This window comes from Cygnus atratus, chromosome 2 (genome assembly GCF_013377495.2).
Source record: "Cygnus atratus isolate AKBS03 ecotype Queensland, Australia chromosome 2, CAtr_DNAZoo_HiC_assembly, whole genome shotgun sequence".
NCBI classification, from domain to species: Eukaryota; Metazoa; Chordata; class Aves; order Anseriformes; family Anatidae; genus Cygnus; species Cygnus atratus.
This window is the reverse complement of record NC_066363.1, coordinates 152,246,719-152,768,600: the sequence shown is the minus strand read 5'-3', so window position 1 is coordinate 152,768,600 and position 521,882 is coordinate 152,246,719. Positions and strand designations below refer to the sequence as shown.

Below are 521,882 nucleotides of genomic sequence, written 5' to 3'. Positions count from 1 at the left end.
AAAATTTGTATGACTGGTCTGCTAATGGATCTACGATGTACTTAGGTTATATACTAGGCAAAATAAGATAGACTCAGAAATTAGCAACATACGAGGTGACTTGACTCACCTGTCCTCCAGGGCTGACAGGCCTGTATTCATGGATGGCCTAGACTGCCCTTCAGAAGAAGGACATCTAGGAGTTTGACACCTTTGACATTACAAATACCTGCACCTCCTCGTCTGCATGACCTTCACTTGGGGCACTCCACCGTAACTATTTCTTGTGGACCTCATAATCTGTTCGGTTTCCTTATGGGCCATTTCCATTCATTGTTTAAGGGAGTGAGTGGAGTACAGGTTTAGCAGTGAAATCGATGCAAAGTCCTGCCCACTGAAATTCAGTCAACCTATTTGCTTTGTGGTAGGAGCTCAAGAAGTCATCACAGGGCAGCTTCTATTCAGATATAGGCAATAGTCTGATGGTCACAGTAAGAGATGTTCTCCAGTGGGATCTTCAGAGCACCAAGTTCCCAGGAGTTGCTTCACATTTTGTTTTTCAAGCCAGGCTCTAAATGTACTGCACCAGTGAGATACTAGCCACTGCTAGTGGATACAGCCCAGACACTATCACACTTGTTGAAATGAGTGGGAAGTGGAGTCACAGCACCCCGAGGGAAGGACTGGCTATACCAGAAACTTCAGGCCTGGTTTCTACCCAGAGCTTCTATAACTAGGCTGAGGGCTAACCTGAGCTGGATTGCAATCAAATTGGATTGTCCTTCAGAGAGGCTCTGTACCTTCCTACCTGTCACTGTTTAGAGGAAATACAAAGAATTTGCTCTTCTATCATTCTCAGCAAAGCAAAATAACACTGTGGAACAACTTGGTCTTCAAAACCATTTTGCACTTTACTTCATGTCCACACAAAAGTACACTGAAATGCAGTTTCCAGGTCTAAAGTGATTTTGTCAGGAAGGTAATTTGCATAAAATTACAATCTAAAGACCTCAGGGAGCAGTAAGATATTCAGCAGCAACAACAGCAACATCCAGACAGATGGACCAACCACAGGACTTGGACAAAGGACTTTGCTTATACAATCAACTAAAGAAACAAGTATCCACAAGGGGACAATATGGCTTCGGTTCATGGCATGGGTTTCTCTGATGGCTCATATTCAGGATAGCAATTAAATTCAACAGATGAAAAGGCAAGGAGTCCCTAGCCACCTTTAAAATCTCTGTTTGCACTTGTCTTTCCTACAGACTTTGAGTGAGCAGATCTCATTACATTTTGTTATCTTCAGGCAATGTGATCTAAAATGTGGTTCACACAGCTGAAAGTTCTCCAAGGTTAGGTTCTTTTATGCAGAGGTAAATCTCCGTGTTTTCAGATTAATTTTCTCCTATAGAAATAGCATGCTTTTTATCCCTTTGTTTCTAAGGCAAATTTGGCTGGCAGATTATAAATATACAGGAATTTGGCTAGACCTGTGACTCTAACACTCCTACTAAGACAGAACATTTCCCAAAACTGTTACTTTTTCCACTTAATCAGATACTCCAGTGTTACACAGCAGGCCAATAGCTGCACTCTCAGCTGCCTCCCTGGCTGTCCAGATGCTAGATCAGTAAGAAAAGCACCCTGGCCTATGCAACACCATGATGTTCCTCCAAAGATGCCCCAACCAAGCCCTCACATCAAGTGTTACATCAAGGAACCCCTTATAGCAGTTTCTGTGTTTGGTGTAATACATCCTCATGCTCAGATATCAGAGGGTGTATAAGGGTGAGCCAGGTCCCCCAGAAGCTGATGCAACACCAAGTTTCTGGTACCAAGTGTAGTGGTGGAGTCAAAGGCACAGTCATGGGCATGACTGATGACGAGTGGTTCGTCACTGGGGACTTTGGACAGTTATCCGTGGGGACAAGTTCTGCAGGATGACAGGCTTTGCTATTTGAGGTTTGATTTGTATAGGCAGATGTGGAAATAAACAGAAGCAAAGGTCAAGGCAAGCTAAATAAAAATAAAGTCAGTAGATCTTTAGAAAACCATTGGAAACAAGTGTTTTCATTGTTTGTTTGGTCAGCCAAAGTAGGTGGTACAAAACTTGGTACAAACCTGTACCAAGCTAACTCAGTTACTAGTTGTTCCCAACTACTTATTCCACAGATAACCCACTGGAATGAGGTGAAGTAACTACTCTCCAGTAGCAGGGATGACATGATCCAAACTGAAAAAAAACTAGGAGTTTCACCAGGAGGAGTGCAGCTGTGAGCACTTTGTATGTTCTTGCTGAAGTGCCTCTGAACTTGCGGTGAAATCACTGGAGGCTGTTTAATTCTTGGAATAATTTTTAAACCACCATTTCTGACAGCCAGGGCGATGACAAATCACTGATTATTGTGGCTGTGCGTGGTGTTTGCTTCTGTACCTGTATTAGTACAACATCTCCTTTCCCAAAGGTGTGTGCCAGCCCACCAGTCATAGTCCCCTCCATGGTGGTTCCATGGCTTGCAAGGCTGGCCCACAGCTACAAGACTTTACAGCTCAGCAGAGAGATCCAGCAAACATAAGTAAACTAAGCCAGAATGATGTTTTTATTTCCTATAATAAGCAAAAGAACGGGAAACGTGAGCATGCATGCAGATTAATGGGTCTCCAAGCAGTGAGATGTGATTAACTCACTTCAGTCAGAGCTGGGGATCTCAGCACCTCATTATCTCTTTCATTAATGGTTACAACTAATATCTGATTAGTGTCTCAGCTTAGCTTAGTAATGAATTCTCCAGCTTAATGGAGAAGGAGTTTTCCGCTGGGTGATGGTGAAAGAGAAAGAGAGGAAAGGAGCCCTCTGATTACAGTGCTCATGGGGCATCCCAATATTGTCTTCACCGACACATCTGTCCTCCCTTTGCCCGTGTAATAATGTGTGTGTGTTGTGCCAAGAGCACACAGCAAGCCTGAGGGAGAGGATCCAGCTCTGGTCCCTGAAAAAGAAATCAGCCCAAGCTGAAGGACAGTAGGAGGGGCAGTGTCAGCAGGTACCATGCTCCGCCCTGGGCTGATGAGGGGCCATAAGTGACCGGTGATGCACAGAGAAGGACAAAGAAACACTGGATAGAGATGTGAAGCAACAGCTGCTTTCATACAGAGCGTTTCACCCAGTGATTTTAATAATTTCCCCACTAGAGAGTGCTGTTTTCCTGTTCCCAGGAGTTATCGGTCGGTTCCTGGAGCACACAGCTCCCTTTACCAGCGTGTCGTATCATAGGCTCAGAGCTTGCTCCCTCCTGATGCTACGACTGCATTTACACATCTGTAAGGCTTAAGATTTATTTACTAGATCTGTCTGTTCTGCTCCCTGGATGAAGCCTCTCTGAGAGCTGAATGCAGGAGCCCACTGGCAATGAAACAGATAGGGGAACATCAGGTGGGAGAGGTCCTGCAAGGCTTCGCACCGTGAGGGTTTATGTCAGTGCTGCTATTCATGCAGCTTTTCTTTTGTGCTTTCAGAGGGGAGAACACACTCAGCTATGTGTTTGTTGTCTTTTGTACTGACCCTTTAGAAATGGTTTTCACTGCAAAAAAAGGATATTTTTTTTCTTTCGAAACTTAATTCCCTGACCAGGGACAAATATTTGGCATGCCTGGCTATGTGGCATTGCTCAAATCTTTTTAGTTGGGGATGTAAAAGGCTGTAGTGATAGAAAATTAAAATGTCCTTTGTGGACCATAAATGCAGGTCACTTGTTTCTAACAGGACTTGCATGTTATGCTACCAATATAATCAACTTGTGTAGTTTGGGACTTTTTTTTTTTTTTTTTTTTGTTCTCAGCCACAGGGCCCAGATATTAAATAAGAGGCAAATATATTGCAAAAAGCAATCGATGCCACAAATCAATTAGCTGGGTTCAGTGAAAGCAGAAGTCCCATCCGCCTGCGGACTGCCAGCAGCACGTGTGCTCACGCCTCAGCCATGCACCAGAGCCGAAGTGTTTAAAGCCAGATTGGATGGTATTGGAGCAACCTCATTTGTGAGAGATGTGCCTGCCCATGGCAGAGAGGTTGGACAAGGTGATCTTTAAGGGTCCCTTCCAACCAAACCACTCTATGATTCTATGATTACAGCCCAATATAAAACTCACCAGCCTGGCTTGTGAATGCTCACTGTTGCCTTGCTCAGCTTTCATTTGTTTTCAGAGATGTGGCAGCTCATCCTCACTTGTAGCAGGCAGCCCCTGAGTACCAAAATCCCAGAGCGGGTAGGGAGAGGATCTGCTGAGCTTTTGTAGTGGAGGGACTTTTCCCTTCTGAGTATATTGAGAATAATCCTGCCCTGGGTAGGATTTGGGGGTAGCTGGGGCGTGTTATGGTGACTCTGCTTACCTACACTTGGAAGAGTAAGGATATATTTTTTGCCCAATGCTTCCTTCACAAAAATAGGAAGAGCAGTAGGACTCAGACCAAAATTCTAGACCCTGAATAGTCCCAAATTAATTCCTGTGACTACATCAGCACTGCTGATATCTGGTGTCCTGGATGCAGTCTCACCTGCACTGCTGAGGACTTGTTCTCTCCAGCTGACTGACCCTGCCTGCACTGTTTAGCACTGAACCTTGCATCTCCTTGTCTCAAGTGCTGTACCTATGACCTAAAAAGGAATTATCACCAAAAACTTATGTAAGAGTATGAGAAAAAATATCAGAGTGTTGCATCAGCCTGACCAGAGTGGGATTTCTGTGGCAAAAAGCTGAATGTTTATACTGTGTTCCCAGAGGAGGCATGAAGGGAGTGCTGGAGAGTGCAAAGAGTACTCTGGCAGCTGGCATTTAACAGTGTGCATGTTTGGGGAGATGGTCATATATAGAAATACACAGAAATAAATTTAGGATATAATAAAGTATGTCAAGTACCATACTTGTGACTGAGGGCACAAGTGTACCATGGAGCACGTCTGTACAGCTGAATGTCTTAAAAATGCTGGGCGGCCTTATCCATGCCATCAGCATTTGTCTGTTGATTTGCAAGGCTGGAACTGTATCTGGGCAGGCTGCCTGTCCAGGAGGGGAAAGGTTCTGGTGAACCAGCTGCAGTTGCAGAGTTTTTAACAGAAGTCAGAAAGACATCAGCAGAGTCCCTGGCATATAGCTGTTTCAAAAGAGATGGTATTTTGCAGAAAGAACAGAAATGTTAATGTTCTTACAACAGCAGAATTTGCCCCAAGCATGGTACAGCTTTAACTCTTTCAGGTATTTGCTTCTTTTGGTTACAGCCCCCTTCAGACCCTCCTCTCCTGTGCAATCGTACAGGACACCCAAACCAACCCTTAACCTAAACCAGCTCATCAGTTCTGCAAGCCTGCTTTGTGCAGAGATGTTATTACACAGCATGTTATTAGTTGTCCAACTTCTCAGTGGATGTACATCAGCTCTTCTTCCCAGAGGTCAAAGCAATCACATCGATTCACACCAGTAAAACTCATATCACTTATATGACATGCAGAAGGGTCACAGGTGGTCCCTAAAATGATAGAGGAAATAATGTATTTCCTCCTTGTTGCTACAGCAGGACGTCCAGGAGTTTCAGTAATGTAGACTTACATGCATTTATGCATGTCAAATGTCCACCTCGCCTTTGGTTTTGGATTTTTTTAATATGTTGTCCTAGTCTTGGTTTTCTCTCTTCCAAAATTTTAGGAGCTGTGGAAGACTTTTAAAAGCTAGAGAAAAAATCAAAAGCACCTGCTTTTACAATGTAGCAAAAAGCACAGAGGCAAAGTGAAAATTTTCCTTGGAAAAATTAATCATTTCTGAAGTCCCATTCCCTTTTGAAAGAATCCTCAGCTATGAAGGAAGAGTACAGCAAGGCTGCTTTAGCACAGGTTGCAGAGATTTCATGCTACAATAAGTCATTCTTGCCCTGTACATCAGGCATTAACCATTACCCAGACCACATATCTAATCCCTACCTTGAGTGGACTGTGTCATGCTCACAGTTACAGATTCTTAGACCTGATACAGCACCTGAAAACTTTGCTTTCAAGAAGCCCTCACCCCATAGCGCAAACCTTCCTATTGAAAATTTGTATCGACAGCTCCATTGACATCAATCTAAAGCTGCTTATGTGAAGTTGATCTGATCCTGTGTTGGCCTGAATTCAGTTTAGGACACGACACAGACTACTGAAGTCACTGGGAAATCTTTCCATTTTCCTTAGCGGGTATGGATTAGCACTGGAGGCGGTGTCTGTGCCAGCAAACAGAACAAGTCATGGACTTTACCCTGACATCGGTGCTGCCAAACAGAGCACGGCTCCCATCCACCCAACTGGCTGCATTTAGCCCCATGTGCCAGGTACTGCCTGGTGGAGACGGTCCCTGGGCAGTGCCTTGCGTGGGCACGGTGCTGGCTGTCCCAAACCAGACCTGATTAAGCAGAAGGGACAACTTTGGGGCAGGGCTTCGGTCTGTGCTTTGTTTTATTTGTAAGTATGGGCCCAACCTGAGACAGCACAAACCCAAATCCTGCCTAGGTGCTCCTGAGCAGTAGGAAAAGTCACTCTGCAGCAGGCAGGTGAAGCCTCCCCAGTGTTTCTTGCCATCACCAGCACCGTTCCTCCCCACACCACAGCAGGTGTCAGCCAGTTACTGTTAGCTTTGGCTCAGAGACGAGGTTTTGCATTTCTCCTCCTCTATACTAGCATGAGAGACGAAAATCAAAGCCCACGTGTGTTTGCTTTTCCACTGAAGAGTTGGACTGGAACAATAGAAAGTGATTTATGCTGGAAAATAATTGTAGAAAGAAAAAGACACCACAAACTCAGTTCCTACAAAACTGGGAGTGAGTAAGGGAGGGGATTTCGCAGGACACAGATCAGTGAAGCAGCTCATCCAGTTCAGAAGGCTGCCTTGTGTGGGTCTAGGTGCTGTACCAAAGGGCAGAAGTGCTATTTCCTGCCTTCGTTCACTCGTGTCTCCAGAAATGATGACTTCTCTTGGAAAAACATTCTTTTCATAGCACTTTTAGCTGTAGTGACAGCCCTAGACTGGTTTAGGGAATGGACCAGGAGAGAGCTCAAGCTCCCCATCCTACCCATGGCCCCAATTAACCCCATGGCCAGTACCAGCCTGATCTCAGGAGGAGGTGAGAGGTTCCCCCATCCCCTCCCCATATCTTCTCTTCGCCATCATCATGGTCAGCTCAGCCTGGCAGACCTGCAAGGTGACCTCACCCCCAACCGTGGCTAGAGAGGAGGTAGTGACCTGAAAGCTGGAAAACACCCTGCTCTGTTCCTCTCCCTTGGCTCCACGCAGTGGCCTCAGGAAAGGCTCTTGCTCATCAGTTTGTTGTCGATCCACATCACTTACAGCAGTTGTAATTGCAGAGATGGGAGCTGCAATTAGAGCAGAGTGAACTGCATAACCTGTTACTCTGAGGTGGTGGTTATGACCATAGAACACATATCTCTCACACACAAGTGGGCAGAAGTGTTCCAGAGACCACGGGGTCAGGAACAGGATGCTCAGCATCTGATTTCCACTTTGCAAATCATGCCTGGGCAGAGGCCACCCCATTTTCCTCACCCCACACCTTAGCGCACTGGTGTCCCACCTCATTTCTCCTGGCCTGCACAGAACTGAGAGATCCTTTGAACCGCTGAGGAAAGACAGAAAGCCTGGAGGGCAGGACTGAGAACCTCTGACACTCACATGGCATCTGAACAAGAAGAGCCTACTAACACAAAAAGACCCTGCCACACAGTGCACCTCACTAAGCCTGAGAAGACCTGGGCAGTCAGGGTATCCTGATGCTCCGTGCTGGATAAAAACTAAAACAGCAGGTTTTAATTCCAAAATCTCATTGAAAAACAACAGCAAAAGATTTATTATTATTATTTATTTATTTATTTTTAGAGCCCCAGCCGCTCTGCTGCTCTGGAGCTTATTTTTTCCCCTTCCCATCCAAGCAGAGCCAGAGCTGGTGGTGCAAGAGAGCAGGACTGTACTGCTGCAATTACAGCCAGGAAAGGGAGAGGTGAAAAATAGAGCAAGCCAAACCTGCCCCTTTAAACAGCCAAGAGATGTCAGATTGGATCCCACATTTTGTGTAACTTTACCCTAAATAGTAAGGATGAGGCTGTGCAGCTAGCTGCACAACCGTAGCACTTGACACAAGTGCAAACAGCAGTGGATGGTACTTGTGAGGAACCCAAATCTCTTTTTCCTTGCTAAGTGCATGCTTGTGCACTCTGGCATGGCCATTCCAAGCACCTGAAGGGGCCAGCAATAACTAAACTGGAATATGGTCGCAAACCTAATTAATGGATTACATCGTCCTGCTTCCAGCACGCAAACCTCTCTGTGTCCTTATGGTCATGTCCCAGAAGGGTAAACAAGGACACATGACATATGTACAGCCTCGTTTATCCTGCCCCTGACCTGCATTTTGGTCCTGATTCTAGTCTCCTCTCTGCTAAAAGCTAATGAAATTCCAACATGTGTTTGTTCTGATTCCCCACACATGCTCCTGCTCCCGTTCCTGAGATGCCCTGAAAATAATTCTGTTAGCAGGAAAATAAACAGGACATTACTCTTGATGGCTTTCAATTGTATTTTCTCTTTCCCTGATGTCAGCCCCTGGCAGAGGCGGGGGGGAAGAGGAACTCAGGGCCATCAGAGAAGTTTTTCTGGCACAGACGAGCTACCTGTGTGCTGCCAAACTCTTTGCTATTGTACAGCGTGCACCCTGCTGCTTGCCTGGGATCTGAATAATAGAGCCTTACTGTGAAACTGTTAAAGAAAAAAAATGAAGTTGAGCACAGCGAAGGCAGGTCAAGCAGCAGTGTGAGCTGGGCCAACAAACGGGCATTTTTGCCTTCTGTGTCAGCTAGTAGCGATGAACAAAGATGGATATTTTTAATGGTTGTTGTTTTTTGGGTTAGTATTGAAAAGTATTAATAGAGACTAAGCAGAAGAGAAAGCCCAAACAAGACTTGGATCCTTTCAGACTCCGTTCACAAGGCAGCCTTTACCCCTAAAGACAGGTGGGGTTCCCTGGTGGCCCATGTCCCTGCTGACCACAGGTACCCCTGGGCTCAATTCACCATGGTCCATCGTCCGCACCCAGTCTGGGGCATCCTGACTCCTACCAGCACCAGAAGGACTTCCTCTGCACCACAGGTGCATTCACACCATATCTTCAGGGGTTTCCCCCCAAGCCTGCAAGAGCTCAGGATGCACCAGCTAGCCATGAGAAGGGAGAAGCAGCTTGTGGGGCTGATCAGCTGAACCCCTAATTACAGTGAATATCACCACCTCCCTTCTCAGCCTTTTCCGCAGGTGGCAACCAGCATGCTTTCAGTTAAACCAAGTGGCAGGCTGCAATAAGAAGTGATATCAAGAACGGCAGTGAGGGAGAAAGAGTCTCCCCCTTCCTTTCCACCCCAGACTTTAACCTAGACCATAAGCCTGGCCACAGCGTGCTGGGCCAAAGGCTCAGATGCCCCAGCATCCCATCTGACAGTTCTGGAGCACATGCTTAAGGAGCAAGTTTATTCCTCTTTCAACTTCTGGCAGTCAACACGCTGAGGAGGATACTATATTTCAATCTGTCCTGTCCTACCTGTATTCCCTTGGGGTTTTTTGACTCATCCATACTCCAGCATTGCAGGCGTTGAAACAGGACTAAATTCTTCCCAACAATAGAGGGCAGTGCTGGCTTCATTGTCCCAGCACAGGACACGTGTTCCAAGAAGAGATAAAGCGTAATATTTGTTATTAAAGGTTGAGGTCTTTCTGGCACAGCTCTCTGTTTTGGTCTCCTAGTAAACCAACTTAAGAACTGCTGGGGTTACAAAAGGCAGGAGTTAATCAGTAACTCAGATGTTTATCAACTGCACGTTTAACTATTTATTCCTCTCTTGTAATACCCACCTGTTTTTTATCTCCATTTAATGAGTAACTATTGGGAAGGGGATTAAATACACCTGTTCTCCCTACATATTGGGACTTTCGAGTGGTGGCCATTTTGATTCTAAGGAGCTGTATGCAAATTCGTCGACAGAGAAATGAAAACCCAAGTGTTTCATGAGACAAAATAAATAAACCACCCCCTTAAAGATAAACCAGGTCCTCCTACAGCCTCATCTGGCACATTTCCAGCTTCACTGCTGTTCTGCAGGCTTATTTCTCCATGTACACCCCAGTATGATTTTACCCCTTGTAAGTTGTCTTAGCATCTCCTGTTGTCTATTCCTTCCCACCTGTTTTCATAGAACCACGGGAAAATAAAAAATGACACAGAAGGGATCCTGGGAGTTCATTCTGTCCACAAATAAATCTTCCCTCTGCTCTATCCTAGTGCTTCCATTTACTGGGAGAGGAGTAAGGAAGTAAATACATTTTGTTGTGCAGTACACTATGGATTAGATACTTCTATAGGGGAAGGCTCAGGACTGCTGTTCCCAGTCTTGCCATTGCTACCTGTGGGAACGTGAGCAAGCCAACCACTGCCCGTTCACGTGTAACCTGGAGTGGTGTGCCTGCCTCTTAGCACTGCAATGGTCAATCAGCTGAACATGAACTGTTTTGACATCTATAAAAGGGTGTTATTAAGGCAATATAAACTATTGCTATCTTCTTATACAATTCTTCCTGTACAAGGGACACGCTGATCCCTCTGTGCCCCTTCCCACCCTGTCGCTCTGAATCCTTCTTCTGCTCTGTGTCTCCCCCAGCCCTCGCTGTATTTGGTTGCTTTTCTCTGTGTGTGTTCAAAATACAGCTCTTAAAACGCCTCTTTTAAAGCTCATGGTGCCAAAGCTTTGTACGTTTTCATAATGCACTCTTCTCACTACTGATAATGACATGCTCTCTGAGGTTTAACTCCTCTTTGCTCAGCAGAAGCCCGGCAGCTGCTTTCTTTAAGTCACTTCCAGCTTCTCAGTTAGGGCTCTCTCTGCCCCCAGAGCCTCCACTCACCCACATCATCTCCAACAGAGAGGTCAGCTGTGAAGATGGGCATCCTTGAAGCAAAAGCCAGGGGCATAAAAGTAAAGAGGGCAGGAATATTTCTGCAGCCTTTGTTCCTGGTGGTGTTGGCTGCACCTGAAAGCACACAGCTGGATGCCGACAGCCCAGGCAGAGGTTAAAGGAGTGGTACCACGAGAGGAAGGATGGATTGATGGACATATTCTTCCTGTAAACTGAAAATGCCTGACCACAGACAGCCAGAAACAACAAACCTGGAACTCCACGGGACGAATTTTGTGGTTGCTTTTGAGAGAAGAGACTCTTTTGACTTGGCAATGTTGTTAATAACTTTTTGCTTCCTAGCATTGATTCTGAAATTCTCCTCTATCCCTGCAGCCTATGTTAAACACTAATTAAAACCACCTAGCACAAAAACAGCCCTAGGTTCAGAATGCTATTTATTAAGCTCCTTAATGAGACAAGAGGAAGAAATATTTTTATGTTGTCAATTTTTATTAACACTGTCAGTTATATGCAGTCAGCCTTGCCAGCTGCCTAGGTGAGGATGGCAAAGGTAAAGGGTAAACAAGAGGGAGAGATCCGAAAAAAAAAAAAAAAGGGGGGGGGGGGTGTCAGTGATTTTCCATTTGGCACTTGCTGCAAGTAATAGTAGTAACTTGGTCACAGAGAAATAAAGAACAAGCAGGGCTCAGTGCTCTGCAGCACAAACAGAAATGTTCCACAGAATGAGCCCAGAAAACCTGTGACTGCAGTGAGAGGCTGATGGTGTTGCATGTCTGGGTCTTTCTGATATTGTCTCATACCGAGCACCCAAATGCTGTGCAAAGCCATTTGTCAGGTGTAAGAGCTTTGCTCTTAGAAAAACCAAACTTCACATAAAAAGCCAAAGTCATCCCTGGCTGCAAAGTTTCTTCTGTACTTTCTGGGGATCCCAGTAACCAGTCTTTTGCAGCAGCAAAATGCTCAACTATAAAATACTTTATTCTCTGCAGAGATATTGCCCAGGCGTAAATGCTATATGGGCTCTCCAAGGTGTTAAACATTAAGCTGTCTGCTACTTCTTTCATCATATATTTACCAGAAGATCTGAATTTCTTGAGGTAAGAGACAGCAGTGAGTGTCTGCACATTTATCTGAGTGCAGCATTTCGTATACTTTTGACAGCGCCACACAGTTTCTTATAGAGCTGTACATTCTCTAATTATATACCCAGATGGCACCTCTCTGAATGGATGCATCCAGGCTTGAATCGGTAATTTCCTTCTTGTTTGCTTGTGCCCAAAAGCATGCTGAAAGGCAGATCTATTGCCTTACCGTGGTGCAAGTGACTGCCTGCTGCTTTGGGCTGGTCCCTGGCAAACGAGGCATGGGAAATGCAAGACAGTGCCAAAGGCCAACAAGCGCCCCTGGCAGTGGGCTGTGAGGTAGCTCACTGACCTGTTCAGGTCGGTCACCTCACTCCTGTGACAAGAGAAGCATCTGTCATTTGGTGGCAGATGCTGAGGCTCTTGAGAAGTCTTTGGTGCCTGCTTGCAGCCCCAGCACGGAGTGCTTGCAGCCCACTTCCCAGCTGGCTGCTGCTGGTTGTTTAGCTGTGGAGGTTCCCAGGATAAAATAAGAGGAGCAGGGCACACAGGGGAGAACCTAGCCTGAGAGCACAGAGAAACTCCAGGCTGCAACTGTGAGAAAGAACCCTCCATGTACCCAGACCCATGTGGCATCAACCTTCCTGACAGCAGGGAAAGGACAGTGGCACAGACACCAAAATGCTGCCCGATTCACTGATCGTTAACAAGCTAGTGATGCCTTTGTACAGGTCTATGTACATTCAGATAGAGCTTGTGCAATTGATTCACCTTTTCTCCTCAATTGCTGACTGATGTCATTATTTCTGGTGAGCACCTTCTGTCAAGTGACTGCAGGTGAGATAAGCACCTATTGACTGACACAGGTTGGAAAAAAACTTCCTTTAGAGGCTGTGGTATTCCTTTTCCTGTGTTAGTGACCTGGAGGATGCTGTTAGCAGAGAGCAGAGATAGGAGAGTGGATGAATGGCTGCAACAGCCAAGGGTCAAGATGGCATATTCCCTGTGTCTTAGTTTCCCACTTACCAAACACATGTCCTTTCATCATAACCCATTCTGAAATCCCCTGGGAAGTGGTGTCTATGGCAAAATGAGTTGTTATGGGCACATATTGCCAGCAAATCAGGAAAGATGATCTGGTGTGTTTGGGAAGTTTTGCTTCATACTTTGCCTTACCTGAAAACAGGTGTTCTTTCCACCTACATTTAAAGAAAAGGCATTCTCTTACAGAAAGAGTGAGGGTAAAAAAAAAAAAAAATTAAAAAAAATGTGGAAACAAATCACACTCTGACCAATAGTCAATGTATGTGGGCAGAAAAACCTTGTATGGCCTTAGATTTTAATTCTCAGAAACAATCAAGAAGGAAAAAGGGAGCACAGAAGAGAGCAGTTTATCAGAAGCAATGACGTGTTCAGAGCTAATGCAGGTAGGAACAGGCCAGGCAGCATTGTTCTGCTTTTAGCACTGATCACATGAAAGGTGTGTGTCCCAGGAAAGGGTATTGCCCGCTCCAGTGAGACATGATGGACGTGCTTGCAGGGAAATACACTGAGTTTAGAGAATCAGTTGCTGATTCATCGCTGACATTTTTTATTGGTTTACAGTTTTACTTTATTTTCCCAACACTACACAGCTCAGCCTGGAGCTCACCAAGCATAGCAAGGTTTATAATCTGCTAACATTCAACTTTGCCCGTACTCTTCTCCTTGTTTCCTATCCTGTGCTACTAATTATTGCTTTATTTCTGGAGAGTTGAAACCAGACATGGGGAGAACTGGTCAATCAGGCAACAAGTTTCCAGTTCTTGCTAATGCCAGGCACGGAAATAGAACTTCAAAACTGTGAATTTACACCTCCAGGGTCTGTACCAGCACTCCAAGACCTGGAGTCTGGAGATGACTGCTCCGGATAGTCATGTGAAGAATATTTCTAGGTCCAGTTTTTGTCCTCTTCCACAGATCCAGGCCACATTCCAAACCAATTCATGTGGTTTAAGCTAAAGTGAATTCTTAGCAGAAACTCGGGATTAGCTTTGCCTTGGACTCCAGGCACATTCTCGGAAGTCTAATATAATCTTAGTATTTGCACATATGCTGTCCTGTGGGCCTTGTGCAGAGCCCTCTATCCTGCAGATTCACTATAGTTTTTAGCACTGTTCCTATTTTGGGAGGTGCACAGGGGGAGTATGCCACTCACATGCACACACTTACACATGCATCAATGCACAGTACTTTCACACCATGTTTCTCAAACCATTGTTTCTTCTTTTGTATTAGTATGAGGATAACTGCAAACCTAGACCCAAAGAAAATCCAAAATTGGGGGTTTCTTATCATATCCTCCATGGAAATTCTCTGAATTCCCAGGTGCCTTTCACTTTCTCTGATATGAATTTGTCTTTCCGAAAAACAATGCCCATCTCTTTCCCCTCTTGCCAAGTGGTTCCCACAAGTCTCTGTAGGTTCCTTATTCCTTCTGTTTCAAAACTCTTGTACTTTTTTGGATTTCTGTGAGGGAACTTTCACCCCTTAAAATGCTTTCCAGCAGGGAAATAAGGGAAAAGACAGGTGATCACACTACCTCATGTGTGGGTAGAATGAAGTCGTCATCTCTGATGATTCACCTTACTCCTCTAGCTGAGATTAGGCATTCTTTTGTCATCAGGGTTGGCTATGCAGAACAATGCTGATTTATATATCAGCTTCCTCATACCAGAACCATGCCTACAGTCTACGTGGTGCAAAATCATTGATGCCCAAAACAGCACACAATAACTCAGTGCTAAGAGATTAAGTATGGATTATTCAAGCTATACACTCTCTGAAATCACCTTGGAAAATCCCTTCTTTGAATTCTGCAGGTCTGAGTTCAAAAGAGAAAAACAAAATGTCTGAGCACATGACAAACAAGAACAGAGGTGATGATCTTAAGGAAATGAGTCTGGCTTGGATACAGGCCTGTTGACCACAGGTGCTACTAGCAAACAGAGGGTACCACCCTTTACATATGGACAGTAATACAATCTTCTCTTTTGCTATTATTTATGATATCCAAAGATGAAAGAAAAACTTGTATTTTGTTGTCTAAACATTCTTGCTATAGGAAGATAAGCATGAACGTACCCAGAATTTGAAAGGGAAGTCCCCACTGTGGGTTCACACCGAAGAACCGTGGTTGATCACTTGGTAGAAAAACGGTCGAGCAGAACTGAAAAAGCTAAAACGTTCCGAGTAGCACCATCTTCATAGATCAGATCAGTGAGAGATACCATGAAACCTCAACATAGGCAATGCTTCCTGATGGATGGTAAATAGGAGCAGGATCTTGCTTTAGCAGCAGTCAGACTGAATATGGCAGAGAAGAGTAAAGTATTTCTGAAGAGAACAAGAAATTAGTAAAACATCATAGATCTGATTTTAGAAGGACTGAGGCTCACTGAGTTTGGGGTGGATCAGCTGTGATTCTCTGTACCAAGAAAATATGTTCTTTGCTTCTCCAAGGTGAAGCTATGCTTCATCCCCAAAGAGAGTATAACAAGATTATTGACACTCTGGACATGAAAGAGGAGGATTTGTCTTTTCTCACATTTCCAATTCTACTCCTTTGTATGCTGAAAGGAAAACAGACATTCTCTGAATGAAACTAATGTTATTACTACTCTTGCTGGTGGTCTGCACTAAAAATATTTCTTACTGAAAAGCAGAGGTCTTGTGTAAGTTGGGGTGGGAAATGTTCACCTTGTGAGTGACTGGATGTTACTGTAAGCCAGAAAAAACATAAAGCTGAATAATTGTCAGTGGAGCCCAGACTGAAGCCCGGTTTCTTCTTTGCCATACAAGTACCCAAACACATAACTGTAGCACCAAACCCATTGAAGAAGAGCTAATCTCACTAAAACCTAAAAAAGAATTGCATTAATTCAACTATCAGCACAAAATTCAGTGAGAACAACTTTGTTTTAATGACTGATGCTTGAGGAGTTTATTAGTCGCCCAATGTTTCATTTTGTCCTTTTGTTTCTCTCCATTTTCTTTCCCTCTTTCTATTTATTTATTTATTTATTTATTTATTTTTATGACTAAAGCATTGCAAGGCCCAGCTCAGATATGATCCCTGAGCAGACAAATCCCACCAATGGCTGCATATTTGTCAGCAGCTTCAGTAGAAGCTGGTGTCAGAAAATACTGTTACACAGAAGTCTTACTTATCTTAAATACACAAGCACTTTCTCTCTAAATAATGTCTGAAAAAGGCTTGTTGGAGAAGAAATGGACTTAACTGGGTTCTGGAGAGCATCCCTCTGAGACAACATTGCCAGTCCTGCTTCTGGATGCCTATTTTTCCCAAGACAGATGCAGACAATAACCCCTAGCTCCTTACAAAGTACTTTGCATGCTCCTTCTATGTCTCTCCTCCAAAATGTCCTTCCAAGAGCACACAGGAAGATCTTTCAGAAAATATCTAGCTGAAGCATCTTTAATATACTCCACATTTCACTGACACGCATATGAGAAATATAGTCCTCATCCACAGCACAATTCAGGAATCATTAGGATGCAAAGGTCTGTACATGTAGACTGGGATCCTGTAAAGGACCTATGAATATGGAGGAACAGATGCTTCAGGGAATTACCATATGAATCCATGGCATACACAATACCATATTAAAAATGCCATTTATGATGATTATGTCATTTTTGTTGAAACAAAATCTGCAGCAAATGGCTAGAATACTGCTATTCAAACCCCTAAGAAAAGCAGAGCTTCCCTAGCATCAGTTGCTGGAAGTCTGACCTTTTTGCAATGTAAATACTCTCTGGGAGGATAAGAGGTACAAAATATGGCTCCAAGTCTCAAAGTTTGCATTGAGAGTCCAAGCTAGGATTAATTAACATTCCTGCAAATTGGATTCCAGTGACAGAGAAATGTTTAACATTCAGTGCTGTAGGTTACCTGTGCTAGATGTTATCCAGCAAATAAGTCTGCCCTACAGCAGGCTTCCTTACGAGTTTCCTGGCAGCCATGCTGTTTTCATTGCTCCTAAGAGCTCACCCCCCAAAAAAAACTGAAAAGCTGTGTCAGGAGAAGAAGAAATCCTTCTTCCCCATCCTTCTCTATGTGTTTGCCTTGCATTCAGGTTCTCACAAGCCCATCACTTTTCCATCCTGCTCAGCGGCGCATGCTGTGGGTACTGAGTGCAGCCAGGCAGGTCCTACCACCCCATGGAGCATCCTATTGAGCTCACCTGTGACCGGACAAGTAGCCTCTATGGACACCAAGCAGCACACTGAAAATGAAGTGGTGATGTGGAATCCTGGCTTTTTGCCCTCCTTGGCAAAGCTCGAAGAGACTTCAAGAGCATTTGTTTCTCTGCAGTGAGGCAAGAATGCAGCGTCTTATCTAGCTTCCTGTCAAACATACGGCAAGAAGGTAAATTCCTAGAAGACATTTCAAAACCAATTTTCAAGTGTATATTTTCCAATCAACCCTACAGGATTTATTTGCTGAGAGCAATTGTTTGCCATTCAGTGCAACGTTTTTTTCAGGCTCCAGTGCCTTGGCTCTCCCACTCAGGGACTCTGTCTCAGGTATTTTCCTCTTCAGAGCAGGTTGGGCCTCACCTGCTGAGGGCTGGGCTGCTCCCTGCAGGATGCCTTCAGACTGAATCCCAAGTACATTCCTGAAATACTTGTTGGGTGGATCAAATTTATTCTGGGGTCTGTCCTGCTTGAATATGTAAAGGATTCCAGTGTTATCTGGCATATCTGATAGGGCACTGGCCTATGCTCTCCTCTTGTACCTTATCTTCCCTCTCTACGATCAGCCAGAAAATGCTGGTGCTGCTGTTACTGAGGGTAATTCCTCCCTCCACTGCTCCCCAGGGTGAGACGTGTCCACCAACACAGGCTCCTAACACAGCTCACCACGTGCAGTCTGCCAAGGTTTTATTAGCCAAGTCCCTTTCCCACAAGAACAAGCTGTAAATATTATTTTTTCTAATGAATACTCAATATTAATAATTTATTTCTTTGCAGAGTATAGGAGAAATTATCCTTTTGGGGGCGTGGTGGGGGAGAGGGGAGTTTGTTGGTATGCACACTGTGGGAAGTCTGCACATACTCAGCACCTGCAGCAGACTCAGGTACCATGTGACTGTGATTGCAGCCTGCTAGTAACCTGGGAAATCTTTACTTTTCCTGGGAAAACATAGATGCAAATAAAGTAAAAATGCATCCTAAGAGGGGGCGATTAAAGAATTAGTCATTTCAGACAAAAGTATTGAGGGGAAAAAAAAAAAAAGTTTTTTTTGTTTTTACTTTTCCAGTTAAAAATCAACAACAAACAAAGCAAACAAACAGGATTCCCAGTTCCAAATAACCTTTGCTTTCACAAATCAAAGTTGTTTGCTAGATTCTGGGTTGTTTTGTGCAACATTTGGGCTGGAAGCAGCCATTAAAGATCAGGAAGCACAGGTCTTCAGGAGCTCCAGGGCCCTTTTCCTTCTCTGCATTTTGGGCAATGTCTTGGCACTGAAGCTTTAGCAGAGACTTTCCGAGCTGGGGGACCTCTTTTAGAAATTGTGTTTGAAGGGAGAGAAAGAGAAGCATTTTGCATCCTTTTAGTGTGAAAAAACTGTGAGTAAATGGGCAGTTGGTGTGGAGCTGGAGGAGGAGCAGAGGCAGGACTGACACTGTTGCCCTGCCACATTGAGAAGGACATCGCTGGGATGAAGGGTGAAGATGGGGTGAGGGATGGTGGGAATGGGCAGGCAGGACAGGAATCAGTGAACAATCAGCCTTGCAGCTGTGTTTGAAGGATGCTGGAACAAAAAACTAGACTGTGAGACAAGGAGATGGCCTTTATCAGATTAGTTGGCACATCTGGAAAAGGCAGAAGGTGCTTCTGGACTGCAAGCCCTTCTCCAGGCTACTTGCATGCGTACAGGTTGATATGGTTTACCCATCTGCAGCAGGTGGAAATATCTCCTCTTCCTGCAGACTTCATATCACTTGCATTCAGAGACCTGAATGGATGTCACTTCTGAAATGATACTGACATTTGTAGCTAGCAGAACTTGTAAGAGCACTTTTCCTACCCAACATGAACACTCCAGCACAGCTACGCATGAAGTGGTGCGCTTGCTTCCCATAGTCCTTTCTTGTTTATTTATTTATTTATTTATCTCCTGAAATATGCCTGAAAACTCAAATGGCTTACATTGGAAAACGTTAAGCATCTTTCTGCTGCTGTGTCTTTGTGGGAAGCAAGACAAAAGGGGTAATCCTCTGGAACCAAGGGATGACCCATCTGTCTGTACCAGCGATAATTCCTCTTTTGGAGGAATACAAAACCTGAAAGATAGCTGCGACTGCAGCACTGCTGTCCTAGCTTTAGGGTTGTTCTTCAGAGGCAATCAAACAATCAGTTCAGTAAATAAATCTTGTGACTTGCTTTCTCCCACTCACACTTGCCAGAGCCAACAAAAGATATAATAATGTTCATTGTTTTCGTTAAAAATAACACGGGGGAAGTAATACTTCCCCTTAAATGAGTCAGCCTGAGGCAGCTTTTTTTAAAGAATGGTGAATCTTGTTACAGGACATTTCAGCTTCTGAGAAATGCCAGTGCAAGGTCTCCACAAACGTGTGTCCACTCCCAGCAGGCCCGTCAGCAAAGGTCAGTGGACAGACCAAGCATCTGTCTAGGGTTTCAAAATGCTGGTGTCCTTCAGAAAAGGTTAACTTTGGTCAGATCCTGACAGTTCGAACAGGATGATGGAGCCCCTGTAGGCAGTGCTGTCCCAGTAGACAGTGCAGTTAAACAGTTCAGTTGAGTAAGCAGTGGGGGCTTTTGGCTACAAGCTGATGTTTATTTGCATTGTGGCATGGACACTGACCGATGCTGACCTGGCTTCTGCTCAGGCTGGAGAACATCTGACCTTGTTTCCTCCCTTCTCCCTTCCCAGATCAGGTCCTGGGGTGACAGGGCCAAGTTCCGGCACCAGTGGTTTGAGTTCTAGCATTTAGAAATCCAAACTATTTTTTTTTTTGTCTATCTTGCTCATCCTGCTCAGTGTTGTTATTGCACAACTGTGCATTTCAGCACTGAGCGACGTGCTCCCTGCCTACAGCTCTGTGCAGTAAGCTGGGTTCGTTACTATTATGGCCATTATTAAAACACAAAGGAGAGATAAAGGCATGTGTTTCAAAGTGAAAAAGCAACAGGATGGCAGATGCACACAAGTGGTTGAGTAGTTATCATGTTTCTGTATAGAACTTCTTATCTGAAGTGAAATTTTCATGTTACATTTTGAACTCTCATAAACACCTGCTGAACAGAAGGCAAAGCACAGTAAAGCAGTGCTTAACTTCAGGATGGCATTGACCAGGCTTCATCATATCCCTGGTTAAACAGCATCGAGTGTGCCCAACAATTCCCTTAGCACAATAATCTATTTCAAATGATAACGAGAATTTAATCAATTACTGATTTCCAGGGGGGAGTTCATCAGGCATCGCAAATCACCACTGATCTTTGCTCAAGCACACGACTGGTCTGAATAAACATATGCAAGGAAGTGAGTCAAGGTGTGATAGTAGGCAAAGTCTCCTCAACAGGGGTTTGTTTCCTGGTTGGTATCAAGATGGATAAGTTTTATTTATCAAGCTCTATTTCTGGAACTGTATAAGTAGAAATCAGCAGACATTGGGCTCAAAAGGATGATGCCCAAACTTGTGGTTAGTTTTGTCTCCATCACAAGTTCAGTCATGATCTCAGTCAATTCCTATTCCTTTTGCACAGGTGATTTGAGATAAGGTTACAAACCAGAACCTCAAGAAAGAGAAACTTTCCTTCCTTAGAAGTAGATCTGGGTTTTGTCAGTTCTGTTGGTTTTCATCTTTGATGCAAGTCTGGTTCCTTGCTTCCCTTGTTCAGTATTTTTTTTTCTATAACCTACCAGTCTCCCCATGCTACTTTTCCTAGCAGTGCTCACTATAAACACGTAATGTTTACTCTTGTCTCCCTTTTCAGCATGATGCAGTGGAAGAAGCAGCAAGCTGGGATCAAGGAGGCATGGAGAACTGTTGCAAGCAGCTTGAAGATGTAACCATATATGAAAACACCACTGGTTCTGAAAATAGACCATGGATTTGCAACGATTAGTGGAGCAACCAGAACGGAATGGAGAGATACTGGAGAGCCCTCCCCATCATCTGCACACTGGAGCCCTTTGCACTGTGGGATTCCCTAGATTCTAGTATTACAAAAATAATCAACACCAAATGAAAAAGTATTTACTCTTAGAAATCTCAAAATAAAAGGAACCACAACACTCATATATGTGACCCTTTCTCCCCCTACGTTTATATATACTTCCATAATGCTGAACTGATTTCTTCATTTCTTTGCCTTCCATTAAAACAAACAAACAAGCAAAAACAGTCCAGGTTTTAAGTTAAAGGACTTGCTGCATAAACTCCATGACTCACCATCTTGGTGGGCACTGCATTCCCAAATACTAGCCCCAACAGCAGGAATTCTGGTAAGTTGAATTAAATAATTCGCAATAATATCTTGCTACTGCATTTAAAACATCTCTTGCATAACTGGCTCTTTTGGTGGGATCTTTACTTCAGAAAAGAAAACAAATATATACATACATATTCAATTAAGAGGTTGTAATGTGCTTCTATATTTGTTTGGCCAAATGTGGGGTGCACTCCATCACGTTGAGTGTGACCAGGGTAAGAGGAGTCAGGAAAGAAGGGCTGCAGACCCACATTTGCATTACCAGCCCAACACTGCCCAAAAGCAGTCTGCGTCCTGGGTTTTCTTAGAGTCCCTCTTTGGAGCTTTATAGCTGCTTCTCTTTGGAGCTTTATAGCTGCTTCTCTTTCATCTTCTCCAGACCTTTCTTTTTCTCTTATACAGCAAAGCCAGGAGAACACCCAGGCACCTTTGCCCTGTGTTTTACACATGCCAGTCATTCAGATGGAGGTCTCCTTTTTGGTTCTCTGAAGCCTTAAGACAGAATGGCTCTTATAGGACTGCCCTGTTTTGGTTTGAAAACCCGTAGGGAAGAGTAAATTCTCAGGTTGCTGGGAGCAAAAGAGGGACACGTGAGCAAGGCTGGTTGTTATTTGCCAAACCCTTATATTTCAGCTAATACTTCTGGCCTTGAAAGGACACTTGGAAAGGCACTGATATGGCCTCAAGGGCTGGGGAAGGACCTTCCCCCCTGGCTCTCCCATAGGGGCACAACTGCATCTTATCAGTATCTTGAAGGAACACTGCCCAGCCCATAACACTACAAATTACCTGACACATTGGGCCAGATCTTGCGCAGTTCAAACACTCACATAGCTCCTTATGCGAGCAGGAGTCCCCCATCAGCAGCCAGGTCAGTACTGAAGCTATTTAAACACTTTCCACTCCCTTCCCCCCTCCTCCTCCTCCTCCTCCTCCTCTCGCCTGCCTCTCCACTCCCAAAACCAAACAATTCCGCCTTTCCCATGCTATATTAAGATCCTATGCAGAAAATCCAGTGCATTATCCTCAGGATTAAGTAGCATTAGAAGAGCATATTAACACGTTGCTGCTGTGTTTGTATCAGCGGTATATTTATTCTCCACAGGCACTAAATGTTCTCAGAGATTCCTTGTGAAGGGAAGGTGGATAGCATTCCAAAACCATGTATTTAGAGGCTGTGGAACCATTTAACTACAGATATATTAAGGAATTTGCCTCAGGAATGTAAACAGATCCAGAAGATTTTGTAACCCAAGGCAATTAATTATAAGAGTTACCTTGCATGTACACACGTGTACACACAGATACTTGCTCACACTCCTCTACCTGTACCCCTACATAAATAGACACCAAAACCAATATTTCTAAGGAACTAATAATAACAAATGCTTCTGCCACAGAGACAGAAACTTCATACTTATTTGGGGTGGAGTGGAGGGTCATTCACTGGTCAGACAAGGATGTATCCATTCACGATACAATACTAACGGCCGACCTGGGTTTAGCTCCAGTGCATAGAAATTGTACATAAAATATATCTCTGAGGATGCTAATATGGTTAAATAAATTTGCCAGAACTAAGAACAGCTTGACCTCAGGAAAAGAAAAATAAAATCTAATCTTGTCAGGCATTTATTGGAGCCTTGGGTCATCTTAATCTTCCAGTGTAATTTGTTTACTCCCTATATTTTTGTGCAGCTCTCAGCCACTCGAATGAAATGCTTTTATACAGTTCAGTAAGTTAATTATAGCCTTAAACTCTTCCATACTCACCTTTTAGGACTGGACTGTTTCAAAGATACAATCAAAACCTAAAACTGCACCTAAAATTTTTGAAAGACAGTTTTGCAAAAAAGGATCAAGGCTTATAAACCAGCACTTCAGTAATTGGAGATGTTCAATAACCCCTGAGAGCCACCCTGTTAAGCAGTTGACTGCTCAGATTCTGCACATGCACTGAACTGCCCTGCCCAAGCAGTTACCTACTGCCCCATGTTTAGCCACAGTCTTGAAACTACGTTGTGCACTAGCTCAGTGCCCTGAGGATCCTGCTCCAGCTTGTGCCAGGTTAGGTCTTTGTCCATCGTCTTGGAAAAATCAGGTCCCTTTTAAAATCAAAATATGGCCACTTTCTTTAAAAAGAAAATTACTGGTGCTCTTAATGTCTATATTTACATAATACTTTGTGGCTAAAGTATTTGCCCAAGAAGGGCCACATTTTTGCCCAGCTGAGGTTCAATCTTGGATGGTACAAACCAGCAAATGCCAGGATGGCACAGGATGGCCAAAGCCTTAATGTGAAAGTTCAGAGCACTAGAGCACATCTAACTCCAGTGTGGTGAGAGAACTCCCACAGAGATCTTCCAGTCAAAACACAGAGATGCTTTTCGCTAGAACAGGTTGCCCGGAGAAGCTGTGGATGCCCCATTCCTGAAGGTGTTCAAGACCAGGCTAGATGAGGCCTGGGCAACCTGGTCTAGTCGGGGGCATCCCTGCCCATGGCAGTGAGGTTGGAACTAGGTGATCTTTAAGGTCCCTTCCCATCCTATGATTCTATCCATGATTTCAGTTCATGTCTATCTTAAATTTTAGTTTGGTCATTTGAATTCTTACCACGCTTTAACATTACTGTTTTTCTGTAGTAGACTAGGAAACTCACTATGTTTAATATATTTTAAATATAACAAATTAGCTATTAAGACAAAATATACATAAAGTCTAAAACTATTAAAGAAAAAAATATTTTGTGATAAGAATTGTTTGAAGTCTGTTCCTAAAACATGACACATCACAAGTTACCAAACTGCCATTCTTTCTTGTTCAAATTTGTTCATCCTGTTAAAAGTATTGTCAGGAAAGTTCTTGTTAATTTACAAACTGGGATAAGTTAGAGGAGTGTCTTCCTTTGATTTTGTACAAGTAAAGATATAAATTTGTTTTCTTTTTTAAACTTCATTGACATTTTAAGTAGTGTTGGGTGCGTTTCTTATCAGGATGGCACCTAACAAAACCTTTATCTCAAGGATCCTTGCAGTGGCCATAGAGAGAGTGTGAGAGAATTCTGTTCTCCCTGCAAAAAGAAGGAACAGAAAGATGCTTCTGCTCCAGAGCAGCAGCATCAGAAGGACTCTTAGCAGCCTCATCCTAGCCACTTATCTCACTGTAACTGATCCAGAAGTTTTGCATATGCAGACTTTTATCCTGTGGTGAATATGCAGAAGCTCATCTACTTTTCCCTGGGTGGTGGGTGGCTTTGCACTTAAAAGAACAATTAAAATAGGTTTATTTATTTATTTATTTTTTGAAAGTAAGTTTCCATGCAGAAACATACACAAACAAAAATCCATGAAACTCCTTACTCCATAGGCAAAACAGTCCAACTTTTGGCAGCCTGTCAGGTAGATTCTGTTTTTTCTTGCCAGTAGCAATACATGCACAAACAGGTATTCGTATCATCACAGGGTTTTTTCTTTATTTTTCTAACTTTATAAAATAAATGTTTGGTTTCTGTGAGAGACATTTGGAACCTGTGGCTAATTAGATCCTGATTTGTAGTTTGTACTCAAGTCATGCTTCGCCATCCTGGTCGCAACCCAAGATCTGGCTTTCTAAGTTGTGACAGAAATGCTGAACAATGGGACCTGCAGGCTGGCACAACACGGCTCTTCACTACAGACACGCAGAGCAGGACCTGGTGGGCTTGACTCTGTTCTCCCCTTGTGGCATGGTCAGATTTTTTAGGCCAAAACAGTCAAAGGCCTTCCACATACCTCTCATAAGCTATCTGCTAGGTCTCACTCTATCTGCTCTCATAAAAGGGGTTCAGATTATCTCCACCCATAATTTATAGGACTCTAAAGGATGGGATTATCTAATTTTTGCCTACCTAAACATGTGATATCTAATGCAAACACATCTTTTACTCTCCCTCTATAATCAGTGGAGAAAGTAAACACCTGGGAGGACAATTCAACCCCTCTTAGATACTCCTTCAAGGATGAGATGGATTATCTTGCATACGTGTCTCTGCACTGCCTGCAAATGACTGACCTCAGTCAGAGATTAATTCCACTTTTAAGTTACACAAATGAAGTCCAAAAAAGAGGCCATGCCCATCTCCTCTCATTTCTCCCAACATTGCACTGCACCTCAGCTGTCTCAGCAGTACAGGGGAAAAACATCTGATCCTGTGTCAGTTGTCAACATTACAGCTCCCCCATCTACTCTGCCCTGGTGAGAGCTAAGCCCTTTGCCTCTATGTGAAATTTTGCTGAGTGTATATCCATTGCTGTTATTCATTAAATGGATTCACCTGACCATAGGGCTGCCACAAACAGTTCATTCTTGGTACTGTTTTGTAAAGGGATGGTTGATAACAAAGCTGTTTATTTCATCTACAGTAAAAATCTCCCTCCAGGATTGTGCAACCACAGGTTAGAGTGCCTACTGATGTTTTTTAAAGTTAAAATGTCCTTTCAACTTATTGATTATGAAGACAAAAGGAAACAACAGTCCAAGTGCCAACAGACACTCAAAATCTGCGTCCGAAGGCACCTAGAACTACTGGCACTTTATGCTTTCTCCACAGGGTATCAGCTTCCACATTTAAATTTCTGCTCAGAAGAAGCTCAGTGTCATTTCAGATCTGAGGATCTGAGGATCATCAGGATCCTCAATGTGGCCAACCATTTGCTGTGGGGTTTGACCATACAGGTGACAGGCATTCATTGGCTGGTTGCAATGGGACTTGCCCAGCTGGTGTCCCTGGCCTCTCCACTGTTGATCCTGTTACTTTGCCCTGGGATATTTTTTTGTAACATTGCAGTTTCCTGTGGCTTTGCACTGTCCGTTTCCTGATGTCCATTCCACTTCTTGTTACCCTGTTTTGCTCTTCCCTCCCCCTCATTTTATCGCTCTGTTTGATTTCCTTAAAACCAAAAACAAACTAACCAATAATAGTAATAAACACACTCACACACACACCAAAAAACCACCATGAATCATCACCTTGAAGTACCTTTCTCTTCTGTCCTGCTTAGACTCGATGCCAAAAGCTGGTGAAACTCAGCTGAAATGAATCACATCTGAGCTGCCATTGCTCTTTAACCAGTAGCACACTGATCAGTGTAATCTAGTCTTGGAAACTTAGGCTTTGTGTCTCTGTTTTCTTTGGAAGAGTTCACCCCTGCCCAAAGAGTATTTTAATTAGTAGTCTATAGGATATTCAATTGTACAACAACTCCATTTATGTTTAATCAGTAACACTCTGGTAGAGCAAGTCCAGAGGATGGCCACAAAGATGATCAGGGGCTGGAGCACCTCTCCTGTAAAGGCAGGCTAAAGGAGATGGGGTTGTTCAGCCTGAAGAAGAGAAGGCTCCAGGGAGACCTTACAGTGGCCTTCCAGTACCTAAAGGGGGCCTACAGGAAAGATGGGGAGGGATTCTTTGTCAGGGGGTGCAGTGATAGGACAAGAGGAATGGCTTTAAAATAAAAGAGGAGAGATTTAGATTAGATATTAAGAAGAAATTCTTCACTCAGAGGGTGGTGAGGCACTGGCACAGGTTGCCCAGAGAAGCTGTGGCTGCCCCATCCCTGGAGGTGTTCAAGGCCAGGCTGGATGGGGCTTTGGGCAGCCTGGTCTGGTGGGAGGTGTCCCGGCCCATGGCAGGGGGTTGGGACTAGATGGGCTTTAAGGCCCCTTCCAATCCAAGCCATTCTGTGATTCTATGATTCAATGATTCCATGATTCTATGATTCTACATGCAATAATTAACATTAAAACAGAGAGAGCTTGACATGAGTTTAGTAGTCTTTGGTCCACTATCCCACTATTGTGTCTTCTATATTCTATGGGGCAAATCATTTTTGAGAAGCTGGTTTAGGGTGTCAGGGAGCTTGAATTCTGTTCTAGTAACACCTGTACTTACTTTGATACCCAAGACCTCCATTTATCAGCACCCCAAGTCTGTTCTGAAGATCATCAGAGGCTGCAGAAGCCAAACGAGGAGCTTGTCCAGGGTAGAATGTGACATTTTGCAAAGTGCTTAAACTGCTGAACAGCCAGAGGAGAGGTGGGGTTTGCCAGAGTGACCGTGTCATCAGTGCATGGAGAAGAAAATGAGGCACATCACAGGCTGTGCAAGCACCCGTCCTCTCCAAGAACGGCTTCTCATTTCCAGTGCAAAGAAAACCACAACAAACACACCCAAATATGAGCCAGTCACACAAGCATTACCACATCTCAGCCCAGCTTCGGGACGCTTCCTTGGCTGCTGTCCACAAGTGCTGCTCCACTGTTAAAAGCGGAACTGTCACTTGACGGGACGCAAGGTAAAGGACCTTGTCCTTTCATGCCTGGTCGAGAAGCCTCAGCATCACGTGCTAGACACAGTCCTTGCATAAAAAGTGGATTGCCCTTCATCATCCTATGAATGGACGCATGGAGAAGCATGAGGGAAAAGGTGAAGTATCACAAAGGAGTATACAAAACAATTTTTGTCTTGCTAATGAGAAGCAATGTATCAGCAGACAGTTTCATATCATGAGACAGGAAAAAGGGGTCTATGATACCTGAATATAATTTTCTCCCTTAAATTTGTTGTGCTATAGCTCTTCTTTACCACCAGTACTCAGCATGTGCCAAGAAAGTAGAAGAGAATAATGGGCTTTTGACACCAACCTCCTCCTCCCCCTCCCCACACCCCCAAAAAAAGAGAAAAAAAAAGAAAGAAAAAAAAGAAAAGAAAAGAAAAGAAAAGAAAAGAAAAGAAAAGAAAAGAAAAGAAAAGAAAGCAACAGGCTTTTTCCTTAAAAAAAAAAAATTAAAAAAAAGAGAAAAAAAAAAGGAAAAGAAAGAAAAATTAAATCCAATTTTGCCAGCAAAAATAATTGCAAGCCTGTAGGGAGAACCATGATAAAAATAAGAATCTCATATTCCCTGTGGCCTGGCTAAAACAATATTCTTTCCTTAATCTTCATTATAAGCACTGTAAGGAACAAAATCCAAAAGAAACAGAATGACATATTGATGCTTCATGTAACAAATACGTCTGAGTGAGTTCTTCCAAGTCATGATATTGCTGTGCAGGAGTTGCTCTTCTGGTCAATGCTGGACATTGTCTGGCCAGCTGTGTTCCCTCTTCCAGCTATGTTATGATGATTGAGGTAATTTGAACCATTTACATCTTCAAAAACTGTAAGAGCAAAGTGCTCATAATGTTTATTGTCCTGTTGTGCACATAATGCAGCGGTTGTCAGAGCCTTGCAGCATTTGTTTCTGGTATGGAGAGAAATTGCCAGGAAATTCTTGGGCCTGTTCTTGTTTGTATTTCATGGAGATGTGAACACCTGACTCTCAAAACACACGCAAACAACATGAAAATCTCATGCTCAGGGATTCCTTCTTTCCCCTAGCCCAGCAGCCTCTGTGCACAAGGAAAGCTCCACTTGAGACCCACTGAGCACAACCCAGCAAGGACTCAGCCAGCAGCAGCCTGGATCCATACAGCACAGTGAAACACCATCTGAAACTGTCAGCACAAATCTACATGACATTTCAATATATTGGCTGAAAGATACACCCAGCCTCCAAAACCCTGGAAGTGAGGAGTTGAAGCAAAGGGCCTGCTCATCTCAGCTAAGGCCAGACCAACTCGACTTGCATCCAAGCACATCAGAAGACATCTCCACGCTCTCCAGCACTTCCAGGTTACAGCAGATCTAAAATACAAAGTTTTGCTGGCATGCTGTATTGATTTAGAGAGGGAGAGAATCATAATATGAACTAAAATAGCAATAAAGCCCTTAAAACTCTTCATGAAGAGGCAAGATATATACGCAATAGGAGCCCGTTTATATATATTTTTATTGCTGATGTAATCTGGGAGGAGATTTGATCAACTTTTATTGTCAACATGAGCTGTGTCATCACTGGCTAAATGAACTGAGCCTGTGTGTGTAGGCTTTACTCCTGCTCTTCTTTAGGAATTATCAAGTATCTCAAAATCATGAGCTTTAAAGAAGCAGCTTTTCAAGAGCATGTGGTGTGCTTTTCTAGGTTGAAAGTGTTTACTGTTTGGTGTCTGACTAACTGAGCTGTAAACAAATGTTATGGATTTGTTTCTACTCTCTTTGCACAATGATTGAATTGGTACATATAAGACAATGCAACTCTCATTGATATTAATATTCTTCCCCAAGGTGTCTGAAAACTGAGGTTAAAATGTGTATTCTTTGTATTAATATTATTAGTTCTGCACAGAAAATGTATTATGTACTTTTCTATGTCCCTCTTTGGCTCCCTGAGAATGGTAGGAAGGTGGGTAATCACCCAAGGACTGCATAATTCAATCTGCCAGCAGCAGTCAGCCCCAGCTGCGCAGCTCTGGGTTATAGGGATCCACCATTTTTGCCCCATTTATCATGTAAATCCAACATTGCCGCCTGATTATCCTAAACAGCACTGGCAATAAACAGTAATCTGTGTCACATTGCTTTTTATGCCTTTTTTTTTTTTTTTCTCAAATACATATTGTTAGGTTAAATCTTACTATCCTACTTCTGTGGCACCACCATAGTCATCAATGAAAGATCCTAAGCGGACTGCCAGTGTCAGTCTTCAGCAGTTTCCTCAGGCTGATCACAAACGTGTTGCAGAACAGATACAACATAATGCTGATAAGCAGATCTGACCCCAAAATGCATACATACTTTCCGTTATATTTGCTTCAATAAAGTCATGATAATTGCTCTTTGGGATTCCGGAATTGAAAATGAAGTCTTTTGGTATTTAAGAAGACAAAAACACTGAAATTTTTTAACCAAAGACATGTGAAGGAGGGGAAAGGTTTTATGGGATTTTTTCATTGGAAAAAAATGCAGTCAGCTTTACTACTAATAATACCTCCGCACACATGTGATCCTTTTTCAGGAACCAGCACTGAGGGGAGAATGGAATAAGAGAGTAGGAGCATAACCAGACCTCCCTGGCCTTAGAGGGAAGGTTTCCACGTGACGGCAGGTTTACAGTGCCTGGATAAATCTTGCTATTACTTGGAGCATCAGCTGCCTTCTCCCGCGTACATGGGCAGCCTGAGAAGAGGCAGTTTTACCACTCTTAGTGGCAGTTCGGCAAGAGGAGCCTGGCAGAGAGTTACAGAGGTTGAGTTGTGCTGTTTGCTCACAATCTGTTCAGCAACCTCCTGCCAGCCCTGGCTGAGCTGGCCATCCATGCCTTCCATGCCTGTGTTTGCAGTGGCCGTGGGTCTGTTTCCACTCGAATCTCAAGTAGAGCATCTCTGGACACCTTCGAGTACTGGTGGGTGTTGTCTGGTGTGCTCTGTTTGGCATCCCTCTGTGGTGCCCTTCCTACCTCCCTCCTGAGCCATCAGCCTGCACGCTCTTTGCATTTTCCTTGCATTGCCCCCATAATCAGCAGTTTTTCTCTTCCTCAGTTTCCACGCAGAAAGGCTTGATGGAAAGTGCCAGTGGACCCACTGTGGCGTGTGGGACAGAGATACACATGAGAAGCATAGGGTTGGCTTGTGCAATGGGAGAACTTTTGGTATGAAGGAGAGAGTCTGTGCAACCCCATGACTGCGTGGAAGGGGTGGGTCTCACCTGCAGCACACAGCCCCAGTCCCTCTCCAGCTGAAAGAGATGACACCCTGCATGTGACTGTCTAACTAATTAGTCATGTAAGATGCCCTGGGGTGGCTGATGACCTGATTACAGGATTCATTAGCTTGGTTTAACGGGCTGAGAGCAGGGTGTGGTGCTGCAATGCTCTGCAGAGGTATGACAGCATGAGGAAGAATCCCATAATCTTGGATAATCTTGGAGCCCAGAATATGTGATTTGATCTTTTTGTAAGAAGGTGGGGAAGACTTGAGGATCACCAACATGCGAGCACTTTTACAGTACTTGCTGACAAAACTCTATGTGCATAGCCCGAGTTTTACGTGTGTTGTGCATGGACACAGACATTTACTAACATACCACAGCTGCCTTTTTAGGCTGACAATTACTGGTCTGTGGCTCTAGACGTCTTCCACAGGATCAGTGTATTTAGAAATGAGGCATTCCCAGAACTTCTTTTCCTCTTAGTAAATTTTGGTGAAAATATGCATTGGTAGGGAGGCTTGCAGAGGTGGTGCCTGTAAAAAGAAGTATTTGCTGTACTGCCTGGGCTTAGCAGGGTCTGCATTTCTGTTGCATGCATGCATTTGTGTATGCATGTGAAATGTGATCACAATATATTTTCACAATAAGAAACCAAGACACTGATGTCCAAATGATTAGCTTTAGTTAATAAGTGTCTACATGACAAACAGCAAAGTCTGATGGAAAAGACTGTTGTACATGAAAAAAAATCGAAGCAAGCAGTAAGCATAGGATAAGAATGATAAGGTGCAGAAATTAACTGTCATACTTTCTGCTTCACCTTCCCAAGTAAAAATTAGGCAGCTTGTGTGCCAGGTGACCAGACCCAGCAGAGCTGGCATTTCAATCATACTGCCTGGAAACAGTGATGGGTCAAGCTGGGACCACTTCTGGATGTTCACACTGACCTGGCATCTTGGCTCTAAAACCTTCTTTCCAATTACTGTGAATGTTTCTAAATTTGAGGACACTGGGCTGCAATTTTCCATGCTGTTTCCATGACTTAAATGAGTCTGAACCTTGAGCTTTCAATCTTAAGACTTTTTGTTTGTTTATCTTGTGGTTTTAGGTTCCTCTGATTTTCTCGTAGAAATGTTCAGCCAAAACTATTCTCAAAGGCCTCAAAAAGGGAAGGAAGGAAGGAAAGGAACAGAAAGAGAACAGGGAGGGATAGGCCCGCCACACACAGAAAGGGAAGGGTCCATCAAAAACAGAAAACGAGGAAAGATCACTGCAGTGGATGGAGTACAAGGCTTGCTGCGAGAGGAGGCTGAGAAGAAAAATGCAGTGTGGTGAGGCAGAGAAATAGGAGTTCCTCCATCCTTTGGCTCTGCTAGAGGCACAGGGAAGATAAAGCCCATGAAGTATAGAAATGACCTGTCTGATTTCTTTTAAACAGATCGATATCTAGTTGCAACATTCCCTTACAGCAAAGGTTGCATTAATGTTTGGAAATAAAGCTAACCTACTTAATACTGGAGGCAAAAGGATGTGTGTCCAGGGCCTGCAGTGGGAAGGAGAATGTGGGAATAATAAAACTTCTGTTGACTGCTTTAGCATGGGTGTGTAAGATGATCTTGAGAAAGTCATCTGCAAGAAATAAAAATTAAAAAAAAATGTACTTCGGTACCTCACAGGAGGTCTGTGAGGCCTTATGGTTACCAGTTTCAGTTACTACCATGTTAAACTCCCCAGGAAAGTTTAAAGCAACATTTCTCACATTTGCTCTATAGCTCCTTTTTTGCTTTGAAATCTTTCTGATCCCCTGGCCCTCACACTGCAGCTGCTGTAGGATGCTCTGCGGTCTGCTGGTATCTCTGGAGAAGATCTAAAAAGCTGAGGTGTCCTCACTGAAACCCTCACGTGGTGCCTTTGTCACAGAGCACCCAGTCCTGACCCAGAAGATCTTATCAGCATGTGCAAACCTCTGCTTATTCTGCAGGAACAAAACCTGCCACAGCCCAGAGGTCCAGGCCGAGGCACTGAACAGCTCTGGATCCTCTTTTTTTGGACCTGTGTGGTTTCCGACAGTGGCTCTTCACAAGCCCTCTTTCCCCTGGCTGTAAGGGGATCTAGCAAGCAGCCCTACCACACAAGTGAGAAGGACACACAAAGGCAGGATGACCTACTCGGGTTTCCTAAGGGAACCCTTTTCCTAAGGGTCCCCTAGCCTCCCTGGCTGCCCAGCATGCCCTGTCCCCCCCAGAGAATAATCTGTCTTTGTCAGGTCACAGGTTCCTCGTATTAGCACATGAAAGTTTTCATCTGGGGACACCCTCAGGCATCCTCAGGATGACATCTCCATCCAGACCTGGGGTTATGACACCAGCGGTGTAAAGAAACTTCTCACAGAGCCTCTGTATGGGAGTGGCTTTGACTCTCCTTCCCCAGAAGACTGCTGTATTCAAAGCCTTTCTGGGATGATTGCCTATTTTTTTACCTCCCCCATCAGCGCAGGACCCAACCTTTCCTTCAAAAGGCATCCCTTGTGATGAGATTTCCAGCTGAAAGTGGGATTCGGTTCCTTTGTTGGAATTGGAAACAAAACATGCTTCATTGCACCTTATGGGTTCTTTCAACATACGCATCTTGGGTTACATGTTTATGTTGCTGGACATGTGTGTCTGTCACCACGGCAGGGGAGAATAGAATTTCCACAGATGTAAAGTATGGTGCTCTCTTTTATCCTGATCTTATTGTTAAACAAATGAGCTGCCTTTAAAAGTACTACAACATTTATTTGTGCCACTGAAAGGGGTTCTTTTCACTCTTCTCTCAGTTCACTCTTTAAGTAGAAACCTTTTTATGGGTGCTGATAATTAAGCAAAATAACCTTAATTTCAGTTAGTAAAATTGCTTTGTGTATATGTGGGTGTGTGAAAATAATACAGTATCTTATTTCAGACCTCACGGGGTTTCAGCAATTATACCTCTAACAGAAAATCACAAAAATCACCGGCCTTATAACATCTGATTCTTGGGAACCAGAGTAAGGGTAAATTAAACATCCATCTTTGAGTTTAATGGCTCACAAATATGTCTGTAGATAACTGCAATGCTGTGCAGAATTCCCCCCTGCTGAGGTACAGAACCCCAAAATCTCACCTTGCCCAGACAGGATAAAGCCAGATCCCACAGTCCCCACGTGCTTGCAGCAGCCTGCATGGGAACATCACACGTGGGGAGGAGAGTGGGCTGTGTGCCTGGGCAGACACTTCCAGGTGCAAAGCGGCACGTCCCCAGGGAGGAAAGCCTCACCCACTTCTGACTATGCCTTTCTTGGCTGCTGCCAGATCATCCCGCCCTTCTTCAGCTCCCAGTCACTTTTTTTTTTTTCTCTTTGATCAAGGATATGCAAATGCTGCTCTGAGTCAGGGCTGCTGCAAGAGTTTCATCCCTTCAGTAACGGCGCTGAAGGAGTGTGTGTATTTCTGCTTTACGTGATTGTGAGCACGTCCCTTGGCAGACAGTGAGCATGTCTCCCAAACCATGGCTCATATGTCTAATCACTTCCACTCCAAAATCTTGAGGCTGTGTTAGGGACAATATAATAACCAGTTTCTAGCAGGCTGTGTTCTCAGGCAACTGGGAAATGATCCAACCAAAAAGTACAGTGAATCTGCCATATGACATCTAATACTTCTGACATTCAGGTCCACAAGCAACCTCAAGCAACAAGCAAGTCTCACGGAGAGGCAAGAGATTCAGAGACCCTACCTTCTCAGGCACTCCTGCACTTGGCTTGGAAGGGAATCCAGCCACCCAGACTCTGAAGGAACAGTCCCTGCAGGGTTGGTTAGGTGCTAGGAAAGAGGACCTGCCCACTTTTGGACACGGGGAGCCTGTGACTGACCTGCAGTTGCCAACCAGACCACCATCATTTGAAATTCACAGTCTACTGTCAGCAGATAACCTTGCATTCAGGCTGACAGATTTCAAACTCTTCTCATCCTGAATTGCTGTCGGTGTTTGCACACAGCCCCATAATGGGATCTGGTCCTGATTAAGGCCAGTTGTAAATAACGTGTAAATATCAGCAGAGACCTTTTTAGAAGAGCTACTATAAAGAACCAGCAGCATGTAGACAACATGGACACAGAGACCGGTCCCACAACCCAGTCCTTTACACAGCTGGAGGGTCACAAACCAGACAGTGAAGAGGATTAAAGTGAACTGAAAGAGAATCTTTCCTTCCTTCCCCATTCCCCATTTTCTGCTTTTGCTGAGTCCAGCAGAAGCCATAAGCAGACATTTATCCAAATTTGGCACATTGCATTCAGAAGGAGTTTATTTGAGCAGGTAATGCAGTACCAAGCCCAGAAAACCATTTTCACACTTCACCTCTCCCCAGCATTTCAAAATACCCATTCACCGCCAGGCAGCAGCAGCAGGGAGGTTGGGACAGGTATGGCTAGGTATGTGCTGCGATGTGATTTGGGACCTTTAGAGCCACCCAAAGCTGAGTGTTTCTAAAGTGAGGGTGTGGGGCAGCAACTTTTCTGTAGAGTCAACATGATAAAGCTTCCTCTTGTTCTCCACCACACCAAGTATTATTGTGTTGCACAGTGTGCTCTAGGCTGCACTTCTTGACTAACCTCGAAAAAAAAAGCTTATTGAGTCCATGTGATAGGAGCCCTTAGATCAATATATTTTCACATAAATAGCATTTTGCCTATTTTATAGTATTCTAAAGTGGTTTAGTGTTAAAGGTTTCTTTCTTGTTTATCTATTTTCTTCTTTCCTTCATTTGAAAGTTCTTCCCTGCTTAGGAGGAAGATCTTGTAACTTTTGTTCGAACTAGGAGAAACAGTCATGGCAGAATTGAGCTCTGTTGGTAGTGAGGGGATAGAGGAAGAAAGATTGGGAGTGCAGAATATTTTTAGGTCACTTGCAGGCAGAATTGGCCAGTTCGATGGCACCTGAGTTGCACTAAACTGCATCCACAGCTGTTAACCAGCACTTCACCATGGCAGAGGGAAGAAGGGATAGGAATGGGAAAGTCCTTTTGGAATAAACCCGATGAAAAAGCAAAAGTTTGTTTAAAAAATATCACTGGGAGATATCTGTTATTCACCAGGTAGCTCAACACACAACTCAAGGACTTGTGTGGGTGCAACAGTAGGTCAGAAGGGCTATGTGTTCCAACTTCTCTTAAATGGGGGCAAATAGGGCTACGTCTACCTAGTGGTCTTGCTGTTACCACTGCAGGTAGAGGCTGACAGGGTAGGACAAAGGTGGGTTTTGAGAGGAAAGCATGGACGGTGTGCTGGCACTGGTCACCAAACTAGAAGATTCAAAATACAAAGGAAGAAAGAGAAAAAGTAGGGACTAATTCACTAGTCATCTTATAGCAGGGAAGAAAAGAAAAGAATAAATAAAAATTAAAAAAAAAAAAAGAGGTGGAATAAGTCCAAAGATTCCACAAAAGATGCTTGAATTTGCTGGTTTTCTGAATTGGGTAGGGAATGCTATCTGTGGAAGTCATTTTGCTTAAGGCATTGCTGGATGTCACAGGCAAGGAGGTTTCTTGTATGCGATTTTTTAAAGCATTCCTTACAGACTGAAGTTGGGACGCCTGTGAGATGCGGCAGAGAGTGAGAGTAAACTCAGTCAGGATTACAAGCACTTTTTGCTGAAAGCAGAACAAATATTCATCCATGGCAGCACATACAGATGTGGATCTGTGCATGCCTCCCTTGAACACCCCACCTTGTGTGGCCCTGCTTTGCTGTTCTGGCACAGATGTGTGTTATTGAACAGATGTCAGCTTGTAAGCTCCCCTAAGCAGCTCCATTTTCCAATCAGAATTGTAACTGAAATTATGTACAGCAGATAATTACAGCGTTTATAAAAGGCGAGTCTAAAAAACTGGCCTTGAAGCTCAGCGAATTGAGGTCACCCATCAAGCTGCTGCCCTCCCCTCCTGCTTTTTTCCAAAAAGCCAGATGACTTTATTAGAATCAGCCACTGAATAGATACCATTGATACAAGCCAGGAAAGACAGCTAGAATACTCCTTTGTCATTAACTTACTGTTTGACCAGGGAACAAACCAATGCTTGCTGTATCGTCAAACAGGTAACGGTCTCTTGTGCAATCATAACAAATTATTATGATAGTTATTATAATAATTTGTCGATATTTGTCCCTTAAGCTAGCTCCATCATCATGTTTATCACTGTCTGCGCTGTGACTGTGTTGTCGAGATCATAAGCATTTTGGGAGGGACTGTCTGTGTTGTATGCAGCACTGGTAACCTTACTTGTGCCAAATGAGCCAGGTTCTGCTTCTGGTAATTATATCGCATCTCTGAAGTAATTTAGTAGTAACAAGAGAAAAAGTTGTAGCATCTTGATCACTATATAATAACTGTAAGGAATCACAATATTATTTTCCCTGTCCTTGTTGTCAAGACTTGTACAAACATGTGAATACATTGGGACTGGATTCGCTATACAGATGTGTAATGAGATGTTGGCAATTTGTTTAGGCCTCAGTTTGTTAGATACAATGACCCTGCCTGTCAGCAGGTGTAAATCAACATAAAATAGCTGTTGAAAAACAGACCCATGATTAAAGACAGCTGTATCTGAAGCCAAGAAATAATCTTTGGATATAGCATGCCTGGTTAAAAAATGCTTTTTGGATTTAGTCTTCAGTATACAATACTAATATAACTTCAGAAAAAGAAAGGATAAAACTTGTTAAATAAACATCTCTGGGACAGCGAGAACAGAACTTTTAAATAAAACAAAATAAATCTTTGAGCCAAACAAAAATCTTCTAAAAGACAATCCGGAGAGCTTGTCTTCAGTTTTAAAGTTTCTTCATAGTTCCTCTTCCATGTTGAAATCATTATAGGGAGATGACTGTCTAACACCTATATCAGAGCATGGCAGATAGAGGAGATAATACTCTGTAGATATGTTTGTGGTTTGGCTAAGGTCCACTGTTTTTGTAAGAGCTTCAGCTCTATGCATTTTGGTATGTACACTTGATTGCAAAAGGTTTGTAGATGCAAAAGCATGTACATAAAATTTGGTGTTAAGATCTAAATGGGGCACCACAAACCCTTGGATAACAGGCCAAGAAACTAAAATGTGCAAATAGTCGCAGCTACCCAAAGAGCCTGCAGTGGCAGAAATTATGTTCAAACACACAAAGTTCACTGCAATAACCAGATCCATGCCAATGTGGAATGCCAGCAATGCTTCACGTTCAAGAAACAGATTTGTCTGTTGCAGACTACAGAGTGCATATCATACGTTAACATGTTTATGTGCTTACAAACTTGTGTATATAATCTATACACATGCACACGTAGAATATATATGCAGTCTTAAGTAACAAATATGCATATTTTGAAAGCTGTTGTCTCCATTGTTTTGGTACATTTTCAATTTCTCTTGACTTTGATTTCATAGTGAATCATTCTGACACATTTAACCTTATAAGCAGTCAGACCAATGAAGTTAAACCAGCTGATTTTTGTTATTCTTTTTAAACAGGCTAGTAAAAGATGATGCTGGTAAAAAGGATAAATGTTATTCCAAAATACTAAATTTGGAAAGCCAGTGGTGGTGGGTGAGTTGTGAAAGCTGGATGCACCCAGAGGATACACACTGGCAAATGAGCAGGGCTCTGTTGATGCAGGTCTGCAGATTTGTGTGATGCTATAGAGCTCTGTTGATTTGATTGAAAGGCAGACCTGAGGGATAAGTGTTCTTAAAGTCCTTGTGAAATGCTCTAAGATCTATAGGTGATAGGAGGCATATTTTCCACCTGAGATCAGAGGGAACTAGGACCAGGATTTTACCCATGTCTGCTGCTGTCACTATGGGCAGCAAGTGGCTGTGTCCCTGCCCTGGAGCCAGCATGGGGCGGAATGGCTGCCCTGCACGGAGCTGGTTTCCTCCCTGCAGCATCCTGGGAAGATGAAGCCAGGACCATCAGCTCCATTGTCACAGCAGGAGACACGCAGGCTCTGTGAATATCCTGATGATGGAAACATGGAGGGTGATGGGGCAAGGGGAAAGATGAGGAGTGGTTTGGCAGAAGTTTGGGAAAGAGACAGGTGGAAATTACACAGCAGAGTCAGAGCAGAGCTCAGCTTTTAGTGGAAGAGGAAGGGAGGCCTATCTCCTAAGAGTGCAGGCCACCTTATTGCTGCCCAAAGGCTGTGTTGTGACTTGTTAAGACACAAAAAACTTTGGGGAAGGGAGCAGGGAGCTCAGTTCTCCTGCTTGAAACAGAAGAGAAACCAGTCCCTCCCCTCCATGCCCTTCCCCACCCACATGGCCTGCCAAGCAACCTTCTGGAGGTGTAAGCCTACCGCCACTTCCCAAACCTGCGAGGCTGCTGAGGCAGTGGGAATTGAAACCCCACTCTGTGCCCCGCTGTGTTTCCCACCCCAGGGGGTGGTTTGGATTTGTGTTACAATGTAGGAAGGCCATTGGGTGCATACGGCTCTGCAAGCCTGCTCTGTGAGGCAAGGAGGCTCAACAGCAAGCAAGACGCGAGAAATAAAAGAGGAGTCAGTGCCAGGCTGGCCATCTGTGGTCAGTGAGAGAGCCCTGGCCTCAGCTGACAGCCTTGAAATGTGTCAAAGCTTCCTTTTACCATCCCAAAGAGCCCTGGGAAGTACAGCCCCGGGGCTGGGGGATTTGTTGCCCTCCACAACAAGTCACCCCGGACACAATAAAGGCAGCCTCCTCTCCATAGCAGCCAAGGCGATTGAGAAGGGCGAAGGAAGCTCTTAAACATTTGTTTTCTGGATTTTGCCAGCCAGATCTCTCAGGAGAGGCTGGATTCCTCACAAAAATGCTTGACGGGAAGAAACTCCCTAGGAAGGGATTGTTTTATTTTGTTTTAAACTTGAAGGCCTCCAGTTTGCTTGGGACACTGCCACCAGCCACCTAAGGAAAGCCTGAAATCCTTCAAACACAGGGTGGGGTGAAGTCCTCCGTGGGTGTACAAACGGACTTCAGAAGCATGACTTTGCCTGGGACATAATCTTCTTGCCACACTATATTTTGTGGTGGAACATGAACTCAGTGTGGTTTGGTGCTTTTAATGACAAAATTCTACTGAGGTTTCTCCTTTTTTTTTTTTTTTTTTTTTTTTTTTTTTTTTTTGGTCCCCCTTAGAGGCTTTAACTCCAGGTTAAGATGGGGTTTTCCCTAAAAAATCACTTTCTATGGGTCCTACGTGCCTGCTATGATTTGCTTTGTCCAAAGACTTTTAAAAAAGTAAATAAATAAATAAAAAATGGAACAGTGGTTTCCCTCCTCAGGGATGGGAGCCCTCCTTGTCTCATTCTCTCTCACACTCCCTCTTGTTCCCTGAATCTTACATTTTAGGAAACACATCTTCAGGAGGACAGAAGCTGCTTTCCTCCCTTCACCTTATTTCCCCTGATCTGTGCTTTTAAATCCCTTCCCATGAACATATCCTCCCCGGTGGGGATGCTGGACTTCTCTGGGGCTAGAGAAGCAGTGAAACTCACCAGTCCCTCTGCACTCACCATGACACTGGGACACGGGGCCAAACAGGGGCTCATACACATTCAGCTGGGTTTGGAGGGTTTGGAGTGCTCATGTCTGCAGCTGTCCCACTGGGGAGTTCAGCAGCCCTGGTGTGTGAGCAGCATGCAGGTTTTGATGCTCACTGCTTGTTGCAGACACCCTCAGTGCCAGTCATCAGCAGCAGCTCTGCAGAGAGAGCTGCTGCACCTAAGGTGCATGGTGATTGGAGGTGATTTCATGGAAATTCTGGGCTCAGAGTGATTTGGTGGTTCTTTTGTGGATACCTGCTTGGGCTTAGCACCTAATCTCTTTCTAAATTCCCTTTTGAGGAGCCAAGTGCTATTTTGGAATATTGCTGTTAGGCTTAAGTATATAATGGAAGTAGCAATATTTTCCAGCCTCGCCAGGTTATTGTGGTGATGCACAAATTTAAAACACTTAGCTCAAAATGAGATGAAATGAATCTTCTGGATATTTATGATAAATAACCAGGACCCCAGTCATTCTGCCTGTTTACTAAAAGACACTTCTAAGCCAAACATTGCAGCCTGAGTGGCAGCTGTAGGAGTTTGCTGTGTGAAGTGCAGTAAAGCAGAACAGGTACATTGCTGAGGCTGCTAAAACTCTGGTCTAAGTGCCAGTTTCTTTAAAAACATCTTCTTTAAAGATCAAATATATGACAATGTAAGAGATTCTATCCTGTAATGAAAATTTCCCCTCTCCATGGAAGGAATAGAGTTGATTTATTACCCCATTGACACACAATAAACACAGACTCGTCTACCATTTGCAACTCCCACAAGAAGGCCACAGCATGAATTTCCCTTAAAGTTGACTAGCACTATGAAATGAAAACACAGAAGTGTGCAGAAAACTTTTTTATTATTATATTTATTTATTTATTTATTTTTATTTTATCTGAGTAAGCAGATGCACCACAGTGATCCAACTTCACCGTAGGGCTGGGAGTTTGACCTCTCCAGGTCACAATGTACAAACTGTGCCCATGTCCTGTTTAATTGATGTTCTACTTACCACTCTGTTGAACACCAGATCTGGAAAGTCTTTAGCTGGTGTGGAGGAACAAATGCAGTTTGCCCTATTTACCCCTTACTGCTCACAGAAAATGGCAGAGTTTGGCTCTCTGTTGGGATTTTAATGATTACTTTTCAAAACGGGTGCAGAGCATTTATGATTTTCTTTCTGCCTGTCACACATTCAGTGACATTAGGACTGAACTATGAATGGAGTGAGGAACTGGTGAACTGCTCTCATGGAGCCCTGGAGTTGGGCACTATCTTGTTTCTCATTTGGCACGCATGATGCTGACAAGTTTTTAAAGAACATGTTGAAGCTTCTGAGTGAAAGATTTGGTTTATTCTGTGTCAAATACATCCTCCTTTTCAATCATAAAGTAGTTTTTTTCTCTCCCCACTGTGCCTGAGAGAGATTAGCTTTATATTCTTTGACTACAGAGAAAATATATATAAATAAAATAATATATAATAACATATATGTGTGTGAGCTAGTCAGCCAAACTAGTTCTGGCTATCACAGTTTGCTTTAAACAACAAAAATTGGTAACCAGCATATGTAAGGTAATGTACTGACTAGTGATAATTCACATACAGAATCAGGTTGCTCACAAACAGCTTGTGAATAGAGGGAAAAGCTAAATTTGTTTAATGTGTTATTGGCCTGTAGATATTATCTCTATTTACAGGTAGACAAGCTGAAACCCATAAAGACTGAATTGCTTGCCAAGAAAAGACAGAAAAAGGCAATGGCAGGTCTGGGAAAAGACCTTGGATCTCCTGTGACTAAATCATCAGCTCTACCAAACAGCAGTACCTCCCTTTAAATAATTATTCATTGTTCAGTGTTTAAAAGCAACTGAGCAACAAGCACATTACTTTAAAAGATATCTCAGTGGCATCTTTTTGGCCATGCAGGATGTGAGTTAATATTCCTCTGTTTTGGTGCTGAGAGCACCAGTATATGGGTAAAGAGCAGCTGTGCCTAGTCTCCATGAATGATTGAAGGTGAACATTGGATTATTTTTGCCAAAGATCTCATTGGCAATCATGCAAGATGTGAATTGCCTACTTGTTTTTGTTGCAGTAAATGTAGTGTTTTCAGCAGCATAAATTATTTTATTCCCATACTTGTCTCTCTGAAAACCTCTTCTTCTGCCTAGCACTGTTGTGCTAAACCATCACATCTCTCTTCAACATTGTCCTCCATGGGGGAAGGTTGCAGAATCTCTTTTCATCCATAAAAGAGAGAGAGAGAGAAAAAAAAAAAGTCTTTATTGTTTCCCATCTATATAGATTTTCATACCACTGAAAAAAAATAAAAAATAAGCAAACAAACAAACAACAATAACAACAAAAATGCAGAGCTGTGTCACTAAAGCATTTCCTTTTTTCTGCTAAAGACTAAAGACTCTACTTTATGCCTCTTGGTGCTTGAATTCAGCTTTGTACTTTTGGACCTTCCCAGGCCATCTCCTGCAAGTCCTGGTTTCAGCTGTGTGTATCTGTCTGAGCCTGGGCATGCCAGATGCCTTCAGTGGGGACAATACCTGCAGTTTATCTGGTGTGTAACTGCAGAAGCACTTCCCCAGCAGGAGTTAAAGGCCATCTTCAAATCACTGGGTGCTCTAAACTCATCAAAGGGAGGAGAGGAAGGTTTAGCATGGCTTCAGGCAGACTGAATGCTGTTTGTTTTGCTGGGACATGGGTCCTGATGACAGTTCTGTGGTAGCACCGATGGCCAGATGTTTGTAAGGCCTACATGTGGATCAAGGTGCCTTGTGCTTACGGTCACCCCTGAAGCAGCTCTTTAAGAAGGGCACAAATAGTTCATGTCTTGCAAGCTCCTGTATTCTTGCCTGGTTTGTTTGTGTCTGCTTTACACACAACCACTGAACAATCTGCATCTGCCCACTGGACATTATAGGTTGCTTACATAGTAGTCTCGCTGCTTCAGCAAGACTATTTTGAGCATTTATTTGGTCTAAGCATTATTTGTGTGCCACATCTCTATCCATTCTGAAATTACTGTCCATGAGTCCACTTCCTCTCAGCCATTCCAAAGTCCACACAACAAGAGAAAACAGAAAACATGTCCCCGTGTTGCCCACCAGTGTCAGCTGCCCAGATTCCTGCACTTGCAAAATATCTCTGGTGGTGTGCTCCCAGGTACACAGAGAAATTACATGCATCCTCAATGGACAAAGTCCAAATGTTTCCTTCTTTTTAACCATCCTTCTGCCCCTGCTCTCAAGGCTTTTGCTCTAATTAAGTTCATTGACCTTGTCAAAGTCTTTCCTGCATTTCCGTCCTGTCTCAGATCATGCTTTCCTTCCTTTCCTCCTGTTCCACCCTTCAACTCCCAACAACGCTGCTCTAGGACCCTTTTGGGAAGCTCCCTCATGTGGGACACTGACCAGTACTATGTCATGTAGGCTCTGTTTTCAGGTGGCCACCAAACCTGCCTTTTCTCCTTTACCTGGGCTTCTTCACCTGGCTGAGCTTCTTCACCTAAGTTTCATGCTTGGTAACTGCAGGCAATGTTTCACACTATAAGTCTGTGGCAAAGGGGATGAATCTCCTCTTGCTGGAGTAAATAAGACTAACTCTAAATTTATTTATGTCCAAATGGGGAAAAAAAAAAAAAAAAAGGTATGTGCACAAATACTGCAGAGCATGAAAGTTCAGTGTGGCGTGTCACTGTGAAAGTCACGACCTGTGCATGCCATGTGACAGCATTGCTAAATGAGCTTTGAAAAGAGAACGTTTTCTAGTGGCCTCTTAAAGAATGTGGGTGGTAAAACAGCGACAGTAATCAACAATGTTAATTGCAGTCACACACCAGTTTTCATTGGTGTTTACCAACTTTCCATATAAAAGACATTGTTATACTTGAAAGCTGAGGTCAGGTTGGCTAATCATTCATAACATGTTTACTTTCTCCCAGGATTGTCTAGTAGGAATTGTACCTTGTGTTTTAAAATGATTTCAAGCAGAGAGCCTAAAGTGAAATTGTTTAATTGATTTAAAGATGTTTATAGCTGACCTGCCAGTCAAACCGATTCAGATAACTGGCGGCTGTGCTGCATGGCGTGTTAGACCCAACTGTGCATTAAACTGATTGATGTGTGGAGTATCTCTGACAAATTGATTTGCTTTTTTTCTAAAACAACAACTTTGGTCAAACGGTGTTACTGCATATTTAAAACTGTCCACTATGCCTGTTGCTAACAATCATGGGACTGTGAGTCAGTCGTCTTGGATGACTTACAGTTCTGTCACTGATTCACTGAAAATGAATGTCTGTACTTCGCTTAATGTGAAGCAAATGAAAGCTTAGGCACAAGAAGCAATCTAACCAAATCAAAAGACGGTTTGTCACCTGGTAATTAAGGTGAATTAAACTGTTTTGTAAGACCGTAGTGTTTCCAGTTACCATGCTTACACGTTCAGAATGGGCTAGTTCCTGTGCCCAAGGTTATCTAACCGTACAATGTGTGAATAATATCATTTTCTAGCTGAGAAATGCACAAACATGGTTAAGTGTTTTGAAAGGAGTATTTTAATCATTAAGTTACTGTGAGTTTGTTATCTTCAAGTTATGGAACATGTCTTTAATAGATAAATGGGGGAAATTAGGCTGTCAGTTATAATATGTCTGTTTATAGAGCAAATAGAGAATGGCTTAAAAAATGAACAATTACAATTTGTGTTTAACTATATGACCTGGTACAAAACTGTTGTGAAAACAATTGATGGTTCAGCTTCATCACTAAATTATGCTTTTTCCAGCCTCATTAACAACCCAGACTAGCTAATGCCACCTTCTGCAGACAAAGGTAACTTTGTCCCAAATTTATCAGCCAGTCATCAGAAGTCATCGAGCGTTGGAGAGCTCGTGCCCACAGGATACTTCCAGCAGCTCGGCAACAAGCCTGGTTGTTTGCCTCTGTAGAGGAGAGAGCTTTAGCTCAGCCTGGATGTTCCCAATCATCAATGAGGCAAGGTAACCCTTTAGGGTCTGCTCTGCTCTCCTGTGCCACCCATTTCCAAAATGCCTGGTGCTGTCTCAATGCAGTGGAGCAAGAGGTAGGCATAGGAGCTGTGGGTGGCTGCAATAGTGGTGGCACTAAGGCAGCTCTGCAAAGAGGTGGGCAGCAATGTACTGCCAGGAGCTCCTGCAGCTGCCCCTGCAGCTCCTCTGCATTGGGGGCACTTTTGTACTTGCTGCTGAAATTAAATTCTTAAGATCTGCCTTACTTTAGCCTCCATATAACTTGCCGTTAGGGAACTGGCTAGTTAGTTGAGGGGACTCCATACCTCATCATGCAACATCGTGAAGTTATAAGCACTCAGTGATGGGGCAGAATTTACACCAAATTTTGGAGAACTGTCTCTTGTCAGGACACAAATAAAGATGACCTTTCACGTCCCTTGCAAAGTTCTTGTTACACACTGTGTCCTTCTTTGCTCTCACGGCGATACCTACCTGTGACACTGTGCTGCCATCTTTTATGAATGTCCTATATGGACTGCCATGGTCATTGTAGCATCTCTTCTCATGCCACAGAGGAGCAGGGGGCTCTGTGCTAAAGGTTGTCTTTATGTAAAGCCATCAATGCAAAGGGAATAGCCTTTGATTTTGGTCAGGTTGGAAGGGCTGACTTCCAGACAAAGTGCAAGGTGACTAAATGGGCATAGCTGAAATTTCATGTGCCTTCTTACTCAGTATTGTGATAAAAGCTTTCCTTATATGTTCGTGTTCAACCTTCATTGCCACTCTCAGGTTTTCCCAAGACAGCGTGTGTGTTGTTGCCAATATCACCGTAGTGCTGATAGGGCACTTGTTATTTACAGCTGCTGTGCTCTGCTGCTGTTTCGCAAGCACTTGTCACCGAACAAGTCCTGTGGTCAGGCTGACTCAGGAAGCAAAACATTGCTACTACACACATCTCTTTGTGTCTGTATTCGGTACAGCCTTCAGTCAACTCAGCCTCTCCAATTGTTTTTTCCCTGCACCTTATTTTTAATGCATTCTTCTCCTCCTGTCCTCCCCTCTCCCTCCCAAGCCTTTGTTCCTCCATTTCTAGAGAAAAGAAATCATCACTCACATCTTGAACTGAAAAGATACTTTTGTAATGCTGGTATGTTTACTTTGTTCATTGCCAGAAGTCATCATGCAAATCATGGAGATGTTGGAGGTTCAAAGGGAAAACCAAAACACAGTGTTTATGTTACAGGAATCCTTTTTCACAGGTAGTGGAAGGAAATCTACAGTGCAACCACCTCTGGAGATTTGCAGAGAAAATAGTATGAATGTTCATCTCTGCTCCCAGATATTCCCTCGGGAATGCTCTAAAAAGAAAATTATACAGGAAAGTGACATGGCTTGTCCCCTCTGATCATACTGGTCTCAGAAATGGACTCCAAATTGCAATGGGAGAGGTGCCGTGGGCTCTTAATGCCTTGTGGTTCCCCTTATTGAATCATTTTGGCCGTGAGGATACAAAAGGCTTTGTTTTGCTCAAAAGAGAGAGGGGGGAGGAAAATTCTTGCAATAGGCAATTTTAAGCCAACAGTGCTAGTTTTAGTACCCGGTGCAGTGGACAATGCAGGGCTTTGTGCAGACTCCAAAGAGAAGAACATATGTGTATATTTAAATGGGATCTGAAAAGAAATTTTCTGTCAACTGTCTGGGAACTGGGATGTTTATGGATCAGTTTCCTAAGAGAGTGTAATAGCATGAGAGCAACTAGTAGACGGTTAAGATTAACGTGCATATTAAAGCTCAAAAGATCTCTTTCTGAAGTGGATTTGGATAACTAAAACATAATTAGGAAAGGATCTCTTTTAGGCTTTGATTCTCCTGGAAATACATCCTCATAGGCAGAGGAAAGGTTAATAGGGAAAGTATAGAGGTGAGCCATGTATATATAATAACAAAGGTGCATAAAAATTAAACCAGGTAGCCTCTGACCATGGCCCAAATCCAAGGAAAGGATTAACAAAGCTGACATGTCACTGACAGCCAGGATACCAGGGGAAAGAAGATGGGAACAGTAGAGTCCAGCAAGCAGATTTCAAGAAGATGTCAAACAACCAGCCTTAGAAACCCTATATTCCCTCACTTCACTCAGACACCGTAAGATCCCTGGAGCCTAGTGCCCCAACCTGTGAATTGCTACAGCAAGGTGAAAAAAATCCCCGGTGATCACTGGGATCTAGAAACCTGGTAGTTAGAGGGACACCCCAAGTTCAGCTTCAATGGAAAGAAAGATGGGATATGTAAGCAGAAACTGTTTTGTACGGTTTCATAACTCTTCTGCACAATTCTTGCCTGCACCAGCAGTACTGATATATCATGACTAATGGCAGAACATCTCTTATATATAGCACCTGTCTGGAAAGTGACAGACATTTCTGCGTAGACCACTGCTCCAGTCTTCCTCTTGAAGCTGAGTCATGGTACGGACTAGAGAAGAAGGTGCCTGGGCCAGAAGGACAGCCAGCACAAAGCAGTCGTCTGGCTCCTGGGAGAAGGTTCTTCATCCCCAGCAGATAGTGGTAGTGATAACTCCATTTCTCTTCTGCTTCCAGCATATAAATACAAAGCAGGACAACCGTTCATCAAGCCCATGTGTCTAATGTTTCCTGTTGGGGAGCTCTAGGCACTCCTTGTTCTGCATGTTTAGATCATGTTTATGCACGGTTTAGGGAATCTTTTCTCTGGCCTTCATTGTGAGGACAGTGTATGTAAAGCCTAGGGCTTGGAGTTCCTGAGGCTTGGCCAAAGTCTGGGCACAGAGAGATTGGTTTGTTCTGTTGCAGGATCACTGCTCACTGCATGATGAAATGTGCTTTTGCTGCCATGTATTCAACACTGGAAGTTTTATATGCTGGTTCTACCATGGAGTGTCATGTTTTTGATGGGAAAAAAGAAGGGAATTGAACAGAAAGCAGAGCATATCTCAGTGGGTGATTGCAGTCCGTTACTTTTCACATTATTGTTGGTGTGCATGCAGCAGTCTTTGTCCCTGTGCAGCTGAAATATTAAACAGACTAATGAGTGACTCCTGGCCTTTCCTTACATGTAGGCACTTCTGCCCACCACCTCTCCCAGCAGTTAGCCATTGTCAAGGAGGACTGGTTCCTTCACAGAGAGCCCACCAGCAGGGAGGCCAACCTCTCCCCAGCGCAGCTGAATTAAAGAACCTGCTCTAAATCCTCTTTGTAGCAGCAGGCGGTATGCATATTAAAAGAGAGAGAAACTAAGCTGGCAGAAGCTGTCTTTCACAATTTCATAACTCTCCTGAGCAATTCTGCTTTCTTGCAACTGTCACCAGATCAGTCATGCCACTGTGATTGCTAAAGGAGCTGAATGAGAACAACCTCTCCTTCCATTTGCTGCTCACCTCAAGAAAGGGCTTAGCGGGTGAAAATAAAGCACTGATTGCCAGTGGTTGCCCCCACTTTGTCTTCACAGCTTTGAGCTCTTTAGGCCTCTGGGCCACAGTGATGTTGCAGTACTTACATACTCAGTAGCTACACCACCAGATAAGGTATACAAGGGAAAGGGTATTTTTAAACCCTCTACCAGCTGCTCTTTCTTCCCAGGCTAACACATTACTGATTAAACTATCTTGAAGCAAAACTGAGAAAAACATGTGTTCTGCATGTGTATCTAACAAGTAAACAAAACCATTCCTCTGCTCTGCTTTCTTTCCTGTCCCTTTGGAAATCTGTCCCTGACTTCCCTTAGTTTTCTCACGAACATTTGGAAACCTGATGGTGGATCTTCTGAGATTTGTGGTCACCCAGTTTGGGTAACCTGAAGAGTTAATGTCAGTCCTGTAAACTTTGTTAACCTGACACATGAAGAAGTCTTTTATAAGTTTAACACCCAGATTTGTGCTCAGGTGCTTTATGTAATTTTGTATTTTTGTCTGAATAGAAATTGTAGGTTATTCTTACAAGTCTGTGCACCTCAAAGGTATGTACACACAAAGCCCACCCTAGCTGCCTTCCCTTTCTTTACTTTTAGAGGACCTTCTTCCTTGCATGTCTCTTAGAAAACCCTCTGTCTGATATTAGATGGTCAAACTATTTGTTAGGATTTGTCTTTCTGCCCTTAAAATACCGCAGATTCACTTAAATGTTCACCAGGCATCAGGTAACCGGCAGTGTCATCCCATTGTATTTACACCACTAAATACTTATCCATTGTAGGAAGCGATCCCTCGGTCCTACCACAAGGTCCACCAGGGTGGTGATTTTATAGTTGGAAGCTGAGATCACATATCTGGGGAAAAACATGGGGACCTGGGAGTTCAAAGTTGGTGGGAATGATGATAAAGGCACTGCAAGGCCTGAAGAGACAAATCTGGTTGGGTTGTGCCCTCATTGCTAGTGGGGAAAGCTACTTGGGGAAGTATCACCAACACCAGGTCAGGGCTTTGTCTTAGGCAGCACTGGCTGGATTGCTCCAAAACAGATCCCGGGAGAGGAAAAAGTGGTTTTGTATTATTGTCAGTCAGGGGTTATTTGCCTCAATTTCTTCCCTGGATGTGTTTTATTTAACAAGGTAGAGATAAGGCCAGAGCACAGCCTATTCTACAGTTCTTTCTCTCAGGAACAGAGAAGACATAGTCATTAGTTTCTGAAAGAGGCTTTCCTGCTTACTCACCCTTTATGCTTTTCGGATGCAGAAAACAAGTGCCAGGCATGGTTGTTTTTTTTTTTTTTTTTTCCCCCTATAAAAAAGCCCACCCTGAATGTTGAAGATGCTCTTCACCAAAGGCTTTTCCCTTCCTCCCCCTTCTGCAGCTTGTAGACAGAAGGCCTTAGAGATTAGCTGCATTTCTGTGAGCTATTTATACTGAAATATTTTGTGTTGAAAGATGTAAGCCCTTTGTTTCCTCTGTATGTACACAGTGATCCCTGAGGGCAAGCAAATCCTGCTTTGTTTTGGATCAGATACATTATGAAATACTGTTGTAAAACAGCCTCTAGTGCTCTTTTATGAGTCAGTCTCACCTATACGTATTCACATATCACCAAGCACTCTCAGATGTGTGCCTTTTTTGATTCCAGATTACCCTGGTTGAAACAAGAATAATCCCCACTTGGGGGATGCTTCCAAAACATTTTCTCTGAAACAATATTTCTTGGTAATTTTTCCAGGCAGAGAGAATAGCTCCCTGGTTGAGAAAATTAGGATCATAGAATGAATCATAAAATCATAGAATGGTTTGGGTTGCAAGAGCCCTTGAAGATCATCCAATTCCAACCCCCCTGCCATGGGCATGGACACCTTCCACCAGACCAGGTTGCTCAAAGTCCCACCCAACCTGGCTTTGAACATATCCAAGGATGGGGCCCTCCAGGAACAAGAAAACTCTCTGGTAACATGGCTGGCCAATTTGGCTGGCTGATGTGCTGGATTAGGAAATCTTCATACATAATGCACATTGATATCCTAAAATAAAATGCATAGGGCCATATGGTATTCCCCACTTCCAAGAAAGTAAAAGGACTGTGCTTCCACGGATCTCAGCTGAGAGGATCTGAAAAGAAACACAGAGGTGCAAATACCTGGGCAGGTTAATAGATGGACAGGATTCACTGTAGATATCCTTTCCCTTCTTCCCTTCCCATAAGATAATAACTCATCTGCAGGAGTGTGTATAGTCAGGCTTATGTGGGATGAGCAGCCTCAAGGATGCGACTTCACAGAGGAAACCTGGCACAAATACCCAGGTGGGGATTTATGTCTGTCTCTGCATTGTGAAGAGCACCTGCAAAGATACGGATCTGAACAATCAGCCAGCTCCATACCAAGCCATCTTGGTGTGATGATGAGACTCTGACCAAAATGTCCACACTTTTTCCAGACCCATAAACAAGGACTTTGTTATAGAGAAACATCCAAAAGTATGAAGTGTGATAAGTGATAAGACAAGGGGAACTGGCCTCAAGTTGCACTAAAGGAGGATTAAGTTGGATATTAGGAGAAATTTCTTTACTGAAAGGGTTGTGTGGCATTGGAATAGGCTGCCAAGGGTAGTGGTTGAGTCACCATCCCTGGAGATCTTCAAAAAATTTGTATATTGTGGACGTAGTAGCATGGTTTAGTGGTGGACTTCAGTACTAGGTTAAAAGTTAGACTAAACAATTTTAGTCTTTTCCAACCTGAATGATTCTTTGAGTTCAAGTCTGAATATTGGGCTTGGAGGTGAAGTCAGTCAGCAATATGACACGGCCTTTCTTCTCTCCAAGCCAGGACACTTCTCATTATCCCCTCAACTCTGTAGCAAATCTGTCAATACAAGAGGCAACGGGCAAAGAGTGGAACACAGGAGGCTCCACCTGAACATCAGGAAACACTTCTTACTGTGGGGATGATGAAGTACTGGCACTGGTTTCTCAGGGAGTTTGTGGTGTCAGCTTCCTTAGAGATCTTCAGGACCAACCTGGACATGGTCCTGGGCTCTGGATGTCCTTGCTAGAGCAGGGGGTTGGAACAGAGGATCTCCAGAGGGCCCTGCCAGCCTCAGCCATTCAGGGATTCTGTGAATCCACTGGAAAGGTCCCTTCCTAGGATATCCCGCATGCTGTGTGGTAGCAGGAAAGCTCAACATTAGCAGCAGCCCTCAGCTACAGTCTCTTACCAGGGAGCCAGTTTTATGTGATCCAGTATGAATCACTGGACTTGTAGGTCAATGGCCAAATTCTTCTTTTTGTTACACCCATTTAGTCCTGTGGGCTTTGCTGAGTGGGAGGGTAATGGAACCAGTCCAGATGCATTTTATTAAGCAAAAATGCATTTTGGTCCAAGCTGTTTCAAAAGTGCTCAGTAAACAAAACACACTTCAATATGATGCCCTGAAAAGGTCACCCAAATCCCTTCCCTTTGGGAAAACCAGTAATTTAAACAAGACTTGATTAAGGAATAATACCATCCTGAAGGGGATTTTTCTTTTTCTTGCACAGTATAAAGGGACATTACTTACTGAATCCTTCCTTGGTTGCACAATTTAGTGATACAAACACAGAATGCTGCTATGTACTGGACACTGTTTACCACTGCTAATTCCCTCTAAATGAAGTTTTACACACTTCATTGGACTCTGTTTTTCAGAATTTAAATGTGAAGCTCTGAGTCAATGATTTTATTTTCTGCTATTTGCAAGTCATCAATACCGTATTTAATAGGTATGCTGCAAGGTTTCTACAGAGCAATTAAAGGTACCCTGAATATTTTTCTACTTTTTTATGATATCTTTTTGTGAACCTGTGCTTATTATTTTCTGAATTTAGAGAGCAATATGTACCAAAACAAGCAAGTAAGCATACAAAACCAAACCAACAGATAAAAACAAAACCAAAAACCCTGTCTATAACTGAAGTTTTGTTATACTGTCTTTTTGAAATTTTCTAAGACCAATATCTATTAAGGCTAACAGCTGAATCTGGGCTTCATTGTAGTGTTATTCTGGTCTGTAAAGCAACAATAGTGTTGGAGGAAGCATCACTATTTTTACAAATTTTTGTTCAATTTAACAAAAGTTAATTGTGATCAGTAGAATCATTAGAATTTATTTTTTGTCACGTAGAACTCTCTTAGGGTATTGCTGTTTTTTTAAACCAAATATATTTGTGGAGAGTAAAGCAAAATATCATTTGCAATTTTTGTTTTATTAATTGGAATATTCACCCTCGTTAGATTTCTGATTTCTATTGCCAAAGGGAAATACTCCACTTTTAAACATAATAAAACATCTATCTGTATTTATCCAGAAACTAGACAACAATTCCATATTTTTTTCTTTGTTTTTCATCTAGCTTCTTCCTACCTCTTATGCTGCATAGTTTTCTCTGTCTATCAGCACTGATTGCTGGGATTGTGTCTGGCATTACACGCTTAACAGAGACCTTTTGTTTCTAACTGCATGGTTATGACAAATGGTAGATTGTTAAAGTAGGAACTGCGTTATCAAAAGGCAATCAAGAGTGTGTCAAAAACTCTGGCTCTTTGTGCAGAATTCAAATGTGGGTTAGGCATTATCTCAGAAATATTTTAACCAAACTCTGGTTAAAATATCTAGACTAGAGGATGAGATAACATATATATCAACCAAACTAAAACCTTGGGAAGAAAGAGGGACACAGATGAACACAAGTGAAATCAACAAGTGTGCTATGAATTGTGTTCTTTACCTGCATTTGCTAGAAAAATCCTTAAAAGAGAGAACCTTTACATGTTAACAGCAGTGAGGTGGGCCCTGAGGACTTGTGAAGGGGGAATGGCATATTTGCTTTTCAGGAGGTGGAAGTAAAGAAGAGGAACAAATCCAGGGAATTCAGCTGAACTCAGAAAGCTACTGGAACAAATTATTAAACAGCCCGTAAGCACTTGGAAGATAATAGATAATACTGTGCTAAGAAATGGCCAGTTCAGTTTTGTCAAGAATAAAGCATGTTAAGGAAATTTAGTTACTTCTTTGACATGAAAACGCATCCAACTGATGAGAGGGAAAAAACAGACATGATTTATTGCATTTGTAATAAAACTTTGGGTACAATTTCACTATAACATTCTCATAAGGAAAGCAGCAATATACAGGCTAGATAAAGCTACTGTAAAACAACCACAAAATTCAGAGGTGTGACTGAGAGCAGGTTGCAATAACTGCTACCCAACAGGGATGACACATTAAATAGCCCCCTTCAGCTAGTGATATTTATCACTGTAAAATAGAAATCAAACTTACAGTAAGCACTTGGTACCAACCTGTGGGACAAGTTCAACAATCAAAATGATAACATGAAATAGAAGGAATGACTTATACATATATATATATATATATATATATAATTAACTTAGATAACTTAGATAACTTGTATATTATTAACTTAGAAGGAAGAAATCATAGCCCAAATGGGAAAAGCCAGAAAGGCAGCAAGAACACAGAAAAAGATATACAAACTGAACATGAAATAATAAAAAAAAAAAAAGTAAATTTTGCACTTCATTTAGCCCCTTTGAGTAATAAACCTATAGACAGACCCATCAGTACTTCTAAGGTCTAAGAGTTCAGTGACAGCTTTGGATACTGCATGTTCAAAAACGATAACAACAAAACAGATGTAAAGAACACAGAGAAAACTTGAGAAGAAAACTATGATCCTGGCAAGCATTTCAGGAAACATGATTTATGAGGAAATGTTTTCAAAATTAAGCTTGTTTTGCTTTTCAAAAGGCTGCTGGGGAAGACGATCAGTAGAAACACCACAGAAATATAGAGAAGGAAAACCCCCAAACTGCTACCTCTCCTGTGCATGGAAATGTTTCCAAGAGTGTTAAATGCCAGAAGGAAAATTTGTGCCTGAGGTGCCCTCAGCCTATGATAAGAAAGAACTAATAAGAAAAAAAATAATATTTTCAAATAATATGTCTCTGAAGACATTACCAAGAGAATCCTCAAGTTGCATTGCTGGAGGATTTTAAAAGAGGTTAAATAAACTTCATAAGGGGTGGCAACTTTTACATGATTCTTTTTCTAAACAGGAAAACATTTTCCCACTTCAAGTCCCCTTCAGCACTAATTTTCTACAATTTGATATGAAAATACAGGTTATGTTCTTTCCTCTGGAAGCTGCTTGGCAGCCTTCTCAATTTAAGGGGAAAAAAAAATAAAAAAAGTAATATTTGGAAAATGCTGAGAATTTCTTTCCAACTTTGGTTTCCTATCAGTAGAATAAATCCTTGATTCCTACTCAAAGACTTGAGGCTACTAGCCTGTTTTGTTTGTTTGTTTGTTTGTTTTGTTTTTAATGTATACAGTAAGTCTTTAGTACTTCCAGTAGTACCAACATCTAGTATCTTTTCTGAATCCCCTTTATGTTTCAGCACAGTCCTTTAGGTCCACCATTTTGAAGACTTGTGCTGTTCAGTGCTTATAAATACAAGAAGCTGCCTGAATTCCTCTGACTCTCCTTCCACAGGAATTTGGCTCAAAACCCTTTTTTCCAGTCTCTTGCAGGGTCACATCCCTTGTTTTCCAGGATGCTTTAGTCTCTCTTCTCTACATGCTTCTGTGATGCTTATGCTGCTTTTCTTCTCCAAATATTTGCACTATCAGTAGATTGAGCACAAAGCAATAAACAGAAAAAGGCATTGTTCAGCTTCCAGAGTTACTCAGTTTGTCTTTGCATTGTACAGTGATATATGACCATCTTGACCCCTTGTCTTCTTGTATACTTGCTTCCTCAGCAGACTTTCCTAGACTTAAAACTATCTTAAAAGCAGCTAAACTTTCTCAAAAGCAACAGCTATCACTTCCATTTATCCTTTAAGTGAAAAACAGCCTGAATGACAAGAAGGCGAGTTTTATGCCAGCTACTACACAGTCACAGAATGGTCGAGGTTGGAAGGAACCTCTGGAGATCACCTAGTCCATACCCCCTGCTCAAGCAGGCTCAGGGATCTGTCTCCATTAAATAAATAAATAAACAAAGATTGAACGAAGCGCCCTTTACAATGCTTATTTTTTCCTTCTAACTGGAAGTACCATCTCAGTGGAAATAAATCAGGCCTGAATGGCATTTAATTCCTCTTCCACTTTTGTAAGCAAACCTCCAACATAAAGGGACTGATTTAAGTTTAATAATTTGTGAGTTAATACAGAATCAATAATGAGCAATTATTGTTATTTAACTCTGGGAAGGATTTGGGGTGTCATAGAACATGTGAACATATATCAGATGAAAGTGGTTTAAAATAGTGGCTAATCCTAATCTTAAATATTTACCAAATCTGCTGGCTCCACTTTTCTGCAATACCAGGGAATGTACTAACTGAGGCTCCTGAAGATTATTTCAGGGAGGTTTGATATTTAGCCAGGAAAACTCTCGAGTACATCATTGATGGGTGTTGGCAGTGGGCATGGAGACTATGTGGCTCTAAAAATGTCTAATTCAGTACCCTGCAGCTGCTGGAAAAGCACACTTCCCTTTTTGTTGAAAAAAGTTATGTTCCAACAAACTTCTAAGAAGAGGCACTGGCAGCTGCTGAATTCAGGATACTTTTGGTACCAGCAGTTACCATGAGCCACTTTTTCTTTCCCCTTGGGCTTTTAGTGTTTGGCTGGCTCTGCGTTATCATCCACACAGGGAGTACAAATTACTCTGTAACACTCTAAGTGGCTATTCCCCTACAGCCAGACACTCCTTTGAAGACACTTGGATATAGGTGAGGATGAATTTTCTGTAGCAGTTGCCCTAGACCAACAACTCTGATAATCTGTTCTGCAAATTAGCGTAAAAGAGGGTCTAAGCCAAGGCTGTGGATTCTCTCTTCCAGAAAGAAAGCCCTGAAGGATTTAACCTCATGGTGAGGCTGCCCTCCAGCAGCAGAGGTTACAAATCTCATCCATCTGGAGCAGAATCCACCTAATTCCCCCACCACCTGATCACAAATTTGTCATTACACAGTCTCTCCTGAGCTCAGGGAGAGCTGGTGGATCAGAGCTAGGTGGGCTTCCTGCAGTTCAGAAGTCCTTGGGACCCATCCTAGAAAATCATCACACCCACAGAAGGAAGGGCTGAGGGCTTGGTTTTTATGTCTGTACCTGGAGCTTTCTGCTTGACCAAGACCAAGGGTTAGGCAAAGGACACCGACATAATGAAAGACAGTAGATAATGGGCCTCAGGCAGCTCAAGTCTTTCAGTCTCTGTCTTGAGTTTATAATAGAGACAGACAGAGAGAACCTCCAGAAACTTTTCACAGCTTAAAATAAGCTGTAAACCAGCTCCTTAGCTGTTTGGGGGGGAAAGAACTGTCACTTCTCCCAGTTTCTGAAAACCAGCATCAGATGATGTAGATAGAACATCATATTAAATTAGTTTCCTGGGGAGTCTATGTTTTTAAGTTAATGACGGTGATAAGCCAGTAGGAAGAATCAGGTATGGCAATGGTTCTGCAGACAAAGAAACTAGTAAATAGTCTTCAGTTTTGTCCATGCTACATAATACTATTTTTAAGGCATGTTTCCCAATGGACTATAACTCATACTGTTCTAAATACTGCAGCAAAGAGTTGTATGCTTTTCACAATGTGATATCTAGCTATGGTCAAGGTTTCCTTTCTGGGTTAAGAAAACTTTTCAGCATGTTATTTAAGATTCTACCAAAATGGCTTTGAAGTTCTGTCCAAATATTTCTAGAGATACCACATATAAAGATTGGTCATAAAAAATGCAACAGATTTTTGTCCTCTTTTAAATTCTGATAATTTTTAAAAAGCTTTTTCTGAGAAGAAAATAAACTATGATGTGTGGGACAAACAAAGCAATAAATGCATTCCAGCGGGGAAAGCACGCTAAACAGGAAATCTTACATTCAGAAACTAGTGTTCTTCATGTCATTCCTTATCAGTTTGCTCAGGGTCTTTCTGAGCTGAAGGGACACGAAGTGTTGTACAGGCAGTCTTTTCAGATACGGGGCCTCACAGATCAAAATGTTTTGTTTCAGTACATTCATATTATTCTCCCAGGATGAAGTCACTATTATTCATGCTGTTAACAACAACATGATCTTGTAGCTCAGATGTGTTCATCAACAAAGGTGAGGCAATCCAGTGAAAGCTTCATGACACAAGGCGGTTTTCTGGTGTTTAGATTCTCCCCTTTTGCAAAGCTCCCTGGAACCACAGTAAGTGGATTAATACTTTCAGGTATTACTACAAAGTGTATCTACATGCACTCAAAATCCACTCATCCCACAATACTAATATTTGTGTTAGCATTAATACTTGTAATTACTAATAACCTGCAAGCATTCAAGGCTTAGACTCTGGCCCTAGTCCCCTGTCTAGAAGATGATAGGGAATGTCCTCACCATTTCAATAATGAGTGTTTTTGCCATGAACTGTCTCTGAATATTCATTTTTACTAAACTGTAGCAAAGCAGGGTTCCTAAGCTTAGCTCTATCCAGCAATGTAATAGCAATGCTAATGAATAATAATTAGACTTATTTGTAAAGCTGTGCTGCACTCTATTAAACACCTGTGGCCTTGCATCTCTAGGTGTTGTATCTCAGTGCTGGGTGATGAAAACCTAAATTAAATCCTCAGTTATGCTGGCAGACAGAGAGTTCAGTAAGGGACCAGGGCTAAACACAGACTTGCTGCCCAGCATTTTGAATAGCTGCTTTTTGAATTTGATAGCACTGGTGATCAACTGACAGGACAAAGGACACAGAAAGCAACAGCATCATGTCCATATTTCATGTGTACTTCACCACAGACAGAGGGAGATCATGCCCACAGAACTGTGATTGCTGCTGGCCATTACCAGCTACATAGTAAGCGATAAAGTAAAGAGACGTGATATGCCTAAGTGCTGTATTTTCTAACAAGGTTATCTTAGGACAGAAACTGGAAGTGCTTATACATTCCAGCTAATAAACAAAACTTGCATTTAAGATTCAATTTTTCCAGTGCTACTGTAAACAGTGGTTTTGTTTGTTCCTACAAAACCTGCTCTACTTGGCCTGTACTTTTGGTAAAATGACAAGCTTTGGGTATTATTGCTATCTCTGTTCATCACATACCCCTCAAGACAGCCTGAAGACTCTTCAGTGACTGTGTCTTTCCTGTACTTCTCAGCATATTTAGCTCAATTCTTCCCTGTTCCAGTTAGTGTTCCGTGGTATGGTGTCTCAATCAAGTTCTATTCACTAGTGAGCTCTTGCCTGGAAATAGTCTACGCAGCCAATCCCTACTAATAATTTTAATCAGTTGTGGTTTTTTGTTGTTGGTGGTGGTGGTGTCTTTTTTTTTTTTTTTTTTTCCATCTAAGACCACCACTGTAGCTCTGCTGGTGTTGTTCCACCATTCATTCAAATCAAAAAGCAATGTGTGCAGCTTTTAAGTGAGATTGACCTGCTCATATTAAACCTGAGGTGTCGGCTCTATTCGATACTTATTCTGAACTTTAAGACATGGGTCCACAATGACTAACATTCTTCAGAAATTATCTTTGATGTTTAATTCTGAAAATTGTTTTCTGATTTATTATTAATATTAATATAATAATAATAATAATAATAATAATGGCTTGTTTGTTCAGTTTTGTAATGACATTAAACATCATATGTACTTGTTTCATGTAGATAAAATTCTGGACTTTTCCATACCCAGAGCCAAAACATTCTTCACTGTTACTACCAAAACTCTATTTGTGTTTACAAAATATATCTTTGATCCTTTTTTAGAAGAGCACAAAGTCAATCTGCCCTTTGGGCATGGAATATAGCCATTTACTGCTAATTGTCTTGTTACAGTATCTCAGAACTTCTGCTTCTTCATTTTATGTATTGTGCTTTTAAAATTGTTAGCCTGCATCCTATATCCAGATGACATGCTACACTGTAGCATTTCAGGCCAGTGACTGGTTATTTTGACTAGTAAAATGAAGACTTCAGAATACCCCTTTTTAAGCAGTCTTGGTACCACTCCTTGTTCACTCTCTGTTTTATGGTGGTAGTCCCAACCTTGCTGTGGTCTACCCTACCTATGCATTCTGGTGACGACTTTCCTTTCAGCCTGGTAATTTCACTGAGCAGAACTTATTGTTGTTTTCTTAGCTTTATGTTAGCTTATTAAACTTAGAGCTGATCTCAACTTCCCAAGATGTGCTTGTGACCTAATTATACTCTCTGCTACTACTGAAAGCTCTTTGCCAGGCTCCTTAAGGTTCTTGACATCCTGGTAGATTCATAACTGGCCTCACCAGAGATGAGTAAAGGAGGTAATAATTTCTCCTGATTTCCCGGGCATGCTTCTCCTGACGTAACCCAGTGTGCATTTTATACTACTTGCAATGAGAGCACACTCTTGGCTCATTTTCATTCTGACATCAACTAAAGTCTCCAGACCCCCTTTCATTAAGGCTCAGCAATTCATTTCCCAGCCTGTGCTGATGTGTGGGGTTATTCTACCCCAAGACACTGAATTTCTTCTCCCTGCTGGATATCATGAAGTTCTTAGCACAATCACGGTTCTCAAAGCCCTTCTGGGTTAAACCTTTGCTTCTTGGTATAACAGTCTCTTTCCTTGACTGAACATCATCTTGAATTTGCTGCAGGGTGCAGGAGATGATGGTGATCTCATCATCCAAATCATTGATGAAGATCTTGATCAATACTGGACTACCAAGACACTCCACTTGTTACTGGCCTTCTGTCATTGATTTTGAACGTGGCAGTATATTCATTTTTAAGACACATTCATGCATCCCATAACTCCTCAATTCGAAAAGAATACTTTGGGTGATGGTGCCAAAAGCCTTACAAAAGGCCAAGGTTTATTATATCCACCACTCTCCCTTCACTCACATAGTCAGCCTTCTGCTGACTTCCTCCTGACTGTTTCTTAAAAAATTTTAGAGTTGATTTTGAGTTAAAGCTGTTTAACACATCAAACTTTTCAGCTTTTGTAAGAAATAAGGTTACTTTCATCCTTTTGGAAACCAATTTCAGAGAAATAGAGTGAAATAATTCTGAAATTTCCCAGTGTTTTCCAAATACACAGTTTGCCAGTGGAGGTGGTGCTTTACCTGCCATTCTTCATTAGTGAGACAATTTTGAGGAGCACTCAGAGAGGGCTTCAGGTGTTTGCAGGGACTGTGCTCTGTTCAGCAACACCCAGTGTCACCCTGTGTTCAGTGTACCCAACTGGAGTTTGGATGCATGTGATGGTAAAGCCTACAGAGGAGCCTGCACAGTTTGTCTGGGTATGTCTAGGCTAAAAGAGAGCAAGACATGAGCTCAACCCAGACCTTTGACAGCCCACACCACTTAATTGCTGTTTGCTCCCTTGCTCTGGTCCAGCCTCTTCCCAGAAGCTGTCACCAAGCAGTATAGATAAGATTGGCCTATGCAGTCCACCCCAGGGCTATTCCATGGGGCTCTGCATCCTCCAGTATGCTGCTATGGTGTCATGCATACCCTGGGGTATGCAACACATCCCCTCAGCTTCATGCCATAGAAATTTCACTCTTGTGGGTTGGAATACCACCCTCAGATTATTTCAGATCTTTTGAACTGAAAAAACAAACAAACAAAAAAAACACCAAACAAACAAACAAACAAACACCATTAAAATGATTATGTCTGAGGACTATTGGGACATCACTTACAGCACAGAAGAAAGCCAGGGCCAAATGCCATACAACATATATGTGGTCAGACTGTCATAGAGGGCTTGCCCTAAGACATGATACTCGAGCCAGTTTGGGCCACTTAGAGTCAGGGCCAGAGTTTGGGTTTTGGCACTTCTATATTTAGCAATATGGACATAGCATCAGTTCAGGTTGAGATTTTGCTCATAAAGTCCAAAATTTAACACTGAAGTGTTTTTTTTTTTTTTTCTGACTCATTCAATTTGCTAATCTGAAACAGATTTACCATGTCCTGTTTAATAGGGAACAGCCTTTAAAGTTATTAAATGAATGAACTGCTGATTTAGAGCTATCTTTTGATTCTGAGCAACTGCCTTGAAATGGCTGGGGAAAAAAAAAAAAAAAGTCCAGTTTTACTGAAAGAACTCCAATCAGCTTTTCTTTTGCTCTCTTCTCCTGTCCATACTCCATTATTTCCTCTTAAAACTGCATACCTGGTCTTTGTCAAATGATGCCTAAAGAGACCCTGTAAACCACATTGCAATCCGTAGTTGCTCTCTGTGTCCTATCTCCTCTGCAACATGCTCTTCTTACAACAAAGTCTCTCCCCTTTAAGAAGGGAACCAACCTCCATCTTCTCTACCTGAACACAGGACAGGGAAGAAACATGAGGTATTTGTTACATAGGTGATTGTGTTTTATGCCCAGAAGCCCAAAACTATGAACATATAAAAGCACTTGGTCCCAGGCCTGTTGGTGTGGTCAGCTGTGAGGACATGGTGCCACAATAATACTTCATGCTTCCTTGACCTTGGGTTTAAAGCTATAAGAACAGCATTTATAACCAAAAGAGAGCTGTAATCATCTAACTGATTTCAAGTGATACATGCCATTTAGGAGATTGTCTTGCAGAACCAGACTTTCTTTTAGTTAATTGCTTGGCTGTGTTATTGCTATGTAAATCTATGCACAGGCCAAAAGGGCATGTATTTTTAAGTGTATTTTCAAGCAGAGGGCATGTTACTACTGTGTTAGGAAGATTAGTCAATGATCAGGCCTTTTTACCAGCTCTTCCTTATCGGACCTAAATAAGGAGAGAATTCTGATTTGTACTTACTTAGGTGCTCCTTAAACTGATGGGCACCACCCAGCCTGTTTTGCTTGATTTCAAAACGTCTTGGGCCTGGTGGGTTCGAAAGTTCATCTGAGATATGTATTTGATATTACTTCAGAGAAGCTGTGAATAAGAAAGCATTCTGGTTACACACATGCATTTGTGCCTCTATATTTGTGTGTATAGCAATGCCCCAGCAAGACTGAGTGGGAGGTGAGGTGAAGGGGAGGGAATTATTTTCCAGATTTATAGCTAGTAAAAAAACTTCTTTCAAAAAATAATCATGAGAGATGGGGTCTAAAGGGAGAAAGGGGGGCACTGGCACTTCAGGTTTGGAACAATTCTTCTTATCCAAATAATGATCACAGAGAATCAAAAAGACATCAAATTGCATTTAGTGTCTTCTGCCTGGGTCAGTATAGGAGTTGTAGACTGATGTGACCAGCACCAATGTGTTTAGATTGAGGAGGTTTTCTGGTGGCTTCTAGGTCCTATGATCTCTTGGTCTGAATGGCCTAACTTATCATGTTACTTAACTTATCATGTCACTTAGCAGACACTTATACCCTGCATCTCCCTGGTCACGTCTCTACTGAAGAACAAGTCTCTGCAAAGTCTGTTTTACATAAATGCATGGAAATCTCCAGGTTTGCCACATACTGCTTGCACTGACCACAAACGACCACAGTTTGAACATCCTTAATTCTCTGCTTCTAGGGTGGATGTGCACAGGATTTTTCTCTAAATGCTCAAGTATATAGAATCCATATTTCCTAATATGTGAAATCAGCTTTTCTGAAAAGGCCTGTGCAACTTAAAAGTACATCTTTAAACTTGGCATTGAATTTGCAGCAGATGACAGCAGTTGCAACTGATGTTCAAATTCTTCCTACTCAGTGAGTGGGGATAGAGGTTCCTGGCACTCCAAGACATTGGCCAGGTAGATTGAAGGTGGATTACTGATGCTATAAATTGTAGATGAGTAACTGTTGGCATCAGCTGGGCTCTGTTAAATTCTCTACTTATCCAATGCTTCAGAAATTAGTGACCTGTGCAGCTTGCCTTCTTGGAGATCATTTTTTGGAAGAGAAGTAAAGACGCTACTTTTAGATAAAGAATGGAAAACAGTAGTTTTAAATGCTGAAGTGAGTACTTTCTAATTGGATTTTGTTAGCCAAAGTACACGCATTCTTATTAATGCAAAGTTTCTTGCTGGCTATGGGATGGAGAAGATTATCTGCCTTTGAGAGATGAGAAGAATTTCTGTTCATTTATAACTTGCAGTATTTCATTCCTCCTACCTCTGACTACTGTGTAGGGTTGCAGCACTGCTTTTAGTTCACAGTTAAAACAGACCTCTCTATTTCCTTGCCTGCTCATAGTTGGCATGAAAACAGTCAACATGAGTAAGAAAAGAATAACATGTCATGCCAGCTCAGTAAAGCTATACCTGCATCGGAACTAGTACATTCATCTGTGTATTTAGCCTAGATCCCTAAAGAAACAAACGCTATATGATTGTACATACAGGTGTGTATGTTTAACACGTAGACAGGTCTTATGACTGCAATATTCCTTCAGCAGGCCTAAATAACCTCACAAAAGGGGCTATCAGGTACCCACAAAACCAATTTTTTAATCTCCAGAAGCCCCAAATAGCTTTCCATTTAGCCCACTGGGCAAACAAGAGGGCAGTTGTATAGCTGGTCACCACACATTTCCTGCTGGGGCCATCAGCAAACAAACAGCTGCACAGAGGACTGTGTGAACAGCACTTTGCTGCTTCTTCAGCTCAGTGAGAAGCAGGTGACAAAGAAGAGAAACACAACAAACCTGCCTGAGTAGAAAATTTAATATTAAATCAGGCAAGATAGTTAGTAGCAAAGAACCTGCCTGAGTAGAAAACTTGAGGTTAAATCAGGCAAGATAGTAGCAGTGCATTGCACTCCAATTGTGGTGAACGTGCAAGCTGAATTCATCTAAACCTCTTAAGTCCAAAACATAGGTATCACTGAAACCTTTAAATCCCTTATTGGACTACCACCAAATCCAGGAAATGCTGGTCTTTAATGCTTGATGTGTGTGAAACCATTGTCATCCTGGGAAGAGGAGTAGTTCTAGATGTTAACTGAAACCCCGGTTGGGATTTGCTCCCTTTTGTCTAACTGTGTAGAAGTTTCAGAGAGTCCTTGCTGGCTTAATCTCTGCACAAAAGACAGCTTGGAAAAAGTTAACGCGTTCTTGGTGTGAGAGACATGCTTTAATGTGGACATTGCAATCTGAGCCCTATTTAAAGGAGGAGTGGAAGTATCAGCGTATTATGCAGCAAGTCTTTCTAACTGTAGTAGGGATATGGAGCAATCTCCCTGCCTTTGCAATGACATCTGTGAGCTGCAGAACAAAATTTTTTTTCTTTTTCCCCCCATCTGGTTTGATGAATTTTTACAAAATGCATTAGCTTCAACAAGAGAAATTGCAAGGAAAATGTTGTGCAATGGGTATATAACTACCAGTAGGCTGTGGTTAAGACTTTTTCCTGGTAAGCAGGAGAACTGTGCTCAAACCCAACTGGATGAGTATGGTATCTGGAACTGAGTCTCTCAGATGACTGCACTATCTGTAGGTTATGGACTATGCAGCAGTACTGGAGAAAGCACTGACTAACAGACTATAGGTATTTTTTTCTCAGAGACAACTCAGAGCCAAAAACCTTATGTGGAAATAAACATGAAGTCTATCTTAGATCTTGTCTTTCTTGGCACTTTCTTTTGGCTAGCTTTAATATTTAGCACTCATCATGTTGACTTCTCAGAAAACCAGTTCTTAGGCACTTAGTAGTTCCCATACATCGAACTGAAAGTGTTGAGTGCTGAATGCAGAGCTGGGGAGCCCTGTCACTCCGCAGCTGAGTCCTGCTGTGAATTTTGCTCATAGGTCCCACCCTCATTCACAGAATGTCCTGCAAAAAATGCTTCTCTTAGCAAAATGCTCCACTAGAAATCTCTTGAAGGTACATACCGATTGAAAACAAAACAAAACAAAACAAAAACCAAAGCCAGCCACTTCATTCATCAAATTAATATGCAGATAAAACTCTGGTCTTCTAAATAAATATACCCCCCCCAAATAAAAAAAAAAAAAAATCTGCTACTTCCTTTGCAAATGGTAGGAAGTTCATATTGCAAGACCAAAAGACCAATGACTCACCCCACATCTATGCTCTTACTGAACCAGATAAACCTGCCAAAAGCAGTTTCCAAACTGGAAATAAGTACTTATGTGGGGATATGAATAATATCAGGGAAATCTGTGACAAGGGCATGTGAATCTGTGATCTGCTGTGATATTTATTTATGATTTTTATTGAGGTCAGTGCCCTGGTTCAAAGCTGCATTGGATAATTTTTGGAGAATAACTGATCCATATGGCTACATGTCAACAACATCAAGGGATCCAAAGACAACAACAAAAGGCTGCAGTAGAATAAAATTCCCCCTGGATGAGGTGTGATATCTGATGGGTCACACAGGGAATTCTTTTGACATGAACCAGCAAACATCAAGTATATTTTTCATAAAACATGTAGCTTAATCCAAAATTATCCCTGCTGTATTGTTAGTGAGAACAAGGGAACACCCAGTTACTCTTGCAGTGACTAATAATATTACCACTGCTTAAATGTAAATGGCGTGCAGAAATCTTTCTAAAGAAAAGGACTTAAAAAAAAATAATAACAATAATGTTGCGCTCCTACTTCATTCAACTCTTTTTCCTTCTTTGCTGTAGCAGCACAACCATTGAAATTTCCTGTGTTAATGTTGGCATAGCAATAAATATAATGTCTAAGGAAAGAAGAACAGTCTCATAATTAAAATCTTTTTTCATAGCATTGAGACAGATTATATTGCTACCTTTCAGTGGCCTTTGGATTAGGTCTCTACTCTGGTCTTTCTTCATTTGCACCATCCTCTTTCTCCTGGAGCCTTGTAAGCATTGATTAGTAAATGGCTTTAAAGTGTTATCTGAATGCTAAAATATTGTTACTTCCAGGTATTGGAACACATAGGTAGATTTCTGCTTAGCACATGTGATTATGTACTGAACAGGAATCTTTCTCTAGCATGTAAGTATTAAATTTCCCTTCTTTGTGCATATGTGCCTTCAGGTGTGCAATAGCACAGTTTAGTAAAACGGTAAATCAATGACTTGTTTACTTTACTTTTAAAAATCTTGGAGATTGGTGTGGCTATCTCAAGTGGAAGTCATAGACAGAACTGGAGAGCAGTGGTGCTTTCAGTCTAGTTTGAACAACCTGGTTGATCTGGTAGAATGAACACCAGTGACTGGACAGCTGTCTCTTAAAGAGATGCTCATTTGAAGAGGGCAAGTGCATGCCAGCTACATAAAGCTGTTTTATTAAATAAAATAACATTTATAGTAGAAGTGCTCATTAGCTTGCCAGTTGGCCCATGTGGGTGGCAGCTTGTCTGTCTCCCTAGCACAGCGGTTCCTAAAGTACATGTCTCTACATGTTCTGCTAATGGTACATGAGCCATTCAGCCACTATGGGAATGCAGTGTGAGCAGTTATGCAGCCCAACACAGGGCAAAAGCTCACCGAGGCAGTGGCTACTGCATTGTCAGCAGTGCCACTCAAGCAAATTAAGCCTTGAAATTCCTTTTTTTCCCTATCTGTCTTCTAAGTAGACTGTCTGAAGCCAAAGGAAACGATGTTCCCCAAGCTTTAGCTGTGCTCCTTTCTGGCACATTGCAGAATTTGGCTCTCTGAGTACAAACTTCAGCAATTACATCTTCACATAGTAAAATACTTCCTAACTTGGATTTTTGGAATGACTTCATTTTCTTTTGCAATCCACCAATCACCCTCAAAAGAGACTGTGAATCACTGTGTTATTCTCAGTCTTATAACTAACAAAATAGGTAGGAACAGTGCTTGAGCTAGTGAGGGCTCAGTCTGGATGCACACATTCACAGGCTTTCCTACTCACCTGGGCTAGCAGCTACCAGCTCCTGGGGGCTTCTGCCTGTCTGTCGCCAATATTTTTGAGAGTCCAACACTACATCACTACGTGTGTTCTAAATAACAAACAAACTGCAAAGGTCAAAGCAAAATAAAACACTTTGTGCCAGTTCTCTCATTCATTGCAAGCTCAGTACTTGTTTTTACTGCAGAAATCTTCATTTACTGCCCATGGAATGGTTCATTCCATTTGAATCTCTGGAGCTTTTGGCCCCTTCCCTAAAAAGTGGCCAAGCACAGCAGATTGAAAAACTGCTTGAGGATAGGCCAGACCACATAGTTCAGACACTGACCCAGATCTGTTTTCTGAAGGACTGAATGCTTCTGAGCTAGGATTTTGTTTCATGATCAGATGAAGGAAGGATTAATCCCTTGGAAAATTAGTCAAGCCCATCTTCTTGTTCTAGCATTTGCACTTGTTCCATAACTTTAAGAGCCACTGAGCTAGACAGATCTTCCATAACAAACACAGTGAGCCAGTGATTAGATGACTTCATTCTGAAGATCTGACTTCAAACTTGGCTCAGTTATAAATTATTTTTCATGGTTTCATTGGATTCCTGGCCTTGTAGTTTAAAATGAGTATGAAAAAGGTTAGACCTTTTATGAAAAAAAAAAAAAAGCATGCACAAAGCAGCTCTGTTTGTCTTAGAATGACAAATGCTTCTCTTTTGTTGTTTTAGAAATACTTTTCATCCTTGCATACATTAACTAATCAAAAGTAAGAAAAGCTGATAAGAAATTAGATTTATTAAACAATAATATTTCATAGTTCAAGCTGTACAACATGGTGAAATAGGAACCAGTTTTCCAGGGTCCTTTCTCCAAAGTCAGCACTTTTCACTCAGGTGCAGAAGCTGGGTTAGGAGGAGAGAAGCTAATATGCATTTGAACAGCAGCAAGCTTTTGTAGACTAGACTTAATAAGCTTATTGTGTAGCAATAAAACAAAGACAGAGAGTTTACCAGAGTTTCAGGAATTTCTGATTTTGTCTTCAAGCCACTACATGAGGGAGTATGATAACATTCTGTGGATTTCATCAGTTTGGGGCAGAGTAACCTGTCATAAAAGTGAGGCTGTTAAGTAAAATCACACACACAGAGTAAGTGTGCTTTACAGAAAGTCACAGAAAAAGCAGCCCAGGCTGTCACAGTTTAACCTGTCCCTTTGCGGGTAGTTACACGCAGAACTGTGTATATAGAGATATTCTTCACTCAGCAGGCTAGGGCCCCTTTTTGGAATAAACGATTAGCTGCGCTTCTTGCCAAAGAGCTGTTCTCTGGGAAACTCACACAGCACTTGTTGCTCCCATTGTACCCTCTGAACTTCATCAGAAACATAGGAAGGCATTATTTTGTTTCTGCTGAGATCAGTGTTCATTCCTAGTGGTGATGGTAATGCACAAGCATAAGTTTTGCAATTCAGGATTTGGTAGACAGACTTATTTTTATATAGTATTACACACATCCGCATGATTTTGACCACCTGTGCCAGGACACCCCAGTTGCAGTCCTTTTCTCAGCTTTTCCCAGGAATGCTACTCCTTGGGCCACTGGGAAAACCTCCTGTTTAAACTCCCCTCTCCTTATCAAACTGTGTGCAACACTTTACACCCTGCACAGTGAACACTTCGTGAAGCAGGGCAGAAGGTCTCAGCCGTTCAGACGTCAGCCTCCCCCCCCCGGGCTGCATGACCCCGAGGAAAGGGGCAGACGTGGGGTTACGACAGGGGGGCAGCTGACATATAGAGACCCTACGCGGAACAGGCGTGCGGGCTGTAACCGCTGCAGGCATCGGCTGGCGGCGGGGGGAGCCCTGGGGCGCCGGGCCGGTCCGGGCGGAGCGGCGGATCGGGTGGCGGCCCGCCCCATTCTCCCGGCGGGGAGGCGGCGGCGGCGGTGGCGGCGGGCAGCGCCGCCCGGCGGGCGGGGCGCGGGCTATAAATCCGACCCGCGAGGGAAGGCAGCGGCGGTCGGAGCGCGGCGGCGGCGGCGCACGGAGAGCAGCTGTTGCGGCAAGTACCGCGAGTGTCTGTCTGTCTGTCTGTCTGTCTGTCTGTCTGTCTGTCTGTCTGTCTGTCTGTCTGTCTATCCATCCATCCATCCTACCTATCCATCCTATCTATCCACTCAGTCACTCAACCTTTTTCTTTCTCTCTTTCTTTTTCTCTTTCTCTTTTTCTATCTTTTTTATCATCTTTTTCTTTTCCTATCTTTCTCTTTTTCTATCATTTCTCGTTTACTTTTTCTATCTTTCTCGTTTTCCTATCTCTTTCTTTCTCTCTTTTTTTTTTCTTTTCTATTTGTTTTTTTTTTTTTTTTTTTTTTTTTCCCTATCTATTGTTTGTATGTTTGTTCTTTTTCATTTTCTGTCTCTTTTCTTTTTCTTCCAAAGAGGACTTTGCTGGCTGCAGGCTGAGGAGGTGAAGGAGCGAGTGGCTCTTCGCAGAACAGGGGCTGTGCACTGGTGGGTGGGAGTGGCGATTGGGGCAGCTGCTGGATGCTGCTGCCTCCCGTGACAGCAGCGGGCTGGGCTGGTAAACAGCTGTGAAGCGAAGGCACATACTTTCTTACGGAAGTTGACTACTGGCGCTTGTTGCTTGTGTTTCTGTGCTGTCGCAGCTCCACGTTGGATTTGGAGCAGATGACAGACTTGATTGGTGTCCAGCCTTTACTAGTCAGTTGTTTCTGTGGGGTTATTGTCTTAATATGTGATGCTAGGTGCAGTTTACTGTGAGCACTTCCAGGCACTGCTAAGGTTCATAGCACTTCACTGCAGTGTTTGCAGTGGAGGCAAAGCCTATGTACTGGATCTCATGAAAGAAGAGATTTCACTTCTGCTAGTGAGGATGTTTTGGTTAGTGCTTTCCACTGTATTATGGTTTTCTTATGAAACGCTTGTATCACTCCATATCTTACCCACTGTTTTATGAAGCCCCCAGTGCCCAATTTTGTACCCCATCCCCAGAACTGGACTCTTTTTACTTTCCAGATGGAGGTATTTACCAGCTATGTAATTTGGATTTTTTTTCTGAGTTGTCTATTTAAATATAAACTGTATTTTGAACATGAAAAATGCAGTAGTAGAGGCATAGAAGAGGTCAAAGACAACCCAAAGCTTTATGTCCAGATACTCTGTTAAGTGTTACACTGTTATGATTTCTTCAGAGTTTTTGTTTACTTTTTTATTATTATTTTATATACAACTGTGTCAAAGATACAGCTGCTGAAAAAACACCATTGGGGCAAGCAATAGAAATACTCTGTAAACAAGAGCTATCAAAGGCAAACATGGAAGCCTGCCTTGCTGTTTTTAGTCTACTCTGTTACTGGCAATTTACAGCAAAACTTCACCTGTTAAGCTGGTGCAGTCTGAACTTGGCTCTGGCAGCATGCTTTTAAAAATCTCGTGTTCTCTTAACTAAAGTCTAACAAAGCTTGACACACTGTTTTTATCACGAGTACTCCTGTAAACAGCAGGTACTCTGTCTTGCACACAGCAAGAGCTTAGTGATGGTGGATAAAATGGTAAAATAGGAGTAGATGCTACAAAAACAGTGTTTCTTTAAACATTCGTACAATCTCCCGAGTACTAATAAGGTCTGTGGCCTTCAAGAATAATTCATGAATGGATTCAGGAGGAATTGGTATGTGATTTGACATATAGAGGTTTCTGGATAATACTGGTGCAGTAAAAACAGGCTTTAATACATTAATGAGAAACTACTTAGGATGTGTATGGTTTCCATACTTAATATTTTTCAGTATAAACAGAACAGATACTATGTCATAGGTAGGGAACTAGAGGCCGCAAGTTCTGAATCTGAGTTGCTTGCACTGCAGTTACACAGACATCTGAACAGGCTGGACTTCAACTTTGGAAACTTTGAACCAAAATTTCAACAATAAGTGAACTGAGAGGTGCCCTTGAGAATGGGCATGGTCTGGACTAGCTGGCCTCAAACCAAGCTAGTGGAGAGGGGTCTAGAAAGTCTTGAAAGCTGGGATTTTCATTTATTTCCTGTAGGAAAAAGGGTTTATATATCAATTCCCTTCATTCATTGGTCACTTCACCCAAAGTGACAGTAGGATAGAGATGTTAAAATGTGAGGTGCCCAAGGAATTTGACAATAGCAGAAGTGACGTGCGTGCCCCTGCTGAGGGTGTGCTGCCACATGTGCATGCCTGTGTTTGAGAATCAGCATCCTCACCATGGAAAAACAGACTCTTTACGTTTTGTTGTTTCTCCCATGCACAATGCCTTTTTTTTGTTCTTGCCAAAATAAAAAGGAACACTAAAATCATTGCAGATCATTTGGGTAGATCTAATGAATGCTCAGTAAAACCAGCAGGATTCCCCAATTTTCTTGACTCCGGTGGAAGATATTTTACTCTTTCAAGGTTCCTTTTTACACTATGACAATTACATGGGAAGTTCACAGCATATCTTGGGAAACAGTTTGGCATGGTAGCCTGGTCTTTAAGAACAGTTATAAGCAGTTGACTAATTTGCTCTAGTAGTTCATGTGGGGTTATCAAAGAATCATAGAATGGTTTGGATTGGAAGGGACCTTAAAATCATCCAATTCCAACCCCCCTGCTGTGGGCAGGAACACCTCCCACCAGACCAGGTTGCCCAAAGCCCCATCCAACTTGGCCCTAAACACTGCTAGGGACGGGGCATTCACAACTTCTCTCGGCAACATGTGCCAGTGCCTCACCACCTTCACAGTAAAGAGTTTCATCCTTATATCTAATCTAAATCAACTTTTTTTAGTTTAAAGCCATTCCCCCTTGTCCTATCATTCAAATCCCTGACAAAGAGTCCCTCCCCAGCTTTCCTGTAGGCCCCCTTTAGGCACTGGAAGGCTGCTGTAAGGTCTCCCCAGAGCCTTCTCCTCTCCAGGCTGAACAACCCTAACGCCCTCAGCCTGCCTTCACAGGAGAGGTGCTCCAGCCCCCAGTCATCCTCATGGCCCTCCTCTGGACTCGTTCTACTAGATCCATGTCCTTCTTGTGCTGGGAGCCCCAGAGCTGAACACAGTACTCCAGTAAGAATCAGTTCAAAATAAGAATCAGAACACTGTTAATCGGTGAATTGATGTGAGAAAAATGTTTGGTTCATATATTTAAACTGAAGTGATTAATTTTTTTGGCTGAAATGCAACACATATCTTCTCATGACCAGCTTAAGGGATTTTGGCAAACTTCTAACTTCCCACAGAGAATACTGTTCTTTCGCTTAACCTCATTAGAGCCTGTGAACCTGTTGCACTAAATATGGAGCATATATGTAATGAGATATTTCCTGCTTTTATTGTCTCAAAATAGACAGAGTGAAAGAAATTATACAGATGGGTGAAACTGGCTTGAAGTTCTTCAGAAAAAAGACAACTAGAAACAATAAAATTCTCAAAAATACTAAAAACTAATTATACTGGATCAGCAATGTTTACATCATGCATATGGCTAGAAGTTTAAGGCAGCAAAAACACTTTTGCCATCAGTAGAGAGAGCCTGTGAAACTGATGGTTTGTATTAGGTCAATCCCATCAGTATGCAGCAATGGTGACTTCTCTAGTTGCACTGATTTGTCCAATTGAAAGGTAAACTGCAGGAACTAGGAGATAACGACAGATGCAGTGACTGCTTGATATTAATAGTGATTATGTGTTGTTTCTTGAGACCAAATAAAACTTCCAGATGGCAGGTTTTTTTACGTCTAATTTAGAAATTTCAAAGAAGTACAGAGGAGCACATTCTATACTGTCAATAATGCTGTTTGACCAAATAAATGGTATTGTATGTAGACTGCTCTTTAGCTTCAGCTTTTAGGTGTGCATTTGTAAGTTTACCAAATGCATGAAGGTGATGTCCCTGTAGCCTTCTTGGTGAAGAACTTTCTAGAATTTTGCACAGGGACCTCCAGCAGATCGAGGAAGCAATAGTTACCCCTGTGCTATATGTCAAAATCTCTGTCTCAGAAGTTCCAAATAAATTGTTTTCTACTACTGGAAATTCATGGGAAATACTCTGAAACTGTTTAAAAGGCTTAGAATAAGGAAGTCCTGATTTCAGATTTAGTAATTTGTGTTGCTATGGATTACTAAAAGCTGGGTTAGGCCTCTTGGAAATCAATGGCTATGAATAAAATGGCTATTGAACTTGTTGTTTCTCTCTAATGGTGGTGTTTTTTTTTTGATCTGTGTCACTTCCAGAGCCCTGGATAACTTCAGTGGGGCCAGTCAGCAGGAGGTAATCCCTATTGTTAATTCCCTTTGGCTGCAGAGTTGGAGTAGCAGTAAGAAACCATTCAGAGCTTCTCCTGGATATGTGAACATGTTTCGTTTAAGTGTTATTATGACATAATTAAACCCAGTTCTGAGCATCCATGAGAATCGGTACCATTATCTGCCATTTAGTTCAGCACAGCAAGTGGTTAGAGAGTAAAGCCTGCAATTATCCAATTTTCAGACTCAAATGTGCAAGCGCCTTTGTTAACAATGAAGATGAGTTTTACTTCTAGCAAAGGGCTGATACAGGATCATGTTTTGAAATGTTTTGTTTCCCAACTGGCATGAGAATGTTGTCTTTGGATAATACCCAGCAGTTTGTTGTCAAATGGGACATTCTCCATACAGAGGAGATCCACAGTGTGCTTGTGGATGCACAACTGGACTGCCCATGCTGATGAAATTTTCCACAGCTGTATCTGTTTGTACAAAGCAGGATGTATGTCAATTTTACTGCTCTAATTTTGTGTGGCTGATCACGTTTCCTGTGTTTCTTTTGGGTTTTGTGCTACTTCCTTTCAGTTAATTGTCACAATTTTAATATATCTTTTTCATCTGCCAGTCAGTTTTTTTTTTCTCTTTATAGCTGGAAGTCGGTCCACGCAGATCTTCCTTTTCAAGCCCTGTTTTTAAAATTGGATATTCTCTACTTTTCCAAGCTTTTAACTGGCTACTTCCTGTCTGAACTAAGTATAGCTTCAAAAGTATAGCTCTTGAAGCTTCTTTTCTACCATGGATATGTCAGGCCAGTCTGCTAGTACTGTATGGATGATGTAAAAGTTAGTGTAAAGAGCAAACCTTAGAACCTAGTGCAGCATGAAAACCTAATTGACTAAAACAGTTTTTTCCATGTGCTTTTAAGGGTCCTTTTTTTTTTGGGGGGGGGGGGGGGGGGGGGGTGTTATTTATTTATTTCCTTGCCATTCGTCTTGGTTTCAGCTAGGATAGAGTTAATTTTCCTCCTAGTAGCTGGTATGATGCTGTGTTCTGGATTTAGGATGAGAATAATGCTGATATCACACTGATGTTCTAGACGTTGCAGAGGGGTGCTCGCACAGAGCCAAGGACTTTTCAGCTCCTTGTGCTGCCCTGCCAGTGCTGGGGGTGCACCAGGATCTGGGAGGGGACACAGCCAGGACAGCTGGCCCAGACTGGCCAAAGGGATGTCCCATACTGTGTGGCGTCATGCTGAACAATAAATATGGTTTGGCTGGCTAGAGTGGGGGGGGACTGCTGCTCAGAGATGGGCTGGGCATTGGTCAGAGGGTGGTGTACAATTGCATTGTGCATCACTTGGTTTGTACATGCTATTATTATTACCATTATTATTATTTCTCTTCCCTAAAAAAAAAGGCAATAGTTTTACATACTTAATCTGTACTGCACCTGAATAAGATTCTGTAGATGGAGAACTGAACATAGCACTCCAGATGGGGTCTCATGAGACTGGGTCAATCCCTTCCCTTGACCTGCTGGCCATGCTGCTTTTGATGCAGCCTAGGATACTGCTGTCTTTCTGGGCTGCAAGCACACATTGCTGGTTCATGTTGACCTTCTTCATCAACCATCACTCCAGGTCCTTCTCAGGGCTGCAATTAGTCCATACTCTGCCCAGCCTATATTTATGCTTGGGATTGCCCTGACCCAGATGCAGGACCTTGCATTTGGCCTTGTTGAACTTCATGATGTTCGCACATGCCCGCCTCTCAAGCCTGTCCAGGTCCCTCTGGATGTCATTCCTTCCCTCCAATGTGTCAACTGCACCATACAGCTTGGTGTCATCAGCAAACTTGCTGAGGGTGCACTCAATTTCACGGTCCATGTCACTGACGAATATATTAAGTAGTACTGGTCCCAATACTGGCCCCTGAGGAACACCACTCGTTACTGATCTCCACCTGGACATTGAGCCATTGACCACAACTCTCTGAGTGCAACCATCCAGCAAATTACTTACCCACCAAATGATCCATCCATTAAATCCATGTCTCTCCAATTTAGAGACAAGGATATCATGGGTGACAACATCAAATGCTTTGCACAAGTCCAGGTAGATGTCAGTTGCTCTTCCCCTATCCACCAATGTTGTAAACCTGTTGTAGGTCACCAGGTTTCTCAGGCAGGATCTACCCTTAGTGAAGCTATGTTGGCTGTCACCAATAACCTGCTTATTTTCCCATGTCACATATATATGAATGTATCAGATGGTAGGCAATGGAAAAGTAGTTAGGAAAGTAGAATAAAACTTTAAAAGGAAACCTTATTTGTTAACAGAGTAAGCAGACATCCAGACAGGAAATGTACTATTAGAGGAAGGAAGGATTGCTCTTGCTGTGGCTTTCTGGTTTGCTACCTTCAGGAAGCTCCAATGCACCTTGTCAAACTAATTTTGTCATTTTTTCTATTGCTAGAGTTCTAGAGTGCTCTAAATACACTTTGTATGTAACATATACCTGTTAAATTTTAGGTTGCATTTGTATCCTTGTACAAAGTTGCACCATATTGGGGTATTCAGTGAAATAAAGGCAGCGATGAGCTTCATGATGACCCTTTATATTTTAGCATATTACAAATAGATTTCTTCTTGTATTGTTTCATTTAAGAACATCACATATTTTTCTTCCATTCAGAACACCTTGTATTTTTTGGAGTTGTGTGTAAAATGCCAGATAGCAACATGTGCCTTGATAACTCCAGCCCCTCTTACAAATGTCTGAAAAGTGGTAACTTAAATTTCACTTCCTGATGTAGCAGATGCTGATAATAGAGCATAGATGGGTGAGATTTTGCAAAAAGTCATCTAAGGAAGAAGAATTGCCTTTTGTCCATCTTGAAGGAATTTGGAAGTCTTTGTTTTGATAAGCAAGGAGTATTCTGGCACTGGATAGCACAAACTTAGACACTTATCTCACCAGTCTCTTATGCTGTGATACAGGGAGGAATGTGCTCAGCCTTTAGGAAGATTATATTGTATCTCTAGATGTTGAGGCGTGCAGGTAATATGACTGTTACCCAGGTCTAGCCTTGAGTAGTTCAGCATGTGCAGATGCTTAAATTTGAGTAACTATAATGGGAATTTCCTGGGAAGAATTAGAGATGTGTCCTTAACGCAATGGCCATTTGTGCAAAATCTGAGTCATGATGAAGTTCAAGAATACTAAAAGTTCTTCCCAGAAAGGTGGACTGAAAGTTCAGAGGAACAAAATAATGTCCATCCATTATACTTTTCTCCTGAAAATCAAACAAACCCCATCAAGACACTTGTCATGGAAAACTTCAGCCTAGACATTTTGGAAAGGGTTATAAAGAGAACTTGTAACATCAATAAGCAAGTAATTTTAATAGGTGGCAGAACAAGTAGCCTATGAACTCAGAAGCTGTAACCCATATAGTATGACCTAATGAGTAAATGTAAATAAAGATATATCATCAGCCTTAGTTTTGATGTTTTGCAACATGATTACTCATCTTTGCAACATCAACATGAAAATGCAAAACAAATAAAAAGAAACCACTATGTACTTGCAAGGGTGCAGACTAGAGCCTGATAATATTCTTCATCTCTGAGTAGACTGTCCCTTCTGGAATAATCTCACTATGTTTTTGCCTCTAACTTGCACAGAACCACCCACTTTTTGAAGTAGCTGCAGCTGGGCAGAAGCTATGAACTATTAAAGCATGGCAGATTGAAAGTAGGAGGGGGTGGGGAGCATGGCCTGACACTGGTGAGCTGCAGGAACAATAGCTTGTTTCTTGTCTGTTTAGAGTGCAATCTTTGTGGCAGAAGCTGTCTCTTCCATGTTATGAAATGCTTAATGTGTCTTTTCAGTATTCATTCTTTAAACTGCCCCCAAAATCCAGCCTAGTGCCCAGGTGCAGGGGGGTGTCAGGATTTGAACCACTATATTGCCTTTAATCTTTGCTTAAGACCTTTATGTTTGCAGTCATTCAAAGAGGAGTAGGAAGGATATGAAGGATGTTGAGAGGATAGTAGGAGGGTGCTGGGGCAGTGAGAGGAGACGTGCTGGCTTGGTGGTATAAGAAAAAGTCTAGGAAGACATCTGATTGCTCTTTGCTCTTTCCACCCTATGGTGCCACCACCCGCAGCCTGGAGTTGTTTTTAAAGAAAAAAAAATGTGCAAAAGCACAATTTTGGCACCAGAACAAATGGGCATAATGAATTTTGAAGTAAACTTAGGCTGCTATTTAGATGTTGAATTTCTTCTCACAAAAGCCCTGGGTTCTCCTACCAATACATTGGTTCATCACAGTCTGCAAGGACTTCCTGCAACCATGTCAGCACTAAACAGTGGTTGCTTGAGGAGGTGGGTTGGGGTGACAGTGCTGTTCATAGCTAAAAAGTCCTGGGCAGGCAATAGTATTTTTAATCTCCTTGAAAAAACTTCATATTATTGGAGATTTCACTTTCCACAAGTTTCCATCAGTTTCAGATGCCAGATGCTAAAGAACTGTGAATTTCAAGGTTTGTAGTCTGCCCCTTCTGGAGTTGTGCTGTTATACTCTAGGTAATATCAGGGACTGCTACAATGGAGACAAAAAAAAAAAAAAAAGGCATTAAAACATTGCAAACTCTCAATTTCCATGCCAACTAGGACTATGGCAGAGGCCCATTATATTGTGGAGGAGGTAGGGGTGTCCAGCATAGGGGAGAGGGGGATGGAAGTCATGTCTTTTGGCTAGCACTGTGACCCTTCCCAGTGTCAGTTTTTACTCCCGTGAAGCATGGGTGGACCTCAAGCTTTCCAAGGAACATTTTTCATTGCATCCCCCAGCAAGCGTATTGTGCAAACAGCACAGTTGCAACAGTTTTCTTCAGTTTTGCTCAACATCTGTGGAATAGAGAAAGGGGTTGCTTCCAGTTAACTTTGTTTTGATTCCCTTATCAGTGCTCAGCTGCTGGAGCGTATCGTGCATGTGAAGAGTAACCAGTCCCTGGTCTGAAGAATTGGCAGTTCAAAGGCTCTGTCTGATCCTAGAGTGGTTGTAGCAGAACAGCTCTGTGCCTATACAGGTGCCTGTGCCAGCCACCACACAAGTGAAACAGCCAGAACAAAAGGATTAAAGACTAGGCTGGAGTTTTCTAACCACTGGGGTATGATGAAGCCACAGGCAAGTGTAGCTGCAGGGAGTGCCATGGTCCTGCACCCAGGTGGTGCTCACAGAAGCCCATCAAAAGATCAGTTTTTGGCTCCATCATCACAGTTTTCTCCTTGTGGCTTAACTTGGCTGTTACTTGGCGCAGGACTCAAGCTCTTGGCTAAAACATCTCAGTTTCCTAATCAGATTGATTAGCACACAGCATAAATCTAAATGTTAAAATGTCTAAAACTTTAAGCCCTACTTATTTTTGTCTTTGAAAACTGTTGTTATGTTCCATTATGCTATTAAGAACCTTCCTTTCTTTCTTTTTTTTTTTCCTGACATCATCTTGAGCTTTTATTTTCCACTAAAATATGATTGTGGAATAACTCACAAAAGGGTTTAAAAAAGAAATAAAATCAAATAGGCTAGAAACGACAAAAATAATTAAATTGAGGGTCAGCAGTGTGCTGTGCTTTAAGAAGGCTGGGTAACAGTGATGCGCAGGACGTCTTTGAACCAGAGTGTACCCTGCCACCCTGAGGCAGCATAATTGTTTCAGTTTCCTGATATTAGTACATTTAAAAATATGCTTTAGTTCATCACCTTTTTTGATTTGAAAGTTTAAGTGTTGTAAGGGTTTCACTCCTAAGCCTCCTTTTTGTCAGGTTATTAACTTTTAGTTGCAAATCAAGAAGATCATGTAGTAACTAAAGGCTAAGGTGAAGCGGCGATTCCCAGGTAGCTGAGTAACTTCAACTTTTGACACTTGCTGTTCAAACTTCTTAGTCGGATGCTATGTAACCCTCAAAAGTCACCTTTTTTTTAAAGGGAGGATCTCTCTGTAAGAGTCATTTCCATTAAAACCTCTTTCATGATTTATTGTGTGAAACTATGTCAGAGAAAATCAGTAGTCAGACAGTACACAAAGGACCTCGTGACACCAGAGCCTGTAACAAAGAATAGCTTAAACAGGGCATAGTGTGGGCAGATGCTTATGCATGAACTGTTTAGGATGCTTGCAAGATGATTAACTTTCAAACAAATGATAAACAGGAAGATTAGATTTGTCAAGTTTATTATGAAATATCTGAAATGTAAACCGCACTTAATGAGAGCATGCATTGTGGAGCATAACCATACACTTGCTATTAAGTGAAGTCCACTTGTTCCTGTGCAGTGGAGATATTTTTTTTTCAAGTTCCTCTCCAATTTACAGTCAGGCTAGTTTACAGCACTTAGTGTTAATCACTGGAAAAAGTCTAATTTAGCACATGAAAGGTTGCAAATGCTTTTTGAATGTCACAGTAACTTTCTTTGCTTAGCTGTCAGAGGCCTGAGCTGCTTGGTTATTTTTCTGACCTGGACTTGATGGGTATCGTTGCTAGTCACCTTTTTCAGAGCTCTGGAGATGTTAGTTTTCTACCTCCTGGCCCCAGTCCTGCTTGTTTAGTCAGGCTTTGAGCTGCTGCAGAGTAACAGAGCCCCAGATTCCTACCTGCTTTAGTGCTTGAGGACTCTTTAGTGCCTCTTAGGACACCTGGAACTTTTAGATGTTGAAGCACTGAGTGATGTTGCCAACCTGGAAATGCCTCCAGCATGTGGCCCTGGGTCCAAGTCTTACATTGTCCCTCTCTGTCAAAAGAGAGCAATGCCAGTGCTTGGGGGCCATCACCTTCAGTGCCCATGGCCTTCTCCCTCCTCTCTTTGCCATTAAAAGCTCATGAGTATTTAATCCCATGTGTAAAGTGATGTCCCTCCTGCTTGCTCAGCCTGTGGTCGAAACGGTGTCAGGCTGTTGTGGTGAGGCTAGCTTTTTGTACATCAGTATTATGTCTCAAAAGGAGAATAATATCTACTGCCAGTGTTTAAACAAGCTGCTTTGAGGAAATTGCCTTCTTTATGAAGCATTCAGGCAGGAGCCTTTTCCTGTTCTTTGTTTTCCACAATACCATGGAAATAAAATAAAAAAAAAAAGGTTGGATATCAGTGCAGAGGTAAGTCCTGTAGTGCTTGTAGTGGTACCCTCAGTCCTTCATGAATGTGAGACCATCCTGCTGGTTGATGCACCTTGTGGCATGAACATCCATGTGTTTGTCTTTAGCAGAGGAATGTTTGAAGTGAGGGATTTTTGAACTTGTTTGGTTTCTGTGCTTGGAATGAGATAAATCATGTATATTAAGATTATCTAGTGTTTGGTACGTATGATTGCACCACTGATGGTGTCTGAGGATGGATGACCTGGCATGTGGCTTCTTAGCTCCTTTGTTGGGATCCCTGTTGTGAAAAGCCAGACTGCTCATCAATCCTGTATCCCCTGCTGCCAAAACAAGGCTCCAGCAATGGTATGGAGGGACAGGGGGTGTATTCTGAATTGTTATGAGCAAAATAACCAGGCTCAGTAAAATTATTTCAGAGCTACTAGCCGTAGTTAGGACACTTGCTCTGGCATTTTTGGAGCAGTGGGTTTGGGCTGGAATGGGTAAACATAAGTCTATTTGAATGAAATTAGTGAAGATGGTATTGCACAGATGACTTCAACTTTCCCTATGCTTCCCTTGCTTCCTTAGGCTTGTTTGCTGCTCTTCCTGCTAGTTGGCAAAGTCAGATATGCGATCAGTTTTAAAGCAGTTTGCCAATTGCAAAGGTGTCTTTAACCTTTATTTTTTTCTTAGTCAGAAGAACGATTGCTTTAAAACTTAACCCTCTGAGCTGCATCTGTAATGGATTCAGCTGATAGCTGGGTACAAGGTAGTGGAAGTTCACTGGATGGGGGTGGCTCATTAAGGAGGGGAGAACTCGGGACTTCTTTGCAGGCTGAGTTGGCCAAGTGGAGTGAAAAAACTTGTTTTTCTCCAAGTTGGCAACTTTACACTAATGCTTGCAGATATAAATGAACTTTGTATTTTGAATACTTCTGTGAGGCAAGTGCTTTTGACATGGGTATAAAGGAATGCTTGTATGGTTATCTATTTAGGAAAGTTATGCAGTTACAATAGCTTCAAGCTACCCTGTCACATAAGGGGGGAGCACAAATTTAGAGATTATAAAATTTGTGCTGAACATGGTTGGTATAAAAACCACTTCTCCAGCATCTTTCTCTTTGGAAAATAGGATGGTTTTTACAATGGTGTCAGATAGCAGAGCTTTGTTTGCCAGCTCTCATGAACAAATAACGTGCTGTTGTGCTGGCTTATCACAAAGTTGTTCCTGGGTGGGAATGTTTCAGGTATTCCTGATGCAGAGGGAGAACCCAGGGCTTGTAAATGCCTGATCTGAAAACATAATGTGGCTTGAAGATCTGGTATCGTTCCAAAAGTGAGAACGTGGTGCACGTTGGGCTTTTGTTCAGCAGGCTTGATGGCAGTAGTAATCTGCTGGTCAGCACTTCCTAGTGCTGGTTCTTTCGGAAACATAGAGCAACAACTTTGAACTATTATGAAAACAGGATTGTTTTTTAAGGCTATAAAAGGCATCCATGTTGTTCTTTTTGGCACAGTTTTTTGGTCATTTGTAGTCAATGCTGTGACTCCCTGAAAATCTGAAGCTGTCCTGGGTAAACAACTTTCTTCCACAAACACTGGCTATGGCTTTGTTCCTTGAGCCACTTCTTACTGGAAAACTGCAGGGAGCCTGGCTTCTTACTTTCCTCCTGCACAGAGAAAACATGAAAAATCTCTTATACTTCTAGCCTGTATTGAAGAGTGAAGTGTAATCTTAAGGTGCTATTTCTATATTCACATAATTACCAATTCGGGGGAAAAAAAAAAAAAAGGCAGCTAGTTGCATGTAAATATTTTTGAATATTTTTGACCTCAAAATACTGCGGCAACATTCATTTTCCTTTTCTGCCATACATAATTGCTTACTGTGTAGAATGCTACACTGCATAGATAGTTACAATTTTAAAAATATGTAACACTGTTTCTAAAGTGTCACTTTCAGTTGCTTGAAACTTTGGCAAACTTGGTTTTGATTGTTCTTTATGATTAAAAACTTTAATGGGGAAAACTTAATAGAAAACCTGGAGAAAAAGGGTGAACCAGAGTGAGTGCTGGGGAATTAACTCTGTCTTGAATTTCCTGACTGTTTAAGTAGCTCTGGTGCCTTGTTGTAAATTTGGATTACAAATTACTGGGGATGGGGACAGTTTTGCTTCTGCCCCACAGGCCTCAGTTGTTGGAGTTAAATACCCATGAAGTATTTCTCTAAGCTTAAAATCCCTACCCTAATTCTTTGCCAAAAAATTCCTCCAGTTGTACAGCTTCCAAGAAGGTTTCCTAAAATCTGAAGCTGTTTGTGCATTCATGGACACCAGTGTTTGTTCAGCATTCTCTCTCTTAATCAATGCCTGCTGCTGCATGGCTTCCTGCAGCATCCCAACATCCTGCAAACTTTGTCACTATAGCCCAGGAAAAAGTGCATGGAGTAAACCCATAGGGCTGAGTAAAATGATACTGCCAGCTCTTGAATCATAAAAACATAGAATCATAGAATGATTTGGGTTGGAATGGGCCTTAAAGATCATCTAGTTCCAAGCCTCATGCCATTGACAGGGATCCCACCCACTAGATCAGGTCACCCAGGACCCCATCCAACCTGACTTACCACACCTCTAGAGGTGGGGCATCCACAGCCTCTCTGAGCAGCCTGTTCCAGTGCCCCACCACCCTCATAACAAAGAGTGCTCATAGTAGAATGCTCCTGTGGGCTTCACAGTCCTTCCTGAGCACTAGGTTGTTTATGCAAACAGTGTTGATTAACTTAAGTCAGTTTTAAATCAGGAGGTGGGAAATCATGGTTTAAAGAATCATTTTTATTATTCTGTATCCCTCTTGATAAAAATTGTTAATAATTGAAATGTTTACAGTTGCACTTAGTCAGTAATTTCTAAACATGTTAAAGACTTTGGATTTGGTTTATGAGTTCCCATTCGTACGCTTTGGTTGAGATGATTCTAAACTTTTCTTAAGAAATAACTACACAACAATAAAACACACCAATATTTAATAAAATTTCAATTGTATCCAAAGGTGCACAAAAACAACATGGCATTAATTTCTCCAGCAGGCAAGAGGATATGCAACAAATATTCATCGACTTCTGTATTTGTCATTTTGCTGTTAAAACACTTTCAGTATCTCTTTTGAGAACTGCTTGTGGTCATTCATCTGAGCTTCACAGAGAACAGCCCTCTGCCTCTGCCCTTTATCTCTGTGAATGAAAACATGCCATTATTCTTTAACTCCCTCTTTGGACTGATACGTTCACTGGACTGAAGTACAGCTTGGTCAAAATGCAGAAAGTGTGCTACATCTGCAGAAGAGTTTGCTGCTCCGTTTGTATCAGCAGTCATCTGCTCTGGGGCTATAGCGGTTGTTTCCGCCCTTTGGCAGAAAATTGCCTAAGCACTTAAATATAAGCCTTGTTAAAACATGAATTTAGTTCAAACAGTTACATTTTAAGATTAAGGAGGCGTCTGGCCAAAAGCATGGAAGTGTGAGCTAGAACCTGAGGTCTGTCTGCACACTCAGGGTGGTGCAAGTGTGCTGGGAGTGTGGGTGCAGTTTAGTCAAAAGATTTCTATTGGCAAAATATATTCAACATCTTACATCTGACTACATAAATGAAACTGTAAAAAAGAATTTCCTCAACTTCACAGTCCTTCAGGTTCTGCCGCATCCATGTGCCCTGTTAAGCTTTCCATAGACAAGCCTGGGTAGTGTGTTGCTGTTCCTTTCCTAGGGCAGGATACAGCAGTCTTGTTTCCTTCTCTGAGTTTGAAAATAGTGTTATTGCATACATCTTGTTGGTGTGTAATTAAAGGAATATTGGTTTTACTCAGTACTTGCTACTACTTGGTTTGTTTAGATCAAGGAGGGTGTTTCTGTCCCAAAGAACAGAGCACACTGGTACAAGAGTAAAATTGTGCTAATGAACATCCAATTCAATTTGCTTAAAGTAGAGATCTTGGAGATGGAGTCTGCATCTAAGAAAAGAGTTGCAGAGATGAGTATTAAAGCTCAAGAGAAGGCGTTTGAGCAGATTTGGTTATGCCGCCTTTCACCTGTGAAACAATAGTTGTCATGTGATTATATGCTATGAGTTGTGCTGGTCCCTGCCCCATTTTCTTCAGCATCTTCAGTTCTGAAGCTGCCAAAGCTTTGTTTTGATCTTGCAGCGTTAACATTTAATCTCTTGTTGTGCAGGAGCATGTATATAAATAAACTAGGGAGGCATTTTACAACAGATTCATAACCTTCTTGCAAAGGTCTTTTAAAATATAACCTGAGATATCAGGTGGTAGTGGAGGTGGATGGAAATTTATTTGTTTCTATATTTAACCTTTGGTGCAAGCTGAAAACAAATCTTTTTTCATCTTAACAGATACCAGCTACTGACCATGTCAACAGAGTTCCAGGATGCCCACCTCGCAGAGGTGAAACCTCTGGTGGAGAAGGAAGAGGTAATTACTTTAAAGCTCTTTAGAGCTTATCTGTCTTATTTCAGGGTTACTGTTGGAACTGCACATGTATTCTTAGTTCTAACAAAAACTTTTTTCTATGGAAAAATAGACAAGAGAAACTGAAAATGCAAGGAGAAGGGTGTTTTAATAATAAGGCAAAATTAAGTTTTATTTATTGCTTTCTCAGTTTTTGGTTTTGTGTTTCTCTAATCAGATCTAGTGATTTTTTTTTTCTGAATAATGACAGCTCTGAGTGTCTTTAACTATTTTGAACAATTCCAGCTGGCTAAACTCATCTATACCTGTAGACACCTCAATGCAGAGATACAAGCTTTGCTCTATCTGCTGTCTGTCAAAGAGGTGCAGATATGCAGAGAGTGCCTTTACATTTCCTCTGGGTACCTCTGCCCCACCTAGTCTGCTCAGGTTGTCCTGAGCTATGAGTTGTTACAGACACTCTTACCAGGTCTGCAGCCAGCTGGGGGTGCGCAAGCTACGGCCATGCCTCTGGGACTGCAGCACAGAAACATCTGCAGGGTGTCTTTTTTTTTTTTTTTTTGTCTTAACTCCATTGTGCTTCTTTCCATTTGTTTTTTGCAATATTTTTCTCCAGATCTCTGCCCACAGTGTCTGGGGTCACTGGCCGTCTGACTCTGTTCAATGGTGGTCATACCCTGTGCATGTTCATTGCATATTAATTCAGTGGAATATTTGAAGGAAACTCTCAGCTTTTTTCTTGAATCAAAGCTAAGATATTTCTTTTGTTCTCAATGACTGTAATTCTCAACAATGTTGTATATAAACGTGGTGAGGGTTTTTTCTGGATTTCTACACTTCGATTGCTCATTGCTTTATCTACTACTTTCAGTTTTTATTTCCTGACTCTTTTTGGGTAAACATTTTAGAAAATGATTTCTACTTCTGAATGTAATGAAATGGAAAGAGAAACTTTAAACACAGTTTCTTTGCCAAGAACATTGCATGAAAGCAGAGCTTGTCTGGATACCAGTGAAAGTACCACTCAAACTTCAGAAACTAAGACCCCTTTTTAATGCCAATATTGTTCTGTAGCTACAAAACAAAGGAGAAGTCCTAATATTAATGAAATGTCTTAAAACACTGAAGAACTTTCTGGGTTTCTGTAGCATGTAGATGAAAGCTTGGTATCTTGACAAGGAACCCTGTACGCTTTTATTCACAGTTGCCTTAATTTTTGTCTACATGGGGAGACTAGCAGAGTTACTCTGGTTTGATCACCTGTGAGGCCATTCTTATCACAGAGTGAAGGAAGTTTGTTAATGTATTTTGAGAAAGTGGAAAAAAAAAAAAGATTGCCCTGAAGGACGCTCAGCATGGGCTAGGGTTAGTTGTGGAGTTGGTGTTGAGTGCATGATGCTCTCTGAAGTTGCATCCTGGCTTATTGTGTACTAGGTTTCTGAACGGTGATGGATTCTTATTTCATACACTGTCTAGATGGATGCCATAAGTCAGTACATTGTTCAAGATTAAAAACAGTCTGTAAAGAGTGAACTTCAAGTCTTGTGTTCAGGCTGTGTAAAATGACTTCCACAAGCTCAGTCAGCTCCTCAGATACCTGTTTGCATATACATGACGCTACTTAATTACCTAAATCTCATGGCTCTAGAGATGTCGTAATTGTGGGTTGTATTGCAATGCTTTGAAGTCCATCACCTGAGATGGTATTGACAGCAGTTGCATTGCTTCTGACAACTTTTGTCCTTAATTTATGTGGGATTCTGGGACTGCATGATCTCCTTGCCAGGTTTCTAAACTTTTGTTTTTACCTCTGTACTACTTTCTCAGGCTTTGGCTTCCCTGCCATAGTCTGCAGCGTGAGAAGTGCTCTTCCTACTTTGTTCATACCCCCGTTGAAGCTAACTAACTTCTTACTTGTCTTTTAATAGGTGGAGGTGACTTTAAGACATTTCTTCCCTGAGGTTATGGAGATGGGGAGGATGTTGCATTACTCCTTTTCTGGTGGAGATACAGGGCAGGCATAGGAGCTTCTCAATAACAGCAATGGCCACTCACAGGTTGGAATGGACTTCTCCTTGTCCAGCCAGCCTCCCGAGCATAAGAAGTTTTAATTTTGGCTGGGTAAAACCCTTCCAACCTTCCACATCACACAACCAAATCCCAGAAACAAGTGCATCTTGCAAGAACACAGGGCATGTTCAAAGACTTTCCATCCTAGACAGGACTTAAGTGAGCTGTTGGCAGTCGTGGCTACCACAAGCAACAGAGAAATGTTCAATTTTTATTGCTATGACTTGTCCAGTGACTCCAGCAATAACTTCACCTGTACCAGTTTTTGTACTTTATTTTACTCTTCTACAGACTATTATTTTACTGCTTTCATGATCTGTGGTGATGAGTGGGTAAAGCTCTTGGGTGAATTTTGATATTTAGCAAGAAAACTATTCATTGAGTGAAGGGTATGTGACAGAGCTCTCTGCTGCAGAACCAGTGGGTTAGAGCATGTGTCAGATTGTATATGCAAGTGCAGATTTTTGTAAGTGCAAAAGTTAAATGAATTAATGTTTTAAAATCTCTTCACAGGCTATCACTCGCCTCCTACCAGACTTCGATGTTCAGGCAAGTAAAGCTATTCTTTTTTTGTTGTTGTATAATGGGAAACTGAATTGACATTTGAGAAAACGGCAAAATGTGAGCAGAAATAAGTGACTGCTCATCAAAAGTACTGTAGTTGTGAGACAGGGTCTGAATGGGGTTTTTACGCAATGATATGAAGGGGACTGCAGGAGGTCTTTTCAAACTAAAGCTGGGAAAGCCTCATCCAAAAGAGGTGAATGAGTTGCAAGCAGCTCTGTTCCTGCTAACAGAAAGATTCTTTAGCAATGGCAGTGAAAGCAAAATATATGAACGCAATTTCCCCAGTTAATTTGCTTTCATTAGTGGTGTGCTTGCATTTCCTCTGAGGAAATGTCCCTCTCAGTGTATCCCATTATGCCATTAAAAGTTTCCAAAAGATTCCTGAAACGTGGGGACTGGGGGAAGGCACTAAGCAATCAGTTTTGCTCATACCAAGAATGACGGCAGTTTCCGTATATTTATTTACATAAACATGCATAAAGTGCACTGCCAGGTCAAATGGTAGCTTTCCATTGTCCTCAGATGTCTTGTTTTTGAGAGGTGACTTTATAATTCTTTTAGCTCCCTCTTTGCATTATTTTATCTCTGTTTGGGATTACAACTGAGTTTTGTTCTTGATGGTTCTTAAAGTGCAAATAAGGAAATGCATTGGTGTTGGAGTGAGGCTGGTTTGAACTGAGAGAGACAACAGTGAACATGTACCTGCCTTGACAAGAAGAGTGAGCATTGAATTCCCATCACTGGGGACAAGGAGTATGAGTTGAGCAATGAAGCTTGCTAGTTGTCTGTCAAAGGGGTGTAAGGAGGGAGGTAGATCATGCAGGAATGAGGAAAGCTATTGAGTTTTTCTAGTCTCTTGTATGTGCAAGTGGAGGTCCTTTAAAAATAACCCAGTTGAACATTGTGACATGTTGCGCTTTATTAATACTTCTCTATTTGTTATTCAGTGCTGTGCAAATTGGTTAAAAATCTAGCAGAAATGCAGTAGTCTTTTCCCTGGAAACCACGAGAGGCAACTCTCTCAAACATCTCACCGTCTTTCAATGGCAGTTACTTATGTAGCAAAAATACAGTTCGTATTAGTCCTGCATTCATCCTTTCTAATGATGAAATCCACTGCCTGAAGTCTTGAAAAATTTAAGTTAAAATTCGTCTCATCAGACTTCCTGCAGGACTGATCACAGCTTGGGAGAAGCTCACTGTTTTGTCCCAGATTGACCATTTGTTCTAAATAAATCTGAATCACGGATTAAGTCTGTGAACAGGAATACTGCAACATTTTGATTAAAATCAAGAAGTGACCTGTATTTCATTTCTATTCTTGGAATAAATTTGCTTGGCTTGTAAACGATGTGTATATATAGATTTTTAACTTGCAAGATCAAATTCTCTAAGCCATTTTTTTTCCACCATGTTTTGGATTAAATGTCGCTAATCCTGGCTTGTGGTTCTTGTCATTTAGCCTTGCTCTGCCAGCTCTTGCTTTTTTAATGATCTTTCTTTCTTAGACTCTAATCTTTGGTTGTTCTAGTTCAAGAAGGAAAAATGTGTGAGAACAGCTTCAATCTGTTATTTTAAGAACTACTACTGGAAAGGAGCCTTAGCTTTGGTGCTTAAAACCACAAAAACCCTACCTATGTGTCTTTAAGTTTCTTTGTGGTTGGCCTATGAAAAAGTGGTTTGAAGCTGTTGTGAGTGCTTTGAATGCTTAGTTCATTAGATAAGTTTTTGGGCGTCTCTGGAGGATGCAGGTCACTTAGGGCTGACACTGAAACTAACAAATGAGCTTAATGAACAACCTGTCTCATGAGCCATGTTTGGGAGAAGGAGGGACCTGGACAGGACAGGACGTTCTCAGGACCTGGTAGAATGGAGTTTCTCATATAGTATCTATGTGTCTATATATGTATGTGGATGTCCACTGTATCACTTGCTTGGTCCTTTTGCAGAGAAGTTAAGTAATGTTCAGATAATTTTGTTTCTGCCACTAGTGAAAAGTAGTGGCTGTCCATCAGGTGGTTTTGTTCCAAGAATACATTTCATCTAGTTATTCAGATTTGGAAAGAAGTAGGCTCTTATTTCGCATACTATTTTAGACAGACTTGAGTTAAAACATACTTTCTATTTTTGAAGTCACCCACTGTATAACAGAATATCATCCTCCAAATTGCAAGATATATGTGTGCTTATTTTCTGGAGGAAAGCTTTCACAGAGTTACTAGGGGATGGCCAAGACAAGAGGTGAATGGAAGAACTGACAGCTCCGATGTACCACCAGTCCATACTCTCTGTCAGTATTTCTGTCTGTGGCACCTACCTAAAAATGTGAGTGAAGTTACTGCCTCCCAGGAAGGGAAGTGTTCCTCACCAAACCTGTTCTAGCACAATTCATGATCAATTAGTGCAGGGCAGCATGCCCTGTGCTGTTGTATGTTGGCTTAATGCCAAGTACATTTTTATTGTATTTGCAGTTTAATATATTTGCCTGTTCTCTTACCTGGTAGTATTGGAGTCGATGGAGAACTGAGTCCTTATCAGTGTGTGCATTCCCTTGGCTTTATATTTCAGAAATGAGCAGTCAGTCAGGAGACTGCTTTCTAAATAACAAAGCAAAAGTTTGAGCTATGTGGCAGCTGTAGGTGGCAGAGATGAGTTTGTACCTTGCAGTTCAGGGCTCATGGTCATCTGTATTCATCGGCATGCAACAGCCGTTTCTGCTTTCCCTCGTCCTCCTGCCTTCAAGGAGAGAAGGAAAGAGTCACCTTGCAATGGGAGACAAGTCGACTGGTCCTCATGGAACGATGGCTGTAGTTTTGGGAGCTTTTCAGTTTATTAGATGTGGGTTTCCTCATTGTTCAGATCTCTGAAGGAAAGGAAGGGGGGACAGTGGAGGTTTTGCGTTTTGCAGTGTGACCCCGTGCTAAGTGGACTAGGAAGAATCCCTGTGCAGAACTATTACAATCATCTACTACAATTCCTGTACCAAAGTTTTTGTTGCTTGTGTAACAGGTACATATAGAAACGATCCAAAAAATGTCCTGGCTTCTACCTTAACAGAATTGCTTGCATTTAAACCTAAGGTCGTGATACTAAAGTACCCAACTCACAACCCAAATTGGAGAAACTTTTCATAATACTGTTAATTTAAAATAAGTTTTAATTAAGTGTAATAAATACATAAGTACCTGGAAGTGTGGGCATTGGGATTTTAGCAGAACCTAAGATTAATTCAAATAATTGTTTTAGAGTAGAAAAAGCTAGAGAAAAAAATAACTAGGATAAGGGGGATTTGAAATACAGCATTGTAATTCCACATTAAAAGCTCAAATGCTTTTCATCTTCAAGATATGAAGGGAAAAAAAAAGTGAAAAATAGCATAAGCAGGTATTAGTATATTAAATTTCTCAAGTAAAATGCACTTAAAATACACTGTCTCCTAGCAATTTTTTAAAGAGCTCTGAAGCTTTTTTCTCAGTTCTCAGGTAAGACAAGGGAAATGTATTTAAAAGGCATAATATAATTTAAATTAAATAAAAGCATGAGACAGTAATTGGGGATTAGGTATTTTTGAAAGCTTTAAAATAATCTTGGTGGAATACAGTATTTTATTTAAAATACAAAATACATTGTTTTAACAAAATGGGCCATGTGTGTGATTTTCCTTTTTAGAGAGCTAAAATGTTTTGGTTGAGTATCCCATGCTTTAGAATATTGCAACCTGTTCATAAACGTGTTCCTCAATCCATGTCTTCCTTAGCCAGGATAAAGGGGAGAAGGAATAAATAAACTCTCTTGTGCTATCAACGTTTAAATTGTTTCCCCCTTCTAATTGCATGACAAAATATCACTTCAAAAAGAGCAAATCCACTTTAGTAGGGAACAACTCCTTTCAAACTAAAATAACCTCTCTTAAATTGCATGTATCATGAGTGTTTTTGTGTGTGCTTTTAGGGCACTAAGGAAAGGCTGCACCTCTGTTAAAGTGAGAGATGTGAACAGATGGTATGCTTGTCTTTATCCTTCTATCGGATTAGTGTACCTTGGATGTTTTTCTAAGATAGTGTTTTAATACAAATCAGTTGGTGAAGAGCTTCTTACTACAATGTTGACGTTGATTGGGATGTGCTGCCATCTGTTTTCAGTGCTCTGTGTTTTGAAAACATCCATCCCGACATCACGTAGACAAATCTCTTGATCTTTAATAGGATCAATAGGGACATGGAGTTATTGTTTTGACATCACTGAAGAAACTGGCTTGAATTGTTTTTTAGGAGAACTTTCTGGGTGTTTGTAGCTAAGAATTCATGCTAATGGAAAACAGCACAACACTCTTGAATTACAGAAGCCTTATTGTGAAGATAATGAGGAATTAAACCAATTATTAAACTGACGGTGCCGGTTAGGAGTATGGTCTCCAGTTCATCTCTGAACTATTTTTAGTTGACACTGAATTTGAACTAGTCTCAGGTTTCTAGTTCCAGAATGATTAGCTGTGGAGGTCAGTGGGATGTGCAGGTTCAAGTGTCTGGCTTTATCTGGCATGAACAGATTGTTTTTCACATGCAAAGGATGAAGAACCCAAATCTTGAAAGCTGGTCTCTCCTCAGAAAAACTGTTCTAGGTTTTTCAGTGCTGGAAGGGTCTAGCATTCACAACAATAAAAACCTGACAACATGAAATGCTCATTAGACTCTAACTGAGGAGGAAATAATTTCAATGTTCCACATTTAACAGAAGGTGTGTTACTCTCCTTATTGGTGTTAAGGTTCCCAACCGATCAATTCTTATGCTTTGTATTGAAATTACTAAATTACCTAGGTTGGACTAGATGATCTTTTGAGGTCTTTTTCCATCTGAAATGATTCTATTATTCTATGATTAAATGCAGAAGGAAGGTAGAATGTTGAAAGTATTAATTGCTATTTTTATTAATTGCTGTCTATTGCTACTGCAAATACATTCGGGAATATTAAATAATGAATATACCTACAATATGCTATTTTCTACTAAAAGTGAAACTTACATTAACTTTAGCATGACTGAAGTAGCAACACTGTAGACTAAGTATTTGAAATCTAGTATTTTCCAAACTAGATAAGCAATATTTAATGTCAGATTTTTTCTTCTCGTGCTGTTGTACAGAATCATTCTGACTTACAGTAAGCTTTTAAAGTCTTCACTTTTGTGTTCTCATTGGCAACTTTACTCTTGGCTTATAGGAAAGAACTTGCTACTGACTTAATTCAGAATATTTTTGATGCCTTTTAGTTTTTGAGTTAACAAAATCTGAAATGAATCTAAGCTTATCCAAGCGTAACTGAAACAACAGCAAGAAAACCAGTACTAATAACTAATTCCCAGGTTTGAAAGTTGGCAGTTTGTACATTATGTGGCAGAGACTTAGTTCATCTTTGATGTCTGAGCTCTGTTGAATAATCACTTCTCCTGGTCAAACCTGACTCAAATCCTATTTAAGAATGACGTTGTCCTGAATTAGTCTGTTTTGGTTTTTCTAGCTAGGCACTATGGGAGTCATAAGCCTATGCAGAATAGCAGCTTGTCTATATAACCCAGTTTCCTGCTTGGGCAAATTAGAAACCAGCTACTGTCTTCTGTCTGACTTGCTGGATTTATCACCCTGTTTTGCTGAAGATGGTACTGGATATGGAAGATACAGCTTACTTGCTAAATAATGCAGTGAGTATGCAGAGAAATTAATTTCTAAGGAGACATAAAAGCCGAGCATTAGTTATAGTATAGTTCAGCTAGCAGAGATACACAGCTCGCCTGTTGTTCAAGAGAAGGGGGGAGTCTTTGTATATTTGCAACTCAAAACGGATTTGAATGTGTAATTGCAAGGAAAATAGGTGAAATGTGGTGTGGTGCTGCCTAGCATCCTTATTTTCAACAAAATGTGTGGTATATTTCATGTATGAAATGACTGAGCCGAGATTTAGATTGAATCAATACTTCAGATCTTTGAAGAGCTTCTGGGTTTTCCTCTATAAAGGCTTTTGCAGAGGCTGTATGCTGCTAATTTCTACAGCATAATTTGTAATAGATTTGAATTTAACTTGGACTTTGTCTCCGGGCATTGTTGCACAGAGCAAGTCAAGTAAGCACAGAGCAGACTGTATACTGTACCGAATGACAATGATGTCTGTATCCTATACAGAAAACATTCTTATGAAATGTTAAGGCTGGCTACTAACTACATACTGCTTTGATAACGTGAATGTGACAGTACTGTAAATGTGTCATGGCCAACTGTTGTTCTGTGATTCCCTTTAAACACATTGACAAGCTAACAAATTGTTTATACCTATCTTAAGAGCAAGTGTAAAAGAAACGAAAACTATTCCATATGTTGAGTATGTTAGTATGCACCAAGTCTCTCTAACCTACACAGACATCCAGTAAATAAAGGATGGTAGTGAGGGTGTCTCTGGTTTGCTACTAAATGTGTTATAATCTCATTAAATAGTACAAAATCCAATTATGTCAAATAATAGCACTGGGCTTTTAAAGGTTGTTTCTGTGCTAATCACCACATCAAAGGTGTAGCCACGCTATTCTGTAGCAAACTTTATTCATTTGGGTTTGTGCTTGGATCTAAACAATAGCAAGCCATAAAGCTAACACATGTAGCTGTCATGTTTACTGGGGAAGGCTACTATAACCACAAGGCCCCGGAGCATGGTAAGTCTTTATGGTGAATACAGGCTATTTAATAGCCTGTTCTTTAGGGAAATAATAGTTGCTTGCTCAGTTAAAATCATTTTCCTAGAAAGCAGAAGTGTTTTCTTTTGGCAACCTGCACCTTTGCAAATGGTTGCTGCTGGCCATAGTTGTAAGCTGTTGTTATTTTAGGCATCATTGCACCGAACTGCTTTTTTTTTTCCTCTCCGCCTTTTGCTGTGGTCAGAAAGTTTCCTCAGCATCTGGTTAGAGCTTGCAGCTTAAGTGCTTTTGTAGTTGTCTGTGGACTGCAGTAAATGACAGCCACATGTAAAACGTCAGCAAAGAGCCCACACCGTGGAGAGGCATGGGGTGCGTTAACACAGGAATTGCAGAGATCCTGGGGCCAGAGGGGCTACAGACAACCCTGGAATAAGGCAGGAGCTCTACTGCTGCGGTGGGTGTTAATCAGAGCCCTTGGACAAGCTGCTGACAGATTCCACTTGTTCTTTACCAGGAGCAAGATGTGGAGACTGTGCATGGCTCGGTCCATGTCACCATGTGTGGGACTCCCAGAGGGAACAGACCTGCTATCCTCACCTACCATGACATTGGGCTGAATCGTAAGTAGGCTTTTTATTCTATAGCACAGCAGTGGCCTGGTTACTTAACACTACTGCTGTAGTCAAAGGCATAGAAGCTGCGGAGGTTAGGAAACCTTTCCCAGGTCCTTGCTAACTTGCGTCCATTGCAACCTGTTAGATGGCACTATCCTTTATATACAAATGTGCCTAATCTAATATTTTTCTTACAGACAGATTAATTCTCAGTTTCTGTCCTTCCAATGTAAATAATTGGAATATTTCACTTAAGGGAGCAAAACAATCCCTAGTAGCTTGTAACAACCTTGTATAAATGCTGTAAAAATACCTGTAGAGAATGGCTGAGGCTATGTTAGCTCAGGGGAGGGACTCTGTCAGGAAGTGCAGTGATAGGACAAAGAGTAATGGTTTTAAACTAAAAGAGGGGAGATTTAGATTAGATACAAGGAGGAAATTCTTCACTCAGAGGGTGGTGAGGCAGTGGCACAGGTTATCCAGAGGAGCTGGGGATGTCCCATCTCTGGAAGTGTTCAGGGCCAGGCTGGATGGGGCTTTGGCCAACCTGGTCTGGTGGGAGGTGTCCCTGCCCATGGCAGGGGGTTGGAACTTGATGGGCTTTGAGGTCCCTTCCAACCCAAGCTGTTCTGTGATTCTATGTTGCCAGCAGGATTGATAAGGACATTGCCATTGCTTTGGCTTGTAGATTCCTGTCTGAAAACCAGTCTTATGCTGCTGTGCATTTATATGAATTGCATGTCAAATCAGTATTAATAAAATAACTTTAAGTGCCTTTTATCTTATCCAGCATATTTAAGAATATAATGACCTATATGTCCAGATCTGCTCAAGTTTGTTCTTTTCACAGTACTGTTTGCTTCATACAACTTGCTATTTCTTATTGAGATATGAATTTTAAAATTAAAAATGTCTGCAAATCTTTAAAGCCTGGATTGCAGAGGAGAGGGGATGATATCTTTTTCTTATTAGCAATCTTTTTCCGTGTTTTGAGTAGACCTGCCTTACTTTATTTTGGTTTTTCTGTGGATCACAGAAGAGCTTAATCTGGGTCTCATCTCTGAATAAGACATTTTTCTTTCTAGAGACACTTTCTTTCTAGAGAATAAACTTTCTCCCTTTCTAAAAGGCAAGGAAGCTTTATCCCTAACTCGTATATTCTCCTAAAGCTGGATTTTAGCTAAAAATATTGTATGTTCTCTAATGATTTTGTTTGCATGTTGTGTAGTAAGAGGACATTCAGAAACACATACAAAATATTGAGCTGTTTTCTATGCATCTTAAAGATGGTGCTACAGAGTTCATGCTTTCCACTCCAGGAGGAAAGTATGCTAACCTTCTCCCTACATTAATATTTATTAAACATCAGAAATCAAATCATCTCAGAGTTGGGTCCTACAGCATTAAGTATCCCAAAAGGACACTTTTGTCTTGAGTTGCCTGCCTTGAGAGACATGAATATAATGTTTATCTTGTAATATTTGGGCAAAAGCACAAGTCACGATCTCAGAGTTGGATACCTTTTCTCTCCATCTGTTTTGACATAATCCAAAGAAAAATGACTGGACAAGTAAATGGATAATTTTACCTAAGCCAAAACCCAGGATGAATATTTCTGATGGCACTTTATGACTATTTTACCTTTTCATAAATGATTTCTTTAGATTTTGGGGTACCAAGCCAATACTTCTGGCAAGGACCAAAATAACATGGATAAACCTTAGCTAGCCATGAAGAGAGAGCTTTTCATTTTTTTTTCTTCAAGGAATTAAAACAACTTTGCAGAGGTTGCTTTGTAGCGGGGCTTTACTGTTTTTTTTCCTCCTTAGAAATAAAGGATTGTCACTTTTTCCAGGCTATAACATAGCTCAGCTGATTGAATAAACTTTTCTTAACTGCAGGCCAGGTTTCAACAGAGATAACATTAATGAAATAAATGATTTTATTATAGATGCAGACTTACTATCAAACAAATTTCCTCTCAGCACAAATATTCCATGTTTTCTTTTTCTTTTCAAGATAAAACTTGCTTCAATCCTCTGTTCAACTTTGAGGATATGCAGGAAATCACTCAGCACTTTGCAGTTTGCCATGTGGATGCACCTGGTCAGCAGGATGGCGCACCATCTTTCCAAACTGGGTGAGTTATCACAGAAACAGCCCATGTTTTCAGAGTTATCCTCTTTCAGTGGCTGGAAAAAGAGCATTGATCAGCAATTCAATTGAAAAGCAATTGCAGAAAGTAGAGTAGTTGGCTTTTGAACACTGACACATTCTATTTCTAATTTTCTGGAGCTCTGTTTTGTTTTACCAGTTCACAGTAAACTTTGGGGCTGTAATTTTGTGTTTTATTGCTGATAACCACACTGCTTGTCAAGCAGTTCCATGACAGATCTCTACATCTGTCAGTTTAAATGTTGGGTTACCATGTTTTGTAATGACATCCTGAATGCAAATACAAAACTAAGTTGTTTCTATAAACAAGATAGGCATTAGTACTATATCACGTCTTTCCTAAGTCTGTGGCTTTTAGGAAATATCAGCATGGTAGATGTTGATAAATAGACTCGATAAGCTTACTGGAAAGTCCAAGTGGCTGGACAGTAACAAAGTGATGTAACCCTTGGGATATTGTAAATTACTGCATCCTCCCGACTATGTATCATATATGATGTTGTAACTCTTGGAAACTTGAATGTCGTTAAGTGCTGTCTTTGCCAAAATACTTGTCCCATTTAGTCAGATGAGATGGTTTGCCTGAAGATGCCTCTTGGACAGGAGTCAGCTTGGTTGAGGAAGGAAGCAGCCAATGTGCCAAGGGAGGGCAGAAGTCAAGAGACAGTTCTTCTGTAAGAACTAGGTATTAAGGAGCTTGTACGTACTCTAATGCATGAGCCAGTCTATTTACCTTCTTAATTGTTAAGCTAGTCTGGCTGAGGAGGTTATCAAGGGCCAGGTGCTCAGCAAGTGTTAACTGCAATGGCCCAGTTGTCTACCCAAGCAGGTGACAAAGCTATTTTAGTCACTTCCCTTTGTATTTGTTTGAACCAAAAGCTTTTAAGTGTCTTGACCCTCATGTCCTGAACAGGTGTTAACAATTCTGGGTTGTCAGCTGCATAGGGCAAAGATCATGGTCTATGCTAGTAAAGACCACTACTTAATCATCATGATGACAGCACAAGAAGCTGTACTATCTCTTAGCCCTCCAGCTGAAAGTCATGACAAGCTTTACTTTCCCAACAAGAAAATCTAAGAAAATAATGTAAAGCAGTTTTGCAATGTTCTTTCTTTTCTTTCTTTTTGTTTTTGGGAGTAGGGGGAGACTAGAGAATCATTAGGTATAGTCCTGATGGAAAGCAGAAATTTGTATGCATCCTAGGCAGATGTTCTGCGGCTTCTTAGGGTGGATTTTTTTTCCATCAGTCAAAGTTTTGTTAAATACATCCTTCTCAGACTTCTGTTGCCCCTCTGCAGAAGACCAGAAGCATTAACTCACAGCTGTTTGTCGAACTTCTTCAACAGCTTCATAGACCTTTCTATGGCTTCATTTTCTCCATGAATATTAATAGAAAGTTATCCTAATTTTATAGCTGCAGAAATGCATGTCCCTGAAAATATGCATGCAAACTATTTGCCAAAGATCTAGATTGCATTGCTGTAGTCTGTGATTCTGCAACATGGGGAAACCTTTTTGTGGTGAACCAAAAGGACAAATGTGGCTGGAAACTCACCTCTCAAGTTCAAACTCTTAAATAAATTTTTAATGTTCTCTTTTATTGGAAGAGATTCATTATGGTCTGTTTTGCTTTTAGCTGGACCAGACTATCATCCTGTAACTCAAATAAAGTACCATATTGAGTACATACATATTTCTGCTAAATCACTTACTTGTACTTGCTCCTGATTTAAATTCAGTTCATGCTGTTAATGATCTGGTAATGGGCACATTTGTTATTAAATCTACAGTGACCACTGTGTCTCTAAATACACCAGCCTACTCTACTGAATGTGTGTAGTAACTCCACAAACACGTATTTGTTGTAGGTACGTATATCCCTCCATGGATCAGCTGGCTGAAATGCTTCCCGGAATCCTGAAACAGTTTGGGTGAGTGCAGAATTCCTGACTTATTCCTCATTCTTCTTTATGTGGCACACTGAAAGAGCAGGGAAGATCAGGTATTTCTCTGTTCTGCCCCTGAAGCTTCAGCCTGGCTTCCAGGCATTTTGCTATAATTACGGTTGTGGTTATTTTTTTTAACTCTTCCATTACAGTTGGCTCTTTTGCCTCTGTTTCTGAAGAAGCCTATTTTTTGGCCTTTCAATTTTTGAACAGTCTGTTTATTTTTAAACAGGAAGCAGCTTCGAGTGAAATCACATGTGCATAATTTAGGGGTTTCCTCCAGTACTTTTTGTGTGTAGCCCTGACAGAGATAGGACACAGACAATCTGTTCTTCCCACTGTAACAACCCACGTTTTCCTGTGTGGTTAGTAGAAAAAAATGTAGACCCATCTGAAGACACTTAATGTTTTGTTTCTGTGGCTTGAGTGTCTTTAGGGGTCATTCCTGCCTCTTCAAGCCTCTTGTACTACTAGTACAGATGCCAGACTGCTGATGCTGAGGAACCTGGTGGCAGTGTTCCTTTGCTGTGTACCTGCAGCAAGTTTAGTCACGTGTCCTCCTTCAAAGCTTAGTTTTAGCAGAAGTTATGCATGAGAAAGGTGCCTTCTCTGAGGAACTAGTGCTCTTGATGTGCAGTGAAGACTGCAAGTAGGCATCTCCAGTGGGTTTTCAGACTAAGGAGAGAAAATCTGACATTCAGGGTTAGGCAGCCTTGGAGAACAGATAGGCTGGGCTGCTGGTGGAGCTTTTGTCTCAGACCAGCACATGAATTTAGACATTTTTCAGCACGCAAACTAGTTGTTACAATACCTTGGACCAGTTTACTTCTCTGGTCTCTAACTTTTTAAAACAAATGTATTGTTTGAAACACTTTTTTCTTTTTCTTAAACCAAGGCACAGTATTGGCAATTCTGCTGTACTCTTAAAAAAATATGCTAACATAATGTCAATATCTTGAAAATCAATTAAGCTGGAGCGTACTTACAGAACCTCAATTTAATACTGTAATGAGAATGAAACCTTTCTCCAGGCATTTTCCTAAAAGCATTGTATAACCTGTTTTTCTGAGTGGTTTTGTCTAGTCTCCCCTTCCACGTATTTTCTAAGACCTTGAAGGTGGTGCTTTAAAACCAATTTCAGTGAATGCAAATATTTGGTTTGTCTCTGCCCTGCTTAGTTATGAAGTTTAAACTTGCTTGCCCCAGCAGCTGGATAGCATAAGAGGTTTCCCTGCCAGCTCCCTGCTAGAGAGGAATCATCATCACAGTTTGATAGCTTTGTCGTGGAGGGCAGGGGAGCCTGGGGTGGGGGGCTTTGTGTTTTGACTGCAGACCTCAGGACTGTATCTTAGAAGTTTTTCTGGAAGAGAGTAGCCATTTCCTTCCAGAACCAGAACAATGCTGTGGTTGCTCAGTGTATTTACTTAAAGGTAAGTGAGGATTGTTGCTGCACTGCAATATATGAGGGCCATAGGCCCAAGAGTCTGCTGAAACCCAATTTGCTCTGCAAGCTCCTTACTGGGGCTAGTGGCATTGCTGAGGGTCCACAGCTTGCCCAGTGTGCAACCTGTCCTTTCATTGGCATGTGCAAGAGGAAGGCTGCTGACAGGATTTTATTTATTTTCAGTGCACCCTTACTGATTTCTCTCTTCCATTTCATGGCATGCGACTGCTGTGCAGGCTGAAGACTGTTATTGGCATGGGGACTGGAGCTGGTGCCTACATCCTGACCAGATTTGCTGTAAGTTTCATTTCATGGAGCTTTCTTAAAGGCTCGAACCTGATTTTCTAGATGAATTGCTGCCTCCATAGGGTCTGCAGAGACTTCCTGCTCTACTGTGTCCATCTAAGTAAGCAGCCAGGCTTTTAAGTGAAATACCATGGTCTGCGGGATAGCTAATCCAGAAGACCTAGATTTTCCATTTTAAGGCCTGTTAGTCTGCAGAAGGTTTTTTTAATGGGAGTTCTCTATTTAAACTGAGGGTGGAGAAGAAGTTAAATCTTAATATTCTCCAGCTGTTCTGTTGAATTGCTTTAATGATTTTTTTTTCCATACATATGTTTGTTTTGTGCAAGATAAAACTAGACCTACCGCCTTCCTTCCCAGGAGATAATTTGCTAATTTAAATTTTATGCTGACTGTCAGCTTGCTAAGGACACAAGATGAATCTTAACTCAAAGGTGTTTTTTTCTTTTTTTTTTTTTTATTTTTCAGTTAAACCACGCAGACATGGTGGAGGGATTAGTTCTCATTAATGTAAATCCTTGTGCTGAAGGTTGGATGGACTGGGCAGCAACAAAGGTAAACATTTTTAAGTTAGAAAAATAAATCATACTGTGAACCTGTCCAGCATGAGGAGCTGGGCAAGCTTGTGTGTCAAGGCTTGGCTGCAGACACAAAATATCATAGGCTAATTCCTTTTGAGTTTATTTTTTCCATTTACAAACATACCTCCTGTAGGGCCAGTGATTTAAAAAAAAAAAAAAAAAAAAAAAAAAATCGATACTTCTAGGAAGTAGATACCTGTGGTATAATGGAGCTATTGGGTACGGACAATTCTTAACAGTTGGTAATGAAAAAAATATTTTATCTTGGACATGGAATAGTTTTGGAAACAATTTTCTTCCAATTAAACTTCAGTCTTAGTGTAACTTTTTTTTTTTGTCTGTAGCTTTGTTTACAAGCATAGTCCAAGAAGTGAATTGGAGCACAGAAAAAAAATTCAAAACATTATATTCTTGGTTTTAGTCATCTAGCTGAATCTTAGATGCTAAAAAGACTCAAAAGGGCATTAGCTACAGTAACAATGGTCAGATTGTCTGTACAATCAGACTTTTAAGTGATATTCACAAACAAAGAAGCCCCTGTACAATTTATCCTTTTGTAGTTGTAAGATTACAGTGTGGGAAAACAGGTTAAGAGCTGGTTTCAAATGGCCTCCTGGAGCTAACGTAGAAATAGGTATAATTGATACATTACATCTCACTCACCCTGAAAAAAATGTTTTTGTAAGTTAAGCTGATGGAATACACTTATTGTATCATTCAGGGTCACGTTTTAATGGATGGAAGTTGTTATAAACACACAGAAGTTCAAAAACTGGTGTTTTGTCTTTTAACCACATACAATCAATCTACTCTGTCTTAAGGAGATATTAAGTGCAATGACAGCCTTGTAATACTAGGAGAAACTTTCCAAAGCAGGGATGTAACATTTTTCCAATGCTGATTACTCTTTTAAAAATAGTTTAGCATACTGGTTTATTTTGGTAAGTTTGATCTGGAAGTTTATCTATTATCTGTGCCACAATGAGATACACCAGTTGACTCATTTTGGTTATCTCATCCAATATCTCACCATAATTAAATTCTTTCACATCTGTGTCACTGCTGTCCACCTCTCCTAGCTATTGGCAACCTTAGGTGTACAATGTGCCTCCTGTATCCTTCTGTCCTTCCAAATCAAGACCATGTGCTGTGTGAGCACCAGAGCTCCATGGTACTTAGGGACCAGCTCCAAAGTACTCTGTGTTGGTCGCTAGGGACAAGATTGGTTAAATTACACGTATCTGGCTGATTTGCTTAATTTTCTTTCAGGGAGTGACTCTGTATATACTCATGCCACTGGTAGTGTGTTCCCTACGTAATCACATTAGTAAAGACATCCTGTGAGAACAACCGAAACAAACAATACCTGATGATCTTATAGTAGGATTCGAGGGGAAAAAATCAGTCCAGGATATTGTACATAAGAGCAGCAGAGAAATATCTATTGGTCTACTTATGGGTAATTAAAAGGTTTGAATTGTTCAAAGGTTGTTTTAATATCAGATACTTAGATAATCCTGCTGTTCAGATTTCAGGTTGGACAAATGCTTTACCAGACTTGGTCATCTCACATCTTTTTGGAAAGGTAAGCATGTTCAAAACATTCCTCTGATGTATTCAGTCATATATATTTACCTCCTAGAGCTGGGAGGAGGGGAGAACGTTTTGCTTAAACAACAAAATACAAAATTAAACTGTGGGATAGGATGAATACTTGTGTTCCCAGCACTTTGGAGTGCGTATACTGCTGTGAGGCTTGTTGAGTCCCAAAGACTCAAGCACACTGCATTTATAACAACTCTAGAAGTGGCAGTTCCCTGTTTAGATAGTTGATACTTAAGCATGAGTAAAGCATCATATGTGCTAACATTCTGAGAAGAATTTGCCCAAAGACTTTTGTACCATAATATGCTTGTAACTCTGAGAAAAATGGTTACTAGTAGAAACGTTGCTCTTCAATGCAAACTTATTTCAATACTATTTTATAAGGCCATATTGCTGGGCTTGAAACTGTTAGTAAATGCAATGGAAAACTCCATTCCAGAAGAACAAGGAACTAATCTGTAAAGACTATAGAACCAAACAGTTTGAAAATGTTAGTGATTTAAGTCCTTGAAGCGTAGTTATTTATTATTGTGAAAATGAGTTCCACATTACATATGTTTGTAAGCTTTGAACATCAGCTTTATCCTGGAAATATTTATGGAGCTTCTTACCCTGAATCTTTTAAAACCTCACACTTGTTTGACTGTAACCATCTGCACTACAACAACATTTTGCAATTGTATGATTGTGATATCACAGCACACTGATAACTCAAATTGAAAACTGTGGAACTACAGTCAGAGGCTAATGTCAACTCTGGGTGAAACCACTGAGTGTTGCAAGTTGTCCCTTCCCTAAGGGTGCACTCCTGTTGTGTGGAGATGAGTCTGATACACGACTGCTGTGCCATGTCTTCAGATCCTTTCAGAAAACAGCCCCTATTCTGAATGATTCTGTCTCCCCTGTAGGAAGAGATTCACAGCAACCCTGACCTGATCCATACTTACCGTCAGCATATTATTAATGATATGAATCAAACCAACCTTCATCTCTTTGTCAACTCTTACAACAGGTAAATACATTTACCTGATTTCTAACTGGAAACTGTTTTAAGAGTCTGTTCCAGCTCTTTTTTAGCCAATACTACTTGTGTGGTGGAGTTACTTTTTTCCCCCAGTATAAAGTTGTGCTTGACATCTCAGGTGGTTTGCTTATGGGAGAAGGTCCTTGTGTGTTTGTGGGGAGGAAGATGGTACACTTGGACTGAACAAAGATATTGATGTTTCAGTCTAAAAGTGGTTCTCCATCACTTATGGAGGTTACAGAATATATAAGATAAACATATGTGAGCGCCCGTGCTTTCTGTAAATTAGAATATGGACATATATGTTCAATTTCAGCATATCAAAAATGTTTGTCCTCTCCATTTTTTTTTTCAGTCGGCGAGACCTAGAGATTGAACGCCCTGTTCCTGGAGTAAATGTTGTTACCCTTCAGTAAGTATTTTATTTGCAATCAGTTCACCTCTACATGATGTGAGCAAAGAGATGTGATCTGGGGGTTCAGTACACACGCATTGCAAAGCTGTTGCTGAGTTGCCCTGCTTCCCTGCTAGAAAAGGGTCTTGTAGCTTCATCTTGGACATACATTGTTACCATAAGTCAGGGAAACCCATTAAGAAGACTTCTCCTCTGCAAAAACTTGAGACCTATATTAACCGAAATGTAAAGAGAAGCAGTGCCAGCCATTTACTGTGCACCGGAAACTTGGGCTTACAGACTAAGTACTTGAAAGTAGAGATACTTAGCTTAACCTGGGAGTCTGTCCTAATTAATGGAAACTATGGCTCTGGATGCATTTAAGCCATGCCTATGCAGCCAAAGAAACATGACCAGAACCAATTAAAAAAAATAAAATAAAAATTCAAGAAGATCACAGAATCACAGAATTGTAGGGGTCGGAAGGGATCTCAAGAGATCATTGGGACCACCCCTCCTGCCAAAGGAGGTTCGATAGGGCAGGTTGCCCAGGTAGGCATCCAGATGGGCAGTTGGAGCAGTTATGGTGGAGAATGTTTATCTAACAGATTTTCTGCTGATGGCTTTTCACTCATGCTACAATTTGTGAACAAAATAGTTGTCCAGTCCATTGCTCAGCTGCTGATGTTTAAACACAGGAGACTTTGAGACTGTTTTTCTGCCAGAGGTTAAAATTGGCTGACATTCCAAAAGTTGGAGCTGGGAGAGGAGCAAGGAGTAGGGTGAGACTTTGATGCTGATGCCCACATTCAATTTCTTATAAAACAAGGAATAAGAGCAATGGGAAGGGCCAATTGCCACGAGGTGAGGAAAAGGACAGGTTCTAATGCAAGGTATCAGAGTATGTCAGTTTATCTGCGCTTTTACTGTACGGGTGACTGAGCACTGGCATAGGTTGCCCAGAGAGGTTGTGGGGTCTGCATCCTTGGAGATCTTCAAAAGGCATCTGGACATGCTCCTGGGCGACCTGCTGTAGGTAGGCCCTCTTGAGCAGGGGGTTGGACCAGATGACCTCTAGAGGTCCCTTCCAACTCAACTATTCTGTGATTCTGTAATTTGGGAGATTTAATGTGTCCTTAAAGTGCCTGGAATACAAAACAAACAATTTTCCCACACCTAGCCATCTCATCCTTCCCTGGACACAAAGTAAGGCTGAGGGCAAGCCTGGGCTGGACCACAGAAATAATGCAGCTTTTGTGTGCTTCCTTGCAGATGCCCTGTCCTCCTGGTGGTTGGCGACAGCTCCCCGGCGGTGGATGCTGTGGTGTGTATATCGAACCCTCCTCACCACTGTGCTAATGGGCAGGCAACCCGAGATGCTGAGTGAGCCCGGCAGAGCTCCCAGCAGCGCAGCAAATCTCGCCAGCTATCAGCCCAGCCCAGATGGCTATCCTGTTTCAGGCTGCAGGAGAGCTGCCATTATTCCTGGCTGTTTGTACCCTCTCTGCGCCACTATTTAATAGCTACTGTGTTAGGAACAATTGCCAGAGCAATTCCAGTGAACCACAAATATTTTCCTTCGGAGAGGAATCTGCTGCTGGCATTTTAACTTGTTCTGTGGTGTTGGAGTTCTGCCCTGGGCCACTATGGAACTGAAGAGCTGCTTTTTGACCATTATAACTCGCCCCAGATGACTGGATGACTTCGTGTTGTGCCTCAACAGGCATGCCCGCCTGCTGGCTGTCGGCCACATGGCTGCTCACCACTTGGGACGCTACCAGATGACCCCAAATCACAAGATAAACAACCCTTGTTGCCACTAGAGTCCCAGAAACACATGAAAAAAATCTAATTCCCAGCGAATGGGTTTGTTTGTACATGGAAAAGAATATCCATAAGTGTTAACTGACCTAATTGATCCACTATAATGATACATATATGCATACGTAAAGAAAGTCCTTATACAGAAGACTAAGATACCCAATTTAGTCTGTATTAAGACAGAAGATTAGGTATTAGTTTGTTTTCATCCAGCAGTTCATAATTAAAATCTTGCATACAATATTTTATGTTGCTCTTCTTTCATATAGGTTGAATGCAATTCAAAGCTGGACCCAACAAGGACAACGCTTCTGAAGGTAATAACAAAAGTTGTTTCTTTAAATAAACATTCCCCTCATGTAATATTATCTGTATTAACTATAGAAGCAGAACCAAACCAATGTGCTACAGTACTGGTAACATGGTCAAAATTCAGTTCTGATGTGGAAGAGCAGTGCCTTCAGGATAAGAGCATTTTACTGGGATAAACCAAGCTGGGGGCTTCTTGTCAAAGTTAACAACAGGGAATTTCTCAGCTCCTCTGTTTTGAAACATTAGAGGCGAGACTTGAAATGCTCAGTATTTCACATACCAATAATGAATTTGACCAGAGCCAGCAAAGTTGATGTTGGTGTTTGGAAAGGTTTGAAAAAGCCTTCAGCAGAGTAGAATTGCAAAACCATTCTGTTTCTGTCCTTGCCTTTTCCTCAACAGCAATGTAAGGTGAATAGACAACTAATCTATCCACCACGGTTCTGTCATCCTGCCTTTTGTCTGGACACAGTCCAGGACAGCTTACATTTGGAAATGACTTTGGTGTTTTCTAAAGTTGATAAAATGGACTGTCAAAACAGCAAAGAATGATGCAAAGTCTTTAGCTGTTTCTTGGCATTAAGTACGGGTGCAGTCTTCAGTTCATTAGTGCAGTGAGTGTAATAGCATACAAACGGTGACACAAATTTTGTCATGCTTCTACTGGGACCTTCTACTGTATCTCTGTTTACTGAACTGGCCAGTGATAATGATAATAAACAATGAGTATTAAAGTACTTTTCCTCCTAATGGTGAGGCAGTTGAGTGCTGACCTACCACATGGCCATGGCAGACTTATTCTAAGGAAAAATCTGACACTATCTCAAACGCTTATCAGTGGCCAACTTTTGCTCATTCAGGGTTACAGCTGGTGCCAGACCTGTTACGGGCCTGTTTTGCTGCTAACTAATCCTAGATAGGATTTGGGGTTTCCTGTAATTCACAACTTAACTGATTTCACCTCGTGGTGTTCCTTGGAACAGGACTGTTTTTGTTGGGTTGACTTTGAGGGGTGGAGTGGCAGGAAAAATGTAGTGCTCCAAAAATACAGCATGCACTGAAGATACCCTTTTTAATTTGGCTTTCCCTGTTTCCCTTGCCAAGTCAGGCTGATGCTTGCTATCCACAATCCCAGCAAAGCATTTTTCCCTCTCACCCTTGAGGTTTAGGTGTTTGTTCTCTCTTTGTCATTCAGGTCAATACTGCATCACATTATTGTAATTCAGAACTGAACCTGTAATGAAGACTAATGGGCTAGTTTTTAAGAAACTGGTAATCACTTTCTATCAAAAACATTTATTTGTAGCTCCAGCTGATGCTTTGCCAGGGGATCAAGACACTTTGGTGTTTTCTGAGGTGCAGTTGTAGCTTTTATAAATGCTGAGTTACTTCGATGCACTCATTTACATGAATGTTATTCATACAACAAAGTTTTTCTGTCAGATAGTTAAAAAGGTCATTTTAATATATCCTGAGCATAAATGTATTTCTCTGGCAATACACTAACTGGCTGTTCTCATCCCTGTTTCAGATGGCTGACTGCGGTGGGCTCCCCCAAGTTTCCCAGGTATGATTTGGCTGACAGAAATCCTACTAATCCTGTTCTGCAGCATCTCAGGCTGCAATAAATGGGTGTTTTCCTTCTGGGTACTTGCTGTTCCCAAATGTCAGCCAAAAGGACGGTTATGATTTCATGAGTAATGAAGTCAGTTGGTCATCTGAGCTTTCTTTTTTCTTTAAAGACCAATGAAGCTCAAAATTAAGTTTAGAAGGGGATATTATTTCCACTAATTAAGTCTTAACCAAGTAAAGGTCTGAGGTGGGAATGCAGAGATATTATTTTATGCCTGTCTACTAAGCTAACATGGATTAAAACTTCTGCACCAGCATTTTAAAACCGTATTTTTATTTGGACTATTTTTAGGATAGATCAGGAAAGTGGGAGGCAGGAAATAACAGTTCTGTGTTCTTACATATGCTGACCTGGCTTGACTGAGAATGAACTGGAGTTTCTGAAATATACTTAGGCATACATTCCAAGGCTGCTAGTAAAACCAGGCTGGGAAAGTTAAAAATTTACCTTTTGTCCTAGTCTTGCTTCACTTCAAGAGCTGACCCATAAGTCAGCTTTAGGATGTTATGTTTTCTAAAGCGATTTCTAAGCAATATAATGTGGTGTTAGGAACTGCTGAATTACTGATCCAGTGTAAAATGCCTTGTATCTTTATGAGGCTAGTTGTTTTACTTTAGCTCATCTGCCTAAGTAACTGCACTAGTAGAGTTCGGGCACGGCCTAGACCACTTGCAGTCATTTCTCCAAAAATTTCATTCTCAAATGCTTGCAACCGACCTTTTGTTAAAACAATGGGGGCGGGAGAACAGACCAGGGAGGGCAGTGGTGGAATTTTCTCATGTAAATGAAATATTCAGAAAAATTTAGAAAAACCCAGAGAATATTTAAGATGTCCTTATTAAGATTAGACATCTATGGCATTACATTGTAATGAAACTAAATTGCTGATTATCATGTATAATAATACTGTTTCTTTTGCAGCCTGCAAAGCTTGCAGAAGCTTTCAAATACTTTGTTCAAGGCATGGGATACAGTAAGTACTGGCATTATGGAATGGTTCATGCAGCTTCCAAAGTCTGTTGGGTATCTAAGCATGCAGAGAGCCTTCTGATCCCAGACGTGTTGTCTTTTCCCTGTTGGATATGCATTTGCAAGGGAAACAAACAAAAAAACAAAACGACAAAAAAAAAACAACAAACTGTGGTGTTTGGAAGAGGATTTTTTACTCCAGATCATGTTACTAAATAGTAGACAGTTTTACAGATAGACTTCTATCACCAAGTAATTCTCCAAAATAAAGGTGAAGCTCTTTTGCCGTTTCTTTATTTTATTTAAGCATTTGTCTGTAATTCCCATGCATCTCATCTAAGCCATGTTTTCTAATACACATTACTCATGTTATTCTGTAAGTTCTTTAATGACCAGTAGGTCATGGAATGGGATGCCTCCATGCTTGAAAGAAGGCATAAAGGTATCCTTAAACAAAACTGCTTCGTCTCAAGGAAAGCAGCAGGCAACACTGCATAAAATTGCATGCACTTCTGACAGCTGTTGTTGTGTAGGTGCATTTCTAGCCTGGGCTACCAGCAAAGATTAAACATCTGAAAGTAAAAGGAGCTCTAATGAGTCTCCTCAGTTTTCCTCTGGCTTTTTGCAGCCACAAAAGCATGCCACAAAGCTGTCTTGAATCCCTCACTGCTGACCACCAATTTTGCCTTAGCAATTTGGGTTCATTAGCTGTATGTCTGGAGCAGTGCTACTACTTCCATACATGAAGTTACCATGAAAAGTATTTACAACCCTGAAGGCTTCTCCAAGGGTGGTTAGGACTGGAAGTAAGAAAGGGGTTTCTTCCAAGCCTACAAAACAAGGAGTTAATGCAAGTCTCTTCTTCCAGTGCCCTCTGCTAGCATGACCAGGCTGATGAGGTCCCGTACCGCTTCTGGCTCCAGTGTAACGTCTTTGGAAGGACAGAGGAGCCGGTCTCACACTGGAGAAGGCACAAGAAGCCGGTCTCACACTGGGGAGGGAACTAGGAGCCGATCCCACACCGGGGAGGGTTCCAGGAACCGCTCCCACACAGACACGCGCATCGAGCTGACGCCGAATTCAGCAAGCAATGCTGAGCAATCAGGCCCCAAGTCCATGGAAGTGTCCTGTTAAGTGTGTGCAGGAGGTTTAAACTGGTCACAGTCTGGAAAAGTAAAGGATGCCCCCTGTGTACCACAAAAACATAACTGGTATTAATCTCAAGCTATTCTGTAAGATGAGCTCTGTTCACCAGGGTCTGACGGGGACCAAAGAAAAGAAGCATCTCATTTCCTTTATCATTACTCTTGTAACTCAGACAGCTGCTGCTATTGTGCCCTCCTTCAATGGATGCCAAATTCTAAAGGAAACTTGCCAAAAGCTGATATTGTTGTAAACATTTCAGAGTCAAACCAGACAGGCTTAATATCCTCCTTTAAAATCAAAACTATTCCACGTCCCTACGTCCCTTTATCTCTAATTCTCTTGAAGTAAACTGGCACAATTTGAGATGAGTTTCAATGAGGGGGAGAAAAATTACTATTGTGGATGGCTTTTAAAAAAAGGAAATGAAACAAATGTGTTACGGCCTCATGTTGAAGCTGGAGTTGAATGCATTGTATATAGCTTGACTTCAAATGATAGAGAAGTTAATGTATCATGCATTTATAGATCTTCTAATTCATTAGTATTCAAGCCTGTTTTCCTATGTATAATAATATACTACTAAAATAGGCAGATTTAATGTGACTTTAAGACGAACTAAATCTTTAAGCTTTTTTATTTCACTTTTTTTGAGATTTAGTTCTGGTCTTCCTTTCTTTCACCCCTCCTAGACCCTAAACCCTGCTTAGCCAAATGAGGACAAGATTTAAATTTTATAAGCAAGGTAGAATCTCCTCTTTGGGATCTTGGGCCAAAGGGTTTACAATACTGCAAAAGCTGCTGTAGTTTGAACAAGTAGGATAGCCATACATGCCAGCAAAGCAGAAGCAGCTTGATTTTTACTTCAGACAGCTTCTTATCTTTACAGCTCAAGTTTGTGTCCAGCACAATTGTAAGAAATTCAGAATTCTGTAAGCAAAGCCAGATCCAGCTGTTCTCTCTCAAGAGAGATGAATAACTGTGGAATGGCATGTAATTAGATACTGTACATTCAACTGCCACTAATTACTAGAATTGAAACTGAGTTCTCACTGGTGCTGAGAAGTATATTCCACAAAGTGATGGAGCGGCAACACTGTTACTGAGAAATACAGTGTTTAATGACTGCATAAATGTAATGATCTGCTGGTTCCGCATCTTTGTGTAGCCACCTGATACCTAGGGTTACTTGTGTTGATGCTAGTGGTTTGATATCTTTCCACCAGTCAGATTTTCACAGTTGGGTGTTCTTAAGTTTGTCTTTCCATATGTAGTGGGATGGGATTTCCTGAGCTTCAATGCATACCTGCTGCATTGCAGTCCTTGCATAAACAAGAAAACAGTTAAATAGCAAATGTTAATACTTTGGGATTGCTTGTTCAGAAGAACACTGTCTAGGTTACTTTATATTGACTAACTTCAGCTCTTGTGTAGAATATCCATAGTGGTTTGTGGGAAGAACAGACAATTTCAAGAAAGAATAAAGCTATTGTGTAAAGTCTATCAAGAAAAGTTTCTTAATGAAGTATTTGTATTTATTACAAAACAAATAAATTTGTAACTTTGCAATGTCTTGTGTGTGTCTTCATCTTTTACCAGGAGTACAATGATATTTCTCAATGGGGTTAGTATATTTCTTGTTATTGCTTTCTAGCAAAAAAATCTTTTTTCTTGTGCTCTTGTCCCTGCCCTTCCCTACATTCATGCTGTGAGCTTTTTTCCACTTTTTTTTTCACTCCAGCCTAGAATCATAGAATGTCCCGAGTTGGAAGGGACCCATAAGGATCATCAAGTCCAACTCCTGGCACTGCACAGGTCTGCCCAAAAGTCTAGACCGTGTGACTAAGTGCACAGTCCAATCTCTTCTTAAATTCAGACAGGCTTGGTGCAGTGACTACTACACTGGGGAGCCTGTTCAGTGTGCAACCACCCTTTCGGTGAAGGACCTCTTCCTGATGTCCAGCCTAAACTTCCCCTGCCTCAGCTTAACACCGTTCCCACGGGTCCTGTCACTGGTGATAATGGAGAATAGGTCACCTGCCTCTCCACTTCCCTTCATGAGAAAGTTGTAGACTGAGATGAGGTCCCCCCTCAGCCTCCTCTTCTCCAGGCTGAACAGGCCCAGTGCCCTCAGCTGCTCCTCGTATGTCTTCCCCTCTAGGCCCTTCACCATCTTTGTCGCCCTCCTCTGGACACTCTCCAACAGTTTAATGTCCTTTTTGTACTGTGGTGCCCAGAACTGCACACAGTATTCGAGGTGAGGCCGCACCAGCGCAGAGTAGAGCTGGACAATCACCTCCCTCGACCGACTAGTGATGCCGTACTTGATGCATCCCAGGATACGGTTGGCCCTCCTGGCTGCCAGGGCACACTGCTGGCTCATATTCAACTTGCTGTCAGCCACAACCCCCAGATCTCTCTCTGCGGGGCTGCTCTCCAGCGTCTTGTTGCCCAGTCTGTATGTGTAGCCAGGGTTGCCCCATCCCAGGTGGAGGACCCGGCACTTGCTTTTGTTAAACTTCATGTGGTCGGTGATCGCCCAGCTCTCCAGTCTGTCCAGATCTCTCTGCAAGGCCTTTCCACCCTCATCAGAGTCCACAACTCCTCCAAGTTTGGTGCCGTCAGCAAATTTGCTCAAAACACCTTCTAGTCCTACGTCCAAAAGCCTACTTTTATATTAACAAAACACGATGTAGTTCAGTATCAAGTGTTATTGGCTATTCAAAAGATAATTTTGCTCCAACAAATGCATTAAAAAATTGAGCCTCAGTACAGAGTACTACTTATCTGAAGTTAGAAGTTTTCTTTGTATCCTTAGATACAATCCTGCCTAGCACTTAGACCTGCAGTTTGTATTCTGACTTCCTCACAGGAACTGGATTTTACTTCTATCCGTAAAGCAGATGTACAGGTTTCCTTTCTTATGTTAGTCTGGGTTCTGGTAGACCACTCTGGTCACCTTTTTACCTACCTTGGTGCTCTTACCTAGTGACTGATTTAACGTATTGGGAGTTTCAGGGGTAGGTGGGTTTTGCGACTTTGCTGGAAGTATTTTGGTGGCTCCTTCCTTCTGTGTTTAAAAAAAGAACAAAAAACAAACAAACAAACAAACAAACAAAAAAACTGTGATAGGAAGAGGCAAAAGCAAATATTTGGCCTGTCAGAGCCCAGGTTCTGCTAAATGTGATTATTCAGCAGTTGTCACTGGACTGGTACCAGCAATTGGCTTGATTTGGTCATCCACAGCCCATGCCACTGCCAGTGAAAATGGGAGGGATCTCTTCCAACTCATCTTACAAAAGAAGGGCAAAGTTATGTTCTCTCTGAGCTTTTCTGGGAATGGCTAATCATTCCTTCCACAAGGACATCATGGTGTGCCTGTCAAGCCTAGGCAGTTTATTTTTGTTTAACAGGGAGGAATGCATCCAATCCTTGCAGCACAAAGGGATCTGTGAGCACTTCTGAGCAGCTAGGAGTTGCTAGGACCACTATAAATGTCAGCTTTGCAACAAAAAAGTATTCATTGGGTGAGGAACAGTATGTACCTGTACAGAAAAGCTGGAGGACAGTACAGAGGAGTAGTGCCTTACCTTTTAAAAGGAGTTATGGCTCCTTTTTCCCCACAGTACTGGTCTTCTGGCATCTTTTACTGGTATTCAAACTGAAGAGATGTAAGTGGCTTCCAGTTTTATTAGAATTTATTTTTAAATAACTTCCTTCCTACACTTTGCAAATGCTCAGTTCCTCATTCTTGGAGACTGTAGTGTCATTAAACTAGAGAAGATGAGTTGTATTTTCACCTTTTCCTGAAAGGATGAATGGCCACTAGGGAGCAAGGAGATCTTACGGCAGAGAGGAAATTCCAAGTGGATAACAGGACGCTTCCAGAAAAGAAACAGTTCACCCTTCACAGTGTTTTGGGGGTTACTAAGAGGAGAATGGGCTTCCCAGGACCAACAGGTTTCCTGATTGCTCTTCAGAACCACTACTACACAGGGTGTAATTGCTGAAATTGGTTCTTTCCACCTCTGCCTGGGTCTCAAGATCTACTATGCGAAAATCAACTGAACTTAAGTAGAGCTTTCCCTCTCCCTGTCCTTGCAGAGTAGGAGCAGAACTGAATGTGCCAATACCATGTCAACACAGCAGGACTTTTGTGCTGAAGGATGCTGCTTTTCTCTTTAAAAGTCTCTAGAAACTAAACAGCTGGAAACTTTAACCTAGATGTGTTTTGGGGGCTTATGATTAATGTCACGTGTTGCAAGTGATGGACTGAGCTGGAGAGAAAACAGTTTATAGAAAAGCTGCTTATTTTTCTCTCCAGTGCTGGAATCCTCTTCCTGTCTGTTTTTGCATCTTGGGCAGAGTATCTGTTGCAATCCATGGTGTGTCAGTAAAACGCTATTGTTTTCACCACAACAACACATCCAGCAGTGTCTCATGAGTAATTTGGCCCGCCCCCTTCCACATGCCAGCTGCTTTTTTTGCACTGTTTTGCACTGTGTTGCACTATCCCACATTCGCTGGACCTGTAAGTCTGTCTGGGTCTGTATATATCAGCAGCTGTTTTGATGTGTGGATTTAGTGTTTCCACAGAGCCAAATATAGGCTTTATGTTGATAGCTGATAACTGTTTTGTCTGATGTTTAAATAACCAAGAGAAAGGATGTCAGGGTATTTTAAAAGATCAACCCTTCCCCCTCAGCCCTTTGCAACAGACAAACACAGCCTCTCACTGTTTCTATCTATTCCTTCATTAAGGGCTCCATTCATTTTATAAACAACACAGCTGCTGACCAGTGTTGGGGAAAGAAAGAGAAAAAAAAAAAAGGCTTTTGATTGCAACTGCCAAACAGTCTGATGTCTGTTCCCTGCAATCCAGCGTGGGGATCTTTTGCTCACCCAGCACGTAAAGGGGGCTGGAGGAGAGCTGTTATTTGGGTGTAATTAAAGAGGCAACCTCCTTACCCTGTGTATTTTTGACACTAGTGGCTGCACGATGCACATCAAACAGTGGACGCAAACATCACTGAGCATCTCCAGAAGAGCCCAAGGGTTGGGACAGGGGATATCAGGCAGCAATTCCTTTCCCAAGCAGCACATAGCACAATCACTGCCACCGTGGTGGGTCCTGACCCACAGCAGAGCTGGAAAACTATCCTTGTTTGACCTGCCACTCTCTGCTATTGCTTATGGCTGAAGTGGATTATGGTATTCAGGTCAAGGTCAGCATGTGAGGAGAGCTGGGGGCAGGGAAGAGCTTTTTGCTGGGTGGTTGCACTCACAGAGACCCAGGGCAGCTCCATACAAAGCCTACAGCCATGACTGATGGCTCTCGAGAGAGCAAGAGCTGCCAGCATCCTAGTCTCTGTTCACGTGAGTGTACATCACTGCGAGGCCCAGCACCCTGCACACAGCAAGGGAAGGTGGGGCTGCTGGGCTGTGGTTTCATCCCATGGGGTGGTTCTGGCATGGAGCATGGCCAACCTGCCTGTAGGGCTTGGCAAGACTGCCCTGAGCAGTGGTGCCACCCAGACTGTCACACACCAGTGAGACTCATCTTGGCCTCTTTGCCTACACTTGCATCTCCCCACCTGCAGAATAGTCTTTACTCAACCAATTACCACATGGTTTCATTTATTATTAGTGGTAGCTAAATAATAACTCCAAGAAGTCTTAGTTTTTTTTACCACCAGCTGCCAATAAACCTTGATCCCTCAGTTCTTCCCTCCCCACTGCTCAGAGGCTTCAGGTGGGGGTTTCTTATGGGAGCAGAGCCCAGCTTGGCTGTCAGTACTTCATTTGGAAAGTGCAAAGTACTTAGGAGGTGATAGGTTTCCAGATGAGTCCAAATGCAGTGGCTGTGAAAGCATCCAAGACACTCTTCATGCAAGACAGTGTACTTAGAGGCTCCATATATGCAAGCAGAAGAAGCATCAGCTAGATGGGACTTCTGATGCCTGTAGAGGCAGGAGGGAAGGGTGCTACCTTTGCTGAAATCTATTCTGGAGACATGGCTGGCCAGAAAGTGTTTACATTGCAGAGGACTTCCCAACCAAAGCAAGGCACAGAAGGCTGGGGAGGTTGCTTTCTCACCTAATGCCCCAGCAGCCATGAGCAAGCCCAGGACACAGACCCATCATTGCAGGAGGCCACAGAAAGTGTTTTAAGTTCCTACTGAGGTGAGTAAAACACTTCAGGCTGAAAGGCAAACCTGGTTTGTGGGAAAACTCTGAAAACCTCATGATGATGATAATTTTCCTCTTCTAGAACTAAATGGTGGAATCCTTACTGGGGTTAACGCTAAGGATTTGTACATGCTGGGGTATGGAATAATGAATTTGTAATTTAAATGTGTTTCCTCTTCTAATCAGTATCCTTGTTTGAATAATTTCTGTCCATATGGCTGCTGCAAACAGGTTATTCTTGCAGACTCTCAAGAGAGATGACAAAAAAGACAGGTTTATGCAGGTTGAGTAACACACTCAACCTTGCTCTAACAGTCTAGACTCTTAGACTAATCTAGTAAGGGTGCTGGGGGAAAAATGAAAGAAAAAAAAAAAAAGAGCTAGAAATAGACCATCACAAAAGGACATGAGTTGGAGAACACCTGGCATTCTCAAGCTGCCAAAATATTCACAGTAACAGAATTGCTGTCAGAGCATTTTTTTTTTTCCTTCATACTACTGTCTCTTTGTTTTCATTTGTACGTGTTCTTCAGCTCAGGGCTTTGTCACACATTGCAAACCCACACTTGGATATTGGCCAGGTGAGGAGATTGGAAAAGGAAAAAGAAATGTCAGTGGTAAACATACTTCACCTTCTTTTGCTTTCCTAAGCCTCTACATGAGGTGTCAGTCATAGATCCATTAATCATTTACCACTTATGAGGTTATTTAATATATTTAAAGCACAGCAGCAGCCTGCCACCTATAAAACCTCACCATGATGCAGTATGAACCAGCTAAACACGTTACATTGTTGGTGTAACTCAGACTGACACTGCCAAACCAATCTGTTTTTCCCATTAATATTTCATATATTTCAGCATATGAAGCTTACAGAAATAGCTCTGCAGGACTGTTAAATTAGGAAAGTAACAGTTTGAAAAGATACGTGTATGGATATGTGCTTGTAGCTAATGAGAGAACTCTGCCTCCAACAGTTTAATAAACTGTCTTAAAACTTCAAAAAACTGCGGGAAAAACATCACAGGGTTTAATTTACTGGATGACTCAGAGTTTCTGAATGTTGCAGTCCTGCTGTATTACATATATACAGCACAATCCTTGTGAACACATCAAAAATAAAGCAACTGCACCAGACCCTGTTTTCAGTTGCATGCACACTGAAGTTGCTTTAAATTCTAGTCCGAGCTCCAGTAAAAGGCAGCTTTATAGGCTACACGCTTGCTTCTTTTCATCCTTCAGTGAGTAGGCTCTTTTCTGGTGTTCCCAAACAAAGCAGCTTGAGCCACCATACTGACACTGGAAAGCCCCAGTGGAAAGCAAATATAGCAAATATATTTGACGTGAACTGCCCCTCAAAATCCCATCCTCCATCCTTCCAACATGATGATTGGCATGAGGGGGGTGTGGGTCAAACAGTCTCAGCTTAGCCTGGATTGCAAAATCATCACGCTCATCCTTCCTCAAGACTATCCCTGGACTGCTGCACCAAAGGGATCTAGCACCAGCTCAGAGCCTATCTTCACAATAGGATTATTGTTTTTTTGGATGATGGTACCACTTTCAGGTCCCAGCAGAGACCTGGACCTGTTGTATGAGGCACTGTACAATTGCACAGTGAGCAGCAGTTCCTGCCGATGGAGGAGTTTTCACTCTCACCAGAGGCGATGAACACTAGGGCTTTGTTCTTCTGGCTCCACTGATAAAGAACTGAGGATAAGTGAAGCAGAGGGCTGGATCCATGAAAGTCTTTGAGGGTCTAGCTCCTCAGCACATTTAAATAGTAACCACAAAGGTATACTTGTAAAAATTCATGACTTGCCCAAGCTCACAGGGAGACAAGGAATTGAATCTAAAGGCTAGTTTCTTGATGTAGACCTAGAGTTAGTCTTCCTGTAAATATCATCCTTTAAAACAAAGGAGCTCTAAAGCACCATAAATTGCAAGTCAAGTTCACTGGTTATAAGTGTTACTCATCCCCTTTCACTGTCACTAGAAAGACAAGCAGTTGCACTAGCAGCAGAGCTAACAAGGCTTGATCTCCAATAGCTTTTTGTCCGATGTCCCCAGAAACTCCCTTACAGCACTCTAACAACAAATATTTCCTGTCCGTGATGCCCTCAGCATTCCCTTCACCATGGCTGCTCATTTCCAAATGGTGCATCTGTTCAAAATGCCTTAATACTGTTGTTGTGGTTGGGCCACACTGCAGCTGTTCTGGCTTTCTGGCAGAGGTGCATGGGCTTGGTACGAGCAATGTGCTGGGCCTTTCCTCTGTCCTGCTATTTTATTTATTTGTTTGCTTGTTTGTTTTTATTTCAGGAATCACAATGCTTCTGAGATCTTTACTTTTCTGCCTACTTTGTTTGAAATTTCCCACCAAGGGAGTGACTGACAGATAAACAAATGGACAGCATGACTGCATATGCCTTGTTCCCTAAGGAAACCAGGCGAGAAACAGAAACATCTTGGATGTGTGGGGGAAGATCTGTGGTTTCTAGGCATTCACTTCACTGAAAACCAACACACGCTGGAGCTGCTAGTCATGCGTTAGCTTACAATAGGTTCTTTTATCTCTCAATGAAAGCTGGGTGTTTCAGCCACTGCAGCATTTGATTATGATGGTTACAGTGTTAGCTAATTGCAAAGCTACGCAAGCATATTAAGTGCCACAGCTTTGGGTCTGTATTTGTATCCTGTTCTCTTGCTTCTCTATGTGTACTTGTAGGAATGACTTATACATATAAATACATGTTATATATGCACTCTATTTTATGCACCACAGACTTCACCATAGGAAATATATATATATAAATATACACATATATATTCATGGACATGTTCATGTGTTTTCTATATAACATTATAAAATATTTTATATACAATATTATATGCATGCATACATACAGTACATATATATATTTACGCATATATACATCTACATATACAGATATAAACAAACATATATGTATATACATATGTGTGTGTATATATATATATATTTTTTTTTTTTTTAAAGTGGTCCAAATCTAGAACACGATATTCCAAATCATATTTAGGGGTGATCTTACTGAATTCGTAGGCTGGCCTCCCTACAGAGCACCTCGAAACAAACTATTTCTTCTTTTGGAAAGCATTGTCAACTTCTAGGCTAAGACCTCATTTTCTTATGTCTCCATGGACCTTTTTTTCCAGGTGATGGAGTTTAAAATGTGACATACTCAGTCTTGCAAGTGTTGAGCTACTATCTGGTTTGAGATGAATAGATCAGACGTGATCTATCCTCTCATATCATCACAGCCAAAGACAGCTGTGAGGCTGAATATTGCGAAGTGGCAATGTCTTAATTTCTTGTCACCCGAGGAATGAACAGAACAGGCATTTTGCATATATGCTGGAACATGCAGACAGGGATCACCCTTCTTTTCTGCCACTGGGGAGTTCTGAGAAGCTTCAAAAGAATTAGTAAAGAGGTTTGGATTAAGGAATAACCCAGCTCTGTGGAAAATGTATGGGCCAAATCCTTGTATACAAACAAAGCTTCTCTTGAATTCCAGTTTTGAGGATTTACAGCATTTCTCCTACAAGTTTTACATAGGAATTGCATTATTTTCAGCCTACTCACAAGAAGCATTAATTTGTCATTAGCCAGAAAGATTTATGTCTCCTGGGAAGTAATCTAGCTTCCTCTGGCTTATCAAGATGAAGTCAGACTGGAACTAAAGCTAAATAAATGACTGATTTAAAAGCAGTTTGCATCATCTGAAATTCAGCCCTGTGCGGGTCAATCTCCAGCCCATGTCTCACTCAGCAGTTCTCTTGTGCCCCAGGGAATTTGCAAACAGATACTGTACTTTCCCATGCAGAAACACATTTCTACTGCTCAGCTCTCCCAAATGAAGCACTGGTAAACGTGCCCTGGTGCATGAGGGCTGTAGCTACAACTCACTGGAGAAAAACTGTCTCCAGCAAGCTTCAGTGATGAGAAAGGTATTGCGTAAAATGCTAACAACTGGGTTTTTCTGCTCTTATATAATATTTCTGTGTGAAACCACTTCTGCAGAACACTTTACTCCAAGCAGCAGTCCATTTGTGACTGATGCACCAGAGGCTATGACAGCAGCTGTCCCATCCTTTCACATCCACTCACCCACAAAGCTGATGGGAAGCCTAACACCTGCTTTCTCATTTAGCACGTCTCCTTTCCTCTACCTCAGCCATGTAAAACAGAGGTACGTGCCACTGACATGGTGCCAGTAGGAAGCAGGACCTGCCTGGTGGTAACACCACAGGGTAGAAGAGGTGGTCTCCAGACACAGACCACACCATTTCTATGTGAAGAAAGGAGCATGTGAGGTGTTGTCCTTCATCTCTCCTCTGGCTCTCTACAGCTCCTCCTACAGACCTGCAGATCTGCATAGATAGCCTATGAGCAATATGGAATCCCTGGGCGAGAGAAATCCCCACAAATATGAGCTCTGAGGTAGGCATTTTGGATCCAGAGCATTCAGGCTGTAGTGAAACTGTGAAAATATCCCTGACATAATATACTCCAAGAGATCGAGAGACCAAGGAGAGCAGGACGCAGAGGATCTTTCACCCATCCTAGTGCAGTGAGGCAGGGACTCCTCCTCGGCAGAGATTTCAGGAGAAACCATCTTCGCCATAGGGTTTTCCCATGAACTTTACCATGGGATGGAATCTGAATGAGAATGATAGAGGAGGATTTCTTAAGGACTATTGTCAGTGTGACAGAGAATGGGCCTAGTTCTGAGGGTCACCAGCATCAAAGACTGAAGTCTGCTGTGGGAGATGAAGTATACGTCGATGCTCATTTTCCAGCTTAGAACACATTAGTCAAGAAATGACAGTAAGGATGTCTAAGCTACTGACAGCCACACTTTTGCTGTCATAGCAGTATAATATTTTTTCCTTTGGGCGATTAAACTGCTGACCTAATAAATGCTAGTGCCAACAGGACTGTCATTTAAGTCCTGGAGTCTGTGCATAGAGGAATTTCTGGCTGCCATTAATAGACGGAGGTCTGTTAGAGCTGAAAACCCTGTTTGTTCAAGGCCTCTCCAAGAACAGTGTGTCAAAACAAGGAGATTTAACACCCTAACTCAGGAAAAACAAATAAATAAATAAATAAATGAAATTGTACATTGGCACTGGATGAAAGATTCTCCTTTTATTTTAAAACCTCTGTAAAATCAGAGCAATGGGTCAATTCCAGCATTCAGCCAATTTAATTAGCAATTTCAGAGTAATCGTGATAATGAGCCAAGTCGGCAAAGATGTCATTGGGGTTCTTGCAGTTCAGGTTGCAAAAACAAGCATTGATCCACATGATTTTCCAGGAAATCTCAGTTCCATCTGGGCACTCAAACCTCACTTCAATAGTCTTGGACTTGTAGGGTGTGCAGCACCTGTTGTCTGTGCAGATGCCACAATATTTGGGTCTATAAGGACTTTTGCTCACACATCCTGAGATGGTGTAGTTCATTGGTTCGCTGGCCCTGTAGACAGCCAGGCACTTCTTCCCAGGCTAAATCAGAGAACACAAAAAGAGTCAGATTAATATTCATTGCTTCATGCTGACACAGGTGGGACATGCAAACCACCTTCCTGATATTTAAATGTTGTGAAGCTGCTAGAAAGCATTTTACAGACCTGATCTAGAGGTGTGACAGACTGCTCTTAGACCTATGAACCAAGAAGCTGCAGGTAGGATACTTGCAAAATACAGTTTATAACTATGACCAGTAGTGTACCATTGCTTTTCTGCTAGCTGAGTCACAGGTCTATCTGCACCAGCAGCAAGCACAGTAGGCAGGCTTGGCTTGCCTTTCCTTGTACGGAGCATTTTTGGCTGGAATTAAAGCTCTCAGGGGTGTGTGGAAGCACAGGGAGGAGACATTTTGACCTCTCTGCATCACAGTGAGTCCACGTGTGCTTGCTAATGGCCTCCGAGTTCAGAAGTGCAGCTCTCAGAGGCCAGAATGCTGCCAAACATGTCTGACCCCATGTCCAGGCAAAGCTCAGAGGATGCACGGAGAAACAGTCCCCACCTTAATGTGCTTGGTTATGTCCACCTCGCAGGGCCTCATGTTGCACAGGCGACTTTCCTTCATGAGCCGGCACTGGTCATTGTCGTTGGAAATTCGGGTGGAGATGCCCAGCCCACAGGTCTTTGAGCAGGGACTCCAGGGCGAGGTGTGAACAATGCAGTTCTTCTGCCAGGCTTCATCCTCCCCCTCGTATGCTGCAGAGACCAGATTAACTGCACATTATTCAGCTGGGCAACTTTCCTTATAAAACACCCTCGCCCCAGCTCATTACACATTCAGGCCACTAACCCAAATAATTAAATCACAGCGAAGTTGCTCAGCATCCCTGCGAACCTCGGCTTGCTTTCTTACCTCCCCATCCCACCCCCTTTGCCGCTGACCTACTTGTGTCAGACCCTCAAGTGCTCGGGGCTGGGGTTCATTTATTTTTTTCTCTTTATAGCCTCACATAAGGGGGTCCTTGTCTGGGGCCCCCAAGTGCAACCACAACGCAAACACTTCATTACAGAAGCCTGCACCAGTTGATGCAGAAAGAGATGAAATCTAATCTCACCACGAAGGGTTATTTAAGAGCCCATTCAATTGATTCCCTCTAGCAGAAAGTGGTCAACAGTCTTTGATGGACGGCTGAGGGGTTTGGGATGCAGCCACTGCCTTTCATTGGAAGGAAGAGCAGCTTGAATAGCTCACAGGGAGCCCAGGAATCACTTGAGAAAAGGGTGGGCTCTGTTATGAAAGCAGCCATCAACCCAAGGTCAGGTTCCTTCACAGCCTTGGCAAAAGTCCCCATTGGTCTGCAGCTCACAGCACAGCCCACAGGCACAGCTCTGGTAGAAACTGCTGGGCTGAGCTTGCTTGTTATAACGTCAATCATCAATATTAAATACTATATTTATAGTTATATTAAATACTGTAAAAACTATCTTCACTTCTACTTTTAAGAGAAAAAGTTAGGCAAGAGACGATGTATTGTGCTCATTTGAGGCTATAGTTCATGAAGAGAAAAAGCCAAATTCAGTAATAGATGTTTTGGATTTGGACTTATTTTCAAAAGCTACCAGAAATAGTAATGAGAGCTAAACTCTGGTGGTTTTAACCCACAAAATGGCTTTGCTTTTTACAACGTGCCCATTGATGGAGAAAAACAAACAAACAAACAAAACATACCATTAAGGAAACAAATCCTGGTTCCTTGTTCAAACACCCTACATCTCCTTGAGCTCTGCTTTTGTGAGGTATTCTGTAGAATGGGGCTAATGTGACTAGCATCACTACATTGCATCACAGTGCTTTGAAGATAAATTTATCATATATGGAAAAGCACACACATCCTAAAGTTTAGGGACCATGTGTGAGGCAAATGGTACCACCTCTACGCAGACAGCTAAGTGATCCTCACTGTGAATATGGGTGTGGGGAAAGAAGATAACATATGACACATAACATAGGTAGTTTAATAATGACATCAGTCCAGTTGAACATAATTGCTAAAAAGCAATACAAACACAAAGACAATTTAGCCTAATTTTAAAATTGTCAGTGAAACTTCTACTACAATAACTGTTTGCAAGGTGTGTCTGAGTTTGGGATTATTAAGCTACAGGAGCTTTAAAATCATGTGACTAGCACAAAACAACCCAGACAGAAAGCCCCAGTGCCAAATTAAAAAGAGATAATTTTGCTTTCCAGAGGAATTACACTGATGAAAAACTGGTGAAGTAAAAAGGACTTGTCACATCTTAAAAGTGTCAGCAGATGTGTGTTTCAGAGGGGCTTTTGTCACACAAGCATGTTTAATGCGTCTCATACTGCTGCACCACTGGTGTTTGCACCTTCTGTGCTTCACTACACTCTATATAAGAGTGTCTGTGCCTTGCTCACACAAAGACAAGACACTTGCTAAGTTTGACAGTGCAAGATGATGCTTTGGTTGCAGACACTGACTTCAGCTCCCTGATGGCCAAGGAGAGGTCCACCAAACTCCTGCCATACCTGCAGAGGAGATGTGGCGTGGAGATGTCTTCCTGATTTTCTTGGAGTCATCGCAAACCCACTGCTCGCAGCACTTCCCTGCCATCTTAATCAGCTTTGGGTTTGGGCACCAGACAAGGGGAGGGCGTGAGTTTGTGCACATGGGAATGCAGCCCACAGCCCCATTAATGCATGTGCAGTTGTATTTGCAGTTAGGCTGAAATGTATCCCCATTATTATATCTGACTCCATTGAGGACGCATCCTACACCGACAATCTCTGAAAGGAATGAAAATAATAAAAAAAAAAAAGAGAGAGAGAAAGACACACAGAGCACCATTAAAATAATCCTGTCAACAAACAGTGTTAAAGTGTTTCTTTACCAAGCTGCTCCCTGGGCTAATGGAGCCAACGTGGAGAAATGACAGTGCTGCAGTGATGTGTTCAGCATGACGCTGAGCCAAATGTGGTCACGCCATCTAGGAAACTGTTTTGGTTCTGAATCACAGCAAAAATTAATCTTCTAATGCATCATGGAAAAAAAAAAAAAAAAGAGTTAGAAAATAAAACGTTTCATGCATAAACTCTCACTTAAATGATAATTTCATGTCACGCTGTTAGAAGCTGTTTGCAATAGGAGCAATCCAAGTAATTTAAACTGACATTGAGTGAAATTTGACATTTTTAGGGATGTATGAGAGGACTACATGCAGTTGCAAATATGGCATAGTTCTGTGTGACATTTGTACCCTTCTGAAGCAGCAGTAGGAGGACAGCCAAGGTAGCAAAGGAGCACCTCAATCGGCACAGACTATATTTAGGTAACAAGAGCCCTACCACTTTATCATAAAACAGTTTCCTTAGAAAATGAAGAAAAACATAGTAATGCTATTTACTTTATTATTATTATTATTTGATGAATATTTGTAAATAAAAGCATGAAAGATCAAGTCTTTTCATTGCTCTTGAGAAGGAATCATATTGATCCAGGAAATAAGACAAAATTTGTATTAAAAAAAAAAAACTTTTTTTTTTTTTTAAGTTACGAACAATGATTTTGGAATCAGTGGCAGGAATCTAATGGAATTCAAGCTTCAGTTTCTCATTTGGTCACATGGAGGCAGTGTGCACACACTGATCGGGTTGCTCAAGTTTTATGTCTGGTCGGAAATGGAGCTGCAGTGCAGTTGTGCTTCAAGGCCAGCACAAATTAAACTGCTGGATTAAAATCCGCAAAAGCTGCCTATTTTTATAATGGGCTGAATGAAAATATCAAACACAAAACCCTTCATTTGCACAAAATAATTAAAAATAGACTTCTTGGAACTTGAAGCACAGATCCAGATCTCCAGTTTGTGCTCAGCTCCGGTATTGATAATGCTTCAGCCTTTGTATTGAAGAGCTGTCACTCAGTTCTGGAGCCAGAGCAGAGGGCTCAGTTATGCTTCTAGGTGCACACATGAATTATGACAGTTCAAGAAAATGCTGGATTTCCTGTTGATTTCCTATTTGCTACAAGCATACCCCTCCAGGATTGTGCTAACTCAGCCTCCTGAAGGCCTCACACATCAAGATGTTCACCGTGAGAACATCCCCAAACGTAGACACAGGCATAGTAGAACGCCTTCATGCAGAATCACACTGAGTCTGCAGTAAATTAGGCAACAAGGGAGCACTTCAAAATTGCCATCCCCACGTGCACAAATGCTACCTCCCCACCTGAATGTGTGGTCTGCACCCTGCTGTCTCTGCTTAAGGGCAGGGATAATCCAACAACATAAGGAGAGCTGTAGTTACTCCCAGCAGGTTCCTATCGCATGTCTGGGCCATACTGCAACATGTCAGTCCACATAGATTGTGTATTTCCCACAGTTTCACTCCATTTCGTTTCCTGACCCTGGTTTCTAGGTCTTTCAAGTTCTTTATTTTCCACAAATTATGTTGGTCCTGAAGTCCTGCATAGAGTTTTTGGCATCCAGCTGCAAAGTAAATTCCTCAAAGCAGTTAGCTCCCAACCCCCAGTACAGGAGTCCCACACTTGCCTTCAGTCCCCCTGCGGTCAGGGCAATATCTGGTGTACTCAGAATGGAATGATGCAGCCTGTATACAGCCCAGGGTATGGGAAAGAACATGTCAGCACATCCTGTCATCTGCATCCACCCACATGCTGAAAGCAAGGGGAAGACCACAACTTTCTGTGGCAGCCAGAGATAAGCAGCTTCACCTTCTAACCTAGCTTCTCATGTCCCTCAGCTGTGCACACCACAAGGCCCTTCACCATATAACCAAAAATGTCATATATGGAGGTATATTGTCATGACTGTAAGGATGTGAACATGCATGGGATTGGGAAACCTTCCAGACCTCACTAGGCAGGCTGGGGATCAATTCTCCTACATCACAGTGCTGTTGCCACAAGTGTACCAAATGTCTGGGATGTACTCGAGGACTACAGATTATGAAATCCATCTAAGAAAGCAAACATAAATGTAAGTAAACATGATGCAGCATGAAGGTCTTTAAAGAAGCCTAGGAAGGCTGTGGTAGCTTTGAGACAACATACAGTTTATCTTTTTTGTTTTGTTTGTATCCTACAAAGTGTGCTCTTCTTCCTTTGAATCCACTATTGGGAATAAGCCATAAGACTCTCCTTAGTGGCATGTTTTCATGTAGATGCCCATACTGCTTGTTGTTAAAGCCAGTTGCACATCTCTCCTTCCTACAGCCCCAGACCGCTACAGCACCTCCTCCTGTTACAGGGAATATAGAATCATCTACTTGCAGATCCAAAGACCTTCCAATGCTGGTTGCTCCTTGTTCTTGGTAGCAGCTAACCCAAAGAGTAAGAATACAGATGCCATTTCTCATCCAGTCAACTGCCCTGAGAATGAAGACAGCTATAGGGACATGGAAGAAGAAGAATGAAGGAGCTGACAAATTTGCAGTCAGGTATTTAATGAGATAAATTTCAGCTCAGACCAAGGGGAGCTGCCAAAGTATATCTAAGTCAAAAATATATGTACATCACTTACGTGCACATACTCCTATTTCGTACCTAGGTCTGTCTCCACTGTAGTCACAGTACAGGCCCCTGTGAAAATCACAGGTATCGGCCTCAGTGCAACTTTCTCCACGCTGCTTGGCACACGTCTTGCAGCAATCGCAGCCGTCTGTGACCAGGCTGACTCCTACTGAGCACCGAGGTGGGGACTTCGGACACTCGCACGGCCACTTACAGTACTGAGTCCGTGTGTAGGCCTCTGTCACGGCAGGGACAGTGGGGGTCATGGTGGTGGATGTCTTGGCAATGGCCTACAAACAAAGAAACACAGCTTGGAAACTGTTCCAGAGAAAAGGGGGCTGTGAACCCCGTGGCGACCTGTCCTTAATAAAAATCCCGTCGGATTCAAAGAGACTACAAGGAAACCCAAGAAAAAAAATCAAAAAGCCATTGCTTTTCTATATAGCCCTTCTGATACCAGCCAGGGGCAAATACTCTGCAGCTTGGACTGACATTCAAACCACATAGGCCCAGTTTGGTGGTATTCAGCCTTTTCCAGACCTCTGCTCTCTGAACAGAGGTCTCTTTCCCTGTAGGAACATAAGGACACATGTCAAGACCCCTCTGATACAGAAGAAGAAATTGTGATATGTCCAGTTTGTTTTACCCTGGTTGTTTGGCTCTGGCAGAGGGGTATGCCACTCTGTAGCTGTTGTTGCCTGTTCATTGGCAGATGGCTCTAGGGTCTCTTTCCAGCTCAAAGGCTTCCTCAGGCACCAGTCGTTGCCTTTCGAGTCACCAAGCAAAATAAAGGTCATGGTGTTGCAGTGTGAAAGCACATGAGATGAGGCCCTTTTATGGCTTCCTCCTCCTCAGGCTTATCCACATTTGTGCGTGTCTTGTACCCAAAACTAGGCATCCCATAAATCCATGAGGAGACAGGGAGAAGGCCTGTGAGCCCACCATCTCCACGTGCACCCAGTCAGGATCCTCTGTGCTATGCGGATGATCACAGAATCACAGAATGGCTGAGGTTGGCAGGGACCTCTGAAGATCATCTAGCCCAACCCCCTTGCTGAGTAGGATCGCCTAGAGCACATTGGACAGGATGGCATCCAGGCTAGTTTTGAGTATCTCCAGAGAAGGAGACTCCACAACCTCTCTGGGCAACCTGATCTGAAACCTGAAACCAATCCCCATCATGGACCTTGTTAGGATGGCTTCATCATTTTGTCTTGTCTTGCAATATCACTAATACCACAACTGCCTTCTTACAATAACCCAGCCCTTCGACTTGAATAGGGACAAGGTTACAGAAAGGCAAGCAAACCTCTGAAATCAAAATCTGGCTAACTGGCTGTGAACATTTTGACGCACAAGGACACCCACCTCTTTCTGAAAAATGTTTTGTTCATCTCCACACCTGTAACAAAACATGTATGCAGTTCAGCTCCCTGACAGATTCCCAGTGCTAAGCAATGAAGCTATACAATGTCTATAACAATTAAAAAAAAAAAAAAAGACATGCATTTCCTCTAAGTACTGTGATGAACTTCCTTATCCATCCTTTGTAGCGCCTAAACAACCACATACTAAGGTCGTCATGAGGCTCTTAGGTCTTTCCTTTGTGATAGCTCTACAAAGTCTAACACTGTAATTCACATGATTTTGCCTTGGTCCACACAGCTAAGCAACTGAGATATTTCTACAGTGATTTACCACCTACACCTTTTGGCACATTCTTTTATTGTACATGGAGTCACTGTGGGCCATATAGGTTAGATGAGTGCAAATGAAGCTTTATAACTTTAGAGTTTCACCTATTGGAAGTGCACAAATTTTTACCATCATTGTGAGCATAGAAGGAAAAGTTTTATGGGGAGGATACTGCCAAAATTCCATTTTCTGATCTACATTTCCTCATCAAATTAGAAAAACAAAACCAAAAACTACAATATTAATGCAAAATATGAGAAGTTCTATAGTAAATTGAGGTATAAAAGGGATTTCATGTAATGAAATGCCACTCCAGGACACAGATTTAGGTCACTATTACTGAGAAAAAAAAAAAAAAGAGAGAGAGAGAGAGAGAGAGTTCTGGGGTACCTTAGCTCATAGGAAAACACACAGAAGGCAAAAGTTCATTACCTTATGCACTCTGCTTCCTGCATGATATTTAACAGCACCAGCCATGCTCATGATGCAGGGAGGGTGCAAGTCAAATCAGTAACAAAGCAAATATATGTCTTTTCTACCAGGATTACTGCAGGGAAAACCTGAACTGCACATGGGCATCAAGCAGAACACTCTGCCTGAACCCATGTGGTCCAGAAACTCTTTCCAGTTCTAAGATTTGAGGGCTGCAAAGAATGAGTGTATAACCCGACAAAGTGCAGACAAGGAAAGTCAGAGTCTAGAAACTGCTAAGGTATTCTCATCTAATCCTGGCTAACGCATACTGTACTATATATTCCCTAGTTCCCCAGTGTTTTGTCTTATTTACAGTTCCAGATGAATGAAGAAAAAAAAAAAGTTTTTTTGCTAGCTGTCCATGGAGAAAATACACCAACCAAAGGTTCTGTTGGGAAAAGCATCTTCAAGAATAACCATCCCACAGCCCATAAGCCATCCATCCATCCATCCATCTGTCCATCCGTCCGTCCGTCTGTCCATCAAGATACCTCTGCACAGTTCTTTGACTGTCTTCTACAGCTTCTTTGCTAGCTGTCTCAGGTTTTATTAAAAATAAATAAATAAATAAATACAAATTCTAAACCTGCTACTGCATTTGAAGATGTATTTAAGCATCTCAGTAATTAGTTATCTTTTATTTAGAACACTAAATTGTTAACACATTGCTAATTGCTGCCAAATAGGCAATGTGTTTGCTCTGGGCATCATTCCCAATTCCATTAAGGCCTCCAGAATTGGCCTTAAAGTTAGCTTAAACCACATTTAAACTCATGTTTAAACTAAAACATACCAATATAATTTACTTCCACTTTAAAGCTCCTTGATGTTGCCAAAGTTGTTAAAAGACGAACATTTAGATCAATGAAAAGCCTTGGCCCTTTAATAGTAGCATTTTTCATTCCACTCACAAAAATTTGAGTAGGTGCAATAATCTGTCACTTGAGAAGAGAGGCCTCTTCAAGTGCAATAAACCTATTTACTTTGTTGATGAGTAAAAAAGTGTTCAATAATCAAATCCAGATATACAGACAAAAGTCACACAACTATTTAAGTAGCCCATTGCCATGACCCAACCCCATAAGTAAAACCCTTCACAGTCCCTTGTTTCTATTGTTAATATGAGCAAGAAACAGTTCCCATCCTGTGAAGATATGAAAATGTCTGTGAATCAACACGTAGCAAAGAGGAAACAATAAGTCCTGACAGTCCAGTGATTATAGATAATTTGTGAGGACTGAGACTGCATTCTTGCAAAGGTCTGGGTATCTGGGAGCCATTTGGTGGCTCATGATAAACAGGAATTAAAAGTAAATTATTTAACAGTCCACTATGGCTAAAGCCTGAGGTGACCTGAGGTGAAGCTTTTCAAGGGTCCTTATAGCGACTTGTAGCTGTTGGGGCTGTTGGATATACTTAGATATCCAGTGGTGTTAGCTGAGTAAGCCATAGGAGGGAAACTTAGTGTAGGTTACATGAGCATCAGTGTGAATAGGTGTCAAAATAGGGTGACTCCCTTATTTTACAAATAGAGAAACCATGGAGAGATGGAAACAACATCCTGTCCTAGGCTCCATCACCACCAGATCTTCTTTGGAAAATGGTGTCCACCAGGTACCAGAACAAGTGTACAACATGCACAGCTTCAAGACCCTCTTCCTCTGCCCTCCGAAGTCCCTCAGAGCTTTGCTATAGAAGAGGCAATTGTGCAGATTTATAAAATTCTTGGCCTTTCCTCTTCTGTGTTCTGCTGTCACCACTGGGATATTTGAACCCCTTTGGAAAAGCCATCCAACACCACTACTACAGTATCTCAAAACATTGTGGAATACTATTACTTTTCTATTAATACACTGTAATGGTTCTCAGCAACAGCCATCCTTAGGAAGGAAAAAAAACAACCAAACAAACAACAACAACAACAACAAAAAACAGCAACAACAACAACAGAAGTCACATATAAGTTAAGGTTTTGTGAATCACATCTTCAGTGTCATTATAATGCATAAGAGGACAATGATTTTCTATGAAAATCAACATGAGAATGAAGAGAAAGTTCAACATGATAATAAAGGGAAACACCAACAAAACACAGTGCTGGGGATTTGACAAGTAAATTTTAAAATGTCAGAGAAAGTAAAAAAAGTGTCTACTGTGAATTTTTTTTCCAGATATTGGTAATTAACATGTTTTCTACAATTACTTTTCAAGATTGGAGCCTGCAGATTTATGGTGTATTTATGCTCCTGATTTGTGCTGGATGAGTTCCAAAATTACTTTCTTTGTACATCTACAGATAATATTTCGGTAGCAACAATTCTCTGCAAATTTCTGTGTTCACATTCAAGATGACAGAAGGAGAAAATAAAAAAATGACTGACTGCCTGACATAGCCACAAAATCAGTATTTTTAGTAGCCATGAGTTTTATTACATAAGTCTTCGGGATATTAAATGAATAGCAGCATTTTTACAGCAAGTTCTGCCTACTATTAAGGTATATTTCCAATTTGTTGGAAAATACAATAATTGTAAGTTTCTTTTAGTTTTGAAAACTGGAAAGACCAAGTTACACTGTTGAACTTAGTGTATACACTCCAAATTGCAAGCCAGCCAGAGATACAGCACCACTCTTACATAATGCATGAGGAAACCTCAAGCTCTGTTTTTAAGCATTAAAGCCCTAGATGCATTGCAATATATTCCTTCACTTCCAGTTCATTAAGGTGTTTAAAAATACATTTCTGTGTATTCATTTCACTGTTTCAGTACTGTAAGATCTTACTCTTAAAACCTTTTTTTTTTCTTCTTTTTTCCCCCACAGGTATTTTTCTCATCAAGTCGAGGAGGCAAAAGTTATGCATGTTCTTCTCCTCTGCTTTACTGATGGAAAAAAAACTCAAAAGGATGGTGATTTCTAAATCCATTTCGCCTGGCTACTGGAATTGCAGGAGAAAGGGTTATGAGAAGATGGCCTGCAGAGCTCTGCTCAAACTATGTTTTCTTTATAGTTTAAACTATTTAAGTGGACACCTAGGGATGCACTTCCAGGAAAAGGGTTGTAAATTTGTGCTCTTCCTCTGCCAGGCGATGCATCTGCTTTCTCCTGGTTACATTTATTGGCTGAACTATTTAGCCAGCCCAAGTAGATCTACACCTGTAGAGCAAACTCCAATACCATGTAACTCCAAATGTTCTCAAAAACAAAAATAATTTTAAAAAGCAGCCCAGGAAGTTCCCACTTATATTGACAGAGTTGCAAAGAACTTAATACCAACCTGACACAGTGCTGTTCCCAAGGGAACTCAGGGATTGGAGCTTAACAAAGAAGTTAAAATGAAAGAAAAAATGAAATATAAACAATGTATTGAATGAAGCCACATAACTTTCCATGTCTCCGTGTCATCTCTGGGCAAGCACATAGATTGCTTAGTGTAATCCCAGCAGAAAAAAAGAGTTCAACAACTCAGTGCATAATCCTGTTTTTTCACTTGCTTTAACCACATCTAAGGTCTAGATTTATCTTTCCAATCTACAGTCAAAAAGGGAGAAGTGTTGTGTGGATATCTGAATGGGGGGCACAACCCCAGAGACAGGGAAATACTTTATCAGCCTCTCTAAAACAAAGCTGTGAAACTCAGGCCTTCAGACCCTGCAAACCAAAGCATTTTCACCCCATCCACAGAAAATGTGAATGCCCACTGTGCAACCACTCAAGAGAAGAGGCAAGTTTGCATGAACCTTGACAGAAAGGTAACAGCACTGTTGAGGGTCCAATCTGAAAGCCTTGAGAATCTTGCTGCTCTCAAACATATGAAGAGCAAAATTTTGTAATATTTTTTCTGTCCAAATTAATTTTCCCCAAAATTACAAGACACTTTCCTGTTGAAAAAAATACTCCTAAGTCCAGTTAAGGTGAAGAAAAGCAAAGGCACAGAGGGACAAAGAAAAGGGATAGTTTTTATTTCACTATACAATAGGTAACATAGACTCATAGAAAGGCTCGGGTTGAAGGGGACCTTAAAGATCATCTAACTTGAACCCCCCTGCTATAGACAGGGATGCCACCCACTAGATCAGGTTGGCCAAGGCCCCATCCAGCCTGGTCTTGAACATCTCCAGGGATGGGGCATCCACAGCTTCTCTGGGCAACCTGTTCCAGTGCCTCACTACCCTTACGGTGAAAAGTTTCTTCCTAATGTCTAATTTAAATCTATCCTCTTTTAGTTTAAGACCATCATCTCTTGTCCTATCATTATCTACCTGAGTAAAGAGTCCCTCTCCACCCTTTTTATAAGACCCCTTCAAGTATTAAAATGTTGCGAGGTCTCCCTTATCCATTAAAATGTTAACGAGGTCTCCCCAGAGCCTTCTCTTCTCCAGGCTGAACATGCCCAGCTCTCTCAGCCTTTCTTCACAGGAGAGTTGCTCCAGCCCTCTGACCATCTTTGTAGCCCTCCTCTGGACCAGCTCTAACAGATCCACATCTTCCTTGTGCTGGAGGCCCCAAACTCAGATGCAGTGCTCCAGGGTTGTACTCAGGAGGGAGGAGTAGAGGAGGACAATCACCTTCCTCGACCTGCTGGTCACATCTTTTTTGATGCAGCCCAGGACAGAATTGGCATTCTGGGCTAACATAAGAAAAATAATCTAAAAGGACAAACCATTTGTGGTGTTTACACTGTAAGAGTTTTTTCTGGTACTTAGATCCCATTGCTACAGCAAAGGCGCCAGTTTATGGAAACAACTGGTTATCTTGTCATGAAAAACAAATGATTTCTAAATATTACACGATTGCCACACAAATGACATTACATCTGTCTACAGTCCTCTAAATGCCCTGAGATACAAATGAGAAGGGGAAAGAACAGGATATATCTGGAATTTGTGACTGTACATGTAAGACAGAGAAACAGGCATGCCAAGGAAGGAATATTTTGAAGGCTAATGAGTTCCAACGGACTGCAAGATAGATGCTGGGAGCAAGGAAATAATGTAGGACAACAGGAATTTAGGTGTAGCTCAATAGAGTTGGTATCTCACTATACATTGCTGGGGTGTGGTAGCAGGAGCATTGTTCAATACAAGGTCAAGTCCTGAGTCTCTGATGGGCATTAGTAATGAAAAGCTTACGTCAGTGGGCTTAAACCAGGCCATCGAGGTGGAAGTTTGTTTTTTGGTCTTGCCCACTTTGAACTTTGGAATCAATATTGCTGAATATTTGCATTATTATCACACACAAGACAGATGGGTTGACAAAGAGTCAGTTCTAACAGCAAGATCAGTAGTAATCACAGTACTATCAGACCTTCCTCACTTTTATGCTCTTGCTGCAAATCTCAGAGTCCCCATGAATTCTCAGAAACTCTACCACAAGATAATACTAGTGACAAGTGAGCTAGCATTAGGACAGAGATATAAGTCAGATTCTGCAGGACATGTAATGGTAAGTGGAAAATATGATTACTGGGGTCTCAGCTTCCATAGAGCAGACATGAGTTTCTAGATACTTTATTAAAATTGATCCCAGACATGAAATCTCCATAACATATTGTAAAATAACAGACTCTGAACCCAGAAAATGTACAAAATAGTTTTATAGATGTCAAGTGCCACTCAGATTTATCCTTCCTGTGCACTGTAGGTGGAGCAGAAAGGAACATTCTGCATGAAGCATAACATTTAATATCTTAAGAAAATAAAAAATCCACAGTGAGTCAACTGTTAATATTTCTAGAATCTGTGAGTGAGAGTGATGAAAAATCAACTTCCCGTAACATTATTTCATAAAATATATTTGTGGGAAGAATGTAGGCAGATGTTTGGAATAGCCTTTTTTAACTTAGTTTAGACAATTGCAGAGTAAAGATTACATATATTCACTGTTTTTCCAAAATATTGCTTATACTGGCAAACTCAGTGTGGTCTTTCATTTTCTTCACTTTTTTTTTTTTTTTTCATGGAGTGTTTAGAACAAAAGAACTTCCCTGTTAGAAAGTGACCTGATGTTTCATAAGTGTTCTTCTAGTTAGAATAACACTTTCTAAGAGTACAGTGACCTAAAAATATTTGGACATCCTTAAGAAATTGACACTGCCACTATATACTCCACTAATTAGGATATTAAACAACATATTTTCTGTGTTCTGAGAACATTTCAAAGTCTTGTGCTGCACATGTTCCATCTGTGCAGCTAATGAGCTCATCTGGTAAAAACAGCTTGAACTAGAGTTAGAAAACCATCAGAGAACATCTGGAGAAGCAACAGAGTAGAGTCTCCAGAAGGGATGAATAGACAGACTTAAATTTTTGGAAAGTAGAGTGCAGGGGAAAAAAAAAAAAGAGAGAGAGAGAGAGAGAGAGAGAGAGAGAGATTGCATTTGGATCATCCAAGGTCATAAGGTTACAAATAATCCTAAAACTGTACAGAACAAGATGTTGACATATGAGTCACGAGTTGGGTGACAAAAGCAGTATCATAGGTCCAGCTCCCAAATAAGATCATACTGCTTTGGCATTTTGCTTTGCAGTTACCCATGCTCTGCATTTGCTTATCTCCTACTTTTCAGTCATGACCTTGAAATCAAAGGGAAGATGCATTCTGTCCTCTTACTCTTACACTCTGTCCCAAGATGGGCAAAAAGCAAAGTAAAACAAAGGCTCCCCTTCCCCTCTCCTTCCCCTCCCCTATTTCAAGAATAGTGCAAAAAATTTGGTGGCATTTTTCCAAATCATATTGGTTTTCATGATTATTCTATTCAAAATAGAAGTCTGCATTTTTAAATATCAGCAGTTTTCTACCAATATTTCCAATGCAGAACATCTTGACTTATAACAACTTTTCATTTCAAAATTTCATCGTTATTTAAATTCTCAAATCTGTAACATTTTTCTTGACCTAATATACGCACTTTCCTCGAGCTGCTGATGAACTGATGAAGCTATGCATACCTACTTTCTTTAAATAGAAATTTTCCTCTCAGGTCAAGCTTCCACTGCTGTCTCCCCTTAGATTTGGCTTTCCAAGTTGATCTTTTGTTCTTTTCAACTTTCAAAATGTTTTTCTCCTTTAAATACATACTAAGGGCTAGAAACTTCTATAAAGCTTTTGACACTGTCCCCCTTGGTATACTTGTCCCTAAATTGGAGACACTTGGATTTGACAGGTGGACCACTCGGTTGGTAAGGAATTGGCTGGATGATTGAATTCGAAGTGTTGCAGTCTACGGCTCAATGTCCAAGTGGAGATCAGTAACAAGTGGTGTTCCTCAGGGGTCAGGATTGGGACCAGCACTATTTTACATCTTTGTCAGTGACATGAACAGTGAAATTGAATGCAGCCTCAGAAAGTTTGACGATGAAGCCAGGAGGAAGATGCTGAGGGAGCTAGGCTTGTGTAGTCTGGAAAAGAGACTAAATGGTATCAGCCCACAGCTACTTGAAGTTGAGATAAAAATGTCTGAGACAAATTCTTCTCAGTGGTAACAGAGGACATATAAATGGGCAGCAGCCACAAACCACAGTCAGGGAGGTTTAGTCTGAATACCAGGAGGGCAACTTCACAAGGAGATAAGTGCAACTCCGGGTCATTCTGAGTGTCTGAATTCTCCATCCTTGCTTGTTGGACTAGAGACCTCCAGAGGGCACTGACGACCAGTGTTTCTGGGAATGTATGACTGCATACCTTGTCAAAACCAAGCGTGGAATATGCCCGTAAACCCAAACAATCAACAAGATATCTTCACCAGTTCAGTTCTGCATTTAGCCAAATAAAGTCTGGATCTGGCACAGATAAATAAACAAATAAATCTCTTTTTTATACAATGTATTTAATGCAGAAAAAAAAAAAAAAGGATTCCTATTTTGTAGATCCATCTCCTCTTATATCATGAGCACAGCCAAAAATGCTATTTGGCAGCTAATTATTATTTTATCTGATAACAGGAAACCTTCCATACATCTGGTTTTATAGCAGGAGGACTTCAAGACAATAGAGAGAAAGAGAAGCTGCTACTACTGCTTTAATGGCCCCTTTGGAACACATGGCATGTGCAGATTCATCCAAAAAAACATAACTGCCATTTAATGTAGTGTCATATCATTATATCAAAGCCACCTCAAGACTTTCACTGAAAGATGAGCAGTAAGACTGCATTGCTAAATCCTTGTGGTTAAGTAAAAAACAGATGGAGCCTACAAGTTATCTGAATAAACAGCAGCATTTCCAGGCAGAGTCTCACAGTGAAAGGATATTTTGTCTCCAAGAATGGCATATTCTGGCAGCTCTAGCTCATAGTATTTGATGAAATCTGTTAGACAGAAAATGAAGATGAAAGAGATCTGGGCCAGTAGCATTCTTAGGATCAACAGAAGATGCCAAGCTTTTGTACACTCTAGAAGGACCTGAAGCTATTTCCAATTGCAGAACAGAATCATCCAGCTTGAAATGTCTTATCTTGCCCTTTTCCAGGAAAAATCGTAGCAAGAATCTTTTGTAGCATCTGAAGTGAATTAGCTCAGTGTGTGCAGAGAGATCAGTAAGGAAGCATTAGTAGGTTTGAAGCAAAGGCATCCGTAACAATATCTGTCACAGCCTGATCATCTGAGCTGGATATAGTCTGATCATACTCCTGAGAAGAAAGAAGCTTTTCTTGGCCAAGACAACGTCCCATTAAAACCAAACAGAATGGGAACAAGGGATTAGGGGAAGGATGAGAGATGCAGAACCTCCCTTACATCCCCTGGAAACCTCTCTGACCCTTGTTCAGCATGTATAATGATATCGCTATACTAGGAGGTCTTGTGATACATTCACATCTGTATTGTGAAATGTTCAGCTGAGATCACCCACCATGAGATCCCCTGAGAATAAACAGATACTTCCAGACACCAGGGACTGATGCTTATCACACTGAACTTCCTACACCCAGGAACATGTGTGCAAGAATCTATGAAATCATCAGTGCTCATTGCTTGCAGGTAGAAATGAGTATATGGCTTATCAGAAAATGGAAAAACAAGTTCCTGTGATTGCTACAGATGATATGAGGTTACTGGCAAGTATGAGGATTTAGCGTTCTTTTATAAGGCTATGGCAGAGTAAAGCAACCTTAATCTCTGTCTAAAGTAAAGAGCTTTAATGAAAAACAGTCTTCTTTTAAAAACTGGGCTTATTAGGTAAATGGTTTTGATTACACTAATTTGGACAGATATAAGGAAGACTGAAGAAATGTCAAGAGCTGCAGCTCTCCCTAGCAGTGACTGCACACAGTGTGCAAAGACTGACAGAAGATTCAGGGCGATAAAGGAAGTATTTATGGTATTAAAAACGTATTTAGCTAGGAACAGCAGCATTTAAATGAAGGGATGGAAACAGGAGTTGAAGATGATGGGATGCGTCCAGACCACAAGAGGTTGGCCTTATGTTCTAAACAGGTGCCAGGCATCTGGAAGTCTCTGAAAACAGAACTATAGGTGTGCTAAGATGTGTGCTCAGGGGCAAAAAAGGCTCACATTATCAGGAGATAAATCACAAACACCAACTGCCATGTAAAGACATATGAAATGGTTAATAGAGTGGAGGGAGTTTGGCTGTGAACACAAAATAACAAGAGTGCCCAAGTTGTCACAAAGAGGGAAAGGGAACTAAATACCTTCTACAGCCTCTGCTGACAACCCTTCAGACTCTCCTGGCACCTCATTACATTGGCAGCGGGCATAGCCAATGCTAGTTCCAACAGTCAAATTTTCTGTCTTCATCATAAATCTAAGTCCTCTCCACCTACTGCAAAATCCTAGAAAGCATTCCCATTACATTTCTTTGAGTGCTATAAAATGTTTCATACAAATAGACATATATCCAAGTAATCCACTTCAGGTTCATGGATCTGAAAGAAAGTGTACAACAGTGCACAGCACAGAGCAGATGCTGCTTTTAATAAATTCCTCAGGGAAATGAAGTATTGAATTCCCTGAGGACGCATTATCTTCCTAATTGTTTTCTTCCTGAAGCTGATATCAAGCCTTTAGCTATATTACGGGCTACCAATGTCAAACAGCTGCCTCTTAAAATCTCCCTCAATGGATTTAATTAGGCATTTTGTCACTGTGTTTTAGAATGTGCCAAAAAGGAACTCTAAAAGGAACTCTGAAGACCTTTGCTACAGTGATGCCTGATGTTTACAGGAGGAGCAAGCAGCAGAATGTGAAGCACACAATTCTGAGCATTTCTTCTGCTGACTTAAAAAGTAAATATCTACAGAACAATAACAATAACAACAAAAGACTAAAGACCTTTAAATAAAAACAGAAAAATCAATAGAAATGTAGCTGCCAGCACTGGATGAGGTAACATGCACAGATCCACTCAGAGCAGAGCTGCAAGGGAGTCTGTGCACACGTACACCAGGTAGACATCAAACCAAAACCATGACAACCCACAGGCTAGAGAAATGATGAAATGCTTTATGCTCATATTAGAGGTTAAAGAGAGACCGTCATAAACAACCTTGCCAAATTAATGGTGAAATCTTTTAGCAGGAGTGCAGTGATCAGCTAAAGGCCTCCTTCTCAAAAGCTTTGCTGATCTTATATGCCCTAAATCCCTGGAACAAGCCCAGCCTGAGAGAATTTACTGGCTCCACATGTGGAGCAGAGACATTTCTTGCCAAAACATGTGTACAAAGACCCTTCACACAGATGATATTAGAGATCATGAAGACTAATGCTACAAGGATGAAAGAAACCAGTAAACAAATCTGGAACTTGTTAACTTTTCTAGATGATAGTCAAGACCCTGAAGTAGATTGAAGTATGGGTTTTATAAGCAGAAGGGAGAAACTGCAAATTGAGTACACGCAATGTATTCATCGTAACACTCCTGTGCCCATTTTTTATCATCTGTTACGAGAGACAATAGCCTACCCAAATAGTTTATGGTCTACCAAAAACACTGGTGGAATGAAGCATCCTATTTCTTTAGCATCTTGGAAAGTGAAATCTATAGATATTCTCACCCAGCTCCTCAGGTCAGTCTGAGTGCTAGGTGGGTGTGCAATGCTGTATGGTACCTGAGCCTAGGGGAGGTACACAAGGACTTTGGGAGTCTACATAACTGAATGCCCCCTATTATGAAAATAACACTGGCATCAGTCTGGTAAAAATCTGCTCTTCAGGAGAGATAACCTATCTGGGAAGCATATCAGAAATCACACTCATCATTGTTTTCAGTCAAAACCCAAAATAATGAAACAATTCCTAACAGGGCATCTACTAGGACAAAGGTTTACCAGCAGGGAAAAACATTAAATACTTTAATATAGAATCATAGAAAGGTTTGGATTGGAAGGGATCTTAAAAATCACCTATTTCCAACCCCCTGCCATGGGCAGGGACACCTCCCACCAGACCAGGTTGCCCAAAGCCACATCCAGCCTGGCCTTGAACACCTCCAGGGATGGGGCACCCACAGCTTCTCTGGGCAGACTGTGCCAGGGCCTCACCACCCTCTGAGTGAAGAATTTCTTCCTAATATCTAATCTAAATCTACCTTCTTTTAGTTTAAAGCCATTCCCTCTTGTCCTATCACTACACCCCCTGACAGAGTCCCTTTGTAGCTTTTCTGTAGGCCCCCTTCAGGTACTGGAAGGCTGCTGTAAGGTCTCCCCGGAACCTTCTCTTCTTCAGGCTGAACAACCTCAACTCCCTCAGCCTGTTTTCATAGGAGAGGTGCTCCAGCCCCCTGATCATCTTAATGACCCTCCTCTGGACTTGTTCTAATACTTCCATATCCTTCTTGTGCTGGAGGCCCCAGATCTGGATACTGTACTGCAGGTGGGGTCTCATGAGAGTGGAGTAGAGGGGGAGAATCACCTTCCTCATGTTGCTAGCTACACTCCTTTTCACAGAATTGTATCACAGAATTGTAGGGGCTGGAAGGGACCTCGAAAGATCATCGGGTCCAAACCCCCTTTTGATGCAGCCCAGGATACAGTTGGCTTTGTGGTCTGCAAGCACACATTGCTGCCTCATATTCTTTTTTTTCATCCACCAATACCTCCGTATTATTATTCATTTTTTGAACGCTGTTATTAACTTAATCTGATCTACAGGCTCAAACAACCAACCAGCAATCTAACCTCCACGTATTTATTAAGAAAGAAACAATGTTGTTTTCAAGACAAGTCCATCAGGAGGGCAAAGCTTTGGCATGAGTAACAATATGAGCGTCAATTCATCCCATTAAAGGCACAAAAATAAACTTTTTCCTTCTGCGTGAGTGTAGAAGCTACTCAATTTTTAGAAAACCAAGAGGGTATCTGACCAGCTTTCTCTCAGAAAAGGCCAGCAAGAAACAAGCCCTCTCACAAGACACATGCAGTTCTGTTTATCTATGAACATAGCTGGAGAGCAAAGGTGAGTGGGCGGAAATCAGATTTGATTGTGACCTAGAGCTGCTAATACAGTAAGACATGGATACAAATAAGATTACTATAATGAGCCAATATAAGCAGCTAGCTTTTAACAGCAGTTGCTTAAGAGAAGGGAGGTTCCTTTCTAATGCAGACCACATAGCCACACTGTTATTGCACATGGATGTATCTTGTTTGGTTCTTGTTGTCATTGCAAAGGATAACTGGCAGTCAGGACAGAGTGACTAAAATATGAATGCTTTAAAAGAATATCAACACTAACGAAAGTCAGATGATTTACACAGGAAAGTTAATTTAGAGCTAGTCAGAAAATAAAAAACACCGAGAATCAAGTGCATATACACAACGGCTCCAGAATTGTCCCTGCACAACTCACCAGCTTATTGTTCTGTGTTGTAAAAGACTGTAGAGCTGGTCAGAAGCAGCTAACATATTTGTGTGACACTCACTCTTGCACTGGTGAGATTATGTGTAAAAGGTCCCACTCTCCTTGGCTTCTTTGCACAATTAGCAGCACTCTCAGCTACAGAATGTGAACCCCAGGCCCCTTTCCTGATGGCAGAGGAGGAGACCATTGCAGTGACTACACAAGAGACTTGATAGCTGCTCTAGGCAAAATGCCTAACTTCAGGGCAGCTCAGGCTAGAGAAAGTGAACTCTAGATTGAAGGAGTAGGGCACAACTTCTCTATTTGAACTCATCTTTCAACCTCTCTGTGTCTGAAGAACAGGGGTGACAGAACTTCTTTGGCTATAAGAAACAAACACTGAAGGTTGTGAGCCACCCAGACCATGAAGGAACACACAGCTGCCATCAAACCAGATCACAACCAGAGAGTAAGGTCAAGGGAGACCCTAAGAGAGTTCCTCTATGAAGATGTCAGTGTTAATAGGAAGAGAAATGAAAGACAGAGCTGCTAAAGGGGCTTTACACCTGTTATCAGGCCTAAACCAATCTTGGTTGTGTGTCTGGGAAGAACAAATCTCTATCGACTCACCCACAGAAAGATCAGGAGTTGGTAAATATTTGCTGAATGTGACTTACAGAGGTCTGGTGGATTTCGTGTGCAGGGGGGAGCATCTCAAACCCATTCATTTTAGCAAAAAGACAAGGTTTCAAAATGAACGATTTTGTTCACTTGAGATGAATGACTATGTCATATCCAGCATGTTCCTCAACCTGGGTATACTTGCAGTCCACACCAGTTACAGAAAGGGTTTGCTCAGGTGGCTGCAACAGGATGCAGCCAAGTCACCACCAACAGGTGGTGTAAGCTGATGTCATCAATTGAAGTACCCATTGCAACAAAAGAAGGAAAACAGAGACAGGTGTGATCTTGTTCTGATCTGAAGGGCTGAAATACCCTTATTATGTAATCTCTCCCAAGATGAAGTCCAACACATTTTCTCAGCACATACAGGCAATATTCTCTTTATTAGGCTTGGTATCTTGGTTTTCTCCCATTTCCAGGGAATTTATTGATTGATTTATAATTACTTTGAAATAAAATAAAAAGTTGTAACTACTTTCCCCTTCACGAACACAACACCAGAAAGTGGGGGTTGCAAGGGAGAAAAGTGTTTTCACCAAAAGCAAGAGGAAATCCTGTTCTTTCTGAATAAAGTGTTAAACCACAACAGGATGTGAAATGTGTGGGACGTGCGAAGAAAAGAAAAAGCAAAAAAAGGCTGCCCTGGATAGAGAATAGAGGGGAAATTTGCTTTAAGGAGAGAATCCAGAGTTGCTGAAGCAACACAACCACAAGATTTGAAGAGTTAAACTGTTCTCTGTTTACCGAACCATTGAGTAGGAAACATGCAGCTGAATCAACAGGAAAGTGGAACATGGAGTCAAAAGTGCATTTTTTTAACTTGTCCTTTTCTTCCCTAAATCTACCAAGAAGATTAACAGTTGAGATTTAATAGCAAAGACTTCAACTGCATATGTTCTGCAGCAACAAAGTGGAGAGCCTGCTCCAGTGTGCTGGCAGCTGGACAGTGCTTATCAGCAAGAGCATCCACTTCCCAGGCCACAGCCAAGAAATAAAGCCTATTCAAGGTTTAAGAAAGCTCACATGATGGGAATTTACTGTCTGGAGGATGACTGCCAGGCCCCGAGGTCGACCTGAGGCAGAAGCAGCCAAAGCTGCCTGGACCAGACCTCCCACGACTATCCATCTCTCAGCATACACCCCCATGTTCTGCCTGGTCTCCCCTCTCCCCTAGTCTCCTAAGCTAATAACCCTAGAATATTATAATTTTGATTTCCATTTTTCAGCCAAGCTCGTAGCCTCAGAGGAGTGTACAAGTCTCATCATTTTGCATTTGGATTCAGATGCGCAGTAAAGAAAAACAGATACTGAAATTTTTATGTGGATCCAGTCTCAGGTTCTCGATCCTACATGGAGTTCCCATTATCTTTCCAGGAAAACAGTTGAAACTAGTATTTTGATTGTAACACACAAGGTTTAGATTTTTTGTGGGTTTTTGGTTTGGTCCCCCCCCACACACACACCCTATTACTTTTACAGAAACTATCAGTTAATGTCCTGTGCAAGCCTGGGAAGATGTTCATTGTCTGAAATTCCTCTACATCATCAACAGGATTAAAAAATGCAAGAAGCACATTTGGCTTTTTCAAAAAATGAGCAAAAAAGGTATGAGTTTTGTCACTCACATGGTATTTGGGGTATCCTTCCTACTCGGTCTCTTTTATTGAGACAAAAACAAACAAACAAACAAACAACAAAACACAAACACACAGGCAAGTGAACATTTTACAGAGTCTAATGAAAAATGAGAAGGAACAATATTTTTTCCCACTAAATACATTCATTTTTTTTTATGCCTTTGACTAATAGTTTTAAGCCTGCTACAAACTGCACTTTTGTTAAGGGCTGACCCTTGGGGACCAGGGTCTCATACCCCATATTTAGAGAGCCCACAACCATTAACTCTCCAAAACAGAAGGGAACAGATGCTGCTTGCTTTTTTAGTGGCATTTCAGTCAAGGATGACTGGGTTTTAAGCTAACTTTGCTACATTTGTGTCTTATGTTGTGTCTTTAAGAGTGATTTAGATCCATATCTGTTTGGTTTTTGATTTTTTTTCCCCCTATCCGATTACCCTATTTAGGGTAAATATTGATCTATCATTTCATCCAGTAGACCTTAATAGCATCAGATAAATGCTATAGGTAGCAGTTTGGCAACAGATGAATGAAAATGATAAGGAATGTACAACACTGTAGTTTTAATAGGGTTAAAAGGAAATAATATGACCAGAAAAAGTTTCAGAGATGAAAGGACTTTAAAAAGCACTGGGGCTTTCCACAGGCAGAGTCTGAAAAGCCAGGGAAACTGCTAGGAAGCAGCGGGTACATTCATAACATTGAGATCATTCAGAATGATTATTATTAAAATACCTCATATATATTTACTCAATATGAATAAGGAGAGAATAAAATAATGTTTTTGTTCCAAAACAGTGCTTCTTCAGTGTGGAATGGGGGTTCACGCAGGAGTTCCCATCCGCAGATATCCTGAGATCTTCTTTGCAACTCTGAATATAAGAGAAGCTTCTTTTTAATAGTTTGGCTGCTTGATAGCATTCTTTAAAGAAAACCTTGATTTCAGTTCCAAAATATTCACCTTGGTGTTCTCTCACAGTCATCAAGTTTCCTTGCCCTCTGCACTCTTGCCATGGACAGTTTCTCTACTTCTTGTCTGTTTTGGCCCGGATTTCCACGGAGCTCCACATTTGAAATCCTGCAGACCTGGCAAGGGAAGGTTTCTCCTTCCTTTGGCTCCTACCTCATGGCTAGGAGCACTATTGAAACACTGAAAATGAGCATGGCTTGGCACAGAGCATTTGGCTTATGAGACTTGCAGAAAGCTTGTTACACCCTTATGTAAGTTTGCAGGACCTTTGCATTGCAGCACACTTTTGCAGCAGGCATTTGCCCGTTTCACGGTGTTACCTTTATCAGAAGGATGCCACCTGTCTTGTCTTGGTTCTACTGCCTTGGCCATCCCTGTGCTGTAGCAGTGGGAAGCAGTGTGCCCTTCATATTGACCAGATAACAACGTGGGGTCCTTTTACATGCTTTTTGAGTGCCTGTAGCAGTGGCTAAGCAGAGCATTGAGGCTGGGGAGCCCGCAGGATTGCAGGGAGCAATAGCAAAGGCTGGCTTGAGGATAAGACATAAGTTCACTATGAAAGGCTTGATGGCCAGGCTAATCCAAAAAACTTTAAAGGAGTACTTGCTTTTTTTTTTTTTTTTTTTTTTTTTTTTTAAGCAAGAACCGCAATAGGACAGCAGTCAGTAGAGCAACGGCTACAAACATCTTGTCCATGTGCTATGAAAAAGGAGGACGGGGTGGTGAGGGGAACAGGCTGTTCCTGAAGAGCTGGCTCAGAAACAGCAAAAGGAGCAAACAGGCAATGGGGAGGAGGGAGGCACGGAAGAGGACAGAGCCAGCTCTCAAATCAGCCTGGGCTTTGCATGACAAACACTATTCCAGACACATTTGAAGCTCAGATCCTGTTTTAATATGCAACAGAAAGCCCAAAAGGCATCTGTACCTTCCCTCCAATCCCCAACAAATGAAAGCTGACACACTGCAAATGGAGGAAAAAAAAAAAAAAAGAAAAAAAAAAAGAGGCCAGTAGATTTGCCCTTGGCTTGTACAAAGCTAGGGGGACAGAACTGTTGCTTTCAAATTAAATACAATGGAAACTACAAGTGGGGAAAATAGAATGCCTCCTGGCATGAATTCATAAAGAAAAAAAAAAAAAAGAAGAAGAAAAGAAAAGGAGTGAAGTTATTAGTAAAGGAAAATTATGCATTGTGCTGGAGAATGAATCCTTTTGCCCCTTGAAGTCAGTGGAAACAGAACTGAAATACAGGGCTTTGGTAAAATAAAAAAGATGCCAGAAACAGGATGAGAAATAACCGGTGCAAGCAGTAAACGTGCACACTGATTGACTCAGAGGTCGCTGCTCTCTGGATGGGAATGCACGGACTGCACTTGCAAGGGCAAGAAGAGCAGGAGGGATTGCTTATGGTGGAAAGCAGCACCTTTTGCAAGGAAAAGAGTATCGAATAACCCTGTTTTAATCTGGGGCCCAAGAGATGAAGTGACTGTCCCAAAGGCAGACAGGATGTCTGTGGCAGAGCCAAAAATAGCAGCTAGATTTCTTGTTCCTACACTGTAACCATACCATGATCCCTCCTCCTACACACAGCTAATAAAATAAGTTGTTTAGTTCTTATATGATGAAAAAAAAATAAAATAAAAAAAGAAAAAAAGAAATTGTTCCACTGAGCCAACTCTCAGATGCTGTCTGTTCAGCAAAATCAGTTGCTTTGTTTTTTATCTTTCAAACATCACATGCACCTGATGCCTGCAAAAGGGCAAGACTCTTTCACCTCTCCAATGCCTTCACATCCAACAAATCAGTGGTGATCAGCAGTTTCCAACTCGCTGTGCTGGTGCAGAGTGATGTAAGGGGTCCTACACACTCTTGCTTGCTGTGATACCTGCTGGGGCTCAAGTCTAAACCAAGCAGATGACAAAATTTCCTTTTCTCATCCAGAGACCTCCTGACCTCAAATGGCATCAAACCAAAAAAAGAAAAAAAAAAAAGCCACAAAACCAATGAACCAATGAATGAACGAACAAACCCTTGCTCAGGGTACTGCTGCAGCTCCACTGCAACACACAGACGTGGGGGGGTCCTGCACCCCAGCAGTGAAGTTCCTTGGCAGGTCACGAGGAGAAAGTCGCTGAGATATTGTCATGTCCATCAGCACCCACACATCTCCCCAAACCACTCCATGCAAACGTTGCCTCTTCCCATCCTAAACAACCCCAAACTGATAAAAACATTTCAGCTCTTAAGTAGTTTGTGCTGCTGCTTTCCCACAGAGGAGAGGACATCAGCTAGGCGTTTTGTCTCCAGGGGGCAAAAGATGAATTACTAGTTATATGGGTACTGACATTTTTGCTTGTCTCTGGAAAACTGACCTTGGTGTTGGCTGTGCATTGCCTCCAGCAAGCCAAGAGGCTGCTGCGAGCAGAGCAGAGCAGGCACAGGGCTGGTCTCCCAGCTCCCCGACACGTGAGGGCGGTGTTGGTGCACAGATGACCGGGCTGTGGTGCTCCCCTGCAGCCCTGCACAGCATCCTGCTGCTGAGGCTCAGCATCCTCCTGGGCCAAGGCTGCTCCACTTGCACAATTCGTGCCAGAAAAACAAACAAACAAAAAAACCAAACAGGTTTGTGAAGCGTATGGGGAGGGGGGTGTTAGGCCAAAATATTTGTATCCACACTGTTCCCATTGTAGAGGCTGTTTTTCTAAGAAAGTTTCCCCTCTGTATGACAGGATGAACAATAAAACCATGATCAACACCTATACAGGCATATAATGACATGGGGAATGGGACAGATGTAAGTCTTTAATTATGTCTCTATAAAATGGTGCAATCAAAGATGGAGAGGTTTTTAAATGATCTGAACTGTGCCACTGTAATATCCATTTATTCCTCTAATCAAGTACTCCAGCCTCCCAGACGACACTCTGGAAAGCATGTTCATGCAGCTGGCACGGGGGGGTGGGGGATCAGTCAAAAATATGGCACGGTCATCTCCTTGACTGAAAACAGATAGCTTATATGATACATATGGAATAAGTGACACAAATGACAAAAATGCAAGCGTGTAGGTTATATATGTGCATGTTATATATATTTATGTGTACATAAATCACACAGAATTAAACATATCATCGAAAAGAAGCAGAAGCTTCTTATCTGAGCCTGAAAGCAGGCATGGAGTGCATCATCCCACTGCAAGCTCAGGAGCCCACCCACACTCAGGCAACTCTGACGAGCGAGGAATTCACCAGCCTGCATGAGCACGGTCACACCACCTCCTGGGGGAACTCCAGCGCACCAAGGAAGCTAAGCACAGGTTTTGACGCAAAATCTGGAAAAACAAGTCAAGTGACCCCCAGATATCCACCAACTCATAGGTGTCAGCTTCTCTGACCCCCTTCCGAGGCCCACGGAGAGCTGTGCCTCACAGAAACGTTCAGTTAAATGTAAGTTTTTAATATGTGCAATTGGCACTCTAATAAAACAGTGAGAATTAATAGTGAATGATCTCCATAAATTAACTTCAGTATTAAATATATAGTGACATCCCTGCTATTTAACTACAGTAACTGCAATATCTAGGGTCAAATGTGACAGAAAAGCTCACAGAAAGAAGGCAGCTGAATTTGCGCCCATATTCTTATATCAATATATATCAGCCCACACACAGCTGCTGTGGGCATGACCTAGTCCTCCAAGACCAAAATCCAACAGGAAATACTGCCAGCGGTGCTTATAAATAAACCACCTGATGAGTGACCAAACTAGTTAATGGAACGTGGATAATTTCCTAATTAATTTTCCACCGTTTTTTTTTTTCTCTCGTAAAAATGTAACCAAAGAGTTTTATAGTGCAATCCACTTGCAGATTCTCAGCACTGGCTGCAGTTTTTGTGGTTTGGTCCTTCCTTGCTAAACAGATAAAATAATCCAGCTGTTACTCTAAAACCAAGGACTTGGTTGCCTGCAGGCAGCCAAGTACACGTGCCAGCCATTTGGAAGAGAGTTTTATTCCCCCCATATGGATTTTGATGCCTCTGCCTTCTTATCAGCCCAAATACAGAAGGTTCCGTCTGTCAGAGCAGATAAAATCTGGTGATCATAAATGTGAGATATAGGCTGCTTGGTTATCACACACATCCAGGAATGTTTTGGTGGACTTCAAAACTCAGAAGGAAGGATCCACAAGTCAAAAACTAACAAACAAACAAACATATACAGAAACAAGAAAAAAATAAAAATAAATAAACAAAACACTACAGAGTAACCTGTAGCACTACAAATATGAGAATGCTAAGAACACCATTTATCAGTGACGATGACACAAGTGTTCAGAGCACAATCAGGAGATGCTTTAAGACAATGCTACACTTTTTGGGGTAGTCACCAGTTTCCTTACAGAGTCCTGGTACAAGGTGATCCTGAAGGTCTTTTCTAAATCAGACGATTTCATGATTCTCTGATTCTGTGAGTGTCTGCTCAGTGCAAGGCTGATCCCTTCAGTGAGGTCACTGATTCAGGTGCTTAGTGTTGTCCCCAAAAGGCCCCAAATAGGTTTACGGTGAAACCATGCTTCCTTCTTTTCACTGTGCCTTTTCACTATGCCCTGTCACAGGCCAAGTAAAAGTTTATGGAGATGAAGAAACTTCAGCAAGAGAAAGAAACAACCACCCTTTCTTGCTGTCTGTCATTCCTTGAAAAACTTCAATAAGAAAACACAAAAAAACAAAAGGAGGAAGGTACTCTGGAAAGCTGCTAGAGCACAGAAAGGAATGAAAACTTTTAAGCAACTCAGAAACTAAAGTTTTAGTTGCATTTGTGGGTTCTAGAAAGGGGAAAGTGATATTGTACACACACAACACAAAAAATTGCTACCTTCTAACAGAGAAAAAAATCCCTATGTCACCCAGAGCAGTTTTGGTCAAAGAGTTGTTAAATCTATGTGGGTTGCACTGCTCGTGGTGGCAGCAGCAAGTTTTGTGTCAGGTATTGTACAAAACTTGTTTTCTATTCTTGACTTTACTATGTTCTTTCCATTATATGCAGGTGCTCCATATAGTAGTTGCAAGTTTCTGTATCTAACACTAATAACTCAGTCAAGTCAATGTTGTGTGCTAGAGATAGAATAATCCAACCAAGGCTTCATATACACTTGGAAGCGTTTCACTGGAGGTGATTTCAGTAAGATCAGAAGGGAAAGAACAGATTCACCTTAAATATCAGTGATAATAAAGTGAATAGAAAGAGTATGATCCAGCTCCGCACAAAAGGTGTGAAAGCAACCAGTGCAGAACAGGTATTGTAGTTCTGTTCATTCAAGCATTGATGAAATGCTGGACCAAGCTACTTTGCAGTGCTGCTCCATCACCAAGCACAAGCTGGGTTTTTTTGTTTGTTTTTGGTTTTTCCTTTTCCTTTTTCCTACGATTTCTTCCAAATATGCAAGAAGGCAAGCTCTTAGGAGAAGGTCCTTTTGCAGGGCTGGCATTGATCCATGGTAGCAAAGTCCTAACTGAACACATGTCCAGTATTGTCAGGACCCAGGTATGCTCCTCTGACTCACAGCCGTCTGTGGATGATGCATGAGCCCACATTTACTTCTGCAAATACTTCTCAGGTTTCCTCTTGGGCTCATTACAAGCCATCCTGGAGTTCATGAAACTTGGCCTTCCAACTTGCTCATCTCTCATTTGCTTTCTAGGTTAAGTAGAATGACAGACCCAGACTAATAAAACAGAAGAACAACGTGGGAGCTATTGAGAAAGAGAAGAGGAACACAGCGATGACCACACAGTCCTGGAATGCATTACCAGCCCAAGTATTAGAAATTCATTGCTCAAGTTGTGCTGCAAAGCTTAGCCTAAACATTATCTTCTTCACAGCTGTTTCAGCCTAAAGGCTCTCCTTTCCTTTCCATCCACAAGAAGAATTACTTGTAGAGTAGAGCCAGCTGTTGGCATCCAGAGAATTAAAAATGCCTTTTCTCCCTTCTGCTTTCCCACACCTAGTCCAGAAGCAAGGGTTACAAGTCAAAGGCCAGCAGCAGTCTATTGGAAGGTATAAGGGATTAAGAGGACTCCAGAAGCTCCACCCAGGATTCCAGAATAAGCAACAGCCAAGAGGGAAAAAGGTAAGTTTTTAGTATGGATGCACTGAATAGCAGAGGCAGTGAGTAACAGAGGCACCAACAGAGGTACCTCCCAGAACCGAGAGATGAGATTACAGGAGAACCAGTGGTCCTCACCCACAGCTTGTAATCCCAGAGCAGCACTGGAGAACATCTGCAGAGAGCTGCTAAAGCAGCAGACTTGGAGACCCTCGACCCAGGGACACATCTGTAAAAACAAAGCCCTGTGATCTCCTGGCCAACATGCAGCAATGGGATGGGGAAGGTAACCCATCCCTGAAGGCAGCAGCTTCTGGGCAGACAAAGCTTAGAAGAGGCACTGACAGGGAAATTTGGGTGCTGTGAGCCGAGGCCAAGGAGCTAGGGCTGACCTCTTGGTAAACACAGAAAGAAAAATAAATGGGTAGAGTTCATTTGGGCCCATTACCACCAAACTGATAGCTGTCAGTTAAAGTTTCTGCTTAATAGACACAGAAAATTCTGCTTTTAACATAAGTGCTTTAAGACTGACGATGGAGTTATATTAGAAGAAACCAAAGGGGAATTCAGAAGGACATCTTAATCCAGGGAGCCTACCTTCTCCTTCTAGTGACAAACTCAAACTTTAAAAAAAAAAAAAAAAAAAAAAAAAAGGAAACCTTATCTTGGTTTCTGGTCCCCAGCTTGAGCCACTGACAGGCTTGATACCCTAAAGTATCTTCAGCTGAAGCCGTGCCGTGGCTGTGGCTGTTCAGCTTTTGCCAGGTCACAGCTGCCAATGTTCACATGCATAATACTATTTCTTTGCCTTTTTTTTTTTTTTAAAAAAAAAAAAAAAACAGCTTCATTTCCATTCACACATGAGAGCCAAGGCTGTCCAGACAGGAATGCTCAAGACCCCGCTGGGACACTGAGGCCATCCAAAAAGAGCAGTTCTCAGTAAGATGAGCATTGGCAAGATGCTGAAGAAACTCCTAACTCCCCAACATGGGAGGCTAGAGCTTCCGAAGAAAGAAATCAAATGTCCTGTGTGGATGTGGAAGACTTCTGAATTTTTGGCCAGTGCCTTTTCCCAGCACCTCGGGAAGGCAGAAGAACCTAAACAAGTGCAACTCTTTCACAGGACAGATACCCAGCACAATCACATAAATCTCATGCTTTTGCTAAACCCCACAGCTATTATATTTAATTAATGACTTTCCCCAGAGAAGCACTGCTAGACGAGTACTCGCAGGGCTGCTGCAGAGGGAAACAGGTACAGGACTGCCCAAGGCGACACGAACAGGCCTCTGCCAGGCACAGCTGTGAGAGGAGCAAGGAGGCCAAGCACTCTCCCTGGCTCTCTGTCTTGATTAGTGTTGGCAAAGATGCTGTCACACATGGGTACCTGATGGCTGTCAAAGCAAATTTGGAGGCTTGATGGGAGAAGTTATAAAGAAAATGCATAAAAGCAGACATAGGCAAATCTTATAAAAGGTTTGGGTCTGGAGCTTTGATCCATCTGAAGCACTATCCGTGCTGCCTTTAGGATGTTGCCTCCAAAATGGCAATGATTTTGTTATGCCTGGGGATTTGTGAGGGGGTCTGCTGAATTAAGGACCAGCTTTGGGAGAGCCCACCCAGCCATACCCACAGGGATGCAGCTTTGAGCTGCAGGACGCTCACTTGTATGGCTCTTCAGCTGCTCTAATCAGGGTAATTCTAATTGTCATCCACAATTTAGGGAAGTGAAGGATAGAGACCCTCCTAAGGGGAATCGTAGCCAAACTCTCTTTGGTCAGCAGCTTCTGTTAAGCAACAGGGAACGGTGGGAAGGTTAGAGGTACAAGTAATATCAGCCTTAAACCTAGGCTGCCCAAGATTAGCCATGCACCATTATCAGTGTTTCAAGTCTGCAGTCTTCCATTATAAAGCACTCAGCAGACAGACCTCAGCTCACCTCCCTTGGAGGGCCACAGGATTTTTGCAGGTAAGGATAAATTTTTTTGGAGCCTTTAATACTAAACTGTATGGGAGCTGCTAGCAAAACAAATAGATAAATTAATACATCAAACTGTAGGGTTTTTTTTTTTTTGTCAGAATGTGGTTTCTTCTGGAAGAAACCAGAGAAATGTAATCATTTTTTCCTGCCACCAAATCTAAATATTTTGCAATTGAAATTCTTGGCCTTGCATCTGTGCCAATATATAAAAGAGGGGAAGGAAAAAAAGAAACGTATTACAGTTCTCAAACCACCTTTCACAAAACCTGTGACAGCCCTGAACTCAGGTCACTATCAGTGACTATCTAACGAAATCAATGCTCAAGCAGAGAATGTGCCTAGGTAAAACTATCTTTGAACAACTCTCTTCTCCCTCCTGTCCAGTATAGCCAAAAGACCAGTGTTTGTGTGCCATGACTGCCAACACATCAAATAAAAGTGTCAAAACCTACCTACTAGTCACTCTATAGTGAATCAATAAGGTTGGAGAAGACCTCCAAGATCATCTGGTCCAACCATCCCCCTCCCACCAATATTACCCACTAAACCACATCCCTGAGATCACAACACCTCTCTTTGACATCTGACCTGCTGTTTACCAATGTCATTAAAGGAGAAGTCTGCAGGACTGCATTCACTTCTTACCTGATCACCGCTCATTTCCCCACTTCACATGTTTTAGAAACTCTTAATGCTGTTCTTCTTCCCATATAATCTCCTTTACTAATTTTCTACAAAATGCAGAATTGCGTTCCTAATCACCCTGGTCTGGGATATTTTGTCCCATCTGAATGACAAGTCTCATATCTGCAAAGTTGTGAGGGCTCAGAGCAGGAGGTCCTGGCTCATAGCACTGAGAGGGGCCAAGGCACCCAGCCTTACAGCTCTTGCTGCAGAAATGACTCAGGCACTGAGGAATCTCAGCCAAGCTGACAGGACTGGGACTCCCATGGTATCTGCTCGTATATCTATGAAAAATATTTCAAGTCATTTGAAAACTTATGTATGAAATTCCAACTATGCTCTGCTGTTTTTCTCTTTCCCAACCCTTTGCCTGTACCATTAGGCTCCAGTACAAAACTTCATCAGTAAAATTGTTTAAGAGCTCAGAAACTGCCTGTGGCTGAATACAGTTCTAGGGGTGATGGTCTGTCCTGCAGAACCTGAGAGCTGCCTTCTGAAACGCACATTAAGATATACCTCTTCTTCCCATATCCCAGTGTAACATCTTTTTTTTTTTTTTTTCCTCTTTCTTCATATTCACATCACTTTTGAGGATGTCACAGGTCCCCAGGGATACCACTGAGCTCTATACGTGCACAGTGGCTCATGTGGTGCTATTGCTCCATGGATGCATGCACAGTGTTGGGAAGATCTTTATTGTTGTTGGGATTGTGCTACCGAAGACTCAATGCACACTGAGGTGGGGCTGTGTCGGGGTTTTATCAGCACTCATCTGTGATGACCTGGGTGACTTAGCAGGGTTATCTCTCCTGGGCAGGGTGGTCAAGCTGGCTAAATACAACACCCCACACCACTTGCAACATCTCTTGCACCTTCAGACATCCTTCTCTTAAGCAGACCAGACCAAGCCTGGTCTTCTCTAGAAAGTCCTTTAAATATTACACAGGCTAATACTCCCTCCCAGTTGCTCTCCCCTACCTCTCTCATCCTTCCATCCCATCACAGGATTCAAGCACAGCCTTCTAGGGGCCAGCTCCTCAGGTCGGTTCAGGAGGTGACACAGCTCCACCTGCACTTTTAGATGGAGGGCTTGACCTGAAAATGGTCCAGAACCAGGACTCTTTGTAGGCTATTTTTGACTCTTTCAAACTCTTTTAAATGATCGTCAGCCCAAACATACTGCCAGCAATATCTGGAGTGCACTTACTTACTCATCCCCACAGCAGGCGCATGTGTCTGCATGTACTCACACATACTTTCATGCTACAGCTGCTTTTTTGACAAGCGGCTTTGATATCAAGGGAGCCCAGGATAACCACGCTAAAATTTCCAGGGCTCACATACATGTCCTGGAATAACACTTGTGGAGGGGTAGGGGCAGGAGCTGGGGTCCCCCTTCTCTTTGGGTGACTTTTTTCTTGCTCAACAAAAATCAAAGTTGATTCTTACCTGGGAGAGATGCATTTTGTTTGTTTGTTGCTAGCTTTGTGGCATTTTTTTTCTATTTTTTTTTTTCTAGGAGGGCACCGTATCAGTCCATCTCCACATTCAAGCAGGACTTATCGCTCTGCCATCTGCTGTCACACAGGTGCATCTGGTATACCACACCACACGTGCTACTTTCCTACTTTCTTGCTTTAAAGCCCCGCTTTATCTCTCTATAAGCGAGCCAACCCTGGTGCCAGCAGCCCTGCAAAGCAAAATCCCCCCTGTGCAAAGCAGCTGATTTCCCCCACCCCTCCGAGCAGAAGAGTTGCTCAGACCCAGCCTCACAGCTCAGGGAATGCACAGCCTCAAGCTGGGCAGTCCAAGCATGTCCCTGGGATCCACCCTCTGCACCCCGGCACTCCGGGGATGAGGATGTGGATGAGGATGGGGGGACACACGGCTGCTCAGTGGCTCTCCCGCTGGGGACAGGCACTCCCCGCACCCTCCGCCTCCCTGCCTTGATTTTCACCTTCTGAAACTCAACTGCTTTTACCCCCGGAGATTTTACACAAGCCGCAAGCATGCACTGGGAAAAGAAAAGCAAAACGCAAACACCTCCAGAAATGAGTGGCTCTCCCATACACTTTTCTTTCTTCTTCTTCTTTTTTTTTTTTTCTTTTTTTTTTTTTTTTTCCTCCAAACAGGAGGTGAGGGAAAGCAGCTACCGCCTGCCCAAACCAGAAAACAGAGATCCAGCAGAGGCAGGAAATAAATAAATAAATAAATAAATAAATAAAATAATAATAATATTCCTTCCCCGGCCCCGAGGCGGCTCCGGCAGCCACACACCTGTGGGGAGCGCCTGGTGCCGGTCCCGGCTGTGGCATGGCTCGGCACGGCTCCAGCCCCGGTCCTGGTACCCCCGGAGAGCTGCACTTTCCTCCCCAAGCAGCTCCCTTCGCAGCCTGACCCTGGCTGCTTCAGGCAGCAGTGGGTGATCCTTCCCTCCTTGTTTTGTTCCACAGTAAGAATGACAGTGATAAAAGCAAGCAAGCAAACAAAAAAAAACAAACACGGTTTTCTGTGCAGATCCACCTGGATCATGAGTGGAGATGGACTCAGTTCAGAGACTCTTCTGAGATTTTCCCTTTTTCCTTTCCTTTCCTTCCCTTTTCCCTTCCCCTTCCCACCTTTCCTCCCTCTCCCATCTCCCACGCATTTACCCGTGCCCACGCTCCCGCACGCGCCACGCTCTGCCCACCCCGCACCAAACCCGAGTGTGTTTGCAGAGGACGAGTCTCTCCTGCAGTTTCCAAACTCACCTGCAAAATGCTGCTTGTTGCTAGAATCCAGGGCAAAAGCCACCTCATCCCTGGAAGCCGGGATTAAATGCATTGATTGAACCCAGATTTAGAGCCGTTATGAACAAAAACACCACTTTGGGGAACGTAGAGCAATCCTCAACTGGCAACCTAGCCGAGGCACTCTGCCTTTTTCTCTTGGCTCTTTGGGGATTTTATTAAAGACAGATCTGACGTCAGGGTGAAGGACAAGCCCTGCATTTTTCCTCTGGAGAAACTTTTCCTGCCTTCACTTCTTCATTTTTGTGTGTGGTGTTGTCCCACCTCCTGCATTTCAGAGCATCGCCTTAGCCAAAGGGCTCTTAAAGGGAAAGCTGCAGCGCAGTGGTCCAAGGCTCAGAGCCTGCCTGTGGCATTCAGGCTCTTGAAACTCATCTAGGACAAGAAACATTCAACCAGGCTTTCCTGATTGTGATTAACGAGCTTAGATCTATACAAATATCCCCAGATGTTTGATGTGTGTAATTGCTCACAGGGAGGGGCCCCATTTGCAATGTGGAAGGAGGTTAGCCCTGTGAGCACATCCCATGGGAAGCGGTCTGCTGGCTCCTCGGGGCACCCTATTTTTCCAAAAGGAAGGGCACACTGTCCCCTGCCATGCTTTGTATCCCCTCTGTGATTTTTGTGGTGTGTATTGGAGTCTGTGCCAGCTCCGGGGCCGTGATATTTCTATCCTGTGCCAGCAGCAGGGATAATGAATATTGCCCAGGTACAGGAGTGCGAACCCCACCATAAACAGTGCTAAACCCTGATCACTTGTATCCACCTTAGTGCATATCCTGGTCTGGTTAGAAGGATCTTACCTGTGTCATCTCTGATTTTTTTTCTTCTCTTTTTACCTGGACTCAGGCACACTACTTTCTCCCACCCTTCTAAATCTGCATTTGAAAGAGTTTAACATCTCTCCCTTAAACAGAAGTAGTTAAGGATAAGGAAAATGAGTGCTCCCAAAGGAAAGAAAAATCATATTAAACAGCATTACATGTCTCAAACCCAAGACAAAAAATCAAGATCTAGGCTAAAAGAGGTATCAAGGAAAATTTAAAAGCAGACAAACCCTCCTACTTTGCATGGCAGGCTGGGCAGTGATGGGTGGGTGAGTGTTTTGGTGGCCAAACTAGAAATGAACCAGTGCCTGAACCTCTGCTCACCTTTGGCTACCCCCTGTGATTGAGGTGTGCCAGCTGCGGTTGGGGTGAGTCCCTCACAGCCCCAGGCAGCCATCCCAACCCTGCGGGGGAGCTGGTGCTGTGGTGGGGTCTTCTACCCTGCTGAGCTCTGAGGGATATATGGCTGACGGTGGGTGGAGAGGGGAGAGCAAGGAATGCGTAAACTCCAGTAGCTTGCACCCTTGCAGCACGTTTCACGCTTCCCACTGTGATGGGCAGCTTAATGGTTTTACACCAGCCGGACCAGGGAGCTCTAGCAGGACCAAGTTTTCCTTGGGACAGTCTGGACATCTGGCTGCTCTGGGAAATGATCCAGCCAGAGCTTGGCTGCAAACCAGAGGAAGTGTCGCCTCCTCTCTTGCTCCTCCAGCATCTTCACGCCCACCACAGCCCCCTCCCAGATGGCCATACCTCCCTGGAGGTCAGGTTCTGTCAGGTTCCTCCAGGGCTGTTTCTGTTCTCCTTCCTCTATATCCTTCTCCCTCTTTCCTCACTTTCTCCTCTGTTCATTCATTCCACATCTCTCCATTTCTGTAGTTCTCTCTCACCCCTCTCTGCCGACAGCATGCAGGGCAATAGGCTCAGATGCAAAGTGGATGACTGTTACCTCTTACAAGTGGTGCTTGCAGGCTTGGAGCTCAGACTTTCCTTTCCTTTGCTAGCAGTCTTAGCAAAAGTAGCTCTGCTTTGCAAATGCAAAAGGAAAAAGAGTTCAAAGCTCCAAGGTTATCAGACTTCAAAATTGAGGGAAAGGACACTTTATGAATGACACCAGAAATGGCAGTGTGTTGAAGATTTTTTTTTTTCTGTGTGTGTGGGTGTGTGTTTGGGGTTTCTGTTTTCACAAAGCAGTTGGTTATCTCATTCTCTTTGGAGCACTTCCCCTTCATGTTTCATTCCCCTTAGAGAATGCCTTAGCTATTGCTGTGGTCAAGTGCTTCAGTGAGGATCGAGTCTTTGAGATGTGGACATCTGGCTTCTTGCAACTCCACAGCTCATCTCATGTTAGTTGTGGGATTTTGTCATGTGGTGACCATAAGCCAGATGCTCTGTCTCAGCTTGAATGAGACAGGGATTAAGGAGTGGACCTGCAACTCCAGAGTAGGGTGCTGAGACATCCAGCTACCTCAGCAGCCTCTCTAATAGTGATTTCTGTATGCATATGGCAAATCAGTGCACTTACAGGTGTGACTGGGTGTACAGTTATGTCATTGTCTCATGTGACAGGGACGTTTAGGTTTTTGTTTAACTCAAGGATAGCAGCAGTCCATCCTGGGCTCAGTGCCTTCCAAGGATGACAATGCTAAAAGAGATCTCTGCAGTCGTGTCTCACACTGGTTTAATCTTGGGGAGATTTGCACTGACCCCCATAAATGTAGGTTCTAAAGACACTGCTCCATGTAGTTCAAAAATTAAAGCTTAATTTAAGATCTTCAAGTGATGGAAAATCTACTTCATGTTTCAGTAACTTCAGCTTCATTTACTATTAAAAATTTGTCTTGCATTTTCAGTCTGTTTGCTAGTTTAATCTTTCTGCCAATGTCTGCTTGGCTGATGAGAATTCTGTGCCTCCTTCCAGCAAATACATTTGCAAAGGTGCAGTAAATCACTGCTGAATCTTCTCTTCAATAAAACAAAGATGACACATTGCTTTTCACTTGCAGTGTCTGATGGGTTTTCTGGCTTTTGAAGTAATTTTATAGTTTTAATGACTTTTGTCTCTTTACCTTTCACTTTCCATGGAGATTGTGTCTGTGAATGCAACTATTCGTCACTCTGCAGTCACAGCAAACATCCACAGTGAACTGGAAACAGGTAGCATGCCCCAGTGCAAAACAGCTCTGATTCTGTAAGCCCAGCACTTTAATATCACTCCTTCCTCAATATGTCCCTCTTGGCCACATAAACATGCTTCTCAATTTGACTATGTTTTATAGTCTTTTTAGACTAAATAAACTAGGAAATGGATTGATTTATTTTATGCTGTGTGATGTGCCTGACACTTTTACTGAGGGCTGTAGCTAGCCAAAGAACACAGAACCTACTAAGAGTAGAAAGAGGGTTCAGGGAGGATGGATGCTGCTATTGCTTGCAAATATGTGGCAGGAATAACTCCTTGCCTGTAGTGGATTTACCCTGTAATAAATGAGATCAGAGTCTGCCTGTGAGTCCAAGGGGAAAAAAAAAAAAAAAAAAAAGAGTACCTTGGAATTTCCTGACTCATAAAAGGTAAAGGCTGAGTCATTGAGTCATGAATCTGGATTTTAAACAAGCCAAATAAGTAGCTATGTTAGTCTTCTATCAGGGTACCCATGTTTCAGGCAGGGTGAGGGAGGAGGTTCCCCCCTCACACAAGATTTACCTGCAGGACAGCAGAGGCTCCACTGGGCCCGAGAACAGCAGCAAGGCTGGCAACACCACCACCTTCAAGACGTGCTATGGAATGGGAAGCGAGATGCAGGAGTCAAACTGCACTTTCTATTATTGCTGTTGTTATTATTACTGAGGTGATAGGAAGGAGAGTTGCATCCTGTTGCATTCAAAGCCTGTGCCTTTGAAATATCAAAAGAGCTTGAGAAACAAGAGTGTGAAAACATCTGGTTTAGCTGACTCCTGATAGCATCAAGCGTCTGAGCACTCAGCCAGCCCCACTTCAACACAGGTGAGCATCTCATTTCCACAGCCTTTGGGGATGATATGACACCACACAGTGCAAGAACCTGCAATACAGCAGCAGTATCACTCTTTGCTTTTTAAGCAGTCTTCCCAGAGATGAAAATGAACAGGAACCACAATACAGATAGAGATCCAAGAGCTCCTTTGGTCCCGTTCAGCCATGGTAACATGATGCAGAAGGTACCAGCTGGTATTTTGTGCGTAGAGATGAGCGAATGTGGTAAAGCCACTAGTGGATTCCCTCAGCCCCTTCAAAAATACCATGAAGTGTGATACCTTGAAATGTTACTCAACACAGGTTTCCATTTCTGAGCAAGCACACACAGTTCTGTGGTTTGCCTTCCCCACGCTGATGTACATTTAAGGCTGATAATAGACCCAACAGCTAATACATATATATAATTTGGTTCAGGTAAACCAGTCTGAGAGGCAGCACTCCAGGACTCCAGGACTGAATGATTATTTCTCCAAAGAGCCTGCAGCCAAATCTGAAAAATGGAACCCTCAATATTTAATTCACTCATGCAGCCAAAACCATTTATATTCAAGTGAGAATACTGCCTTCGGGGAGACATGACTGTGGTTTCAGCCCCCATAAATAGACTCAGACTATTAGGACAGCTCTTCAGCTGGTGTCAATCTGTGTGACTGTTGATTTCAGCAGTATTAATCTGGCTGACAGGGGTTGAGCTGTTCCACTGTGAGTGAAAACATCTAGGGTTTGAATGGCAGTAGTGAAAAAAAAAAAAAAGAGCCATTGAAATATTACATTCTTTAAGTTCCTATTTAAAGACAGTGTAGAACATTTTATCAATTTATAAATATGAGTCATATCAGATCTTCAGTGACTGATGCAAGCAACTTCAAATATTTTATTTTCTTCTTTAATTCCATGGCTTTTTTTTTTTTTTTCTCTTAGATCTTCCCCTCAAAATTAATGGCCTGACTATTGTGTTCATCTATTCTTAAATTTTCATAATTTCCTGTTGGACATTTATGTGGCCAATATGAGGGCAAAATTATATTTTGATGTTTTTGAACCAGTACCAGGCATTCATGAGAATGGCAACAGCACTTAAGGGCACCCAATGTTTTCCATGTGTCTCAATATCTGCTCTGAAATAAATATCGGTTTCTTAATATAAACTTTAAAAAAAAATAGAAGAAAAAAGAAAATAAACAAACAACCACAACATAATAAAAAAGGCAAGCACCAAGAATAATTAATAACCAAAATGAACAGGCCACAGAGAAACACAAACCTGCCAGAAGTATGAACAAGCTCTGAGAAATCCTTGCTGTAGAAGAGTTGTTTTCTGGAAATAAAGATTAACATAATATTCACTAACCAATAAAAGAAGCTGGATTAATAGCATATATTGAGTCTGAGCCTCAGATGGTATAAAAATGAAGTCCTTAGAGTTGATTTGTGGCATTAATGGGTGCAATGCATTATTCATAAATATTAGTTCAACTGTTTGAACAAATACGAGAAGTGCAGGGGAGGAATTAACCTTTGGGTTTGCCTCTTGCAGATGTTCTCCTTGAAGCACATGAAGAAAGAGGAAAATATATTGACTAATAAACTAAGAGAGGATAAAAGGATGAAGAATCCCGGCAAATACAGCACACATTCCTGAAGTGGCACAGTCTGCTCCCTCCATAGTTTGGCCTGCTTCATATCATGGTCTTGACAAGTAATTTTATGACTCACTCGAAGAAATGACTTCACCCACTGTGGATAATGTTTACACGCCGGTATTTCTATTCTCTAGATCAGCGACCACAAAATTACACAACTATTCATTTCTCTGGGCCTTTTTCTTTTTTCCTTCTGCTAATGTAGCAATATTCTCCAGTCCTTGGGATGGAGTTGGCCACATGAGCAGGGAAAGCTCTTCAGTCCTGCTGGAAATTCACTGTGACCAGTGTCATTGCTCCCAGTTGGGTTTAAGTAAGATTGGAATCAAATCTGACCTTTTCAATCACACACTGAGGCTTCCCAGCACTATAAACATGTCAGCACATTTCCAAGTTTGGGTTACATTTTATGTATCTCTGGTTGGAAAAAAAAAAAAAAAAGAAAAGAATAAAACAAACCAATGAAATTGCATTGTGTAAAAGAATGAAGATTATAAAGCACAACAATCTCCTATCTCAGATGGGCTTGATTTTTCTGTTGGAATGCAGATCTAACCTTCTAGCCCATGTGTCATTTTTTTTTTTTAAATTTGTATGACTTGTCTCCATTTATTTACTTATCAAAAGTTATGATCAGACTCTTGAGAGATCCAACCTGCCTTAAACATGAAACATTCAAGTACTTGTTTTCCTTCTATGGTCTGAGTATCCAAATTCTATGTTCTAACTCTGGCAACATTTTATTCAAAGTTTCCTTTGGTATTTGGTTAGTAAATGTTTCTCTTTCAACACAGCGGCTTTCAGTCCTGGTTTCCTGGGGAAATGGAGCTTATGCAATCACTTCAGACGTGTTCATGTCTGTCTCTGTCCCCTCCCGGTAATTTTTGAGCCTCTTGGCCAAAATCAAGCCAAACTTGACAAAAAGATCAAAATCTCACAAATGATCACATTCCTGTGCATTTTGTGAAAAGAGGCACTGAGGAAGAGAGAGGCTGTAGGTAGGAACATCTCACCTTTGGGAAAAGCAGAGTGTTTATTCATGCTCTATTAGAAGTCAGAGAAGCCACACAGCTGAGACCTCTCAGACAACCAACAGCAGGAAAACAACTTCAGCTGGAGTTTGCAGTCAGCCATCAGACACAAATCTGCAGGGAAAGCGGCTTTATTGATGTAGTGCTCACAAAAATACTTTTACTTTAGGCACAGGCAGTCCACATGCTCTCAGGTCCTTGTGTTTTTATTTTTATTTTTGCAAGCAGCACTTTAAGTCTCCTCTCCTCCCAGCACACATCAATATTTTTTCTGAATGCAGTCTTGGTTATAGAACCTAAACAGACGAAAACAAAGGTATCCACTTTCACACTACCACCTTCAGAAGTAAAATATTATATCCCTCACAAATTCTCACCTGGACTCTTTCAAAATGTCAGGGCTGAGTAATTTAACAGTGTATATATAGAGGTTCTGCCTCAGGAAGGTGAATAAAAGTGAGGTTCTGATATGGACTGTTTTAGAGGAGACCTGAGAAGAGACCTATGGTGAACATTCAGGATATAAGTGTTTTTATTACCACTGATAATTGCATCTGAAGTATTTTACTGAGATGGTAATGAAGATAATAAACTACATTTCATGTCCCGGAGAGTGTTGACTGCAATTCCTGTTAGCATTAGTAATCAGTTTTACTAAATTGGAAGCGTCGCGGTTTTGTTTTCTGATTTCACTGGGAACATCATTCTTTGCCAACCCAAAAGGCAGTCCTGAGGTAAAGAAAAGGAATGGGACGTAAGAGGTAATGTATGAGAGCAGGTCACTTCCCTCAGCTCTGTCCTTTGTGGTCAACGTCCACCTTGCTCCATCTCTGCCTTGTGAGATAAAACTTTCCACCCTCTTCTGAGGCAAACACAGAGAAGAATCACCGTTTACTTCTTGCCTTATTCATCCAACATCTTTCTCCTGTCAGCATTTGGTGCAGATGGGATGATACAGGCTTGCTTTCAACCTGAGGAAAAGGAGCAGAACTGGCTGCCCTGGAAGAAGGCCCTGAGCCCACGCACTCAGAAAAAGGGTTGGTCAAGGCCCAACAGTTGATGTCTACCTTGATCCAAGAGCAGGAAGCGGGCAGTTCCCCTGTGGCTGCGAGTGGCTTTCTTGTGGGCCTGGGAACACTCAACCGAAGGAAACAGTAAATGTTTTTCTTCTTACATCAAGCAATAAAATGGTTCACAGGGTCTGGCAGTACTTCTTTCTCTTTAACATGGCTTTGGTCCATCTCCCTTTAATCATGCCTGAAATTGTTGAGTCCACAAGCAACTTCTGGCCTGCACACATTCAGCCAGGACAGGCTTCCTGAAGGGAATCTGGAGAAGGAGGACTTGTTTCAGGACACTGGGGGAGACAGACACAGCAAAGGAATGGGGAAGGAATTAGAAGATCCCCACGTTGGATCCATAGGACTGCTCCTGAGGCTGCATTAGTTATTCCTGGTTTTAAGCACCAAAATAAATAAATAAATAAAATAAAAATAGAGTGTAAAATCTGTACACTCCATAACTGGAAAAAAATGTAGCCAGCATGTTTGTTTGTTTGTTTGTTTTAAAGGAAAGCTGAAAATGAAATGTACATCCATCTGCCTTGAAAAACATCCAGTTTTACTGAGATGGTTGCACCTATTATTCACAAGTAGGAATTCAATTTGATGTTAGTAACACTGTGAGATGCCAAAAATGAAAACTGTTCACCATGTTCCACAAATTCATTTTCTGCCCTAATACTGTCATGATACCTACTCCTTACCTGACAAGGGAGAAGTTTGCTCTCTCACAGTCCAGAAGGGTCCAGCTTGACTTTGGATATCACAGGCCATGGACTTTGGGGACTGAGTAGTGAATCAAAGGGCCTTTCTCACTCTGTTCCTACTCCAGTCCTACTTGAGACAGTTGTTCCTTTCTGCTGGGTCATCAGCTATAGTCGATAGGTTTGCAGAGCTAAGGACTGTTGTTTAGAGTCTATCATAACACAGTTTCAATCCCTTCAGTCTACAATACAGTAGGAACTATTTTAGCTTCAGTGAAGCTGTCCTGCCTCTTCCCACAGGGGTCTTCAGCTCCATGGGGGCTGCTCTCCATCATTCCCACTCTCACTCCCTGACCTCCATTCTGTTTATCACAACGTGGCCCACACATCTCATACTTGTCCTTTGGGGCACCTCACAGGAACACCTCTCAGAACAAGTGCAAGTGCTCAGCTTTAAAGGAAGAACCTGGAATTTCAAGCAACAGTGGTCATTTTTGACCATTAAATTCCAGCTCGATTTGGTAATATTTTTTTTCTGCTGCCTTTTTCAACCTGATCTGTTTACCTTTTCAGTCTCAAATGCATCTCTCTGCCACGATGTCCTTACCTCCTAGTGGCAGCCCATGAGTGACTGGCTGGCTGCACTCCCAGCACCTCACTGAGCAGGAATCAGCATGGAGCCAGGAAAATGCACAGCTCACCCCCACACCTGAATACCCTTGTAGGTAGCTAGTTTTCTTTATTTTCAGTTACTTCAAGTTGTTGCTGGCCATGAAGGTGAGGGGTCTCCCAGGAAAGCCACCTTTCTCTTTGCAGAGAGGGGAGTGTTGTCCCCATCATGTGTCACTTCCCAGAGGCACCTCAAGAAAAAAATCTCTGATCCATTTCAGGCCTCAAGGTGGCTGCTGAGACCAGAAGTAAGGTGTCCAAATTAGGAAATCTTTAATGTGTTAAAAGTCTCTTAGCTTTATTCATTCATCACATGCTGGATCAGATGTACCTAGGGGATGTGTCCAGCCAGGTGATAGAGAGGGCTTGCATCCCATAGGGATCAGTGCAGTGCTGGAGTCCAGCTTCTGGCAAGGGACCTCCATGGGTGGGAGTCACTACAACCTCTCTCCTTCTTCAGGACCCCAGGCTTGTTGGCTGTTGGAGCAGGGAAAGACCTGGGCTATTTGCAAGGCTAAGGCACTGAGCCTCTAGCAAGTGGATGCAGAAGCTGCAGAAGGGTAATGTGAGAGGGAGGGAGGCAAGGGAATATGTCTGAGGCACAGTCAGAGGCAAAGAAGGACTGGAAGAGACACATTAGGACCTCCTGTTCCTCCCTTGCTCCAAGGCGCAAACCATATTAACTAAACTCTTCCTGACAGATGTTTGTCTAACCTTGTCTTAATAGCCTCCAGGGATCAAGGCTCTTCCCTCCAGCCACCCTCCAGCAAATTACTCCAGGCCTTCACTGTTCTCAGAGTCAGAACATTAAGCCTAATGTCTGACTTAAATGTCTCTTGCTGCAGCATAAGTCCACTATTCCTTGGACAAAAGGGAAGAATTATTTCTTTCCTTTTTATTGAAGCATTTAACCTGTTTCAAGACAACAATAATTTTCTCTGCTGCAGCCTTCTCTCCTTTCCTGATTCTGCCACTCTTTGCTTGGGCATCACAATTTCCAGCTCCCTGATCATCTCTACTACCCTGCTTTAATTTCTGAGCTGCCCAAAACCTGGAATATCACTGGGACTAGAAGACCTCCTGTTTACACACATGCAAGACCTTACTTCTCTTCCCTGCTCTTATTTCCCTGTGTTAGTCTTCCTATGGCAAAGGCAGGTTAATCCTGTTTCCTTAGCCTCAGAGGAAAAAAAAAAGCCAGTGTTGCCAACACAACTGAGGATCCTGAGCCAACCCCATGCCTAGTATTGTCCTGAACTCCCCTGTGAAATGACTCTTTCACAGGCTATCTCCAGTTTCGTTTTGTTTTTTAAACCCAGACTTGCATAATCAGCAGATGTAGCTCACAAAGGAAGATTTTGAAAGATCCCAGAAGCCCCACTCCAGATATTCTTCCAGAGCAAGAGAGCAGCATGGATATCACCTCCCCCCCCCCTCAAGGATAACTCTCCTACCAGATAACCACCACACTAATGTATTTTAATCTGGCCTAAATTCCCAACTCATTTTGGCAAATTTCATGTAAGACAGTGCCAGAAGTTTTACCGTGGTCAAATCACATCACAGCAACTTCGTCATCTTCTGTGGCACATACTCTGTCTCCCATATCCTCAAGTTCTGTCACAGATCTAGCATTCTTCTAACCATGTTTTGTTTCAAAACAACATATGCTTGGTGTTGCCAAGCTCGTTCTGATCTTAAAGTATTTGGAAATGGTCTGTTCTACTTTTTGTATCAATATGTTTTTAGGCGTCAAAGGTAGACTGATAGGTTAATAATTTCTTAGCACTTCTTTTTCCTCTGCATCAACAGTCCCATGTCTACCTTTTTCTCTCTTAAGCCTCACATATTCTTCAAGATGGTGGCTGGCTGGCTGTAGCCAGTTCTCTGATTTGAACAAAAATTCCATCTTTTCAAAGAACACCCTTAGTCTGCCTTTTGCTTATTGTAGGCTGAATTCTTTCTTCCCACTCATGGGTGTTAGTGTATTAGTCATTGGCTCATAGCATGTTTTAGTGAAGGCTGAGATGTGAAAGGCATTAACCTCTTCAGCCCTCTAGGCGTTATTAGGTTTCCTTTCTCACTAAGTGGAGGACCAGCTTCTCCCTTGGTCTTCCTCTCTGCTGAAATATTAATAGGACACTCTCTGTTACCTCTCATGTCCCTTGCCAGTTGTTTATTTTTTGCTTTAGGCTTTATGATTTTGTCCATACATGTTCCAGCAATTCTTTTATCTGCATCCTTAGTAAACTGACCTAGTTTCTATCTCTTGCATGTCCTCGTGGACCATCTATCTGATGTATGTAATTGCCAGCCGTTACCAGCACAGGCTGTGTTTCACCTCCAGTCTGGAAACTGGGGGAACTGGGATCATTTACCAACTCATTCTCACTAGGATGAAGTTACAAAGAAAAAAAAGTTGTAAGATCATTGTTTCTGTGAGGAAACTGAAGAGTAAACTCAGTGTTACACTTGTCTGGAGAACCAGATGCCTAAGAAAGAGTTGTGCCATCGAATGGCAACAGCTATCAACCCATTGTGTTGAATTATTCATGCCCCTTATTTACACACTCTTCTTGAAAACAGAAAGAGGAGAAATTCTGAAAAGGAATAAGATATTAGATATATTGATGTCCATGAATCCTCTCCTGGCTTTTCTATAAAGGTCTGCTTTAGAAAAAGTCAAAATGGCAGCACACGTACCAAAAAGCCCAAAGCCTGCATTTCTTTTGCCATCTCCTCTTTAAGCATTCCTGGGAGCTGCATGTGGGATATGCTTACTGAGGTATAGCTGTTTCCACTGTACTTTCCTATGGAGAAGCACGGTGAAGGAAGTGCTGGAGAAAATTATCTGTTGTTTGAGTTATTGTCATGAATGATAAAACAGATGTTTCATATGCATGAACTTTTTGTGATCTTGGGCTGCAGGCTCAAGAAATGTGAAATCCTATTACAGCATGGAACAAGGAGTTGTAGTGGGCATTTAAGTCCCAAATCTAGCTCCTGATGAAACAGTTTTTTCCACAGCTTATCCCTTAAACCACACACGTGCTAGTCCTCACACATCGAGTAGCATTTCTGTACCCATTCTTACCTAAAGTGAGACATTTGGCAAATTATTTGGAAAACTCTATAAAATATATATTCCTGCTTCCACAGCTAATACTATGCCCAGTGCCCATCAGTGCAATAGAAGCTTTCCAGGCATGATTGTTTCTGTTGCCTTCTCCCAGGAGAGAATATTTACTCTTACACCTACCGTTAGTATGCCATAGGCTTTGCAAGAGAAAATGTGTCAAATAATTTGCACTACCCCAGAGACACAAAGCAGCTACAAAGCAAGCTAAAGCAATTTATAATTGCTCTGCTTCCCCAGAGCAACATTAAAGATTTGGAGTGCCCTGAAGAATCTGCCATTTACAGAGTAGTTTTGTTGCATAAAAGACATCCTTAAAATCACAGGCAGAATACTGAAAGGGATTTTTGGACATCACTGAGGTGGGCTCAAGGTTAGAGATAGATCACAACAGATGATGTTTGCTTACGTGTTTTTTAAGACTGAAGTTGATTACCTAACCTATCTCTGGAGACTGAACTGCACATGCAGGAAGGCTAAGGTCTCAGAAGAGACTTACACACCAAATCCTCAGTCTATTCTTTCTGTTTGCTCTATGATTTTCATACCTACTGTAGAGTAGCTGACAGGAAACAGCACTGGAGACAGCAGCAAAACACTCTTTTCTCAGCAGTCCCTGGGACTTGAACCAGGACTCACAAACTTTTGGTCTTGTCCCCCTATGCAGGATTGTGACCTCACACTTGGGAACCAGGCAAAGCCTTCCTCCAGCTGCACTGGTAGAAAAGAATGTTGCCTGATTGACAGAGGCCTCTCAGGTGGGTCTGAGCACATGTAGCAGAGCTAAATATCTAAGATCAACCATAGATTATGTGATTGCTGTATTCTCTCTTTGTAAACATGAATGAAATGTGATGGAGTTTTGCTATGACTGGCTCTGACTGAGAGTAGTTAGTCCCTTGAAGCACTCACTCACATTCGCCCTACTAATCATGAGATTAGGGAAATACTGCTTGAAAGATGTGGTAATGACATAGAGCCTGGCACAAGCAGAAAAATATTGCTTCGTTTTAGGAAACATTGTCACTGTCCCATAAATACAGCTTATCTGCATAGTCTCTGCCTTAGCACATATGGGCCATGGAGAGGAAATTATATTACATCATCACATTGTCATGTGCATTTGGCAGGAATTCTGAGTGTAAATCCTTAACTTCATGATCAGACGAGTGGAGAAAGAAACAAGTGTCAGGTAGAGCTGTGTGAAGGTAGAAAGTTTAATTTTTAAATAACTTCTTAGCTGAGACAGATAGTGCAATGATTGAAATATAAGCCCTTCTTCCCCCAGCATGGCCAAAGTTTCTAATGTGATGAAGTCCTCTGCATGTGTTGAAATGGTTTGTTTGGCTGTGTCAGACAGAGAGAGAGAGAGAGATATCTAATTTAATGAAGTAACAGACATAGCAACATATGCCATAGCACTACATTCAGTTTGGCTCTATATGCTACCTACAGCAAAGTCTTCAGCAATAGCATTAAGGGAAGATCTGTGAGACCACGAAAGGTAGGATTCATCAAATATGCCATTATAGGAGGTAGACCTGAGCTGGCTGTCTGGCCTCCCATGATAGCCAGTTGAGTCAGTGGAGCTTATGGTTCAGTTTATCTACCCACATATAGGTATGCTTCAGGAGATGAAACCACTTCCTAAACTCCTACAGTACTGAATGGCTTTCCATTGACCATAAAGGGAGCCTGGGTTTGTTTGGTCATGGACTTCTTGCAGAGACGTACACTACATGATGACAAACCCACTCACTGAATTCTACAAGAATCTGCAGTAGTCATTCTTCCATGGAAGTGCATAGGGTTTTTCATTTGTTTGTTTTGTCTGTTTCTTTATATTATCTACTTATTTACTTATCTATCTATTTTTAGTAGGAAATTTGCTACGTGGTTCAAGTGCAGCGCTGATGGATATGCAATGTTAGATGCATACACTAAGGTCTGACGGACCATCCTGGTTTGACATGCCGGACTGCCACCATTAAACTAAGACAGACAGACTGAAAAGAGAAGAGAAAAAAAAAATGGAGGAGCTCTCATATATCTTTCTTCTTGCAGAAGCAGGTTCCGGGGCAGAGCTGCAGCCCGTGGAGAGGAGCCCACGCAGGAGCAGGGGGTCTGGGGGGAGCTGCCGCCCGTGGGGGACCCGTGCTGGAGCAGTTTGCTCCTGGGGGATGGACCCCGTGGGACAGAGCCGTGTGGGAGCAGTTGTTGAAGAGTTGCTGCCTGTGGGCAGCCCCCGCAGGCTCAGTTCGGGAAGGACGGCATCCTGTGAAAGGGACCCAACGGGGAGCAGGGGCAGAGAGGGACCGTGAAGGAGTGGTGGAGACGAAGCGTCAGGGACTGACAGCAGCCCCCATTCTCCATTCCCCTGCAGAAGAGGATGGATGGGGGAACGTGTTTTTAGTTTGCTGTTGGTTTCTCACTGTTCTAGCTTGTTAGCAATAGTCAATAAATTATATTAATCTCCTTATGCTGAATTTGGTTTGCCATTGATGACAATTACTGAGTGATCTCCCTGTCCTTATCTCAACCCTTGAGCCCTTTCCATCATATTTTCTCCCCTTTCATTTTGAGGAGGGGGGGTGAGAGAATGGTGTGGTGGAGCTCAGCTGCCCAGCAGGGTAAATCCTCCACAATGGTAACATAAATACTTTGTGCATTATCAGCAGCACCAACAAAAAAATGACTACTTTTACAGGATTTAAGATGGCCTTCCTTGTTTCCTGTGAATTGCAAGTCACAAATATCACCCAGTTGTCTTCAATCAGTTCACGTTAAAGGGTCATCTTGAAAAGCATCCAGCCATGGCTGGATAATTTACTAGTCTGCCAAACTTTGTGTGATTTGGAAACTTTAAATTCAACCCCATTTTACTGAGAAATAAATTGGATCTTTTTTTCTTTTTACAAATCTCTGTGAAAGAAGACCTATTGCTTGACAAAGTCCACTTATGGAAAAAAAAAAAAAGTTCAATAGCCATCAGGAAAATGGTTCTTTAATCCATTCAAAAATGTACTTTGATATTGTAAAGAGCACATTTTATTTTATGTAGAATATTATGTGCTACTAAAAGCCTTTGCAAACATTTCTTGAGTATATTCAAGCTATACATTCTCTTTAATCAGTCAGTTTTCTGGCATATGCAAATGTCAGTTTTGTTAGATAAGAGCTGTTTCCGTATCAACATGTCATTAATTGTAGTCCTAGTGTTTAACCTCCATTGATTTATGGAGATGTCTCTTTTTGATACAAATGGCTGGTTAGCTTTCAGCCTACCTTTGCATTGTCTTGTTTGTTCTCAGAAAATATTGGCAAAGAATTAACATTTTCCCAGTCATCTGTAATTTCCCCATTATTGTAAAACTAAAAGGAAACACCAGGAAACCAGAGACTGCATCAGCTTCACTTTAAGATGCCCTAGTCAAAGTTATCCAGGCCTGCTGATTTCAAAAAGAGTTGTTTCATGTCCTCCTGAGCCACTAAAGGCTCAGAAAGTAGACTATCAACAACATGTGATCACGTATCATTCTGCTTGTTTCCAAACATAGATTAGAAGCACGCTACTACTATTGCTACTATCATTTAATTTGTTCCTGATATACTTAAAAAAAACTCTCTTCCTGTCTTTGGTCTTGCCAGCTCTGGATAGCGTCTGTTGTCTTCAGCTTCCCTTATCAATTGCTTAAATGCAGAGAAATCACAAAGCAGATTTCCATCCCTCTCATTTGTTACTCTTATTTTTAAATTATTTCCACTTGTTGCCTTTAGTTACCAAATGGACTTTTAACTAAAACCATCTGTTTTTTTTTCTTTCTTATTTTTCTTTTCTTTTTTTTTCCTTTTCTTTTCCTTTTTTTTTTTCCTTTCCCTTTTTCCTGATGTTCTGATGCAATCTTCATAAATAAGATCCAATGCTATTCCTGATAACACTTAATGTTCTTTCTTTTAACTCATTTTAGTGCACTTATGGTTGCAAGCTACACGTTTATAGGCAAACTTCACTGCTTCCATTTCTGGGTAATGCTGAACAAATGATTAAAAGAGTTTGAAACTTCAGCAGGGGAGTCCTAATGTACGGACAGACTTATCTGTGAATATCAATAAGTAAATAAATAAATATAAAATAAAAACAAGTGCAGGTGATCAGGAGTATTCAGCGTGGATTGAACAAGAGGAAATCATGTTTAACTAATTTGATAGCCTTCTATGATGAGATGACTAGCTGGGTAGATGAGGGGAGAGCGGTGGATGTGGTCTAATTTGACTTCAGCATGGCTTTCGACACCGTCTCCCATAGCATCCTCACAGACAAGCTCAGGAAGCGTGGCCTAGATGAGTGGATGGTGAGGTGGATAGGCAATTGGCTGGATGGAAGAGCTCAGAGGGTTGTGCTTAGTGGTGCAGAATCCAGCTGGAGGCCTGCAGCTAGTGGTGTTCCCCAGGGGTCAGTACTCAGTCCAGTGTTGTTCAACGTATGCATCAACAAACTGGACGATGGAATGGAGTGCACCCTCAGCAAGTTTGCTGAGGACACAAAGCTAGGAGGAGTGACTGATACCCCAGAGGGCTGTGCTGCCATTCAGAGGGACCTCGACAGGCTGGAGAGATGGGCCGAGAGGAACCTCATGAAGTTCAACACGGGCAAGTACAGGGTCCTGCACCTGGGTAGGAATAACCTCATGTACCAGTACAGGCTGAGGGCTGACCTGCCCTTGTGGCCAAGAAGGCCAATGGTATCCTGGGGTGCATTCGGAAGAGTGTTGCCAGCAGGTCAAGGGAGGTGATTCTGCCCCTCAGCTCTGGTGAGGCTATACCTGGAGTATTGTGTTCAGTTCTGGGCTCCCCAGTATACGAGGGACATGGAACTACTGGAGCAAGTTCAGAAGAGTGCTACTAAGATGATTAGGGGACTGAAGCACCTGTTGTATGAGGACAGGCTGAGAGAGCTGAGCCTGTTTAGCCTGGAAGAAAGAAGACTGAGGGGAGACAATGTGTATAAATATCTGAGGGGAGGGTGTCGAGGGGATGGAGCAGTTTCAGTTGTGCCCAGTGACAGGACGAGAGGCAACGGACACAAACTGAAGCACAGGAGGTTCTGGCTCAATATGAGGGGGCACTTCTTTACTGTGAGATGACAGAGCACTGGGACAGGTCATCCAGAGAGGTTGTGGATTCTGCTTCTCTGGAGATATTGAAAACCCACCTGGATGCCATCCTGTGCAATGTGCTCTAGGTGATCCTGCTCGACAGGAGGGTTGGACTAGATGATCTTCAGAGGTCCCTTCCAACCTCAGCCATTCTGTAATTCTGCAATTAACATATTGACAATTTTGTTAAAGCACCTCCATGATGACATCAGAGCAGTAGACTAAGCACCAGCTCTATTACTGGGAGAATTATGGCATAGGTTGACCTCTACCACTGCCTGGCTAAGTGGCCGCTGTCAACATTTTTCCTCTCTATTTGTCCTTATAGGTAACAATAAGGAAAGAATAGGTAGCAATACGAAAAAATGTATAGTAAATATCTACAACCAAGAAGAATTCAGTGGAGGTTGCAGATGCAGTCATAAATCTGGTATTACTAACTTTTTAAAGACTTGATTTGCAACAAAGTAATTTGCTTCTGAGTGTTGCCTCTTGTTTGTTTGTTGTTGTTTTTAATATGCTGTTTCCTATGGATTAGTGTTTTTTTACTGAGGGAAGAAAGTTGCTTTCTTTTCCTACATCTTTGCTTGTTTGCTTGGTTTTTTAATTTGCTGCTCCCATGGATTCCTCCTTTTTTGTGGGATGCCAAGAATCCCACAATGTATTGCATCAGTCTCTGTACTATGTACCAGCACCACAGCTTCAACCACGTCTTCAGCGCCGCAGCAGAGAGCAGAGCTAGAGCTAATATTAACCACTAGCAGGAAGTGTGTGTCGGCCACAGCCAGCCAGGTGTTGAGAAGCGCTCTGCTGCTGAGGCTGATGTGGTAGGCACAGGTGAGTTTACAGAGAGATCTTGTCTTTCCCCTTTTAGCCACTCTTTTATGTCTCTGAACTACTGCCAGTGTGTTTTTACTGGCAGGGGCCCCGCTCTGTAAAGCAAGAATACATATAGATGCAGATTCATACTCCAACACTGTAGAAGGCTCACAGTTTTCTTGAGAATCAGCCACGAAGGAAAAATGCTGATTTTGTTATGAATAAATGCAACTACAATATGGCTGAATTCCACACAACAAAGGAAAACAGGCAAATCTCTAGACACTAGGCTTTCTTGTGGTGAAATTTCAAAGGCTACCAGACAGCAAGGCTTTTTTGCATTTCTCAGAAAGATGAGAATAATTCAGGAAGTCTGCCGTGTCTTTATATCTCTCTCTCCCTGTGTTTTGACAAGGTCAACATAAATATTTGTGTTGCTCAGTTCTTACGCTGGTTCACAGTTATGGATATTTCTGAGCATGCTGTGAGCTACCAGCTCTGAAGGCAATGCAGGAGACACAGGGACCAGAGGAGGAAAAATAATTTACCCCCTTGGAAGCTACTGAAATCTGTAGAGGATTCCTTTACGGATGATGGGATTGCTCCTGGCAGGTCACGCTCTTCTCTGTAGAGCAATCACTGGCTGATCTTTTGAGAGCTGAGTGACACCAGATGTGCTTTTCTACTCTGGAACACTTTTTAGGAAACTTAGAAATTGTGATCTCTGTAGTCATTCAAATTAATTGAAGATTGAACATTTGTATAGGAAACATGAACTCATGGCTGTATTTCATTACTGTCCTCAGCATTTTTATGAATAGTTTTTCTCCTGAAAATACTGGAAAATAAGTTTTTATTGCAAAATCTATTGAAAAGTTGCAAACAACATGTAATCAACTCAAAGTCCTGTTTCCAGGCCATTTATTAGTTCCAGATTTATTATCTTGTGTTGACGATTTCACCGAGCAAGATGCAAAATATGAAAGGGCACCAACACAGGTCAGCATGATCTACTGGTTGACCCTAATCTCTGAGTGATGCATTTGCCTATTTCTATACTTCTATAGCAAATCTTGGGAGATACAGCAAATCAGAGAGATACAATGTCAGATTACATCTTCCAAAATTTAATTTTAAGTCTACTCCCTTATCATTAACATTGCCTAAATATTAATTCTCACTTGTGATTTTTTTTTTTGGAGTGAACTAGCTCTTCATCCAACACAAAACCTGTCTTAATGGATAGTTCAGCTCAAGAATCCTTCCCAAAAAGCAGGATGGGTAAGATTCTAGGGTATGTGGCTGTCCCTGCCCTCGTCTTCTCCAACACAGGCAGTCCTCCAAGGCATGTCATGTATATCCTCAGATCCACGCCACCAAAACACCTCTGGGATTGTTATAGAGTGGTCCACAAATAGCTTTACACAATTAAAACAAAAATAACTCACATAAATGGATAATGATATCTTTCAGGCAACAGGCACACGATGCCTGTAGGAGACCAGTGCCAATTGCTACGCAGTGTGACATCTAGAAAGCACCAGACTGAATGATGTGGATACACATTCTCTGCACGATTTGGCTGTTGGCGCATGTTCACTCCCTGAATGGTTATAATACATACATTTAACAATACAAATGTTGCTTGAAGTGTCTTTGCCTTGGCTATGCAGCTTATAGTCTTTGTGCTTGACAGCTTTGTGTCCAATTCTTTAGGCCTAAGAAAGATTTTACCCTTCTGCTCTTCTTAAAATATTCAGAATAAACATTTTTAAGTTGAAATATCTAAACAATATGCTTCTATCCATCTCTAACACACACAAATAACCCACTTGACTTTTCACTAAGCAGTCTTCCAGTGCTGTTGAATATACCAGTATCCATAAATGGCAAAAACACATTGGAATCCCCAGCAACTCTCCAAAAATAAAGAAATGATTGATACTATCACAATGTGTAATGGAAATGCTATTTGACATACATCATACGCCTTACACACTGCAAGAAGCATTCTCTGGTGCTTAAATCCCATTACTTCCCTTGGAAAAGGGTCATGGAATCAAACCCACAAACCTTATATTTAAATAACATTACAGGCCTGACTATGACCCATGACTAGTAATGAGAATACTCAATTAAGGTTTCCAGTTTAACCCTAATTCACTCCACATTGCTTAACTATTACAGCATATGTCTCATGTTGTGCTTACAGTGAGGTCTCTCAGGGATTGAAGAGTCTCTACACCCAAGCAGTTTGGATGAATTGAAAAGGTTTTACCTTAGTTCTTGAACTTTATTACTTCTGTGGCTTTCTGAGTTAACATTATTTAAATACTGCAATTTGATAGTATTATCTATTTTTAGTTTTTCTGGCATTCAAATAATTCAAGGGCAACCTAACTAAAGCAACTTCTTTAGCAAAATTATGAGTCTGCTGCTTTCTTTTTCCATCTATCACTATAAATTTTTTTCAGCAAGATGAAAGTATTTGAAGATAAGGCACTACAAAAAGGTCTTAGGAGGCAAAGCTTTCTCGCAAGGTTACTAGGTGACTTTGGACATTCACTTAGGTCCAGATTTAGCCCATGTAGCTTTGATTCTAGGTTTCCTATATTATCAAAGGATAAGAAAGATAAACAGAAAATGAGGAAGTAGGGAAGTAGAGACTTTCTAAGAGAAGTTCATCCCACGTTAATGAGGATTGTCCAGATGAACTGACTTTTTTTTTTTTTGAAATTGAGGAAACTGTGTCCAGCTGTCATCCTGATTGAGGTGCTTCAGTCATCCTGACTGAAGTTAAATAGGATACACACGTATACATATTTGGACATACGTACCCAGGCAGTAGATCCTGAATTTGTAAATGGTTCACCAAATTCTGCATAGAAGTATGGCCTACCTTGAATTTCCATTGCAGGTTCTCTACTGCTTGTAACACTATTCTGCAGGAAGTCTTGGAACATCATGCAGAGGCACAGCAGAGTTCTGCAGAGTGGCTCCAAGACTTACCTGCCTGACTCCAGGTATTTCTGTGATGACTGCTATATCCCAGAGAAGCGCAACAGATAGCTGAAGACAAATTGAAGCTTCACAGTTGCAGTCCCTGTTAGTGTCTGGTTCACCCGGTTTGCTCTACGACTACAATTTATCAACTAGATTCCCCCTGTTCATTGTAAATTATTATTTACCTCATGCATAGTTCTTTAATAATGAGCCAAGTAAATTTAATACAGTCTAAATGTGAGATATGTTTGCCTTTTAAAAGTTATTTCAGTACAATGTTGACTTTTATTGACAACAGCATTTATTTTTATTGGGATATTGTTTATCCTGTTTTTCATATCTTGCAACCTGATTAGAAGAGAGGCAGAAGATTAACCTTTCAGGCAATTAACTTTATCAAGGCAATTAACCTTATCAAGGCAATTAACCCTTATCCAGGCAATTAAGATGCAAAGCATATCCAGCCAAGCTGCAGAGCCACACACTGACTCTACCAGCCTTTTGCTAGTAGAGCACCTGTTTGTCCCAACACCCATCACCAACAGAACTGGAAACAGAGAGGAATGAATTGCAGGTGTAATGCAAATCTAGATGAACATGTTTGAAAGACAGCAGGGTCTATTCAACCTGCTCCTTGGTAGAGGGCAGCCCACTGACAGTGAGGGGGAAGATGGCTTGGATTGGTAAATTTTATCCCCTTTCACTGCTGTGCCAATATCCCTTTCCCATCCCAAACTGTGCTGAAGGAATTCAGGAACACAATTTCATTTTTTTTCCTCCACCTGCATATAAACAGACACTAGGAAGAGAGGGATTCTGCAACAAGCGAATTTAAAGATGTCAGATTGTCCATAACTGCAGAAATGACAGTCTTTCTTTTCCAACATCTCTGTCAGTCACTAAACTCACTGCCCTTCTCCAGGAAAAAGAAAAAAAAATAAAATAATAAAAAAAAATAAATAAAATAAAATAATAAAATAAAAAAATGGATATTGCTCTGCAGCACACTTCCTACAGAACTGCCTCTATATCCTCCTAGGTATTTTCCATACCCAAGTTTTGTTACTCTCTGAACACTTATTTGCTCTCTAGGCACTATCATCTCATAGATTGGCTTTAGTAAAGGAAAAAATATCAAAATAATCCCCAAGAAAAAAAAAAACTAAACCAGAGGGGCTTCCCAAAACCAGGGGCATTTTTGCCTTTGCACAGGGAGGACACGCTTCAATAACAGAAGCTTGTTCCATTAGCAAGCACAACCTAGTGGACCCAAGCTTATCGTATCTTGGCTCTGGCAACTTCCTTGGTCACCTGCTTGGCCTAACAGAGCCCTTTTGAGCCAAGAAACTAATTTCAGGTCTGAAGAGGTCTGTAAACCATGTCCACAGCAAGCAACAGACATGTAGCATATAGTTGCCCACGTATGTCTCAAACTGACTTGGATATGTATCAAGAACTTTAATGTGGATTTGTTTTCCACAGACGAGCCCTTAGGCCATGGACAAGCTGATTCTAACATCTGAAGGGGAGTGCTGATTGGCATGGGCCAAAACTCTACCACCATTTGTGCTAGCAATTAGACTGTATGCATGATGATAGCATGGTTAAGTCCATCCCCTTATTTTAATACTACTCTTATAGCTGTACAAACAAGTCTAAAATCTAGCTTGATGTTCCTAATGCTGATGAATGACTACAAGTTAGCACAGACAAAGAAAGGCAGAGGGTCATACTTTATTGAGACCTCATATTTTTTGATTAGGCAGTATAATTTCATGACAGTGGAAGCTCACATTTTTATAAGACATAAGACAAAAAGAAGTCATTTTGCCAAGACTGGATGTGTTCATTACCACTGCATATATGTATCACAGATGTTTCACAAGATAAAAAGCTATGAGTGCTGCGCAGAGGCACTGAGAATTTACATTCCTTTTCCACAGCTAACTGTCTTTCCATGATTACAATATATTTCCTTCCTTTCTTCTAAAAAGAAGGGGGGGGGGGGGGGGGAGGGGGAAGGGAGGTTGCTCAGAGGCCTGGTAAGGATGCTTGGTGGAATGATGGAATGAATGTCTGTTATGTTGCAAAAGGAGACTGTGTTGCCTAAAAGTTGATGTGTGGAGTGTAACTTCTGCGTAACTTGTCATCTTTAAACATTTAACAGCTGCTCCTCACACAGGATGCCCTCTTTCCCTGCAGAACGAGCACACAATGAAGACAGTGGTACATTTCACATTCTGGGATGTGGTGGTTTTACCCTGCTGAGCAGCTGAGTTGCACCACAACAGCTCTCTCAGTCCCCCTCCTCAAAGAAAAAGGGGGAGAAAATATGATGGAAAGGGCTCAAGGGTTGAGATAAGGACAGGGAGATCACTCAGCAATTATCATCATAGGCAAAACAGACTCAGCATAGGGAGATTAATATAATTTATTGCCTATTACTAGCAAGCTAGATTATTGAGAAACCAACAGCAAACTAAAAACACGTTCCCCCATCCATCCTCTTCTGCAGGGGAATGGAGAATGGGGGCTGTGGTCAGTCCCTGACGCTTCGTCTCTGCCGCTCCTTCACGGTCCCTCTCTGCCCCTGCTCCCCAACAACTGCTCCCACATGGCTCCATACCACGGGGTCCATCCCCCAGGAGCAAACTGCTCCAGCACGGGTCCCCCACGGGCGGCAGCTCCCCCCAGACCCCCTGCTCCTGCGTGGGCTCCTCTCCACGGGCTGCAGCTCCGGCCCGGGGCCTGCTCCTGCGGGGGCTTTCCATGGGCCACAGCCTCCTCCAGGCCACGTCCACCTGCTCCACCGGGGGCTCCTCCACGGGCTGCAGCGTGGAGATCTGCTCCGTGTGGGACCCATGGGCTGCAGGGGAACAGCCTGCTCCACCAGGGGCCTCTCCACAGGCCGCAGGGGAACTGCTGCTGCGTGCCTGGAGCACCTCCTGCCCTCCTGCTGCACTCACCTTGGGGGCTGCAGGGCTGCTTCACTCCCATTTCTCACTCCTCTCTCCCAGCTGCTGTTGTGCAGCAGGTTTATTTTCTTCCCTTTCTTAAATCTGCTCTCACAGAGGCACAAACAAGGTCGGTCACTGGCTCAGCTCTAACTAGCAGTGGGTCCCTTTTGGAGCTGTCTGGAGCTGGCTCTGATCTGACATGGGGCAGCTGCTGGGTTCTTCTCACAGAGGCCACCCTTGTAAACCCTCCACAACCAAAACCTTGCTACATAAACCCAACGCATGAGATCTCTTCTCTTAGGACAGGATACAATAAAAAATTAACTCATGGCTCATTAGGAAGTGTTCAGCAATGATGGGAAGACAGGAAGCGTTTTTGTATTCAACTGCACTTCTGTTACATGACAGCTAACATGCTTTTGGCCTGAGATGAAATGCAGTCTCAAGGTTCAAAACAGGAACACCTGTTGCCAGCTTGCATTTCTGAGACAAAGCATTGGGGATTTACTGGGACTAAAGCAGGTAATGCCTTCCAAAATAAAGGACATGGAAACAGAGCAAAAGTACAAGCCTAGTCATAATGTGGAAAGTCCAATGTAGACTGAAACCATGAAAGGATCTAATCAGTCTCATATTCTAGCATTTTTTTCTCATGATAAGACCAGTTAAGGGCAAACCTTTTGTGCCCTCTTTTTTTTATTCTTGGTTCTGTGTCACTGTTTATGGGGAATGGGATGGAGAGGCTTTATTTTTCTTGGGTTTCAATTTATTTGGGCAAGTTATTCATCTGTAACAAATAATATTTGTTATGATGCCATGGACATAGTGTACTAGAAGATCTTTTCTGTAATTTTTATTTCTTTCCTGTGTGCTGAATATGATTTTTCCTTATAAAATCCTGGCTCGAATCTCACTGCTCTTATTTCTGAGTATTTGTTAATCACAGTAATTTGCTCAGGAACCATGGATAGAATTACTGTCAGCTAAATATCGTATATACCCTGACATGAAAAAGATATGACTCCAAGAGATTGTTGTGTATGTGCCAAGTGCTGCTCTTTAACAACACATTATCCTAGGGAAAGTATGGAGGATAGGCATGCTATAATAAATAGAGTCTTTCTCTGATCGTTCTTCACCAGCAATCCCAGATCCACCAATGATGAAAAAAAACACAGGACAAGGCCTGTATTAAAACTGCTCAGCACTTACGATTTTTGACTGTTCTTATTTTCCTTCCACATTTTTACACAAACAGATTTTGCCTTTGCAACCCTTTTCAACCCTTTTCATGAGAGTTAGAAAAGTACTTTTATTTAAAAAGAACAGGCAAACCTTGCAAAAGATTTGTTTTTTGAAGAAAAATAAAACTCATGGTCTTTTTAATGAAATCATGCTCCTTCCATTTTTATTCTTACCAATTGCCAGTTATTTTAATCTTATGTCTCTTACAAAACACTCACAGGAGAGAGAGCGAGAGAGAGAGAGTTCATCAGTGTGACCACAAAAATGTTAAGATATCCAGTCAGTGGAAAAAAAAATGAATAAATAATTATAAAAAAAGAAGATAGGGATAGAGGATCAAGCCAATGTATTTTAAACACCTATCTTAGTATGAGAAAAATTTCCCTCTGCGATTGACCATAGAGGAAGCCTAGCTTGCTATTTGGAATACATGCATAACAGATCCATAATCTAATTATTTTAGATGACCTTGATTCTACCCTAAGTGCCTTCAACAAAGCCCAAGAAGTCATGGATCACCTTGCAGTATAAACGTGTTATGGGAAAATCCCAACCTTTGCAAAAGGCCAGAGCAGCAAACTACATGAAAGAGGGCTTCAAAATAGCCTTGAGGTAGCCATAGGCAATCATAGGCAATGCATGTCCTCTATGCAAGGTGAGTTCTCCTGTTGCATTGCTGTTCTGCTGCCAAACTTTGGATATTGCAGCCCTCTGGAATCTGATAATGTGGCTCACATATTTCACTTATGAAGTTAATTCCTGTAACACATATCATCATCTTTAAAATGCCCAAATCCTATGTAATGGTACTGGAGAGTCATTATACACAGGATAGAAATGTCTCTAAGATAGTGTATTGATTTTCTACCCTGTGCAGGTAATTCCCACTTACAATATACAGATATATTTAGAAAAGAGAAATACACCAAAACTCTGCAGAGGATCTTCAGCTCCATCTTTACCACAAGTTTCTCCTGGTCTTCCTGAGGTATAATTAGAACATATGCTTTCTTTTGTCACATAAACCAAACTGCAACAATGTGCAGTAATGGGTACTTCCGATGTTATTATTACTGTGGGGCCAACAGGGTCTAGCACAGAAGCATCATGGTGAAAGAGTGCAACCCTAATTACCTTGAAATTGGGTCTAAAGGGAGCAGTTTTCCTGTCTAAACCTGCAGTGCTAATTATAGTCCTCCGAAAAGAACATGAACTTTGACCCAAGTTTGCAGACATAGCTTGAAGACAGCCCTTGGACCAAAGCCAGTCACAACCTCCAGACGGGCGGTCCCGGCGCTCATGAATCACTACAAAAGCAGATCTTCCATGTGTACATTGAAATAGATTAAAAAAAAAAAAAAAAAAAAGAACCTGTTGAACAAAGAGATTATAAACATAATCTCTAATGCAAACAGGGTGGGTGGAAATGCACAGAGAGTAAAGATGGCAGATGGAACTTGTGAAAGTGTATTTGTCTAGCGAAGCCTGAAACATAAACATTTTTTAGAATGAAGATATTAAATTGAAGGGAATCCAAGTTCAAACTGCGTCTCTTCTAGACACCTGTTTTATATTTTTCATCAAGTCACTGATAAGATCCTTCATAGACCTGGGCCCCAGATCTCCTTCTCTCTGCACAATCAAGATCTTGTATTTCCTCTCACTATGTCTTAATTTTTGTGGAAGCCCAGTCCCCCATTTTGTAATCCCTATGAAAAGTAGTTTAACTACCCATAGGAAGGGTAGTTAAAATATGTAGATGTAGCAATACACTTTGCATTCATAACTTGTAAATAAAGATTGCTGTAACAACTAAGACTCCAAAATAAGAAGAAAAAAAATGTGAATAATACTTTAGAGAAGCCATTTAAATGTGTCAAAATTTTAAATTTCTGGGGATATTTCAGTATTAACAAAATGACCTGAGCCTTCTTGGATTCTCAGTAATTATCAGGCATTCTGTAATGGTAGTTCAGCCAATGTTTTAGATTCATCAGCATTTGCTGAAATTCTATATTTGGAGGATAAGTACGAATTATATACTAGAGAGAATGAATGAATGGATGAATGAATGAATGAATGAATTAGTGAATGAATGAATGAAGTGCACATTTTTTGTCTGGCAACGCATAAGAAATGTGGTTGTCATTTATGTCAGCAGTGATGTATGAAGTCACTGAAAGTATTCCACACATGAGTGAACAGACAGGCTAACATATGCATAAATACCGAGTGAGGGTTAACTGATCTTCTGATTCTTCCTCTAATGTACTCATAGTTTACATCACCTCTTGTCATGTCAGTCCTGTCTCTGCAATGAAATTTATTGATGTAATTTGTGATAATGGTGTATTGCCATTGTGTTAATGGCAGCTACTCTGCATATGTAGTCCTATGATTAGCTAAACACTAAGGTAGGTTAGGAGATCAGGTAAACTGAAGACACTCAGAAGCTTTAGTGGCCATATCAAAAATGGAGGTTTTGATGAAACACATCTCCATTCTCATGGCCTAAAAGTCCAGGAGCTAAGGCCAACCTTTGTCAGATGTTGAACCGTGACGTTTGAATCTAGTAAGATAAACTGTCATTGTCTCTCAGAGTGATTTCTCACTGTACCTGAAACTCAGACAACCCTTTCAGAAATCAACAATACCACTGTGAGGTGAGAAGACATATAAACAAAGAAAGTGGGAAAAATAAGGTAAACTATCCTAAGCCATCTCCCCAAGGAAATAAATAGATAAACAAACAAAAATTAGTGCAACAGGGAAATCATCATTGGAATTGTTCGAGAGGATCTTGGGGAATGGAAGGATTTTTATAAAGGATCATTTGTAAACAGGTCTATTCATGCTCTGTAATCAATCACAAATCCCATTTAGTCTTTCTTCTAAGCCTGGCAGCTTGCAGGAGGTACTGTAACTGAGATTGCTTGGTGAGCTCTTGAGTATTAAGGACACTAGGCTTTTCATTAAGTAAGGTTTTCAAAAGCATCCAATTTCAAATGTGTTCTTGAGCCTCTCTGTTACATCTAAAATGCCCATGACTTGCGTAGGATCACATATTATTGATTATTCAATTCCAGCCAGAAGTAACAAATGAAATGTGCTAAGTTAAAATGAGGGACTGCCTTAAAGTTTTCAGCCTTCAGTAGTGTCTGATAATTTGTTAACAGCCTCAAAAGAGTAATCGGTATTCAGTTCCAAAATGGATAGCATCAGTAAAGTCTGAGCACTGAGTATTTATTAATGCACTGTATTAAATCAATCTGACAGTGGCACAAGATTTTGAAAAATAATTCAACCAGGGCAGGATTACTGTTGTGTTTTACTACAGGTAATGGGGTAGAGTAATCAACACTAGCAATGTGATGACAAGGGGAAATGTCCAGAAGTGAATCTCTTTTAGAAGGTTTCCTGAACCTGGCTGTGTAAAAACTGGAGTAGAGGGAACATTTGTTCAGCTTACAGGATTCCAGGTTATGTTAGTCACACTGGGATGAATAACACTTAAAAACAAAATGCCTTCTTGCAGAAATACAAATTTAACTTAGTTAAAAAAATTTTTTTTTTTTTTTTCACTGATGCAGGCACTAAACATAATCCAGAATAAATCTGTGTTTCCCAAATGAGAAGAACACAAAGCACAAGTAGTCTCCAGCACCTGCATTTTCTGGGTTAGGGAGCAAAAGGAACATATTGCTATAGGCATGGTGGAATTTCCATCGGAGCAGACCAGAAACCCATGTTTTCTCATCTCAACGCAAAAGAAAAAATAATCACATGCCTTGGAATTATGAAACTGTGGTTGAATTTCCAAGAAAGCTTAGCAGCTGCAGCTGATCCAAACGCCTCAGGCCAGGAATCTTGGTGTGTGCACATTAGAGAAGAAGGCGAGAGTGTCTCAGAGGCTTATGGCAAGGAACATCTTCAGGCTCAGAGGTCAGAGGGGCTGCTCAGAGGTTGGGACAGGCTACTGTTCAGTGCTGGTGCAAACTGTGGAACTGGGTCTCCTGCCAAAGGGACAACAGAGATGGATGTTTCACTAAACAAAACAAAGCCGCCATGACATTTCACACATTCAGAACTGAGTGATGCTGATGAGCTCTAGAGTAGTCAGACAAATTGGGAATCCTGAGAAAGAGGATTCTGAAGACAAGGCCCTAAAATTGAAAGATGGCTGTGAAATGAAGCCTGACCTTTAAGAAAAAATCAGGTTGGAAATATATCTTTCAACTGCCCTTTCTTTAATGCGTCTTCACTTCTTTACCTACCTCTCTGTCTCAGATGTAGACGTAATGAATATTGCAAAAGATAAAATTAACATTTTTCATTTTTGTTATCCATATTACAAAAAAAAATAGCATGCTGACATAACCCCAGAAGAATGGGTCCAGGCCATGTCTACAGCACCCATCTTGCATATTTATACACTTATTGCACACATTTATTTATTGTGCATCCATGATGATACATTATAGTAGCTCACCAGTCATCACTGATCTGTTTTGAGGATTTTAGGTAGCAAAACAAGCAATGTTTCCTATGTTTCCAGGCCTTGGATTATCACCATCACTTCACATCATCCTCCCTTTCAGAGTGATTAGTTTTGAGGGACTGTAAACAACGTAAGGCAACACAGGAAGAGGCAACAGAAATATTTTTTGAGAGGAGAAAACATTTCAAAACACTCTGTAGACGAAGACTATAAATGGTTGAAATCATCCAGACATTTGGAGTAATAATGTGGTGAAACACCTGGCCCCAGCTTGTCTCTGCTTTTGGGGGAAGGGTTGTTTTTTGCAGGAGGATTAAAAATGAAGACCGTTGGGCTGCTTGCAGAAGCACTCACTTAAGGAAAAAAGAAAAAAAGAAACTTGCATTTTCTATTGTTTGCTGCTCTTCAGAAACAAATAAAGTATTCTCCTATTCAAACTAAAGGTTTGTAGATCAAAAACTTCTGCCTCAGCCCTAATGGTTCAAATGTGTCTGGAGCCTCCACAACAAAATCTCCTCAAACAGCCAAGTGTTTATGCAAGAAGTACATTGCCATATTCTTTTTTTTTTTTTTAACCGACATTTAATTTTTCTTCATGGAGAAATAACCATTAATCCCAAAGGACCCCTGAATGGTAGCATTTCTGACCTTTAAATGTTTGGATTCCTTAAGCAGAGAAGAAAAGTGAAAGAAACCTTCATCTCTTCATCTGAAAGTACTGTCTGACTCACCAGCTACTGGATGACAATCTGGAAAGTTTTAAGCTCTCCTGACAGTTTCAACCATTAATAGCTGAGGTGACATACACTTTTCTGGATCCATCAGCAACCTCATTTGTCACAAGCCTTAGTCAGGACTCCGTAGGTGATTTTTATGTCACTTAATACTTTTTCTGCAGAGGATATTTTGCTTAATAAATTTAGGACCCTGCAAAATGGTGTGGAAAAGTCGACAGGTGTCTGTGGAGAAATGCCTGGCTCCACAGCCCTTATCTGTGTTTTGGGATTTTAAAATAAGTTCTGTTGCAGCTCTCAGTGTCTGCAAGTTATTTCTGTGCTCATCCTACCTGCCATCTGTCTGCAGGGATTTCCCCAAAGCTGTAATAAAAAATGACATCCCTAACATGCCACTAGCTCCACAGGTTCAGATTACAGCTGAAGAAATTGTACCTAGTGAAGACTGCGGCCACTGGGGCAAAGCAAATATATATGACTATATTTGATGCCTTCATGTTGTGAAAGATGCACTGCTGATGATGATGCATGAGAAAGCCCACAGAGCATTAATGAGGTGTTAGCTGTGCATCTAAGAGTGGTGTGAAAACTTCGTCTGTCGTGGGGACTGATTTATGCCACATGTATCTTACTAGTGTGAGAAGATATTGTGTGTATGAGTTTATATATAAAATATACTTTCTTCTAAGAGAAACTAGCACACTGCTTCTGCCCAGGATTTGCTTAAAATTCTGTCTTGGGCTTTTGTTTAAATGACATGAGCAAGAGGCAAGAAACATGCACTGCAGTCGAACGTCATACTTGCAGGGTGCCTTAGCAAATAGCTAATTATTTTTGTCCCCCACTGTGATTATAGCAATGAGATCATATTCATACCCTTAGTGGGAGGCTTGCGCTGACAGAGGGAGTCTCCGTGGTGCTGGGCAAGGCTGCACTCAGCTGAGCACCCCATGTAGCCCTAGTCCTGCTCCTCCTCCCCAGCACAGATGTCTGGTGCTGTGAAGAGTCCCCCTGTCTCCGCCTGGGGCAGTCTGTCCCCCTCTCATTGCCTCTGAGGATCTGCCATCCCTCCTCTTGCAAGAAGCCATCACCTGATTTAGTTATCAAATATCATGATCTGGTACTTGATGCTTTTACCTCTTGCCCTGGCTCTGTCTGCAGTGCAGCCAGCAGGGTTTTGTGGGCTGCGGAGGTGTACCCCAGCAATTTCTAAATTAGCCATAGGGCATGCTTAGCCCTACCTCATGCCCCTCTTTATAGCTGGGGCTCAGTGGCCTTGCAGTGCCAGGACATTTATTTTCTTCCATGTCTACTCATCAGGGAAGCCTTTGATTTGAAGTCAGAGAGCTTTGCTATTGATTTCAGTGGGAAGAGGCTTCAGATATGTTAGACCCTCTACTTTCTTTCAAAGTACTCAGAACAGAAATTCAGGCTGCTTCCAGGGCCAGACACTTTTCTGGCCAATTGCAAGAAGACTTCCTGATCTGGCTGTGATACAAGTGGTGAGAATTTCACTTGGATAAATTGTTCTCAAACAATGTCTCCAATGTGTTAGACAAAAAAAAAACAAACAAAAAAAAAACACTTTTCTTTTGATGTCAGCTGTGATGCAGGATTGCTTTGTTTTGTTGTTTTTGTTTGTTGATGCTTGTTTTTAAATCTCAGCATACTTTCTTCCACAGATTTATTTACTCTGGTGGATGGGTGAAAATGCTGAGTGGGAATTAACCATATTTTGTCTCAGATGCCACTGCAATGAAGTTTTAATTTATTTTTTCACATACAATTACCACCAGATTTAATCTACTGCCCTTAAATATTGCTCCCTGGGGCTGCGAATCAACCCATTTCTGCAGAATGCCACTCTTTTAATTAGCACTAAACTGAATCCCCAAGTACCTTTTAATAATATAATCACTATATTCTTTTTTTATTTCTTTCTATATATTTTATTTTTCTATTTAAAGTCATCAGAAACCACAAAGTAAATTTCATGAAAAATAGAAGTGGAATAGCTCCAAATTCCCCACCGTCCCAGCACAATGAGAAGCAACTGTTCAATTATAAAGCATAGTGGGTAAAAAAAATTTCTGTTACAGTTTGAGGTAGGTAAGGACAGCATCCCCCCACGAGTCAAAATAACCGGGCACTGGATTCCTTGCTAAGTGCCAGCCATCTGGAGAGAAGAGGGGTACCTTTCTGGGAGTTTGCAACGCTTCCCCACTGTTGGCTTTGCATCATGGGCTCAGATTGCAGATAGGGCAAAAGACTTGCATGAAGTGAATATGGACAGTGAGAAGAAACAGGAGAGAGTGGACATAATAATTAGGGATTAAAAAAAAAAAAAAGAGAGAGAGAGAGGTAGAAAAAGAGTATAGGACAGGAGAAAGTGAGAGCAGGAAAGAAACTGTTCTCAAAAGCTAAGCCTCAACAGGTCAAAGAAAGGCTGCAGATATAGAGCAGGACTCCTCCAGGAGAGCATTTCCCACTGACTCAGGGGCTGTGACTAAAGCAGAATCAGCTGGGGAATTAGTTGTTTTTTTTAAAAAAAAAAAAAAATCAGTACTGGCAAAAGCACCACTGTTATAGATGAAAAGAGCTTTTTTTTTTTTTTTTTTTTTTTTTTTGAGTTTCATGAGCAATAACAGTGCCTTTTCACTAGTACAAGCTGGTTTGTGTAGAAGGGTCTACAAGGACTAACTGCCCCTGTTCTAGTGATCTGGCAAACCTTTTCTACTATAGACCTAAGGCAGCGCCAAGAGCAGGGTGGGAGTGTGGCTTTTTCTAACTTATCTTTTTTTTGTTTTGTTTTGTTTCTTTATGAAAAGTAGATAAATGTTCTACAGTTACAGAAGTTCTGAAGACAGAGCATTCACCTTGCTTTACACACCATGGCATGCATAAGCACCATGTTAACTGGATAATATTTCTGATTTTCCACAAGGCTTCATTTATCCCTGGCCTGTGACATAACAGCCTTACCAAGAGCTAACTGTGGGCCAAGAGGTCTATTTTTAGCATGCTAAAATATTCCTTAAGGTGAAAAAAGGGTGTAAATCTGGACCTTGATTCCAGCGTGGAGGGCTGTGTGTTGTCTGTTTGTGAAAAGAGTTCTTAGAGCAATTGCTGCTACAGGAGGAAGGAAGTTTATGGCATCTTGGCAAATAATTTGGTCCCTCATAAACACAGCCACTGCTCCAAGTGAACTGGTATAAATCAGTGTAGCTTACAGCCTCTGGCTATGCTGGCATGTCTTACTTTGGCTGCAAGGTAGGCCCACAACTTTTGATAGAAAGATCATTGCCAAATTTAAGACCTTCAGCCCTTGTTCAGATATTTATTACTGGGCATGAAAGGAGTGCAAAGCAACGTGCAAGTGATGTGAAGCAAATACATCTGTCAAGAGTTTAACCTCTCTCAACCTGCCTGTCAGCCCTCTGCTGCCTTTGAAAGCAGTCAGGCTCGTGACTGTACGTTTGACTGTGTTGGAAACAATTTGTCAGGCTGACCCTTTAAAAGGGCTCCACAAGACCCTGTCTCCTGAGAGCATCTGTCTTCCAGGGCCCCCACACATCGAAGGGGCTTGGTACTTGGCTCACAGCACAAGTCCTCACAGCCCAGGAGGCTGTAACAAAAACTGAAATAACAGCATTAGAATCAAAGAAACAGAGCGGTCATCTACAACTCTGGATAACCTGGGAGGCCTCATTTAGTACCTCTATCTTAAGTGGGCACTTAAAATATTCCTCTGTGAAATATTTCCCTATTAATTATTTCAGAATTGAAGACCGGACAACAGGTGTAGTAATGTGCAGTTCCTATTTATTTCACTCACTTCATCAGCCAATTCCTTCAGGACTGGGGAATGCATGTCATTGGTCCCCATAGACTTGTACCTGTTCAGTTTCATCAGGTGGTCTTGAACCTGCTCTTCATTTGCAGTGGGTAGGACTTTGCTCCCCTAGCAATATAATATAATATAATATAATGTAATGTAATAGAAATTATTATTATAATAATACATTAATATTATAATATAGGGATGTTTCAAATCATTTTATCTGGTTTTTGGACCGTATTTGATTTTTAGCCTTTCAGCCCAGTGGACTCCATTTGCTTTGGTGTGAAGAAGCAATACTAGCTTATATACATGATGTATTGATCTACGGGGGAGGAACTGCAAAGCAACAGCAAGTCTCCTTGCTCTTCAGTTTAGGTTCTCGTTTCTCTTAAACTGCTGGACACATGCAGACCAGGTCACTACCTTCAGTGACGGTGCTGTAAACTGATTGCAACCCCACTGACTTCTTTTATATTTTGGTTTCAAAAAAGAGTATGTAGGTTTGCATTACTCCTGTATGTGAGAGAGTATATATGTGTTAATAACTGTCATGAAAAGAGCTAGCTACCCCTGAAAACTGGCCAACTACTCACATGAAACAAAAATAATAGGCAAACTTCTTTTGATCTCTCTTGCTAAACATCTTAGTCTTCATCAGGGAAGCCAAGCAAAAGGCTGAATTGTCCCTGTACAAGCCAGCAGGAATTCTAACAGCTGCCAGTTGCAACGGTGCTTTTCAACGTGGACATCCGCTCATTACAAAAGGGCCAAGACTCCTGAATAAGCACTGACCATTGCACAGATGTAGGGTGGGGTTTCCAAAGCCATAATGGGAACCGGGCATTCAAATTCCCTACAGGTTAGTGGGATCTGACTTAGAAAATTCCTTAGGCAGCTTTGAAAAACAGCTGTAATGTTTAAAAATATCCAGTCCAGTGGCCTACAAGATACTACCAGCTTCGCTGACTTTTCCTCACTGGCTTTTCTATAGAATGATTGTATGGGAAGCAGCCAAGATAAGCTACTGAGATGTTGGCTTTGGTAGCACGATAGCATAACACATGAGGAATAACAACTGTAAGGAAAGAGAAATCTCCTTAAAACAACAATGTAACAGCATTTGTAATGACTTAGAGCCTCTGCTGTGAAACGTGGCATTTTCCACACCATCAGCACAGCCAGCCTCCTAAAGTATGAGTAAATCGGGCAGGAATCCTGATGCGAAACTGTCTTAATTCTCCTTGACGGCACGAAGTGTGCTGAGTTTCGGTCACTGCTGGAATCAAAGCGTCTTTCTTGGGCAGCTGGAAAACTGGGAGAGGGAGCTCACATCATTGTGACCGAAGTCCACACTAGAGGATTCACATCTGCAGAGGCAGGAACTAGTGACCTCTCAGCTTTGGGCCAGACCAACATCATGGGAAGAGAAAAAGCTTAAAACACTGACTATCACACTTCCTATTAAACAAATTCTCTCACCACCTGAAACTTATATAAAATCCCTGCTAGGGGGTGTCTATGTTTCAAAGACCAAATGAGAACCATGTGGAGGAGGATCTTTGGCTTTGTGATCATGTTTATTTTTTTAGCTTCATGTGAGGAGGAGCAATGGTCCATAAATCTATAGTTACTACTATATAAGCCACTGCTATATACTGTAACTGGAGCAAGTTAGAGATAATAGGAGCCTTTCATACAATAAAGAGCATTGGCTGTGATGCTGCGGTGGTGAAAGACTGAATCATTAAGTTTAGCCAAGAGAATTATATGATGTGGGTGCCTGCAACAGCAGGAAAACAGCGTGATGTTCCAGCTGTATGTGTCAAATACTTATGAAAACAATTAATGTTCCAGTGTCGACATTTAGTCGGTTGTTTTCTTTTCAGCTCTGCATGGTAAAATATTTCTAATACATTTTTTTTCCTGTTGCCTAATATCTCTTGAGCAAAAGAATCACATAAAATGTTGTAGGTTAGATAGCCAAGCCTTAAAATGTAACATAAATCAGCTCTGTACTGAAAGGTTTTGGTGGCTTGTCTTTGAATTAAAGTTTGAATTAAATGACTTAATTGGCATTAACTTAGTTTATTTGTGTGTGTGCTCACAAGGAAGTTTCAAAGGATCCTTCACTTTCCATAAATAATAGCTTTTTCCAGCAGGAGGGAGGAAAGCATGGGTCTAGTCAGCATGCTTCTGTGCATTGTTTCACTACCAGATCACTGAAGACTTTGGTATTTCAGCTTTAAGCACAATGACCTAAATAGTCTGAGAATGTAATTTTCTTACTAAGAATTATATGTGGGAGCAGACTTGGCCTCTCAGTATCATTAAGACTAAAATTGCATGACCTCTCTGTCAGTCAGCCCACCCTTATATTAAGTCTCCCTATTGGATTTGACGGGGCTGTTTCCATTGGTGTGGTTCCCCATGAGAAACCATAATAAAAGCAGGAAGCAGATTTAAAACCAAAGACTGAATAACTTGTGCTGCTGCAAAAGTCACTTCAGATTTCAAAGAAGTTTGAGCTTATGGACCAAAGATGAAAGAATGGTGAAGTGTGAGATTAGATGAATACGTGGGATCATGAGACTGCATTTCCCTGCATCAACATTCACTGTGGCACAGGGGAGTTAAAAAAGATATGGAGAATGTAGGACTAGCATAGGGGAAAGAAAGGGTGCAGACAACAGGGAAAAAAATATTGCATTTTTAAAAGAGGAAACATATATTGCACCATAGAAAGGAGTGTGAATGCATCTAGAAAACTGGGAGAGAGACAATGGACCAAAGAGCTGCTTTCAGTGCAACAGGGTGGATTTGGAGCAGGCAGCTACTAATGAGTGCTTAAAAAGTTCTTTACCAAACTGAGAACCAAGCTGAATACCTTAGGAGGGGTGATCTAAGAGTCCGGTCATACATACCTACCAAGCCTACCAGATGGGTAAGACTGTAATTAGGAGGCTATAAGGCCAAGCTGTTGAGCTGCTAGCTGAAAATTTTCTCAAATTCCAGAGGCATATCCATGCTCAGGCTGGAGTGAGTGAGGAAAGATTATATGTTTGTTTTTTTACAAACATGAGTCAGTAATGAAGTATTTTAAATCTGTCCTCTGTTTACCAGCTCCAGGGCAGCAGATTAATACTGGGGTTGCTGAGTTTAATAGTTAGTTCTCAATGGTATTCAGTTTTGTGTATATTATGCTTTAAGATATTCTGGTGCAGAAGACAGTGAGCTCACAGAATTATGAAAAGGACCCTAATGTTTAGTTGAGCATTTCCTGTTACAGTTATTAAATTTATTTTTTATTTTTATTTTTATTTAGGATTTGATGGTTTAGAACTGAAATTAATTACTTTTTGCAAAACTGTCTTGTTTGGAATGATGCTACCAAAGTTGTTATACACAGAGAGGAAAAATAAATAAATAACAAAAAACTCACTTATTCATTTACAATTATATTTGCAAATATCCACTTACATTAAAAAAAAATTATATATATATATATATATGCTTACGGTTCATGGAGATTTGAATTATTTATTATATTTAGTACCCCAATGTCCATACAATAGCCTTTCAATGTCTCTTTAACAGTAGCTGTGGGATTTTTGGGTTGATTGATCAAAACTGTTCGTCTGATGGCCCATTTTTCCCCAAAGTGCTTACTTGACTCAGTGTAACAAAACAGCCAGGCATACAGCAATGCCAATCCCATTCTCCACAAACAATACCCCATTTAATGTCACTAATTCACAGGGATTTGGCTGGTGTTCTGTAGAATTTGATTTTAGGGGACAGTACAGTGCAGGAACAAAGAACATTAGATGGGAGAAGTTGCCTCAGCATCTGGAATGAAAGACAGGAGGGGCATTATAGAGAGCAAACAGTGACCCAGAATACTTTTAGATGAGTTATAATGCATCTGTGTAATGGATGAAAAAGAAATTTTCATATTTACTGAAGATTAAATATATATATATATCAATAAACATGATATGTATATCAGTAAATATTTACAGAACTGTTAGGGTTAAACCAAGGGATGCTGGTGCTGTAGAAATTAGTTAAGACCACTGGAGAGACCCACAGTTCTTTAACCCATGCTATTGTTAAATAAATATGAAAAACTGAAACTCAGCTCTGGGTCTTCCCGAAGCTGGAGACGTGTGCATGACTGCATATTTGAATGCATGCAAATTCATACCTGTTATTAATATAAGAGGTTTTGGCAAGGTATGGTAAGTTTTAAATAGAATCTGTCAGGCATCCATTTCCAGGAGCAGCCACAAAAGAGGAAAAAGTAAACCAGCCTTGGCCAAGGAATCACAACTGCAGCATCTATAGTTACTGGAAAGAAAGCATGCTCTGTTGAGCTAGATGATTAAGATCTGGGTTTTTTTAAAAGGCCTTAAATCTTTTATTTTTTCCTTGCCAGTTAGCTATCATATAAAAAGATAACAACAGGCAACATAGTTTAATTGCCACATCTTTACTTTTTTGTACTTAACAAGTTAGCAAGCTTCTTGATTCTTCTGTTCTTTTTATTGTTTATTGAACAGGGTGCAAGTATAAGAACTATGAGTGTTATACAGTTTTTCTTCTAACTAGGTAAAATCCTTGGAAACCTTGTTCATGGCAGACAGCAGTTAACAGTTCATGCACTGGCAAAGGTCCCAAGCACCAAACAAAACTTTATGAGTTGTTTTATTAAATCCTTTCAACACTGCAAAAGAAATTTGTGTCCTACTGAAATCAATGGGAATTTTGCTCTTAGATTTAGGGCAGACATAACTTCATTTCTTCTCACGTATCATGAACAAGTGTGTGATATACTGCCAATTAAGGATTATCTGTTGCCAAATGATCCCAGCAATGGATTAACAACCTAACCCAAACTACCTTCAGAGCTTTTAGAGATACCCATCAATATGCTTTTCCTTTCACTTCCAAAACTATTCTGTATCTCACATTCCCTTTACGAAAGATAAATGTTCCAAGGACAGGATATTCTAAACTTTAGTTGAAGCTTTGCCTTATCTCTGTTGTGTGCTGTGTTTTACCCAAATGGTCTTACACATATTTCCACAAGTGTTCGTGAGCTGAATATAGCATGTGCATGTGCCTGATTTCATATGAATACACTTAATTTACTCTCTCAAGTCCCTCTTAAAACCTTCTTCCTGGACCAACCCCTCCCTATTCTGAAGCTTTTTAATTTTCTCCAGAATGCCAAACCATGGTCCCACTCCTACCTGCGGCTTGTGATAAGGTAAGAAAAATGGAACAAGTCAGATATGACACAGATATGAGCAAATTCAATCCTTATCAACTGAGGGACTTCTCAGCGTTTCAAAGTTCATCCTTTTCTGGCTGGTGGTACTATAATGTATAGGCGTTTGTGTGTTGGCAAGAAATAGAGTCCAAGAACATTCACTTAATTTTTGAAGTTTTTATTGATATTCCACTTTGCAAATTTCAGTTTCTTTTGACCTAAAATAATATCCATTGTGCCATATTCAAAAGTTTTCTTGAAAGACTACTTTCTTGAAAGGTCTACTTTATTTGTTCAGAGCGTTAACTAAAGGAAGAAGTTTGTTTATCTGGTATGACACAGTTGTATGGATGTACAATTACATGGCAAACCCATCCAATAGGACAGTAACATTCTATCTGCTGTAAGCCACCTTGTCTCCCACTGGCTGGCTCTCCTGGGAGGTAACTCCTTCACTAGGGGCTTCACTAGAGCTGTTTTCTGCAGATTGTTCTCCATTACTTGCACTTCCTGCAAAGACAATATAATTAAGATTAAAATATATGTAGCATCTTTTATGCAGCAAGCTAGAAGGTATATGCGTTATTAATGGCACTTTAATAAGAGCCTTTTTATACAGCTGTAAATGCTCAGGAAGCTATTTTTCTCAGTTGCAGTCCACTTGCAAAATGCTTTAGGGTAAAGACAGATCAACTAATGGTAATTAATTATCATGCTTCCAGCATGCTTTAAATAACTGCCACTGAAGATAGTTTGCACTACACCTGTGCAAGACTTGTTCTCTTCTTTTTGTTTGATCTGATACTTCCTCACCAGGCAGAAATTTTGGGGAGCATTTTTTTTTGTCTGTCTGGAACGCATAAAGCCCCAAGAACTCATCTCTAATAGACCTCTTCTTCCTTACTCTTTGCGTTCTGTGATTTTAGTCTTCCACCCTATTTCAGAAGTGCTGTTGCCTCTACAAGACCAAACTGTGCCAAGAAAGTGTACTGATGGTGTTTATTTAATGTAACCTAGCCAGAGTGCTCTCAGTGCTGCACAGATGTCCCTCAGACTAAAGGAATCTGTTTTCTAGAAGAGATTTCCAAAAAGAAGGTGTGAATAAAATGAGTAAAAGATGAATGCTAACCACAACATTCCTGATTCGGTCTTGACTGAAGTCTGAACTATGAATACTGTTGCTTTGTTTGGACTCTTGCATGGCTAAACATAGTGTCTTAGAGTTAATGGAGAAGTCTTCAATTTTGTTAACCTTTGATTTTTCTAAATGTACAGGTGGGGTCAAGTCTGGGTAATTTAGACACAGATGTCTACATTTAGGCACATGCATCAGGCAGACAAGATTTCACTTCGGAGGCATTAAAGGTATCTCCTTCTCCACAGTGACATCACTGCTTACACAGGCACTTATTTTAGGAGGACTCGTTCTACTTAGATACTAGTTAGATGAGTAAGGGATATGGATTGGATCCCAGCTAACCTGTTTGGGATGCAGTGAAAGGCCCCTTGTAAAGTGACTCACTGTTATGCAGTGCAGTCCACCACACTATGCAAGGGGAATTTTTGCATTCAGACATACTGTCTGAGTATCCATAAACACTCTGGAGTTCCTGTTTTTAACTGAATTTCAAGTTGTTAACACATTCCCTGGAAAAAGACATCCACAGCTTTTTTCCACAATGGCCACTCTTCTTGTTTTTGGTTTTGATCATCCCCATGGAAACCATCGTGATTTAGAATATAAATCATGTCTTTGGATTCATGCTGAAATGCAACCATGGGAACTCCACTTACTAAATCCAAACCTTTTCAAGCACTATCGCTTTCATAATTCTCCAGGTGAACTGCCCCCCAAATTGCCAAATTTGCAAACTGGTTTCAGACAAAATTTCAACAGATTTATAAAACATCTGCAATGAAACAGATTCAAACTTTTCCCCATAACTTGTAAAGTCACTGCCAGGAAATACAATGAAGAATCATTGCATTTTTGAAATTACTTTTGGTAAATTACCTTCAATTACAACAACATCTATTTCAATTATAAGCCAGGAATAAATGACACATTCCATCATTAAATATTACAGTCTGATTGCATAATGAAACACCTACTTAACCTTGAACAATATTTTTACATAATGGAAAGAAAATTACAGGTAACAGGTTAGCTGGATATATATATACAACAGAATCTAGATCTAGCAGTGAATAACCTAAAAACCATGTAATGTCGTCTGTACAAGAGATTCTAAATAATAGATGTTTTAGTCCAGATACCTGAATTTAGGAGTTTGGGTGTAGCTCACTTTTCTATTGGACTGATACCTAGGGACTAAGATATGGTGCTTTTAGCCTTTAGTCATCCCTAATTTGTCATTTTTAAGTCAAGGCATTTCACATGGTAGTAAATAAAGGATCAAGTTTTTGAAACATCAGTTGCAGTTATATTTTATGGCCACCATCTCATCCAGTTCATCTCCATTTTACTGAAATATATTACTTTTTTTTTTTTTTTTTGCTTATAAATTACAGGCAATATATGAAGCTAGAAATATATTGATTTGAAGGAAGTGTTGAAATGGAAAAAACAGGAATCATCACGGTTGAGACTGTATCAGAACAGACTCTCTACAGCTTTGCACTTGGATGTGAAACCTTGCTTGTTTTATCAGCAGTGCCTCATGCTGCCATGCTTGTGGACATCATCTATTTGGTGTGAGACCACAAATTGCAGCCTACAACAACTGCGTCTGAGTGGTCAGACTGGAGAGTGTATCATGCAGCCCAAAACACTATCACAGAGATTTATAATTATTGAAGGGCAGGAAACTGCTCATTTTTCCAGTAAGTATTTGTTAGATTTGGTCTCATAGTATCTGACTGCCAAGTAGTCCCCCTTCAGGACAGAGTGCCAGGTGCCAGGTGCATCAGCCAAAAATGGTTTGCAGCATTGCTGTCTCTAATCTATCATCCAACGTAAAGCAAGGGTCCCATATGATGGCTTGGCAGCACTCCAGGAACAGAAAGTCTGGAGCACTCATGTAAAGACAGAATGCAGTTCCTCAGCTCTGAAGGGAGGTAGAGCAAGCTACCCCTTGTACAGGAAAATGATGCATAGTGATTTAAAATAATTATAATAATAAAAATCTGAAGACCTTATTTCTCCTGACTGAACTAACTTGGACACATTTTACAATCCCATTTGTCCATTCCTGCTGAATGTGATTTATAGGATCAATGCAAGTGATCCCATACTTGCATACTGATGGGCTGACACACCTTTGACATGAATTTCAGCACAACCTCCTCTCAAAAAGAAGTTGAGGGCATTCAGCAATCAGCATCCGAAGTTCATACAATTCTGCTAGCTGAACTGATGGACATTAGGAGTTGTTTTTTAATAGGGAATTGGGCTTGAAGTATTACCCAGATGCCCACATCAGGAGTTTCTTTAAGTCCCCATCTTGTACTGAGGTCTTGAGCTGAAATGGACTTGATGAGATGCCTGTTTAAGTAGAACTCATAGGAGAAGTTTCAGTATTCCAGGGCAAGATAAGATTGAAGATGACCATAGAAGCAAAGTGACAAGCCAACGTTGCTATGAGATGGAATTTAATAGAAGTGAACTGTTGTAGCTGCATTACCATGGTGCTGAGGCCAAGCAAACACTGGCTTGAAGAGCAGGCAGGGCGTACTCACTTCTGCTTGCAGGATAACATGTTGACATGTACTTTCTAAACCTTCTCCTTGATAATATGGAGTACATAAATCTCACACTGTATGTGTTGTTTTCCAAAATTTGACTCATTTTTGTGAGCTCTTTCAGTGTGCTTTTTTTCTCTCCATCTTTCAATATTTAAGTATTTGGCTTTGGTCACTGATGAAGGCAGGATATTGAGCCAGACAGAGCTTTGGACTGACCCATACGCAAATGTCTTTGTGTTCTCATGCCAGTTTGGACAGTTTTAAACCTTCTAGATCTCAAAAACAATCTTCCCTGGTAGATATTTTCCCACCTTTGGGGGGATTTCCTGTAAGGGCTTGAGAGTAGCCTCTGTCCGTGGTGCTCAGGGACTTCAACTTGGACTAGCATTGCACAAGCAGAATGCTGGAAAATTAAGTCCCAAAATATCTAGAAGCTCTACTGCGAGCATCAGAACAAGATTTCAACCTTGTTTAACACTGAATAATCAGAGTGAAGGTTTACAGCCTAGGAATATCTTGACCAGGAGAAAGCCATTGGAGAGATCAAAATGGCCCCTCTGAATTTGAAAGACACTGAAGGATACCAAGAAACTGATGAAAAGGCCTGCAGTAAAAAGTTTAGTTCACTTTTGAAGAAAGACCACAAGTGATGATTTAGGCTGTCCCTTGAAAAAGAACATTTATTCTTTGTGTTTGTTTAGGAAGCACTAATTTGATGGTTCTGAGGCATTATAGTTTTATGTCACTTAAACATCATTCTCAGTCCATTTGAGATGATTCAGAGATAGCCTGGGCAGCTCATTGTCTTGGAGAGAACATTTTGTTCACCAAAATGCAACTGCCCTCCCAAATCAGAAAGGATCTGGACTGTGTTCACTATGAAGATGAGTCCTTAGGACATAAAAACACTTGTAAGCTTGCAGACCTTCAAGAACAGCTCAACAAATCTGAGCCTGCCAAAAAGGGATAGTTTTGTTTGCTTTTCCTGAGGCTATCCAAATTTATTAACGACCCACACAGTCATGAAGAGAAGTTTAGTTACCAAAATAAATTGAGAGTTCAGTACAGGGCAGCAGACTGAAATCTCAACTGAGTCCTACTGTTCTGAGAAATAAAAAAAAAAATGGAGGAAGAAATCTCACAGCTGCATGGAATTTTATGGATACAAAGGAGAACTACGAGGGGTGTAACCAGCACAACTATAAAAAAAAATCCAAAGGAACTTATCTAGTGTGAAATCAAGACATGCAGAATCCATATTAAGACATATCTAAAGCCTCAGTTACAACTTTGCAGTGTATAGAAGTTATTGTGCTCCTTCTCAGTTATCTAAATCTCACCACTCTTGTGTTACCTGCTTCTAGTGGACAAAAGAGGCCTGTCCTCTAGTTTAGGCAAAGTCTATATTATGACTGCAAATAGGGAGCAAACTATAAGAAGGTATGGCTTCATCATTTTAATCACTGCAGGAAGACTTCTCTAGCTCTAACTCCAGGACAATGAAACTTTATTACAGACTAACTACTGTGAAAGAAATATGTTCAATATTGCATGCTTTCCATGTTAGTATAGTCCCATACATATACCCTGGACAGTGTAAGATGTTTCATCTATGAAGTCTTTTTCACGCTGACATAACTATAGTGTTAATGGGAATACAGACAAAAGAAAACACTAAACAAATAATCTATCTTTATTTAATGATGGAAAACACTTTGCTCACCTGTGGATTCTTTCAGTCTTCTGATATAATCAGACCAAAAAGAACAGTCCTCTTTTTTTAATCCTTTAAGAGTTGGCAAGGAAGCGGTGAATTCTTTGTAGTTATCACCATCATCATTTGGCAGAAACATTGGCCAGGGTGGCATCAACCCTGACATTCTTCTCGAGAAACTGTGAGGGTAGTTTGGATTTCTAAGGGAAGGGGAGAAATGACTATTAGAAAACAATGATGTGAACAGTAGAAGGCAGAAGGAGATCAGCTGGGTCAAGGAAATGTGTATCCAGTCTCTGGAAAAACCAACAGGCTTCAAATTCAGCCCTGACTGGTGAATTGTTCACGGTGTCTCATCTGACAGCCTTTTGTTAAGTCTGGTTCACTTCCTAAGGTACACAGAGCCTATATAGACACAGGATCATCAGCACCTTCAACAGCCCTTGGTCACAGAGCATCCCAAGGTCATCCAAAGAGCATGTAAAGTTGTAGTTCCCACAGTAGCTTTCCAGAGATACTGCTTACTCTCAAGTATGGCCACTACTCAGTAAAGCTGAGGGTTACTCTCAGGGCAGTTGGCAAAGTGGTCACTGTGTCTTCATGTGCTTTCCTCCTTCTTTTGGGAATAAGGGAACTCTCAGCCCAGATACTTCAGAATTGGGGTCCTAGAACTAGGCTCTGGAAACAACATTGAGGCCTTTGTGACCCTCATACATTTTAACAGAATTTGCATGTGCTCCATGGAAATAAATTTCCTATTACTTCTAGCTACAAAACCTACTACTTATCTTCAGTATCTGCTTGACATCTTGGCCATGACTTTCCAACACTGTTGACCAAAGACTCCTCAGTTGGAGTACAAATTGCCAGAGGAAATGGAGACTACCTGAATAAGGGCAGGAACTGACCTATATTCTCTCTACTCCTTTCCCCCTCCCCAACCATAGCAACTCTTAAATGTCACATACTTACCCAGAGTTTACAAAATTGGAGATATACTGCATAATTTGCAAGGAAAGGCGCTTTTCATCCAGAGTAAATCGTTCGTCATACTTTGGGTAGAATGGCAGTCCAAATGCATACTGAACATCAAGCAAGAGCTCCAGACCTGAACTAAAAAAATATATTTATATAAAGATTATTAAAACCATCATTTATGTATTTGGGGGAGAAACAGAGCTAATTTAATTCAAGGAATAAAGCAAAGTTTAAAATAATTAATAACCATTAATTACAATGTTCAGAGCTGTGGGGCTTCTTCAAATCAGAACATAAAAGAAGAGCAATCAATAACATGGAGAATTTGCTGTAAAGGGTCTTTAGCATATGTTATAAGAGGAAATTTTGGACAGCAGGGCACCTTTGCTGAATTAACTAGGCATGTAAGAGAAAGTGATAGAGCAAAAAAGTCACTTAGTTATTCAGATTTTGGTTGTACTTGGTTATACAGATTTTCACTAAAATTAAATTCAAAAAGCAGAAGTAAATGGTGACATGGAATCTGGCAGCCATGATGGAAGGTTAATTATGGTTTATTTCACAAACTTGGAATAAAATCTTGGCCCTTCTTAATGGCAATTGGAGTTTTTCCATTGATTTCATTGGGGCCAGGATTCTGCCCCAAGTCTTTGGATAAGGAAAGACGTAATAGGAGATGTTTATGAAGATTTCTCTTAGAGGTACTTTTAATCTAATTTCTGTGGTGGTTGGGTGGGTGGTTTTGGTTCACGCAGTCTGTTCTTTCCAAGTTTTGTATGGCAGTCAAGTCAAACCAGCTTGAAATAATCGCCTAGTCCAGATTTAAGAAAGAACCATTGTTGTTTACTTCCAGCTAATGATTAACACAAATAATAAGTAATATTTTAACAATTCAAATACAAGACTGGCCAAGCAAGACAACAACCTTTGCAGGACATAGTAGCAAAGGTTACGCAACTCAATATACTGGAGTCCTGCAGAAAAAGAGCAGACAACTTCTGTTAATAAAATTAAAACTACATTATGCTCAACATATAGCTTTGCACCACAACTTAGAGCAAGATATTTGTGGTCTGGAGTCCAATTGTGTTTTCAGTATCATGCAATTAAACAAAGATCCAATTTACTTGGTTAAATGCTACATGAAGGCAGGCAGGGCCAGGGGACCTGGGAGAAGGAACAGATGTCTGTGAGGCAGAGACAAACAAATCCCAGATCCACTCAAAAGGATTTCATCTGCAGTGGCTGCAGAGGTTGTTGTTGAAAGGTGGCACAACTGAAACTATTTTATCTTTGGATGTGAAATGCAGCAGCACTGATATGACCCAGATAGTGCCTCTCACAGAACAAGCCTTGTATTTCAAGCCATCGTGGTCAGGTGGACTGGAACCAAGATGACTCCTTCACATTATGTGTGGTGGGACTACCCTTTCCTCAAAGCCTCTATTTTGAAAAACAAACACACAACCCTCTAAATGAAATACATCTTTGGTAGTATTTTCCTTAGTCTTATCATAATACCTCAGTAACACTTTGCATCTGGAAAGTGAATTATTCACAGATTATTCACCAAAAAAATGCAGAACTGAAACAAGATTAAAGCATATTTTTCTTCCCCAAATGTTTATAGAAGGATTAAGCAAGATCATAGTTTAATAATTTTTCTTTAAAAATAATTTGCTTGGCCCAATATATTACAGCAATATTTAACATCAGCATTGCAGCAAAGGTATTATGTACTTAAAGGAGCTATTATCTTTTCAATAAACAGTCACTTTTGAATAGAAAGATGACATGAAACTAGTTAAGATAGATGGAATGAAGGGACAAACCTACCCATTTAAGGAAGTCATATCAAGGGTGACTTTATCTCTAAATCTAAAACGAGCTGTGAGTGAGGGTGTCCACCCAAATGCATCTGTGTTCTCAGAGTTTCTAGAGGTGTTCTCAGGTGTTTCTAGAGGTAAAATCTTATAAAGTTATGGCACAGATTAAAATTCTGTAAACTCCTGTACTGAGATCTTAATAGGAATAAAATTATTTGTACAACTGTAGTGGGTTTGATACAGAGCACAAAGTGGTACAGAACTCCACAGTTTGATGGGCTGCTTTCAATGTACCTGGTTGGTGGTACCATATCCTGTCCAGTATCAGTAGTAAGAGAATGAGAAAGAAAACAGAAGCCTAAGAGTGGAAAGAGGCACATGTATGCATGCACAGATCAGCAACAGAGTTAAGACAGCTGTGAAAGATCTAAACAGCAGCTAGACGGAAAATATCACGGGAACTTTTCTGATCATCATCTATTAGTACCAGAGAGGAGTGCAAAGTGGCCAGAATAACCCAAACAAGTATTCTGGGTAGCATCTAGGATTTCTGAGCAGACAGAGAGATCTCAAGGTAGCACCAGGTAGTGACGGTGTTTTTGTTGGAGTGGGAGAAAGAGAAAAGTGACAGATAAGCATGTCTAGCTTAGCTGTGGTACCCTGCTAGCTCTGCATGGAAGCTGTTCTTTCCTGAGCTGCTCCAAACTGCACTCCCAATACTCCAGGGTGCCACGTAGTTGACTCATCGGCATCAGCTCTAAATGGGGAAATGCAGAGCCCAATGACTGGTAGAGGACAGTTTGGTAAAGGGAAGGACTGCAAAGACAATGGAAAAAGGGATTCTTAAACCGTTTTTAAGGAAGAAAAACTAATGTCAACTAAAAAAGTCACTTTTCAAGCAACAGGTCTCTTTAATAAGAACAGTGAATGTAATTACATGTAAGGATTTAGTCTTGGCTTTGGTGACTTCATGGAACTAGTACTTAATGCAAAGGTATTGCTTCAAATCTTCTGTGTATATATATATATGTATATATGTATATAAAGGGATGTCATAATTTTTAGAAACAGATTCACAGTTCTGATGTAGCCCTATGGCAGACTGGTAAGATAAACCATGGAGAAGCTGAGAGCCAGGCCCTGCCATTTTGTTCACACTAAAGTGAGTTCCCTTTGAAGGAGAATTATTACTTCACTTCAGAATTCACTTCTGCAGGTCAGTTATCCAGTATACAGCAAACAGGTGGCAAAATCCAAAACTGTGAAGTTCATAGACAACAATTTAACATCAGACCCTGCTGTTGTGCTCATATAAATTCTCTTTGTATTAATACTAGCAGATTTGCAGATAGAGATCAAGTATCCAGAGCTTTTAACGGATACCATCTCAACAATGTCAGGAGGAGCACCCTGCCAACACTGCAGCGCATTTTGCCTGGACTGAAATGTTCATTTTGAAGATAAGCAAAAGTATTAAAGAATAAATTATATATAACCACCCATCTTAAAAAAGGAAATGGTACATGATTGCAGGGTGAAAAAATATATATCAAAGGATAGCTAGATATTTATAGAAATCTAATGAGCCAGTGTAAGGCCTGGTGTGAACTCTGCAGTTCTGGGGATACATTCGGTTCATTGTGTCTCCTCACATTACAAAGTCCTGCCAGACAAATGGGGGAAAGCATGTGAAAAACAGATGAACACTTTTCTTTCTTTCTTCTTTTCAGGAAAATCAGGGCATATGGAAAAAGCTTAATTCCTAGTGGTATTAAACTGCCAAGTTTATCCCCTTTTGTACCAAAAATGTCCTATAGATACGTGTGACTTGCAAAAGTATCCTGGAGTTTGCTGCGTCTTTTCCACTTGGTTTATTCCCAATACACGCAAAGTTCTACTTTGCACTATGGCTGTGCCAATGGAAGAAAATAAAACTGAGGCAGCAGACAATAAATTTAAGAACTTGAAATCTCATGCTAAATGAGAAAAATACACATAAATCATTGATCTTAATAAAGGAAGGAAGCATTGTTATCATCTCAGAACTCCTAAATAACACATTACAGAATTTTGCCAGGGAATTACTGTATTAAAAAGCTAGCAATAGGCATGCTGACACTGGAGTGTCTTTTGTGGTGGGACAGTATGCTGAATGAATGGATGAATTTGCTTAAAAAGTGGATGTGTTTATCTGAACCCCCAGAGCACCAAAGGTTTCTCTACATATACAGACTCTGGATTTATCTGCTAGATTACATTTTCTGGAAAGAGCCCATCCAATTGCAGCACATGCAGTTCCAAAAAGAGATTTGTACTTTTTTGAGTCTGAGCTGAATTTTGCTTAACGTAAAGCTGATTTCTGATGCTTCTGCGTTTGGTGCTTTGTACATTTACGTCTAACTTCCAAGATCAGATCCAAGTACTGAAAAATCTGCTGAATGATAAAGGCCACTAAGCCACTCTGTGGGAAGAAAAAACAAGTTGTCTAGACCTCAAAACTTCGGCAGCAGAGACACTGTCTACAGACATGAGAATGGCGCGATGTGGTTGATTTAGCGAGTGTTTTCATAGCTGCAGCAGTCACAATGCAACAGATAAAGCCAGAAGGATGAGAGGCAATTCCGACAAGAACAGCGAAACAATTTTTAGGAGATGAGAGGGAGGACAGCTTTATAGAGAACAGTGACAAGCTGTTGTTGCAGCAAGTGTACTACCTAAGGCCATGTGTTGCCTGCCCAGCCATGGAAGCAACGGGCATCACATCTGTGCTTGTTACCACCTCTCTGGTGCCTCACCTGCCCTCTGTGGTTAGGTGAATTCCTTTGAAGCCCTGAGACCTGATCTGTGCCTTTCTGTCTGCCTCCACAGCACCCTGTTCAATAGTGGTCCTCCATACTACGAGGTGTTGCTACTCATGGACTGATAGCCACAGTCATGGGGAGAGCCTCAAGTGGACAACACGTGGAGGTCATATTAAAGGACTGCAGAGCAATCTGCACGGGTTATGTTTATTATGAAAGCGGAAGAGATCTCCTTTGATTAAAGTGATATTAAGAGCAGCCAGAATTAGTTCAGCATATCAGCACATAGAAAATGAAAATACTTCACATAGTTAATGGATTTATACACCTTTTTTTTTTTTTGTCAGTCAGGAGTTCTCATCTTCAGAATTACAGATTCATATAAAGTGTGACTGCAATCCAGCCAGTTATGTTCACCTTGGCATGGAGCAGTCTTTTAACAGCTCACAATAACATACATAAGAGTGCATAGTCAGGAGGTGAAGATAGCCCTAACCAAAATGACTCAAAATAGACAGCAGCTCATTAATGTTGGAGGAATCTGACCAGTGCACAACAGTTTAAGAGTTTTGTTAAAGCTTTCGTGTCAATCATGATGGTAATATTAATAAGATAGAGCCTCTTTAAGTCTCAGTTTAGACCCCTCCATTGATAATAATGATGCTTTGCCATCCTATGCAGCTGATGATCTGGTCTCCTCAGTGAGCAGAGCACTGAATTTTATCCATCATCAAATTTAAGACAGCACATCTGGCACGACAGTGTGACTTGGAAACTATACTGGCCCAGAAAACAGGGCTACTTCATATATCAGTAACATGCAAAAATCACCCAGAAACCTCTTCAAGGGTTAACAAGGCGAATCTTTGTACAGTTCATAATATTATCTCTCAAAACATACTTTCTTCTATCACATATTTCTTTACTGTAACTAAAACTGTACTCCAGCCCTTCCCACTAATCCTAGGCAATGCTGAGCGCTCACATTCCTCCTGCGTTGTTTACAGTAAGTGTTTACTCCAAGGCCTAAGTGTTCTCAGAAAGAGAGTGACAAAATGGCATCTGGTCTACATATATTTTTGCCACAGATCATTAATGCAGGAGCTGGCGACGCATCTCACTTCATTCAAACAGGAACTGAAGAGTAAAGCAGACACTGTGCCACGCCAAGCTTGGGAGAATGCTACCACGTGGAAGAGGATAGCTTGCTGTCTGCAAGATCAATTTATCTATACGACAACTGTCAGTTTATGGTTTTATGTGATTTTCCACATATGCCATAGACATCAGTCTAGAGTGGGATGTTTAGTCCTGCCCTTGCATCTGTGCATGTCTGAGTGTGTGTGTACATTTTAGAAACATCCAGTTGTCACACAGGCTTTTGCTAATTGATTTGTACTGCTAAAAGTTCCTCGCTGTTTAATAACTTTTTGTCTACTTTGCATCACTGCAGTTGGGTCTGTCTTTACTGGCTGACTTCTCCCTCCCTTTTGTTTATCTTGCTGTGAATTATTAAGGGACTGCTCCATGTGAAACAAGAGGAAATACCAGTACTTTTTCATCTCTGCATTTTAACCCTGTCTTCTGTTACACATTTGGGGTGACACACATAAAGAAGGAGAGAGGTGACAGGGTAGAAATGAGTCACTATACTGTGCAGTAGCCTAATTAGAAAATGGCCATTTCCACAGTCAGGATATTTTATCTAACAATAAATAGTCTTCCATTGCTGTAATTACATTATTTTAGTGTAACCATTCCAAAACCCCTGTGAAGTGGTTAGTAGTAGTCATTATAGATATAATAGATATTATTAACATTATCATCTTTATGATATAAGCAACACACACAAAAAAGAAAAGGCCCATATCCTGTGTAAACTGAGATCTTTGAAAGAATTTAGGCACCTAAGACCTCAAAAATGTTATTTTATCTCTTATGTTGCCCCATGGACATAATGCTGTAGATGCTTATATTTATACAAACAGAGATTATGGCAAACCTAGATGTGATTCAATATCAAACAGGTTGAGAAATTATTTTTCTACCAAATGCCTATGTGATCAGAATATCTAGTGAGGTGTTCCTCCAGCCACATTCACCAGTATGTGTACCCACAAAATATCCCATACATGCCTACTATGTGCAAAACGTACCATTGGTTATTGCATTCACTGACACAAATAGATGGCTGTAATTGTGTTCTTTTATTCAGAAATGTAATAGCTGAGTGTTTGCAGGGTCTCTGATTCAATTCTCACCTCTGCTGAGAGGTTCAAACCCACACATCGTACCTTCTAGCCTAAGCTGATGTCGCTCTGCAGAGTATCTGTTCCTCATCCTAAGGAGAGTCATAATTTTCAAGGAAGAACTTGATAACTGGCAGCACTAATTACTCTAGTGAATATGAAGGCCCCTTGGGAGTTGGTGACATGGTTGACAGATCTTTCTCTAAGATACCCATGTACATCATTGGTTTTAATCCCGTAGGGCACATCACCAATAATGTTGCCAAGCAGTTCATTTTTTTTAGTTTCAGATTACTAGTGGTTTCTTGCAAATTTTAGCCACTGTCCCATGTGAAGCTGCTAGCCTCCACAGTGCTGCTGCACTGGCTTGCAGGGAGGCTGCTGGGCAGCTTGCAATGCACGTATGCTGTATGGAGGGGGGAATGCCGTAGGAAGATTGAGGAAGGGAGGTCAAATGGCAGAAATGGGATGTAGAATAAGAAAGGATTCATTTAGGAATGAACAACAATAATGTTTAAACAAGAAACGTGGAGTATATTCAGCAACAGCCCTAGTGGGAGGTTTTCAGGAAAGTTGTGAAAACGAGGCCCTATGGAAAACAAGGGCGTCACTTCATAAGTAGTGGCTGTAGGTATATGAACAAGGTGAATTCTGCAATTTGTTTTTAAATGCTTGGATTTGCAACCTAAACTACATTATTTCAGCAATATTAAGCAACATGAAGCAATATTAAGCAATATTAAGCATTTTGGTCCATTTCTTCCTGCAAGTGGCCTAGCCTACAGCATCTGAACTTCTGCCTGGTGTTCCCACAACACATTTCAGACAGTGTACTGGCTTTATTGTTTGTTTGTTTGTTTGTTTGTTTTTAAAGAGGGTTATGTGAAAAAGTAAACTAGCAAGTTCCGTACCAAAATGTAAATTAGCTTGGAAGACCACTGACAACATAAATTTTACTGAAATGCATAGCTAAGTTCTATGTAAACTATTACTGTCCTGGAGAGTGTGAGGTAGGTAAATAACAGGAGCATAAGAAATATTTTTAATAGGACTAGATAGAAGAGGAAATTCTCATTAATTCAAAATCACTGCCTCAAAACCAGTGACTCTACATTGTAAAAGGACTATTTCATCTACATTCAAATAAGATGTTATCATAGATGACTCGGTCACTATCATTCTCCAAAGCAAGAGAAAACTTGCTAGCTTTTTTTGTGAATACTTCTTTCTGTGCGGTTAGATGTTTGGCATACCATGGCTCGGCTCTTTTTGGAGCCTTGTAAAAGTCACTTATCTCAGCCTCTCAGTAGCCAAACAGAGCGCTGTGAACATTCCCACTGGAGCTGCCAGCGAAATAATGGCTCCCAGAGGACTGAGTTCTTCTCCAATAAAAAGAAAGCCAGCCTGTGTTACCAAAGCATAATAGCCTTCGTCTGTAACCTAGATCTTGGCTGGCTTCTTTCAAATGTTTTTTCACTACGCTATCAGGAAAGGAAAGAAATGCACAGTATACAGGCAACTTCTCAGTATCAAATGGTGCCAACAGGAGCACGCTGACCCCCACCTCCCCAAGGTCTTCCAAACAATCTTGGCCCCTCATCTCTCCAGAGAACATCTCAGAAGACAGAAAGGGTCTCAAAAATAATCTTGTTTGGACAGAGAAATGGGGAAATACAGGGTGCAGAGGGCAAATACTGCTCCTTTGTAAGGAAACGGCAGATCCCCTATGCCAAGCATCCCTGTGGGCTTTTTGCTGCCCTGATGTGTGGCTCTGGGGGACTGGAGGGGCTGCTGTCACTGCAGCTTCTGCACACTCAGGCTACGAAAGGAAGGGACCAGGAGCTACTGTGTTGTGTCACATAGCAGCACAAAGTGCTAACCACTGCCCACAGACCTTGATGTCTCATCCGGACTTCTAGGAGGAGCCAGGTTTAAATAAAGCAGGAAAAGACCACCTTAATAGTCTCTGCCCACCAGCTTGTTTTAAGCCCAACAGAACAACTCATTTACACCTCTCACTAGCATTTAAACATTTCCATCTAAATCATGATACAACTTCTGAAAATTTTCCAAGCAAGCTGCTTGAAATGTGAAGGATGACATAGAGCATCAGTCTGCAAATGCTTGTGTTCAAAAATATTTTTCCTCCCACGAGACAGTCTGCCAGCTGATCAGAAGTCATGATGCTAGAGCGGGAAGGAATAAAACCCATACCCTGACCACAATGAAGGCCAGACAGTGCAACTGTGATGCAACTGCATTGACCTCAAAAGGGGGCAGTGTTAAATTAATGTTCAGTCCTTAGAAAATTTTACCCCACTTACCTTGAAAACCGTGAACTCCATGTGACTTAGACAACATTCTGTTTTGTTGTGGAGGATTTATCAGATACAGAGAAGAAATCTAAAATGCTAACTAAAACCGGCAAAGGTATGTAAGTTGGAAAAGCGAAACCTAATTTAGACATCTTACTTGAAGTGCGTCAGTTGAGAAAAGCTTTCCTATACAGTCAACAAAGAGGAATAATCTATCAGAGTCCGACACTTCCTTTGGAAATATAAATTGTTCATTTGAGGTATATGTATTTACCCATTTACTCCACAAGGTGCCGAAACAAGCAGCCATGTTTCTGCAAACTATAAATCTGGGAAAAACAACGAAACATATCTCCTTACCTGCTCTGTGAGGAGCTTTCAGGTACGTGGTACATGAAGACATTTCCTCTGGAGTTAGCAGCCCAGTGATTTGCCATGTTTATGATGGGACATGTGATAAACTGGTCACTGATAAAAGAGGAGGAGTAGGGAACAGACAGTCACATAACAGAAAAAGAAGACTCAAAAATAAAAATAAAAACACAACTATCAGGCATCTCTGTACTGACAGCTATCTTTAAATCTTCCAGAACAGCTCATATCTCTGTCTTCAAGTGAGCTGAAACAAACCACATGCACTCTGTGAGCCCTGTACAATTTAGAATTCAGTACAGTTTATCCATAGTTGCAGTTTTATGGAGTGTTGAACAACGGTAATACTAAATACATAGAATCTGTCGTGAAAGGAGCATCTGGCCAAAAGCAATCTCTTTTCAGTCTAGTTTACGGGGGCTCAGGCTTGTACGAGTAGAAAATTCCTTCCTCTGGCACTGGTAGGTTGCAACCATATCCAGTAAAAAAGACTTAAATATTTCTGGATTAAGGATCAATAATAACACTTCAGCAATTAGTTCTGTGTGATTTTTTGCAAAGTTTCCAGAGCTGGCAGGGGGACGTAAGAGACCACTTTTGGAGATGTCCTGAAAGGTTAAACAAGAAGAGTGCAAGGAAATAGTTAAATGATCAGTTCATCAGTATGTGTTGCAATACAAAGGTGTGAGTGAAGCAAATACATCCAAAACTTCCTAGCTGCCATTGCCTCAAAAAGAGGGGCTGGGCGTCTGGAAGGTGTGGGGAGCAGTAGCTGGAAAGAGCACAGGAGATTCAAGAGGGGCAGGAAGACAGCAAGACACATTACTGCATGATATCTCATCATGACTCCTCAGGGCAATATCCTACATACATAAATGTATCACCACTTCTCATTTTAAATGCACATCAGGACCCTCTTTGGGTGTTTATATATCCATAACTACATGAGCACACAAACGTATCTGCTGCAGAAGTGGGAGGTTTCATTTCTCAGTTGGGTGACTCTGAAACACTAGCTGCTCCTTCAAACTTGGTGGGTAAAAAAAGAATGACTGGTGGCAAGAAGCACCAGAGAGGCATAAAAACATGTTGCTATATTTAACTAATATGATTCTGAAAGCCACTGTTTGGGTAGCTATCTTGGTTCAGCAGAGTTTATTTTAAGCCCATCTCTGAGACCACAAGCTATGGGCCGACTGACCACAATGTTCTTTGACGGTTATGGTTGACAACACCCATACGAAATGAAAATTACCATTCTTTGCATACCTAGCAGCATGAGGTTTTACAGGAGCAGATGGCCTTTGAATACTTGGGAATCTATGGAGAGCATTAGTTCTCAAGAAATGCCTTGAGATACGTTCACTATTTTAAACTGTTTCTCATTTGGTGTTATGAAGGAAAAAAAAAAAAAAAGGTCAGTTATTCTGGGCAAATTAAAAAAAAAAAAAGCACAAAAATGAAATGTCTGTTTCTTATAGGCATGGGATACCAGAGTTTAAAAAAAAAAAAAAAAAAAAAAGGAAAAAGGAAAAAGAAAGTGAAACTAATTTTATACCCGGGAAAAATATCAGAGAATTATAGCTAAAAGTGGAAATGTTTTTAAACCATAAAATATGCATAATGTATGTAATTTATAACAACCACTTATGTTGCTTTCTTCTTAAACTTGTTAAACTTGTTAAAACCTGAGCAACTAATAACTTCTCAACATAGAACTTTTCTGAGATTAAATATCTATGCTGGTGGTAAGTTTTTTGTTAAAAAAAGGAACAAAACTATTTTCTCTATTCTGTACATGATACTGATGTAGGTGATTGTAATTCTGTAACTGCTGTCTCCCATTCTGCTGTAGTTGGAGTTATTTCCAAATCGTTTAAAGAAAAAAAAAATATTATTTTTTAATTAGGTAATTAGGTAATTCCTACATCCATGAGGCTGCTGTGGGGTGCTTACAGGCTGAGAGCCAGAAGAGCTCTTTGCATAGCACATCCCTGCTGCAAACAAGTGGTGTGCTACCTGCTGTTGCTTTGCAAAGGTCATCACTTGCACCACACTGAGACCTGGGATGAACACGGATGACCAAATGTGACAGCCCTGGGTTGTAACAGCTCCTTATAGAGGTAAGTTCTGGATGGGAAGATCACACTGCAGAGACTGGTGTCCTGTCCCTGGGCAGACGTGGCACAGTGCAGGACTTGAGAAATGGCACACAGCTCAACCCACAGCCTCCTGGGCTTGTTTACTCTCTGACCACAGTCCACCAGCACACCTGGACCACCCAGAAGCCTTTCCCAAACAGATTTAGTCACTGCTGTCTTAGATCAGATGTTTCCAAGTGACTCTTGGCTCCTGTTCATCTTCCACTCCCTGAGGCTCCCCTGGAGAAACTGCCTGCGATTCTGGTGGAGGACAAAGACCTACAGAAAGGAAAGCCTCGTCTCTGAAGTCTCGTGGAGAGGCCCATGGTGTGGCAGAAGGCTGTAATGCTGAGAGGACAGCTACTGGGAGCTTGTAGCTGTGGTGCCTCAATTGAAAACAGAGGTGAAACAGATTGGGTTCAGATCACCAGATTATAAAACATACCACCTTAGAAATGGAAAGAGTTTTCATAACTAATCTGCATGCGAAACAGAGAAAGGAATGAGGAAAGTGTTTTCTGATTTTTTTTCTGAAGATCTGTTCCAGTTAAACATTCAGCCCCAGAGTTTGCACAGAGGCAGGAAAAAGGAGGTAAGATTTCCTCTCAGTTTGCCTCCTTTCAGAGAAATGATCTGAGACTACTTGGTAGCTCTCCACCTGCTACCGGGTAAAGCATATCAAAGCCACCATGTGACCCAATCTATTCTTCTGCTATGGGTAAAATGGAGATTAGCAATGCACAGAATTGTGCTGAGAGACAGTTTTCTGAACATTCACAAAGTGCTTTATGTTGGAGACTCACCTGTAGAAAGCCTAACATTGTGAAGAAATGTATTTTCCAGGTTTCATAATATAAAGCTTCACACAATTGTTGAAATCAAAGTTTTCAAACTTGACCACCAAAAAAAAAACTAGCACATACCTAAACAAGCACTTAAAATAATAATGAAAAAAACCTGTTTTTCAACATTTGTTTTTTTCTGCAGTCTACAACAGCAGGTGTCATGTCTCCAAATTTCAAAAAAGTAGGAAAAAGCAGCAAAATGTATAATTGGGTGACTTTTTTTGAATAAAAGTCAGTTTGTAGAAGACTCAGGGAATAGTTGATGCAGAGTGTGCACACCACCAAGACATCTTTGATATGAAAGAGTAAAAAAAAGAAGCATTAGTAACTTGAATCCAATATATAGTTCAGGAAAACCAACTCAAACTTTTCACAAAGGATAAAAACCACTTCAGTTGCTGTTTAACAATGACTTTGGAAGCCTCATAGAAAATGAAATCCTGTTCCCTATTTTCTGTGGATTTGATTAAGAATTTCTCAAGTTACTCAGAATATAAATGCACACAGAAGATAAGCAAAACAAACCTTTCTTAACCCTAATCATACAATTGTATGATTGCATATCATACAATCATACAGAGGATGAATTTCTTACCGGGTGGCATTTTCCAAAGCTCTGGAAAAAGAAGAATAATCATCGGTTGAGTGTTCAAGGGAGTAATACCATGTAGCTGCATCTTCAATGAACTTATTGGAGTCTTCTCCTCCAAGAGAATTTTGCAGAGCTTGATAAAACGCTGTTTTACTTTTGGCTCTTCCTTGACTTTCTTCAAATTTCTGAGAACAAAACACATGGAATTTGAAAACAAAATAAACATTTTTTTACGGAAAAACGCAGGCTCAGATCTCCCTCTGCTGGAATGTGTCCTCTGTACCATGACCTCTGATTTAGGGGAGGAAATAGGTGACATTCCTACATCTGCTTTCCCAATACTGTCATGAGACAGCAGGATTGGCGTCCTCAAAACATACTGTAAGACTGACTCCCTAAGCAGATAAACCCAAATTTTAGGTGCAGTGCTGTGATTATGTAGCTCTAATACTACAGAAACTCAACTAACTCTCACAGAAATAGTCCACAGAGATAGTTCCTGAGTGGGGATGCGCCCAATGTTGTCTTTTTTGAGAGCTCATGCAGGAAACCTAAACGGAAGACAGGGAGATACTGCTCTTTTCCTTTGGAAATTCCAGAGTACTAACGTGTCTATATCACTCTGACTCTTCAGTAAACACCTACAAAGAAATGTGTTATGTTTATTAGGGACATTATTTAGTTCCCTCCTGGAATAATATCTGCCTTAACCTTGGAAGAGAAAACCCACTCCTCTAAAACCCACTGCAAGTAGCAGACATGATCTTCAAAAATCATAACCCCTATGCCTTTCATTGAGTGAAATGCCCTATTCATGAGTTTGAGAGACTGAAACCGTTCTTGACATAAAGGCATTTCCCACAGAGCAGGACACGTCACTGCAGAATTATTGATAGCAGGGGGACCATCTCCTATGCCAAACTGTTTATCTGACCCTATTTTTACCAAAGTTAAAGACTGTGGGAAGTTTTCAACACATCTTTCTATACGGAAGCTTTTTTTATTTTATCAATTTTGACTCTTCAATTTATTTTTTTTAAACAGATTTTATTTCAAGTTCAGAAACAGAGCAACTTCCTTAAAAAGAAACAAACCTGTAACCTGAACATTCCCATGGATTAAGTCTTTTCTAAAGAGAGCACCTTACAGGTGAGCGCTGGCTGAAATTTGATATTAGAGCTCCAGAGAGAAAGATATAATAAACCATCTATATTATTTTGGGCAGCTAGTCTGAAAGAAAATAAACCAGTGTCTGCCCAGTCCAGTTACCAGAGTATTTATTGAGTATATTATTTTGATGGTCCACAGCTGGTTTTCATCATGCAGCTAGAAGGTCTTTCCACAACCCTACACAGAAAGTACAGAGGGAATAATTACTTTTCAACAGATTCACAGAAATGAAAGATGGAAAATAAGTCCCCCACTGCTGATGCCTAGGCCTGTCTTTACTGATGTGCTCTAATGTTTTGTGCAGTGTGATTAAATGACTTTACAAGGGATTTCAAAACACTACCAAATATCCCAATGCCCAAAAAGATCTTGGCAAGTTTCTTTGTAACAAATAATTCTTTTGCTAGATTTTGGCCCATGCAAACTGAAGAGTCATGTGGTGCCAGTTTTAGTAGCATGGCTGTATTCTGAAGAAGATCTGCAACTCAGAGCTGATACGGTACTTCAAGTGCACAAAAGCCACATATGAAACTGCATAATACACTTGCCTGCAAAATCACTCAGTTTGCATATGGCATGGACACATATATTTTTCTGCAAGAAATGGAAATTATCTCTGAAGACCTGACTGCAAATTCACTGATTTCAGAAGCAACTTTTCCATTGGCTTTGGTAGATTTCAAATCATGCTACTAACCACTGGAAGCATTGCTGCTGTCTAATTAGGAATCTCTCATTTGGTGACTGGGACTGGTGGATTTGACTAGTAACTATAGTTAAAAACACGTGCTTTTCTGTATCAATGCAGAGACCAAGCTCATAAATGTGAAGCAATTTTCATGAAATTTCATGTTTTAAATCAACTTTCATGCTTTCATTTTGTTTGTTGGTTTTTATTTTTGTTTGTTTGTAAAGGATTTGCTACATTTTTTTTTCTACACCTGTCATGGATAATTAAAACAGAGAAAGAGAAAGAAAGAAAGAAAGAAAGAAAGAAAGAAAGAAAGAGAGAAAGAGAGAAAGAGAGAAAGAGAGAAAGAGAGAAAGAGAGAAAGAGAGAAAGAAAGAAAGAAAGAGAGAAAGAAAGAAAGAGAGAAAGAGAGAAAGAGAGAAAGAGAGAAAGAGAGAAAGAGAGAAAGAGAGAAAGAAAGAAAGAAAGAAAGAAAAAGAAAAAGAATACTTGAGGTTATTGATTATGTATCCTAGGAACTGATCATTCACCGCCTCATCAACTACCAACCATCAAATAAAAAATATGGTTAAAAAACAGAGAGAAAGGAGACAGCTAATCATACAACGCATGGTTAAGCTGAGGAACTCCTTGCCATGTGGTGTTGGGGATATCAAAATTGGTGAAGATGAAGTCTCATGAGGAAGTTTATGGGAAAAAAAAATAAAAGATCAGCTGATGGTTATTAAATACAGAAAGACCAATTCAGGTTAGGAAGTCACTAAGCTGCAAAGTCTAGAGGTTCAGTGAGCATTTACCAAAAGTATCGTATATGCTTGCCCTATTCTTACAAACATCCAAGTCTTAGCCACTGCTGAAAACAGAGTTCTGTGCTAAATAGGCCTTTGATCTGACTCAGTGCGGTTGCTTTTAGGTTTTTAGTGTGCCTATGTACTAGTTTCTGTGATCTTCAAAATGCCCCAAAAATTCTGGTGACCTTTCTCAGCAATCATTAACTGAGTGGGGTCCATGCAGTGTGATTAGTCAGCTGAAAAAGGTCTCAACGGGCAGAGCTGGATGAAAAACAGAACTGGCATTTGTAAGACATTTTGAGATTTTCTTCCCAACCAGCACTAACATTGCACATTCTGAAATATGATGTTTCAATACGTGTTGCTTCGGATACTATACGATGTAATTTAAACATCTGAATTTAACATATCACCAATTAAAGCAATACAGTCAAAATAAAATCCATGAAATATTAAAAAGACAAACCATTTTAACTGTTCAGAAATTGTTTCAATTTGACCAATTTTCCATGTCCAACAAATGTTTCCCCTTTGAAACTATATAACCCAGGAACAGTTTTCAAGCAGATACAACAGCTACTACCAGATTAGTAGAAACAGCTGCACATTATGTAAAATAATTTACACTCTGCTAACCTTTAAAGAGGTATGAACAACACACCTCAGAGTTATAATTGGGTTTTATATATTTTTTTAGAAAGTAGGTAGGAAAATAATTAAAGTCAGCAGGCACATTGCTTCTCACCGCTCTGGTCATGCAAAACAGTCATAAATGCCCAAATAATGAACTAAATAATGTTTACTGTTCTTGTGGCTGAAGGATGGCTTCTGGAGCATATGAGTGAATCTGGTCCAGTGTTTTATTTAAAAAGAAAGTGTAGCAGTTTGGTAAACAGATGTTTACATCTTCCAAGGGGCAAAACATACTTTTCTGAGAAATTGGAATAGTGATAACACTAACACAGTACGCAGAGGTGTTAGGTCTTAAGTGTTTTGTTTTACTGTCATCACAAAAGATGCTGAAAAACCCTGCTAACCATTCAGCAAAGTGTTTCAATTACTCCAGCTAGTTGCAAGATGAAGAAAAATGCTGATATCAACCCATTCTCTTCACTGATGGAATTTATCAGAACACTGCTCCCCAGGTCATTACAGCTGATATATACACATCTGCCATCTGTTGAATACCTTTACCCGTAAAGAAATTAACTGACTGTACTATAGTACAGGACGGAAGATCTGGTCTGCATAGATCCATTTGCTTACATGGGGTGAATGAACTGTATTTCTGTCTATCCACTCCCATATGTCCTGGTTCTGGGTCCTGCAGCCAACTAGATTTGTACTAGGGAGAGAAAGAAAACACACACACTGCAAACTTAGTCTTCCAGCTAAAAAGTAAGTCAACAATCTTTGCAATATGGAGATTATGTTGAAGGTACAGAACATATGGAGGACATAAACAGGGCCGTACTAACTTACATGCATATTCAGACAATCACAGATATAGATCAGCATGAGAGAATCTGTACATTTAATGCCAATGGGAACTATTATATCCTCTCACCTGAGCATCACATTTAGCACAGTGGTAAAATTTTGCCCAGCTGGGAATTGAAATAAAAATGTTTAGAGTTTTCTGCTCAGCTGTCCTAATCTATGACTGTACACCACTAATATCCCTGAAGGTCTGCCATAGGAATTGTGATAACGGGTTCAGGCCTAACTGCTCCATATGCCACATAATAATGCATTATGGTACCACTTGCTGTTCCCTAAACAACCATTGTTTTGTTTCTCACTTAGTCTTAACTATCAGATGGCTGTACTGGGGATAAGTACAACATGCTCCAGGAAGTGGTAAATCTATCTCAGTTCACATGAAGAAGCAGTTGGGTGAATGCCGTAAAACAGTCACTTCCATGGGCAAGACATTAGGCACGAATATTCAGCATACTCTCTGATACAAGCATTATCAAGAGACCTCAGCTTTTAATTAAAAAGTAAAATAAAATAGAAAGCACTCTAGAAAACTTGAGTTTTGCTAGCACGTAACTGGTTTCTCATGTACCTTCTGTCATTCTTTTTCATTTTTAATACTAGAGGTCTTAACAGTCATAAGTGTAGTCTTATAGCAGGATTACAGATGCACACAACACAAACAAATGCCAGTAAGCCCCTACAGAACAACATGGCGCCAACTGTGTTTCCCATCTTCAGGTCTAGTTCCAGTCTAGAGGTTTTAGTCTCACTCCTAAGACTTGACTGCTATCAGTTTCTAAAATTTGCATGCAACTTCAATCTGAAGTGATAAGATTTGCATCTTGTCTCAAGCTTGCTTGCATCTAAATGGGTAAAAGTGTCTCTTCACCATTTATAGGATTAAAGAAATCATCCTAAAACAGACAGAAAAGAAGGATTTTGCCAATTCGATACACCTGCCACAGTACCCTTTAGCTGTGCCGTTTATCTGCCCAGAAAAATGCATGGTTATTTTCACTATGGAATTGGAGCACGTTCACAGCCACAGGTGGATTTTCTCCTTGTTGCAATACTGATTGATAAGAAGGGATGGCTTTACCCCAGGGAGGTTTAGTACCCTCTTTGTAGAATAGCTTAAATAACTTTGTTGTAGTCAGAGGCAAACTAGGAACTGTCTTGGTTATCTGAGTTGAGTTCAGTGCTCTATCCATTAGCCATGCCATCCCACCTTCCTTAGCATATAAGTAAAACCAGCTTTGGGTTTTCCCAGAGAGATGCAGGTCAGACTGACATCAAGGGAAGCCTTCAAATTTATAAAGTAGAAGAGTAGACACAGTGTGGGTAGTTGCAAATCCTTCTTGTTGGTTTATTTTTGGAAGAGGAGAGTTGGGACAGATGAAGTATCCCATATAACATTATGACAGAGGAAACAAAGCACAGACTTCTCAGCAACAACCACCACCTGCACTAGCTTCTTTCACTGTAGCTAAATGTGTCTGTGGCCTACTCAGGATTTTATCATCTGACTTTGGTTGCAACCACGCATGGTCAGAGCTATGATGTAGCAATGCTCAAATAGCTCAGCAATGGAGGAAACATAAAAATTTCCTAGCAATTAATAAAGTAAGTGCATGCACACGTGAAAAATCAGGAATCTTTAACCTCAATGCATGTCTTTAATTAAAAATCTGAAGATAGAAAGACAGACCATTCAAAACAGTCATATTCCCTCAAGCCGTCAAAACACGAAGACACAGGAAGACAGAACTAGAGGAAAGTGTGGATTAAAAAATCAGCAGTTTTCAGTAAGAACAAGAAAAGAGCTTAAGGAAGTCAAATTGGAGAAAACAAAATATAACGGCCTACCATGAATATTGTGAATTTTTTGGAGCAGAGATGGAATCTGACTTACAGCAGTAAACCGAATGAGGTATATACTATTATAATAGCTAATAAAGAAGGTAACTATCCTTCTAAGTAAGGATAGTTAAACACTTTCCAAGGGAGATCAGGGGATCTCCAACAGTAGGAGATTTTAAAACAGGCCTCTCAGATTAAGGTAGTCATAACCATTTCTTAGGGCAGAGTTGCACCAAATTTGAGTCCCCTTTCAAAAGTATTTTCTGCAAGCCTTTAAAATAAAAAGAAGATACTCTTGATTTTCTTTTTGAAAGGCAACATTTTACTACTGAGCTCTGATTAAAGGCTTTTTTTTTCCTTTTGCTTTTCATTTCAATATGACAGTGCTGGATGTTCACAGTTGTGGGTTTCATTAACGCCATGATTTGCTGCATAATTTCCAGTACACCAAGGAATTTCATTTCTGTTTTACAAACAACTGTCACATGTGGAAGTAGTGGTAAATGAAAGAATTTCACTTCCTAATCGTATCACAGGACTTGTACTTGGCTTACTGAGGCTTATTGCCCTTTTACAGGGTCTAGATCAGTATCTGCAGCCTCAAGGATCACAGTCCATTTCTTCTGCCTGACTTCCACCTTTAATTGGTTTCAAGAGAGAATACATGAAATAACAGCAGAAAACTTCTGATGGAGACAAAACAATTGATACCAACTTTCTTTGTATGGATCAAAAAGCTTTCTTTCAAAGGGGTAATTTTGTCATTAATCCTGAAGTAAATTGGTCTATGTGCTACTGATTACCAGAAAAGAGAAGCTAGGATTGACCTTTCGTTGAGAGAGAGATTAAATCCCCGGAGTTATAGAAAGATAGCAACAGATTTGCAGTTCATTTAGATAACCTTTAAAATAATCCCAGCCATGTTACATTCTCCTATTGATTTCTTAACATATATCTGAGCATTTTGTGTCATTTAATTTAATTTAGTAATGTTAAATGGGAAGTGCTACAGTTCCCATTGTAGAGACGTGAAAGTGAACTAGAAGAGGTTGATATGCTGTCTCAAGAACAGATAGTGACAAAGAGTTCACAAGAAGAAGTGCAATTCCTTAAGGAAGAACTTCAAGCTTTTGAGCACTTATGTCCAAAGTACAGCTTTGTAAGTACCAACTATTTTTTATTTCACCAGCTTATGGCCTGAAATCTCAGCTCTTATATATCAATCAAGTGCTTTTCTTAGCCATACCTAGTCCTAATTCAGAAGCACCTTTACAAGAGAGCATATATCTTATGGACAATGGAGAAAAAAGGTTATCACTGAAAAAGGTTGGCATGGAAAAGATTGGCTTAGCTGTGTTCCTTAGCGAGGAACCTACAAAATAAGTTTAACATGAGGCTGCTTTCTTCTTAGTAAGGTACAACTGACATTGAAATACTAATAGGATTTTAGAGACACTAAAACATACTGCTCCATATAAATACATGTTAAATCATTGCTGATTTCTCACATTTTCATATCTCCCCCAGAAGCATTTATCAACAAACATTATAATTCCTTTAATCCATCTAAAGACTGGCTGGTGATGGACAATACCTTCACATATTTCCATAGAGTATAACTCACAAACTGTGGAAGCTAAAAAGCATCTGCCCTGGCTGCATATAATTATTGTCATCACTAAAATAATAGCAATACCATCAGTTTCTTAGTCTCTTCCTACCTTAATTGCCTTAGCTCTGCTGATCAGCCCATCTTGCTGAGCACTTCCAATGAGCAGATCTACTTTCCGAAGTTGAGAGCGCTGCAGGGATTTAGCTAAAGGTTCCCGGAGGTAAATTCCATCCATCACTGGACCCCAGTACTGGAATGGGCCGCTTATCGCTAGGAGCTAGGTTATCAAAAAAAACAAACAATAATAGTGCAGTTAAATTAGCTTACCCTGGTCATTTCTGTTTTAATTATGTTTCAGAGAACTGAGCTGATAGCCTCAAAGTGAACAAGTGATGTGTTAATGTAAGCACAAACTCATCACTGCAAGAAGCAATGCTTGTACTGACAGCCTCAATAGGTAAAATGAGCTGAATAGGCCAAGAACATTCATGGTCTTATAGTCATAGAAATAGTATTTTAAATTAGGGATGGGCTCTCTGCTGGTCCTGATTGAGTAATGTATTGTCAGTGGGTGTTTTAACCTGTGGGTAAAGGACCCATCTCTGGAATTGCTTGTACTGCAGCTTTCACGAGCCTCCCACTTAAGACACAGCACAGATATCCCTCCCCCCTTCCTTTTTCTGCAAGAATGCAATTACTGAGCTGCAGACATGATTCTTCTCTAGAGTAACACCCACGGGCAGATTAGAGGAGACTGAAAGAAGGAAAAAACTATACTGGGATTAATTTTGGAAGACTTGTAGTCTTCCAAGTAGTGTAAAAGGATTTCAATCTGAAGGAGAACCAAGCTGTGAGTATTTGTAGGTCAGAGACAGATGTCATGGACATCACCACCACTCCACCAAAGCCAGTACAGTTCCTCTTTCACAAGGATTCAGCCCAATTTATATTTTTAGGTTCCTCAGTGCTTTATGTCAGTGGAAACTTCTTGTTGGTTCCTTACACGATTGCATATGTATTGCTGTGGTGTACCTTAGTCTGTGCATCATTGAGGACACGAGCAGGCAACTGGCGAAGGCAGGCCATGATTTCCCCATTGGTAGGTGAAGAGCATCCCACTTCCTCAGCCAGGACTGCTGCTTGTGTCTGGGCTCTTCTCTTAGTAATAATGGATGCTGGAGAAAAAGCTGAACCTCCCTGGAAAAAGAAGACAATATCAGTCACCACATCCTCTCAAAACACCTGGTCCCCTGGCGAGGGTAAGAAAGATGAGGAGCAAAATCTACTCAGTTGCAGAATGCAAAACACTGGTATTTAAAAAATAAGGAGCAAGTTCTAATGATGAAGAGGGGAAAGGAGAGGTTTGGCTGTTTCTCAGCTCTGTCATGGTCATTTCAGAGGACCTCTGAAAAGGCTCTATATTATGGCTATAACCAAGTCACAGATCATCCATGCAATAATTTTCTGAAAACTTTGCTGGAAGAAGAAACATTCAGAAAGGAACAGATAAAAAGAAGGTACTGTGAGGCACATCAGAGAATGGAGAGCCCATCTTACAAGAGGAGACTGAAGAATTTGGCTTGCTTAACTTTTAAAAACAAGGACTGAGAGAGCTTGAGCATGATCTTTATAAATGAACCAGTGAAGAAGAGCTACCTATACCTTAAGACAATGCTGGTACAAGACCAAATGGTCACTGACTATTTGTATTGACTGTAAATAAATTTAGTCTAGGAACTTTAAGATAGCTAATTCAAGGAGGACTGAGGATCTAGAAGAGCTGTAAACAGAGGTAGCAGGATCAAAAGCCTAACCCATTTACACTTGGACTTGAAGACATCAATAAAGTCAGTATTTGACATGGTATCAACGTTACCCAGAAACTGGACCCAGCAACTGGAACCCATCTGGTTCCATGTTTCCATTAATTTATTATTTACTTAGACTATGGGCAGAGCTTTCACTGACTAGGAAATGTGACTGACTAGGATTATTGTGATGCACCATGCAAACTTCATATGTGGCCACCAAATATGTTTCCAGACCTTACACTTAGTTCTTAATTCCATTGGTGTTTTATATCTCTCATCACTCCCAGAGTTAGCTACATAAAAGGAAAGTGAGCTTGTGTGCTTTACTTACACTGCTTCTGGTGTTTTTGTTTTTTTTTTTTGTTTTTTTTTTTTTAAAGAATAGAGTTTAATCTTCACATCTTAGGCTGAGCATCTAGGACTATTAATAGAAGAACACTGTTTGGTAATTTATAGCTAGATCTTGATTTTGAGCTGCAGAAGATCACCCAGAGCCCATTGAAACCAGAGCACGTGGCTACAGTCCAATCTCTATCCCAGACTCTTTTCCTATCCTTCCTACAGCTGTGACAACGTGGGAAAAGAAATGACGGTATAACATTGCTGAGTAACAAAAACTATTTATTAAAAATGCAAATAAATTAGCATAAATCTGATAAGATCTGACCTAGAACAGAAAGGCTGGAATAGTTCTGACATGGTTCAAATGACTAATTTCCAGACATTTATATCAGTTCACTATACTAACTGCTAAGATGAGCTTCCGTCTTCTAAAAAGCCCTAGATTTATGATATGAAAGACCCTGATCTATTCAACTGATTAACTTATTTTTTACTGAATCTGCTCAAACTGTAGATATAAGTCTGAAAAAGCATAAAAACAGGGGCAAGTTAAAAAGAAATAGAAAACATGGCAAAGACTCAATTTGAAAGAGTCTCAAATCTCCAAGCCCAGAGATCACTCAGGATGTTTTTTACACTTTGAACAAGCAGACCCATTGATACTAACAGGACACCATAGCTCACAACTGTAGAAATTGGTTTCAAAAAAAAAAATAAATAAAATAAATAGAAAGAGGTTATTGTTTAGATGCAGAGACAGTGGTTTTAGTTCACAGTATGCAAGTGTAACTGCCTTCCTGAAAGGTTTCTCTTCCTTTTTAAGGGATCAGGGAAACAAGCACAGTTATTTATTAGCTTAATGACTGAGTTGCAGAAGGTTTCAGATGAGCAAAGGAAAAAGCTAAGACTGTCAGTCCTAGGGCACTAGAAGAGCCATCTCTGGTTTTAAGAGAACAGAAGGACTGAAAAAGAAGGAAAAAACAACACTTGGTCTTATTCTTCACTTCTGTCCACAATTTAGATGAGAACTTGAGTGAGCAATGGGCTTTATCCTCACATGGGACTTGTGGTGGCCTATTTTGTGTTTGTAAGGCATGATATTAGCCAGCTGCTGACTAGGTGCGCTGACTCAGTTGATCATGAGAGAGAAAGAAAAATATCCTTTATGAGAGCATCTGTGTGTGTGGGTGTGTCCCCAAGATGCAGAATGAGAATATTGTTTTTGTGCCTGGCCTTTGGAAGAGCACATTCACCAGAACTGGGATGGGTGAGACTAGAAAAGGGATAACACTCTCCCCACATTGGCTTCTCCCAGAAAAGCAGCTTCCTTGCTTTTCATTTGGAACAAGGAATTGCATGCCTCCTTGGTAGAGCAGAGAAACCACATATAGGATTGCACAGAACTCATCCATGAACTTTTCAAATGTATTACTTAACACTGGATCTGAAAGTGCTCAGCATGTTTTATCAAGTACCCAGTATCTCTAAGTAGCATTATGGAAAAAATAAATAAAAAAGTAGAGGGCTTTAGTTCCCAAATTCTGAAAATGGAAGAAGTTGCTAAGTTAAATAGATAAAGTGAGCACTGAGAGCAGATGACACACAGAGTCCAAAAACTCATAGGGACTAAGCAAAGATTTCTAGTGAGTGCTTAGTTCTGAACTTCTCAAGGACGTTATAAGCTATGCAAAACTCTCCTCCCCTCAGATCTCCACAAACCAGAAGACTGCCCTTGGGTCAAGTACTGAGTCAAACAGCGATTGATAGAAGCATCCCACAAGTCACAGAATTGCAGAATCACACAATGGTTTAGGTTGGAAGGGACCTTAAGGATCACCCAGTTCCAGCCCCCAGCAATGAACAGGGACACCTTCCACTAGATCAGGTTGCTCAAAACCCCGTCCAACCTGGCCTCTCTGTGGAGGGAGAACTAAAAGCCTGGGCAGGCAAATCTTTGACTGGACATCTATGGAGTAGCATTAGATATGGCCCAAGCTCTACAAGCAAAAAAAAAAATGCAAAATGTCTGTGAATATATTTGCAGGATGAGGGAAATTCAAGGGGAACAAGGCTTGTTTGGAACCTTATTCTAGATGTGGATGTTTTCCCTTCTTTGTGTGAGTGGTTAGAACAGGCTTACAAGCTCTACTTATTTTTTTCATCTATTTTCCATGGTAATGGCCACTTCCTCAGTTTGCTTTTTTTTGATAACATCCGCATTCAGGAAGAATGTCTTGCATTCAGGGTTTGAAAGAGATGTGGTTTCCAACTACTGTTTTTCATATTTATTTTGTATTTTGACTGGACACAGGCAATAGAGGAGCTTGGGGCATCACTCAAGCAGTATTCAGAAGCAATAGCATTATGTTCCCCCCACCCCAACACATCTGAAATACATTTCATGCTCTGGAAACAAGGCTCCTCATACCACAGAATTTAGGTAAGTAAAACCGTACAAGTTGCCTGACTAACAAATTTATATCACAATTCAGCTTGTTTTTTCCTGATCCTCACCAAAAACAAAAATCAACCAAACAAAAAAATGACTCAGGAACAAATAAGTGAGAGCAGAAGCTGGATACTGCCCAGAATTAAATTTTTTTCCTTTTTGAGTCAACAGTTTTTACATTAAGCAGAAATCTTCCCTAAACATGGGAGCCACATTAGAGGCAGGATTGGACAAAGAGGATAACACAGTTGCACTTAGAATTTCTTTTGGTTTCTTTCTCTATAAAACTATAATTCCTTTGTGTGATTAGTCCTAGTATCCAGTAATAAAGGAGTTGTGTGCTTTAAAAAACAGCGCTGTTTAGACAGAAGCAAAAAAAGTGGAGTGGAGGGACTGTTCATTTCCATTACATGACACCCATATTACCACCAACATGACAGAATCATGAATCAGGAAACCAAAAATCATGAGATCAGCTCAAAAAAAAAAAAAAAAAAAAAAGGAAAAGAAACAAACAAAAAAAACACTGTGTTCTTTTTGTTAATTCTCTTCTTTTTAACTCTTTGGGAATGCTCCTGTACCTATAAACACAAGAACTAAATTTTACATTTAAAGCCAACATCTGAGATCTTCACATAATCCTGCAGAGCAGTTTTTATAAAGCAAACCTCTAAACAATAAAAAATATACAGTAAAATTGTGAAAAATAGCCATCCTGTCGCCACGGGGTATTTCCTATCTCAGCACCGCTTGACCCCATGGAGGGGGCTCCATGGAAGTTGACACATGAATAATTCTTGTTTCGGTTGTCCTTACAGACTGACCCACTGCCATCAGAGGAAATTCTGATGACATTTTTGACAGTGACCAGATGAAAGCACTCAGTACTGAACTGCTGAAAATGTAGCCACAGCTATGTTGTGCAATCCCAAACAGCAATATTACGCTCTTCCTCTAAATTTATAGATTACTGGGAACATTGCAGAGAGTGTTGGGCAACAGCACATAATGTAACAAGCGATGACATTGCAAAAGAAAGGCAAAGCTTTTAGTACTGTTTAGTTCAAGGGACCAGCAGCTTTGCAAGCATTCTCTTTTCATAATTAGAGGTTCAGCTGGACAGTAGAAACTGAGATGCAAAGAAATGCTGCAGCTTACAGTGGTGAAAAGCTGATGAATCAAACCAGTATCACATGAAGACGAGTCCTTGCTTTGATGTTAGGCTGTGATCAGCTGAGCGGAGGCTGGTGTCTCTTGCAAACCACTCTCTTGGGACATTGCAGCTCACAGATCTGCACAGATATTATCCTGTCTCGTCATTTGTTGAGCACATCTAACTACTCCTGTCTAGGCAAGCCAAGTTTTCTGCTTCAGTTTTCTGACAGTTCAGGGGCTTTTAGTTAAATAGCACCCCTTGCTGCTATTCCGATGAGATTATAAATAAAAATATATAGACCATTACTGTGAAGATGTACCTCTGTCTCCCAACATACCAGGAAAAGAATATTCCCATACATTGTGCAGAGCTGAACTTCTTTTAATTCCTCATTTACTCTGGAAACTCACTTCCACAAAGTTTTTCAAAACTGATTCACAACAGATCTAATGATTAGAAACTTTACTGCAACTAGTTATCACCCACACTCTGTAAACCCCACACCTTCTTCCTCTCCTCACATCATGATCTCTGCAAACCCTGCTTGAGCCAGGTTCATCTCTTTAATACTCCCTTCAAATTAATGCAGTTCGGGTGCTTGTAACACTGCGGAGTCCTTTTGAAGCCCACTTCATTTTTGCCCGGAGGCAAACTACGGACAATAAAAACAGCAGTAACAGTTACATCACCCAAAAAGTTAGATTGAAATATATCTAATGAAAATAGTCAAACCAATGAAATGTCCTGATGCTTCTTCTTTCCTAAAAGAGCAAGCTGTACAGCAATATTCTATTTGTTAAAGATTGTGTCCCCATAGAGCTAGGCACTCTCCAGGCTCAGATGCATGCAGTTCACTGCCAGAAGTATCTGTCAGACCATCTGCTTTGACCTCCGGGATGGCTGAAGCTCTTCCATTTCCTGGCTGCTGAGCTCAAGTGCTTCCTATCACTTAATGCAAGGCTTACATTTGGCTAAAACCTGATCTTGCATAAGCTGGCTTCAGAGCCACCAAGAAATGGACACTGCAATCTTCTCCTTTGCAGCTTGTGCCTGAAGATAATCACTCCATTGACAGAAAACAGCACCTTATTTCTGTTTGAGGATGTCTTCAGTTTCAGTTAATGGCTTCTATTGCTTTCACTGCCAGATTAAAGAGACTGTTTGTATCCTGTTTTTTTTTCTCCTGCAAAAATGAGCAAGCTGCAGCAAACCAACCACTAACTCTTTTTTCCAATTAGCTTAATAGATTGTTCTACAAAAGACTAGATTTAAAGTATTTTCAGAAGTTGTTTTCAACTTGAGGCTTTTTTTTTTCCTTGCAGGGTTGTATTTCAGTATCCTGCATTTCTTTTCTTTACACATCTAATTCTGCACGATGGCAGGTGCTCCAGAGTCACGCTTACAACACAGCCAGGTGGCAGGGCTGTATGTGAAGACTAATGTAATTTTTCCAGGCTTTCACACAAAGTCTGTCTTCAAGAACCTGGAGGAGCAGAAAACTTTGGGACCAACTCTGAGATCCTCTATCACAGCTAATGAACTATCTGGGAAAAATAACTGGCAGATGTGTGGCAAACACTAGTGCACAAAGTGTGATAGGGCATCAGCAGGTCAGTCCGGCAATGGAAAGAGAAAATAAATATTTTCTTCCTCTATAGCCATCTATTAGAATGGTGAATTCCAGACTAAAAAGGGGGAAGGGGGTAGAGAGGGAGTCTCTGTCTTTCATCAAAAATAACTTTTTGAAGATTTTCTTTTTTAGATATGATTCTTGCAAAACCCCTCTTTGCTACAATAGGAGGGAGCCTTGCAAGCGCAATGCTCCCCTCTCTCAAGTGACTCACTGAGTGCCTGCCTAAGGTTAGTGACTTGAATAACAGGATATGAACACTTTTAAGATGATATGTAAAGCCCCACTGAATTTACATCAAAACCTTCTTCCATTTAGATATAAACATTACCTTATCAATTATCTTATCATTTAAAACAAGGTAGCTGAATGCATCAAAAGTGTAAACTGGCTCCCATCACCCGTAAGAGTAAATAGCTACCAGAAACAGGCAGAAGTAACAAGGAAATGGATAATTTTATTTACTACCCTTCACTGCAAACTCATCTGTTCCTCTAAGAGCTGGAAACAAACCACAGATGAGATTTATCGCGTTTATAATGGAGCATGTTCTATTAAGCAAATCCAACTTCTCTAGTGTGAGTGTCTCATCCTCTCTTTTCTGCAGAGGCCTGCCCCGCTTGTCAATGCATGGTGGCACGTAACCTCACCTCTTGTAAAGGTACACAGACCACCAGAGCCAGCCTAAGGCAGGTATGGGTGAAAAGGTTCAGGAAAAGGCAGAGTTCTGCCCCAGCCTATTCCCATGTCCGGCACAGATGTCCCCCAACCCTTGCTCTTTTAGAAATTCCAGAGACGTTAATACATCCATTTGGTGAATGCTGTTAGGGTCCTAAACAAAGTTTAACTGGCTGGGATAGTGATGTTGCATTATGGTAAAGCCAACTCCCCAGAGCACTGGTTACCACTTTTAGTTGTCATCATCGAACAGACAGGCATTACAACAAGCACCTGCTCAGAGCTGCTCCCGTGTGAAGCAGGAACTTGCGTGTGTTGTTTTTGTTTGTTTGGTATTTTATGTTTTTGTTTGTTTTTAATTTACCATACAAAATAACTTATACGAGTTTTTCAGAACACATCTAGATCATAACAGCAAAGGGCAAACCTCAATAAATCGCTCTGACATTTTGATTCACGTCTGCAATACTCTATTCCCAGGAGGCTTTAGACAGATTCATATCTCGGTTTCCCCACCTCAGACACTCAGATAAGAGGGGTCCTGGGGCTCCTGCTTCGCTTTATACAACACTGATGTGAAAGTATGCTTCACAGACAGGCTTTTAATCCATGTTCTTCCATTGCTGATATTGAGCTTCAATTACGTGCAGACAGAGATGTTTCATGCAGAGTAAAGAATAAAGCAAACCTTGGATTCCCATTCAGGCTCAATAAGAGTGAGAGACAAACTTTTTTTGCCTCTTCCTGTCTGTCTGGGAAAAAAATAATAATAATATTTAAAAAATAGCAAAGCTACATAAAACAAAACAGTTGGGGACTGAACACGACTGGATAAATAAACTTTGGAAAAGAGAAAGAGAGAAAGAAAAAATCCCTTTCTGTGTAAGTAAGGTAAAGCAGGTTATTCTGCTCATATATGTATATATTTATACCTGATTAAACCAGTCCTGATGCAATATGCTGAAAACCTCCCTGTTTTCCTCAGCCCATGGCGTCTCGAGTAGTGACTTGCAACAGGAACCTCATCTGTTGCAAACACTTTGAGCCTTCCTTATTTCTCAGAGAGGAAGTATGTGGCCTGTTTGGCAAATGCTGCTCTACATGACAGCGTGAACTTCACAACACACTCATTCGCCCGGCTGCTCCTCGCCTTGATCAGCTAAACCTTGCTGGCAGCGTGAGAGCAGTATTATGACTACGGCTTTTTTGAGAAATACTGCAACCTGGAATATCATGCCCAGCATTTAAAGGTAATCATTACTCTGATACATTTTAGATTATCTGCATACAGGACCAAATCTTCCAATGTTTATTTATGTAGAAGAGAGCTTTATTTCCTTAATAATGACAGCATTCAGACCATGGATTTCAAGTATCATCTAAGGTAGAAAAAGAAAAGCCTGCCTTGATCCTTTTTACAAGGACTGGTACTAAGCATAGAAGGCAAAAGAAGTATTTCTATTGAAAGCTGGCATTAAGAGAGATGCATAGGACCTCCTGCTGAAGCAAACTGCAGCTCTCTGTAACACAAAACGTGAGAAACGTCTCAGACAGATTAATGGGCTTTTTATTCGAAGTGTTAAAAGTTTGCATAATGTGGTATTTGTGTTGTTTCACAGTACTCAGATTTTGCATGTTTCTGTGACTTACCTTGATTGCAATATTACCTTGCTCTTTCTAAGTGCAAAGATATGAGTGCCTCAAAGCTGAAAGGATGCTCATTTTGATTAATGACAAATTAAGGGAAATTCACCAAAAATACAATTTACTAAATCAAAACTGACTTTTTCCCCAAAATGAGAAATGACAGGCTGTTGGTGTTTACATGTTAAAGCTAAATGGGATTCAGATATTACCTGTGAACATTACTGAGAACTAAATTCTAAGACCTTGAAGGTATAGATGTCAATGTCAGGTAGCAAAAATAAAATCAGGTATAACACCTCAGGAATGATAAATTTCCTCATTTTACTGGTCTGCAGTATTCTTTGTAGGATGGCTTTACTCAGGTGCTTATTTTGTCTTTTTATTTCTTGTTATTTATGTTTCTTCAATATTTACTACTTTTCAGTCATTTGAAATGAAACTTTGACAAAGTTCATACAAAGCAATGGAATTTCCTCTATGCCGTGATATGTAAGCGCTCCAGAACCACATTTTCTCAAAGAATAGATTCTGAGAGAGGAAATTATTGTTACGTGCACTGCTTGCAGGAACGGAAGGTGTAAATTGTACCACAGGTTTTGAGACACATGGTTTAGGTCAATGAGATTCCAGTCTCGAAAGGTGATGGGATCATATTTGCCGATAGCTCTACCCCTGACAAATAGGACACAAAGCAGGATTGGGGCTGTAGATTTTTCCTCACCCTCCTTTTTTTGGTAGCAAAAATAAAGCAGTAAAGACAACTTAGTCGCAGTAGTTGTGGGTTTGCAAACAGTTATGGCAGCAGCAACGTGATTCCATTAAACATCGTATGTGCAAATGGAAAGGGCCAAAGCTGGAGAGATTGCGAATGTGGTCTTAATGGTTAAAATCAAGTTTCCACACAAGCCTGAGGAGGTGGCCTGTGAGTGGGCAAAGCTACCCTTACACCTACAGGTAGAACTGGGCTTGGTGTGCAGCCCAGCTGCTGCACTCCTCTGTGCAACGCCTGGGGTTTCTAAGACAAGAAATCTATCACCTCTCCTTAGTTCTTCCCGAACAGCCATCAGTGGACAGTTTTCTTAGGGTCTGGCATAATTATCTGCTTGTACAACAGAGGATGCAACCTCTACTTGTCTGCCAAACCCTGTGAACCCAGCAGGTTTAAGTGAGACACAGTCCCTGGAACAGACTCTCCATATCAAAAGAATATCATCTATAAAACTGTCATTGTTCTTCTATTTACTGAAATGATTAAAAATGGGCTCAACCGCAAGATGCTCTACAGTTTCCTGTAAGTCTATTTTTGCAGAGTATCTCAAAATTTGAGAAAACCACCATACGGTTTATCGTATAATGATATAATGAATTTGGATTGTGTTGTCAATACTCACCACAAGCACAAGATACTTAAATGATCGAGATCTATCATGTACTTAACAGTCACATGCAGTGTTGCCTTAGAAATATGTAGGACACTAATACACTGTAATACACATACACTGTTACCCTAAAAACAGTGATATGAAATTGTCAGCACGCAAGTAGAAACAACCTTCCCATCTGCCCCACTTCAAACAAAACTTCCCATTTCTTCTATTTCGATTCCACTTCCTAATGTCTCAGAGTTGAGCCATACCTCAGGGCATTCATTCCACCACCTTTGACTGGACAATAAGCACTTTTACTCTGCCCAAATGTATAATGACAAGTGTCCTTGGTAGGAAAACCAAGTCGGACATGTCATTTTCCTTTTAATCACTTTGGATTAGCAAATCAACAGCAGCAGTCACAGCTTTCTATTTGCTTTTTTTTAAATATTATTATTGAATACTTCTGCCTTGAGTCTAGAGAACATCTTAAAGTTTCTGCCACCTTCAAGATTTTATGCTGCCACCAATGGTAATTAGTGACAGTGAAACTTGGCATGGAAAATGTTGTGAGGCACAGCAAACTGTCTGTCACGCTAGTGACATCAGAGTCCAAAATGCCATTGCTCTTCACTATTACTGTAAGCACCTTATATCATTTTTGTTTTCCGTAAGTCAGATTCTTCCATCTCTAACATAACAGCACTGAGCTGCATGCTCCTTCATCTTGTTGGCTTCAGAGGTCCTTTGGGGGAGCAAGGTCATATAAAGCAACAATTCCTACAACAGAAGTGAGCAGTTTAGTTTTGGGCGTACTCTTCAAAAATACGAAGTAGTAGGGACATGTTTTTGTCCCAGACTTCTAGTCCTTCTGGACTAGACAGCAAGCAGTTTAATTCCCAGCAGCATATCAGCAAACCTTCAAAAGCATATCAGGTATTTTTAAAGCAACATTTAGAGTTTAGACACCTAAATACCGCCTAGGAAATGAAGGTGCCTTGCTCAAATGTGCCGTGCTTTTAGAAAGTCGGTAAGTACAAGGTAAATTTTTCAGAATTCTTTCCATCATGTACAAATGCTCCATCTCACTTTCCAACGTGACTCAGGCACCCTTGAAAATGGTATCCACTGGATCTTAAGAGCATGAAAAAAGCTCTTGAAAGCACTCTCTCACAAGCCTGATCACTAGTAGGATGCCTTGCTCTTCTGGCCCTCAAATACCAGGAGATCCAGAATAAATGGGCACACAGAGGTAGGACTGCATTACTTTTATTTGTGTGTGGTTTTGTGACACAAAATTCAAGTACTATTCTCATCTAGATAACAGTTGCATGTGTTAAAATTCTAATCAGGCATAAGATATCCATGCTGCCATGCTTGGCACCTATCTGGAATTGCACAAGCCTTTGGTAACCGCGGCTTAGCATCAGCTTAGCTAGAGCTCAACTGCCCTTTTAAGTACTGCAAAAATATGGTTACTACAGCACAGATCTCAGTGAAGGTTATCTGTCCAGGTATTTATCCCACTTCTCTGGCTGAGCTTTTCATCCCTGCTGAGCTCTCTACTGTTATGCCCAGGAAATTTTGCTGGCTAATTTGAAGATGCATCATGAATGTCTATAAAACCATTCTATGATTATATCTGTAGCTACTGTACTGGCTACACTATTTCTGTCTGTACTTGTTATTTTTAATGGTATATAACTGAAGGAAATGTTGAAGAAATTAAAATTAGGTCTTGTGGAAAAAATATTCAGAGTTAGTTTGGGAAATTATAAGCCTGCAGGTAGACAAAGGTTGCCAAAATGAACTCTGGGTTTAGCTTTCAAAAGTCAGGTGTATTTAAATGGAGAATAAATAATTTAGTGTTTTCTACCAAGGGAGACCTTTTATTATTTATCCGAATACTTGATTTAAATTTTAGGTTACTCTTGTAATATTATTATTCAGCTTTTAGATTTCCTATATCAAGCAATGGAAGAGGTTTTTATTCTTGTGAAAACACATTTCAGTCATGGTACAGCTTTATCCTACAGATGTGTCACAAGCTAGTACCTGAATGCATGCAGTGAAAAGGAGAATGTGCCATTTGGTCAGTGAAATACAGACTTTTAGCAAAGAAACTTTGGGAACAGAACTAAAAAGCTTGAAAACCGTATGAGGCAGAGTCAAACTGTGCGCTACCATCTGTTTTAGTGCTGATCTACTTGCATTTGATAAGAGGCAAATTATTTTTCTTTAGAACAGTATTTTATTCCATAGGGCATCTCCCTAAAATCACTCTAAGATATGAAATATGTATTGTGCTAAGAAATACACTCAATTCTGCTAATCTTATTCCAAAAGACAATTAATGATAAAGTACCATTGTTTTCAGCAGTACTCCTTCTCAAGTTAGACACCGCTCTAACACTGCCAGGCTCTCGCCTGTCATAAGCAAAGAAAGACATCCCAAAGGCAGCAATCATCTTTGAAACATCTATGCTAAAAGAGACGTAAAGATACAGATTGCACCTGAGTTTAGTAGAAACGCACAGGATGCTGCCAGATCTCCTGTTATCATTTTCATGGGACAAATAAAAGAATCTTTAAAAAATCATTAGTTATTAGCTAGTGGTGTTGACTTATTTTGTTTTAAATTACAATTTTGAATAGATACAGCTTATTTGCCTCTTCAAATATTCAATACCATATGACAGCTTCCAATCCAAAGGCTATTTCTGTCTGTTCTTGGACAGGGAGAATTAGGACAGGCAGAGGAGAATGAACTCTCCCTGGCACTATTTAGTTTCGTGACTGTCTGATGCTGCATTTCTTGTACATCCACCCAGACTTTGAAAGACACAATTCTGAAGAATTTGCACCACTTGCTTGATGCAGGGGTGTTTTGTGATCAAACACTTTGAGGCAATGTGTTACTTTTAAGAAGGAAAAAAAAAAAAAAGGAAAAAAGGAGGGTGGGGGGGGGAAACATTGCCCACATTTGCTGAGATCACAACTGCATCAGAAGAAAACCACTGAGCAACATTGTTACTGCTCGGCAATAAAGCAACACAGTAGCCAGGGCTGAAAAACAGATACGTCAATCTAATTAATTTCTTTGTACCTTAAGAGCTCCAAATGTTGTAAAGAACATTTTGTATCTAAAGTGACTGTACAGGCATGGCTTTGCTGTGACTTCCTATTGTGCTGAGGTACTGGTAATGGAAACTTTTACTACACTGCGTTCTTCTGAGCAACTTCCCTAGCTGTGGTTTTCTGCTATTCCCCTGATAAAAGCACCAAAGTGGTGAGAGTTTAGCAAATATGTAAAACTCTCGCATGAACTTGACACAAGAGTTCTCAAAAAAAAAAAAAACATATAACATCGGAGAGACCAAAACTGGGTCATTTCTTATGTGTTGGCACAGCAGGTGTTATTCTGAAGTTTAATTTCAATGTCTCCTTTGATTTAGTTCTGAAGAGCTTTGACAGAAGTAGAGAGCACAATGGGAAATACTATGAAAACGACGAGAGCCTCCGCGGAAACAAATGTGGCGAGCCAAACAGGTAAGCACTCATTTAATTTCTTTCAAGAGAAAAAAAGATGTTCAAAATATATGGTACAAGCATCTGTATGTCTTCCTTCATCAGCCTGACACAGAAAAAAACAAGTGCATGATTTTGCTTTGGGAGAAGGAGGGCATCCTGTAGACAGTGTTTGTTTTTACGTATATTCCAGCGCATTTTCCAAACACTTTAAGTAAAAAAATAAAATACGTTAAAACTATTATTTGCTGGTGCACCTTGAAAGATGTTCCTTCTGATTCAGAAAAAAAGTGACATGCTTTGGAAACAAGAAGCACTGTATTTTTGACAAACTTCCATGTGATATTTTATACATTTTTTCTTGAATTTTGGTTTTGTTTTTTTGTTTTTGTTTTTTTTTTTTTTAAGGTTGAAAGCCTTAATAATGTCGTACTTGCACTGAACCTGAAATCTTAGACAGTTGTATTAAAATTAGCGTGCAGCCAACTTTCCATGTCACTATGTTTATAAATAAAGGTTAAGGGAAATTATGCATTTCACAGGCCAAGCTTGCAAAGGGGCATCTAAAACATGTGCCCCATGCATCCACACATGAAAAAAAATAATAAAAATCATGTTGTACAGCCTCCTGTGGGCTGGCAGAGATCATGTGTGTGAGTGGGAAAGCAAGAGAGTTTCATTGATCTTTTACTCCCAAACAGCAAGTGAGTAGGTGGAGAGTAAGCACAGCCTAAGATATCATACCTCAATTTGCCAGAGAGGTGGTACAAGAGCTGCAATAAATCACTCCCCAGAGGCGTGGAAGAGAACACAGTTTTGTCTTCTTTTTTTTTTTCTTTTTTTTTTTTTTTTTTTTTTAAGTGACAGGAGGAAGGTGTTAATCAAAATCTGGGGGTTCTCCATTAGGGATGCTCCAGTTGTGCTGCCTGGTTTTGTAAGGATAGAGAATCAGGCTGGTTTCATCACTGCTTGAAGGAAATCCATCCCTGCTTCTAGCATGGCCAAGAACTAGCTGACACAGGCAGCTGTATAGCCCTAGGTGCTAATAAAGCATAGACGAAACACTGACAATGACATAAAACATGAACCGCCCATTTATTAATTGTGTAGAGAACCTATGCTGATGCTCCCAACAACTGCCATCAGAAGTACCACAAGCATCAAAACAGAGATAGACATCCACTCAGAGCAGGACCTTGTGGATGATGAATAGGGGTATGAGGGCTTATTGGCATGGCCGAGACCTGAAGTTTGTATTGGTCCTGTACATGGCGAAAGTCATGATTTAGCAGGACTAAAGCCAACTGCTTCCCTTCCAATTATATAAATAAAACCTGTCTCTAAAAGGTAACTCAGTAAACGTTGATAGTGCAGTGATCTCAGTGGGAAACTACCCATACAGGAATTAAGAGCTCGATCTACTTGTGCTCTCCTACACGTCTAGCACTTGTAGAGAGTTGCTTTGTCAGATCTCACCCGACCTTCAGCTGCCTGCCGCCTGGGGAGGGAGCACGTCTCCAGTACCAGTGACACCTGCCCAGGCCACACAATGTCTCAGACACTCTCACCCAGCTGAAATTGCACTGGATACCTATGCTTAATCAACCAAAGCCAGCTTTAAATGCCTGCATAGGTCTTGTGATCTCTTAGTCTGGATCAGGCCAGTATCTTTCATAATGGTTTAAATGTTGTAATTGAAGTCAGGCATAGAAGCATTGGTACTGTCATCCAAATCCAATGGAAACAGATTTTTGAAACAAAACACAGTACTAAAAGCATCTATTGTGGTTAATCCAATGAGTTTGTATCTATTTGTCTCCCTGAGCAGACCCAACTCCAAATCATATCACCAAACACTGAAGGTTTCCCTTAGGTCAAAACCAGACACCTTTGCTTTAAGAGAGGTGGAGGATCCAATCCACAGACTTAGAACAGCAGCCCAAGCAGTTATTGGGAAAAGCAGGCTCGTTTCAATAGGATGGAATTAAATGAAGGACTGAAACAGAGGGGAAAAGAAAAGAAAGAATACAACAGAAAGGAAGAGAAAAGCAGATAACTGGAATTGACCTGCAGTGCTAATGTACTTGTCAGACCCCTGTAAGTCCCTCGTGCTACCTGAGAGCTGCACTGAAGGCATAACCTTGTGCTTTTCTCACCTGCAACACACCAGTCTTGGTCATGGAAAGAAGGAAAAATGCATAACATGCATTTCCCCAGGAGGTATTTGGACTCCAAATACGACTGCAATGCATCTGAAAGCACACTGTGTGGGCATCCCTGACATAACTGAGGTACAGACACCAGGGTAGTTGCAGCAGCAAGGCGTCATCAGGGGTTGTGAGCTCACCCCCTCATTTTTCCTCCCTTGGGACCCTGAATCAGGGGTTAATCCTTTTCTCAGCTGCATACGGCTGCACCTGCATAACTCTCAGTTCCCGAGCTGGCTGGTTTTGAACTAATTTGGGTACACGCCAATGCTACCCTGCAGCCACACCTTGTGGTTGCTGCAGCACAGGCAACCACCCAGACACACATGAGTGCCCTCTTTTACCCTCTCTGGGATTCGCCATGCCATAAATCACAGCGTTCACACTGTGGGACTATGCAGGGACCTGGGTTTGGATGCACTGCCTGTGCTCTCCCTCCTCTCTAAAAGTGATTTGTAGCCCATTCACAGCTGGCCTCTGAATGAGTAATTTGGGGCACGCAGTATTCAGTCTCACACCTTTGTAAGACATCTAGTAATGCAGGTATCTAAAACTACTGTGTATTTCATACTCATCTTTTACTGCTCAAAAAAGAAAGAAAAAAAAAGAAAAAAGAAAAAAAGAAAACTGATTCAGTGGAAATGATGGTACTTCGATCTTTCCATTCTAACTTTTATGTTGTTCCATTTTACCTGTAACATACACACTCAAACTGTGGAGAAGAGGTTGTGTTAGAAAAAAACTCAGTCAATTCTTTTTTCCTTTGCAAGTTAAAAGTGTGGGGAGCTCATCAGACCAAATCTATCAGTGAAATTTAGATGTGGAGAAAGAGGGTAATTTGTCTAGTCTCTGCTTTGAGGCTTTTGTCTTTGAAAGAAGCTCGTATGGGTTTTGTGAAACATTGTCGAGTGCAGTGGGGTATTTCACATGACCAAAAAACCCAGTGAGGTTTGATTTAAATACCAATTAAAATGAGGGCTTGTTTGTGGAGTGGAACACGAAAGGTTTTGGTTAGTACGTTTACTCTAATATAAGTACACACATTTTGAGAGGCAGAGTTTGTATGGATGCTGCAGCCAACACTATGATTAATTCCTTCCTTTTCAGAACTACAAATTAACATGCAAAATTGAAACAAAAACAGATATAAAGATGAAAGTGTAAGCAAAATCGTGCAGATCTTCCTAGGGTAGAGAAAAAGTCACGTACCCCCCAGTGCATAACGAAATGCAAACCACCACATACGTAAGGAAGGAGGGCAGAAAAAGCACTTGTTTTCCACACTTTCAATATGGAAACAAAACATTTATAAATAAATAGCATAAGTTTTGCTTGTTTGTTTAAAAAAAAAAATCTAAAGGCATTTTCATTAAGTTAAAAAACTGACATTGAATTGAACTACTCTCTAACAATCTGCAATGAGAAATTAGATGATGGTACTTTATCCTCACTCTGCAGGTCTTACAATGTACTTTCTGGCATTTATGTCTTATAGTCCTGGGAAAACAAATCACTGTCTTGAAAAACATTCAGCACCAATACTTAGGTACCATAAGCCACTGTATTACCATGCAGTTTCATAGACAGAGAAGACGTTTAAGTGTGCATAACAGTAAAGCAATTAAAGACACATTTAGCAAAGGATTTCTTCAAGATAGCTGAACTAGTTACAAACTGAGTTACAGTAGATTAAGCACATCAGTTAGCTGATTAATACAAAGGTACTGGACTAGTTCTCTTCAACTCAGTGATGATAATCAACTAAGAAAAACATGGTAATACTAATACTAAACACACCGACAAACTAATCCATGTCTACTCTAGACTCTATGCATCCGTCTATCTATAAGGATGCTTACTAACTGTATAATGAGACCACTTCCATGGACAACAGCCATCAAGACTAAACATGCTTACAGTCATTTGGAATATAAGTGTTAAATCATCTACTACATTGTATAACACTGGTCCCTACTTCATAACAATGAAAAACTACTCAAAATTAACTGAGAATATATTACTTTTTACTACTTTTAAACCACAGATGTAGAATATTTTCCTTATCACATATTCTCACTATCACTACTGTAAGGATAGCTGGAAGTGTTAAAATTCTCATTTTGAAAATGTTTATTCTCTGAAGCCTTGAGTGTTTCCTTCAGCCTTTAATTATTATCATTATGAGTTACTTGTAAGGTCCTAGGACATGGATGCTGAAAGCACAGAGCCAGTCTCAGACTTAGTTCTAGATGTTCTTCCTAGATTTCACTAATTTTCTTCCTAGATTTCATTAAAAAAAAAAAAAAACCTTCCTTAAAAAAGACAAGTTAATGAAGTAGCTATATTAAATAGCTATATTAAATGAGTAAATGAACAAGATATAAATGTGTATCTATATCCCTGAGAAATTTCTTTATCTGCTCCCTTTGATTCATTCCTATTTTTGCACATGTTGAACTGCTCAGAGTGGGCAAAGACAGAGAGCTGTCCACCTCTGCAAACACACTGTTAGATGGCATTACTAAGGCATGGGAGGCTGATCCTGCTCGTGGCAGAAGGAAAGCTTTGTCTCCCCACGTGCTGGTAGAGGGATGTATTTATTGCTCACCTCCAGCAATAAATGTAGGCAGTACATTACACGAACCTTCTTGCCAGGAGGGCTAAGAGCTCAAAGCACACAGCATCACACATTTCTGAATCTCCCACCTGTCAGCATTTCCTGGGTACCACAGGCTCCTGCTGGATGAGGAGCTCTTGAATATTTGATAGTCCCAGTTGTGCCCATTGCCCAAAGTGTACTCCCCATCCCTCAGGATCCCAAGGGACTCGGCTCATGTCCTATAGAGTGTTTTGTGGCCCAGAGTCATCCCATATGATGTAAAAGGCCTTCTTATCTCTTTACTGACCTCAGTTCTGCAAATTGCAGTTACGCAATGATTAATTATAAATATACATTTTCTCTCTCATTAATGGAAATGAGCATCAAGTGGCACCTCTGGAACAGTTTCCATAAAAGGAGGAAGAATAAAGATCTGTCTGTTCATTAAACTGATGGCAAATGGGCAATAATAGCCATGCTCTCATTGACCTTAATTTGAAATAATTTCATACCTTCAAAAACTACCAGCAGTGAACTGAAAAATTCAACATACATCTTCCTTTCCTTAAAGGAATGCATGGATCAAAATTGTAGCTGGAGGCATTTAGAAACAGGGACATTAATCAAACTAGGTTTCTTCCTGATACTATAAATACTTCCTCATTTTGATAGTTTCAGACTGAATATGTCCTTTAAATATGGTAATTACTAGAAAAAGTGGTCTAAAATTATGTAGTTATAATTAGCCAAATGCCCTTTTTAAATTTCTAATATCTTCATATTCTTCTCCAAAGTTATAGGCTCATCTTTAGCTCTCTATGTTTACTAAGTGACATTTCAGAGTGAGAATTTTTTCCCATATTACTTTCTATAAAATATAACAGACATAGTGAAAAATCTATTTCTGTTTCAGAACTCTATCATCTTTGTAAGTGACATTTTCTTCCTTCTTCAACAGGTCAGGAGAGTGATTTCCTTGCTGTCCTCTATGACTATCCCTCAGCAGACATAAGCCAACCTATATTTCATGTAGGAGAAAAACTGCGTGTGCTATCAGAGTAAGTTGATCCATTTTTTCAAATTAGGCTTTATTACAATTGATGCAAAGCTATGTTTTATGTAGCTGACCCAAAGCGGATAAAGTTCAGCAAAAGAGAGTTCAAAATCTGCAACAAAGGATGCTTAGCCATAGTGTAAATTTTCCTAGAGTCTAAAGATTTGGGATTTTAGATTTTCTTAGATACTTGGATTCTTCTGAAATGTCTTCTCAAGCTGGATTACTTAAAACAGGAATCAAAGCAGAATTCTGTTTTCAAAGATGATTTTGAGCAAATAACCTCACATTAGTGGGAAACAGAGTAAGAAAAAATAGTTTGAATCAGGTAGAAAAGGAAAATGGTTCTGAATTTCTTCACATCAAGTCTCTCTCTCTCTCTTACTGTTTTTAATCTAATAGTTCCTTCACGATTAGGACCTTGAATTTCACTCTACATTTGAGACACCTCTAATAAAAATAAAATCATATATATATATATATACATTAATTCATCCTTCATTTTCTTAATGGGAATAAATAAATAAATAAATGGTTTCCCAGCTGGTTCTACTAAAAAATAAATAAATAAATAAATAAAAATCCCAAAACGAAGTAGGCTTAAGAACACTAGCTTAGACTGACCTTATGTACACTGTAAATACTGCCACACACAAGAATAAGCACACCTTGAAAAACAGAAGGCAGTGGCCCTGATATTCTTTTATGCATAAACTTTTTTTATGCATAAACTCTTTTATGCATAACTTGTATAAGCACACAGTGACCTCCTAGGAGTCACTCAGCCCCACAGCCACTGTTTTTACAGCTTAAAAAGAAATGATAGATTTCAATTTTGCAGCTGGCAAAGCAGATGGATTCAATGGGAAATCAAAGGCATTCATAGCAGAGAAATCCTCCGAGGATTTTTAAATTCACGGCAAACGTCTCTGGGGAAGGTCAGAACATCAAAAGGCTGGAGGACAGAAGTACTCAAGAGAAGTGTCACAGATGCTTCATGAATTCTTAGTCTTCTCCAGACCACTGTGACCTCCTATAGCCTTTGTCAGCAACAAGATACAGAGCTATATGGACTCAGAGTGGCTGAAGTTATGTTCTGCTGACATGCTGCTTTTCCTAAACCTGGAGATCACAAGGCTCATGCAATACCACCAGAAGATTTTATTTTGCTGATGAGAGCTTCCCTAAATCTGGGGTGTTCTGTTCTGGTAATTTCTAGCCAATTAAACCTTGCTTATGCTTGTGTAACATTTAAGACAGTACAATTGCCTTACCTTGGAAATCCCAGCTTAAGGCCTCACTCCTAATTTTCATCAGCTGTGGCCCCTCATAACACCACAGAACTACATCTAATCATGTCGATATGAATGATACATGCTGCATATCATACGCATACATGTGGTGTATAGTATGACCTGCTGGACATACAGCTTCTAAAATAACTAGGTTTTTGCAGCTGCAGTTTTTATCGTGTTTGTCTGTGGTGCAGCCATCAAGAACTTCTCCTGGTAGCAAACAAAGGCCAAAGTAAGCCTTGATGGGAGTTTTCCTCTTCCTGATTTTGACCAGCTTGTGCACGGAAGAAAAGATGCTTCAATGCTCAATGCAAAGCACAGTGTCCTAGTGAAGAGCCAGTGTTAACGGGAACTATTTGCATACATAAAAGCTTGCTGTACATAAGCTGTGGTGTAATTTTTCACCCAAGTCATTCAAAGAAGCAAAATACAGTGGAAGAGAAGAGCACCATGTCAATACCAGACGTACAACTGGATTTAGTTTGCACTAGTTGGACCAGCTGTCCTCCAGTGATATGCCCCAATCTACATAATTTCTGTGGCTTCTGCCCCAGGAGCCACTCTGGGACTTTTAATAATCACAAGGACTTTACAGCATTAGTAGTACTACAATTTGTAAGAAGGTGGATGCTGAGTCTCTCAGATTTTTTGTTCTTCCAGTTCTTGGTTCTGGCTGGGAGAGTTGTGGGAAAAAAAAAAAAAAAGACCTAAACTTCTCATGGGTTATTTCAAGTCAGCTAGAAAGCTGCAAACAAAACTTGCATGGCCTGAAATTTCCAGCTGAGTCTTCTCCTTTTTCCTCAGCACATACATTCTTGACCACAGAGCCAGCCACTATAAGCCAGGAAGTTTAATTTAAGTGTTTTCAACTCAGCTACCTTGACCTAATCTAACTGAGCAATGGGTCTGCTGTGTGGGAATTATTTGGGAGCATTTACATGAACTGCCACAAAATGAGTATTTAAACACCGCTATTTGGATTCAAACCCTTAAAGAAAAAGGTGGAGAAAAAGCCATCAATTATTGTAACTGATCATTGCTATAACACCCTTTCATTAGTCACTGGAGCTCTGCAACATCCCTGTGAAAATTGTTACCCTGCCCTCCCAAGGGACTCAAAAGCGAAAGCCAGTACTCAACTCAGCAAGAACCTAAGATAGATCAATGAAAAAAACATACCTGGTCACCTACTTTCAGATATAAGGTCTTTTTTATTGGAGTTTGGTCAGCAACTGAATGAAAAGGGAAAGAAATTCATGAAGTAGTTAGATTAAAAACCTGTTTGCAGGCAGAGTTCGTTTGCTGATACTACAGGAAGAACTACAGGGTCGTCTAGACACAGCATACTCAGCCATAATCTGAATGTCTTGGATACGAAAGAAGTCTAGCTGTGGGAAGACAGAGCGCAGCATGGTTTAACCACTATTTACCCTTTTTCTTTTAACTACAGAAAAAATATTTTATTACTTATGCAATTGAAATAGAACAAAAGCATCTTATTTCTGTGTCCAAATTTAATCCTAATGTAGGATTAGAAGTGGAACTACTCTAAATGAAAGAAACTCAGGTCCATTTCTGAATATGTAGATTCAAGAACACAGACAGAAGGCTACAACCTAGCCTGTATGTCTTAAGTCATTTCTAAAATGAGGACAAGCTCTGAAAGTACATCTGAAAATATCTGTTCTCTTGCTTTCACACAGTGAAGGAGGTTGGTGGAGAGTCCATTCCCTTACAACAGGTCGAGAAAACTATATTCCAGGAAAATATGTAGCAAAGGTTTATCACGGGTAAGTAAATGCATTTCTTGTAGCCTTTCAACACTACTTTTGTACATGTACTGCACTGATTAGTGCTATTCAGTGTCATAATAAAAACAATGTCAAGAGTGACTAGGCTGAAATATTATTTGATAGCCTAATATAATTTCCCACATCTCAGTTCCCATGAAAACTGACATCAAACTGATATCTAAGTTTAGAATATATGAAAATGAAAATCCTAGTTTTGAATAACTGGAAAGATCAAAAAGACCTATAATGTCATATAAGATATTCAAAATACTTCTGTTGTGTGGACTGGTCTTTAATTTTAAGGCCATGGATAAAGAAATTCTGTTTACAAAGAACCTTTAATATTGACAAAGGGTATAATTCTAATCCACAGATGCCTATTAAAAAAAAAAAAAAAAAAAGACCAATAACCTTTCAAGAACATAAACTCTCACACAGGAAGAGCTAGGACTGGTTCAAAGGTTTCATGTTGCCCTAGACACCAGTCTGGAAAAAAAAAGCATTAAAGCATACACTTAAAGCTTTTCTGGAAAAGGGTTTTAATAGCTGTTTAATTTTAAGCATATGAACTGTGAACTTCACTGGAATTTATATGTGTTTAATTTTTAATATATTCTATATCCTCTTGGAATAGCGATGCTCTCCAAATTTTGGGGCACAGATATGGTTATGGAAAAATACTGTCTGAAGTTTCCCCAAGACCAGATCAAACAAAACAAAAGAACAATTTTATTTTAAAGTACTAATAACTCCTACACCAGCATGGCAAGCTCAGCTACATCATTACTCACTAGCTGTGGCAAAATACAGCGGTGCACCAAGTTATGAAGTAAAATCAGTAGGACTAATGCCACTTCCCTTTATCCAGAAAGCCAATTAATTTAGAAGATTGGACTGAACCCTAGCATAAGCTGAATAATTGTATTTTATTTGTGGTATATAAATATATAAAATACAATTAATACAATACAATAGAAGTTGCTTAAATGAAAAAGGGGGATTGAACTAAAGTATCTCTAATGCTACAGATATACCATCAACATACCACATGGATATGTCCCTACCAATCTAGATAAAGACATCTTGAAAAGTTTCCTTTCCCCTAGTAAGTCCAAACCTTATTTGTTCTTGTCATAGTCTCACAAAAGTTGTTCAAACTCAGCACATGAAAAAGGAGAGCAATATTTTCTCCATAAACTGAGGAAATATGCCTGGACATAGTTGAGAGAAAACTACAGAAAGCACAGGGTTATTTTTGCAGTCACTTTCCTGGCTAATGCTGCACTTTCACGGCCACACGCTGCTCTCTGCTTCACTTGTGCCCAAATTTCATAATTTGTGTTTTCCTGCTTCACAGATGGTTATTTGAAGGGCTGGGAAGAGAAAAAGCAGAGGAACTTCTACAGCTTCCCAACACCAAGGTTGGCTCCTTCATGATCAGAGAGAGTGAAACAAGGAAAGGTGAGAAATATGTTTCCCCTTGATCTCAGGCATTAATAGTTTTATAACCTTTAATTCTCTCCCTCTCCTGCTCCACATGGATCTCCTCAAATCCTGAAAAATGCATGTTATGAGAAGGCAAAGGCACCCAGTGCAGCATGACAATCTTTCACCAGTCACCTATGGCACAAATGGTGCCGTAAGCCGGGTTGATGGCCATGGAAAGTTCCACAGGCACCAGCACAAACAAGACACAGTTGTTTAAACATTGTTATTTACTTTGGTTGCATGCAAAGTTTATTAAGCAGTGGGACTTTTCAAATGGAGGAAAAGTCGCAGTTTTGCCTAGGTCTGCAAAAAATTGGCTGAAGAAGCCATAAAATACACACAAATCAGAGACTATGTAAACAGGTAGCTCTTTCACGTACATTTCAAAAATTATCTCTAATGTTATCAGGGCTGATTTCAATCCATTCTCCGCCCAGCCTGTATTTGTTCTTATGAGTGCCCCAGCCCAGGAGCAGGACTTTGCATTTTGCCTTGTTATATCTCACAATGTTCAGTTAGGATGGCCTCTCTGTTTTTTCAGATTTTTGTAGGACCTTTTGAATCATTGTACCACATCTGAAAGATACATTGGTTATGGTCACCACTTTCCATGCAGAATTAGGACCCTACTTTGTCGTAATTAGTTCTCTTGTTTCTCCAGGATTATATTCCCTGTCAGTGCGGCACAGGGAAGTGAAACATTACAGGATCTTCCGCCTCCCAAACAACTGGTATTACATCTCTCCACGGCAAACCTTTCAGTGCCTTGAAGACCTCGTGAATCACTACTCAGGTAAAAACTACTGCAACTGCAGAATAAATATGTTTTCCACTAGCAACTTTAAAACTATATATTAAAGGTCCAGAACATGAAGTTTTTCTTATGCCAAAGACTTGCAGCTACTACCATAGAAAAAGTTTAAATCTAGACCCAGCTGTCATTTATACCAATATCAGTCTGGTGGATGCCACCTGTTTTAATGACTATTTTCCAGATTTATGGCAATCTAACCTGTGTCAGAGATGCATTGGCAAACAACACAATTAAGTGGCTGCAGTTATCATACATTAATATGAGAAAGTTCTAAGATGAAAGAGGAAGAACTGCAATAAATTAGTTGTGTAAGAGTTATAAGAGAACAATAGGTTCTGTTTTAATTAGTAATGTGTACTCTGTAATTTAAAAAGTTTAAAGCCACAATATTTGCATGTTTCATGGGTAAATGAAAAAGCACATTGGCCAAAGAGTATGCTGATAAACTGGAAAAAAAAAAAAAAAAAGGCACTATACTCACTTGCAAAACGTGCAAAAGGAAATTTCAAGTCCAGTGATATAAAGTGAGGAGTAAAAATTGAAACAGGATAATATTTTTCTATACATTTTAGTTACCTGGCACCTTTCTCCATTTAGAAAGAAGTACACAATCAAACCCTATGATTCTTGAAGAAAAACAGTCAACAATTTACATTTTTACTTGAGTTATATCTATAAGAGCAGACACAGTGAAATTTAGCTCTCCTCCTTCCCTCACCACCAGCTGATGCAGAATCTCACCCTGAAACCTGAAATAAGGCTAAGACATCTAAAATATCAGCAGTTGCCATAACATTCTCTACTTGGGCAGAAGAACATATGTAATTTTCCTAGTGGGGCAAGGAGGAGAGAATATAGAGATGAAATACAGATGAAAGCAATCTGAATGCAACGTGAACATGCAAACTTTGATTCATTTCATAGCTATGTTCCACAGCAAAGTAGGTACACATACAATCCAATCTGAGTGGTTGCATCTTGCATCTATTTTGTACTCTGTTTGCATGACTGTGATGATGGGAAGCAAAAGCAGAACTCACTAATTATTCAAGAAACTTGTATTTAAGTCCCTGCTCTGTCAAAAACTTCCTTCTAGATTTTTGGCCAGTCACTTAATCTTTCTGTGTCTCAGTTCCTCATTCATACTGTGGGAAGTATATCCCTTGTTAAATTAAAAGGCAAAGGTATGAGGAAGAGAAGAAGTTAAGCCTGTGTTATAGTGTCCTTGCTGAGAATACAACTTTTATTGACTACTACTACTACTACTGTGTCCAAAACTTGAGCATGCACCAGCGAAGTAAAACAACGAAGAGAGCAACGAGCAACGATTAACTTTATGTGTATCCATTTCCCTGTTCAGAAGTTGCTGATGGCCTCTGCTGTGTCCTTACAACACCCTGTCTTACCCAGTGCACTAACAACAACAGCGTAATGAATCCAGTTCCTCCTGTGGTCATGCGGAATAAAAACTTCAACTGGAGAAGCATTCACAGGTACCACAAGGAACACTGCCATAAATAACGAATTCTTTTTCCAGCCTTCTATGTACTAGCACTTACAACACAGGAGAAACAGCCATTTGCTTCTCCTAAGGCCAGTTTCAAATATTCCAAGTTGCTGATAGCATATGAACCCATGAGAACTGCATGTCCAACTCTCTGATAATCTTAGTGCTCTACCTTTTGAAAGTACAGTTAACATTAAATAATTTCTCCTATCCAGACATTAGTATGGCTGTATATGCAATCCCACTGGGATTCTTGAGTACTCTCCACTACAGGGGCAGGATTAAGAGACAGGACATAACCTCTTGTCAGATCCACCACTAAAGGCATACAAACCCCTGTAATCAGAAATTTTTCCGCCTTGTTCACCTGGTGGCCATACACAAAGCAGCACAATTGTAATGAACGCTTTGTCACATCTTTCCTGTTGCCTCTCATTTCACACACATCCCAAATGAAGGTTCATGAGATTTTTTATGTCTTGACTGCAACTAGAGAAAATAGGTCAGGTTTCAGAAGCTGGTGAAATAACCACTTCCAGAAACAAAAGCACCTCTTACTTCTGAAGTGTAAACTTCCATCCATTACCCTTCATTCACAAAGCATTTTCATTTGCGTACAAATGCAAGAAAATTTTGTGCAGTATTGAGGCCTTTTTTCCTACAAATTAAGAATTATATACATGTTATTTTCCTTTCAGAAGCTCAAAAATAGTCAGATGCTACTGTTGTACTGTTTTAGAAAATCACTCAGACAGAAATGTCGGGTTACTTATGAGCCGGGAAATTTCTTATACAAAATTAACACTGTTTGGTTTAAAAATTGTTAGTATTAGACTCCATTTAAGTAGCTGAAACAGTAATTAAACTTCATTCTTTTAAAGGCTGGAGATGACTGAAGATACTGAAAGCACACTGGCAGCAATAGATGATTCTTGTCTCAGCTATGGCCTGCGGGAAAGCATTGCTTCCTACCTCTCCTTGACAGGGGATGACAACTCTTCTTTTGTGAGTGCCAGAAAGAAGAAAGCCCAGTCTCTGATATACACGGGGAGCAAGCATAAGAGCGCCATTCACTTGCCACCTACATACTACGAAGACTGAACCTAGGACAACCAGCGGGGTAAATGAAAACTGAGGGATTAAAAACAAACAACAACCAGAGCACCCTGTGGTCTTGCAGTCCTTCAACAGCTGAGAGATACAAGTGCACCAGCTGATGATCAAATGCTGATTATGCTTCTGCATTTCGTCTTCTGAACGTTAACCAGAGACTTTCTTAAGGGCACCATCTTAGCCATGGCAAAGACTCCTTAGCCATGCTAGGAGTGTGCCCAGCGCGCCTGAAATAAGAACTTGCTCATAAGCAAGATAAACTGAGACAAACTCTAAGTCAAGAGTCAAGTGAGGCAGAGGACTTTTCAGTAAGGGTGATGCCCACCACTGTACAACGGTGACTGCATAGGAAAGGACTATCTACAGCTCAAGACCTTAATTTACGTCTTAGTCTGGTATTTTCCACAAGGCTAAACCATGTTTACAGAACCTACATACACTGAGAGAAAGAGCCTTTTTCTTCTCCATTTGTAATCATTCATTACTAGTGATATTGGGTTGGAAAGTCTCCAAGAAAATAACAAATAACTGGTATCCAAGGGACGCTTCATTACATTGACTCGATACATCATTTTTACGTATATGTGTATACGTCTGTCATTTTTACTTTCTAGGAGAAAAATGTAAAGTTACTGAATCTCCAAGTGGCTTTTAATTCAACTGGTGGGAATGGCCTGCAGTGTCACCAAAAGGTCACAAACTGAAAAACAGACTTAACTCACTGAGAAGAGCAGTTCCTGCTTAGCCCTGAGATGGGAGTACAGGCATATCCAAAAGCAGAATTTATCTGGTCATAGTCTAGCAGATATTCGTCAAAGAATAAAGTGTGTTTTTTTTTTTTGTTTAAGTGAAAAGTAAAAGTTCTTAATATCATACCTACCTGCAAAGGTAGGCTTGCAAAAGTGTGACCTTTGAAAAGAGAACAAGACTTTAACCCGATCTCCTGAAGGCACCCCATATTTATGTATAATATTTATATTAATATCAGATTTTTAAATAATTAAACTAAGTGAGCAAATCAGAAACACTGGATGTTAAAAAGAGTTTTCTGAATTTCTTGTCTGAAGAGAGATATGTGAAATAGTAATGACATTTCATCGAATTGCTTAAAGACTTCTTTAGGCAACTGGGTTGTTTAAAATCTTACAGATTAGAACTTTTTTTATATATATGTACCCTTTGTTAAGTTAAAAAGAAGCACAACGCATGGCCCTTTGAACTTTATTTGTGATTGCTTTCTAAATCAAGTAATCACTCACACCTGGGGGTATAAGATGGTACAATTTACCTGAGTGGAGATCTTTTCAATCCATTGCTCTGCTATACCTTTTTGCACAAATCTGAGTTTAGAGACATAGCCAACTGGGTATGTGTGTATATATTTTTATATATATATTTCTTCTGTAAATATCTTTCATCACAAATGTGTGCTCTACAGATCTTATAATAGATCATTTGCACTAGCAAGAGAGCAAGAGAAGTTCAGAGATCAAAATAGTTCACAGCCTATTTAAACATTTTTCAGAATTTAAAGGATGAATGTAATTTGGCTGATAAACCTTGAACAAAAGGTTTGAACACAAAGCAAAATGAACTCAGGAACTCTAGATGTTTGTATAATCTCATTACTATTACTGATCATTAATCTGTTATTGTGGCAAGTGTATTTTAACCAGTGAAATGTATTTGGGGAGCATTACAGATTTCCAAGTCACAACTTGTATTTATTCATTAAAATAATATCTAGTAGTTGCTTTGTCTTGCTTTTAGAAAATCAAAAACCTGGGAAAAAACTATTACAAGCTCCCAGTCTTGCAATGATACAGCAAGAAGATACCTTTGATAGAAAACAACAGAAGAATCCAAGAGTCCATGTAACCAGGCAGCACTTTGAAAACACTTCAGTCTCCACTCTGTAGGAAGGGGATAAGACATGTTCTGATGACAAGTACGCAGACTCACAGAATGGTTAAGGTTGGAAAGGACCTGAGGAGGTCATCTGGTCCAAGCCCCTGCTCAAACAGGGCCACCTGGTTGCCCAGCTCCACGTCCAGGTGGCTTCTGAATATCTCCAAGGAGAGTGACTCCACAACCTCTCTGGGCAACCTCTTCCAGTGCTCTGTCACCCTCACAGTAAAAAGAGAGCTTCCTGATGTTCAGACAGAACTTCTTGTGTTCTAGTTTGTGCCCGCTGCCTCTTGTCCTGTTACTGAGCACCACTGAAAAGAGTTTGGCTCTGTCTTCTTTGCACCATCCATTCAAGTGTTTATAGACATTGATAAGATCTCCCCTGAACCTTCTTTTCTCTAAGCTGAACAGCTTAGAGAATCCAACCTTTCTTCAGAGAAGATGCTCTAGTCCCTTAACCATAAGACAGAGATGCTCTAGTCCCTTAATCATTTTTGTGACCCTTCAGTGAACTCTCTCCAGTAGCTCCATGTCCTTCTGGTACTGGGAAGCCCAGAACTAGACAGAGCACACCATCTAGATTAACTAGACTTTTCTGGCTAGAGATAAAGTAGATTAATTCTGTATTCATTGGTGTAATAGTGTCTACATACAGCCTAGATGTACATCTAGATACATGTCTAGCTGTATATTCACAATTTCTCCACATTTATGTGACATTGTACCAGTGTGAGTCTTAGGATGAAAATGTTTATTTTCTGATTATTTTACAAGTGCCTGTCCAGCAATACAGTAAAGCATACATGTTTATATTAATCACATGCTCTAGGGCACACGTGAGCTCATGTCATAACTGAAAAAGGATTTGTGTGGTAGAGGGGACATGCCCTTTGATTGCATGATGACCATTTATACAATCACTTTGTACAGGAGAGACTGGGGTTGGGGGGGAAGCTGGCAGAGAGCAAACTGCAGATGACTGGTACAGTACACTTGGGTTACTTTCCTTTTCAGACTATGGTTTGAGATATCCTTGAGTAAGGTAATAGAAAGAATGGACCTTAGCCGGATGAATTTTCCTAGCAGGTAAGCCATCTGCATACTAAGATGTAATTAAGTACGAACAGAAGACACCCATAAATTTTCTCCTTTACTCAATCTAGGAAGGACTAATGTCATCTAGTCTAATCCTGACATACTTTTAGCTTGTTTCTGAAAGCTGCCAGACATGACATTGCAATTGCAGGCAGATTCCTGGGCTGCTTCTAAGACCCCAGCCAAAGATTAACACAGCTATAAAGAACATGATTAAATATGGCACATGGCATGAGAAACTGCTGGATGTAACATATAACAAGATGAGAAGGTGACAGAAGTTATGTATGAACTGTGCTGTATAGTATGTTTAGATTTCACCGTTGATTATGGAGTTCTGCGAACTCTGGCTATTTCTCACATGTAACTGAAAATGCATATTGGGGAACTTTCAGGAAGCACAATCTTGCAAGGCCAACAGCACCTAGATGATTCCATATATGTCTGATATTTCCTTAAAAAAAATTAAATAAATCAGAAATACTAAACTTGGGTATGGATGTAGCAAAACTGGGACTAATGGAGAAAAAGTAGTCAGAAGTGGTTGGTTCCTCTGAGAGGGAATGAGGCTGATAAAATGAAAGAAAGGAGATGGGAAAATGAAGATGAATCATAGAATCATAGAATATCCTGAGTTGGAAGGGACCCACAAGGATTATCAAGTCCAGTTCCTGACTGTGCACAGGACCACCCAAAAAGCAGAACAGATGTCTGAGAGCATTGTCCAAATACTTCATGTACTCCTGCAGGCTCGGTGCTGTGGCCTGGGGAGCCTGTCCCAGTGCCCGACCAACCTCTCAGTGCAGAACCTTTCCCTGACCCCCAGCCTGACCCTCCCCGTCCCAGCTCCATGCCGTTCCCTCGGGTCCTGTCGTTGTCCCCAGAGAGCAGAGCTCAGCGCCTGCCCCTCCGCTCCCCTCGTGAAGGAGCTGCAGGCCGCCATGAGGCCTCCCCTCAGCCTGCTCTGCTCTGGGCTGAACAAACCAAGGGACTTCAGTCATTCATCTTACATCTTACCCTCTAGATCCTTCACCATCTTTGTAGACCTCTTTTGGAGGCTATCTAACAGTTTTATGTCCTTCTTTTACTGTGGTGCCCAAAGCTGCACACAGTACTTAAGGTAAGGCCACACCAACACAGAGGAGAGTGGGACAATCACTTCCCTTGACCTACTAGCAATGCTGTGCTTGATGCACCTCAGGATACAGTTGGACCTTCTGGCTGCCAGGGCACACTGTTGACTCATATTCAACTTGCCATTGACTAGAACCCCCCACATCCCTTTCTGCAGGACTGCTTTCCAGCCTTGTGTCCCCCAGTCTGTACGTGTAAGCCAGGGTTGCCCTTTCCCAGGTGCAGAATCTGGCACTTGCTTTTGCTAAACCAAAAGTTGGTCCTCTAACTCAGGTCACCTGGGGTCCCAGAGCCCATCATCATTGTTGAAGACAGAGACGAAGAAGGCATTAAACCTCTCTGCTTTGTCTATGTCCCTGTTTGTGAGGTGATCATCTTCATCAAGAGACAGACCAGTGTTTTCTCTAGTCCTCCTTTTGCTGTTAATATATTTAAAAACAAACACACACCTTTTTATTGTCCCCAACAGTACTGGCTAGCTTCAACTCTAATTGAGCTTTGGCTGCACAAATTTACTCCCTACAAAGGAGAACAGTATCTCTGTAGTCCTCCCATGTTGCATGACCTTGCTTCCAGTGGCCATAGACTTCTTTTTCTGACTAAGCTCTAGAAGAAGATCCTTGCTCTGCCAGGCCAACCTTCTGTCCCCACCTGCTTTACTTCCAATATTTTGGAATTGCCAATTCCTGTGCTTTTAGGAGGTGGTACCTAAAAAGTGACCAGCACTGATGGACCTCAATGCCTTCAAAAGCAGTTTCCCAGGGGACCTAACTAACTTGTTCCCTGAGGAACAGATGAAAAATATTAAGTCTTAGGATCAAGGATATTTAGGGTCTGTGTAAGACAGCCCCAGTAGGACAATAAACCTGCTCTCTCCACCATACATGTCTGACCTCCCTTCATTGTCAGGAGGGACATGGCATCTTCATTTCCTTGGGTGAGGGAAGCTTGGAAGCTTTCCTCCCTATACCCATTGGGGAACAACTGGAGGTACATGTAATATATGTACCCTCCACAGCTGCCTGCAAGAAATGGAGGCAGTCCAGGAGATCCTTTGATCTACTCTTTGCCATTAGAAAGCCTTTTTCCTCATATTGAACGAAAATCTTCCAGCAGGCCCACAATCTTTAGGGCAGGGGAGAAGAGAATGAACTGTTAATTGAAGCCTAGTATTAGGTGGAGCCGAGGAGAATCAGGCGATTTCATCCTATTTTCAGACACGACACATGCTTCCAAATACAAAAGTCCCATAGTAAGTCAACAGCCCTCCCAACAACTTTTTTTTTCTAACATAAAAATTGCACTCATATGTAAATCAATTAATCAAAAGATGAAGTCAAAGCATGTTAATATTCTTATATTCTTAATTTGATTTAAAACAAGACCATAATCATTAGACTATTAAAAAAAATCATACTAATGAAAGATGAGATAATTTATTAAAAAAGAGTCTTCCAGACAGTTTTGCATTGATTTTGTACAATCTATTTTCAGATGAGTTCAAAACAAAAACCATTACAGGACAGGTATAGGAAACTCAAAGGCCTTTTGCTGTTTCAGGTGCATCTCTTCCTGTTGGCAAAGCTTCCTAAGTCACACCTCTCTGCATACTAAGATACAGTATCGGGGTTTTATTGGGCAAGACAAGGAACCAGAAAGGAGCACAAAATTACCTTCCACAGAAAAACGGTATTGATTCATGGGATTTTCCCTCAGGAAATCTATATCTGTTATATATTCTCAGTTTCATAATTTGTTGTCTGTGTGCATCTCCTTCTCTACAGTAAAATTAGAATTTTTTGTCATCTTGAAAAAAAAAAACAACAAAAAAAAACAAGACATCCATTTACAGGAGGCCTAGTTGAGAAATCTGAGTAAATTAAAAGTTGCTTTATGCATCATTACACTAAAAAAAGTACATATCTGAGCTGCTGAGGTCATTTTTACTTTTTATTTTATCAGTGTATTTCACAACTAAATCCGTCGTGACACTGTGTGGATTAATTCTTAAGAATGCTTTAAAATCAGTGGGTAATCCTGCTTTTGCTGAGACAATGGTCTTCACAGTTTCAGAAAGAAAATTGTTTTTGCAGACACTTAATCTATGGAAAGGAATGATATATCTGCCTGCTTGCCACTGTTTTTCACTGTTTTCAATGTTCAATATCCTGCTGTAGTGAAAGGAGGAGTTCAAAACTTATTTTATAAAAAAATGTAATGTGGAACTCCAGCAATAGTGTTAAGCAAAGAGGTCCTTGCACTTCCCTTTCATCAGTTGCTCAACTTGTAAATTCCACTACATCCTGTTACGACCCTTACCAGGACCACATCATAGCCTGTTTTAAGTAAAGGGGTTTTGACTTCAGAGAAAGAGTAGGATGGAACTGTATTCTGAGAGAAAAGGACCCTACTAGCAAATTACCTGCTATGCTAAGAGACAAATAAAAATCTATGAACTGTGTGAGGAGTTACCTGAGACTGACATTAAATAAATTATAATAATAAATAATAATAATAAAAAAACAGCTACTACTGTACTGTAATTTTTAACAATTTCCCTTGTCTTCTCCACTAGAGCGATGTAATTAAAATAATCTTATAGAGACATATAGATGAAAAAGGCAAGATATACTTCCTGGAGCAAAGGCACACTGAGGAGAAATCAAGTAATAAATAGAGACATCATTATTTTCAAGGCAAGATTTTAACAAATTGGGCTATATGTTTCCTGGACTAAGAATTCTTTTCCTCTGCTCACATTTCCAAGTAAAGACTGCAAGGAGATAGATCATTTTGTCCATGTACAGTTTCTGCCGAATATATAAAAATCTACTGAAGATTAACCCTCAGTTCACAGCACACTACTCTCATTTGAGGCTGTAAAGATCAATGGTAGTATTGAACCTGATGGAGCTGACCTGAAGTCCTGAAATTTAGCATGGGAAGGGCTGTAAAAGTAGAGAACACTTGGGGTAACCATGAAAAAGGCCCAAGCTAGCAGCAAACAAACCTGTGGGTGAACAGATTTTTGAGTCTCTAAAACTTGCATTTTCTTTTAAATGAAGTTTAGCATCTGTCACAAGATCAGATAAAGACTGGATACTTTAAACATGCGGATGTTTGGCTCATCAGTTCTAGAGTATAAAAACCGCTGATCAACAACTGTATTTATGGAACAGAAACTACTGTTGTCCCTGTAAGTTATGAAACAAGACTATTTATATAACATAAAAAACCACAGTGACGAAAAAAAGATTCTTAATATGACTAAATCAATCATTGAGTTGCATCTCTTGTACATCCTTGTGAAACACATAGCTCCTGGAGATAGCAATCACAGGTGAGAGGAAAAACAACTACAGCAATAACAGTTATATTAGTACTGCCAAGGTATGAATGAAATAAAACCAGCACCCCCATTCTGCATCATCCTTACTCGTGTAACAACATGCTTTCAAAATGAATTTGAAGCTTACCATCAACAATGCCCTCCTGAAGAGATCCGTATCGGCTGTGTCTGTGAGTAGGTGAATACTGACAACGTCTGCCCCGCTGCGGTCAGCCCCTATAGACACACGGGTTGCATCTCCTCCAAAGCTAGCAATGTTCTGCTGCACCCACTTCAGAGCTGCCAACTGATCCAAAAGGCCAGCATTTCCACTCGCCTCAGAAGAGCCTGTTGTGGGAAATAAATAAACATGAGAAGAAATTAACCTAAAAACATTTGAATTTTTGGTTAAATGTTACATTTTTAACAGCTCTTGCAGCCAGACCTTGATACCAGAGTGTAAGAGGCAGAAGTAGTCTCTTCTGTAGTTTAAGTCTGTAGTGGTCTCTTTCAAGGTCACAGATTTATTTATTTTTTTAACAAACAAAAAAAAAATCAAAACAAAACAAAAAAAAGCCCTCCATGCTAGCATACAATGCTCTGGGCCTTGTTCAGTTAAGATACAAATCAGGTATAGATCTGGTGAAAGCAAGAGATGATAGAAGCCAGAACTGCAAACCTAAAATCTGAACTCATCTACCAAACCAAGGGTAGTTACCATGCATCCTTATTCGTTAAGCCCCCGAAATAATCATCTCTCCAATCTGTAAGCTTCATTTAGATGCCTCACGGAGGAGACATGAATCCAGGCTCAGGCTTAAAATGAATTAAAACCAAACAAAAATCAGTGTTTGCTAAACTCATTTGACTATTTCTCTGAAATACATCTTATTGCATCTTTCCTATATCTCTTTTGCACCTAGCCTGTCTGACCAATCATTTATGTCACATCATCTTTGATTTCTTTAACCATACTTACAAGTAATATTTCTAATTTATAATATCTCAGTATGTATACTTTGAGATTGACCTGTGTCCAACTGATAGAGGTATGAACTATAAGTAATCATATTTTTGTTCCCATGAAAATAAAAATAATTGTGTATTTTCAATATTTAGCCATCACCACTGAAAAGACTACTTTCTTTTCAAGACCACCCAGTGGTAACCTGATATTTCAATTAATAGAAAACTAATGTTGAACACATCTAGTTATGCAACCTCCCTAGTCCAGCTGAAGTTTATATCAATAAAAGCAGAAATAAATAATCCCTACACGGTCTCTAAGAAAGGAAGACAAAATGATTATTCATTCACTATCTACTTCTTTTTAATACACAATGAACCATTCCTTCTTAATGATTCAAAATTATCCACATCTGAAACTAGAAAAAATCCAAGAGAAGAAAGAAAACTCAGGAATAGAAGCATAACTCAAACTATTTGTTTATTCCATTGCCAAGATCAAATAGCACACTTTTAAGGAGTAAACTCAAACTAGGGAAGGAAAAGTACAGATAGTGGAATGAAAAGCTGACCTTTGGTGGACAGTTAACCCTTTCTTAGGTTAAGAATGATTGAAAGCATACATCCTGTAGAAGATATCTGCACGACTACTGTAATGAATTACTGAGAAATCACAGACTAATTTAGAATAGAATACAGAGGAGACCAGATGATTGACATCCTTGCAGATCTTAAAGACACTCATATCGCAATAGCCATCGCTATAATTGTCTTTTCAGTAGGACAGACAAGAAGTGAATAAATGGCCCTGGGAACTACAACCTTCTGCCTATAGCCGTAGTTTCAACTGATCAGGCCAAGCCACAGCTATGAAACAATGGAGGAAATACTTTCCTCGCCTTAGTGCTTAGGGGTTTTTTGAGTTTGTTCTGCCCACAGTGATCAGTTCCCACAGATCTCAGTCCAGCAATGAAGCCACTCTGTGCTGTTAAAAAAAAAAAGAAACATCATTTCAAGGGCTTGCTGCAGGCCTCACAAGAACTCCCCAGAGGAAGTGAAATCCATGTAAATGTTTTAGCCATATTTTGCCTCGCTACCAGTATGCTAAACAGCAAGACTAAGGAGGGAAATATAAATAGTTCCTTCTGGTTCTGGAGAAAAAACACAGGTCATGAAATTACCATGCTGGGGAACTGATGCATGCACTGGCATTCACAGTAGTTAGAGCAAAAGAAATGTGTCTTTTTACATCTCAAGTGAATCTTTTTCGCTCCTTGAGCGATAGCCTTGGATATAAATCTCTTTTTGCAGGAAAATATCACATTCCTGGGACCAGAGGAGAATGAAAAGAAACTGGCATTCAGAAGGAAGCAGACAATGTCAAACACATGCATTTCTGTTATTACTGAACTGGAGAAAAACAATAGCGCTAAATTGAAGCAAGAAGATCCTGTTTTATATGACATCACGGACTCTTTTACAAGAAGTAGGCCTAAACACATGACCACTTTCTCTATACCCTTGCCATCCAAATCACTGGCAACTCACCTTAGCTTTTCTGGATGCAAAGCTAGAGGTAAAAACACTAGTAAGATTGTGACTAGTAGAATAGTAGAATTATTTGCAGCATTAATGGGTGACAGCAAATTAAATTAAACTCTCAGTATATTTAGAAGAATGAGTGAGTTTTAAGTCCCTGCAAAAACCCTGCCCATATGAGACCAAAACCACTACAGAAATAAAAAAAAAAAAAAAAAGGCAAACAATTCAGCAGTTTGGTTGGTTGGACAATGAAATCTATATTGCTTAGAGGACCATAACTTTTGTTTGTAATTTCAGGACTTTCTGACAGCCCTGTTCCTAATGTCCCCATAATCTTAAGGGTGAACTCCTTCCTCCTTGAAAATGACAGCAGAACCTCCAAAGGGCCAGGATTTGCCCAAGACTTTCAGCAAAAATGAAAACATCCTTGGAATATCATTAAGGGTTTGGTTTAAATCTTGAGATTTGACCCAGCTTGATAAACTTCATTGAAAATCCCCAGTGGGTACTAGTCACGTCCAGAGAAGAACTCAGTGATACTCTGTCAGCCTGCAGTGGAGCAAAGAATAAAAATTGCAGTGGGAGCACTGCTTGCTGGAATGGGTATGACTGAAAATCCACGTTGACTGTGAGCCTGGTACAGATATACCTACCTTGTCTAACCCCACATGGACTAAAGGGGACATGGGTAGGCTGGAGTGTGGCACTGAAAGAATGTTTAGGGCTTCCCACAAATGTGGTGCTTAGCCTGTTCCTTGCAAACGTTGTCTTGCTTGCTCCACTTCCCTCGGGACCAACAGGATTTTCCTAAATGCACACCAAGGATTTCCCATAGGGGAAGAGGACAAAAGACTGCACTTGTTCTTGGCCCCAGCTCAACAGTTCAAAGAAGGAGAAGGTTCCTGAATCCTCCTACCCTACACACTGTCCAAAGCTGCTGTAACAAGCCACCTCTATCTGACGGTTTGCAGCAATGTACATTCAGTACAACAAATGCTCACGCACTGACTTTTTGGGACATGAATGAAGATTCCCATGAAAAGGAGGTTAGAAAATTCCTCCTGCTCCCTACACTATGGACTTCAGTATAAATGCTGCTATGAAATATTCAGCCCAGCTAGCATTTTCCACTTAGGAAGAAAGCTAGGTGAGATTCACAAGGTTGAAGGAGGTTAGTGAGTAACGCGTGGGCAGTGCTGCGCAATGGAAGCTTGCAAAACATGCATCCACACTTCATTTGGCTCTAGCCAGAATGTAGCCACAGTATCACTTTCATAAGCATCCGCTTTGCAGTGGTGAAAACTGTGATTCTTTCCCCAGATACACCTATTACCAGCTTCATATCTAAATGACTAAGGAGTTTGTAGTTCCAGCTACAACGAAGAACAGGCTTCACTGGGAGTGAGCTTTGAACAAATCTGGACATCACAGAAGGGAAACAATGGCAAATAGTTGCAGCAGTAACCCCATACAAGGCAGAATTCACCCAATGTCACCAACAATGAATATTCAAAAGAATTATGCAGCAAGGTATGCTGATCTGGTATTTGCAAGCATGGAGAAAATAAACTGCTACAGGTTATAAAGCTACTAAAGAGTCCACTGGAGAGAACAAGAATTGCCCACCAGACAGAGGAAGTCAAACTCTCTTGCAATTGTTGTGTTTTCCCACTATGGTTCTCTACCTTATATTCCCCCTCCCCAGCCAAAGTTGGAAAATGGTAGAAAGAAAAGCATTCCCTACTTGCTTAAACAAGTATATCTAATAAAAGACACACACACACAAAAAAAGGACCAGATATCACCACCAAAAAGGTTTAGGGAAATGTGAATATGCATTTTCATGTGTATGTACCTCTTTGCACAACACAAAATCCTCTGTACAATGGGAATTTGTATTATTATTTTTTTAATAGCAATTGGTTTTGGTTTTAGCAGGTAATAGGACAGCAAAATTGTCCTTTACACTGGATTATAGGAAAAGGGATGGAAACATAGAAACTATGGATTTGCAGTCACATCTGGGATGGTAAAAGGGTCTAACAGAATTCACATACAGCAAATCCTCCAGGGGAGATATCAGGGTGAATTCCTAAATATGAGTATGATGTACCTGGAGCACTGCACTCAGCTCTGGGGCCCCCAGCACAAGAAGGAGATGGATGTATTAGAATGAGTCCAGAGGAGGGGCCATGAAGCACCTCAGGAGGCTGGAGCACCTCTCCTATGAAAACAGGCTGAGGGAGTTGAGGTTGTTCAGCCTGGAGAAGAGAAGGCTCCAGGCAGACCTTACAGCGGCCTTCCAGTACCTAAAGGGGGCCTATAGGAAAGCCGGGGAGGGACTCTTTGTCAGGGGGTTCAGTGATAGGACAAGGGGGAATGGCTTTAATCTAAAAGAGGGAAAATTTAGATTAGATATAAGGAATAAATTATTTACTCTGAGGGTAGTGAGGCCCTGGCACAGGTTGCCCAGAGAAGCTGTGGGTGCCCCATCCCTGGAGGCGTTAAAGGCCAGGCTGGATGAGGCTTTGGGCAACCTGGTCTGGTGGGAGGTGTCCCTGCCCAGGGCAGAGGGGTTGGAATTGGTTGGGCTTTAAGGTCCCTTCCAGCCCGAACCATTCTGTGATTCTGTGATAAAGTATTAGCATAATGTTGTGAATGGAAAAGCTGAAAGTCAGAAACCTTGAAAACCACATCCACAGTAACACGCCACTGAAATTAGAGGGAAATGTAATACCTAACCTATTTCTGTGTGTCTCCACAATACCTGGTATCCACAGCTTCATTTGCAAACAGAAGTCTAGCTCGTGCTTTGATATAGATGTTTATTCTTGTCTGTTTGCCCCTTTGTCTCCATCCTCGCTTATTTCTCTTCTGATCAAGTCCCCATAAACTTTTGGCCATTGCCCCCCCCCACAATACAGTCAAAGACACATGTTTCTGAAAAGTCCTAAGTAACTTTTTTTTTTCTTTTTTTTCTTTTTTTTTTTTTAACAGAAGCATCACAGAATGTAATTTAGTCCACAGTTGTGCTTAATATAGAAATCCATGACTTACCCGTACTGAGGAAGCCAAAGACACCAACCCTGTAGCTTGCCGTCACAACAATGATGTTACTGATCGCAGCAAGGTATGAGCCATCTATGGTTGTCTTTCCTGCTTCAATGTTGCCACTCCCTCCGTTGTGGAAGAACAACAGCACTGACATGTTTTTGACCTGTAGTGATAAACAATCAGGCTGGTAACTCCTTTTGTAGGTGACTGATGAGAACACAATCTTCCCCTTAAAATTATCTTAGCTATTCATAACTCTTTAACAATGAGCGCAATGAGAGGATATTTGGCCATCTATCTGTAACTCTAGGACTTAATCGTCCACAATGAACTACACACCATTTAAGAGCATCCTGAATGCTATGCCCAGTATAAAGAAGACCTAATGGCACAACTGGGTTGTCCCAACAAACTGCTCCACCAGGTTAGCTCAAGGCAAACCATCCCTTATTTGGCCACTGAACACTTGGTAGGCTTGTCTTTGATGTAACATGTCTACTTTAAAGAAACACTCATGATAAGTTCAGACAACTGGGAAACTGGAGAACGAAAAGACCTGTTGGGTAGATCCTCTGTGTGCAGGACCAACTCAATACCTGTGCAGGGCTGATTCCTCCTCTCCAGTCTTCAGCACTCAAACATTCAGCCTAGCCTCAAAAATATCACTTGACAAGACCCTAGTCTTGTCCCTTCATGGTTCCCCATGGAGACTTTCCCCTCCTAGATATATGGATGGATCCTGCAGGGAGGACTTCGTGCCTGCATTGGAGAGATCCACCTCTCGTGAAGCACAGAGGGGTTTCTGCACTGAGACAACCCAGCGGGGCTGCCAGCATGGGAAGGAGCTATAATGGGCTGCTGCTCCTTGCAGAGTTAGCCAATTTCCCTCAGAAACGGAGGATTTTTCCCAAAGCACCACCACATCTGTGTGCATCTTCTCAACACATACAGCTGGGCTGCCGCTGCACGACCAGCACAACAGCAGAGCCGCCCAGAAGGCCCCACCAGATTACAGGTCCACCAAGATGACACTTAGAAGAAATACCAGTGAAACATCCTAAATTTTACATCCAGCACTTTCAACCCCTGAAGGAGGCTCCTCTGCTCAGCAGCACCATCACACACACGTACACACATCCCACTTCCTGCTTTGGCAGCTGGTGGTGTTTTTCAAAGAAGGGCTGGTGGCCCCTGCAGCAGCAGCAAAGTACATCTGAGGTTTGTTTTTCCCTGCAGCTAGAAGGCACTGAGCTCTGTTGCTGTCCTTTTCTGGATGGAACTTAGCTAAATACAGCAATCCTGTCTGCTCTGGCAAAGGAGGTTTCCAGCAAAAACGCGACTGGTTGTACAGGAAGAGGAGCAGCAGAGAAGAGATGGTTGCAGCCTCCTGCAAAAGTACATGAGACAAGCTGTCCTCAGCTGCCCTTAATTTGTCACAATTCTGTGTGCTGAAATGGCATCCCTACCTCCCCTCACTTGTATATCTGGATAATTATTTTAGAGGCGTCTTATGAACACCATAATGTTACAAAGAATCCCCCAGAAATTGCAAGCGCTGAAACGTGCTGTTCTCAGGAACTTCTGATTCTGAAGAGAAGTTGCCTAATTCACTGCACCTTGCCACTGGTTCCCATTTCTGCACAGCACACAGCATGGACAGAAAGTAAGGATGAATGAAAGGGGGAAGCAAAGATGAAAGAACTTGTTTTCACATGGAAATTCATTCTAAAATGCAATCACATCGAGCCACATCAGCAGAGAGTGTGGTAAAACGTGATGTCAAGCCTGTTCTGTCCCCTCAGCTCACCACAGTTAAGCTTGAGTTTGGAAATAGGCATTTCCTGCATGTCCTCATCCTGCATAACACCCTGACCTCCAGCTGCCCTGTAAGGCATATATTACAGTATGCTGGGCAACTTTACTCAGTGCTGTACTGAAGAAAAGATAAGAAAGCTGAAAACAAGAGAAAAAAGAGGGCAAAACAAAGCCTGCTGTAACGTGCATGGAGCAATTTAGGGGAAGATGCAGTACAAGGGCTGTACCCTGTGCTTGGAAGTAGCATCCCCATTTTTAGTTTGCATGGAGCAATGACAGACCCCTCTCCTACATAAAGGTAAATTTTCATGAAAAATAATTTGAGCTTTAATCCCAAGGGACTGCAGTGCCAGATCTCATGAATTTGGGCATTTTGGATGAAGGCTTCTTAACATGACTGCCTTCCCATTTCGTTAGCCATTTTAACAGCATAACACAAGTATTTTTATGCTGTAATTGAACTGTGTCTCAGACAATGAGATATTTCATATCTCTGTATATATTTGGTAGCCTATATATAGATATACACACACACACACACATTTACTATACATTAGCTGCTGGATAATTTATTTTGAATGCAAGTAGATTTCCTCCAGGTTCTCAACCAAAATTCAAGCAAGCACTCCAATTAAATCTATGAGGTGGATAAGCTATCAAGGCAGAAGAAACCCATGGCCTTAACTAGAGCCTGCTGACTTCTGCTGCAGCTTCTTCACCCACCATCACTTGGTTACTAACTCAGATGGAGCACCACTAGTGGCAGTGCAAGGCTCCACTGTGACCCATTAGCAGCTGGGCTGAGCAGGGCCACCACGTTCCTCACAGACAGGCCACAGTTGCCACGTGGCTACTGCTCAGCACAGCGTTTTGCTTGGTACTTGGAGATGAAATGCAGACAGATGCACTTTGAGGCGTAAAATCTGTGCAAAGACTTCCAGCTGGGACACGGTCAGATGCCTCCTGCTCGCTTAGCTAGCAGGGGATTTCTTCTGGGGAAACCGGCAGCCCTGCTGCAGTCCCGTGCCTGCAAGGGCTTAGGCTACACGTGCTACCCCTCAATGGGGAGAGAGGCTGCAAGTCAGCTCTAAATCTTTAGGCTAAGGCTTTATGACATTCAGAACCATCTTCTCTGTCCTTCTGTAGAACATTTAATGAGTGATAATTAATGCAGGGATCGATATGAACCAGGCAACCTGCAGTGCTTTTAACAGTCTACAATATCGCTCTGTAAGGAATTGAGTGCACAAGAGAAGATGCAGTAAGGATGGGCATATCATATGAGGTGGACAGGAGAAGGGGAGAGGTTATGGTTTCTCTTCTTATTTAGTGAAGAGTTTCAAGCCTTAATCTTGCATTTGAAGCCTTTGCACACCAAGCTGAAATGCAGCTTTGCTCTAATAGTATGACGGGTGGTAATGGTTATAGGCGGAAAAAAGTACCTCAGGAGTGCCAGTTTTATTTGGAAGGTTGTGTGGTACACGTAGCTATGGAAGCAAAATGAGGTGATGTTATTCGTCTTCTCCAGGGCTTGACACTTAAAGAGTCCTTTGGTGGCAGGGAGTAGTGCCCAGACTGAGCTCTTGCTCGGGCTCAAAATGCTACTGAACGACCTCCGCATTTGCTGCTCTCCAGGAGATTTTATATTTGATATTTACTAGTAGTTTAACTTTCCATGAGCTGAAAGTATAAAATTATAGCTCTCCATATGCGAGTTAAAAATGGAGCTCGCCACAAAAAGAAACAGGAAAATGCCATGCCTTTTGCTCCCAGCTACTTCTGCAAAAACAGAGGTTTTTGGTTCTCTCTTAGGCTAGACTTACACATGTGAAACAGTGACTTGACCAGACCTGCTTCTACCTCACAACTGTACAAAAGAGAGGAGGGATTAAGTCCACATTACTGCTAACGAGAACAGAAATGCCTACTTATTCTATCAGATGGTAGAAAATACAGTGCTTTCAAATAAGCTAAGTGGAGATGGCAAACTGCCTGGGACAGTGACCCGATGTTTTCAATAAGCAGTGACTGCACTCGACACAAAATGACAGTCTGGGGCTGCAGGGAGAAAATAGTTGGTCTTGTTAGTGATTAAATGGGTCTGCATGGGACTGTGCGCTCTGTTGTCAGCTCAGTAGCTAGACCAGTTCTTTCCAGACACATAGTATGACAGACACACACATTTCTGTCACCTTCCAAAAATGACTGCTACTATAGAAATAAAAACTCCATTCCTGTACTCTGGGCCCACTCTTCAATGGGATTCACATGTTATTCAGTGTCCTTCTTCCCAGCCCTCAGGGATTTGGCCAATCATCTAAGTCTGGCTCTAACTTGAAATTTTATTTCATATCTGTTTAGAATGAGAAATTCAAGAGTTTTCACATGACGATTTCTCATATTGCATCATTAACCCAGTCGTCTTTGAAAGCTCTGTTTTTATGCTACGTGGGCAGGACACAAATTTAGCATTGCTTGCTACCCTCATTCCTCACCAGAGCCCCCATGGATGCAAATAGGGAATGGTAAAGATGAGGAGAAAAACCACCTTGTGCTGCCACTCAACTGGTGTTAAGCGTTGGTGTGACGTGTTATTGTCCATGGGACAAACAGCATCATTTCAGGGACATTTCTGTCCCTTCTTTCTCCTCCTTTGCTGTCACTTTCCTCTTGTGTTTTGTTTCCTTTTTGTCTCTCATTTCTAACCTTTTAATTTTCTACCCTCCTCATTACCCAACACAGCTAAGTGAAAGCCCATAGGGAATAAGTTTGCACCAGTAAAAACATCAGAGTGTTTAATTTAACTTTGCAGTGCTTTGTGAACATCCCATGAAAAACATTCATTCGTGCCAATTAAAAGTGCTCTGAAAAGAGACAATGCTTAGCTACAAAAAAAAATTCAACTCATCTTCTACTTACCGTGGTGACAGGAACAAAGACATTAAGATATAAGCAGTCTTCACTGACAGAGTATGACGACGCCTCTCCATCCCCTGGCTGCCAGCAAGTTGACCTGCAGACACAGATTGAGAAAATTGCAACAAAAAGTCTTGTACTATTTCTCCACTACTGCTATTTCATTATATTTTGATGGGTCGTTTAAATTTACAAAAAGTCTTTAACTTTGTAGATCTAAATCACATTTAAAATTATGCCCCCTTAGACCTCAGAAAGAAATAGGCAGGTTGGTATACAGATGTACAAATGCAAATCAATCAACATCAAACAAGACATCGTATTTTTATGACCGTAATCCTTCCCTAGGAATCCAGAACCATTTTTAAAAAATTAGGACTTGACAATAAGCCATCAGAAAACCCACTTTTAATAGCCCATGCTTTAAACTGCAGAAAATTGCCCCCAGAAAGAGAAGTTCTGCTGAGGTAGACTGCACGCCTATGTAATCCACTCTTTTGCTCAAATGCCTTTTTTTTTTTTTTTCCTAATGGTCTGTAGCCTACATATGTGAAAATATGGTAAGATTAAAATTTTAAATCATTTTTAAAAATCTGTTTGTCCAGCAATGTTAAAATAGCCTTTCAACAGGAATTCAGCCAGCTGGCCACATGCAGAAAATCATTTTCCAGCCACCATCCATATGATATTCATATGCTGAAGATCGCTCCACAGCACGAAGCAAGTGGATGACTTTTGCAGTCTAAATGCAAGCTATTTTGAAGCCAGTTCCATCTCCTACACAGACGTATTTATATCATATAATGAATCATGTAAAAGTGTCATAAATTATTAGGGAAGGAGCCAACAAGAGGCTACGGAAAAGACAGTAGTATCTCACAGAATTATTTCTAATCGTTATTTTTGATTCCCTTGTAAAATGTCATACTGAAGGTGAAATTTAATAGAAAATTACAAGGAAAAGGACAAGCTTTAGTTTAATTCTACAAAGTCTTCAATAAGGGAGATTCTCAGGAAGGTGATGTCACTCAACAACTCTCACACTGCCATAGAGAAGCACATATCTCTAACCAAAACTGCTCAAGTCATTTTAGGCAGACAAAATACAAATCCCCAGGTAGGACCCCAGCCAGGATGACCAGTCTTGTGCTATTAATTGCACAGTGTTCCACAGTGCAGCAGAACTCACCACCTGTGCTTTTTTGGCATCTCATCAGGAGTCCCAGCACTTCCAGCTCCCAGGACCAATTCATGCCAGGACTGACTCCGAGGAAAGGCTGCCACCTGCTGAGCAGGTCCACAGCTTTTCCAACAGCTGCACATTTTTATTTTTTATTTTTTGGAAGTCTTTGATCAGGTCCAGGTTGGTAAACAAATATTTTCTTTTGTCAGTAATGGCAATATTCTAACGTGAATTTCTTGTATAAAAATATTGTGCAACACTGATATACTCAGAAATAAATTTCTCAACACTTTTTATACACATGGATGCTGAAGTACCTCTAATTCTCCAAGCTAAGCTCAAATATATATATTTTTACATCTTAAATAAATAATACAAGATAATGGCCAAGTGTTCCACTGGCCTAAGGAAGCACTGAGAATTTAACGGATAGAAGCAGACTAACCGAGGTCCCTAAACTGCTCCTCACTGCAACACCAGGCATCGTCTTCAAAGAGAGACCACGTAGGCAGATGAGTCTTACCAAAGTCCTGGCAGACACCACAGTGTGTCTGCATACACAAAGAGCTGATGGTGCATGTGTTAACATAACCGTGCAGCTGAAGAAACAAAAGGCCATGGTCTCACCAGATCCCTCCAACGTACACAAGGCTGTGTGCCTACTGTGGTTATGCTGTTAACACCCCCACAACTCAGGTGCAACCTGAAGGATGACACCACCAAAGGGCAAATGCTCTTTCAGCTCCCCACGATAAGGTTGTAGCTCTTTTCACTCAGTCACAGGATTTACTAGAAACTTCTGGTAACAAGTCCTGAGCAGTGGAGGGACCAAACAGCTTCCATGTCTCTTAAATCTGTAGCCTCATCAGGGTGTGTTTCCACCAAAGCAGGTGGTAGTTTATGTCAGGTCTGCAGAGTGCCATCCTCCAAGCTCCCTTGCAAAATCTCTCTCTTTCTTAAGCAAGTAAGCTTTTGGCCAGATCTACTAGCTCAAGTAGCTTGTCACTGACTACATAAGCACGCCTCTTGGTACAGGGATTTGAGCAGGACTGCATGGCCAGCTGTGGCTAGACGGATAACAGAATCTCAGTAGACCTCAGGTTAGTGTTGTCTGTCTTGGAAGCACTCAGGTCACTAAAGCTCAGCTCTCAGCCCTAACTTCTGGAATCCCCTCTAAAAAAATGTTCACCGAATCCTTCCATCTGCTTCTCTCCTTTTCACTGTTTTGCACCTTCAGTCTCCTGTGTCTTTTTTTTTTTTTTTAATTATTTTTTTTCCCTTGCAGCTCTTCACTCTTCATGCCTACTAGGGAACAGTCAGCTTTTTAACCGATAGGAATGTGATGAGCTATCAGCTCTCTTGTATCAACTTCCTGTGTACGTGTACAGCATAGCTTGCTCAGGAGTGTTTCGTATGCTCTGTATTTTGCTTTCTATTAGATGCACCATGAGAAAGACCCTTGTTCCTAGCTATTGCTGCATTTCTGTTTGCTTTTTTTTTTTTATTATTTTCTCTTTGTTTTTAATCCACAGTCCTGACACATTCCACAGTGGATATATTTTTAGTAGTGTCACTCAAACCATGTTTTCTTTCATCAAGAAATACGCAGTCACAATTTGTCATTTTGGTTTACCAAAGTAGCAATGTTCAGACCCATATCATAAGACTAAATGAAACACAAACATGCACACAAATGACATTTTCAAAGAGTGCCTCCAACCTAAACTCTGTAAAGCAAGTGAGCAGTGGTGTCTGTATAGCCCTGAAAGGCAGGGCTAACCACCGGGAAACATGAGACACAGGGACTTTGGAGAAATTTAGCCCTTCCACTAACATGGTTCCTATGTCTTGTTTCCTCTTAATGCATTACATAAAATGTTCAGAGCTTCAGTACTTCCAGCAGTTTTTAGACAGAAAAGTTTATTTGAGTCCTGACCTAGCTAGAACAAAGCTGAAAATATCTTCATTAGACCCACAGCTTCTGGTTAAACCAGCATTAAAGTGCCCATTTGATTCAATACTCTACAAATTTATAGCTTAGCAGGACCAAAATATACTTCTTTGAATATAATACGTACTCAGAATTAAATTGAATTGACACTATACAGTATGTATGGAGTTATGCAAAGATTCAAGTGAATGTACTAAAAGTTGTCTTTTTTCTTGAGTTGTTTGCATGTGTTACCATATAGATAGAGAAATTATTCTTTTTGCTAAATGTAGTCCCAAAGTTATATTTATCTGTATGCTACAGGTTCTTTTTGCAGGAAAGAACATGAATAACTTGGTCATGACTCCAGCTCCTTTCCTACACCTGGGTGAAACAAGTGCTTCTGCAGATGCTCACAGGACTTCCTTACCGAGCCACAGTAGCGTTCCAGGTTTCCACCCAAGCAAACGGCTCTGGAGGATTGAAGCGCCTCTCTGCAAGGGGAGGTGCAGCATAGGGAATCCCAAGGAACTGGCTGATATTTCTCCACTCTGAGCCGATGCGCGCCACCTGGGATTTGCCGATCAAGTCTCCATGTGATGGAATGTACACGGATGGGGTTAAATCTGATTCAGAGATGGGCGGGAATAAATCTGTTGGGGGGTGGGGAGCATCAAAGGAAAAAATCATTCGCTTATTTAAGTTAGCACTGTTTCAGAAATGAAAATGAACAGGTTTAAATTCAGGCAAATGGAATTGAGTGTCTAATTCACTTCGGTAAATGGAGCACAGATAAATTTATGTTGTTCTCTCCCTGTAAAATACTTCATACTGTGCTAGATGCTAGCTACTGGATACAGACATGCAACTAATATGCTTTCCAAACACTTTCTCAAACATTTCTTCCAGGTAAGATATCACATTAGTATATATACCTAAGAGCTTTTACAAAAAAAAAAAAAAAAAAAAAAAGGAGATTTTCAGATTCTTCCTCACTCCTAACTCTAAAAAGCAAGACACTAAACCTCTAAATATTTATTTCAGGTCAGAGAGAAGAAAGATTATTATTCGTTTGGGCTGTCACCAGGACAGATTTGCATTTCAGTCTCCTTATTTCTTAATTGCAGAAAACTAAGAAATATTCCTCAGTTTCATCTATTTTTTTTTAATATATGGATTATATCAACCATTATCCATATATACAAAAAATAAAAAGAAACTTTTCCTTAATGCCTTTTCTTAAAACAAAGCTAAGTGATACCTGGTATTATTCCACTCTCAAAACAATTATTTGATAGGCAGGAACCAAATTTTAAAGCACACGACTAAAGACAAAACTGTTCATAAATACACCCAAGCTAGCTTTTGCAACTCAGTCTGTGATTCTGTTTCATTTGATAATGATAAATCCCTTTTTCTCTCACTGAGTTTGAACCTAGAATCTTCTCATTGATTGTCAGTTCTTCACAGAAACCTTGGTGAGCAGAAAGAAAATATTTCTCCCGTTTCCCCTTACTGTTACCTGGTTTCTCATAAAAGAAATAATCAGTGTTATACCAGAAGAAAGCATTTAAAAATATCAGGGAAAAAACAAAACAAACAAACAACAACAACAAAAAAAAACCACAGAACTTAGAGCTCCAAATAGGTACATAGCTAGACAACAAAACATTTAGCTGTCCAGACAACTTCTATTTTTCTCTGAAACTATTTTCAGTTATGTAAAAATATTAGTTGAACTTGAGTTTTTTGGGGGCGTTATTGTTGTTATTGTTTTCCTCCAGAAATGGTCCTTAAGACTTTCAATTAACAGTGGGTTTTCAACATTCTTTGTGTTATTCACAGATTTTTAAAAGGAAGAACATAAAGAAACAGCGACTGCAGATGACAAGGAAGGAGCTTGACTTCCATTAATTTTTTTTTGGTTGGATGGCTGGTTTTACGATTCTCCACTTTCCAAAACCTCTTGTATAGACTAAACTATTTTATGCCTCAGCGAGTAACATTTTTTTTAATAAAATCTATTTGGGGACATTTTTCCGACCTGTTTGGCTATAATTCCACTAAAACAGCAATGGACACCTGTCCAGGAGACTTCCATAATTCTTTATGTTTACTGAGTATTTCCTTACACTCTCATTCACAAGAATTGTGCTCAGGCCACCACCATTGAGTTCCTTCCATAACCTTAACCTGATCTTACCTTGTCTCCTGTAGATGTATGTAGCTGGCTCTTTGAGTAAAACCTGACAGCTGTGCCCTTGCAGGCCATGTAAGCATATCTGCGTATCAGGGTAAAAAAGGCATCTTATTGCTGAAGGCTTGATTTCCAGTGTAACAACTGTACACGTCTGGTTCTTTGAACATGCTGTGAGGTGAAACATGAAGAGACAGAGCAAATAAAATGTGTTCTCAAAGTGTTTTGTATGACATGTATGAGATGCTTAAAAGAAAGGTTTCACAACAGGTCAAGCAACAAGGATATGACTTAATTCTAAAGTATAGCAATGGGAGATAAAATGTCCCCATAATTCCCAAACGTTTTCCAAAATAGCCAGGGGTTATATTGGCTTTAAAATTGAGCATTGCTGCAAGAGAACTGCTTTCATGGGTTTTAAGGGAAGAAAAAAATCTTCTAATAAAGTACTGAGAATCTCAACCGAATTCTTACTGTCTCCAGGGAGCCCCCAGTGAAGGTTTCAGGATAAGAAAAATGACCCTCTTGCTCAACCTACCTTGTACTTTGTTACTGGAAAAAGAAAAGCAAAAGTTACACTGCTCACCCTTATAAGATGAGGACCATTTACTGCAGAATGTGATATTATGAGGATGATCTTCAAAGAACTATCTTCTGTACTACATGGGAGCAATAACTTGACTTTTTCTTGTTTCTGTCCTTCTGCAGCATTTGAGGATTTGACATTTATAAACAACTAAAGCACTCTGCTCTCTAGCCAAACTCCTGATTAAAGAAACTCCCTTTGTTGTTACTACAGTCCAACCCCTGCTTCATCCCAGCTCTCAGTTAACCTGCCCTCACACACTATAGCTACAAGTTACTTTATATAATGGTAGATGGTTCTACCATCTGCCTCACTCCTGTGTCCAGTTACACAATAGTATCCCTTAACTATTCTTTAAAAAATAATGGCATCATCCCTTAAATCATTTGCTATTGTATTCTCCAAATTGCCCAGTGCCTGAAGAAGAGCTCTCTGTGCCAAAGAGGTGTCAAAATCATCCTACCACTGTATGGCATTTTATGTTTATTGTAACTTTCATTAGATAAACTGTTTAAGTTCCTACTCTAAAATTCAAAACCACTTTGACGGTCTTTAAAATAAGTAAAACGAGTATTTCTATGTTGGTAGGGGGTTGAGGGGAAAGAGGGGTAAGGGAGGAAATATTCTTAGTGTTCCATTCTCATTACCCAACATGCTCTGTAAAGCTATGGTGATCCGTTTCTTACCAGCTAGACAAAAGTCTTTGGCAGTGGCAAAGTCATTGGATATATCCCTGCTTACTTGCACAACTTCAAAGTTGGAGACAGATGAATCCATGAGAACAGAGGTTGCATTTAAGGATTGCCATATATCCAAATACTCTGTAAAATTAATTGTATAAAGAATAATAACTAGAAAATAAATAAAATAAAATAAAATAAAATAGAATAAAAAATAAATAACAGAGGAAAATAATATAGAAGTAAAAGCACTGGGAAGTTCTCCAGTGAGAGATTTTCACCTTTCATTGCACCAACTGGGAATAAAATAAATATAAAATTAAATGGCTTCTGATTGACTAGATGGTCCTGTCAAATTTGCAGAAGTAATGTACAGTTAGGTTTACAAAGGTATTCAGTTACTAAGGAGGTAAACTGGGAGGAGTTCTGTCCAGGACTTATGCATGCAATTCCCAGTGATTTACATAAAAGGTATCTGATCAAAACTTACAGGTATAATTATATTAAAGGGCACAGGTCCTAATGCTGCCACACAAGTACCAGAGCAGGCACAGCACCTAACTCCTTTGAAAGCAAGTGGACACTCTGCATGTGACGGGGCACTGCCAGAACCCCAAGCAGACATCCAAATCTATATCTAAAACAGGAGCTTGTGTCCTAAGGTAGTCTCAGTCCTGATCACCTACAAGGTAAGTGTCTACATCTTAGTTAATTACACAAGACTCCTTTTATTGTGAGGAGGAACAGGTAGTTTTAGGATACAATATCTCCATACTGGTTTAGATGTCCATGATGTCTGTAGAGGGAACCTCACTTTAATAGCTGAACAGAGATGTCTGTGTTGCCTGTATACATCTACATTCAAACAACAAGTCCTGACCTTACAGACTAAGTGAAAATAAGACAAGAGTTTTTACAAATGTTATAGTTCATTTTTCTTCCTTTACAAATGATCAGCAAAACTCCCAGAGAAGGACATGCAATTTTCACAGATTTACAGGGGTTTCTTTTTAAAGCCACAAGGATTATTTTGATCATTTTAGTTTGATTTCCTAGACGGTTAAATTAAATTCTATGAACTGTTCTAATGTCACATAACAGCTACATAATTAAAATTTCATTCCATTTCATGTAGATACGTTTATATACACATGTATATATATACACAGACATGCATATTCACAAACACACATGTACATATACATATATATGAACATATAGATTGACACTAATATTCTTCAAATTCATCATATTCTGACTCACAATGGATTTCAAAAAAAAAAAGACAAACTTTTTCTCATACAAAAACATAAAATTATCTGCAGGCTGTCAATTTTGTACACACAAGTCAAAAAAGAATAAAAGAAAGCTCAGAAAAGAAAGTGTCTTTACTTATTTTAGTTCCTCTCATTTCAACATATTTTAAAAGCCAAAGGGCCCTAAAGTGTCCTGCTGAGTCCTAAACAGGAGGTTGGCATTACCCTCTGTGTAATTGTAGGGTGAGGACAGAGCTTAGTCAGCTGCTACCTTGCTATTCTTGGTGAGCAGACCTTGTCCTGTTGCTTCAGTTCATTTACCACACAGATCCAAAAGTTAAAATGGTTCATTTCATTAAAGATTTCTTTTAGTCCTTTGAGAAATGGGTACCTTGCAAAGTTTCCTTCCTCTCCTCACAGAGACAGCTGTCACCATACCACTCAACACTAAATCTGAAGCTGGGATCTGAGATTAGAATGGAATGGAATAGTTCAGGTGGAAGGGACCTTCAGAGATCACCAAGTCCAACTGTCTGACCACTTCAGGGCTAATGAAAAGTTAAAGCTTATTAACAAAGTCATTGTCCAAATGCCTCTTGAACACTGGCAGGCATGGGGCATCAACCACCTCACTAGGAAGCCTGTGACAGAGCCTGACCACTCTCATGGTAATGATTATTTTCCTGATAACCTGAACCTCCCCTGGCTCAGCTTGGCTGTTCCACATATCCTGTTATCAGCTACCAGGGAGCACCTCCCTCTGCACTTCCTTCCTCAGGAGTTGTGGGGAGCACAGAGGTCACCTCTCAGCCTCCTTTTCTCCTGACTAGACAACCCAAATGTCCTTGGCCTCTCCTCACAGGGCATCTTCCAGCCCTCTTACCAGCTTTTTTTTTTGCCCTCTGGATGTTTTCAAGGACCTTACTACCCTCTTTATTGTGGAGCCCAGAACTGCACACAATATTTGAGGTGAAGTTGAGCCAATGCTAAATATAGCAGGAGAATTGCTTCTTTTGACTAGCTGGCTATGCTGTGCTTCATGCATCCTAAGATGTGGCTTGCCCTCTTACTCACACCATCAGGGCTGTGGCATGGACTCCCTGCAACTTGGAAATCCTGGTGTTGACATACTTTTCCAGCTGATGAGAACCAAGACCAAGAACAGACCCCAGAGAAGCCGGGTTGTATCGTTTCTTGAGCAAATAGACAGAGAATAACAAGGAGTAAATTAGATTTAGAAAATATTTTGTTCCAAATAATTCGTGAAAACACAGGGGAACTGCCACAAACTAGGGCTCTACACTGATGCTATAACTCTTTGCCTTTGCAAGAAAAATCCTTCCCAAGGTAGTGTAAGCCTGAAGTAGTAAGGAGGCAATGACCCTGCAGTCGGAGCTTGACTGGTGCAACAGACCTACTGCATTTAATTATTTTATTCCTCTATGATAAGTGAATAGTCCATGCTCAAGAACAGAGCGGTTTTAATCATGTGGAAATTACTACATTCCATATTGTCAGTGGTTTCCCTGTTTTAAAACACGTTGAGTGACTCATTTTCTGAAAAAAAAATGAACATGATTATCAATACAACTAATTATGTTTTTACATAAGAGCAATGTTGCAATCTTGCATGTTGTACAGTACTGATAATCAAGGTCCTACTGCTGGAACAAGTAAACTCTCTAGGTTAAGACAGAAGGCTTCAAATTACTGATTATTGGTTCCTTGGAAAAAAAAAAAAAAAAAAGATTTTTTTCTCGATTCCTTTGAAAATCAGCAAGCCTGGGTGCATCAGTGGTTTTGGAAGATATTTCAACAGACTAACTCTGATCCCATAGCTTCCCTGACTCACCAAATGACCTTAGATAATGTTATGTAATCTTAGTATGCCTCAATTTGCCCATATGTCAAACATTCAGAAGCATTCTTTCTAAGCTAAATTTATATTTCCTACTTCTGTGTTAAAATATTTTTATTTTATCCCTTTATGTGGGATAGAGCCAAATTAATAACATTTATTTTAAACGTACACAAAGACACAATGACGACTTTCCAGCCCATGCTAGACACAGATCAGTGATTGTTCATGATGTGAACATCAATAGATCATTCATTCATACCTAAAATATAATTTCCTTTGCTTATTCTTTGCCCTGAATCTCACAGGAGCGACCCTTGCAACCTCCTACTACCCATGCGAGCTTTCTGTTCATTTGCACTCTTGCTCCTGGAGGGAGCACTCAATCTCAGACCAGATTCATACTGACACGATGACTTCTAGTGTTGCCCCTTTCCAATCTTCTGCCCCACTGACCCCAGATGCAGATAAATGCAGAAAGACTAATGCTTGTTTTGATGATAGAGCAGGGCTCTTTGATCCAGAGCCATCCATGGCACCACCGGGGGCAGATATTTGTTGCAAGAAGACATTTTACCCATCGGTTGTTTCCTTCCTCCCTTTCCCCCATCTAGCAGCAGATACAGCAATGCCCACAGGCCATGCACACCCACTTCATTATGTGGACAAAACAGAGCTTTTCACACAGCTGAGCTAAACTTGCCTCATCTAGAAGCTGCTTTCACAAGGCATACAGCTTCAGTCTGGCACTGCCGTACTCAAAATGCATAATGCACCTGATGGGCTGGAACACATTTCTGGTTTATATATAGGTTCAGCTCTGCCCTTCCAAACCACATTTTGGCAATTGCTTTGATTGGGTAATTGCAGTACTCTGAATCCAGCCAGCCCTGTAACTTTTATTGCAAAATTATAAATGTCCCATAAAGAGAACTTATCTCTTCCAGATGTTCTTGTTTGGATAGGCAAGGTTTAAGACTGGATTTGCAAAAGGACTCACACTGGTCTTACTCTCTTCCTACTCAAGTCAGAGGATCACAAGACTGAAATAGATTTCCTGGGGGCACAGAGTCCAGCCTCCCACTGTCACAAGCAATTACATTGCAAAATCCCCTTCATAAAGTCAGAAAAACTTTCATCACTGACTGAAGTGAAGGCAAAGAAGGGTCAGTTCTCAGTTTGCTGGAAAATCTGACATTTCATACAAGGAAACAGAGATACAGAAGTGCAATAATGTAAGTTAAATTTAGAAGAAAATTCATGAACGTGAGGAGATACATAAGTCAGACTAGGTTAACATGAAGTTAAGGAGGTACATAAATCAGATCTTTGGGTCTACTATGCCTGATTTATTTTTGAAGATAAATTCTGAACTTAATCCTGAAGTTTGTGAGCCATATTTAATAGCTCGGACTTAAGTCAAAAACATGCTCACAGACTGAACTCAGTGTTTTATATCCTTAGAATTCAGAGACTTTATTTCCCAATGAAGGCTGCTACCCTGTCTGTTTAGCAACAATCTCTAGAAACCATGCATTGCCAACTCAGAGTGGACCTGCAGACAATATAATTTTAACATATAGTCGCTTCCCATTTTTGTCAGTCCACTGAGATTTGAATAATTCAAAAGGAGTCATTTTCTTAAAACTACCGCATAATAACTATAATCACACCTCAGACAAACATGTTCTGAACTAACAAATGAGTTATTTATGGCCTTTAGAGGCAAGCAATTACGCTATGCTGATGTGAAATGCAAACTTTCTCCCTCCTTCGGTACTGCCAATTATAGCAAATGGTATAGAACAGTAATATAATAATATAACTGTACCAGATATTTATCTAGGTTTAAAATAAACTGTTTAAAAAGGTTAAAATCCTCTTAGTTATGAACAATAAAATCAAATTTAAGACCAAAGACAGAATAATTCTACACCAGAGTTCCAATATGCTGTACACAGGCACAACAGATCAGTTTCTAGGAATGGATGAAAAAGGCTGTCTGTGTTTCAACACCAAAGACACAATATTGTGGGGAAAACAGAAAAACAAATAAAGCTATTAATCGTCATCAATTTCAATACTTATTAGAAAAAAAAAAAAAGAAAAAAAAAAAAGAGAGATTTCTTAGAGTCTCCTAGGCAAGACACAAGTTTCTGGGCAAGGTAGTCCAGTACAAGGATCTCCACCTTAACTGCAAGTAGCTTTCAGATGTTAACCCAAAGAATAATATCCATCTTTGAAGCTTTCAGACTGCTCCAGAGGTCTGCTTCTCTAGGCAGCAGTTGGTCACAAGTCTACTTGTGGTCTCAAGAAAGCAACAGGGAAAACAAAAGAATGGAAATCTGTTGTCCTAACCCCTCCAAGCTTTCCACTGTCCTCCATCACCTCACTGAGATTGGTATGGAGCTTCAGCGAGAGTCCAGCTCAGCTGACCGCATGCTACAGCACCTGTACTACTGTGAGCATCCCTGTTGAGACTGGAAATACCGTATGTGCTGAGATACCCTGATGGGAAATTTATTGTCATGTGGGAAAATCCTGTAGCCACTGTTCAGTCCTGCATCAAGGGAATTATGATAACCATCGAGGGATCACAGAAGGAAGAAACAGAAAGGACCTAACAGATCATGACATCCATATGCCTTGGTGGTTTCTCAACGAATTACTTAATTTGGGTGGAGTGGAAACTGAGCCCATATGATCCCTCCACATGTTTCGGTATACATTCTCCGGTCACGTGCAGAGATCAACGGTCATAATCTAGTAGCAGATGCCAGATCTAAGAAAAGTAGCCCTATCCTATTTAAAACTGAAGAATCTGAAGACACAGTCATTAAAGTTTAGATAAAATCTGATAATAAAGTACAAAAGCAGAAATTATACAACAATCCCATTCCTCCCTTCTGCATACTCATGAATATTTGCAGACTTTTCATTTTAAGTACAAGTAATTTTCTAAAAATCCAGGTAAGAAGGTTCACAGACCCTTTTACTTCTTTCAGTCTTAGTTATAAAGACATAAAAAATTTCTTCAGCTCAAACACCTCTGCCGAAATTGTTTGAACAACAGTACTATACGACTGTAGGATACCAAGTAATATAGGATTTATCTAAAAAAATAATAGTTCTTATCTTTCTGTATTTTCAACTGACTGCAGAAAGTTCCATCTCACATCTAATTATGAGACCTGGCTATTTTGTCATTTACTATAACATTTCTCCATATTCACAGAACTCAGCAGATTTCTTACATACTAGCATCAGTAAACCAAGACTGCAGCATGACTATCTGAGCATTTTCAGCACGGGCAATCTTAAAATAACAGCTGCCCTCCGATCTTTAAAGGTCACAGATCATACCTGAAACTAGCCACAGATGGTTCCATACTCACTGTCATCACAGCACATTAGCTTCTTTAGGGGAAAAAATGTTCCAAATGTAACAAGTAGGACTTTCCCAGCATGCTCAATATATGTATTTTTCAAGCACTATTTCTCAGCTAACAGAAACTGTGCAGTAATCACCACACAAGAGCCAGAGCATGCTCTGCTCCATATGATACAGAAATCAAAGTATACAAAACAAAAATTTATTATTTAGTTAAATATAACACGTTCTGTTAGATATACTACAGATTAATGATGAATGTGACTTGGAGAGTTCATTCTGATATCAGAAACAGTATTGCAAGAAGACAGGCAAAGGATGAGGAAGCAATAATGAAAAAATCAGGCAAAAGGCACAAACCAAACCTCAGTGTACACCTCGCCTGCCTCCTGACAGATAGCACTGACTTGCAGGCATGACTTTTGGGCCATAAACATTTCTTCTAAGGAGTGTTCTCTAGCCTGGCTATTCAAGGGAAAAGATGGAGAATTTTGACTTTTTTTTTTTTGTTTGTTTGTTTTAAATCTAAGAATGACACTTCAACATCTCCAGGGCAAGGAGATTCTACTCGCTCTCCAGAGATGCTCAAATTTGAAGTGACATCCTTCCATAAGGGTAGAAATGGAGAAACTGATATTCAACAATGTTGCCTCTGATGGGATATCCAGAATTCCTCAAAATACCTTCTTACAGATACATAAGCTAGCAAACCACCAAAGTAAAGACAGAAAAGGAGCCAATAGTCCTACTAATTTGAGCTAGAAAAGCTGAGGCATGTGTGAATGTGAGAGAGACCTTTTTTCAGGATGAGTGTTAAAACAGCTTTTCTGTACAATTACTAAGTGAAGGTCCTAGCCAGTTTTCAGATAGATCTAAAAGACAACTTGATGAAGACAGCTTGATCCAAGATGCAAGTCTGCCCATTTCTCCAGCCTGTTGAGGTCCCTCTGAATGGTAGCACACCCATCTGGTCTGAAAGCCATGCTTCCCAGCCTTTTATCATCTGAAAACTCATTGCAAGTTGACTCTAACCCATTGTCCAGGTCATTACTGAAGATATTAAACAATATTAGCCCCAGGCTTTATTAGCCAGAGGTATAAAAGTGACTGCCCTTCAGCTGAATTTTGTGCCACCGATCACAACCTTGTACCCGGCAGTTCATCCAGTATTTAGTCCGCCTCATTGTCCACTTATCTAGTCCCTACTTCACCCATTTTTCCAGGAGAATGTTATGTGAGATTGCATTGACAGCCTTGCTGAAGTCAAGATCAAGAGCATCCACTGCTCTCCCTTCATCCACTTAGACACTCACCTGATCATAGAAGATGATCTGGTTGGTCAGGCATGATCTACCTCTCATAAAACCACACTGACTACTCCCAAACACCTTCTTATTTTTCACTTATCTGGAAATAGTTTCCAGGATCTGTTGCCCTATCACTTTCCCAGGGACTGAGGTGAGGCTAACTGGCCTATAGTTCACTGGGTACTCCTTGCCCTTCTTGAAGACAGGAGTTTGCTTTTCTCCTGGCCTTAGGAACCTCTCCCCAACACCAGGATTTTTCAAAGAGAGTGGCCTCCCAATTACATCAACCAGCTCCATCAGCACACTTGGATTCATCCCATTAGGCCCAAGGGGCTTGTATGTCCAGCTTGTTCCCTAACCTGATCTTACCCCCCTAACGGTAACTCCTCCTTTCTTCAATCTTTGCCCCTGGTCTCAGCCTGGGATTGCTGAAGCTTTGACTTACCAGGAAAGACTGATGTTAAGAAGAAACTAAGTACTTCACCCTTTTCCATATTCCTTGCCTTCAGATCCCATTCAACATCAGACCTGCATTTTTCCTACTCTTTACACTGCCCATAATACTTGCAGAATCCCTTCTTGATAAGGCTGTTCCCATTGTTCTATGCTCCTACATGCCTTTAACCCTCTATCAAGAAGAAAGACAAATAAAACAAGTGAAGCATGTACTTCCCATGAGACTGAAAATAAGCCTGCTAATTTGGGTTTCTTCATAACATGTCAGACACTGAAAACACGGCAGATTTGGAATGGAGGAGTGCTCTGTACCCCGACTCCAAATGTGCAGAAGCAAAGTGCTGGAAACTCTGTCCTGAGCACTGCAAGTTGGATACCAAGAAAGTGAGGTAGCCAAACGCATTAACTGTCCTTCAAAATATAGGCTTTACCTGGGTTTCAGTAAACTTGGACTCTACATCGAATATAACATTAACTTAGATATTTCACAGAACCTTCTGGCAAAGTATTCAAATTTAAGTATCTTTCTGATCTTTCGATGGAAAGTTTTCTCTCTATATATATGCTTTAATGCACACACAAATCATACACACAAGAATGTCATTGGACAATGATATTTTCTCACACTCATCATCTGGCTACCACACTCACAGGGACAGTAACAGGGACAGCCACCTGCCTCTTTATGAAAAGCTCTATCCACTTGGGATAGACTTTTGCAGACCACAGACTTCACAAGTTGCTTTGTATTTGGAAAGATGACCTGGAAATGGGTGTAGGAAAACGGTTTTTACTAAGGGTAAGATGAATACCTAACTTGCTGTGGCTAAGTTCTGGACAGCCTCGAGTGAAAATCAGATGACAGATAAGGCTTAATTTCCTTTAGTGTTACTTAGGTCACTATTTTCCTGCTTAAGCACACAAGAAAAACACAAAAGTAAAATCACAAAATGTGTACTAACCAGAGTGGGAGGAACAAAGCTTTAGTAAAGCAGGTTTCTTTTTTTCCCCCAGTTTGCAAAGGAATAGAATTGTCCACCCTACATGCTACCCTACTAGCTTTTCCCAGCATTTCTCACACACTAAAAAAAGCTTTCTGCCTACTTATAAGAATAGGGGCATTCCTTTTACTACATTAAAGTGATCGTTATAAAAGCAGAAATTCTACTAACAAATACAAATTGTCTGAACATGAACATAACTGGTAATCATAGACAAGATGATAAAATAGTTAATAATAAATTCTGCACTTGATGTTGAAAATGCTTTGCAAATATTAACCACCTCCTGCAAGCCCTGTTGCAGCTGGTTTAAGGAAAAAGAGAAAAACAAGAAAATTAGCAAATTAAAAGATTTTTTCATGATAAACAGGTAATCAAGGGCAGAGATGGATGAGACTCTGCAATTTCAGTCTAACCCAAAGACTAAATCAAGTTGTATAATGACTAGTCAACCTGCTTCCTTTCTGTTAAACATAGCATTTAGCAGACATGCTGTGTATTTATGGAAAGGATGCATCAGGGAAGCGTGTAGCTCTTGACAATTTGCATATGTTTTTAGGGTGCAATAAACACACAGCCCTGAAAGAGAGCGGTTAAGTTTCATTTATTAAGAGGATCCACCCACTTTTAAAATAACACATGCAAGTATCATAAGATTTACTGCAAGACTGAAATAAGTTTTCTTCCTCATAAAAAAGACAGTACCATAGCAATTTACAGCATCTCTTCAAAAGTGGGACCCAACACATATCTGAAATACGACATTTCTTGTTACCCAGTTCTGAATAAACTTTGAGATAGTATTCTCACCCTTTTGGAAAACTGTAAACAAGGACCAGAATTTATCATTCTTCTACATCAATTCTGAAGTGGTGCAAGCCTGCCTTAATTTCTGGAGGAATTTTTCCTGTCATCCTCTTGGTTTTTAAACAAAAAGCTTTAGAGGAGAAAACTAGATTCACTAATTTTGTCTTTGCATCTCTACTGCAATTGTTTGCATTAATCTGAAAACTCATTGTCACTCCTCGCATTCAGGAAAATCTTCAGCACATATTTACAGCAACTTCTGGCAGTTTGTCTAATCTGGCATCTTCCCCTTGCCATCCTGGCAAGCACCAGATGCTTCAGGGAAAGTGTTAGAAACCCCACAGCAGTTGACAATAACGCAATAACCAGCTTTTTAGGAGGTTTCCCTTGACAGAGCTTTTCTTCATTGGCCACTGAAGTACAGTGTGAACGCTCACATCCATTGAACGTCATGTGACATCTGCACTTATAAATGACAAATTTCTTTGTCAATCCTGCCAAATATTTTGGCTTAGTGACCTTATGGTAGTGACCTTGAGGTATACTAAACCAGCAGTCAGGCTGGAAAAAATTCTTCCCTATAAATGACTAATGACTAATAAAAAGAATACATACAGCACCTGAATGAATAAACTCATGGGAAAAACAACCACCACTTCATTATAGCGTGATTTTTTAGGAAAATGAACAAAATAGAGGATGCATCCAGGTTTTTTTTTTTGACTTAATACAGGAATACACTTACCACTTTCTGGCCTGAAAGGTAAACTAACAGGCGGACACAGGTTAGAGATGGTGTTCGTCAAATCAACTAAAAGTAAAAAACATAAAATGTATGAACAAAATTGCACTTGAAGGTTTAAAATGTAATCAATACCTCAGTATTCCCCACGTCATTTCTGAGATATGAATGTTGCATCTTCTCACCATAAGCACCAAGAATAAGAATCTGAGCCTTTTCTGCTATCTAACCCTTTTTGTTTGTATATGAAATCAGACATCCCCCAATTTATATATTTATAAACATTCCTACAAACACTTTGCAAAATGCAGTTATTTATGAATAACTCATTTCAGTAGTTTTGCTTTTCCATGCCCGACTCTGTATTCAGTTTCTTGAATCGGAAGAGACATGATATTTTCTGTTTCCTGATTAGCAAACTGGAATTTCTCAGAAGGAGAATTAGGAACAAGGCAGTTTCCAGCAGGAAACTTTTCAAATTAAAATTCAAATAATCATTCATATTTTCCACATATGAAGCTTCTCAGTTGCTAACATTTCCCTTAAAGGTTTTGCAATCTTAAATAACAAATAATACCTTGCCCTCATGCAATCATATTATGCAAAACACTTCAACTAATTAAATGAGTTATAAATCCTCTACTATTACCATCCAACAGATGCTGAAGATGAATCTGATTTTTTGTTTGCTTCTTCCACTTTGTATTGTCCATGCATGCAACCAATATAAATGTCTAAATGCTCATGATTTTTACCACTCTCATTGACATTAGGATCCTGGATATAGCCCTAATTCTTCACTATCTCTTTAAAATGTTACTATACATTCACCATTTACTGGACTGCAACCATGACTATACATACCTAGACAAACTGCTCATGAGCAGAGCTGCACACATGTAAACATAACATATTATAAAATGCAGAGACATGAGCACTTTCCTACAAGCAGAAGATGGGGACTAAAACTAAAGACCCCACCTCATAATAACTTCCCACTACGTACTGTAAATTCCTCCTTCAGATTTCACTCATTCTTCCTTTCAGCCTGAGTCTTCTTGTTCCTCTTCCTGGTTCCCAGACCCCCAACACACCAGCACAACTGACACAAATTTTTGTCTGCAAATATCTTTATTTGCATACACATCTGTGCCTTGGTGGAAAAACATCTGAAGCTTCCTCACTACATAAGGAAACATCACCGTTTCTCCTAACGCTCCCCCTTTTGCATACACCATGGGCTCCTCTTCATCATTCCTCTGCCTGTGAAGCAAGAAGCGTCCTTTATTTTTAGATGTTTCTTTATCAACGAGAGGAAAAAATATTCCAAGAAATGCAAGTGTATCTACGCATCTGCCGACTCATCCTCTTCACTTTGCCTTTCTACCGCTCTTCACTCTTCTCTCGTAGTTGCGTCTCAGCTCCTCCTGCCCACGGGCTCCTGACATTGCCTACCTTATCTGGGCTGTTGTTTCCCTCCTATCATGCTAGACCCTCAGACTGCCCTCTGCAAGCCCACACATTGAGAATTTAACAAATCCTGTAAGCTTTCGTGACAGCTCCTCAACTCTGTGCTGCATCTTCTCTTTAGCAAGGGTTGCACCACTAGAGGAAGAAATGGATGCTCTAGTGGGCAGAGTGCCACCGTGGGGCTTGAAAAGTTCCAGAACAAGTTCGTATTTCAGAGACTTCCAGTGTGAATTAGGGTTTTATTTAAGTTACCAACACTGAAAAATGCAGTGCATTGCAAGGATATCTGATTTAGCCCTACACAACTTCAACAGGACATGTACTGGGCGTTATATACCCACACTATATGCCTCCCCTTTCTACTCAGATATCAAAATTCTTCTCGACTCTACAAGAAATTAGGGAAGTTAAAAGCAGTAAAAAAATGCTCCTAATTACTGTCATTTGGCTCAAATTGTCTCCCTGATTCTGCCAATGTCACCAGACCGGCCTCATGGGGCCTCCCTGCTTCTAGTGGGGTTCATCTATGAGAAGTAGGAAGTCCAGTGTTGTTCAATGGACTGTCCAGCCAACCAAAGCTTTCCATGTGTTTCTTCTCTGATCTCTACAGCACTCATTCCTCTCAGTGTTTTAAACCAGAGACATTTCAGAGTTTGAGATTTTTCCTCTAAATCATCATTTCGGTGTTCCAAAATGTCTCCCACAATAACTAAATAACATTCTCTTATGCCATATTAGGCCAAATATAGATTCTGAAGCCAAAAAAATAAAAAATCCAAAAAAATAGGAGCTGATGTGATACAGACCTGCACTAACTTTTGCAGCCCTCTTCAGAATACCAATTATCTTGATGAACTGTTAAATAGCTGCTCTGAAATGCACATTGCCTCCACCCTATGCTCTGCAAGATGCTGTGATGTTTGTTCTGAACTATTCTTTTGCATCAGAGAAACAATAAGATATTTCACTTTGTAAACATCTTTCATTTTCTTCACCCAGTTCACAAAAGATGTTAATCATTAGAATAGTAACTCGAAAAAAGCTAAGTGAAAGCCATTTAGATATTTGCTGTCCATGGAGGTGTTAGCTAGAGAGGACAGGAAAATAAAATTTGGACTTCATCCAAAAATGTCCATTCTGCAGATACCACAGTTACTGCTATGGACAGTCTTCAGTTTGTGCTCAGTTCCAACATGGAATGTGATGAATTTTATATAGGTGTATATACATATATTGTTCTCTTAGCACAGATGAAATAATGGCTTTCCTATTCTGAGATATGATAAAAGATATTTTCATGATAGCTCTTAGCTTGAAGTTTTGACCCTTGCTATTAGCAACTAAAATGTGTTTTTTCATTTACTTTGATGAAATGACTTCTTGAGTTAATAAAATTATCTTTTGTTTCAGTATGGAAAAGAACATTAATTTTGACTAGATCTAGTTTTGATTCCACTTCAGGAAATAACCTAACGTTTCATAACTTCTCTTCAGTTTAAACACATGATGTCTTCTTGTTGCCTTAATAATACAGTGCTACCTTAGAACATGGCTGCTTTGGTAAAGCAGCGGAATTTTAAATTCTGTAACAAAACCAAACCTTTGAAGCAACCCATCCACACACATTGTTAAACCATAAGCCAAGCAGAGAGAAACAAAGAATGATTTCTTGACCAGGACTGCAAAACAGAACAGAATATGTTTGGATTCCTTTATTGGCCACAATTCTCTCATTCAACCTGAGAAATTCTATAGAGGTATTTCTATTCCTTATCTTTAAAAATTGAGATTAAAATACACTTTTCTTTCTCTCAGACATACTTGTCTGCCTCGTCTGTTTTCTGTGTTTGCAAATGGGTCTGTCACCTGAAAGCTGAAGCTTCTGTGCATTGAAGCTAATTAAGAGGATCCAACATGCAGATACCAGTCGGCAGGGCCACATGCTCTGCAATACTTACCAGGCTTTTGATACCAGCCAAATGGATGTATTCTGACTTCAGCATCTGGCAAACTACAACTTGAAATTTGCCAAGCACTTCTTGATTCCTCGGCACATGTCTGAATTCCTAGGCTGTTCAGAGTCAGGCACACAATCTTTCCTCCTGCCAAGGAAATAAATAGTTACAGAAATGAGGAGGAAAAATTCCCATGTTAACAATTTGCATGTTAAAAGAAATTCCACTGACTTGGAAATTAAATGGAAATACCTGGCCAATACAGTTTTACCATTAGTAAAAATCCTGTCCCAAAGTCAGAGTCCCTCCTTTGAGCAAGCAGCCCTTTCTGATTAATTCAATCTTGAAAATTAAAAATCTGTATGTATATTGAAACATAGCTCCTACTTAAATCAAAGATAAAAATTATGCCTTTCAAAGAGCTAATACAGATATTTCTGTACCTAAGAATTGTAGGCTTTGAAACACAAAGTTTCATTTAAGATTTATTCTATTTCATGTGAAAATTACAACTGAAATTCATCTTCACTACAGTACTAGATGTCTGAAATGCTATAGATAATAAATATTAATCAGATTAACAAAAAGGTGTCAATTTCCTATGTTTAACGCTTTAAAATCCTTAATTTATTTTTAGAACTGTTTAAAGAAACTTAAAGTTGTACTCACTTAAGACTTCAAATTTCACATGGTCATATGGAGGTATGACATGTGTCAACTATTTTTTATTTGCACAGTAATTCCAATGTGAAATACATTGGATTAATTTTTCAACCTACTCTTTTCTGTCTGTGTGAAAAATTTGCCTGCTTGCCAAAAAAAAGACGTTAAAAACATATTTGAAGTGTTCCAAATTCTCAAGTGAATCATAAAAACAGTACTTTCTAATAACTTCAGAGAGAGTTGGTTAAAATAGAGAGGATTGGGTTGGAAGGGACCTTAAAGATCACCCAGTTCCAATCCCCTGCCATAGGCAGGAATGCCGCCCCCTAGAGCAGGTTGCCCAGGGCCTTGTCCAGCCTGGCCTTGAACACCTCCAGGGATGGGGCATCCACAGCTTCTCTGGGCAGCCTGTGCCAGGGCCTCACCACCCTCTGAGTGAAGAATTTCCTCCTAACATCTAATCTAAATCTCCTCTCTTTTAGTTTAAAACCATTCTCCCTTGTCCTATCATTATCTGACTGAGTAAAAAGTTGTTCTCCATCCTTTTTATAAGCCCCCTTTAGGTACTGAAAGGCCACAATGAGGTCTCCCAGGAGCCTTCTCTTCTGCAGGCTGAAGCATGCAACAGTTCTGAAAACAAAGTTGACCATTTTAGGTGCCTGAATCTGAATTTGGAATAAAACATTAAAATTATTTCATTGACTTTTACCTGGAAAGCATCCAATTTTAAACACTTATTGAATACTTTGTTTTAAACAGAGTAATTCCTTTAGAGTCAGTGGAGAGAAAGAAAAGTATCTCCAGAATAGATCTTAGACAACCAAAGCCTTTAATGATCCTATAAGTTGTGTTTATGCATGCCTCTGCTGAATATAGAGAGAGCATAGGTTGACAATACCGTTAACTTAGCCATCTCAGGTAAATAAAATATGCGTGTTTGAGTTTTCAAAGACTCTCAGGTCACACATACTTTTAAAGATCTGATTTCTTCTGTCTAACAGAAATGCTACTTAAATGCTACTTAGATGTCTTAAGACTTAAGATAACTTAAATACTAAGGGGTAGAACATAAGCAAATTGCATCTGTCCCCAACCACTCTTCCTGACGTAGAGGACCAAAATTTGGAAGCAGAAAAGTTCAGAAATACAAGAAAATGAAAAGTCTAAGTTACCCCAAAGTGCCCATGGACATTGTGTACTTAACCTGCATTTAAACAGGAATATTTAGGTTTCTAATTGAGCTGTCTTAGGCCTTAAAAGAAAAAAATGAAACAACAGAAAATTTCACAAAAAGTCAACAAGCATATTGGAAGAGGTGCTGATAAATAGCAAATAACAGTTTCGTACAGTTTTATCAGTTTGAGCATCATGCTTTTGGAACTGCAGCCTCTTAAGGACTCATTTTCCTAGTAATTTCTGCTATGGTGAATGTGTTATTGGGCTGAACTTCTAAGGAACAGTTAAGATCACTTGAAAAGATGTTAGGAAGGGTTGGGTAAGATCCACTAAGGTTTTTAAAGTTGCAGTTCATAGGAAAAGGATTGTAAAGTTTGGAATGCTGAAGATTTAAAATATTTATAATAATAATAATAATAATAACAGTGAAAAAAATACCTGACAGCTGAGAGTCATTAAAAAAACCAAATCCTGTGCAACAGGGGTCAGCATCACACCAATGCTCACACTCAAAAAAGCTGGGAATAGAAAAATATTATTACTTTTATTATCATTAATAATTTTTCTCTGTCCTAGAGAAGGGGAGATAGGATATTGCACAGGGAAGAAACACCAAGAACCTGCAGAGAAGCTCTGCATGATAAGACTGCCTCGTGGTTCTTCATACTTCACAGATACTTCCACATATTTCCATTTTTTAGATGAAATTACATTCAGTCAGTATACATCTACCAGATTACATCTAATAATTTACATTAATATTTTGATAACTGCCCTAAAAGTATCAGCATAAATTTATTTTCTGCTAAGAGATTTAACTGGCCAAGCAGCAATTTAGTAGAAGTATAAGTACTAAATCACACATATATAATTTATAATTAATTACACACCTTATTATTTATACCTCAATTATTAATTTCCTTTAAATCATATGCCATTTTTGTTTGTTAAGTATTCTCACATAATGCTGTTCTTGTATCATCTGATCCTGTTCATCTGCATAACATTGCCTTGGTATTTCAGGCACGGTTAAAATTCCAGTAAAAGCAAAGAAACAGTCATGTCCTACCCATCTGAAACTGCTTTTCTGCTCATGTCAGTCTTATTCCTCACTGAGATCCCCATTACTTTCTGGAATGGTACACGTGTGTAGAAGCTCTTCACAGAACTTTTCAGAGTGACTGGCACAGAAAAGAAAATCAAAATCAGGGAAAAATCACCTTTTATTTCTAATTTATGTATGCTGGTCAAGTAACAACATGGTAAGTATAAAGCTTACATTCCTGTGCTACAATGACCTTAGTCAATTAAAAGACATTTTTACACTGTCACAGTAAACGTAGGAGAGTTAAGCCTAAAGATGCACAAAATTCCAACAAGTGAAGTCTCTAAAAGCTGATCAAAGTACTCTGCCAAGGAAAGACTTCTAACTAAGGACTTTGGTTTTGGATCTGTATTGACATGAATACATCATTTTGGTCCAAAAACTGGATCACAGATCCAGATGGGAAGAATCGAGTGTGTATGCTCATGTATTATTGTATATTTGGCTCCCCCAAAAGTCACAGTTTAATCATTGAATTCAGTGGATTTCTATGTTTTTTGTTTGTTTGTTTGCAGCAAACATATAGCTTGCTGCACAGTGATAACAGGCTTACATGTCTCAGTTTCCTCATGTGAGCAATATAAGAAAACCACTGAAGTCCCCACACATTCAAAGAGTGGAGGTTAGAATCCTTGTCTATAACACTGGATTCGCTTTTTAAAAAAAATAAATAAATAAAAGATAAAAAATTACACTCAACAAGAATGCATTTAGATAAATATACTTTCACTTTTTGTATTGCTTAACTACCATGGAAATTTTGATGGTAGAAAATGGAATTGTTGTCATCCCTATGACTGTTTGTTTTCACCCACATTATAAAAACACCTAATACCTGAGACAGATTATTTGAGCTACACTTGGCCTCTCTGAACTGGGAATAACCAAGGCAGAGAATTAAACTTGTAGTTAATATCACTGAAGTGTAATCACCAGCACTTTGAAGAAGACACCACTCAAAGAATTGCTAACTGCAGAAATGAAAAGTCACACCAGGACAGCCTGGCCTTCACTTGCAACATCACATCCCAGCACTAATTTATACATTCAGACTTTTTTTTTTTCTCAGAGTCAAGAGCCAGCTTGCATTGCCAAGGTTACAGCACACATACATTCAAATCCCATAACTTACCTATTTTTCGATACAATGCCTGTGGTTGCCAGGGTAGGACGGTACGACAGTTCTCCGCTATCTGGTCAATGCTGCCATCACAAATTTGTGCTGCTGGATACAGGGTACACACAAAGTATGTGTCTGTGGCATTTTGAAGATCTGCCATTTGACAAAATTCATCTTCTTGTGCACAACCTAGGAGGCAAAGTCACTAAACTTTAGACACATTAGGGTTTCCTTCCTCTCTCTTCAGTGTACTTCATGCTATCAATCAGCAAACAACTGAAAGTGAGAATTTCAATATTATCCTATTACAATGCAAGAGAAATGGGGACAGATTCTGTTTCTAGTTACAATGAAGAGCAAATTTACTTGGAGAGCACAGAAAAGGAGCTATACCACAGCTGATTGGAAAGATATGTTCTCCAGCTGTGACAAGCATTAGTTCAGTGTATTGGTGCCACTGACACTGTGACTTGAAGATCTGTATTTTTTTTCTTTTTAGTAAATTTGACATACAAACTGTATAATCAAGAAAAACTCTGTATTGCTTGTTGGTGTCTTACTTTAAAGAATAAAAAGGACAATAAAGTTAAATATTTTCTAAAACGTTTTATGAATTGTTTGCAAACAATTTCTGAAATGTTCATACATAACAAAAATAAATATAACTTTTCCAGAATCAACTGTTCAATGCATTTGCTTGCAAAAATTTGCATTGAAATTTGCTCCAAGGTAATAAAGCACTTTCAGAAAAGAAACAGAGTAGTCAAACCCATTTCTTAATTGCTGTGGCAATGACTTCTGTAAATGTGTGTGTCAATGCTTAATTTTAGACAGGCATATTTTTACTGTCTTCTTACAGTGATCTTTGTGCACTGTCTAGTGCTCTCACTTCTGCCTTCCTGGTAGTCAGAGCTAGAAATTCTTCTCCATTTATCATGTCAAAATATACTTCATCATTAACCCCAAAATATCTGTATTTTTCCACTAGTTAGAAAACTATATTTCAAGAATAGCAAAGTATTGCCTATGCTGCCAAATCTTCTACTATTCTTGCCCATAACATATTTATAGAATATTAATAATTATTATAGAATCATAGAACCATAAAGGTTAGAAAAGACCTTCAAGATCACCTAGTCTAACCATGAATGATGGGTACCCTTTCTGCCACAGTAGAAGATGATCATGAGGGGGCCCCAATAGAAAATTCAATATAGCTGGCTTCCATGAAAATTTTGTGGTTTTCCCCTGAAAAATATCTAGGTCCAGATTTTATTGTTATAATTATTGTAATTATGTTATAATTATTATAATTAGTATTATTAGAATTATTATAATACCTATATTCTATAGAAAGATTTAGGTTAATTATCTCCTTACTATCCTACAAAATAACTGTCTGCAAGATATCTTACGTGTGAGACACCAAAGCACCGCTTCCTCCGCTGAGTACTTCTGCCTGAAAACCCAGTACTGCTGGTAAGGAATTGAATAGTTTGGGTTGCTTTGTATCTGGCTGTTGTCCATTAGGTAGAAAAGATCCTTTGTGGAATCTGAGATTCAAACAAACAAACAGCTCAAGCCCACAAAAGTTATGGTCTGGAATAAATTAAATTTATTTACATATAAAATTTTGTCTTTCAAGTAAAGCAGCTGCAACCATTTTGTAATGTTAACACCACCAAAGGTTCCAGCCTTTGGTGGAACAGTCCAACCACAATTACTGATGTTTGTGTAGGCAATGCTTCCTTGTTGAACTGCACCGAACAACACAGCATTGCCAGAATATTTCCACCACCAAAAAATAAAAATATAAAAAAAAATCACAGCTCCTAGAAATAAGAAGGCTCTACTCTGTCATGCAACACATCTGTCTAACAATGAAGTATGATTTCTTGGAAGATGTTTATAATATCTTGATCAATCTAGTTTTATTGATCCAAAATGCAGCAGTTTCCTTAGTTTCCTTATATTTCCTTAGGAAGCTATTACACCTCTCAGTTAAATGTTTTCTTAACAAGCTTAATATCTATTTCAGATATTTAATAGTATTTCTCCTAATTCATGCTCCCACTGACCATATTAAATAACTCCTTTGTCTTCTGCCTGTGGTCTTTAGACATGTATACACTGCTCTGCATCTCTTCAGCTCCCTCTGAAACAATCACAGGAAGTTCAGGCTGTTTTAAAATTAATCCCTTTAAATAAGAGTCCTAGAGCAATATTCAGAGAAATGGACACTCTTGCAAATTTCTTCATAAACACCTTTCTATTTATGAAATGTCATCAGCAGGTCTCATCACCAGGTACTCCAGCATTGTAAGAGTTTCTTGCTGTTTAACCATAGATGAATTGAAACAGCCAGACAAAAATGAATATAGAAAATCAAAGACACATAACTGCAGCTGAAATGCCAAAGAATGTACTGACATGCTGTGAGTGCACAATCATTTTGTATTTCTATCAGAAAATAGAAAAGAGACATTACCATGTGCTCTAAGCACGATCACCAAGTAATTAAAAACTCTATAGACATTTTCCCAAATGTATCCATAACTTTTCCGAAAAGGTGATTTATAAGTCTCATTACCTTTCAAAGCTCAACTTCAACCTTCAGTTTCCCTTAAAACTATTTTTATCATGACTAAGCTTAAAGCATGGAGAAAGAAGATGAATACTTTGCATAACTTTGAGTTTTAATGATATCATCAGCCACAGCAAGGAAAAGGAGAGTCCTGAGGGCTCTGCTCATGCCTTGGCAGGTAAATGCAAGAGAATTTCACCCACTGTATTAAGCGCAGTTATTTCTCATGTTGAAGTCTAGACTAAAAATACCACTGATTGTATAGGAATGCCACTAGATAAAAAGACATTTTTGTTTACCTTCCATTCAAATTATAGGTTTACTTTCCATTCAAATTTACCTTCCATTCAAATTACAAAATCATCAATTCACTTTCTGTTATGATTTGACGTGTAATAAGCCATATGCTCAGGCATCCGTCAAGGCTCCTCAGCAAAGATTTAAGTTCATCAGAGACAAACCAGTATGTTCTCATCAAACTCCACTGCTCTCCTAGTTTTAGGATAGGATTGCTGAAGGCCCAGAGGAATGCTATTAAAGTAATACAAATTATTTTGTACATACAAATCACTTAGTATAACCATGAGCAGACCCTGGAATAACAGAGTCTCTAGCTTTGAAGAAAGACTTGTGATTGCAATTTCGTCCTTACTTCCTCTAAGTGTTGCATTTACAGTCATATCACCAGTAGAAGTAGATATGCCCATGTACCCAGACTAAGGATTTGATCCCTGGTTTTATGCCTTTTTTTTCCTCGGCCAAATAATATTTCCTATGTCTTTACAGTTTAATGAATCTAAGAAAGTTTTAACTTTTTCTCATTTCCAGACTGGCCTGTGAAAGTAGAAAACCAGAAAGATATGAGGTGCTTGCAGGAGGCACATTTTTCAAACATCATTCCCAAAAAATGTATCAGATTTTCCACCTAAAAGAAGTCCTTTGTACTTAAATACCTACATCATTACAGTACATATATGACAATACGTGATATTCTCTGGTTAAATTCTGCACCTCCCTCTGCTATCTTCTCTATCTGCCTTTACTATAATACCTGATAATGTTAGATCATTCTCTATCTTCAAAGCAGTAGCATCACACACAGAGGTTTTAGGCCGGGTGACCATATCGGAGCCTGAAATGCAACAGGAATTAAAGAGCACAATAATTCAGTTCACCTTTCTTCCACAAGACAAGCTCATCCTTGGTTCCCTAACTTTAGCAAACATTTTAGAGTAAAGTGTACTAATTAGGAAAACTCCTTATTTAGTTTCTCCAACCTATGAATCAAAAATGAGTAACAGCATCTGCTTGTAACCTTATAAGCAGAATGTAACCCAAAATACCCTGTTTGGAGAATAAAAGCAAATGCCATACCCACAATCACTATGCATAAGCATTCAGATGCTGTGTGTGTTTCTAGGGCAGTAGCCCAAATAATTTGTGCAGGTCCTGCTATGTATGCTGTGACGTTCAGAGAGTAAATTTACAAAAAACAACACATACATAATGATCATGCTAATAAAGGTAATCTGTCCAGTTACTTGTAAAGGTCCAAATTATTGTAGTACCTTGGACACTGGTAGGTCAAAGGCAAGTGTTTCCACAATACCATTTTTCACAAGCGTTAAAAGCAACAGAACATACCCTCAGACAGCGGAATTTACCCAAATTTCGTGAAAGTTACAGTAGTAGAATTACTCTAGATTACACCCACTCCTACTGGAAAAGACTTCCAGGTAGTGTCTGATTTTGGACAGTACAAAACAAAGCAAGACACTTCCAGTTTAAACAAGTGGTATTCACAGAACAGACAGCTGCCACTGCCTGTAGTTCATTATAAGCTTTTATAACAAGCCCTGTGAGATAACTCACCTCTCCACAGATAAACTTGTTGAAAAGTGGTAAAATTTCTCTCTTCCTCTTCTGCCAGCTTAGAAGCTAATAAAGAAAAAAAAAAAGTGTTAGAACAGTTGTTAAATAGGTAGCACTGAATTGCTCAGAAATTACATTATAAAAACACATTACTAGACTACATTTCACCTTATTTACAGTGCAAGACCCTAAGAAGGATTCAGGTGTCTGAGTGCTAATCTGAGTCATGGGGACCAAGGTTTTATCTTGTTTTCTATCATTGCTTTTTCTTGGGCATATCTCTTTCTGTCTTTGTTCCACGGTTTACATTTCTTTAAGATAATTGACTTGAATCTGCCTAAGTTAAATACTGGAAGTGTTACAGGGTAACCTAGTAGAAGCAACATATTCTTGACTTTCCTTAATATTGCCACAGAGAAGTGTAAGAGGTCCTTCTAACAATGCATCTTATTAGGGAGGTCTTATTCTCTTATGGTTGTACAGGCAGGGATTTACTTAAATAAAAAAAAAAAAAGCACTGAAGTACAAGAGCAGGCTGGTGGAACAGGCAGACTCAGTAGAACAATTAAATAAAAGTAATGTAAATTGAGTTAATTCACTGACATACTTCCACTGAACACTTGCCCTCCCAGGGTGAAGGAAAACGTCATCTCTTTTTTGTCATAGCTCATGCCTTTGCATATTCCTTCTGCGACAGAAGTTGGATTCCAGCTATTTTCATTGCAGATCAGCACATCTGGGGAGCTCATCAAACTACACAAAATGGTACCTAGGTTCAGAGGAAGAGAGAATTGTGTCACTGCCATAACACTGTGCATCTACACAGAAGTTTTCATCCAAGCATCCCAACACTTCCTCCAAATGCCAATTGAACCTGCATCACTGAGAGAGCTACTCATTAATATTGACAACTAAAAACAGAAAATCAAAACCATACTTTCAATTTGGAGTTCAAAGGTTAGATATTCATACCTAAAACTAACATTTGTAGCCTGTGTTCCAGAGAGTTCAAGCACGTACTGTTACCACCTAATAAAATACTACTATTATCTGATAATATTCAACAGGGTTGCCAGCACTTTGAAGTGCCACAGACACATGTTCAATCCTTTGGCAGTCTTAAAATCTTGGGCTCTGAACCAAGAAAGTACTTCATTAATATATTTTTACTGGGATGGTTTCCTGGTTTGGTGCCTGAATTCAGTCAGTACAGCCTGAGACCCCAGCATCGCAGCACAAGTCAGGAGAACCAACACATTCAGAGATGCGGTTTTCTGCTTGTGATCAGTCTGTCACCATAACATCTAGACAATACTCAACCTTTGCTTTGTTCTTGCTGACACAACTTACAATGCAGTGTTGTTGGGTTTTATTTTTTATTTTTTATCAGCTGGGTACTTGAGATATTATTTTTTTGTTGTTGTTCGTTGTTTACAAAATGCTACTTCAACTAATGCATTCACCTGTATTATTGATCCAACTCTATAACATTTATCTTTCCACACCTCATTCTATGCTCATAAAAAGGGAGACTACAAGCATTTGATGGTAACTGTATAGAAGAACATGACATTACAAGATAAGATAGAATATTTTGATGGAAACAAATATGAGATGTCAAAATGGAAAACATTTTCCTGGAAAGAAATCCATGATTAGCTGCCACACAAAACTAAAGAAGTACTTGCCACAGAGCAGCCAGTAGCACATGTTTGGGTTTGTAAGAGCCCATCTAAAAACTTGAGACAATTAGAACTTCACCTTGAGACAATTAGAACTTCACCTTGAGACAATTAGAACTTCACCTTGAGACAACAAATGCCCCTCCAGTGGGAAAGCTGTATGATCTAGAAAAGAAGCTACAAAAAGTAAGCACTGAAATTAAGTGCTTAAACTTGCTGGCAGAAGTCTGGGCTCTGCCTAGGTCCCATCTCTGCCAGGCTCTGTCCATCCAACTCCCACTTGCTCTGTATCCTAGCTAGACACATGGATTTAGGAGATTATAGCTTTTCTGCATGTAATAATTTGACATAATGCTCTGTTTAGCATCCTGTTTTCGTGCTGTAAAAGGGAAGCTGATTTACATTTACGCTACAAGCACTTTGTAGGCACCATATTAATTCCCCCACCAGCTGAAAGGCACTAACTCTCAGCAACAAAGCTGTATGAGGTAAGGAGAGAGGCATTTTCAAAATGATTTCTCTCATCTGAATACAGATGCCTAAAGCAGGTCAAAAGAATTATCCCTTCAAAATGTCCATTTCTCTCCAAGAGCAGCTTGCTACTTCAGGCCTTTATGTGTACTGCTCCAGGCCAAGTCCTGGGCATTACTCAAATCTGCCAACAACAACAAAAACGTGATGCAGAGGCATGTGTAGAGCATCCAAAAATGAGCTCTACCCACTGTTGGTTGATTTTTTTTTAACCTACTTGTTTGTGTTGGTTTTCTACTGCAGAATTTTTAATTTTGCAGTGTTTAGACAATACCTCCTTCAAGGGCAATCTGACTCAAGATGAAGCCATCACAGCAAGAGTCCCTGCTGCAAGTCTGCCGGCAGAAGAGCTGAGCATCCGTCAGAGATGTGCTGGCTGCTGAGAGCGCCATGGACTGATACACACCAGAAAGAACATTCTGAAAACTAGTCTTTTCGAAGGTTTTGAGGCCAGATGAGTTAAATTCTTGTGCTGCATAGACAGAAGAGGAAAGAAATGTTCAAAAGAGCTCAGGAGGAGATGTGATGATTTCAGATTGCCTGCTGACTGGAGTTGGTTGAAAGTTTTATGATAAAAGCTCTGCCTTAAAAATCCCGTTATGGACTTTGAGTTTCAAATGCAAGATAACATTACTAAACAGTTTGGTGCAATTACAGTTGTGAAGCTAGCCAGAATATATTGCCATTGAGGAATTGCACCAGAAAAGGTCTCCTAAATCAATGTACCCAAGAATGTTGGTAATACTCCAATTTCAAGTATTATATTAATAACTCCCAGGTATAAATGAAACAGACTTATCTGGGTAAAAATGTAAACTGGTATTTCACCAGTAGACCTAAATCTGCAATTAAGGCTTCTGTTGAAATGTCACATACATAAGAGGACAATTCATTTTATCCTGAACCTAACTAGCAATATCAACAGAAATGTAGAGAAGACCTGGTATCAAGATGTTATATTGATTGCAACAAACTCAGAGGAGTTGTCTTTTTTCAGGTGAGACTTAGCTCTCTACTTATATTATTATTAATAAATGACAACTCAGAGATTTGGATAACAGTAAGAGGAAACCAGTGACAGCAGAGAGTTCTGACTCAAACCCTACTGCATCCTGCATTCAGTTGTTTTGTTTCAAATTTGACATGAGGCTCAAAGCTGGACACAGGTGAACTGGGATAGTCAAAGGTATCAATCACACAAAACATACATTGTCACTTTCATTATTTCAGATGAATCACTGAGATTTTACTGGAGAGCAGGGTATTTCTAGGCTGGTGTATTAGTAAGACAATTTATAATCAAAATGAACGTAAATTGTTATTGATATAGAAGTTGGTCAGTAATAATACCTTATATAGTTAAGCAACAAAATGTTTAATAAATAATATCACAATGATTTATAATAGAATAACACATTGGATACTCAGCTTTTTGTGGAACTCTCTGCTGAAAAGCCATTAAAGCAACTTTCAAAAACTACATGCCTTACTTCTAGGGACCAAGCCATGAATGGAAGATTTACTGAGTTTTTCTGGCTACCACTTAGCGTTAAGCTCTGAACAGAATGATGTCATCTTGAACAAAGATGTTCCTCCATGCCATCATGATTCTACACAGAACTACAGGCTTGGGCACAGCAGTCTAACATCAGATCGATTTGCATCTGGTACCTTTCTTCAAATAGACTGTCACTGCATCTCCTTCTGGGTTCCTGATATAAAGCATGCAGCTGAGACGACCAACACGAGTGGCAGCAGGGTTCCCCAAAACACCTTGCACCTGGGACAAAACAGGCAAGCAAAATAAATGCAACGTGACCAATTTCCTCTACCACAACACATTTTCCTTAGTTGTAAACAGAGGGAAGAATTAGCACACACAGCTTATAACCACCACAGCTTGCTGTGGCCCAGTGTGGATGCTTTTTAGCCTGCAAAACTGAAATCTCAACTGATCTTCAGTGCCGCTTCACTGTGTTTAGAAAGTAGTGAGTAGGAAGCTGTTAAAGTGCTGAGGAGCAGATGACTCAAACCCTTGACAAGTGGAAGGGACTAATAAATGATGACTGCCTCCAGTGATCTGATTACTGACCTGGATACTTTTAGTTTTGACTATTCAGATAAAATCCCTTTTAAGTTACCCTGATTTCCAGACTGTGGGCACTCAGCAGGTTTTAAGAACAAAAGTGCTGTGTGGTGTTTCATGCAAACACTGAGGCATTCAGATGTCACTTTTAAGAACATTTGGGTCTAGCTTCTTTACCAACTTGCAGAAATCTATTACTGCCACAATGAAGAACAATGTACAAGGAGTCAGGTAATGGTCTGCCTTTCTTCTATGATGTCTTCTAATTATATTGAACCTACAGTATTATGACAAACACAGATTTTTAAGTATCATCATTTTTACCAATCCAGAGGTGGTACAGTTGAAGTTGACTTCAGTGGCACTATATAATTCACACACAACTTCAGAACCAGCAGGGGTTACAGTGACAAAACTGCATGCTTCTTCCTTCTCACAGTCTGAAAAGCAAGAAATAAACCATAAATTTCCTAGCATTTCATGTGTATAATTTCTGTGCCAATTTCCTGTTTATTGCCATTTACCCAATTTTTCATACTTCTATCAGACTGCAAGCACATGAATTTCATTAGCCAGATGAACCTTAGCTTTTAACCATTTTAGTATAGATTAGATTTTTAAGTTAAATGCTGCAAAGACTTGTTTGGGCATTCTTCACCTGATGATACAAACAGATGAGTTAGGTCTAACCACCTAACCAAACATTTAATGTTTGCTGGATGATTTTGCCTGGGGAGGGCAGGGAAGACTTATACAAACCACTTAGCATATCTGCTCAAGACAGTAACTGCATGGCAAAGAGGTTGTGGTCAATATTGGTGTGATAGGAAGGAGGGAAACACTGAATTCTGAAATCATGATGACCCGTGTAAGGGACCAAGCAGCCATCCCCTTCTGTGGTTAGGAGTGGTTGAAGATCCTTCTTCTGCCCATACACTTATCACCCCAACACCACTAATGTGCTCCCACAGCTCTGCTCCTAAAACAGGAGCAAAACTGTTTCCTTTATTTAGGAAATAAAGATGTTTTCTTTAGTATAAAATCAAGCAGCTTAGACCAAAACACCGTCAGAATGAGGGCTAAACTGTCTGATTTTCATGGGAGCAGAGAGGGAAGGGTTAACCCCTACCCTTCAATGAGAATCTCAACAGTAATATTTTAGAGTAGTGTTGCCATTTGACAGTGAATATAAGCACATATGCTAATTATCCACAAAGGCTTTGCTGCCCAATTATATATATATATATATTTTAAAAAGGCCATCACATAGCATAGTGTAGCTCATAATGAAAACACGGACTACATGCACTGAATTAAATCACTTGCCAAAGGCGCATCTTTTCCTCCCTAAGTTCATGCCTGGAGTGCCTTGTTCACTGGCTTGCTTTTAAGGGTCTCCAGTTTCAAAGGAAAATGCAAGAAACCTTACACTAACTAGATAGGAGATGATCTGGTGGATGAAAATCATTCTAGTAGCACACACAAGGCTTCACAGATTCACCTCTTGGCATGAGAGATGACCACTCCAACTAGACCAAGGCATGTGATACAAAGCCAGTGACTATGAGATTTCTGTGATATTTGCACAGGCCACCTGTAGTATTACAGCCAGGGTGTTTTTATTTTGAATGCAACACCTCTGCCTCTTTTGACAGGCCTGAAGCACTAGGAGACACAAGGCAAGGCACCCTGAAAGCAGTGCACTGATTCCCTGTAGTTTTAGATGAGACTTTGAAAGACTAAATTTTGAATCAATATAAACCAATAATACGATGTGTCCAAATGCAATACAGTACGTACACTGTAAGAATTGACAGAGGAATACTTCTGCACTCCTTACTATATCCTTCTGATGCAAGCAAGGTTGTGTATTCCTCTTTTATATGCCAATCAGTTAATTTGGAGAGAAGCAAAGATCTTGGTTTTCACATGTGCTGAACACCTAATCCTTTTTTTGTCTGCACATCTGGAAAATCTGATGAATGTTTCCTGGTCTGAATCTTGGCTCTCATCCATATTGTAAACCGGATTTAAACTCAGATGACTTGCCTAAAGTGGTACATAAAGTCAGACGACTTCTTTTAGAAAAAAGAGCAACCTCTTCACTGAACCAAGGTTAGCAAAAGTTGTAAATACTCTGCAGTGAATTGGCACTGAACTGCAAGACACATAGTTCATCTAGGAACTTAATTATAAGTTCATCATACAAAAGGATTATAATTTGCTATGGGAGTTTCTGTTGTCTGTACGGATTTTCTGAGAGTTTTCCTCACCTGAAATGCATTGAAAAGCTGGACTTTGCAGGTCTCTCCTGAATGACTGAGGTTGAAGAATTTGAGCATCTTCTGACCCATAAAGAAGTTTGGAGGCAGGAACTCTCTCAAATCTTCTGAGCACTAAAAAAAACAATCAGTTTCCATGATGCAGAGATACAAAGAGACTTTACCTAGAAATAAAAATTCAAGACTTTTATAGGGAAAGACATTTGCTCGTAAAACCATGTACCCTAACTCCAAAGATAACACAGGAAGCACTAGGACTGAGGATATAATTTCTATTCTGCAAAAACAGCGTCACAAGATCTTTCTAAACCTGTTAGCCAGAAGTGGCCTGGGAGTTTATATTCAAGTGAGACTTCTCTGCCAACAGCAGACTGGTTATCTCCCATCTCCTATTACTTGTTCATGGCACAGAACCAACTGCTGAGTCAACAGCGGAACCAACTTTCTGCAAATCAGTCACTGAAATAAGAGTCAGATCCGACAGAACTTGGCTAGAAAGGAAATCTAGGAGCTTATTATTCATGTATAGGAGCACAACATCAGTGTTCTCTCCTAACTTTAAGCTCAGGGATGCCTCCCAGGTAATATAGCCAGCATGCTCCTTTTTCACTCCTTCACCAAACATTTAACTCTGGACTGTTGCTTGACGTCACTCTCTCTGACTTGGATCCACTGCACATGAGCGTAAGGAAGTCCAACAAGCAACACTGTTCACAAACTGGGAAATGCTCATGGGGTCTACAGATGCAAAACCCAAAGGTCACCAAATGGGGCAAGGTATTCAATTTAAGCTCCAGAAGGTATGGCCCTGGATGTACACTCAAGAAGATTATAGCCTAGTGAAGGGACACAGAGTAGCATCACCAGCACCCTGCTCAGACTGATATTACCTGTATTAAAAAATTTTGGTACAGTGTGTCCTTCAGCTGAAAAACTAATACCTTTCAATGTGCACAATACACTAAGGAGAAGGAAAGAACGTGGTGACTTAGCTTCAACCCTGTATTGTCCAGGCTTCTGCTCAAAATGTCCCAAAATCATAAAGTCATAGAATCATCTACGTTGGAACAGATCATCAAGATCATCAACTCCAACCAACAACCTTACATACCAAGTCCTATCACTAAACCATTTCCCTAGGTGCCATGTCCATGCGTCTCTTAAACACCTTCAGGGGTGGGGACACCACCACTTCCCTGGGCAGCCCATTCCAATGCTTGACCACCCTCTCCATGAAGAAATTCTTCCTGGCATCCCACCTACACCTCTCCTGGTGCAACTTGAGACATTTTGCTCACATCCTATCACTTGTCACCTCAGAGAAGAGACCAACACCCTCCTTACTGCAGCCTCCTTTCAGATAATTGTAGATAGAGATGGTGTCTTCCCTTCAGTCTCCTTTTCTCCAGACTAATCAAATAAATGCAGACCTCTGGCTCATTGCAATCAACACCTGGGCTAGACCTTAAAGAGATAAGAAACAGGAGTCCTGATTCGACCTCAGCCTATTGGAGATGTCTGTAGGTAGAAGAGCTGGAGGCTCAGACCTTCACTTCCCTGAACACATGGGTGCAGAGATTCAGCCATAGGATCCCAAGCCTCTCTCCTTGAAGCGTCCGGATAAACCACAAAATAGAAGTCAGGGATAAGTTCTTAGAACAATCATTTGTACTCCTACAGCTAAACAGTCAGACTAAATCAAAAGCAAATGTCCACAGTTGTCAGGGCTGAGTCAGCAGGTGCTTTTGATAAAACCATCATTTCTGCTCAGAAAGAACATGAGGGCTAGCCAAACACAAAAAGTTCTTGCACTCCAGCTCAGCTGGGGAGAGGGGTGAATGATTGTGTAAACAGAGCTGGAAGTTTTTTTCTTCTTATGAATACAGGAGACCAAAATATAAGTAATAGTTTAATTTTGCATTAAACTGAATTCCTTCTACCTCTGCAACCTTCAGTGATGTCCAGTTGAGAACCGAGTTCACATATTTTCATAAAAATGAAAAGCCATATTTTTGTGCTGTTTACTGCCCTCATTTCTAATGAAAAATTGCAAGCATTTTAAATGCTTTTCTTTTCTTCTGCTTTTTGGTTTGTTTTTAAATCCCAATACTCCATCATCCTATCCCTCCATTTTCTCTCCTTCAATAATATGGGAGAAAAGTAGAGAAGAGATAGAAAGTGTAATTAAACATTAAACTGAAAACACTGCTAAACTGAACGGTTTCCTTTTTTTTTTTTTAATTCTTGAATTTTTGTCTTAACAGGAAGTAAGAGGAAACAAGAAATGTGCTCATAAAACTATTTTGTCAAAAAGTACATAGCTGTTTGATGAAAAGTATTCTACCAGCTTGCATTTTCACAAACTTGTTACTTGACATTGCCTTCTTCCCAACAGGCATATAAGTACTCATTTCACAAGCTCAGTGAGTGGCAGAAATTCTCCTTCATCTCACACATCACTAGAGAGTAAAGCTCTAGATCCCATCCCTGCTATTGCAACAAAGGTTAAGTGTGGCTTAAAATATAACAAGAATGAGAACAAGAATTAACATGTGCTGTTAAGGCTTATTACTGTGCATTGATAAAAGGAAATTCTTCCTCCCACTACAGCCTTGAAAAAACAAAGAATAGTCAGATTATTTACTGACCCAGCCCAATTGCCAACCTCCTGTCAAAGCAAGATCAGCCTTCAGACCCTTCTGTCTTGTAGCATCCTGATATCATTTAAGGGAAATAGAAGGGACAGGGGAAAGTAAACTTAGAAATAATTGGTTTCAATTTAAATAGTTCTTTCTGGGAATGCAGAAGAAAAAAAGGAAATTAAATCAGCCTTTCAATTATCATAAAATAGGATTTCTTGGGTGTTTTTTGTCTTTTTATATTTTTAACTCTTAAATTGTCAAGACTTACTACATTATCTATCTATTTTTAATGATCTCTTCTATTATGATCCACCAAAATAATCACAGAAATCCACAACTGCTCCTTCCTGGACAAAGTCAGAAATGCTCATGCAGAATTGCTCAAGGTAAGTAACAGCAGCTTAATCCTCCTGTCAGTGAGTCCTCTGCCCAGAGAAACATCCCAATTACCCAGTGTCAAAGCACTACAGGTTAACAGTTCATGTTCATACCTACAATCAGTTTCCAAGTATACTTGGAGAAAAAATAGCTAGTTTTACTGAAAATAGTTTTGCAATCTCTTTACAAACAAGGGCTTTCATTTCACACTCCTTCCATTGATCACACTTGTCTGATTCAGAGCACACCATGACATCAGTTTCTAAAATGAATATTTCATTAAATTTGATACCAATTGTATAATGAGTAATAAAACCTTCTGGAAGGGTAATTTTTGGGCAAGGCAAAAGCTTTGGGGCTGAGAAGCATAATTAGACCTTACTGCAGGCAGTCTGGGGACTATTTGATAGATGACTTCTGTGATAGATCGCTAATGTATGCTTACATGTACTATACCAAGCTTGCTGAAGCACTTATTTTGCATCACTCTTTCTTTGGACTTTCAACAAATTGTTCTCTACCTTGACTTTGTGCCAACTGTGTTATTTCATTTTGTCTGAAGCCCAGTTCCACTGTTCCAAAGGCTCCCCCAGAAGTACTGAAGTAGTAAGGAAATGCTTTTAAGCAATTTCTAAGAATATCGTGGTTGCTTTTGTTTGTTCTGTTGTCATTGTTTTTGTTTATATATATATTTTTTACTCTGAGGGATTTTGTTTTGTTTTCCAAAATTATTTATCTTTGAGAACTAGCATTTCACAACTGTGTTCAAGCAGAAGTAAGTTTTCCCAGTTTGCAAGGATATGTTCACCAAATCAGATACCATACAGTAGGAGCCCAGACGGTGACATTATGCCACAGCTATGAGGTCATTGTAAAACAGTCTGTTTCACAGGAACACACTGACGAGTGATAATTTTACAAGGAAATTCATCATTCTGCTTCTTTCCCATTAGCCCACTCATTATTCTTGTTGGGTTTCCAAGCAGAGAGCAGGAGAGCAGCATACGCTAAAAGCTGCCAGCCATCTGAGAGCACAAGAAAACTTTCTTCCCTTTTCTCTTCCCTTACAGGAAACAACTTCCATAATGCAGTCAAGAAAAACAAAAGTAAGGAGGAATGTGGCTTAAGGCAGAGGCCACAATTGTGGGAAAGTAAGTTGGCAAGCCAGCTGTGGAGCATTGAGTCTTTTCATAAGCAGATTTCACTTATGATGGATGACAACATATCCAAGTATTCTGGCACTTACATAGGCACTGGTAGTCTGTAAGGAGATCATCTGTTTCAGTCCATTCCAGTGCTGCTCCAAAGTCATCAACACAGAAGGATTTCTTACTGTCAGGATCTTGCTGGGAAGGTCTGTACTGGCCTTGTTCATCACACTGCAAACCCTGCTTATTGCCTTGACAGTAAGTGATACCTGTTACGAGTAAACAGGAAAACAGAAGGAAGCCTGATGATGCTGTCACTGGTTTTCAGTGCACCAATAGGACAAAAAACTCTAAGTACAGCAGAGACTTTACTGAAAATTAATTTTCATAGTGTTTCATGCTTCAAAACACGCTAATTTCACTTCCTTGTTGTTACTGTAATTCACATTCCAAACATTTTCAGGATTTTCTGCCATGGAACCAATCTCCCTTGTTCTAAGCACAGAAAAGAAAAAACAAAAGTAAAACAAAGTAATACAGAAAAGGAATTGTATTTTCATATTGGTTTGTACTGTGTCTGTTGCAAAGGATTCCTGAAATGTAATGACGAACTGCACAAGAGCCATCACATCAATTTAGCTGCTACTAGAAATAAAAAATTCTCCCTGTCAGTGGAAAGTATTGTCCTCACTCTCTATTCTTAATGAATGAAGCACTTTGATTTTAATTAGCAGTATCTTCCTAACCACTTTTCAACGCAGTTTACAATTTCGAAACTTTTAGTAACCAGGTATCTGGGCTTCGTAGGGAAAGAAAACTGGAAATGTGAGCAACATCAAAGGCAGCAGCAGAAGATCCCAAGCGGACTAAAACTGGCAGGCTTAGTTAACCACTTTCATGCCTTCCATGTTCTTTGGAGATGCTACTGAAACAAGTGTGGCTTATCTGTGTACAAAGGAACCACCAGAGATTAGTCTGGCTTATCAAAATGTGCCAGCATCAGCATTATTTCACTTCAATATATTGAGCTAAGAGCTAGGATAGTTTAGGAAACACTTCTCATGCAGCTCAGACATTCTTACCACAGAGGCACAACATCTGGGAGGAAAATAAGGTAATAAGCAGAAAGGAAAACACTCCTGTTCTCCAATTTTCCTGTGCTATGTTTGTGAGTCAATATTTTATTTATTTATTTTTAATCTGACTGTTAATTCAGTAAACCCTTCAGGTTTTGCATGACAACAGCAAAGAAAGAAATAGAGAAGAAAGCTAAATGTGTACTACATAGCCCTTTGCAAAGGGCTGAGACTCACCACACAGGTAAGATGAACACCGGGCAGAGGCTTGGCTTTTTTCCAGACACTTGCAGTAAAGAAAACTACACCTAAGGAGTAAACTATAAAGCACCTGAGACCAATACCTACACTAGGAACAAAGATATGGAAGTGAAAATTGACTATACAGCCTGATGTCTTCTTTAGGCAAAAACTAATTCATGTCAGGTTGCATTAACATAAATCTGTATTTTTATTTCACCCAAGAGAATAGATTGAAACAAAACAAAGCAGTTCTGGTACTCACCCATATTACCATGAAACCCATTCTTACTACTTACTTTTTATTTTTATCCATGGGCTTAACAAGTGATATTCTTTATGGAACTGCATCCAAAAATAAGTAATTTAAAATAAATACACCAACTTTAGTGAACATATTAATAGTTGCTCAGAGAAGTATTTGTACCAAAACAGGGTCTTGAAAAAGCTGGACAAAATTTCTTTAGTCTTCATGAAAATGCCAATAAATGAACTATACAAGATGTTTCTCACTGACTGAATACCCAGATATCATTCCTCAGGACAATGAACACATTTTAAGGAATCACAACATCCTGGATGAGATTGACCACTCATTTTTCATGTATTTTGGGTCAAAACACCAGTTAGTTTGTTCCGTCCTTGAAAAATGTGTTCAAATATATGCAGAAGGGATCATATTCATATTAAAAAAAAAAGGATTTTTTTTTTTAATTTACAGATGAAAAATCCATTATTTATTTGAAGGCAGAATACAAAGAACAAGGACAAAATTAGCTCAACTTACAGTGATCAATGCTGAATGCCCCATAAGAGTTGGTAGTTTTACCCGTTGGACACTTGATACAAGAGGAATGTCCTGTCTGGTACTGGTAGTAACCAAGAGGGCAGGGAATGCATTCACCATTCTGGAAATGACTGCCTGAAGGACAAACAACTGCAAAGAGAAGAACTTTATTATTCTTCTGGAATCCAATCAGTTCAGGCTTTTGAACACCCATGTGTGCAAACACCATGTGTATATCAGGCTGGTGGACTTGCCAAGACTTCAAGCTTTCAAAATACGTATTTCTAAGTGGGATAATATAGGTAAACACTTCTTAAACATTTATTAAACTCACTGATGACTGGAATATGGCTGAATACTGTCAAATCCATTTGTAATAAGATAATACACTTTGTGGATGGGTTGTGAAAGAAAACAAAGGAACCCAAGCTACAAATAGAGTAACTTCTACAAACACTACAGACAGAAACAGGAAGACTCCAATGAGCATAAATTCCCAGAACATCATACAGAAACTCACCGCGTGGTAACACTTTCATTCAGAATGCCTGGAAATGAAATTTTTCGTAAGTGCTTCCAAGCTAAATAATAATGGCTGGATTAAAAGCCACTAGTTGTGCACATGACAACTCAAACACAAAACAAAAAGATATTCTTAGACTGAAAATACAGTTATTCTGAAAATATAATTTTCAGAACAAATCAGAAATAATATTTCCAGATGACCTGTTACATATTACAAAAAAACCTCTTCGTCTTCTGGAAGGTCATGCAATACTGTCTTTCCATCCAGATCATTCAGATGATCATTAAAGCAGAAGAGTCACAGACACAGTTGCAGGACAATACTTTTAGTTGTTATTTCACAGCTGCTTTCCAGACATAGATTTCCTTCAAAACAGTATCAAATGTATATTTTGGAACTTTGACAATGTACAAAACTTCATGTTTGTTCTTGCCCTACGTCTTGACAGCAGTTTAAGCTTGTCTTAGAGAGAAACCATAATGGAAAATTGGCCATCTCCACTACAACCCATATGATGAATTGCTGCTCTGGCCAGCACACTGGAATGTAAATTAATTTAACTTATTGGAGCACCTAAATTTTAATAGACTAAAAATAGAGCTAATATAAAAATGATCATATCTTCTTTCACCTGCTCTAAATGGTCCAATGGGAAAGTCTAGGATGAGGCTACAGAGAGACTGAAATTTTCCTCCCAGCTAGATATCAAGGCAATTGCTCTAGGTACAAAATATCTAAAATCCATTACAGAACCAAAAAAAAAAATCTGGATGAGGCAGGATTCCCTTTTCTCATGCGTATTACCTAATACCCAAGCGTGTCTGATACATTTTAAAGACATTTTCCAACACATGTAAGAAAGATCATAAGCATTGCAAATGAACAGCAGTACAAGAAATTAAAATGAAATGACTAATACATGCCTAAACTGAAGGCAAACTACAAAGGATGAGAGGGACTAATTAAGCAACTGAAGTTTTAAAAGGAAGAAATCAAGCGTTTCGAAGCACCCTCCTCCTTTTGTAGTTACAGTCATGATGCAAATATAACAGCTGTATCTCCTATCCTCTGTCCTTCTCCTTGAGGAAGCAAAATTGCCTTTTGTCTCACACATTAAGTTAACAAAAGGACACAAAGAATAGCAAAAAATATGGTGCAGAGAACCATGTTTTCTAGAATCTATAACTCTTGAAGGCATGTGTCACATCAGCTATCCATTACACTCAACACAAGTATGGGTAGGTTAAGTTTGGCTCTGGAAGTCAGACAAACCATCAAGCTCAACTCTTTCAGGCTTTCATTTGCTTTAACTAGGTAAGAAACTGGAGGATAGCCCCTAGGCAAAATCTCAGAGCTAACAACCGGATCCATACTTAATTTTCCTAAAATAATGGGGGAAAAGAAAAGAAAAGAATAAAATTAAAATAATACAATAAAATTAATAACATTTAAATTAAAAAATATATATATAGTAAAAAAAAATCTCCAAAAATAAATCCCTGGATGCTGCACATGAGCTTCACACTAAGCATGCTTATAAAGTGTTGCAACTTATCATTACCTAATGCTTGCACTACTCTTTCCTCCCATCAGATACTGGAAACTTTTGGAATATCACATTCTTGATTCATATAATTACTAATGAAGTCTTGAGCTGCCAGCGTGTCTATAAATCTAGCATTGTATTTGGTTTGGGTTATGCTCTGCTCAAAGCACTTCTGATAGAATTTACCCAGAATTCCAAATAATAAAAAAACAAGCATAAGAAAAATATAGTAAAACAAAGGTAACTCACAAACGGCCTTCAGGTTTTCCTCATGAAATAAACAGGGGGAGAGGGGAGGAAAAGAAGAGAAACAAACCAAGACAGGATAAAAGACCAGATTATGTATACATTTACACATACAGAATGCACACAATAAAACTAAACCAAACAAAAAACCTGCATCATAGAGGAACCAGAAACAGAATTCTTAAATCCCATGTTTAGATTAAAAACCACGGTCCTACAATATAAAACAGCATTCAACAGCATGTCCATCATGGCATCTTTGAATAGGAAATCTCTGCCAAAACGTGGAGCAGGAACTTCCTCCTTTCCACTTTTCTATGTCTGTTTTACTGAGTGCCTTCCTCTAAAGCTAGCTGATGCAAATGTCTACAAACTAACAAACAAGGCAAATTAATGTGCTGCTTCCTAGAGGCCTCTACCCCTGGCAGGAAATATTTGGCACAAAGATCCAGTTCACTGCAAGTTCTTTTGCCTTAAGTGATGGATTCTGCTTAATAAATAATGATACCTTAAATTAATACAACAGTACATCTTGGTAAGTAACTGAAAGTTTTTACATATTCTGGATTCTCAATAGGAGTTAATCTTTTTCTGAAAAATCATTTATTTTCTGTGAAAAATCATTTATTTTCTGATTTTCTGTGAAAATCATTTATTTTCACTGTTGTAATCAGCTGAGCATCTGAAAGCTGTCCTAACTTGAAGAGAACCACTGTACCAAGCAAAGAGCTAAATTCTTTTCAGGTGCTTTGAGTTTTCCTTGGGATCTCTAACTGATTAGTGTTGAAGGTTCACCTATCTGAAAATATTCCGTTTGGGAAAACTTATCCCATACCTGTTGCTCTTATATGTAGAACTGGCACATCCCTCTTCTGTTCCCCAGACATAATTAATATATCTCAAACTGACATCAGAAATGCACAGAATCACTGGAGGCTCATTGGGCCAACAAGGACAACCAGGGTTGCACTATAAGGGGGTTGATGTAGACAGAAGTAAGAGTGATCTGTCAAAGCAAAGGCTTTTTGGCAGCATGACCTGTACGCAGCAGTGCCAGGCACAGCCCCAGGGATCCTGTAAAGAGGCAGGCTTGGCAGCCCCAAGCAGGATGTTGACAGAAAGACAGCCCATTCCAGGGAAGCAGACTAAACAGAAGGAAAGATGATGAAAAGAGGGCAGAATTTAAATCAGGTCTGGGTGTTGGCCAGCACGGAGAAAGCTTCCATGTGAGCTGGCTCAAACTTGGCCCAAGAACTGACAAGCTCAGGACTTTTGACACTTTTGTAACTAGGTTTCTACCCTGGGTAATGTAACATCATACGACGTACTAACTACATTATCTTTGCAGAATCTTCTTATCAAGTATCATGTACAATAGAGACAGACCTTCTAACACCAGACAGGTCTAAAAAATTCCAAGAAGTGTTTGTGAAACCTTCTGTTCAATGTCATTGCCATCTGCAATGCAAAGACTGAACAGAAAGCAAAGCAATAATTCCCATCTCTCCTCAAATTTTTCCCTCACATCGATGCTTTATGCCTTCCACCTATTAAACATAAACATAAGTTCACTGATCATTTTCTAACTTTATATTGATTCCTAACATCATCAAAGAAGAGAAAGCTAAAGTGAGGCATACCACATCCTTGTGCATTTGGGGTGGTTTTCCCAGGAGTTGAAGTTCTTCTAAAACCACTTCTACATCCTAGCTGCACGCTCGGGGACAGATCAAATTCTTCATCCCGAGGAAAATCAATGAACGAATCTGCTAGGAATTGCTTGGAGTCCAAATACAGCTGAAATCCACCATCCTCAATCTCTTTAATAAATGCTCCAACGAGATTTTCTCCAACAATTGCTTTTTCTAAAAGGAGAAATAATACAGCAAAATAATATGAGATTCCTAATAGGGAAATGGACAACAACATAAAGACTGGTGAAGTTTAAATTAAAAACATAGGTGGATACAAATACAAAATACAAGCATGTTAACAAACAATGGATGAGAACGAATCTGTACAGTGTCTATGAGATTAAAGTACTAATCTTAGCATATGTGGAGGGTGCTAAAGAAACAATCATAGAATCAAAGAATATCCCAAGTTCATGGATTCGTGGGACCCATGAGGATCATCGAGTCCAACTCCTGGCTCCACACAGGACCACCCAAAAATCAAGCCATATGTCTGAGAGCATTGTCTAAATGCTTCTTGAACTTTGACAGGCTTATAGAATCATGGAATGGTTTGGATTGGAAGGGACCTTAAAAGAACATCTAAGTCCAACTCCCCAGCTATGGGTGCAAACAAAAAATAGTAAATTCAAAAATTAAAGCATTGAAGAAATATGATTTCTGTGTTAAAAACACTTAGCAGATGGATTGTCTGACATTCAGATTTGTTCCTGTTGTTTCAGTGTGTATCATTGACTTCTTGTTTAGCATTTTATATATTTGGTTTTGAAGGCATCTGTAACAACATAATAACCAGCTTCTGTCACACTACTGAAATTCAACATACCCAACTATCCACAGTTGCTGAAGCTGGTGTTTAAAGCTGGAAAATAGTGAGGACCTTTCCTACTTTCTATGTCCCCAGCTGCCTAGGCAGCTTCTCTCTCTGATGATTTGCTCCAGAACAGTTTCCAGCATTAGAGAAAGAGCAAATTCCCCAGTTTGGCTGCACAAGAAACGCTACAATAAACAGTATTCCCAGAGGATTTTGTTTGTTATCGTGTTCTGTTTATCCCTGCAGGCTTTATAGCATAGAACTAAATGTTGTATGGTTTCTGAGGACCTCCTGTAGCTACAGGTGATGTACAGCCCAGTAACCCAGCAAATGGGAAGCCCTACACACTACGTACTTTGGGTTTTGCAAGCACACCGATGACCTTGGATGTTGAATTTTCACAGGGAGGATGTTAAATACGTAAAGAGAATGCGAGGAATGTTACACCTCGCACACTGCACAAAGCTTATTTATGCTGTGACTGATGTGTCCAAGGCAAATAGATGAGCATACTGCTGCACTCTCACGTGGCAAGTTTCCCAACTTTGCTCTGAAGCCCGTGGGCAGCTTCTCACTTCTCAAAGCGAGGACAGAATTTCACAGCTAGGTACCAGGCTCTGACTATGCAGTGCTGCCCACCAGCCTGTGCTGAACAGACCACAGCCCTACCGTGCTTTTTCTGAAAGATCATTCCAGACTTTTAGCACTGACAGTGCAGGTGCCCTCTCTGTCTGAATGTTGGTCTGTAGCTGCTTGCTGTCATGCAGGTGTTGTTTCCCTCTTGGCAAAGGAGGAACTTGAGGCTTTTACACTTATGGGCTAAAGAAGCGAACAGACCTTGTGTAAAAGCAGACATCTGTGTCCTCGTGTTCTCTGTTCTCTGTTTCCTTCAGCTTTAAGCAACTTATCCTTCTGCTGCACTGGTACATAATGCAATCAACAAAATCGCATTCTATTTTGTTCAACCCCAGGCCAAAACGATACTTAGCTCCTGAGGAAGTAATTGGAGATTACCACATAACCCATAACTATTTGCAAAGGTTTTACCAGAAATTGTCTCATAAGTGGAAACAGGAATAAGTAGATTAGCTTTTTATTCAAGCAAATACCCCTCTGAATTTTCTAATAACTAGCTGTAAAAAAAGCAAAAATAACCTACAAATGACAGCTGGAGGGAATTCATGTGTAGAAAAGAAGCAAAGAGTCAAGCCAGAAAGAACCCACTGAAAGAAATGAAGTTCCTTTAGTTAAGAATATTTCCCTGTGTTAAAATATTCATAAGACTATCACTAAACGTGACCCTCCTGTGAGGGTCCTATTATGTGTCTATGTCTATATGGTGTCCATTGCAGGCACAATATATAAACAAGTGTTTAACTACAGTAAACATGTTCATACGCAGCAAGCAGACAGGTAAGTCTTGGAATTGTTCTCAGGAGAGAGCAATCCAGCACCGTGCGAGACATCCCAGCCACAGACTAGCTGGTAACATTGTACACACATCATCCACAGCCAGGAAAGGAGAAGTCCTGAGCTGGGACCCAGGTGCAGCACAGCTGCCTTGGTTCAGCCCTTCCAGCAAGGCTGGCCAGCCTGGGGCCATGCTTCCTGGCTGACATGGGACCTGGCTTCGAGTCCGTGAAAAGCTTCCTGGGACCTTCAGCATGCTGTAAAGCATGGCAGTGCTTCCCTGGTTTTGTTCCTGCTTTGCTGCACCATTTTGGCATTTTAAACTACTAAGCATCTCATATGTTAGATTTATTGGAAGTCCTTACTAAGCATTTCTTCAGAGCCTGGTAAACCTTTAGGGACTTGGACTTCCATGATGACAATACATCTTTTCTCATACAGAAATGTCCTGCATAGGTACATCCTCTGTTGTGCAGTGGGAAGAAGTCTGATTTAAGGTTTACTCCCATTTGAACAAATAATGATTTTAACTGGAAAAGGATCACAGTTACCTAGAGTTCATATTGGCCAAATGAGAGAGTGACAGACCAGAACAAAGAGAGGGGAAAAAAAAAAAATCTTTAAAGAATACACAGAGGGGGGAAAAAAAAAAAAAAAAAAAAAGCTTAAAATTTTGGCAGTATAAGGGACAGGGATTGATTTCCTCTAATCTCACTGATAGAAACTGTTTACTATATGTTCATCCAGCAAAAGTTCACTTTTATAATCATTAGTATTTTTGTTCATTGAACAGAAAAGAGAGAAATTGCTGTAAATGCTCCTCAATTTTTTTAGAACTGAGGTCTAAGCTATCAAGCCAAACGGCATAAGATCCCTCAGGAAGAGATTTCCATAACATTAGAATTTAATACATGAAAAGGTCTGTGAGAAAAAAAATGTAATGAAGAAGTCATGAATTATTTTGATTTAAGGTTCTTCATTGGGAACACATGCATGCTGTGCTTCTGTTTAGCAATTAGTAATTTTTTCTCAGCTTCTTCACGGGGGAAGTAAAAAACAACACACACACACACACACGAGATTTATCCTTTACCCATAGAGAAGCTAGGAAAAGATCTAAGCAATTTTAATAATGCAGATTTTCAACTGAGAGAGCAAATTTACTCACTCATTGCGCACATACACCAATGATGACGCAGACAATAACTCAAACAGAAAGACCCAAAGCTGTTTTAAAAGGTAATGGAAGTTGATGGTGCCAAGAGTATACAGACAGCGTGTTTACAGTTGTCTGATCTCCCCAGACTAGACTTATGCTACCTCTTCTGAAACCATACAGTCATTCCCTGAAGACCAATTTTAAATACTATGGGAAAATTATAGTGTGGAGAGGGTCAAAAATGCAGCGTTCTCAATGCAGAATGGTTTCAGAAGTAAACTGCTATATAAACCCAGAAAAACTTGCACTTTGATCCACCTTCTACAGACCACTTAATATCCATGTTTTCTTTATGATCTGGTACAACTGAATGGAAGTAAACACAGACACTATAGCCAGGAACCACACGACCACTGCACATTCCGCTCAGGTCCTGAAGACTTTTGAACTTGGTTCTGATCAGGCTGTAGGGCACAACTCTCCATGCCTCAAAATTAGAGGGAAGAACATGTGCAAGGAGAGTTATTTATATTTAGAGCTGGGAACATCATTGCAAATCTGTATAACTAGAGAAAAGCTGGCATAGAGGACATTTCAACTTGGGATGTGTCTTTTACTTCTTTTATTTTAAAGGGAAATTCCAACTCTTTTGAAAGTTCTTTACACTGTCTCTAACTCATTTTAAACCACAGTGAAGATCTACCAGTCAATGGACTCTGCATCTTTGCTCTAGGACTTACAAGGTAAAGGTAATTCTTTAGTGTCAAAGGTAATGTAATGAAAAGAAAAAGGAACAAAACCAAGAAAACCACATTTTGAAGAAATTACTTATCTTTTTGGCAATATGTGAATTGTGTTTCTCTGAGTACAATGCGATAAGGAACACAATCTGCCCACTGGAAATTAACCTCCAGGACAGTTCAGCTCCTGACAGATAAAGTAATTTTCAGTGACAGTTAAAGAAGCTGGGAGAGGCAATGCTATCTGAAAGCAATACTCAATTATATCTGCTTTTCACACTGCAGTCACAGCCTGAAAAATATAACACCAAAGGTTCAGAAACACACCTCCAGTGTTATAAAGAAAGACCCTGTCAGTGAGCATTTGCACTGCCTTTTTAGTGCCTCCCAAGAGCAGACAGGGGGAAACCAAACAGTTAGGAAGCAAAGCAGGCTTGATTCACAGAAACATCAGAGATAAACTTACCAATATAATGTAAGTCAGGGAGAGAAGTTGCTGGGATGTTTTCCAGCTGAGTCCTCCACGTGACATTCACTCCCAGGCGGTCCACACTCACACATTCAACATAGACAGAGGAATTGTCACAGACAGGAACTGAGACAGTATTTCCAAATGCATCTACCTTGAATTCAAAATTAAATGAAATTAAGGTTAGTCAAACTTAGGGTCTTCTAATCATATCTTTCCATGCTCATTTGCACTGTGCTATGCTCAAGGCAACATTTTCAAAAGGGACAGTAAGAACAGAAATAGAATTAGAAGAATATAATTTTAGCAAGTTATTTACTCACTATAAGAAGAGTCAAAATGTTCACTTCCATCAAAACATATTTTAATAAGTATTGGGCTGATGCGATATGACTTCTATGGCTACAATTAAACTAATCTGTTGACATGGGCAGTGAGTCTAAACATCCTATTTTCCTAGTCATCCATATAAGAGATTTCATAGTATTTTCAGCTCTTCCCTCTCTTTCAAAGATGCAAAGTTCTAAGTATTCAAAGTATTCTATGTCTCAACATTCATTTATTTATTGAATAACAAAGAATAAAGAACTGAAATTACCTGGAGGTGACAGAAACCACGAGCCTTCAACTCATCTAAAATAAGTATCTGGAATGCCTCGAGTAATCCAGAGTAGTCAGAACTACAAGCCTTCTGAGGAGGTAGCAGTAGTTGAAAGTGTGTTTGAGCTTGGACTGTCTGAAATAATTGGAGCTCTAAAAAATAAATAGAAGGGCATTTATTAGCCTCACTATTTAACATAGAAACTGACTTTTGAAGTTGCTTTGAGGAAAAGATGACATTGATTTGCATTTTGATCTTTCATTAATAACATCTCCCCTTTACTAGGTGAAAACAATGGAGTTGTCCACAGTGAATAATAAGCAGAAAGAGTGCTTGATAAATATGTATTTTGTGTGCTACAGAAAAAGTCCAGATTATGTAGTTATATAATAATAAAGATATATTCTACACTGGAGCACTAACTCACAGAAGGATAAGGAAAGATTTTGACCACTATTGATGATTTTTTACAAGCCTTGGCAGATACGAATGTCCAGAGAACTAGATGAAAGCTGGCATTATGCCAGTAATCAGAAAAGAAACAGAAAAACAGGAATTATTGGTCTGTCAACCTTCATTTCTCTCAGCTAAAATCAGGAACGAGCTGATACAGGACTTCTATTTAAAAAGAAAATGAATAGTTACAGCAATTAATACTAATTCAAATGGGCTTTCAGAAACATAGCCTGTTAAATTAACTTGGATTCAAGCTTTGGGAGAGAATAAATTTGACTGCAGAATAACGGCTTTGACATGGACAACTAACAAGGGCCTTCTGATTTTTTGAGAGCAAACTAGAGTGACTCAAATCACACAGACCATTGAGAGACCCATGAAGTCATCAATCTCAAAATGGAAATTTATCAAAACAGTTCTTAGACAGGAGGGGAAAACAAAACAAACAAACAAAAAAAAGTGAGCATTTCTTGTCTGAATTATGCTGATCACAAACGTCTTGGAGACTTTGTTCTCTCAGATTCAGCACAGCTTATCCAGCAGCCTGGAGAAGTGGCAGAGCACTCCCTCACTCCCTAGTTCTACAGAGCTCACTGCATTACACACAAGCATGGTTGCTGGAGCACAGTTCCCAGTCCCTTGCTCCCAAAATGAGTGTGGAAAAGTCTGAAGAAAGTCCAAGGAGAGTGGTAGGGAGGACCAAAGGACACAAAAGCCTGCTTCCTCCTGAAAGGCACAAAGCCCTTTATCTGTTTAGTTTATCATAGAGTAATTAAAAGCTGACTTAACCACAATCTCTAAGTGTACACATAAGGAACAGGAAATAAGGTTTTTAAGAGTGTGGGTAATTATCCATTGGAACAAATTGCTAAGTGGTGTGGTGAATTCTCCATTATTGTGATTTTCATTGAATGACCATCAGATGTATTTTTTTTTCCTCCTCTATTTCAAACACAAATTGCTGAGGGAAGTCTCTTAGCTTGCATTAAACAGAAGCTTGTATTAGGCTGCCACACACTCCCCTCTGGCCTTATAAACAGTTATTTGGGCATAACAGGAAAGCATGAAAATTACCTCATAATATGGTACAAAAATGTACCAAACATGTTTAAGGGCAAACAAAAGCCTCAATCTGAAATTCAAAGTTTAAAATTGTTTACATTGGGAACAGGAGACCTTGGGTACGAGTAGAGATGTGTCAATACAGGAGTTTCTAGAAAACACGTGTAGCCCAATCTGGAGATGAAGATCTGTTGCAAACTTGACATCAAGATCTGCATTTCTCAAAGTTAGGCAGTGCTATGATATGCTGTATTGATTGGAACTTATCTCTGTTTGAAATAATCGAAAAGGCTGACATTAAAACCCAATTACACGCATTCTGAATAGACAACTGATTCTTCCAAGATTTAAAAGGGTGTGTTTGTTTTGTTTTGTTTTTATTGAAAGAAAAATGGTTTTAAAAATGCTGCAAGTCATCTAACAGAGAGAATAATCCTAAAGAACAGACTGCTACAGAAAGATGCAGAAGTAACAGTGACATGATTATGCAAATAAACATTCAGGTTCTGCCAAATTCAAACATCTGGTGCTCATCTGTTCCTCAAGGGCTAAGTGTTTCCATCAGAATCACTTCATGGTGCCAGCGTCTTTTAACTTGCAAAGGAAAATCTGCATATAGATTGAATAACTATTTATAACTATGCTGTTACAGAAAAATGGGACTGTTTCTGGCATAGCCAGTCAAAAGGCAGCGATGAAGATGGCAGAAGACAGGACTAATCTACTGCACCTTAATTTAGAAACTCCCATATAACTGTGTCCTATCACTGTAACTCATAATATAGCTTCATGATGAAAGAGGATTTTTGAACACCCATTTACATTGCTCTGTGCCCTTCCCAACCCATGGCAGTCCAGACGTACTTTGGCAGGCCTGGTAGAGCGGGGCAGCTGAGACCCATCGATGCTGCAGCAAATCGCACTGAAACGACGTGCTGGAGTAAGCACTGTGGAAGCCTTGGCGACACACCAGCCAGCACTGCTGAACGCCTGACGTTTGCTCAGAAACCTTTTCGCAAATCACAGCTCCGTTGAGAATAGATGAGGCACCAAATGGCAGAGCACACTGGGGACCTTTAGGCAGGGGAGGAAATAGATATATTAGCAGCTTACTGTGAAACACTTGTAGGAAAATGTCCTCATAACCCTCATATCAACAAAGATAACCTAGACAGCACCCTGTGCATTTCTCACACATACCAGCTTAGATCTGGTTTGACATCAGCCTGGTCCGGTTTACTAATACTGATGAAAAGACTTGTACTGATTTTGATGGGTAATGCACTGGGTACAGAAAGATACATGCATGGTTTATAACAACAAATAAGTTTTAAACAGTTATGAATAGATTTAAGCAGGAAATGATAAGAAGGGTTCTTACCATCAACCTTCACAAAAGATATCCAGTGGAAACAGGCAGGGCCAAAAAAAATCTCAGTTTTCTTTAGAGTGGAGTTTCAAGATCAAAAACTCATGATTATGGTGCCTTCAATAGCACCAGGATATTTCTGGTGACCCAGCAGATCCCTAGCTGTGATACACAGCTTTGGAATTAGAGTGCGAAATCTACCCTATCAACTCACTCTGTATCAACACAGTCATTTCAAACCTGCTAGCCCACTATAACGAACTATAGGCTAACTACCATAATTGTTAACTCCTACTAACAAGTACAAGCCAACCGCTTTGTTCAACATTAGCCAGATCCCAACCTACTTCCTGAATATATCTAGTAATACTTAAGCACACTTCTCAGTTCCAGAACTACAAAACATAAAGAAAGAAATAAAAATGACTACCTCAATTCAAAATAAATATAAAGAAATAAAGTTCTAATATCCTAAAATGCATTTATTTTGTGTATATGTAGATCATTTTCCAAACAACAATGCCCAGATCTGTCCCAACCTCCCTAGTTGCTGGAGGACTATTATTTTTGTAATAACTCTGTAAATGGGGACTCTATGTTCTTCCTTTTCACTCCTTGACTCTACATCCAGTCTTTTTACTTTTTTTTTTTCTCAGTAAAGTTGCAAACCTGTCATCCTTCCTTTATGAATATGAAGTGTTAATAAACCTCCAGAGATTTTGGGGCTAAAGGCTATCATTGTAAAAGATAGTAATACTTATCCTGACCAATGCAAACTACATCCATTACACGAAAATGCTATTATCTTCTTATTCAAAATTAATAATGAATAAATATTAATCAGTCTGTGATCTCCTTATTACTCTAACACTTTTTTTTTTTATTTTAAACCCAGCAAGGCAAATCCAGTCTCAGCCCTATGCTGCTTAGGTCTTGTACTGCCTGTCTCAATAAGAGTTGGTGTGTAAACTAAGAAAAGACAGCCCACCAAACACATATGGGGGATGGATGGTTTTCTGGTTTAGTTCACAGTTTTCAGTTCAAATCACTCACCAACCAGTCAAGACAACTGGTATTTTGTTCATTTATCCCTCTACAGTTATCACCTTCCTTACTGTCATTGTCAAGCCTGCACCATTTTTTCATTCTTTTCTTTCTGACTCAATTTCTTGGTCCTGCAGGAATGAACCAGAATCAAGTTGAATATTGGCACTTCTTTCACAGGTGTTTCTAAAGATTTCCTAAAGGAAAGTACTTTCTCTAAAGGCTCTCTCCTCTCTGTCTCCACTCAGAGCTGTGGAAAGTGGGCCTGAGGACAGGAGGTGCATGTGGGGACTGCTAGGATACTTGGCATCAGCTCTCTGGTGCCTGTCAACTAGAAGAGCTTGGATTCTATCTCTGATGGAAATGATTAATCTAATGAAAACCTCATTGCAAACATTGGGCACTCTGAAGTTACTACTTGCTGTTTACAGCTGTCTCTTCAGATGTTGCAGGAGAAGTTTATTGGATTCTCCCACCACAACAGCTTCTTTTGCTGACAAGATATCCAAGATAGTGAAATAATACTCCCTTTTCTCTTTCCTGAACAATTATTAGTAGTTCCCAGGATGAGGATGGACAAACTGAGAGGAAAATAACTTTTTCTTCTTTATTTTTATCCTGTAACTAAGTTGTTTAGCATGAAGAAGTTCCCTGCTTTTTCAAAATCCAGAAAAATCATTAAAGATTATTTCAGTGGTATATCTATGCACAAAATAACAAATGTTTCCCAGTAAAGCCAAGTTTCCACTACATTTTTGAAGCAGGTATCTGTCTCTCTCACTTCAGTCTTTTTAACAATGAATGTTGTCAATCATTCAGTCACTATTTCCTCTAGGAAAACTACAGTGTTACAGGATCCCAAGAAACAGCAAATGTGCAAACAGAATGCAAAATCATCTGAGGGCCCTATCTCAGTGTACGCCTACACCTTCTTTAAATCGTATTTCATAAGAATCCTTTGGAATTTAGGAGGAAATCCAGAAAATGAGCTTTTGTGAAGATGAGAAGATATGAAAGACTCGCATTTAAAATTAATTCTGACTTTTCTCTGGCATACTACAAGCTCTTCCACTTTTCTCTGTTCACTTTCAGAGTTTATCAGGAAGTCAGTCTGCTCTACGGAGTGTCATGCATCATGTTGATTTCCTCCACCTGGTCCAAACAAATTGGTGAATAACTACTACACAGTCCAGTGTCTCACAGAAGTCCTAGCCCTTAATCTGAAGGCAGGATGGCAGCAGCACTGCATTTGTTGGACTAATAAACTCTGTTTCTCTGAAGAGCTAGAAAGCTGCATGTGGCTGTACTGCCCTAGCTCTGGAGCTCATTTCTTCAGAGCTTGGTTGGGCACCTCCACATAACACCACACTGTATGGGGCAGATATAACCCTGTGATCTCGTTGTGGCTTCTCAAACAATCCTATCCTCAAAATTGTCTATTCGTACAAGAGAGTTCAAAGAAAATGATGTTGTAGGCTGTTTCCAAATTGGCTGAGGAGTTATCTAATTGATTAAAATGCTTTACAGCCTGTCTGGCTGACACCATCAGCTTGAGATACACATTTTGCTCATTATATAGCGTAATCACAAAAGGAAACCTAAGCAATTTCTTATTATGTGGCCTCATTTTCCGAAATCTACCAACAGCTCTCATCTAAAAAATGTAAGAGCTATGGAAACAGTGGTGTCCTGCAGGCACTGGCTCTTGAAGGTTTTCTTTTTACATCTTCAGTTTCAGTTAATCATTGCACTTTGGAGCATGGCCTTGTAGAAAATTTCATTTGTTCTGCTTCACTTCAGTGATGGGGAGATGTATAAAGACCATTGGAAATAAAAGTTATCCAAATGTCTGCCATTTGGACATCTCACTGGAAACCATGAGTGAAATCCAGTACTCTGTAGCTCTCATAACACAGGAAATACTCTGTGAATATGTAGTGTTTTGGCACATCCTTTTCACAATTCTGACCACTAGCCAAGAGTAGGAATGGCAGAAGCATACATTTTTTAAATTTTATTTTAGTCAGTTGAATGGCTTTTAATCCCAGCGCCAGCTCACACTGGAACAGGTTCAAGTTTGCAGCAAACTGTTCAGGTGGACTTTTAGCTAAGTTTAACAGCCCTTTGATTTACCCAATTTTATGACCAAGGAAATGTCAAAGATCTAGACCCTTCTCCTTCTCCATGACAAAGTACTTGAATAAAATGGGACATCATGCCCAGATAGGTCTGAAATCTGCTATAATACAAAAATAATCATACTAACAGCAAAAATATAACGGTCTGAACAAAGAAGCTTAAATACAACTAAATACTGGAAAAAGTTAGGATCTGAGTCTAGTTCCAGACCTGAACTTGCATGGAAGCAAAATGCCTCAAGCATCAACTCACTTTCACATGCAGGTCTTCCTCCGCTTACTCGTGTCCCAGGCACCTCTTCTCCGTTGTCGAACACACACCAGCAGCTTTCTTCATCCTGGCTGCACTGCACGGGTGAGAACATCCCCTTGTCCCCTTCACACTGTGGGATGTAGCCTTTACCAGCTTCTCGTAAACTGGTTTTGGACTTCAACGTATTACAGAAACTAGGACCTTTAAAGAGAGGAAAATCATTGCAAGATGCAGAACAGAAGGCAGCAAACTGATAATCTGGAAAAAAAATGAATTATAGTAATAATTTAGTATGATCCTGTTCTGTTTAGGATAGTAGTTAATTTCTAAACTATTCTGTACTACAGTACAGAATTGTCCTAGACACTTCAACAATAGTGCTTTTAGCACTATTAAAAATAAAAATATAAGGGGACACAAAATCACAATTAATGTGTATCATTACAGAAATGTGTGAAATTTTAGTTCCACTAGGAAATGTTTTTTGTTTGTTTGCTTGTTTTTGGTTTGTTTTGTTTTTTTGTTTTGTAAAGACTAAAGTGCATGATAAAGTGCGAGAAAATGGTGGAAAAACTACAAGATGCAATATTGATTTATTTTGCATTAACATCCTTTCTTGCCATAAATTTGACAGTGCATCACTTAGAAGCTCACATTTTGAATTTAAACAAAATAAAATAAAATAAGCATTCTGTTTAGTAAGAATTTTTGAGCAAGGTCATTTGAAATATAGTAATACTATAATTATTTAGCATTTTAAAATGGTCCAAATGTCCCAGTTTAGTACCTTTAGAACACAACCCTATACATATGCAAAATCACACAAACAAGCAATATTTATGGTTTCCCACAAATAAAAAAGACAGGGTCATCTGCTTGAGGAACTATCCACACACAAGAAGATCCAAAAAGTTCAACCCCAGCTTGCAATGAAGTTAGTATTTACTAATTTTGTTCATCCACAAGTGCTGAAGTAAGCTTTTAAAATTGCGTGGTGATTCAGGGAACCAATGTACTTGTTAATTCCTCAGTGAACGTGCAGTTATTTATCCCCCATCAGGTCTGCTGCATGTCTTTGCCAGACTCGTGTCATTAGGCCATCAATAAGAAGAGGATAGCAGACTTGCTGGGTCAGACCAAGGCATCATCTAAACTTGTTATCCTATCTGAAGAAGCGAAGAAATGAGCACTGCAGGCTCTTGAGCTGCCTGTACTGCTCAGAAAAAGCAGAGCCAGGGCATTAGCTTCATTTGGACACCTCAATTTCTATAAGCAGGAATTCTTCAACCTTTTGGATGAACCATCTCTGATGAGACCTCAACAGTGCTCTGTCTTTATTTGAAGGCAATATAAAGATAATATAGATTTAATCACATTCCATAGAACAGTTGTGGACTGTGTAAAATGTCCACATTCTGTTTCAGGCTTCAAATAGTTCTGCCCGGCTTCCTGTAACAGTTACCTGTCTCACTCAGTAGCTCCTCAAAGTCTAGCTTTAGGCACAAGAGCTTGTTTTCCTAAATGCTTTCTTCAGCAATGTCTGTCTCTGTCAGTTGAAGGGAGACATATGTTCTTAAAAATTAATTAATTTAGGTCCCAGAACTTAATTCATACCACCAAGTCAGTATTGCTTGTCAGTGCTAGGTTAGAGGTTGAACTAGATGATCTCAGAGGCCTTTTCCAACCTGAATGATTCTGTGCTTCTCTGACTCCCTTATTGCAAGTGGATCAGTTCCTACAGCTCAGAAATCACCCTAAAAACTCATCCATGAGCCCAAAGAATTTTCGTGGCATGAAAAAGAAGGGAAAACAGCTTGCTCATCACTTTGTGTAGACTTTGTTTCTGGTGTTGTGAAAGTAAAGGGTAATTATTTTCAGCTAGCCTTTCAAAGGTATAAGCTTGCACTTGTCACTGAAAAGTTAAACCATAAGTCCAACCATGTTTTCATGTGCATCATTCCATTTTTCTTTTTACTCAGGCAGATAATGGTAGGACAAGGGGGAATGGTTTTAAACTAAAAGAGGGGAGATTTAGATCAGATGTTAGAAGGAAATTCTTCACTCAGACGGTGGTGAGGCACTGGCACAGGCTGCCCAGAGAAGCTGTGGATGCCCCATCCCTGGAGGTGTTCAAGGCCAGGCTGGATGAGGCCCTGTGCAACCTGGTCTAGGGGATGACATCCCTTCCTATGGCAGGGGGATTGGTGTTAGATGATCTTTAAGGTCCCTTCCAACCCAAGCCATTCTATGATTCTGAGATGTTACTACTGCCACAACACGCTTCAGGTAAAGCATTACTCACACTCAGGATTGCCATCTGAATCTATGCTGCCACGCTGAAATACTTCTCCTGACACAGGATCTATGCACCAAATGTCTGTGTAGGATCTCTGTAGCACAGCATATTCTCCTGTCTAAGAAAAATCAATTACATGTCACTGCATAGCAATCAATATTAACAGCGACACTCAGAAATCCATATCCCAAAAGCATGTTTAAAATATTTATTGTATATACATTTGTCCATTATAATACATGTTAACGAGAAAAATGAAATATTAAAATATAGGTTGCCTAGTATAAGACTGAAACCATGCCCTGAGAGAGAGTATGTAGACTGAAAGCCCACTAAGATGAAGTTCTGGTATAACCTTGATTTGAAGTGTCTGTTCCTTGCTCATCTCAGGGCTCTACCCTGCTCACTGCCATGTTTCAAACATCATGGACCCCATTTTGGGATACCCGTATCCATCTCCCTCTCATCCTGACATCATTTCACAGCTCAGAAAGCAAAAGTCTCCTAAATGCCAGTTAATTAAGTTGTGCCTTTTAAATTCAGCCCTGTGTAAGTTCTAACCAGTTTCACCCTGTAGGAAGGAAGTGCAGGCAGGAACAGAGCTTGCTGTTCCTTTCTGTTCCTGGTCTTCATCTCAGAACTGTTTAAACTCTGCTTTATGGAGGGCATAGCCCCCTTTTTGTTTTGTCTAACCCTTTTCTTTCAGGTTAATGAGAATGCACAGGGGATACTTAGTGAACATAGACTGAAATTCTATGGGCCTTTAGCATTGTGTTAGCAAAACCAGGAAAGTTTTGTTTCTTCTTCCTTCATCCATGCTAAATTACCTCAAGGCAGTAGGGGACAAACAGATATGCTGCAGAGGCATCCACCTTTGAGCCACTCTGTCTCCAGCTGGAAATTAAGGCATTGGCTCGAGATCTCTGACATGACGTCTGGCCTGTAAGAGGAAAAAAAAAAACCATACACGTATATTAAAATAGAGTTCTCAAAGCTAACCTAGAGAAAGGGGTACATCTATCTCCCTCACAAATCTACTTGAGGCTTTGCTTGAGCATCAGGCAGGGAACACCTGATTGGTGTTTGGTAACAACAGCAGAGGGTCCATTCCCAAATCATGCAAGCTGAATTCATAAAAACTGAAACGAAAACTTGAGCAAAACAAGCATAAAAGGCCCTTTGCTCTTTTCCTGCAACGGTTAAAAACAAGACTTGTTTCTTGCGTATCTTACTAGAATTTTCAATAAATATTTTATCATTTTTTTTTAAGAACAAGTAAGGACAGACATTTAAGAAGAACAAACAACTGACATTTGGGAAGTTCTGCTGAGCGCGAGACCAAGGAATCCATAACATAATGTCCTCTTTCATCCACACACCAGCAATGGCCTGCCCAGGGAAGAAAAACAGACTTATTTTAAATGTTGTATTGCAGTATTCCTAGTTAACTTTGTTGCATTCTTGGAGGATTTTGATCCCCTGCAGCACTACAGAAAGTGGTCAGTAAGTCTAAGACAGATAACTCTCGTTTCCAGAGATAAGTAGACCATACTTCAGAGTGGTGGTGTAAATGGAAAAGTAGCAGCTCTGGTGAGAATCCTCCATTGCAAGCCCTGTTATGCGGTGTATCACCTATTCCCAACAATGTAGTATAATTCACAAATTTGCTGAGAGTGTTTTCTGTCTCATTGCCCTGGTCATTAACAGAAGCATGAAAATTTCCAGCCCCCAAAATGACCTCTTAGGACCACTACTAGCAGTAAGCAACTCAACGTTGACCAATTTTTGAGCCCCTATGAGTTGTCACTTGAGCCCCTCACTCCAGTCAATCTTTCACCCGTCATGAAAGCCCACCTATCTACCTCTCTACAGTTTGACTAAAACAATACAGGCTTTCCTTTTTTTTTTTTTTTTAATTAGAATTCTACTTAGATTTTCTGTGTTCAGGCAACGTGGAGTATTTTTCTGGTGACTGCTCACCTGTGCTCTCGTAGCACTGAGTTGGCTCCCAGTTTCCCAGGCCATCGCACTGTGGGATGTAGGGATGAAATCCCAGCTGTGTTGCTTCTCCAGCAGAACCTTTCACAGCAAAGTGACTCCGCCAGTAGAAATGCAAGACTGTAAAAGGTAAGTAAGAGAAAGATATCGGTGGCCAATGCTAGAAGAGATATTTTAAAAGTACGTGTTTACAAACACCTGATTGTTCCTTGTACTTTAGAAAGGAAAATAAACGCTGCAGATGTATATCTGGCCTATGCATGGTGCCAAACATATAAGAAAATCTGAAATCAACTGAAATCAGATCTGGGGTTAGGTTAATTACACCAGTAAGTAACACCTGCTGAGTTGCAGGTGTTTCATCTTTCAGGAAAGTTGAATTCCTTGTATAGCACCCTTGCACAGATCCTGGTCATTAATCGCTTTAATTAAAAGCTCTCATCTCCCTCTCACTTACCTGATCGTGCGGCCAGTTGGAGGGAATAGTCACTGCCCAATAACAACTTTTCAGAGACCATCACCTCTGGCTCATAGAGCTGAGCAGAACGTAGGAGGTCGCTGTCTGTGAGCTGTATTCCCTTTGCCATCAAGAAGCTCTCTCCAAAAGGGAAATGGGAAGTGTTTGATGCTCGGATGAGTTGCTCTGCTTCCTCCATAAATTTCATGGCTTCCTGCTTAACACCTTCACATACACCAGGACCTAGAGAAGGCAGAGGAAAGCTGACACTTGGCCTGTCCTTTACACACGTCTGCAGACTTGGACATGGCAGTTCAACACACAGAACCAACCCAATGAAAACTTTTCTGATAGAATAACTGCTAATCTGCTTTATCCTCTCTATTTCCCATTTGCTCACAGAACAGGCTTCTCCAGTGCTCCTTACCCATTTGGGAGTTTGCAATTCATTGTCCTGCTTTTTCTTTTCAGCTAGAAAATTACGATGTGACAAGAATGGTTTTAGAGACTACATTTATAATATAGTTCATCTGCTGAAATAACCCCTAAAGAGGACCAAATAGCTTTAGTGGAGATGCTCCAGACAGGGGGCTTACCACCAAACTTCAGTGCTGGTCTTAGCGACTTGCAGGGGATATCTCTTACTCTTGACTGAATAAGAAGAAACAGTAAAGAAAATTCCTCCTGTGTCATTTTAAGGTGTTCTTGAAAGTCATTTCCATCAGTTAGTGTAACTGAATTTTCCACAGAAGTCTTCACAGACCGCTTCTAGCTTTAAAGTGTCATTTGGTGTCTGGTTAAGTACCTTCTGAAAAAGCATTATATGTCCGTGCTCCAAATTATAAGTCTACACAACCTTGACACAGAACTTTATTCTTCCATACTGCCAAAGCTGAGACACTACTTGTTTTCCAAAAATGACTTTCCCTACCTCTGGTGGCCAGTAGTAACGGCAGTGTGGAATAATTAGTGGAGGTGACTTATTGAGACTAAACGTATGCCCACATCTTAAGAGAAGGCACAGCACTGAGGAAAATTCCAGGGTGAGATGCAGTAGACATGCAAGGAATCTGTTCCATGATAATCCCCTTGGCAACATAACCTACAGCCTTAGATATTGGCAACACCAGGGTAGCTTGGTGTGCTGACTCCAAGAGAAGTAGCACGGAGGGTGGAGCAGGGTGGAAACAGCATGGCCAGTCTCTGTGATATCACTGCAGGGATGGGAACTTGATGGCACTATGGAACTGATAGACAGCATCACCGTTACCCTAAACCAGCCCTGAGCCGAACTGATAAGCTGCAGAGCCAGCCCTGAGCTGGCAGTTTTCCATTTTCTGTTGAAATCATGTCCTCTGGGTGAACTTTGCCCATTATAATCTCATAATAATGCCAAAACACACCTCCATCCCAAAGGCTGTCTGTCTGCAAGGTGTAACCACTCCTCACTGAGCATGTGCTCTGAATTTCTCTCAGCCTATAAAGCCTCTCACACCAGTCTTCAATCTACTAGACTGAAGGTGTATCATGCTATTTGTGCATCCATGATTGTGGTAGTTCAATGTATTGAATGTGATTGGACTTGTAGTGCAAACTGGGCATCACTCAGAATCTAAGACCAGCTGCTCTATCCCCTCTGATATCTGAGGACAAGCTGGAATATGATGAGGTTTAGTTCCTGCCAAACTTCTTTACCCTTTAACACAACAGGCAGTATTAATGATCTTTCCCCAAGCCATTATATGCTATCTCATTGCATTTAAAAGCACTTTTTTTCTTGTGCCAGCAATTTCGCTACTTACATTTGGGAACCTGGTTCACTTCTGCCCTTGTTCCTTGCAGCTCTTCTCCTTTGCTATCAACACACCAACAATCACGAAGTTCAAAGTGGCTTAATGGAGCGCTGAAATCAGTGTAGGGTCCTGGATAATAGGTCAGCTGCTCATTCAGAAGCTGCCAGAATGTATATGGATCCAATAAAACATTCTCAGATGCGTAGGTCACGTTTCCTTCCAGCACTTCACGTGGAAGATCAGCGAAGGAGGAATAGGTGGTGAAAGCTGGGAAGACATTCTGGTGCCCAGCTTCATACAAAGCTTTAATAAAACCTGAAAATCCTTTGGAAGAGACATTTTTATATCCAGTTATGATGTTCAATAGATCAGCAACAGGCAGAGGTTTGCCTTCATTGTTCTCTGTCATCCACCTTTCATACCACTCAAAGGCTTGCTCAGGAGGACCGCTGCACTGCACCTGCCTCCAGGCACCGTCAGCATCGCACTGGGGCATGTAAATGCTGGAGGGCTGAGACAGGGCACTTGGATCTGACAGCAGGACTTTCACAGTCTTTAGAAACTCCTGACTGGCTTTTGCTTGGCAAGCACTGGGGCCTGGGGAAAAGAAAAACATGCATAGCACATCTTATGAATGCACTGAAGACGTACAACACCCGTAACCTGAACATCCTTGTTATTATACTATCAACACCATTTTTATTTCCCATTGAACTTCACCAGAATTTTCAGTTTATGTTGTCCTCTCTTCCTACTCTGTAATGAATATTGCAGCTGGATATAAAAATACCATCCTACAAGATGTAGGAGTGAGTGGGTTTTCTTTTGGAAGCTTTTTCTGACACCTCCAAAGCCAAATCTTGTTTTGCCACCAAGAAGTTCTACAAACATAGCAAAACATAGGAGTTCACCTCCTTCTGCACACCACAGCATTATGAACCTGTTTGTTTTTGACTGCACTCCAGATGGGTTGCTAGGAGTAAATCCCTTACCAATACATAGCATTGTGATGAATTCTCCAGTACTTCTGCAAACTGCTGCTCAGAAGAGCTCCTTTCACTATGTAACAGTATCATCTGCTCGATACCCTGCTAAAATGAGAAGCAGGTTCTTCTCTTAGCCTGTTCCTACTGTTAATGTGTTGTTTTTAGTTCACAGAACCATAAAAGACAAATATCCCCAGCCTGTGTGCTTCCTTCTTCATTTGTATAACATTAATAGAAGAGCAGAACAGGCATTCCATAGAACCATTGAATTATTTAGGTTGGAAAAGACCTCTAAGATCATCAACTCCAACCTATAACCTAGCACTGCCAAGTCTACCACTGCACCATGTCTCTAAGTACATCCACAAGTCTTTTGAATACCTCCAGGGATGGTGACTCAACTAATTCCCCTGGGCAGCCTGTCCCAATACTCCACCACCCTTTCAGTGGAGAAATTTTTTCCTAATATCCAAACTAAACCTTCCCTGGTGCAACTTGAGGCCATTTGCTCTTGCCCTATCACTTGTTGCTTGGGAGAAGAGACCGACCCCTACCCCGCTACAACCTCCTTTGAGGTAGTTGTAGAGAGTGATAAGGCTCCCCTGAGCCTCCTTTTCTCTAGGCTAAATAATCCCCGTTCCTGCAAGATGCAATGCCAAATTGCATCTGACAAGTCATTTGTGACTCACAAGACCTTTATGAGAAACCTGTTAGTCTTTTAATCCATCTTCTATGTTCAGTCTCCTGTGATGGCCTACCAAGTTGAGAATATATTCTTGAGCTAAAAGACTAAAAGAAGTCCATGGTGTAAGACACTGAAGCTCTTCAGTTCTCAGGACAAGAATGAGCCAGTGACTGCCCAGGTTACTTGGTCCTGGAAGCAAAAGAGCTTTTTCAGTTGGCAAGGGCACACAGATGCTCCAGGTCTCATGGGCACCAGGGATGTTATATATGCTATACTACACATTTAAGTAGTGACAGATGTCAATGACATACTCATTAACAAGGCAGGACCTCAGGGTCCTCAGTTGTGAGTGTACCTACCTCACATTCTGAAAGAAAGGGGACTGTTTTTAAGACTTAGGATACCAAAGTTTATGTACACTGTGTTTCCCACTATTCCCCTGCAACTGTAGGGCTGACATTCTTATCTGTTAGGGGACAATATTGTTTGTATACACCATCCATATATTCCCAGAAATAACCAGATATGAAGAATTAAATCATGAAATTCCAACAAAATGAGGAAGCATCTTTATATTCCCAGTTCCTGGAACTTACATTGCATTGGTTTTCCAGTATTTCCTCTTATTCCTGGAATAGTCTTGCCATTCAAGTCAACACAGAAGCAATTTGTCCCATAACACTGGAGTGGCAGAAAGTCTCCATCCTTGGTACAAGAGGGAATAAAAAGATCTGATCCTGCAGGAAGGCTTTGCTTCAAGTTTTGCAGGTTTCTCCTTTGCTTCTCACAGTCAGTGGGACACCTTGGACGTTCACCTCGAACTCTTGAGGCTGGAACTTCATTACCTGAAGGGTCCAAACACCAGCACTCTCCTGCATAGCACTGAACTTCCTCATACCTCCCTTCCTTGGTGCATGTTGGAACAAACAGGTCCTTTGTCTCCTCACCACAGTCTTTGGATCCCAATGCTATTTTCACCACTTCACCTAAATCTTCAGCAATGCTTCCGGGGACAGAAATCACTTGTTGAAGAAAAGCAAAAAATGCTGGTAGTTCCAGGACAGAGGAAAGGAATTTCATCATATTCTGATTGTCCTGCAGAGTAACTGTGCGGCCAAAGCTGCCTACAAGAGGTTGGTTCAAAATGGAGCTCCCCTTTGATACTTCCAATGAAAATGCCTCAGCTGATTCCAGAAGGCCTTGGCCATTACCCTTCCCTGCCACATCTTCCTCTGGGAAAAATTGGCCAATGCTGTATTTGCCACTAGTGCCAAGTGCCCCTGTGAAGTTAAACTGGATCATATTCTTCAAGAACTTTCCTCCAAAGAGATTTTCTTGGAAACGTTTTGGATTGGCAGTAAATTGCAATGCCACCTGAGCCAGTTCCCTTGATGGGAATATTCCTCTGATGGCTTCACTAAGGATGGATTCTAGCCCAGGAATCTGGTTGGCATATGGGCTTTGCATGACTGGGGATGACAGTCCAGAGACCTGAAACAGCTCCTTGAAGAAGGGAGGGCAAGGTCTTGAGTAGCCAGCTATTTTCTCTGAGTGCACGTCTGGTGTGGAAAATAAATCAGGCTGACTGAAGTACCCAGCAGGGCCATAAAAGATCCTTGACAATGCTCGTCGTCTCTCAGAGATGCATATGTGTTCTTCACCTAAACAAAGATTAAAAAGTACAAACTTCAGAACCTCCAAAACCTGCCATTTTAAAGATATCTTTCAATCAGTCTCAGCAGAAACCACTGAGTGTATTTTAATTTGTCTCTTGTTCCCCAACTAAGCATCAGGAACACTGATGAGGAAACTTAAACTGTTGTTGAGTGTAACCTATAAACTTCTTGTTGCTGAGTGTAACAGTAAACTTCTGTATTCAAGACACAAACTAAATGGATACTTCCTCCAGTATGTCTGAACTTACTGCTCTGTGACCTTTTTCTAAATCTATTGTTTTTCAGTGCAAATCCTCATTCCTCTTCCTATGGTTGAAAGTATGAACTAAGTCTTTTTCAAACGCATTAACTCTCTGGTAGGATGCCTGCTTCTAATAAAAAGCCCAGATGATCCAGGCGCAATATGTGAACACAAGAAAGGGAAATAGATTACAGAAGAAAAGAAATAGTCATTTTCACCAGTGCTCTCTAATGGAAAATTTATGGAGGCTTCCTACCCAGGCCACCCACATCTCGGGCCAAGCTATGCCATAGGTGTGCCTGTTTCCAGTCCAGTCTCTGTACGTTCATACAAAGACATCAGAAAATGAAAGACTTCATAGATATAAAGACTTAGATATAAAGACAGAGATATAAATGACTTTTTCAATGAGTGCTGAACACAATGACCTGGGTTCAACCTCCAGTTTGGGGACTGCCTAGCCTGCAGGCAACAGGAGGACATATGGAAGAATCACTCTGCATTTCCCATGTTTCTCACACTTTCTCCTCAAGCACCACTGTCATCCCTGCTGGGGACAGGATGGTGGATGAGTAGCTTTGGTCTCTTCCAGCACGGCATCCAGTGGGCTGACCCCCATCTCCATCCATTCTCCTTCCAGGCAATATGATAAAATAGTCATGAGTCCTGCTAGCGGCGAGGATAAAAGCTGGAAATCCTAAAAGCTTCTCAAATAGGTTAGCAAGTAATCTGAGGCTCTGTACTCGGCATCTTGCTCACTCCTCCTTTAGAACCCTTTCCTGTTCCACATTTCCTGGCATGCACTCAGGTCCCTCACAGTGGTTCCTTCGTGAAGGCATTTTCTGTAGGATGGGCCCCTTCTGTGTTTAGTGTTGGCTCTTGGTAACAGAGATGAAGAACATCGGTTTACACTAACTTATTGGTCCCTAGAGCACAATCCACAAGTATACAAATCCAAAACAAATGTAGGATCACAGACGTCCTCTCCTACTCGTTGTTGAATCAAATCAAAGTAGAGTGAGAAGGAAAAAACAAATAAATCAAAACCAGAAAAGCACTGCTGGGGTGAATTTACTCTTAGTATCTGAAAAGGAGCACATCCCCATCTGAACTGCTTGGTGCTCCAGGTCACATGAAAACCCAAGATACACCCCACACCTACACCTCTGCCTCCTCCAGCATGAACGAACATTGGTGGGGGTAAGAGCTGAAGAAATCAAACAGAAATAAAACAGAGCAGTAGAGCAGGAGACGCACATGGCACGTATCTGGCTGGCCACAGGCTCCAGCTATGTCCTCATGGAATACCTTCTTGGGAGTCAGTCTGCAAAACCCCCACAGAAATTTTCCCTGCATAAATTTCCTGAGTCCGCCAATAAAAGCTGCAAGCAGCCTCATGTTGTGCCTCCCAAAAAATTATCAGGAAGGCTCAGCAAAGCACACGCAAGGAGAAAACAACCAGTCCCAACACAGGGTGAGTCCTCCCAGAGGCTCCCTTGCAATATCCTTGGTGATCAGCCTTGGAGTCATGCGAACGTTTTCATTTTACTGTAAGCTTGTCTGTGCCTGGGGCACGCTGAGTGACTTGGAACCATGACACCCCGGGTAGATTCCTCCTTTCTTTATCTGCATGGTACAACTGTGTCTCGTAGACACAGAAATTAACTCCCCTGAAGGCAACTTTCATTAAGACCTCGTGCCCCAGCCCTCCAGCGCAATCCTGAATATTTAGGTAGTGCACTTTGGAGTCAAGGTTTTTAAACTTTCCTCTCCCCTCTGGCCCTTTGACATTTCTGCTGTCATTTCCATTTGGGACACGGACTTGATGGTGTATTCTTAATGAAATCCCTCTCAGAGTGAAAACCCAGACACCTTCTCTGAATTGTTTTCTAACAGATTTGACAATTTTCACGGTCAAGTATGCAATGGAAGAAATACAGGGGAAAAAAACATTCAGGATAAGAGAGAGGACATCTTTGAAGCACAGCAGCATTTCGCCAAAAGAAGGTGGTAAAACCCCAAAACTCCATCACCAGCTTCCTTACATTATCCCAGATATTGGGACTTAATGCCCAGCTCCTGGAGTCAAGAGACAAATTTCATGGGTGCAAAGGAAAGCCTCACCATGTGAAAAACTAAAAGGCTAAAGACAGATTATAAAGGAAATTAAGATAATATAATATTTAATATTTTATTCAAATCTGGTTCTTAACCCCACGGAGGCTTTTGGATCCCAGGTTTTGAGCACCACAATCTGTCAAAGCCAAGAAGGGAACTGGTCCTTTAGGGTTTGTTTGTTTATTTGTTTACCAAAGACAAAATTCCCACAGCAGATGAAGGGTTTGGAGAGGGAAGGTGAATGGACCTGGCTTGAACTGGAAATGTACATGGATGTACAAGGCAGTGGTATTTTTTCCCTTTTACTTAACACGTACCGCAAGCTGGAGGCTGTCCTCGTCTTTTGGTGCCCTGGACCTCTCTCCCTTTGGTGTCCACACACCAGCACTGCCCTCCCTGCTGACACTGCACCGGTGTGTAGCCCCCATCAGGGTCACAGGATGGCACGTAGGCATGCTGGTAGCGCACAGCTGCATATCGCTCAACCTCACATTTTGAGGGGCCTGGAAAAAAAGAGGGGGGAAAACAAAGTTTCAGAGCCATCTCCACTTGGTCCCATCATTTGCCTATTTTTGCCAAGCCTGAAGGAATAAAAGAAAAGGAAAAAAAAAAGAAAAGAAAAGAAAAAAAAGGTTAATTTCCTGAAACTTCAAATACCAGCCCAAGATAAGAATTCTCCATCCTCTTTCACCCAAGAGAAGTGGTCACATTTTTTTTTTCTTTCCTGTAAGTACTCACTTTTAAAAACTGAACAGAAAATAAACCTCAGACCATTTTTCAGCTGTAGTCATAGGTAGACTGAGTTTCTCACTCAGTGAGCTGTGCCAGCGGCTAGGTGAGTTCTGGTCCTTAATGCAAATGCAAAAGTGGTCAAAGAGACAAGTGTGCAGCAGTGTTTCTGGTGAGAAGAGGTGTTGCTCCTGCAAAAGGCTCCACACCTGGCTGCTGAGATTTGGTCTGGGACCACCAATTACTTTTGTATCCTTCAAGGAGGAACAGAAGACCCCATTCCTGTCAAACTGGCCAGAATTGGTGAAGAATTTAAAACTCCACAATGCAAATCTTCTGAGCTATGATTTCTCCCATACTAGACTCAACCCTTGTGATAGAAGCTTTCCCTGTTTATATAATCCACAATCCCACAGCCTAAACTTTTCGCACCTTCCACAGCATTCCAGCTTCACTCAGCTGAGAGACGGAGGCAGCAAGAGCATCATATCAGAACAAACCCTTCATCCAAGGAATCTGACAGCTTTCCTGGCAGCACCTAGCGTGCACGGCTTCAGGCGATGGGTAATTCACCAAAGTCACTGCCAGTGGCTAAGGAGCGTGATCGTGTCTCCATCTTGTGGCTGTTACAGCTTCATCCCTGCTGACAGCCACCGCCTCTAGCTACAGTCGGAGCCTGTTTCACAGCACTGTGCAGTGGGAGGGGAAAGATGCTTTCCAGACCCTCCAAAACGATCAGCTCGTCCCAGAAACAGAGAAACTGTGTGACCTGTGTGACTGGTATCTGCTTAATATCTCTGGTGACACAACTCCTCAGCAAGGGTCAGATACCAATGTCAGAGTTTGGATAGGAGGATGAAGAATCACAGCAGGGGATGCAAACTCCCCTCATGCAAGGCAATTCTCTTAGTCTCTGGTGTAGGAGAAGGAAACACCTTACCTCCTGTCCTGCAGAGTTCATTGCCCATAGGCTGAGAAACACACCCCATTTGCCTGCCCTCACCAGGGAGGGAACGGACCCAAGGGCGGATCCAGACGTTCAGCCTTGCTGGCTCAGGCACTACAACCTCTTGTATAGTCTCCTGGGGATGGAATGGGCTGTGGCCAATGTAAGATTCTTCTGATTTCTGACTACTATCGGAAATTAGGGAGCATTTTCTCAGGCTTTTAATATAATAAATCATCAGATCCATCTCCAGAATCTCAAAGCAAAACACAGGGACAACTCACAGGCTTTCAACTAAGGCAAACCTCAAGTGCATGGGAAAGCTTTCATCAGAGGATAGGTACAGTCTGCTGCTAAAAATCTACAGTCCAGAGACTAAAAGTCAGCTGCAATGCAGGGACCTCGATTCTTGCACCGAAACTGTGATATTATATGCCTTTAAGTACAGGAGACTATTAAAACAACTCTTCGCAATTGCAGCTGTCATAAAGATCTCAAATTATCATTCCATTTGCAGGGTGCTAATGTTACTGGGTGTTACTTACATCTGAACCGGCCAGAGGTAGCCAGCTGCACCCCCAGAAACCTCCTCTGCAGGATCCGATAAATGCTGGTCTCTGCAAACGTGCGGGCAGGCTCCAGTGCAGAGAAAATTGTGTCGTAAACTTCATCAAGCAGCAGCTCCAAGCCTGGGAAAGAGAGGCTTTTAGCACAGGGTCTGATTTTAAGACTGCAGTCGGAAACCTATCTGGAAAAAGAAAGCCAGTCCTCTAAAGTGGCCCAAGTGTGAACTTATACTGCATAACCCTAATGCCCTGCACCATAAACCCTGCTGCTGAGTGCCCAGTCATTGGCTTTGCACTTTGACATGCACCAAAATGAGCAGAAGGAGCATCCAGTAACCCGGCACTGGGCTGTGGTTGTGTTAGGTTCAGTTTGCAGTAGTGCCATTGATACTGTGCAATTATATCACTGCCTGGTGTTTCCAAAAACCAATTCCTAACCATTTTGGTTGTATAACAAGTAAATGAAAAGACATGCAGCAGTTCCTCTGAGTGCACAGATTTTTGGAGAATTTCTCATAGGAATTAACTACTGAAGTTCTCATCTACCACGTAAATTTTAAGCCATCATGCTCTGCATTTTTCCCAGGCTTTTTTTTTTTTTTAATTTATTTATTTTTGGCTTTAGTTTTTAACCAGCAATATCTAAGGATGAGGATCTGGAAGTGTTCTGCCTCCTCTTTCTTGGGGAACAACAACAAAAAAGAACCAAAAAACAGCCTTTTTTTTTTTCCTTTTTCCTTTTTTTTTTTTCCCAAAATGTCCCAATGTCCCATCAACCATTAACATGCCTGAAAGGTAACCTTAGGCTACGACAGAAAAAGATGAACCACCTGAGCAAGAAGAAAATAGCTCAGCCTCTAGGTCCTTTATACTCCCCTGCATTTGCTGATTGGACATTGAATAGGATTCAGCTTTCTAAGGTGGACAGAGGATGGACTTTCCAAAATCTTATTCCACCATTCCAAAAAGGACAGGGTTAGTTCCTGGGCAGCGCCTCCACTTGTCCCTCCTGGAGCACTGCTCCCCAGGGTGGGGTTCACCTTGTGTAAGCAAGTGTCATGAGAGAGCTCCAGCCTTTCCCATACACTGGTCACATCGGCTGCTCTGTGCCCTTACATCTTGCAGAAATGAACCTGGAGTCCCAAAGGAAGAACACTGGCACTTCTTATCTGTCCTTTTCCCTGGGAATTCAAAGCTGCTGAAGTTGACATGTGAGGTGCAGGGAGGTACTCACCGGTGTCTGCTAGCTCTCTCCCCAGGCTGTCCGAGCAGTAGCAGTACCCAGAGACCTCTGGGAATGTCTCCCGCAAGGAGCTGAAGGTTTGGAAAGCTTCCGGGAGCCTGGAAGAAAAACAGCCTCCTGTGAAAGGCTCAGGGAAGGCCCATTGACAACAACAACAAAGCATTTGAGCTTCCCTCACAGATTTGTATGGCAAGGATGTTCTGCCCAGCACAAAGCCATTGTGCAGTCTTTCGGCCTGCTAGAGTCAGCCAGACTCTGACACGACCCAAATCAGCTATTCCATAGGCTAACAGGTCTCACGAGTTCCTTTAAACTAAATACAGGACAATAATATCTCCCTTCAGACAGTTTTCGGATCCTTCCTATGCACATACCCAGTCTCTAACATTCATTTTCAGTTCTGTTCCTGCCCTCAAAAGCCTGCCAAAGAGTGTAAAATAAAGGCATGTTGGCCTAATGTTATTACAACAGCCGTTCATTAACTCCTTCCACAAATCTGCACAGGATGGCAGAGTGCCTAAACAAACAGGTTGCTTCCTCTTCCCTCCACGTTATGTATGCTTTTTGCACTGAATTAAGCACAAAAGCTGATAGAAACCTCACTAATCTTTTTCGTTCAGAGAGCACAGCTCAACGGATTAAAGAGAAAAGGTTTTTAAACACATTACAACCAAGATTGACTCCTACTTCTGGAGATCAAAGAGTTGCGAGTTCCCAGTGTAATATTCTAGGGAGTGACAACAGCCAGATTCCAACAAAGCAATCATTTAGGAAGGAAAATTATTAATGTCAGAGTTGGAAAAAAATATATAATAAATGTGATCTTAACTGACAGGCATTCTAGGGCTTCTGCAAACAAATAGATTTTGTTTTCTTGATTCAAGCAATATGGTTAGTGGGACATGTTCATTAACCATGTTGCAAAAAACATGTATTATTTTATAGAGACATACCCTTCCCCTGGTATACGATAAAGGCTTGATGTCCCAGCCACTTGTGGCTTATTTGGAAATATCTAGTAAAAGGGAAGTGCCATCTCCTACCAGGAGAGCTGGGGAGGTTGCTGCTTCCTTAGTACCTGGAAGCACACCCTAGGGTGGCTCAGGGACACACGCAGTGATAGCAAGCCCTGGCAAAGGAAAGGACTGGCAACCTCTGGGGTTGTCCCAGCAGCACTCCTGTCCCACAGCCTGCACACCACTGCATAGTGCTGCTCCTCTTTGGCACTTTCCCACATCTTCAAATTAAAAGCCTACTGATTCCCTCCACTTTGGATGGCCAAAGTCTGCTCCGCTGCTGACACTGGTGTGCTAAAAGCAATCAAAATGTCATACTTCAGAACACAAAGGGACTCGTGTCAGCATTAAAACAATTCAATTTAGGTTATAAACAACTAAATACCATCTTCCTATGGTCCTCTGTGGATATAAATGGCTTAGTGGATTTCAAGAGCTTTCTGGTACCCCTGAAGTATGCACTGGTCATTGCTCAGTCAGGGGTGTGATCTTGTCTCTTAGCAGAGCAGTGCCCCTACAGACTCAAAGGCAGCCTCCTACACCACCCATGTCCTTGAAGCTCATCCCCTCAGCATCTTGACATCCAGCTTAGTGACACAAGCTGCTATGCAAAATAAATAAATAAACAAAATAAAATAAAAATCTGCATGCTTCTTTCTTTTATCCTCAATGTTAAGATGCCATATGCATAATTATACCACTTTTGTATGAGACAGATGTGCAGTCATATCCTGCCATCCTGGTTACTTTTGTTCTAAGTAGAGAGTATGGCTAAATAAAGTGCAAAAGGATATAAATTAGGCCCACACAAACAAGAGGATACAACTTCATCCATCATGTTTGGAAAACTCACACCCCACTGCTCCTTTTCTTTTTCTCAGACTCCTTATAATCACAGCTCTAGAGGTGAGAAGTCAGAACTCAGAAGACCTCTTCTATCAGGCCCAGTCCAAAAAGAAGTGAAGCAGGATGAAGCAGGGATGACTGCTTAAGTTGTGGATAAATTCATTGTGTATCCATGTGTTTCAAGAAGAGTGCTTGCACTTAAAAAAAGAAGTAGATAAATGCATGGTTGCTGACCTTTTCCTCCAACTGTGTATCTGCTCTTGGCTTCCAGCAAAGGTAACTCATTACTGATCTTCAAAAGCAGGTTTGCAAATAACCCTTCTGTGTTCTGTATGTGCAGCTGAAGTCACAGCTGCCTTTCTTTCTCACTGACTACTCAGAAGTGGAGGGAGGATATCAAAACATGTTTTTTACACTACCAAAAAAACAACACATGGGACATAAAACTATTTGAGAGTGTCCAAAGGAGGGCTACAAAGATGGTGAAGGGTCTGGAGGGAAGACGTATGAGGAGCAGCTGAGGTCCCTTGGTTTGTTCAGCCCAGAGCAGAGCAGGCCGAGGGGAGGCCTCATGGCGGCCTGCAGCTCCCTCACGAGGGGAGCAAAGGGGCAGGCGCTGAGCTCTGCTCTCTGGGGACAGCGACAGGACCCGAGGGAACGGCATGGAGCTGGGACAGGGGAGGGTCAGGCTGGGTGTTAGGGAAAGGTTCTGCACCCGGAGGTGGTCGGACACTGGGACAGGCTTCCCAGGGCAGTGGTCATGGCACCGAGCCTGCAGAGGTACACGAAGCGCTTGGACAACGCTCTCAGACACATGGTCTGATTTTTGGGTGGTCCTGTGTGGAGCCAGGGGTTGGACTGGATGATCCTTATGGGTCCCTTCCAACTCAGGATATTTTTTGGTTCTAATCTAACCCGTAATAGAGCAAAACCTCCAGTGAACTAACCAAGGTCTTTAGTTTGATGAGTATTATAGCAAGAAAGTTAAAAAATCTCCCTGATTTTTGAGCTCTGGATCTCTCCTCCACTGTCTGCTATAGGGCTTTCTATATGGCTGCCTATCCAAGCAGGACCTGGGCACAGTCTGTATAAAAGAACAAACAGCAGTCCAGTCAAGGTAAGGCAGGGTAAGGCAGGAAATTTGGGCCTGCTTTCTTTCAAAAAGTCTTTGCCCTGGTAATGTCTTAGGCTTAGGTTTATTATTATTATTGTTATTATATTTTGTCCCTTTTTTTTTTTAACATACTAATTTATTCTGGAATTGTTGTAAAGGTGTGGGGAAATGATATGGGAAGGGAGTTAAGTGACACATTTAGATTTGAAAAAAACAGTCCACAGAGCCAAAGAATGTTTTCCCAATGGTCAGAACATGAACCCAAACCTTTTAAAATGGGGGTTTAATCCCTATTTTGCCACAGTCCTTCACTGTGGAACTCATCACTTCGACTCTGCATTCTGGCATCATGCTTATAGGAAAAAATAATGATAATCCAGGCAGGAATACTGTAAAAAATAAATATATTAATGACCTAAGATACTCAAATCATATGGTTATGGATTAAGTCTATGCCATAATTAGAACGGTAGACAGCTGGGAGTGAAATGGTCCTGCTGTGATTAATTACATGACATAGACACAAGAAAAGGCCAGTCTTGCAGACCTTTTCCAGACAAACCTCTCAGTGGGAGGGGAAAAAATGTTAGTTTAAAGCATTGCTTTCTTCTCTGTAATTTTTTCTTTTAGAATTTCCACACTCCACAGGCGAACAAACAAAATAGCCAGACTATTTTGCTCTTGCCAAAATAACCTCTCCCGAAGCTCTGACATATCCGTACTGTGCATCTGGGCCTGCCTTTCAGTTTTGCTTAAATTAAAGAAGAAAACCCTCAAAATAGCAAAATTGACGCTTACAATAAAATGCCTTTGCTGCTATAGAGCCAAGTCAGAACGAGACATTACATTTACTCCACTGCCCTCCTCTGGAGAAATGTGCTGACTGAGATGCGAAGACAAATGCACTTCTCAAGACACTAACTCTTCCCTCTGCGGTTCTCCTTTCCCAGCCCTTATTTCTCCATGTGAGCATTAATTCCTGATTCTTCCAAAGGACAATGGCTTCCTGTTCCCACTGACAAGCATTTGATCCAGCATTTTGAAATCTTCCCCAGCCTACTCCAACCCATTAGAAGCTGGCCTGTACATCACATCCCTGTTCATCACTTGCTGGCTCCCCTGTGCGAGCAACTCTGACACTGTGTAGATGAAAAATAGTTTTCCCACTGTCACATAGAACTTGCTCTTCCTGTTGCCACTTGTCTCTCTGTCCTTCTGTTCTCATATTCCAAATGGAATCATCTTTCTTACCTCATATATACATCTGAATTTCTCTTCCTTCTGCATTTACCTGCTGTTTGGTGTCTCTTTGAAAGGTTTCCCATGCTACTTTTCCAAATACAGATCCAAATACTGAGCAAAGGCACACTGATTAGAGTGCAGGGACTTTATAGAAGAGTAAATTTAATTCAGGAAAAAAAAAAAGTTTTCTTTTTTTTTTTTTTTACTTGGTCCATTGATTAGAAGAAAACAATATCATATCATATAGGGTCACAGAAAAAGAACTTCATGTGGAAAAAAAAATGCAGTAAGATCCTGACTTGAAGCAATGTGCAACACTGTCTCCCAGTTTCAGAAGCCTACACTCTTACCTGTTATAATGGTGAACGAGATCAAAAAACATCATGTCTGTAGTGTTGACAAACTTGCACTGGACAGGCAGAAACTCTCCTTCTGTCGAGCACTGAGGTGGGCTCTTCTCCCCAACGCCATGCAGAATGCGACGGTCTCGGATCTCACAGGTCCCCGGACCTAACAAAAAAAGAAGTCATATTTATTAGTGCTTAACTTCCCTCAAACCAGGCCATGCCTTGGAAGAGGCTTAGATTCATTATGTTGAACACGCAAAACTAGGTGCCTCATATTGTCTTTATAACCAAAGGAAATAGCCACTTAATTTAAATTTCTCAGTTAAGCACTTATACTTCTATAGGATAAGTGTAGGCTACAGTGTCCAAGCTCGTGATCTACCACCTTTCATTCATACCAAACTTTCTGTCCACACAAAACTTACCATTTTCTTGAATCTTACTTACACTCTGTTGGCTTTCCTCTCTGCCTGGTGCCATAGATCTCCATTCCTTCCGAATCTACACACCAGCACTGACCCAGCTCTGTGTCGCACTGCACCACGTCAAATGCCCCTGAATCCGTGCACTGAGGGATGTAGGAGATACTACTGCTGTTGATGTAGCGACTCACCAAGATCCTCTGCTTTTGCAGCTGGCAGAAGGATAAGCCTGTAGTACCAGAGCAGGCAGTGTTAGAGGAAAGTACTTTTGGGGCACTGAATCATTTATTTTTTTAAGACAACAGCTGAGTTTTCTCAGAGGGGGGAGTTCTGATTCTGCCACCCAGGTGGCATCACGACATTGATGGATTTGAGGTCATAAATACTGGTATATAGAAACCCTCCACAGCTGGGGTTGAAGATCTCCAGCTTAAGGATGAATACAATCAGTTTAGCTTACATTTATGATTTACATTATTGTGACCTTCATGAATACAGACCATTCAATGTATCATGTTTCCATGATCAGCTTCAAAGACACTCCAGATATTCAGCTAGAAAGACCCAGTAACAACAAAATAGAGTCCATCTAATCCTGGGATCAACATGTTCTTGATTTCAACATTTCAAGTGAAGATTTAAGTGGCTTTTTGTCCACTCTGAACAACAGTGGAAACATTTGACTTACAAGATATGGGATATCCATCCTGTTTGCTGCCAGGTACCTCAATGCCATTCTCATCCACACACCAACAGGAGAGACCATTCCTACTGCACTGAACTGTCCTGAAGGAGAACATGAGGAACACATTTTACTCTGTTAGCTCCAGAATCCTCAGTCAGTATGGGACATAAACCATAGCAAGCAGGTTCAAGTATTTTATTACTGCAAATAATGGAACCATAAAGGGCTTTGTTTTGGGTGGCTCCAAATCATTTGGGTCTGCCTGATGAGGAATCTTAATTCTAGTAATTCTCTGGAGTCTTCGGGAGTTGCCAATAACTGACTTGAAGTCATTCAGGAGGCAAGTAAGTTGCACAGAATCCTGATACTTGGTATCTGAGATTTAGCTTACATTTTGAGATCTTTTCTAACTCAAATCTAGCATGATCTAGGTCCCCCATCCAAGGCAACAACAGCAAGATATTAGTGAACGTTACAATTTGCGCTTCCCCTCAGCTTTAACTTATTAGCTTCTTGCATCTTCAAGCAATGTGCTGTTTTCTAAACCACTGGTGTCCATGTGTTATTTAGTTCCTTTACTGCGTTTAGGAGGAAAGTCAACTGTGCTACTTAAAGCAGTGCGAATAACTTCTCCAAGTCAGCTTGGCTCAGCTATGTCAGCTGGCACACTGATCCCAGGTCTCATGCCCATGAGTGTGCATAGGAAGACAGCACTTGCATTACACAGCAAACTCTATAAAGTATTTAATATGCAAATGATGCCACCACAATTATCCTATTAGTCTTAGATTAAATTGTAAACACAGTGATTAATTCCAGTAACAGGGAAGTAAGTTGTGGATGCCCCATCCCTGGAGATGTTCAAGGCCAGGTTGGATGGGGCTTTTGGCAACCCGTTCTGGTGGGAGGTGTCCCTGCCCATGGCAGGGGGTTGGAATTAGATGGTCTTTAAGGTCCCTGCCAACCCAAACCATTCTGAGATTCTATGAATTCACTCAGGAGAGGCTGAATCTGCAACATAGTTCAATGAGGTTCATTCAGTCCAGTCCCCTATGCCACTCATCCTCCAGTCTATTGATAGGGAGGTTCTTCAAAACTGAAGCTAAACGTTTAAATAGCAGTGAAAACTCACAGAGTAAAACAGCCGAATCAGAGCAGGGATGACTTACCTGAACTGGCCATCTTCTGAGCACTGAGGTACATAGGTGTCGCCTCCTGCAAAAGCCTTTTCCCTCTGAAGCTCACATGGACGCAATGGCTGGGAATCTGTCTGGTACTCTGAAAGCATCAAGAAGGTAAATGCTAAGTGCAGTTTCACTGTGAGCCTGTTTTTATCAAAACCCCATTAAGTGCCAGTGCTGTGCAGTGAAAGCCCCAGCTTCATGAGCCCTCCCTGCATTTCTACATGGGACAGCACCGAACAAACTAGCTGGGTTGCCAGATGCAGGATAAGCATGTGACGGAGGTCTTTCCCAGGCCTGTATTTAATTAATATCAGCTCTGTCCTGTACTAATACAGCATAATTTTCTGGTACCTGCGTAGTTTTCTTAGAGTTAGCTGTGTTTACCTCCACAAAACAGTGTTTTGCCATAACCACAACTATTTCTCATAGGGAGGGACATCACTGTTAATGTTTCCGTGAAAAAATAAAGCTAAATAATTACGATTCTATCAAAAGGAAAAGTATTTCTTCTTAATCTCATGAAAGACTTCTTCTTAAAATATCTTCTTAATCTCATGAATTCTCTAAAGGAATCAATGCCTAGCAGGTAGTGTCAGACTAGGAGTCTTAATTTACTTCTTAATTTTTACCAGTACTTCTTGATTTTTTTACCAGTACAAGTGGTTAGGTACTGAAGCCACCAAGCAAGAGAGCAGTTTACTCTTCAGTTCTTAATGCATTCAAAACCAATTTTTTAAGGAGTTTTAGGAGGATAATGAAATTCAGTAGGTTCATTTTTTTTTTTTACAGAACAGATTAGTTGATCTGACAGTTTCCCTGTCCTCAGAATCTGAGGAATATCATGCTTTTCATTCTGTTGAACAGTTATAAAATAAATAAATAAATAAAATACAATGAACAAAGCCATAAATGCAGATTTAGACCACAGATTCACTAAGTGCAATATTTGATCTGAGTGCAATCGCATGTATAGCAGTGTAAATACTTCATACATATTCTGAATAATTTCAGCCTCTGATTTGCAGCTCAGGGACTTGAGCCAGAGGTGTTTTCTGTACACTTCAGAACTCTCGGTCACTTTTTCTGTGAGTTTTTACCGTGTCCCCTTAAGCCCATGTAAAAATTGCCACGAGACTCTAAAGGGATTTTAGGTTAGCTTACCTATAGATATCTATACGCAGACAAACCTCACACCATTTCATCTCAAACATGACTCAGGCAGTTGCTGTAGGGTGTGTGGAGATCCCTTTGTACAGTGCCAGAGACAGTCTACTGAGGCACCTGAGTTAAAATGTTAGTGGGTGACTCAAACTGCTTATCATGCAGGAGTAGCAAACTTGGGTTCTTTAAACAGACCAGAGTTGGCAACAGCATTCGTACTATCCAATATCTTAAATTGAGGATCCAGCCTAAATTAGATGATGGGACACATGAGTAGAAGATATAATCTGATGACCTTTGCTTTGCTGCAGCAGCACCTTTTCCTATCCAAGCTTCTCTACTCCAGCCTGTTCTTCCAGAAAACTTTGTTTTTCCACCCAAAGTCTAGGCATACTTGAACTCAGACTACCCTAATCACAGTTAAATCCTCACAGCTCAGGATTTAACCTGGAGCCCAAACTCAGTCTGCACAGCACACAATAATCATCTGCCAACAACTCAAGATCATTATCTACATCTACCAATGACTCAAGATCATTATCTACTTAGTTGGATTAACGCAAAGAGCAGCACAAAGATCACAGGAGCCCTCACTACTGGACACGAGCAAAGGAAAAGGACAAGCATACTTACCAAATATATTGGCTGCTGCTATGCTAATAAAGCAAAGAAGGGCACAAACTGGGATGGAGCCCATCTTGCGATGGGAGAGCTCCATCCCGTGGTGTCACTGAGGCAGCCCTGCACACCACACGTAGCCCCCGCCTGCCTTTTTATAGCAACCACTGTTCCAATAAGTTCCCTTATGTGCTGGTAGACTGGCCACGGAGATGGGCGAGTGACGCATGTGATACTTCTGAGAAAACCACAAGGGGCCCCTTCACCTGGAGCTGCCCTCGTGGTTTCCATCAGCAAGCCCTGGCCCCTCTGCAGGGAGCACTCCTGAGCCCAGTCACTGGAAAGGAGAACGAGCAGCAGCAGGCTCAGGGGGTGGCTGGGAGGACTTCGTTAAATCGCCACGCACATTAAGCAGATTGACATGGCCTCGGCTAAGGATACTCTTGTCACCTATACAACCATTGGCACTGAGTTAGAGATCCAGCCCCTTGCCCAGGAGCCTGATATCCCACTGAAGTCAACGGCAAGTTCGAGATCTGAAATACATCAGGCAATCTTGGCATGGGGCAGGTTTGTGAAGAATGCTGCCAACACTGAAGAAACATCACAGATCAAAATATGTGTTTAAATATAAGCATTAAGTATTATATTTTGCCTTTGTTAAGACTTTGTGCCCCTTATTAGAAACACATTTTTTTGTTCTAGAAAGCCTAGCACACTGTGGGGAGAGGCAAGACGTAGGCTTCCAAGCAAGGCAACACTATGAGCAAATACACCTTGTGGTGCAGTTATTAAGCGAGAAACAGGACAGCTGCAGCTGCACTGACTGTGAAGGGAATTGAGGGTCGGAGTCAAATGCATTCAACATTTTTCTTCAAATTCCACTTGCACCAAGCACTTTATGCAGCCAAATATTTGGCTGGAAGTAGCTCAGTTTCTGAGGCTTCATCCTCTAGGTGTTATACGTGTATGGCAATTAAGCATGTTAACACAAGTCAGTTCTTTTGTGAACTTATTACATGCAAGATCTTCAACCTAAAACAATTCAGAACTATTATTTCCTTGATTCTAGAGTATCATTTCTTACTTGTCCACCTCTTATGACTCTCAAGTAGCATTTACCTGCAAGAGGAATTATAAGAACTCACATTCACGTAAAGCTAGCTCGACAACCAGTCCCAGAATAATTAGCTAAATAATAATAGAAATACACGTCTGAGGATGGACTTAGGCAGATTTAATGAAAAAAAAAAAAAAGTGACAGCAGCACTCTTATTTGTGATCCATGGGTACCAGAGAGTCTAGAAACAATTCCATCGATACCCTCTTACAGACCATGACTGTGCCTGCGTTAACAGTGATTCAAGCATCCTTCTGTCTGAGTTGTAGACCTCTTAAGTGCTACAGCATTTGATATATATGGTAAATGTGACCTCAAACAGCAGTACAAGCTTGCTTTACCAGGATTAGTCTTTTTAAAATGAGTGGGGCTATATTTGGATTTGATTTTCAAGCAGTCTATTCTGGTTTTAAGTCAGTAGTCAGCAGAAAGATCAAGCTGGGAAACAACGAAGAACATGTCCCGTGTAGAGGGCAGGCTGAAAAAGGCACCTTCAAAGGCATAAAGAAAATTTCTGTAACAGCCCGGATTAAGCAGACACAAAAAGAAAATTAATTTTTAATTTTTATTATAATTAATTTATTAATTTAATTAATAATTTATTAATATAATTTATTATAATTTCTGGATTAGTAGAGTGTATGTAGGGAAATATACATGCAGATCAAAGCCATCAGACCAAACAAAGAACAGCATTAGTACTAGGGTGGTTGAATTGTAAAAGATTTTAAGTTTGACCATGAAATATATTCCACGCTTTTCTGGATATATGCTTCAGGGGTCTCAGGTTTGTGTCTGACCCCCATTCCAGTGGGGCAGTTACAGAAGAGCAACAAGAGCCAGCACAGCCCCATGCCATGGGCTCTCCAGGGGCAGCAGGTTCTGTGCTTACATGTAAAACGATGGGGCAGAGGGGGAGCAATACATTTATTTAATCCATTTCCTAAAGTTAGTCCAAAACTGTTATCCAGGCAATTGCTTTCAGGCAATCCTTGCACAGCAAATGGGGAGAGAGAGGCTTTTTATGGTAAATGTTCACTTTCCTCCTCCTCCCTTGCTGACTACCAAAGGTCATTAGTAGTTATAATGGAATAAGGCAGACAGGAAACCAAGGAGGTCTCAAAGGACTGTTATTAACAGAAAGAAGCACAAATCTACAGTATCTGCATACTGTTGATTCCCAAGACTGCTTTTATTTCCTTCAAAAACACTCAGAAAACAACCTCTGAACTATGCAAGTGGGAAGAGCAGCCAGGTCTTAAAAGTCTCTTCAAAAGCCAAGTGGGAGAGAGTGCTGGCAATCTGTATCACTTAAACCACTTCTAGATGTGCATCACGCCACAATGGGCATTTTGGTACATGCAAGTTCAGTGGGATGCAATAGCCCATGGATCCAAAAAAAAAGAAAAAAAAAAAAAAGAAAAAAAAAGGGTAGTTTACAGAACAATATATGCAATCCACATTCATTAGAGAAAAAAAAAAAAGACATGATCTGGTGAGACAAATTAAGAAAATGCTCAGTGCATAACATTCCCTTCAGTAAAGGGACAACGGCATTGAGCTCTATTTTTAGCACCTGGGAAAAGATGGAAAAATATCTCAAATTAGCTCATCACTGACGGTAAGCAAAGAAGCAAGTGGAAAATGTCCCTGCAGCCAATATGGCCTTAAAAGTAGTTTGTCTTCAAAATCATTGCTTTAGTGCTGTAAATGAAGGTTTTATTTGTTGTATAAACTATCGAAAAGCAACTCAATCAAGATTATAATTGATTGGGAGAAAGAAAAAACGTCAGCGTGATGACACATTCTGTTGAAATCTCAGACCTGAAGGGAGAAGCAGACCATTTACGCAGTGTTCCTGTTTTGCATTTACTTTCTTAGCAGAAAAAATGCACAGATTTGTGTAAGTGCCACGATTGCATAGCAGACAGCCCAAGGGTAAGTGCTACCTCTATGGGTGTACATAAACATCTATATCCACAGAAAAGTTGCTTTCATACAAATAAAGCTTGAGCCTAAAAAACCTTATATTAATGAAAGAGCTTAAGGAAGTCTCCTGAACATGGCAGCAAGTTGGAAGTAAAAATTTTAAGAACTGTAAGCTTTGTCAGGTTATGCCCATATCATGTATTTCATTTATTTTTAAATAACTGCTTTTCTGTTTTAAATAGGAATCCAATACTGGCCCATCCTCTCCCCCATTTTAAGAAAACCATGCAAAGTCATAGACTCATGCTATTCCTTAGCAGCTTAGCTCTCCTTTGTGAGCACAATAAGTTTCGCATTCAGAACGTTTCTTCTCAAGCATGGGACCCTTTCCCAGCTTCTTCACATGATTTTGGCACAGACAGCAATAAGTAGATCTGTGAAGCACTTGTTATCTCTAATTTAATTCTCAAAAGAGGACAAATGTGACAAAACAACAAAATTAAAAGATGAAGAGCATACACATGTTCTTCAGATTGAAAAAATGATGGGGAAGTACCAGAACACTAAAGTAGGCTAAGTCAGAAAAGTAGGCAGAGGACTTCTCAATTTTATTTATTTATTTATTGTATTATCATTCACCAGTTGGCAAAGTGCCTTTGGTGACAGAAGAACCTAAAGAAACCCACTTAACAAAACTTGAATTTACTTTTACCTCTCCAGAAACAAACCATTCATAGGATAGATGAAATGGCTTTTTTTTTCTTACATATTCATATGTAAGAAACAAATCTTACATATTTTCTTACGTAGCTAACAGGATACAGCACAACTTTCCACTATATGTCTAACATGACTAACCTTGGCAATAGAAGGTACAAAAATGTTTATTTTAATCTTATAGCATCAGAAACGCAGACTGTTTTGAACCCCCGAGCAGAACTCAGGTCTGCAGTCAGCAGTGGAGTGATGGATGGGTCTGCATGCTTCATAGATTCAGTATCTGGCAAATGCAAACTAATCAATGTGAGAGTAGACATCCTTCGTCACACAAGGACATCGACAAGGTGCTGAATTTCTGGTGTTGGTAGGCCAAAGTTATTTGTGGTCTTTTTGACAATGCAATACTTAACCTTCTTTGAACTGAACACAAAAGTCTAGGTCAACGAAGTCGGATTTCTCCTTGAATTTTCTTTTTAAGTCCTCCTGCCACACAAGAAACCTGTGGAATTCATTATGTCAGCTGAGGGTGGTAGTGGTCTAAAAAGATAGAAATTACTGAAAAATGATGGATTAAACAAACTCATAGAGAAATGATCTGTGAGCAACCGACAAAACTGATAAATCCTCATAAAGATTTTGTCTGAGGAAACATTTGTTTTCTAGAACTGAAAGTTACATTAAGGGAAAGACCAATTTGTATGTAACCTTTATCGTCAATATATTTCTCTGGATGCTCAACATTAGGCTTCTGCCTAACATAAGATACTGGATAGCTAGATCTTCGATCTAACTCAGGGCTAGAAAAAAGTGTTTCAGATATTACTCCAAGATCTGAATTTGGCCACATATCTTTTAAATTTAAGAGACCGTTTTGAGATGTTGTCTTCAGTAACAAAGGAAAGATCTTCTGTATTAGATTAACTTTTTTTTTTTTTTTTTAAGATGTTCAAAATCATAGCAATTTTTGCTATGTGAACAACTAAACTATTTCTGTGTATCAATGACTTGTTTAAATACTGCCTGATTTCATTTATGCCCAAGTCCACAAGATGGTTAGGACAGGAATATTCTCAGCATTGCTTGCTCGTTTCCTACTACAGTACAATCCTGAACAACCATTTATAGACAATATTAAAATACAAGAAATCATTAAAATAAACTGAAGTTATTTTGTAATGACATCACACAGAGACACAAAACTATAAAAACGCTCTTAGAAGGCAGACATCAGCCCACAAAGAGACACCATCACTGTGAATAAGTTGTTAAAAGACCCTTTTAAGAACCGAGTGCATTGCAAAACTCAACACTTGGAATTGTTAAAACACCAGAGCAGCTCAGGAACAGAAAAGTCTTCTAATTACTTGGTTGCACAGTAGGAGAGCATTTGTTACTGCAAATAATTTATTGGTTACATAATTCAGCTACAGACTAAAATACAACTGAAGATCCCCTAAGGTTTTGAGATGTACACGAATAAAAGAGCATCCATCACTGTATGTAGTTTATTGACTACAGGCTAAACACATGAGTGAAGATTCCCTACTGCTTTAAAACATACGCAAATGCTCACCAACTCACTAAGACTAAAGTCCACTGAATGGAAGCCCAGGCACACAATCTCAAGAGACCTTTATTGTATTAGAATGCAGTCAACATTATTGCTATTATAAAAAGACAAATCACAGAAGAAATTACTTTGCGTCGCTCGTAGAAGATGTCATCCTAGTGCACTGCTGCCTCTCTCGGCGTGGTTAGTGACAATACACTGACGCACAGGGCTACAGCTGAACACAGTGGCTCTCGCCAGTTCTACAGAAGAGGAAGCTGCTGCTTGAGCAAACAGCAATTGAACTGGCTTCAGTTACTCAAGGCTGGCTCGTCTACAGCTTACACACAGCCCCATGTGCACGTAAAGGGAAATCCACTCCTGAATAATTTTTCATGCTAGTTCATTTTCTCCACACGGTCTCCAATTTTTCATTTGAGTTGTTCAGGCTGGTGCAGAATGGCCGCCAAGTGCTCACTCTGCTCTTTGTGCAGGTTATTTTCACAGTCGTTACATGCTCCGTATTTATTTTCCATATATAAACAGATATACACATAGTGTATAATAGTTATTGCTAAAGACAGATCCCTATAACCGGCGCCCAGGACACAACACGGTATAATAAAAATCATTACTGAAGTATTTCAAAAAAATTGTAAAGTGATCACCTATAGCCACATAGTCTCAGTAAAATGGAAGAATAGTAGCAGCGAATTGAATGCAAAGATAGCAATGGATTAGAGCCTCTGATTTTAATAAGCACTGTGAAATTAAGGCTGACAGACTGCAACATTTGTAAGCAGTAGAGAGAAAACACAAGGTTCCAGTCTGTTAAACTGACGTGGCAAAGGTGATTCCCATTCACAATGAAGGGCATAATTGCAGGACCCCCTTCACACATCAGCACCTCCGGAGAGACGGTAATAAGGCGAGGATCTCAAGATGGATGGGCTGCCCACTTCTTGTTACGAAGCTCCTGGTTGCAGTGCTTCTCATCTCTGATTTTGTGGCTGATTTTAACATCATGCTCTGGTTATCTCAGTGCAGGATCTGTTTTCTGTCTTTTAAAGTCTCAGTGAAAAAAAATATTTGCAGTTTTCCTTCAAATACAGAGGAAAAATATTCTGTTTTGCAAGCATTTTGTAATTTCACAGCAAAGCCCAAGTGACTCCTGTACATGAAAACCTCCATCTTGGCAAGGAGCTAGAGTGTAAGTTTTTTGTTTGGTTGTTTTGTTTTGTTTTTGTAGAATTCATTTGAGCCCAGATAATCTAGAAGCCAGATGGGAGCAGGAGGAGATCAACATTTGCACGTGATCAGAAGATGTGTACTAGAGGAAGGCAGCAAAACCATCTGAAGATTTTGTCACGGTACAGACAATCCGACCATACACAGCTTGTAGGACACTTAAGACGTAAGAGAGAAGAGCAGAGGAGACCTTTCCCTAGAACCGCTTCCCCCAGCAGCCAGAAAATAAAAATGGACAAGATTGAAACCCTCCTGGCATCACAAAACAGGGCAGAGTGCAGAAAACTGAAGAACAAGAGGAGAGTCAGATGCAAGGTGGAAAACAGATAAGGAGCACATGTAGAAACTTAGATATCAGGTGAAGAGATGGGAGGATGTCAGCTCTACAAGAGGACTGCACCCATGGAAGAACAGCTTCAATTCTTCACAAGGCAGCAAAGAAAACCATCAGGAAACCAAAACTCATCTTCTAAATATGATTATGGACTTCTGTGGCTGTAAATTACTCTATACTTGAACAAAGATCTATGCATCTAAGGCCAGAATATCCAAAATATGGGCATTACCTCCCTACAGCTACCCAAGAACAGAGTTAGTAGGAAGTGTCTTCCAACCCATTCCCTGCCCTACAATTTGAAGCAACTCTCATTTTATAACTGAAACATAGGCAACCCCTCATATACATTATCTGATAACACCACCAAAACTGTTTCCTTTATGACTGTAATACTGATGTCCTGCTGCCACCACTGCAACTGAAAACACAAGATTTCTGATGTGGATGGCTATGTTATGGGCACAGGAAGAAGGGTTTGAAGCAACTCATTCCTGATACTCTCCATAAGAAAAAACAGTGTGGATGAAATCCAGACAAAAAGCTAGGCATTTAAAGGCTCCACAAATTTGCCATTTAGCCCTGTGGAATCACAAGAAGTCCAATGGCATTTCTTTTGTTTATTACTTAAAATCTTGTAAGTTAAAAGAAGGCTGAAAACTTACATTTGTTTTACTTTTCTGAGCACAAGCATCAAAAACTGTCATTACAGCACCACATACTATTATTCCCTCCTCGAAGACAGCCTCCTTTGCCATACAGCACAAGAAACTGCAATTCATATCCAGGTAAGTGATGTTGCTAAGAGACTGTGTATAGATCCCTGGATTATTTATTGAGGAAGCAGGAAGACAGATGGAAAATGATGCCTAGAGAGAAAAAAAAAAAAGATTCCCCTGATGTCAACTAGAAGACTTACTGGTATCAACCAGATCACATCAGGTTTGACTGGCACACGAGCAAAGCAATCAACTGTAGGCTACACTCTGCAAAACACTTAGACTTTTATGGCACTTGATTTGTAAGTGTTCAAAAAAAAAAACTTCAAAAGCATCCCATACATCTGAGTATTTGAGAAACTGGGGCCAAAACTAACATACATGTGTCACAGACTGACGTCACAATTTGAGAAAGCAAACCAAGACAAGTTTGTGAAGCATTCAGGCAACACACAATGAATGTATCATAACACTGTCCTTAAGGAAACTATATTTTTTTTTTTTACAAGATATGAATGCTTGCAAGATTTTTTCTCTATTTATAATGATTGACTACACAAGAAATGAAGATAAAAAAAAAAATATTAAACAGATTACTTGTTTTTGTAAGCACAGTCCATCCTGAAAAAGGTAGGATCCTGAGGGATAAGGTTACGTACTCATGTAAATTTAGAGACTGCTGCAAACACAAGTAGCTACAAGGGCAACTTCAACTCTGACCTCATGATGTCCTTTTCAGAAAATTCCTCCATCCCCGCACTTCCCTTCCTCCCGCCTGGAATCTCTCCGCACACCTCCACCTTCAGTAACATTTACAGTTATATTACATCACACACATGCACACACATTGCATAATATTGCTACAGTGTATGCTGTATAAATTAGCTAAATACACTCCACTTTGTTTCAAAGTAATTCACCGGGATTTACACTTCTCTTATACAGTACACACAGTACCACATTCAGTGATATGCAGCAAGTGAATAATATATAAAAGTCTCACATATCAAAAAGCAAGTAGGTCACTCAGCTACTCATATTGGTTTAAGCAGTAATTTAAGCATCCAACTATATAACACAGTACTTTATTTATTAACAGTTGCTATAAAAACGTCAACAGCTCCTCAGCTGCTGTATTCTTTCTGTATTAGGAAGTTGCTGATCATGATGCTATAATTGACTCCATTATCATACAGCTCTGTAATATCTCCTATAAGCTTGACATGGCAAGACTTTTTAAATAGCAACCACTCTGTTAACACAGGCTTACATTTTGTTTTTGACATCAAGAGTGATAACTTACTTCAGACATGACAGACTGACAGGAGATGTCAGGGTAGGTATGTTTTAGCAATGAACCAGCCATGCTACTTTCTCAGTTATGGTTTTATCATGAAAGTTCAATGTGCAGGTTGCAAAATCTTTCCCAGATAATCCATCTTTGGCACATTTTTCAATTTTATGAATCCTCAAAAGGCAGTCCAAAATTTTTTGATTTTTGATGGTCTGTACATTATTGTAATCACATTTTACACTTGTATGTAGATCAGGAAGAAAAATGGAAAATGTAGAGTATGCAGAATAGTTTTAATAAACAGTTTTACATACAGTACCTTACATATAGAACAGTGTGTTTGCAAATTTAAATAATTTTTGAATGTACAGTGGCTTGTACTCTTATCAAAAGGTAAATTCAAGTTTACTGTCTATCGGTTCTAAAATGCATTTATACAGATAACTAGAACTGATAAACAGATGCGAGGCATAAAATGTTCAAGTATCTTAATGTCATCAGTTAAATAGCCTCCTTTTAACAGTCATATTTTACAAATTTCAAAACCTGTACATACATTATTTTCAATTTTAGAAACTGCTTGTTAAAAGGTAACATTTCATGTTAACCACCAGTTCTTATAGTCTATTGTAATAAAACTAGACATGTAGATATAAATGTATATAGTATGTATATATGTACATGTGTATCTATACACATATACATACACATACAAGTATGTATGTAGCACTGGGTACAGCGGCAACTTATAAGCACAGGGAAAGTCCTGGGCTCAAAAACCAGCAAGAGCTAACAGAGCAACTAGGTTGCCTTTGGTTTCATGATGTTTCATTCACTGAAGCTGGAAATTTTTATAAAAAAAATGTATAATGTATCTTGTGATATTTATCCTAGTGGTTTAGTATATTCACAGCCACAGACAGTTTTGCTTCTCTTGTCATTCCTCATCCCAGCTGAGGATGGTACAGTTTTAGAGGGCACAAACCAGAACAGAGCTATCCAGGACAAAAAGGGTACTTTGAACTCTGAATACTGCCATAGAACATTAAAAAAAAATAAAAATAAAAACAAAAAACCCACCTACATACAATTTGGGGTGGATTGCTGGCACCAAGTAGGACTTTGAAAAAAACCTTCATGTAAGCCATAATAAAAATCTCATCCCAGTGGTTGTAAATATTTTTTGGCACATCTGACCACTATTTGCCACTTATGTTTGAAAGGAGCCTAAGGGTGCTGTAATAAGGATTTCTATTTAAAAAAATACTTTAAAAAGGAGACCATGACAAGTAGTTTCTTTCAAAATCAAAGCTAGTATGCTCATTTTCCTGAACATTCACGAGAGAAGGAAATAATCTATAAATTTTCTTGTAGAGAGGATACAGATCTCTCTGTGTCTATCTTTCACTAGCAAGATAAGAGGAATTAACTGAAAATACAGTTCTCAATAACTTTTAGTCAGTTGAATACTGAATTTAGAATTTTCTGTCAAAGGTTTCAAAATAGTAGCACTGTTCTTCGCAGAGTGTTTGTTCAGCTTTCTTGTATGCAGAAGTTTCCTTGTTTTTCACGTTACGATCAAATCAATATTTCTCAGTATGTAATATATTACATTTTGAGGTTTGGACATTGAATATTCAGGTTTTCGATACAACAAATTTCTTACTCTAGATTTCCTCTCCTCTCTCTAAAGCTTCAGGCTATTAATGTAATCAGCAAAGAACTATATAAATGCTCAGCTTTTTGCTGTCTTCCTGTCAGTCTTGTGGCTAATAAGAAAATTCACCGTAGAGAACCTATTTTCATTTCTTTATTCTTCCTTTTGTCATACAGAGCAAAGAGTTGCTATTTGCTGTACTTTCCCCATGTCAATTAAGAGCTGTTTAATACGTCGCTTGAGCTGAGGCAATCTTGCCAGAGGATCTGGTGGCTCCAGTTCTCCAGTGAAATCCAGCCAGCTTTCTAAAACTACAGAAGTAAAACAGAGAAGAAATTGGTTAGAATGAGTCTCTGATAAATAATTCTCATAAAAATTAAATTTTTCTTTCATATGTTATCTTTAATAAGAAGGGAAAATATACTGAGGCTGTGATTTCTATTTTACAGAAAAAAATAGGGAAATCACCACTAATTCAGTGTTTCACTCGAACAATCCAAACATATCTTCTAATTTGATTGTTATTATAAAAAGGTACTTGGGAGCAAATTATACCCTTAGCTGACAACTTACTGTCTACACACGCACAAAAGAAACTTAAAGTTCAAAGCCTTCTATCTATGACAGATCTGCACCAGGAAATGCAATCCTTAACACAAGGATCAGAGAAATTCTAGGCTCACTTCTGTCACTTTTACAGGTTCCTAGTTGCAAGGTCCAGACTACAGAACAGCTTTTCCAGTCTTCAAACAAATGTTTTTGAAAGCATTCTTAAGCTTCTAGAGACAAACAAGGGAAAAGATGAACTCTAATTCTAGAAATACTGCCTAGTATGAGCAGAAATACTGAAAGTAAAACCGCAAATAGGAGTTAGATGACTATTTGTCAAGAGGTAATTAAGGACTCCTATGACTACAAACTCCCCTCATTTCCAAGTTTCTACAACTGGTGAGTAAACTCACGTGCTGTAATATTTACACCCATACTACAATCTCATGCATGTTTTCCCATGAAGCCCAGTTTAATGAAACCAATTACGTGGTAATATAGCAAACCAAAGATGAAGGCAGAATGAACACACTTTTCCTGAATACTGTCCAGTACTAGAACAAATCAGGTCAAAAGCCCTCCAGTGGCAGAAAATTCCATCAAATTTATGATCCATATCTGAACAAAGACTAGACAAGTTATCGAAGCTTTCTAAAGTCTAATATCACAGACTTGAGCTAAATTGTCAGGGGTCCCAAGCACTTAAGCTACTTTGATGGACAGTAAGAACCTGTGGAAGAGACCTGAAGAACCATGGGTGCAAGCTCTAGTTATAGTTTTAGGTGCTGAAGTTTGAATACAATACTCAAAAAAAAAAAACCAATCCTCAGCCTCTCATATCACCTTCAACACAGACTATGAAAGAAGCTGTTACTAGTATTAATAAGTATCTGTAAATACAGTTACCATCAACTTCCTTTTCAATCAGGTCCATTCTGCTGGTGACTTCGTTCTGTACATTCTCTATATGGGTAAGGAGATTTAGCTGCCATTGAAGATGCGTGTCCACTTGTTCCTCTGAGCCTTTTCTTTCATTACAAAGAAACACAGTGTTTCCTTCAGCAGAATTCTTCTTCATAGGTGCAACAGAAAGAAAAAAATTGCCATTTAAGAGTGTCTGTTTAATTTCTGGTGTTGATTTTGACACTTGAATCACGATACACTATGCTGTCTTAGAACTGTACTTCTGTTTACTTGACAAAAAGCATACTCAACAGCCACGTACCATGACACGTCAATAGACTAAACCAATCAAAATGCAAATTCTATACAAATGAGCACGTATAGCACTGGGGGAATGAGGGGAGGTAAAGTTTACCAGCTCAAGCACTTTGTTTAATGCAGTAAGAAAGACTGCATTTCTGTGCCCTGTTAATACAAATCATGAGTCAACTCATGAAGTGCTGAAATGCATATGTGTACCGTCACCAAAAATACGAAAAACCCTATGATTTGTTTCAAATTTAGCCAGAGAATGAAGGAATACTGCCTAAAATACACTAATACCCAAGATGTCAGAAGTAATTTTTGCATTAGTCATCTGGCCATTCAACTGCAGATTAAAACAGAAGATTGCTTCCTACTACTGCTGCAATCCCCTGTAACTTACCACCACAGGTTCTGGCCAGAATTAAACATGTTTGTGATGGCTACGGGGATAATAACGTCCAGAGTTGTACAACCATTTTATGCAACATACTATCTGAAGATCATCTTTGAAATAATGAATATCTTCACTGCAAGTCAGAGATGGCACGCAGGCACCTCACCTTCCTGTATCTCATGTTTCAGCTAATGGAAATGACCAAAGTAAGTGCACCAGATTGAACACGTTAACTGAAGTGTTCAGTATCTTTATTAATTAGCAGGATTTGCAGTTTCAATTTTATACCCATTATGACTTCATATCCGATGAAGTTACTTCACTATTGATAATTCTATTTTAGGGATTTAATTTAAGGAAAATTCTGGATACATATGCTCACAAATGTCAGATGTCACAAATGTCACTCATGGCAAATGTCAGAGCAAGGAGTGAATTTTATCATTTTAATACACTGGTTTGATGAAGTGTTCAGTTCATGTTCTTTCCTTGTCACTGACAGATCTTTAGTCACTTCTTAAGCAAAAGTTAACTGTTTCTTTTGAAGACTTAACCCCTCAAAAAAATCAAATAAATTAAACTTAGACCATTCAGCTGGTAGCTTTGTGAGCAAGTCCTGGAGGACAAATATTGTTAATATTCACAATATTCATTAAAGAAGTTATTTACCAAATATAAGTTTTTGAAAGTCATAAAAGCCTCTAAACTCTAACACTTTCCAGATATAATCTTTCACCTTGCAAGATATCAGGTTTGCCTCTTTAGTGCTTTCATTATTCAAATTATGTCACTAATCATTATATAGGACATTTCCAATGTAAATACAAAATGTTCCCTTTATGACAACTTTCAGACTCTCTTGTACACCTGCAAGAGAAGAATGTTGTTTTTCCCTTGTGGGATGAGGGGGAATGGGCTAAAAGTTGTACCAGGGGAGGTTTAGGTTGGATATTAGGAAGAACTTCCTTACTGAAAGGGTTGTGAGGCATTGGAATAGGCTGTCCAGGGCAGTGGTTGAGTCACCATCCCTGGAGGTCTTTAAAAGACATTTAGACAGAGCTTAGCGATATGGTTTAGTGGAGGACTTGTTAGTGTTAGGCCAGAGGTTGGACTCGGTGATCTTGGAGGTCTCTTCCAACTTAGCCTCATATTAGTCACAGAATCATCTAAAAAAGTTTCAGCCCTTTTCCACAATGTAATAGGTTCAAACACTTAATGCAAAACTAAGAAAGAGATGTTTACTGAATATAATCCTGACTAGAAGTCTGAAAAAATTTAATTAGAAGAAATATGAAATATAAGACTCAAAAGAAGTTGCACACAACTTTTAGCTTAGTTAATCTGTAAATCATTATTCACGGAATTCTAGTTAGTATTGATATTAAAAGGATATTGATATTAAAAAAAGAGTAGAGTACAATAAAAAACACTACTACAAACCTCAGTTTAACAACAATTAAAAAACACAAATAGAAAACAGAATTGAGAGAAAAAAAGGAAATTCGCCCTGTTTTCCTCACCTCTCAAAAAACACTGAAGTTCTGTTTCAAGACCCCACATGTTAAGCATAGGATATTTTTTTCCCTTTGAAACATTGGAAAGGAACAAATACAAACAGTTTTAGCATAGGCAATACTTTAACCATATTTTTCATTTCCTTCACCAATCCAAATACATATTATTTACCTGAATTACCTGAAACTATTTCAGTGATCCAACTTTGCTCTTAGTGATTTCTACTGACGTACTTGATAAATGCTTTTATGTACTTGAACTTTATAAGATTGAACATATTCTTCTAATTAAGAAACTTCCCAGATGAAGAATGATACTTACCTGCTCATTCATGCCATCATCTTTAAAAGAATACTGTAAACAGTTTTTATTCTCTGAACAAAATTCCTGGTCTTCGTCAAAACTACTTGTATCTTCATCATCTGAGCTCATAGGGTCAGTGACTGCTTTGCAGTCTTGACCAAAACTCTGTGGTTTTTGGTAACTGTGCTCACTTGTGATGTATGTTTCCTCCATCTTCTGGGGTAAGCTAGGTGTCTCTTTATGGTTTTGACTGTGACACGTCCTTTCAGTCAGATTAACAGCATCTGGCAAAGTCACTATCTTTTTCTCTACCCCAAGAGTTATTTGTTCCTGTTCTTTTCGCATCCCTGAATAAGCCCAGAGATGAAGGTCTGGGTGATGTTTATTTCTACAACAAAGGGGAGAAAAAAACAAAAACATGTTACATAGAACTACCTCCTACAGCACTGTACTATCAAGCATCCACTTCTGCTAGACCACATCTTTTGATAAGTACCATTATCCAACATGTAAGTGAATATTCCTAGGTTACTTATCAATTCAGGATAAAACTAGAATGCCCCTTTAACACAAAGTCAGCTATTAAAAAAACACCAATAATAGTGGATCTTCTGAGCACCTAACTCCCGCTGAAGCTGAGGGTACTCTATATGTTGCACTGAAACTATTTAAAGTATTTCAGAAGATGTTTTTTTAAGATGACAGAATAATGCATGTGGAAACAGCAGTTTCTGTTCCCTGAATATACAAAGATTGAGAATAGACCCTGGACTGATACTTACTTCAATATCCCAATCTTCAGCTGTAGTCCATGCAGTATTTCTGTTACACCATATACATCTGCCAGTAGGTGATGGGTTGACACAATCTTTTTGGCATTAAGATGAGAGTAGTTTTCTTTCAAAAATGATAATCCACACATGTGTCCGTTGTTTAGCCAGTCTTTATCATAAAGATATTTGGCACTCCACCTCTGACCTGCATGTAAGCAATAAACAAATTGAGGACCATCTAAAGCCGCAGTGCGATTGTATTTTTAAAACTAGTGTTATAATTATATGCTCTACTCTCCCCTAAACGCCTAACATCCATGAGAGAATGATTCAGTATCTTGTTATTTTATTGAGATTTTAAAACTTAGTTTTCATGGCTTTAAAGGGAACACATCATTTTGAAAACAAAAGTAAAGCTGGAATCTCATAATCTCTGTAAATGGCATTTGAAATGAAAAATTAAGTTTGCAATTAGAGTACAGGATATAAAAAAAGTTTAGTATTGTCAATCTAACTGCAAAAAGTCAGTTTAAATTGACATTTTAGTTTTCCAGTTTAAGTAAGCTCCGAGAGTTAAAAAGTAACTACAATACTGATAGAAATATTATAGACTGGATTTTATATGGCTATGTCCAAAAGACCTACTTTGTTTTTGAAAAGCCAACAAATATTTTGCTTTAACAATGAATTCAGTATCTATTTTATTAGAAGCTGGGAGAAGGCTTCATGAAAAGCAAACATCTCAAAGCCTTCATGAGAAGTAAACATCTCAAAACTATCTGACAGCAGAGTTCTTACCCTCTCCTTTGAGGGGTCTTTCACCAGACACTACTAGACAGGATATCAAAGTAAGCGGGCATTAAGTCTCCCACACTATGGCAACATCTACAGATTTAACCCAACAGGCGTTAACAACTACTAAGCTAATGCTTCTACAGTAACTTAATTATGAAAAAAAGACATACTACTTATTCCAATATTACTGTTTACAATGAGGTACCCAGACAAACAAACTGACTAAGATCGCAATATCTTACACTCAATTTCTTATCAGACTATCATCATATACAGAACAAAGAACGGGTTGATGGAAGCCCTTCATACCTTTCAGGAGAATACCCTGTCTATCTCCTTTCTGCCCATTATCCCAATACACTTTAAAATACTGACATTGTGAATGACCTTTTTCTCCTGACATAGAAAGAAAAGAAGTAATGGTTAGGAAGGGAGAGAAGATAAAAATTAGGGACACAGTCTCCGTATAGCAGGGGATAACGAAGTACCTAGTACAGTGCAGGGAAAGAACACAAGACAAATTAGTTGTTTTTATAAGAAAAGGCTCGACTACTCAAAGAGTACACCACACAAGGAATTATCAGACATGACTTTCTATCGTCATCAAGGTTCAGATTGGGACAAATGGAAGAAGTCACATCTGTCCAGCTCTAATTTCTAAATTTGCTTCTCAAAATGATTAAAGAAAACTTATTTTATAACTCTACATACAGGCATTAGATTTAACTTCCTAAATTCAGAATGGAAGTAAATTTGGGGTTGTGGTCTCACGGCCCTCTTGAAACATCTAACTGTTAGATAAATCACTAGAAGACATACATGAATTTGTATCAACTGTTGACAAATATTAAAAACTTTCTAAATCATATGGTTTTCCTTCAAATAACCAGTAGGAAAAAGGGGCTTATGGAAACAACCATTTAACACCAACAGCTTTCTAATCAAATATATTCAGTTCATAAGTAAATGGAGTTCTCAATTTTTTTTCTGTTTCAAAATTATCCTAATAATCTTAAATTCAAGATGTGCCGTTTGTACACTATTGTTTAACATAAATGCTAGGTTTTGGCAAAGACTTTACATATTCAATTCCATCTTTATTTACACTATTCTTGGCAAAGACAGACTATGAAATCACAATTAATATGAAATGACATCCACAGTATATTACACAGTGTAATGTGGTAATAAGTCCTTTTTCTCCAAAAGAATATTTAAATGAACAGATGTGATTCCAAGTATATGGAAAACAGGTCACTGAACAAGGATGTTTAGTTTACAAAGACTTTTTAGAGTATAATGACATTAAAGGCTTGGGGGCATTAAGTTTCAACAACTAAAGTTATGGTAATTTAAATCATGTAGAAGATTTAGCATAGCTGAACAAGACATTACTGACAGGAAAGTAAGTCTCTGCTCAGGGCAAGTCTTTCCCCAAAGAACTGTAACATATAAACACAAAACAGACAGAACTTTAACAATTTAAGCAACATATATCTGCCTAAAAATCCCAAGCAGACAGATGCAGATAAAGGAGGTTTACTCATACCTGGTGGGTCTCTGCAGATATAACAGATGTACTGCTCTGGAATGCTGTCCTCTAACAATCCCATGCATACACTGTGCTGCCAACACAAGCACTCTTCACACTGACATCAGAAAAACAAAAGCGAAAACTAAAACTAAGATAAGCAGATTCAAAAATCAGAAGCTCTCTCTCGTATCATCACAACTCAAAGGGCAGTTTAACTTAAATAGCTGACAAGAGTAAAATAATTTTATTTGGGCGATCTGTGTTTGGGTAGGCAAAGACATCAAGCTAAGAAGTAGCTTTAGTTCTGAAAGTTACCTCAACCACAAATTCCAGACTGGAGAAAAAAATGAAGATGCAATATTTAACAGCATTTTATTACAACATTATAACAATTTAGCACCTAAATATTTAGTAGTGAAACATAAGACAGGAGTATAATATTACAGTAAAGTAGAAAGATAATGTAATACATTACAGCATAACAGTGAAAAGTAGAAAACTCTTCAGTTTAATTATTTATATTTACAAAGCATCTCTCCAGTGCGCTAGAAAGATGTGTTTTTAATATCGCACCAATGGAAAATCTAAAAGAAAAAGAAAATGAAGAGAAAATGAAAGAGGAGAAATAAGAGAACAGGAGAGCAAAAGAGAAGTGGTAAGACATGAAGGCCTAGAAACAGTAAACTGGTTGCTCTCAATGAGACAATGCATGAAGAGGAGGTAAGTGATCAACTTTAGGCTGTCATTGGACTTCAGAAATGGGCAGGAAACTACCACTTGTAAGTACATTTTCCTCCTTTCTCAGCTCAGTGCTTGCCTATTTCCTAAGTATCTGCTGTTTTACTATTGAAAATCTCCGCTCTGTTTTGACATGCATTTTGAACATCAACATATTCAGAACACTGAAGCTGCCTTTCCTCGTCATACCACTATAGCCACAGTTTCCTCTTCTCTCTCCAAAAATTTCTACATCAGTCCATTTTTTCCATGTTATTATCGTTGCGGAATTCTTCCAACACACCACTACATTTCAGTGATGCATTCCCAGGGACAGTTTGTGTACTTGTTTTTCAGATCTTTCTTCCATTTCCAAAAGACTACAAGTCCATTAACAAGGCAGCCAATTCTTGCTTCCTTCAAATCTCAATTAAAAAGGCTCCGTATTTTCAACAGAAACTGTACCACATTGATAGCTGAATACCAACCTGTCCTTTGAGTCCAAAAACCACAGAAGTTCATCATCTTTTTAAAGTTACTGACAACTGACTTCTTCCTCACTTTTGCTTGCATCTGATCTCTCACTTTTGCTTGCATCTGATCTAATCACACAAATTCCTTGAGACAATGACTTTAAATTATTTGTTACTAGATGAAAGATGCTTCTTTCACTGCAGTACAAATACATAAGCAGCAGCAGCTGCAATCTGTCAGCAGCTGACACCATGTATTCTTCAAATGGCAAGTTTTCTCCTATCTTCCCCTATTCCAAATATTATTTAAACTCTTAGCAGCTTCTAAAATGAGCTAGTCATTTCTTGTTTGAGAACGGCTATCTAAAGATGAAACGCGCATCACAGCACAAAGATACTAACAATATTAACATCTGTATGGCAGAGATCTATACCAAGATTCACCAGTCTTGGATAGAGCTGAGGTAAATTTACAGTGAGTAGAGTGGTGTCTACAAATAATATAGTGCGAAGTGCAAGGACCAAACCAGAAGTGCTGGTATAATTGGAACGGTCTATAGACAGAAAACAAAATTTTGTGTCTGGAAAAGCATACATTTTTCCAACTTTGTCAACTGTCTATATGCAAAAAGATTACCTTTCCTTACAAACCTGTTCTACATATCAAATTGTTAGAGGAACCCCATCCCAGACAAAAAATTCTGCATATACTGGAGAGAATCACGTGAAGTGCAGAACACAGAAATATTTTGTTATTATTAGTCACTTCTATTTACAACTCTCTACTTAACTTCGGTCTCCAACACCTTAGAAGGGTATCTTCCCAAGCACAAAATTCACGTTGAAAATATACCCCCTCAATTTCTTTACCTGAATCATAAAGCCATTTTCTTCATCCAGTTCACAAATGCATCTAACAATTTCATTGAGAGCATCATCTTCATCCTGAGACTCTTCAAAGTTAGTTGAATCAAAATCCTGATTGTATTCATCACCACTAAGCAACAAACTCTCTGTAGAGGAATCATCCAGGAACTCAACATCTGAAAGATCTAGTAAAAAAAAAAAAACAAATGTGAAATTGTGAGTGCAAAAACATGCATTAAAAAAAAAAAACTATTCTTCTATCAATTAAAAGTCTTAACCTGTATATACCAAAAAAGTCACCCTCAAATGCGCTGCTGGTATTTTATGATTTCTTGATGACCTCTGCAAAATGCCTTTAAATGCAATGTGATTGCATCAGAAGCAGAGTAGCAATCTTTAACTAAAGCAAGCACAATGCAGAACAGCTTGAGGAGTGCAAACATTTTGATTTAAATAGATGAAGCATAAATTAGCCATCATATTTATAGCTACAATCAAAAACTTAAGATGGTTAAAAAAATCAAAAATTTTATAGCTAAAATCAGTTTATTTATTTATTATGTTTCCTAAGAAACTAAACCTACGAACTGAAAGTTTCCGCTCAGCCAACCTACTTTCTCCACTCAGGTCAACAGACAAGATAGCTCTTGGATACTGGTATGATGTATTCTTCTCTGAGAACATGCTGCGCAAAGTCAAAGAGCTTCCTGAGGACCGCGTTAATGGAGAAGAGCACCTGTCCAAGAACTCAACAGAACTATCTTCATAATCCGAATAATCTGAAAAGTTAACAACAGGATTAGCTGATGTTACAAAAATTTATGACAAATGAAAAAAAACCATAAGAAAACAACATTATGTTCAGACATAAAGAGCATCAGCACTGAGGTATTAGAATGATAAAACTGAACATGAAATGGCAAATGCTTTTCAAGACAGTTTTTCCAGAAATTTCCAGTAAGAACCATAATGAACCATAATGTATATTTATATATTCTCACTTGCAGACCTCCATCCTGCTCAACCAGAGAGGGGAGCTGGATGAGGCTGTTGGTTGTATGTGTTCGTGTGAACACTCCATGCGCTTGCACCCAGTGGTAATCCATTTTCAGCCTTGCTACCGGTTGGATTTGGGGACAGGGCGCTGCAGCAGCCTTGCCTCTCGCTGGTGGCCAGAAGCAGCATGATCTATTTTTCTCTAACATATAGCCTATTTGCAACAGTCTCAAGGAATGTTGCTTATGTTCTTAATCACAGTGACTGAAGAAAGCAACCAGGTAAGTCCAACGCTAAGTAAGAGTAGCTATCCATCTACTCTTAAAACTTTGAATAGAAATGGTCGTATTTCTGCATCTTCATCATTCTGTAGAAGCACTACTGCTACCACCTGTGTTCTAGCAATGAGTTCCACAATCTGCTGCTCTCCTAAATACTTTCCATTAAGCCACTGTTAATATTTTTTCTCTGTCAAAACCACACTATCACATTTCCTTAAGCATTGCGGAGTCAGGAACAGATATGAAAATATGCAGTCTTCTAACCCCCTCGTTGATTATGTTGTATTGCTATCAACTTCACTGAAACAAGAGGAAGTTACCTACTTTCCACAGGCTTTATATGAATGAGTGTGACTGAAAAGGCATGTAAGTATTTGCAAAAAGACAATAGAAAATGCTGGGTATACAAAAGAAAACAAAAATAAGCAGTCCTGGCTACTTCAGCTATAGGTAGTTATTAAAACATGACAGAATTAATATGCAGTTTTCAATGTGCCATCACTTTCTGTACAGCAGTGTAAGTCATGTATACTAAGAGAAAAAAGGTGTTGTTTTTTTTTTTTTTTTTTAGAAGACCTGCACAATACTCATCTGAAGCATATAACGTGCCCCCACCATCTTCTTCCCCTAAATGCCTCATTTTGACTTGAAAGGAATGGAGCGTGCCTCACACACTTTCATTTCTGCCCATACCATGAAGGTAGGGTAAGCTAGTTCTGGAGAAAGAAAATACTGCTTCTTTTGACGGATCATTTTTCAGTGAGCTTTTTCAGGGTCAGACACTAGAGTAAGAACCTGCCAAAGCATTTTTCTTTTCTCTCAGTGAAAAAATCCAGACATAATGCCTCCGGATTGCTTGAAACAGTTTTTCATAAGATAAATTTGCACAGGAGAAAATGCTGAAGTTCTATTCACACTGCCTTCTGCATCTAGATTTAAGATCGGTTTGTTAGGACACTGGGAGGTACATAGTTTTCTCTTAATATTTACAAACATTGCATATGGCCCCTAAAAGCTGAAACCTAATCACGGTATCTTTGTTAAGCTTCTAAGTATCATGACAAATTAGCCAAAGCAATAATGAGAGAGAAACAAACAAACAAAAACCTTACAATCTCAAGACGGTAAAACAAAAGAACAATACTGGGGACAATGGCTCTGATTTAAATTTGCAAGAGGTACTTTATCTCAATCAGTTTGAATCAATAAGGTTTTCAGAAACCACTGCATGTTGGAGCTGTATGGAACCAAAGAAACACGCATACCCTCAGACAGTGGGAAGCTGAGGAATATCTCAAGCACGGCCCTTTGCAAAACTGCAAAGTATCACATGCTCACAGGAGCAAAATCAGTCTGACCAACTCCTCAAACATTTTATATTGTATACTACCTTTTTTTCTTCTGTTGATTCAACTTAATTCCAGTATTCAACACCAAAAATGTCAGAGGACTGCTCTGCTTACCTTTCTTTGGAAATACGTGAAACAGAAGTTTCGGGGCAATACTATGCAAGAGTTCTTCAGCTACAGAAAATATATTTGTAGTTTTAAACACAGTTCAGATCTGTATCTTCACTTGGTAGCTGACTATTAAACCAGTTGTGTTCCAAAAACCTGTCTAATGCTTCAAGCATTATTTTCCTTACTTTTATGCAAGTTTGCTTTCCAAACACTTTTATACCAACACTCAGTCTGCCATATACTCAAAAGATAGAAGAGCATAAAACATTTTTCTTACTCTTATCAAACTTTATTAAGAGTGCTCCTACGGATATTGACCTATACAAGGTACTGACACATTACTTTTGAGTATCTTCTAAAAATGGAGCCTGTGGAAAGCATTGACTTAATTTGCCATGTTGTAATAGCCACAGATGAAATAGACAGAACTGATAAAGTGTTGGATTTTTTTCCCCCCTTTGACTTTTGCATACCTAGATTTTCCTAGAATCTTTTTGAAAATACTTAGATACTTTTTGAGCGTAGGTAAAGGAATTCCCAATAGTATTCAGGTAAAATAAGCAACCAAAGTTTATAGTTGAAAATTATGTTACTCCAATACCAAGATGGTAAAGTATTTGAAGCCTAGATTACTACAGTTCAAGTACTGCATTACAGTACACGTTTTAGATAAAAAAAACATTTAATCACTCTAGAGACTGGTAAAGCATCTTTTTAGTCTGTGGTCAGAAGCTCCTGTTAATGCCTAAGATTCTTCTACATGCTTTTGGAGAAAAGTTTATGGAAAAATCCATTTAATACGTTTTCAGTTTTCACTTTCTCATATTTCAAGAAATTTAAATCAAAGTTTCAACTGATATCTAGCAAAACCCTCTCAAGGTACATAAAAGTAGAGCCAACTGGATAAGCACAGTAAGTCTACATTTTTGAATAAAGATGTTAAAAAAACACAGAACAGAACAGGAGAGAGAAAAACAAGTAGTTTAAGTCCTGAAACACTTTTTGAGACAAACAGGTATAGAACACAAAAAATAAAGTTTAATCTTTGGCTAGAAGACAGAATGAGCCTGCATTTGCCCGTGCAGTTATTTACGTTGTCATAATTCTGCAAACGAGGCTGCACTGAAATGCAAAAGATTTAATAGGAGATGAAAAGAACCAAAGGAGGGAAAGAAAACAGGAATAAAATACAAGAAGGGAAAGAAATGTGATGAAAGAGACAATACTTGTCAGCAGGATCACTTTTTTTTTTTTTTTAAATAAGAAAAATTGTCCAGTTTTTCCACAAGAATCACACCAAGGACAATTACAGAAGGGATGGTGTCAAAACTTTTAACCTCATGCTTATGGGTGTTTCAAGGAAAACACCCACAGAGGTGTTTTCCTCTCACCCATGAGAGGTTTTCCCTCTCAACCAAGGAGAAAAAAGATGTCTAAAAGATTTGTTTTTTACCACCAAAAAAAATTGTACTTTACAAATGTAGAAACTATTATGGATTCATTATTAAGAACAGACTGCAACAGGCTGAATACTAGAATAACTGCAATGTCCAAACAAGATAAAGATTTTACAGAGCTTCAAATGAAGAGTCTAAAGAGACTAAAAGCAAAAGCATTATAATCTGCATATCCTTTCAAGAATAAAGGTCTATGAAAAGTCTATGCCTATGGCATAGAGACAACAGGCCATAAATACAGAAACGAAGTCATAGACTCATGTCGTTTCAACATTAAGGCCAAAATCTATTAATTGAAATTTATAAATTTTATATTTATATTGTTGAGAAACAAATTTTAATATCTTATCCCCAAAATACGCCAAGTGGTTTGGCTCACTTTCAAAAAATGCAGATTGAACTCACCGTGCTGTTTAGATTTCTTCTTTTTTTTCTTCTTCTTTTTCTGTTTTGATTTATGATCTTTCTCCTTTTTCTCTTTTTTGTCCTTTTCCTTTTCTTTCCTCTTACCTGAAGTAAAAATCGAACATTTCAAAACAGCAGTGCCACTCCAAAATACTTGCTTCATTTGGCTTACCATAAACATGACATTTAAATTCAAGCTAGTCCTATCTCCTAGCAAGATTCACAATTCAATTAATTTCTTGATATGCTGGGTGTGTCTCTTATTAGCTGATGGTAGAACAGTTCAAATAACACAGTCTCTCTCAACAATTTTAAGTATTTCCACATCAGATACCAGAGCAGAAGAAGGTACAACAAAGCACATGAAATAGGTGATGTTATTTAAACGTCTATAACAGCTATTTAACTTACGGTTTACGACAAAAAGGTTTGGGCATGAGAGAAAGCTTTCAGAAGTGCAAGATTCCAAACAAAAAGATAATGTCATCTTAAATTACTTTCTATAAGGGTGAAACACGTTTAAAGGAAATTTCAGTGTCACAAAACTCAGAACTGCTGATGCTGTCAGCACTTTCTATTGCACAGAGGCACCCTCATAGAAAACTGATTCTGACTGAAATTTATGGTATGTTTTTTACGCTGAAGTTCACTCACAAGCACTGTTGACATATGCATGAAGATAACTACTTCATTTTAGAAAAATTCTATCTATCCTATTAATTATCCCCAGAGAAAAGGTATCCCACAGCACTGTCAGGCCATAATTGTTTTATAAGCAACCAGCAGCAAGGTAAGTAATGAGGAAATTGACTTGTTATGGAAAACGTAAGATTTAAATCAGTGTTTAAGGATTATTTCCTAAACATATATTGAGTCTTATCTTCTTGTGGAGTACAAAAGCACAGTTTTTCCCCACCTGGAAAACCCAAGGCAAATTCACATGTGAATTCTTGTCTGTCTATAACCATAATTTTTTTAAACCAGGGAAAACAAAAGTCCCTCTACTTCTGATTTTCTTTCAAGAATTAACAAATGTTTTGTTAGTAACACATTTTTTTTTCCCTCTTCTCAGCAGTCAATACAAGGAAATAAATGCAGTATCGCTAATTCAACTGAAAAAAAAAGTTTTGGCTTGGGCCTCCCACAGGTACTATCCAAATCCTTGTTACAGGAACTTTAATTTTCCTCTTTTACAGTTATACCTTTACTATAAACTTGTCATATATATATAAATGGCTTTTAAGATCTAAACAAAAGAAATTAAGCTGGGCCCTAGAAACGTTTTACACTGTTACACTTATACTTCAGAGACATAAAGCAAAGACTTTTCCTTTTTTCATAAAAATATTACTGCTCTGTACATACCATATGTTGTGGAACTCTTCTCTTCCAGTTTTCCTTTTCTTTCTATTCTCACCGCACCTGCAAGTTTAAGAAGAACATGAGACATTAGTGCGATGTCTGGCTGATGACCCACTTTCTTGTAAAAGTCATTAGACTGTAAACAGCTCTATTGGTATAAAATAAGAAACATACAAGCAATACAATGTTTTTAATGTCACTTTACGGTTACTTTTAGTCTCTAAAGCACTGGAAACAAAAAGCATTGTAGTTTACCAACTTCTGAATGCTTGTCCTTCTCAATCACGTTCTTTAATATTTTCTCCTTCAGACTCTCAAAACATTTCTCCTTTATGGGCACAGAGTACTGTATCTCTGTCCCTTCAGAGCTCACTGATGTGGAAGACCTCTTTTTTTTACTACTCCCTTTGGGTAACTTTAGACTACTGGTTAAAGGCATTTCCAGATGTAAGGCATGTACATGGGACGAGGGTGCTGAAAACAAGAAGACAGATTTACTAGGCATTCGGTAAGGATTGCAGCCAGATCACTGGCTGGGTCAGATCACTGAAACATCATGTATTGGTAATAATATCATCACACTAAACACGTAATTACTGCATATGAATGCCTAGACCATAGTCTTATATACAAGACAATACATGCCACAGGTTTCTTTGTCTACTTTGACACTTGCATTCACTTTTCAACTATTTTTATTGCTTAAAACACACTTTTGCTGCTATTTTTAAGCCTTTTTGTTTCCTTTCATTCCATTGTAATAGAAACCCATGTCAACACTAAGGGTAAAAGTGCTAATATTGTCAACATTATTTAAGTTACTGGTCCATCATGTGAACAGAGAATCTATGTTCTCAAAGATTTTTAGCACTATGCATTTACACTTTGGTTTAATACATTTTTCATTGACTCTAGTAATATTTCAATTATTTAGTCTTTCATGCTTTTGATACATATTTGAATTACATGCAAATTACTATGCTGGAAATCAGAATCATATAATGACAATTCTTATTGCAAGGTTTACTGATTAGTGCAAGATATTTAGGTGGCAGTTTCTTTACCTCTGTAGATGCAAATGAGGAAATAAACTTGGTAAAATAAAGCTCTATAATTAGAATTTCATTGCTGATATTTATAATCCAATAGGACAAAGTAATTTTCAAATAAATCTAAAACAAATGTTAGTTGTAAAGAACATGACTGATATTGCAAAAACCTCTGTATTACTGTGTTCATCAATATCGTGAGTGTTAAATCTCATCTAACCATAATTAGGAAAGCCTAATCTTCATCAGGACACTGAGAATATTTGAGGACAATGCTGTACAAAAACACAGCTCTCCAAAGTCTTAAGGGGCTTAATCTCCCTCCTGCCCCCCCCCCCCCCCCCCAAAAAAAAATCCCGAAGGAGACATGCTAGTAGTCAGGGTGTTAAGCCAGGTTCTGATCTGATACGTTCTCTGAGTTTTCTGCACTGCCTTTTTTTTTTAAAACAAAAACAATATTCAGTAAAAAAAAGCATTTAAACAAACATTGTTAAAAATAACTTAGTAAATTCATCAATTATAATTCTGTGGGAAAAGGTAGTTAACAGCTTGGTGGTGGCTCCAAAAAGCTGCTTTCCAGATCTGGACAAACAAACCCAATTGGTCTTACACTTCACATGAAACTTACTCCAGCTCCTATGCAGCCTCCCCAGGAAAACGGTCAAAATTCCATAGAGTGAGAAAGTTGCAGGAGGAGCAAAAGCAATAGCAAGCAAAATCAGACCACACAGCATTTTTAAATGCCAGATGTTGCCAGCTGTAAGAGGCAAGACTTCACTATGCTATGCAATCTAGCAAGCAGCCAAAAGCAGCTGCTCAATTGCGTGCTGTCTTTGAAGACAAGACATGAGCTGCACGACTACTACCTGAGCCTTTCCAGTAGCTTCAACCGACCATTTCACATGAGACCGTAATCCTTTTTAGCCTGGTCTACCACCTAAGCTTTGTCTTTTTCTATTCCCAAGGCACTTAACTCAGTGGCATACACAAAACACTGTACCAACTACTTCTTCCTTTGGTTTCCTAGTAAGCATTTCTCTCTGTTGCAGGACTGAACTGGTTTGCCACCTGTCACTAGTGAATATATTTTAGCACCTCAGTAAAAGACAGAAGTGGCACTTCCCCACATCATGATGCTATCACCGTCTGGTCTCCTTTCTAAAGGAGACACAAAAGGATCGCCCAAATGAACATAATTTGATTAGGTCACTTATTTTGATGAAAAGTTCAGCTCAGCTCCCTCTGAACAATTTCAAGGGAAAATTTAGTGCCAGATTGTATATTTTGAATAATTTAGTATTTAATTTTCATTATTGAAAAGAAATCCTGATCTCAGAAAATCAAACATGCTCTGATATTACTAGCCACAAATTTTAGTATCTCAATTTTCAGCTCAGACATGTCTGAGAAAGTAGTCAGCTAGTAATTAAATAACTGTTTGAGGGAACATTCACGATGGGCAGAAATCTGCTAGTCACACAAATATCCACCTCGATGACACAGCTCTCTAAACTGCATTTCTATAGTTGCCTGAAAAGCGAAATTACTATTATGCCTGCATACATGGCTACATTATTCTCGTCTTTTACTTATACTAATACTACAGAAATCATTATAGGTTGAGAATTCCTAATTTCCAAATCCTAATGAAATGTTAAAGGTTTGCAAACTCATTTTTAACCATGTATTTATTATGCCTTATAAATAATAAAGACAATCATAGTCTGAAGGGCAAGTAACAAACACAACATGGCAAATACGTATTTATATTTTACAAAGTCCCTGCTGGAGATGTTACCATATATTTTTTAACTGTTATTTTTAATTGCCATTTTATCCCTGTTCAGGAGTCTAGTCAGGCACCTCCCACACAAGTGAAGAGTGGGAGGTCTGCAATTAACAGCAGGGAGAAAGATACTTGGAGATGAGACTCGCCAAACTAATGATTATGTCGTTGCTCCAAGATCACAAAAAGACTGATTTCAGATGAAGAAGAACTGCAAACCACAGCTATTTCTAGTTTGCTTTTCAACACGCCTCCGATGCTACTTCTCCTAGGCTAGCATGGTAAAAGCAGCACAAGCCTCGCTAGCGAGCGCAGGCAGAGAACAGACTGCAGTGGTACAAACGCAGCAGCACACAAGTGCTTAGCGGTCCTGCTTTTGCCAGTCCAGCAAATTAAAATAAATTACACCTATGTGAAGCAACTTATTTTGTTGCATGATATTCCACTACGTGGCTTGTGATGTTTCAACTCTCCTAGAAACAGAAATACCAACATCTGCATTAATGTGCAACTGAAATCATACCATGGCCAGCATAATTCATGGTTCCATCACAGGCAGTTTCATGTTTTGAACTTCCAGTGCATAGGATGCTGAAGCTGGTATCAAACTACACTTTAAATAATACAATAGATAAAACGAAACCCTGCAGAAAACAATCCCTCTGGGAAGGATGAGGATGTAAGTGTTCTTGCCTTCACACAGCTACCCCACAGAACCCCACCCGACAGAACCAGCTGGGAACTTCAGGGCAGCGAAAATGGCAGAAGTCCAAAGTACGGAGCAAAGCTGACTGACAGTGGATATTTGGAATAAAACTAACAGTGCTTGTAACAAGAGGTCTAGATCACTAGGTGCTTCTTAAAAGCAGCATAACCAAGAACACTGGCAAGAGTTTAATTAAAAAGTGACATCTTTTTCTGAAAATCATACATATCTGTACCTTCTTGTTCCTACTGCAGTGCACATATTAATAAAACCATGCAAAAAGTATAGTGATTTTTTTTTGGGGGGGGCGGTGAATTTTTCCAATACAGTTAACCTAATGCTATCCTGAGAGCAAAGTTATCTAGCCTGAGCTACAACAAGGGGTAACAGATAACAACAACATTGTTATATTCATGCTGTTGTATTGATGTAACAATTTTTCTTCAATGTAAAAATTGAAACCCAGATTGCTTTTTTAAATTATGTTTGCTCAGTATGTAATAGGTGAACTAATACAAAGGGCACAGAGGTACAAAAAATATTATAATGAATTTAAAGAAAAGTGTCAACTGTAAAATGATCTGAACTTCATCTAGTCAGAACTGGAATGCCGCAGTGTTTTGCTTCTATACAGACTGACTGTGAATAGAAGGTCTATAAAAGACTAAGACAAAAAAGCGAGTTAGCTACAGTTAGCTAGCAGACTGACAAATGAAAGAAAGGATTCTTAATTGTATGTGCACGCTAGTAGGCAATCACAAGTGGACCCATACGCTATTTTAGCCAGTGCAGTACCTCAGTTCAAAAATTAAATAGCAGCGTATCAGCTACTGAAGAACACAGCACTGTCACGTAACCTAAAGACTGCAGGAATTGATCAGTGCTTTTGCGTTGCCTTTGTGAAATGGCAAGCTCTTCATTTTGAGCAATGACTTCGTGAAGGAATCTACATGTCAATACTATGAGTTTCCACTTCTGTTTCTGTATTTCAGCATCTCTCTTCCCTCCCTATTATTTTTCATAAGGTAATTTTCTTTTTCTTCAGTTTGCTCAACTGATAGCCCTTCAGATTTCTGAAATTCCAAAGTCACAAATTACATTTCTGGGTCTAAACAGTACCTCCTTACAGCTATGCTCAGAAGGGTCAGTTATCATAACAGGCTATTTCAGGCTAAATACTTACCTCCATAATTTCTGAAACTATCTATCGTTATTTACTTCAATGATTACAAAAGACAGCAGGTCCAGCTTAAACACAGTTTGCAAATTCGACACTACTGTCAAAATCTAGAAAACTAAATCTGTCCAGACTGCTTCAATAAAATATAAACAGTAGAAACACCATAAAAGGACAGATTTAAAATAGTTCTTTCATATTAAAAACCAAGAAAAATAGATAATTACAGAATAAATTGGATTTTACACCAGAGTTCTCAAACTGTATAGTCGCAATATATATGGCTAAACAATGCAATACATTAAATTACACTTATGCAGGCAGATGTTCTTGCATTACTCAAATGAACTTTGCTCAGTACTTTGAAGCATTGCCTGGAATGATAAATGAAAGCTTTGGGAAATTTCTCCTTTACATATTAGATTGCTTAAAGGCTACAGGTGCCATAGCTTAAAGAGGTTCATTAGAAATGGAAAAGAAGCGATAAGCAGGGTAGACTATCCACTCTCTTGAAGCAGGAAAGAAATTAGTGTAATCATGTGCTCAAGTAACATGAATTGAGAACCATTCAACAGTGTAAAGTTTAACTTCAGAGGTTTCAAACCCGAACATAAAAGCTACATTTGTTTTCATCTTTCTCTGAAAAGAGAAGGATATTAGAGAAATGGGTTTCACCGAGGCTAGAAGCCCAAGATGAACGCTAAATAAATATGAACTGCTTCTGTCAGCAGTACCTCTAGAATTACCTTCTGTAACTAATCTCCAAAACTTTCTGTAAAAACTCTGAATTCAAGATACTAATTGCTTATGTAAACCTTTCAGCCCACAAAGATTACACTGCTCAAGTGGCTGCTGGCTTGTATACTTTTCAAAGCTTTTAAACATTTGGACAGAATACGAAGTCCATGTGAAAGCTCAAGACAAAGTCCTACTGCATGGAGAAAAGCTCAAAAAAAAATTTGGAAAAAATATAGCTCTGTCTAGAAGACAAAGAGGTAGCTGGGAAATCAATTTCTTGAGAGCTTATGACTTTGAAAATTACGTAGAAATAGGACAAACTGTATCCCTCCAGCACACGTTGCAAGTGCTTCCATTTTCCAACTCTAGACTCTATTAGTACTACCAGAAGCTGTGTCAGGGCATGATTTTCACCAACATAAAGTATATGGACATATCACAAAGTTTTGAGCCATAAACGAAGGTGGCAACACATTAAATGTTATTTCTTTGGTTAGACTCTGCTGTGGCCAAGACTAAGACACTGCTCAATGAATCAACTGGTAGAGGATACTCATTGATGCAGAAGAGAAACAGGGTTTAAAACCAGACTACTCCATTCCCAAGTCAGTCCCATGCTAGTAACAAAATAAACGCCAATCACTAACTATGCACTAAATGATCCAAAAAACATATCAGGAAAAAAAATACCCAGAAGTTAAATTCCTAGTAACTGAAGTGAGTTCTTATAAATGACAAAGATAGTAGTTGGAAGTGGTTGGTTTCTTTTATGATCTTGTATGAGCGGCCAATTATACATCCACCAAAAGCATTTCTCCTACTAGCCAAAGGCATGAGATTAAAAAGACTTTTGCAGAAGTAATTTTCGCAGGAACTCATGATTCTACCACTATACAGTATGTCAAAGGCACACCAAGATTGTCACAGGGTTTAACTTGAGAAATTAAGTAGCATTTTTTTTATAGCTTTAAAGATTTAAAAAGTTTTTAAAGCAGTTCATTAGAAATTCCCGTAGCGCTCATTTTGACAAATTAGTTTAAGAGATTAATAGATTTTGTTGTTTGAAAGAGAGAGAGAGAGAGAGAGAGGAGAGAGAGATAGAGAAGGGATATTTATAATCACCTAATTTAATCTACACAATATTGACCCAAGAATCCTACTCAGCCTTTTCCGCATCGGGTTAAGGAGTTATGCTGGAACTCAGGAAAGCAACCGTCTTACACAGAGTCAATGGGCAGACACCCAAGAAGGGGTGTACATTGAACAAGATGTTTCACTGACCTAGAGTCAGCTACGCTGGCAGCTTAACACGAAGTTATGATTTATTTCTTCTCCTTAAACAAGACAGTTATATTTTTAGAATGGCGTAATTATATGCTTTATGGTCACAATGCCCCTCCCTTATTATTGATCACATTTACCAAGTAAGTTCCCCAAAAGTGCATAATTATTAATTTTTATATAATTTCCCTCCTCTTACTTGATTGATTAGTTTTCGCAGTAAAGTCAATTAGAACATGGTATGATACTCACCCATGTAAGAGGCTTGTGTACGAAAAAAACATATGGATACCTAACACACTGGATGAAAGGACTCATTTTTAGGGTCTGCAAATCACAATGCAATCCCTTCCCCAAATCTCTTAATTGCCTCTGTCCAAGTGATTCGCTTAAACCACAGCGCCCACTAAATTGCTAAAGAGAGAGATGTAGCCCTTCATCCCAGTATTGGGCTCTACAAAGGTGAACCAAATCTATATAAACTTTAGAGGATTTTTCAGAAATATTTTCAATTAATATTTCCTAGCAGGCAAATGACAAAATTTCCACTGCAAACAGAAGCAAAAGTAGAAAAATGCTGACTGCCTCTCAAAACTCTACTATATTTAAAGCTGAAGCCACAACATAAATGAGTATATATTTAGTATATATTAGTATGTTAGTAAACAGCCATATAATATATATATATATATATATTTTTTTTTTTTTTTTTTACCAGTTTTAACAATAGAAAATATTTTAGAAATAAATACTACATCTTATATTCTATACGTCCTCTGTAGGGTTAAATCAGATCCACCTTAAGGCATGTTAGGAAAAAGTGCTAAAGCAGCTCAAAGCTAGTGGAAGACAAAGAATATCCAGACGGATGGACCCCAGGAAGAGCGGTAGGTTTGCAAGCTTGCAGAAAGAAAGTTTATCCCCTCTTTTTGTGTGACTGAATACATGCATGTTTTAATCCTGCAACTATAAACCTAACTGGTTGTACACTGGATCTTTTTACCTGACGCTGTTGTAGCTACTCTTCCATCAGTTACTGCTTTGGAAGAAAGATATGTAATCATCTGAATATCTTCCTTGTCTTTACTGGGGTATTCATTACGGAAAGTGGATTCTGTGGATAATGGTGCTGAAACTTCCGAACTACGGCTTAAATCAAGAGGGAGACAGGGTCCACGCTTCTCAAGTGACATATGAGCAACATCGGGTACTACACAAAAGAAAGAATGTAATATTAAAAAAGGTACAAAGGCCCAACAAACAACAGTTTGGGTTGCAGCGTTACATAACATACGAACAGCATTCAGCTTTAGCGACAATAAGTCAAAACGTCCCATTAGATGAAAACCATGAAAGGTCTAATTTTCATGATTCAATTTCTCTTGGGCAGTTCTTTATTAGATTAAGATACATTACCCTCCAATTTTGATGGCTGTTGGTTTTGAGCACTGATGGAGAACACTTTTCCATCAGTAACTGAAGAGGGAGAAGAAACTTTTTCTACAGAATCATCAGGCAACGAGCAAGTGGCTAAACGTTGTGATCTTCTTCTCCGTTGACTATGTTTGTAGGATCTAGGGGAATTCAGTGGTTGTGATGGACCTAAAAAGAGATCTTTCAATGTTCATGAAGCAGAGAGAGATACGATCATCTTACCGCAGTATTTTAGAGTTCTAAAGATGGGAAGTGCTTTAAATAGCTCTTATCTGCAGAACTGGTAATCACAGCAGGACTGTTAAAAGTAATTAAAAACTGTGACTACCAGAAAAAGTTATGCTTGAGACATGATTCTGCTTTTTGCTTATTCAACATTAATAGGGCATCTGCTTCCCCACTGATAAAGACTATTGTTTTAGGCAAACGGTGTATTTACCATAAGCAACTCCCCCACAGAAACCATGAGAGTAGGCTTATAAAGGAACTGAGCATCAGGATTTTACAGTAAACAGAACAAACGACCACAGTTAAAAGATCTAAAAGTCACGGATACTAGTAACATAAAGCTTAAATAAATAAGCAAAAGCAGAGGTTCATTTTATAACCCCTCTCCTGACCTGATATCAATACCCCAACTATCTTCAAAATGTTCACTGCCAATGCATGGCATAATAAGAAGGCTCAAGAATCTCACAAAAACAAAAACAAACAAAAAAGAATGGGGGGATTGATATAGGATAATATGGGCCTGATTCATTAAAAACAAAAAAACACACTCCCCTAGTAAAAACCTTTACCCTTTAGTAAAGCTTTATAGACATTTGCCTTGGAAAAAACACATTTAAGTCATCATTACACTGTAAATCACTATTCTCTCTTTTTCTTTAACCATTTTTCAAGTAAGGGCTTCACAAATTTAAAAATAAAGACACAGAAGGCAAGACTTAAATTTCTATCAGAGGTGGTAAAGACTTGGAAGCCAAAGATTGAAAGACAACACTAACAAGATCTAAACTTAAGTAACCAACTTTTAAATTGGTTCTTTTTCAAATATAACGCTAAAAACATCCTCAAAGAAAACTACTTACCATCTTGAGGGAAAGAGGGGAAGAAGGGGAAAGACATGTCACAGCAATTCGTGGGGGTAACTAGAGATATAATTTAAACCAATGTTTCCTGAATAAATAAAGATGGCTGAACTTGTACACCTTGCTCTCGCATTCACTTAAAGCTATCTGTGAGAAAAGATTAGAAGAAACCTATCTCGTAAGGGGAAACATCAAATGAAGGTTAAGGAAAACACGATGCAGGTATATGCTTCCATTCTTAAATCACTGTCCTAAAGCAAAAGAGGTACGAAGATTTTGACTTCCTATAACCCACACTTATTTTAACTCTTGGCCTCATCATCTAGTGTTCTCCAGGCAACAAACAGCCTGTTTTACAAGGTCTGACCCTAAGCAATAAAACTGTCTCCAAGAAATTACAGAAATATTTCAACATCCACAAAAATTAGCATATTGAAGGAGGCATCATAAATCTTTCCCTGTTCTGATGAACAGCATTCTAGTACTTTGCAAATCAATGCAACTGATGCATATATATCTCTGAGGCAATGAAAACTGATTTATGTACTTCCCCACCCCAGATCTTGAGCACATCATTTCTTTCATTCTATATTTGGGGGAAACACCACAAAAGGTGAAGAACGTCACCGCCAACAGGCGCAGCACATCAATCTGCCGAAGGCAACATTTCTTAGAGCAGGAAAGATCCCACAACCCAAGTGTACGTCTTTTCTTTTTAATGAATCAGGCCCCTTCAGAAGAGAGGTTTGACTTTTCCTGTATCACTCCTAACACTAATGTGGAGATTTATGCTAGAGGGGAAGTCAGTCAACCATTAAAAGCTGTAACTCATACATAAATGTATTATTTCTTTTAGAGAAATTCATATGCCTTATTATCTAACTTGACTTTTTAAAAATAGTGAGCTACCCCTAACTCTCCCGTTTTGACTTTTTTCCCTATTTTAAAAGCAGATTCATTTTTAAATGCAATATCCATTTACAACCAAAAGTTATTTTCTGTATATCTCTTAAAAGTAATTACGGTATGTTTTTTAAAATGTCTGTGCTCACTAGTTTTATTTATCACAGAAGAAGGAAGCTGAGAGACCAGCGTCAAATCCTCGACTTGTATTAATTCTGGGGAAAGTGGTGATTTAGGGGGCTTTATACACCCAGAAGAATCTCCAGATTCTTGTTTGCATTTCTTGCTGCGAGCCTTTCCTGAAGACAAAGTTGAGGATAACAGTGCAGGTTTCTGAATGTTGGCAGAACTGCTAATATCAGCTTCATTTTTTTTCTGACTTTGTGGTTTAGGTGAAATCTCCTGAATAAATAATAAAAAATTGATACTTTTATTTCAGTTTCTTCACTGTAGTTCTTGTATTCTATTTTGATCGATTTAAAGCAACTTTAGTATTCAAAATACATTTTAAAGAAATGTTATTTTCAGTACAAATGAAAAATATTTAAAATGCATCACATTAAACTTTTATTTTTAAAGGAGCATTATCAATTATTTTCAGTATTCAGGACACCCTCATTCCTTACTATTTGAAATACCTGCAAGAAGACAAAAAGAAAACTATTTCTGTGGATTCTCATTTCAAAATCCAACGTCATTTTAGCTTGTCCCTTTTATCTTCAGTATACTGGGACCATGAAATGCTTTATCACACTAATTTGGAGAATACCTGTCATAAGCTGGAATACATGCACCGGTCTGTGATGGTAAGAGCAAATAATTTAACAGTTCCTTGGGAAAACTTTAAAATAAATTTCATATTGAGAGAAGAATCTGAAAAAGTTGACAATGCTCCTTTAAGGAAACGTCTGAAAACAAGAAAAAGTTTCCAAACACTGAACACACTCTCACACAACCCCTTTCAGTGCTGGGAGTCTGGATTTCACCACATTATATGCTTGTGCAAACACATGAAGAAATCACAACTTCTAGCACCACAGGGTTAAATAGATTGCTAACTGTGGGAGGAAAAAAAAACGAGCAGATAGAGTTAAAACAGTTTTTGAAGAAATATCAATATATGATGCAGCTTTCCAAAATTATTAATTTTCACCCTTAGCACACGTACTTAAGTATTATTTTTAGGCAATTCACATGCATTGACAGACATTAGCATTTTAGATTTTTAGCAGGAAGTACTTTCTGCATTACTGAATAAACTGTGCGTGTTACACAACTTGCCCAATAAAGGCAAATTACAGTATCTGAACATAATTTCTTAAACCTGTCCCCTCTCTCATCCCAGTTACAACACTCAGCACATTATCATCTTATAAAGCCATAATTAGCGAAGTAGAAAGCTATTTCTAGAATGTGCACACCACTTTATCCAAGCTAAAACGAAATGTCACATCTCTGATTATTTGAGGGCTTTGGGTCTGGTTTTTTTTTTTTTTTTTTTTTTAAATAAAAAAAATACTTTCCACTGGAACATGGAGAGTTCCAGTGGAAACAAACATAAGTGCACATTCGATGCATGTAAAAGGGCACCCCTGAATGCTATATCAATAGCTGGCTGCAAGTACCACGTAAAGATCCAGTGCAAAATGTCCCATTCAGCAGAAATCAGTTCTACCTTGAATAACTCCATAATACACATGTATTAAGTGCAGTTTATTCATTTAAATAAAAAACTCCATGAACTGAAGAGTATACCTATGCTGGTTATGAGAGGTATTACCAGAAATTAATTAGAGTCGTAACTTGTAAATAAACAATTTTATTGTTCATCTTCACAGATGTGAAAGACATTAATTACTACAGCATCCATTACTTTCAAATTACAAAGTTATTTAAACAAGATTAAAAAAATTAAATTAATATTTTGATAAGGTGCTCAACCTCTTAACAGGACAAATTAACATTAAAAACCTTAACGAATTAATGTTATTCATCTAAGCAGGTCTTGGTCAAAAGAAAATATAACATGACATACCCTAATACAGTTAAATAAACTACTGTATCTGCAACTAATTGTCTGAGGTTTTGGGTTTAAGACAATTGTAAACTAAAAATATATATATATAAATATAAATAAAATATACTTCCATCAACAAAGTAAGTTTTCGGCTATTGGCCTGAATACTTCTACCATGTTCCGTATTACATTATTAAAAAACCCTACAAGGTATTTTACCCATTCAATTTTATAGCAGTAGCAGACAAAACCTCTAATTAAGGGGTGCCGGCTTTGCTATTGGAAAACCTTTTGGGGAGGTTTATAACTCGGCCATTTTAATTTGGATTTGGGCAAGAACTTAGTAAAAAATAGCTTTAAGCTCAAATTTTCCTCCCCTCATTTGAAAGCTTGTGGGGTTTCTCTTTTTAGTTAGAAGATAAAGCATACGACATTTTGGGATTTTGATGCCTCTTTAAAAGAGCTTAACCAGTATTTCAAAAGAATTATTTTTTTCAGACCATTAGCATGTAAACAATGACAGAGACATCTTTTTTTTTAATATCTAATCAACAAAACAGAAACAGCCGAGTTACTATGTCTAAGAAGTAACAATTTTTTTTATATATATTTATTTTTTTAGTAAATATGCACTGTAGTTTATACTGTTGCATACACAGTCTATGTAAACCACAAAGTCCCATTCATCTTAACGGGATTCTGCATGGTAAGATTTACATTGTAATGATTCTTCCAAAAACAACATGCTGTAAGCCATTTCACAGTTTTTTGCACATTGAAGATATCACACACAGTAGCAGTAAAACCATAGCATATTTAATATGCAAAAATTTGAGAAATGGAATGTCATGTCAATACACTGTAAACCTTTCTGCAAAATATCAGTCAATGCATTGGCACCGTAGTGGCTCATACAGCCGTTACGGTGACAGCATTAAAAACAGAAAATCATGTTCCATTGACAAAACTCGCATCCAATGCAGCATCAATGGAAAAACCACAGCAATGCAATTATGTTATCAGCTCTAGAGAACCAGTACAACCAAAATATCAAATAAATTTTGGGGTAGGGACTATTCAGAGTGTGCCGGGGCTTAAGAACAGAAGTGCTCTTTTAAGAAGTGCGGGCAGCAAGGCTATTTTATTCAAATGCTACTTCTAAAGAAAAATGAATACAAAAAAGTTGTATTAAAACTACATTAAGGCTCTGATTTAAAACCTTTGGAAAGCAAAGGTGTCCTGAATCAATACTACCGTTCATCCTTAGCTTGCTTTACCATGCTTAGGCATTCAGCCCTTTTAATGTGCAAGACAATGCACAACTCAGAGTCAAGCAATGCCTGAACAAAATGGAATAAGCCAAAGATAAAATGGCAGCTTTCAGGTCCTGCAAATATGCAGGTTTAAAAATCAGACCCTTAACATTATTTAAAATGTTTCTTTTTTGTATTTATTAAAATACACACCCTTGCAAAATGTATGGCTCATTGAGCAGTTCATAAAACACGTACAAGCCTACAACGCCAAATTCTTACAATATAAAATAAGCTTCTTATAAAAGAAGTTCTACTTGATGTCAAAAACCCTGTTTCAAACACAAATTAAATTTGTGTAAGGGCCTTCTCCTAAGCTAGTCATGGTTCCAGCTACAAATCTGGACCTTGGGATGCTGGCCTCCTAGCATTTGCTGCATGGAGGCTCCACTTATTTTTGTTGCAGAAAACTAACAGAATCTCATTACTAAAATTCAGATTAACGCTGCATTTTGAGACAATTAAATTCCATACTTCTGGCTCTGCCAGAAATGTAAACATAAGGTCAATTTTCAGTTCCCTATTATATCTGAAGGGGAAATTTTAATGTTGCAGGTACTATATCTCCATGGCACACTCCAGTGGGAACCTCGCAAAAGAATCAAACTCTACCATTTCATACCTGCTCCAGGACTGGAGCTGTTTCTTTGTTGCCTTCCTTTTTTTCAGCACCATCTGCAACAACGGCTTTGGATGCCAATAAACCTTCGGAGAAAAATTGCAGAAATGTTTCGTTAGAAACTTGCAATAAGGATTTGTGGAAAACAGAGCACAATTATGAGACAAGAAATATGGTCTGCTTGTTTCTACAACATAATTCTCCCTGAAACAGCTCAACACAAAGCTAAACACTTTAATTAGAAGAAACCAGGTTGCTAACATGATGAAGTGTTTCTCTGGCACTTCCACAAGCAAGATGAAAAGCAATCAATTGTAAAAATAACGTCTTACCATCCACTTAAAGCCCAAGTGCTTGAGCTTTAAAACGAAGGCTATGTTACTTAAACTTTGAAAGATGAAAATAATTTATAATCTTCTTCTACCTCTCCCTTTTCCAGTCTTTAAGAAATTCCCATCAGAATTTGTACTATGTCTACTTAACTCTATTAAATACATGCAAACCTTGCTTAGAATAGAACAAGGGATTCAGTTTCCAAATTAATATTCTTGGCAGTAGAGCTCTCAAGTTACCTCAGTAACAAAAACCATATTGGGAGCAAATATATCAGCATACAATTATTTCCTTAATGAATTCCTATTCAGTATCACTACTACTGATAAAAGGGAAGTTAACATCAATATGAGAATAATTCTTAGAAATAAAAAAACTGTTTGTTGGCTACATAGAATATCCCGAGTTGGAAGGGACCCATAAGGATCATCGAGTCCAACTCCTGGCACCACACAGGTCTACCCAAAAATTCAGACCATATGACCGAGAGCAGAGTCCAAACGCTTCTTAACTCCAACAGGCTTGGTGCTGTGACTACGTCCCTGGGGAGCCTGTCCCAGTGTACAACCACCCTCTCCGCTAAGAACCTCTTCCTGAGGTCTAGCCTAAACCTCCCCTGCCTCAGCTTGACACCATTCCCTCGGGTCCTATCGCTGGTCACTGAAGAGACTAGATCAGCACCTGCCCCTTCACTCCCCCTCGTGAGGAAGCTGTAGGCCACGATGAGGCCTCCCCTCAGCCTCCTCTTTTTCAGGCTGAACAGGCCAAGTGATCTCAGACGCTCCTCATACGTCTTCCCCTCTAGGTCCTTCACCATCTTTGTAGCCCTACATGTGCAGGGGTAGCTAGTTCTACTTCACACACTAACTTCAACTATTTGACTATAAGTGAAAAATTCTATGTCATAAGACAAAGCAGAACTGATAATTATCTGAAAAATAAAAATATAAACTGAAGTTGCCATTATAATCCCTGGGAACATCAGTATCGGGGGGTGGAGGGTTTAAGTCCTCAAACTTGAGCTGAAAGATTCTAAGGGAGAGAAGGAAGAAATTCTGTTGCGTTCCATGAAAAATTAGATATGCCCAAAATTAATTTACAAAATACAATGGCCAGGAAATTACACATTAGTGAAGCCAGGGTTCTCAGGAAATGTGTATGACACTGAAATGTGTTAGCTCTCTACTGAAATGCCACGCTGTTTTCTATGGGCATGTGTGTTTGTTTTTTTCCAGTGTTCCACAAGAATACTAGGCACTTTTTTTCATTTATTTTTTACATTCCATTAAGTCATGCTTCAATGTACTGGAAAGCAGTGACGTTTTAAGTAAACTTTTCAGAACACCATGCGTATAATAAGGGACGAAAACTAATTGACTTTACAGCTAAATAAGTTAACTGCAAAGTAGAAACGTTTTAGCCCCATTATATTAATGCAAACATTATCAGTTAAGATTTGACATCAGGCCTCATAAAAGCTTCATAACCTTTGCAAAAAAAAAAAAGGAAAAAGATCATTACCCTGCATGTCATACTACACACATCCTAAACCATTTATAATTAGTTCCCTTTCATAAGGCCTTTTTTGATTTCTGTCTGCCTTAACAAAAATCCCCAAAGTATAAAAAAAAGTAATTTTAATAAAACAACTATTGCTTAATTCTTTTAAAAGTCTTCTTAGATGAATCAAAATACCGTCCGTATCAATGTAAATCTGAAGACAGCTTCCTGTCTGACAGTGCTTAAATGTGTCAAAAGCAAAAATGACTCATGTACATTATGGGATCATTTTTTTTCTAGCTAGATGCTCAGTGGTCAGCAAGTAAAACCATGAAACCAACTTCAATTGTCAGATTTGTGAATATATTTCCCTTATTTCCTTCTTCTCTACCCCTTTAGGCATCTCTCTAACCAGTCACCAGGCCAGTACAATGACAAAACAACTCCACAAGCTTCTAGAGCAGCAGAACTAACTGCAAGTTCACTGTCTCTGGTCAGTAACATGTACAAAAAAAAAGCATGAGGTGGCAGAAGTGTTTTGTTCTCACTGCAGATGTTCTTTTAGGTATCAGTACAGTAGCAGGAGAGGTGGAAGCAGGCACTCCATAGGCAAAAACTAATTAGAGAAGACATTAATACATGCTTAGCAGAAGATATCCTTCACCTTTGGGAAATGTAATTTCCCTTAGTAGCGAAAGAAAAAGAAGCACAGGGAACAATTTTATTTTGTTAAACAGTGAACAAAGAACACCAGAAACCGATGCAGCCCTTGGGGCAGACAGAGAGAACCTCCTGCAACAAATACTGACTGCTGAGTTTAAATTTAAATTCAGAAAAACAGTTCCCTTCAAGCAGCTGGTTACAGCCACCTCATTTGCTCTATGTTCCCAATGCAGTCACATAAGCCACTGCGTAAGGAATGTTTTCCTAACAGCTACAGAGTTTTATTATTCTTTTGTAGCCACTTTGAGAGGTATGCCTGCGTAACACAGAACCTTCCTTCAAATCATACACTAAAGCTCATCCTAGAGACAAATGACTATATACAGATATTCAAGCACAGAAAATAAGCAGGTAGACAAGAGAAAATTTAGTCAGCAATAGTTACAACTTCAAAATACTCCATTATAAGCAACAGTAAAAAAAAAAACACTACTGTATGAGCTGCAGAAGTGCGTTAATTAGAAAACAGTTAACAGAATAACTACCAAGCATGACAAATTTCATCTTATAATTAAAGAATAAGTTCACTTCCATAGAATGGGAACATTCTCAACTAGAAGAGTACACTTTCACGGCAAACAAACAGGAACTGCTTTGAAACTAATGAAGTCCATGGCAGCAAGGTATACTCTGATTATTAAGTTCAGTCTGTATGAGAGTCCATTGAATTACAATTTTCCCTTACAATGTTTCCTTAGGAAAGGGAAACCTTCCACTGGCACAGAAAAATATCATTTCTAGAGCTGCAGAAGTTTCAGCTGTTTTTGGTATCTTCTGCTACTAATGTTTCAAAGGCTATGGAAAGGAAATTATCAGGGCTGTGTATTCTGTATATCCCTCTATAGAGAGAGAGAGGGAGAGATAAATGTAATATACCATTAGTACATAACTTGTCTCCTACTGCTCATTGGGCAGCAATTAAATTGGGGCTTGATTCAGTGTGTACACAGTATGGGCAAAGGGAGAGCAGAAATGTGGCTGATCAGGTCAAGCATCCATTAACTAAACTCAGTACTAAATAAGAGCTTTTCCAGAAAAGGGAGTTCTGGAGGCTATGATTTTTTTATTTTTTTTTTTTTTTTGAAGACCAATTCCTTTACGTGGTTCCATACTGGGCCATTTAAATTTATTTACTCCCTTTAGCTTTAAATAGTGATTGAAAGACACTGAAATAGAACCATACTCATAAGGAAACTGACTAAACATCCTCAGCAGCCGATCTGTGGAAAGGTTGCAACAGCCAAAACAAGTCAGGAAAAAAAATGAAACCCTCATCGGGTTAGTAAACCAGGTTAATTTTGCCTTATTCTTTAAATACAACTTTTTACATAAATGACCTTGCACAAACTACTAACAAATAAAAAACACACCTCACCTGTAGTGTAGAACAGTTTGTCAGACTTCGCACAAAATGCTATTTACTCAAAAACTGGAATGCATTTCTATCCCTACCATCTTCCAAGGGGCACTCTCTTAAGATGGGCATCACAAATTTTTCACCTAGTTTTTTGAATGTATTATGATACTTTCCCAGCCCAGGCACAACGATATTGCCTCATTCTAAATACCGACAGAATCAATACTGGAAATACACTTTGCTTATGAGAGGCCTAGGGAATGAGGGTACACAAGTTGATATAATTTTTCTGTATTTAAGTTGATTTCCATTGAACTTTGGAATAAAGATCATTTTTCAAATTTTAAAGATCGTTTTTCAAGTATTTGATTTCCTGTTGTATAAAAGTTTTCATATCTATATATGTTTGTCCTTTAATTCCTTTCAGTAATAAATATAGAAAGTGCATTCCTTAGACACTGAAAAAAAAAAAAACACAAACCCAAAACCTTTTAGCCCTTCATTGCTTCGATTAGAAGGTTACCGCTGCATACTTTTACAAACATACTGCAAACTTTTCAGCAACATTTTACTTGATGGGCAAAATGGAACTTTTTTTTTCCAAAGAAGTGTTAATTTACAGTGGAGCTATGCAAACTCAAGAAAACGTTAAGAACTTGTACAAACACCAAATTCACCCAATAATAATACAGAAAATTGTGTGGCTGGAATCAAAAGAAATACGCATACTCAAGAAAATTTAGAAGTTCAGAATGGTCACCTTCTCATAAAGCTAAAATCACACACACCAGCTCAAGTCAGAGACCATACTCTGAATCTACGAACAAAGGTAGAATTTTTATTAATTTATAAAAATTCCTTTAAAATTCTAAACAAGTAAAAGACTAATGAATACCTGCTGGATGGATATGCTTTTGTGGATCTATTTTAATACCTTATTAGGAAGCATTTGTATTTAATTACATTAAAACACACAAAAAAAATATCAACAACAAAAAATATTTTACCAGTGATCTTGTTAAGACGAGCTCTCTTTGCCTGAAATGAGTTGCCTAGATTACTTTTCCTCTTGTGTGATAACGTGCTCTCTGCTTGCACAAAGGGGCCATCTTTGGAACATCCACTACAGGAAATCCTACTTTTAAACATAAAGAGAAATCTAAAACACACATTTCATTAACACGCAACAAAACACAAAATGTTTTGTATTTCAGAACTGGTATTAGAATTAGAATATTGGAGTTAAGAACCTTTACAGCTATTAGAAAATTGAAACCGGCATATTCTAAAGACTTAGTATTATACACTGATTTATTAGATGTGGATTTGTCATTTTTACTCATTGTTGTAAGAAATGTAGGTTGTTAAAGACTTAAAATAAACAGATTCTTATCAAACCAGAAATCATTTCAGCCTTTCCTGAGTATGGATAAATCATCAATACGGGATTTTTTTTTTTTTTAAACAGTATTGAGGGTTCTCTCAGAAGTACAGAAGACCCAGGAACATGAACCGGAGCGCACAACAAAGCCATTCAAAAGCCTGTGTTGTCCTCATTAGAGGTGGTCAGAATTTGTGCACAAGGGATAAATGCTGACCGAACCGAGTTAACTGATAAAAATTATTTCCTAACTGATTAACATTGGGTATCATACCTAGCATCCTACTAACAAATGACACATACTCTAGAAATACTAGTTATTATTTCATTGCAAAATTAACAATGTGAACTCTAACTCAACAGTACAAAATAAAACAGCCGTATCTTTTAAACAATCTCTTTTTACCAAATGTGTCACTAGATGTAGGCTCCTCTTCCTTTTTTTGGACTTCCTGCATGATTGTAGAGGTTGAGGTTTCTTCCTTTTTTTGAAGGAACTTTTAGCCATTTTCGATCCTCTTTATCCTTATTGCTGTTTGCACTGGTTCTAGGTTTACTTCCTGCTTGTTCTTGGCTGCTGCTGCAGCAGCAGCTTTGACCAAAGCTATCCAATCCTCCAAAAGGAAAAAATGGTTAAATAAGTATTAAAAAGTGTCTTAGACTTTAAGAGAAAATACTTATAAACCCCGTGGAACTTTATTTAGAAGTGTTCATAAACAGTTGAATTTATCATTATCACTAGTACTCAAGGAGTGGTAAAGGTGAAAACGAGTTTCCCAAATTGCCTAAGTAAACCTGAAGTATTATCAGTACGCCACATGGATCAAAAGCAAAATACCTTCAAAAGAACATTGCATAGAGATTCTGGCTGCCGGCGTTCTCTGCTACCTATTTTGTGTATCATAGCTTCAGAAACCCAGGAGCTCCCACACCCAAAACACTGCCCTTTTTCCTGACACCTCTAGGTATGAAATACACCATAGCCATTGTTGCTCAAATTTATGTTATTCAAAACTAAACTCAAAGCGTAGTCCAGCTAGCTCCAGAACTGGACAGAGCTCTTCCTGAATTACACTGATAAAGCAAGGACAAGTCTTTTCTAACCGTATCTGCATTTCCAGAGTAGCTGGGGACAGCACTCTTTTTGTATTACAAGTTTCATTCAGTAATTTCAGTGCTCTATAATACAACTGAATTTAGAATCCATTTGTAAAGGTAATAAAGTATGATTTTGGATGATGTCTTATCTGACCATATACAAACATTCAACGAGTGAACAGCAGAAGTTGCAGTCCAAATTCATCTACTTTCCAGCACGTATATGAAGTTGTTACCCTATAGTCAATGGAGAGAACCTCCAAGGCTCAGGCAGCTCTTTCCATTAGTTTGAAGTGATCAGACTCCTGTCCTGTGACTCCTGAGTGTCAGAGATCAATCTGATTGCAAAAATTTTGTGTTGACCTTTATTAAGAAAGTACTCTTTCAAATATTTTAACATCAAGGTATAGAGTTCACATGGAGAAATGACATGTAAAATAAAAATCAATAGGAATGTTCATCCTCCACCAGTAAGAATTACGCATATAAATGCAGTTTGAACATTAATGATTTACTACATTGCTACAAGAGCATTTTCAGATTTGCACTGACAAATATAAAAAAAGTAAGGATTTTTTGTCTTTTTTTTCCCCATGAGTTTTACAAATAGTAGAAGTTTTCTTCCAACTTTAAATTAACCGTATTTTACTCTGGAATGTTTCCTTGTTATGTTAACACATGAGGCACCCAAAGCATCTTGACTTGTGTAAATCAATCTTGTTTCAATGCAGCTTTTCTGTTCTACTGAGGTTTCTTTGTCTTCTTTGATGCATGAGAGCATAACACAAATTACAAAAAGCATTAATTTTGCTTGTGTTGTGCTCTTCCTTTTCCATAACTCAGTATGTTTACGTCATGCATGTTATGCATGGTGTCAAGCTATGCACTTAAACACCAGGAGGTTCGATGCCTCTAAATTAATGTCTTCCACATCCGAACTGCCAATGCAAGATGCATACACTCAATCATGTAGCAGAATAGTTTGGAAGCACTTTAGCAATGCTTGCAAAAAACAGGTAGCTACCAAAGCCATTTGGTGACATGCCAGCCACAAAGAGCGTCTCAACTGCCAGCTGCGTACTCAATCAAAGACACACATACCTCTTTTTTGGCCAGGCAAAAAGAGCACACACATTAGCTCCAGTCCATCCAGAGCCTTGCCCATCCAGCAGGACAAAAAAAGGATTGAGCTATTTGTGCTGGTGAGGAGTTAGAAGACCTGAGAGTGGAAGTCTTACACTGTACTCTGGCCAAGGGATGAAGAGGATCAGTAAAATGGTTGGAGCTTGGATCTTACGATGAAAGTGCATGAAAATAGCTTCTAAACAGTCTTTTCATTTCCAGTCATGCTAAAGCACCCTGAAATCAGAAACTTTCCAAAGAAGATTTCAAGCTTTGAGGACCACACTGCCTAAGTAACTTGTTTTAATGGTAGCTGTTCTAGTGCAACATGAAGGGCTTTTGTTTTTTATTTAATTGTTTGGTTACTTTCCTTAAGACATAGAGCTTACAAAGGGTGGCAGGACACAACTATGAAACAAAGGTTACACATTCAGAAGCCACAGCAGACATTAGTTGTGGTGATACATATTTTTACAGGTTAATATTTAAAGATTAAACTCAGTGGAGAGAACCTTGAAAGGGGGAGTGGTAGAGGTGATCTCAAGAGGTCCCCTCCAACCTCAATTTTGCGATTCAGAGTTGACTGAAGCTCAGTGGATTCACTTTTTATTCTGGCTTTGCAGTAAACAAGCACTGAAGTGACACAGGTAATTCCTGTTTTTTTAACCTTGAACTCCAGCTGAGCTGCACCTGTTAGGACTACCTAAACATCTGAGATGCTAAGGTAACTATTTCTTTTGAAAAGCCCAGTAATTCCTACTTCAATAAGATGTTTGTATCTTTTTCAGACCTTTTAGAGAAAAAAAACAGTGGGAGCCTAAAGCAGAGTGCATTCTGAAATTTGTCTCAAGGCTGTCATAAAGAAACTACTCAGTCAATCACAAGAGCAGACCATTACGTATCATAAATATCACACACTAGTCACCAAATTTTAATAGCAGGACTTGCTCCTGGTGCATTCAGTTACACACAAAGCCAAGGATCCAACAAGAATATGTTATAGATGAATAAATAAGCTCCTGCCAAGAAAAGTTTTTTCTACTTGTCCCTGGTGTCCTGATTTTGTCACTTTACTGACTATGGTTTTGTAACTGCACCATCCAGCCCAATTTCCCCTTTCCCATGGTATCTCATTCAAGTGAATGTTTTTCACTTACATATATTTTTAAAAAACTTATATTTCCTTTTTTTTTTTTTTTTATTTTAAGATTCATCTTTCAAGTAAGCTGAGACAACTGCAGGAGAGAAGTAACGGGACACTGTAGTTAGAAGAAAAATCAGTACTTTATCACTAATGAGAAAAACTGTCATTATACTAATTAGATTCACTGAATCAAAGCACGTGAAATTGCACAATCAAGAAATACGTTAGTAGAAATTACCCAACGGCCTTGCACATTAATTGGCTAGAACACTTGCATTTTAAAGTATTCCCTTGCAAAAACCTGCAAAAGCGGGAATTAAAAAATAGAATCACTTCTAAAATCCAACCCTTGTGCCAGTAACAACTCACATACATCATTCTCTCTTCGCCTACCTACAGCCTAGGTGTAGCCTTCTCTGCAGTCCTACAAATTCAGCTGTTTTCCCTCTCCTGACACACCACAATTCCCAGCTGCCACACATTCATACACACACATACAAAAAACACCATCAACCTAGTGACTGGCTGATTCCAAAGCAAGACTGGATTCCTTACCCTCACCTTTCAGATTCTAAGGGATCTGCCCCACCTAGATCTTGGCTCACATTGTCTCCTGTCATATCTTCTTTTTTCCTCTGTCCCAATTGCAAATCCATGCTTTTTCCTCAGCTTCCTCTTCCTGCGTGCCAAGTCCCCTCCCTCTCCTTCAAACCCCTCCTCAAAACTCACTTCTTTTGGTTCGATTTCCGTCACTAATCTCAGCTCCGGCGCTATCTGCTCCCTCTCGCGCGCCTAATTACATCAAAGATAAAACAAAAAACATGAAACAGAAAAAGTAAGTTATCTGAATACTTTATATGTGCTCTAACAAGGGCAGTCTTAATATCCCCATCTTTTTTTTCTTTTATTTTCCTCTCTGTACTTCTTTATCCACATTTCTGCGTGATTTCAATAAATTTGAGCTTCTCTGCAGAAGAACCTAACCTTCAGTCTCGTTGCACAGAACTACACAAATATTTTTCATTCTTCTTTGAAAACGTTGGCTTTCCAGCCTCACAGCTAAGTCTTATAAAATACAAACATCTACTATAGCTTAAAAAAATGGAGTACGAGCATTAGTGTTTACAGTCTCTTACTTTAAGACTCAAACTGTTTCTTGCTTTTGAAAATAGTATACTGCCATTGGCACCAACACACTTAAAATTACTGACAGAATAAGTGTGCTCGGCATAGGCATTTGCCTCTGAAAAGGATAACCACTGCTCCTGTTCTGGTTCTGTTCAGTCGCACACTTTTAGTTAGACAAAGAACAAAAATATTTAAGAGTAATATTCACGTAAAAATGGATCTTCAATATCTTCTTATAAGTACGTTCTACCATGAATATTTATTTGCAAAAAAATTAGCCAGTCCCTATCTCTTTTCCTCCATCTAATCCAAATTCTGCATGCTTAGCATGCACATTCCAAACAGATCTTATATTTGTTAAAGTTGCTAATGTGCTAGATCTTAAACTAGTATCTTAAGCATATACTCGCCTCCTGAAATGAAACTTTTCTTTGGAAAAAGACAAAAAAATCATTGGTTTATATTAAGCATGAAGTGTTGAGTCTGCCAACTCCATTATGTTCCAAATCAAATTCTATTCCTGACCTTTTTTTTTTAAAGCTTAAATCATTTTCAGTAAACATCATCTAAAAAAATATGCAATGCATAAAATCAAAAGCATTCATTTGAGTTCTAAGCCTAGACAAAACTTGGTTTCAGATTATTGAATTTAAAAGAACTTAGATCACATTTATCTTCTTAAATACCACAAAAATATCGTGAAAGAAACATTTTTGTCATAGCATAATGATGAAGTAGATGTTGCAGAAAGTTACTTTCACCTTCAAAAGCTACAGCTTCATGCCTACCTTGAATTTTGCAGAATAAGATACTAGAACTAGAATCAACTAGCAGCACAGAAAGCTTGCTTGTGTTGTTCTTACTTCAAGATAGCCTTAAAAATTCTTAATCCTTCTTAAGAAGTATAAGTTTAGCTCACTTATTCTTTCTGAAGACTTCACTGAAGCTACCTACTACTGAGACGCATGAGACTGACACCATAACTCTCAACTATTATGCAAAATTAGAGATAATAGATAAGCTGGACTGACACTAAGCATGTATGGACATCAAAGGGGTTGCTAACCAGCATCTGTAATAAACTGATTTTAATTTTTTTAAAGCTGAAAATGCCTAGTGGTAGTAACTTGGGACTAGACATGGCTCCTAGGATAAAGTGCAGGATCGAGTAAAGGACTTGATCACCGTCAAAGAAGGACTGTTTTAGTTCAGTCACAACGACATTACCCAAGTTTGCCTTTTTATGAAGGAAAATGAAATACTCTAGCTTCCTAACTTACTATCATACTGAAAACTTTTTTTTTTTTTTAAATATTTACACACACCTTCAGTAGTTATTGCAACACTACAGCAAGAAACCAGTGGTAGCGCGACCATGGATTTCAGTTTAATCTCTTTAAGGAAAAGTAGTTTAAATGGTGCAAGTGCTGCTTGCACAATGTTATAATATTCTGTGTAGAGATGATCAACTCAAGTATACATCCACCTGCAACATGTAGGCCAGAAATACAGAAACTTTTTCAGGCCAACTATATTATCTATCTGCCTTTATCATGTGAGCAAAATACAGATAGTTACAACAGTAATTATGAAATACTGAATTTTGATCCTCAAGTTAAAAGTTATATCCTGAAGAAAATTGGAAGTAAATAAGAACAATCTTTCTACATTTTTTTTTTTATCTCAAATCGTTTCAGTGGAGTAATTTCACGTTAAGGATGAGAACACAAGATAAACCCAATAGCATTTCCACTGAAAGCATGTATCAGTTTTTGATGCTGTTTTTCTTTTATGAATAAAGATATGCCTAGTTATTGAATCATATCCTCCGCTTCACAGCCTTCCTCCGCTTCTGCTCAGCATCTCTACTTCAACAGTGACAGGGCACTGTTCAGAGATAAAGAAATATTTATCTGTTTGAACCCCTAAACATTTTGATACAGGGGAAAAAAAGCACCAAACAGTCATGTTAATAAGAACATGTGGGCAAAAGTCTACCACTGTAGCAAACGAGAGTAAAAAATAAAAAAATAAATCACCAGCACAAACTACTGACAAGTAAAAGCTTTTTCCTGAAAGGCCACAGGACAAAGGAGAATGTCTCTGGACGTCCCTGCTTTTGTGAACCGTGCAAGACAAAACTCTGGGAACAGATTAGTCAGCAACGGAGTGTACAGCAGCTAGACATATCAGATAAAGGCAAGACTATGTGAGCAGCACACTCTGAGATATCATCCATAAAAATGGTGAAGCAAGACAGTACAGGCCCTAGAATAAATACTAATCTAAAACTTGTTGTGCTAGACAACTTTCTTACTACCTCAAGATACAAAAATCGCTATGAAACCTAACAAAAAGGTGCCTAATATTCTTACCTGCCCTTTTGCGTCCTCTGGCATAGATTTGATATGCATCCTCTTAAGACACCGAATAACACCATCATAGAACTGTACTGTGAATGTTCCTAGAAGAGGATTGATGGAATCACTATGAGTAGCTGAGAAACAGACAACTCATTACTATGAAAGCTTTATCAAAATACTTTGCAGGCTATATGAAAAAGGTAACTAGATGTTATCTACAGGCATAATCAAGAATTTTAAGAAAAATAAAAGACAAGCCCAATGAAACCCTGCTTTTACATTGACACTCTTTGTCCACTTAGACACTTTTAACCACGTTTATGCTAACATAACACTTTGGCTCATAATTCATTGAAAGAATCAGGTAATATTTAAGCTGCAGCACTGAGGAAAAAAATCAATTCACAATCAAATCCTCATCTGACTTTTACTTATGTTCACTAGAGATATTACCCCATTAAGAAGTACTGCATATGAATTAATTTGTTCTACTTCCCAATTCCCATTATTTTTACTTCATCAATTGAACTTTAAAAGGACCATTTCCTGAAACAATTAAGAAAATTTAAATCTATCGAGAGTAGCCCAAATCAGCACCAAGTACACTATATTTATAACACTGTGCAAAAGATGTTCTGCCCAGCACTGAGCAAGCATTGAGCATTTTATCTTCCAGGATAAATATTCTACTCTCAGATAGATAAAAGACGAACATATTACATTTGACAGAACAGAAACACTTTCACCAGAATATTGAGGCAGTGAGGAAAACTTTACATACATGCCTTTTGACTGTTGATTTTGTGTTTTGTTTTGTTTGTTTTGTTTTTAAGTTGACCACAGCAATAGCATAGCATATGCAAACGGTCCTTACCAATGGACCACAAATGAATACATACCCTCTTTATTAATTGCTTCAATCTTTGCTGGGTAATATCGACAGTCTGTCCAACGAGCTAGGACTTCTTCTCCAGGTTTAAAATCCTATTTTAAACAAATGTTGTTATTAATATTTTGAACCTTTACATTTTTTCCAAAAAAGACTTAAATATTATACACTAGACAGATTTAATGCAGGAAATCAAGTAGGACAGCTTACCAAAATGAGTCAAAAACAGAATACGTGCCACTTACAACAAATTCTTCATCATCTTTCAGCCCTTCTTTCCTTAATGCCGGTCGCTCCAAGGGTCGCAACCTGTTGCTGTCCCAGTAAATCCACTCATCGTAGCGATGACTCCAACGTTCAAAATGGACCAACATCTTCCCCTCCTCATAATCTATCTTCTCTATACGAGATGGATACCTTGAACAACAAACGTACACTGGTAAATTCAGAAGTTTTTTCCAGGTTTGGTTGGTTTTTGTTTTCCTCATTTATTTTTCTTTTTGCATACATCAGTGCTTACATGACCATCCAAGAAGTTATACTAACACCTTGTACTGGGAAATCTCCAAGCCTGAAAAAGATCAAGATACTAAGCTACATGCCATCCTACTATCAGTTTAAGAGTCATCTACACACATTAGTGATGTCATCAGCTTTATCACAGGTGATTATACACAGATGCAAACCTGAGCACCCACACCAAGACTGACTGAAGTGGGCATTAGCAGTTTGTTTTATTACCGGTGTTTATTTGAAGCAAAAGCCTGTAACAGTTTTTGTTAACTTGGGGATAGGTAGGACATAAAATTCTTTGAAGAGTACGTGCATTGCTTTTAACATATGAAGTGCTTCATTAAACTATCTGATTGATTTCAGACAAATCTGAGCAACTAATCAAACCCAGAGGTCAACAGAACGTTCTTACCTAATGTAAGCTACTTACTAATTTGCAGATCACCTTCAGTGATTGCTGCCATTACATTTGATTCACATCAACTATGTTTTAGTAGTCATCTCTCTGCAACTGTGCATACATTAAAATAAGTATGTCAGTTGAGGTATGGATCTTACTCTCAGCAAAGATGGTATGTGCTCAGCAGAACTTACCAGGGCTGAGTTGCAAGTCTTAAGCATCTAATTTGGGGCATGACAAAGATGCAACCTGGATTCTAACAACCTTGTAATTCAGGAACCATCAAATCTGAGATTACAATTTTAAGGAAAAAATGGTGGTGAATTTGTCTAACTTCGTCAACTACTGTTCTGTCCATTTCTGTTTCAAAGTGATTTATTTAATAAAGCTGTAGTAGGACAGCAAGTCACAAACTGTTATTACATTTTCCCCACCAAAAAATCATTAGATTCCCTTACTTCCACTGTGAAATGCAGAGAAAACTGGAATGAGGCAGAATTCAGATCCTCCTACCCTTAACAAGAATTTCAAAAGAGATTCAAAAGTGCAAAGAATCTGCTGAAAAAAAATGAATTAGTTTATCAAATTTTCTCCAGAATTTATACTCTGGGTACCACAACAAAACGAGAAACAATTTCTGGTGTTCAAACAGCAAATAAAATAGTAGAATAGAGGAAGTTATGGATGGCCTAAAGGTAATAAAAAATGCATTGAAAAGAAAGGCCACGGCAAAAGGACAGCTGCCTTCCACTTTCATTAAGATGCAACCTGTTTTTCCAAACAAAATGCTGCTGTTGAGCAATAATAAAAGGGCAGAGCTTGAGCAACCAATTTCCAGCGCTACTGCACATTCCATTAGCCAGAAACGCATCTGACAGATACAGGAACCCTGTCAACATTTTCCATTTCAAATATTTTCTCTCCTAAATACTAAGGATGCTGATAAAGGAATGTTTAACACTATGTTCCAATTAAAATATAGACATTTTCAGAAAGTCCAGACTTTCCTTCTTTCCTGGTAACTACAAGGAAAAGGGCAGTTAATGCGTGTCAAACTCGATTTGCTCCTTCAGCCTACTCATTTCTCCAGTCCTGCTTTCTCAGCTGCACTGATACATACAGCTTCCCAACATATAAACTTCTCAAAGTAGCAGAAAGAAGAAAACTGATTTTCTAGGTTGTCACTGCAACTACTTCAGCTACATCTTACTCTCAGATCAGAATGCATGGACTGTCAAACATCTCGTTGCATCTGTCTCATCCACACATTTCAGAAATGCAAAATATTTTCAGAGCCATTTCTCCAAGCTCCTAACTAAGTTTTGCTTAAAAAAAAAAAATCACCAAGATCTTAGCTTTAAACTTCAGACTCATTTCCCACCCCACTAACAAAAATCTTTTCACTGATAAGAAAAGAATTCCAGTGGATGTCTTTCAGAGGAGCAACGTGATCAGCCTCCTTTCACCTACGAAGTAGGTTGACAACAAAAAACAGCCGTGAAACTGGTAACACGTTTTATCAAAGCAGAAAGCAAAACCCATAGGTCAAAATAGGATGCTGTTAGGGTTTAAGGAACTTCATTATGATAAACTAGCATTCTGGTTTAACTTTTCTCTTCTTGAAGCCATTTTCAAAGCTAACCACAAGACAGTTTCCCTAAGCCCCGACTCTGGTGATTCTTCCATCTCCCAAAGATCTCCAAGGAGGAGACCCCACAACCTCCCTGGGCAACCTGTGCCAGCACTCTGTCACCCACGCAGCACAGAAGTGCTGTCTGGAGTTCAGCGGGAGCCTCCTGTGTGCCAGTTTGCACCCACTGCCTCCTGTCCTGGCACTGGGCACCACTAGAAAGAGCCTGGCTCTGTAATTTTGTCAAGTCAATTGATAGTTATCACAAGAAATGTATGAGTAACAATGTTACCTGAAATAGTTCAGCACAGAAGTAAAAGATGATATAGGAAGTATTTAGTAGATTGAAGGAAGGAAAAACCCTGGAAAAGAGGACAGGGAGCTCCCTTTGTAGGGATCAAAGACAAGAGCTGAAGCGCACAAGCCCTGAAGCCGCAGCAGTGACACAGCAGACGTAACACTGCCGCTCTGCTCTCTCTCTACAGTCCAAAATCTCATGTTTACCAAATGCCAGCAAGAAGGGGATGCAAAACTATGGTTATTTTATGAAATTCAGGGACCATCAGCTAAAAGTCAGAATTCTCCTTTTTCTAGGCATCTACACAGTAATAATTCCATTATGGCACTGTGCTACAGCATTTCTACTGCCATATTTTTTGTATGGCCACTAAGTTTAACTGTTCATCGGCAGTAGAAATGCCACCCCAAGCACTGTGTGTAAATGAAAACAGAGAGGAAAAACAAGCATAATATTGTATACTGCCCTGGAAAGAGAAAACGGAGTATGAGGGGAGAAGTAAAACACAGAATATAGCTTAGAGACAAACATATAAGACTGAAGATAGTTTTAAGGAAAATTCAGCAAGCCAAGCATCAAACCATTAATATATTGGAGGGACAAGGAGGTAAAAGAAAAAGAGAACAAGCTAGCATCAGTTAATAAAAGAAAGGATGCAAAATATGAAGTCTCATTAGAGATCACTCAGCAGAGGAAATCCAGCACCACGTCTGTTCACCTTAAAGAAATATAATTTTTCCTAACAAAGACTTCTAAAAAACTCAGCTTTGCACTTAAGTCCACAATACTGGTTTTACAGAGCTGAAACTTCTCATAATCATACTATCACATGGTGACTTTATTCCAATAATTTATGCTTCTTCAATGTATGCTAGGATCATAGGATCATAGAACGGTTTGGGTTGGAAGAGACCTTAAAGATCATTCTGTTCCAACCTCCTGCCACGAGCAGGGACACCTCCCACCAACCCAGGCTGCCCAAAGCCCCATCCAGCCTGGCCTTGAACACCTCCAGGAATGCGGCATCCACAGCTTCTCTGGGCAGCCTGTGCCAGGGCCTCACCACCCTCTGAGTGAAGAATTTCCTCCTTATATCTAATCTAAATCTCCATTCTTTTTAGTTTAAAGCCATTCCCCCTTGTCCTACCCCTACACCCCCTGACAAAGAGTCCCTCCCCAGATTTCCTGTAGGCCCCTTTAGGTACTGGCAGGTTTTTATAAGGTCTCCCTGAGCCTTCTCTTCTCCAGGCTGAACAACCCCAACTCCCTCAGCCTGTCTTCACAGGAAAGGTGCTCCAGCCCCCTGAGCATCCTTGTGCTCTAGACTCATTCTAGTACGTCCATGTCCTTCTGGTGCTGGGGACCCCACAGCTGAATGCAGGGCTCCAGGTGGGGTCTCACAAGAGCAGAACACAGGAGGAGAATCCCCCCCTCACCCTGCTGGCCACGACTAGTGGTTTCAAGCTGAATAAATCTAAAACCTGCATTCAACTCCAGCCCTCAGAGATGGAAGATTTAGCAAATCTCTGAACTACTCAAGCTATGTACGATTGGTCATTAGGCAAACCAAAAATAACTTTGCACGGATTTAGCAACAAGACACTATCCTTGATATTCACTAAATTTAGCCACACAATGTGCCACGCGCGTGTATAAACAGTAATATTTCACAATGCTGATCCCATAGTGGAAAAAACAAGAGCATACATACTACAGAATTTACTATTGCACGTTTTATGTTGCACAGAAAGTCTTCTGGTGTCACAGCTTTTGTACTTTTAATGAAAAAAATAAACTCCCAAATTATACAAGCGTTTCAAAGGCAAGTACGTGTTTCCTGCCCGTAAGAGACAAAATGGCAGCAACATTTTCAATACCAGGTTTTTAAAGCAAGTACTCCACACCGAGGGATCGGAATGAATTTGATATACGGGGCACACTTGCCAAAATTCATCCAGAACAAACTGTAAGAGTGCAATTGAATTGCAAAACACTCTAAAATATTGAGAAGGTGGTCTTTATTTTTACAGGAAAACCAGCACCACACTCCAGTTCATTAATCAAAGCGTTGCTCCTGTGGTAAGGAATAACCTGCAAGGCTTGTTGGTTGGTTGTTTTTTTAAAATAGCGTGCAAGCATGCTGGAAGTAGCATTTCATAATCCTGAATAAAGTCTCATCCAATTATTTTTGTTCTCATTTTTTAAAGACAGAGCAGGAAAACCATTGTCGGCTAACGACCTCCGCACAGTTTATATGTTGCATGTTCTCCAGGCTCAGGTTCCAGAGATTCCACCTTGCAGGAATTACTTAACATTTCTGTAAAGCTGTAAAAATTATATGTCTTACAAAACTTACATTATGAAGCACAGGAAAGAAAACAATAACGCTCCAATATTCAAATATGAAAAAATGATGGGAAAACTCCCAGTTTTCATTTCCTGACAGTATAAAAATTTTCATTTTTTCCAATCCATCCAACGCATCAATGGCCACAAGGGCAGTGGCTTTCATTTTTCTATCATCTTCCTTTTGACCCTTCAAAAGTGACCAACAAGCAGCAAATTACCCTGCGAGGTGAGAAAACTGTTCTTCCGTACCGTAAATATGGATGCAAAAATACTGTGCAATTTGCCTAAGTTAAATTGCTTAAAGAAAGTCTAGAAACAGACACATACTTCCTGCCTTCACAATAACGGTATAAAAAGTGTTTCCTTCTGCCTCATCGAGGATAAAATAGCAAACAAGCTCCATTCTGACCTCTCCACAAATAGTCTTCCTGCATCTGAAAAGTCTGCAAAGCCTATTTCTACCTCCCCAGCTTCTAGCCTACGTTATGACAATACAAAGCAGAGCCTTCAGTCCTTTCAAATACCCGACCTTTCAGGTGTCCCAGTCAACTGAAATCCAAAGCAAGGACTGAAAAATAAGATTTCTCAAAGCCTTACAGGTAAAGGCCTTCATATTGGGGGAAGAAAATAAAGGAAAGTAAAAATAAAAGAAATAATGAAACATACCAAGTCAGATTGCAGTTATTCTGATAACTGACCTATCTTGGTGAGCAGTTTCCACTCCAGATCTGCTGTACGGGCTGCATACCTATCCCACCTTCTTTACCTTTACAGCTTAGACTTTTACATGAAATTAATGAAAATTATGGTCTCAGAAAAATAACTTTTTCAACCTGGCACTTACAGGACAACCAGTAAAGAGCTGGAGCAACAGAATTCACAAGAAAAAGAAAGATCTATCTTCAAATACATCAACTTTACACATACCGTGTCCCACTCACGGGAGTTGACAGCTTAAGAGCCGTTCTCACAGGTGGGAACATACAGAGCTGCAGCTTTACTGCTGTCCTGTTTGTCTTGGCCGTGAGAGGTGCAGAGCACTTGCCCACGTGTCACTGTTTATATGGGTTTGTAGGATAATTCAAGTTGTAAGGAACCTCAGGAAGTCTCCAGTCCAACCACCCACCTGAGGCAGGGTGAGCTAGAGGATCCCAACAGGTTGCCCAGAGTTTTATCCAGCCTTGAAAACCTCCACCCCTGGAGACTCCACAGGCTCCTTGGGCAACCTGCTCCACTGCCTGAATGACCTCATGGGTGAAAAATATTTCCTTGTACCTAGGCTGAAACTTGAAATGAGAGTTGTCTCTTGTCTTCTCACCACCTGCTATGGCAGAGCTTGGCTAAGTCTTCTTGATCATCTGTGTAGGTACAGAAAGGCTGGCGGTGGGTCTCCTGAAGCCTTCTATTCTCCAAGCTGAGCACGCCCACGTTCCTCACCTTCTCCTCACAGGTCTTATCCTCCAGGTCTCTGATTATCCTGACTCTATCTAATAACTTTCTATTGACACTCAATTCCATCTCACTTACTACTTGCTGACAGATGCTCACATGCATTTTGTTTAGAGCTGCATTTCAGAGCTTGCTTTACCAAATCCAAATTTAACAAGCGGTACAAATTCATTATCTCAGGTGACCTCCCCTGCAACAGCATACCGTGTTTTTTGGTTTCTAAGGAAGCTACTGCAGTTACCTCCAAAATGAAGCAAAACACCACCAAAAACCAAACACGCTCACTGACAGTCTGCCTTTGCTGATTTTTCCCCATGCTTTCCCCTGCTTGGTACTTGCATATGCCAAATGACATTGGTGACCCAAACACTTCCTCATTTAAAGGTGCCTTTTTTTTTTAAGCAATAAACAGTCCAGGTACACAAGATCATCTCCAAAATTTAAGGAATTCAAGCACAACACTGGATTTCATGAGGTAAATTTCAACTCCTAAAATTTACAACCTACAGAAATGTCTCAGAAAGCAAAATTCATACAGCAGAACTTTACTAATTCTGCTCCTCTAGAGGCATTTCTTGATTAACGTTTAAAATTTATTATTATGAACATCAGGTCTTTACATGACAGAAGGCTTTCAGAAAAATGAAAAGAATGAAACCCCTTTTATACGCTATTTTTGAGCAAGTGTTTTTCCTCACTTTGCTGCTTGTACAAAGAAGAACGAGCTAAGCTATATTATTGCTCTTCATTTTTTTGTTTTGTTAAAAAAAAAACACATTGATTTCATATAAGCCAAGCAACTTTGTTTTCTTTGGAGTATGTTCTATTTCTGCATGCAGATGAGGGGACTGCATACAGCTTATATATAGAAAGGATTTAAAAAAACATCCACCACCCCCTTATGCAACAGTTAAACAGCTAAGAGTATGTCACCCTAATAACAACACGACAGTAAGCCTTCTCTAACAAGCTCTTTGGTTATGTGCGTGAATGTTATTTCAGTTGACAAAGAGCCCTGTTTTAATTGCTACTGTAACTGCAAAAAATTAATATTAACTTCCTGCTCCCATGGCATCACAGATGTTTACACACACATACAACTTGGCCTGCCTACCTACTGGTCCAGATGGCAAATCAGTTCCTAGAAAGTTCAGAATAAATCCTACTCTGCCTGAAAATAGCAAGCACTCAGCTGTTTGCCACAGGTCTGCCACATGGCCATGCAAACCAGGCACAAAAGTACTCCAGAACTGACTTGTGACCCACCCTCCCTTGTGGAAGGGCCGGACAGATCTGATACAAACTATAGGCTGGGGATATTCAGCATCTACCATTGATACAATCAAGCTGAAGCTATTTCTACTTCGATTTTTCAATATTTTTACTTCAGTAACTTTTGTTATCTTGTTATACTAGCCAGTTACTTTTGTCACAGCAGATTTTAAAAAAGGATCTAATAAAGTTATATTGTTTCTATAGCACTATTCAGATAGTTTCGTGATCTTGGCATTCCGTTAAAGAACCAGTCATTTGAAAACCCTCTCTACAGCAACAAATAAGAACGAGAACTGTTCTTTACACCATATTTTCCTTTAGAAACTGCTTAGTAAAACAAACGCTTCTGCTGCAATTAAAGCCCTACAAATAAACATTTACGCCAGTAGTTATATGCTCTGTATAAAAAAGTTGGGTTAAACGTGTAAATAATACACAGACTTGTCTGTCACATACTTCGGAGTTAGCAGGATCAGATATTTACATGAACATGAGAATCCTCAGTTCTCCAAAATCTTTTCATCAGAGAAGTAGGGACAGGCTCTTACATCTCCTAGCACTAATCAGTCATTGACAGCAGCTAACAAAAAACTTCTGTATCAACTCCCAGTGTCATTAACTTTAACCAAACCAGAGGTTGTTTTTTTTTTTTCAGACTGAAATAGAATGTCCAGCACGTCATGAAACTTGCATTAAGTAAAGTTTGGCTAAGAATTTGTCTTTCAAAAGAAGGACTCCTTTGACAATACATATGCCGTGTAGTGGGGTCCTTGTGCCCCGCTATTGTGTGCCCTACATTTCCATTTTATACTCGACTTTTACAAAATGCCTGGATGGTGCAGAGGCTCAGAGAGGCTCAGTTCTAAGCACGTTATTCCTCTGGCTGACTAATACAAATACAATCATACTTTACCTGTTCCATGAACTCTGTTTAAGGATGTTTTCATTTTTTCGTTTATATGAAGTACAATAACTGAACATGAAAATTCACTTGCATGCCTTCAAACTTAAAACAAAGGAAGTCTTTAGTGATAGAAGTTTGCCACGTTAACACATGGGATCACCTTGTGCACAACCCCAGCATTCCATACTACGCTGGAAATGCTCTATGATTACTGTGGCTGCATGAGCAACGAAAAACAAACTAAAAAAACACAGAAAAGTTTTGTTTGATTTCTGAAGAGAGAGATTTTCCTAAAGCCTAGTAGTTCTAAACAACATCCGGACAGTCATAAAGTTCATATGCGAAACAGGCAGTTAATAGGTGCACCAGTTAGTTAAGCATTAAAATATACAACATTAACAAAATAATTTTCCTCTTAACAAATACTGTGCAAGATCTTCCATACCATTTTTGTAAATAGTCCAGTGCCTCCAAACGAGCACCAATCTCAAATGTGATTCCAGGACGATTTGGAGGCTTTTTACTCATCTTGATACTTTCTTTTTCACTACCTTCGGAGGGAAAAAAAAAAATAATCATATTAAAGTACGTATTGTTGTCTAAAATATGTCACTGACAACAAACACATGGCAGAAGTTGGAAACAGATGTGAAATTTGCATCCAGAGTTTCCATTAACTCACTTGGTTTTCAGAAGTGTAATCAAGTACGAAAGAAGGCACTGAAAAAATGAACGTTTTTATTCAGATTTTTCCCCTCCCCTAAAAACAATCATCAACCTTTAGTCTAACTTAAAAAAAACAATAATAATACTTTTGTCCATCTCTGAAATCATACTACACTGTAATTTCTTGCTGTGTTTCTTGGAGCTTATCAGTTACATAGAGTCTGTGTGGAAAATGACAAAAACAAACAAACAGTTTACGGGGAACGTAAATGAAAAGATAAACATGGCCAAAAAGACAAAAGTCACAAAAACAAAAATAGAAGAGGAAAAAAAGGAGGGGGGGGGGGGGAAGCTATCTTCAACCTTTTTATGCAATCTTAAGTGTCGTCCTTACCACTACATAAGTTTCCCTCGCAACTGCTTTTTACTATTTCTGACAATTCTGTCACTGTTAGGAAACATTTTTCTGCCCAACTACTGTTGTTGTTATCGTGACTCCCTGAGCTTACTGCTTTCAAGACCAAGCTGGACAGGGCCTTGGCCAACCTGCCCTAGTGTGTGGCATCCCTGCCCATGTCAGGGGGCTGGAGTTAGAAGACCTTTAAGGCCCCTTCCACCCCCTATCACCCCATTACTTATTACCACAGAGCAGCAGACGGGGAGGCAGCCTCCTGAGGGCTGCCAGCCTGCAGGGCCGGATCCCCCTGCTGAGAAGCAGCTCCGGGCCCGCAGCCCTGAGCTCCCCCCTCAGCAGAGGGACCCGGGGGAGGGGGATTCCTGCCGCTGCAGGCACAAAGGGGGCTCGGCAGGGCGGGCCGGGGATGGAGAGGGCTGAGGGAAGGGAAGGGAAGGGAAGGGAAGGGAAGGGAAGGGAAGGGAAGGGAAGGGAAGGGAAGGGAAGGGAAGGGAAGGGAAGGGAAGGGAAGGGAAGGGCCGCCGTGAGGGGCCCGCAGGAGCTCTGCGCCCCCCCCTCCCTCCTTACCGCCTCCTCCGAGCCCCGAGGCAGCCGGCGGGGCTCCGGCGCCGTCCCCCTCAGGCCTCGCCCCCCGCTGAGGTGTCCGGAGCAGCGGCGACAGCCGCCCTCTCCCTCGCCCTCCCGCCCTCCTCTGCCTCCCTCACGGCCCCAGCCCCATCCTCCCCGCGCCCCGCCGCCGCGTCACCGCTCCGCGACGGCACCGCGAAGCTCGCCTGGGCGCCGCCATCTGCACCCCCCCTACCCCCGGCACGTGATCGAGGAACAGCCACCGCCGCGTGATGAAGAGGGAGGGAGGGAGACAAAGGGAAGGAGCCGCGCGCATGCGCGGAGGGGGGCGCGGTGATTGACAGCTCGCTGCTCCCTCCCTCCTTGAAAGGAGGCAGCGGGGGGAGGCTGGGGGTTGAGGCTAGAGGCGTGCTCTCCTTCTTCACTTTTTTTCCCACCCCCTTTTTGCCTTTTTTCGTCCAACTTTTTACCTTTTTTCTCTCTCCCCGACCCACTGGGGTGGGTGCTTGGCTGCTGATGGCACCGACCCACCACAACGCCCACCGTGAGGCTGGGGAGGCTCGAGGCGGTGGCACATTGGAGCCTGCCTGGCTGGATTTATACCCAATAAAGCTGGATTTTTACCCAATAAAGCTGGATTTATACCCATTAAAGTTGTTCTTGCTAACGCTGGTCGCAGCACTGACTTAGTCTCTGACTTTCGTGGTGTGTGTTAAACTGCAGGGCTGCTCAGAGGCTCCTGTCAGCCAGTGCTGTGCTGCTTATCAATTTGTTTTGCTTTTCCTGGGAGGCCGCTGATAAAAGCACTGGCCCTGGGGCATGCCTGGTGTTTGTGTCCTGTGTTGGTGCTGCTCCAGTGCTCCCGGAACCATCCAGGGGAGACAAATCAGCAGTTCTACCTTCCTCCTCTGCTCCGGGATCACAGAATGGCAGAATGACTGAGGCTGGCAGGGCCCTCTGGGGTCCATCTGTTCCAACCCCCTACACAACCAGGGCTACCCAAAGCAGGTCACCTAGGCCCATGTCTAAGCGGGTTTTGAAGATCTCCAGGGATGCAGACTCCATAGCCTCTCTGGGCAGCCAGTTCCAGCGCTCCGTCACCCACACAGCACAGAAGTGCTGCCTGGTGTTTGCAGGGAGCCTCCTGTGTGCCAGTTTGTGCCCACTGCCTCTTGTCCTGGCACTGGGCACCACTGGAAAGAGCCTGGCTCCATCTACTTCGCACCTTCCCTTCGGGTATTTGTACACATTGATAAGTTCCCCTCCAAGCCTTCTCTTCTCGTGGCTGAGCAGTCCCTGCTCTCACAGCATCTCCATGCAGGAGATGTGCTCAAGTCTCTTCATCATCCTGGTGGCCCTCTGTTGGACTCCTTCTGATACGTCCATGTTTCTCTTGTACTGGGAGGCCCAGAACTGGACACAGCACTCCAGCTGCAACTTCACCAGTGCTGAGCAGAGTAGAAGGATCACCTTTCCTGACCTGTCGGTGATACTTTGCCTAATGCAGTCAAGAATACTGTAGCCGCCTTTGTGGCAAGGGCACACTGCTGATTCACGTTCAACTTGGTGTCCACCAGGACTCCCAGGTCCTTTTCCACAGAGCTGCTTTCCAGCTGGGTGGCCCCCAGGACTTTGCTTCGGGGCTTGTTGCGATGGCAAAATTAGCATCATCACATACCTGTTGGTGTGATGTTCACATAACAGTCACATTCGCACAAACTAACAAAAAAAAAAAGAAACGCATGCTTTCCTAGGCATAGTGGGTTTCTGGAGAATGTGTAATCTGGGTTACAGTCAGTTTGTGAGCCCAATCTATCAAGTAACCTGAACAAAAAACTAGTTTGAGTGGGACCTAAAAAGCAGCAGGCCTTTGAATGGATCAAACAGGAGATAGTTTGTGCGGCAGGCCTTGGGCCCATTGAGATGGGACCAGCTGTAAGAAACATGCTCTACACCATAGCCAGGAAGCCTGGGTCACCTGGAGCTTCAGCAGAAAACACCTGGAGAGACATGAAGTCTACCTCTAGGATTTTGGAGCTGGAGTATAAAGGGATTTGGGCTACTTCAGAAATAGTTGGTACAGAAGCCCAGCTCCTCTTGGCACCGTGATTATCTGTGGTGCAGTAGATGCTTATAGGACGGGTCATACTCACTCCATGTAGTGCAACATACACTACATGGAGTGAGTTGGTCATTATATGGGCTCAGATGGGAACCCCAGCTGCCCACGAATCTTGGGAGAAGCGGTGGTCTGTTCAGAAGGCAAATATTCCAAATATTCCAGAGCATTGCCTGAGGAGGTGGCTCATGCCTAAGAGGCCCCACTGTATAATAAATTATCAGAAAGTGGAAGTCCATATGCTCTGTTTACCAGTGGATCCTGTTGTGCTATGTGAAACCATCAGAAATGGAAAGCTTCTAGGTGGGAGCACAAGTCATGCACTAAATGAATTCCATCAACTTTTATGAACAATTGGGAATAGCCCATACATTAAAGGGATTATATTTGTGTATGTGTCAAGGGATGAGAAGGGGGATAGTGATGGATGGGGAGGTGTTGGATTCTGTAGGACCTGAGTATGGTACAAATTGTATAGTATGGAATAAGGGGTGGAGATTGTACTGGGTCTGGCTGGAAAGGAGCTTATTTTCTTCATAGCAAAACACAGCATGGTGCTATGTTTCAGATTTGTGGCTAAGGTAGTATTGATAACACACTGGTGTTTTGTCTGTTGCCAAACAGTGCTTACACAGCACCAAGGCTTTCCTTTTTTTTTTTTTTCTTATATATATGTGTATTATTTTTTTCCACACTCTGTCCCCTAAGCATGTGGGCTCTGGGTGGGCAAGAAACTGAGAGGGGACCCAAGCAGGGCAGGTGTCCTGAATTGGCCAAAGGGATATTGCACCCCATATAAAGTCAACTTCAAAAATAAAACCTGGGGCAGAAGAAGAAGAATTTTGGGGCTTTTGTCTTCTGGAGTGGCTGCTACAGGGAGACTGGCTGGGTCTGCTGGTGGGAGGTGGTGAGTGATTGCCTTTGCAGTGCTTGTTTCTTGTTGTTGATTTTCCTTCTTTTTCCTTCTTTTATTAAATGTGGGTCATCTTGACCCACAAACTGTATTGCTTTTGTTCTTCCTATTCTCTCCCTTGTCCTGCTGCAGGGGGAAGTGAATGAGAGGCCGTATGCGTGCTTGGCTGCTGGCTGGGGTCAACCACCAACTTTGCTCAGTCCTTGTGAAGCTGCCTCCTATTTTAAGAGTTCAGAGAAGGGCTACAAAGCTGGTGAAGGGCCTGGAGCACAAGTCCTGTAAAGAGCAGCTGAGGGAACTGGGGTTGTTTAGTCTGGAGAAGAGGAGGCTCAGGGGAGACCTTAGCGCTCTCTGCATCTGCCTGAAAGGAAGGTGTGGGGAGCTGGGGGTCGGCCTCTTCTCACAGGTAACCAGTGATAGGACCAGAGGGAATGGCCTCAAGCTGTGCCAGGGGAGGTTCAGGTTGGAAATGAGGAGACATTTCTTCTCCGAAAGAGCAGTCAGGCATTGGGACGGGTTGCCCAGGGAGGTGGTGGAGTCACCGTCCCTGGGGGTGTTCAAGGAAAGGTTGGATGTGGTGCCTAGGGACATGGTTTAGTGGGTGACATTGGTGGTAGGGGGACGGTTGGACCAGATGATCTTGGAGGGCTTTTCCAACCTGAATGATTCTATGATTCTATGATTCTATGCTGTGCCTCTGGGCATCCAGCCCCTGGGGGCAACCTGGGCCTGCCCTGCCACCCTAGAGGGTCTCCCCATGGCCCCCGGCCATTGCTGTGCCCTGACACTGTCTGCAAACAGGCAGAGAGATGTCCTGCGGGGACCAGCAGAGTGTCCCTTTGGTGTCTCCCTGTAATGAGGTGAGGACAATGGCAAAGGGGACCCAGCTCTCCATCCTGCCCAGGTCAACATGTTGCCCAGGGGAGGCTCCTCAGCTTGTAAAGCCAACAAAATCCACTAGTGTGTTCCCCCATAAAGCCAGTGCGGAGGATGGCCAAGACCTTTTTTATTTTATCACAAAAAAAAGTCTCAGATATTTAGTCTCGTCTCTTAGGAAAACAGGGCTGACATAGCTGTGTTGTCTGCTTTCCCTTTCTTTTAGTTCTGAAACTTCTACCTTACTTCAAGCTTGGCAGAGGGACAGAGACCTCCTTTTATCATTCTACCCCAACTAGTTCTGTTGAAATGGGCAGGGAAGAACGATTGTATTGACCTCACTATGACAGAGAGGCTCAGTGCCTACACTCCTTCAGACACCAGAACATCACAAGGCAGAGGGACACACAATGGTGGATTTTATTATTTCTGCTCCTGACAAAATTTGGTGTTCAATCTTTTCACAAGGCACATCGCTAGCATGGTGGATAGTATACAGAAGTTGGAAACCAAACTGGGTAGGAAATTTTATCTTGCCAGTCAGTGACTCACAGACTTGGAGGGGGAAGAGAGGATTTCATAATCAGCTGAGCATGAGCTCATGGTGTGCTGTTGATGCTAAAAAGACTAATGCAGTCTTTGCAAAGCACATGCACATGGAAATACTGAGTAGGAGTAGAGAGGTGACTTTATCTATGTACTTGTCACCAGTATATTGTTATTAAAATAGCCTACTGCTTAGAAAAGCCATCCTAAGACTGGAAGGGTAAAGAAAAGACGTGGAAGAATGAGCAAACATCTGGAAAAAAAAGTTGTTGTGGTGAGAGACCCAGACATCAGGTTGTTTATTTTACCATCTATTTTACATGTGGGCAACTGATTAGTCCATAAAAGAGCTGCTTCAAATGTCAGATATTGCAATCGCAAGGTGACAGTCAATGGAATAAAACTTCATCTTTTTTTAACCCTTATTATTTTACCTAAGATATTTAAAGTGACTGTTGGTGCTTCTATTTTAATGATGCTTGCATGGCTTCAGTCTAGCAAACGTGCAGCAGTACCTCTGCCCCCTCTACCCATTTGTGTAGGTGGCTTAGCTGTAGCCTGGCTCTTCTCTGTCATCATCGGTCCTTTTTCTGCCACTTCTTTTGCCCATTTTAATACCATCTGTCATTAGTTACTCTGTCCTCCTCTTCAGTTTCTCTATCCTTTTTCTTTCATCCCAGAGGCACTCCACTCTCCAGAAATTCCTCCTTCATTTTGTGAAGATTTCCACTATCTCATCAACCGTATATTCTTTTTTTTCCTCTTAAGGCCCTAAATTTTCCAGATGCTAGGAAGTAGGTGGCTGTTTTGGAGCACCTGACCTTGTATGAGAAAAGAAAGTTGCCAACAGCCATTGCCATGGACACCAAACAAAATATTAACCCCATGGGTCTGGACACCAAACCAGTCTTTTCCACTTTTTAAAGACACTGAAGTTGGATTTTTTTTTTTCCCTCAATTACTTTCTTGTTCTTTAAAGAATGTATGTAACTCAATAAATGATTTCTCCCGGAGATCTGGCTATTTGCTGTACAGGTATTGAAGCCACAACACTGTATTTTCATGCATGTTGGAGAGGTGACATGAAGCTATAAGCCAGGAATCAGGTTCCCTTGTAGCAATATTGTATGTGAACTATGGTAAGATGAGGATGCTCAGAACTGAGTACTGCTAAGGCCAGGTTAGTAACAAAATTTGCACTCATAAAGGTAGTAGTAATATGAGTGATATGAGTAATATGAGTAATATGAGTCCCAAATTCACAGAAAAAGGAAAGGGAAGGGAAGGGAAGGGAAGGGAAGGGAAGGGAAGGGAAGGGAAGGGAAGGGAAGGGAAGGGAAGGGAAGGGAAGGGAAGGGAAGGGAAGGGAAGGGAAGGGAAGGGAAGGGAAGGGAAGGGAAGGGAAGGGAAGAGAAGAGAAGAGAAGAGAAGAGAAGAGAAGAGAAGAGAAGAGAAGAGAAGAGAAGAGAAGGAAAGGAAAGGAAAGGAAAGGAAAGGAAAGGAAAGGAAAGGAAAGGAAAGGAAAGGAAAGGAAAGGAAAGGAAAGGAAAGGAAAGGAAAGGAAAGGAAAGGAAAGGAAAGGAAAGGAAAGGAAAGGAAAGGAAAGGAAAGGAAAGGAAAGGAAAGGAAAGGAAAGGAAGAAAGGAAAGGAAGAAAGGAAAGGAAGAAAGGAAAAGAAGAAAGGAAAAGAGAAGAGAGAAGAGAGAAGAGAAGAGAAGAGAAGAGAAGAGAAGAGAAGAGAAGAGAAGAGAAGAGAAGAGAAGAGAAGAGAAAGAAGAGAAAGAAAAGGAAAAAAAGGAAAAAAAGGAAAAGAAAAGAAGAGAAGATGAAAAGAAAAGAAAAGAAAAGAAAAGAAAAGAAAAGAAAAGAAAAGAAAAGAAAAGAAAAGAAAGGAAAAGAAAAGAAAAGAAAAGAAAAGAAAAGAAAAGAAAAGAAAAGAAAAGAAAAGAAAAGAAAAGAAAAGAAAAGAAACAAGAAAAAAAAGAAAAGAACAAACACAGGCTGTTGGTGGAGGTTAAGGGAAAACCTGGGAGGCAGGTGTGGCTGGAAGGGAGCAGCTCTGGATGATGGCAGCTTTGCTGAGCCACGTTACATCCCAGCTGAAGCACTTTCTGTGCATCCGTTTGATGTTTCTTGTGGGCACACTCGACATTCGCTATGCTATGAATATTGTTTTGCTATGAATATTGTTTTGCAATGAATGTTAGACCTCTCAAGATTTAATTGTGTTTGTGCCTTGGAAGCAGTGCTGTGCAATGTGTTGCTTGCTTCTGCCTTACATATTGCAGCCATATGTTTGGGGCTGTGTTATGATTTTGGCGGGGTCTATAGATTGGAACACATCAATAAATATTGTACTGAATTTAGTGAAAGCTTTGGTGAGAACTGTGCCGAATGGAAAATGTGCTAATACCTGCTCTGATTGTACGTTGATTTCCTAGGTTATTTCACTGTGAGATTGAAATTCAGCATATAATTTGTGGTGGATGAGCAGAACACTTGACTCACAAGCATATCCCAGTGGTAAATTTGTCATGGTTTGCCATTGCTGAGAGTTTATCTCATGGTGGGTGAGAGAAAGGGACAGAAGGAACGTCCTGCCAAGACGTCAACTGTATTGGAGTCACTGTTTGAGGGCTCAGCAGCTGGATTTTTATCTCAGTCATGAAGATATTGGGAAGTGCTGTAAGAGAAAAGGAGAGATGGCTAAATCACAGCAAAACATGCAGTCTAGCAAGGAAAGTTTTGCAGTCAGGTTGCCAATACATATGTGTAGAGAGAATTTGCAAGTTGGAGCAAAGGAAAGTATAACTCCAAAACTCACACCTGTCCAATCAGGTGGAGGCTAGCATTGAGAACGAAAACAAATATGCCATGTCTGCCAGCATGCACTACTGATCGCTTTGTAACGCTGATGTGATGTTTTCCTGTCTCCTTTGTAGTCCTGGGGTGTCTGTAGGGATTGAAGGAGGGTTGCCAACACAAAGACTAGCCCAGAGTGTCCAACCCTGCCTGTAAATTCTTGCAAAACATTTGTTTATGGGAGAAATTTCTTGTTTCTTGATACTTGGCCATTAGGGCTATTCTGGCATCCCATGGACATGTTCCTGGAAGTTTTGGTCTCTGTCCTCAGTTGCCTACTAGGTCACATTCAAATTCTTGATCTTTATGCAGTGCTGGAAAGCTTCCGAGCTGTAAACCCACTCCACCTCTAGTGTACCATAATTCTCCATGGCATAGCAAACCTGCAATGTACCTTTTCTTCTCTCTAGCTGTCCAGGACAGCACTTGTAATTCAGCTGGAAATGTGACAAGTAAGTACGGCACAGCTGGAAAGATTGCCAACAGTTCCAGAAAGTCCCGTATGTTCTCTGTACAAGCTTCACAAATTTAGATTTTGCTTAAATACAGGCAAAAAGGGACTCTGTCACTGTCATTCTACAGTGGTTATTTACATATAGGGTGCTGTGTAAACCACCATGTAAGACAGGCATTTTAAAGAATATTATTACAGTAACACTGCCAATTGCTATCTGTCTTCATTTGAGCATTCACCAGTACAATTTATTATTGAAATGACCATGACATCAGTACTATGAGTAATTTGTCAGTATCTATGCCTTAAGAACCAGTGGTACCGACACCTTCTTGACTATATATTTTCAGTATACATTGAGACTACTAGATCCTTTCGAATTATATGATATCCAGAAGACTTCACTGCACAGCGGTACAAGACCTTCCCCTATTGTTCCATTCCAATCACATCAAGACTGTCACAAAAAACAGCTAGGAGCTCAGGTACACTGATCAGCAGTACATCACCACCTCCAGAGAAACATTCGTTTTCACTGTGGGACTCATCAAGCAGCAAGGAAACTCCCTACCAAAGATTCGATTATATCTGTCTAGATAGAGCACCTAGGTGGTATTCTAAAGATGTGCTTATCTAGGTAACATGTTCAGCTTTCAGACACCAAGATGCCACTACACATATGGTCTGTCCACCATTACCCGAGGAGACGTGGAAGACAAGGAATGAAGGCAATCGAGCCTTCACCACCTCTCTAGGTTTCTTCCTACTTTTTGTACTTTCATAATCCTTAATAAAATTAAATCAGCCAAATGTTAGCAAAGATTTGTTGGTTCATTACCTGCCTGTTCAATGATGGTCACTGCTCTTTGTAGATTGTAGCTCTTCTTGTAAGGAAGTTTACAAAGAAGTCTAATGAGTAACTGTCATTTCTTTTAGGGACGTTGACTAAACTCTCCTTTGACTGATGGATTTCAGTATTAGCCTTTCTCTGTTAAAATAGTTGTTAAAGGATCGGTATTTTTGGTTGCAAGGGGAGTTGCAGATTCTTATGGAAGAGCTTCTCTTCTCCCCATGTATGCTTTTCCACTGCTCTTGTATATTGAAGTGATATTGTAATAAGTTCCTCTCAAAAGTATTTCTACATCTACATCAAGTTACATATCAACCAAATTTGCTTCTGATACCATAAAATCAAAGAGCAAGGAGATGCAGCACGGACTAGTCATGGCTTTGCACGGAGAAGTATTATTGTGCATTAAAGGTTTGATGGATTTGAATCCTTTCTAAACACTTTTTTTCTACCTGGGCTCTTTGTGTAGGATAATACAAAGGTAACTGGCAGGTAAGCTCATGTCGAGATCCAAGCGGTGTGGATGTATCAGCAAGCTCAGAGCTAATGTATGCATTGTACTCCACCATGAAAATAGGAATGCCCTTTTTTGCATGTATAGCAGGAGCAACTAAGCTAAAAGAACTAAGCTGGAAAAAAAAATCAAGCCTGAAAGTAAGGTTTTTAGTTAGGTGGTGTGGGATTTCCATCTGATAAAACTAAAAATGAATTTGTTCCTCTTTTCAAGCAAATTATTAAAGTCATATATGATGTGACAGTTCTGTAAACTGCAATGAAACTCTAGCTTTTTGAAGGAACAGCCTCCACTTAAAACTGAAATAAGATAGCTGGATTTGTGGGAATTAGGTTTTTCAATTACCAGGACAGTTCAGACATTGCTAAGTGGTTCTACTGCATAAAGCAATACGCTTAGCTTAAAATGTGATGATTTACAAAGGTGAATTAAAATGAGTCTCAGTTTTCTCTGCAGCAAGAATACAGACAGGAAGAGTTTCAGGGAAAGGTGTAAAATCTCATCCTGTTCCTTACGCTACATGTCTGCTTTTGGTGCCTGTCTGGGACAGGATAGTAGGCAAGATTGATCTTCAGTTGGACCCCATGTAGCTGCTCCATGATTTTCATTACCACCCAATCCTCTCCCAGTTTTCTGAATGTTTCAATTAGTTCTTAGCTATCTCAGAATCTTTTTTGCTTGTTGAATACTCTATAAAGGGCATTATGGAAGAGCTGTGATTTGGGACAAATGGTTTGATTTGATGGTCACTGGAATATGATGAAAGCTGGAAAATCTAAACATTGTGAACTTCACATTAAATCAATAAGCACTCTACTCCCTCCACCACGTTCACCTAATTCACTCTACTGGGCATCCCACTGCTAAAATACCCTTTCTGAGAGGAAAGGGCATGAGGGCAGGTGAGAACATGAAGTGACGACTCAGAAGAAGGGACGCCCTGTCTGGGCCCCCGGGGCTGCCCCAGGAGAGCCTCAGCCCCAGTGTCCAGGTGTGAAACCCACCTAGATGGGTCAACACCAGAGCATCTTTGGGACTGAGGGGGCTTGCTGCCTGGCAGCATGGGACACGGTATGGGGTGCAAGGGGGGATCATTTGGGGATGGCACAAGATTTATTATGTGATTTTTAGGTGAGAGAAGAAAGGTGTGGAAAGATATGGATTTGGGTGATTTAGGGAGGAAGAAATGTGGGAAAATGCAAGGGTAAGGATATTAGAAAGGCCAGTTAATAGTAAACACTTCGCTGGTCGGTATGCTGGTCTGACCATGCCCTGCGTCTGACCAGCACGGTCTGTCCTGTCTCCTTAATAAAATCTTTCCTCGAAAAGGGGCTCGACTCTGTGGGCAGGTATGTGGGGTGTGAGTGCAGCAACAGCAACTGGGGAGACTGGGACCCAGGGGCAGCTACTGGGCAGATCGAGTGCCTGAGCCCTGCAGGTGGAGGCCTCCCTCAGGCTGTCAGACCCAGCATGATGTGTTTTCTGCTGGCAGTATGTTTTCTGCTTTATTTGTAGTGTTGTCAAAGGTAGAGTAAGGCTGGGAGAAGAGTAGAAATGTATGTGGTACTTAGTGTTGTAATTTCGCGTTTCCTTCCTTTTGTGGGTTGAACTTGCAATGTATGCAACTGACCTGAAACTACTGTACAGCAAGACTGTTGGCATATTCATTCCCTTATAATTTATACTCGTGAGGCTGAGATGCAGCTGGGGTGCAGTAGGTATTTTGAGGAACAGCAGGGAGGGCAATAAATAAGCTATATATAAACCTTTCTTTGTTTATATAAACTATAGGTTAGCACCTACCTGTAAAATATTCACCAGTGCACAAAGTACACGCATCAAAAGCCTGTGGGACAGTGGCTTTCAGATATGAATGCTACTGAGAATTTTCCATTACTTTGCTATCAGTGGAAATATTTTTCCTTCTCCAAAGAGAAAGCTGTCATTAAAGCACATCAGTCATACTTTACTAGATTTATGCTTTCTTTTTGTCAGTGATGCATGCACGCATCAGGAGAGAAGCAAACCAGCCTCTTTTGTCTGTTTTTCTGCAGATGAAGTTTTTCTCCCTACAGCTATATAATTCATAGGTGTCAAGTAGTCTGGTTTAAATTACTTCTGCATGTAACAGTTCTGCAGCCAATCTTTTTTTTTACCAGGACATCTTAGATAATTCCTTTTTTTCAAGGGAATTTATCTTAACGTTGCATGATCTGTACTTGCAATAATGTTTTTGACCATGGAACTTAAACAATTGTGAACTCTTACCAAATGCTTCTTCTGTATAATAACACTTTTGCGAAGTATCTTGTTACTGTGCATGGATTTTGTGGTGGTTGTCTCACTTTCCTACATCAAACAAAGCCTGTCAGGCTCACAAGTAAGCTCACTGGCTCTTTCACCGAATACCTGGGCTGACTTGGGTATACCACTAAAGTTTTCTGAGTACGATAGAAAAGTAAAGCTGAAACAAAAATCTGCGCCACTTTGCTTTACGAGGAAAGGTTTTGTCTTTCTTCTCCATGTCATAATTGGAAAGAAATGTTGTTTATCATCGGTGTGCCTGTGTTTCACAACGGTCTGCAAGAGTGTTCCCCCAGCTAATCTTAATCTTCGGTTTGCTCTTCAAAATGAATGCTTCTGGTGTGAGGCTACCATACAGGAAGCATGACCTCATTCTGCCTCTGTGCTGCTGATTGCACAGGCTGTTTTCAAAAGGAAACAAGGGACTTCATAGACCTGCCTTTCTGAAGACCCAGTGCCATTCTGCTCCAGGAAGCTGCAGAAAGAGCACCCTGCACTTACATCTCAGAGGCTCTGGTGTTGATGAGAAACTTTTTTGCGTGCATTTGTTAATAGTGAAATGGCTTTTTCAGGTTTGGAAGATTTTACAAGTATTTATCTCTTAATATTTTTGTCAGCTGAGAAATAATTAAGCTTCAGAATCATTTATATTCTGCTATTCGGGAAGTTTTGTATTTTTCTGAATGTTTTTATCATTACTTGAAGGGAAAGAAGACTAAAATGCTCTTCAGTAATGACTGATTTGTGTGAACAAATAAAAGTATTTTTGTAGACACTTATCTTTGGTAGGTACTATAGAATAAATCTGGTTGCCTGGGCTTCAGCTATTTTAATAGCTAGCTCTGTATTTTGGTACATACTAATGTAAATATTTACAGTGTAAACATGCACAAGGGGTTGCTGGCTATCAATTCAGGACATAGTTGGTTTAAAGATTAATTTAATTTGGGGAGGGAAAGATCTGGTTTGCACAGTGACTTTCTCTTTATATTATGACACGCGCTTGCAGGTGTTTTGAAATTCGAGGGGGTGTTGCCTTAAACTTTGATTTGGATTCTTGCCATAATATATTGCCATGTTCATGTTAGATTCACTTTTAGTGAATTTTCTTAAAGCTGTTGGCCTTTTCTCATGCTGTGATAGGTTCTATATTGATGCTCATTTCATGATTTACATATACTGCTGCTTAATTGTACAGTGGTGGTTCAAATGCTTTGTTTTGGCTTGCTTGTGTTGTTGCTCTAGCTTCTCACACTGTTAATAGCTCACAAATGGAACTGAATATTAAATGCAGCTAGGACACTATGCAGCATTGTCTACAACATGATGTTTACGTGCTTTCTCCAGCATTGAGCTAATTATGACTTTCAAGAGCCCTCTTCATTAATGCATAAGCCACAGATTTTCATGATAGTGAGTGGAGAAACAATTTGTTGGACTCCCTGTTACATGACTGTTTATAGAAGCTTGACATTATCATAACTTAAAATAGGTTAAAAGCAAATTGCAACTGCTCAGAAACTGTTCTTTGAAGGAGAGAAAGTCGTCGCCTCCCCAGTAATGTATTTACATGTGTATAGCTCTCACTTCGTGTTATAAGCATATATACACGCTATATTTTATCTAAAGTTTTGCTTCCGTGGAAGCTTGCAGTCCTGCAGAGCCATACCTCACATACCTCACAAATTTATGAGGCAGTTCAAATTAGCAGCAGAAGGACTGTGATTTGCTCTGCGGCTTTTTTCAGTCTGTGTCAATGCTTTCTAATGACAGCACTACCCATTTGTAAGCTACCATCCTTACAGTTGTTCTTTGTTAGTGGCTGCTACTCTGCGTTAGCATAACTGAGAAAATCAAGTGCAATACAACCGTGACATAGCTGTCAGTAACTGGAAAGAAGTTTCGCTCTCAGATTATTAGAGAATTGTAATAGATTTAGTTGATGCAGTTATTCCTTGCTAACCCTTTTTAAACACATTTGCCCTAGAGCCAAGCAGTTTTGTCTGAGTGAGAATATTCAGTGGACTGTGTTATAACTAATACTGTGATATATGTTCATGATAGTATCCTTCCTGATTTTAAAACAAAACAAAATAAAACATACCTCTCTTTCTTTTTAAACTCTTTTACAGATAATCTGTATTGCCTGTTATTCCTGGGTGCATGAACCTTTTCAAGATGTATGGAATATCACATGTTGCATCAACACCGAGAGCAAGTAAGTTTGTGCACATTTGCCTGGGTTTTTGATTAAAAAAAAAAATGGTGTGGAGAGGATCCTGGGGGACTGACAAAATTTGGGATTCATCCCTTTTTAGTTTACATCCAGATCTACTAACCACCTGTTGAGTTTTTCCTGTTTTCTTTTATTGTTCAGATTTATTTATTTATTTATTTATTTATTTATTAATAATATTTTTGCATAATTGAAAATCATGATCATATGCATGATTTTTCCTAAAGTAAGAGAAATTCTTTCAGGAGCCGGCTGTGTGTGTAAAGTAGGTCTACAATATGTCAGTCAGTGAAACACACATAACACTCATTTTGGGGGCAATTTGCTATGTGACATTCTGACTGATGCTGCTTTACATCTTTTACCCCCACCAAGTTTCTACCAGTTGTCTCCTCTGCAAGTTGTTTTTGCCGGTGTTAGAGCATAATTTTCCCCACAGTAAAGTGAAATGTGTTTTCTTGAAATGTCGGAGAAACAGTATCTGTGGGAGTAGGGTAACAGGACTAATTTGCAAAAAATACCCCAGAAAGTTTTACTTCCCTCTTTGGCAACTCCGCTGGCTCCCAAGGCTCAGTATCCAGGCTGTGACTGACAACCGAGCTGCAAGTGAGGGTAAACAAGACAGGAACACTGACCTTACTGTCTTTCCTTTGCTTCAGCTCATAATTGAACATTAAAAAATAAGAGAAAAAAATCTTCTTAGGCCTAGCTTCTTTCATAGGTGAGTGACAGGCATTTACTAACAGTGTTGTAAGAATGATGCTCTAAAGATACCAGAGGTAAGGTTCTATAGGGAAAGGTCATATCTTTTATGATTCTATGTAACAACAGATATAAATTCTCCCTATGGATAGCCATTGCTCGCATTTTGTAAGATTGATTCTGGCAGCTGCTGAACATCTGGCAGCACTTTGCAAACTTCAGCCACAATAATCCAGACAAATCCTATTTATTTCCTTAATTTTCTGCCACGGTATTATTGTCATTTTTTTTTTTTGCCATGGTCTCTTTCCCCATGCCTGCTGTGCCACGTCTGCAAATTTTATCCGAAAAATGTGTTGCAATGGTAATGGTGGCCCTTCCTTTCTACTCTGTAATTATTGCCCGTATGCGTACTATTTTCAGCATGAACCAGATTTCTGCGAAAATACCATTAAAATTGCTAATAACCTGTACAAGTGTTTGATTATGGCTGGCTCTGATTCCATGTTGTCCTGGTTGACGTGATATTAAACAGTCTTCCTGTAGTGACCCCATCTTTCCTATGCTCTTTATTTATTTATTTATTTATTTATTTATTTAATTTTTACCTCTTTCAACCTCTCAATTAATTTTTCATTTTGTTTAACTTCTTTTATGATTTACACAAAGTACCTGTCAGTGAAGACCTGTCAACTGTTTAGGCTGTCAGTGGATACAATAACAACTCCTTCTTATTTGGCCTTTGCCTCTGCAGGTTCAACAGCGTTTGATGGAGAGCACAGACGTAGCCTCTCAGAACATATTTTGCGGAGGTACTGAGGAAAATTATACTTCTTTAATTTTCTTTTTATTTTGTGGGAGATACTGTAAAATCCCCCTTGGCCACATAGAATTAAAGTGCTGATACTAATTTAATTACTAATTTAAAGAGAAATTAGAAGTACTGCAATGGAGCATTAGAAGCACTAGCTTTGCAATTATGAGGTTTTAGAATACCTCCAGTCCACTTTCTTCCCCACCCCTACTGAAATCATGCTCCCCCTCTGTCACATTCTGTATGGGATCCTGAAACCTGCTGCTGAAGCCCATTTGAACCCCTCAGTCAATACAATGTCTTCCTTTTCTTTCATGGATGTCACTGCATGGCCACTTGGAAAGCAAAGTTGTTGAGGAGAAAGGGCTTACCGTAAGTGAAAAAAAAAAAAAAGTAAGGAGTAAAATTCCTATCACAGAAAAACTTGTACATGTACCTCTTGTACCTCTGTCACTACTCACTCCTTACTTAAAAGATTTTATTTCCTGTAATCTGAGGCTCCGGAAAGCGTGAGGCAGTCACGCCGTAGCTGGCTGAAGCCTCCTAGGTCCAGAAGTAAAAGCATTATCTGCATATTTTAAATCCATCTCTCATTGCCAGCTCCCATTAACTGAGAGTCGATGGCATATGTAAATTTGTTATTATTAAATCGTGCTTTTGCACTGTCTAGACATTCACTTAATTAGAGGTTTGGGTTTCTCTCCTTTTCAGTTATGCTTGTGCCTTTCTGGATGATGACACTGCCTATGGGTGTTGTTCCACCGACCCTCTGAGAGGCTCCCTCTTCACATGTCGCCGCAGCCCCCGACTGCTTTCTAATGGTTATTACGTCTTGACAGAAGACAGTTTTCTGTCTGATGGAGAGGGCAACATAACGCTGACACCATCCCAGACAAGTGTTACATACAAAGAGAACTTAGTTCGGTAAGTGAACTACATGCAGGTTTTACTCCGTGCTGGCGATTGGCTCAACATCTCTGGACTTATCTGGAGATACCTGCATGGCTGCCTACATTTTGCTTGGCTTAAGATAATTTCTTATTTCTTCCTTTACTTATGTATATCAGTGTTGTTTCTTAATGGGCATATCTAAAGTGATTTAGTTTGGAGAGTGCAGTGATTAAAATCATTTAATTTTCAGTCATACCCAATTTTATTACCCCAAAACTGTTCAGTATACAGTTGCTATAATTGGAGTTGTGTGAAATAAAGAAAACTGAGGGTTACAACTGATTTTGCCAATGGAGTGTTATCATGATAAGGAATAAAATAAAATAAAATAAAAATAAAATGGTCTGGTCCTGTCATTCCTCATTGGGAAAACTCCCTCTCAATTTCAGAAGAAGCATTGGTTTAGGATTGGATATAAAATGCAGTCCAAAAAAAGTACAAAGTACAGTGGATCTGGGGATCCAGGCTACACCACATGAAACTTACGGGGAGCATGAGAACACTGGGAGTAGTATCAAAGTCTGTCAACAGTGTTATCATTTGGTACCGTAATACCCAACATCACAGTAGCCCAATACATTACTATGCTGCTGATACATCCTTGGTGACATACCCAGGGTCAACAACGGAGCTGGGAACCATATCCAAACTTGGTTCTTCCATTTCAGTTCTGCAAGCTTCAGAGCTCTGTCCCTGCTCATTAAGACTAATTAATTCTATCCCTCGACAATGTGTCTTTTCTTTCTAGCATATTCAGGCGGAGGAAGAAAATCCGCCGCTCTCTTGCCAGCTTGTTCAGTCTCAGTGCCTCCAGTTCGTGGCTCAGCAGCACTGTCCTCACCAATAGGGAGTCCTCCCATGGAGATGATCCTTGGCCTGATGGATGCAGTAAACTAGAGGACAGTCAGGCTGATATTGGTAAGCTCTGACCAGCTAAAATATTATAGCCTATATTTACCGGGAATGTGGTATCTCCTTCTATAGGTTTTGTTTGGGTTGCCTCCCAAAATGTGAAGGTAAAGGTTAGATGAACAACGGAATTATAAGTGGTGAATTGAGCTCCTGGCATTAAAGTTCGCGGAATGTGAGTCTACAAAGTCCTTTGTGTCAAAAGGGCATTTTTAGACTGATCTTGAATACAAAGACATCATCAGTGACATTTATCCTGGTGCAATTAATATCTGGCTCTGGCTGCATTCACCTGGCTCTTTTAATAATAATATCATTGTGTTATGCTCTATGCAGTCTTGTCTTTGCTCTGAATATTTTCTCATGCATTCATTGAACCTGCCAATTCCCTACTCCTAAGAATCTGAAAACCTCCCTATGATTAAGTATTTTGTGTGTGTGTGTATAAAATCTATTACCACTAACTCTCAAAGCTCATCTTTTGTGTGGTCTCATTTACATATGCACTTTTGGCAGGCGATTCAGACTTTTCCTCTGAATATGATAGCCATGTGCCACAAAGGCAAACTCCAGCATCTATTGGAGCTTCTCTCAGCAAAGATGAGGAGTTTATTCAGCCTGGGAAACCATTTTGTGCTTCACTGTCCTGCGCTCAGTTCATGATAAATGCAAATGAAGAGACATTGAGCAAGGCAGGTATGTTACATTTTTATCCCTATATACTGCATTTTTAGAGTGAACCAAAAATGTGCACATTCAAAATGTTGATATAGATCCTTGCAGAACAGAATTTATTTCAAAAACATACATTTTAAATGACTCCTTAATAAAATCTTAAAATCAGTATTGTTCACTTATCCCTGCTCACATCTTTTCCTCTCCTATTTTCAGTGACAAATGTAAAAAGAAAAAAGTGAAGAGGAAAATAGAGGAAAGGGCACGGGAATAAAAACTGAAAAGGGCAATTATTCCGAAACGCTTGTTTTCTGCAAGCATTGAAGGGCACAGTGTCTCTATGGTCGTGGGGGAAAAAGACTCCTGAGAGACACCCAGCGCATGAAAATTAGGTTTCTGGTTTGAATCGCTCTAAGTGAACTCTCTTAAAAACAGAGAGAAACTGAAGAGACTGGCCTTATGGGCTGAAGGTAGTCATTGCAAACACCTCCTATCATGTATTTATTTTCCTGAAAAGTCATGCAAATTATTTTCCATACTTTTGTTTTAGAATCCAGCACAGTGCGAAATGTTCTTGCTCAGATGGCTGCACTGATCTTGTGTTTAATCATTTCAATATGTTCAAGGTAATTCTTTTTTTTATTATTATTTGTTGCTTCTTATGTCAATACTTACTCCATTTTACCTGGTGAATAAAAGATAAAATAAGGGTCTGATTTTCAAAGTTAAATGTATCTTACTGTGAAAGTGTATTTTCACATGATAGCTGATGCTGGCAAACATCTCAGCTATGCAGGTATGCAACAAAATAAGAAATGTGTATGCAGATGAGATACCTACTTTGTCAAGTGTGTTTGGATAAGGGTCATGGAAGCCTGAGAAGAATCAGAATGGATCCATGTCTTTCCAAATGACCAATATGGGTGTTTCTCTCAGTCTGGGAATGTTGAGATCTTTATTTCTAGGATATTACCTACAATAGCTTAAGTAACTTAAAGTTTCAAACTGCTGTTCACCTAGGATAGTTTTGTTGGTTCATCTGCAAGAACCTTCTGTTCTCCTCCCACCCAGTCTTCACCTCTGTTACCCCAATATGAGTTCTTTGCTTTTTTTCTAAACTTTCTGGGTATTATATTCTCAGGTATTTTCTGGGAGGATTGTCTGCCACTTTGTTGCTGATAATTTTAGTTTGTAAGTACAGACTTTCTTTCTACTTAACACACAATCTTTTACTAAGTCACATCTGAGGACAGAAAAGTGTCCTTAGATGTAAATCTGTGGCTCTTATTGATGCTGATAAGAGCAATATGTGGGCATATGGGGACAGAATGTAGCCTTCAATCAATTACAGGATTTTGCATTTAAACTTCACAGTTCTTTTGTCCCAAGATGCTGCTCTGTCATCTTTTTTCAGTCTTGTCACATCTTTCAAAACAGCTAAGTTTTGGTAAGTAGCAATAATGTCATGTGATAAATAGAAAAATTTAGGAATTTTATATGGAAAGGAAGGAGAGATTCCTGCTGTTGTTTTCATGTCAAAAGATAGAAGGCATGATATGAAATTTTTGATAGGGATTTGGCTTCTCCTGTTACTGATTTGTATTCGTAGAAATTTTCAATTTATTTTGGAAAACCTACTTTTAATAATGTGCAATAAATTTTGTAACAGTTAACTGTTCACAGAAAAGGAAGGTGAACCTAATATGCTATAATATGAACATGCAGAGACATGAACATAAGACATGCCTCACTAACCCAATGCACCATTAGGTTCATCATAGAGCTTTGCCTTGGGCTCATACTTTAGTCCGATAAATGTTTTAGAAATATTAAATCTGATGAAGAATGGTGCTAATGTTGCTCTGTTTCAGACTGCTTTATTTAAAAGCTTTGCACAGAGCTGTAGCTTATAATTCTTTCTGGAGAAAAAGACTTGCAGAAACATAGATCTGAATTACTTCTTCAAAGCAGCTTGTGCATAGGCCTCTGTGCTGCAAGCATGTGCTTGGTTGATGAGTTATTATTCTTTCACTTTCTATACAGCAGAAAATTCTTCTGAATGTGTCTAAAATGCTGCTAAGATTAAAAACATTTGGGCTTATCTGAATATGTGGTGAAAGTGAAGCTCAAAAGGACACTGCTTGTTTCTCATACTGTGTCGGGGTTCAAGAGTTTAATGTATCCCAAGGGCAACAGGACAAATCTCGCAGATTTGCAGCATTTGAACTGAGTAAGTGGAAGTTAGTAAGCAAAACCTGGAGAGCGATATTGCAGTGATTGGCTCAGATTTTGATCAACCAAGGGTCTTAGCACAACACCTCAAATACCTGAGGATAGTATGTTACACTTTGTCACTATGTCCTAATTCCAAATAAAATCAAAGCCACCAAGTTAGGACTAGCATGTTGCAAAGTACAGCTTTCAGACTTCCTGAATAGTTTAGTCCTGAGTCATAAACAAACTGTTCCTCACAAGAGGCAAACAAACACACTCTGAGAGCTTTCTATTTACTGGGGTACAAAGAATACCTCTTTTACTCTCATCACATAAGAAAAGATACCTGTTCAAACAAGTAATCCAACAGCATAAGGAAATTTGGCAAACCAGAACCTACACGATATATTGAACATAACAAACTGTTGTGTGAATCAGGACATACAAAAACGTATGCATTTTATTTTTATTTCCTCCCCCCAGGAATAATTGAAAAGCAGGAATAATTGGTGAGTATATGTTTAAGTTTGAAAGAATTCCACACATTTCTGGGAGAGCCCCATTACAAAACAAGGTTCAAACACAGCAGAAAAGTTCCCTGAACTTTTCATTAAAAGCAGGCTTAGCTGTAGGACCTTTGCCAGTTTCCACATTGAATTATTCCACTTTGCTGTCTAAAACTCCTCTCTGATTTTATGTGGATGAAATACTTGTTACTGTTTGACAATAGGTGTTAAGCTGTTAAACAGCCACTGTGCATGATCCCAGAAAAAAAAATATCTTTTCAGTAATGAGCAAAGTAGGTCCTCTTTATCCAAGGTTAAACTGAGCAGTAGGGCCAGGTGCTGTACTGCTCTAGTCTGGTACCACTCGTCTGGAATGAGTGAAGCAGATCAACATGTATCTGTCCAAAATATTTGAAAAACACAGTTTCTTCCTTGTTATTTTTCAGTCAAGCTTTATTCTCTGTCTCCAGTTTCTGTTTATCAAGCATTTCTAAGTCTCTTAAAACAAGAGCACTGACTTCTTTCTACTGCACGTTGGCCATCCCAGTCCTGGTTCCCTCATTTCTTTCGTCTCTCTAAGTTGAAAAGACAAAAATGAAAAGAAGAACTTAAGTAGAGCTGTGCCCAGGTCTGTGTTCCTCGTAGTGTGGATAAAACAGCCTTGTTCGTCAGTTCTTGGATAATGCAGCTCAGCTTCTGAGATCTAAGGGCAGCTGCACAGCTGCGGATGCAACCTTGGAGTCATTCCTCAGAAAGAGGGTGTTCATCCCCAGAACAAAGCATTTTAGAAGTGCATGGAGGCACTTGATCACTTTGCACAGTATGAAAGCCTATGATGAAAAATGCCTACTGCTCATCCACAGCCAAGCAGCGGACACTAGTTATGGCATTTCTTACAGTCAGTGGGACTGTTTGTCCATGGGCTACAACACCAGAGGTTTAAAGCTGACTGATTTTGAAAGCCAGCATCAGTATTAACCAAAGCAGGTACTACAGGATGGAATGGAGAGCTTGGGACTTGTTGCCTAGCAGAAGTGAAATACAGGTTGGTCCAGGACACTGGAGACAGCATGCCAGCATCTCGAAACAAGCTCTTCTGCCTTTCACAGGAACTTAAAGGCAGAGTGTTTACTTCTATACATTTCACTATCAATTCACTAACAGTTTTCATTTTTCTTCCTCCTCAAATTTATTTTCCTCATCATCAACCTACTAGATACCTCCTTGTGGCCACTGTTACACGTTCCCAAGGAAACAAACAAACAAACAAACAAACAAACAAAAAATCAAGGCAATCAGAATTGTTTGTGTTCTTCCTTTAAAATACAATTCATTTTAGCTTTATTTTTATTCTGGTCAAACTACAGGTGATGCCATACTTCTTGGTGACCATCTGCAAGCAGTAATGCAAAATGATTGCAGTACCTCTAGTCTCATGTCAAGGAAGCCCTGCATAAGCATCAAGTCTTACAAGTACTTTGATAGTAAACTGATGGTGAAAATGTTTAGCAGTCCTCATTAATTTTGCTTTTAGTAAACAGCTAATGTCTTCAAATACTTTATATCGATTAATTTATTGTAACGACACGCTGTCAAAAATAATTGGTTTGGATAATGAGTGAGTACATGTGGTAATATTTCAGAAGCATTATTCTATCCTGTGTGCGCATTGTCTTTTGGCAGTTATACCTAGCACTGTAGAAAGAGAAAAGAGGATGAAAGAAACATCACAAAAAGTAAAAATTAATGATGACAAATTAGTGCCCAATTATTAGAAGGAAGGGATTTTTCAGAAAACCAGCAATCAGTATGTGGAAAAACAATAATTAATCTGAATTACCTGGGTTATGATACAAAACAAAACAAAGAAACAATAACAAACAGACAAAAAACACCCTGCAGCTAGTAACTGTAATTTGGAAACACTGAGCCATATTTTTCAACTTGCATCTTTGCTACCACAGAGACTATATTACACGTAGATCCTGTGGGTAGCCAAAAACTGCTGTCTTGTGACTCCAAGCTTTTAATAATCTGCTACTTTAAATATCTCCCTATATGCCAGTTTAGCTAGGACAGCATGGATTTCATTTTCCTGTGCAACAAAATGATGATAATGTGTACCACCAAATCAAATGCTGACCACCAAATCATTCTATAACTAGTGCTCCTTCTAGTCTACTTGTCCCCTGTTGTGCTAAAGTGATGCTAGCACAGCCCCAGCTGGTAAATCAGATGTGAAATACTGGCTGTGGAAGAACTCGGGCTGCTGACGGGATACAAACAGGCTGGCAGACATAATGACTGGGATTTCAAAACTGCGACGAAAGCACGTACACGAAAGGTTCTGGTGGAAAAAAGAATCTACAAAACTGAAACACCACTGTCTGTCCAATTCTATGTCCACGCCAAGATCAAGCACATTATAGCCATATTTCTAGCATCAAAAATCCAAAGTGAGGCAATGAAGAAAAGTGTACTTCCAGCAATTTAATATGTATGTTTCTCTTTCAAAGAGTAAATAAATATATGCTAGTAATATTTTGAAGTGAAGAACCAATAGCTCAACATTAAGAGCTCAAACAGGGAAATGTCACCCAAATTAACAATTTATGATAGTAATTTACATTAGCTCAGATCATTGCATTGGTCTTAAGTGAAGGCAGACTATCCAATGTAACAAGACTTGGGTTTACAGTTTCAATAAAAGGTGAGAAGGGAATGTTCTTTTCATAAAACTTATGTATAGTGTACCTAGAATGGTAGTTTTAATACTCATCCTCACGTTTAGTTGTAGTTAATGCACTTGAGTATTTTTGTTAGTATTATTCTGCTTTGTTTTGTTTAACTATAGAGAGCACTGAGAGTAAGTGTCATTGTGTAATATTTATAAATATGCTGTGTTATCTATTTTATTGCTAGTTATACCAGGTCCTTTACTAAACCTTTTTTTATTTTTATTTTATTTTTTATTTTTTTTTAAAGAGGATTAAAAGACCTTAGTATTTAAATATTTTCCTGGAAGAATAATCTGGAAAAATAATATCCTGTACTGAGACAAAAGTCTAAGACTGCAATTACCCTGCAGTTACAGAAGTGATACTCTGAAAAGCAGGAAAGCTTAAATTCACTGTAAGCTAGTTAGTGGACATACAATAGCAAGTTAAGAAGAAGCTGATTTAGCTTGCTAAAAGTTTGGTGTAATATGAATTGCTTTAATCTGTCTATGAAAAAATAAAAGCTGTAAATTACGAGTGTTCTTGTCAGGAGAGGGGGAAGCTCTGGAACAATTTTGCAATTGGAGTTCAAGGCTAAAAATAAGATGCGTGGGATCTGCTAAGAGATGCCCTCTGTGATATTCATTAACGTTGAATTAACGAAGTTCTCTTCAGTTACCACACTGATTGCCTTTGACAGTTCCCTGCAGTACATTCCAATGGACAGAAAAGCAAACCTTATAATGTTTCCCTGAAAAGAAGCACAATACTGTGCTAAGTTCAATCCCATCAGAAGAAAAATTGAAGTCAAAATCTATCTGCTGAAAAACTGAAGACAACGTTTTCTAATCTAAATGATTAAATCTGGACTGTCAGATGTAATTAGTATTTGCAATTTCTGTTAACTAGGGAATAAATCCTAGAATAATTTTGAACAGTAATTCTGATAAAGTAAAACCATTTGTTGATCGGTGATTAACCAACACATCTACAAAGAGTGAGGACTACTAGAATTTTCTTTCTGTCCTCAGTGATTAAACTCTTACTCAGTTTTAATATAGTACACTATTAAAAAAAAAAAAAAAAAAAAGGAAATCAAAGAAGAAATTCAAGATAGAGATTTATAACCCCCTGTACATTATCTGATACCTTTCCTTACAATTATTTTTTATCATTATGACTTGTCTTATATTTCTTGGTGTGTTCAGCAGAATTTCAAGGTCACTCTTGAATATATATCACATAGTGCTTAATAGTGTGGATGTTCATGTCGAAGTGAACAGCAGCAAGCAGAATGATAATAGTTACGGAGTCCCTTAGCTTATAATGTTCCTAGTGTGTGATCAAGTCTGTTTTGTATTTATCCTGGAAGTATTACAAGTAGAACTCAAACCATATGGACTAAGATTAACATTTTGACTTAAATGGTATTGAATTAACCATGCTGATACAGGAAATAGGTATGGCCATTCAGCCTAGTTGTTTCTTTGTGTATTTTTTTGTGAATTAGCTGCAGAATTTTGTAAACATCTTTGTATATTTTAATATATACTGAGCAAAACTGCTAGTTCATTTTGTATTATTCTTTTTGTACAGTTTCTTATGCTGCCTTTTGCTTGTTCTCTTTATCATTTACATTTATAATGAAGTTGTTCTTGTTTACATTTTTCCTATATTTATGAGTGTCATCAGTACTGAAGTTGTTTATTAGGAATCGCATATATTATGATTAATTTGTTATTTGTCATTTTCTGTCTTGCTTTGTAGGTTATGTGTTCTTTGGACAGGATTTATTGGTACTTTGGTATGAAAATGAAAGCCTAATTTCATTACAGTTAGTTACTAAGTAACTGTTAACACCATAATATATAATGATAATGATAATAGTAACAACAAAACCAACAACAGTAATTACCATAGAATCAAAGAATCGTAGAATCACAGAATGGTTTGGGTTGGAAGGGACCTTAAAGATCATGTAATTCCAACCCTCTGCCATGGGCAGGGATGCCACCCACTAGATCAGGTTGCCCAGGGCCTCAATTAAGTAAGAAATAAATAGAAAGACATAGTTCCAGATTCTGAGTGGGTATCAGTCAGTTGATTTCCATCTAAACCTCTGATCTGCAGAATTTTAGCAGCTAAAATTTGTCCATGGACATCAATTCTCTAGGGCTATAGCACCTTACATGAATACATTCTCATGGAGTGAGCACATATTCAAGATATATCTGATGCACTGTGATAATAATGCTGTAAAGCTTATTTTGTTATGACATGGAATGATATTTTATATTGTACTGTTTTATGCATTTAACAAATAAACATGTAATGTATTAAAGCAGTAAAGTGAATTTATCCAGGGAATGAATTCCAGATGGAACTCTTGTTCTTCTTACTCAACTCCATTCTCCTGTTTGTAATGTGGTTTATTACATTATTTGTGCCATGGACATTGTCTCATGCTAAGAATGCAGACTTGCGTTACTTGAAGCTCTTAGTACATAATTAGAGTGAAAAATAACTCATAAAATAATGAACACAATAAGTGCTATAACCTCCAAATTACATTTTTTTTAATATGTACATTGTGTTAATGTCCTACGAATGGCAAATATTTTGTTGCATGAAGCATATAGTAAGAAACAATCCTCATTCTGAAGAGCCTGCAGTCTTAACGAAGACAAGAAAGTCCCCAGTGTGACTATCCTAGTTCAGCATCTAGAATTAACCCACGTGTGCTAAGTAACATAGTAGTCAAAAAAAAACAATGTTCTGTGCAGTTAAGCAATCCTTTCAGGTTATGGGATATAAAGTTCATCTCCACCACAAAGAAGCTCGGAGGCACAAGAGCAGTGCCAGAGCCCCATTAACGCAGTCAGAGACATGAGTCCCTGCCCCGGCCCCTGCTGTCCCAGGAGAGCCTTGGTCCCGGGGATTGTGCGTCATCAGAGCAATCTGTTCTATCTTTTCATTAAACTCCATTTCTAACTTCTCCTGGTTGAAGGCCTGTCTATTGGGTAAGCATATGTGTGTATGGGGAGTCCGAGTGCAGCAACTGGAGTGGGACCAGGGGTCACAGGACAACTGGAGCAAGTGAGGGTGCTCCAGCATCAGCAGGAGTCTCAAGGCAGACCAGCCAGCAAGAAATTGAAATGTCTCCCGAGAGCTGGGCATGCGTGTGACTCTCTGAAAGTGAGATTCTCTGAGAGCTTCACTTGTGTATGAAGGAGTTGGCTCCCACAGGGACCAGGAGGGCCAGGCCAACTGCAGAGACACCTCTGGGGATCCGATGAGATGTGTGTGTGTGTGTGCGTGCACAAGTGTGATGGCCGGTACCAGCAACTGGAGTGGGGCTGTGGCTTTTGGGCTCATGTACCCAGGTATGAGCAACTGGGGAGAATGTGATCCGTGGGCAGCTACTGGGCAGAGTAAGTCTGCATCCAGCTGCTGGAGGGATCCATCTTGTAGAGATGTATACACATTTTTCTACCCATAGACATTTATCTTGATCTACCAGAGAGGGAAACAGGATGAGGCCATTGGTGGTGTTCGTGTGAACGCTGAGTGTTTCTGCCTCTGTTGATCTGCGTGGCAAGCCACATATATATGTGGTATACATGTGTGTTTTCCTCTGTGCCTGCTGGGAATACATGCTCAGCCTCACTACTGCTTGGACATGGGGGCTATAGCAGCCTCGCAGTGTCCCTCCCTTCTCTAAAACTGACAGAGTTGGCAACTCCCAAACATATTCCAAGAAGATAATTGCAATAATGGTATAGTAAAAGAAAAACATAATGAAAAACAGTGTGGTATAGACAGGGGAAAATATCTGTAATTTTACCCCAATTCACAAAGTAGCCTCTCTGGACACATTTCAACCTGGTTTATGGTGAGTTACTTTATGATCTGAAATATCCTCAAGGAACCTGCTTCAACACTCCCACTTCCACAAAGGTCTTGCTAGAAGTCCTCTTTGCAATCCCCCATTTCTATTTCTTGCTGTGCTGGTTTAGCCTTGGCTAACAGCTGGACTCCCATCCAGCCAACCTCTCACGCCTCCTCCCCAGCAGGACAGGAGGATAAAATAGCATGAGAAAGCCTATGCAAGCTAAAGACAGGGAGATCACTTACTACTTATTGTCATAGGCAAAACAGATTCAAACTGGGTGAAAATGAATTTATTGACGATTGAAATTCATTCACGTTTGAGAAACAATGACAAAAAACATCCATAGGTAGCATTTTGGGTCATGGTCACCTCTGGTTATTACTCTCATTTACAGGAAGATACACACCCATCTAGTGCTCAACATTTATTGATAACATGAGAAAATAGTAGAGCCCGGTTCTAGAGCTGCATAGATCTGCTCTGATATAAGGGTATTTAACTAGCGTTCATATAGACAATTGAGATATTGGAAATGAAAGGAATTTAAGCAGCCATCAAACCACTGAGAAAATGAAAAAATTACTGTCTACATCAGCTTCAGGCAAAATGGGCCTCACCATTTCAGCAGTGGAGATACAGCTGCTGGCCTGGTCTATCACCACGTGGGGCCACCCATGTGTGTCACCACCACACAGGCCAAAACCTAACTTAGCAATGCAGCACAGATTTGGCAGAGCTTTAATCACATCTGCATGTAATGCACTCTCCCCTCCTCTGCAAAGACAGACTTTCTGGTCCTAGGCTTACCAAGCAGTGAGCATCCTTTGATCTTCTCTGTTGAAGTGATTTAATTTTGCATAAAATGAGTACATTTTCATTGCCAAGAATGACTGAGTTTGGATATTCTTTTCCTTAAACGGATACATGAACTTTAAAGCTTTTAATCCAAAGCAATATTAATCACTTAGACATATGGAACAAGGGGCGCAGAAGACACTAAACTGTCCCGATATGATTTCTCCTTCCTGCACCCATGTAGCTTGTAAAAGACTACTTGAGGTCTTCCTCCAGGGCATGAAGGTATTTATTCTGAATCTTTAGCCTCTGGATGAAGTTTGTATCTTGCTGCTTCCTTTCAGGTCTGGGTTTAACCAGCTACTGAGAGTGCAAAAGCCAATCTGCTTTCCCAATATATCAGCTGGTATGTGAAGAGATAACATCTATTTTAAAAAAACTTGTTTCCGTATTAAAAAAGGATTGAAATTTCTCAAATTCTGTTTTTTCTTTTAGGGTAGAATTTGACCTGGCATTGATCAAACCTTGTCTTAATTTTCTGCATAGAGATCATGAAATAAATGTCTCCCTTCAGTATATTGCAATTGAATCCATTGCACATTTTAATTTCATTTCTTCAGAACTATCAGATAGACTCTCTGCAAAAGGATGAAAGAACAGGATTTCAGCATAACAATAATGGGTATTTCTGTGCAATACAATGAAGACAGTACTTTAAATATTGAACATAGCAAGAATGAGCTCTCTCTTCTTCTTGACATTGATTACCTTGATTGTGAGTTGTACTCTCAAGTCAGAAATTAATAGTCCTAGTACAAGGAGCAGCTATAAAAGTCATTATTTGAAGGGGCCTTCAATTTAATAGAAAATAAATGAGTAGGCAGCAGAAGGCCTCGCCCCCAGCCCCATCTCAGTGGCTTTGTAGTGCGGATCTGGGCCACAAGGTGGTGCCGTGCAACCAGCTCTGTCAGCATCTTTGTCCTCAGCGTGGGTTGGTGACTGTCACAGCCAGATAGGACAAATACAGGGGGGTTATAAAGTGCATAAACTACTTTGTGTCCCGTTATGTCCACAAAACTTATTAGCTTTAACTCAGTGACACCTCCTTTCTGCTATCCCCTAAACAGCAATAAATTAGAAAGCATTCTACATTTTCATGAATTACATCCTAGGTAAATGACTTAGTAAATTAACATTTCCCAATAGATTCCCACAGTCTTTTTTAATCTTATAAAATATGTGTGAAATTTCTGATAGATAACCTTTAGGTTTGATCGAGCCTTGAAACACACAAACAACCTCCCCAAACCCTTCATGACACAATTCCCAGTGGGAACACTGTGGTGCGTTAGGTGGAAGGGGACAATCCCCGGCCCCGAGGGGTGGCAGCCCCTGGCCGTGCTGAGGGGAGCAGGACAGGGACCTGGCAGCACCCCGGGGAGCGGGGACCACCCCTCGGGGACCCGGAGCCCCTCAGCCCGGAGCTGGGCTTGGGGGCACCCCGGCCGCCACGTCCCTCCAGCCCCCGTTGCCATGGCAGCGTGGCGGCGTCCTGTAATGGCGGCGGCGTGAAGCTGAGGGCAGCCATGGTGCGGAGTGAGTGTCACCGAGAGTCGCTTCCCTTCCCTCCCCAGGGCCCCGTCCCTCCTCTCCACGACTTGACCCGCTCCCCAGCTCCTATATTCCTCCTCCCCATGCTTGCCACCCCTTCCCTACCACCTTCTCCATGCCCTGGCAGCCAGCCTCTCTCCTGTCTTCCCTCCCTCTTATTTACCCAGCTGCATTAATTAGCTCCCTGGGAGTAACAACCCATATTATTTTTACCAAGCACAGCACAGCCTTGTCCCCCTAAGTGATCCCTGAGAAACCCAGCAGCAGCACAGCCCAGGCAGGGAGCCCTCCATGTTAGGGATGTCCTGCTGCAAGACGGGGAGATGCTTGACGGGATGGTTTGTGTTAGGGGCTAGGGCTGTAAGCCCTGTTCTTACCCTGCAATTACAAATTTTCCATTCTGCATTGTATTTTTTTAATCGTTTTTTTAGGTAGAGGTAGCCAAGGCAAGTACTTTATCAGAGTTGTAAAACAAAACAAAAGAGAAGCGTTGAATAAGGTTAATATCTACCATGCCGTTACTTACGAATCTGTAATATTTTATTGGTAAAGCGGTGTGACCTAAAAGACCGTGTGCTCATACATACTGCTCAGGAAAAAAGCTACTGAGGAATTCCGTTCCTCTGTGATTTTCCCTGTGATCTATTTTGATTGTATACCATCACAGGTCCGCCAGTCCCTTGCTGGGCTAAAATAATGCTTTGGAAAGCAAATCCGTATCTCTGCATGAAGTTGGCAGATGACTGCTTTGAGCAGGCACTGCCTGAAGGAGAATGGCTTCATCTCCTGAGCAGCATGGTATGAAATGAGTCTTAAAATAATGGTTGAATACTTCCCTTCTCTGAAATGCCGTTTTCCCACATTATTTCTCAATATAACAGCTTATTCTATCAATTTATTTAAAGCTTTCCTTTTTATCTGCTAAGTCTTGAATAAAACAAAGAATTTCCAGAAGCCCAGCTGATCTTCATGATCTGTTTTATCTCCTGCCTATTGATGCCCTCCCCCTAATTCCTCCTGAGTTCATGGGAATGTGAGAGTAGCTGTGATCTCTCAGGTCTCTGGTCCACTCTTCTGTTACAGCACACAGCAACATCAGATAATCTAGTTAATATACTTTTTATCAAAAACTCTTGTTGCAATGTGATTTTTCAGTACCTGGAAAAAAAAAATCAGATTGTTTTCTCTTGCAGGTTTGTCTCCCTCATTCCTCTTAAATGCAGTAGGTAGCATACAAAATGTCAAACGTTCACTCATTTCCCTAAAGCAGGTCCCCAAAACAGGTCAATAAAGCCCCACTGTAGCTTCTATTGAGAATTATTGTCTCTGCCTTGCAAACCATCTGGTAATGAAAATTAGCATTTTTGCATAATCATTGCAACAATCAGTTCAAGTTTCTTTTCATCAGCAAATGGAAGTCTGACTATAATAAAAGTGTCAAGAATAGTTCATATGAATTCCTTTTGTATAAGGAAAGGGTATAGAGCATAATGCTGTCTCCAAAGTGTAAGTCTGCAGATTGTGGAATATTGTTCTCTTGCTCAGAAATACCAGTTTGCACTGGAAATACGGTCACTAAAAGATCTGTCACTAAACGAATTAGTAAATATTCTTACTTAAGGATGCTTCTTACTTAAGAACTAAACACATTAGTAAGTCATTCTTTTTGTAATACCAGCATATTTGCAAAGTACTTTGTTAGAAATTGTGATTTTTTTTCATATTTTCTGTGAAGACTAAATTATTTAGGTGTGATTATTGCCATATTTCTATTTTCTCTAATAATTTAATCAGGTTTAATCAATGGCCTGTTGAAGAGAAGATGGTTGTTCAGATGCAGCAAACCAACCCACAATGACTGAAAAATAAAAAGACACCTTTCCCAATATGCTTTGTATGCAGACAAGATCTCCACTTCCATCAGTATCAGCACCACTATTATGTAATTCTGTCAATCAGACAAAACTTGGGTGAACAGATGGGAAATTTATCCCCGTTCATCTGTAAATAGTATAACATACATATAAAGCCCATTTCACACCTTTCCCAAAGGCTGTGGATCGACAAACTACACCGACATGCATGTGGATGGACTGTATTGGTGTGTAGATTACCCAGTATTTACCAGCCCAGTCCACGAGAATGTGTGCAGCAATTTCAGGACCGGTAATAAAAACAGATGATTTGACAAAACCTCCCTGAGATAAAGAAACAATGAAACAATATATTTCATTACTGTATGGCAGACCAACTTGTTTTCATAGAATCATAGAACACCTCAGGTTGGAAGGGACCTTAAAGATCACCTAGTTCCAAACCCGTGTCACGGGCAGGGGCGCCACCCACTAGATCAGGTTGCTCAGTGCCCCATCCAACCTGGTCTTGAACACTTCCAGGGATGTTTTCATAGATCTCTGTATTTATATATTTTTCTTTTTTTATAATTATTATTTTTCCTCAGAGTATTTTTGAAAGGCTTGCTAGGGTTCTTTAGGCTTTTGCAGTCATGAAAATACCTATGCTTGTTTGATAAAATCCAATTTTTTAATCAGTACTTCTCTGTAGTTCACTGCTTATCAAGGAGATGAAAATGCCAGTGCTTTTTTTGGTGCAGTGGGCTGGAAACAAAGTAAAAACATCTAGCTCAAGAGTGAACACTGGTTCTCATAGAATTTCTTTACCTTCATTATACAGAGCCTTTTCACTGTTTGAAAGATTGCCTGTAAAAAGATTTGAAAGATTTGAAAAATCTTTGAAAAAGATTGAAAAATTTGAAAAAGATTTGAAAAATTTGAAAAAGATTTGAAAGATTGCCTGTAAATATTAGTACATGAAAATTCTTAACCCCAAATTCTGATGAGTTTCAGCCACTGAAACTCTCTTGCTTGCTGCTAATGAACTGCTAGTGCCATACCCAGGATTATATTATCCTGCTATACCCAGGATTAATTTAATCCCACCATAAACATTTATAAGCATGCATTAGTTATGGCTTTGCCTCAAGCATGGAAAAAGTAGAAAGTATCTGCCCACTTTCAACATTGATCCTGCATATTTTTCAGCACACTGTGCTGGCGGAAGAATATGATGACAGTGTAGCTAGTTTACTTTTTTTTTCCTGCTACCTCTGATGTGAACACGTGTCACCAGGAAATAAAACACCCCATTGCTTGTCTTCACGAATCACTTTGCAATCTGAGCTATGCCAAAAACAATGCATGGTGGATTAATTTTTGCAAGGTTTGCATTATACTTTTATGGAAGACTCAGCAGTTTTCATATTTATTTTTCTAAATGTTACAGGTGATGTGATTGTGTTTTACAAATCATGTTTACTGTGGCAGAGCGAGCTGAAGTTACTTTGCATTTGTTGTCTTTTGTAGCAGATTCTCTTTTAGTTGGTGTTAATACTGGATATCTATTTTGTATGGTGGAACAAAAGATTTTAATGATTCTGTAAGTTGTTCATAAGCCAGGTGGAGCATATCTTGAAGGTCTTTTCTAGCCTTAATGATTCTATGATTCTATGATATATTTTCCAATGACATCAAATATTTCTTTCAGTCACTGAAGATCTTGTTCGAAGACGTGCAGAACATAATAACTGTGAAATTTTTTCACTGGAAGAAATCTCTTTACATCAGCAAGAAATAGAAAAACTAGAATATCTTGACAAATGGTGTCGAGATTTGAAAATTCTCTATCTTCAGAATAATCTAATTCCCAAAATTGGTAAGTGTTTTCTGGATATGTTTGTTATTAAATGGATTTGCATGCATTATCAGAAACAAAACAAACAAAAAAACTTTTGTGTTATACTTTATGGGAATATAGAGTAAGTAACCACAGAACAGTTCTTTGTGAATCTGATCCTACAAGCCTTTCTTTCCCTGTCATGGAAGTAGATTTCTAAAAAGCTCAGAAATTTGTAAGAGAAATTTTAAATGAAAAACTTAAGATAGTGCTGAGATACAAGATGTGAGATACACTCACTAGAATATGAGCATGGAACACCTTTTTATTGATTTAAATCTCATATGTCAAGATACAACTCATATATCCTGTTTTCATGGTATGAGACAGTTTAACAGTTTAAACAGAGAGATCGTTTAATGCATACCATGGACTGTGACATGAGAAAACTAGCTCTCCTCATGCTTGCTTTTCAATTCAATTTTTATACATACGGTAGCTCTTCTTAACCTTAAAATAATTTTCATTCATATACAATTATTGCTTTTGTGCGTAAAGACAAGTTTTTTACAGAGAAGTCTCAATGATCTTCTTGCACCAGAGGAGAAGATATAATTCCATATGGTCTATGTTTTGTGGTGTTATGGTGTAGCTTTAAGTTTGCTAGGTACACAGAAAGACATGACATCAGGCCTTGGGCTGGAAAAGCTTAGACGCTACAGATATTGTGTAGGTGGGATAGGATAGGATAGGATAGGGTAGGGTAGGGTAGGGTAGGGTAGGGTAGAATAGAGTAAAATAGCATAGCATAGCATAGAGTAGAAGGGAAGGGAAGGGAAGGGAAGGGAAGGGAAGGGAAGGGAAGGGAAGGGAAGGGAAGGGAAGGGAAGGGAAGGGAAGGGAAGGGAAGGGAAGGGAAGGGAAGGGAGGGAAGGGAAGGGGAGGGGAGGGGAGGGGAGGGGAGGGGAGGGGAGGGGAGGGGAGGGGAGGGGAGGGGAGGGGTGGGGTGGGGTGGGGAAGGGAGGGGAGGGGAGAGGAGAGGAGAGGAGAGGAGAGGAGAGGAGAGGAGAGGAGAGGAGAGGAGAGGAGAGGAGAGGAGAGGAGAGGAGAGGAGAGGAGAGGAGAGGAGAGGAGAGGAGAGGAGAGGAGAACAGTTTGGTTAGAAGGGACCTTCAAAGATCATCTAGTCTGAATGCCTGACCTCTTCAGAGCTAACCAAAAGTTAAAACATATTATTAAGGGCTTCATAAAGGTTGGAAAATCAGAAATGCTCAGGAATGATATTAGCATATTTTTTGAAGTTCCTTGAGAGGTAGAAAAAAAATCTAAAGTTTTAGGATGAAATACTGTGCTTAGGATCTGTAGGCAATGCTTTAAGTCCTTTCAACTCTGTCCTACCGTGAAGGGTCTTGTCAGGGATTTCCTAGGGAGTGTCTGTATTGATAAAATATGCATTTCTTAGAGAGGAGAAATCTTCTCCAAGAGAGAATATGTTTTTTTTGAAACTACTTTATGCTGATTTATTCCATCAAAATTGTACCAAAATAAGTTGTTTTTCTCACTGCTATTGTGTCCTTAAGGCAAAAGATTTCATCTCATTTTTTGTCAACACCCATATCTCATAGAGTCATAGAATCACAGAATGGTTTGGGTTGGAAGGGACCTTAAAGATCACGTAGTTCCAACCCCCCTGCCATGGGCAGGGACACCTCCTGCCAGACCAGGTTGCTCAAAGCCCATCCAACCTGGCCTCGAACACTTCCAGGGATGGGACATCCACAGCTTCTCTGGGCAGCCTGTTCACCACCCTCATAACGAATAATTTATTCTTAAATTCTAATCTAAATCTACATTATTTCAGCTTACAGACATTCCCCCTTGTCCTATCACTACACTTCCTTACAGAGTCCCTCCACAGCTTTCCTATAGGGTCTCCTTGGAGCCTTCTCTCCTCTAGGCTGAACAATTCCAAATCCTTCAGCTGTCTCCATAAGAGAGGTGCTCCAGCTCTCCGATCATCTTCATGGCCCTCCTGTGGACCGACTCTAACAGATCCATCTCCTTTAGGTTTATGTGGTGTATCACATTACCTTTCAGATTATTGGTTTTTGGATACCAGATTTATTCAGCAATTTTATTTTTAAGACATTCAGTTTTCTTCTTAACTTAATCTAACAGTAGGAGCTGGAAAATTATGCAACTTCTAACTTTATATATAAAAAAAAGAAACACTATATAAATAATGACCAAAAGGTTTGCTGGTGGGGGTTGAATTAGAAAATACTGAATTCAAGAGGTGATCCACTGGGACGTGGATGGCAGTGTGTCTGTGCAGAATACACACCAGATAGATGACAGTTCCAAGCACACTTCAAAATATCAAAATATCATAGGTATATGGTTTATATTGCCTCTGTCAGGATTTATCTCTTCTCTTAAAGAAAACCTTTACGCAGCCCTAAAAATCAGACCTGCCTACTGATTGGATAGCAAGTTGCAAGGCATCCATATGTACAGAAGGTAAAACTGCCTGGCTGCTGTGGCTGTAGATGAGTCCTGGTTCTTTCCTATAAATGGGAAAAAAACACAAGATACCATTGGCTTCTACACCGCCTCTCTCATATCATTTGTATGGCTGTCATTACAGAAATACCTTAGGAGAAATGTACAGCCAAATTAAGCTGCGTGAGTCCTTGCTGAGAAATTCATTTCATCATCTGTTTGTGAATTACAAAACTCTCTCTCCAAGGTCTTAGTAGGCTAAGTGGTAGAATTCATGTCACCTAAATTTTAGACATTCATATCTTAGCCAGTTACTGTAGCCTCCCTTATGAAGAAGGCATATTTTTGAGCATGATTTAGTTCACTGGTTTTAGACAGCCAATTTAAGGTAAGACAAATTGCACCTTGAAGAACCTATTTCTCTTTATTGATTATAGAGGAGCCTAAACAAGTAGCTCAGCCATAGACATGATGTGTGTGTTAGATGAATTCTCTGCTTGAATTTTCCTGTTTGTCTCTGCAGGGACAGTATGTACAGCAGTTTATCAGTGCAGCTTGTAAATTAGACTGTGAGGTAAACTTTTTGACTTCATTGGATAGGTTTTCCAGTCAAATCTTCAAAAAATGTGGTGACTGGGGAAAAATTGGTGAACCGTATCATGAGTTACACCGTGTATCTTGTATCAAATTTATGTCTCAGTCACATCTCAAATGACATTTGCATTTTCCAGTCACTTTTGAGACAGCTAAAGTTTGTTTACTGCCCTATTCCCTCTTCACCTCCTTTGTGTATTCAAAGGAAGAAATGCTAGCCATTCTGACAGAACAAACCCAGTCACTGTGGACCTGCAAATTTCAATAGCTCATGGTGAAAATAATACATTTTAGATCCTAGATTATAGAATGCTCCTATCCTTGGCTGAGAGCTGCCTGCTATCTTTTGTTTGGCCTGTACAGTCTAGTAGTGTTCTTGGCCTAGAACAGTCTAGTAGATTTAAATAAGTCATTTTAGGTATTCTGGTTACATTACAGTGATATTAAAGATAAATTTGGATCACTGTATTTAAAAAAAAAAAGAGAGAACCTTCACTCATTTACTCTGTCAAATGGTCTTAATTGATCAGGGATCATTCCTGAAAATATTATTTACTAAATTTGTTCCTGGCTTGAAGCAAAGCAATATAGTACCTCCCCTTGTGCCCTGTGTACTGCTCTATTTTAACCATTCTTCTCTCTAGCACATTTTCTATGATTAAAGCAAATTTTTAATTCTGTTCTCTTCTTAGAACAAACACAAGCATTATTGCAGTTCTTCAATGATTTCCACTCTGAAGAGAGGTGCATTAGATATCGCAGGTGATGCTTAGATTTTACATAATGCTTGCCTGTAGCAAAAGCCTAAAGCTAGTATAAAATAATGTAAAAGAAAGCCTAAAACTAGTATAAATCAATTTTTTGCCTAACTAATATTTCAGAATCCAGGAAAGAAATTCTCCCGTACAGCAATGGTAATTGCGCTGTGAATACTTTTGACACAAGGCGTGGTCGTCTCAAGGACCCTAGCTTCCTCTTGGTTAGCCAGCGCCATTTAGTTGAGCGAGCTAGGCCTCTCTGAAGAAGTAGGCAAACATTTAGGATCTTGACCCTTCAGCGTTGCAGATCTTTTGTTCCTCTGCAAATGGTTTTACCTTCCAGCTCCCGAGCCACTAGCCATCTACACAATCGTGTGACTATTTCGTTATTCACTTACTTCTGTTGTGCCTCTGTAGCATGTGAACTAATGCTGCCTACTATGCCACTTCCACTCAGTACATGGACTTATAACACCATAAATCTTTAACAGTATATTGTGGGAGGAAGATCTGCAGTGAAGGACAGTGTGGCTGACGTGAACACAGCACTAGCAAACTTTCTAGCGCAGGAACATGAGCTCTGAGGAATGAAACTGGTAGATAAAATTTGTATCCCAAAATGCTAGTACATGCCTGATGGTCGTTTTTCAGGTTTATGGCAGAAAAGCATCTTAGTTTGAAGTTGATTATTATTGCACTTACCATTACTTTTATTAGAATTGTGTGTTCTTATATTCACTGTGACACTAATGAAAACACAAAAGGTAATAACTAACCCGTAATTGTGGGCCATCCTGCTACTGCTTTCTCAGCTGACCATGTATATTTGAAAATCCTAGTTGAAAATGACATTTCCTTACCTAATTTCTTAATTCCTCCATTACTTCCTAATGTCAGGAATTTAAATAAATCCTAACAGTTTTTTGTTTGTTTGTTTGTTTGTTTGAAAACTAAGTTGCCACAAAAACTCCAGAAGAAAAGGAAGTTTCCTTGACCACATTTGTGCCAGAATACACCCATAGCATTTTATAGACAACACATACATTGTAGGCTAAGCAAGTCTGTGTTATGTAAAAGAGTAGTTCTAAGCTGTATTTCAAAACAGCATAAACTCTGCCAGATATAATATAGCATAGATTTATTAATTATTTAAGTTTCTTATATTAACTGTGTAGATAAAATATCTTTAGAAATTGAATATATACTAAAAACAAAAAAAAAACCAAACAAATGGAAAAAAAAAAAAAAAACAACATGCAATCTTTTTTATATGAGTGTAAAACTCAAATATTATAAAGCTTGACTAAGTATGGGCTGAACATTCCCGAGTTTCATGATGAAAGGAATATTTCACTGGCTTTTTGGCCAGTCCTCTTGCGTTATATACTTGTGTTATAGAATTTTTGATAAAATGTGTTTATAGCCTTCCCTATTTTGCTATACTATTTTCATTTCAATTTATGCTTTACAGAGAATTTCTGTTTTAATCTTTTTATTAGCATTAAAATATTAATGCTTGATAGTATATTACTTATTCAGGTTTGTCCTTCCAATTTTTCTGCTTTATTGTTTGTTCATAGTCAAGTGAGCAAGTAAAATGATAATGCCCTTCCAGTGAGGGAAACTGAAATAATGGATCTGTGTTTTGTTACAGAAAATGTGGGTAAGTTAAAGAAGCTGGAATATTTAAATTTAGCTTTGAACAACATTGAAAAAATTGAAAATCTGCAAGGTAAGATTTTTAAATGAACTATTTTGCCTTTTCTTATTGAAACACTTGAGTTGTAACTGAATTTAGATTAAGTATAAGGGTGGAAGCCATTGATTATGCCCACCAATAAATGTACTTTATTGATTGTCAGAAGAAGGAGCCAGCTTGTGTGCAGTGTTTCAACAAGTGCTTCTTTGTAATAAGTGGTTCCTACTGCTGAAGTTCTGTCATTGCAGTTTCTTAAATGCATTTTAACTTGCTTTTTACATATTCTCATACCAGTGTTGTCAGCTATGACAGCTCTATTCTTTAATACTTTACAAAATAGGAGATCAAAATTTTCAGGAAACCCATAGAGAATTGGTATTTTCCCACTGTAAAGTTAAGATGATCTGCTAGGTAGGTTAGCTAGAGCAATGCGATATTTTTTTAATGCTACGCAGGATGTAAAGAGTGTCTCTTGTAATGGTTCAGCAGTCATCTTCACTTCAGCAATCAAAAGTCTCACAGAAGAAGGTCCTACACTGCGCACAATTTGCATTGTCAGTCTGGAGTATTTTTATAGAGTTTTTCAGGTGATTCTTTTTTCTGTCATTACATGGAGTCTTGTCTATCTTATCTATGTTTAATCATTTATCTTGACACTATAGTTGCATGTGCAAAGATCAAATCCTAAGACTTAAAGCCGTGCATAAACACATTCCATATTATCTGAATAAATTCTGACTTTTGACTTATTTCATTCTTTTTCTTGCTTAGGCAAGTTGCTGAATATTTAAAATGTCCACCTTGGCAACAGAACAATAAAAAAGCTGATTTGTTTTGTTTTGTTTAAACAGTGTGCAAGCTGTTTCAGGAGGATGGTTTAAATCAAACAGAAAAATAAACAAATTGGCTAAACAGAAATTTGTAAAAGTTGAAAAAATATGTAGTACATTACATATTTGGCAATTTGCTGAGAAACTTACATCTGTTTTCATGCCAGTAAATTTTAAGTTCCTCTATCAGGCTGCATTATTTATTACTGTGATTTGTCATTTACTTAGAAGTCAGAACCTTTGGGAGTTAGCTGTGCAAAAACAGGTTATTTAAATCCCCTAATAAATCATTTTGCGTTGTTTATGCTCTTTCAGTTCCATTATGCATAAAATACTTGCCAAATAGACCTGCAAAGGAAAAGAAGTGATTAAAATGATGAGCACAGAAGTTGAGCTTGCTCTTAGCTGAACTTTTTTGCTCTTAGAGTCAAGGTTATGACTCACGGACGTATTACGATAAAAGGAGTGGCTAATGAATTCTGGATCCAAATTTCCCAGAGCATTTTGTTAGCAAATTTAGTGTTTTTGTTTATAATGAATTCTTCTGGTTAACATACCATTTTCTCACCATGTTTTGCAATTTAATCAGTAATGAAATCCTCACAGACGCTGAGTCCATAAAGCAGAAAACCTCTTATTGACTTGGAGTGGATATTTAGAAAATATTATCTCAACACTTCAAAAATGATAGTGAAGATTAACATTACAAAGAAATGAAACCCATCAGGATTCTGCTCTCTTGAAGCAACTAGAGAGTCTTTAGCCACACGGAGAAGACTTAGATGAGATGGGGTACCAGGGCAACCAGACTCTTAAAACTGATGTCCAGCTTACCTGAAAATGAAACATTCATTTAATTTTCCACAAAGTCTTGATAGTGGTGAAACCAATAGTAAGTTTTGATATCTTCCATGTTATCAATATTTTTTCTTTCTATGAATATTGTAGCCTCATAAAGCTTAGCTGTTAGTCACTCTTCTACTTGTGGCTTGGAACAGATGTATCCTGATAGAATAAAGTTATTATACAGAAAGCAAATGCAGACACCAGTTTTAGTACCCAAGTGCATGTATGTGTCTGTGTGTTGGTATATGTGTGTGTATCATGTACATTTATGTTATGGACAAATTGAATGTGTGGGTTTTTGTTTGTTTGTTTGTTTTTTCAAACAGGCTGTGAAGATCTGAAGAAACTTGACCTGACAGCAAACTTCATTGGTGAACTCTCTAGTATTGAAACTCTAAAATATAATATACATCTGAAGGAATTGTTTCTAGTGGGTAACCCATGTACTGAATTTGAAGGTTATAGACAATTTGTGGTGGCAACACTTCATCAATTAAAAGTAAGATTTTTAAAGTTAAATTTATGTCCAGATCAATAACCAACTTTGTTGACAGAACATAGTAATTCAAAACAAAATAACTGCTTGTGGTAGGAAGACTAGGAATATTTTTCTTACTGTCCACAGGAATTTAAATTCTGTTCTGAATAAGTGACTGTATTAAGTAACGTGATAATAGATAGTTATAGTAAACCACATGCATTTGTTAACTTTTCTGTCATTTTTATTGGAGATGCTTAAACAAAATTCTGAAAAGATAAATACATGGTACAGTTCTGGCTTTTAGCTTTACATATATGTCTGCATATATACATACAGTGTGTTTTTAAATTATTACTCTGATTTTAGAAAGTTACCAGGTCATTGGTAATGTACCAACAATATATACCGTACCAACAACATAAGGCAGGAGAACAGTAGAAATTGATGCAAAAATGCTCTATATTGTAAATAGATACTCTGAGATGGAGGTTTTGTACAGTGACTGATCTAATGATTTTCTGTCATTGAAAGAGACAGAATCCTGAAATATGCTCTTCCACTTTCCCTTGGAGAAGCAGACACTTGCTTAACTTCTTAAAAGTAGATTCAACTCATTTTTGAGTTAAATGAACATATCTAAAGAAATATTTTTGTAATAGTTTCATGAGCTGAATAAAAGGCAGACAAATATCAGAAATGGCTGAAGGGACTCTCTCTACTACATAGTAATATGACTAACTGAAATTCCAGGAAAATGCAAAAGGCAGCTCTCAGACACACAAACATTTTCAGATCTGAATAGCAACCTACAGTTAACTCTTTTTAATGCGGTACAACTTACATTCTGCTTTAGAGGTTTGAAAGGAATATTAAATTAACCTGCAGTTTAATGGATGTATTGATTTGAATATATTTTAAATTTCTCATATATTTATATTGCTTTTTTTTTTTTTTTTCCCTTTGGGAAGTATTTGGATAGTAAAGAAATAGAACGTTCAGAGAGGATTCAAGCACTTCAAAACTATCCAGAAGTGAAACAGAAAATCAGAGAACAGGAACAATCTTACCTTCTCAAAAGAGCCAAAGAAAAAGAAGAGGCTCAAAGAAGGATGCATGAAAGAAAGGATAGGAAAGAGACACAAGTGGAAGCTAAGCTTGAATTTGACAGGTAAGAGTAAGCAGCAAGAGTTTGTAAATAAACATCACTCGTCTCTTTCTTCATTAAGAATTTTGTTTTTCCTTGTTAAATGTTGTTAATATAATTCCACTTAAACTCTTATGTTTATCTTTATTGCTGATTCTAGCAGGATTCTAGCATTTCTCCTATGGTCTCTAATGAAAAACATAATTAATTATAAACATAATTAACTACTAACCTGTAGACAGGACAACAGAATTTCTGTCTAAGAACTCCAAACTAAATTTTCTAGGTTCCAATACGGTGTGATTGATAGCTTCTTTCAGGACAGCTGGAAATTGTTATTTAAGGTAATACAGTGGTTTCAGAGACAGCAGATGTTCATATATAATTTCTTTGGCTTCAGATGCAATATATATTAAGAACGAAACAGTATTTGCAGATCTTTTGAGATGTAAATGGCTAAGGAATGTTAACTCCTACACTTCTGCTACCTAATACTACTAGGATTATGTAGACAGCAGAAGGATTTTTCCCTTGTGTCATCTTTCACTGTACATGTCATTCATCATTTTTTTAGACCAATAGAGTTGAAGTTCCATGGAGAACATGGTTATGGAACTTTTTTTCCACACAGATCACAGCTGTATCATAAATTTAGTTTTCATTCTATATAGAGACTTTCTGAACATTACAGAAGCTTAGGTCTAGGGGGAAAAGTTATTTGGGTTCTAAAACGGCACTGGAAGAGATGTGTAAGTAAAAATTGCTATCTTATAAATTTCTAACCTGCTGCTCTCTGATTTTGGGAATACTTAAACTTAACAGGGACTGAAGGTTTTCTTGCATCTGAAGGTTGTAAGGGCATCTGAAAATTCTGCTCCTGAAATTAAATCTATTAAACTATCTGTCAGGGTTTTCAGACAGCTAAGCAAAACCGTAGTATCACTTTTTAGTTAAATCAGTGAGAAGAATTCTGTTGAACAATGTTTTAATGATTGATGAAAGTTGCAGAACAGATGAAATTATCCAGATCTGTAAGATATTATTCTCTGTAGGAATTATGCAACTAGTAGTATTGAAGTAAAAAAATAAATTATTGCAAGAAAACATTATCAAAACTGTTACTCTTCATTCATTTCATTAAAATAATATTTCTTGTGATCTTGTGTAGCTCAGGCTCCCTACAGGACAAAGAAAACTGTCGGTCAGAAGGAGAAACAGAACAACAAACATGGAGAACAGTTGAAGATGATGAAGAAGACAGAAAATTTTGGGAGGAGCCTACACCTTATACTCCAGAATCTAGATTAGAAACTCACAGATATATTGAAGAAAAACGGAAAGCAAAAGACAATATAAGGTATCCTTAACTTCTTGCCATCTTCTTCTTTCTTTTTCTTTTTTTTTTTTTTATCTATACAACATAAAATATGAGAGTGTGAAATTATAAAACATTTTTCCTTCTGTCTTGTTAAGGGAGCCAAAAAAGAGAGAGAAGCCTCTTCCAACACTGGTCACTGCAGAAGGAAAAGTTCTAAATGTCAATGTGCCTAAGTATGTAAGGAAGCAATGCTGTGGTTAACTTCTTTATAGTTGATTCGGGCCACTATTTTGATATACAGGATGATAATAAGAGAACTGACAAGTTCTGATGTGTAGTATTATATTCCTGATGGTGAAGCTGACTCCTGAAATTATATTCTGATGCTGGAAAAATAATTACTTTAATTACTTTTCAGTAAGTTAAGTGTTGAAGGTTGTCTAACTTAATATCTTGGTGTTTGATGATAGAAGAATTTGTTTTTCTGTAAATGACATAAGATGCTTTACTATTATTACCTTCCATGGTAAGACTCTTTCTTAGAGCATCGTGCTAATAGTGGAAAAAATTTAATGAAAACTTGACTGCTGAAGATAAATGTGTATGAGTAGCCACTTTAAATGTGGGAAAATATGTCCAAGTAATATTTCTAGTCAAAATCATTCTGTCCTCTGATAACAGATGTAAACCTGGCAGAACTGACAAGGTGACAGAAAAGCAAAAGAACGATTTTTTTAGTTCAAAGAAGACAAGCCTTAAATAGTTTAAATCTTACCTTAATATAATTTAATTATGCCTCTAAAAAGCAGAGACATTTAGAACAAAGCTGTAGCTATCTTTGTATAAGAAATACAGTCACCTAGAGTTCATTGTTTGTAGCAGTCCTGTTCATATCACCTGAGTTTTCTGGATTAGAATTTACTGTGTGGATGTGCTCAAGTAAAGTCAGATCACTGAGCAGTTTTTGTCATTGTGGCTTCAACAAGAATATCACAGCTCTTCACTGCAACCTGAAGGAGTTGCTAGTAGACAGATGGTGCTCTCCAAAGTTATTGTTTTATTGCAAAAGTCTAGTATCTAATGCAATGTCCAAGTGTATCTAAGGTTCTTTTTGAACATTGGTTATTGAGAGGGATAGCAACATGCTGCTGAGAAAAGAAGACTATTTCTCTTCCTCGTTTCTGTTGAAGCTTTCACCTGGAAAATTTTACAATTCTCTTCTTTTTTTTACTGTTAATGTTTTAGTGAATTCTCAAAATTTGTGATGTAGTAAAATAAAGAAGTGTGTACAGGAAAGAAAGCTGTTTTCTATCATTTGCAGTTTTCCATTCAAAAATATCCATTAACCTAAAGTTCCCTAAGCTTTCATCCAAGCTGACTGTATCAGAATACAAGAGAGCAAGGAGTTATAAAGTATATATGGCAGATGTTTTTCTTGCTGAAAGAATGTATACGAAGTGTTAACATTTGAGCTTCTTTCTATTAGCTGAACACAAAATATCTAGGTATTTAATGGCACTGAAATGTACCAGATAAATTAAATTAAGCTGAACCCTCTCATCTTAGACTTATACCTAATTTATAAAATCATCTCATTTATAGGTGGGTTTTATTTTGTCTTTTCTCTACTTTAATACTTGGGAATATTTGAGAGTGTGAGTAGAACTAGTAAGTCTAGAATAGTTCTCCTTATTCAAGATCTGTTCAAAAATTTTAGAACTCAGCCAGCAAATCACAAACACACAGCTAATAAGCTCTCATTTTTAACAAATATTACAGAGTCACAGAATCATCTAGGTTGGAAGAGACCTCCAAGATCACCGAGTCCAACCTCTGACCTAACACTAACAAGTCCTCCACTAAACCATATCACTAAGCTCTACGTCTAAACGTCTTTTAAAAACCTCCAGGGATGGTGACTGAACCACTTCCCTGGGCAGCCTATTCCAATGCCTAACAACCCTTTCCAACCTAATATCCAACCTAAACCTCCCCTGACACAACTTTAGCCCATTCCCCCTCGTCCTGTCAGCAGGCACGTGGGAGAATAGACCAACCCCCACCTCGCTACAGCCTTGAATCAAGGATATTAAGCAAATCGTTTTTTACTTTGGAAATGCACATGTAGATATTTATGCTACAGGCAACTTAATTGCTGTGAACAAGTACGCAAAGTCTTTTTTTTTTTTTTTTTTTACAAATGATTAAGTTAGAATCACTGTTTTTCAGACCGTCTGTGCTTTTCATGTACTGTTGTTTTTTTTTTAATCTATGAAGACATCAACAGAACAGACACTTTGCCAGCAGATGTCTCTCTCTGCACTGACGACTGATCTTAATTTTAACTGACCTTCAGCACTATTTTTATTTCTGTTTCTTGAGTGTTGGGTGGAGAGAATAGAAAACAAATGTTGAATGACTCTAGCTCAAATGTTAGTAATTTTTCCTGTTCATGAGGAAAAGTGCAACTGTTTCTAAAATGATCATATGACTTTGTCTAAAGGGTATTTGTGTTAATCTAAAATTGCTAGCAGTTGAATTTGACATATGCCATAATGTTTGTTTTTTTCACCCCAATTATATTGATCCTGGAGATGTTTCTTGTCCTTATTATTAGGCTTCATTTCTCCTTGAAAGACGATGAAGAAAACAACCAGTTCATTTTGGAACTTTTTGTTTACAGGTCAGAAATATTATTTATTTTTCCACTTCATTTTTGCCATTCGTAAGTTCTAATACACAGAATTTCAATTGTACTCCTCCTTGTAAATGGGGAGTTTTCAAGAGGAAGACAAATAACATAGGGGTTGATAGAATCAATCTTGAAGCCTCTGCCAAAGAAATGGCAAAAGACCCTTTGGATCGTTCTGTTACTCCTAAATGAGCAGTGTGTCTCAATAGTCCTTTTTTGAATTGATGATTTCTGCAGTCCACAGGCAGGTTTCCTCCAGTGCTGTCCCCTTATATTTACATAAAATATTTTCCATTCTTCATTGGCAGGTTAGGATTGTAGGGAATGGGGTTTTATGTCCATTCTCTGTCCCTGGAAGTGCTCCAGTACAATTCATGTCCTTGTATAGTTAAATTCTTCTTGAAACAGAGTAGGGCAGCCTTGTGCATATGGCTTATTGGGAGGAGTCTATGGTCTGTCCTATTTCCTAACCTACATCAGAGCATTACCTGGAAGAAATGTGGATGAAACATGCCAAAAAATGACAAGAAGACTTTATAACTCTTATGAGTTAAATTATAACTTAATTTGTAACTACTAAGCACAACAGTACCCTTTCTCGTGGTTCAAAAAGGGGTTAGAAATCCACAAGCTTTTTCACCTCTGATCGGAACTTGTTAAAGTTGGAACTAGTTTCATCGCACAGAAATAGTATTCATGGCAGGTGTTCCCTTCAAACTTATTAATTTCCCACAAAACAGGCCTGCTCCATTTTTTCTGAATTATAAGAATTAGTTTTCTTGGAACCTCAGAAAATCTGCTCAGGTGCAATAAAATACTGGATATAGTGTTGTAGTCTGTGCTCATTTATAAGAAATGTAAACTAGAAAGTTTTAAAAATTCACCTGAGAAGTAATGTTATAAAGGCAGGGAAATAGGGAACATGCATTTGCGCTTTCAGTAGCAGGTCACAAGAACAAGAGCGTATGTATCACAAGATGAAGAGCAGATGTTAGAGTGGAGCTTTTACAGGTCACAAACAGTGACCAGTTTGCCAGTACTGAAATGTAAAAAGACTGTGTTTTCTGAGAATACAATGTATTTTTTTTTCATTCAGTGTAAAAAAGGAACTTTTATTACAAAGGTACCATTTAAGCCTTTAGAAAGAAAAGTAGCAAAATACTTTTACAATTTTAAATAGCAAATAGATGAATTTTCATGTTAAGACAAAGCACTAAACTAATAGAAAAAAAACTTTTCACTTTCCACAAGGATTTTGAAACATTGGTGTTATACAATAGTTGTAGTGAAGGACTCATGCAGTGGACATGACAGAACTTAGACATTATTTTATTTCACGTTCCCTAAACATATAGGAAGATCATATTTTTCTTCCAAAAATATTAAATGCTAATAATATTTCATTTAATTTAATAACTGAAATTGAAGCTGTGGTTTAAAAACTGTGAAGTTGTAATAAAATAATTAAGTATTCTTAAATGCTTATATACTGAACTGTATCATAGATTGATTCATTTATTTATATTTCATTTTGAAGACATCTGGACACTTCTCTGCTTGATGTTGATGTCCAGACAACTTACATACGAGTACTGGTGAAGGGAAAGGTTAGTGTTTTCCTACTACATTCATTTGAAATCAAGGCTAAAAGTTTACAATGGTTATTCAGTGAACTCTGGAGCTTTCACAGATTATGAACTTCCATGCACCTATGCAGAAAAAACATTATTCCATACTTGCATTATTCTGAACCACACATATGCTGTTGAAGTCCTAACCAGAAGAAGTGTAAAGCTTGAAATGAAATTCCATTCTCTGTTTCTCTCCTTATTTCTTCTTATTCCCTCAATACAGTGTACAATAAATCACTGAGGAAAAGAGCTTGTTAGTTACCCTAGGCTAGAATTTAGTAATTTCACAATCTGGAATTCTTAGTAGACAGAAACAAATGGATGTATACTCTTTTGAAAGGGTGTTTAAAATTCAAGCTTACTTCCTTCTCAGTGGTTATAATTTTATCATCAAATTTTTGAAAAATTCTTAGTACTTAATTAGTAAACCAAAATCTGTATTTATGACTGTACCAACTGCATAAATAAAACTTCAAAATTACTTTATGTTTAAAATAGACTAGATAATCTTTCTCATTTAATTGCTAATATAATTCAAACATCATTTTACAACCTTCATTAGAAATGTCACTTCAGAAATGACAGCAATTCAGGAATATACTTATAACCATAATTCTAAGTAAAAGCTGTTTAGCATGTTAATCATTTATTAGGATTAGTAATACTATATTTATAGCAATAGGACTTAGACACATACTGTTCTATAGATCAAAGGATGTGATAGCTATATTTCTGCATGGGTTCTGTCTAGGTCAAATAAATAAATAAATAAATAGATGTTTTATCATGATACACTTCAAACCCATATTTTCTCCTAGCCATTCCAGCTTGTGCTCCCTGAGGAAGTGAAGCCGGATAGCAGCTCTGCTAAAAGATCACAAACAACTGGTCATTTAGTTGTCAGCATGCCGAAGGTATGTTAAATAATCTGAGGAGGCATCATAGAAAGGTATTTAAAATATTGTGAGTACTTTGAGAATATTTCTGAGTTACAGGTAACATCTGAGTAGCTAGTTATTCAGGCTAGCCTTTCCCATCAGGATGTATTTCTTAAAGAAAGAAGGAGCATTCCAGGATGACAATTTAATCATAGAGCCAAACCATTGGATTTAGGATTCCTTTAAAGGAACACTATGGAGAACAATATTAATGGAACTGTTTCTATTTCCTATATTTTCAATAGAAACAGCTTTTTATATATGAAAATATCCTCTGCAAAACCTACCATATTGTGCAACCATTTAAGATGTATTTTTAAAAGAACTGAAAATAAGCAGTTTTTCTACCTGTTTGAGATAACAAAAACAAATCAGTTTTTCAAAATTTGTGTGGCACACACCTGCATGAAAATTACATTATGGTTCAAGGATAGGCATTATGTACTACTACTCTCACATCTCAGGTGATCAGAACAAGAGTTGCTTAATTCATTTTCCCTTCATGCTTTCCCTAGATGGAAATGATACACTGATCAGCTCTACAAAGTATGTGTAGTCACAGAGTAAGAGGGTTGTGGCAACATGGTGCTTCAACTGAGAAATGCTACACAGCAGGCCTCAGTACTTAAAGAAGCCTGGGCAGAAGTCATATTCCCCTAATATTCCTAACTCTGTGTTCTCCTGTCTCACCTGTGCTCTGACTGCCTGTATGGAGTCATGCTGTCCTTTGTGGCACTAAGGGATGTGGTGGTTTAGTGGTGGGACTCAGTAGGTCCCTGCATGGACAACCTCTGATTAAATCATGAGCTGTCATTTTAGCATCAAGCATACAGTTTCACCAGGAATTTGAGGAATGCTGAAAATTGTGCTCATTTGATTAAGATTCATATTTAATTAATATTCAAAATTTACTCATATGAGAATTTACACTTTCTTACACTTATTCATTTGAAACTGAGGCCTTGACATTTTCCATTTTGGATAATGTTATTTTCAAATGCTTTTGAACAGAGTTTTGTTTATTACTTACTTGTCTTTCACATATTTTAAGTACCGTCAGTTTTCTATCTCATAACCTGCTTTTATTAGACTTCGATAGTGTTTTTGTGGATGAGCAGTGCCCTAGAAAACATGAATATTTCAAGGAGCCTCTGTGTACATTCAAATCTGCTATCTTCCAAGAAAGCAGTACCTACATGAGCAACGTGAATATTTCCTCTTTCTATTGTGATTAAGAATTGCCTTTATTCCTTGATTAAATTTATGTTTTACCCATGTTTCACCTATCTTGATATTTTACCTACACCTATATATTTTACCTAGACTGAGGGTCTGGAGCCTGCCTCATCTCAGAATGTCACAGTTCAGAGATACTTGTGAGACCTGAGGAGGTCTCTACAGAATAACCGAGGTCATGTTGTTCAGCCTAGAGAAAAGAAAACTCAAAAGGGTCTTAACTGACTGGGGTGGAGTAGTGGTGGTGAAGGGAGAGTAAAGAAGATGGAGCAAAGCTCTTTCCAGTGGTGTGTAATGACAGGGCAAGAAGCAGTAAGTACAAAGAGAAACACCAGAATGCTCTGTCTAACATAAGGAAACATATTTTAATGGTAAGAGTGATCAAACACTAGAACAAGTTGCTCAAAGAGGTCATGGAGTCTTCACCCTTGGAGATCTTCAAAAGCCACCTGGATGTGGTCCTGGGTAACTGGCTCCAGATGGCAGTGCCTGAGCAGGGGTTTGGACTAAATGACCTCCAGAGATCCACTCCAACCTCAACTGTTTTATGATTCTGAGATACGGCGAGCTTTGTGGATTTGTTGAGTGAAGATGGATCTGTGCTACTTTGCAGCAATTCCACTTAGCAGGTACAAAAGAATTGTTCTGTGTTACAGTCGTGCAATCTCTTCCATTCCTTCAGAACTAAATTGGAGTGCACAAGCTATATTTTTGGGGATACATATCCTTTTCAGATGTTCTCTATTCATACATATTGTATTGGTATTAACAGGATGTATTCTAGGAAGCTAAGTATAATGAATAAAGGTTAGCAGTAAGTGGAATGCCAATAGTTATTTTTCTTTGAGAACATTATGGCTGAAGTTATCAACAATATTTGAGAATACTAGTTTTATATCATCAACTTAATATAAATTCCTTTTTATAAGATGATAGGAGGAACAGAATTCATGCAACTTCTTTTCAGTTTATATCAGTGATGAGACAAACCTAATGACTATATTGTGCTGTTTAACCTTTCTGTTCCTGATAAATAATTATTCTCAAAATAAAATTATTTGCAACTAGATAAATGACTTAGCACATTCCTTAAGTAACTGACATTTTAAGAATACTATTAACAAAAAAAGTAAACTTCTGCAGTAGGGTTCTTGCAATACTGTCCTGAAAATACCTCTCTCTTCTCAGGAAAGGAACAGAAAACAAACTGAATTCAGTGTTTTTGTTTGCTTTAGGGAGTTTCTGATCAGGTTGCTAAACCTTTCAGCATATATCTTCCAGCCTGTTCATAGTTCCCTAGCCTTTAAAATGAAAAGTAAAACCTCTTCAGTTTCCTCTCTGATGGCCTTGCCATACCATAGATGTTAGAGATAGTAAATTCCACATAAAGGTAAAGAAAGTAAATAATTTTCACCATCTTTTCAGAAAACATTTTTTTTAAAAACGTACTGTTAATTGCACAGCAAATCATTGCAGAACGGGTGTCTTTCTAAGGCACTGTCTACCAACAGATTTGGAAGGTCATCAAAACAAATTTGAAGGACACAACATTCAGTGAATTGTGGCACTTTTCAAGTGTGGTGTTTATACTGTAATAACCGTAATCGTCTGTACAGAGATTTTGTATGAGTAAGGGGTTGATAACAAGTACATTGTAATGCTTCATTTTCTGGGAAAAATATCTGTGACATGAAGCTTTTCAACCTTTCAGCCTCTATGCTCTGGCAGTGTCATCTTTGCAGATGATGCAGGAAAGTAAAAAACTGAACTTTTCTTTATTGGCTTTGACCAAAATTGGCATATTAAAACAGTGATTTTGCAAAATGCCATCAGTAGATTACACCAGTAGCATGTTAATTACTGTCTGAGAAACAGCATCAAAACCAGTATTATTACCAAACAGTTTTTATTTAGGGTTCTGAGACATTCTGTGTCATGTTTTAAAACTTGACTTTCCTTATTTTAGTGAATCAGAGAAGAAAAATTTGACTTTTTGATTAATCCTTTATTATATAAGCAGTAAAAAATTAATTCTGACAGCTTTTTATAGCCTGGTCCTTTGAAAGCATTTAGAAACTTAAAGATCAATGAGAGTTAGATTCCTTAATTAATTTAAAAATAGAGGGGTATACGTTATGCATGTCAGTGTAAGGGTTATTTGATGGAATTTCATTATAAAATTCTCACTTATCTAGGTGTGGCAAATGCAGTAATATTTCATTACTGTCAAAGGCATATGGAGACATACAGCTGTGAAACCCTAGAAATCTTTTCTTCCTTCAAAATAAATGTGTTTCAGGGAAACTCTGTTACTCAGTGGAATTCATGTTGCAGAAGAAGAAAGCCATGGTAGGAATAAATTGTAGGCTGAAAAGATGACTCAGCTTAAAAATATTGTTTTCACAAATTCCATCTGTTTTCTCAAATATTCCAGATTCTGTTTAACACATCAATTTCTAGACTTCTCTGCTAATGTTCTTAAAAGATCTGTCCTTTCTGATTTCTGATTACACTAAATACTAGCAATAGTTTCATAGAATTACTTCCAGAAAGCTTCATTATATTCACTTAGTCCCTCTTCCTGTATATTACAGAGATTAAATTTCATTCAGTGAACTTGCTACTGAGCCCAAAGTCTTATATTTGTCCCCAGCTGAAGCAGTGGCTGTTCTGTTTTCCAGATCATTTGTCCTGACTTGATTGACATCTCCAAGAGATCAATATGCAATCACTGTCCTGGTGAAGCTCATGTGCCATTATTGCACATTGTTTCAAAAGCAAGAAAAAAGAGAATATCACTTATGATTTTTCTTGAACAGAGGTAGGAGGACATCTTTTGAGCAAAGGAGCTTTTGAGTCAAATGATATTTGACAATAATAGATGCTCCAGTACACAATTCCTAACCTTTCCCTAATTTGAAAGCCCCTTGACAGGATCACATCCTGTCAAGGAGCCATTTCTGTTGATTGCAGAATCAGCAATTTTCCTCACCATCCTTGATGATGTGCTCTGAAGGCAAAGCAAGGAACCTTAGCTTCAGAGGGAGCAACAGAATGAATTACTGTTACAAGAACAGAACACTGTACAGCCTACTGAGAAGAGGGAAAGTTCAAAGAAAAAAACTTCTCTTCACCAGAGGATATACAGAGTCAGAAAGGATCAGCCCTTTGACAATGCATTTCAGAAATGAATGATGGAAGCCACAAGATTTGTCTTATTTCTTGAACATTTTAGAGCAGGTCTGGAACAGCATGCTTTCAAACCAATGTTACTAGAAAACACTAGATACTCTTTGTCATAGTTCCTGTTCATCTCCTTCCTTTCAAACCTTAAGGGGTCCCTCTCCCTTGATGTCACTAAGTAGGGAAAGAGATATGCTTTTGCCATAAGAAATAACATACATGTCCTCCAAAAAATGGTGATGGACATGTTTTCTTTGAGAAAGGGAATTCACTTCGTCTTCAATCTTGAGATTCTGTTTTCAGCAAAATTGCTGAGGGAGTTTGTGGACATTTGTCCCTTTTACAAAGAGTGAGAAGTCCAGAGGGCAGCAGATTCTTTAATAAAAATATCTGAACTAGCACGTGGACACTAAAACTGAAATATAAGAAGGAGACACATCATGAACAAGTTCGTTAGCTACAGAGAAAATCAGTAATGTGCATTATTAACATTGTATTAAACAAGACAACACATATATATATTTAAATATTTAAAGATATATATACTCATATATATAACTGAATATAATTCCATTCAGATGATTTGGTTAAAATGGCTTTATTCATGTTTCACGCTGAGTGAAGAGTGTTAAAATCTAACAGAAAAGTCACATGAGAAAATTTATTTGCATCTTAATTTTTTTTTGATAGATTATTTAAATGCTTTTGAGCATAAATAACTTATGTGGGACTTATTTTTCTGTACATTTTTATTTTAGGCTAAAGAAATGATCCTGGCTAAGCAAAAATTATCAGCTTCAATCAAACCTTCTGACACAATGCAAAAAAATGCAAGAAGGTAATTCCTTTTTTCTTTCACATTAGTGTTTTTTTATTTTTTTATTTTTTTGGTACATTAGTTATTTACTTGTCAGAATATATGTTTTTTATTGAGTATCTTATTGTGGAAAGTACGAAAATATTGATTTGTATAGAGTAAAATTATGTATGAAAGATTTAGACTAATGGCCTGTCTGATGCTGTTTATAAAGTGATCTGCTCCAATAGCAGAGCCAAAAAAGCACTTATTTCTGCAGATCGGTTCTGTTTCATCAGCTCATTCAGATATTGATCTAATATACACTAAAACCAAATCACCTACTGCGAATTGCCTCTGCAGAGCTCCTTGCTACATAGCCTAGGTCTCAAAACCATTTAGAAAGCAATGATTTTGAACATCTCATGAATGTATTTGCACAGTGATACAGTATACATATTGAGCTACTGCACCAATAAGTAGTTTCAAAAAGCAGTTCTTCAGGGTTTTATAACATAGCTCCACACTGTTACATGTGATGTAAACTCCATCTCTTAAACTCTTTCAGTTAGTGACTGCCAGTAGGAAGTAAATATCAGGGCTGCACTATTTTTTTTTTTCTTCTTACCAAGTGTTACTAGCCATTATGGTAGACAGACAGTAGGGCTCATAGCCACTTGGCCTTACTAAGTACAGATACCACAATATGTATTAAATTATTTTGCTTTTCCTCTTGCTATAGGCAGCAATGTTCATACCATTATAAGATATGGTAACAGCAAAGTTTGTTAAGCATCTTACCTATTTGTATTTTAATTGTTATATTTGTTTCTTTGTGTGTTTTCATTGTGGTAACATGTTGATGGAAAGGCTAAGCAGTTAGTAAAAATTAGCATTATTGATCACAACTGTTCTTCTTGGTCTCAATATTTAGGACACTGTTCAAATGGCACTACAAGAGTCACTGATGTCATTATTTCTGCTTTTTATTTTGTAATTTTAATAAGGATCGGTTGTGTCTTTTCTTGAGTGGCCTGCTTAATGAGAAGACAATAGGGTGACTGCAAGACTTTGTCGAGATTCCTAATGAGCCACAACCACTGCACCCTTACCTTAGGCAGCAGTGCATCTTCTTAATTACTGAGTATTTCCATAATTTTTCTTTAAAAGGTCCAAGCCAAACGGTGGAAAAGTGATGGTTCTTTCCAGCAGAAGCACAGCTAAAGCCTTAGAAACATTAAAAAAAATCAGTTAAAAGAAATGTCTGAACCTTTCTCCAGGATAAAACTAGATCTTCCTTCTGTAGATACCTGATGTTATCTCTCTTCCAGATTCTGCCAAACAGCAAAAGAGCTAGCAACTACGGGGTTAGGAATACATATTTCCTTAGAACTCTCTGTGTGTATTTAGTTTTGGCTACACAGTAAGTGATTATATAGCCATAATGGGGACATGTCCCCTTCCCTGCCAACTAATGAACTAAAGGTACCCCGTGGCATAACAAAAGAGCAAGAAGCTGTGTTTGATTTCAACTTTAAGTAATTATGAAAATGCTCACTGAAGATTTTGAAGGAAAAATACAAATTTTACTGTTAATATATTACTGGAATATGTATCGCAAAAACAGAAGTAGGAAAGAAGCATTCTGAGTTACAGCTCTTACTACAAATAGTAAGTTTTGACCTCTTTGGTTGAAAAATTGCTGACTAGCCAGCTGTTAAAAATTTGCTGAATAGTTCTCTTACATTACAGAAGAACATTCATTACAGTGGTTACACTTGACAGGTACAGATGTCTTAGCTAAATTCTGTCAGACAATCTGCTAAACTATAATATAGTGCTTTAAATCTCTTAACTCGTTATCTAGATTGTATGATGATACTATTATTACTTCTGCCACATAGGAGAGATTTCTTCTGTGACTGTATACAAAACTGTGCTTCTAACCTTCAAAGAGACAAGTTTCCATAGCAGGAATTTGACATATTTATTTATTATGCGTCCAAAATTTCTATTTATATAGTAGCTGATTATGTCAGTCTTTACTGTGACTGACCTCATTCATCTATGAGGTACAGAAGTTGAGTTTTCCGCAGTTGCATAAATGAAGTATATATATATAGGTAGAAATAAAGTCATACTATAATTTTTAAGAGTAACAGTTACAAAAGTAACATACCCTCAGTTTTAGACTGTTCCTCCTATATCACTGGAAAAGAAAAAAAGAAAAGAAAACTCAAAATGTCTTTAAATGTTAATATGCACATACTTGAAATCTTCCAGTAAAAGATGGAGGAATACATGGGAGATTCCTTATTCTTTGCTTTGTACTGTAGTTCTTTATGTACAGAGGTAGAGAAATACAGCCAGAGAATAGGCCCGTTTAAAGAGGAGAAGGAATGGAGCATCAAATTCTATAATACTTCACAACATAGAATTAAAAACAAATCAACAAGTTCAAACATAAAAATATCAAATATATCTTTCATAATGAAATAAGGAATGTAAGGTAAAGGTTATCTTTTCTACTTAACTAGTTCAAGCATTGCAAATCCTACTACCTTTCAGCAAAGTACAATTGCACTGGTTAACTAAGCCAGTAGGAGCTATAGAAGATACTCCATTAGGTTAGAAATCTGATTTACATTGTACCGGAATCAGTTCTTAGTAGCAGTATGCAATTTATAGCTTCTTTTTTTTTTTTTTTTCCTTCTCATCTGGATTCTTGAGAGGAAAAACAGAAGAAAAACATATGCTGCTGGAGCATCCACCACTATTTGCTAGTACACTCATAAATGCTTTTGAACAGATTATCCAATTCAAGCCAAATTTGACTTGTTGGGAGATACATCAGATTGTTGGGAGATACATCAGATACCTAAAGTGTAAGTTTTGTTGAACTCTAGGCCAAGAAAACTTGGATATTTTAAATCACTGTATTGGATTTTAATTCCACCCTTTTTCTAGCAAATGTTATCATAAGTAAGGAGTCCTAATTTGAATCCTTGAAAGAATCCTTGCAACATGTGGGAATACCCCTCTCCTTTCCACAGACTTAATGGCTGAGGATCTCCCACAGTACATTTCTAAGAGAGAGATAGAGGTGTGACAACTTGGAAAGGAGAGAAATTCATGTTACAAAGAGAAATACAGTAGAACAAAATTAATAATTTCCATTCTGGGAATGTGAGGGAAGAAGAGGCCTGAAGTTGAATGCGTCTGTAGACAAACTAACCTGAAGGAATTGCAAGAGGATTTATGTGATTTTTCAAAACCCAAATTCACCATCATTTCTGCTCCTAAACCAAGAGCAAATATTTTAACTAGAAGATAGGTAAGTGCAACTCCAGTGTGGCTTGCACAAGAGATGAATATATGTGTGGAAAGATCACACATAGCAAATCAGTTATCAGTTCTACTGAGATGTCATGTGTGCCATCTACAGAGACCTAGGAGTAGATCACAAATTTAGAGAGTTGAATAGATTTGCAGAAATAGTCTTTTCAGGCTACATAGTTTGATAGCTTTTATGTAGATATTGAGAATTCTTGCTCTCACTGCAAGTTATGTTGTCTGGAATAGGAAGAATTACAGGAGTTCAATTGACTTTTTAAACAGAATGTAGAAGTATAGATTGAATTGCATTCTCATGAAGACCTGGAGCTAGAAGACTGGAAAAAGTGGCTCTCCAAAGCTGTTGCTCATACCTTGTAAATACCTTGTAAATATCTTTGGACGTGCTGATGCCAAAAAGAAAACTTTCAATCACGTGTCAGAGAGTGCATTTTCTGGATAAGAAGTATGAGAAATCTTTGGCAATCTAAACTTTTATAGAAATTCAGAAGTTGAAACAAGGAAATGTAACTGTCAAACCATTAAAATATCAAATATGGGGATTAAGAACTGTGTGAACAAAAGTGTAAATTATAAAAAAATCAAATTATCAGATATGTGTTCTGTCACACACCAGATTGTTCAGCAGGCTGCTATAGTTATGCAAAATTGAAGGACTATCTTTTTTTTTTTTATAGTGAAGTCTTTATTTTCTTTTTTTAAAGCATTGCTGAACTATGTAGAGATAGAAATAGCCTTTCTAAGGGAAAGGAATGCCAGAAAAAATAAATAAAAAAAAGAAAGCATTGAATTCAATATAATTTATTTTCTATGGTCATCTAGTCTTTAGGCCATAGTTTTCCCCTGATTGCTCAGCAGCAGGTAGCAGTGCCCAAAGCTTTGAACTTTATTTATTTATTTATTTATTTATATTACCTGAATTTGAAATCATTTGCAAATATTGAGGTTTCCAGATGTGCTGTAGTTGGTCCTGCAAGAAATATTATTATCTTCATCACTATTGTTTTACCATTGTTCATGGAAGTGCATTAGCAACAAGATTATTTTTATTCCTCTAGGTAGACCTACATGGAAAAAAATCTTTAGGTGACATAAAACTCCAATTTTTCTTCCAAAATTCTATTTTTTCCTCCAAAAAAGGCAGTTAGTTAGGTAGCTAGGTAGTTAGTCTTGACATCATCAATACTCAGCTCTTTTTGCACAGATTACATGATCAGATGAGCATATTCCCTGGAGATTAATGCATGATAGCTACACTGACTATCACAACTATGTCTTGTCATCAGCCAAATATGTGTATCATAGTAGTTGAGATAGTACCATGAGGTTTACTGAACAAATATAGAATATTTGACCGTGCATATTTAAGTATATAAAAATCTACTTCCTTTTTGGAAAGAAAAAATAATCTGTACTTGATTCTATTTTTCCTATTGTCCATTGCTAATAGATACTTGTTGATAACATGTGCTGATTAATTTTTGAGAATGACTGATGTTTATAATCCTTTCATAGCTTGCTGGTGTGGACTGTTATTTATGACACTCACTGTTAATTAGTTTTTGGTGTATTGAAGTTTATTCTGCTACTAAGCAATAAATTATTCAAACGCCATAGAGTTTACTATATTTTCATGACTAGCAATTTGTACAATTTTAGAGCTGTTGAACAAATGTAAATTACAACTACTAATTAAAATACATCAAATCAAGGAAAATCTTTTCTACTATGTGAACAAAGCACACGCTGAGGCTAATTAATTTTCATATTAATGGTTTTTAGCTTTTTCTGAGGTACTTCAAATCAGTGATTACTCATTAGCAATGAGATTAGGATTCTGGACAGGTGGCGCTCTTTTTGGAATCTCCCCAGTGGCTACAAATAGAGTCACTCAAGGTCACAGCACATTTCACAAATCACAAAGGAGATAAAAATGTTTCTTACATCTTGGGGATGAACATTTTCTGGAATGTTGCCACAAAGCACATCCACTTTTGTTTCAATAAACTGTGTAATATCATTAAAAAACTATCCTTATAAATTGAAGAACATTCCAGGTGAAGAAATAAAAGTTTTCTCATATCGTCCTTCATTACCCATAAAATTCTCTTCTGAGTAGTTTTTATTTGTGCCACTTGTGGGAAAAGGTTATTTGGATCCTTAAGGCAGCAGGCTTCTCAGGAAAATGAGCAAATAATTCCCAAGAAACTCCCAAGAAAAACCTAGTGGCATAAGGCTGAAAGAGGTGGGTAGGCTGATTAACGCCTCTTCTGTTAGTTATGCTTTCCTCCGCAGAGGAGAGGAAGAAACCTGCCATGAACCCCTCTGCATCTCTCCTCTACGTGTACAGAGATCTTACACAAAGAAGTGAGCTGGGATGTCTGCTCAGGCCCCACAGGAGCCTTGATGGAGAAGCAGGCTTTGGCAGCTCATTGGCAAAACTCTGTATTTTTAACAAGTAAAAATGGTGTATTTTCAGTTTAAAATCATTTAATATACTTTATTAACATATTTTCATTACCTACATTGTCATCAAAGCAATGCATTCTTTCATCCAGTGGCTTTATTACTTTTTCCTTTGTTCTAGTCCTAATAAGTCTTTCTGATCTCCTGGGTAAGCAGGTAGTTTTCTCACATCTTTGAAGAGTGATGTACTGTCATCTGTAATGCTGAGCTTGGAACTTAGACCCAAAGTAACATTCAGTATAAAAGGAAAATTTGTTCAAAGATGTACAAATCATGTTGGAATATGCAGAAATTAGAACATCATTGAACAATTACATTTCCATTTTGCCTTTTTTGCTGTAAACTGTTACAAATTACTTGAAAAGAGGCTAGATTTTTTCCAGTTAAGTGTTTAGTTCCTTTATTAGAAAACAAAATAAACAAACAAAAACCAACAAAATGCCTTCAAATGCTGCAAGACAGAAATTATAGGAGTATTTCAAATCTTTGATCATCATGTTATATTGCTTGGTCGCCTTAATGCGTGGACTGTACACATTTCTAAGTGTGATCTGAAAGAATTACCTTAATAGTGAATGAATCTGGAAATTCTGTTATGCCTCAGACCTTTCTTATATCTTTTTTTTTTTTTTTCATAGTGCAAACATGGTTAGGATTCATATTGACAAAACATAAGAGTTAGCTGATATAGACAGATATATTATTACAAATAATAATAACTCTTATTCTTCATTTAACTGTAAATTGTAAATTTAAAAAAAAAAAGTGAAATAAATTTAGTAACAAGGCTCACTTTGAAGTCAACAGGTTTATAAGCAGTGCCCCAGAATTGTGCTATTTGACACTGAAATTATTATTTTTTTTCATTTACTTTCTTCTTATTTCAGGATTGGACAAGTTGAGAAATTAGAAGTGGATCCTAGTAAATATTCATTCCCTGATGTGACAAAAATAATCCAAGAAAAGGAACGAATTGGACAAGGCCCTATTAGGCTACAAAGAGAGAAGATTACAGAGACTAAGAAGAATTATGTTGATTTTGAAAATAATGAAGATGTTCCTCCCTTAATTTGAAATGTTCTTAAGTAGTGTCTGTATATGTAGCTTGTATACCTGAGTCAATTTCATGGTCCTATGTGTAAAGTAAGTATATTATAGCTGAGGTTGGAAATATTATTTACAGTTCTTATCATAAACTTTGTTATGCCTCTGTTTTCTGCTGTGTTTTCTGTTAGAATATTGCTTATATAAATTCTTTCTTTTTCTAGTTTGTTTACTTAGTAAATCCCAATTCAGAATGGGAGCCATATAAGTGAAATATTGTCATTTCTTCAAGTAATTTATTGTTTAGCTTAAAAGATGACATATTGCTGAAAAAGAAAGAGAAGGAAGGAAAAAAGCATTTGGATAAGATTTATGGTTATTCTAACTGACAAAAAGATAACAAATCTGTATGTATTCCAGTGTTTTCTTTCTCATGAAGGACAACAGTAAAAGAAAGCAATGTATTCTGGAGATGAGAAACATTGCTGTAATCTACCATAAATGAGTGAATTTTTCAGCATAAGGCAGAGCCCCAGGATTCTGGAGCTGGTATAGCAATGCCACTCCTTGAAAATGTTGGGAGAGGATATCACTGAACAAGTTGTCTCAGACATGTGGCACTGTGGGGCAGCTGAGAGAAATCACTAAGGCCATTCCTGATTCTCTAAATGCAGCTACTCTAGATAGTTCCAGATTTTTCAGAGTCCCTTACAAATACTACGGTTAATTTTTAGCTGCGATTAGCCTTACGGTGAAATAAGGGTGGACAGGAGGAATAGGATGAGCTGTTCCTTCCCTATGTTTTAGCCTGTTCTTAGCAACCAGAGACTCCATTATCTTATTTTCCCCTCAGCTTTTGAAATGCCCCAGAAGTGAAACAGGCAGCATCAAAGAACAAATATATGCTGGGTTACCATTTCATTATTGAAAATTACTGCAATTTGGTAAGACCAAATTTGCTTTCCTCCCCATGGTTTCCTGGGAAAACAAGGCTCATGTCATTCTTAATCTCAGTTCTGCTTTCAAAAGTCATTTTGGTTATTATTACCCTATTTGACAGCAGAGAAGGGTCCCAGAAATATTCAGATCCTCTAAATTTTAAATTCTCAAAATGGTCACTGACTAGTAAAGAGGGATTCTCTTGACACCTCCGCTGCTGGGAAGACAACTCAGCCACTACCTATTTGGACAGTAGCCACTCAGTTAATCAATATGTCAGCAGCCCTGTGTGCAAGTTATCATTCTTGCTTAGGCAGTAGTTAAAGAAAGTAGGAGTCATGATGGTGGGGCTCTGGGAACCTGGGGGAAAGCCAAGGGGAGTGTGGGAAGTATTTAGGAAATATGCTTAGACCTTGAGTAACTATGGAAAGAGATAGTGGATATTGAGAAGGCAATGAAATTTTGTAGAGGGAGGATCACAGAAAATATTTCTAGGTTGGGAGGTTGCTGAAATGAGGAATACATAGGGGACATTTGACAAAATCACAGGAAACCAAGCCTCATTAGCTCCATTGTCTACCAAACAATTTAAGAATGTATGTGCCTGAACGCCTCTATTTTCTTTTAGTTGGGGAATTAGCATTTGATTCTATATTAAAAATCAATACCTTTTTTTCCTTTTTTGTACACTAATTTTAAAGCCATTTTTATTAAAACAAATGAATAAACAAACAAACAAACAGAAAAGGGATACTCCAGCCAAATAAATAAATAAATAAATAAAAATCCAGTGATCTACATTACCTTGCTAATGAATCTGAAACTTTCTCTGTAAAGGAAGGCTTCATTTGGCCCTGCAAAAAGAAAATGCTTCTGATTCAAAACAGCTTTTGCTTCCAGCCAAATTGGATATAAGGAGCAAAAGCAACTCTGAAAGTATCAGAGGGTATTTTGTGGTTAGATCTTGTTTTCATTTTTAAGATAGAAAATTAATAAGCTGCACTTAACTGAAACACTAAAACTGCACTTAAAATATGTTATTTAAGTAGCAATCTAGGTTCAGATAATGCCTATCTATGATACTGGTCAGTACATTGTAAACTTCATGATACATTCTTTGAAAGTGCTATATCCCTAATTGTGAAAAACATAATGCAAAATAAATAAATAAATAAATAAATAAATAAACCAGTGATTAAAAAGAAAACATTGCTATTGAATTCCACCTTTTTTAGCCTCGCTAAAGTGCTTTATGGTTCTCCACAGATGTTTAGTGTAAGACAAAGATAAATAGTCTTTTTTAAAGAGTTCTGGAGAGAAGCAGAATAAATCCATCAGTTTAGGCTGATGGGTTGAATTCATGCGTTTTCTTCAATTTCAGTCTAAGATGGATTAAAATAAAATAATAAAAAAATAGAGTTTCATACTGATGCTACATACACAGAGATGAAAAGAAAATGTATATAATCACAAAGACATTAGCTAAGGTTGAATTTGCACATATTTGATCTATTATAGTATCATCTTGGATAGTTCTTTTCCCATCTTGCATACTGACTTGATTTTTCTAGTTCCTGAGTAAATTATTCCATGATCCAAGCCTCTCAGCCCTGAAATCTACTTAATCAGCTCTACCCTGGTAGCTGGAATATAAAAACATCAACTTGTTTTGCAATATATCCTTATTGTCTATGAATTCCTAATCATGCCTACTGACTGAACTATGAAAAAGAATTATGTTTTACCTCTTGGTGTCACAGAATTGATATGTCCATACAGATGAGTACAGATCACTTTCTGGTTTGCACATAAAAACAGCTACGCTTGAGATTGTACAAGGTGCCCGTGCCCAGGTGCTTGTGGGGGGCAACAGGGCCTCTGTGGTGGCTCCAACGTCCCCATGACAGGGCAGAGCTGAGCCCAGGACCAAGCTGGAAAACAGATTTCCAAAAGGGCAGAGCGGGCACAGGCCGAGGAGGAGGCCCAGGGCAAGGGAAAAGCAGCAGAGGGCCCAGGCCCCAGGAGGAGGAGGGCAGGAGGGGCTCCAGGCCCACAGCCAGCAGGGATTCCCCAGTCTTTATGTTGAGAGAGCAGCTGGGTGGCAGTTCAGCCATTAGAGAAGGTTAACTCATCACAGAGTTGTGAAATGTTAATGTGTACGTCAGAAAAGTCATAACTTCAATTTCAGATCTTGGCTGAATTTTCCTCAAGAGCGGTAATGGTGATGACATGTAAAACTTTTTGACTTTAAACCATCTCAGCTTTTATTGTAAATCATTGCACGAGATGTATGTTACTCTTTTTCCTCCTTCTCACTTGTTTGTAGTAATGTGGATTATATCCATGCTAAAAGTCGATGCCGTCTTACATAAATGTGTATCTCTGGTAAGAAAACATGCAACAGACAATGTAGTTTTCAGCATTCAGATGGGCAATTTATCTTTTGATTTCTTTCAAGCCTACTTCCTTTTTTGTGTGTGTGAAAGTATGAATTTTGCTGACTTTGGGATGCGTGAGGAGTTCCACAACCACTTTGAAGACAGAAAACAGTAGATTTGGCAGCAGATCCAGATTTTATTTATTTAATTATCTATCTATCTATCTGTTTTTTTCCTGTAGCTTTATTGATTGCTGTGAGAATTTTATGATGTTTCTAAAAGGTGAATGCTTTGAAGGCCTTCCTCCTTTATCGCTTATTTCTGAAAATCTTATAGGGACAATATACAGTTCAGACCTTATGCGAATTTGAATAAACCTGTTGAGTTTCAGAAGTCATGGAAAAGAGACATCTATACAGCCTGGTCATGTAAGATTATTTCATTTTTCCTATGGAAAGAGAGATAGGAATTAACCTGTGCTGTCAGGCCAAGGGGTAATACAGTTAGGTCTTTTCCAGTCCGGCTCAGTTCTTGTTCATCTGGTTCCTAGTGGATAAATAATGTTCTGTTTCAGGAAAAATAAAAAAGTTGTAATGAGCTCCAGTTACATCTCTTGGGGAAATTAATAGCAGGTGCTAAAACATAATTGGAACTAATGAAGAAAGAGTTATTTAACATGGTGCCATAACCTTGGGATCCAATCTGAGAATGGGATGTATTCTGAGAATCAGCCTTGGTAAAAGTCTTCTTGTGTGTATGGGCTGTGGAGAATACAAGCAGAGGATGATAGCAGAGCAAAGGAGTGTACAAGCACAAGGTGATACCTGTGGCCCTCTAGACCATAAACATATATCACAAAGTATCAGCTCTTGATCACTAAGGTAATGCAACCTTGAGAAAAGAAGATATAAGGATCATCTCTTTGCTCTAAAACCATGTAAAGAGACACAAGTTTCAGATTTGCTTGGTTAGCAGAGAGTTTTTTTGCTCATGCACAAGAAAGGAGTCTGTTTCCTTTAGAAGGAAACAGAAAATGGCAATAAAAACACTTGTGCAACAAGGATCAGAAGTATTTTCCCTGCAAGGCTAATGCAGACATAACATCCATGTACTGCACTGAACTTGTTGAAAAGCAACTTTTCACACAGAGATGTAATACTGCTTTTGTGATTGAAAACTAATCATAGCAGCTGATATCTAACCACCAATCTAATTATATGCACTCCCTTTGTAGGGCTTGGAGCTTTGGCATGAGTGTTGACCATCCATTGACTTGGATTTAGAAGAGTCTCGTTTCCAAAAGCTTCTTGTGTTAGTGGGCTAGACAGAGAGGAGGGCCAGAATACCAAATCTCTGAGCCCAAAAGACAAGGTAGATGGATAGAAGTAAATGACTGGAGTGGTACAATCCTTTCCCTTACCCTACAGCACTTAGGTCCTGTTAGTCGTCGTTTAGCTGTAAATGATTTGGTAATAGATGTATTTCTTCTGGTATAGAATCATTAGCAGCAAGTTGAAGCTTATTGTTCTCATTCACATCATGTATGCAACTTGGTATACAACTGTCTCCTTCCACCTCTAATACACTCATAATATCAATAAAATATCAATAAAAGTCTGGGAAAACTTAAAGCCAAGAAAGCACCTTAAAAAAGCTTGCAGATGAAAGGTAAGACATCATTTGAGAAAACAGAGCCTGCTGCGAGACAGTTTGTTTTGCATTTTAAAAAGCAGAAATTGCTATTAATAGCTGTAGTGCTGCTATTAGTTGGCAGTAATGCTCTGAAACTATCCAATAGCTAGGACTATTGGGAACTATCCAACTGGGGTCTTTCTGGGATAGGTTTTGTACAACTCATTCTTGCACCAAACGTCTTACAGTCAGAGCATTATTAGAGCCATGAAGTACATACGGCCTCAAAACTCTTTACTGTATTGGTTTCAGAATCACCACGAATTAGCTGAGCTAGTTTTAAAATTTATTAAAATTAGAAGAAGCAGGAAAGGAAGGGAAATAATGTCCCCTGATAATGCAACCATTGGACATGCTACTTCTGTTCCTTGTTTCTTTTAACATGAAATCAAGTAGACGGATTGGATATCGTCTCTTCTGCTTTTCTGCCTTACAAGCCCTTTCTGTAGACAGCAGCAATCGCTTAACTCCACATAGCAGAATCTCACAGCAGAAACCTTCAATGTGAGCCACACAGTCATTTACAAAGACTTTACCCCTGCTCATCCCACATAAAAATAGTACTGACTTGGTGGGAATTGGCCAGGGATCGAGAATAAAAAATCTGCTCATTCAAAGAAGGGATATAGTACAGGACCAGCCCTACTTTGTCTAGATGTTAGTATAACAACTTGCCTGTGGATGAGCTCAGATCTGCACATAGTAGCAGTTTTTTGCGTGTGTGACAATGTATGGAGGTGTCTCAAACTGTAAGAGACTTTTCTCCTATTTGACAACAGCTTTTCTAGCATGAAGCACATGAATACTGTAATAACCAAGTTACACTGGACTTTTACTACTGTTACTGGGAATATAATGTTTGGTGCAGTACTGCCTTAGCATCTGGGGAAAAAAAAATCTCTCTGAAGTTACAGCAAGCATCATAAAGCAGAAACACTTAAAAGCTCCATGGTTTTAAACTGTAAACATCTTTCTCCCCAGAAACTTCACAGAAAATATATGTATAGAAGACGAGACTGGTGAACATTTGGTTAGAAAGATTTGAGCTGTGGCTATGCTTTGACCCCTGCTTTTGTACTCTCAATGCTAACCATCTGTAAGTCTACTGGCAGCATAATTATGCCTGTTTTACAGTGTACATAAATTAGTGTTGGCTCCTCTGGTGTTGCAACCAGGCAGGCAGCCATCTGACTTTTTAATTAAAGATTTCACTGAGATTGATAATAAATTTCCAATATGCTACCAGATTTAAATGAAAGTGCACCAGCTCTATAAAAAAATTTCAAAGGGAAAAACATCCACAGAGATTTTTCAGTCACCTGTGAAGTACAGCTGAAGTGAAGCATGCCATCAGCTATGAAAGAAATCCAAGCTTACCGGTTCTCCTGCACAGAACTTCATTCTGCAGTGGAAATCGTCTAAGGAAATCAAGTTTCTTTTTTTTTATTATTATTATTATTATTATTATTATTATTATTATTATTATTTTTATTATTATTATTTTGGTACTCATTTTATTTTAATTTCCATGAATCTGAGACTTTCTATTAGTCTTTTGAACACTTAAATATGCTGATATCCTACAGGACTCTCAGAACTCCATGTGTGCTCATCCTCAGCATCTAGTTACATCTTCAGATGTATGAGTACCCTCCCTTATGTCTATAGGAAAAGATATATTTATTCCACTAAAATTATTCTAAATAAACATACATGTTTGTTTCAATTTATGCTTACAGTTTAGCTCAATCTGGCAATTCATGTATAAAACTATGCCATTTTCAAGTATTATTAAAACTTTCTTCAAATCTGTCTCCAGTACAGGTCTATAATATTTTAGGTCAATCAAATAAACTTCCTAAATTTCTTTCCCACAAATCTTGAGATTTGGTTTGAACATTCTCAAAGTGGTAGTGAAGTGTCAAAGACTCCTGAGATGTGTTAATGTGTCCCTTTTAGATATGAATATATAGTCAGATTACTCTGTGCTAACTGTGTCAGGGTGATTTCTGTGGGGCTGAAGGTAATCTTTCACTCTTTATCAGCTGTGATGAGACATAATTACGCCTGTGATCCGTAAAGCAAATTCTCTCCCCTTATCAGTGCTTGACAGTGGACGTTTAACAACCTGGCTAATCAAAACCAGATTATACTGTTAGAATTAATGAGGCAGTGAAAGGGTTTAATGACTAATGGAAGCTTTTTAAAGCTTGTTCCAAAGGGATTACTTAGTTTAATATTTTCTTCCAAGTAGTAGAGAAATATTTGGCATGGAAGTTGTACTTATTCTGTCAAATTATTTTCCCTGGGTCAACTAAACTCTGATATCTCGTCATTGAAATCTTAGATCTACTTCACATTCTTTTGATAGATAAAAATACTCTTTCTTCTTACCCATTGTGTCAGTTCAGGATTCAAATTCAGGTGGCAAAAATGGTCGTTTAAATCAGGGACGTTACTGTTAAGAATAAGCTGGCTATAATATCTGAATCTTAAGATTAAAGCAAATTACTACATACCATTAGAGACTGAGAAGTCTGCCTTTTATACGAGGCACTGAATTAATTTCAGCACCTGTTATCTCCTGAATTATCAGACCTTAAATTTGTCACTTGTCCCTTCAATCAAGGAAGAAGCACATGCTTTGACCAGATAGACTGAGATTCCAGGTTTCCCTCTTTGGCTGTAAAGACTTTGTGTAGTGTTCTTTGACCTGGAGCTTTCCTCAGAATGGAGGGGAGGACCCAAAACTTTGTTTAGTCTGTTCAGATGGTTCTAGGAATTCATTGCATTCAAATATGGGGGGAAAACAAACAAAAAAACAAACAAACAAACAAAAAAACCTTGCCTGTATTTTGATTTTAAAGAGAAAGCGACAAAAATTCCCAATGATGCCTCTAATTTCACTTCAAAGCAGGTGGTTCCTGCTGAGCTAAATACAGCTTAAGCTTTGAGCATATTAAAAATATGAATAAGACACAAAACACACCAAACCTAGATCACCCAGAAAGACTGCTAGCAGACTACTGCTCTACCTTGCTTTTTTAGAGATGAAAGCCTGTAGCTGTTTTCACCATGTTCCTTGAGACTGATGTGGGCTCAGCTAGACTTGCAGTCGCTCCCAGTTGCTTCATCACCATTTGATTTCTGTCTCATACAGAGCCATTAATGACCTGCATCCCATCTCATCCTGTGCACGGCATTTGGTGCTGTTATAGCCAGGTTCACTGATTCAAACCCTTGTTTCACCACTAGCAGTAAATGGCATTAGATCCACTCCACACTCCTCCAGCAAATCTACCAGCTTGTTTTCATCCCAAAGGAGTCACTTTGCACACCCCAAGGTTGCTGGCAATGCAAGAAAGGGCACAGCAAATGGAAAACAACAGGAGACCCACTTCAAAAGTACCTTCCAGTTCTGGACTAAAACTCTGATGTAAGCAGATTTGACCAGTCCATTTCCAGTCATCTGTTGCTTGTGTATGTGGTGACATTTTATAACTTTCATGCTGATTTTGGAGTTCTTGTTTTATGCTCACAGGAGCTTGCCATTTGCTTTTGCAAAAGGAATTTGAATAAACAGACTGTTGTGTAAAGTAACTCTAAAATTCTGCAGATAGTATGGCATAAAGTCAAGGTCAGACTCCCTTAAGGTAAAATGCCTTTGCAATAAGAAATCCTCAGCACTCAGATGCACAGGTCTTTTGCTCCCATATGTCAAATCTGAGAGATTCCCAGAAAGATCTGAGCTTTGCTGTTTTATCTAGCCTCTGCTAGCTTCATGAGGAGTCCTAGAAGGTTCCCACACGTAGCTGAGCTTCACTGACATTGAAATTGGTGGTGAACCAAGAGTAAAAGCTGGGAAAAGATCTTTATCCTCATCTCACAGGTGAACACATAAAGGATCTGACATAAAGTAATGCATCTTAGCCACTCAATTCAGCAGTGGCAGAGCTGAGGATATAGCTCAGAAGCCTATTATTTGAGCACAAGAGGAACAAACACACTGATATATTTCTTAGCCCAAGATGTGGCTTAATACCAAAGAGGATGTGTTGAAGGCCAGCAAAATGTAGGGAATGGCACCATACCCACAGATCTGAGGGGTTGTGTGACTGCCCCTCCACACCTCGTAGCCCTCCAGGGTTGGCAGGACTGACGCAAAGGCTGTTTTAGACACTCTAGCCCAGCCTAGTCCCTTCTCACACCTTCTGCGGGAGGCAAAATTCAATTTTACAAACCCTGCTGGGAAGCACTGAATATTGAGAATAGTGATTCTTGCCTGATAAAATCCCAGACAGTCAGCAGTTGTAGGATATCCTGACCTAAGGGCTAACAGGCAATTATCTTCAATGGCACATTGCTCCGTGCATCTGTGTAGTCATTTTTTTCATACTAGCTATTCTTATAACCCTCCATTCTGTATCCCGTGGCTACAAGTTTTGTGCTTTAATTATGTGTTTTGTAAATATTGGGCTTTGTTTATTTTAAGCCTATCAACATATCTCTGGGGATTTCTAGTTCCTCTGATCTTTCCTGCCGTCTTTCTCTGAACTTTTTCTACTTTACATCCAGGAATGACTAGGACAATATACAAGAAACGAGTGCTCTGTGGTTTTCCAAAGGGATGTTATGTCTTGCTTTTCTATAGATTCCTAACTGTATTTTATCTTTTGAACACTGTCAAACACTGATCCCGCATATTTGTAAAACTCTCTACAGGGATCTCAAATTTTGTTTCCTGAGTTTCAATAGCTAGACAAGCACCTGCGACTACGTACTGATAGATCAAGCTGTTTTAGGTAGAGTTATTTTTCCTTTTGCATTTAGAGACATCAAAATATTGTTTCATTCAATCACCTGTCCACTTAGGATTTTCACACTTTTTTGTACTTTTCTCAGTCAGTTTGAGATGTGACTACTCCAAGTCATTTTATAACCTCAAAATTTATCTCAGCAAATGCTATCATCTCACTATTCATCTCTTTTTCTTTACTGTTTCGGAAGATGTTGAGCAGCTCACCTTTGAGCACAGGTCTCTCTGGGGATCTACAGACAATCCCCTTACACTGTGAAAACTGACCATTTATCCCACTCTATTTCCCGTCATTAAGCAATTCTTAAACCTTGAGATGATCTTCCTTCTTATCCTATGACAGCTGAGTTCCCTTCATAATCTTTCAACCTTGTCAAAAGCTTTTTGAAAAACAAACAAAAAAAACAACAAAAAAATATTTTTTGAGTGCATTATATCAACTAGAACATCCTCTTCCACATGCTCACTAAAATATTTCTATTTAAATTGAAATATTGACACTAAGGCTTTCAAGTGACTAGTGATTTTGGTTGTTTCCATTTTTAATATCTAATCTGAGATGCCGTAAGAGGGCAGTAATTTTCCTCTGTTTTGAAAAGCACTGAGTTTAAACTTTAACATATGGGATGATCAGTTCCTGCTTAAAAAACTTTGTTTGGCTATGTGGAAATACATGAACAAATAGAATATAGCAGCATTTCGGATTATGCTCGGGACAGAAGCTGGTCACAAGACAAAAGAGCAAGGAATTTTAAACAAAGGTGTCATCCAAAAATTGACACTTCTTTCTTCCCATCTGATTTTATTGGTTTAGCAAAAAATAAATGAACAAGAGTTTTTTTGTTTTGTTTTATTTTGTTTTGTTTTGTGTGTTTTTTTTTTTCTTCCTTATGCTGGCAGGTAGGATGCGGAAAGGTGCTACCAGTTCCAGAGAGAACAGGTACAAGAGCTAGGGTGCTTTTGTTGTCTGGAGTGGAGATGAGGGGGAGGCAGAACATACTGAGATATCCTGAAGCAACGAAGTGCAAAAAACCTTCTAGCACTTTTGTCCATGTCACTGCCTGACAGTAAATTCCTGGGACCTTTGCCAGTAGGTGCCATGCAACTGCCATCTTTGTTTTCAATAAGAACTGGCAGTAATATGTTTTTCAAAAATGTCATTTTCAACTGGAAAGTCATTCCAGAAAAAAAGTTCTCCAACAGATGGTAGTGCAAATTTTTAATTTTACTCTTAGGAAACCATTTTCAAGTTGTTCCCCCCCCACACCCACCCTTTTTTTCCCCAAACTTAATGAATTCTTATTCTGCACTAGAGCTAGAAATAACTGAATGTTCTCTTGATCCTTTTCGACTTGAAAGAACATATGATTTGCATGTCAATAGTCTTTAGTTGATCCACTTTGTACATCATTTGCATGCATTTGACTGTATGACAATTAACAAATGAATATCTGCATATGACGTATCTCTCTTGGAAATGGTAAGACGTTGGTGAGAAGTTTTATTCATCATATTCATTGCCATTTCAGAGAGAAGCAATTACAGTAGCTCCACTAAATTTATTGCCGCATTCTGTTGGGTGTGCAGAATTTGACAATTTACCCTTGGATATTCTGATAGTTTAATACAGAGATATGGTAGACTATAAAAATGCAAAAGTTTTTTAAATGTTAGTCGAGAAACTCACTGTGAATTTCATTTTACATAGTTTTGGAGTGAAGTCTGTCTCCGGAGTCTAAACATAATCTTTCAAGTGGCAGTAGTGAATACATCAATGAGAACATCAGTCAGGAGAAAGAGTTGTGGTCTGAATACGGGATCTGAAAACTGTTGCTAACCCTTCTTTCACTATGAGCTTGGGCAGTTTTCATTTGTCTCCTCCTCCATTCTGTCATTTCAAATGAAGAAAGGCTGTGCAGTCAAGAATCCAACTGTATCACCATGCATAGGTTTTGCATCCTTGGAAATAAGATTTAATACGAATTCTTGCAGTGCTTATGTATGTAAATCCACTGATGCACCACAAACTAGTGCTAAGTGTGCATGTGTCTAACCCATCATAAATAGGACATTGGGCCTTAATCCTGTCCCATAACATAAAGCAGAATTTCTCAACTGGTGATTCAGAATTCTGCAAAAAGTATTGAGAAGACTAGAACTTGTAGCCCTGGGAAAACAAAATCTCTGTCTGTCCTCTCTGCTTGCCTATGGACCATTAAGGTGGGAAATTCTCCTATGTTTCAAGGCACACCCCACCCACACTGTTGCAGTCAGACTTGGGCTCTTGATGGTACCTTGACTGAGAGCTCACCTATTCAAACCAATCTGAGGAAAACAAGAGGCCCAGATGGAACGGGAGGTGAAGCTATAGCAGGAGCAGATGAGGAAAAACAAAACAGCCTTCCTCATCTGAAAAGAAGAGCACTTTCATTCCTTCTCATAGATTCATTTAGAGTTTAACTGAGGACAGCAGCTTTACCCTGTGCCAGATTAAAGAAATAAAATCCAGCCTGCAGAAGTGAATTCAATCTTTCTGTGATAGATGGGGCCCTGCCATCTTGGCCTGCTTTTGCTCTCATATCTCAAAAGTTGAGCAAGCCAAGAGAAGCAACGCCAGCTAGCTTCCTCCTCCAGTCTGCAGCTGCAGTCCTTCCTAGCCATGACTTGGTGACAAATGCTTTTTTTTTCCATCATGCTTGAGACAAACAACATCCTAATAACAAGTATTGCTGTTGCTATTTGCTGTCTCAGATTTATTGCCTTATTCCTCACATTGCCCATCAAGTGATTAATTTGATCCTTAATGTGGCTCGGAAAGGAGAGGACTGCTGACTTTTCTTTCTCCAACAGGACACTCTCCCCTTCTCCTGACTTGTCTACGCAACCAGCAGAGCTGCTTGAGGCCCTGTTTCTGTCACCAGCATCTCAAATCTCATCAGCATCCCTCAGGCCTGTGCAGGATGGTGCTGCTTGCAGAGCCCTAGGCATTGCAGAGGAAGGTACCCATGCAGAGCTGACTGATTCTGTAACATCTTCAATCTGCTCTTTGTTCCTGTAGCACAGCATTTGCCTTGTCCACGAGTCAAAGTAGAACTCTAATTTTACGGTTGTATCAAACTTTTCTGGTCTTGGGAGATTTCACCTGCTGAAAATTATGGATTTCACTTCAAAACTGAGGTGGGTGTGCACAACATCACCAAAATGCCTTGCTGGAAGGCTGGTGATGTTTTGGAACTGTGCGCCAAAAGCAGTAGTGGGGACACAGTGGCTCAGGAGTTACCACCCTGCTGCCAGGAAACCTGAATTCCTGCAGCCTGGCTCCCATTCACAGGCCTTAGCCATGGCAAAGCTGGCAAAGCTTTGTTGTGCAAAGCACCAAATTTAGAGCTTTCTGCATCATTTCAGAATTGACTTATTGCCCGAACCACTCTCCCTGTGCAAGACAGTAAGTGCTTTCTGTTTCGGAGAATTAGACAGGTGAAAATGTGAAATGTCACCATGTATTTAAGCAGCTTCATGTGAAAATGCATGCCTTTTAAATCATTGTCAGAGCCTTCTCTTCTCCATCGCAAACTTTGCAACTCCTGTGATTCTATGACTGCATGATGGGGTCTCAGCCCTCTGCCTTACCCTTGCTCCAGTCTGATTTCTGGCATTGTTTTCAGACTGACAATGTGGCCTTGTTGAAAGGGTTGTCCTCACTACCACTGTTTCATTTTTCCTTATTTTATTTTATTTAGCTTGACATGTACACTGCAGCTTCCAGAGCTCACTTATACCTGCCTGTTTCTCCTCAAGGACTTACATAATCCTCATAGGATCGATGCGGTTACCTGGTCACAGTCCTCACTCTCTCTGATTCCCATTTCAAAACAGGGACATGTGGGTTGTGAGGCAGCAAAATCACCTGCATGGTTGATAGTAGGGAGCACTGTAGTACTCATGCTATCTGACAAATTCACAATTTCCACTGGAAAGCTTCCCCAAGTTTGCTTTTAAATGAAATCTAGTCCCTGAAACAGAATTTGCAAAATTACTACAAAGCAAAAGGGTTTTCATGGAATGAAAACTGTCTCAACAGTTTAATAGGCTGCTTTTGAAAATGTGGCTCATTTATTTGCTAATTCTGTGTTTCTTGTATAAACACAGCTCTCTTGTGACTATGATCTTGCTCTGCTTTTTCCTACTCATAGGATTTTAAGTTTCATTGGCAGAAGGACCTGTTTTGTACATTTGTTTTCTCTTTCTCTCTCTCTCTCTTTTTTTTTTTCTTTTTTTTTCTTTTTTTTTTTCTTTTCTCTTTCTGGGATGAAGCTCATATTCTCTGCAGATAGTGGTCATTTTGGGATCAAGACAGGGTGTTTTATGTGCTAAGAGAATAAGAGAAAATTATAAGAGAAAATTTGACACCAAATGTGTCAGTAGCGTGCCAAAGGAAATAAAAGTAATGGTCCAGGAAGCTCTGGCTCCTGCCCTGGAGATCTTGCAATCTGAAGACTTGGTTAGGTGGGAAAAATGATTGCATGTAATCTGTGAATTGATGTTTTCCTGGTTACTCAAGCTAAATGTCATCTAGAGAGTTGAACGCATGCTATGTCTGAGATGCACTGTGCAATAGCCAGCACAGAGTAGTTACAGAAACAGCTGCATAAATTACTGGGAAGTTAATTTTCTGTGAAGAAAACCTTTTTTTTTTCTTTTTTTTTTCTTTTTTTCTAATAAGCAAGGCAGGGAAATGTAGATACAAAAAATAAAATATGGTCAGAATGGCACTTTCTAAAGAGGGTCACCTTCAATTCCTGCACCATGTCTGGCTTTGGAACAAATAAAGGCTTTTTTTCAGAAGACAAATGAGTGTGGCTTATCTCATCTAAATTTAAGTGAAAAATCTAGGGTCCTTCTATCAATGGAAAAAGAAAGGAACTTCCAGAAAGTTTTTCTGTGGGCTGAACATGCTCCTAACCTAGACACTCTCAAGTGATTATATGCCTAAACACTTATGCCAACAAACTCTAATATCGTGTAATGATTTTTTTTTCCCCAGTATCTTTACATCAGTTTTCCCATCATATAAAGTTTGCTATGAAAATGTCTGGAGATGTCCATGCTGCACCCTGTGGCCAAGGATGAAAGAATTGAAAATTAAAGATTAAAAAAAAAAATAAAAATTGAAGATGTTGTTACTACTCCAAAACGAACTGAAACTCATTAACATTCTGCATCACCTTTTGACATTTCCATGTTAGCAAGCTGAGTTCTAATATGGAAAAATGCTGATTGTTATTCTTCCCCATCCCCAGTCTTACAACCTTGTACCAGGAGAAAAAAGATGAGGCAATAGTGGAACATGACCTAGAAAACATTTATTTTGTGTTTGTTGATCCAGAAAAGGAAAGTTTTATAATCAATACAGTGGTATTTCTCCTCATTCAGCTATTTTTCAGTCATTAAATCAAATCCTTTACCATGAAATCTTTGCTGTTTGAGACATGGCAAAGTGGTTTATGGAACTAAAAGATAAAAAAAAGACTTCCATTGTTCTGATATTACCTTGTTTTGATGTTAGCTTGTGAGTTTGAAGAACAGGTGCACCTCAGTGGAAGGACTGGATTTGGTCATCATTGGAGGGAAAAATTGGCATCTTCTGCAACAGTGGAGAGCACATGATTGAGGAAAAATGGAGGATCTTGCTAACAGTGATCCTGGAAGATTGAAGGACAACTGAACCGCCATAGGGACACCTTTTTAGAGATGGAAAGGATGAGGATGTACGGCAAGGTTCAAGAAAAGGAGGTGGAAGGGACCTGTGGGCAGCTGGGTGTGTGAACATTCTCCACGCAGTGCATGCTGGCATTTATAAGCAGCTTTGATCAAACATTCATGGCTGGTTGCAAGCCTCCTACTGCAACGTCCACAGCATCGCACTCCGATGATGACACCCAGCCCTCTGGTTTGGGCCTGGAACGAGACTTTCTGTAGGAAAGATGAGGAAAGTCTGCAGCATCCCAGGCACTTGTTCGAAGCCTGCTGGCAGGTAGTGATGGGGGGAGTCCTGGCCATCAGGTGGCTTGTCCTGAGCTCCTTGGGCAGGGGGAATCAGCTGGTGAGTGATGCTGGAAGGCTGAATGCAGGCCATGCACAGCATGCAGTATGCAGCTGTTCTTCGTATTCATCGCTCTTTGATAAAAAGGGAGGTTCTGCAGGACTTCTTGGTGAAGTTAACTCATAGAAAACAAGCCTGTGATTATTAAATGCATGCCACATCTCTGCTTGCACATGCATTTAGTTAGCATGAGATTTGAGGATACGTCCAGGGGGAGCCAGTGGGTAGGGGAAACATCACATTCTGCTTGTTTGACATTTTTTCTTTGTCAAAACTATGTCATCTATGTTAAACACCTTATTAGCCAGAGCCTGGCTTTCTGACGCACAAAAATACATCCCTTTGAAACTGAGCTCTCTGGATTATGTAAGACCCAAGAGACATTTCTTCCAGCCTTACGAAGGATTAGTCTCTGTTACCAGCTCAGTGAACAGTGACATCGTTTTTTTGTTTGATAGCTCTGCGTATTTAGTTACTGAGTAAACTGAGGTCCCAATTTCTTTTGCCCTCTGAGTGCAGAGCCAAGGTGAGGTCTAGGTTTTGCTTCCTTTCGATCAGGCTCACAAGACTGCAGGAAGAAAAAGAGCAGAAAAAAAAAAAAAAGAAAGAAAGAAAAGGAAAAAAAAAAGGCAAACCTGAAGGAGCTCAGGAGCAGTGTGGTTATGGCTGATACCATGTAGAGCAGACACAGGGTTTGAGTAGTATAACAGTGACATCCCAGCTACTAAAATCGGTAAAAATTTTCAATGACTCCAGTGCAGTTTCATTGACTCCAGCTCACTACAAATATTATGGTACCTCCAGATGTCTGGTTAGCTCCAAATGGCTGAGCAAGTACAAAGCTATGAAATATAAAGAGAAATGAATGGAACATTAAGCTTGAAATATCAAGCACTCCAGAGACAAAGAGTGACGGAAGACATGGTTCTTCTCAGAAAATCAGCTCTCCTCTAGTGCACTCACCTGGCAATATTTATTCAATCTTTCTTGTCTCCATATAGAAAGAGATAGACAGAATGAATATATGTATAATTAAAAGGCAGGGCTGAATTTGTGCTGAAATGAACCATCTCAACTGTAGGAATTCCTGATTTTTATGTGCCTAAAATATCTTCTTTGAACTAAGACTTGTGTTAATCTTATTTTTATTTTTGATTTTTTTTAATTCTGAAAAATTATTTAAGCTCCAGAGATGTCTGAAAAAAAAAAAAAAAAAGTAGCAGAGAATTATATACCCCTCCTTAATATTCAGAAGAAAGAGAAAAGAAGCTGTTAAAACTATCCATGGTCTATGCCAGAGCTCCAAATGTCTTCTCTGAAAACTAATTACATCTTGGCATATGGAGTCCTGGCAAAACTGTTGCAATAAAAATAGAGGACAAGAAAAGAACTAATTCTCTCAATTTAAAAAAAAATAATTCATAGAGCAAATCTCCTTGGTCTCCTGCTGCTTGCAAGCTGTTAATATAGAGCAGTGAGGAACGTTTCCTAATTTAGTCTGGACTTTCTTCTAAGAATTGCCAAGTCTTCAGATGCTGGAGGAGAGCTACACTAGCAGAGCTGTCCAGAATATCAGAATTATAATTGTTTTTGTCAGCCTCCACTGCCCATCACCAGAACCACCGGCAAGTAATCCAACTAAAACAGGCATCTCTTATTTGGAGATTTGAATCCTGACAATGGAGTCCAAGCTCCAATGAAGGAGGTGGGAGTTTGCCATCAACTTCAGTGAAAATAGGAGTAAAAGAGTTGGCCTTGATTTTAGAAATCACCCATAAGTAAGAAGGACATTTGAAGTATATACTTAGAACTAAGCTATTAAATTCCATTGACTCTAATTTGGGACATCATATTGCAAATGTAACTGTCAGACACTTCAGGGAGATTCATTTCATCTACCCTTAGATGTCTACCACGTAGACGTTTCTCTCTTAGTCACTTTTCACACTTTTTTAGTCATGGAGAGAAATAAGCACTTTGAAGATGTGAGTTATCTATTTTTAGTGTTTATGACAAGGTGCCTAATCCTCCAGACTAACTGAAAGAGTATTTTCAGGCTACATCTGATGCATCTGTGCATCAATGGTATTGATTTTCCATAGTCAGGTTGTGGAAACTGTTTCTGGTGCATTTTTTCCTGGGGCCAACTAACTTTCCCAACTAATTCCAAATGCGACCCAGGGACATTCCCCATGGGCAGTATGGATGCAGCTATTTTATTTCACAGGGGAAATAATTTGTTCATATAGGCCTGGGCAGTTTTGCTCTGTGGCAGATAGAAGGCATCTAGACATGACCTAAGAAACTTGCTCCAGTGTACTGAGTCTGGCTGGGATGGAGTTAATGTTCCCTGCAGCAGCCCATACAGTGCTGTGCTCTGCATGTGTAGCTCGAACAGCAGTGGTATCACACCAGTGTTGTGTCTGCTGCTGAGCAGTGCTGGCACAGCATCAGGACTCCCTCCAAACCCCCCAGAGCCAGCAGGCTGGGGGTGGGCAAGAGGTGGGGAGTGAACATTGCCAGGGCAGCTGACCTAAACCAACCAAAGGGATATTCCATGCTATGTGGTGTCACACTCAGCAATAAAAGGTGGGAAAGGGGAAGGAGAGGGGGACTCCTGTTATGAAGATATTTGTCCTCTCAAACAACCGCTACGCTTATTGAAGCCTTGCTTAGAATGTGGCCGAACATCACTTGTTGATGGGAAGTAGAGAATTTCTTTCTCTCTCTGTGCTTTCATGGGCCTTTGCTTGTTTTTTCCCTCTTCCTTTTCCCTTCAATTAAATTATTCTTATATCAACCCATGAGCCTTTTTTTTTCTTTCCACCATACTTTCTTTTCCCCTGTTCTTCTGAGGAGGGGGAGCTGACAGCACATTCCCGAACATTTCTCAAATCTCATACACTTTGTGCCTTTTATTTAAAATATATTTTTCTTCCAAATTCCACATAGAAGAAAGCTAATCTTTAGGCACGTGTTTGTGAAATTCACTTTGAGGTACAATAGACATATATTAGTTTACTTAAGGCCATTGAAAAAAGTCAGCTTCAGTCATTCTTGTCCCAGATCAGTTTAAAAGAGTGTGATTTTTCTAGAATCTGAGTAGATGCACTATATAAAAGATAAGGAGAATATCTTGACCGTCCAAACAGCAGTTTTATGGAAGGTATTTTCAGAATCAGCCAAGAAATTGTAAACTCATTGTCACTGAAATGAAAAATAACAGGACTTCAAATTACTGGGACCATTTAAGAACTTTAATCATGTTGAGATTTTCTACCTATGTCAGTTTTCACCAGGAGAAAACTGGGAAAGATATTCTGGCATCTTTAAACTAGTTTCATGAAATATAATGAAAGTTTATAATACCAGTATGTTGCTTTTCATTTTGAAGCAAAACAAAATGTACATTCAAGACACTATTATTGACTGTGCTCTTGGAAATTAAATGAGGCTCTGTTAATCCTTGCTACCTTTGCTGGTTCATGTTTTCTATTACACAAAATTATAGCATAAGGTACTGGATTCATTTAGCCTAAAACGAGGAGATAGAGTCATACCTGTTAAGCTTAAAATTAAGGAGGCGTGTATCTTATTTAGCTTAACAATTCCTGCATTAATGAGCATGGCATGATGTCTAGGAACACTGCCCCAGGGAAAACAACAAGAAACTATCCCCTTGAACTGACTACACAGACACAGACACACACACACAGGTTATCCAAACTTATTAGAATTTTATCAAGATCTTAGTATTTCTACAACTTCACCTTGTATTTCATTACCAAGGACACTTGTAACAAATAGTCTCATTTGTGCAAATGTTTTCTTTTAATTTTGCTTTTCATTCAGCAAACAAGGTTATACTAATCTACCTCAGCAACAGGAACATTTTGGTCTGTTAGTAGATCTACAAAGCAATCGAGTGTTGTTAAACATTTTTCTTATGCCAGTATTAAGCAGTAATAAAAGAGAATAGAAGGTAAAACTTAATAAAAAAATAGTTTTGCAATAACACGATGAAGGAAAATGGTGAGTGTTGTGAACATTTCGTACATACCTAATGCTTTCTCCTTTATTTTCAAGTAGCAGATAAAAAGGCACCCATCAAAGACAGAGAATGAAAAGTGTAAGTTAGATTCCCAAATAAGTGAATGAATTGGTTTTTAGTGAGATCTGCACATGGCCATTCAGGGATGAGAAGGGCCACCAGCGATGTTCCAGTGAGAGCTGGCAGCACAGGCTGAGGGTGGCTTAAGGTCTGAAAATCGCACACTGCAGCAAGGGCTCCAGCCCCAGACTCCACGCGGGGAGCCCACAAGCATTGCTGGACCACTGCCGACAGTCTGTGAGCACCTCCTTGTAGAGCTGACACATAACCGTGGGCCCTCTAATCCAGCAGGTAAAAATACATTGAGACCCAGTGACTACAAACTGAAATTATACTGCCAGGAATGCAGAAATTCAGCTGATGTTTAACCAAGAGGATAATTTACTATCCTATCTTCATGATTGATCAGATAAATTCTTCATCATTTCAGGCCTTTAAACCATGGCTGAATGCCTTCCATTTTAGAAATTACAGGCCAACTCTAAGTTAAGTTATGATACATGTTGTGCCTTATGATATGACACTATCTGTGTACTGCAGAAATCCCTTCCTTGGGCAGAGCTGGGGATAAATCAATTCTGTTTTTAAACAGGGAGAATCGGGTCTGTGAGTAGAGGTCAGGTCATTCACATTGTGATTCTCTGAGAGGCAAATCTTCCTACCCGAGCCTTCTTGGATTATCTAATTTCAGGACAGAGGGGGATCTGGTGTGAAAAAGACACAGGACCAGTGCCCAGAGGCATGATCACAGGCCAGAGCTTTGTGTCACTTATGAGTTAAAGCTTAGACTGTCAGCGAAGCTCAAAGGCATCTCACCTCAAGAGCGAAATTAGGGTTGTTGTGCATAGCGTTCGGAAATAGCACAGTATGTAAATGCAATTAAACCAGCATCGTTGATGACTCTGAGAGACTATGCCAGCAGAATAAACCTCAGCAAAGCTGCGCCTGGCTCTGAGGCCCCCTTTACACTTCTCTTGTGGAGCATTGCTCTACTCTCTAGAGAACAAGAGGTCCACAGCCATCGAGTCTGTGGTTATAGTTGCTCAGGCAGCCCTTAGTCCTCTGCCCCTCATTGCTGATGTATCTCTTAGGCTTCATCTCAGTGTGGGCCCACTGTCAAGCCCTTTCTGTGGCCACCCACTCACCATGGAGCCAGTTCCCAGTGCTGTTGCAAGGCCTGGGGAGTTAGAGCACAAAGAGCACACAGAGACCATCTTGGTTCCCCAAGGTCAGAACAGACAGACCAAAAGTTTCTCAGATCCTCGCCCAACCTGCCTTCAAACCCAGTATCTATTGCTGTCTGCTTTTCTTTACTGCAGGTTAAGGCATTTGTTCTGCCCTTAGTGTGCAGAAAGTGTTGCTTTTTCCTTCCACAGCAACCTCACCTGTTTTCCACAACTAAAAGGCTGAATCACCCTCTCCCACTACTTCTTAGCTGATGCTGAGAAGCATCTAAAACACTCTCCTTCTTTGGACATCTTCATGTATCTACCCTTTCTCTTTCCAAAATCTGGCGTCAGAATTAAATTAGCATTTAATTTGAGATATTATTTTCCCTAAGGCCTATGCAAATGTTTGTGGAAGGCAATCTCACCTCAGCAGCTGAATGTGAACCCACCTGTGATTTTCTCCGGCCTAGTACTAGGCCTTCATTTGAAGTGGTACCAGGAAGATGAGTCCTATTGACTCATTTGTCCTATTAAAGAAGATGAAACCAAAGTGTAGGGTGGTTTATTATGGTTGCTGGTAATCAGTAACTGTGGGGGAAACAGAGACTTCCAAAAGCACAGAATTCTGGACTCTGTAGACATCCTAACTGCTTGACAGCCAGTACAGAGAAAAGGGCAGCATGTGAGTAGGGCAGTGATATTTTAAAAGTCAACCTTACCAAGGATACAGGTCCAGGCTGAAGAGAAGTGTCCTACTTCAGAAATGACTTTCTAGTACACAGAAGGAATGCAAGAAAGAGAATTTCAATTAGGATGCTCTACTTTCATTACTCTCAGTTTGGAAAATGCACTGATGGCAATTGCAAGTTCTGATGAGATTACAGAGAGCTGGAGAACTGGGAGGCACTTAGGGCCTTGTTGATCCCAGTAATGACAGCTGATAGGCATACAAAAGGACAAGACCTTTACTGGTTAAAGCCCTCTTAGAGGTTAAAAATAAGAGCAGAAAATAGCAAAATGAGACTCAGGGATTACGTAAGTGCCTATATCTGGGGAGAGAGAAATCAGCTGAAACACTCAATAGGAGAAAGACACTGAGAAAGCAATAATCATGAAGGAGGCATAAGGGAACTGCAAGAAGTGAATTAGATATGAGCTTGCAAAGCTGTAGGGAAACTACACTTTTTAAAAGAAGCCAGTATAATTTTGGGCTGGATACTCAGATTTGTCCCACTCTGGACTGCATGGGATGCAGTTGCTAAACAGCAGCTCCTGACTTTTAGTGTTTGCACAATTTGCTGTCTGTAATGTGGTCCTCCTGCTGCTCACCCTCTTCTGGGTTCATGACCCTATTCACACCATCAAATTTAAGTTTGCACTCCTCCATTTAAAGCTAGTGATACATTGATTGTACTTTAGTTTCTGGTTTCTTTGGGCATTCTTATTCAAATCATTCGTGTATAAATGCTTTTTTCAATGTTCTGCTTGCATGCAAACCATATTCTTATGAAGTTAATATAGTTCATATTTAGAAACTTTAGCTGAAATTTGAAAGACTTTCATGTTCACAAACTGTTTTGAGAAAGGTGATTTTCTTTGGTGCTAACCCTAATGTAGTTCTCATGGGTGTACCAACAGGAATATCTGCAATTGTGAACTGAGCTTTATGTAGTCTGACTTCTGCAGCAGGCAATACGTAGAGTGATGGATAGTATTGCTTTGCCTGGCTTATTGGTTATGCACTTGTATTGCTTTAATTCACAAACTGAGCTGCATCCAGATAAACTTAAAAACTTGTAGGCATGTTGAAAACAAGTAATAATATAATTCTAGAAAGATTTTGGCAGAGAGAAGTGAATTTTGGAGGAGAAAGCAATCAAAGTGTGAATAGATTGAAGCTGGTGACTTAAAGACAAAAACTGTGAAACAATGAGGCAAATGCTAAATGAGTCTAGTCAGTCCTTAGCATGGCAGAAAAAACTCCAGTGATTTCCTAGGCAGCTGTTGTAACAGTGGGCATTAAAAGAATTTAGGAACCTCGTTTGCTTTGATTTTGGTAACATCAGACACCTAAACTGTTTTTAGAAAGTTGGGTTTAAGTAAATGTTTTGATTCAAGGCTGAGTGGTAAAAACAAATAATAATTATAATAATAACAAAGTGGTATAAAAAAATCAAAACTTAAGCCTGGAAGCAGAATTTATCCAGATTGACTTTTTCATACTACCTGTATGCTTGACAGTTATTCTGCACAGTATGAACAACCAAGTACATACTTATATAAGCATATAAATGTACTCTAAGCATATATATGCATTTTAAAACACCAACATGTCTGCCAACGTAGCTTCCCAAATCCAAACTCTATTGCAGCATTGTCTATTTCTTCTTCAGGCACCACAAAACACTTTCTCTGAATGATGTCTCTACCTGCCACTCATTATTATCCTTGTTGATAGAAGCAGCAACATTTTTCTCCATTAGACCTGCTATGATATGACCTACTGCCATTCACTGTGCCTTGTACACACACAGAAAAATGGTGATCCCTGCCCTAAAAAGCATCAAATGAGTAATCATAAATGATTCCCATGTGAGGCCTGCAGCTAACTAATATTTGTAAAGCCTAATTGTATAGCTAGAAGATAATATTAATAAATGTTCTGCTATTTACTGGTGAAGCAGGCAGGGAGACAGTCTGTGAAGTGGGGCAGAGGTGAGGAAGTCCAGGTCAGATTACAAAGGAGGAAAAATTCGGATGATGTATTGCAAGAGATATTCTCTTCTGCTGCAAGTGGGGCATGCTAGAAATCACAGAGATATTTCCAGAGTTTACTCACTACAGGAATGCTGTATTCTGTCCTCAATCTCTATGCAAACTTTTGTTGACATCAGTGGGAGATCCCCTTGCTGTTTTTTTTCGACTTGAGGGCCATCAGCAAAAAGGATTTTGACAATCAGCTCCTAACCAAACCAGCATCACGCTGTTTAGAAAGTGAACTCAGCCTTCCGCTTTTCCCACCTTTTTGATACATCACTTACTGATAGCAAAAGTTGCCAGACGTGCCTTGTAGGCTCCAACTCTTCTATTTTTACCCAGAAAGATCATTGGCAGTAGCTGTGCAGATTGTCTTTGCTCTAATGCTAATATTCCTTATTTCTGCAGGTAGCAGAAGGAACTGAATTTCTGCCTTCCCTATATTTGTGTTGCTAATGAAAGGCTTATGAACACATCATATCTGGGATACCGACACCTATCTCTGAGAAATGGGACTGTTGGCACAGCTTTTTTCATCTGGGTAGCTCATCAGTGAAGACAATGACACTTGTGATCAAACCTCCAGGTTGCTTGCGGCCTTCCTCTGGGAGATGTATTGGAAGGGAGGGGAAAACCGTGACAACAGTAATGAATGCAGGAGCCTGAGCATAACTTCATGTCTGGGAAGGGGGTCAGGCATAACCAAAAGGTGTTGAGACAGATGAGCATGCACTGCGGAGGTAACCACCATACAGTGTGTGTTGTACATAGCGTGCAGCCAGCGGTCTTTTATCTAGGTCATTCAGTGACAAAATGGCCAGGTTAGATGGGTTCCCATTCCACACCAGTGTGTTCCATCAGCCATGCTAGTGGGAAGGTACAGGGGAGAAACCTAACCCCCCTGAATCCCAATTCTCCCCCTTATGTGGTAAATCCTTACCTGGATCCCTTTTTTACCCCATGAACATTTCTTTTGCCATGCTTCATCACTGTGCTCCTGATGCAAGTCTCCATCTCTGCTGCATTCAGGGAACCAAAGCCTACAGTTCCTTCAAAGGTCTTCGGGTTTCTGCAGTGGAGGGTGTACACAAAGGCTCATCCTAACAGCATAGAGAAAGCTGTGACCATGAATTCAAAAAGGACCTGATCCTGTTTTCTACAAAGAATATAAAGAATAAAAATTCTACATCAAAAATGTGCATGAAAAATAAAACATTGATTAGTATGAATGTGACAGGAGGGCAGGAGTGCTGTACTGTGGCTGGAAATGTGAAGATGATCTTGTACTCCAAATGGCAAAGCAGTTTGTTGTGAACAGCCTCTGCCAACAGCATCTAAGAGCAGTCCCTTCAGAAAACTGCTGGAAACACATACCTGTGATAACTTAACCAGCCACTGAGTGTCATCTTTGCTCCACAAACCCAGCTGAAAAAGTACTTATATGACAGAAAGGAAAAAGGATGCTTGATCTTTGAGGAGAGCTCAGATACAGCAACTGTTAGGAATGAGGCACAATCCTTGTTGTAAACCAGAGAGGTTTAATTAACTCACCTGCTTTAATATCACAGTGGTCAGCCTCTGTGATCTGCAGTTTCTCTCTGGTATAAAGTAGTTGCTTGAACCTAGAGATCACTGCTTGCTTCTAGAGAAGGGAAAAACTAAATTTCTCTCTACTTTTGACTATGCTGACATCAAACGTGCTAAACCAAAGATGGATTTGACCCAGTGAGTCATAGGGCTGAACTAGTGGGCAGAAAAGCAATACTTTTATATCTTCCCCTTCATAATTAGTAGCTGGATCTCACAATGCAACAATAGCTCTGTGTCCTTCCTCATTAATTAATTACAGTATATGGTTCTCCTCATTTGGCCTGTGTCTCTTTTGTATTGCAACAAATATCCTCTTAGATTTTCTGCTGAACTCTGGCCAAAGTTTTCTGTCCAGGGATCAGCTCCTACATCATTTGAACCAAGTCTCCCTGCTCAATGACTGTAATGCTCCTAATGGACTCGGCTTCCTTCTCAGCTCCTGCTGGAAGGGCTTTTGTGTGGTCCCATGTCTGCTCTCTGCCAATGCAGAGAATGCTGCCAAGACTTCAGGGACCTGCTACATATTTCATGGCTTGCCAGGAGACATGTTGTCCCAGTTTAAGTTACAACAAGATGACTTGGGACTCTGGGAAACCAGAATCATGTCTCTCCCAGGCTGTAGTTATGGTTCTCACATGGGCAAGGCCATGCACAAAGCCATTTCCAGCTTCTCTGAGATATTCAAAGTCATTTTCATCTACCATTAGTCGTGCTGACTGAAAAAAGATTTGCCTTTGCTAAGCCACAGGGCTCTCAGAACCTTGCTTCTTGCTTCCTAATCCCTCTCCTTTAGGAGATCAGCCCCCCTGCTGGGGCTGATCAGGAAATCATTAGGCTGAGGTAGAATAAAATTAAATTCTAGAGGGTACAGTTCTCCTTAAACTGTACCATAAGCATGCAGAAAAATATGGAGATTCATGCAAAAGGAGGGCCCTGGATACCAGAGGAAATTCTCCTCCAGGAGCTTTTGATGGAAAAAGAAACAGAAGCATGGCAATGTCTGAGGGTATATTTGCCATTTCAATTTGATCTGTGTTTCTTCCATGCTGACATATAAAGAGTTACTGTGTTGAGACGGCAAACGAATAGTGTCTGCTTTCCCCCAGCAATTTATCCTTGGCTAATTAAAACTGTAAACTCAGAACATCCAGTGGGACTACTGTTCTGCAAGAGAACAAATCTTGCTCAAATCCAAACAATGGCACCTGAAGATCTCTGAGCAATGGGGTTTTAATTTTTTTTTGATGGATAACAGACTAATTGCACAAACGTATTTCAGTGTCAGATACGTTCGTCCCATCTCATAGCTGGGGTTCCGAACATAAAGACTGGCTTTAATTTCTAGGTCAGCTGTTGACACACTGTCTCTCCTGTCTTGCCCACTATCTAGGTAAAACAGATTAAAAGTTTTGTGTTAAAGAATTAGGTAACACTGTTAGGTGTGCTAAAGATTTGAGCCTGTCAGATCCGTAGTACAAGTCCTCAGATCTTAGCTGGGCTGGAGGCAGTGACCTTCAAGTTTGACTTAAGAGAATTTGTTCTATTAAATTCATTTTATTGAAGCACCAAACAAAACCCTCCTGTCACACTTTATGTATCTTCAGAATATAAGTTATACATTTATTGACTCTCAACCAAAGAATATGTTAATGCCTTTTTACATCCAGTCACCGGGTGGGTTGGCTGTCTGTATTTCACAGAATCACATAGTAGATGAGGTTGGGAGGCACCTTTGCAGCTCACCGAGTACAAACCTCTACTCAAAACAGGGTCACCTAGAGCAGGTTGCCCAAGGCAATCTCCAGTTGGGTTTGAATATCTCCAAGGATGGAGACTCCACAGCTTGTCTGTGAAACATATTCCATGTTTAAATGCCCAAAAGCTTTTAAAAAAATCTTTTATTTCAGTTTGTGTCTATTGCCTTTGTGCTGTTACTGGGCACCACTGAGGAGAATCTGAGTCTTTCCTCCATCAGGTATTTACACACATGGAGAAGATCCCCTTAAGCCTTTTCTGCTCCAGGCTGAACATTGCCAACCCTCTCAATATCTCCTCATAAGACAGGTGCTCAAGTCTCTTCATCATCTTTGTGGCCCTTCGTTGGACTTGCTCCTGTATGTCCATGTTTCTCTTGTACAGGACCCCAGCACTGGACACAGATATCTCAGCAGTGCTGAATGGAGGGGAAGGATCACCTCCCTCGACCTGCTGGCAACGTTCTGCCTAAGAAAACCCAGGAAGCTCTTGGTTTTCGTTGCTGCAAGAATACATTTCTGTTTTGTTGTCAATTTGGTGTCCACCAGGAGGACCCCCAGGTCTTCCTCTGCAAAGCTGCTTTTCATATGGTCAGGTTGGTGTTCCTCCCCAGATGCAGGACTTTTCATTTCCATTTGTTCAATTTCAGGAGGTTACTTTCTGTTGATGACCATCCCTCTGGTGTTTCTGCCACTCCTCCCCATTTTGTATCGCTTGAGAATCTTCTGAGGTTGCCCTCTCCCATCACCTAGGTCAGCAGATGAAATGATAAACAATATTTGCCCCTGTATCAACCCCAGGGATACACCAGTAGTGACTGGCCCCTAGCAAGACATTGTGCCACTGATAACAAACCTTTGAATCTGTCAGTGGATTGCTTCTGACCTGCTGCGTTGGCCCTCCAGACAATACCAGGGTGATTCAAATCCCCTATAAAGACCAGAGTCAGTGAATCCACTTTTATCTGACCACTACTCCTGACCTGTAAGCTCATCATCCACTCCTAGGCAGAGCTCCATGCCTTTCTGCTGCTCCCATGTACAGGGCAACTTGCTTGCCTTTCCAGCCAGTCCTTCCTGAAGGGCTTCTGTCCATCCACTGCAGCACTTCAGTCACTTAAGCTATCCCATCACAGCTCTGTGATCCCAATGATATAGTTTGACCAGTTTTCTACCAAAAATCAAGTATATTTGTTGCATTAAAGTAAAATTTTCAGGGTTAGCAGCCTTCAAATACCTATCTCCCTATTTGTATCAATGCTTAATGAATAAACCTAAACAAAATAAATCACCCGAAAAAAAAAAAAAAAAGTGCTGTGAAATAGCACAATGTGGGAAAGACAGAAAGACAGCATCTTAGAAAACCAATATTCCTCAATAAAGCATTAACGGAGTGGGAAAGACTTCAGTCTAAAATTAGACCTCATTAAACCCAGTGGGATCTCAAAAGCCCCTTCAAATCAGAATAAAAAGTGTAGTAGAAAACAAAGGCAGAGGAAGGTTGTTAGCACCTCGGGAGACAGCCCTCATGGTAGGGCTTGGGAACCAAAAGCATTCATCTGCTGTGGTGTTTACCAGCAGAAGTTGTAGGGTTTTTGTTTTGCTAGGAACAGCTACTTCAGAACCAGGGACTGGCTTTTAAAAAATATGCCAAATAGAGCTATGTAGCTATTACTATATATTGTTTTCCTATTCTTGGTCAGCATAGCCAACTGGTAAAACTTCTGCCTTGGTGAAGTTGTTGCCTTGCTATGGTGCTCATCTACAAGCATCCACAATGATTTCTTCTGCCAATACTGAGACAATGGAAAGTAGCTCATATGCAATGATGTTTTGGAGTGGTTTCATGTTTGGCTTTCTGCTTTATAGCCATGCATCCGTTTTTGTACAAATTGTAACGCACCTCCTTTTTCTTTATCTTTCTGCCCATATTTTCACATTCTCCCTGTGCATCTTGATGAATGTTCTTTTTTGAAACAATAATAATTTTGGGAGGTTTCCATTAATTATGGTTGTGTCAGTTTGTACCCAGAAAACCAAAAATAATGAGCCCTTTCAACATGCAGACAAAACAGTTCCTTTGCTAAAAATCTTCAGTAGAAGAGTGATCCCCCAGGCAGAGAGACTGTATGGCATATTGGACAATACCATCACCACACATGGTATGTTATCTGTACATGTAGCTTCCTCTCACATCAAGCAGTTCTTGGAAGTAGTCATTGTCTTCAGGAATCCTTCTTTCATGAATGTCGGGAGCTGATGAAGTATAATTAGATCATTTTTTTAAGGGAAGACACAGAGTCATGTCACTGATCAACAGCTACAAAACAGAACGACCCAGCGCAGAGTTAAACACTGATTGCCTTTACACCCAAGCTGTTTTGCCTGGAGCATTTTTTCATTGTCTCTGATTACTTAGTCATAAAGATTTAAGGAATGAGGACAAAAATCCTGTCTTCGTGGTGTGCCTTAAAATTGGTACAGAGCTTGCAAAGTCGATATTAATAAAGGGTTACAACAGTTCAGCTATTAATACATTTTCTTTGGCAGAGCTTAGCAGAATATGATGAATTCTGGGTAGAGTATGTTATGCTAATTAGCATAAATATAGGAAAGACCTTTTCCCTTTGAATATGAGAATATTCAAAATGAATACTGTAGTTAGCATATGCACACAGGAACATAAGATTATATGTATCACTGGCAACATCATCTTATTAGCTATGAACATATGGTTTGCATGAGGAATGACTTTGTTAAAGGAAGGGCAGAATACTGGCATATGAGGTGAGGAGAAAAGCACAAGACAGAACTCTTTGGGTACTGTTCATGCAGGCAGCCTGGGAGGCTTCTGAGATAGAAAACTGTCTGTTTCTATACAGTAAGGGGAACAATGTCTTCAGGATCTTTTGGAAAAAACAAACAAACAAACAACAACAACAACCAAAAAACAAAACAAACCCAAACCCTTCCCCCATACATGTCAGATGATTAATGCAGACTGTTCCTCCCCACCCCCATTTTAATGAGAGCTATCCTGCAAAGAAAAAGGGAAAAAACAAGCCACCAAAATATATCTTTTCTGTGAATATTCCAAGTATTCATTTCTATGGATATGAACTGTCTTGTTTGAAATGGTTTCCTATATCATCCTCCAGAATATAATAACTCCATAGGAATAAATGGTTGTGCTTTTTCTTTTTTTTTGTCTTGAAATAAGAGATGGAGAAACTTCCAAGGCTTTTGTGATCAACCAACAGGATTGGATACTGTGTATGCAATATTTCTTTCAGAAAGATAACCGGGACCATGTCACAGTGAGAGCTACAGTAGGATAATGAAACACAATCCTTCTAATTACAAGACTGAAACAAAACAAAATGCTAATGCTTCTCAAATCACATGTAGTGCACAGACATAGATGTTGTTAAAGTGGAGTTCCTTATATCTCCCCTCTTGCTTTTAGTGTCCCTCTAAGCCAACAAGAATTTCTCTGCTACTGTTTGTTCTCATAGAGCAGAGTTTGGCTCATGCTTAATGACACTGACATAAAGTGACTTAACCCAAAGTAGGGATTTAATGAGCAGTGTGAGTTTCGGATTTGAAGGCATGAGGGATATAATGTTGGGGAAAGGGTGTCTGTCAAAAGTCCAGGGGTCTTCACTACACACTGATAAAATTTTCTCCTCTTAAAACTGCACTGAGCTTGCTGTGGGTTTCAGCAAAACTTATGGAAGTATCTGATAGAGAAGTCCATTAGGAATGGTGGAATTATTAGGTAGACTTTGGGTCAGACCTAAGGAAAAGATCTTTCTTGTTACTTGAGGTCAAATAGTAATTTCTCTGTGAACGGTTATGAGCAGTTTAATACATGAGTGTAACAAGAGAAAGTAGAAACAAATGGCCAGCAGATGTTCCTTTCATTTTTTCATTCAGAATCTGCCAGAAAAGTCTGCTTTCTTCATCTTAAAGTTTAAAAATGGCACCAGATGCCATTTTCAAAGGATTTTGAGCAAATATTGATGTTATAAACAACCTGATTTAGCAAAGTGCACAGAAGTCAAAGCAAAAATCCCCACTCTGACTTCTTAGAGTTGTCCATGGTGTTTTAAGAGTGAATGCTTCTATTTGACCTGTATTGTGGTGCTGTACCATAAAAAATTAAGATGATACACAATATCTTCTATTATTCAGCATTACTCTGAAGATGCATCAAATGGAATGTTTTCCAAACACAGAATGGTCTGTCTGCTGTTATGTTGCAGTAAATTCTCTTGGGGATACATTATATGACTCAGAATCACTTTGAAACAGCACAGTCCCACTTGGTTCCTGATAATCACATTGGAGATGCACTTTGAACCATGTTATGCACAGAACACGTCTCATTCAGATCCATCTTTTTAGACTCTGCTTTCTTTCAAATACGCAAAACACGGGGGCAGGTCAACAGAAGTTCAGGTTCTGGTGAGACAGCATTTGTGATTATGGGTCTAGCCTGTGTGTTTGTTTATAGTAAAAGAAATGGAAGCATATGTACCTACACTACAAGCTCAGAAACTTCTGAATTATCCTTTCTCTTATAGGTTGTTGGAGGATGGAAAGGGGAGGCAAAACTTAATGCAGATATTCAGATACAGAATGCTAGATTTTTTTTTTTATTATTATTATTATTTTTTTCAGGTGGCCCTAGATACCTTTACTTACAAAATGCCTCTATCATCTATTCTTAATTCCATCACTACAGACTTCTACTTTTGATACCATATAAATATGATAAAGGCCAAAATAATCTTGAAAAATTTGTGGGAATTAAAAATCTCTTATTAAGAGACATTCAATACTGTACCTTGCAAAAGGCTATTAAGACATACTTTAGAGAACATTTCTCCTTCTGTCCCAGAAATAAGTTATTGAAAGTCTCTATTTAGAAACAGATAGTGAACATCTTGAAGAGGTCCAGAGAAGTATGGCTGTTCCAGTCATATTCTGTAAATTTTTGATTGCCAGAATCCAAGCATAGGACCTGCAGTGCATGGATGCACTTCTCTGAGCTTCAAGGGGGACTCCTGCAGTCCTAAAATCAAGTGGTCTGAGCTGCCTAACAGCCCTTTTGAATGTAATTGCTCAGAAGCCCGAGGTTTTACACACATTATAGAGATGTTTTGAATATTGTACAAATTTTTCCTTTACATTTGTTCTCTGTCAACCAGATAAAGTTAAGATTTCCTGTATCTCACTGGTGCACTGTAAACACTGGTTAAGTGAAGAGTTGGAAGTATTTAATTATTGTGATAGTATGAGGCCATTATATCCCATTGATTGTAGGTAGCTGGCTCTAGGGAATGCTCTGTACAAGCTTCTGAAGTGCTTTGCAGATAGTAATTATTGCCACAGGACTATTATTCCTATTAGAAAATAGGGAAATGAAGGCATGGATCAGTAAGCATCAGGACTTTCAAACACAGTAACTCCCAGCCTGGACACTAAAATCTGTATGGAAAATGTCCAGCTGATTGCAGTGTTCTGGTCTTTCCAAGTTTGCTGGAAACCTGTCAGGGAAATATAGAGGTATTCAAAAGACCTGACTGAGGCCTTTTGGTTTGGCTAAGTCATCCTTGCCCTTAGCTTTCGATAACTTACATTAATGCAGATCTTCTTGTGGTTAATGCACCTTATACCCAGGTGATTTATGGGCAAATGTTGGAAACCATCAGCCAAGTGGCTTCATCCTTGCTGTGCTCTGAGCTGGTGAGGTGAGACCTGGGAATTCCAGATTCAGCCTCCCAGGTCTCCTTCCCTTCCAGCTTTCATCCTTTGGTAGGAGAAAGTCACACTTCTGGTCCAGCAGAGCTATGCCACAGACAGAAACACCAAAAAGCAGCTCAGGTCATAAGGAGGAACGAAGGCTTCTCTCCGATGTGCACAAATGTGTAATGCCTTGCTAATGCATTTAAATTAATGCTCTTGTAGTTTCCTGGTAAGAACAAAAATATCTTATGGTGCGGGCACTTTCCCTTTTAGTGAACAGCGATGCTTCTGAAGAATGGAGTCCTGACAGTCAGAAAGAATTAAGTCTCTTTTCAAGCAGAAAGGTCAGCTACAGGCGAAGGATCTGCACCGAAAATACCTTTAAACTGCTCTGTCACTTACCTCCATGATAAATTGCTAGGAGATCTTTATCCAGGGTTAGATATATTTAGATTTTCTTTCATAGATCACTCTTTAATGGCAGAATGATTGGGCCAAGGTATGAGCAAAACAGCTCTAATATGGCCTGAAAGTAGGAGGTGATCTGGCAAAACAGCTCATCTACAGCTCTTCCCTTTATCTCTTTTTCCTGTAGTAAATCTGTCCCCATTCACTAACTGGCACCTATGCTACATTCAGAAGTGCCAGCAGGACTCAGACGAACAAGATAATGGCTGAGAAGGCATTTTAACACATGCAGACCTCTTGGTGGGATTCAACCATGGGATGCAAGAGTCTGCTGAACCGGAGGCTGCAGAATGCTTCTCTGCAAGCTCTAGCAAAGTCTGGGATGTGCTCTGGCCCTTGAACTGTCCAAGGTTTCAGCCCTGCAGGGGACTGCAATTTCCAAATCCTCACACTGTAGCATTAAGAGAAAGAGATCCTTTCTAAGCAACCTGAAAACATATCCCCCCATATAGACCAAACCCATTAATATTTTTATTATATTTTAATCCACTTCCCCCCTACTAGCCCATGAAATTAGAAGAGTATTTAAGTGCTCACCTGAAGCTACAGAAAAGTGCTCAGCCCCTGCTCCAAGGAAATGTCCCCACATCACGGGGTTTACCCTTCTGGAATGGTAAATCCCCATGCCAGAAAAGAGAGGTCATCAAAACCCCCAGGCTCTTAACTTCTCTTGAACATTTTGCAACCAACAAAGGACTTTTTTTTTTTTACTTAATAGAACAATGATCAACTTAGGTAGCCAAAAACTATGGCTACAGCAGAGTCAAAAGTCATTTCACTGTGGGCAGAATTAAGTTTCCTTGTGCACTAGTGAAGAATTGACAGCATTCTGAACTCCAGCTGCTCCAGGAATGCCTTGCGGTCATCAGCTGTCTTGGTTGGGTAGTGTTTTGGGTATCTGAGCCTGTTACAGGATGTTACAGTCACACTGATGGATTATGTTACAAACCAGGAGAAAGGAAAACCACACCAGAAAGGGAAAAAAAAAATGGTTTCTGGCTGCTGTTGATTGCTGGATGCAGAACAGCACCATAAAGAACCTCATGCAACTTCAGCACAACAGCAAGCAACCTCAAGGCGTGGAAGGAGATGTAGGAAAAGACAGTGGAAGCAAATTTTTCTGTCTGTTTGAAAATCTGCATTTTGGTTTGAATTTTATTACTTCTGGTTTGAAACTCTGAAAGAGAACTTTGCAATGGTAAAACATACAAGCATACTCCTCAAGTGAACCTTAAAATGAGAAAATTTGACTCTGTCTAAACTTCTGGAGAAATAGGTAAAATAAAAATTCCACACAATTCTATCCATATCATAGTTTTCCCATCCATATGTTTCGAGTTTGACAAAAAAAATAATTAAAAAAGAAATGCCTCTGCTCTGCTTGAAGCTCTATCATGAACTCAAGAGACTCAATCTATTCATCTGATGATGATTTTGTTCTTTTAACCTTCTAGGAGCAACTATCAAAGTCTTCAGCAAGAGGATTTCTAATGAATCTGGATATCACAAATGATCTTCTGCATATCACAGAGGATCAAGCTGGAATTAAGTCTGAGTGCTCCTCAGTTTGTCTTCAAGCTCCTTTTACAAACTAATTTCCAGTCACATTCAAAGCTCGGGTATGCTGCTGTGAAAATGAAATGGGGCAGATAGATGAACAGATATACGTGCAAGGAAGATTTTATTTATTTTTTTAATCAGAAAGCCAGAGAATAAAACTGATGTTTAGCTTGGGGGTCCAGGAGTTTATAACATCATCTTTAAAAGGTGAAACTTTACAAGATGGAATGTGATTTCAGGCTGTCTAAAGATTCAAGCAGGCATATGGATATGTGGCCTTGCTACTGAACCTCAGCTAAAAATGCAGCAAGTCTTCCCAGTTCACAGGGTCCATAGATCAACAAACAGACATTTGACTGACTGAGAACATCCTACTCAGTCCCTGCTGCTCAGCGATACTGCCATGGCCAGCCATGCATGTCCTCAGAGTCCTTCCCAAGGAAAAAACAGTACCCTGGTATAAACCTCCCCAAAACTCTGGGCATTAGGAACTGCTCAGACACTTAAACTTTGAATTATTATTTGCTCAGCCTCAGTTTTAACAACTTACTATGAAATTTACCTTAAAAAAAAAAAAAAAAAAAAAAGAAAAGAAAAAGAATCAGCTTTACAAACTATTTTTAGTGAAAAAAGCGATTTACCTTCTTCTCCTATAACTTATTTCCAAGAAAGTAATAATAATAATAAAAAAGGGATTAACTCAAAATTCACATATTGATCAAAAAGAGATATTTCCCTTCTTTAATCTGTTCTTACCATTCAAAAGGAAGAAAACCCTGAGAGAAGCTTAAACTTATTGCTGAAGAATTCCCACAGGTTTGTGCTCCTGGCAAAGTTTTCAGGTATCAGACCGCTGTCCACTCCTCATCAGCTCCTGAACAAAATTAGTGATGAAATAAATGACAGCAACTTCAGGCGCTGAAAGGAACCATCTGGTGGAGATGAGACTAACAGATGTGCTTTCACTGCCAGAGCCTCAATGCACATACTTAAGAACTGCACAGCTATATGAGTTCTTGTTCACCTGCTTATCAATAATGTAGCACTTCTGTTCTTGCAGCACTGTGGGATCCCATTCCTCATGCTCGGCCCTGTGCAGTGCCAGACGTTGCAGTCTCAAAGCACTGAAGCCCCGGTGTTCCCAAGAACTTTGTGCACTGGCCTTGGAAGGAAGTCAAGCACGGGACTGAGTCCTAAGGAACTGAAACAAACAGCTGCTGCCTTGGTGGGGTGTAGGGTTGTATTGAGCACAGCCACACGGGGAAAAAATAATAGAAGGAAGAAAAAACAAGACTTTAAAGTGCTACATCCTCAAAATCCTGGCATCCTCCTCAAATGCCAAATCAACTCTCCTCCTAAACTGATGAAAGCAAATCTTATTCCTTCCCCCTGTATCCACTAGACACACTGTCTTTAATCACTCTCTTTGGATTTTCCATTCTGCAATCAAACATAGCAATAATGTGATTTAAGGAGTATGCCCATGTTGTCACTGGAAAGCTGTGAACTCACCCAGACCCCTCTTTGCAGCATTCAGGGTGTAGCTGTTTCCCCTCCAGAAAAGTGGGGTAGTCATTCAGCGTGGCAGACTCCCAGTGCAGCTACCCCTTCCTAGCCAAACAACAAGCCTTGTGCAATGGCTGGGCCTGCAACAAGAATAAAGCCACACTGTGCTTCCTTGCCTGAAGCTGGCTTTAGTGATGTGCAGGCTGATCAATTTTTATCTCCATGCAATAAAATACAGCTTTCTACAATCAATGACAATCTGTTTGTCCTACTGAAAACAAACACTCAGAAGATGCAAATTATGAAGTGGAAAGGAGACATTTTAGAATAATGAAAACCATACATTTGAGGCCATCTTTCAAAGAGGATATCTGTTGTAGGGAGGGTCTATTCAGCTGCAAACCAAGTAGAAAAACAAACAAAAAACAAGTGAGCTCCTGGCATTGTGCATCTCTCTGTTGTCTTCAGCATGAAGAGACTGCATGGGCATGAGGGCTGTGCCTGCCCCGAGAGAAACCATCTGAAAATTGGGGTAGGTGTGTGGTGGTGACTTCAAGGCTTTTGCTGGGCCTTCACAGCTGCAGTGTTTGGGAAGCCCTCAAGAAGCTGTTTGTCAGAGATGGCTGCTGAAGAGAGGAGGAAGTTGGCTGGTTTTTTTGTGAGATGTTAGAGGTAACTGGGCAGGGAAAGGAAGGCTGGAAATAGATTTTTGCTTTTACACTTGTGAAACTAGAAGGTGTCTTAACATGGGGCAACTTCTTCCTGTGCTTGGGGAAGGTGATAAGTTGCATCTTTGGAGGACTGGAATTTACCAAAGATAATGAACATAAACTTTGCCCATAGGATCATTGCCAGCCCACAGCCTCTTTCAAAGGATGTTCTTCTCTCAAGGGCTGAATGTGAAGTAGGAGTGGGATAGCCTAGCAAATCAGAGTTGGGTTCCACATGTAAAAGGCTGACACCTGTGAGTAATAGTGCACTTCTGGGTAAAGTTCCTTGAAATTAAAATATATGCCAGATCCTTCCATCAGTCCTGTACAGCTGGGTGTTCAGAGGTCAGACACAGCACTGAGATAATGTCTGAAGACCCCTTCCTACTCATCAGAGCTGCCACTGAAGCTATTAGGAGTCGACTGGCATAAGGCTATTGAGTATTGCAAAGCAGACTGTACTGCGATGGCTTGACAGCCATCATCTCCATGTCAGTTTGTGTGATGCTTCATACAACCAAGTTGTTTATGATCCTGCCTAAAGCTGATGCTGATTTTGTACCAGTATTCAATCATCTTCACATTTTACCAACGTTGATGAAGCCCGTGTCACAGAGAAGCATCTTTCTGGCATTCACGACACTCAAAGCACTCTACTAGAAGGAATTGCAATGGGTCAGTTTATATCAAATATAAACTGACTGTCAACGGTTCTTCCCATATGTGGCCACCCTTTCCCCCTCTTTCATTCTTCCAGTTATGTTATGTGACTATTACTATTCTGTATAAGTTTAGAAGCATTGGATTTTTTTCCCCCCAGAAAATACCCAAAAGAGATACTTTTTGGCTAAGCCAGTCTACTTCCTTGTTTAAAAGTAGAAAGTGTAAAGGAAATCAGTGTGCAGGTTGCCTGCAAGACATATCTTTGAAAACACAATTTCTTCAGGTCTGAAGGCCTGAATCTAGAGTGTCCTCATCTGTTGTTGAATCCCCAGCATGATCAGACTTCCACTACTGGCATTTCAATTCCTTATTTTGATGGTAGGAGAAAGTGTCCGATTGATAGACTTGCTTTAACAGACACTACATTATATTAGGCACAATCTGCAAGCCTAACAATTATCTGAAAAGAAATAGAAAAATCATTTCAGCCAGTAATGAGTCCACTACATATTCCTCGGAGTTGCCAGCTGTAGCAATGGGAGTTCAGACGTCAGGATTTCAGGTTGATCCTGTGATGTCCCCACACGTGGAAGTGAGACTCTCACCTTACTTTCCTTCACCTACAGTCAGCAGGGGGAGTGAGAAATTCCAAGCAGCTGACGGAAAGTAATAAAACACGAGACTAGATGACCCATGAAGAACCATCTTTATTTGCTTTCCCTGCCTGAAGAACTTTGTCATTTTTTTTCAGTCAGACTTTTGACTTTTAATGTCACGGTGCTGCCCTGCCTCCTGTGCTCAAGGGGCATGCCTGAAAGTGAACTGTGATAAGGCAGATCCAACAGCCTGAAAAGTTTAAACGTGCTCTGCTCAGTGGGTTGAGAAATAAAAAAGTTTGAGACTTTTTTTTTTTTTTTTTTCAGGAAAACCAAGGACTAAGGTAGTCCGAGCTAGAAGGACCCCAGTAGTCCAAGGTTTGGACAAGGTCTCTACAATGCATGAACATTGCTGGGTGAAATCCTTCCTCCTGTCTCACAGACAAGGACTATGTGAAATGACGGGACAAGATTATGGGTGCACACGTGCTTTCTGCACTGTGCCATGGGCTCAGTAAGGTGCGCATGAGTGAATTATGAATGCTGTTTTGATTGGTTTGAGATGCTCTTTTAATGGCATTGAGACAATGTGAAGATACAGTTTATTGATTTTCTTTTGTCCTTGCCATAATTTATAGAGGTGAAGATTTATTTTTCTTTTCATTTTTTTTTTTTCCCATGAAGCTAGTAGGCAGTGTGGCCAATGACATCTAGCAGTTGTGTCCTCCCATTGTTAAGGGTGCCACAGGAGGGCAGCTCTTGTGCTTGGAGGAACATTGAGTGCTGGAGCTTAGAAAGAGGACAGGTGACACAGGTGATTTATGTGTTGTACTGCAGTTGAAATTCAGGAAACATTTGTCCTGCTTTCTCTAGGACCAGGGGATCTGGCCCCCAAGCGAGCATCTTTCCTATGGAGATGTTATATATATATATATATATATATATATTTATTTTTAAATGTGTTTTGCCTATTCCCTGCAGTTTCACCAAGGTAAATGTCATGTCGAAGGGCTGATCTCTTGACAGCTATAGAGCCTTGGCAATTTTTAAGGCAGTGAAACCACACCACAAAATTCACAAAGAAAGAGAAAAGGATAAGTCTACAGGCACTGATGCTTTGGGACCCCAGCCACAGTTCCTCAGCCCCTAAGGTGCTAATATAGGCTCTGGTTTTCAGCTGCACCTTGTTGCTGCAGAGGAAAGGAAAACAGCTTGAGGCAGCAGCTACTTTTCATCAGGCTTATCTGCAGTCTAGGGAAGGAAGAGCTGGCTGTCATAACTACCTTTTATTTTTCTGCACAACTTTGAGATTTCCTAAGCTTCTCCCCACCTTTTTCCACTGGGAGTTTCAAGGAGCAAACATTGATGTCACTCTCCCCAGTAACGATTTTTGTGCCCTTTTGCCTGGCCTGATTTCATGGAGGTCATGCAATGATCTGGAAGCCAGAAGGTGACATTTTGATCACTTGGACCATCTGCAGATCACAGACTGTAACTTTGGGTTAAACTAGGTCACAGCTTTTAAAAATAAAGATCAAACCTGCAACTCTGACTTAAGACCAAGTCTGAGAGTGTTTTGTGCATGACTGTGGGCTGTTCCACTAGTAGACTGCTAGGCTTCATTTTGTGTTAGTTTAGCAGGCAGTAGCAATAGCCATAGCTTAGATTATCCTAATGCTAAGCCTTAAAACACAAGCCCTAAAAATAAGTTTCACATATAACTGTAGGGAAGGAGGAGGAGATGGATGTGTAGAGATGAGAGAGGAAATACCTGAACATCTCTCTGCTGCTGAATGCTGAAATTGCAGTATGCAAGCTAGGTGGGTGTTTGAACAGCGTAGCTGCTGCAGCAGAGTGCTGTGACTGGGACAGCAATCCTGGAAATCAGCCCCATGGAGCTTCAATCTCTTTTATGGGTAGACTGCTCCTACTGCTGGAATTAGCTGGGTTATTGGTGTTGAGCTCTGTGCTTTGTCTCATTCTTGAGGAGTGGGTGCTTCCAGACTGTGGGCGAGCGCTTTGGTTAATTTTGTGGACATCCCAGTACTGAGTTTTAACAAAATTCTTTAAAGGGATCATGAGGTAAATCTGTATGTGGCTGGAGACCTCCTTGAAGCCGTTGGAACTGTGGAGATGGAGAACATGAGGGTGCTTGATGTAGCTTCTATCAAAGGTTGAGTGGAGTTTGGTGCTAGAGACCAGACAGAAATGGGATTAGTTGGAAAATGAGAAAAGAGTCCCTGAAGCACTGCAAACATTTTGCTTGATAAGATAGAGAGGAGACAGCAGAAGGACAGAAAGAGAAGGGCAGAAATATTCAACACCTTCTATGCATCACTGACACCGAGATCCCACTTACCTCTATAGACAGCTTCATCCTCCGCATTGGGGCTTGCTGTATCTAGGGCATCTAGGTCAAGAGGTCCTCGAGCTCCAGATCTTTCGTCCCAGGAAATGATCCCTATGGTTCTGCTCTCCAGCACCTTTCTCAGAGTATGTCCTACTAAAATGGGACATGGCATTTTAAGGACCGTTTCACTTGTGATATAGACAGCGTTGCTTTCTCTTCATGACTCCTAGATATCCCCCTGCACTTTTTTCAGGTACCAGATCTCTTCCCCCTGCCACTGAAGCTCATGAGCAGCTGGCTGTCCATTCCACTCCCAAATTTTTTTGCTGGTTGTCCATTTGACTCCCATTTATTTTTATTATTTTTTTTTCAGCGTAACTGAATTTTCCTGAATTTCCATTTGCATTTTTCCATCTTGTTAGCATGATCCAGATGCTCCAGTTGAATCCAACAGATCTATGAATAAGTCAAGACAAACCATGTTATCTTGACCAGCAGATACAATCCCTTCCTGTTTTCCTATGATTTTAGAGTGTAACTTGTCTGACCAAACCAGTTTTCTGTTTGACAAAGGCCAACATAACCCACTGGAGATGTTTATCACCAGTCCTTCTGCACTCTCCCAGCAGGGCTTGTTGCAGCCTCCTGGCTGCAAACTCCAGCTCGGCAAGAAGCACTTGCTTTTGATTACCAAGACGTCGAGTGTCAGCCAAGGAGGTGGATATCAAACTTGTGCGCGTTGGGTGCTGCCAGCAACACATCATAAATAATAGTAATGGAGCATAATTGCTCATCAAGCCAAATCATAGCCTGGAGTGCTCCATCTGTCCAAGCTCCCTTGGAAGTCGGTGGGAACTGTTTGCCAGCAGGTGTGCAATAGGACTGGGGACCCAAGGAGCAGTGAGGTTATCTGGAGCAGCACTAGGGTCTAATTCAGAGCCCCTCGAAACTGCTGGTTGTCTTTGCACTGATTTAGAAGGTTTTATCTAGTTCCCCCCTGTGTTAAACTGCCTCCCAGCCAGTGCGGATACATCCGCGCAATAGTTATCCCAGATGGAGCATGGAGGAGGAGAATTCCTGACACCGAGAGACGGGATTTCAAATTTGGAGAGGAGATGGAAACTCATTTCCTCTTTGGTCCTAATGGCTAGTTTGTGAGGGGGTAATTTGGAACTTGAAAATGTCTGAGGGCCTGCCTTTTGGAGGACGGAAAAAAAAAAAAAAAAAAAACAGCTTGTAATTGATACTGAAGAGTGTTGTGTCCCTGGTGTGAGGTCTGTAAAAGCCAAACAAGCCAGCGTGCCTGACTATCAATCACTGATTGCTATTTGACATTGGTACAACCCTTGGTTAATGGAAATAATTTACTGCCCCCCCCCCCCCCCCCCCCGTGAAAATAATTTACCATCCCCATTTCACATTGAACGTTCACTGTTGTGGTTCAAAACTGTGATGAATTGGTTAGCTATAAATTTTCTTTCCTTCCCCCTTCTCCTCCCGCCTCTTCCCATGCAGTGCTGGGATGAAGGTTAAGGCACAGGGGCTTAAGCGCTCTATTCTCAACGCCCCATACATCCTCGCTAATTCTTACGGCTCCCCTGTGGTATTGGAAAGCATCATCACTATTGTACTGAGGTAGAACAGAAGCTGGAGAGAGATAAATGGCCTAGTTATCCAAACTTCCTAGCCTCCCACAGCCCCCGTTGGGAATACAGCCTACAAATGCCATTCGGATGATGCTGATAGATGTCAGCAGAGCAGGGAGCAGAACGTGCGTGCTCCTGGTGCCACGCTGGGGCCAGTGAGTTCTTGCTGGTGGGGCCATGGGGATTTTGGGAAGCCTGCCGCTGGCTGCCGATGCCACAGGCGTGCAGGTGAGATACCACGCTGCCTGCTCACATCTGCCCATGAACAAACCCCTCAGGAATGTGAAGGCTGGAAAAAGGCTGGTGACCGAGGTGATGTTAACACTGGAGCTTGCTGGCAGGGTGAATGGAAGGCAGAGGTGGTGGTCGCAGGCTGGGAGGGGAATGGTAGCAGAGGGCAGCTCCGGGCTGTCAGAATCTTTTTTCTTTGACACAGAAGCTGCTCAATTTTTCAGAAGGTCCAAATACCCGAGGGGATAAAGTCCTTCCCCCCCAGCATCTTCTTGCAGTGACAGACGTGCCTGTGACATCTCCGACAGGCTGCTGTGAAGTGGCCCCTGCAAGCCTCCAGTGGGTCCACCTCCAGGAGCTCCCTTTCCATTTTTTTTTCCTTTCCTGGTATGCGAAAGAGAAGGGACTGCTCAGATCATAAATCCTTTGGGGGAGCAGGAGCTGCTCGAGTAGGTGGCAAATCTGCTTCCCTTATAAATCTGGAAGGGCTTTTGGGTGTCTTGGCATCTCTTCAGGAGATACCAGGAAAACTCCCCCATCTGGAGGAGGGGGACCTCTTGTGAAAACAACCAGCAATCTGTAGGGCTTTGTCTTGTTCTTTCTCTCTCTCTCTCTCTATCTTTTTTTTTTTTTTTTTTTTTTAAGATATTATCTGACAAGGAAGATTCGATCAGACCCTTGCTATCCTCCCAAGCTATGTGAACGCAGAGAGGTTTTTCACGGAAAATCACCTCTAGGAGGAAAGGGGATCCTCCTGCTGCGGAAATCCCGGGGCATGCAGGCTGCAGGGCACACAAAAGCTGTCTCCTCCCGGCTTCTCAGCCACGAAACTGAGCGGGGAAGGAGAGTGACCATCACAGCCCCTCCGGATTTAGGGCCGGGGCAGGACCCAGGGGCTGATATACATTTGGGGGAAGGTTGTGGGGTGTTGTGGGGTAGGTTGTGGGGGGTTGCGAGGCCGCTGGATCTCAGCCCCGGAGCCCCGGGGCAGAAGCAGCATCCCCTCCCCGAGAGAACCGTGCCCAAACCCGAGCCCTGTGGGGCTGGGGGCTGCCCGGGCGCGCTGCCCCCACCACATCTCCATGCTTGGGGGCTCGGCTCGGCTCAGCTCGGCTCCGAGCGAGAACTGCTCGGCGGGCAGCTCCTCCAGCCGCCTCTCCCGGCATCCTTCATCCTCCTCCTCCTCCTTCCTGCTCCGCAGGGGGCCGGGGATGCCCTCCAGCTCCCTCCCCTCCCCTCGGGGGGGTGGTGTGTGTGTGGATGGGGGGGGTGTGGGTGGGCTGTGATGCTGCGGGGGGATCCCCTGGTGTCGAGAGGGGTCTCCCCCTCCCGCCGCCTGCCGGGATCTCCCCGCTCGGCTCCTCCGGCGGCTGATGGGGGGATGCTGGAGGGGAGGGGGGGGCTGACAGCTGATGGTTTTTTTCATTTGGGGGGGGTGATGGATGGGTTTGGGGGGGCAGGGGCTGAGTAGCCCCCCCCCCCTCCCCGGGGCTGGGGGAGAGGGGGGCGGGCGGCTATTTGCTCGTGCATACAATGGGCCACTCCCTAACGTGAGGGCTGGGGGGGGGGAAGGCAGGAGCTTGGAGGAGGAGGAGGAAGAGGAGGAGGGGTAGAAGGGGAAGGGGCTCCGGCATCGGGCTGGTAAATAAACTCCGCGATGCTTCCCCTCCCAGGTGCCCACCGCGCTGCTCCAGCCTCCCCTCCGCCCGCCGGCGGG

General features: G+C 40.1%; 8 protein-coding genes and 1 long non-coding RNA gene across 23 annotated transcripts; 4 read left to right on the top strand and 5 right to left on the bottom strand.

The window, feature by feature from the left end:
• The first annotated feature begins 70,055 nt into the window (after nucleotides 1-70,055).
• NDRG1 (N-myc downstream regulated 1) lies at nucleotides 70,056-112,855 on the top strand. Its single transcript, XM_035561691.2, has 16 exons — nucleotides 70,056-70,162; nucleotides 85,928-86,006; nucleotides 88,587-88,622; nucleotides 95,836-95,941; nucleotides 97,955-98,075; nucleotides 99,980-100,042; nucleotides 101,738-101,798; nucleotides 102,273-102,359; nucleotides 103,914-103,970; nucleotides 104,899-105,002; nucleotides 105,370-105,426; nucleotides 106,681-106,732; nucleotides 107,499-107,546; nucleotides 109,073-109,108; nucleotides 110,096-110,147; nucleotides 111,012-112,855. The coding sequence occupies exons 2-16, from the start codon at nucleotides 85,944-85,946 to the stop codon at nucleotides 111,275-111,277; spliced, it is 1,209 nt and encodes a 402-aa protein (XP_035417584.1). The 5' UTR covers nucleotides 70,056-70,162; nucleotides 85,928-85,943; the 3' UTR covers nucleotides 111,278-112,855.
• A 9,789-nt stretch (nucleotides 112,856-122,644) lies between these two features.
• CCN4 (cellular communication network factor 4) lies at nucleotides 122,645-158,597 on the bottom strand. 2 transcript variants are annotated; one of them, XM_035561703.2, is made up of 5 exons: nucleotides 158,315-158,597; nucleotides 128,549-128,828; nucleotides 125,538-125,795; nucleotides 123,546-123,739; nucleotides 122,645-123,022 (listed from the first exon to the last, which is right to left on the bottom strand). In XM_035561703.2, exons 1-5 carry the CDS (start codon nucleotides 158,360-158,362, stop codon nucleotides 122,723-122,725), a joined length of 1,080 nt encoding a protein of 359 aa, XP_035417596.1. In that variant the 5' UTR covers nucleotides 158,363-158,597; the 3' UTR covers nucleotides 122,645-122,722. The 2 variants fall into 2 exon arrangements, with proteins under 2 accessions (XP_035417596.1, XP_035417595.1); XM_035561702.2 differs by having other exon boundaries at nucleotides 123,546-123,757; nucleotides 158,315-158,591.
• On the bottom strand, nucleotides 146,008-158,306 carry LOC126913166 (uncharacterized). Its single transcript, XM_050708571.1, has 4 exons — nucleotides 157,842-158,306; nucleotides 149,166-149,511; nucleotides 146,787-146,911; nucleotides 146,008-146,697 (listed from the first exon to the last, which is right to left on the bottom strand). The coding sequence occupies exons 1-4, from the start codon at nucleotides 157,877-157,879 to the stop codon at nucleotides 146,649-146,651; spliced, it is 558 nt and encodes a 185-aa protein (XP_050564528.1). The 5' UTR covers nucleotides 157,880-158,306; the 3' UTR covers nucleotides 146,008-146,648.
• On the bottom strand, nucleotides 149,859-153,429 carry LOC118255493 (uncharacterized). Its single transcript, XR_004780960.1, has 2 exons — nucleotides 153,038-153,429; nucleotides 149,859-152,546 (listed from the first exon to the last, which is right to left on the bottom strand). It is a non-coding gene; the product is annotated as an uncharacterized LOC118255493 (long non-coding RNA).
• Nucleotides 158,598-198,122: 39,525 nt separating the features above from the next.
• On the bottom strand, nucleotides 198,123-353,511 carry TG (thyroglobulin). The gene is made up of 48 exons (XM_035561698.2): nucleotides 353,448-353,511; nucleotides 351,639-351,747; nucleotides 350,473-350,570; nucleotides 349,810-350,013; nucleotides 349,366-349,525; nucleotides 344,789-344,895; nucleotides 343,534-343,677; nucleotides 341,631-341,816; nucleotides 337,875-338,939; nucleotides 335,617-336,204; nucleotides 333,815-334,057; nucleotides 333,340-333,477; nucleotides 332,671-332,748; nucleotides 332,187-332,299; nucleotides 331,366-331,477; nucleotides 329,064-329,264; nucleotides 325,124-325,333; nucleotides 322,739-322,893; nucleotides 322,138-322,294; nucleotides 317,495-317,719; nucleotides 313,537-313,686; nucleotides 311,532-311,702; nucleotides 307,257-307,379; nucleotides 305,308-305,423; nucleotides 304,569-304,677; nucleotides 303,172-303,369; nucleotides 301,292-301,453; nucleotides 300,685-300,750; nucleotides 299,864-299,944; nucleotides 297,644-297,781; nucleotides 296,241-296,417; nucleotides 295,073-295,184; nucleotides 294,442-294,521; nucleotides 292,168-292,311; nucleotides 288,743-288,808; nucleotides 277,928-278,062; nucleotides 276,662-276,826; nucleotides 274,889-275,111; nucleotides 271,349-271,442; nucleotides 266,618-266,777; nucleotides 261,201-261,400; nucleotides 226,142-226,306; nucleotides 225,219-225,386; nucleotides 217,507-217,688; nucleotides 213,914-214,021; nucleotides 204,357-204,497; nucleotides 203,394-203,584; nucleotides 198,123-198,475 (listed from the first exon to the last, which is right to left on the bottom strand). The coding sequence occupies exons 1-48, from the start codon at nucleotides 353,509-353,511 to the stop codon at nucleotides 198,360-198,362; spliced, it is 8,298 nt and encodes a 2,765-aa protein (XP_035417591.1). The 3' UTR covers nucleotides 198,123-198,359.
• Nucleotides 234,181-255,751, top strand: SLA (Src like adaptor). Of its 3 annotated transcripts, XM_050708569.1 has the most exons (9): nucleotides 236,833-237,219; nucleotides 237,296-237,441; nucleotides 239,645-239,738; nucleotides 245,482-245,581; nucleotides 248,576-248,662; nucleotides 250,023-250,126; nucleotides 250,815-250,946; nucleotides 252,328-252,460; nucleotides 253,356-255,331. In XM_050708569.1, exons 3-9 carry the CDS (start codon nucleotides 239,678-239,680, stop codon nucleotides 253,573-253,575), a joined length of 837 nt encoding a protein of 278 aa, XP_050564526.1. In that variant the 5' UTR covers nucleotides 236,833-237,219; nucleotides 237,296-237,441; nucleotides 239,645-239,677; the 3' UTR covers nucleotides 253,576-255,331. The 3 variants fall into 3 exon arrangements, with proteins under 3 accessions (XP_035417597.1, XP_050564526.1, XP_050564527.1); XM_035561704.1 differs by lacking the exons at nucleotides 236,833-237,219; nucleotides 237,296-237,441 and adding an exon at nucleotides 234,181-234,425 and having other exon boundaries at nucleotides 253,356-255,751; XM_050708570.1 differs by lacking the exons at nucleotides 236,833-237,219; nucleotides 237,296-237,441; nucleotides 245,482-245,581 and having other exon boundaries at nucleotides 239,651-239,738.
• A 5,457-nt stretch (nucleotides 353,512-358,968) lies between the features above and the next one.
• Nucleotides 358,969-416,976, bottom strand: PHF20L1 (PHD finger protein 20 like 1). Its single transcript, XM_050708568.1, is given in 25 exon segments — nucleotides 358,969-364,313; nucleotides 365,458-365,623; nucleotides 367,991-368,360; nucleotides 368,755-368,950; nucleotides 371,090-371,189; nucleotides 373,135-373,316; nucleotides 373,746-373,910; nucleotides 377,731-377,835; nucleotides 379,096-379,152; nucleotides 379,348-379,566; nucleotides 386,833-387,039; nucleotides 387,246-387,431; nucleotides 389,407-389,659; nucleotides 393,210-393,292; nucleotides 398,127-398,220; nucleotides 398,223-398,257; nucleotides 398,907-398,988; nucleotides 398,990-399,063; nucleotides 399,066-399,114; nucleotides 402,594-402,656; nucleotides 405,368-405,456; nucleotides 406,255-406,339; nucleotides 406,490-406,661; nucleotides 415,508-415,613; nucleotides 416,946-416,976. Coding segments are annotated over 24 exon segments (3,258 nt in total). The 5' UTR covers nucleotides 415,591-415,613; nucleotides 416,946-416,976; the 3' UTR covers nucleotides 358,969-364,170.
• Nucleotides 416,977-428,543: 11,567 nt separating this feature from the next.
• TMEM71 (transmembrane protein 71) lies at nucleotides 428,544-441,433 on the top strand. 12 transcript variants are annotated; one of them, XM_035556259.2, is made up of 12 exons: nucleotides 428,590-428,720; nucleotides 428,854-428,933; nucleotides 430,281-430,366; nucleotides 431,841-431,898; nucleotides 432,612-432,824; nucleotides 433,600-433,769; nucleotides 434,277-434,456; nucleotides 434,986-435,061; nucleotides 435,577-435,626; nucleotides 435,810-435,882; nucleotides 437,133-437,158; nucleotides 437,602-441,433. In XM_035556259.2, exons 3-11 carry the CDS (start codon nucleotides 430,312-430,314, stop codon nucleotides 437,140-437,142), a joined length of 885 nt encoding a protein of 294 aa, XP_035412152.1. In that variant the 5' UTR covers nucleotides 428,590-428,720; nucleotides 428,854-428,933; nucleotides 430,281-430,311; the 3' UTR covers nucleotides 437,143-437,158; nucleotides 437,602-441,433. The 12 variants fall into 12 exon arrangements, 10 of the variants coding, with proteins under 10 accessions (XP_035412151.1, XP_035412148.1, XP_035412150.1 ...); XM_035556256.2 differs by having other exon boundaries at nucleotides 438,523-438,670; XM_035556258.1 differs by lacking the exon at nucleotides 428,854-428,933 and having other exon boundaries at nucleotides 428,544-428,720.
• A 4,688-nt stretch (nucleotides 441,434-446,121) lies between these two features.
• Nucleotides 446,122-477,405, top strand: DNAAF11 (dynein axonemal assembly factor 11). The gene is made up of 13 exons (XM_050708978.1): nucleotides 446,122-446,155; nucleotides 449,735-449,902; nucleotides 455,372-455,449; nucleotides 457,419-457,591; nucleotides 458,542-458,741; nucleotides 459,886-460,074; nucleotides 460,191-460,268; nucleotides 462,653-462,718; nucleotides 464,265-464,334; nucleotides 465,177-465,272; nucleotides 470,474-470,553; nucleotides 476,325-476,332; nucleotides 477,230-477,405. The coding sequence occupies exons 1-13, from the start codon at nucleotides 446,146-446,148 to the stop codon at nucleotides 477,403-477,405; spliced, it is 1,392 nt and encodes a 463-aa protein (XP_050564935.1). The 5' UTR covers nucleotides 446,122-446,145.
• The last annotated feature ends 44,477 nt before the right edge of the window (nucleotides 477,406-521,882 follow it).

What these genes read in the sequence shown, in the direction of transcription:
- TG (XM_035561698.2), bottom strand. Translation starts at nt 353,511, where the DNA reads ATGGGCTCCATCCCAGTTTGTGCCCTTCTTTGCTTTATTAGCATAGCA. An exon ending in TTGTCCCCTACTGCCTTGAG is followed by an intron (nt 331,478 to 332,186) that starts GTAATTTAGCAT and finishes GATTTTTCTTAG; the next exon opens with ACAGGAGAATATGCTGTGCT. An exon ending in CTTTGGCTTCCTCAGTACGG is followed by an intron (nt 261,401 to 266,617) that starts GTAAGTCATGGA and finishes TTCCCACAACAG; the next exon opens with GCTCTTCTGAGGCGAGTGGA.
- SLA (XM_035561704.1), top strand. Translation starts at nt 239,678, where the DNA reads ATGGGAAATACTATGAAAACGACGAGAGCCTCCGCGGAAACAAATGTG. An exon ending in GTAGCAAAGGTTTATCACGG is followed by an intron (nt 248,663 to 250,022) that starts GTAAGTAAATGC and finishes CCTGCTTCACAG; the next exon opens with ATGGTTATTTGAAGGGCTGG. An exon ending in CCTCGTGAATCACTACTCAG is followed by an intron (nt 250,947 to 252,327) that starts GTAAAAACTACT and finishes TTCCCTGTTCAG; the next exon opens with AAGTTGCTGATGGCCTCTGC.
- DNAAF11 (XM_050708978.1), top strand. An exon ending in AAAGCAAAAGACAATATAAG is followed by an intron (nt 460,075 to 460,190) that starts GTATCCTTAACT and finishes TGTCTTGTTAAG; the next exon opens with GGAGCCAAAAAAGAGAGAGA. An exon ending in GAGTACTGGTGAAGGGAAAG is followed by an intron (nt 464,335 to 465,176) that starts GTTAGTGTTTTC and finishes ATTTTCTCCTAG; the next exon opens with CCATTCCAGCTTGTGCTCCC.
- NDRG1 (XM_035561691.2), top strand. Translation starts at nt 85,944, where the DNA reads ATGTCAACAGAGTTCCAGGATGCCCACCTCGCAGAGGTGAAACCTCTG. An exon ending in ACATCCTGACCAGATTTGCT is followed by an intron (nt 101,799 to 102,272) that starts GTAAGTTTCATT and finishes TTTATTTTTCAG; the next exon opens with TTAAACCACGCAGACATGGT. An exon ending in TCTCACATCTTTTTGGAAAG is followed by an intron (nt 103,971 to 104,898) that starts GTAAGCATGTTC and finishes TCTCCCCTGTAG; the next exon opens with GAAGAGATTCACAGCAACCC.
- CCN4 (XM_035561702.2), bottom strand. Translation starts at nt 158,362, where the DNA reads ATGAGGTGGCTTTTGCCCTGGATTCTAGCAACAAGCAGCATTTTGCAG. An exon ending in CGAAATAGGAGTATGTGCAC is followed by an intron (nt 125,796 to 128,548) that starts GTAAGTGATGTA and finishes CATTCCTTTCAG; the next exon opens with AGATTGTCGGTGTAGGATGC. An exon ending in ACATAACCAAGCACATTAAG is followed by an intron (nt 123,023 to 123,545) that starts GTGGGGACTGTT and finishes TCTCTGATTTAG; the next exon opens with CCTGGGAAGAAGTGCCTGGC.
- LOC126913166 (XM_050708571.1), bottom strand. Translation starts at nt 157,879, where the DNA reads ATGCCACAGCCGGGACCGGCACCAGGCGCTCCCCACAG. An exon ending in GCACCAGGCGCTCCCCACAG is followed by an intron (nt 149,512 to 157,841) that starts GTGTGTGGCTGC and finishes CCTGTCATACAG; the next exon opens with AGGGGAAACTTTCTTAGAAA. An exon ending in GACTGTGAGAGAACACCAAG is followed by an intron (nt 146,698 to 146,786) that starts GTGAATATTTTG and finishes TCTTATATTCAG; the next exon opens with AGTTGCAAAGAAGATCTCAG.
- TMEM71 (XM_035556252.2), top strand. Translation starts at nt 430,312, where the DNA reads ATGAACCTTTTCAAGATGTATGGAATATCACATGTTGCATCAACACCG. An exon ending in TCAGAACATATTTTGCGGAG is followed by an intron (nt 431,899 to 432,611) that starts GTACTGAGGAAA and finishes TCTCCTTTTCAG; the next exon opens with TTATGCTTGTGCCTTTCTGG. An exon ending in GGACAGTCAGGCTGATATTG is followed by an intron (nt 433,770 to 434,276) that starts GTAAGCTCTGAC and finishes CACTTTTGGCAG; the next exon opens with GCGATTCAGACTTTTCCTCT.